Below are 546138 nucleotides of genomic sequence, written 5' to 3'. Positions count from 1 at the left end.
TTCTCCAGAGGATCTTACCAGGGATCAAACCCGGGTCACTTGCATTGCAGGCAGATTCTTTACCATCTGAGCCACCAGACCCTGTCCTTTTCCACTTGAATCCTAGTTTATATGCCAGCTAGGAAAGAGTATTAAAGAAATTATGTATGCTCAGTTGCTTCAGTCGTGTCTGACTGTTCGCACCTCTGTGGACTGCAACCTGCCAGGTTCCTCAGTCAATGGGATTCTCTAGGCAAGAATACTGGAGTGGGTTGCCATGTGCTGCTCCAGGGTGTCTTCCTGACCCAGGGATTGAACCCGTGTCTTCGGCATTGCAGGCGGATTCTTTACTGACTGAGCCACCAGGGAAGCCCAAAGAAGTCATAGAATGATCCAAACAGGAGGAAGTTTGGGTTATGTTTTTCTAAGTACACTTAGAAAGTACACTTACGCTTTTCCTTCAAAGACACTTTTGGTAAGTGTCTTTTGGTAATTGCTCATGGTAAGTCCATCTCTAGCTTTATTCTTTTTATCCATAAAAGTGCCCCTCTGGTCCAGAAACAAGTACCTGTAAATGTTAAGCAGTAAGGAAAATGGTGTAAAGTCAAGAATAGAGTCCAACTTGAATTCTTCAAAATTTTAAGAACCATGACAGGTAACCATTTTTAGAATATGTTCTTTTTTGTTATACCATGTTTTGGAATGTTAGTGCCTGAATACTTATGTCAGTGATATTTCACAGAGCTGTGCTCAAATTAATGTTAATGAACATCTACTCTTTCTTTATAGACTTCCTTTTTTAAAAAAAAATTTTATTGGTGTACAGTTGATTTACAATGTTGTGTTAGTTTCAGGCGTATAGCAAAATGAATCAGTTATACATATATCTACTCTTTTAGATCCTTTTTCCATATAGGCCATTACAGAGGATTGAATACAGTTTACCATGGTGTACAGTGGGTCCTTGTTAGTTACGGTTCATTAAGCAAACATCTGTGCCAGATGCATCTCACTATGTTTTACTTAATACATAGTGTATTTTACTTAATAAAATAAATACATTTTATTGTGTATTTACTTAATACATACATGTATTTAATAATCACCTCAGGCTTCCCTGGTGGTCCAGTGGTTAAGAATCTGCCTGCCAATGCAGGGAACAGGGGTTCGATCCCTGTTCAGGGAAGACTTCACATGCTGCAGAGCAGCTAAGCCTGTGCACCTGGAGTCCTTGCTCTGCAAGGAGAAGCCACCAAAATGAGAAGCCCATGCCCTCCACAACTAGAGAAAGCCCAAGTGCAGCAATGAAGACCCAGTGCAATGATAAATAAATAAATAATGATCTCATGACCAATCTTTTGAGTCCTTAGGAGCTATGAAATCCTAACAGCATCACTCCTTCCTAATGCAACAATCTTTAGAGAATTTAACTTCCAAAACACTAGATTTGCCCCTAGCTTGATTTTATTTTTCTTCCTCTAATTATTCATCTGTTCATTTATGCTGATTATATACTTACATAAACCAATTCCAATTATTTTTGATGTCAAGCCAGAATGGCAAATGATAAAATAGAATTAACTTCATGTTAATGTTTTTGCCATCATGTTTTTGGCTAGGAAAATCTAGCATGACGAGAACAGAAATTTCATAAGCTTTGTATCCAGACTCTAGCTCAGTGACTCATTAACCTTGGAAAATTACGTATGTTCTCTGAGGCTTGGTTTCCTTATCTGAAAATAGGAATATTAGAACCTATACTGCAGGAATTCTTTGAGAATAGGAGATGATTAAAGCCTACAGACTGCTATGAATTATATTTTTACCATAAATAATGTTCAATGTTGTTATTGTTCCTGTGCTGAGATGCTTAGTTCTCTAGCAACTGTACAGTATAAACTTTCATCTTAAAATGAATGACCTCCACAGACAAGACACATATCAAAAATCATTTCATAACTTTTCTTAAAAAAAAATCCACTCATCTCACCTAAAGACTGGATGATCTCCCTTCCCACATAAGAGGCTGTGGGCATGGCAGCAATGTATTTGACAAATCTACCACAACACAAGAGATGAAATGGAAAATTCATGGTTCTGCTTCCTTGAGGAGATGGAAGAGGGTAGAACCAAGAGCACAGAGAATTCAATGTGGACCAAAAGGAGAGGAGACTTTATCTTCTGAGGGAAGATTGGAAGGATGGATACACAGTTGGATACATTTGTTAGTCTAGCAGCAGAGAATTCATGGATTTCAAGCCTGGTGGTCTCACCTTCTTCAGTGACATAGGAGGCAAGATTGTCTGAAGAGATGGGGGAATGGGAATTAAGTCCCATGGAATGTGGAAATGGCTTAGGTTTGTAGTGAAGAGAAAAGGGGAAACAAGCAGAAGTTTGCGTTGTTAGCTCTGAGACAACCCAAATGAAAGACTTGAATTGCACGTGGCTATACAATTTTACCCAGAAGTGAACATTATCTGTTGTGTCAGAGTGGAAAAAAAACAAACAAACACACTGAATTCTATTGTTCTACATTATTCTAATTTGTCTTAAGTAGAACTTCTTTTCTAATCAATCTACTACATTAAAGAATAGGTTATTTGTCAGATTATTCATTGGACTTTTAAAACAGTAAAGTAATTCCACTCTTAAGATTACATGATGACATACATATATTTAGTATTTTACATTACAGCTACCTACTATACTTTTAAAGACGTTATTAAAATATTTTCCTGGTGGTCCAGTGTTTAAGATTCTGTGCTTCCAAAGCAGGGGATGAGGGCTCAATCCCTAGTTGAGGAACTAAAATCCCACATGCTCTAGGTGTAGCCCCCCCCCAAAAAAAGTTATGAAAGATGGCTTTCTGGTGAAGTAAAGGTAAAGAAAAAGCTAAATTCTATGTGGAAAAGGATAGTCTCTGAAAGGACAGTAAATATTAAGAACATGATTTCTAAAGTTAGAATTCCTGGCTTTTAAAATTCCAGCTCCATTACTTAATATCTATGATAAATTAAACTTTTGCCTCAATTGTTTTCTGTAAAGTGAGGAAAGTAATTATCTCATGGGATTGTCCAGAAGATTAAATGAAACAGTTTTCATAAATGCTTTATTAGTTCCTGGCCCCAAATAAGTATCAGTTACTTTTAGCAAACAAAATTAAAATGTTTATTATTGCTTCTCCTTTAATCAAGTAAATTGACAAGTAGCCAGTTTTTCATAGATATCTATTATCTCACAGCTACGTCAAGCAACTTACCTTGTGCCTTTGCCAAGAAAGTTTTGTCTAGTATCTCAGTGCCCTGCTGTTTCATCTTTCTTTTGCAATTAATTGATTTGGTGCTTACTTGCTTTTTACTGTGAAAGAAGAGGCCAACAGAAGAGGTGTCCATGCTTCAACCACAGTGCCTTCAACCTTGCTTGAATGTAGAGGCTGCAAGGATAGCTTTGCTCCAAAGGAGCTCATCACCATATTGTTCTCCAGCATAGCAAAGCTAATGTAAATTGTTTAAGTTGTTTCAACTGATGAATTAGAACTTCACTGAACCACACAGCAATAATGGAGGTGACTTGCTATTTTACTTTCTGTATTATACCCTGCTAAGGGAGTTATTTGGCAGTGGCAAAGCTTCTCTTCTGGTGTTCTACTGTCAAAATCCTAGGATTTTGATGTTGGAAATCTCCCCCTCCCATCAAATACTGGTTCTGAATCCACGGAACTGTTTGAGAAATCAGATACAAAACTATCATAAGTTTAAATTACCAATATTCTTTCTATGCTTTCCTACTCCCATTAATAGCAGGAACCTGTAGCTTTTCACTTTGTAGTCCTGTTTTGTAACAGCTTTCAACATGCCAGAAGCGTAATTCCCTCCAGAAGTCTCCTCCATCCAGAATATTGATATATTGCTTCCCAGGTGGCACCAGTGGTAAAGAACCCGCTTGATAGTACAGGAGACATAAAAGACACCAGGTCAGGAAGATCTCCTGGAGGACGGCATGGCCACCCACTCCAGTATTCTTGCCTGGAGAATCCCATGGACAGAGGAGCCTGGCGGGCTGCAGTCCATGGGGTCAAAAAGAGTCTGACATTCTTCTCCCTTATATTTTTTAAGAACAAGAACATATAATAGCAATTGTATTTTAACATTTTTTTCTGAAATGTTAGTTTTCCAAAATTGAAAAATATTTTTTACCCATGGGATCTTTTAGACAATTCGTTAGCTGACTTTGAAACCATGAGTGTTTTTTTGTTTTTTTTTTTGTTTTTTTTTTTTATCATTCCAAACAGTGGGGAACTTCCAGAACAAAAGTTTATTAGTTCATCAGGAAGGCAGTTTTTTTTTACTTAGTCCATTAATGGCAATTTCACTTTTTTCTCACTAGCTCAGGCAGTAAACAGTCTTCTGTTAGTTCTTGTTCACTGTTTTGTAACAAACTCATCTTGTTTTGCTTATATTATGTATCAGTAAATATTGAAACCCAGTTAATACTTAAGCTAGAAAAGCCATGTAGGCATCTCTGGACTCACACACTTGGTTGCAGCCACTTTAGTAAAATAGGGTGGATCACATGCCAGTGAAGCAACTATTATGGTTCCACAAACAACACCTCTTATTATCCCACTTTACTTTTCTTGTCTTACATCTTACACTGCATGGTAAGGCATCTTATACTTCCCTGATTCTGTACTCCAAGAGTAAGTAGTTGTTGCTAAATCATTCACTGCTTAATACCTTAGATGCAGGGGTATGGTGAAACCTTTTTTGATTCCCCAGTATTTATTTCATGTATTATATAAAGCATACTGTCAACAAATATTTGTTTTAAGGGTGTATGAATGAATAAATAAAATAGAACAGGCAGTATGGGAAGCTAAAATAAGATAGCTTTGCATTTGTTCAGTGTAATTATTTCCCCAGCTATCCCCTGGCATATGAAGAACAATATTTTTATCATGTTTGGGTGTGGAAATCAAGAGGTTAGATGCCTTACCTAAAGTCATCCAACAAGCATTTGGTAGAACCAGTTCTAGAATGTGATTGATGGAAACAGAGCTATACTTAATGCCTATCATATTCCTGACAAATGAACAGTGACTGTGAAGAGTGTCACTTGTAGCTGAGGCTAAAAAATAAATTTTACACATAGTATAATACTATAGCTGTTGGGCTTCCCTGGTGGCTCAGCAGGGAAGAATCCACCTGCAATGCAGGAGACACAGATTCGATCCCTGGGTCGGGAAGAGCACCTGCAGAAGAAAATGGCAACCCATTCTCATATTCTTGTCTGGAAAAGCCCATGGACAGAGGAGCCTGGTGGGCGACAGTCCATGGGTCACAAGAGTCAAACACGACTGAGTCAAACACGACTTAGCAACTAAACCACCCCCACCGCTAGAGCAGTTACTATTGGCTAACTATGCAACATTTAGTCCCCATATTTTCTTGGAATTAATGTGCAGGTAGTTGCCTCTCAGGAAGATTAAACTAGTCCCACCTCAGGAAAAACATCCTGACTGGTTTAAACTAATCCTGGTAACTCTATTTTTCTTAACAATTTGAGTTTAAGAAGAACGTATGATTCAGTTCCAGCCACTAAGATATGAAGGTCAGTCTACTGGGAAGTTTCTGGGCAAGTTTTTTTAGGCCTAAGAAAGAATCAAATGATGGAGTGATGATTAGTCAATGGTCAATGGATTGGAGGTTCTATTGAATCAGAGGAATATTGCAGTTGGCACAGTAAAATACTCTGGAAGGAAAGAAAATGGTATTTAGTGAATGAAATGCTTAATGGATATTTTGGAGGTGGTACAGTGGTGGTTATTGATTAATGGAGACAATTTAGAATATAAGATTAAGAAAGCTTAACCAAGGTAATTTATAGAATACAAATCTTTTAGAAGTAAGGAGGTTACAAAAAATGAGACGTCAAGAAATTTTGAATCAAAACTTTTGTTCCTGGTTCTAAATTCTGTTCTTATTGGACTTAAGCCCCAGTAGTGTCTCACCTTCCAGTAGCCTGTGCACCTCACTGCCCACCCCACCCCTAAAAACCTCCACCTCACTCAGCAACAGTTCCATGAATGTTATTGAAGTATTTTACATAGACATTTTGTTGTTAATGGATGCCATTGAAGGTTGGAAAGATGAAAAAGGTCAGCAGCACAAAGATGTAAATAATTTTAAAATATAATCTTAAAAACCTTCATTCTTAAAATGAAAGAGATACACTCAAGGAAGAGGCAAATGCCCTGGACACTACCATGTCTGAAGAGAACTAGACCTGCTACGTCATCTTGCTACCAGAAAGGAGCCAGCTTGAAAACAAAGCTAACGCAATGAGATCACACAGAACAAAATGAAAAGAACCTGTCTTAGATGATGCTAATGAGCCGATGGATTAAACCTGGAGTATACTTACTATGCGCTTCTTGTCATCTAAGGTGATAAATGCCTTTACTGTTTAAACCAATGTTTCATTATTTTCTGTAGGAAGTGAAAATGAAAGTAAAGTCGCTCAGTCATATCCGACTCTTTGTAACCCTGTGGACTGTAGCCCATCAGGCTGTCCTGGCAAGAATACTGGAGTGGGTTGCCATTTCCTTCTCCTTATTTTCTGTAGAAAGCCTCCTAATTGGGGTAAGTATTGATATCTATTAACCACACTTAACCACTTAGGATGTCCTTTCATGCTTTTCTTGATTTCCCTTAAGTCATCTACTGAGAATAACAGAAAATCATAGATGGTGATTTTCTGATTACAACCCATTAGATATGACTTTGGGTCTCTGAATGATCGTAGTTAACAAAGCATAGGAAACACTGGGAAAATTAGGAAGTGAGTGGGTAGGATGAGACACCTGGTGATGGAGGTGATCCTGATCAGGTAAAGTGAAATGTAAGCTAAGTGGGAGATGCAAATGAAAACAGAGAGAAGGCAACTATTCTTTTTTCTGGGTGGGAGGGGGCAGTATTCAAATCTTTACTTATTTTTTAATTTAATTTTTATTCTATGTTGGCATATAGTTGGTTTACAATGTTGTGTTAGTTTCAGGTGTACAGCAAAGTGAATCAGTTATACATATATTTATTCTTTTCAGATTCCTTTCCCATATAGATTATTACATAATATTGAGTAGAATTCCCTGTGTTGTACAGTAGGTCCTTGTTGATTTTCTTTTTTATACATATTTGTGTGTGTATATTAATCCCAAACTCCTAATTTATCCCTTGCCCCTATGTTTCCTGCTTTGGTAACCATAAGTCTGTTTTTGAAGTCAGTTTTTGAGTCTGTTTCTGCTTTGCAAATAAGTTCATTTGTATCATTTATTTTAGATTTCACATATAAGCAACATCATATGATATTTGTCTTTCTATGTCTGACTTACTTCACTTATAGTATGATAATCTCTAGGTCCATCCATGTTGCTGCAAATGGCATTATTTCATTCTTTTCTATGACTTAGTAATATTCCATTGTATATGTGTACCACATCTTGTTTATTCAGTCCTCTGTCGATGGACATTTAGTTTGCCTCCATATCCGAGCTATTGTAAATAGTGTTACAATGAACATTAAGGTGCATATGTCTTTTTGAATTATGGTATTCTTCAGATATATGCTCAGGAGTGGGATCGCTGGACCTATGGTAGCTCTATTTTTAGCTTTTTAAGGAACCTCCATACAGTCCTCCATAGTTGAATGAATTTACATTTCCAACAACAGTGTAGGTTTCCTTTCTTCCACATCTTCTCCAGCATTTACTGTTTGTAGATGTTTTTGATAATGGTAGTTCTGACTGATATGAGGTAATACTTCATTCTAGTTTGGGTTTGTATTTCTCTAATAAGTAGAGAGAAGAAGATGACAACCCACTGGAGAAGGAAGTGGTAATCCACTCCAGTATTCTTGCATGGGAAATCCCATGGTTGGAGGAGCCTGGCAGGCTACACTCCATGGGGTTGGAGAGAGTCAGACACGACTTAGTGAATAAACAATAACAATAATAAGTGATGCTGAGCATATTTTCATGTGCTTTTTCGCCATCTGTATGTCTTCTTTGGAGAAATGTCTGTTTAGGTCTTCTGCCAATTTTTTGATTGGGTTATTTTTTGATATTGAACTGCATGAACTGTTTGTATATTTTGGAGATTAAGCCCCTTGTCAGTTGCTTCATTTGCAAATATTTTCTCCCATTCTGATGGTTGTCTTTTTGTTTCATTTATGATTTTCTTTGCTATGCAAGTAAAAAGTTTAGTTAGTCTCCATTTGCTTTTGTTTTTATTTTCATTACTCTAGGAGTAATGGATTAAAAAAGATCCTGTTGTGGTTTATGTCAGAGAGTTTTCTGCCTATGTCTTCTTCTAAGAGTTTTATAGTGTTCAGCCTTACATTTAAGTCTTTAATCCATTTTGAGTTTAGTTTTGTGTATGGTGTTAGAGAATTTTCTAATTTCATTCTTTTACATGTAGCTGTCCAATTTTCCCAGCATCACTTATTGAAGAGACTATCTTTTCACCATTGTATATTCTTGCCTTTTTGGTCATAGATTAATTAACCATAGGTGTATGGGTTTATTTCTGGACTCTCTAACCTGTCCCATTGATATATATTTCTGGTGGTTTTCTTTTTTCTGGTGACAGTACCATACTCTTTTAATTACTATAGCTTTGTAATATAGTCTGAAACCAGGGAGCCTGATTGCTCCAGCATTGTTTTTCTTTCTCGGGGTTGCTTTGGCTATTCAAAGTCTTTCATGTTTCTGTACAAATTTTTGAGTTTTTGTTCTAGTTCTGTACAAATTCCATTGGTAATTTGACAGGGATTGCATTAAATCTGTACATTGCCTTGGGTAGTATAGTCATTTTGACACTATTGATTCTACCAGTTCAAGAACATGGTATATCTTTCCATCTGTTTGTGTCATCTTTGATTCTTTCATCAGTATCTTATAGTTTTCAGAGTACAGGTCTTTTGTCTTTTTAGATAGGTTTATTCCTAGGTATTTTATGCTTTTTGATTAAATGGTAAATGAGATTGTTTCCTTAATTTCCTTTCCTGATCTTTCATTGTAGTGTATAAGAAATACAAGAGATTTCTGTGTATTAATTTTGTATCCTGCAACTTTACTGAATTTATTGACTATCTCTAATAGTTTTCTGGTAGCATTTAGGATTTTCTATGTTAAGTATCATGTCTTAAGCAAACAATTTTACTTCTTTTCAAATTTAGATCCCTTTTATTTCTTTTTATTTTCTGATTTCTTTGACTAGGACTTCCAAAACTATGTTTAATAAAAGTGGTGAGAATGGAAATCCTTGTCTTGTTCTTGATCTTAGATGAAATGCTTTCAGCTTTTCACTGTTTAAAATGATATTAGCTGTGGGTTTGTCATACGTGGCAGAAGGCGACTATTTTGAGTAGAGCCAGTCTTAGGGACATAGGAGCCATATGTTTGGGGGAGAGTTGTGAAACCCATATTATAGTAGTGGCATCAACCCATGTTCTTCTTTCCAGGGAGAAGTCAATGTTCATGGGATATGAGAGAGTGCTTGTCATGCTTGTTTTCTTCAGAAACAGACCAAGTTCGGTTGTGTCTCATGATAACATGATGGTCTAAAAATGAGAGGCTTGATTTTAGTTTTTCCTGTAAACATCCCAGAGGCCCATTGTACTACTTTCTTTCAGCCTGGCACAAGTCTCATAAACTACAAGATAGCCTTAACATTCAAAGTATGGTAGTTTTCCCTCATGACCTTTGCCCTTTTCTAAATATAGTATCTTCATAATGACATAGTAATATTCTTTTGCAAATTATATGAGAGCTGTTTACATGGATTTAAAAAGTAAATCTAGCAAATAGGTTGCTCTTTGCCTGATGACTCAGAGATTATTATTTATTCTTGCATTTTAGAAAAAATTAATTCCTGAGTATGTTATATTCAATTGAATTTGAAGCCACAAAGAGGAAGGAAATAACAAGAACTGGAGTATAAATAAATGAAATGGAGACTAGAAAAGCAATAGAGAGGCTCAATGAAGCCAAAAATTGATTGTTTGAAAGAAAAAAAAAAACAACAAATTGGACCAATCTAAAGATAAAGAAAAAAGAGAAAATACTCAAATTCTAAAATCAGAAATTAAATAGGGGATATTATCACTGACTTTACAGGAATAAAAAGTATTATAACAAACATGGGAGTGGGTAGCCAATCCCTTCTCCAGGGGATCTTCCCAACCCGGGGACTGAACCTGAGTCTCCCACATTGCAGGTATATTCTTTATCATCTGAGACACCAGGGAAGCCCCTATAACAAACACACAAACTACCGAAACTAACTAAAGAAGAAGTAGAAAATCTAAATTGACCTATAACAAATAAGGAGATTGGATCAGCAGTTGGAAGTCTCATAACACAGAAAAGCCTAGGACCACATAACTGCATTGGTGAATTCTACAAACATTTAAAGAATTAACATGATTACTTCTCAAACTCTTCCAATATTTAGAAGAGGAAAGAATACTTCTTAACTCATTTTATGAAGCTATAATTATCCTGATACTAAAGGTAGTCAAAAAGACACTACAAGAAAACTGTGGGCCAATATTCCTTGTGAATGTAGATATAAAATTCTTCAATAAAATGCTAGCAAATAGAATTCATCAGCATGTTAAAAAGATCACACACCATGACCAAGGGGGATTTATCCCAGAAATGCAAGTGTAGTTCAACATATAAAAGTCAATCAGTATAATTCACCACATTATAGAATAAAGGAGGAGAACCATATGTCCATCTCAATTGATGTTGAAAAAGCATTTGACAAATCCAGCATTTCTTCATGATAAAAACCCTCATTAAACTAGGGATAGAGGGGAACTGTCTCTACATGATAAAGGCTATATATAACGAACTCCCAGGTAACATCATCCTCAAGGGAAAAAACTAAAAACTGTTCTTGGTGTTTGAAAGACTAAAATCTGTGCTTGGTGTTTGAAAGTCAAACATTCAGAAACCGTAAATGTTCTTGAAGAATATATTTTCTTCAAGTTTCTGGGGTTGGGGGGGAATGTTCTCCTCTGTATTAAAACTTCTTCATGGACTTCCCTGGTGATCCAGTGGTTAAGAATCCATCTGCCAGTGCAGGTGACACAGGATTCAGTCCTGCTCTGGGAAGATTTCACATACTGTGGGGCAGCTGAGCCTGTGTGCCACAACTACTCTCTAGAGCCTGCGCTCCACAACACGAGAAGCCAGCACAGTAAGATTGTGCCCTGCAGCAAGAGAGGAGCCCCCAGTCTCCATAACTAGAGAAAGCCAGTGTGCAGCAGCAAAGATCCAGTACAACCAAAAATAAATAAATGAAAAATTTTTTTAAAAGGGAGAAACTTCTTTATAATGAACATTGTTACATTGTACATTAGGCAAAAGTATTACTTATTGAAGTTCTTAAATAATTGTTATTGTTCCTACTGGAGTATTTGATGTGTATTTTATATATATATGTCTGCCCTGGTGGCTCAGAGGTTAAAGGGTCTGCCTGCAAAGCGGGAGACCTGGGTTCAATCCTTGGGTCTGGAAGATCCCCTGGAGAAGGAAATGGCAACCCACTCCAGTATTCTTGCCTGGAGAATCCCACGGGGTCACAAAGAGTTGGGCATGACTGAGCAACTTCACTTTCACTTTATATATATACAGTTTGCAAACAATAGGAAATCTAGAGGACATTCTTTGAAGAAAGAAGCAGTGGTGCTTAATTTTGGGTTACTTATTATCCTCTTTTTTACATGTGACTACAATAAAGCATTTTTAAAGAAGTTTAAAAATTTTAAAAAGAATATATGAAAACATTTGATGATTTGGGATATAGATAAGGAATGGCTGCTTTGTTTTTTAAAGGCATTTCTAGATTCTTAATATTTGGGCCAATTACTGTGATAGAGATAACGTGCTAGTTAACTCAGAGCGGTTGGTTCAGATATGGTGATACAACAGAGTTGAAACAGAAAGGGCCAGTGTCAGGCCCAAGATAAATATGTCAGGAGCTGAATGCCCTCAAACCAAATCCCAATGATAAGATATCTATTCTTCACATGAGCAACAACTGAAGTACATAGGATTAAACAAAATATTCATGTCTGTTATAGGATTAAGGAAGTGAGGAAAATGTAAAGTGATAACGTGCTAGTTACCTCAGAGTGGTTGGTTCAGATATGGTGATACAACAGAGCTGAAACAGAAAGAGACAGTGTCAGGCCCAAGAAAAATATGTCAGGAGCTGAAAGCTGTTTTGAATTTTTATCCTGAAGATAGAAATAACATTCTTATGAGAAATTGAACATTAAATATTAATAGATACGTATTAAATCGATTTTGCTTGTTGACACATTTGTTTGTTTGACAAACAGTTATTGAGTAGCTATGTGGTAGTTTTTAGGCCTCAGAATTAATCCAAAGCGAAACTGTGAAGTATAAAGTTTCATTTCAGTCATTTTGCCTCTTTATACTATGCTCCTTTTGGATCCTTCAGCCTTCCTTTTCCTCCTTCAGGTTTAAAAACTAATAGCGTTAAGACTCTGGTGACAGGAATGACAGGGCTCCTTAGAATGAAAGATAATTGTGTTCAGAGGAAAGAGAAGTGTGTGTTTAGGAACAAAGCTCTACCACATTGTTAAATTCTACTATTAATATCTGTGGATAGACAGAATTAGGGGGCACATAGTATTCTTTTTGCTTTCTATTGTAATGTTATGCCTTGCTTTCATAATATATGGGGAAAAGTACATATAAGAAAAGTAACAACAAAAAAATGTGTTAAAAATTTTTTCTACCATTTCAGTTTTTTTCTTTCTAATACATTTTTAGTCCATCAGGCACACTTTGCTTGTTTGGCAATGTTCTTTAAATTGTTTAAAAACTTTTGCAAATTGATCAACATTAAATGTTTCGAAGTACTACAGACATTATAACTTTTATGCATCATATAAACGTGAAGCTTGGTATGAGGCAATGAACATTTTAAGTTGTTTTACAATTTAAGTATTGGACATTTAGAGTGCTCTCCACTTGACCCAGGGATGGGGGAGCCTGGTGTCTGCCGCCTATGGGGTCACACAGAGTCAGACACGACTGAAGTGACTTAGCAGCAGCAGCAGCAGAAACTTGACACTATTAGTGATAGAGTTGAACAATATAACTAGTTACTATGTTTAACCAAATATTTGACTAAATCATTGCTTTTCTTTGGGATCTTGAAGGATATAATATACTATGGAGGAAAAGATTAAAGTAGATTAGGATGTGACCATGCACAGCTAAAACAGTACTTTGTCATTTTCCTTTTTTTCTCATTTTTGAAGGTGGTTGATATCCACTTTCTCTCTTTCCTTTTCCCTCTCTTTCTCTCAGCTTATGAAGAGTCCTAGTATAAACCCAAGAGGAGAGTTACCTGCAAATATACAAACTATAGATCCACTGGGTCTTCCTGTTGCAGATGACTCTCACATTGTCTGATATTCTTTCTCTTTTTTCCTCAGTTTCTTAGTTGATACCTTAATATTGCAAGCCTGCTCCATTAACCTTCTTACATTTTCCTCTGCCTTGTATCTCTGAATAACTTAATTTTCTAATAGTTGAAGAATTATTGCTTTACAATGTTGTATTAGTTTCTGCTGTACAACAATGTGAATCAGCTATATGTGTACATATATTCCCTCCTTCTTGTGCCTCCCTCCTACTCTGCCATCTCTAGTTAACTCTAAAAAGCTGAGCTCTGAAGAACTTTTAGCTAAGCTAAGCTAAGCTAAGTCACTTCAGTCGTATCCGACTCTGTGTGACCCCATAGACGGCAGCCCACCAGGCTCCCCCGTCCCTGGGATTCTCCAGGCAAGAATACTGGAGTGGGTTGCCATTTCCTTCTAAGTACCTTCAAATTCAGCTTACAGAAAATCTCTCTTTTAGGTCTTTAGGAGAGCCAAGGCTACATGAAAGATTATGTTCAATCCTTCACAAAGTAGTAAGTCAATGATAGAGAAGACCATGCAGAGTGGGAACTTGACAGTAAAAGGAGTCAGAAATCACTGGAGTTCATACATATGAGCTTCCAGGTTCAGATCAGAAAAGTGATTGTGCAGGTCCAGTGACTGCCCTTGACAGTCTCTCTGATAGAATTTGCAGTGATGGTCTTCAAAGCTGTTTTTGTAGAAGTCTCATAAATAGTCGTTCCTGATTTTCACCAAAACACAGAATACTGTTCCTCTGGCATATGCAGCAGCGATACAGCAGCAAGAAAAAACTGTTCTTGATGAATGTCTTCATCATAGAGTAGGCCTTGCAGATTTTGTAGAGCAATTCCTGGCCATGTCCTCTGGTATCTTTAATTATATGCAAGAAATGTATGATGAATATCACTCTCCTGGGCTTAGTTCACTGTGATAAGAAATTGATATCTATCCAGCATTGCCCGGTTGTCATGGCAGCCTGCTAATCATTACCTCTTCCTTCAATGCTTCAGGAACACCACTCTTTCCCACGGCAGATAGCCCTTTCTGTTATGCATCAAGGTTACTGTACCATCTTTCTAACAATTCTCCCCAAGAATATAGGATCGTCTCAGGACCGTCCTTAGACACTCCACCTGTTACACTTGAGAGTTTATTATCACTCTCCTCTTCTGTTTCATCCTCTTACGGTGACACTGGACCCCATCCACCAACAGGAGTGATTGGTTCCTCCTTCTCAGACTTGCACTGTCAACTTACCACCTCATGTATTTCCTGCACTGGTACGGCTTTTTCCCTCAGGTTGTTTCAACCTTGTGAAGAAGTAAAAGGGTTTCTCCTAAAATGCCACAAACACTCTTTTGCAGGGTACACATGTACAGCTGTCTCCAGCTGAAAATAGATAGCCTCCCCTGCCTCCATGACTACCATGTCCTTTGCCACAGTCATATATACTCGTTTATCTTTTGGAGTTTCTTCAGTAAGTGCCGAAATATTGGTGCATTGCTATTCCACATGCCAGTGATAATATACGCTCTCCCATCATAGCTCTTTCCCATGGATTCCATCTCCAGTAAATAAATGTCATAGGTCTTCATGTTTCAACCTAGGCTTAATAAGATTCCAAAGCATCTTTCAACAGCTAATTCTTTGTTAGAAAGTTGCTACACTGTAATCACAACCTTCTTTTCTATTCCCTGTTTTAATTTGACAGTATTTTTTAAAGTGTTATATTTAATCTGTTACAAAAGATTATAAAAAAGGGAGTAAAAGTCTTCCTCTCTCTGATCTTCCCTATTCAAATTTCCAAAGGTAAAACCATTGTTTCTTATATATCCCGACATTTGCTATTAGAATGCAAACATGTATATCTATATGATCCGTATGTGTATATATGTGTATATGTACACATACACACACAGAGGATCAAACTAAACTAACTTTTCTTTAGCTTACTTTTTCACCCAAAAATGTATCTTAGGCATTTTTCCATGGAAATGCATTTTTTTTTTAGTGGTTCCATAGCATTTTATCTTATGGCTGTACCATAATTTATTTGATGAGTCCTCTCATTATGACATTAGATGGTTTCCTGTTATATACTATGTCAAGCAATGTTGCAGTAATCATACATACTTGTATATGAGTTTATATGTAAGAAAAATTTCTAAAAATGGAATTTCTAAGTCAACAAGTGTTTCGCTATCAGTAGATGTTACCAACTTGTTCTTTAAAAATGTAATACCGGTTTATACTACCACCAACAGTTGATGGGAATGTCTTGTTTCCCTTCCCTCTGGCCTACACTGAGCATCATCAGTCTTCTTAATCTCCAGTGTATAAGATGAAAAATGGTATCCTACTTCTGGCTTTTATTTTGTTTTGTTTTGTTTTGTTAGAAGCGCCAGTGTGAGGAAAGTCCTAGTGATTGATGGAACCATACAACAATAAGTAAAGTACAATGACAGAATGTGTTAAACTGAAACTACCAACGCGAGCCATAAAAAGCAATCTTTACTGTGGTCATCCAGCACAGCCACAGAAGAAGCGCTTTTGCTTACCACCATGCTTATAAAACCCACCTCTGGGCCTGTACTTTGATCTCTAATGTCATTCTCTTCTAGAGGAAACTGAGGTTTCTGAGGATAGTTAATGTCATGTCCTGCAGCAGGAAAAAAATGAGAAGCATCCAGAAAAGTTTTTTTTTTTTTTTTAAAGAAAGTCAGGATGTTCTTGGGATCATTAAAGGGAACTCTAAACAAGCAAAACAGGCCAGTTTAAGGATGTTCCCTTAACCAAGCTGAGTCAATTTGATAATAAAAAATTATAATAATCATGTTAAATTAGAACTCACTGAATTTTTAAAGGACCATGAGTTTCTAATGATACCCCAAAGGAAAATTTATACAAAGTATAAAAATGATAGTTGTAATATAAAAAGATGAATAGAATAGATTATGCCTAGCTTCTGTTAATTCTAATAAGTAGGAAAATCCTTATTATATATTACAATGCTAATATTATAGTAACACTATGCATATATACATATGTAGATTAATGAAATGTAAAGAAGAGTCCAGAAATAGGCATATATATGAGATCAATTGATTTTCAACAAATATGTAAATCAATAGGGAAGGCATAGTCTTCTTAACGAATGGTGCTGCTGGTTCTATTGGATATCCATACACAAAAATGATGAACTTTTACATCATACCATGTATTAGTTTTCTATGCTTCCATAACAAATCACCACAAATTTTATAGCTAAAAAAATCCACAAGTTTATTATTTTATAGTTTTATAGGTCAGAGGTCAAACATGGTCGTCACTGAACTAAAAGCAAGGTATTGAAAGAGTTGTGTTTCTTTCTGGGGGATTTAGGGAAGAATCTGTTTCCCCAGTGTTTCTAGCTTCTAGATATTGCCCACATTTCTTTGGCTCGTGGTCTCTTTCCTCTGTCTCTTTTTTTAATAGTTTTTTTTTAATTTGAAGTATTTTTAAAGTCTTTATTGAGTTTGTTGCAATATAGCTTCTGCTTTATGTTTTGGTTTTTTGGCCCCGAGGGATGTGGAATCTTAGCTCCCTGACCAGAGATCGAACCCACACCCCTTGCATTGGAAGATGAAGTCTTAACCACTGAACCACCAGGGAAGTCCCTCCTCTGTCTTTAAAGCCAGCAAAGTTTCATTTCTCTTGACCCTTCTTCAATTTTTACATCTCCCTCTGACCGTAGACAGAGGACACCTGTGATTAGATTGGGCCCACCAAGATAATCCAGGGTAATTTCCCCAGGTCTGTAACCTTAATTACATCTGCAAGTGTCCTTTGCTATGTAAGTGACTTCAGTTCAAAGTAGCTGCCAAAGTGGATATTTTTGATCCTCTTGACTAATTTTAGAGTATGTCTTTCAATGTGAGGTAGTGGGTCTGATTGGATAGGGCAAACGTCAGGATAGGCAAATGGTACGATTGTTGATAATGTGAGGCAAGGATTTTGAAGCCATACTTGAAGGGTAAAGCCATTTGAATAGTCATTTGAGTGATCCCTTGTTTTGGAAAGGGAGCTATTTACACTGATGAAGGCTGTATGAGTAGTCTTTTGTTCAGATCTATAGATTTTCAGGACATTCTTAAAGCAAACAAAAAAATTATTTGTAACTTTATTTTCTGGGGCAAGAATTTCCTAGAATGCAGTCATGTTTTCTAATGTTTTCTAATGAAAACAGTTCTTAGCTTTTTTAAGCTATGTTGCTTTCAGTTGTTTCAGCTTCAATGATATCCTCTATAAGATTCATCTCATCTCTTTCGTTTAGAAGTCATCTTTTCCCATTTTGTTATTCAATATCTGTATCTCTATGGTTTTTAAAACATTAATTAAAAGAATACATGAGGTTAGATTATTTACACCTAGTATTCACATTCACACATAGATATCCCACACCTGTACTAGAACATGTAGAGGGCTTAAAACAGTGCCCACATAGAATAAGTGCTCATTAAATGTTTCCTAATAATTATCCCTGACTACAACAAAACATATCAGTAAACTGTGCCAGTTTTCTCAAGGATCAACTCCCTTGTTGTCGTATATATTTTCTATACATCATTATGCTAAAAAAGTTTCTATCTTTTTTTCCATTTTGAAGCATACATACATCCATATAGGCAATGCCGGCACATTCCTGTATGTATTCCAGTCTAGGTTTGTGCAAGAGACATCCTAAACTAACTTAAGTGCACCTCATCAATGTGGTGGTTACACATTGCAAAAAATATAATTGCCAGGTACAGGGTCTTCAGGCATAAACAAAACCCTACTCCATCATTCACAGGCTCTCTAGTCTACTACCGCCTGAACTCACTCCTGAGGAAACAGCGGAAGTCAGTTTCCTAGCCCTTTCCTAGAGATAACTGAACAAATGGTTAGACAACTATTGGGTTTATGTTGAATGGGTTCTTGTAACAGTCTGCATTTACCTCTATAACATTTACCACACTTCGAACTTAAGCTCTATGAGGGCAGGGATTTTTATCAGTTTTGTACATTGCTGTAATCCCAGTGGCTGACACAGAGATAGAACTTCAATAAATACCTGCCAATAAATCCCTGGATTGGGAAGATCCCTTGGAGTAGGAAATGGCAACCCCCTCCAGTCTTCTTGCCTGGAAAATTCCATGGACAGAGCAGCCTGGTGGGCCAGGGGGTTCATGGGGCCACAATGAGTCAGCTATGACTGAGAGACTGAGCACACACACATGCACACAATCATTCCATATAGCCCCCATCTTCCAGAACCAAATGGTTTGCATATCTCAACAAAGTGCATTCAAAACACCCACTTCTGTCTTGCCCTTGCAGAGAAAATTATTTTCTGTTTTGAATGACTCCAAAATATGTAGAAATATACATGTTTTCCTTTTCTCCTACTTCTTTTATAAATTGGTGTTGACTTTTTTTTTTATTAATAGTTTGGAATTTATAATAAAAATCAAAATGCTGACAAGGTCTGTCTCTGATAACAAGTATTACAGATAGCTCAGAAAATAAACCTTCCCTGCATTGCATTAAAATTCATCTCTTGGAAAATTATATAATGTGGTTGGCTGGAGATGAAGATAATTTATCAATTTATTTTGTTGATGCATATTCCATGATCAAAACTTTTCTAAAATTAAATCTGAATGTATAACAATTTAAAACACCTTAATGCTAAGCCTTGCTGCTTGAGTTAGCGACTTTTATCAAACTAGAGCTCTAAAATTACCTAGCATCATTTATCCCAATGATGTAACACATCAATGGCTTACTTTGTATCATTTATTTTCATAATTTATCCTTCATGAAAAATATTACCCAAAATGTTTACCATAAAAGTGAGTGAAACTTAAAGACAAAAATAATAAAATTTGAATTAAAGAGAAATGATTCAGAGGATGGAACAATTGATAAATAAAGAGTGAATGAGGGGATTACAGAAACATCTTATAATGTTCAGTTATTGACCCTCTGCAAAGCCAAAACAAAGGTCAACAAAGGTCCGTCTAGTCAAGGTTATGGATTTTCCAGTGGTTATGTATGGATGTAAGAGTTGGACTATAAAGAAAGCTCAGCGCTGAAGAATTGATGCTTTTGAACTGTGGTGTTGGAGAACTCTTGAGAGTCACTTGGACTGCAAGGAGATCCAACCTGTCCATCCTAAAGGAGATCAGTCCTGGGTGTTCATTGGACGGACTGTTGAAGCTGAAACTCCAGTACTTTGGCCACCTGATGTGAAGAGCTGATTCATCTGAAAAGACCTTGATTCTGGGAAAGATTGAGGGCAGAAGGAGAAGGGGACGTCAGAGGATGAGATGGTTCGATGGCATCACCGACTCAATGGACGTGGGTTTGGGTAGACTCTAGGAGTTGGTGACGGACAGGGAGGCCTAGTGTGCTGCGGTTCATGGGGTCACAAAGAGTCGGACACAACTGAGTGACTGAACTGAATTGAAAGCCAAGACTCATTTTGCATATGTAAAAAAGTGGTTATATTATTCACATAACTACATTCTGGAATATGAGTAAAGTTGGAAGTCACTATGGTGGAAGGTGAGCATTCCGGGGCAAGAATATTATTAAAGTTCTCTAGAGTAGAAATGTTGGGATGGTCTTATAGAAAGAGAGTATGCTGCTGCTGCTGCTGCTGCTGCTGCGTCGCTTCAGTTGTGTCCGACTCTGTGCGACCCCATAGACAGCAGCCCGCCAGGCTTCCCCATCCCTGGGATTCTCCAGGCAAGAACACTGGAGTGGGTTGCCATTTCCTTCTCCAATGCATGAAAGTCAAAAGTGAAAGTGAAGTCGCTCAGTTGCGTCCGACTCTTCACGACCCCGTGGACTGCAGCCTACCAGGCTCCTCCATCCATGGGATTTTCTAGGCAAAAGTACTGGAGTGGGGTGCCATGGCCTTCTCTGGAAAGAGAGTATAGGATATTTTAATTGTTGTTGATGATTTCCACTAAGATAGGCTACATTTATGGCTATAGACTTTTAATCACAAATAATAGAATTAGGGAAAACTTCAAGTAATTAATTTACTCCTCTTTCACCTCTGAAACAGTCCATCGGTATACAGTGCAAATATTACAAATGTAAAATTAAAAAGAGATACTGTAACCCCTTTCCGTAACCAACACCTTAGGGGTATCCAACCTTTTTCTTCATTTTCTATTTCTAGAGGATTACACTTCTGAAATGTCTTTAGAATTCTCAGTCTCTTTATCTTTTCATTACTACTGTTCTTGTCATCTTTCACAGAGACTAATCAGGTAGCTTCCTAAATGGTATCTCTGTATCTAGGTTTTCTCCTCTTCAGTATATCTTCCATCCTTCTGCTATTTACATTTCTAAGTAAATGGATAATCACATTACTTCTCGATTCACACACATCTGTTGGCATATCACAACTTAAATTTTAAAAAGCTCCAAAATGTTTAATATCACATTTGATCTGACTCAATCAATTCTTCCAGATTCATTTAGTAACCAGTTCCCATCCCTTACCACATTGAAATGGGCAATATTGTTTAAACTTATGGTACTTGATGTTTTTAAGGCATTTCAACTTCTTCTGCCTGAACTGCTCTCTCCCCAATCCTTTCTTCTCTTTTTTGCTTGCAGAGATTTTACTGTTTCATCACAGCATCTTAAATGTCATCTCCTATGTAAAGCTTTCTCAGGTCCTCATTCTCAGACAGAGCTGTTACTTCCTCTTGACAGCTATGATTCTTCGTCTAAACTCCATCATAGCACTTAGCAGTGTGAATTTAAATGAGACAAAGTCTCTCAAACTCTTAAATAAGGAATGGAGCAGAATCATAGGTTTATTGCTATCTTAAATATAAAGGAACAAGAAGGACATTATGAAGCTCTTCATGCTTAGTGAAGAAATCCTGCAAGCATTTATACTTTTCAGAAAAAAGCAGCCAATTTAAATGTTATTATTTGAGCAAGAAGTTATTACATAAGTCTACCAATCATAATTACAGATTTATGACAACTATAAGGTCCCTTTCACAGGATATAGCAATATACTGAGAAATTCAGGTATCTTAAAAGACTCTTCTTTTAAACAGAGGAAGGTTAAAGTAGATTATGTAGTTTTTACAGGGGCTTCCATGGTGGCTCAGATGGTAAAGAATCTGCCTGCAGTGTAGGAGACCCAGGTTCGATCATGGGTTGGGAAGATCCCTGGAGAAGGGAATGGCTACCCACAGTAGTATTCTTGCCCAGAGAATTCCATGGACAGAGAAGCTTTTCAGGGTTGCAAAGAGTTGAACGTGACGGAGCAACTAACGCTTTCAATTTCACAGGTCTTCACATTGGATAAGAGATAGGAGTGATGATTTTGTGAATGTCCTGAAAGATGATGCTGTGAAAGTGCTGCACTCAATATGCCAGCAAATTTGGAAAACTCAGCAGTGGCCACAGGACTGGAAAAGGTCAGTTTTCATTCCAATCCCAAAGAAAGGCAACGCCAAAGAATGCTCAAACTACCACACAATTGCACTCGTCTCACATGCTAGTGAAGTAATGCTCAAAATTCTCCAAGCCAGGCTTCAGCAATACGTGAACCGTGAACTTCCTGATGTTCAAGCTGGTTTTAGAAAAGGCAGGGGAACCAGAGATCAAATTGCCAACATCCACTAGATCATCGAAAAAGCAAGAGAGTTCCAGAAAAACATCTATTTCTGCTTTACTGACTATGCCAAAGCCATTGACTGTGTGGATCACAGTAAACTGTGGAAAATTCTTCAAGAGATGGGAATACCAGATCACCTGACCTGCCTCTTGAGAAACCTGTATGCAGGTCAGGAAGCAACAGTTAGAAGTGAACATGGAACAACAGACTGGTTCCAAATAGGAAAAGGAGTACGTCAAGGCTGTATATTGTCACCCTGCTTATTTAACTTCTATGCAGAGTACATCATGAGAAACGCTGGGCTGGAAGAAGCACAAGCTGGAATCAAGATTGTTGGGAGAAATATCAATAAACTCAGATATGCAGATGACACCACCCTTATGGCAGAAAGTGAAGAGAAACTAAAAGCCTCTTGATGAAAGTGAAAGAGGAGAGTGAAAAAGTTGGCTTCAAGCTCAACATTCAGAAAACAAAGATCATGGCATCTGGTCCCATCACTTCATGGGAAATAGATGGGGAAACAGTGTCAGACTTTATTTTTTGGGGGCTCCAAAATCACTGCAGATAGTGACTGCAGTCATGAAATTAAAAGATGCTTACTCCTTGGAAGGAAAGTTATGACCAACCTAGATAGCATATTCAAAAGCAGAGACATTACTTTGCCAACAAAGGTCCATCTAGTCAAGGCTATGGTTTTTCCAGTAGTCATGTATGGATGTGAGAGTTGGACTGTGAAGAAAGCTGAGCGCCAAAGAATTGATGCATTTGAACTGTGGTGTTGGAGAAGACTCTTGAGAGTCCCTTGGACTGCAAGGAGATCCAACCAGTCCATTCTAAAGGAGATCAGCCCTGGATGTTCTTAGGAAGGAATAATGCTAAAGCTGAAACTCGAGTACTTTGGCCATCTCATACAAAGAGTTGACTCATTGGAAAAGACTCTGATGCTGGGAGGGATTGGAGGCAGGAGGAAAAGGGGACAACAGAGGATGGGATGGCTGGATGGCATCACCGACTCGATGGACGTGAGTTTGAGTGAACTCCGGGAGTTGGTGATGGACAGGGAGGCCTGGCGTGCTTTGATTCATGGGGTTGCAAAGAGTCAGACATGACTGAGCGGCTGAACTGAACTGAACTAAACTAAATATTTTACTTCATCAGAACTGGCTTTACAATATGGGTTAATGTGTGCTCTTTTGCAGCTCAAGGGAATATTTTCTTCTTTTCTTCCTGAGAGTCTTATTGTGAGAAGCATTCTCAAAGTCATTAGATTAGTTAGAGACTGAAAGGAGACTTGAGAATCTTAAAACTTACAGTATGGCAAAGAAGAGATCAGGATAGATGTTTAATAAATGGGATATTAGAAAGTGTTAGAAAAGACAGCCTTCAGAATGGGAGAAAATAATAGCAAATGAAGCAACAGACAAACAACTAATCTCAAAAATATACAAGCAACTCCTACAGCTCAATTCCAGAAAAATAAATGACCCAATCAAAAAATGGGCCAAAGAACTAAATAGACATTGCTCCAAAGAAGACATACAGATGGCTAACAAACACATGAAAAGATGCTCAACATCACTCATTATCAGAGAAATGCAAATCAAAACCACTATGAGGTACCATTTCACACCAGTCAGAATGGCTGCGATCCAAAAGTCTACAAGCAATAAATGCTGGAGAGGGTGTGGAGAAAAGGGAACCCTCTTACACTGTTGGTGGGAATGCAAACTAGTACAGCCACTATGGAGAACAGTGTGGAGATTCCTTAAAAAACTGGAAATAGAACTGCCTTATGATCCAGCAATCCCACTGCTGGGCATACACACTGAGGAAACCAGAATGGAAAGAGACACGTGTACCCCAACGTTCATCGCAGCACTGTTTATAATAGCCAGGACATGGAAGCAACCTAGATGTCCATCAGCAGATGAATGGATAAGAAAGCTGTGGTACATATACACAATGGAGTATTATTCAACCATTAAAAAGAATACATTTGAATCAGTTCTAATGAGGTGGATGAAACTGGAGCCTATTATACAGAGTGAAGTAAGCCAGAAAGAAAAACACCAATACAGTATACTAATGCATATATATGGAATTTAGAAAGATGGCAACAATAACCCTGTATACGAGACAGCAAAAGAGACACTGATGTATAGAACAGTCTTTTGGACTCTGTGGGAGAGGGAGAGGGTGGGATGATTTGGGAGAATGGCATTGAAATATGTATAATATCATATATGAAACGAGTCTCCAGTCCAGGTTCGATGCACAATACTGGATGCTTGGGGCTGGTGCACTGGGATGACCCAGAGGGATGATATGGGGAGGGAGGAGGGAGGAGGGTTCAGGATGGGGAACACATGTATACCTGTGGTAGATTCATTTTGATATATAGCAAAACCAATACAATATTGTGAAGTTAAATAAAATAAAATTTAATTTAAAAAAGAAGAAATGGGATATTAGGCATATAATATTCTGCTTCCATATCAGATTTTATTCTGCATGTCATTAGAACATCTTAAAGATTGGTTGTCAGGGAATGTTTAACAGGAGGATTCCTACTTGCTGTTTCTCATAAATCCTCTGTTCCTTATCAGTTTCTGTTGCCAGAAACCAGTGGAATGGCAAGCCACTCCCAGGACTGAGGTCATAGGATGAGACAGGCTTGAAATCTCCTTTAGTAAACATTCTCCTTACAATAAAACTGCTTAGTCTCGATCCTCTCTTGAGATATGGATTGTCTCCTGACCTTGTGACAATTATTAATCCCTTGTTCCCTTGGTAACGGTTGCTGTACATTTGGTTTTCTGATCTTTATCATTGTCAAAAGAAATTTCTTGTATAACAGCCTATATATACTCACAGAAAGATCATTAAAGCACCTTTGCTCCATCAGAGCTTGGGTCCCTGTGTTTTTCTTTCTTTCTCTCACTCTCTCCCTCCCTTCGGCGCTCTCTTTCACTTTCTTATCATCGACTCTGGACCACCAGGTTCCGGTCCATTAAAGGACCCCAACAATTTGTCCTTAATATTATTTAAACTAATACGTTCCATCCCTAATATTAAGAGGTTATTTTAGTGTTAGAATGTTTTGAGTGGTGTAACCAATATATTCCCTTGTCTGTCAAAGAGGAAAGAAAGTATAATCATCTTTCTATTAGTAGAGTCTCCAATGTAATATAAAATCACAGGACTGATCCACAGTGAATATCTAGCATATTTCCTAGAAAAAGCTCAGATTTACTATGAACTTCAGGGAACAGAACTCAAGAGACTTCATCCTAACCCCGTGTTTCTTAGTTGAGCAGGCTTCATTATGTTTAAGCACTCTTCAGATTAAGAAGTATATTAAAGACAAGACTACAGGCTCAAAATAGAGATGCTTATACTAAGCCCCCATGTCAACAACCCAGACTTAAAGAAGCTAATATATGTCTGGCACCCACATATACCCACTGAGTTCAGAGAAATTGCTTAAGTCTGGAGTCTCCCAGTTTAGAGTCTTACTAGTCCAAGGTAGTGTCCCAAACCTAACATCTTTCTCTTCATTTATTAGACCTTGGTGATTCTTCCTGCTCTCCCAGGATTCTGCCAGCTGACTAGCTAATGTGATAAATTGAACTAATGCTTCTATTTATCTGAAGTAATACTTGCACTTGTACTGAGGTGCAATACATGATTTATGTGGGAAATATAAGGACCAGTAGAGACATTTTATATTGGGGGGGAAAGCTGTCTTGGGATCCTTAAAATCTTGGCTTCCTAGCTTACTCTTTATTCTGAACTTGCATCAACTCAAAGTCTAAAGAGGAACCTTTCTGTTTCCTTAGAATTTCTTTTTGTAGGTATTACTTGAAGTGATAGAGCTTCTGTAATTTTTTATTACCGACCATGTACAGGTCAAGTAGCTCATACGTAAACTTTGCAGTGTAAACAGTCCAGTGTAAGCCTATGAAGGGCTTGGTTACCACAGGCACTTAGCAACTGATATTTGGTCAGTCTTCAGGCACCAGCTCAAACTGAAATAATTTACAGGTGACAAGCAATGCATGATGGATGGCAGAGAAAGTGAATCCATTTGAAACTTTCCTATTTCCATTTTAAGAACAACCTTGGAAAAGAATGAAACCTCAGTACTAAGCACTTAAAAGTGAAGAGGAAGAGCGGTTCAGTCTTTATTTCAGCCGGTAACATACATGAGAAGTCAGGAAGAAGCCTTGGTCCTTTAACTGATGTATGTTTGAATTGTATCTTCCAAACCATACAAGGTTCAGAGGAGATTAAGGGGTTGGGGTGCGGCTCATTCATCCTCTTCAACCTGCCCTCAGCACTTTAAGGGGCATGATTCCTTCAGTCTGTCAAGACCCATTCCCTTTGTACACTTCCCCTTCTCCCTCCACTCTGCTTTACAGCTCCTGAGTTTCTTTAACCTAGTGATTCTCAATCCATACTAGACATTAGAATCCCCTAAGGTATTTTTCAAATTTATTAATACCTAGGCCCCACACCTAGAGGGTCTGATTCCTTTGTTCTGGGGTAAGGTCATGGGCATCTTTTTTTCCCCCTTAAACTTCCACCAAGGTAATGCACAGTGTAGGTTGAGGACCACTGCCCACCTCTGCCCCTTTCACCCTGGGTCCCACTTCTTTATCCCGTTAACCTTGCTAGTCACTCAGTTCCATAAGGTTCCATTACAGATGGAATGAGAGTCACTGGAAATTTATAATGGAGTCATTTCAATGTCATTATATTTCTCATTTTGACTAGAAAGACTAGATGGATCTCCTCTCAGCATGTCTTCTCTTCATCATTATGCTGAATGAAAAGTGTTAGTCACTCAGTTGTGTCTGATTCTTTGTGACCCCAGGGACTGTAGCCTGGAATGGAGTTCTCCAGGCAAGAATACTGGAGTGGGTAGCCATCCCTTTCTCCAGGGGGTCTTCCCAACCCAGGGATCAAACCCAGGTCTCCTGCACTGCAGATTCTTTAGCATCTGAGCCACCAAGGAAGCCCTATTAAGCTGAAACTGCCACTATATCTTTTACCACCTTGAATTACTTGACCAAATGTACCTGCTTATTATCCTTGCCTCAGTACATGCTGGTCATAGCCTTTGACTCTGATCCTGTGCTAACTCAACAAGTGTATTTCTGGGCCAAGAAAATGTTCCTTTATTTAGTCCTTTGTAATTTCCCTATGAATTTTGAAAAGATAACATTGACTTTTTGTTCTATAATTAAGAAACTGAAGCTCAGCAACAGTACAAAGTTTGCTTGTTTATATGTCTATACACATCCTGAATTTTAGCTACTGGATTTATAGCCTTTGGATTGGCCCTTAAAATATAAGTTTAATTTGTAAATTCTTCTCTAGTGCACTCCAGAGCTCCCTCAGTCGCTAGCAGCAGCCCTTCAGGTTATAAAACACTGAGGAGTTTCTTCAGCATAATCATTAAAAATTTAAATATTTAATAGGCTATTGGTTACTTATCTTTGTTATTGTTGTTATTGTGTAGTTCTTGCTCCTTTATTTACTGAATTTAGCTTTTAAACCTAGTTGAATTATTTTAGCCCTGCCATCCATATTGAACCTGGGCTAATTTGTTGAAATAGTATCCTGTTATCTTAAGAAGAGAATTGTTAGATGCAAACTAGAAAAGTTTACTTGGTGTTCATTGTATCCATCAAAGAAAAGTTCTTTTTTCCCTCTGTCATAAAGTAATATGCTATATTTCAGGGCCAAAGCTTTAAATTAAAATAAAGATCTTTGGATTTTGTATTTGGAAATACACAATCAGGTCTGCTGGAGTAGGCTTTTGGTGCAAGTAGTAGAGAAAAGGGCTTCCTGGTGGCTTAGTGGTAAAGAATTTGCGTACAATGCAGGAGGCACAGGAGACAGGGTTCAATACCTGGGTCAGGAAGATCCCCTGGAGGAGGGCATGCCAACCAACTCCAGTATTTTTACCTGGAGAATTCCATGAACAAAAGAGCCTGGTGGGCTACAGTCCATAGGGTTGCAAAGAGTCGAACACAACTGAAGCAACTGAGCACAGCACAGTAGGAAAAAATCCTCTTGCTGGTACTAAGTGACTTCAGTCAAGTTATTTAACTTCTTTAGGCTTTGGTTTCCTCATTTATAAACGGGATAATATTAGCCATCTTGAAGGATAGTTGGGAAAATTAAAGTTAAGGAGTATTTATAAAGTACGTGGTATTTAGCAGGATAAATAAATGAAATCTAATGTTATTGTTTATATCCAAAAATAACAATGTAAGTTCATATTAGTAACTTTTAATTATTTAAATTATTTTGTCTATGCATGCCTGCGTGCTAAGTTGGTTCAGTTGTGTCCAACTCTTTGGGACTCTATGGACTGTTGCCCTCTAGGATCCTCTGTCCACAGGATTCTCTAGGCAGGAATATTGGAGTGGGTTACCATGTCCTCCTCCAGGGGAACTTCCTAACCTGGGGATCAAACCCACGTCTCTTATGTCTCCTGCGTTGGCAGGTGGATTCTTTCCCACTAGCACCATCCGGGAAACTCTATTTTATTTGTACTATACATCAAAGGTAGTTTTGCCTAGACTTTTTTTCACTTTTTTTTCTGATGTTAAGTAGAGTTCCAAAACCTAAGCAGCAAAACAACAGTAAGGGAACATAGTGTATCTCTAACCTTTTATCAGTTTCTGGAGGACAATCCAGAACATGAACAGAAGAGCCTGGTGGGCTACATACAGTCCATAGGGCTGCAAAGAGTCAAACACAACTGAAGCCACTGAGCACAGCACAGTACCAATCCCTGGCTCACCTTAAGGCCTTTATGTTGCATTCCCTTTTGACCTGGAAACCTTTTACTCAAACTGTTTACATGGCTGATTTCTTATCTTTTGCTGCTGCTGCTGCTAAGTCGCTTCAGTCGTGTCCGACTCTGTGCGACCCCATAGACGGCAGCCCACCAGGCTCCCCCTTCCCTGGGATTCTCCAGGCAAGAACACTGGAGTGGGTTGCCATTTCCTTCCCCAATGCATGAAAGTGAAAGCTGAGCTCAGCACAGTACCAATCCCTGTCTCACCTTAAGGCCTTTATGTTTCATTCCCTTTTGACCTGGAAACCTTTTACTCAAACTGTTTACATGGCTGATTTCTTATCTTTTAGTTCTAAGCTTAATAACACCTCCTAAGAGAGGCCCTTCCTTATCACCTTAGGTAAATTGGGCCCTCCCTTCCACTAGTCACTATTACAGTATCTTATTTCCTTCAGAGAGGTTGTTGCAATCTGAATTACTTAATTGTTTTGTTTACTTGATTACTAGCTGCCTCTCCCACTAAGCTCCAGGAGGTGAAGGGCTATGTCTATCTTGAGGAACATTGAAGACCCACTACTTAGTGTATGTTGAAAAGCTAGTAAATATTTGCTGAGACAATTGATTAGTAAGCCCTGTTCAAGTCCTCTATTTTCCTTTTTTTTTTTTTTTTAAGAAATTTTCTTTTTAGTTGAAGTATAGTTGAATTTCAATGTTGTGGGAGGTTTCTGCCTTTTTTAAATTTATTTTTTATTGAAATACAGTTGAATTACAATGTCAAGTCATCTACTTTATAGATGAGGCAGGTGAGATTAAAATGTGACTAATGTAACATAAATAGGATAGCCAAGCTTCCGAGAGTCATTCCAGGGCTCTTGCCAATGTGTCCGTGGACCATACTACCACCATATTGGTAAGCTCTCCTTTTCCAGCTTCATATTCCATCCTCTTGATCCAGCACCTTTTGTGACCTACTTCCAGGCTTATTCCCTGGATTCCTGCTGGTAAATGTCAACCAGATCCAGCAGATCCTTTGCCATATATTTATCTCTTCCCTTAGTAGACCCTACACTTCCCCAGGTGGGTCATACTAAAATTTGAGTCTAGAATTAGCTGGTAAGAGAGAAATAAGACAAATTCTGAGCAGGGCCAGTGTTATTTTGTAAGATACTTGACTAATTTGAAGCTTCTATTTAGGTTTTCAAGCAAAGAGAAATTTTTCCTGTCTTCCAACAAGACAGAGGGCCACCTCTGTAGGGACAGAGGGTGTTCAGGGGCAACTGAGTAATCAAGGTCCTAGCAGAGGGGCATGCTCCTCACCATGCCTTGGATAAGAACACTCACTAGCTGGGACCTGGGACAAGTACATAGGAAGGTCAGTCATGTGAGTAGGGTGTAGGTGAAGCAGCAGATGTACATAGAACAAAACAACCACCTTGAGTGGACTGACCGTACAAACAGGTATCTGCATCCCAAGTTTCACAGTCTCACTCCTTTCTTATTAGGGCCTTGACTCTGGCTGTGGGCCCTTGCCCAGGCTGAGAATCCACCTTCTCTGAAGTTCTGCCACTGTGAATTAAGGTATATGCCTGGTTTTCAGCTTAATCTGCCCTCTGGTTGCCAGTGCTGAGGATTTCTTTAAAAGTTGAGATTTTTAAAGACCCTCTTTAAAAGGGTCTTTAAAAGACCCTTTGACTCACATTGGGATTTCAGTTGGTGCTTAATAGCTTTGTTCCTGTCATCTACACTGCTCAGTATATCAGTGGTGCTTTAGCAACAGCCCCCCAATTTCACAGTCTTTCAAGTCAGCCTTTCTCCTGTATTGTCAAACACTAGATGCAAATACTAGATACATGTCCACCTCTTAGAAAACAGGAAAGAAGACTCAGTTCAGTTCAGTTCAGTCCCTCAGTTGTGTCCGACTCTTTGAGACCCCATGGACGGCAGCACACCAGGCCTTCCTGTCCATCAACAACTCCCAGAGCTTATACTCAAACTTATGTCCTTGAGTTGGTGTTGCCATCTAACCATCTCATCCTCTGTCGTCCTCTTCTCTTCCTGCCTTCAATCTTTCCCAGCACCAGAGTCATTTCAAATGAGTCAGTTCTTCGCATCAGATGGCCAAAGTATTGGAGTTTCAGCTTCAGCATCAGTCCTTCCAATGAACACCCAGGACTGATTTCCATACGATTGACTGGTTGGATCTCCTTGCAGTCCAAGGGACTCTCAAGAGTCTTCTTCACAGTACAGTTCAAAAGCATCAATTCTTTGATGCTCAGCTTTCTTTATAGTCCAACTCTCACATCCATACATGACTACTGGAAAAACCATAGCCTTGACTAGGACTTTGTTGGCAAAGTAATGTCTTTGCTTTTTAATATGCTATCTAAGTTGGTCATTGGAGAAGGAAATGGCAACCCACTCCTGTACTCTTGCCTGGAAAATCCCATGGACGGAGGAGCATGGTAGGCTACAGTCCATGGGGTTGCAAAGAGTTGGACATGACAGAGCAACTTCACTTTCTTTCTTTCTTTCTAGGTTGGTCATAACTTTTCTTCCAAAGAACAAGTGTCTTTTAATTTCCTGCCTGCAGTCACCATCTGCAGTGATTTTGGAGACCCCCAAAATAGTCTGTCACTGTTTCCATTGTTTCCCCATTTATTTTCCATGAAGTGATGGGACCAGGGGCCATGATCTTGATTTTCTGAATGTTGAGTTTTAAGCCAACTTTTTTACTGTCCTCTTTCACCTTCATCAAGAGGCTCTTTAGTTCTTCTTCGCTTTCTGCCATAAAACTGGTGTCATCTGCATATCTGAGCTTATTGTTATATCTCCCGGAAATCTGGATTCCAGCTTGTATCTCATCCAGTCCAGCATTTCTCATGATGTACTCTGCATATAAGTTAAGCAGGGTGAAAATATACAGCCTTGATGTAGTCCTTTCCCGATTTGGAACCAGTCTGTTTTTCCAAGTCCAGTTCTAACTGTTGTGTCTTGACCTGAATACAGATTTCTCAGGAGGCAGGACAGGTGGTCTGGTATTCCCATCTCTTTCAGAATTTTCCACAGTTTATTGTGATCCACACAATCAAAGGCTTTGGCATAGTCAATAAAGCAGAAGTAGATGTTTTTCTGGAACTATCTTGCTTTTTCGATGATCCAGCAGATGTTGGCAATTTGATCTCTGGTTCCTCTGCCCTTTCTAAATCCAGCTTGAACATCTGGAAGTTCATGGTTCACATACTGTTGAAGCCTGGCTTGGAGAATTTTGAGCATTACTTTACTAGCGTGTGAGATGAGTGCAATTGTGTGGTAGTTTGAGCATTCTTTGGCATTTCCTTTCTTTGAGATTGGAATGAAAACTGACCTTTTCCAGTCCTGTGGCCACTGCTGGGTTTTCCAAATTTGCTGGCATACTGAGTGCAGCACTTTCACAGCATCATCTTTGAGGATTTGAAATAGCTCAACTGGAATTTCATCACCTCCACTAGCTTTTTTTTTTTAATTTTATTTTATTTAACTTTACAATATTGTATTGGTTTTGCCATATATCAAAATGAATCTGCCACAGGTATACACGTGTTCCCCATCCTGAACCCTCCTCCCTCCTCCCTCCCCATACCAACCCTCTGGGTTGTCCCAGTGCACCAGCCCCAAGCATCCAGTATCGTGCATCAAACCTGGACTGGAGACTTGTTTCATATATGATATTATACATATTTCAATGCCATTCTCCCAAATCATCCCACCCTCTCCCTCTCCCACAGAGTCCATAAGACTGTTCTATACATCAGTGTCTCTTTTGCTGTCTCGTATACAGGGTTATTGTTACCATCTTTCTAAATTCCATATATATGTGTTAGTGTACTGTATTGGTGTTTTTCTTTCTGGCTTACTTTACTCTGTATAATAGGCTCAGTTTCATCCACCTCACTAGAACTGATTCAAATGTATTCTTTTTAATGGCTGAGTAATACTCCATTGTGTATATGTACCAAAGCTTTCTTATCCATTCATTTGCTGGAAATAGAACTGCCTTATGATCCAGCAATCCCACTGCTGGGCATACACACTGAGGAAACCAGAATTGAAAGAGACACGTGTACTTCACTAGCTTTGTTCATAGTGATGCTTGCTAAGGCCCACTTGACTCCACATTCCAGGATGTCTGCTTCTATGTGAGTGATCACACCATTGTGGTTATCTGGGTCTGTTTTTGTATGGTTCTTCTGTGTATTCTTGCCACCTCTTCTTAGTATTCTGCTTCTGTTAGATCCACACCATTTCTGCCCTTTATTGTACCCATCTTTGCATGAAATGTTCCCTTGGTATCTCTAATTTTCTTGAAGAGATCTCTAGTCTTTCCCATTCTATTGTTTTCCTCTATTTCTTTGCATTGATCACTGAGGAAGGCTTTCTTATCTCTCCTTGCTGTTCTTTGGAACTCTGCATTCAAATGGATATATCTTTCCTTTTCTCCTTTGCTTTTCACTTCTCTTCTTTTCACAGCTATTTATAAGGCCTCCTCAGACAACCATTTTGCCTTTTTGCATTTCTTTTTCTTGGGGATGGTCTTGATCACTGCCTCCTGTACGATGTCACAAACCTCCGTCCATAGTTTTCAGGCACTCTGTCTATCGTATCTAATCCCTTGAATCTGTTTGTTACTTCCATTGTATAATTGTAAACGATTTTATTTAGGTCATACCCAAATGGTTTAGTGGTTTTCCCTACTTTCTTCAATTTAAGTCTGAATTTGGCAATAAGGAGTTCATGATCAAAGGAAAGGAGATCTCCAGGAAAGGAGAATAGAATAAGCAAAGCAGAAACATGGTAATTAAAGAAAGAAAGTGAAAGAATGAGACCTAACTGAAGTAACTAAGTAGTGAAACCTCCATGAAGTTGCTCAGTCGTGTCTGACTCTTTGTGACCCCATGGACTGTAGCCCACCAGGCTCCCCCATCCGTGGGATTTTTTAGGCAAGAATACTGGAGTGGGTTGCCATTTCCTTCTCCAGGGGATCTTCCCAACCCGGAGATCAAACCCGGGTCTCCCGCATTGTGGGCAGACGCTTTACCGTCTGAGCCACCAGGGAATCCCTCCATAGGGAGGTTTAAAAAAAAAAAGTGTTTAAGAGGACTGTGTGGATAATTGTTTTCAGTCAAATAAACTAATTCTCAGTAGTGAAAGATAAGAAGGACTCTAGCACTAAAGGGCTGTAATGACCCTGAGAGAAGATAAGAAAATCCCTCTGCATGGGCCTGGGTACTAGACAGCAGGTGGTGCTATCAGCTTGCATAGCGAGGTTGCTCCCCAGAGCGGCAATTCAGTGAAAAAGGAAGCTGAAATGTAAAAGAGCCATTCACCAGCATGGGACTTTTCCAGCTGAGTATTCACAACTTGAGTACTATATATATTTGAGTATTTAAGACCTCACCTAACATTTCCATATCCAGTATATCAACCGGTACTTAACTAGTGTTAACTAGTGTTAATAATATGCTTCCATTGACCATAAAGAATTTTGGGATGAAATAAACCTAATGCCTAGTGCCACCATTCAAAAAAAGTTTTGTAAAAGCACCATGTATCCATAAAATTTTTCAACTATCTCTTCATATTCATTCAACTTAAAATCAAATATACTTTGCGTCAGTTCTCAATATTTAAGATACATATTTTAATTTTGTTTTTATTACATTTTACTTTTGTTTAATCACTAAAATTGTGATACAATATTTCACCATTGTTAAAGATAGAGAGCATTTCAGTAACTTTATAGACTAAATAAATATTTGCTGGTCAGTCTAGAAAACCGAACAACTATTTAAAGATGAGGAAAACATACACCAGAATAAAAAACCAAATATTAAAAATAATTCCTGATTACTATTTTTATATATACATTTTATAGAAATACTTGATTATTTCAATTTTCTATGTGTATTGGCTTCCCTGGTGGCTCAAAGGTTAAAGTGTCTGCCTCCAATGCAGGAGACCCGGGTTCGATCGCAGGGTTGGGAAGATCCCCTGGAGAAGGAAATGGTAACCCACTCCAGTATTCTTGCCTGGAGAATCCCATGGATGGAGAAGCCTGGTAGGCTACAGTCCACAGGGTCACAAAGAGTCGGACACGACTGAGTGACTTCACTTGCTTGCTATGTGTATTACAGATCACATTTTGATAGATTGGTTTAAATTTATGTGTATAAAAATTGAAAGTAAAAAGGTAAATTCTTTCTGGCTGGTGAAATTAACTATGTTTTCCAAATAATCTAGAATGTGTTATTAATTAGATTTGGCTTGGGTTTTATTTTTTAAATTAGACCAATATGTTTAAGATTGGACCAGCAAGTACAGCCACTATGGAGAACAGTGTGGAGATTCCTTAAAAAACTGGAAATAGACATGCCTTATGATCCAGCAATCCCACTGCTGGGCATACACACTGAGAAAACCAGAAGGGAAAGAGACACGAGTACCCCAATGTTCATTGCAGCACTGTTTATAATAGCCAGGACATGGAAGCAACCTAGATGTCCATCAGCAGATGAATGGATAAGAAAGCTGTGGTACATATACACAATGGAGTATTATTCAGCCATTAAAAAGAATACATTTGAATCAGTTCTAATGAGGTGGATGAAACTGGAGCCTATTATACAGAGTGAAGTAAGCCAGAAAGAAAAACACCAATACAGTATACTAAGGCATATATATGGAATTTAGAAAGATGGTAACAATAACCCTGTGTACGAGACAGCAAAAGAGACACTGATGTATAGAACAGTCTTATGGACTCTGTGGGAGAGGGAGAGGGTGGGAAGATTTGGGAGAATGGCATTGAAACATGTAAAATATCATGTATGAAATGAGTTGCCAGTCCAGGTTCGATGCACGATACTGGATGCTTGGGGCTGGTGCACTGGGACGACCCAGAGGGATGGAATGGGGAGGGAGGAGGGAAGAGGGTTCAGGATGGGGAACACATGTATACCTGTGGTGGATTCATTTTGATATTTGGCAAATCTAATACAGTTATGTAAAGTTTAAAAATAAAATAAAATTAAAAAAAAAAAAAAAAAAAAAAGATCGGACCAGCAGTGTCATGAAGCATGTAAAATTCAACGGCCAAGCAATATCTTAACCTATTTATCATGTGCCCTTACAAGGACTCTATGAGCAATTCTAGGTACCTATGACTGTGTGGATCACAACAAACTGTGGAAAATTCTGAAAGAGATGGGAATACCAGACCACCTGACTGGCCTCTTGAGAAACCTATATGCAGGTCAGGAAGCAACAGTTAGAACTGAACATGGAACAACAGACTGGTTCCAAATAGGAAAAGGAGTACGTCAAGGCTGTATACTGTCACCTGCTTATTTAACTTACATGCAGAGTACATCATGAGAAACGCTGGGCTGGAAGAAGCACAAGCTGGAATCAAGATTGCCGGGAGAAATATCAATAACCTCAGATATGCAGATGACACCACCCTTATGGCAGAAAATGAAGACAAACTAAAAGGCCTCTTGATGAAAGTGAAAGGGGAGAGTGAAAAAGTTGGCTTAATGCTCAACATTCAGAAAATGAAGATCATGGCATCTGGTCCCATTACTTCGTGGGAAATAGATGGGGAAACAGTGGAAACAGTGTCAGACTTCATTTTTGGGGGCTCCAAAATCACTGCAGATGGTGATTGCAGCCATGAAATTAAAAGACGCTTACTCCTTGGAAGGAAAGTTATGACCAACCTAGATAGCATATTCAAAAGCAGAGACATTACTTTGCCAACAAAGGTCCATCTAGTCAAGGCTATGGTTTTTCCAGTAGTCATGTATGGATGTGAGAGTTGGACTGTGAAGAAAGCTGAGTGCAGAAGAATTGATGCTTTTAAACTGTGGTGTTGGAGAAGACCCTTGAGAGTCTCTTGGACTGCAAAGAGATGCAACCAGTCCATTCTGAAGGAGATCAGCCCTGGGATTTCTTTGGAAGGAATGATGCTAAAGCTGCAACTCCAGTACTTTGGCCACCTCATGTGAAGAGTTGACTCATTGGAAAAGACTCTGATGCTGGGAGGGAGTGGGGGCAGGAGGAGAAGGGGACGACACAGGATGAGATGGCTGGATGGCATCACTGACTTGATGGACGTGAGTCTGAGTGAACTCCGAGAGTTGGTGATGGACAGGGAGGCCTGGTGTGCTGCGATTCATGGGGTCACAAAGAGTCGGACACGACTGAGCGACTGAACTGAACTGAACTGATGATCACTTGACAGTGCCTCCTCATGAAAGAATAAAAGGACTGTAATGTGAAAAGTCAAATATTTTGCCATTATAAATTTGGTAATGAAATGCAATGAAGGGAGATTATATTTTGCATTTAAGAAAGATTATAGGCTATGGAGGATAACTCTGGACAAAGAAGTTTAATAATGAAAAGAAATATGAATTATTTTAGAGATACAGTGGGGATTAAAAACATGAGAAAAATGACAGACAGAAGTTGAGGACAGGGACGTGAGGCTCCAATGGTTCTCCAGGAGACAAGTCTCGTTGAGTAAAGACACCAAAAATGCGAAGTGACTAGCTGGGAGCCAAGACAGAAAACTAGGTAATGGGAGATAAAGTGGCCTTATGAATAGGAATGCCTGCCCAGACACCAGAATTGGAGATGATGGATGAAGATCGGCTAATTGAAGAAGTCTTGGATAAGTTTGTTAATTGTCATGAGCAAACGTATGAAGAATTTCTGAGAATGTTCACTCATCTTTCACAAGATAATGTGACCAAAAGAGAAGCCTTTGAAACTAATTCTTCAGAAAACAATTTTACTTCAGTAAAATTTACTCAGAGAAATGAACCAAATGATCGCCGTCTTAGCAATAAAGCCATCTTTCTTCATACTTCATCACAGTGTTCAGAAGAGGAGCAGATAACGATAGATGATGGCCAAAAAGCTGGCAGTTCCTTTCAAGGTGATCTGAATCGAGCAGGGGAGGTGAAGGTAGACAATTTCCTTGATATAGAAGATTTAGACCTGGATGAAGAGATTAATCACCAACTGAGCAAGGATGTGCTGCTGCTTCCAGGAGAAGTGGAGCAGGAAGTGAGCTTGAGTGTTCCCTCTTACATTCCTTCTGTGGCCGTCCAGCCTGTCACCCCTGGAACGAAGCCCCGACCCACCGTGAAAGCAGCAGATAAACAAAGTGAAGAGATCGTTGGAGAGGAAGTTCAGCCCTTCTCGCTTGATGAAGAATTCGATTACGATGCGGTGGTGCTAACCCCCAAGTTCACTCCTGCAGAGATGAATGCCATCAAAGAGCTATCCAAGCAGAAGACAAAGAGCGCAGACTTAGAGGACCCCCATGACTGATCCACCCAGACCTCTTTACATTTATTTTTATTTTGTTCTTATTCAAGCAACATGAAATTAAAAGAAAAACCTGTTGTAATCCCCTTTAAAAAAAAAAAAAAGAAGTTGAAGACAGACATGAATGAATGACCTTGCTTTCAGGATGACAAATGTCCAAGACAGACAATATCTCCATCCAGGACAAGGAAGCTACTCAATCTGGAATAAGAAATCTAGGTCTAAAGAGAATCTTTTTAATCATGGAACAGAAGGGAAGAATTGGGATCTACTGCTTTTTATCTCCAAGTACCTGGGAGGAATAGCTTTAGAGTTAGAATAAATATATAAATAAAGGATGAATCAGACATACAATCTAAAACTAAGAGTCATACCTATTGAATTCCTATATACATGTTATTATTTGCTAAGCTAATGTGAAAAATGGGATAATGTCTATGATTATCTGAGCTATATTTGTATGTATGGAATACGGTGGTTTGTTGGTCCTGGACTGGACCCATAAGGCTAAGAGGCTTACAACACTGGGAAGAGAATACTGGAGAAGAAGGGATATGGAAAGTCTTAAGGTCTTTGTTGCTTGCTGGGATATACATTAAACAGTGGGTACTGGCATTAAGAGCACAGAGCTTCAGGGAGTTATTAACACTGATAGCGAAACACATGCCCACAATAAGAGTTCACTAAGAATGTCCACCCTAAGAAAACTGCAGGATAATCATTATCATATTCAAAGTAACTTTCCTTCTGCACTTTAGGGGCTCTATTATAGAAGAAGAAGTTGAAGAAGAGGTAAAAGAGAAAAGATTATAGTCTAGACGTTTGGAGGAGGAACTCCAAGCCAGCATTTCACCAAGTCCTGTACTATCTCTTTCAGAATTTCCACAGTTTATTGTGATCCACACAGTCAAAGGCTTTGGCATAGTTAATAAAGCAGAAATAGATGTTTTTCTGGAACTCTCTTGCTTTTTCGATGATCTAGCAGATGTTGGCAATTTGATCTCTGGTTCCCCTACCTTTTCTAAAACAAGCTTGAACATCAGGAAGCTCCCAGTTCAAGTATTGCAGAAGCCTGGCTTGGAGAATTTTGAGCATTACTTTACTAGTGTGCAAGATGAGTGCAATTGTGTGGTAGTTTGAGCATTCTTTGGCATTGCCTTTCTTTGGGATTGGAATGAAAACTGACCTTTTCCTCTCCTGTGGCCACTGCTGCATTTTCCAAATTTGCTGGCATATTGAGTGCAGCACTTTCACAGCATCATCTTTGAGGATTTGAAATAGCTCAACTGGAATTCCATCACCTCCACTAGCTTTGTTTGTAGTGATGCTTTCTAAGGCCCATTTAACTTCACATTACAGGATGTCTGGCTCTAGATGAGTGATCACACCATCGTGATTATCTGGGTCATGAAGCTCTTTTTTGTACAGTTCTTCTGTGTATTCTTGCCACCTCTTCTTAACAACTTCTGCTTCTATTAGGTCCATACCATTTCTGTCCTTTATCAAGCCCATCTTTGCATGAAATGTTCCCTTGGTATCTCTAACTTTCTTGAAGCGGTCTCTAGTCTTCCCCATTCTGTTGTTTTCTTCTATTTCCTTGCATTGATCGCTGAGGAAGGCTTTCCTATCTCTCCTGCAGGCTGAAACTCCAAAACTTTGGCCACCTCATGCGAAGAGTTGGAAAACACTCTTGGAAAAGAGTCTTTGGACTCTTTGGAAAAACCCTGATGCTGGGAGGGATTGAGGGCAGGAGGAGAAGGGAATGACAGAGGATGAGATGGCTGGATGGCATCACCAACTCGATGCACATGAGTTTGGGTGAAATCCAGGAGTTGGTGATGGACAGGGAGGCCTGGCATGCTTTGATTCATGGGGTCACAAAGAGTCAGACACGACAGAGTGACTGAACTGGACTGAACTGTACTATCTCATTACCACCACTTTTTAAAATCCCAGTGGGTAGAAAATTACTTAAAGTGTGGGAACATCATGAGCAAATACAATTAGGAGATTATTATCACCATCTGTGGTATTGTACATGGTGGTGGTACTCAGTTATGTACAACTCTTTGCTACCCCAGGGACTGTAGTTGGCCAGACTTCTCTGTCCGTGGAATTTTCCAGGCAAGAATACTGGAGTGAGTTGCCATTTCCTACTCCAAGGGATCTTCCTGACTCAGGGATTGAGTTCACATCTCTTGCATCTCATTGAGTTCACATCTGCATTGGCAGGCAGATTCTTTACCACTATACCACCTGGGAAGCCTACCATCTTTATTTTGTTACATTCTCAGTGCTCTGAGAAGGATGATAGGGGCCACCATCCTTCAACCAAGCAAAATGATGAGGGCAGTAGGAAATTGCTTTGGGGGACAGTCTGCATATTGAGACTCACTGATGTGAAAGGTAGAGATCCGAGGGCGTGATCGAAATCCAGACAGCCATGAAAGGTGTAGACAAAGAGACATATTCTACTCACCAAATCCTAGGATAAGCTGAAGGGGCATCCCTAGAAGTTTGAAAACGTTTTTGAGTAACTAAGATGAAGACAGTAAAATTAAAAAATTCCTTACTTTAGGTAGTAGTGCAGGTCGGAAATGTATATTTATTTAGTGCAGATTATGTGATAAGCACTGGGAATACAGTCAGTCCTTGCTCTCAAAAGGCTCATGGTCTAAATGAGAAGATAGATGTTAAAAAAATCCCACAAGTGTTTAGCTCAGTTGTGAGAAATCAGGAAAACAAAATTGGACATTGTGATATGAAAGAAAATCTTTATAAAATATAACAAGATCCTAAATACACCGCCATTGATTATCGTATTAAAAGGTTTTAATGTCTTTGATTTTTTCTAGTTTCCAGGTTTACTAGAAGTAGATGGTGTGTGGACTTTTCAGATAAAAGCAATGTTTTGGTATAGATTTATCACTTATTATGTTCTTTTTTCCCTTGAAAAGGATTATTATCAAGTAGAGAATTTAGGACAGAGGAGCTGAAAAATACTTAGTCTCAGGAATAAGGCCGTTATTCCAATTGCAAGGTTTCATTACAAACACTTAAATAGAGTTAAAGACAGTTAACAATATCTGTAAAACCAAAGATGCTGCTTACTTAGCTGGATCCAATCAACATTTGTTTACCATTATTTTAGTTTTTCTTCATGTAGACAGGTACTTTATTTCTTAGAAGAAATCAATGTCCATAACAAAAATAATTACTTAATTGTGAAATGGTTTTATTTAGATCAGTCTTTTCTGATTATTGAACATTTCACATGAATAAATTAATCTTTATGCACATGATGGCTTATCTGAAATCGTTTCCCAATTCTTAAAAATTTCAAAGGCATCTTTTTTACCATAAAATACTAAAGGCATTTGCTATACATTAGCACAATAGGAAAATTAATCTTAACCTAAGCAAGCTAAAGTATAATTAGGTGAATAAAGAAAAATGTGACATTTGCCCATGAACTTTTCCTTCTAGTAATGTATCTATTTTAAGAAATCATAAGACCAGAATAAGACAAAAGTATTAGAAGATACAAGGTTTCTCTTACTAGTAATTGTTGTGTGTATGCATGCTAAGTCACTTCAGTTGTGTCCAATCCTTTGCAACCTATGGACTGTAGTGAGCCAGGCTCTTCTGTCCATGGGCTTCTCCAGGCAAGAAATACTTGAGTGAGTTGTCATTTCTTCCACCAGGAGATCATCCCAACCCAAGGACTGAACCCACATTGCTTACATCTCCTGCATGACAAGCAGTTTCTTTACCACTAGCACCACCTGGGAAAACCACTAGTTATTATCAACTATTAGGAAATGAATGTATCTTTTGTCTGTGACTTTTTCAAAATCTACACTAAAAGAGAATGAAAATTTTGGCTTAAAACTCAACATTCAGAAAACTAAGATCGTGGGCATCTGGTCCCATCACTTCATGGCAAATAGATGGGGAAACAGTGGAAACAATGACAGACTTTATTTTTTGGGGCTCCAAAATCACTGCAGATGCTGACTGCAGCCAGGAAATTAAAAGACACTTGCTCCTTGGAAGAAAAGTTATGACCAACCTATAAAGCATGTTAAAAAGCAGAGACATTACTTTGCCAACAAAGGTCCATCTAGTCAAAGCTATGGTTTCACCAGTAGTCATGTATGGATGTGAGAGTCGGACTATAAAGAAAGCTGAGTGCCGAAGACTTGATGCTTTTGAACTGTGGTGTTGGAGAAGACTCTTGAGAGTCCCTTGGACTGCAAGGAGATCCAACCAGTCCATCCTAAAGGAAATCAATCCTGAACATTCATTGGAAGGACTGATGCTGAAGCTGAAACTCCAATACCTTGGCCACCTGATGGCAAGAACCAACTCATTTGAAAAGACCCTGATGCTGGGAAAGATCAAAGGCAGAAGGAGAAGGGGACAACAGAGGAGGAGATTGTTGGATGGCATCACTGACTCGATGGACATGAGTTTGAGTAAACTCCAGGAGTTGGTGATGGGCAGGGAGGCCTGGTGTGCTGCAGTCCATGGGATCACAAAGAGTCAGACGTGACTGAGCCACTGAACTGAACTGAACTAAACTCCCGCATTGCAAGAGGATTCTTTATTAGCTGAGTTACCATGCCATATAAGGCCACCAAAGACGGACGGGTCATGGTAGAGAGTTCTGACAAAACATGGTCCACTGGAGAAGGGAATGGCATGCCATTTCAGTATTCTTGCTTTGAGAATCCCATGAACAGTAGGAAAAGGCAAAAAACATAGGAAACTGAATGATTAACTCCCCAGGTCGGTAGATGCCCAATATGCTACTGGAGATCAGTGGAGAAATAACTCCAGAAAAAATGAAGAGACAGAGCCAAAGCAAAAACAACACCCAGTTGTGTATATGACTGGTGATGGAAGTAAAGTCCGATGCTGTAAAGAGCAATATTGCATAGGAACCTGGAATATTTTTAGGCCCATGAATCAAGGTAAATTGGAAGTGGTCAAAGATGAGATGGCAAGAGTGAACATTGATATCTTAGGAATCAGTGAGCTAAAATGGACTGCAATGGTGAATTTAACTCAGATGACAAATATATCTACTACTATGGGCAAGAATCCCTTAGGAGAAATGGAGTAGCCCTCATAGTCAATAGAAGAGTCCAAAATGCAGTACTTGGATGCAATCTCAAAAATGACAGAATGATCTCTGTTTGTTTCCAAGGCAAACCATTCAATATTGCAGTAATCCAAGTCTATGCCTCAACCAGTAGTACTGAAAAGTTGAATTTGAACAGTTCTATGAAGACCTACAAGACATTCTAGAAATAGCACCCAATAAAAGATGTCCTTTTTATTATAGGGAACTGGAATGCAAAAGTAGGAAATCGAGGGATACCTGGAGTAACAGGCAAGTTTGGCTGTGGAGTACAAAATGAAGCAGGACAGAGGCTAATAGAGTTTTGCCAAGAGAACACACTGGTCATAGCAAACACCCTCTTCCAACAACACAGGAGAAGACTTTACACATGGTCATCATCAGATGGTAAATACTGAAATCAGCTTGATTATATTCTTGCAGCCAAAGATGAAGAACCTCTATACGATCAGCAAAAATAAGACTGGAAGCTGACTGTGGCTCAGATCATGAACGCCTTATTGCCAAATTCAGACTTAAATTGAAGAAAGTAGGAAAATCACTAAACCACGCGGGTATGACCTAAATAAAATCCTTTACAGTGGAAGTGACAAACAGATTGAAGGAATTAGATATGATAGACAGAGTACCTGAAAACTATGGACGGAGCTTCATGTACAGGAGGCAGTGATCCAAACAATCCCCAAGAAAACAAAATGCAAAAAGGTTGTCTGAGGAGGCCTTATAAATAGCTGTGAAAAGAAGAGAAGTGAAAAGCAAAGGAGAAAAGGAAAGATATACCAATTTGAATGCAGAGTTCCAAAGAATAACAAGGAGAGATAAGAAAGCCTTACTTAGGGATCAATGCAAAGAAATAGAGGAAAACAATAGAATGGGAAAGACTAGAGATCTCAAGAAAATTAGAGATACCAAGGGAACATTTCATGCAAAGATGGGTACAATAAAGGGTAGAAATGGTGTGGACCTAACAGAAGCGGAAGATCCTAAGAAGAGGTGGCAAGAATACACAGAAGAACTATACAAAAAAAGATCTTCATGACCCAGATAACCACGATGATGTGATCACTCACCTAGAACCAGACATCCTGGAATGTAGAGTCAAGTGGGCCTTAGCAAGCATCACTATGAACAAAGCTAGTGGAGGTGATGAAATTCCAGTTGAGCTATTTCAAATCCTCAAAGATGATGCTGTGAAAGTGCTGCACTCAATATGCCAGCAAATTTGGAAAATGCAGCAGTGGCCACAGGAGAGGAAAAGGTCAGTTTTCATTCCAATCCCAAAGAAAGGCAATGCCAAAGAATGCTCAAAGTACCGCACAATAGCACTCATCTCAGTTCAGTTCAGTTCAGTTGCTCAGTCGTGTCTGACTCTTTGTGACCCCATGAATCAAAGCACACCAGGCCTCCCTGTCCATCACCAACTCCCAGAGTGCACTCAAACTCACGTCCATCGAGTTGGTGATGCCATCCAGCCATCTCATCCTCTGTCGTCCCCTTCTCCTCCTGCCCCAAATCCCTCCCAGCATCAGAGTCTTTTCCAATGAGTCAACACTTTGCATGAGGTGGCCAAAGTACTGGAGTTTCAGCTTTAGCATCATTCCTTCCAAAGATCACCCAGGACGAATCTCCTTTAGAATGGACTGGTTGGATCTCCTTGCAGTCCAAGGGACTCTCAAGAGTTTTCTCCAACAACACTTTTCAAAAGCATCAATTCTTTTTTTTTTTATTTTATTTTTAAACTTTACAATATTGATTGGTTCTGCCATATATAGAAATGAATCTGCCACAGGCATACACGTGTTCCCCATCCTGAACCCTCTTCCCTCCTCCCTCCCCATACCATCCCTCTGGGTCGTCCCAGTGCACCAGCCCCAAGCATCCAGTATCGTGCATCGAATCTGGACTGGAGACTCATTTCATATATGATATTATACATATTTCAATGCCATTCTCCCAAATCATCCCACCCTCTCCCTCTCCCACAGAGTCCAAAAGACTGTTCTATACATCAGTGTCTCTTTTGCTGTCTCGTATACAGGGTTATTGTTACCATCTTTCTAAATTCCATATATATGTGTTAGTATACTGTATTTGTGTTTTTCTTTCTGGCTTACTTCACTCTGTATAATAGGCTCCAGTTTCATCCACCTCATTAGAACTGATTCAAATGTATTCTTTTTAATGGCTGAGTAATACTCCATTGTGTATATGTACCACAGCTTTCTTATCCATTCATCTGCTGATGGACATCTAGGTTGCTTCCATGTCCTGGCTATTATAAACAGTGCTGCGATGAACATTGGGGTACACGTGTCTCTTTCAATTCTGGTTTCCTCAGTGTGTATGCCCAGCAGTGGGATTGCTGGATCATAAGGCATGTCTATTTCCAGTTTTTTAAGGAATCTCCACACTGTTCTCCATAGTGGCTGTACTAGTTTGCATTCCCACCAACAGTGTAAGAGGGTTCCCTTTTCTCCACACCCTCTCCAGTATTTATTGCTTATAGACTTTTGGATCGCAGCCATTCTGACTGGTGTGAAATGGTACCTCATAGTGGTTTTGATTTGCATTTCTCTGATAATGAGTGATGTTGAGCATCTTTTCATGTGTTTGTTAGCCATCTGTATGTCTTCTTTGGAGCAATGTCTATTTAGTTCTTTGGCCCATTTTTTGATTGGGTCATTTATTTTTCTGGAATTGAGCTGTAGGAGTTGCTTGTATATTTTTGAGATTAGTTGTTTGTCAGTTGCTTCATTTGCTATTATTTTTTCCCATTCTGAAGGCTGTCTTTTCACCTTGCTGATAGTTTCCTTTGTTGTGCAGAAGGCTTTAAGTTTAATTGGGTCCTATTTGCTTATTTTAAAAGCACCAACTCTTTGGTGCTCAGCTTTCTTCACAGTCCAACTCTCACATCCATGCATGACCACAGGAAAAACCATAGCCTTGACTAGACACACCTTTGCTGGCAAAGTAATGTCTCTGCTTTTGAATATGCTATCTAGGTTGGTCATAACTTTCCTTCCAAGGAGTAAGTGTCTTTTAATTTCATGGCTGCAGTCACCATCTGCAGTGATTTTGGAGCCCCACAAAATAAAGTCTGACACTGTTTCCACTGTTTCTCCATCTATTTCCCATGAAGTGATGGGACCAGATGCCATGATCTTCATTTTCTGAATGTTGAGCTTGAAGCCAACTTTTTTACTCTCCTCTTTCGCTTTTATCAAGAGGCTTTTTAGTTCCTCTTCACTTTCTGCCATAAGGGTGGTGTCATCTGCATATCTGAGGTTATTGATATTTCTCCTGACAATCTTGATTCCAGCTTGTGCTTCTTCCAGCCCAGCGTTTCTCATGATGTACTCTGCATAGAAGTTAAATAAGCAGGGTGACAATATACAGCCTTGACATACTTCTTTTCCTATTTGGAACCAGTCTGTTGTTCCATGTCCAGTTCTAACTGTTGCTTCCTGATCTGCATACAGGTTTCTCAAGAGGCAGGTCAGGTGGTCTGGTATTCCCATCTCTTTCAGAATTTTCCACAGTTTGTTGTGATCCACACAGTCAAAGGCTTTGGCATAGTCAATAAAGCAGAAATAGATGTTTTTCTGGAACTCCCTTGCTTTTTCCATGATCCAGTGGATGTTAGCAATTTGATCTCTGGTTCCTCTGCCTTTTCTAAAACCAGCTTGAACATCAGGAAGTTCACGGTTCACATATTGCTAAGCCTGGCTTGGAGAATTTTGAGCATTACTTTACTAGCGTGTGAGATGATTGCAATTGTATGGCAGTTTGAGCATTCTTTGGCATTGCCTTTCTTTGGGGTTGGAATGAAAACTGACCTTTTCCAGTCCTGTGGCCACTGCTGGGTTTTCCAAATTTGCTGGCATATTGAGTGCAGCACTTTCACAGCATCATCTTTGAGGATTTGAAATAGCTCAACTGGAATTCCATCACCTCCACTAGTTCTGTTCATAGTTATGCTTTCTAAGGCCTACTTGACTTCACATTCCAGGATGTCTGGCTCTAGGTCAATGATCACACCATTGTGATTATCTTGGTCATGAAGATCTTTTTTGTACACTTCGTCTGTGTATTCTTGCCACTTCTTCTTAATATCTTCTGCTTCTGTTAAGTCCATACCATTTCTGTCCTTTATCGAGCCCATCTTTGCATGAAATGTTCCCTTGGTATCTCTAGTTTTCTTGAAGAGGTCTCTAGTCTTTCCCAATCTGTTGTTTTCCTCTATTTCTTTACATTGATCGCTGAGGAAGACTTTCTTATCTCTCCTTGCTATTCTTTGGAAGTGTGCATTCACATGCTTATATCTTTCCTTTTTTCTTTTGCTTTTTGCTTCTCTTCTTTTCAGAGCTGTTTGTAAGGCCTCAGCAGACAGCCATTTTGCTTTTTTGCATTTCTTTTCCATGGGGATGGTCTTGATCCCTGTCTCCTGTACAATGTCATGAACCTCTGTCCATAGTTCATCAGGCACTCTACCTATCAGATCTAGTCCCTTAAATCTATTTCTCACTTTCACTGTATAATCATAAGGGATTTGATTTAGGTCATACCTGAATGGTCTAGTGGTTTTCCGTACCTTCTTCAATTTCAGTCTGAATTTGGCAATAAGGAGTTCATGATCTGAGCCACAGTCAGCTCCCAGTCTTGTTTTTGCTGACTGTATAGAGGTTCTCCATCTTTGGCTGCAAAGAATATAATCAATCTGATTTCGGTGTTGACCATCTGGTGATGTCCATGTGTAGAGTCTTCTCTTGTGTTTTTGGAAGAGGGTGTTTGCTATGACCAGTGCGTTCTCTTGGCAAAACTGTATTAGCCTTTGCCCTACTTCATTCCGTATTCCAAGGCCAAATTTGCCTGTTACTCCAGGTGTTTCTTGACTTCCTACTTTTGCATTCCAGTCCCCTATAATGAAAAGGACATCTTTTTTGGGTGTTAGTTCTAAAAGGTCTTGTAGGTCTTCATAGAACTGTTCAACTTCAGCTTCTTCAGCGTTAGTGGTTGGGGCATAGACTTGGATTACTGTGATATTGAATGGTTTGCCATGGAAATGAACAGAGATCATTCTGTCGTTTTTGAGAATGCATCTAAGTACTGCATTTCTGACTCTTTTGTTGACCATGATGGCTACTCCATTTCTTCTGAGGGATTCCTGCCCACAGTGGTAGATATAATGGTCATCTCAGTTAAATTCACCCATTCCAGTCCACTTTAGTTCACTGATTCCTAGAATGTGGACGTTCATTCTGCCATCTCCTCTTTGACCACTTCCAATTTGCCTTGATTCATGGACCTGACATTCCAGGTGCCTATGTAATATTGCTCTTTACAGCATCAGACCTTGCTTCTGTCACCAGACATATCCACAACTGGGTATTGTTTTTGCTTTGGCTCTATCCCTTCATTCTTTCTGGAGTTATTTTCCATTGTTCTCCAGTAGCATATTGGGCACCTACCAACCTGGGGAGTTCCTCTTTCAGTATCCTATCATTTTGCCTTTTCATACTGTTCATTGGGTTCTCAAGGCAAGAATACTGAAGTGGTTTGCCATTCCCTTCTCCGGTGGACCACATTCTGTCAGACCTCTCCACCATGACCCGCCTGTCTTGGGTGGCCGCACAGGGCATGGCTTAGTTTCATTGAATTAGACAAGGCTGTGGTCCGTGTGATTAGATTGACTAGTTTTCTGTGATTATGGTTTCAGTGTGTCTGCCCTCTGATGCCCTCTCGCAACACCTACCATCTTACTTGGGTTTCTCTTACCTTGGACGAGGGGTGTCTCCTTACTGCCGCCCCTCCTCGGCTTGAACGTGGAGCAGCTCCTTTCGGGCCTCCTGCGTCAGCGCAGCCACCGCTCCTTAGACACACTAGCAAAGTAGTGCTCGAAATTCTCCAAGCCAGGCTTCAGCAGTATGTGAACCGTGAACTTCCAGATGTTCAAGCTGGTTTTAGAAAAGGCTGAGGAACCAGAGATCAAATTGCCAACATCTGCTGGATCATCGAAAAAGCAAGAGAGTTCCAGAAAAACATCTATTTCTGCTTTATTGACTATGCCAAAGCCTTTGACTGTGTGGATCACAACAAACTGTGGAAAATTCTGAAAGAGATGGGAATATCAGACCACCTGACCTGCCTCCTGAGAAATCTGTATGCAGGTCAAGACACAACAGTTAGAACTGGACTTGGAACAACAGACTGGTTCCAAATCGGGAAAGGAGTACATCAAGGCTGTATATTTTCACCCTGCTTAACTTATATGCAGAGCACATCATGAGAAATGCTGGACTGGAACAAGCACAAGGTGGAATTAAGATTGCCAGGAGAAATATCAATAAGCTCAGATATGCAGATGACACCACCCTTATGACAGAAAGTGAAGAAGAACTAAAGAGCCTCTTGATGAAGGTGACAGACTTTATTTTTTTGGGCTCCAAAATCACTGCAGATGGTGACCACAGCTAGGAAATTAAAAGATACTTGCTCCTTGGAAGAAAAGCTATGACCAATCTAGACAGCATATTCAAAAGCAGAGACATTACTTTGCCAAAAAAGGTCCATCTAGTCAAGGCTATGGTTTTTCCAGTGGTTATATATGGATGTGAGAGTTGGACTGTGAAGAAAGCGGAGCATCGAAGAATTGATGCCTTTGAACTGTGGTGTTGGAGTAGACTCTTGAGAGTCCCTTGGACTGCAAAGAGATCCAACCAGTCAATCCTAAGGAAATCGGTCCTGGGTATTCATTGAAAGAACCGATGCTGAAGCTGAAATTCCAATACTTTGGCCACCTTATGTGAACAGCTGACTCATTGGAAAAGACCCTGATGCTGGGAAAGATTAAAGGTGGGAGGAGAAGGGGATGGCAGAGGATGAGATGATTGAATGGCCTCACCGACTCGATGGACATGAGCTTGAGTAAGCTCCAGGAGTTGGTGATGGACAGGGAAGCCTGGTGTCCATGGGGTCGCAAAGAGTCGGACACGACTGAGTGACTGAACTGAACTGAACTGGTGGGCTTTAGGATGTGAAGGCTCTGTAGTTGTAGTACATGGTCTTAGTTGCTCTGCTGCTTGTGGGATCTTTCCGGACCAGGGATCATACCCAAGTCCTTTACACTGGCAGGTGATTTCTCAACCCTGGACCACCAGGAAAGCCCAGGTCCTATCTTTAGATGCTTTCACTCCATCATTTGTCTTACTAGAGCAGTGGTTCTCAACTTTGTCTACACTTTAGAATCCCCTAGCAGTTCCTTTCCATTCCAAGATTCAAACAGGAAATGAAAGCGAACCAGTTTCAACAAAGTTAGAGTAACAGTTTTTACTAAAAAAAAAAAAAAAAAAAGATTTCCCTAGTGGGAAGTCAAGTTTGAAAACAAACAATTTACAATCTTTAGACTCAAAGTGCCCTGTGTACTAACAGCATTTATTACCCGGGAGCTTGTTAGAAATGCAGAACCCCAGTCCCCAACTGTGAATTAGATCTGCATTTTAACAAGATTCTCAGGTGATTCATAAGCCCATTGAAGTTTCTGTTTATTTTGTTCTGTGCTGTGCTTCATCGCTCAGTCATGTCCAACTCTTTGTTACCCTATGGGCTGTAGCCTACCAGGCTCCTCTGTCCATGGGGATTCTCCAGATGAGAATACTGGAGTGGGTTGCCATTACCTCCTTCAGGGAATCTTTCCAACCCAAGGATCAAACCCAGTCTCCCGCATTGCAGGCAGATGCTTTACCGTCGGAGCCACCAGGGAAGTCCTATTTTTTGTTTTAGTTTTTATGCATTCATTTCATTATGAACTATTTCATTCAAATAGGCAAGCATATAAACAAGCCCTCATATAGCTGACATTTTGTCCTATGCCTTAAGATGAAGACTACAATGAAAAGAAAATAAGAGATAGATGTGATACCCTTTTGTGGTCTTTCTAGACTTTATTCATATACTTCCTTTCCCAGAGGTGAGGTTGTTCTGAAACCTCCTTTCTATGTTTTTATATCTTCATTGTATCTCTTCTTATTGCTTGGTGCTTCCAAACATTATATCTGCATTATTTCTCTTTAATTTCTAATTTGTATGTTCATTTAACATTCTATATTGAGAATACCCATGCTGATAGATATAAAACCAATGCAATTATTCTACTGTAGTCTCATACTGTGCATTATATAATTCATTCTGTATTTTAAATTAATCATTAATCCAAAAATTCAAAAGGTTTTTCATTTTTCACAGTTGCAGTGTTAAATAAACATTTTACTCTGGCTTTCTTTATTACCTATGGAAGTGCCTCAATAGGTCGTATATCTACAAGTAGATTTTCAACTTTTCGATTTTATGAAACTACTCCAAACCCATTGTGCAAATAACACAGCCAGCAAATCCCAACATTCTGACCAACATTTAGTATTGTCTACATTTTTTTCTCATGTGGAATAAGTGATATATAACATATGTATTGGTTTGCATTTCTGTGATTATAGGCATAATTGATAAAAATTTGTTAGTTTAGTAACTCTTTAGTTTTGCTTTTCTGCCAAATATTAATCAAATTCTTAATCCATTTTTAACATATAAGTATTTATAACTAAAAAAGCAATTTGCTTAATTCTACAAATTCTGATATATTGTGTTTTCATTTTTATTCAGTTAAAAATAATTTCTAAGTTTTTAAGACTTCTTTTTCTTAAGGTGTACAGTGGAATGTTGAAACATGTGTGTGTGCGTGCTAAGTCTCTTTAGTTGTGTTCAACTCTTTGAGACCCTATGGACTATAGCCTGCTAGGACCCTCTGTCCATGGGATTCTCCAGGCAAGAATACTGGAGTGGGCTGCCACTTCATTCTCCAGGGCATCTTCCCGACCCAGGGATCAAACCCAAGTCTCTAACCTGCATGCAGGTCAGGAAGCAACAGTTAGAACTGGACAAGGAACAACAGACTGGTTCCAAATAGAAAAAGGAGTACGTCAAGGCTGTATATTGTCACCCTGCTTACTTAACTTATATGCAGAGTACATCATAAGAAACACTGGGCTGGAGGAAGCACAAGTTGAAATCAAGATTGCCAGGAGAAATATCAATAACCTCAGATATGCAGATGATACCACCCTTATGGCAGAAAGTGAAGAACTAAAGAGCCTCTTGATGAAAGTGAAAGGGGAGAGTGAAAAAGTTGGCTTCAAGCTCAACATTCAGAAAATGAAGATCATGGCATCCAGTCCCATACTTCATGGCACATAGATGGGGAAACAGTGTCAGACTTTATTTTTCTGGGCTCCAAAATCACTGCAGATGGTGACTGCAGCCATGAAATTAAAAGACACTTACTCCTTGGAAGGAAAGTTATGACGAACCTAGATAGCATATTCAAAAGCAGAGACATTACTTTGCCAACAAAGGTCCATCTAGTCAAGGTTTTTCCAGTGGTCATGTATAGATGTGAGAGTTGGACTATAAAGAAAGCTGAGCACCAAAGAATTGATGCTTTTGAACTGTGGTGTTGGAGAAGACTCTTGCGAGTCCCTTGGACTGCAAGGAAATCCAACCAGCCCATCCTAAAGGAGATCAGTCCTGGATGTTCTTTGGAAGGACTGATGTTGAGGCTGAAACTCCAATACTTTGGCCACCTGATGCAAAGAGCTGACTCATTGGAAGAGACCCTGATGCTGGGAAAGATTGAGGGCAGGAGGAGAAGGGGACGATAGAGGATGAGATGGTCGGATGGCATCATCGACTCGATGGACATGGGTTTAAGTGGACTTCGGGAGTTGGTAATGGACAGGGAGGCCTGGCGTGCTGTGGTTCATAGGGTCGCAAAGAGTCAGACACGACTGAGCGACTGAACTGAATTGAACTGAACTGAATGTCTCCTGCATTGGCAGGCAAGTTCTTCAATGTGAAATCATCACCACCATATAGCTAATAAGCATATCTGAATCACAGTTATCAATTTCTTTCTTTTTTGTGTGATGAGAAAACTTAAGACCCTCTTAGCACATTTTAAGTATACAATGGAGAAGGCAATGGCACCCCACTCCAGTACTCTTGCCTGGAAAATCCCATGGATGGAGGAGCTGGGAAAGCTGGAGTCCATGGGGTTGCTGAGGGTCAGACACGACCGAGCGACTTCACTTTCACTTTTCACTTTCATGTATTGGAGAAGGAAATGGCAACCCACTCCAGTGTTCTTGCCTGGAGAATGCCAGGGACGGGGGAGCCTGGTGGGCTGCCGTCTATGGGGTTGCACAGAGTAGGACACGACTGAAGCGACTTAGCAACAGCAGCAGCAGCAAGTATACAATACAGTATTGTTAACTATAGCCACATTGTTGTACATTAGAACTCCAGAACTTATCTTGTATAACTGAAATTCTGTGCTCTTTGACCAATATCTTCCCACGTCCCCCTTCCCACCAAGTATGCCAATAATGGCAACCATTATTTTACTCTCTGCTTCTCTGAGTTTGACAATTCTAGGTTGCAGATAAAAGTGAGATCATGAAATATCTGTCTTTCTGTGTCTAGCTTATTTACCTTGGATGATGTCTTTTACCGTCATCCATGTTGTCACAAGTGGCAAGATCTCCTTCTTTTTTAAGGTTGAATGATATTCCATGAGTATACATACCACATTTTCTTCATCCATTCATCTGTTGATGAACATTTGGGCTGTTTTCAGTTCTTAATTATTTGTAAATAATGTGGCAATGAACATGGAGATGTAAATATTTCTTTGAGATAAAAATCTCATTTCCTTTAGATATATAACCCAAAGTAGAATTCCTAGACAGCATGGTAGTTCTCGTTTTAATTTTTTGAAGAACCTTCTTACTGTTTTCCATAATGGATATATCAATTAACATTTCCACCAACAGTGTACAAGGGTTCCCTTTTCTGCAAATCTTAACCAACATTTATCTTCAGTCTCTTTGCTAGTAGAAATTCTAACTGGCATGAGGTGATAATTCATTGTGGTTTTGATTTATATTTCCCTGATGATTAGTGATATTGAGCACCTTTTCATATATCTGTTGGCCATTTGTATGTTTCCTTTAAAAACAATGTCTTTTCAGGTCCTCTGATTGCTTTTTAGCTGGGTTGCTTGACTTTTTGCTATTGATCTGTATGAATTCCTTAAATGTTTTAGATATTAACTCTTTATCAGACAAATGGTTTATAAATATTATCTCCCATTCCACAGGTTGCCTTTTTACTCAGTTAATTGTTTCCTTTGCTATGCAGTCCCACTTGTCTATTTTTGCTTTTGTTTCCTTTGCTGTTGGTATCATAGCCAAAATAATTACTGCCCAGACCAATGTCAATATGTTTTCCCTGTGTTTTCTTCTCAGAATTTTGTGGGTTCAAGTTTTACATTGTATTTAATCCATTTTGAGTTGACTTTTGTATGTAGTGTGAGCTAAGGATCCAATTTCATCCTTCTGTTTGTGGATACCCAGTTTTTCCAACACTATTTGTTAATATTAAAGTGTTTCTTTCTGTTCCTGCCTATCCTTCACATGCCTCCTCTCCTTCCTAAGAAGGGTCAGGGAGGAGACCAGAATCCAAGAGTTAGGAGAAATGATTGTACCCTCATGTGCACTGATGGCCACCACTGCAGAAAGCAGAATGCATGCTATCCCATCCCTTCATGCTGGAATGCAGGTATCACTGTCCCTCTTGCCCCTTGTCCCAATGGCCACTTTGTTATGGTGCCAAGCTTAATGATGATATGGCCCACCCTAGTCCACTGCTGCTCAAAGCTCCCTTCTGAATACTGCCCTCAGAGGTAGACCAGTTCACCCTGCAGCTAGGCCATGATGCTCACTGGTTTAGTTCACCATGTGGGGCTCTGTACCCATATATCATGATTCCTATCCAGATGCCTCTGCCCACTTGGTGACTGGTGTCTCCAATAATTCAGTGCAGTGCTCTGGGCCACCATTAAAAGTGCCTATGAACTTTTTGTCCTTTGGACTGGCATCACTAGCTTTCTCCACATTGCAGATACCACATGTCTGCCAAGAAGGGGAAATGAGAGAGGATATGGGCTTAAGCAGAAATTAGACAAGGGCAAAGGGGTGTGGGGCTAGGAAACACTTCTTCTGAGAGTTTCCTAAGAGAAAACTCATCTTGGTTATATTCAAACATGAAGTATAAAGCACAACAGAAAAGCAGAACGGTGGGGATTTAGAAGACCTAGTGTCTTGTCCTAGTTCCCTGTGTGACCTTGGGAAAGTCAACCAGAACCCTCAGTTTCCCTCTTCTTAGAATGATGGATAAAAATATTTGCACAACCTGTCTCCAAGTTCTAGTCAAGTTCAATGAGATAATATTTGGAAAGAGGCTTTGAAATCTATAAAATGTAGTATTAATACCAATAATATTTAGCATCATGGTAAGAAAAAAGATAATCTATGCCAAAACTGGCCTCAAAAAAAAAAATATCATACCTGCTTATCCATGAATTGCTTTTGCATATTATAAGATCAAGAGTAAACTTGAAGACTGGTCTAGATTAAAAATTAACAATGCATTATTAGAAAGTGATATACAGCTTCTACCTTGTAGGGGAAATTGAGGCCATCCAGAAAGAATAACGGAGAAGGCAATGGCACCCCACTCCAGTACTCTTGCCTGGAAAATCCCATGGACGGAGGAGCCTGGTGGGCTGCAGTCCATGGGGTCGCTAAGGGTCGAACACAACTGAACGTCTTCACTTTCACTTTTCACTTTCATGCATTGGAGAAGGAAATGGCAACCCCCTCCAGTGTTCTTGCCTGGAGAATCCCAGGGACGGGGAAGCCTTGTGGGCTGCTGTCTATGGGGTCGCACAGAGTCGGACACAACTGAAGTGACTCAGCAGCAGCAGCAGAAATAATAAAATGTTTACTACAGGGGGGAAAAGGCATTTTGCTCTAAAAGCATACAATAAAAGATTATCCACATCTTATTTTCTCAAACATCTATGCAATTATTCAGATCCTAAATATAGGAGGTTTTTATATTTCACAATGTACCTTTCTGTCTACATAGATCTGAAGCAAAATAAACACCATATACATAGAGTATAATGACTTTGTTGATTTGGCTAAATTAGCTGAAGGCATCGTTGACTTCATCATTAAAATTCATTTCTCAATGTTTCTTAGCTTTATTGACTCTTCCATCAATTCTTCCTCAGTTCTGTCCTCATTCTTTTCCTCTTGTCTCTTTCAATTTCCTATCTATAATGTTCCAAAATAATTATTATAAAAATTTTAGAGAGATGATGAAGCTTTTTTTATTGGAAAGAGGCAAACCTTCCAAACTCATTCTCAGCTCATCACCACAGCACCTAGAATATTGAATAGAAATTTGTATCTTGAGAGTGCCTCGGTGCTTAAGCATGCAGAACAGATGTTTCATTTCGCAAGTTTTCCCAATCTATTATACATGATATCTCTATCTGTGTGAGAGGAACACAGCTTTGGGGAATAGTCCTTTCCATTTTTCTCCCCAGCAAGCTGGTGCATGGAAATGGGCTGTTGAGTCAGCTTCTATTCTCCTCAGGAGAGGAGATTTTTCTAGTGCTGATTATTTTCTTACAAGGACATCAGGAGGAAACAAGCACAGTTCCACGCTCTTACCTCTGCACATGTCATTTCCCTACCCAGAATGCATTTAGTTGGATGTACCTATCTTGCAAGGCATGGCTTAATTTCACATCTTTTGTGAAATTGATGAACCTGACTTGGAGTGATAGCTCTTTCTTCAAACAACTAACCCGTATCTGTTGGTGTTACTCTTTTCATCATCATCATTATCAGTGTTAAAGGGAAAAGGGTGATATTGGCTAGAAAAATATTATCTTCACCTCTTCCTGTTGCATTGTTAGCTCTGTGTTTACAGAGACCATTCTTATCACTCTTTGCCACCCCTCACAAGGGTTAGCACAGTGCTTTTACATGGTTAGTATTTAAAAGAGATTGTTTAGTTAACTATGTAAAATGGCCTTGCTAACTTTGCTCTTGCATTAAAGTTGGAAGAGAGGAGGAAGAATAAATAAGAAACAAAAACCCATCCTGAAAGCTAGTAGGACAAAGAAGGGTAAGGAATATTATAAGAAAAACACAAAAATATGAATCAGATAACCTTCAGGTCTGAAGGTCTAGTTCCTCTCCTGGTCTAGACCCCTCACCCACCTCTGCTTCTCTTCATTCTCTTTCTTCCCTTCAATGGTTTTCCAGACAACCATGAATTAGTCTTCTAATTTCACATTCTTAGGATATCCAAACCACTTATTCTCAGACACTGCCGGTAGGTGGGCAAATTGATATAACCCTGAATGGAAAGCAACTGGGGAGTATACACTAAGAGTTCTAAAAATGTTCATACCTGTTGTCTCTGTAATTCCACTTCTGTGACTGTATCCTAGCTGTGAACAAAGATGTGCACCTTAAAGTTTTCAGTACAGCTTTATTTATGCAGAGATGAGAACAGTCCAACAGTTTTGCACCAGCGGAGAAGGTGAAGAAATTATGATACACACCTCTTGCTGGAATGACTATTAACAAGTTATTTTAAATTATATCTTAAAAGCATTTCAACCTATTCTATTTTTAAAATTAAGATACAATGAAGTTGATTTTTTGGTGTGACCAGTTCTATGAATATTAGCATCTATATAGATTTATATAACTACCACCAAAATCAAGATAGGAAACAGTTTGATCACCCCAAAAAACTCCTTGTGCTATTCCTTTGTTATCACACCCTACGTTTGCCTCCCCACCCTGGTTCCTGACAACCATTACTGTTTCTGTATTTATAGTTTTGTCTTTTCAGAAAAGTCATATAAATGGATTCACTGGTATGCACTTCAGTCCTCTGGGACTGGCTTCTTTCACTCAGTATGACTTTGAGGTTCATCGGTGTTGCTGCACATGTTCTTTTCCCTTTTTACTGGTGAGCAGTATTCAAATGCAATGTAGCATAGTTTATTTATTAGCCATTGAAGGACATTTGGGTCATTTTGTGTTCAGTAGTGGATAGAGCAACTATACACATTCATGTACAAGATTTTGTGTGAATATAAGTTATTATTTCTCTAGGGTAAATACTTAGGAGTGGTATTACTGGGTCATGTGTTAAGGACTAACTTCATGAGAAGTTGTCAGTCTGTTTTCTAGAGTTAAAGGCATTTTTAATCATAAGGAGAAGTGCTGATATTGTAAATGAGAAAGTAGAGAATGAAATTGTATATACATTATAAAATAGTGCTCAGAGGTCCCAGTTCCTCTATTAACTATAAAGATCTAGTCTTGTCCAGAGACCTTCCTCCCTAGTTATTTCTTATATTAATAGATGCAGAGCGGTAAAGTCAGAACAGCTTCCTGGATCTCTGAAGCTTGTCTCTGTGACGTCTGAGGGTTCTACTTCCTGCCTCTGTGTTGTCCACTGTGCTGTGCTACCCCCAACTTGAAGGCTGCGCTTCTGAAAGCTTCCTCAGAACCACTGACTTTAGTTGTTCTTTCACCTTATTCACCAGGAGAGCTCCTGCTGCTCCTCAGGTGGCTCCTGGTAACACCTTTCCTTCTGTCATTCGCAGGCGCGGTGAAGTGAGGCAGAGGCGGCCGGGGAACAACCTAACACTGCTCCCTCTACCACTATCTTGCTGACACTAGCCTTGAGCCTCACTCACAGTGTTTTCTCTCGGGGGCTAATGACTCTCCCTCCAGTCCAGGCTCAGGGAGGAACATAAGACTATCAGGTAGGTTTGTGCATGAGTGAAGTCCGCAGTGGATCACCGATGGAGTTCCCTCGAACGGGACTCCCTCCCGTGGTTGAACTCAGTAGGCGTGCTTCAGCATCCGTAAGCCTCCAAGACCAGAAAGAAGCTGCTGGGCAGTCTCTGGCAGCACACCACAGACCTCTAGGGGGCACTGTTGTCTCACACCGCATATTTATCTCTGCAGTGCAACTGGCTCTCAGCTCTCACCCGGCCTGCACCAGAATTTTCCAAATGATTTAATGAGGATGCACTACTTTTATAAATCAGGAAAAAATAATAAATTAATAATAATCTGAATAAATCACAGTTATTAAAACATGAAAGCAAAATACTCACAGAAGGCATTACCTGAAGTGTAAAATTAACTTCCATTTTTAGCCTACTGTCTACACCATCACTTTAACTTTTCTCATGATTCAAAGCCCAAAGTTAAGTTGCTAGATTATGTGACTCTTGTTTTAAATTTTCTATATTAAAATAGCATTGACCACCTAGTTTCTAAAATGTTTACTTATTTGCCTGTTGGTCTTAGTTGTGGCATGCACAACTTATATGTGTTGGGTCTTCATTGCATCATGCGGGCTCTTTCATTGCCACTTGTGGGCTCTATAGTTGTGGTGTGCGAGTTTACTTGCCCTGCAGCACGTAGGATCTTAAGTTCCTGGGGCAGGGATTCAAACTGTGTCCTTTGCGTTACAAAGCAGATTCTTAACCACTGGACCACTGGGGAAGTTCCTGGCCACCTATTTTTAAAGCTTCTAAAATAATTTCAGTAGTATCCTCTAAGCTTTTTGGGGAAATGAAGAGTAATGCTTTCCCCCTTTCTGTTGTACAGAGATAACAGAGAACTACAGAGATAGATATTAGTTCTTACAAGAACATCTATGTAAAAATGCAAAATAAACTTTTAAAAAATATTATTGAAGTATAGTTTTTATATTGGTATAATAAGTTACAGGTGTACAATATAGTGATTTGCAATTTTTAATGGTTATGTTCCATTTATAGTTATTGTAAAATTATAAAATATTGTGTTGTACAATATACCCTTGTAACTTATTTTGTAACTAATAGTTTGTGCCTTTCAATCCCCTACCCTGATATTGTCCCTCCCCTCATCCTTCTCCTCACTGGTAATCACTAATTTGTTCTCTGTATCTGTGAGTCTGCTTATTTTTTCTTATATTCACTAGTTTGTTTTACTTTTTAGATTTCACATAGAAGTGACATCATACAGTATTTGTCTTTCTCTTTCATCTAAATGAAATGTAAAATATTCTAATAAGTGAAAAGATAATGCTACCAGTTTTGAGTCTTTTGCATTGAGCTGTTCAGCTTAAGTGAGTTCACCCACCTCCTTCCTGTGACCACTCCTTCTTTCCCCGTTGCTAGTGCTGAAGGGAACATGCCGATTTATCAGTTGTATGGCCCGGGAGAAATAGGCTGTACAGAGTTATGGGTTAACTATAAAAATAACATGATATAAATACATAAAAATATGTAGATCTGACATAAAGTCAGATTCAGAAACCAAGCCATCAGAATAACACTTTATTCATTCACCAGATATTTACAGAAAGCCCTCTACTTGCCAAGTACTGTTCCGGGTGCTAGGATATAGTGGAAAATTACATAGACAAGATTCCTGCTCTCACATAGTTCACACTCTGGGCATAGGTAGGAGATAGCAACAAAAGAAAAATAAATAAGAGTATTTCTTTGAGGATTAAAATAGGAAAGACACTGACTTGTGGGGACTACTTTGTACTGGGGGGTCAGGGAAGGCCTCTTTGAGGAGCAGTATTTTAGTTGAAACCTGAGTGATAAGGATCTAGTGTTGCACATAACAGGTTTGAGGGAGTGTTCCAGGGAAAGGAAACACCTGATACAAAGGCTGGAACACATTGAATGGATTTAAGAAACAGAAGTACGCAAGAGTGGCTAGAGTAGAGCACCCAGGTAAGAAGATGAAATCAGAAAGGTAGGCGAGAGTCTACTCAACTAATCTTGTGGGCCAAGGAAAGGAATTTGAATTTTATTTTAGTCCATTGAGAGATGTGGGGAATTTCACACAGAGGAATGAAATGGTCTCATGTAGTTTTTTAAAATTCACTCTTACTACCATTAGGAGGGCAAGCTGGGGAACATGGAGATTATTATTATCATTTTAATTAAAATATAGTTGATTTACAATGTTGTGTTACTTTCTGGTTTTCAGAAAAGTGATTCAGATATATATATATATATATATATATATATTCTTTTTTCATATTTTTTCCTGTTGTGGTTTATTACAGCATATTGAACATAATTCTCTGTGCTACATAGTAGGACCTTGTTGTTTATCCATTCTATATATAACAGTTCGCATCTACTAACACCAGACTCCCAATCCTCCTCTCCTCCACCCTCTCCACTTTGGCAATCATGAGTCTGTTCTCTGTGTTTGTGAGTATGTTTCTGTTTTGTATATATGTTCAGTTCAGTTCAATTCAGTTGCTCAGTCATGTCCAACTCTTAGCGACCCCATGGACTAGAGCACGCAGGCCTCCCTGTCCATTACCACCTCCTGGAGTTTACCCAAACTAATGTCCATTGAGTCGGTGATGCCAACCAACCATCTCATTCTCTGTTGTCCCCTTCTCCTCCTGCCTTCAATCTTTCCCAGCATCAGGGTCTTTTCAAATTAGTCAGTTCTTCACATCAGGTGGCCAAGGTATTGGAGTTTCAGCTTCCACATCAGTCCTTCCAATGAACACCCAGGACTGATCTCCTTTAGGATGGACTGGTTGGATCTCCTTGCAGTCCAAGGGACTCTCAAGAGTCTTCTCCAACACCACAGTTCAAAGGCACCAATTCTTCGGCGCTCAGCTTTCTTTATAGTCCAACTCTCACATCCATACGTGACCACTGGAAAAGCCATAGCCTTGACTAGACGGACCTTTGTTGGCAAAGTAATGTCTCTGCTTTTCAATATGCTATCTAGGTTGGTCATAACTTTCCTGCCAAGGAGTAAGCGTCTTTTAATTTCATGGTTTCATGGCTGCAGTCACCATCTGTAGTGATTTTGGATTCTCCAAAGCCAGGCTTCAACAATACGTGAACCATGAACTTCCAGTATATATGTTCATTTGTATCTTATTTTAGGTACCACATAAAAGTGATATCATATGGTATTTCTCTTTCTCTTTTTTTAAACTTTATTTTTTTTATTGAAGTATAGTTGATTTACAATGTTGTATTAGTTTCAGGTGTAAAGCAAAGTGATTTTGTGTTTTATATATATATATATATATATTCTTTTTCAGATTATTTTCCTTTGTAGGTTATTACAAAATATTGAGCATAGTTCCCTGTGCTTTGTAATCAATCCTTGTTGGTTATCTATTTCATATATGATAGTATATGCATGTTAATCCAAACTCCTAATTTTTCCCTCCTCCTCTTTTACCTTTAGTAACCATAAGTTTTCTATGTCTTCAAGTCTATTTCCATTTTGTATATAAGTTCATTTGTATCATTTTTTTTATATTCCACATATAAGCAATATGTGCTATTTTTCTTTCTTTGTCTGGCTTACTTCACTTAGAATGTTAGTCTCTAGGTTTATCCATGTTGCTGAAAGTGACATTATTTCATTCTTTTTTATGGCTGAGTAGTAGTCCATTATATATATATCTCTCACCCCTTCTTTATGCATTCATCTTGATGGACATTGTAGTTGCTTCCATGTCTTGGCTATTGTAAACAGTGCTGCAATGAACATTGGGGTGCATGTAGTTTTTAAGTTAGAGTTTCCTCCAGGTATATGCCCAGGGCTAGGATTGTTAGATCATATGGTAAGTCTATTTTTAGTTTTTTAAGGAACCTTCCTACTGTTTGCCATAGTGACTATACAAATTTTCATTTCCACCAGTAGTGTAGGAAGATTCACTTTTCTCTATATCCTCTCTAGCCTTTGTTATCTGTAGACTCTTTAATGATGGCCATCCTGACCAGTATGAGTAGGTACCTCATTGTAATTTTGATTTGCATTCTCTAATAATTAGCAGTGTTGAGCATCTTTTAATGGCTCTGTTGGTCATCTTTATGTCATCTTTGGAGAAATGTCTATTTAGGTCCTCCACCCATTTTTTAAAAATTTATTTATTTTTTAATTGAAGGATAATTGCTTTACAGAATTCTGTTGTTTTCTGTCAAACATCAACATGCACCCATTTTTGATTGGGTTATTTGGGATTCTTTGTTACTGAGTTGTATGAACTGTTTGTATATTTTAAGCCCTTGTCGGTTGCATTATTTGCATATATTTTCTCCTGGTTCATTTTGCTGTTGCTGTTCATTCGCCAAGGAGTGTCTGACTCTTTGCTTCGCCATTGACTGTAGATGCCAGGCTTCCCTGTCCTTCACTATATCCTGGAGTTTGTTCAAACTCATGTCCATCAAGTTGATGATGCTATCTAACCATCTTATCCTGACTCTTTGCTTCCCCATTGACTGTAGACCCCAGGCTTTCATGTCCTTCACTATTTCCTGGAGTTTGCTCAAACTCATGTCCATCAAGTTGATGATGCTATCTAACCATCTTATCCTCTGTTGCCCCTGTCTCCTCCTGCCCTCAATCTTTCCCACCATCAGGGTCTTTTCCAGTGAGTTGACTCTTCACATCAGGTGGCCAAAGTATTGGAGCTTCAGCTTCAGCATCAGTCCTTCCAAAGAATATTCAGAACTGATTTCCTTTAGGATTGACTGGTTTGATCTTCTTCCTGTTCAAGGGACTGAAGAGCCTTCTCCAGCACCACAGTTCGAAAGCATCAATTCTTCAGTGCTCAACCTTCTTTATGGTCCAACTCTCACATCCATATGTAACTGCTAGAAACACTGTAGCTTTGACTATATGACCCTTTGGTGGCAAAGTGATGTCTTTGCCTTTTAATACACTGTTTAGATTTGTCATAGCTTTCTTGGTTCCAAGGAGCAAATGTTTTTTAATTTCATGGCTGCAGTCACCATCCACAGTGATTTTGGAGCCCAAGAAAATAAAGTCTGTCACTGTTTCCATTGTTTCTTCATCTATTTGCCATAAAGTGATGAGACAGGTGTCATGATCTTAGTTTCTTGAATGTTGATTTTAAGCCAGCTTTTTCACTCCCCTCTGTTACCTTCATCAAGAGGCTCTTTTAGTTCCTCTTTGCTTTCTGCCATTATGGTGGTATCATCTGCGTATCTGAGGTTGTTGATGTTTTACCTAGCAATCTTGTTTCCAGCTTGAGATTCATCCAGCCCAACATTTCACATGATGTACTTTGCATGTGTTAAATAAGCAGGTGACAATATACAGCCTCTTCATTCTTTCTGGAGTGAATTCTCTGCTCTTCCCCAGTAGTGTATTGGACACCTTCTGACCTAGGAGGCTTATCTTCTGGTGTCCTATCTTTTTGCCTTTTCATACTGTTCATGGGGTTCTCAAGGCAAGTATACTGGAGTGGTTTGTCACTCCCTCCTCCAGTGGACTACGTTTTGTCAGAACTCTCCACTATGACCTGTCCATCTTGGGTGGCCCTGCATAGCATGGCTCATAGCTTCATTGAGTGATGCAAGCCCCTTCACCATGACAAGGCAGTGATCCATGATCTCCTAGTCCATCGGTTTTCTTTTCATTCTGTTTATAGTTTCCTTTGCTGTGAAAAAGCTTATAAGTCAGATTAGGTCCTATTTGTTTGTGCTTTTATATCTATTTCTTTGGGAGACTGATCTAAGAAAACACTGCTATGATTTATGTCAGAGACTGTTTTGCTTGTGTTTTCTTCTAGAAGTTTTATGGTATCATGTCTTATAATTAAGTCTTTAAGTCATTTTGAGTTTATTTTTGTGTTTGGCGTAAGGGAGTGTTCCAACTTCATTGATTTACATGTGGCTGTCCAACTTTCCCAACACAACTTGCTGAAGAGATTATCTTTTCTCCATTGTATATTCTTGCCTCCTTTGTCAAAGATTAATTGACCTTAAGTATGTAGGTTTATTTCTGGACTCTGTATTCTGTTCCCTTGATCCATATGTCTATTTTTTTGTGCCAATACCATGGTGTTTTGATTACCATAACTTTGTGGTAGTCTCTGAAGTTTGGGATGGTGATACCTCCAGCTTTGTTCTTTTTCCTCAGGGTTGCTTTGGCAATTCTGGGTCTTCTATGTTTCTATATAAATTTTAGGATTGTTTGTTCTAGTTCTGTAAAAAGTGTCATGAGTAATTTCATAAGGATTGCATTAAATCTGTGGGTTGCTTTGGGTAGTGTAACTATTTTAACAATATTAATTCAATATTAATTCGTCCAACCCACGAGCATGAGATATCTTTCAATTTCTTTGAATCATCTTCAATTTCCTTTATCGATGTTTTCTAGTTCTCAGCATGTTTTCACCTTCCTGGTCAGGTTGATTCCTAAGTACTTAATTTTTTTGGATCCAATTTTAAAAGGGATTTTTTTTTTAACTTTCCCTTTTTGATATTTCATTATTAGTGTGAAGAAATGCAACAGATTTCTGTATGTTCATCTTGTATTCTGCCACCTTGCTGAAGTTGTTGACTAGTTCTAGTAGTTTTTGTGTGGAGTCTTTAGGGTTTTCTATATACAGTATCATGCCATCTGCATGTAATGACAGTTTAATCTCTTGCCTTTCAATTTGGATCCCTTTTATTTCTTTTTCTTGCTGTAACCAGGACTTCTAATATTATGTTTAATAGAAGTGATGAGAGTGGCCCTCCTTGTCTTGTTCCAGATTTTAGTGAGAAGGCTTTCAGCTTTTCACCGTTGAGTATTATATCGGCTGTGGGTTTGTCATAGATAGCTTTTATTATGTTGAGAAAAGGAGCATGGGGATTATTTAAGCAGCTCTCACATAACTAAGGCTAGAGGTGATTAAGATTTAGAGCAAGAGTGTATCAGTAAAGGAAGAGTAAAGAGCCACTAAATCTTTCTGAGATGGAGCTGCTAGGATTAATTGATTTATTAGGGGTCTGTTACGAAGAAAACCTGTCTGGGGATTGCTCAGTTTCAATGCCACCATGCTGCCCATGACCTAACCCAGACATCCAACGTCAGCAGCTTCTCTGGATCTGAAACTCTTCAAATCTCAAAGCCCTTTCACAGTCTATGTCTGCTCCCTGCCCTTGCTCCTGTCCACATCACTGCAGATGTCCTCCTGTCTTTCAGTCGGCAACTCTCCCCAGGGGAGACTGGCTACAGGACAGGATGCAGCCTCCCCTGCTGCCCCTTCTATGCTCCTCTGCAAGAGGAGCTCTTTATCCTGTGAAGATTTTTCTGCCAGGCATTAGAGGGAAACAGACCTGGAGTAATAAAAAGCCAACAAGTACTTTAAAAGGTTTTGAAAGATAAAATTTTCAAAGCTGTGTTTCTCATCTATATTTCTTGACCTTTTTGAGATGTTTGCATAGAATCATCTCTTTTTCTTATGTACCTACTGTTGGGTAAAAAATACTGTCAGAATCTTTCAGTTATGTAAAATAGTAATAGAAAAAAATTATTGAGCAATTACTCTGTGCTTGGCACCATAATACATCTCGGTACAACATTATCTCATTTAACCCTCACAACATCTTGGTGAGTTTGATGCTATCAATTTTCCTGTTTTACAGAGGAGAAAACAGGGGCCCAGAAACTTTAAATATACTCCGCAATATACTTACTTACACAGCCAGTAGGATGAGGGTTCTAAATTTAAACTACAATTTATCTACTTTGAGAATTCAGATTTTCAACCACTGTAAAATATCTCTAATACATGCAGAAGGCTTATAGGTGCTATCTTCTGAAATTTCCAATAGTTGCTGCCATATGTTAATCCATTGAACAAATGTTTTATTGTATATCATCAACATAACAGGTAATACTCTAACCACTGAAAAAATAGTGAGCAAACAGAAATGGCCCTTGCACTCATAAGAACATGTTTCATCTTAAAATCAAATTCCTGCAATCAGGATCAATAGACTTTAAAAGATGTATGTATATAACCTGTAACCAAGAATTCCATTTCCAAAAATGAAAATAATCCCAAATAGATACAAATAATTATACACAGAGATGTTTATCAGAACACTGTTTGTAATAGTTACAAGTGGAAATAACGGATATGTCCAATGGAGGGGAAACCATTAGGCAAAGTTATGGCACTTTCATACATTAGAATATAATAGTCACTCAGAATAAGTTTTCAGAAAGTTTTGGTATTATGAACAAACACTTAAATTATCATGTAAGTGAAAAAAGCAAACTACAAAATAATCTTTTTAGTATGCTTTTATGTAAAATAATATGTATATGATATCATTTAGAGCAAACTACATGAAATTAGCATTTCTGTAGGTCAAAGGATCATGCAGCAGTAATTTCTTGATGGAAAAAATATCTGAAATCAAATAATCTAAAATATTAATGGTTGTTATTCTTTGGTGGTAAGATGATCAGCAGTTTTCATTCTCTTCCTTATACTTTTCACTATTTTCCTATTTTCACCATTATACATATATTCCGTTTCTAATAAAAAAAAGTATTATATAACAAAAAGAGAACAAATGTTCCTCTTTTGGCCACTTTACTAAATCATAATGCTAAATGCACTCTGGTTGAGTACCTATAATCCATCATGTCAGTAACTGTAGCAACTGTAATTCCATTTTATACACATTGCAGTAGAGATTCAGTCTAGAGTGATATTTCAGGATAGCAGTCTGAGGCAGGGAACTGGTTCAGATAAAATAAATGCTAGACTGTCCACACTTCATGGTAATGGGAAACAACTGTTTTATACTGACTGTCTTAGAGATAGGTTTCTAGGACCCCACTCATAACATTTCCAAAAAAACCAACTGAGTTTCTTATTAAAAAAAAAAAAAATATATATATATATATATTGTTGAAGTATAGTTGACTTACAATGTTTCAGGTGCACAGCAAGGTCATTCAGTTATACGTATACACATGTATTATTTTTCAGATTACTTTCCACTATAGGTTATTACAAGATATTGTCTATAGTTCCCTGGGCTATAGAGTAAAGCTTTGTTGCTTGCTGCCTATCTATTTTTCTGAATTCTTATTGATGATTTCAATTACTTCCAGAGAATTTTTGAAAAAAAAAAACAAAAAAAACATGTATAACCAAAGAAAAGTATGTTATAAAGTTCTAGCTCTTGTGGATATTGGGGAGAAAATTTATATGCTGGAAAGAAGATGTCTTTTTTTTCAATGGATGATCTGAAATAACTTATCAGCCTTTCATCAGTTAGTGCTGATGAACAGTCACATCAGTTATTATAGTCAGGAATATTAAATGTTTAAATAAGACAGGTCATCCTTTTCAAAATTTAATATAACTGCTCTTTGTACTGGAGAGGGAAATGGAAACCCACTCCAGTATTCTTGCCTGGAGAATCTCGTGGACAGAGGAGCCTAGTGGGGTGCTGTCCATGGGGTCACACAGAGTCGGACACGACTGAAGCGACTTAGCATGCATACATGCATTGGAGAAGGAAATGGCAACCCACTCCAGTATTCTTGCCTGGAGAATCCCAGGGACAGAGGAGCCTGGTGGGCTGCTGTCTATGGGGTTGCACAGAGTTGGACACAACTGAAGCAACTTAGCAGCAGCAGTAACAGCTCTTTCTACATTTAAACTTTTACCTCTGAAAAATATATATTATATGTACATTTTAGTGAGTGCTTACTATGTACCAGGCACTCTGTTGAGACAAGGTATAGATTATTGAACAAGACTGACAAGTCTCTTAACAGCTTAGTGGCAGAGACAGACAAACATGCAAATAAATGCAAAATTATATATATATATATATATATATAAAATTTTTATGTGTCACTGAAGCCCTCATAAGGAAATTAAGATCCAAAGAAGCAGTTAGAGTTGAACACTTGTATACTGAGCCGGATTGAGTAGTGAATTGTGAAAATGTGATAATGCTGAGGGGGCTTGAGCTAGGGTTGTTAATGGTAGAGAAGTGACTGGGAAGATGAGAGTTAGTTTATAAGGTTTGTAGAGATTCCTCTCAACCACAGTCCCCCTTCCCAGCACTGGTCAGTTGCTGGCTGTAAACAAGCCCAGCGAGGTGATGACCCAGGCTGAGGTGACTCTGCAGCTGAAGCCATCCATGAAGGGTCTGGCAGCTGAGGACACTCTTGCCGAAAGCTTTCCCAGCAGCTGGGGGATAAGTCCTCATTCCTCCTAACATCCATCACAGTGACAAAGCTATAGCCGCTGCGATTCCTACTGTGCTTTGTGGTTTACAGTCATATTTGAAGAAAATGAATTTGACTTACAGGTTGGTAAAAATAAATATGTAATTTCTTAATAACATCAAATTCATGGACCCTCTACATGGACCCAGGTTAAGATAAATTTTGAGTGAGAAAGGGGCTCCATATTCAGAGGTGCTGTTCAGGCTCTGTGGCTTGCTGCACCAAAGCAAGGCTATCTTGTACTGTAGGAAAAAAATGAGCCTGCTTTCCGGAGCTAGAATGATGCCCATTCACAAAGAACGTCAGACACACGAGATTGAAGTCTTTGAAGGAGAGATGTAGAAACAGATGCAGTTATTTGAATTTGCTTTAGAGTTCCAGATTTTAATCCCCCGTGAGACGGAAATATACCTCCATTCTTGATGTCCAAGAAACACCCCTGCATTTTTTAAGGGTTTAAATTTTTTTAGATTAGTTTTAGGTTCACAGAAAAATTGAAAGCAAAGTACAGAGATTTTCCATATACCCCCTGTCCCGACACGTGCACAGCCTCCTCCATTTTCAGTATCACTTACCAGAGTGGTCCGTTTTGTTACAACTGATGAATCTATACTGGCAAGTCATAATCACCTAGTAGTTTACCATATTATCATCCATAGTTTACGTTATGGTCCACTCTTTGTGTTGCACATTCTATGGATTTGGATGTATGTATGACGACATGTATCATACAAAATATTTTCACTGCCCTAAAAGCCCTTGTTTTCCACTTATTCATCCTTCCCCAGCAACCCCTGATCTTTTTACTGTCTGCATAGTTTTACCATCTGCACACTTTTCCGCAATGTCGTACAGTTGGAATCATGCAGTATGTAGCCTTTTCAGATTGCCTGCTTTTACTTAGTAGTATGCATTTAAACTTCCTCCATATCTTTTTCATTTCTTTTTATTATCCCTGTTTATTTATAATGAATTTTTTTGGCCACATAAGATCATTTAAGTAGGTATCTACCACTTCCAAGCTAAAGTACCCTGTTGGGAAACAAGAGATCCTTTTTTTTTTTTTTTTTTTCCTGGCTGCACTGAGGGGCTTGCAGGATCTTAGTTCCCCGACCAGGGATCGTACCTGGGCCCTGTCAGTGAAAGAAGTCCTAACTGCTGGACTATCAGGGAATTCTCCACAAAGACATACTTTTAACATCCCTTTCCCCAAATTCTTGTAATCCACAGGAGTTTAGGATGAGGAGCATTTGGCAACAAATATGGGATTGGGAACTGTTACAGAATTAGTGCTAAGGTGTGTCAAGTAAGGCTCTGAAATCTCCATGAAAACATTGACTTTCTCATTGGAGGGCCTTGCTGTGTTCTATAACCCACCTATAAAAATGACTTCTGAAAAAAAAAATGACTTCTATTTTAATATACTGTGATAGACTTCAACATTTTCTTGATTGCCACCCTTTAAACTGGGAATAAAGATAGCTATTATATTTTTTAATTTGACAGAGCAAGGCAGACAATAATGAAATAGTATTCATAAGAACAGCAATCTTTATTTTTAAAATCCAAAGGCACTCAATAATGTGATCTATGTACTTTGCCATTATGATGACATATAGCATATAAAATGTTAAGTAGGTCTAATATTTATTTCATTTCAATCACATCAGTCTGTCATTACATAATAAATCAAAAAGAAAGTCTACCAACAACAGCCCCACAAGCATTTCCTATTGAACTACTCTTAGCTCTTTTTATGTAGCCTCAAAACATGAAAATTGCCTCTAAATTAGCATAGCTATTCACACATTATTTCCACCACCGACAGAGAAATGCCACTGTAACAGTTGCTGAATAGCTTTTTTATGCAAAACTGATGTTAGTGACAGATTTTTAAGCATGTCATTTGTCTTAGCACATGTGTCATTTTATTTGTAAAAACTCCGAGGACTAAAAAATGAAGTTTCAAAAGTTATTTATTTTGTCTCCTTGCAGGGTAGAATAGATATAAACTAATCAACCAACAGAGCTGTGTGATGGTCTATTAGGTTCAGAATCATACCACCATTACAGAGGGGAAATAAAAGCTATTTCCATTATATCCCACCCCCTATGCCAGAAGGAAGTGAAGAATAAATATACCAAATGGACATAGAGTTGTCCATTGATATCCATGGGGATTAGTTCCAGGGCCCCCGAAGATACTAAAGTCCACGGATGCTCATATATATGGAATTTAGAAAGATGGTAACAATAACCCTGTATGTGAGACAGCAAAAGAGACACAGATGTATAGAACAGTCTTTTGGACTCTGTGGGAGAGGGAGAGGGAGAGGGTGGGATGATTTGGGAGAATGGCATTGAAACATGTATAATATCATATAAGAAACGAATCGCCAGTCCAGGTTCGATGCAGGATATGGGATGCTTGGGGCTGGTGCACTGGGATGACCCAGAGGGATGGTACGGGGAGGGAGGTGGGGGTTCAGGATGGGGAACATGTGTACACCCGTGGCAGATTCATGTTGATGTATGGCAAAACCAATACAATATTGTAAAGTAATCAGCCTCCAATTATATAAATTTAAATTAAAAAAAATAAAAAAAAATTTTTTAAATAAAATAAAATGGTATATGTAACCTAGCATATCCACCTGTATACTTTAAATCATCTCTGGATTACTTGTAATACTGAATACAATGTAATAACTGTATAAATAGTTATAAACACAATGTAAATATTATGTAAATAGTTGCCAGCATGTGGCAAATTCAAGTTTTGCTTTGGGAAGTTTCTGGAATTTTTTTTCAAATATTTTCCTTCTACAGTGGGTTGAATCCACTATTTTGGAACCTATGGGTATGGAGGACCAACTGTACTTGGATTTGATTTGATTATTTGATTTGATGATGCAACATTTTATAAATGGGAGCAAATTCCTAAAAAAATTACTCTGCCAGCCCAGTTCAGCCCAGGTCTCCCCTACCAGTTTTAAACCATTGAGTTGTCTGCTAGATCCAAAGGGAGTGTCTTTCGTGGGCTAGTTTTAGCCTGCCCCAGCAGATGAATATCCAACTCCTTGCAAACATTTCAATCTAGCCTCTGTCCTAGGCACACAAGACCCAGTAAGTAATATGTTATGTTTCTTAAAGAACTCACAATCAACTATAGAAAAAAAAAAAGATTATTAGGTGCCGGGGTCCAGCCCCGGCTGATCCAGGGTATTCGAAGCGGGGACGGCGTCGGCGACCTATTTAATTATTTATTCATCAAAGATATAAAGAGTAATAGAATGAGGATAGCTCAGTGAGGAAATTCAGTGGAGAAAAGCAGCTGAAATAAGGATAGCTCAGTAGGAAAATTCAGTGGAGAAAAGAGGCTGAGTAGCTTGGTTTACGCGGGAGACCAATAAAACTTCAAGACAAGAAGTTTGCACCACTTACGTAGGCCGCAGGCGTCCTTCTGTTCTCCCGAAGGAGAGGAGACACTGAGGCCTCCCCGGTTGGATCTTAGAAGCCCAGGCATAATTAGCAAGCATGGTGGGTTCCGCGCTCCAGATGGAGACTCAGCTAGAATTTGGGAGAGAGAGTGACATGGGGAGACCAAGTTTCAGTGAACAAGGCCCGCACTTTATTTTCCAAAGTAGTTTTTATACCTTAAGTTATGCATAGAGGATAATGGGGGAAGGGGTAGAGTCATGCAGCAAGCCAGGCTTTCTTCCTGCAAACTTATCATATGCAAAAGTTCAGGTGATTGACATCATCTTCTGGCCCGGAGGCCTGTTAACATTTTAAGAAACTTATTTTTCTCTAAAGGGGATTATTCCAAAGTCAGGCACCAGCCTCCAAAAAAGCATTGGACAAAGCTGCATTTTACATTTCTATACACCCATTATATCAATCAATACACTGCCAAGGACACAGTAGGTAAGGAGTATGGAGACTTAGCAGCAAACATTGGCCCAACAAGTGAAAAACCCTTCACCAATACAATTTCTAATCAATCTTTTAACTACTCAAAGGAATCTGTGTTTAGGCAGTTTTAGAACATCTCCTGCCTCTCACAGTTGGGAGGCTCTGAACAATCACATGTGGCCGGAAAAACCCATTCAGGCAGGCTAGAGGATTTCCAAAGGAGTTTGTAGGTTGAAACACTGTCACACCCAGGAATTATTAACTGGAGCTGTAAGCTAACTCTTTTTTCAGAGAGAGGTAGTGGGAGACAGCCCCCCATAAAGTCAGAGGTGTAGGTGAAAGCACAAAGCAGAAAGTAGGCAGACTCTGGTTTTGGGGGTAGATGCTCGAGAATTTCCAGGGGGACTCCTGAGGCTCGATCCCGCCTTTGCGTATGCCGAGCCTCCTTCCTCATGACCTTTGTCATGGGCGGAGTGCCTCACGCTGGCTCCCGGCAGTGATAGAATTCCAGTTGAGCTATTCCAGATCCTGAAAGATGATGCTGTGGAAAGTGCTGCACTCAATATGCAATATGCACTCAATATGCAATATGCCGGCTCCCGGCAATTAGGAAAACAAAAGATTGAATCTTCTAATTGATGTGAAAGCAGAAAGGAGTTGTGTAACCAACCTCTGGCCAAAGTGAACACGGAACCAGATTTGGTCAGAGGTATAAGAAAGCTATTGTGCAGAACCCAAAAGGCGTGTAATGGGTTAAAAAAGAAGCTAAAAGTAGAGCAAAGATGGATTGTCTAACTTCCCTTGATTCCACTTGCCCCTGTGAAGAGAACAACCATTCAGTCCTTGGGGCCAGTCAAAATGTGTTTACTCTTGAGGTAACTTTCCTCGGGACTCTCAGGGGAACCGGGAGACCAGACACACTGCAGCCCTTTAATTCTTGCCTCTGCCAGAGCTTTAGTCAGAGATCTGGGATTGCACCAAGCTTTTTTCCTTTGTACTGCTAAAAACAAATTGATCATAACATTTTTGAAAATTCACATTGACTAGATACTACATTTATTGTTTATTGATTTATTCATCTGTGAAACGGGGATAGCTACAGTATCTGCTTCAGAGTTGTTTTAAGGTTAAAGATTTTGTATACGTATATTTATGGGTACACATACATATACTCTTTTCTTACAACAATGTCTGCACATAGTAAAGACTATCATGTGTTAACCGTTGTTTTGCTATATTTGAAATATACTTAATTTTTAGCAACCTAAATTATTGTGTCTTAGGATATTGAATTAGTCTATGTCCAAAGTGAGCTTCATGTAAATATTTGCATTAACCAAGAATATGGGAAACTGCGTTTCTGGACCACATACTTTTCAGTCCACAGAGTGGGATTCATCATTTTACCCAGGCATTATGTCAAAATTCTTTATACTTCGCTCAGTCGAAGGTGTCATTTCCTGAAGCATCTTCTACCATAGTTTTTTTTTCAAACTGATTGTTTATGAGATCTAAATCACCACTGGGGGGAAAAAAAAAAAGAAATAGGAAAAAAAAAGTCAGATTGCATCACACATGGTAATCTAAGTTGTTTTGTGTGTGTCAGTATATCCAAGATCACAAACCCTGCAGTGTTTTTTCTCTCTTTTCTCTCAAAGGTAGCCAAAGTCCTGCTTTTTCTACAAGTTGCTATGCCAGTGCCTTTCAAACATTTTCTACAAAAATCATCTATAAAAATTTGTGTTCTGATTCATGGGCAGGGCTCAAGAGTCTGCATTTCTAACAAGCTCATGATGGTGATTTAGTCACTAAGCCATGTCCAACTCTTGTGACCCTATGGACTGTAGCCTGTCAAGCTCCTCTGTCCATGGAATTCTCCAGCAAGAATATTGGAGTGGGTTGCCATTCCCTTCTCCAGGGGATCTTCCTGACCCGGGGATTGAACCCCAGTCTCCCACATTGCAGGCAGATTCTTTACCATCTGAGCCACTAGGGAAGCCCAACAAGATCATAGGTGATACCCATGCTTCTTGTCCATGGACTACACTTCCAAGGCCAGCTGCACATTAGAATCACCTTCGTGATTCCTGGTCTATATTCCCCACCCAGTAGCCTCCTGGACCTCATCTACACTTGCTTTTCATACAATGTCCTACTTGAGCTGCTCCGGTCCTCTTGCTTTGCTCAGCACACAGGTATGGTCCTCCTCCCTGGCTTCGCCCTGTTGTTCTCGCTGCCTGAACACTCCTCCTTTGAATGGCTCACTACTCTACTTCCTGTGGGTCTTTGCTTCAGTGTCATCTTCTCAGTGTGGTCTTCCCTGTTTGACACTGACTCTGCTTCTACCCCAGCATTCCCTCTTTCCTGCTTGACTTTTCTGTTAGTCTCATCTCCATCAGCATACTTTGTATTCTTTTAAAAAAATTATTTATTGCTTTTTTTCCCCTTCATTAGACTGAAAGCTCCATGAGAATAGAGATTTTGGTCTGTTTCTATCCTCTGATCTCTCTCCAGAATCTAGCACAGAGTACCTGGCACATATTTTTTTAAGGATTAAAGTATTTATTAGTTTTTAACTTTTCCTTTTTTGTTGGCTAAGCCCCCAAATGGCAGGCATCTGGATTGTTTTCTCACCCTTATATGTAATGTGCACTTGCTTGTAGTCATGTGTGATGGCTAATGTTGGGCTTTCTGATATCTGTATTAATTTTTATTAAGTTTTAAATTAATTTCTTTATTATTTTTTTGTTGATTCTTTCCTGTAACCTTATTTCTCGGCCCATCCTCTTTTGCTTGTGTAGTATTTAGCCTACACAAGGAGGAATGAGTCCCTTTAAGATGCTGTGTGTAACAACACAGCTTACTAGAGATCTTCTCTAGACATTGGAGATAATTATCAAGTTAATGAGTGATCCAGAGCAGAACTAAATATAATCCTGGAAAGAAACTTTAACTCAGGACTTTACAAGATGGCTACTTTAGTCTCTTTAGGCTGCTGTAACAAAAATACCATAAGTTGAGTGGCTTAAACAATAAACATTTATTTCTCGTAGTTCTGGAACCTGAGAAGTCCAAGATCAAGGCACCAGCAGATTCAATGTCTGGTAGGGACAAGCTTCCTAATTCATAGACAGCTGTCTTTTCTCTGTGTTCTCCATGGAAGAAACTGATAAGAGAGCTCTGTACAGTCTCTTTTGAGGGCATTAATCCCATTTTTGAGAGCTGCACCCTCATGACCTAATCACCTCCAAAAACCCCTCCTCCTAATATCATCACATTGCGGGTTAGAACTTCAACATATGAGTTTTCGGAGGACACAAGCATCCAGTCTATAACAATGACTAAAGGATGTATCAATAATTACTTTATCTTTGGCTATGATGTAGTGAGAGAATTATACTCAATTTACCAGGAATTATACAAAACAAGTAGGAGATTCTGATACAAGTTTTCTCTCCTGCTCACTGTGGATCTGCCGTAGCAAATTATTTGTGGAAGAAGGAAAGTTATAAAATTATCTTTCTCTCTCTCATTTTTAAGGAAACAGGAAAACCCTTAGCCTGGTGAAGCTAGAAGGATGGATTTTTTTTCTTTTTTTTGGATGTTTTGGGTCTTCATTGCTGTGCGCAAGCTTTCTCTGGTTGCAGCAAGCAGGGCTACTCTTGGTTGTGTTTCGCAGGCTTCTCACTGCAGTGGCTTCTCTTGTTGAGGAGCACAGGCTCTAGGTGTACAGGCTTCGGTAGTTGCCGCACGTGGGCTCAGTAGTGGCGGCTCTCTGGCTCTTAGTAGTGGTGGTGATCAGACTTAGTTTCTCTGAGTGTAGAATCTTCCTGGACCAGGGACTGAACCTGTGTCCCCTGCATTGTCAGGCAGGTTCCCATCCACTGTACCTCCAGGGAAGTCCTCTTCTTGTTTTTTGACTATGCCCATGTTCTAGGTTGAGGCAATAATTTCCCAATTGCAGGAAGTTCTCCATCACTACCCATTCAAAGCTCATTCTCCTCATGGTGTTTTCTCTTTCATGATGCATGCTCTGTGAAATGACTGCTACGGATTTCTCATTACCTGAGAGTAGGCTTTACTTTCTTTTCACTTTATTCTCTTCAATACTCTCTCTGCTGTTAAGTGCTATCTATCTACCTTCTTCCTTGGTTGCTTGTCATGAAGGGATTAATCCTTCTTGTGTTTGGGATCAGGATTCAGAGTGGTTTCCAAACTGGAAGTGGAATTTAGAAAAAAAAGTTCTCTGCATGGCACTTCCTGGGGGTGTAGGGTTGGAGGGCACTGGGATACTGGTCGAGATCTCTCTTCAGGAAAGACATTCTGCTTTAGGGAAGACTAAGTCTCTTTCCTTACTTTGCCAACAAAGGTCGGGCTAGTCAAAGCTATAGTTTTTCCAGTAGTCATGTATGGATGTGAGAGTTGAATTATTAAGAAAGCTGAGTGCTGAAGAATTGATGCTTTTGAACTGTGGTGTCAAAGAAGACTCTTGAGAGTTCCTTGGACTGCAAGGAGATCCAACTAGTCCATCCTGCTACTGCTGCTAAGTCATTTCAGTCGTGTCTGACTCTGTGCGACCCATAGACGGCAGCCCACCAGGCTCCCCCGTCCCTGGCATTCTCCAGGCAAGAACACTGGAGTGGGTTGCCATTTCCTTCTCCAATGCATGAAAGTGAAAAGTGAAAAGTGAAAGTGAAGTCACTCAGTCGTGTCTGACTCCTAGCGACCCCCATGGACTGCAGCCCACCAGGCTCCTCTGTCCATGGGATTTTCCAGGCAGGAGTACTGGAGTGGGGTGCCATCGCCTTCTCCAAGTCCATCCTAAAGGAGATCAATCCTGAGTGTTCACTGGAAGGACTGATGGTGAAATGACTCATTGGAAAAGACCCTGATGCTGGGAAAGATTGAAGGTGGAAGAAGGGGACCACAGAGGATGCGATGGGTGGATGGCATCACCGACTCGATGGACATCAGTTTGAGTAAGCTCCAGGAGTTGGTGATGGACAGGGAAGCCTGGTGTGCTGCAGTCCATGGGGTTGCAAAGAGTTGGACGTGACTGAGCTGAGTGACTGACTGACTGAAATCTCTTTAGGACTTATTCTCCTAGCTGCTAGGAGTGCTGCTGGAAGAATGCCCTCTGGATTAACCCCCTTGGGTCTCAGCTGAAACACGCCCCTTGCCTGAGGTCATGCTTCCTGCCGGTGGCCCACATCCAGTGGCTAATGGACTAGAGGTATGAAGATTTGGCCCTCTTGCCCTGCCAAGTGACCTCTGAAGCATAATCCCATTTTCAGAACTCCCCACAGGATCAGTTCAGGCTTTATTTGAGACTGAATTAATAACTGGACTTCTGTCTCTGTCCCACTGGCTCCCCTCTCTTCCCTTGCCACATGCTAATCTCCATCTCAGAGTGGGCTCCTCAGAGAGCTCAGCTTTGCAATGTACTGCTCTATATCCTTCCTGATTTCTTTTCCCAACGATTTCCACCCTGACAGCCCTGGAAATGGGAGATCTGAGCAAATAATCCAGAAAGTGACACAAGCATAAGGGAAAATAGGCAGAGCTCAGTACGGGGACTGAAGACTGAGCTATGGGAAGCAATCTTACCCACAAGGCAGAGGTCTGTCTACTAGAACCAGGGTAAAGATGAAGGTTGAAATAGCAATAGCTTTAGTATTGAGTAAGCTTGTTAACATCCTGTGGCTGGGATCAGGATTCATCTCAGAGTCTGGGGAGCTGGAAGGGTATAAAGGTGCAGTAAGAGAAGAAAGGATATTTGGAGCCTAGAATCTGGTCAGTGTGTTAAATGTAGAGACAGGAAATTAGGCAAGTTAGTCAGCATTTACATACTCACACTGCTGCTTTTGGGAAAAGAATCGAGGTTAAGGAACAGTATATATTTTAATTAGCTCCACTTTCCAAGGATTGCCCAGCAAAATTAAAGAGTAATTTTTTTTTGGCCACACCGTTCAGCTTTCAGGGTCTTAGTTCCCTGACCGGGGATTGAACCCAGGCCACAGCAGTGCAAGTACTGAGTCCTAATCACTGGAGTGCCAGGGAACTCCCCCAAAGACTAATTTTCTTATTTAAAATTCTCTAATAGATTCCCTGCGTTCATTCTCCAGAGCATACCTTACATATGGGTAACAAATCTCTAGGAAACCCAGTGAAAATGTGAAATATAAATAGGACATCTAGATTTATGAGCACAGGAAGGAAGTGTCAGCCAATGACAGGAAACAGAAAAGGGATGTTAGGGTCTAGAAAAGAGCAGCTAGACAAGTCTGGTGACTTTGCTTAGTTTCTTCAGGAGAATTTGCATTTTGAGCAAGTCCGGCAGATGGTGCTGCTCCAGCAAAGAGCAGAAAAATCATTTCGTTTCCTAAGATGCAATTTATCCTGTTTACAGTTCTGAATTGATAAGATTTTTGCCATAGTAAAATTTCAATCTTGTGTCTTCAGCTGTTAATATATATACAAAAGCTTGTGTTCAACAACAGTTGCCTACCTGGGTCATTCTTACTTCATATGGTGGGTGTTTATCTGCAAGGCCCCTGATTTTCCCTTGCTGTTTCCTCCTATGACAAGAGGTTCTTCAGGCAGTCCTGCAGTAACTTCTGTCACTATCACCTGCTCTGCACTGCGCGCTTGCAAGGGAGCACATCAGCATCTATCTGCAAAAATGCCACCGTTAATGCTTTCTCTGCCTCTGAAAATATACTAAGGTATGTTAATATACCTTATTATATATAGAAGCTGCAGTAATATGAATAATGGTATATAGGGAGGAAAGAAGTTAGTAAATCAGTAAAGGGGCACTGCCTTAGTCTACCAGGGCTGCCATAATGAAATGCCATAGACTAGGTGGCTTTAACAATAGATGTTTATTCTCTTACAGTTCTGTATGCTGGATAGTTCCAGATCAAGGTCCAACAGGTTTGTGATGAGAGCTTTATTCCTGATGTAGATAGCTGCCTTCCCACTGTGTCTTCACATGGAGGAGAGAAGAAGAAAGCTTTTTTCTCTTCTTCTTCTTATAAGGCCACCTATCCTATCGGATTAGGGCACCACCCTTATGATCTCACTTAACCTTTATTATTTCCAGATAATGAGGAGATAGATATTATTAGATAGATAATAATAGATATAGATAGATATTTGAAGTTAGATATTTATAACTTCATATAAATTCACCTTGGGGATTAAAGTTTCAACACATAAATGTGGGGGAGATGTAATTCAGTCCATAGCAATCACTAACTACAAATGGACTTAATATCAAGACGTGTCAGTAATGGCAAAATGCAGGTAATATCATATATTTTTTGTCAGATGGAATACCCATTATCCTTGAGTCTAAACTTAACGTGTTGAAACAAACAAACAAAATTTTCTGTTTCTTTCTAGAATGATTGAAGATTTTTAGCCACCAAGTAGTGTCCTTCTTTGTTTGTTTTCCAACTTAAAAAAATTTCAAACCTACAGAAAAGTTGAAAGAATATCATACCCATATATAGACTCACCTTTCTGCCACATTCTCTTACATCCCAATCATAGCCTCTTAACTTGGACTGCATCTTAAAGAACATTTGAGTCAAGTCTCACCTCTTACACAAAATCAGTTCAAGGGGCCATCCAGCCTCCACTTCTAGGTCTCTGATGGTGGGGCCCTCACCTGTCTTTGAGCCAGCTCCATCTGTTTTTGGAGGCCTTTTGTCACTAAGTTTGTCTTAGAATAAACTGAAACCTGGCCGTCCATAACTTCCCTCTGCTGGGCTTTATATAACGCCTTTCGCCAGACAACTAATTCTAGTTCTTTTCTCTAGCTTTTAACATTTGAAGGCGCTCCTCATGTCGTCTTCCTTACTCTGAGGGAAGAAGGACTTACCAGTCCTGATTTCTTCATCCATGTTTCATTTGGAGTGGTAAAGAGACCTTACTTGCTTTGCTAGTAGGCTCATGTATTTTACAAAGTGTCACTCAAAGTTGACAAGACCAATAAGGCTTCTTTATTTCTCTAATGGATGTGATTTTCCTCACGGATGGTGCCAGGTGACTCAGTTTCCTTGAAGTGTGTGGACATCAAGAGTCCTCAAGACCATCTTCAATTTCAATAATTCATTAGAATACTTGTAGAACTCACTTAACATTGTTATACTCATGATGATGGTTTATTACAGCAAAAGTTTACAGATTGAAATTGACCAAGGAAAGCAATGCCTTGGGTCTGAGTCCAGGAGAGTTCCAAACACAAACCTTCCAATTGCCGTCTCCCAGAGGAGTCTCGGACAGGGTAACTTCTGCCAGCAATGCCAGGTAACAGTCCGCAGAGTGTTGTCAGCCAGGGAAGCGCACTTGAGCCACAGCAACCCCTGTTTTTACTGGGGTTCAGTCACATAGATATGATTGACCACCCGCATCTTAGTTTCCCGCTTCTCCAGAGGTTGTGCTGATGGAGTGGCCCAAAGCCCCACCCATAAATCACATTGTTAACGTAGATTATCTTGTGTGCCCCTAAGGCTCCCAGGGTAAACAGACAGTCTTATCAGGCAGGACATTCCAGTGACTTAGGTATTACCTCCCAGAGCTAAGGCCAGATTTTTCTTTGGGCAAAATTATTTTCCAAAGAGGGGAGATGAGCCATTTTTTCAGTTTCCTCCCTATTCATTTCCCACTTCTCTGTCAGCATGGTATCTGGACATCCGCAGCCCATTATGACAAGAGAGATGGGCTTTCATCTAAGTACAGGCCCTTTTCTGACCTGTGCCTCTGCTGCAGGGTAGCTGATCTAGTTAGGTTTCCGGAGTCTTAGAATGATGCTTCCCTAAATTCAATGTTGTTCTTTGGTTCAGTTAGACCCACTCCACCCTATATCTGTCAGGAGCACAGACCCTAAGGAAACAGGAGGGAAGGGGCAGGGCACATTTAAAAGAATAGGATAGCCTGAGAACACAACATATACTGATGAGAACCAAATGGGTCCAAGATGGTAGACAAGTCAACTTTGACTAGACTTTGATCCTCAGTATACCCTCATTGTGGAGAAGGCAATGGCACCCCACTCCAGTACTCGTGCGTGGAAAATCCCATGGATGGAGGAGCCTGGTAGGCTGCAGTCCATGGGGTCGCTAAGAGTCGGACACAACTGAGCAACTTCACTTTAACTCTTCACTTTCATGCACTGGAGAAGGAAATGGCAACCCACTCCAGTGTTCTTGCCTGGAGAATCCCAGGGATCGGGGAGCCTGATGGGCTGCCGTCTATGGGGTCACACAGAGTCGGACACAACTGAAGCGACTTAGCAGCAGCAGCAAAAACTAACCACACCACATTTTATAGCCATACTCATCCTTTGCGACAGTCTACACTCTTGTCTGTGGTGTGTGTTTCTCTCTAAATAAATCCACTTCTTACCTATCAGTTTGTCTCTCACTGAATTCTTTCTGCCATGAGACATCAAGAGCCTGAGCTTCAATAGGTCCTGAAACCAGGCATGTGATCTGAGTTGGAAGACTGTGGGGTTTGGCCGAGTTCAAGTCCTGGCCATGTGGGTTAGAGTCCCAAGCTGGGTTTTAACCAGGTTTGAGTCCTGGCACATGAGTTCAAGTTCCAGTCTAAGGTGAACAGTTTCATCAAGTATCAGTCAGGACTTCTCTCTGACCCCTGACTGGGAAGCATCTCCCCTCTAGCCCCAGTTTTAGGGTTATGTCACACCTACCCCTGAGGCCCTACCATAGCTGTTCTCAAGGCTGCCAATTCTGTTACTTACCAGGTCTCCCACAGGGGACTGTGGGAATTCCTGGAACTCTGACACTTAAGAGCCAAAGCAGGTGTGGAAAGGGGCACACGAGTCCTCTCTCTGCTGAACTGTAACACCTTGCCATCTTCATTGCACTGTGGTCATTCTGTATGGTGAGGACATTCTATATGGCATCTCCTCTCAGAGTTCTAAACAAATTGTGGTACAACTCCCTCTGCTTCTGAGTCTGGCTCTCTACCAGTTTATGTTTCATCTCTCCTTCCATCCTATTCCAGATTGTGACCTTGAGGGAGCATAATATTGTCATTTAGTTGCTAAGTTGTGTCTGACTCTTTGCGACCCCATGGGCTGTAGCATGCCAGGCTTCCCTGTCCTTCACTATCTCCCAGACTTTGTTCAAACTCATGTCCATCAAATCGGTGATGCCATCCAACCGTCTCATCCTCTGTTGCCCCCTTCTCCTCTTGCCCTCAGTCTTTCCCAGCTTTGGGGTCTTTTGCAGTGATTTTGCTTTTCACATCAAGTAGCCAAAGTATTGGAGCTTCAGCTTCAGCATCAGTCCTTCCAATGAATATTCAGGGTTGATTTCCTTTAGGATTGACTGGTTTGATCTCTTTGCTGTCCAAGGGACTCTCAGGAATCTTCTCCAACACCACAATTTGAAAGCACCAATTCTTCAGTGCTCAGCCTTCTTTAAGGAGAAGGCAATGGCAACCCACTCCAGCACTCTTGCCTAGAAAATCCCATGGATGGAGGAGCCTGGTAGGCTGCAGTCCATGGGGTTGCTAAGAGTTGGGCACAACTGAGTGACTTCACTTTCAATTTTCACTTTCATGCATTGGAGAAGGAAATGGCAACCCACTCCAGTGTTCTTGCTGGGAGAATCCCAGGGATGGGGGAACCTGGTGGGCTGCCATTTATGGGGTCACACAGAGTTGGACATGACTGAAGTGACTTAGCAGCAGCAGCAGCCTTCTTTATGGTCCAAATCTCACATCCATACATGACTACTGGAAAAACCATATCTTTGACTATATGGACCTTTGTTGGCAAAGTGATGTCTCTGGTTTTCAATATGCTGTCTAGGTTTGTCCTAGCTTTCCTTCCAAGGAGAAAGTGTCTTTTAATTTCATGGCTGCATTCACCATCTGCAGTGATTTTGGAGCCCAAGAAAGTAAAATCTGTTACTGCTTCCACTTTTTCCTCATGAAGTGATGGGACTGGATGCCATGATCTTAGTTTTTTTTTTTCCCACCTCCCTCCCGCCTTAGTTTTTGAATGTTAAGTTTTGAGTCAGCTTTTTTACTCTCCTCTTTCACCCTCATCAGGAAGCTTTTTAGTTCCTCTTCATTTTCTGCCATTAGAATGAAATCAGTCTGCATATCTGAGGTTCTTGTTATCCCAGCCATCTTGATTCCAGCTTGAGATTCATCCAGCCCAGCGTTTCACATGATGTACTCTGCATATAAGTTAAATAAGCAGGGTGACAATATACAGGAGGCATAATGCTTGTCCTTTTTCCTGTTATGTTTTTTTCTTTATTTTTGTTTTTCCCCACAACCCATCAGGCTAAAAGGAGGAATTCACTCACATCATATTTCCCTCTATTCCGATTAAGGATTTCCTCAGGCTCTACTAGTGGAATGGCTGCAGGGAACCAGATTTATAAAGGAAAGTAAAGAAAAGTATTTTTGCAATATTATCTCAATTATACTTGTTTAAAGAGTTGGGCAACAGTGAGAGCCTGGAGTCATGAGAATAGGCAAACCTCTTTCCCATTTCCTTCCCTTTTTTCCATCTTCCTTATTGTCTGAAGTGATTACAAATAGCTTTGCAACTGCAAGGTCATGGTTTTAGAATCGGAGGCAATTCATGATTCCCTAGATTATCACTTTTCATGGTGATGAGTAGCTTTTATTTATTTGAATACTATATACAAACTATTGTGCAGACTTCATTTAATTTCCCAAAGTGCTATCATAATACCCATTTTACAGATAAGAAAATTGAGTCTCAGAGAAATTAAATAATCCCAAATCTTATAGCTAGTGAGTCGTGTCACTGAAGTTTAAGCCCAGCATCACTGACTGCAGGGACATGCACTGATTAACCACCACTCCAAACTACCTATCCATGAGGCTTTCACATTTCTCCTTTCTTTGTTATCACCACATGAGGGCTTCCAGTAAAGCGCAATTGCACTCCCAATTTTAAAAGCTTCCCAGGATCCCTTGGTGATAGAGTGGTAAGTGTGGTATTTAAAACCTGGTCTTGTGTTGGCAAGCACCCCGAAAATGATGCTGGGATTGCTGAGGGAATCTGCCACTTGGGATTCTGTCTTTCTAATCGCTTCTTAAGGGAACTTGTAATGAATCTAATTGGAAGCATCAACTTGATTCCCTACAGGATTATGTCACACAAACTAGTAGCAGGAAAGGTACTAAAATCAGCAAATGAGCAAGAGAGAGAGGAGAAAGTTGAAAACATAGAGCTAAGGGGAGGAGGGCAGGCAGGACATTGCCTTTGTAGCTCAGAAGGGAAACTTGAGCACTTTGTGATTACTGCTATATTTGCAAAAGCAATTTATGGTTTGGGTATGGGAACTGTGGGTACATATTTTCCCTTTGACATTTGGTAAATGAAGCTATGGGAATCGCCATGAGTGCTGATTAAAAATGTGTCATGGTGATATAGTCAAAGGACAGCACTGTTGGTGGACTTCAGGCCATTCAGAAAGTCTAGGCTACGTGACTGTGATCACGATTGTCCTTAAGCCTCTGTTCTCTTATTCACTTACCCATTAAAGAGTTGAGCTGGGCTTGAAGGATGGGTAGAAATGATGGGGCTAGACATTATAGGTGGAGTGAATGCTAAGCAGAGACCTAAAGATGGGAAAATATGGTGCATATCTGGGCCATGAGTGTTTTCTTTAGCCAGAGTTTCAGATGCAAAAGAGAAAGAGAGAGACAAACTCCCAACAGTGGAGTGGGATCAAATTGTGTGACGATGACAGCGAGGGTCCCAGGAATAATTCTCGGTGTGACTTTCACTGCCGTACTCAGACTAAGCTACATGCAGTAACACTGCAGTAACACGGGGAATGTCTGGGAGGAGAAACAGCAGTGATGTTCTGAGCCTGGGCGGGACAGAAGGAGAACTTTATATTTGCTCCTTCACTGGCTATTCATCACAGGACAGTCCTTCAGTCAAGCCTTGCCTCATGATTGTCCCACTACGTGTGCTGTGCAGGTGCCTCCTCTTGGTGAGCCTGCCCCATCCACCAGAGTTGTGTCTGTTGTCTTTCTCTCTTTTTTTTCTGCCTCTGATTCTAAATTTCTGCCTCCCCTTTCATCATGTATCTTGACATGTCAAGATGTCTTTTTTTTTTTTTGAACAGTTAACATATTAATGATGTTTTATTTAGCAATTCATCTGCTTATCACAAATGCAATTAATAATTTGATTATTCCTAGATACAACATGTAGAGGAATAATATTTTAAAATTTTGCTAAAAGTATCTTCATTCTTACTAATTCATTTTAATCTACAGTCCTTCCTCAGCTAAAATTAGACAGTGAAGCTGAGACGTCTCCTCACGGGGTGGACTGAAATGGGGAGATAGAAATGACCCTTGGTTTAAATTAACATTTCTAGAGAGAGATAACCCTGAACATCCTTTTATAAAGAGTAATGTCAGGATGGTGGTAGCAGTGGTCAGACTGCAGAGTCGAGAGAGTGACTCAGAAGTAGAGGTGATATTGTCAATGAAGGTAGAAGAGAAAAAGGTAGGTCATTAAATAATCTTGGAGAAGTCTGGAGAAGGGCGTGAAGTTATACAAGGAGGTAATTTATGTGCAAACTAAAGGAGAAGGCAGCAAGAATCAAAATTTATTAAACTACTAAGCTTAAAGCATAGTCTTATCTAAGCAACTGATAAGGCTCCCGGAGGGTAGGGAAGCTACAAACCAATCTAGATATACTTCCCAGTTTGCTTAGGGCCATCCATGTTAAAGGTAAAAAATTAAAATCAAGTTCATTTCTATCTCTGTTTTTCTTTCTTTGAAGCATCTTAAAATTCACTTCTTTAATATCTCCTCATGTCAAAAGATCTCTGCCTCTGAGGAAATAGTTCCTCAATTTTTTCCAACATGTCATCTTTTAAAGCAAAAACAACAAAAACCTAAAATTCATTTTGTCATAGGTTTAATAAATCAATCATCTAGATGTTCAGTCTGCATGAAATCAAATGTACAGATGGACTGAATTGTTAAATGAAATTTTCCATCCCATAAATGTCTAATTTGTCTCCTACCATCTCCATGGAATCATCACCGCCTCTATGAATTCATAATAATTGCTGCTTCTTTGAGCTCCCAGATCTCTTTTCTCTGAGTCATGCATTCTAGATGGTAGTCTGAGAAGCATCTTTAAATCCATATATATATATATATATATATATGTGTGTGTGTGTGTGTGTGTATACATATACACACACACAGGCACATTCTAAATTCATTTTTCCTCCTTTTGGCACAACAAGGCATTTGTATAGTAATTCTTTTTTCTCCTTAAGATGTAAGTATATGTAATGGGGTTGTTTTTTTTTTTTCTTTTTCCAAGCAACTCTGGCTGGGAGCACAAAAAAATTTCCTGATTCAATATTATTCTAACTCATTTCCTTCAGGGTATGACTGTTCCTTTTTAACAACAACCACTACCATTATTATTGTTATAAGAATAATGAAATCTTAAAATGCTAATAATGAATCTTAAAATGCTAATATCCTTGGGAGGGCTTTTATTAGAAAAAGAACATTTCTATTAGGGAACAAATAAACAATATAGATTTGATTTCTTTTTAGAGGTAAGATTTGAGAGGGGAGGCTATCAGCTCTGATAAGGAGAGGAGAAGCAGGAAAAAAAAAAAAAAAAAGGCTCAAAGCAACTGATTAGGCTCCCAGAAGCGTAGGGAACTACAAACCAATCTAGATCTACTTCCAAGTTTTGCTTAAGGCCATCCATGTTAAAGGTAAACATTAAAACTGAGTGCATTTCTGTCTGTTTTTCTTTCTTTAAATTTGAAATTCAAGTTATCAGGTATCCTCATAAATGTGACACTGTTTCTCTTTCACTGCTGTACTCAGACAAAGCTATATTTGTGGTCTGTCCATGCATTGGAATAAATTGAGTTTAAAATGATTTTCAGGGATATTATAAAATGTATTGACTGCTCTGAATAAAAAAACAAAGCAATTCTGAACAATGCCCATGGAAAACGGCTTTCTACTATTAAAAAAAAATCATTTGCTTACAAAGAAATATTTCTTTTTAAATTTGGAAACTATGTCACAGATATAGTGCTATTCTCAGCTTATTGCTCCTAAAAATAGTGAACTGTTAGCAAATTCATTAGTTACGGTCATGTGCTTAGCAATATCTGTTTGTTTAAAATGAGACTTCTTGTATTCATTACTGCCTATTTCATAAAACACTTCTGTCCTTTAACTGCACAAGCATGCAGAAAATTATAGACGTGAAATTCCCTGCTAGAGATCTAATTTAGGTCAATGCTGAGATAATTGTGCTTCACAACTTAGCCACAACAGAATCCTGATGAATTTGTAAAAGAGCCTCCATACATTGAGAATACTGTCTTAGATGATAGGTATTAAAATGACCAGTACATTTAGGCAACCAGTGCCTTTTAAAAACCCTAGGTGAAGAGTGATAGCTAATAGAACTGAAGCAATGAGGATCAGAAGTTTAAAGAAATGTTTTGATCAATCAGTTTCCATAAGGACCCAACACTTAAGGGCCGCCTGTTCTAATGCTTGTGGAGCGTCTCTAATAATAAAGCCACTCATTTAAATCCTGACTCTGGACCTTGTCTATAAATATTTTAAAGCTGATACCTAAATTCCTTTTCCAGAGTTTTGATTTTATTGGTGTGGGTGCAGCTAGACCTCAAGATTTTTATGTTTCCAAATGATGGGGAAAAGTAGCAAGGTTGGGAACTTTAAAGGTTTACAGCTCCACAGGTTTGACGGCAACCCAACAATAGCTGATCATTAATTCTGTTTCGGGAAGCTAGTGTATGGTGATGTCTCTCTGCTGCTGCTGCTGCTGCTAAGTTGCTTCAGTCGTGTCCAACTCAGTGAGACCCCATAGACGGCAGCACACCAGGCTTCCCGTCCCTGGGATTCTCCAGGCAAGAACACTGGAGTGGGTTGCCATTTCCTTCTCCAATGCGTGAAAGTGAAGTCGTTCAGTAAGTGTCCGACTCTAGCAACCCTATGGACTGCAGCCTACCAGGCTCCTCCGTCCATGGGATTTTAGATGTCTCTCTAGAAAATAAATATTCAAATTTGGACCTTTCTTGGACTTACTGAATGAGAATTTTTGAAAGTGGGCCCCCTGGCATGAATACTTCTCACATCTCCCCAAGTGGTTCTAACGTACAGTCAACAATGCACATGAAAACTACAAACAGACACGTGCATTGTTGACTGTACATTAGAACCACCTGGGGAGATGTGAGAAGTAGAGCTTCCCTGGTGGTTCAGTGGGTAAAGAGTCTGCCTGCAGTGCAGGAGAACTGTGTTCGATCTCTGGCTTGGGAAGATCCCCTGGAGAAGGAAATGGCAACCCACTCCAATATTCTTGCCTGGAGAATTCCATGGACAGAGGAGCCTGGAAGGCTACAGTCCATGGGGTCACAAAGAGTCGGACAGGACTGAGTGACAAACACTTTTGTTGAATAACAACTTATTATTTATATTACATGTATAATAGACTTATTATACATATAGACATTATATTACATATAGAATAGGCTTCTTGATCTAACCATAGCATCTGAGAGGTAAATCCTAGTACCTGGGCAAACTGCACCAAGTAAAGGAAAGTGGCATCGTGAATACATTTTAACAGTTTTCTTACCTAAACATGAATGTCTGTCACCCATTTGCCAATATCAGAATTTTTTTAATAGCTGTAGGGTGTCTACTACTTATTGTGGGTTACTTCAGGCTGCTTACTTGAGGGAAAGTGCTATTTCTCTGTTAAAATCTACCCCTTGTTAACACTATGAAGTTCTTGTTTGGTGGCTCCCCTGCTGGAAAAGGTTTTATTATCTCTCAAGTGAGCCACACCGTGTCTGCTCTTCTGTGCCTCTGCTCTTGAATATTCTTTCTGCCTTGGGGCAAGGGTCCCAAATATCTTCACTGTCCCCCCATTGGCATCAGGACTTCTCTTTCAGTTAATACCCTTTTGATTTGTGGCACAATTTCATTCATAGGCTTCCTTTGGTTAACTAAAGGTTTAAATTCCTTTTTAAAGAATATTTATTGACGTATAGTTGATTTACAATGTTGTGTTCATTTCTGCTATACAGCAAAGTGATTCAGTTATACCTAGATATATATATGTACATTTTTGTAAAATATTCTTCTCCATTATGAATATTGAATATAGTTCCCTGTGTTATACAGTAGAATCTTGCTGTTTATCCATCCTTTATATACTAGTTTGCATCTGCTAACCCAAAACTCCCAGTCCTTCCCCCGCTACTCCCTCCCCCTTTGCGACCACCAATCTGCTCTCTGTTTCTGTCTCATATATATATGTTCATTTGTGTCATATTTTAGATTCCACACATAAGTGATAGCATACGGTATTTATCTATCTGACTTCACTTAGTATGATAATATCTAGGTCCATCTATAGGGTCACAAAGACACAACTGAAGCAACTGAACAGTCACACAGGCACAGGCCTCTCATAAAATAAAATCATTGGTGTGGAGAAATTTTGCCTATCACATTTTACTTTATCAGAAATAATGTATTAGGGACATAGAGCTATCTGTAAATAACAAAACTTCTGTCTAGAATAACTGTTGCCATTGTACAGTCTATCCATATTTTCTCTTGACTTGTATTATTAACCAAAAGGAAATATATCCTTCTACCTAGGGCTTCCCTCGTGGCTCAGCAGTTAAAGCGTCTGCCTGGAATGCGGGAGACCCGGGTTTGATCCCTGGGTCGGGAAGATCCCCTGGAGAAGGAAATGGCAACCCACTCCAGTACTGTTGCCAGGAGAATCCCATGGAGGGAGGAGCCTGGTCGGCTACAGTCCATGGGGTCGCAAAGAGTCGGACACGAATGAGAGACTTCACTTTCACCTAGGCTCAGTACTTATTACACAGCCACTATAGTCAAGAATAGGCAGAGGAATAGACTTGTAGATGATGGGACAGAACAGGAAGACCCAGAGTTTGGCTCACACAAATGTGCACAAATGATGTTTTGACACTGATGTAAAGAAATTCAATGGAGTAACAACAGCATTTTTAACAAATGGTGTTGAGCAATTCATAGGGGGAAAAAAATGAACCTTGACTCCAAATTCACACTTTACAGAAAAATTAACTCAAAATGGTTTACAATAGTTAAATGTAAAAAAGAAAACTATAAAACTTTTAGTAAAACACATAGGAGAAATTCTTCATGATCTTGGACTAGACAGAATTAAGTTATACTTGATACCAAAAGCATGATTCATAAAAGGAAAAAAATTAGACTTCATCACAGTTAGAAACTTTTTCTCTGCAAGACTCTGTTAAGAGGATGAAAGACAAGTTGCAGAATGGCAAAAGGTATTTCCAAACCACATATTCAACAAAAAGGACTAGTATCTGAAATATAAAAGGGAACTCTCAAACCTAACATTAAAATCTAACAATCTAATTAGAAAAGACATGAAGAAACTCTGCACCAAAGAGCATATTCGAAAGGCAAGTAAGCACACAAAAGGATGCTTGGCTCATTAGTCATTGCTGCTCCTAAGTCGCTTCAGTTGTGTCCGACTCTGTGCGACCCCATAGACGGCAGCCTACGAGGCTCCCCCGTCCCTGGGATTCTCCAGGCAAGAACACTGGAGTGGGTTGCCATTTCCTTCTCCAATGCATGAAAGTGAAAAGTGAAAGCGAAGTTGCTCAGTCGTGTCCGACTCTTAGCGACCCCATGGACTGCAGCCTACCAGGCTCCTCAGCCCATGGGATTTTCCAAGCAAGAGTACTGGAGTGGGGTGCCATTGCCTTCTCTGCATTAGTCATTAGGAAAATGCAAATTAAAACCACAGCAAGATATTACTACATACCTATCAGAATGCTGCTGCTGCTAAGTCACTTCAGTCGTGTCTGACTCTTTTTGACCCCAAGGACTGTAGCCCACCCGGCTCCTCTGTCCGTGGGATTCTCCTGGCAAGAAGAGTGGAGTGGGTTGCCATGCCTTCCTCCAGGGGATCTTCCTGACCCAGGGATAAAACCTGTGTCTCTTATGTCTCCTGTATTGACAGGCAGGTTCTTTATCACTAGTGCCATCTGGGAAGTCCATACCTATCAGAATAGTTTAAATTTTAAAAAAATAGTGACATTACTTGCTGATGAGAATGAGGAAAAACTGGATCATTCATTCTTTACTGTTGGGAATGTAAAATGGTGCAGCCACTCTGGAACAACTTGATGGTTTGTTTATGCATGACAGATTCTACATGCTAATATCATAGAACACAGCAATTACAATGTTGAGGTTTCGTCCCAGAGAAATAAAGACTTCCATTCAGATGAATGTTTCTCAGCTCCATTTATGATCTTCAAACACTGGAAACAACCTACATGTCCTCTAGTGTATGAATGGGTTAGCTGTGGTACATTCGCACCATGGCCTACTGCTACTCAGTGGAAAAGGGAACAGACCATCGATATGTGCAGCAACCTTTATGAATCTCCAGGTAATTATGCTGTGAGGAAAAGGGCAATCCCAAAATGCTAAATACTGTGTGATTCCATTCTATGACATTGTTGAAAATGATAAGATTATAGACATGACAAAAGTATAGAGATTACATTAATCATCACCAGGAGTTGGGAGGATATGAGGGAATTTGCATGGCTATCAAAGGGCAACAGGAAGGATCCTAATGGTGTTCAAAATATTCTGTACTTGACTGTATCAGCAATAGTATCTTGGCTGTGATATTGTATTATATCAATAGTTTTGCAACATGTGACCATTGGGGAAAACTGGGTAAAGGGGAAATAGGATCTGTCTGTATTATTTCTTAAAACTTTATGCATATCTATAATTATTTCAAAATAAAGCTTATTAAAAATAATAATACCCCAATATTACTATATAACCTCTTTTCAGTAACTTAACCATTGTTGTAAGGTAAATAAAAATGCATCATGGTGCTTGATTAGAACTGTGTGGTCTAGCCCAGTGATTCCCAGCCCTGGAAGCCTGTTAGAATTACCTACGGAGCTTATAAAAAATACTGATGCCTGGACCCTCCTCCAGCTCAATTAGATTTGGATCTTTAGGGGTAACTAGACACTAATTCATGTTTTGTTTGATTGAAGTCTGTCTCGGGACTTCCCTGGTGGTCTAGTGGCTAAGACTCTGAGCTCCCAATGCAGGGGGCTCAGGTTTGATCCCTGGTCAGGGAACTAGATCCCACATGCTGCAAACTAAGACCCAGCACAGCCAAAACAAATAAGTATTTTAAAAAATTAAAAAATTATTAAGAGGATAAACTTGGGACTTTCTTGGCAGTCCAGTGTCTAAGACTCTTCACCTCCAGTGCAGGGGGCCCAGGTCAGGGAGCCAGATTGCACATGCCTCAGCTGTTCCCATGCCACAAATAAAAGATCCGGCATGCTGCAACGAAGACCCAGCACAGCCAAATAAATAATTTTAAAAAATTAAAAAAAAAAAAAAGGTCTATCTTACCACCAGACCATAGGCTCCATGAGGGCAGGAACCAGCCCTGTTTTTGTTGTCCATTGCACCTCTGGCTCCCAAAGCAGTGTCTGCCAGCTAGAAAGTGCTGGTAAACATCTGTGATGAGAAATGGAAGAACGAATGGAGGCAGGGGAAGCATAAGTATCCTCCTCCCCTCCTTTACTGCCTCTCTGAAGCCACAGAAAGAGAGAAGGAAGGGATAAAGTGCCTTCCCTCGTCTCACCCTCTTTCCAGAGCATCATTACAAAACTGCAGTAGAGATCACAGCGTTGCTCCTAGAGAGATCTAGCCCAGGAGAACAAAATCCGAAAGCGATGACGGTGCCTCCTCCTTCACACTCAATCAACAAATTTAATGAAAGTGAAACAGAAGCTGACAAGGAGGCTGAAATGACACATAGTCTTACTCATGCAGAAATAATAAAAAACGTTTTAAGTGCAGCTAAAAAAAATAAAGGCACTGACAAAGAATTTTAGGGAAGGAGAAAAGCTGGGGGAAAGGAGGCTTCCAGCCTCACAACCTAGCAAGCACATTTACAGAACGTCTTTCTTGTGTGCTGCTCATCAAGCCAGGCTGCTTCACTTAATTTTCATGAGCAAGTGAAAGGATGCCAATAGACACCAAAGGTAGCAAATCCCAAGATATTCTTGAGGTTTATGCTGATTTTCTCCTATGGCACCACCCCCCCCCCCCCAGCATCTATGTCAACTTTTCTAGTGAGACCACAATAATTAGTGTTTTAAACTATTGCCTTGAGACATCGCAAATCCTGGAATTTTATACAAATCTTGGTGCACAAATCTGCAAACACTATTGTGTGGGAAATATAACTTTATTTTTGGTAACTCCATTTAATCTCCATTTCTATACCACCATCACCACCACCACCACCACTGCCCCTTCTCCCTAGTTGATGGAAAACCTCCCTTTTTATTTTTTGAAGGGTCAATGTTTTTCAAATGCTCCCTGGAATTATCAAGGTTCAGAGTGGTAGAGGGACTTCCCCCGTGGCTCAGAGGTAAAGAATGCACCGGACAATGCAAGAGATGTGCATTTGACCCCTGGGTCAGGAAGATCCCCTGGAGAAGGGAATGGAAACCCACTCCAGTATTCTTGCCTGAGAAATCCCATGCGCAGAGGAGCCTGGCAGGCGATAGTCCATGGGTTTGCAAGACTTGGACACGACTTAGCGACTAGACAACAACAACAGGGTGGGAGAGCGTCATGGGGGTTGTGGGTGGACAGGCTCTTGAGTTCCCTTCCCATGCTGGTGGAAGGGGGCAAGGTCCTGGGTGTCTGGCAGCTCCACTCTTTGGACCCATGGTTTAGATTTTGGAATCTTTATTGGGTTGCTTACATTCCCAGCTGTCCAGGTATCTCAGTGGCCCTTCCCTCTCTGGTCTACCTTTCTTCCTGACAGCTGTGCTGGAAAGCTGATGTAGCACCCTTCTCTCTCTTTTCTCTCCTTCCATCCAAACAAAATCTCTTTCTAGTTTGGGGTGAAAAGAAACCCCATCAATTTCCTTCTCTGTTTCTGGCTAAGATGCCTTGTCTCAGTCTACCGGGACTCAAACTTCTGTAAACAAAATTGAGGAAGTTTCATAATCTCTTTCTTTTCTCAACAAAGGCTGTGAAGGTAGATCTGCTCAAGTAGGGTTTGGGTGGAAGGGGACGGAAAAGAAGGAAAAGGGGACCTACAGTTAAAGAACATAATTATCTCAAAATATTATCTTAAAACAATAACATTTATTACACGCTTACACAGTGTTCTAGATGTTGCTTTGTGTGGCTTATCAAGTAATCCTCATAACCCAGAAATAAGTTATTATTCCCTGGTGGCTCAGACGATAAAGAATCCACCTGCAATGTGGGAGACCTGGGTTCGATCCCTGGGTTGGGAAGATTCCCTGGAGGAGGGCATGGCAACCCACTCCAGTATTCTGGCTTGGAGAATCCCATGGACACAGGAGCCTGGCAGACTACTGTCCATGGGGTCACAAAGAGTTGTATACAACTGAGCAGCTAAGCACAAGCACAAGAACCCACATTGTACAGCCGAGGAAAAGGTGTCTCCAGGAAGTTTAGTCTCACAGGGTCACACAGCTAGTAAGTGGCAGGGCTAGAGCACAAACTCAGCTTCTGATTCCAAAACCCATTGCCTCTGGCCCTGCTCCAGTGTCTGGTTTCTGGTTCATGACACATGTCCCAGAAGGAATTTCTGCTTTGGATTTGCAGTGGCCCCTAAGGGCTGACCCAGCAGACGCTAGCTAGAGTACATGCCAAGGGCTCATCTGAGTTACTTCATTTTTGCCAATCAGGCTTTCTTGGAAACTTCCCCTTTGTTCATTTTCTAGGTGCACACCATGCCCAGCTTTCCAAGGCTACTTGGTGAGTGTTTGAATGGTTAGCCTCAGCAGTACCGTGGGAGGGGGCCACCATCCCATGTTGCAACAGGTAACAGAAGTATGTCCATACATCTCAAGCTTCTATATTAAGAAGCCTTGTAAAGGACTTCCCTGGTGGTACAGTGGATAGGAATCTGACTGCCAGTGCAGGGCATAGGGGTTCGATCCCTGGTCCGGGAAGATTCCACATGCCACAGAGCAACGAAGCCTGCGTGCCACACCTACTGAAGCCCACTCGCCCTAGGGCCCGCAAGCTACAACTACTGAGCCCATGTGCTGCAACAGCTGAGGCTCTCGCTCCTAGAGCCCGTCCTCTGCAACAAGAGAAGCCACCACGAAGAGAAGCCTGCGCACCGCAACTAGGAAGTAGCCCCCGCTCACCGCAATTAGAGAAAGTTCATGCGCAGCGACAAAGGCCCAGCACAATGAAAAATAAATACATAATTTAAAAGGAAGTCTTGTAAAGAACTATTCCATTTAATGGTAGAATACGCACCATGCACTGAATCAGGCAAGGCAGCTCCAACGCACTGAGGGTTTTTAGCTCATAGGGAAGCCTGTTATATCCATCTTGAGACGAATAAGGGGCTTAAAATGATTAGCTTGCCCAACAGGCAATCGTGTTAAACACACACACACACACACACACACACACACACACACACAATTGTCATGTTAACATTGTTTTGGCCCCAAAGAATAATAGAGCATAATAGTGGTGTGTGCTGCTAAGTCGCTTCAGTTGTGTCCGTCTCTGTGCGACCCCATAGACGGCAGCCCACCGGGCTTCTCTGTCCCTGGGATTCTCCAGGCAAGAATACTGGAGTGGGTTGCCATTTCCTTCTCCAATGCATGAAAGTGAAAAGTGAAAGTGGAGCCGCTCAGTCGTGCCCGACTCTTAGCGACCCCATGGACTGCAGCCCACCAGGCTTCTCCATCTATGGGATTTTCCAGGCAAGAGGACTGGAGTGGGGGGCCACTGCCTTCTCGGAATAGTGATGTGTAGCTACTGTTTTCAGTCTTTAGAACTACCATTCTTAGTAGCTCAACCAAAAATACAGATGGGTCACCAAAGTATCTGCACTGAAAACAGGAAAAATGATTAGGTTGGGGGGGGGGGCGGTAGGGGAGACACACAAAAAAGTGAGGGAATATAAAATGAGAAAATAATGTAAATAATTATTATAGAAAAACACATTGAAATTTGTGAATTTACTGAGTTTTGTCCTTTTAAATTTCCCCCTTCCATGAAGCCTCCTTTGGTTCAGATGTGATTATTGATCCTCTGCCTTTTTTATCTACATGGTCTCTTTCAATCACACTCAAAGCCCTGTGGAGAGTTAATATCATCCTTCGTGTAGACACAAGAGAATGTGGCTCCAAGAGGTTAATGAATATTTAGGCAGGACTTGGGGATCAGGAAATTATTTTTCTCTCTTTCTGTTATATCAAATTGACTCTAGGAGGTCCTTAAAGAGTGGATTTAGAGCTTTGAGGAAGAGACCACATATTAAACATGTAACGCCTGTCCATTTTGCCTTTATGTAAAGTTGACCTGGGCCCAGAAGTAGAAAGCATTATATTTGCAATGTCAGGAGCTTCTCTTCCCTTTGGCATTTGAAAATAAATACTGGAAAGCAGTGGTGCACACTGAGAGCTTTAAAAAATCGTGATGCCTGAATTGCACATCAGACCACTTAAATCAGAATCTGTTGGGCGTGGATTCCAGGTAGCAGGTGCTTCTCTTCTGCATTCACAGTGGAGAACCAGGGTTCTACCTGCATGTGCTCCAGAATCACCTGCAAGGCTTGTTAAACACCTGATTGCTGGGACTCGTCCCTAGGATTTCCATCAGTAGTTTGGGGGTAGGGTCCAAGGTTATGCATTTCTAATCGGTTCCCAGGTGACTAGGAAGGTGAGCTGAAGGAAAAGTAAAACTGCTCTGAGCTTCTCCTCTTCTTCCTGCCTAGGAGATTACGAGGGGCTAATGTCTCAGTCTACTCCATGGCTTCTCACACGATGACTCACTGGACAGGAACACTAGAACATCATCATTTGCCAGGTAAACGCTAAGTGCCCTATGAGCATCAGAAGCATTTTGAAATAAATTACACAATGAATCCCATTAGGCTTTGAGTGGGTTCTAAGAAGTTGCCACGATTTTCAGTAAGAGAACAAATATTTTTCAAAGGAAATTTACCATAGTTAAATTTAGTTATGTCCCTCCTTCTACCAGCATTTCTTCTTCTTCTTTTTAAAAATTCCTTCCAATAACTGGTCTTTATTATTCTTCACGAAGTCAAGTTCTAAAGTTTCTGGAGCCAGAACTCAAGGGAGAAGCATAAATTTTCAGTCTATAAGGTTGCCAGATTTAGCCATTAAAAATATATATACCCCAGGACATTCAGTTAAATTTGAATTTCAGATAAATGATGAATAATTTTAAGATATAGGTATGTTTCATTTATTGTTTGAGAATCTTGATCATGGGGCAGATATTAGGATGAGAATGACATATGTGCCTGCTTTGGAGAAATAGAACATATTCCATCTGTTTCTATTTATGGATACACAGAAACGACCCTCAGACTTGTCCATCAAGAGCTGAACAATCATTGGCTGATTTAATTCAATATGGATACTTAAGGTATAAACACAGTATATAAAATTACTGAATGACACCAAAGAAGGATGCTTGATAACTTGAGAGCCCAAGATTTTTCTTTTCTGTTACTTCATTTTTGTTACCATCTAAATCAGTGATTCCCAACTGAGGATGATTCTGACCTCCACCCCTACCCAGGGGACATTTGGCAATGTCTGGAGACATTTCTGGCTTCTAGTTGGTTGAGGCCCGGGATACTGCTAAATATTCTAAGATATACTGGACAGCCTCCCACAGTAACGTATTTTCTTGTCCAAAATGTCCACAGAGCCAAGGTTGAGAAAACCTAGTCTAGATCACAGTGCACAGTGTTTAACAAATCTTTTGTTAAGTTACTCCAGATACATCTTTCAGGTGTCAATCTGGCAGAGGGAATGTCCTCAATTTGCTGTACTATAAAGGTAATCATGGAAGAATTTTTATATGCTCCTTTAACATTTTACAGAACAAAGGAGGTGCTGTGGAGGTTCCAGAAAAAGTGCCAGTCCTCAATTGCTGCTGTTCTCTCTAGCATGTCCTAGATTTGAAGCCTTTGAAGAGTTTGGGTAGAATCTACGAAATCCAAGTGATTGCACTGTGTAAATCTCTCCCTTAGTGTGAGAGAGAGAATTTTATTCTCAACCCTCCAATTAGTTCTGGCCATTCAGGACTTGTTTACAAATGATAGTTGGAGGAGACACTGGCCCAGTACGCAGTCATTATTTTCTGGGCTACAGCTGTTGCCGTAATCATTATCTTTAGAAGGCGGATGATTGCTAAATACAACAATAAATATTCTTCATACCTTGACAGTATCTGATATTTTCATTGTTTACTGCTAATTAGTTATAAGACAGTTAATGTAGTCTTATTAAAGACCTAATTAACTTCTGTGAAACCCATGGGGAGCAAAGAGGAGGTGGTTTATATTATCCCCATTTTAAGAGGCGATAATCAAGCCTTGCCTGGAGTTACACACTATTTAAAAATTGGGAGCAAATTACAATTCTTGACAATTGTGACGCGTCCGTCAGTGCAGCATTCTGCTGGTCGCATTGATTCATCACACCCTGGTTAGTGCCCAGTCATAAATGTCTAATTTCAAAATCCTTTTTACAGGCACACAGCAGATTGTGAAGAGTGATTGCTAATTAGAGAACAATACCGCAAGGACATTGCCATGCCTAGTGGTTTACCCTTTTTAAACAAAAACACAGTAACAGAAAAGTAAAAAGCAGAAAAGTGTAAAAGTTCAAGAAATACTATGGGCTACCTACCTGATGCTAACTCCTGTTGTAGGTACTATGGAAGATTAAAAATAAATATATATCATCAATATGCTATTTAATAGGTAAGCTGTAACTCAAGACTTATCTGCAGGAAACATACAGAGAATTGTTAAAGACACAATGTAACTTAAGTAAATGCCAAAATGTGTAAATAGGCGATTTCTATGTCCTGGAAGGGAGAGAAGCTTTTATGAAAAAGGTAGACTTGGAGATGGGTTTTGAAATATTAGTATGACTGGTTCTAGCGGACAGTAGGAATCTGGGGAAGGGAAATAAGATTCAACTAGACAAATGGGATAATGAATATGGGTTGTTGTTGTTCAGTTGCTCAGTTGTGTCCAACTCTCTGTGACCCCGTGGACTGCACCACATCATCCTTCCGTCCTTCACTATCTCCCGGAGTTTGCTCAAACTCACGTCCATTGAGCTGATGATGCCATCCAGCCATCTCACCCTCTGTTGCCCCCTTCTCCTCCTGCCTTCAATCCTTCCCAGCATCAGGGTCTTTTCCAATGAGTCTGCTCCTCACATCAGGTGGCCAAATTGCTGGAGCTTCAACTTCAACATCAGTCCTTCTAATGAATATTCAGGGTTGATTTCCTTTAGGAATGACTGGTTTGATTTTGTGCTCCAAGGGACTCTCACGAGTCTTCTCCAGCACCAAAAGCATCAATTCTAATGAATATGGGTAGAATGAATCTTGCTACTCTTTGGAAGAGAAAAATTTGGGAGCTCTCAAGTGGTCATTTCCTTCTTTGTAAACTGAAGGTGTTACCCTAAAACTGGGTTTGCTTCTTGGTGGGTGTTGAACCAAAAGACACAAGACAAAGATAGGGAGAAAGAACAACTTACTACTTGCAGCAAGTAAGGAGAACACCAAGGATCTTTCCCAAAGCAATGTCTCTCTAACAGTGAATTGGGGAAGTTTTAAGTTAAGGATACCTGCATATTCCAGGTATCTTCCCAGGTGACAGAATGATAAAGAATCTGCCTGCCAATGCAGGAGAGGCAGGAGACTCAGGGTTCAATCTCAGGAAGAGCCCCTGAGGAAAGGGCAACCCACTCCAGCATTCTTGTCTGGGAAATCCCATGGACAGAGGAGCTTGGCGGGCTGCAGTCCATGGGGTCACAAAAGCCAGACATGACTGAGTGGCTAAGCACACAGCACACAGCATGTCAAGCAAGCCACGCCTGGTTTTCCTTCTCCCAGGACTTCCTACCTTATCTACCTGCTGCTGCTGCAGCTAAGTTGCATCAGTCGTGTCCGACTCTGTGCGACCCCATAGACGGAAGCCCACCAGGCTCCCCTGTCCCTGGGATTCTCTAGGTAAGAACACTGGAGTGGGTTGCCATTTCCTTCTCCAGTGCATGAAAGAAAAAAGTGAAAGTGAAGTTGCTCAATCGTGTCCGACTCTTTGCGACCCCATAGACTGCAGCCTACCAGGTTCCTCCGTCCATGGGATTTTCCAGGCAAGAGTACTGGAGTGGGGTGCCATTGCCTTCTCCTACCTTATCTACTTAGAAAGATGGAAAAACCCATAGTGTGAGGGGAGAGAGTAAACAGAGGGAAACAGAAAAGGAAACAGAGGGAGACTTCCTGGGTTCCTGGCAATAGTCCAGTTCCTGGTTCTGATCTGTGAGCCTCAGCTGCATCCCTGATTCACCTGTCTTCAAATAAATTCCAGCTTTTTGTTGACCAGGGAGAGAAAGTGAAAGTGAAAGTGAAGTTGCTCAGTCGTGCCCGACTCTTTGCGACACTGTGGACTGTAGCCCACCATGCTCCTCCGTCCATGGGATTCTCCAGGCAAGAATACTGGAGTGGGTTGCCATTTCCTTCTCCAGGGGATCTTCCTGACCCAGGGATGGAACCCAGGTCTCCTGCATTGTAGGCAGATGCTTTAACCTCTGAGCCACCTGGGAAGGCCCGACCAGGGAGAGAACCCAAGCAGTCAGAGAAGCCAGGAATCCTAGCCACAGGCATAGGAAAAGGCCCAGACAGAGGTTACCAGATCCAAGCCTCGGGGTAAACACTTGGAATCAGCCCTGTTGTCTGCATCTGGTTCTTCTGATCTGATCAGACTTGTTTTGGAAACTGGGCTGTGGGTTGGCCAGATGATGACCTTGAAAAAGGCCTCTAAACGCCTAAGAGAGCTTACAAGGTCTTGTTTCTGCTCCTCAGACTTTGTGGTTCTAGATTCTCCAACTGAGACAAATTGCCATGGGCACACAGAAGCTTCCTTGCTTCTTTAATACTATTTGACTTTGACTATGGTTTGGCGAGTGACAGCTTCTGCTTATAGGTCAACAGTCAACTGGATAAAACCACTGCATTTTTGATCAGATACATTACCTTCTGGGCTTCCCTCATAGCTCAGTTGGTAAATCATTTGCCTGCAATGCAGGAGACCCAGGTTTGATTCCTGGGTCAGGAAGACCCCCTGTAGAAGGAAATGGTAACCGACTCCAGTATTCTGGCCAGGAGAATCCCATGGAAAGAGGAGCCTGGCAGGCTACAGTCCATGGGGTCGCAAGGGTAGGACACGACTGAGCAACAAAACCACCACCACTACCACCACATTACCTTCTAAAGCTAGAGGGAGTCATTCATCAGGAACTAAACCACCTACTTCAGAAGAGCTGTTCTGGCCAGTGAACTGCTTGCTCTAGATGTGACTGGTGATAGAAGCAAGGTCCGATGCTGTAAAGAGCAATATTGCATAGGAACCTGGAATGTCAGGTCCATGAATCAAGGCAAATTAGAAGTGGTCAAACAGGAGATGGCAAGAGTGAAAGTCAACATTTTAGGAATTAGCGAACTAAAATGGACTGGAATGGGTGAATTTAACTCAGATGACCATTGTGTCTACTACTGTGGGCAGGAATCCCTTAGAAGAAATGGAGTAGCCATCATGGTCAACAAAAGAGTCCAAAATGCAGTACTTGGATGCAATCTCAAAAACGACAGAATGATCTCTGTTTGTTTCCAAGGCAAACCATTCAGTATCACAGTAATCCAAGCCTATGCCCCAACCAGTAACACTGAAGAAGCTGAACGATCCAATGAAGACCTACAAGACCTTTTAGAACTAACACCCAAAAAAGATGTCCTTTTCATTATAGGGGACTGGAATGCAAAAGTAGGAAGTCAAGAAACACCTGGAGTAACAGGCAAATTTGGCCTTGGAATACGGAATGAAGTAGGGCAAAGGCTAATACAGTTTTGCCAAGAGAATGCACTGGTCATAGCAAACACCCTCCTCCAACAACACAAGAGAAGACTCTACACATGGACATCACCAGATGGTCAACACTGAAATCAGAGTGATTATATTCTTTGCAGCCAAAGATGGAGAACCTCTATACAGTCAGCAAAAACAAGATGGGGAGCTTACTGTGGCTCAGATCATGAACTCCTTATTGCCAAATTCAGACTGAAATTGAAAAAAGTAGGGAAAACCACTAGACCATTCAGGTATGACCTAAATCAAATCCCTTATGATTATACAGTGAAAGTGAGAAATAGATTTAAGGGCCTAGATCTGATAGATAGAGTGCCTGATGAACTATGGAATGAGGTTCGTGACATTGTACAGGAGACAGGGATCAAGACCATCCCCATAGAAAAGAAATGCAAAAAAGCAAAAGGCTGTCTGGGGAGGCCTTACAAATAGCTGTGAAAAGAAGAGAAGTGAAAAGCAAAGGAGAAAAAGAAAGATATAAGCATCTGAATGCAGAGTTCCAAAGAATAGCAAGGAGAGATAAGAAAGGCTTCCTCAGCGATCAATGCAAAGAAATAGAGGAAAACAACAGAATGGGAAAAACGAGAGATTTCTTCAAGAAAATTAGACATACCAAGGCAATATTTCATGAAAAGATGAGCTCGATAAAGGACAGAAATGGTATGGACCTAACAGAAGCAGAAGATTAAGAAGAGGTGGCAAGAATACACAGAAGAACTGTACAAAAAGGCTTCATGATCCAGATAATCACGATGGTGTGATCACTCACCTAGAGCCAGACATGCTGGAATGTGAAGTCAAGCAGGTCTTAGAAAGCATCACTACGAACAAAGCTAGTGGAGGTGATGGAATTCCAGTGGAGCTATTTCAAATCCTGAAAGATGATGCTGTGAAAGTGCTGCACTCAATATGCTAGCAAATCTGGAAAACTCAGCAGTGGCCATAGGACTGGAAAAGGTCAGTTTTCATTCCAATCCCAAAGAAAGACAATGCCAAAGAACGCTCAAACCACCGCACAATTGCACTCATCTCACACGCTAGTAAAGTAATGCTCAAAATTCTCCAAGCCAGGCTTCAGCAATACGTGAACTGTGAACTTCCAGATGTTGAAGCTGGTTTTAGAAAAGGCAGAGGAATCAGAGGTCAAATTTCCAACATCCACTGGATCATCAAAAAAGCAAGAGATTTCCAGAAAAACATCTCTTTCTGCATTATTGACTATGCCAAAGCCTTTGACTGTGTGGATCACAATAAACTGTGGAAAATTCTGAAAGAGATGGGAATACCAGACCACGTGACCTGCCTCTTGAGAAACCTATATGCAGGTCTGGAAGCAACAGTTAGAACTGGACATGGAACAACAGACTGGTTCCAAATAGGAAAAGGAGTAGGTCAAGGCTGTATACTGTCACCCTGCTTATTTAACTTCTATGCAGAGTACATCATGAGAAACGCTGGACTGGAAGAAGCACAAGCTGGAATCAAGATTGCCGGGAAAAATATCAATAGCCTCAGATATGCAGATGACACCACCCTTATGGCAGAAAGTGAAGAGGAACTAAATAGCCTCTTGATGAAAGTGAAAGAGGAGAGTGAAAAAATTGGTTAAAGCTCAACATTCAGAAAATGAAGATCATGGCATCTGGTCCCATCACTTCATGGGAAATAGATGGGGAAACAGTGGAAACAGTGTCAGACTTTATTTTTGGGGCTCCAAAAATCACTGCAGATGGTGACTGCAGCCATGAAATTAAAAGACGCTTACTCCTTGGAAGGAAAGTTATGACCAACCTAGATAGCATATTCAAAAGCAGAGACATTACTTTGCCAATGAAGGTCCGTCTAGTCAAGGCTATGGTTTTTCCTGTGGTCATGTATGGATGTGAGAGTTGGACTGTGAAGAAAGCTGAGCGCTGAAGAATTGATGCTTTTGAACTGTGGTGTTGGAGAAGACTCTTGAGAGTCCCTTGGACTGCAAGGAGATCCAACCAGTCCATTCTGAAGGAGATCAGCCCTGGGATTTCTTTGGAAGGAATGATGCTAAAGCTGAAACTCCAGTACTTTGGTCACCTCATGCGAAGAGTTGACTCATTGGAAAAGACTCTGATGCTGGGAGGGATTGGGGGTAGGAGGAGAGGGGGATGACAGAGAATGAGATGGTTGGATGGCATCACTGACTCGATGGATGTGAGTCTGAGTGAACTCTGGGAGTTGGTGATGGACAGGGAGGCCTGGTGTGCTTTGATTCATGGCGTCGCAAAGAGTCGGACACAGCTGAGCGACTGAACTGAACTCCTTGGATGGAAAGTTATGACCAGCCTAGATAGCATATTAAAAAGCAGAGACATTACTTTGCCAACAAAGGTCCGTCTAGTCAAGGCTATGGTTTTTCCCGTGGTCATATATGGATGTGAGAGTTGGACTATGAAAAAAGCTGAGGCCAGAAGAATTGATGCTTTTGAACTGTGGTGTTGGAGAAGACTCTTCAGAGTCCTTGGACTGCAAGGAGATCCAACCAGTCCATTCTAAAGGAGATCAGTCCTGGGTGTTCATTGGAAGGACTGATGCTAAAGCTCAAACTCCAATACTTTGATCACCTCATGCGAAGAGTTGACTCATTGGAAGAGACTCTGATGCTGGGAGGGATTGGGGGCAGGAGGAGAAGGGGACAACAGAGGATAAGATGGCTGGATGGCATCCCTGACTCGATGGACGTGAGTCTGAGTGAACTCTGAGAGTTGGAGATGGACAGGGAGGCCTGGCATGCTGCGATTCATGGGGTCACAAAGAGTCGGACACGACTGAGCGACTGAACTCAACTGAAGTATTTGCTCTTAATACTAATTTAAAATATATTTTAATGACAGATTGTGATTTGGAGATGATTTATTTTTATTTCATAGTTGTCTTGACAACAATGTAATTTATGATATTCTATGTACTTGAGAATCCCAAATTTTACAACCAAGCAGTATGCTGTTTACTTTTATTTTGAACAGAAAAATACTAGTAAAACTCATTAGTGTTGGGAGGACTGGAGAAGGGCAATTATTTAATAGTAGTGACTTAACGACAATGACTACATTGAATTTACATTGAATATCAAGGAGGGTCATCTCAAGTATTTCTTAAAATCATCTCATCTAGAATTTATTTTCACTGCTTTTCAATTTCTTATTTTCCCTAGTTTATTATAGCTCTCTTTGAATTATCTTATGAAATTGGAACAAATTGGAAATAGTTTTATACTTTGCTTAGGAATTTAGAATGCTTTTATGCTTTTTATTGTGAAACATTGCAAACATAGTAAAATCAGGAATTAAGGGAAAAAATTACAAGTATCACCCTAGTAAAAGCACTTACAAACAAAACCCACTACTATTTTACAAAACTTAGTTCAGCTTTACATTGGGGGTGGAGGGTTGGGGCACTTTTGACTGGTTCCAAATCAGGAAAGGAGTATGTCTAGGCTGTATATTGTCACCCTGCTTATTTAACTTATATGCAGAGTACATCATGAGAAATGCTGGGCTGGAAGAAGCACAAGCTGGAATCAAGATTGCCGGGAGAAATATCAATAACCTCAGATATGCAGATGACACTACCCTTATGGCAGAAAATGAAGAAGAACTAAAGAGGCTCTTGTTGAAAGTGAAAGAGGAAAGTGAAAAAGTTTACTTAAAACGCAACATACAGAAAACTAAGATCACGGCATCCGGTCCCATTACTTCTGGGCAATAGATGGGGAAACAGTGGAAACAGTGACAGAGTTTTTTGGGCTCTAAAATCACTGCAGATGGTGACTGCAGCCAGGAAATTAAAAGACGCTTGCTCCTTGGAAGAAAAGTTATGACCAACCTAGACAGTATATTAAAAAGGAGAGACATTACTTTGTCAACAAAGGTCCGTCTAATCAAAGCTATGGTTTTACCAGTAGTCATGTATGGATGTGAGAGTTTGACTATAAAGAAAGCTGAGCGCCAAAGAATTGATGCGTTTGAACTGTGGTGTTGGATAAGACTTTTGAGAGTCCCTTGGACAGCAAGGAGATCCAACTAGTCCATCCTAAAGGAAATTAGTCCTGAATATTCATTGGAAAGACTGATGTTGAAGCTGAAACTCCAATACTTTGGCCACCTGATGGGAAGAACTGACTCACTGGAAAAGACCCTGATGCTGGGAAAGATTGAAGGTGGGAGGAGAAGGGGACAACAGATGATGAGATGGTTGGATGGCATCATCAGCTTAATGGACCTGAGTTTGCGTAAGCTCCCAGAGTTGGTGATGGACAGGGAAGCCTGGCGAGCTGCCGTCCATGGGGTAGCAAAGAGTCGGACACAACTGAGCGACTGAACTGAACTGAACTGAAAGACTCCTTGACACATGTCAATACCATCTGCTTCCTTGAATGGCATTTTCTAGAAGTCCAAAGTCTGGCCATTCTGCATAAACAGCACTTCAGAGAAATCAGCCGGCAGTTTTCTGGCACTTCCTCAGTTTGAAAAAATTTACATCACAAGAAAGCAAGCCTTTCTTGCACTTCTTTGGTGCAAACTGATGAAAATATTCAGTAGGGCTACTATGACTCAAAGAGCTTTGCCCTCTGTACACTCAAAATATGTTGCTGAACTGAATTGCAGTTTTAATTTTAAACCCCTACGTGACAAATGTACTTTTAAAAATCTCCCTGAAAGAGCGGTGTAGTGCAATAACAGTGAAGCAGCCAGAGTGAAGGGTGCGACTAAACGCCGGCACTGGGTCACACTGTCCGACCAGTTCACCCTCTTCTGGGGCAAAATTTCAATTCCTCGTTTATAAAGTGAGGAGCCCTAAAATTTAGTTGAAATAAAGAAGTATAATGTTCACTAGAACCAGCTGGAGGGCTTACTGAGGTGGCAGGATACCCCCTCTCCCCCAGTAGTGTTTCTGATTCAAAATGCTGGAGGTCTAGCATTTCGCATTTCTAAAAAATTCTCGGGTGATGGCGACTCATCTGGTCCTAAGGCCACAGGGACCCCCAAGTGGTTCGTGGCAGGACATCAATAAAGGTTCACTATTAGCATCACTATTCCAACTGTGCACTGGCCGGGGCCCGGGGATATTACATCTCAGGGATAGCGATGGCCTCTGTCCAGATGTTCCTGCCGACCGACCATATCTCCGCAGGAACAGATCAGAACAGGGAAGCAGCTGGAGCAACGGCGTCACTGCCTTACAGAAGGGGGCCCCTTTCTCCAACTTGCGCCTCTGGGAAAAAGCACAGGCCATGCACCCCCGGAGTCCTGCCCTCTCGATTTCGCAGCCGTTTGTTTTTAGCCCTCGCGGGAGCCTGTCCCCTCAGAAACCTAGGACCAGAGCCCGGATTCCAGCGCCCTCGGCCGGGGCGGAGGCAGGTGCGGATCAGAAGCTGGAGCCCGGCATGAGGGCGTGGCGGGGAGCCGAGCTCTCTGCTCCCATTCTGCCAACTCTCCGGTCCGTCCCGATTGCCCACCAACCAAGGGCCCAGCGGAAGATGGCTGCCCGGAGCGCCGCGGACAGTCACGTGTCACGGCGATACCGCCGCACGCCCCCTCCCCCGCTCGCCGAGTCCCGGACCCCGCGGGACGCGCAGCCCTAGGCTGCCTCTCCGCCACCCGGGTACCGAGCGGTACAGACCGGAAAGGAGGATCTCACTGCAGAAAGCCGAGAGCTCGCCCGGGCGTCCGCTTCCCGGGCGCAGGGGTCCGGCTCTGGCAGCCGAAAAAAACCTTCCTTCGAGCGACCTGCACCAGATCCGGCCACTGGGCATGCGCAATGCTCCGGCCCAAGTGCGCCGGCTCTCCAGCTTTTTCCCGCAGCTCCGTCGGGTCGGCAGGAGGTGGGGCCGGGAAGGGGCGAGGGGCGGGGGGCGGGCCCGAGTCTCCCCCCTCCAACTGAAGGTACTCCAGGCCTTGCTCGCCTTCGCTCCCTGTTTTTGGGGTGGGAGTCTGTGAATAGAGGTTTGAAAATGAACCGTAGAGTCTGAGGTCCGCCATTTAAATTTTGTTTGTTTATGATCAATCACGAGTTAATTCCAAGTGCTGTGCTCCTAGGCTCGGTGGGAAAGAGAATCCTCGGTCAACCGGCAAACTCGTGCCTGCGAACAGGGTCTCCAGAAGGCCGAGTTTGCGTTCTCTGTTCTGACCAGCTCCAGCTCTTCAACACTCTGGTTTTGCCCCAAGTGGAATACTGTCCGCAACCGTAAAACCTGGCTTCAGTCCGGCCTCACTAAACGGCCCCCGAAAAATGTGCAAGCAGGGCCTCTCTTCTCGGTGGAGGAAACAGCCGCCTCCCGAGCTTTCAGCTACGAAAATGAAATAACAGGGTGCCAAGCCTCGCATGCCCCTAGGTGCGCGGTCTGGCCGGGGTCCCTCTGGGTCCGGGGACGAGCTCCCTGCACACCCCGCCCGTCCGCCCCGCCCTCCCAGCTGCCGCGAACACCCGGAGGAGCGGATTTGCGTAGCGCGGGCAGCTGGGCCGGCTCGGGCAGCGGACTGGGCATGCTCGGCAGCCCGGGAGGCTCGCGGTGGCTAGTCGGAAGCGTTCGCACCAGCTAGGCAGCGGCCGGGGCAGCGGCGACGGCGGCAGCGAGGGGCAGCACGGGAGCGGGAAGGGCCGGCCAGGGAAGGCTGCTCTCTCCTAGTGCCCGGCGAGCCGGACAGAGAGCGCAATCCGGGTACAGAGCCCCAACGCTGCCCTGCCCCGGATTTCATTCCGCGGCTGGGGGCTCGGCGAGCGGAATTCCGGCGGCTGCCGCGACTCCGGTGCAAGTGAGTCGGGCGGCGGGAGAGAGCCGATCGCTGGGGAGCAGATCGGACACCCACCTCCGGGGCCTGGCCTGACGCCAGAAAAGGTGTGCCGGCAACCCCGGGGCGAGGGGGCGTGAGCGCAGTCCGCTCAGTGCCTGGCGCGTACCTGGCTGGCACTCCCCCCGCGCCGCCGCTCTGGGGGCCGGGGGGTGGGGGGGCCGGTCCCGCAGCTGTTCTCGGGGCCACGAGGGGGCGGGCCGCCTGCGGGGCTCCTGGACCTAGTTGGGGCGGGGAGAAAGGCGGGGGCGTCAGCGGGCACCTTTTCAGAGGTCCTGCGTGCGGACTGGAAGGCTGCCTAGTGTCGGTTTGGGGCGAGCGGACTGTAGCGGGGCCGAAGAACCTTCGGACAGTGGCGGGCGGGTGTCGGGAGACCCGCAGATCCGACCCCAAATCACGGCCCTACCCCCACCTGGTGGCGGCGTGACAGTTGGTACCTCTGGGTCCAGTCGCAGCTGGCCAGGCATTCTGAGTTTCGGGGTACCTCCCCGCCCCCCCTCCCCCGCTCGATGTCCGTGGACAACATAACAGGTGGGACCCCTTTCTCTGAGCCAGCCTCCAGGTTTGGGGGCGGCTCTGACACCCGGCTGGGCTGCCCCCACGCTTGAGGGTGCTTCGGGGTAAGGCCTTGGAGGAGCCGTCAGCCAGCCTGGAGCTGGACATTCTTTCCAGGACGCGGCTTTTCCCGTGAATGAGGGGTCTCCGCGATTCCGAGGCGACTTGTCAAGGGCAGAGCAGCGACAGCAGGGCTGTTTCTCCCACCTTCTTAGCCCAGGCTCGGGTTTTCTGCTTCCTCTGGTGGGTCTGATACTGTGTCCTGGTCCGCTAACGGATACACACTGGAGGCTTCTTGTTAAAGCTTGTTTCCGTCTCCGGAGCTTCGAGTAAAATTCGGGATGAGTCTTGCCAGGGCCGGAGGGAGTGGAGAATCCTTGCAGGAGCTTCTCAGATGTTTCATTTCACCTTCAGACAGTAGCGACTTCAGCGGTACACTCTTACGACACGAAGAGTGAAGGCTGCTTTTCTGAAAAGGAAGTTTATTTTCCGTGTTATGGGGCCTGCTTACTATTCTAGCTCCGTTAACATTTACCTTTCCGGGCCTTCAGAGCTGTTTGGACAGGTTATTTTGCTTGCAGGTTATTTTCCGTGCAGACTTGGGGGTGTTTTGGGGTTGGCTCCCTGGGTGTGGAAGTGGCAGGTGCCTATCATGGTGTGCTGTGAACTCCCCACGCTTCCTGGCACCGGGGGTTGAACATTCAGGGAGCTGGGGACCGAGCGGGCAGAAAGAGAGGAGTGGGACTAGTGACGTAGCAGCGGTGGGAGTTGCCTGGGGCTGCCCAGACAGAGCGAGGTTGGTTGGCTGTTTTGGCTGGTGCGGAAGGGGAGAGGGCTGGGCGTTTCATTGGTTCGGGGAGTAAGGTGTTGACGGGAGAAGCCGGGCGGGGGATGGGTCCCCGTCTGGTCAGTGCTCCAAGGGAAGCCCAGGGATGTTTAGTGATTCAGCAGGTGGCAACTTTCCAGCCCTGAAGCCATACCTTGGCCAAGCAAGCCAGCGGCAGCTGCTTGTGCCTGCTGTCAGAAGCGCCAGCTTCTGGGGAATCTCCAGGAGACTTCTGCCTGTAGCAACTGACTTTCCTTATCTTGCTTTTTGCGTATGACAGGAGGCCCTGGTCTTTTGGGTTCCTTCCCCGCCTCTCTTAAAGTGTGTAGCATGTTTTTGAACCTCTCCAGTTCTGTTACCCTCTGAATAGCAGGAAGTGGCAGCTGCCACCACGCACAGCTTATTAATGTGCAGAAAAAGCAATATGTAAAGCAGAGAAATAGTCTGTTCCTTCTGTTTCTGCTTCAGAGATTAGAAATTTACATTTTTAGTTAAATAGTAGGGTCTATTCCTGCAACTCTTCATTGCTGGTAGTGAGCTATTTCAAATAGCAGAAAGCATGAAAAAAATTAAAGGAATAGATAAATTGACATTAAAAGGACACAATTATTAAAAGTGTCTTAATCATTGGAGGATCTCGAGCATTTTGCACAGTGCCCAACTCAATAAATGTTTATTCGACTGAAATTTAAAGAATTTTTCATAATAAAAGCTTGTTGGTAAGTTTTGACACTTAAAGAACTTTGTATGTTTTCAAATGTCAGAATTGCTTATGTTGACCTTAGACATTCAATTTTAGCTTGAAGCCTCAACCCTTTTACTTTTTCCAGGTGAGGCCCCTTAATTTTCAAATTGTGACACATCCTTCAGGTCAGCTGAAAAAACAGGCAGGCGTGTTTTGCTAACTTATCTCATGAAAATCTTGAAGACTCCTACATATAACTGTTATATATATATATATATATATATTTAAACCTAGAAAATGGTCTAATTGCATATCAAAACGCTTTATTTACAAAACTTCATTTTGTACAAAACGTTTCAGGACAACCGTAGAGTTCCTAAGCATTTATTATCACATTATCAATGAAAAGTGCTGCCATAGAAAAGACAAAACAGTGTTTGGAAAATAAAAATTCTCGCTTATTTGCACGGGGGATAGTTGGCCCTGTCTTTGAGGGCGGCTGGAGTGTTCGTCCAGTTCTTTCTGTGTTTTACCTTTGCTATTCTGTTCCTTCCTCCAGTTATTGAGCTGTTTCTTCTTCCTCCAAAGACATACTTTTCTGGCATGGACTGGCTGACTTAAAGCTGCTGCATTTTCTGACCTAAAGCTGCTGCATTTTCTCACATAAATTCTATTAACAATGGCCTTTATTTTTTAATTGTCCCATACACTTTCCCACCACTTCATATGATAAATTGTTCGATGGTCCTTGGAAAAATGGGGAATGGTGGAATTGGTGGGGAATGCTGGGGAAGGGGACGTGACAGATTATAGTTGGCTCTTTCTTTGACTTTTTTGGATGGTCTCTGTAGCCACAGCAATCTCTTCTGGAAGGACTGTTAAAATATGCCCAGTCTTAAAGATTTTGGACTTTCTGTTAAGGCTCTTGGTAGGGAATATCAATGGTCACTTATCCTCTCCTACCACATCCCATCCCAGGAGTTGGTGATGGACAGGGAAGTCTGGCTGCGGTCCATGGGGTTGCAAAGAGTCGGACACGACTGAACAGCTGAACTGAACCACATCCCACGAATTTTGACTGTAAAATATGTCACTTTAATAAGCTACCCAATTGCCAGAGGACCATATTTCGTATCAGCCCATTTAGACAGGGGAGTTGGGAAGCAGCACTGGACGTGGGGGAGGTGCGGGTGAAGAAAGGGGAAGAGAACGGTGAGTGGGGTCAGGGAGATAGCTTGGTTTTGTAACTATGACTTCTGGTTTCAGTAAAGCAGAATCAAGTGTCTTATCAGTGTGTGTGGCTCAGTCTGTGCTGGAGTGCTCTGCTGCCCTCTCTAGTATTCTTCCCTCTGCCAGTAAACACACCACACTCACATGGCCTCAGACAAATTCACAGACCCACACATGCACACACATAGTGACAAGAGACATAGATACAGATGTAGACACATGTATCTTTTGCCAAAAGCTAAGCATCCCAACTTCTTTTTTTTTTTTTAATTTTATTTTATTTTTAAACTTTACATAATTGTATTAGTTTTGCCAAATATCAAAATGAATCCGCCACAGGTATACATGTGTTCCCCATCCTGAGCCCTCCTCCCTCCTCCCTCCCCATTCCAACTTCTTTTTAAAACCAATATGTCACACAGGGCTCAGTAGCAGGTTGAATTTGGGGGATCTGAAATCACCCTAATCTTGTATTTCAGAAAGATTCCCCTTCTCTCTTTCCACAGCAAGCTGATCTGTCCCGCTTAACCCGCAAAGCTGCTGGGGGCTTTCACTGAAGCAAACGTTAAGTGTAAATGTAACTGAGGTGGTTTTCACCTTTTAGACTTTCTGGTGCTGGGGTTGAGTTAACATTCCTCAATTTGGGGCACCAGATCTCCCTGTACAAAGCCCCTTTCTTGTTTTGTATTTTTCCTTCTTTCCCAGTCTCATTCCCTCTTTGTCAGAGGAACTTCCTCTCTCGAGTTGGGTGTTCTTGGGTATGTCTGTATTCTTGTTAAAGGTGTTGTGTGCATGTTTTTAGTTTAGGTAAATAGTGCTGTGCTGCTATAGTTTGATTCAGTTGCTTTTCCATTCAATATTAAAACTTTTATTATGGAAATTTTCAGACATTCATAAAAGTTGAAAGAATTTCATTCAGCAATGTATTTGCTACCTGTGGTTGGCATAGGTTTATCCAGTGCCTTGCTATCATTGCTACTTGGTATGGCTGGCCTGCTGCATTTTTCTAATTATGCACACTTAGCTCACCTCCATTCCTGCTGCCATGAGCAAAGCTGTGATGAAGGACTATCCTGGAGCATCTCTTAATGATACCTGCGAGACTCTCTCTAGGGTAGTGGTTCTTACAGTGGTCCACACCCAGCAGCATCAACCTCACCTGGGAAGATACAATCAGGATCGAACCTAGACCTCTTGAATCAGAAACCCTGGGGACAGAGACCATCAGTTTGTGTTTTAGGGCAAGTCTTGGGTGTGCTGCAGTCCATGGGATCTCAGAGAGTCAGGCTCGACTTACTGACTGAACAACGAACAAGCTTGGAGACTGGTGCCTCGGAAAGTTTGAAGACCACTGCTCTAAGTGTATGTACCCAGGAGTGGGAAGGCTGGGTTAAAGAGAACAAACCCCCATTTTTACTAAATACTGCCAAGTTAGTCTCCAGTGTGGCTGGATTGGCTGACACTCTCACCGCAGTGCATGACGGATTCCTGACTCACCACATCCTCTCTAGTGGTTGATATTAACCATCTTTCTAATTTTTTCAGTACTTGATGGCTATAAAGTGGCTCCTTATTGTTGTAATGTGAATTTAGGTAATTTCTTAATGAATTTAAGCACCTTTTAATGTATTTGTTAGTTATTACAATTTCTTTGACTTTAGTCTGTTTTTCTAATGTGTTGATTTGCAGATGTCTTACATATTTTGGATATTAATTTCATTCTGTCATCTAATGGCAGAATGAGATTATCAATGGTTCTGTTCAGTTCACTTACTCAGTTGTGTCCGACTCTTTGCCACCCCATGAACTGCAGCACACCAGGCTTTCCTGTCTATCAGCAACTCTCAGAGATTGCTCAAACTCATGTCTATCGAGTTGGTGATACCATCCAACCATCTCATCCTCTGTTGTCCCCTTCTCCTCTTGCCTTCAATCTTTCCCAACATCAGGGTCTTTTCCAATGAGTCAGTTCTTCACATCAGGTGGTCAAAGTATTGGAGTTTCAGCTTTGGCATCAGTTCTTCCAATGAATATTTAGGACTGATTTCCTTTAGGATTGACTGGTTTGATCTCCTTGTAGTCCAAGGGATTCTCGAGAGTCTTCTCCAATACCACAGTTCAAAAGCATCAATTATTCAGCACTCAGCTTTCTTTATAGTCCAGCTCTCACATCCATACATGACTACTGGAAAAACCATAGCTTTGACTAGACAGAATTTTTCAGAAATGTCTCTGCTTTTTAATAACACTGTCTAGGTTTGTCATAGCTTTTCTTCCATGGCGCAAGCATCTTTTAATCTCATGGCTGCAGTCACCATTTGCAGTGATTTGGAGCCCAAGAAAATAAAATCTGTCACTGTTTCCATTGTTTCCCCATCCATTTGCCATGAAGTGATGGGACTGGATGCCATGATCTTAGTTTTTTGAATGTTGAGTTTTAAGCCAGCTTTTTCACTCTCCTTTTTCACTTTCATCAAGAGGCTCTTTAGTTCCGCTTTGCTTTCTGCTATAAGGGTTGTGTCATCTGCATATCTGGTGTTATTGATATTTCTCCCTGCAATCTTGATCCCAGCTTGTGCTTCATCCAGTCGGCATTTTGCATGATGCACTCCGCATAGAAGTTAAATAAGGAGGGTGATAACATACAGCCTTGACGTACTCCTTTCCCGATTTGGAACCAGTCTGTTGTTCCATGTCTAGTTCTAGCTGTTGCTTCTTGACAATTTCAGTGGTAATTTCAGAAATTTAAAATTTTGATACAGCCCAATGCCATTACTTTTTGCCTTTTTCACAGTAAGAATCTTAAGATGTTCTTCCTTACTCCAAGTTACAAATATATTCTATAGTTTCTTTTATCAACTGCCTACTTTTACCTTCACGATGACGGCTGTGATCTGTTTGAGGTTTGTCTTAATACATGGTATAAGGAAGGGATCCGGGTTATTTTTTTCCTTTCCATTTTGTGAGCCTGCTGCTGCTAAGTCACTTCAGTCGTGTCCGACTCTGTGTGACCCCATAGACGGCAGCCCACCAGGCTTCCCCGTCCGCGGGATTCTCCAGGCAAGAAAAACCGGAGTGGGCTGCCATTTCCTTCTCCAATGCATGAAAGTGAAAAGTGAAAGTGAAGTCGCTCAGTCGTGTCCGACTCTTCGCGACCCCACGGACTGCAGCCCATAGGCTGCTCCATCCATGGGATTTTCCAGGCAAGAGTACTGGAGTGGGGTGCCATTGTCTTCTCCATTTTGTGAGCCAGTTTCCCCCAAATCATTAAACTATATCCCTAGTATTTTAGGGATAAATGTGGAACTGCCTCTGTCATTCATCAGATTCCCTTATGTTTATTTTTTTCTACTTTATTGATTTATAATCTTTGTATGGTAAACTTCACTTGTACATTTAAAGTGTACAATCTAATGGTTTTTTTTTTTTTTTTTTTTTTGCCTTGGCCACATCTCATGCTACGTGGAACTTCCTCAACAAGGGGTTGAACCTGCACCCTCTGCAGTGGGAGCGTGGAGTCTTAACCACTGGACCACCAGAAAGTGAAAGTGTTAGTTGCTCAGAGGTGTCCAACTCTCTGTGACCTGGTGGACTGTAATCCACCACGCTACTCTGTCCATGGAATTCTCCAGGCAAGACTACTGGAGAGGGTAGCCATTCCCTTCTCTAGGGGATCTTCCTGACCCAGGGATCGAACCCGGGTCTCCTACACTTCAGGCAGATTCTTTACCATCTGAGGCTCTAGGGAAGCCCCCAGTTTGATGAATTTTGACAGGATGTGTACCTCTGAAACCACCACAGTCAAGATCCAGACCATTTCCCTCACACTAAAACTTCTCATTTGCCTTTCATCTCACTTTTGTCTCCAGACTCAGGAGGCCACCACTGGTTTGCTTTCTGCCACAAACAGGTGCGTTTGCATGTTCAGATTTTGAGATTCTTCACAGGGTTTAAGTTCTCTATTCTGTCCCAGTCATCTGTCTATTTCTGTGCCAGATTATTTTTATTATTATAGCTCGGCAGTGTCTTGTATTTCAGAGCTTGTTTATTTGTGGACCTTTCCTCTTTCATACACATTTTGGAATGCTTATCAAATTCTTAACAACGTCTTAGAAATGCAGTGGCATCGCATTGAATGTATAGTCTAACATGGGGGAGAATTGACACCTCTTCCTCCCTAGTTGTAATGCTGTCCATAAACATAGTGGTCCCATCTTTTTCTAATGACATTCAATTGAGCTTAAATTTTCTCTATCATAAGATTTTGTTTTAAAACAAAAGTAATGTATTGTTTTGAGGAGAATTTGAACCTGGACTTAGTCTGAACTTTAGAGTAAGGCAGAGTGTATGGGCTTGGGAGACAGATCTTGTTTCAATCTCCATTCTCCATTCACTTGCCTTAAGTGACACTGGGCAAGTTCTCTCCTTTGGTGGCCCCAGGTTTCTCCTTCCTCAGGCTGGATGCCTGCAGCCTCCTCCCCAAGGCTGCTGAGCTGCTGAGGGCTTTAAATGAGACCATGTAGGAGAGGCAGGGAGTACAACTTTGAAACATTTGCTGGTTAGTGAATGTAGGTGGCATATATCTCCTGTGAGTGAAAGTCGCTCAGTCATGTCTGACTCTTTGTGACCCCATAGACTATACTTACAGCCCATGGAATTCTCCAGGCCAGAATACTAGAGTGGGTAGCCTTTTCCTTCTCCAGGGGATCTTCCCAACCCAGGGACCGAACCCAGGTCTCCCGCATTGCAGGCGGATTCTTTACCAGCTGAGCCACCAGGGAAGCCCAGTACCTCCCCTAGTGCTGACTTTAAATAGCACAGACTTCATACTTCTACTTCTTAGGGACTGATAATAAAGAAGTGTCAGAAAAGCAAAGTGAACATGCCTACTGATTAACTGTGTAACGCTCCCCAAGTCTACTCATGTAAGTCCATGCTTCTACCTCGTTGTGACTAGGGAAGAAAAGACCAATATATAAGACACAGTAAGGGACTTCCCTGTTGGTCCAGTGCTTGGGGCTTTGCCTTCCTATGCAGAGATGGGGATTTGATCCGTGGTCTGGGAGGTAAGATCTTACATGCCTTGTGGCTAAAAAACCAAAACATAAAACAGAAACAATGTTGTAAAAAATTCAATAAAGACTTTACAAATGGTCCATATCAAAAATCTTAAAAAAAAAAAAAAAGAAAGAAACAATTAAGGAACTCTTTGTGGCAGATGGCTTATAATCAAGGTTAAGTGGTATGGTGCCAGGGGAGTAAGGAGTAGGGAGAAATGCTGCTCGGTGAGGAGTGGTTTTTTATTAATTTTTAAAATTTCACTTCAGTTCAGTTGCTCAGTCATGTCCTACTCTTTGCAACCCCATGAACCGCAGAATGCCAGGCCTCCCTGTCCATCACCAACTGCCAGAGTCCACCCAAACCCATGTCCATTGAGTTGGTGATGCCATCCAACCATCTCATCCTCTGTTGTCCCCTTCTCCTCCTGCCCTCAATCTTTCCCAGCATCAGGGTCTTTTCAAATGAGTCAGCTCTTCGCATCAGGTGGCCAAAGTATTGGAGTTTCAGCTTCAACGTCAGTCCCTCCAATGAACACCCAGGACTGATCTCCTTTAGGTTGGACTGGTTGGATTTCCTTGCAGTCCAAGGGACTCTCAAGAGTCTTATCCAACACCACAGTTCAAAAGCATCAATTGTTTTGTGCTCAGCTTTCTTTATAGTCCAACTCTCACATCCATACATGACTACTGGAAAAACCATAGCCTTGACTAGATGGACCTTTGTTGGCAAAGTAATGTCTCTGTTTTTTAATATGCTGTCTAGGTTGGCCTGGAAAATCCCATGGATGGAGCAGCCTAGTAGGCTGCAGTCCATGGGGTCGCTAAGAGTTGGGCACAACTGAGCAAATTCACTTTCACTTTTCACTTTCATGCATTGGAGAAGGAAATGGCAACCCACTCCAGTGTTCTTGCCTGGAGAATCCCAGGGACGGGGGAGCCTCGTGAGCCGCCGTCTATGGGGTCGCACAGAGTCGGACACGACTGAAGCGACTTAGCAGCAGCAGCAGGTTGGTCATAACTTTTCTTCCAAAGAGCAAGAGTCTTTTAAATTTAAGTATAGTTATTTACAATGTTGTGTTAGTTTCAAGTATATAGCAAAGAGATTAAATTTTAAACATAAACATGCATGTATTCTTTTTCAGATTCTTTTCCATTATATGTTGTTATACTATATATAGCTCTCTGTGCTAAACAGAACATCTTTGTTTACCTACTTTATATATAGTAATGTGTGTATGTTAATCCTAAACTCCTAATTTGTCACCCATCTCTCCGCCCGTCCCCCTCCTGCTACCCCCTCTGGTAACCATGCGTTTGTATCTATATCTATGAGTCTATTTCTGTTTTGTAAGTAAGTTCTTTTGTGTCATTTTTTCAGATTCCACATATAATTGATGTTACATGATATTTGTCTTACCTCACGTAAGACAAATATCTGACTTAGCTCACAGCATGTCTAGGTCCATCTGTGTATGTGTGTGTGCTCAGTTGCTTCATCATGCCCGACTCTTTGCGACCCCATGGACTATAGCCTGGCAGGCTCCTCTGTCCATGGGATTCTCCAGGCAAGAATACCAGAATGGGTTGCCATGCCCTCCTTCAGGGGATCTTCCTGACCCAGGGATCAAACCCGGGTGTCCTGCATTGCAGGTGGATTCTTTACTGCTGAGCCACTGGGGAAGTCCCTATGTCCATCCATGTTGCTGCAAATGGCATTATTTCATTCTTTTTTATGGCTGATTTTATATATATATATATATGGTGTATATATGTATACACCACATCTTCTTTATCCATTTACCTTTCAGTGAACATTTAGTTTGCTTCCACATCTTGGCTGTTGTAAATAGTGCTATGATGAACATTGGAGTGCATATATCTTTTCAAATTAGATATATATGATATATATGTATGTCCAGGATATGCCATATATTTGCTCAGGATTAGGATCGCAGGATCATATAATAACTCTGTTTTTACTTTCTTAAAGAATCTCCATACTGTTATCCATAGTCGCTGTATCAATTTACATTCCCACCAGCAGTGTAGGAGGATTCCTTTTTTGTGCACCCTCTCCAGCATCTGTTACCTGTAGACTTTTTAATGATGACCATTCTGACTGGTGTGAGGTGATACCTTATTGTAGTTTTGATTTTCATTGCTTTAATAGTTAGCAATGTTGAGCATCTTTTCACATGCCTTTTGGCCATCTATATATCTTCTTTGGAGAAATATCTATTTAGGTCTTCTGCCTGTTTTTTGATAGGGACTTTTTTTTTTTTTTGCTATTAAGCTGTATGAGCTGTTTGTATATTTTGGAAATTAAGCCCTTGTCAGTAACATTGTTTGCAAATATTTTTCTCCTAGCTTGTAGGTTGTCTTCATTTTGTTTATGGTTTTCTTTGCTGTGCAAAAGCTTATAAGTTTAATTAAATTCCAGTTGTTTATTTTTGTTTTTATTTCTATTATTCTAGGAGACAGATCCAAAAATGGATTGCTGTGATTTATGTGAAAGAGTGTTCTGTCTATGTTCCCCTCTAGGAGTTTTATTTACATTTAGGTCTTAAGTTCATTTTGAGGTTATTTTTGTATATAATGTTTGTGTATGTTCTAATTTCATTCTCTTGCATGTAGCTGTCCAGTCTGGAAGAGTTTTGACTTGATTTGAGTAGAATTAGATTTAGAAACAAAGTGTAATTAGCATTTCTGTCCAAGATTTTGGGAGCCTGGTATTGAACATCATGATGGTAGATTTTGTGCCTGAATTTGTCTTAAAAGTCATTGCTTTGGAATCAGTGATAAGTGACTAGTATTGCCTAGGTAACTAACAGCTCTCTGTCATTTAATAGAGAGGTTAAGAGCACTGTTCCTGGGCTTAGGTCTTGGCCTTACTATCTAGGAGCTGTGGAACCTTAGGCAAGCTATGCAGGCCTTCCATGCCTCAGTTTCCCTAACCCTCACTGGTGGGTCTCATAACAGCAGGTACCTCAGAGGCTGAGGACCGTAAGTAAACCTTTGTCAGGTGCTTAGTTCCTGGCAGAAGGTCATCACAGTATAAATGCTGTTCTTATGACTACTGTTGCTAATATTCATTGCCTTCCTCTCGTATCTCCCTTGAGGTGTGTGAGGCCTTATGCTCCAGAGATGTTGGATGTCCAGAAAGACTGCTGGAGGCACAGTCCTATAGAGAGAATTTTTTTTCCCCCTGCAGATTGCCGGGCATATAGTGGGAACTTAGGGTGTAGGCTGAGCAAGTAAATGCATGATAGACTGTGAAGCCAGGCACTGTCTCTCAGGCACTGTCTCTTGGTCCTGAATGTCCTCAGGCAGGTGATTGAACCTGGGTCTCCTGCATTGCAGGCAGATTCTTTACCGTCTGAGCCACCAGGGAAGTCCCTTGGGAATAGCAGAGACTTGCAGTTCAGGACAAGCAAGCCATGGCAAAAATCATAGGCAAGTCCAACAGGTAAAGGAGAGGAATGCTATTTTATAGAGGAAAAAGGAGAAAGTTCGAAGGGTAGTTTTGAAGGAAAGTCCATTGGAAAAAGGTGAGAGTTCAGGGTGATGTTAGTCTCTCACTCACTGAGTCGCTGGGGTGTAGTTGATGTCCTGTAAGGAGATGCGATGTTCATCTTTTCCTGTTTCACATCAGCATGCTAGAAGCAGGTTTTATTTTGCTGTATTCCTATTTTGATTAGACCTTTTAGCACAGGTGTAGTAATTATAGGGATTCATACTTGTTGAAGATAAACTGTGTGCCAGACCCTGTGTAAGCCCTGGACTCTTGAGACCGTCCTATAAGATGGCTGTTATTATTATCCCCTTTTAGAGATGAGTGTGGAGTACAAGTAATTTGCCCAACTAAGTAGGAGGGCCCTGAAGAAATTTAGTGTTTGAGGCCTTTGCCAGTTGGCAGCAATTACCAGGGTGAGTGCTGTTGGTATGGCGCCATTATAATTACATAGAATCGGGAAACACACGTTAGTCTAGCAGGGCAATCCTGTGACCTTGGAGGTTTATCAGCCTACATGGATGGTTCTCAGATTTCAGCACATATTAGAATCACCTGGAGGCTTGTTAAAGCACTTGTGCTGGGTCCACTTCCACCGGAGTTTTGGAGGCAAGTATCGATAGGTTGGGCTGGGACCTGATGGTTTACATGTCTAACATGTTCCCAGATCATGCTGATGCTACTGGCCTGGGACCACTCTGAGAACCACTTCCATAATCAATACTCACGTAAGTGAAGAGTCAGCTGCTCTTACTTCTACTTACAGTCAGGTGAGACGATTGCAGATTCAGAAATTTTAAATACTGTCCACCTCATGAAATAAAAACTGAAGTCACGTGGTCCACTTTATCTAGGCCAGCAGAGGGATGTCTGAGCCAGGCCAGGGCAGTGGAGAAAATGCTTTCTGTCCTTGCCAGTGTTTTCTGATATGGGTTAGATGGATGAGGACCCAGGGTGGAGAGAAAATTTGGAAATGCAAGTTAAGTCTTAATATTAGAAGCATGAAGTGCCATCTAGTGCATTCCATCCTAGGAAGATGCCTGATTTGTTTTTATTTTGTCATTTTCCACCCTCCCTACTCCCTGCCATAGGCACAAAAAGGCTTGGTGTCCATCGTTTTACCCGTTTGGGAAACTTTACACATGGAGAAATTAAAAATGTATGACGATGCATAGCCTGAGAGTAGAGAGACAGAAGATTGTCTTATTTGACGAGACTAATTGTAGTAGAAAATCACCTGTTTGTAGGAAAGCACTTAAAGAGAAGGGCTGTGCCTGTCTCCAGTTGTGAGGTGAAATAGCCACAGTGTGTCCAAATTTAGCTCGAACGTGGAAAGCCCTCACCAAATGCATGATCCACTGTTACTCCAGGCAAAGTTTTCTGTTTTGCGATTAAAAAAGACGGCATTTCCCTCATCTCAGCAATGTTACACAGGAAACTGAGGAATCAGAACATTTTCAGATTGAAAGGTTTTTTTAGGAGATGGTGACTTAGGATCACCTCAGAGAAGATCATGCAGGTAAACTGGGAGGAAACGTTCCAGAGTTTTCCCTGTGCTCGTTGTCGGGGCTCTCCTGTGGCCCCAGCAGCTGAGATTAGCTGGTTTGCTTGGTGAGGTGATGTGGCAGGGCAGAGAGGATGGGAGAGGGCCAAGGGAGACTGGGGCGGCCAGACAGGCCAGGTGTTCTCAACCTGGACTTTACAGCAGTGGAGGGGGTCAGCTATGGGCCAGACCCCTGTGGGGCCTTGAGATGCAGAAATGCGTGAGACGGGGTCTGGGTTCCCAAGGGGCTCGTGGGGGAGACAGGCACATCTGCAGGTAAAGCCGCCACCAAGTGGTGGGCACAGCGTGCAGCTGCACACCAGCCCCTGGGGCGGGGCAGGGGAGCTGGACAGGGAGGTGGTCCACTGCTGGCTCCCCACGCAGCTGCACACCAGCCCCTGGGGCGGGGCAGGGGAGCTGGACAGGGAGGTGGCCCACTGCTGGTTCCCCACGCAGCTGCACACCAGCCCCTGGGGCGGGGCAGGGGAGCTGGACAGGGAGGTGGCCCACTCCTGGTTCCCCACGTGCCAGAGCTCGTGAGACGCGGATACCGTAGGGTAGCACAGATGGAACTAGATCTGGCATATTTTGGTTTTGTTTCCTTTTGTTTTTGTGGTTTCCATTTTAAGCGAGGGGATTTTGACTGCAGAGGGCCCACAGACGCTGTAAGAATCCGGAGCTGGGAGTGCCCTTCTGAAGCACTCAGGAGGTCAGGGGGCGCGTGCCAGTTGGCTGACAACTGTGGCTAATTTTTAGTATTTCCTAGGAGCATAAAACCTGCAGAAGACGAGTGGCTTTCTATCTTTAAGGTATATCAGCTTTTAAAAGGAAGGTTCTTTATTAAAAGCAAGGTTCTGTTTGCCCTGAATTTCTAGCAAAGTGCTAAATTCCAGTTTCAGTTCTGTTTTCGGTGGTTTGCACTTCTCACTTTCCTTGTCCTCCCTTCTCCCTCCCCCTCCTCTCCTTAATGCCTTTACAAATACGCTGCCAGCCGGGGTATGACCTTGGTGAACTTGGGCCTCAGCTTCCTTATCTGTAAGTGGAGAGCTTGTCTTAGCTGACTCCTAGTCGCCTGGTCCCCACATCCTGTCACTGGGGGACACCTGAAAGAGTGACTGGGGAAGTCCCTTTCATCAGCCGTTTATTATTCTTTTAATAAAAAAAGTTATTTCAGAACGGCCTTCCCGGATCCTGTTAGTTGTGTATCCAAACCACTTTATAGAAACAGCAGTAAGCGGTTGATTCTCCACCATCGTGTTTTACAGCTTGTGATCCATGTCCCTTCTGGCAGGCTGTCTGAGCTAAAGGTGCAAAATGTGCAGCGTTCAGTGCTTGATTCACGGGCCCGCTGTGTGAATCCAAGAAGGATGTTATAACAAATGTTGCCTGAGGACAAACCCTATGGGATGATACCGTTAATCTCAGGTTATGGGGTGAGGGTGGGGGGTGCTCTTCAGCTAAGCTGGTGGGGGTGGGGCGGGTGGGGCTGGTTGGATGATACTCAGGTTAGGAATGGAACTTCCAAGGGTCACAGGTCAAGTGACGTTTGGGGGTGGAAGGAAAAAGTCCCAGGAGCTGAGAGGTGGAGAGAGAGTCACGAAGACTCTCCCCTGAGGAGGAGGGGAGGGTTGGCCGAAGGGCTCCCCCTTCCAGCTGTGGGGGACAGTAGCAGAGGCCAGAGGTATCAAAAAGGGGAGAGAAAAAGCAGCTGGAGGGGAGAGGTGCTTTTACCCTCCCAGCAAACATAGGCTGAGGGTTTGCCTGAGGCCAGTCTGAAAAGCCGTCTATGGGGTCGCACAGAGTCGGACACGACTGAAGCGACTTAGCAGTCTGAAGAGGGGGCTTGAGGCCAGAAGGGCAGAGTCTATTGCTCTGAGGGAAACCAGGAGGGATGGGCAGGCTGGGTGAGTGGAAGAGGAGAGGAGAGCCTCCGGCCGGCCTGCTTGGTATCCTGAGAGAAACATTTTGTCCTGAGAGAAAATCCGTGGCCTTTAGCCTGAGACAGGCTGCTGCGGTCACCTGAGACCAAGAGAGGGCAAGAGGGGACAGGTGTGGTGCTTTTGAGGCGTGGACCTTCTCCTGTGGGAAGTGGCAGTAATAAGCACTGTGTCCCGGTGCCGTTGCCTGAGGCCCTTGGTGCCTGCAGGAGGCTGTGGGGGCTGCTTCCTGTTGTGAGGTGACAGGGGTGCTGGCAGAGGGTTACGGTCTGGGGGGGGTGGTGCCCTGCTGGCGCGCTGACCATTCGCTTGACTGGGGGTCCATGAGGGAGACAGGGCTGGTGCCCTGGGACTGTCCATCTGTCCCCAACTCAGTGGCCATGAGCTGCTGGGATTTTTTTTACCTTGTGGTCTGTCATCCGATCCCTTGTTTTTCTTCCTCATCTTATCCCAGAGCCTGTCCGTGTTCCCCGTGTTTGACTTCAGTCTCCTCACCCTAAGGTCCCAGGTGCACAGAATGGCCCACGTATGTCACTGCCCTCTGTGGGAGCCTTCGTGGCAGCTTCAGTCTCTGGTATAGGCCTTCAGACTATACCAGCATCTCTGGCTTGGACGAGGCTGAGGATACAGGTGTGAACGAAGTCTCCGTGTGCGTGAGTGTTCTTGGTGACGGGGCAAACACCACAGTCAAGGCAGCAAGTGTGAGGCCTGGCAGCGGATCGGGAGTCAAAGCCTTCCTGTGCCGGGAAGGGCTCTGTGCCCCTCAGAGGGTGGGTCGTTGGCATCTGCTGCTCTGCCACTCTTTGTGCAGTGACACCTGAGTTCCTCTGAAAGGCCCTGGAGAGTTAGCAGCAGTTGTGCTGAGCTGACTTCCAGGTTTCCAAGGGACCCTGGACATGGTGGACTTTCCCCTCCCTCTGATTTTAGAGACAGAGATGGGGTCACATGAACACCCCAGGAATATCTCAGGCCTCCTTTTGGCCATTGGTTTGAAGACCCAATCAGTGGTTCAGGGGTTCTTATCGGGGTCCATAGATGAATTTCAGGAAGCCACTTAAATCCGGTTTGTCATTCTGGGTGTGCATTTTTCTGGCGAGAGTGTCTAAAGCTTTCATTAAATCCACCGGGAAGAGCTCTGAAAGGTTTATTTTTATGAAAGTGGATGAAAAGATAGAATTGGGCCGTTGAGGGCTTCTCCTTATTGCCGTCTGTCCCCCTTTTAGAGGAACTAATGAGATGTGATTTGCCTAAAGCGGGGAGGCAGACACAGGCTGAGAGCCTCAGTACAGTTATCTGGGACTTGACATTGCTATGTCTTACGGTGGGAACACATTCAGTTATTCCTCTGGGAAAAAAGAAGCAAAAGATGAAGCTAGCATGGTGGAAGACCAGCCAACTCATTGGGAGAGGAGTAGGGGAGGCATGTGTGATGCTGCAGTGTGGTTTTGTCCTCCACCGAGCAGGAGAAGGCTGAGCCTCGGGAGGAGAGCAGACCACTGGAGCAGATGCTGCTTCTCAGATTTCTGGGTCTGACAGGTACACAGGTCTAGAGAGGACACTGTAGGACTTAGGCTGTTGATGTCAAAGTCTCCTGTCTTAGGAGACTCCTCTGCTTGAGACTTCCACAGTAGTTTACCCAAATAATAGAGTTCATGACAGTTGGTGCTCAAGATGAGGGTAACTTCTAAGAGGAAAGGCATTAATACTGAGTTATTTGATTCAGCAATTCTACTCTAGGGGTTATTTTAAGACATAATTAAGACCATTATTTATCACAGAGATGTTTGTCATAGTGAAAAGTTGAAAAGCTAGTATACAACAGTTTGGGGTTGGTTAAGCAAATGACATATATCCAAATAATGGAATACTGGGCAACCCTTAAGAAGAAGATTACCAGAGGAATATTTGTAGAAAGTTTTCCAAAACAGATTGTTATGTATAAAGAGTTCTATACAGCATTTGTGAGAAATACACTCTTCAGAAAACACTGGTTGGGTGCCTACTATGCGCCAGGAGCCCTGCCGGGTGCTGGTGACCCAGGGATAAACTAGGCAGATACGGTTCCTGCTCTTTGACTAGCCTACGGTATCCTAGCAAAATAGTCAAGCCACATCGACTCTCTCATTAAGTTTTATAAACGCTCATAAGAGGACTATAAAAACAGTGACTCCTTAACAGGCACGATCGACCCCCTGTGAAGTCAGGTTCTGTCTGTTATACCCGTTACTGGCTACATCCTTGACCTGAGATCACTGATTTTCTGGCGAGCTTGAGGTCAGTCACTGAGATATTTTACTGATAATGCCTTCGTGTTAAACCATCTTCCCTTCGCCACTGCAGTGTGGGGCTCTGCGGGTGAGAGGGTGGTGAAGCCGCCGTCCTACGGGGAGCGGGGCACATTCCTGCTCTCCCTTCTGGCTCGAGTTGTCACAAGCCCAGTCAGCAGTCACCTGGAATCGCCTCTTGTTCACTGTCGCCGCTCGTGGGCCCCGCCTCACTCTGACTCGGGCCCCTGACTTGCTGTCGTCTGTGGTGTTTTTGCCACTACGTGCAGGAGTGCTTCATGCTTAGAAATCATCTAGTTTCAGTCCCTTCTTGGAGCCTGGCGAAGCCTGGACTGGAATCTGTGCGTCCTGACGCCCAACTGGGCATCTTTTCGACGAGGCAGTAGTGTGGCTGCTCCCGGTCACCCAGGGACAGCTCTTCCAAGCAGGTCTGCGCCCAACACCAGCCTGCATTTCAAATTGATGGCCCCACAAAGCTTCAAGAAAGCTTGATTCCTTCAAAGACAAACAGGCAGCAGATTTCTTGAGGAAGAGGAATTGAATCACTGAATCTGGTAGTGTGGCTGCCTGTCCCGCTCAGTCAGACTGTCATTTGGTGAGCATGTGAAAGGGCTGCATTCTTGGCCAAACCCTGGGAGCTTCTACCGTGTGCGAGCAGGCCAGCTCCTGGGATCCACACAGGAAGGCATGTGGGTCTCTGCTGTCAGGGCTCCCTCTCCAGACAGAGCAGTCGAGATGGGCCTGACGACCACGCACTTGAGTGGATAAGATGCCCATCAGGGAGTCAGGACGCATAGGTTCCAGTCCAGGCTTCGCCAGGCTCCAGGAAGGGATTGAAACTAGATGATTTCTAAGAATGAAGCACTCCTCCACATGGTGGCAAACACCATAGACGACAGCAAGTCAGGGGCCCGAGTCAGAGTGAGGTGGGGCCCATGTGACGAAAATGCGGTCACATGGACTCTTAACAGTTTGGGCTAAAATGTTCAGGAAGGCAATCCCTGGGAAGGGTGGCTTTGAGGGCAGGATCCCTGCTGCTGCTGCTGCTGCTGCTGCTGCTGCTAAGTCGCTTCACTCGTGTCCGACTCTGTGCGACCCCATAGACGGCAGCCCTTCAGGCTTCCCGTCCCTGGGATTCTCCAGGCAAGAACACTGGAGTGGGTTGCCATTTCCTTCTCCAATGCATGGAAGTGAAAAGCGAAAGTGAAGTCACTCAGTCATGTCCGACTCTTAGTGACCCTGTGGACTGCAGCCTACCAGGCTCCTCCGTCCATGGGATTTTCCAGGCAAGAGTACTAGGGGCACAGCTACTATCAGAGTCCATGTGAAGGTAACTGCTGGAGGCAGGGGGCAGCCTGTGCTGGCTGTTCAAGGCTGCTTAGCACTTACTTGCCTTTTAACCTAAGTTTGGCTTCTCTTTTTAGAAAAACTTTTTCACCTTCTCCTCCTCCTCTCCCCATCTTAGCCTGTTCCTTCCCTTTCTCTCTGACTCCTTTTCCTCCTCTTTCATTTAGAAAATATATAAGCAGAAAGAATATCCTTCATAATCCCACCACACAGAGATAACTATTAATACTGTTGTTTGGATGTGTTTCCCTCCCATTTTTTCTGTAAATACTAGATGTGCACATTGAATAAACATTTTGACCAAATGCCCAAGGATGGAAATGTTAAAATCTAAATATCACTGTTTCTAAAATTGACTTCTGAGATATGGAATATAAATCTGAAATTTTATAAATGTTATTAACAATGCTAATATGAAAAATTATAACAGAGTTTGACATTATGCCACAAGAACTTCATTTTTCAGCATGTATGATCAGTGTTGTGAACATTTTTGAACCTGGGTAGATGTTGACTTTCAGCTGAGGTGGAGGAGGTAGGAACAAGGCTTTTATTCATTTATTTTGTTATTTATTTGGTTTGGTTTTTGAATTGTTTTTTATTATTTTGGCTAGCTGTCCATCTAAGATGCTGTAAGGGGTAGTTTGTATCCAACTTCGTGAACTTTTGCGCAATGACTGGCATTTCCTCTTTAACTCCTGGACATAAAGATTTCCTTGGTGATATTACAGTTTCCTTTGACGTTATCCCTCACCCTGGCTTAGTGTGGTATGCAGAGGAGAATATGTCTAGATGCTCTCAGAAGCAGGAATAAAACCTTATACACATTTTGCTTTGATATTTTGGCCTGCGATTGCCGCTTCCCACAGCCAGCTGAGAGAATCGCGCGTCCCTAAGCCTGGGCTCCGGAAGTGTGGCAGTGGAGCAGGGTAACTGGCTTTTAAGATAACAAAGCTGTTTTCCAAATCTCCATCTGCAGCTCAGCTTTCACTACCTGCACACCAATTTCAGCATCTACCCTGGGGAAGAATGACAAAAGAATCTTTACGGAGGTAATATGTGAGAAATGTTTGCTCCTTCAAGGCAGCTCAGTTCCCAACAATGGACTACCTTGCCTACAAGCAGCCCTGGGTTGTCAGCAAGCGGGTCTTTGATATTGTTAGTCAGTCCTGTGTCAATGCTGTTATCTGCAAAGTGCAGTGTCAGAATTTCCTTTTATGCAAACAGCGTTCTCAAATATGTAATAACCAGCCTTCCCACCCTGTCTTTGAACATCTTGTGTAAGTACATGACAGAATCCCTTGGGCGTCACATGGTTTGCCTTTGGGTGGAGGAGTGTTTTCTTCTGAGGTATGCTTCTGGAATGCTCACCAGCATTTGGAAATGAGTCTTTGGATGTTAACAGAAACTGTCTGAAGGATGTGCCTTGTTCATATTGCTGATGCTGCCATGCTGATGTGTAACCTGAGTGGTGATGCAGTCACTGATCACATGCCTGTTCACGAATGCCAGGAATGACGTTTGAAGAAAGCCTTCTGCTCTTTGGCCTTCTATGTTAAAATCAAAGATGGGACTTCAGCCAAGAATGGTAACTGGAGACAATTGCATTGGATCCTCAGAAATATATGTATATATATTGTATTTGTATAGGTCTAAAATATATTTCTAAGATGTATATTTCTAAGATGTGACTAAGCAAATTTATAGTTTGCTTTTAGAAAGTACAAACATCTTTTATTTATTATTCTAATTATGGTAAAATATACATAACTTAAAATTTACCATTTTAACCATTTTTGAGTGTACAATTCAGTGGCATTAAGGACATTCACACTTACATACAACCAATACTACCATCTGTCTTCAGAATGTTTTCATCATCCCAAGCTGAAACTTTGTGCCCATTAAATAATAACGTTCCATTCCCTCCCCCCTCTATCCTCTGGCTATTCTACTTGCTGTATGAATTCGACTATTCTAGGTACCTCATATAAGTGAAATAATACAGTATTTGTCATTATATATGGCTTATTTCATGTTTTCAGTATTCACCCATATTATAGCATATATGAGAATTTACTTTCTTTTTAAGGCTTAATAATATTCTATTGTATGTAGACACCGTACTTTTCTGTTTGTCTGTTGGTGGACGCTGGGATTGCTTCTGGGACGTTGCTTCTGCCTTTTAGTGTGAATAATGCTGCTGCTGTGAATTTCTTGGAGTGAATCATCTTTAAATAGACTTTAAAAAAAGAAAAATCTGTGCCATTTTGTGATCAGTTTTATTAGAGGGCTACCACGTCCAAGTTTGGTCCAGGAAATGCCTACCTCACAGACATGAAAAACACCCAAGTACTTTCAGCAGTGTTCAGCTGAAAGCTTTAGTATTTGCCTGAGGTCAAGGAGAGCAGTTTCATAGTACTTGTGAGCGGTCTCGTCAGCGGACTTGGCAGCAACCTTGAGTGAGGCCTGTCAGGGTTCTTGGAAAACAGCCTGATGTTTTCATACCTTTTGCCTTGCTAGCTTTGCCTGTCAGTACCTCAAGAAGGAAAAATCTGGCAGTAGCCCTGCTTCCTCAGCTCAGTCTTAGCTGCTGAAAGTCTCATTTGAACCCTTTCTGGATATATAGATAGGGTCTATGTAAGGGGTTTGCTCTTCAGTGAGCCTGTCTCTCTGTCTGGAGGGGAGCTCAGGGTCTGGGCTGCAGGCTCTGTGTATCCCACAAGCCCTCTAAATTTAAACTTACATATTTTTCAAATCAGTGTGGTAGGGGAGGTCTGCTGGAGAAACTCCATTCAGTGGGCCCCTGGCTTAGTGGTGTCTGGTCATCCTTCAATGACATCTGCGATAATTTCTGGAGAAGTGGGAAATTGAGGTTAGTTTCCTCTTTTGTGGAAAAAGAAGTGAAATGTTTTGTACTTTGCAGGCTAGATAACGGTTAACTGTAATTAACCGTGGTTTAAATGAGGCCAGTCAAGTCTGTTTGCTTATGCTGCTCATGTTTTCTCAAGACAAAGGATATATCTGAACCCTGTCCACGAGTTTACTGGTAGCATTGTGGATTTAAAGAATATATATTTATTTTGTTTTATTTATTTGGCTGTACTGGGCCTTAGTTGTGGCACTCAAGATTTTTTTTTTTTTTTTTAGTCGTGACATGGGAACTCTTACCTGTGCTTTGTGGGATCTAGTTCCCTGACCAGCCATCAAACCCAGGTCGCGGGCATTGGGAGTATAGAGTCTTAGCCTCTGGGCCACCGGGGAAATCCTAGCATTGTGAATTATAGTTTTATACTAAAGGTCTGTTTCCTTGCTGCATGCTCTTTCTTTTTGTTCAATTGATTTTTGTCATTTCTCCTGGTCTTTTTAGTGATACGTATGTGTATAGATTTGTAGAGTTGTGGAATAGATTTTAAAAGGTCCTCAATTTTAATAGGTGATCTCTGGAACAAAATAACATACATGTTTAATCCTCAGTCATATAATTTTTATATGCAAAAGAGACTGATGGTCTCTTTTGACCATCAGTCAAATATTCTACTTCAAAGAATAGTTGTAATACTGTCTGAATCAATTTTTTGATTCAAAATACAAGATATTATTAGGGATGTGTCTTTAGGAAAAAAAGATAATTGGGGTCTTTTTGTATCGTTAAAATTTTGAGTGTGGCTCACTTACCTGGCAGTGTGTCCGGTATCTAGGCAAAAGCTTCTTTATCTTCCTTCCTGACTGTCAGGGAGCTCCTTTCTTTCATTACCTTTTCCTTCTTTGGTTCTTGGGGACTCCGTGTACTCCTGTTCTCTGATCTTCCCAATTGTTCCTTCTCTGACTCCTTCCCTGTTTCCTCTACCTGATCTGTATGTACGTGTGCATGTTTCCTGAGGTACGGCCCTCAAGTCTCCTTGCTCAGCAGCTTGGCTTACGCAGATTCCTGCAAGGGACCACTTCCCTTTCTCAGAGGTGGGATGGAGGAGGTTGGGTCCACCTGGTAGAAGGAGCTCTCGTTCCTTATTGTTTGGGACGTGTGGTCAGAGTAGTTTAGGTCTTGATACCCAGACTGTGTGGGAAGAAGTGGCGGAGAAAGTGCAGACCTGTTTGTACCTAGGTCTCTCTTTTAGGAGTAAATTTATTGGTATATAGATTAGATTTGATCGTTCCATTTTCTAATTTGTATTTCATTTCCAGACTTGTTAGTGCTACTACTACTGGAATAAGCAGCGGCCTGTATTTCAAATTTAATGCTCTTCCTAATTTTTGAGAATTCAGTAAATAATAAAATCTCAGCCTGCTCACAAAGGCTCTGGTTTGTCTTATTCCTCTGTTGACATGTAGAGGGTGAGTTTTGTACACTGTCCACAGTAAGAAATGTTTAAAGATAGATAGTATTAGAAAGTGACTTTAAGAATTCATTTTTTTCCTCTCATTGATTTGTTGCCAGTTGCATCTTTAAGATCCCTTCAGATGTTATGGCTGTTTAAAATAGTTACACGGTATTTCTTTTATGACTGTAGAGGATTGTACAGTTGAGTTCTTTACCACTCAATTTTGTTTATTACTTTGAGTTAACATTTGGAGGTACTATTTTTGACACTGTATACTTCAAGACTATAGTTTCTTGGATTTTTTTTTTTTTTTTTAATTTACTAAACTGCCTGGTGGAGATTTTCTTTATCAGATTCACTCATTTGTGGAGCCCAGATGTTTATGAAAAATGAAAGGGAATATCGACTATTGGAAGGCACACAGCACGGTGTAATGAAAGTAAAATCAGGGCTTTTGAGTCTTGGCAGAGATGGGTTTGGGCACCTGCTCTGCCATCCCTGACAGCAGGATGTTGATCTAATGGCTTGAATTATTTGAATCTTAATTGTCACATCTGTAAAATGGGGACAGTAAGGCTCATCTCACAGAGTCACGATGGGGTTGTGTCTGTAAACGCCCAGCACATCGCGGATGTAGAGTCAATGGTAGTGATTGGCCTCTCCTGAGGCCAAAATGTACTAGAAAGTGATTATAGTTTTCTGTTATTTTCTTTTATCATTTACCATTTTAGAGGGTATGGAGGTAGAAATGAGGAAAGTCTAGAGTGACTTGAGAACCTCATTTTATTGTTGGATTAAATTCATATCATCTACATGTGTGCATTTTTGTCTTTCCCCTGATTGCTTCTTCCCCTCTCCCCCGCCCCGTGAAATATGATGTTAAAAACAAAACAAGTTACAGTAAGATTTTCTCTGTGTAGAACCTTTGTAAATGAATCAGTCTGACTAGTTCCTTCCCTAGGGAGTAGAGGCTTTTCACTTATTTTTTCCTCATTTTAAATATTTTTATTATGAAAATATTTTGAACAACTAGAAAACAGAATAATATAATGAACCCAGCCCTCAATTTTGTTGGATGTTTGTTTGATGTGCTTTGGTGTACATATGTTATTATTATTATTAGTTTAAATATCCTATCTCCACTGGACTATAAGTTCAGAGACCTTGCTGTCTGGTGCCTAAGACAGTGCTAGGTGAGTGACAGGCTCCAGATAAGCTCTGTGCATCCTTCTCCAAGGCCTGGCCCTCTCTTCTTCCCAGAGGTAACACTGGTAGGAGAGCAAGGAGGAGGAGGAATATCATGCTGGGTTTAGCCAGTGATACAAATATGTGTAAAATCAGGACCACCCTCGAGGATTTCAGTGCCATGATGTAAGATAGGACAGATGAATTCAGAAATAGCTCCTATAGAAATCAGAACATTGTCCCTGCGTTTGCAGAGCCACAGAGTAGCTGGTTATCAGAAGTCACTGTTGGAATGAGCTTTAATGAGCATGGATGGGCCTGGACTCTGTAGGCTGACAGGACAGTTGAGCCTGAGCTCAGCAGTGGGAGCAGTGTTTCCAGGGACTGGAAGGAAGTAGTTCAGGCCTGGACTCTGTTATCAGAAGGCAGTGGCAAAAGAAGAGTAAAGCGGCCACGGAACAAGACTACTGAGCTCTTACTACGTGTAAGTCGGATGACTAGGCCCTTAATGAGGCAGTGTAGTATTCTAGGTGAAAAACTGACTTTCTGGAAGCATACGATCCAGGATTAAAGTGAAGTTCCCTCTTTTGCTAACTGTGTAGCCTGAGGTAAGCCACGTAACCTCTCTGAGCATCAAGTCCGATGTGAGGGCCGTTCCCATTTTGGCTAGTGAAGGTAAGAGCACTGAATTGAGTTCTTGCCCAGACATTCCATCTTGCCTAGACACTCCATCTTACCTGTGGGAATTCGCAATAGGCAGGTAAATGTTGAAGAGTGTGACTTTTTGGTTGGTCACAAATGTACAGAGTGACCTCAGACACGTGAAGGCATGTATAATGACACAGTGCAAAGTGAACTTGCCTTGCCCGCCATGGCTGTACTTCTCTAGTATCTTTTGAAAAGACCATCCTCTTCCAAGTCATTCAGACAGAACCAGGGAGGCATCAAGAATTCCTGCCCTGTTACCCCTGTGTCCCTCCAGCCCCAAAGCCAGGTCCCTCTACCTCCTTACCATCTCTTGTGTTCATCTGTATTCCCAAGGCCTCATTGCTGCTTGCCTGGATTTCTATACGTACAGCCCTCCACCTCCTGCCCTGCCTTCATTCCATTCTCCCAAATGTTGTCACAGTCCTTTTCCTCAGCTGCAAGGGTCACCATGTGAGTCCTGCTTAAATATGTCCATGGTTCCCATTGCCCTCAGGAGAAAGCCTGAGCGTGGGTTTCCACCGATGGTCCCTTGTCATCCTCTCAAGTACTCTTTCCCTTCCTGCGTGGGTCCTGCTTCCACACCTTCTGCCCACTTAGAATGCCTTTCCCCTGCTTGACTCATCTCATTTATTCTCATGTTTCAAGACTTGACTCGGGCGCCTGAGTCAAGTGAGGAGCCCCGCCCTCCTACCCCACTCTGTGGTCTGGGCTGGGGTTTCCCCTACGCCTGCCTCCATTATGCCACCAAGCGCACTGGGTTGTGATGGGCTACTTAGCTGTTTCCAGAGTGAACACGCTTGAGAGCACAGCCTGTTTTGTTAAAAAACAAAAAAAACTCATGCTTCTTTGTACCTAGCCTGGTGTCTGACAGACACATTGACGGGTCTCAAAAAAGATTAGTGAAATATACACGGATAAGAAATTACTTTTTTATCTTCCTCAAACCAGGAGGACTGAAGCTGGGTAACCGAAACGTTCTTCCTCCCCACCTTTCTGCCTGTATCCATTCCAGCATCTGCTCAACAGCCAGCTGTGACGGGGGAGAAGCATATGGTTGACTTGAAAGAGGCAGTTGGGATGTGACTGTGTGTGAAATATACTCACCTGCCCTCCCACCCCACCCCGTACAGGATGGCAGTAATGACACCTCATGCTTGTCTTTTTATTTGTGTTCTCCTTAAGTGCCTCTGCAGACATGATCTCATCTGGTGCGAGGGGCTGTAGCCTGATTACTGGATGGGAGCACGCAATGATGACGACCCCTTCTTTGTAGATGCAGAGAGGGAGATAAGGAGTGAAGAAATGTGCCCAGAGTTAGTGAGTCGTTAGTGCTGGAAGGGCTTCCCCAGTGGTCAAATGGTAAAGAATCCGCCTGCAGTGTGGGAGACCCAGGTTTGATCGCTGGGTCAGGAAGGTGCCCTGGAGAAGGGAATGGCTACCCATTCCACTATTCTTGCCTGGAGCATTCCACGGGCAGAGAAGCCTGGTGGGCTTCATGAGATCTCAGAGTCGGACATGATTGGGCGACTTTCACTTCAGTCTAGTGGTGGAAGAGACCAGATTTTGAGCTGAAGTCATTTGCTCTTTCTCCTCTTTTATAACTGGTAGAACTGGGTTGTACCAGATTGATGTTTTCACCTGCTGCTGCTGCTGCTAAGTCGCTTCAGTCATGTCTGACTCTGTGCGACCCCAGAGACAGCAGCCCACCAGGCTCCGCCATCCCTGGGATTCTCCAGGCAAGAACACTGGAGTGGGTTGCCATTTCCTTCTCCAATGCATGAAAGTGAAAAGTGAAAGTGAAGTCACTCAGTCGTGTCCAACTCTTCGCGATCCCATGGACGGCAGCCCACCAGGCTCCTCTGGCCATGGGATTTTCCAGGCAAGAGTACTGGAGTGGGGTACCATCGCCTTCTCTTTTCACCTACAATCATTAAAAAGGAAGATTGGCTGAAGAGGTGGGGTTCTGAGGCCTGTTCTGGGCAGAAATGAAGACGTTGCCTTGTTTCAGTTGGTCAGTTTGGGAATATGATTAAATTCAAACAATTTTCCTGCTTCACAAGCCAATAAAGTGACAACAATAAAAGCTTAGTCCTTTTTAAGGTGTACTCTCGACATTCTACTAAATCCTTTAAAAATGATTTTTTTTATTTTCCTGTTTTAAATTCTGAAGTCGTTGCATGAACTTATGCAGCACAAGAAATGGCTTGCTAGCATTCAACAGTCACATTGTCGATTTACAGGAATATCTAAATTTTGAAAATTGCAGTCTCTGAAGTGGGCTATTGCAAGGGAACCACACCTACATGTTTAAATTAAACTTTGGGCTTCTGACAGCAAAGATGAAGGTAGAATGAGATTGAAAATGCAAGGGTAAAACAATTAGGACACAAGATAAGTTCAGACAAGGAGCGAGTCTTGTGTGGTAGTCTTTTACTTTGTTGGGGGACAGGGGATTGAACACTCACTCTGTTGGTCTCTGACAAGTCTGTCTAGTTTGGTTGTCTTGTCAGTCCTCATTCTTCTCAACTCTTTCAGCATTTGGTCACTGAGTTGTTCCAGCTCCCCCTACATTCCACCCCCATGCAACCTCTCTTCTCCTTCTTCTACTATGCAAAAAATGGTATTCTCGGTCTTCTCCGGTCTCTTGCCTGCTATTGGTTGCTTCTACCACCATCACTCCACCATCCACACTCATCTGTGATTTTCTCATTGTTTTGGTCCCTGATGGTGTCTGTGTGGGTGCATAGCCGTTTTTCTGTATCTGGGTATTTTTACTTATTTTTCCTGCTGTCTTCCCAGACTCGGTAGCTTAAAAACAAACTGACTTTGCAGTGTTTGTGGTGGAATGAACCTTTAAGATCATTTGCCTTGTTGTCTCATGCTAGAATTAAAAGGCTCAGGGAGGAGATGTGGCTTGTGTAATTTCACAGTCATCCGTTAGTGAAATCAGGCCAGAACCAAGGTTACAGCAAGGCTAGAACCCCTCAGAGCTTCTGTGTCGATCCCTCCTCACACGTTGACTCTTCATGGTCTCCTGAACCATCACTGTTCCCTCTGCAAGGAACTTCAGAGCTACTTGGCTTTCATGTGTCCCCTCCATCACCACAAACCAAATGTCAAGTATCCATTCACCAGGACTTACCAATTCTTTCTTATTGGTAAGAATTTCTGTTGTAACAATTTCATTCTTTAATAATGAAAAAAAATTTGCCAATAGTGAAATTTTCTTTTTTGGAGCATGTAGTTCTATGAGTTTTAACACATGCATATAAACGGAGTAGGGAATAACCCAACACCTCTCAAACTCCCTGGTGCTGCTCACCTCTTTGTAGTTAGACCTTCCTCCTCCCCCTGGCAACACTGATCTGTTCTCTGTCACCGTAGTTTGGCCTTTTCCAGAAAGTCATGTAAGTGGGACTGTGTAGAGTCTATCCCTTTGAGACTCGCTCCTTTCACTTAGCATAATGCCTTTGGGATTTATGCATGTTGCTGTGTGTATCAATAATTTGCTCCTTTTTATTATTAAGTGGAATTCCACAATATGGATATACCACTGTTCGTGTTTACTCATCATACCAGCAATGTGTGAGAATCCTAGTTGCTCTGAGTTTTTGTCAGCATTTTATATTGCCAGATTTTAAAATTTAGCTATTTTGATATTGATATTGTGATTTTAATTTGCATTTCTTTCGTAATTAATTATGTTGAGCATCTTTTCATGCGTGCATTTGCTGTGCGGATTTGCCTGTTAGGTATATCTGTGCGTCTTTCGTCCTTTATGATGTCTGTGTGACCCACACCGGTACCCCATCCCTATCCCATCGGCTGTCGTGCCTGACTTTCTGTGTCAGCATTGTTCCCCAGGTGCACAGCACACTCCAAGGTCAAGGCCTGAGCTGGGGACTTTGTATACATGATCTCATTTTACGCTTGTAAAACCCTTGTGAGGTAAGTGGTTGTCTTCTGTTTTTATGGTGAAGAGCCCGTGTTCAACAGATATTTATTGAATGCCTACTGTATGTATGCTATGAGCCATTATTATGCTCACTGACAAGTTCAGTGGCTTTGGGCAAGTCATTTCACCTCTGAGTCACTTTTCTTATCTGTTTAATAGGGATCTATATCACAGTATTTTCTCTCAGGGATATTGAGCAAAGGTTTTCTTTCTTTCTTTTTTTTTTTTTTTAGATTAGTTTTTTAGGGTTGCCCTGGAGGTCAAGTGGTCAAGAATCTGCCTTGCAATGAAGGAGACACTGGTTTGATCCCTGGTCTGGGAAGATCCCACATGCCATGGGGCAGCTAAGCCCTCGCGCCACAGCTACTGAGCTGGCGCTCTAGAGCCCCTGCTTCACAAGAGAAGCTGCTGCAACGAGAAGCCTCTGCGCTGCAACCAGAGAGCAGCCCCCTGCCCGGCACAACTAGAGAAAGCCTGCACAGTGAAGACCCAGGGCAGCCTAAAGAAATAGGTAAAAATTTAAAAAGAAAAAAGAAAAACCACTTTATAAAAAAAAATTATGTCAAAAAATTTTCTTTCTTTCTTTCTTTCTTTGGCTGCTCCGGGTCTTAGCTGCAGCGTGTGGGATCCTCGATCTTCACTGTGGCGGGTGGGATCTCTAGCTGTGGTATGGCAGATCTGTTATAGTTTCCTGACCGGGGATTGAATGCGGGCCCCCCTGCATTGGGAGTTTTAGCCTCAGACCACCAGGGAAGTCCCCATGAGCAAAGGTTTTAAAGAAGAATGTAGAAGGTTGTCCGTGGTATATATTGAGAAAACATTGGCAGTGGCTGCTTCTATTACTCTCTTCAAACACTTCATACTGTACCGAGGCTGTTTCTGCCCTTTGCTGGCTACCTTCCTTTGGAAAATTGCCCCTTAGCAGGTCTCCTCCTCCACTCTGGATCAGATATTAGAACCAACACGTATACCTGTGGCAGATTCATTTTGATATTTGGCAAAACTAATACAGTTATGTAAAGTTTAAAAATAAAATAAAATTTTAAAAAAAGAAAAAAAAAAAAGAACCAACACGAGACTGAGCCTTTTGATTTTAAGAAATGTGTTGCCCTGGCTGCTCTGTGTAGCGACTCACTACAAAGAGGCCAAAGTACTGCAGCTTCAGCTTCAACATCGGTCCTTCCAGTGAACATTCAGGACGGATTTCCTTGACTGGCCTTGACTAGACAGACCTTTGTTGGCAAAGTAATGTCTCTGCTTTTTAATATCCTGTCTACGTTGGTCATAACCTTTCTTCCAAGGAGCAAGCGTCTTTTAATTTCCTGGCTGCAGTCACCATCTGCAGTGATTTTCGGAGCCCCCAGATCTTCACAGTAACCCTTTGAAATAAGAGTTGGCCCCATTTTACAGATGGAAACGTTGTGTGCAGTGGCCATTTGACTTGCACCCTGTGACCGCTGGATCTTTGACCGTGCTCACTGCTCTTGTTGGAGACCACTCTGCCTCACTGCCTGTCGTGGAGCCACGGCAGCTGCTGCCTGCCAAGTGCCAAGAACGCTGGCACATCTTCTCCCTCTGTGGCTTCTGTTTCCTTCATGGGAGCTGCTCCCAAGACCCATGGTCAACAATTGTCTCCCCCTAGCCCTGGGGTCAGGTGCTTTTATTTTGTCCAGAAAGTCCACAGTAGAAAGAATATGAACTTTAAGTCAGAGACAAGGATCAAGTGGTGTCTCAACCATTGTCTTTGTTGCCTATGTGTCTTTGGCCAAGTTATGTAAACCCCTAGAGCATCGATTTCTTCAGCTGTAAAATAGGAATAATACAGGCCGGTGGAGATGTGGGGATAGAAATAACACAATAGCCCACTTAGCAAGTGCTTGGCACGTTGTTGATGCTTTGTAACTGGTAGCTATTGTCACCATGGCAGGCAGGGCCTTCTAGCTAGTCTTAGGAGGCTGAAAAAGCTGCTGAGAGTAGTGGTTAGAATGTGGATTCTGTGGTAAACCAGGTTCAAATCCTTGTTCTACCACTTATCAGCTGTGTGCTGTGCATAACCTAATTGCTGTCTATGCTTCGGTTTCTGCCATCTGTGAAATGGGTGTAGCGGTAGTTGCTACCTCACAGGGAGAAATGATTGTAAAGAGACAAGAACTGGAAAGAGGTTGAGTTGAAACAACCCCCTTTTGGTCACTAACACCATTGTTTGTTTCAATGACATGATAAGAGCCTCCTTGAAATTTATAGTGACCTTTCTTCTCTCCTGGCAACCCACTCCAGTATTCATGTCTGGAAAATCCCATGGACCGAGGAGCCTGTGGGCTACAGTCCATGGGGTCGCAGAGTCGGACATGACTAACTTCACTTTTTTCTCTCCTTCCTGCCCAGATTGAAAGAATTTCTCATTTTTTCTATTAAATGGCAACAGAAATGTTTGATACTATGATTTTACTGGAAATACAGATTAAATTGTCACAAAATTACTATCTCCACCTAAGACATTGAAATAACTAAACCTAAATAGGATGTCTTTTTGTCTAGAGAATACCTAAGAGTTTTTAGGTGACTATATAAAAACACAGGCAACTCTGTATTAAAAAACAACAGCAACACACTGTTTCTTTGAAATGATTTGACTCCCCAGATCCAAACTTGAATTTGGCTGGATTGCATGCAAGTTAATTTTTTCCCCTTCAAGTTGACAGTAGTTGGCGGGGACCATAGCTGTGAGGCCATCAGGAAGAAGACAACCTCTGAATTTAACATAGTTCTAGAAATCCAGTTTGACTGATACCCATGGGCAGTGTGTGGTGCTGGCTGGGTCTGCATCATTATTCTGAAGTCTGTCCTGTGACTAATATGTTCCAGCTGTCTGGGTCACTACTTTGGAGTACTGTTTATTTGTAGCGGTGATGCTGCAAATAGGAAAAGCTTTCCCTTTTGTTGGTTGAAAGCTTTGCTGGTGATTAGCAAAACAAGCCAGCCTCTTATTTGGAGAGAGACGGGAAGGGTGGCTAAATAGTCAATTGTGGCAGCTACTTTGGAAAACGATCTGGCATTTCTGAGAAGCTGAACGTATGTGATCCCAAGCCCTGCTCTCTTCTTCTAGGGATACGCCCTGGAGAAACTCTTGCTGTGTGCACCAGGGGACGAGCACTAGAATCTAAACGGCAGCATTATTCTTAATAGCGAAAACCGAACAATCCCCAGATGATCCTCAGCAGTAGAACAGAGCGGTAAATTGTGGGTAAAGTCACACAGTGAGAACAATATGGTGGTGAAAAATCAGCTACAGTCACATGAGTCAGGAGGGATGAATCTCAAAATCAAAATCTCAAGAGACGAGTCTGAATACAGTCCTGGTTTCCTTTGTATAAACACTTAATTAAAACCAGACAGAACACAACAATATATTGAAGATACAGATGTGATAAAACAATAAGAGGAGCAAAGGAGTAAGTCAGAATTCAGGCTAGTGGGTTATCTCTGGTGGGGAGAATGGAGGGTGCAGAGCAGAGCAAAGAGGATCTTTCGTAACACACCAGGATGTGTGGTATGGATGGGATTGTATGTATCTAGACTTCATCCCATTGGAGAAGGAAATGGCAACCCACTCCAGTGTTCTTGCCTGGAGAATCCCAGGGACGGGGGAGCCTGGTGGGCTGCCATTTCTGAGGTTGCACAGAGTCGGACACGACTGAAGCGACTTAGCAGCAGCAGCAGACTTCATCCCACATGTACCTAGATCTGGCAGAGGAGTTTGAAGAGAATACTCTGAAACAGGGACCATTAGGAGTTTTCTGGGTGTACTGTGATATTAAAATGCCCGCCAGCTTGACACTTTCTCCCAAGGCCATCTTTAAGGAAAGAGAGAGATTGCAGCCCTCGCTCCCTTCCTCCACGTGTCAGGGTGTAACTAGAAATGAACTAGGCAAGTAAGGGTAGGTGTTTTAGCTTAAAAGTTTATGCAACGATTGCATTCAACTTCATGATGCGTATGTGTTTCATAATAGTGTTAGTATCACAGATTCATGTGCTTATCCTTCCTTCCCCCAAATCTGTGAGTAAAGTTGTTGCTTCCAAAGGTACATCATGTTTTTTCCCTTGGTTTAGTGTTGCTCTTCTTGGTCAGTATTCCTGGGCTCCAAGTGCTCTTGTCTGTGGGGCGTTAAGTCACATCCTATCTTTTTTGTGGGCCTCAACATCCCTGTGAACAGGTATTCCAACCCACAGGAGAGGTGACTGCTTGGGGAGGTTCTCTCAGTTTTTAATCAGGCTAGTGAGTGGAGGAGGCAGGACTGAAATCCAGGGGAGGGGGTCCTTGACTTTTGTACACCAGCACCGTCACGTGGCAGACCTCGTGACCTCTCAACCTTTGTGTATTGCCTGCAGTATTTTGGTGACCAGCAGATGAAGGGCCACTTGAGGCTGTCAGGGAGGGCTACTACCTTCTCCCCAGCAGTAGTTTTGATACTGTTTCCATCTTTATTGGCAGAACAGTCGGTGTCTGTGCTGTTATATTTTACTATATTTTGCCTTTTATAAAAAATGAATGGAAAAATCCTCAACAGCAAGTGGTAATTGTCTATTGTTGTGGCAGAGGTGAAAATTACCTGGGGTGCCATGTGAGGCTTGTTTTACTTCCTTTGGCCAATAGTGTACCCTCTTGAAAAAGAAGGGAGAAAAATGAAAAAAAAAAAAAAAAATATATATATATATATATAAATGTCAAAAATACATGAAAGGTTATTGTGTTTCAAAGGGAAGTATAATTACTGATAGTAATTATAGTAATTGGTAATCATGAGTACAATATTCATGGTACTATTAAGAATGATTATTAGTAGATACTCTTAGGGTGTGTGTGTCCTCCATCCACCCCAGTCCCTCTTCCCCACCCCCCACCCCCCACAATGACATGTGGCTGTGTTGTTTGGTCATTTGGCATTGAGGTTGGTTTTCAGGATGCTTCTGTGTTGGGGGGTAGAGTGGGGAAGGGTGGGGACAGCCTGTATAGTGAGATAAGCCCTGAGCTTGGGGTCAGAAGATCCAAGTAGCAGTTTCATGTCTGGTGTTTTCTAGTTGAATGCCCTGTACCATCTCCGACACTTATGTGCCTTCTCTGGAAAATGCATTCAATAAACACCCCTGGCCTCACACGGCTGTGGCAAGATCAAATGTAATAGATAATGTGAGGCGTGGTGGAGGCATCGGGTCTGTGACCGGCAGGCCCCTGGGTCACTGTGCCCAGCGAGCACAGTGGCCGAGGGAGCGTGTGTTGCGGCGAGTAGTGATAGACCGGCCCTGCATGTCTTTGCTGGGGGGGGCGTTGCCTGGAGGTGCAGCAGGTCTGGTGTGGTTCTGCAAGGTAAGGAAGTGCCTTCCAAGTGTAGCCTCAGAATACCAAGTCAGAGTCAAGTTCAGGTCCTTAATAAAGCCTCAGTTTTTGTTCCAGTGGAGTTTGGGCTACATCACTGCCCTGAAATTTATGTGAATTAAAAGAAATTTACTGAGGAATTCCTTTGTTCCAGAAGTTCCTTGAGTGAATGAGGCCAGTGGTGGTTCCCGGCATTCAGTATGCGATGGGATCGATTTTTTCTGCTTTCACTTTTCTCCTTGCCTAAAACATAATTACAACAGTATTTTAATCTACAGGCTGGACACAGATTAAGAACATTGTGTCAACCGAAATAGCATTAACTTAATAAAGATCACTGATGGTAACATGCTGTTTTGCTTCTCCTTGCAGGGTGAGGACAGCATGAACATCCCTAAGTGTGCCTCTGGGCATATTCAGCCATTCGCTTTTGATTAGAAGAAAGAAGGCCATCCACTTGAAAGGTGAGTAAGGATTTCCATGTGTCTTTTTATTACAAAAATTTTCAAACTTACTGAAGAGTTAAAGGATGAGCAGCAAGTTTTTGTGTGTCCACTACCTACATTTAACATTTGTTAGCATTTTGCCATATTGTGTGTGTGTTCAGGTTTCCACATTTTCCTGCTGAAACATGTGAAAGTAAGTTTAAGAGATCATGATGTTTTTATCCTCGATTCTTGGGGATGCAGTTCCTAAAAATAAGGCTATTCTCTCCTGAGAGGCATTTTAGAACATGCATAAACTCTATGGCAGAATCATTTAATTAAGTGCAATTACATTTAGGCAGTGATTTGTTAAATAGACGGACCTGTAATATGAATTTGTTTGGTATGAAAAACATCTGAATATAAAGAATTGGAATTTGTACTCTGCATGTGCCCTGTGTAGCAGAGGATTCCTGTGCTTTCTCTGTTCCTGGTAATGTGCCCGTCTGCCCCACTGTGGCTGATGTTTGTTCTTAGGTCAGGTGATCGGATTACTGCTCTTCCTCCTTCCTAATCAGCCTTCACACGTAGACCAGTCTCTGTGATCTAATGTGATCAAAGGTCTTAACTGATTTTTCTAAACCGAAACTTACAGGAGAATATGAAAAGAACATGAGTAGTAATGTCTAGTTGAGTTTCAGTTCAGTTGCTCAGTTGTCTCCGACTCTTTGCAACCTCATGGACTGCAGCACGCCAGACTTCCCTGTCCATCACCAACTCCCAGAGCCTGCTCAAACTCATGCCCATCGAGTCTGTAATGCCATTGAGGTACTAGTTGAGGTTAGTATAGTAAAATCAACATTAGAAAGAGTCAGAATGATTCCCAGCCCTGTAATTTGACTACCTGCATTGAAACTTTACATGCATTCTTAGAGATGTGTGTTCTGTTCTGATTGCAGTTATATCGAGGCCTGTTCATTACAATTCTGTGTAATTCTTGCAAGGTGGCTGTTGGCTATTCTACATTCTAATCTCAGTTACGTTTCATTTATGGTATCTTCTTCAAGTAGTCCCTGAGTATTGAAGCATTTCTTCATAGAAGTTTATGAACTAGAGTTAACTATTCAGAGGATTATTTTAAAAGAAGTATATGTAAGTGAGCCACTTAGAGTGGTGGAGCCCTTTTTAATATTCTCACTTCTCATTTAGAACAGAAAGTTAGTGATAGCAGTGAAGTTTCTGAAGGGCACTAACATTTTGAAGGAGCTTAGACTGGAATTACAGATATCTCGGAATGATCTAGTTGGCTTTCTCACTGTCTGGTTATGCTTTGAGATGATGAGAAGGATGGTTGGGGCTCCATATGAGGCAAGAGGCTCTGAAGGATGGTGGAAGGGGAAGCCTTATGGGGCTCTGTGTGGGGCCTTCATATGGCTCTCTGGACCACTTCCAAGTGGTGGAATGTTTTTATTTTATTTTTTAAACTTTTTATTGAAATAGACCATATATGCAAGAAAATATGTATAATGTAAGTGTATAGTTCAATGCAGCTTCCAAACTAAGCTCACTTATGTCACCAGAAGGCAGACCAAGAAACAGCATTTTTACCACAGCCTCACGCCTCCTCTCGACGCTCGATACTGGACACGACCTACTCGGTGGGGAACTAGTCTCTTGACTTCTAAGAGCATAAATTAGTTTTGCTTGTTTTTCTTTGTGTGTTTCTGTGTGTGTGTGCGTGCACACACACATGCGAGAGAGAGATAACATGATTATATAATGCAGATTATATTCTTCAGTGTCCAACCTTCTTCAGTCAACAATGCATTACAGAGATGCCTGCGTATTGTTGCATTTAGTTGTAGATGGATCATTTTCATTGCTGGAGAGCGTTCCATTTGTGAATTCAGCGGTTTATTCCTTCAGTTAGTTGCTGGTGATTGGGGGAAGGCACTCTGAAGCTTTAACCAAGGTTTTATCCTCACTGTGGTCATGGTTGAGATGTCCTGAGTTGTCCAACCTCTGCCCAGCTTTGCTGTGATGTGAAGGAGAAATCCTGGGAGCAGATACAAGGTCGAGCCTTGTGTCTGCTGGATACAAGTTGGAAAGGGTTGATGTTTCAGTCCTGTGATGAGTCCTGTTGTTTTTCCTGCGACTCACCACGTCCCTTTTCTCTTTGGTCTCCATTGGCATGTGTTTTGTGCATTCTTTTGTCAGTGATTAGAACTTTTTCTGCAGCCCCTCCTAGGAGACCATGACTATATCAAACACTAGGCAATCAGTAAATATTTAAAGTTCATTGGGTGCTGATATTAGGTATTAGATGAAGCGTGAAGAGATGAAAGTCATGGGCTTGCTCTTGAGGAGCCTATCTTGTGGTTACGGATTCACAGTTATGGATATGGGCCACATTCCTGGAAACCAGTTGTGCTATAAAGTTGAGGATGTAAACTCAGAGGCTTGCATGGGACTGGCTTGTAACATGATGGAAATTAGTAGGGAGCAGGGTTGCTCAGTAAGGAGTGATGGAGCTGTGAGGAATGATTATATATGTCCTGCCCAATTTTTGACCCAACAAAACATATCTGGCTGAATTTAGCAAGTCCACCAATGTCCAGCCTTTAGGAATAGAGTGTTTACTATAAGAAAGTGGTTCTCATGCGATTTGAATGATTTTCTAGCCAAATTCTGTTTTTATAGATAAAGTTTTATTTGAACACAGCAGTCAGGCTCCTTTGTGAATATATTCTCTATGACTGTTTTTGTGTTACAACAGCAGAATTGAATAGTTGTGAAAGAGATTGGAATATCTGCAACAGTGACCATATGGCCCACAATGGCTAGAATGTTTACCATCTGGCCCTTTGCATAAAAGTTTGCCACTTTCTGCTTTACTTTATCAAAGCAAGGACATAGTAATAATAACCTCTCTAGGCTTCCCAGATGGCACTAGTCGTAAAAAACCCGCCTGCCAATGTGGGAGACAGAAGAGACATACATAGGTTCGAGCCCTAGATCAGGAGGATGCCCTGGAGAAGGAAATGGCAACCCATTTCAGTATGCTTGCCTAAAGAATCCTGTGGACAAGAGGAGCCTGGTGGGCTACAGTCCATAGAGCTGCAAAGAGTCAGACATGACTGAAGCGACTTGGCATGCGTGCAGAGGTGTGAAGTAGTCTTTATTCATTTATTTATTTTTTATGTTGGCTGCACTGGTCTTCACTGTGGCACGCAGGCTCGTGAGTGGACTTTCTCTAGTTGAACAGGGGCTTCTCTATTTGTGGCTCGAGGGCCTAGTTGCCCCACGGCACGTGGGAATCTTAATTCCCCCACCAGGGATCAAACCCATATCCCTTGCATTGGAAGATGGATTCTTAACCATTGGGCCACCAGGGAAGTCCTTTAATGCCTTTATGGATTCATTTATTTATCCAACATACAATATATTTGCAGAGTGCCTATTGTATGTCAGGTGTAAAATGGTGATAGATATGATTCTGGCCCCTGTGGACTTTACAGAAACCCCTGTGAATTTAAAATTCCATTGTAGGATTGTGCTTTTTGTGGGGAAAAAAAAAGTGTATTATGGAAATAAAATCCCATGGATGGAGAAGCCTGGTAGCCTACAGCCCATGGGGTCGCAAAGAGTTGGACACGACTGAGCGACTTCACTTTCACTTTTCACTTTACTAAATCCTCAATTTTAAATTAATATGTTGGCTATTTTTGCTAATTTTATACATTTGATGAACCATTCTATGTAAACTAATGGTTGCTACTGCTAAGTCGCTTCAGTCGTGTCCGACTCTGTGCGACCCCATAGACGGCAACCCACTAGGCTCCCCCGTCCCTGGGATTCTCCAGGCAAGAACACTGGAGTGGGTTGCCATTTCCTTTTCCAAACTAATGGTTAACTCCATTTAAAAAAAAGTATGTAGTATGACATCATATAAGCAATTGTGTGTTTAAAGATCCTACTTGTTTACACGTGGTAACAAAGATGGTTTGAAAACAGACTGTCTGGATAGGGCTGTGCGCTTTGAAGAGCTCTCCAAAGCAAGCCAAGCCAACCTTCAATCTTAGGTTATGATAATAACAAAAAATAAGCCTCAAAGGAAAGAACCACATACAGGGTAATAAAGTTTGGAATGTAGTTAAACAGATTAATCTATCTTTGTTGGTATGCTTATCTATTTGTTTATTCGAGGCTGTTAAATTTGTCTCTTCTTAATAGGAGCAGGAGGTGCTAGTGGTAAAGAATATGCCTGCCAACATGGAGACTTAAGAGACCTGGGTTCGATTTCTGGGTCGGGAAGATCCCCTGGAGGAGGTCATGGCAACATATTCCAGTATTCTTGCCTGGAGAATTCCATGGACAGAGGAGCCTGGTGGTCTATGGTCCATGGGGTCACAAAGAGTTGGACATGACTAAAGCGACTTAACACACATAGAGGGTGATGCAGTGAACATAGAAAAGAGAGAAATACTTAAAAATTTTCTCCAAAAAATGTGAAAAGTGAAAGTCACTCAGTCGTGTCCGACTCTGAGACCCCATGGACTATATAGTCCATGGAATTTTCCAGGCCAGAATACTGGAGTGGGTAGCCACTCCCTTCTCCAGGGCATCTTCCCAATCCAGGGATCGAACCCAGGTCTCCCGCATTGTGGGTGGATTCTTTACCAGCTAAATCACAAGGGAAGCCCAAGGATACTGCAGTGGGTAGCCTGTTCCTTCTCCAGGGGATCTTCCTGACCCAGGAATCGGACCAGGGTCTCCTGCATCTCAGGCAGATTCTTTACCAACTGAACTGTCAAGGAAGCCCGAGGAATGTGAATCTGGTTTTCACATCATTTTCACTGAATTAGCATTTTCATATGTGCTCATATATGTTTTATGGGCAGATACTTGCACAGGTGACTGACCTGTTACCCAGCTGTCACACATGGTTATTTAGCTATGTGTACTAACTCTGAGTGAACTCCAGGAGTTGGTGATGGACAGGGAGGCCTGGCGTGCTGCAATTCATGGGGTCACAAAGAGTCGGACACGACTGAGCGACTGAACTGAACTGATCAAAAGAAAATGCACAATGTCCTGACAGTGTTTACTCGTTGTCTTAGGAGCCATCTGATGTCGGGTAGCACATGTGATTTGGGTGCCCAATGGTGCTTTCCTCTGAAATCTAATTATAAGAATTTGTCTGAGGAACTATAGGGAAGGAATGTTAGCTGGTGCAATGAATAATTTCATGAATGTGATTAAAACTCCATACTGGTTTCTTCTGTTACCAAAATCAATAAATAAGGCTAAGGTTTCATTTCTCTTTTTTACAAGGAAGAAATGATGTATATCCATACATAACTTTCTGTTGTGTTTAAAATGTTTTTAAAAAATCAACCCTGTTCTTCATTTTAGTAGTTTTTTGTAATGGTTTGGATTTAGGGGTAACTGAAAAATCAGAAGACCAAGAAGAAAGAAATATCACAGTTATTCTCCTTACAGAGCTGAAAACTCCAGGGTTAACTGTTTTGGTTAAAAATAAATTTTTATGAAACAAATTTGATGATAAGCCAAGTCACTTGAAATATGGCATTAAAAAAAAACAAAAACAAAAAAACCCTGGATCTTCTTTTCTACATAATATGGAGTTATTTTGTCAGGAACTCCAGCTTCAGGAGTGTTTAATTTGTCAAGGCTAGCTAATTAAAATTTACTTTCTCAGTCTCTCAAGTTTTATTTTCAGAGCAGGAAAGGACTGAAGTGGTGCTGAATATAGCTTGATAGAACGAAACATGTTTTAGAAAGAGATCAGGATGATTCTCTTTACAAGTAACAGAAAACCCAGTTCAGACTATCTTAAGTAAAAAAAATTGGTTCAGGCAGTTGAAAGCCTTGAGATAAATCTGGCTTCAGGAAGCACTAGACTGGGGATCCAGACAATGTCAGGAGGGAGGCTCATTCTTGGCTGAATGTTCTTGGGCTACAGGTGAGACCTCCAGCATCTTTTTGACATGACAGATTGCCATCATGGCAGAGACAATAAGACACTGCAGAGACAATACTCTTGGCCTGGTTGCTTAGCACTAGACTGGTCCCTGCGGATAGGGACACTGGCCTCTCCTGATTGGATCACCCAGGTCATGTGCTTCACACCTAGAGTCTGAGATCAGCACCTCTTCAGCTGAAGATGAAGCATTAATGACAGTGGAGAATGTCATTACCAGAACTACAGAAATCAGGGAGGGTCAGTGGGTGCTGGGAGGCAAAATAATAATAGTAATAATAATAATAATTGTATCTTTTTATGGTTTGCAAAGCAAACCATTCAGGTATATTCTGTTTAAAAATTTTTTTTAATTGGAGGATACTTGCTTTACAGTGCTGTGTTGGCTTCTGCCACATATACAACAGCGTGAATCAGCCATAAATATATGGGTGTATTCTCTTGTTTGACCTGAAAGAAGTGTAAGGGAAGCAGGATAAAGAAATGATTAAGAACATGGATCCTGGGGCCAGACTGCATGGGGTCAATTATTAGCCACATAAGATTTTGACAAATACTTAACCTCTCTTTGCCCTAGTCTTTTCAACTGTGCAGTGTGGAGTAAACGTATCCACCTTATAGGGTTCTGGGAAGGATTAAATTAAGGGGTATTTGTGGGGCATTTAGAATATTCCCCGACGCAGGCTGGCCCCTCTGTCTCTTGTTTTTGTTGTTGATCTTTGAGACAAACGTGCCAGCAGACTGACGGGTGTGCTTGCAGAAGTCCAGAGTCACGTGGCCTGTGAGGGAAGCACCTACAGCAGCCAGATATCCTGGCTGCTTCCTGATCTGCACCGTCACCTTTGTGTAATGATTGTGGCACGCTTGGATTAATAATACATCAAAGAGGCAGTGAGGCAAGAACGTCTGCAAAGTCAGCCTGCTGTTTGGAAGTATCTACATGTACAAGCAGGGCGGTGTTACATATTCGATTTGCAAGCCGATCTTTAGCTTCTCAGGTATAGAGTGTCCCCAGGGATATTTAGGGGACATTGCTGGGGGGAACATTCGTACTGGCATTGTTTCTTTCTGGTGGGCACAAGCTTGGCACAATTAGCGGTATCCAGAGTTGGCACTCATTTGGGAGATGTTTGCTGATTGCTTAATCAGATCCAGTAATTCTAAGCTTTTGGGCTTCCCAGGTGGCTCAGTGGTAATGAATCCTCCTGCAAATGCAGGAGATGCAGAGGACCCAGGTTCAGTCTCTGGGTCAGGAAAATTCCCTGGAGCAGGAAATGGCAACCCACTCCAGTATTCTTGCCTGGGAAATCCCGTGGACAGAGGAGCCTGGCGGGCTACAGTCCGTGGAGTCACAAAGGAGTCAGACATGACTGAGCACACGAGAGCATATAATTCTGAGCTTTAGAGAAAACCAAGACTTGGGTGGTTGGGAGGTGATTTGAACCCATCAGTATGGTGTGAGGATGTAACTTCTGACAGAGAGGCTCCAACCACCCCTAGAATACTTCCAAGGCTTTTAACCATTTCTGTCTAGAGAAAGAAACCATTTTCTTCATTAAGAATGCATTCCCTTAACAGTGAGGTTTTGTGGGGAAATGACTCAAATGACTTAATGCAGGAGGCTTGCCTGGGGACTCAGCTTTGGCATGACCCAGACATTGGAGGGTCATGTTGCTTTCTGAGGATATAGACAGTGATTTCTTTGTACTGACTGTGGACTCAAGACACTGCGTCACTGTGGATGACCTATAACCGACCCACCCTACCCCCAATATGCAGCTACACATGCAAGAAAGAAATGAGCAGAAACCATAAGTTTTCCTCTCCCTACAGTGCTTTTGAGGAAAAAGGGTGCGATTCAGCATTCCCAAAGCTTGCTTTATGGGCAGATCCACATGGGCAGACCTCCCTGCAAGACAGACTCTGCCCTGCAGTGAGTGACATGTCCTCCCCCGCCATTGTTGTGCCTGGTGTGTGGGAGGCACTCAGATATTTCTTGAATGAACAAACCTCTTTGAACTGTGCCCTTGTCTTCATTTTCAGTTTCTTTTGACAAGAACGCGTTTACCATGTAGATGTCTCCAGGAGTTTCTTCTGAGTCCTGCATCACCTTCTGTGTGAACTCACTGCATTATGTTGTTTCTTTAATAAGGGGTGGTGTTTGAGTATTGATTCTAACACCTGCTTTTTACCATTATACTCCAGATAACACCACCTATTCAGAGAGTAAAGGGATTAACTAGTAATTCTATAGAAATGACCCTTGGTTTGCCAAATGCTTGTGGGAATCATACAAAGTTCTTAGATTTAATCCCCCTTACTTTGTTCTTAGGTCCTTGGGAGCTTTTTGTCTTGCTTAGTAGCCTGGGATTAAATACTAATAGATTGTTCATTGTCTTTAACCTGACCCATTTCATAGCTGAAAAATCAGGGGCAACCTTGTTTCCTGTAAGTCAACAACAAAAGTAATACCGTTATTGTTCACTGTGTGATGGGTACTGCCCTGAGTTCTTTTGCTGATTATTCTGTTTAACAGTCTCAACAACTCCATAACTATTATTTTATAGATGATGAAATGGAGGCACAGCCAGGATGTGGCTGAGTAGCCCAGGCCTCCTTGCAGGGCTCACATATGCTACACCGCGTATTGGCATCCAGGCAGGGGCTCTCAAAATGCCTGCATATTGGAATCGCCCTTAAGGCTGTCAAAACCCTCCGTGTCCAGGTATTCTCCCACTTCCTGCCCTCATGTTTTTATTTACTTGGTCTGGGGTCTTGGGTGAAAGTGCTGTGCACTCAGGACTGAGAACCTTTGAACCTGAGAAGTGGTTCTTAAAATTTTGTCCCCAGAACAGTAACAACAGCATCATCTGGTCACTTCTTAGTAGAACTTCTTAGGTCCCACCCACACTTACTGAGTTGAAATTCCAGGGGTGACGTCTAGCCATCAATGTTTTGACGAGCCGTCTGTATAGTTCTTTTCCTTAAGTTATAAAAAGCATAAACTTCACCAGCGTAATCTTTGTTGAATGTACAGTTCGTTTGTTGTTCAGTGGCTCCTGCTGTGGCTCTCACACGCAGCCTCCGCGTGCCGCGCTCGTCACACGCAGCCTCCGCGTGCCGCGCTCGTCGCACGCAGCCTCCGCGTGCCGCGCTCGTCGCACGCAGCCTCCGCGTGCCTCTGCCCTGTTACTCTGTGTCGCTGTCGTCGCGTTGCTTAGCTTCCTTGTGCTGGTTCTGTCCTCTCTATAAGGGAGGTAGCCTAGCTTGCAGAGTTTGGTAAAAGTCAAATGATTGGACGTCTGTGAAAGTACTTTATGAGCTGTCAGGTGGTTACTAATGAAATAGTAGATGTCTCTTTGAAACGTTTTATTGTTTTTTAGTTGCTCTGTCATGTCCAACTCCTTTGCAACCCAGTGGACTGTAGCTCACCAGGCTCCTCTGTCCCTGGGACTTCCCACACAAGAAACTGGCTGCTGCTGCTGCTGCTGCTGCTGGAGTGGGTTGCTATTTCCTTCTCCAGATTTTTACAGTTTAGCTTTTGTTTTATTAAAGTTACACAAGCTTGATTTTTAAAGGATCTGTGCAAGACCTCTTACCCCTTTGTGTTCTTGCTCTCCCCTCACCCCCAGTTTATTTGGTGTTATCTTCTACTGTGTAAACAGCATTCACAGATATGCCAATTACCTTCGCTTTCCTGCACACGCTTTTTTTCTTGGATTTAATAATTGTCTTGTTTTTAGAATTTGTGTGCACTTCTCACTAAGTTGGCCTCAAAGAGCCTTCCATGTGAACCTCTTGCCAATATCTTAGGTATTTTATCAACTTTATCTTATTGACACTTTCTCACCTGAAGTCTTAGGCCCTGCCCCCATCTAGACTGCCTCCTCTCCAGGCCTGTTGTGCACCATGCCTTGAGATGGACTTTTCCTTCAACAGCATTCTGGGGATTTCTCTTATCTTACTTCTGTTTGGGCCTCCCTGATTTTCTCACTCCATATTCTCTTCTTTCTTGGTTTATTCCCTTATTTTTGCAAACCACATGCTCTAAAATCTTCCAAACAGGTTACACAGGAGGTAAGTCTGTGAGTTGTTTTAGGTCTGAGAACATCACATTTATATTTAATATACAGACTGGCTGCTGTCCACCTGCCAATGCAGGAGACATAAGAGATGCGGGTTCGATTCCTGGGTTAAGAAGATCCCCTGGAGGAGGACATGGCAACCCACTCCAGTATTCTCGCATGGAGAATCCATGGACCCAGGAGCCTGGTGGACTACGGTCCACAGAGTTGCAGAGTTGGACAGGACTGAAGTGACTTAGCATGCATGCACACGCCCTGGCTGGCGTAGACGTCCAGACTGGAAGTCTGTGAACCTCAGAATCGTGAGGGATTTCTCATTACCTTCTGACTTCCAGTGTTAGTGGTGACAGGTCTAAGACAGTCTAAGTCCCAGTCCTGGGCAGGTGACCAGCCTTTCTGACTTTTTCTCTTGGACTTCTAGTTCTCCTCTTTATCGTCAGTGTTCTGAAATGTCATATAATATTCCTCGGTGGGGAGGGTCTGTTTTTGTTTATTGTGCTGAGATCCCAATAGGCATTTTCAGGCTGGAAACTCACCTCTTTCACTTGAGGAATTTTCTTGAAGTCTGTCATTATTGACTTCCCCCTCTATTTTCTCCATTCTTCCCTTCTAGAATTCCTGTTAGATGTTGACTTGTCCTGTGCTGTGATCTTTTCTCTTTCCCACCTCTGTTTTTAAGATGTTGTCTTAAAATATTTCCTTAACTTTACTTTCTAGCCTATTAAATTTTTTCTGTTTGTTATGTTTTTGTTTTCTGACAGCTCTTTTTTTTTTTTTTTTTTTTTTTGGTTTGTTGTTCTCTGATGCTTCTATTTTATAGAGTCTTAATGGCAACACCATCCAGTATTCTTGCCTGGAGAATTCCATAGACAGAAGAGCCTGGCAGGCTATAGTCCATGGGGTCATAAAGAGTCGGACATGACTGAGTGACTGTTACTCATTCTTCTCTTAGCTATTCTCTTAGTTCTCTTAGGAGATTAATTATACTTTGTTTTTTTCTTTTTTAAGGTTTTTTTTTGTGTGTGTGTGTGTGCGCCTCATTTGTGTCAAATTACTTTTTTCCCCCTGTTTGTTTCTGTCTTTCATGTTAGATACTTTCTCTCAGTTCCTGGTGACTCTTGAGTGTAAGTTCACGGTTAAGAATTCTTTCATTCATGCTCAGTCACTCAGTCGTGTCTGACTCTTTGCAACCCAATGGACTGTAGCTCTCTAGGCTCCCCTGTTCATGGGATTTCCTGGGCAAAAATACTAGAGTGGGTAGCCATTTCCTTCTCTGGAGGATTGAACCCATGTCTCCTGTGTCTCGTGCATTGCCAGTGGATTCTTTACTGGCTGAGCCATTGGAGAAACCCATGTGTAAGAATGGAGTTTCACACATTGGAAGATATGGCTTCTTTGGGTCTGCAAAATCAGTTGCCATTATCCAATTGATTCCCAGCTTTAAAAAGTTTAAAATTTAAATCTCTCTTGTTATCTCTGTCCTTGTGGATTTATACCTTTAAAAAGCAATGAATGTTTGTCCTGGGGGTTTAGGAGAGAGAGGAACTAAATATGTGTGTCTGTCCACTGTCTTTAACCAGAAGTCAGTATGGAAAGTCTTAAGGAAAATACAGGGCAGGATTTGTAGCATTGGTTATTTGGCCAGACACATACCTGCAGCGGTGAGTCTTAGCTGGTGTTCTTTTATTTTTAAGGCATGATATATATTTAGATTGCCTCAGTAGAGATCTTGGCTTTCTTGTTAACATTGCAGCAGCTGCCTCATTTTCTTGGTTAAAGGTTTTTATTTCAGATGTAAAATACCAATAAATTTATACATAATTTTTAAGATAAAAAAACAATCCTTAAAAAAAAAAATCCTTATTGATGTTTCTAAAAGGAATTTTCCGAGGGTAAGCGTCTAATCCTTAGATTAAAATGCAGCTGACACATTAAGCCTTCTTACATGAAAAGCCCAATAATAGGCTTTAATGCCATTTGTCCTTGACCACCCACAAAGGGCACTGCCGCAGGCCAGAGAGATGGGACTTAAATACAGCATGGAGAGTGAGGCAGTGTTTGTGTTTGATGCTTCAACAGAGCATTCAAACTCAGATCATCAGAGAGTAGGTAAAAAACTAACCTTTTTTCTGATAGCAGGTCTCTGCTAAAATTAAGTGGTTTTGGGGAGTGTGGTGTGGTTCTTTTAATATAAGCCAACTAACTGACCCTGGGTTCCTGGGTTATTTCCTGTTGTGCCCCTTGTGGTGATAGGTTCAGTGGCTTTCTCTCCTCCCTGAGTGTTGGGTGTGTCCTGTGTCAAATACCCATGCTTGCTTCCTGCTCATTGGAACACAGCCCCTCAGAGGAATGGCTTGGTCGCCCGGTGATAACTGAGATGGTAGTGCCTGGCCTGGTGGTGATTAGATAACAGTTCCTTTCAGAAGACTTGCAGCTCGGCACACAGCAGCTCTTCAATAGCTCTAACTTCACCACTGGGAAAGGAAAAGAAAACATCTCTGCTTCCACGCTGATTGCTGTGGAAGCTTGCCCAAGAGCCTTCTTTTCGTGCTGGGCTGTGTGCAAAACCCAGAAATTGCTTTCTACTTAAAAGCATTGGCCTTTTATTACTCTACAAACCTTTGGGGAAATCAGATTCATATGTTTCCTAAGTTTAGGCAGTCCGTTACTCTTATTATTAAAGCTACTGACAATCTAGGGGTAATTTTAGTTATTGTCTTGAGGCTGAATTAAAATTAAAAGGAGCACAGTATGGTAGAGATGCCTGGTTGGTTGCTGTGTTTTTTTAAACAAACGAATAGAAATAAATTATGAATTCTTGTCAGTTAGGAAGGGACCCATTTTGTTAAACTAGCTACTTCTCTCTCTCTATATATACGTCCGTCTCCTTGCCCCTTAATACATACTGGAGCAACGTGACCTCCTGGCCCTGTATCTTTTACTTCACAGGCAGAGGCTAGAGCTCTTAGCGCAGGAGGGAGACTTGCAAATGACGGCGCGTTAGCCGATCGGTGTCCAGCCTGAGCTTTATGAGTGTTGTCATCCTTGTTGATTATCAGCCTTGCTGCCTCTGTCACATTTCCACTTTTAAGCTCTACCCTAGGCACGAGCAGAATATTTCCTTGGTTCCTCTCAGCTTAATTGAGGCAGCCTGGGTTTTCTATTTTCTACATTCTGAGGGTCAGCAATGGAAAACAAACCTTTTTTTTTTTTTTTTTAATTAAAAGGAGAACTATGTTCTTTGCAGAAACTGCCAGTTTCTGATCTTGCTAGAACCATTCCACTCCCAGGGCTTAAAATCCCAGCTCTGTGCAGTATTTATAGATTCCTGAATAAAGAATCAAGGAAGAACCAAATATGTGTAGCTTCCAAGTGATTTCTGTTATATCCCCTGTGGCATTTTATTATTAAAATTCCGTTCTGTCGCCAACATGATGTTGGCACTTAGTATGTGATAGTTATGGTTTGTATTCTTCAACAAACTTCTGTTGGCAGAGGTTGATCACATACATACATTATAGTGTGATGTATAATATCAAAAAGGGAGGCTTGGGAGGGAGGGGACATGAGTGTACCTATGGCTGATTCTTGTTGATGTATGACAGAAATTCACAAAATTCTATAAAGCAAACATACTTCAGTTAAAAAAATAAAGTGGAAAAAAGAAATGAAGGGTTAAATTTATGAGAGAAATAATTTTGTGATTGAAAAAAATTATGAGATGGACTATAGTTTTGTTATTTGTGACTTGAGATTGCATGAATAGGCCCTCATCTGGGGCCTATTCTCAACCTCATCTGGTTGAGAATTTTAACTACCCAGTTTCTCTATGGGAAAAATTGTTCTTCAGACAGAGTGTGAATGAAATATTCTATCCATTGTGGGACTCCCCCAGCTCCTGCAGGAGGATGAGATGAAAGAGTGGCATTTATGGCTGTTTTGCTGAAGGGAGTGTGTTCCTCCAGCTACAGCGTGGAGGCCGCTGGGAGGACTGAGGAGTCAAGGGTGTCTAAAGAGGCTCTAAGATCAGGAACTTGGTGAGGGGTTTCCGAGGTTGCTGGCTTTTCATGCAAGACCCAGATTTGATGCCTTTTGTGGAGGCCATGGTTATAAACTTGTTTGAGAGATTTACTGTTGGGTCTATGACGAGGATGAACTGGCTGTGCTTCTGTTGAAAGAAATTGGGTCTCATCTGCAGGGTGAGCTGCTTCAGCTCGTCTATCACCCACCTTTCTGTGGGGTATCTCCGATCAGAAACTGGGGCTGATCCAGGTTAGGTGGTTGTGTTGGTGGGGTTACTGTTGGAACCTTCTTTGATGATATGGTGTATAAGAGCCCAGGTTTTGAATTAGATAAAACTTATCTGCGTGTGTATCCTAATGTCTTGCCTGTGCCCCTGGGAACGTTACCTAACCTTCCTAATCCCGGTTTTCTCATCTTTTAAGATGGGGATGTTGTTTGCTTCAAGGTTATTTTAAGGATTCAATGAGATTTTACATACATGTTTAATATTAGTTGTAAATATATTAATATATTTAATGTTAAATACGTAAAATATGTTTTCTGTGTTAATATATAGATTTTTCTATCTATGTAATATATGTGCACATAGTCATGTGTACTGTATTCACATATAGCAGTACCTGGCACATATGTGCTAAATAAACAGAGGATGCTGTTATCATTGTTGTCGTTCAGTCACTAAGTCGTGTCTGCGTCTTTGCGACCCCATGGACCATAGCACACCAGGTGTCCCTGTCCTTCACCGTCTCCTGGAGTTTGCTCAAACTCATTATCATAGTATAATATATTATATGCTGTGAAAAGTGAAGTTTTAGTTGCTCAGTTATTTCCGACTCTTTGCAACCCCATGGACTCTAGCTCACCAGGTTCCTCTGTCCGTGGAATTCTCCAGGCAAGAATACTGGAGTAGGTAGCCATTCCCTTCTCCAGGGGATCTTCCCAACCCAGGGATCGAACCCAGGTCTCCTGCATTGCAGGCAGATTCTTTACCATCTGAGCCCCCAGGGCAGCCCTTCCTATGCTGTAGTTACGCTCAACTATTGTGACGTGCTGGGTACTGTACAGTGGCCCTCCCGGGTGCCTCCCTTCTGGATGCAGCAGTGCTCACCGTGGGGAAGGGGAAAGGATGTCTGGTTTTGTTTTAATTGCATCCAGATTTGAGTTTGCTTTTCTCAGCTCTTATTCTTCTGACTCTTCAGCTCTTGCCTTTCTTAATGTTCCCCATGGTCTCTTAAAATCTTAACTATTAAAATGGACATGACAATTCTCTGGGTGGGGAACATAGGCTGCCCGGGCACTGGCAAAGTGGCCTTATAAAGACGTGTTTCTTCATTGACTTTTTAAGGTTTATGTTTCCATCCGTGAAGGCAGTTTGTTTGCAAAACAAGCAATTTATTAGGCCACTGTTTGTTTTTCTACTTTTTGTCAGTAATTTGATCCTTGGGTAGCAAGAGAAAACTGGTGTTTGCAGTTGGACTCGAGAAAATTCTTGCTGGAGGCAGACCATTCTATCACTGCAGGATAGTAGACAGAAGTGGTTTCTTTTACCCTTTTTTGAAATAAAAAATTGAAGGGCCCACTATATGATGTGATTAGTAACCTAATAAGGAACTGTAGTTACTCTACAGTAGCACATATACCTTGAACGTTATCTCTCATTTTGTTCACTGGGTCTTTATTCTCACTTTGGAAGAAAATTTCATGTGTGATGTAGTCTACTAGCTATACTTTTAAGGGTCCGGGTTATGCTGATGTTTTTTAGGATTATTAAAAAAAAATATGTTCAGAAAATTGAAGGTCCACAAGGAATAACATTGGCAGAATTAACCTGAGGCTTAGCCGCAGATTTACCAGAAGAAGTTTTCTGTTGTATTCAGTGATTTTGTGTAATTGAGCTCCAGTCCTTTATTACCTCTGCTACCGAGGGACCCAGAATCGAAGATGTTTCTTGTGTGACTTTTTCAGCAGGCGAGGAAGGCTGTTTCAAATAGTAAAGATTATGCAGACACTACCTTCCGTGTTCCCTGGACTTCCTTTAGGAGATGAGAAGCCAGAAGCCTTGACAAAATTTCCATGAGTCTTTATGGCATCTTTCCCTTGGAAGGTCCACAGTGTGCAGTGCTTTGCCAGCACACACACAGCTGTTTTGGAAAATGTAACCAGACATTCCTAGAAGGTCAGCGGAAGACCTTGAAAAAAGGCTGTGGAGAAGATTAGCCACAGTTTCCGCCACTGTGGCAGACTGGGTGCCGGGTGGTGCCATCCTGTGGCCTTGTCACACCAGCCTCCCAAGGTGGGGATCCCCCCAGTTTCTTCACAGGGGACAGAAAATCTCAGGAGGTTCAGCCCAGGTTGTGTTTTGGTGGCTGAGTCAGCACTGGCTCCAGGGCCATCCGACTCCAGAGTGCATACTTTTAACTACCATGCTTTGTTCCCTCCTAGCTAGGAAAAAGATGTACTGTCTCCAAAACCTGGGTTCTTTCCACTGTACCATGTTGGCCCCATGCCCTGGCAACCTTACTGTGCATCCCTTCCAAAAAAATAAAAAGCTTCCAATCCACACCATTTACTACATCTATAGGCATCCCAGGCAGTGCTTATAGCCCTCACTTCTTTGGGACAAGAAAATACCACCTCAGTGTATTGTAGATTATTTTTCATTATTTATGCAGGGAAAAAGTAATCACAGGAGCATAAATGTGAGTTTGCATGTTGATTTTTATAAACCAGCCTTTACTTTTAGTAAAGGTTTTTAGGAAAATGAGCCTATAGAGTATGAATCCTAGCATGTGGACGGCAGTGGTGGGAGAGCTGATGGGCTGGGTTTGGATAGATAAAGGAAGGGCATTTAGGCAGCTGCCAGCCCTGGAGAGCAGGCAGTGAGGGCTCCTTGTGGTTCCCTCAGCCTCAAAAATATTGTTATTCTGTTCTCTTCCGTTTCTGTTCCTTTGTTCATTCCTTCATTCCCTTTTTCATTCAAGCTTTCAGGCACTCGCCAAGTGTTACTGAATGACCATTCAAGCTCTTTGCAGTGCTATGTGTGAATTAAAGGTATGAGCAATTTTTGCCTGCCTCCTCTTAATGAGAGAAAAAGGAAATTTGGAAGAAATAGAAATATGTACATGCAACAGTTTGAAAATATTGCCTTGATAGCATCAGATGCTTTTTGCTCTTAAAAAAAGGATGTTTGATATATTAGAGAAATATGATGATCAAGGCAAGAGTGTTTAAAAAGTCATGAGGTTCTTACCCCACCTGCTTTTTTTTCCTTCTAAACTTGACAGATGTTCCCAGGCCCTTCCCTGCACCTAAAGGGTGGGATGTGTATAAACCAGGGAGGCAGAAGGTTTTGTCATTTCCTGAAAACAAGTATTTAAGTACAAAATGTGATGCAATAAGAGATGCAGTACCTTATAAATTAATATTTCCAGAAAGTCTAAAATCCAGGAAATGTTTCAAGTGGGAAAAATTTTGTTCTTCCTTTTTTTCCCCCTTGTGGAAAATGGAAGTTTTGAAGCATCTGAATTACATGTGTGTCTCTTTTTTAAAAGTTCACTTTATGATGTATCTAAAATAAGAATCCACAGTGCCTCTTGGGACCAAGCAGGTAAAATAAATTTGCAAAGTGGATTTGATATTAAATAAAATATCAGAGCCTGGGCCCTGAGACTCATGGGAGAGCTGTCTGCCCCTTATAACTGGAGCAGAGGTGGATAGAACGCTCTCCATGTTGTCAGGTGGCAGCCCAGGTCAGGAATAGGGAACTGGATCTTCCAATTTTCATAGATATACAGACTTTTAAGTAACTGATAGAAAACCTGAAAAAACACCAACTCCATGTGGCTTAAACAGAACCAGCCTGTGGTTTGCATTTGACTCCTAGGTCACCGCTGTGAACCCTTTTAGTTTTATAGCACTGGAATGTATTGTATGTAACCCTAAGTGCTCACACAGTAATTACTTTGGTGTTTTACATTTAAAATAAAAATTTCAAACATTAATTACAAAATTTCCAGTTGAATTTGACTTGAAATATCTCCCTTTGTTATGAGTTTAGCTTTAATGCATAGCATGACGCTTTGCACACAGTAGGCCTTGGATAAAGATTTGTTAAATGATGTACAATGTGAGAGTTGGTCCATAAAGAAGGCTGAGTGCTAAAGCACTGGTGCTTTTGAATTGTGGTGCTGGAGAAGATTCTTGAGAGTCCCTTGGACTGCAAGGAAATCAAGCCAGTCACTCCTAAAGGAAATCAACCCTAAATATTCACTGGAAGGACTGATACTGAAGCTGAAGCTCCAATACTTTAGCCACATGATGTGAAGAGTCAACTCATTGGAAAAGGCCCTGATACTGAGAAAGATTGAAAGCAAAAGGAGAAGGGAGTGGCAGAGGATGAGATGGTTGGATGGCATCACCGACTCAATGGACATGAGTTTGAGCATTGAGCAAACTCTGGTAGATAGTGAAGGACAGGGAATCCTGGCATACTGCAGTTCATGGGGTCACAAAGAGTCAGACATGACTTAGCTACGGAACAGCAACAACAAACTGAACTGAATGCTAAGGAGTTTAAAAAGCTATCACTTTCCAGTTTCTAAGAATTGGCAAGAAATTTGAGAACGGAAGAAGCTGTCAACAGAATAAAACAAAGAAAATCAATGTGTTTTCGCTTGTAGCATCCTCCACTGTGTCAAGCAAATAGAGAGAGCATCAGTTTTCAAAAATGAGGGTGCTGTTGTAAAGGTTACACTGTGAAAAAGAGGAGGCAGAGTCATTGAATACCACTTTAGCAGCATGAATCTTTTGCTTGGTCTTATTTTCTGAGCCATCACTTCTCTGGTTTGGCTCCTTTTGATGTTTTATTTTTGTCATCCTCTTGCACTTCTCAATGCCAAAGGTCATCAGAATTTTCCCACTTCTGTCCGTGTGTTCTTGGTAGCAAATAAGAACTTAAGCAGAAGAAGGATACACTGAAAGGATATCCCGCAGTTGCCAAAGGAGGCTGGGTTACCAGAAGCACAACAAACCCCATAACCGGGAACAGTGACACCATGTGTTATGAACACCCCAATGAGGACATGCTTGCTGGTCCAGCCAGGCCCTGGATGCACAGTCACCGTGGTGCCACTCTGCTACATTCTCCTCTGTCCCTGTCTCCCGGGGTCACTCACTCCAGATTCAGGGTCCTGGCTGGAAGCATCTGATTGTCTAGGCCTTGGTGACACATGTACATACTAGGTGCCAGGGATGGAGGGGACAATGGCTCTTCTTCTCAGTGTCTCTAATGGGGTGGGGTCCCCTCCCACCAGTGCTCACTAATCGAAGAGGGCACCCCAACAGAGTAGATGCAGATGCTGGATGCCAGCATGTGTTAATTTAAAAATCATCCCCAGAGGGAGAGGCTGGAGATGTGGAACGTTCCTAGAGATAAATGAGTCAGATGTCCTGTCCTTTCTAGGACCTGGGACGTTGTGACCAAATGGAGGGTTCAGAGAGGTCAAGTGACTTGCCCAAGATTTTTATGCTAGAGTTGGGTTAGATTTTAACCCATTTGTACTGGACTCCCAAACCCAGGCCTTTAACTACTTACTAATTCACTTCTTATGCAGATGTATCTTCCTGTAACACCAATGGCAGCATTTAAGAACCCTCCCTTAGTCTCCAGGCTGAAAGGCGCTGGTACTTGCTGTTCTAGACGGCGTGGTGGAAGTCAGTGCTTCTGCCCGGACATAGATTACAGACGGCGTGGTGGAAGTCAGTGCTTCTGCCCTGACATAGATTACAGTGTGATCTGCTTTGCAGCGGTAGGAGGTTCCCCAGTGTTGGTATAGATGCTTTTGGACACATGGTTGTATATAAAAATGCCTGTGTGGAAGGAATCCCAGACACTGTGCAACGTCCAAAGATATCCTACCGAATTGAGAAGGACCATTTCTGCCCTTCAGAACGTACTTTAGGGGGAAGAAAAGGGTATGGAACAATATATAAACACCTTGCTTAGTTCGTAAAAATATGACAAAGGAAAAACTTTGGAGGGTAAAAAGATTTTGGAAGTCCATCTCATAAAAGAAGAAAATCATTTATGCTCACCCTTCCCCTAGTGCTCCCATGACTCATGACACGGGGATGAAGAGAGTGGGTGCCAGGAAATAGGCCAGCCAGCCACAGACAAGCCGGGACACAAGACCAGAGAGAGCACTCAGGGTATGTTCTCCCTGAACTAGCCTTTTCAAATCTGCTTATCTGCCCTTCTCTCATTCTTTTCTCTATGACGTTTTTTTTTCCCCCAGTGGATAAAACACTGGTTTATTGTAATCCATTAACTGTGGGTAATTTGGTAATTCCCACCTTCTATGTTCTCTTCTGCTCATAAAGTGCCACACTGGCCAGCCCTACACTTGAGCTGTGGAGTTTGGAGAACCTTGTAGACAATGGACGCTGCTCCCGGGTGTGTGGCCACCAGTGGGAACATCGCTAATAGTTCTGGGTGTCACATGTGCTTAGTCTGACCAGCCAGGTGTCCGTCAGGGATGTGTGATCCCAAGAGCTGGAGCCTGGTCTTCTTGTATAGTTTTATATCTCTGGTGCCTTTTAAAAAAGCTGGACACTTTCATCAAAGTACATAGAAAAAAGATGTTCACAATGTGAACACATTATCATCACGCAGACCAAGAAAGCCACATTTTAGAAACTCTCCTGTGCTCTTCCCAGTCACGACCCTTTCCCTTCCCACAGGGTGGCCTCCTTGTCCTAGTCACTTCCCTGCGGCCTGGGTTTGCTATTGCATGCTGCACCAGATCCTCTCTCCCACTTCACGTCTCTAACTGAGCCTCGTTGGGGGACTCAGGAAAGCCAGGGCTCTGATGTGCGGACTCCAGGTGGCTGTAAGTGGTCTTGGGTGCCAGAGTGTTGCGTTCCTGTTGTGCTTTAATGTCACATAGGTCACAGGTTATTGTGCTTGGCTGGAGGCCTGATGTGGCCCGAGGCCCTGAGTGATGCTTGCTTTTTTTCAGTCTGAGCCTCTCCAGCCCCTGTAGCACTTCCCCTGGTGAGGTGCCGGGTCTGGGAGCCGTCATCCATGCGCTTCTGGCGTGGGGAGGTAGATTGTCAGTACCTTTGTTCCAAGGGATGCACAAGTGTAAACAAAAGGCCTGCACCTGTGGATTTCTGTAACTTAAACCCCAGTCACTAAGGGACTCATTGCATAGGAGACGAGTACCATAAAAAGAGTTTCTTATATAAGAGGATTTAACATGGTTTTCGGTATCGTGGTATTTTAGCAAGGTTCATTTTAACTGTGGTGTAATACATTCCTTTAGTTGAATTACCAGCCTCTTGGCATTATTTTTTTTCCAGTAGTCACAGGACTGCTTGGCCCATGTATACAGGACGCCCTTCCTATGGGCACGGTCTGTGTGTGTGGAAACTTGAGGCTCCCATCAGGCCAGAGAATGTTGGGTTCAGAAGCAGTGATCATCAGGAGCTAGTCATCAGGCCCAGGTGGTCCACTGAATCCCTCCACACATTTGTAAGTGCCCTAGAGTGCTCGATAGGAAGTTGGCATCCACTTATATAGTTCCCGAGTGAAGCTACTGCTCTGACGTTTTCCAGGCAATTGTTCAGTGCTAGGAATGATTTGCTGAGGCTGCCAGGAACTCTGTTGCTGTGTTTTTTTTTTTTTTTTTTGACAGCAATGGCTAGAGCTCACTCAGCGAGGGCCACAGATCAGTGCTCAGATCAGGGGAGGGAAGTGTGTTTTGAAGGTGGATTTGGGAATCACGGGCAGATGCACAGGGAAAGGGGAAACCAGAGAAAACCCTTCTGTTCATCAACAGTTTGGACACGAAATTTAGGCTATGATTTAAAAGAGATGTGACTTTGAGCAGTAGTTACCAGAGGGGAAGGGGTTTGGCGGGGGAGGGGTAGGTGGGTCAAATGGATAAAGGGGGTCAACTGTAAGGTGATGGATGGAAACTAAACTTCTGGTGGTGAGCACCCTGTAGTTTGTACAGAAGTTGAAATATAATATATACATGAAACTTACATAATGTAATAAACCAATGTCACCTCAATTAAAAAAAATTAAAGAGATGTAACTTTGTTCTTGCATTCTCTATAGCATTGTTTATCAAAGTGTGGTTTTCTACCTGTGTACATGGCAGAGGAGGGCAGGGGCGTGTTTGTGTGTGAGAGGCATGCATGCAGGGAGTGTTGGGGAAGTGTGAATTCTTGAGCCCCAAAGCAGGCCCAGCAAACCATAGTCTACTGGTATAGAGGCTGGGAGTCTGCATTTTAATCAGACACCTGGACTTTGTGCACAGCTGAGTTCCTAGAATCTCTGATCTAGAAAGTGGTCATTTCATTCATTTATTTGGGTGAGGTGAGTTGGACTGAGGAGAGACTGGAACTTGAGAAAAGAAAGAAAAGAAAGGGTGGGCCTCAGACTGTTGAACTGAAAAGAAGAAATGCATGTGAACTCGGGTGGGCTTTTCTGATCCCAGACGAGGATATGGTCTCTGATGGCTTGGAAATGTTGCTTCAGTCTCTCCTTTCTTGTTTTGCCTGGTCGTGGAGGATGGGCAGACTTCTGGAGTCCTCAGTAGCGGGGTGGGGGAGGCCCATCTGAAATACTGTTGAGCGGAGACCACCTTGTGAGCCTGGAAACTGTCTGTGGTTATATTTCCAGTTTCACTTATTTCAGAAGCAAATGTTTCTCTATCTTGCATCCTTCTGCTTTTCAAGTTAGTTGATAACTCAGTTGTTCTGACATCAATGGAGAATTGAATCTTCAAGAAGCATTTGACGCACCATATGGATTTCTAGTTTGTTTTAGGTTGCCCTTTAATTAAAGTCAGGGTTTGAAGTCAGTGTCTTCGTAGCTGCTTTAAATCTCACAGTGTTTGAAGATAAAAGATTAGTTACTTGTGACCAGCATTGACCAACTACAAAAAACTGGCATGAATGTGACCAACTAAGCACTCGACTGTCAGAATCATTGAGCGTCTGAGCTTTAAGGAACCCCAGAAATCCCCTAATCTAGCAGCAAGATCTGGCTCCAGATGGCTTGGGCTCTGTCCTGGCTCTGCCAGTTGAAACAGACTTTTGAAACTGGAGCCTATTATACAGAGTGAAGTAAGCCAGAAAGAAAAACACCAATACAGTATACTAACGCATATATATGGAATTTAGAAAGATGGTAACAATAACCCTGTGTACGAGACAGCAAAAGAGACACTGATGTATAGAACAGTCTTATGGACTCTGTTGCAGAGGGAGAGGGTGGGAAGATTTGGGAGAATGGCATTGAAACGTGTAAAATATCATGTATGAAACGAGTTGCCAGTCCAGGTTCGATGCACGATACTGGATGCTTGGGGCTGGTGCACTGGGACGACCCAGAGGGATGGAATGGGGAGGGAGGAGGGAGGAGGGTTCAGGATGGGGAACACGTGTATACCTGTGGCGGATTCATTTTGATATTTGGCAAAACTAATACAATTATGTAAAGTTTAAAAATAAAATAAAATTAAAAAAAAAAAAAAAGAAAGAAACAGACTTTGTAAGTTCATGCTTCTGATTCCTCAGCTGTCAGATGGGGGTGCTGACACCCTCTCTTCGTGTTGCTGTGCTGGGCTTCCGGTGAGCCGAGGTATGCGGAGTGCTCGGCCAGTGTCCAGTACACGGTAAACACTCAGACTGTATCGCAGATGGAAACACAGACCCAGAGAAATTTTGATTTGCCTGAGGTCAAATCCTTACTTCATATTTCAGAAACTAGGCCTTTTTCGCTCCGAGTCTTCTTTTGTTCCTATTGACTGTTCTAGTTTACTGGTTCTTAAACTATGATTTAAAAGTTTTTATCTGCCCAATGTAAGCACTAAATTGAGTGACACGCTGCTTAGCTCAGAGACTGTTCTTGAATAACAAGGCATGATTACAACACAAAAAGACACAGCAGGTCTCTTCCATCCCAATGATTGTGGCCCCTTACTAAGTAATGCAGTCTTTGAAAACTGCTGTTAGGAAAACTGTGTAGCTGGATACAGAAGCTATATGTGGATTCTGATCATAACTGGGTAGAAACATGATATGAAGAATGGGGAGGAAATTCATGACTATGACATGCAAAGGGAATAGGAATACTGGGTCAAAGAGTACGATGCCTTTTTAAGTACTTTTATTTTTTTAGCGTTAAAAAATTTGACATGTAGCTAATTTACAGCACTGTGCTAGTTTTAGGTGTACCACAAAAACGATTCAGTTATAAATATATTCTTTTTCAGATTCTTTTCCTCTATAGGTTATTCAGTTCAGTCACTCAGTTGTGTCCAACTTTTTGTGACCCCATGAATCTCAGCATGCCATCACCAACTCCCGGAGTTTACCCAAACTCATGTCCATCGAGTCAGTGATGCCATCCAGCCATCTCATCCTCTGTCGTCCCCTTCTCCTCCTGCCCCCAATCCCTCCCAGCATTAGGGTCTTTTCCAATGAGTCAACTCTTCACATCAGGTGGCCAAACTATTGGAGTTTCAGCTTCAGCATCAGTCCTTCCAATGAACACCCAGGACTGATCTCCTTTAGGATGGACTGGTTGGATCTCCTTGCAGTCCAAGGGACTCTCAAGAGTCTTCTCCAACACCACAGTTCAAAAGCATCAATTCTTCGGTGCTCAGCTTTCTTCACAGTCCAACTCTCACATCCACACAGTTACTAGATATCAAACACAGTTCTCTGTGCTACACAGCAAATTCTTGCTGCTTATCTATTTTATATACAGCAGTGTGCACATATCAATCCCAAACTTAATCTTCCTCCTCTGCCCCTCGGCACCACCCCCCGCCCCAGCCCGCCACTGTTATCCCCTTTGGTCAACGCAAGCTTGCTGTCCCAAGTCTGTGAGTCTCTTTCTGTTTTGTAAATAAGTTCATTTATATCATTTTTTTAGACTCGACATAAAAGTGTAGAGATCATATGATATTTGTCCTCTGTCTGACTTACTTCAGTTAGATTAACAATCTCTAGGTCTATCCATGTTGCTGCAAATGGCATTTTTCATTCTTTTCTAAGACCGAATAGTATTCCATTGTATACATATATACCATATCTTCTTTACCCATTTATCTTTCAGTGAATGTCTTGGCTATTGAAATAGTACTACATGAATATTGGGGTGCACGTGTCTTTTCAAATTAGAGTTTTTTTTTCCAGATATATGCACAGGATTGGGATTGCAGGATCATGAGGTAGCTTTGTTTTTAGTTTCTTAAGGAACATCTATACTGTTCTCCATGATGGCTGCACCGGTTTACATTCCTACCAACAGTGTAGGAAGGTTCCCTTTTCCCCACATACTCTCCAGCATTTATTGTTTATAGATTTTTAAATGATGGCTGTTCTGATTGGTGTGCAGTGTTACTTCATTGTAGTTTTGAGTTGCCTTTCTGTAATAATTAACGACCTTGAGCATCTTTTCATGTGCTTTTTGGTCATCTGGAGTATGAGCCTTTTATGGTTCTTGCCAGATCTTTTGCTGAAAGGACTGGGCCACCAGAAATTTGTGGTGAGGGCCTCTCGCGCTCCATTGATTTGACTTATACTTGTCGTTGTTAATATTCTTTCCTTGTTTTCTCAGTGCCTGGCATTAAGACTTGGTTGTTGTATTGCTAGAATCAACAAGGAAAAATATAAAACAGTGCACACACACTTCCGTACAAATGTATATGTATGAATGTATGTGTCTACAGTAAATTGAAGGAAAAATTGTGAAAGTTCCCACTAAGAATCACTGTCTTGCTGAGCTATTTATAGCTGCCTATTTCCTTTCTTCCGTCTTAACAAACTTTCCTGTGTTTAAGCAAGAGCTGTCAGATGCTTCCTCCAGCTTACATACCCGACTTGAAGTTCCTTATAGTTTTAGATTGGAGAGAACAGGTTTTGTTTTTAGGAGTTTCTAAGTGATGGGACATACATTGAATATAATCTTATCCCTTGTGTGACTCCTAAGTGCCCCTTCCATGCTGTGGGTGTCTCCCCAGAGCTCACTGTACGAGAAGCTTCATTCTGTTCCGCTGGTGAAAGTGTTTCCTGTGTGCTTCGGGCAGGATCAGCCTGCTGAAACTGCTGATAATAGACAGATAGACCTTTACAACCATGAGCAAGTTACTTAACTTCTCTGGGACTCGGTTTCCTTAGCAGTTAAATGGGTTTAAATCTAGAATATATCTGATAGACAGATCTCCCATATTCAGACATTAGGCCAAGATAACTATATTTAATCCTTTCTCTTTTCCACTTTCACTCCCAAAGCAGTCTGTGTATTTATCGTGTGTGACTGCCTTTGTGGACAGCAGAACAGATGTGGCAGCAGACACAGAATATGAGTGATTGCAGATGACCTGGAAGGAGAGATATGGGCACACCTCTGGCGGCTGGATGGGAGTGGGCTTCGTGGGTATACAGTCAGTGGACGGGACACTGTTGTTACTTAAAGAAGCAACAGCAAGTAGAGGTAAAAGACTGTGGTAAACAAAGCAACAGTTAGGAGTCTTCTTTGTCCAAGCCTTGTAGTTTTAGTAACAGGTCTTTGATCTGTGGCGTGTACTCTGTGGCATGTTTGCCAGTTTCCCTTAGCTTTTGTGGTCTGCTTCAGGGCAGATTTCTCTTTTCCAGGTGTTGTCTCGATGGATCATTGTGGGGCTGCCCTCATTAGCTTCCAGACCAATGCATACTTACGCTAAAGCAGTGACTATTAGGTCCAAGGCCTTGCGATGCCATATCCTGGAACACTGACAGCATCCAGTTCTCCAATGAATCAAAAGGTTGCCAGCTGCCATTTTTCATCCTGGTGTTTTGGCTCAGTCCAGGTTGCTTATCTGGGATATTTCAGGCATGAAATTTAAGCAGCCCAGAGTGACTTGTTTATTTTTTATGGCAAGAATGGGGAAGCTTCCAGTCTGGGGAATTAGATTCAGCACATGGGGATAAAAGCTTGTGTGGTACCTTTAAGTAAAATGTTCTTATAATTAAAAAAATAGACAGGTAAGCAGTGATAATGATGGTGATGATGATGGTGTTAATGAGAGTTCATTGAACCATTAGCATGTAAAACTTGCCAATCGTATTCTGAAATCATAGGGTCCAGTTGAAGTAGCATGGAGGCAGGAAAGTGTAGTGGTTAGTAGAATGGACTTGGAACCAGAATCCATGTTTGTGTCTGGCTTTTCCCTGGTAGTTCAGATGGTAAAGAACCTGTCTGCAATGCAGAGACACAGGAGATGTGGGTTCAATCCCTGGGTCGGGAAGATCCCCTGGAGAAGGGAATGGCAACCCACTCCAGTATTCTTTCCTGGAGAATCCTATGGACAGAGGAGCCTGGCAGGCTATAGTCCATGGGGTTGCAAAGAGTTGGACATGACTGAGTGACTTTCACACACACATTACTGCTTAGTAGCTGTGTGAAAACTAGCTTTGTTTCTCTGTGCCTCAGTTTCTTCTTATAAGATGGGGGTAGGTTTAATAATAGCACTTATCTCTTTGAGTGACTGTGAGGATTATATAAATAAATATATGTTAAGTGGCAGGAATAGTTTCTGTCATTGAGTATGTCTATGTTAGTTCCCTCTGTAACCTTTAATCTTACAAACTCCCATAGCCTCCCTCTGTCTTTTCCTGTTGTCCACCTGCCTACAGTTGGGAAGCATGTTGCCATGGCTTTCTCTTGTCTATGGAGGCAATGATTTCCCATGTTTGTACAGAGAATAGCCTTGAAATGTACAGTGTCTCTGGAGCAATGGACAGGCGTACCCATTGCTTTTTATAAAAGATTTGGGTTCCCTAAGTTCATATAAAGTCATTTCCTTCTCAAGCAATAAAATCATTTTCCTGGTTGCCTTGGTTTACTTTTGCTGTTGAAATATTGTTATTATTATTTTTGCTAGTTTAGATTTTTAAATTAGAGTCTGATTTCTACAACAGTTGCATCTTTTCTTTGCATTTCTTCTGGTAAGCACGTTTTCCTCTTAAACATTTCCTCATTTATATTAAAAATTTTACAATGTTTAAAGCATATCTAGCAAAAAGCTAGTTAATTTGCTTAACCTCTCTTAAAGTACTTCCAGTGTGTTCTTATTGCTCTTTACTCATTATTATGGATATCTAAAAAATATTGGATAAGAAATATTGTTTAGTACATTTACCAAAAAAGTACCCTATTTTTAACATTCTGATGCCAAAACATGTTTCTGAACATGATCCGATAATGTCTAAATTACGTTAACATTTGGGTCTTCTAGCAAGATTAACAGCATAATGTAGAACCAGGATTTGTAGATGGCATACTCTGTGTAGCTTATTAACATTGACTCTGTGAGACCGACTGGCAGCGGACGGGACTGAGAACACACGCTAAGAACAGGGTTAACAGCTGTAAGCAAGACCGGGTGATCGGATCGAGGCAGCTTCACTTCTACGTGCTCCTGGCCCAGTTCTGGAAAATGTTGGCCTTAACCTTCACCTCTGCATGTCAGCATTTCTGCTCCTCCTTTGGATTTGATGTCCTTGGATTCTAGGTTGATGGCTGAACAAGCGGGAGATTTATGATGCCTTCCTCCTATTTCTCAACTTATTTTTCTCAAGATTTGGAAGAACTGTACATTTTCCAAGAAATCCCAGATAGGAATTGCTGCAAGAAAGCATGGCTCCCATTTCACTCCAAAGGCACTCCTGGTGGTCACCGTGAGCCCACACACCCTGTGTGTCAGCCCTCTCCGATCACACCTCTTACGAGTCTCACCCTGCTCGCTGTGGTCCAGTCACCCTGGCCTCTGCTGGCCTCAGGTGCACAGGCTCGTGCTCCTGTCCATCTGGAATACTCTTTCCCTGACCCGTTGGTCCTCTCCCCTTCCATCGGGACAGGCTCACATTTGCTGACCACGTAAATAAAGTAACCCAGCCCCATCTCTTCCTGTCACCTCCCACCTTCTTTTTCTCCACTTTCTCCACTTTTGATCACTTGTCTGATACCACTCTGGGATGGTCCTGAGGGGCAAAGATTGCTGGTGTGCCTGCTCCATCCTTGTGTCTGTCAGATACGAGGGGCTCTGTAAATATCTGTTGAGTGAGAGAAAGGGATTATTGGCAGTCTTGTAGGGAACAAATGGGATTGGCGACAGAGACGAGTGAGGAGGCTCTTATTGTGGTCACCCTGAAATTTGGTGATAGCCTAAACCAAGGGGCTGGAGTGGAGAAGAGAGTCAGGAGACAGGGTGGCTAGGGTGGTGGATTCTACTTGGCAATAAAAAAGAGGGAAAAGGGAGCCATGTGGAATATTCCCTGTTGCTAGCTTGGCAATAAAGTATACCAGAAAAAAACCCTAAGCATTTCTTTTATAAAGCAAATTGTATTAATAGGATAAGAAATAAATTATTTCTGCAATTTGTGTTTATCTGAAATACAGTTTCTCAAAGACTGTAAGTAACCCTTGCTGAAATGCTGATTTTAATTTGAGGTCAAGTTTCCTAAAATGTTTTGAAAGCTAGCCATGCCAGGAGGTTTGGGTCTCCAGGGAATTTATAACTTTAGACAGAGAGGTTTTTCTATATCTGGGAGTTAAACTGGATTTTCTGAAGGTCTGAATACTTAATTAGCTTTTTTGGTATCTTGAGTTTGTAACAGAATTAATGTTTCAAATACAAAGTTTAGAGTTCTTTCAAGAACTATTTCCTTCTATAAGAATGGCCTCTGAGGCAAAGGCCTCAACCACATCCTTTATTCCACTAGTTCCCCTCTGGATTTACCCCTGAGGTCCAGGAATTGGCATCTTATGGCTGGCTGGAGTAAACAGCTTACTTGGAGGCCAGGCCTTGCCCTCTTTCTTTAAGCCCTGGATCAGGAAGATGGTGAATTTCATGAAATTGTCAGTTGATTCCACTTCATGTGTGTTTTGGAAATAGATAGAACATGACTGCTAAGGGAATCTAAGTGACTTGGGTGAATTTAGAGTGATTCCAGATATTTGCTATTAATAATTAAAAAAAAAAAAAAAGCAAAGCTGATGGCTGTGAGGCTCTTCGCTGGTTACAGTTCGGTACCCTGTCCTTAGATACTTCAGGTCTGCTTTCGCTCTTCATGTCGCATATTGGAGGCTCTGCTCTTCTGAAAAGCTGAGGCGATGACGCGATCCTGGCGGCACTGCCGGAGCCCCCGTGTTGGGGGCTCTGCTGCTTTCCTGTGTGGTTGAAGGGCCCGGGGGCCCCTGCAGACCACGCCACCGAAGGGAAGGGGTCAGCCTGGAGACTCGGCAGTCATCTTCTAGCATGGAAATTCTGTATTCTAACGATAGTTATGGGAAGAAGAATGCAGTAGACCAGCATGCACTGATGTGGAAGACTGTCCATGACATATTGTTAAGTGAAACAACTTGTAGAACGTTTTGTGCGTCTAGAATAAGAAGCATACATAGTAATCTAATCTATTAGCCACTGGGGGAGTCAAGGGCAAGGATTTTCACTTCATTTATATTCCTTGGAACTACGTTTTATTCACTCATATGACTTTTATAGTCTTAAAAGGAAAGCACGCAGATTGTCAGTGATTCTGTGACTGTCTCAATGGCCGGTGCTGGCAACAGCCTGGAGCCACCTCTGGGGACCCCTGCACCCCCACTCCCATGGCCACAGTGGCCTTGGGCTGAGCAGTGGTTGCCTGCTTGGAGGTTCCTTCTGGTTCCTCATACCTGCCAGCTGCAGCCGTTTGCTCTCCATGCCTGACTCCAGTGGCGTTTGGGTTTGCAACCTCTGTTTTAAAATTTTAAAATAAAGGAAGTGAAGTGAAGTCGCTCAGTTGTGTCCGACTCTTTGTGACCCTGGGGACTGTAGCCCACCAGGCTCCTCCGTCCGTGGGATTCTCCAGGCAAGAATACTGGAGTGGGGTGCCGTTTCCTTCTCCAGGGGATCTTCCCAACCCAGGGATTGAACCCGGGTCCCCCTCATTGCAGGCAGACGCTTTAACCGCTGAGCTACCAGGGAGAGATCAAAATAAAGGAAGTGCTTCTTAAAAATCCCTAACTTTTAACCTTTTCAGTAGTTGAAGCTAACTGTTTTGAACTAGCAGACCTCACTGAGGTTTTGGTGGTCCCCGATCAACAGAGCAGGACAGCTTGGCCGTGTGTTGACTGACGTGCATGCTGCATGCTGCGCATCTGTTTGTCACTGCCAAGAGGGTGATGCTATCTCTCTGTCTTGAATGTGGTCAGAGAGGTGACTTATTTTCATTTTTTTTCCCACAGCCCCACCTCTGCCATAACTTGTTAGTGTGGCTGGTGCCTCTGTAGCTCCTCTGTTGTGAGGGGATGGACTGTGAGGGTGTAGAAATCAATGCAGATATTCTGAACTCCCACCGACTGTGCTCTGAGTCTCCTCCTCTCTGTGCTTCTCGCTAAGGCTCTGTTTCTCCCTGCAGATCCCAGGACTGACTCAAGATCCTGTAAGTTCTTCCAAGCCTCGTCCCTAGAGCTGACCCCCGCTCGGCTGTCTCCTTTATCACTCACGGGGCAGACCATTGTGGACTGGCATTTAGGGGTGTGGTGGCGTGTGAAATCTGTTGGCTGCGTTGATGACACTTTTTTTGCGTCCTTGTCCCATGTGACCAGGCAGTTCTCTGTACATCTGTGGTCCATTTCTTGTGCTCTCTCAGTGGGTGCCCTGTCTACCTGCGACACCCCCAGAAGTTGAGGAGGCCCTTTTCCACCTTTGTTGAATGTTCTTAGTTCCTGTGTCTTAAGGAGATCTTGATCATTTTTCTTATGATATCTGTTGGTTTCTCATGCAAATTCAAGTCATCATGGCCCATCCTGCTTCACCAGAATTCTAGGAAATTTATAGATTAAGTTGCTTGAACTATAATTTTTTTAAGAATTCTTGATTGTGACACCCAAAAGGAGAGTGAAGGTGGTATGATTTTTTTTTTTCTATATCTTTTTTCAGAAAATTCCTAGTTTCTTTCCACAGCCCTACTTTGACTCTTTTACTCTAATGAATACTAAAGTACGGAACTAGTTTTAAAATACTAATTTTGCTAAGGATTCCTGCATTTTCATAGAAGTCTCTTAAAGGCTTTAGGAGCTGAAGTTCTGTGTCTCAAGCACCTGTGATCAATGGTGAGCCAATATTTATGATCAGGTACGTTGTATGGAAACTTCTAATTCACTCACGTAGGCTGGTCTTACTGTAGAATGTGACAGCAAGTGGTGCCTAGGTGGTCTGCAGAGAATAGGGGTAGATGGGGCGAGACCAAGAGGTGGAAGACATGCTGGGAGGGCTTTTCTACATTACGCCACGACCCTTGTCTCTTTGCTGTTTTCAAGGGCCTTGTGACAGCCTTGTATTGGGGCCTATCAGAATCGTTCCATCTGTTGCTCTTAATGTAAGCATAACCACGCATTAAGATAAAGACTAGCAAATGGAGCATCAGCAGCTTAATAATTAAGAAAATACATCTTTGCTGGCTCTTTGAACTAACTAATATAGATAGCCCCTACAAGAGAAATAGCTGTAAGCTTTTTAATGAACGACATTATTTTAATGCATGACACTAAACGCCTGTCTTAGAGCTATTAGCTGTCAAAATTTATCAAGTCTCATATTAATAGCCATGATTCAGAGAGGCAAGCATGAACTTTTCCACTTGTCTTACCCTGCTGAGGTCATTTTAAATGTCCTAAGTTAGAAATTTGGTAAAGATATTTAGTTTGCCAAACTGAAAATAAAAGAATTTGACATTTAGCTTGGAGTTGAAAGTAGATTTTTTTTTGCCTCTAAGTCACAATACTACTGTAATGTAATAATAGTGATTTTCATTTATTGAGTGAGTATTGTATGCCAGGAAACGAAGTGCTTTTTATACATAATCTTATCTAATCCACAGAGCAACTCTATGAAGATAGTCCCATTTTACAGATGAGACAGCTGAGTTACAAAGAGGATAAATGCCTTGACTGGGGTCATATAATTAACTGGTAAATGTTAGAGCTGGCATTTGAACTGAGGCGGTTTAACCCAGGTCCAGATTCCTGACCACTGGCTCGACCTGTTTCCCTTAAATGGATGATGAAACCTCACTTTGTCATGTTTAGTTGCTAAGTCATGTCTGACTCTTTTGCAACCCCATGGACTGTAGCCTGCCAGGTTCCTCTGTCCATGGAACTCTCCAGGCAAGAATACTGCAGTGGGTTGTCATTTCTTTCTCCAGGTGATCTTCCAGAACCGGAGATCGAACCCATTTCTCCTGCATTGACAGGTGGATTCCTTACCACTGAGCCACCAGGAAAGCCTGGAAACCTCACTAGCTAAGGCTAACTGTGACCTATTGTGGACAGGGCTAATTTGACTTCACTTAGGAATGTTTAACCTCAGCAAAGAGCACAGCATCGTGATAGGTGCTGTGGCTGTATTACATTTCTATGGCTGCTGTAATGAATTACCACAAACTTGGCGACTTAAACAACACACATTTATTTTCTCTCAGTTCTGGAGGCTAAAAATCCAAAATTCATTTCACTGGGCTGACCTCAAGGTGTTGGCAGGGCTGTGTTCCCCCTGGAGGCCCCAGGAGAGAGGCAGTCCCTTGGCTCTTCCAGCTGCTGGCGGCTGCTGACACTCCCTGGCTTGTGGCCTCTGTCCTCTGGTCTCTGCCTCCTGGTCACGTTGCCTTTCCTTCTGTCCACTGTCCGATCAGCCTCTGCCTCTTTTTTATAAGGATACCTTTGTTTGCATTTAGGGCCCATCCAAATAATTTTCCCATCTCAAGAACCTTAATCACACATGCAAAGTCTTTTTTTTTTCCCATGTAAGATAACATCGAAAGACTCTTGGGATTGAAACATAGATGTCTTTGGGTGGGGGGCCTGCATTATTCAGCCTACCATGGTAACAAATAGAAAGAATTAGAACTTTCAGTCCACCTTGTAGGAGTACGCTTAATTTCACCAATTCCCTAACTGTTCTCCAGGACACAGATGCTAAAAATGTGAAAAAAATTTCATGGTCTAACAGATATGAGAGTTATTGTGTAATATATCCCTCTTTAAGGAGATTCACAATGTACAATGAAGGCTTTGAAAATTCCTAGGACAGAGAAAGTTGCTTAACTTAGTTGAACCCAGAATTCCTTAGACATAATTGATTAAAAAGCACTTCCTTTTAAGGGTACACCTATTAACATGCCATGATGTACTTGTAACACACTTTAGGAAGTATAGTACTAATAAGCAGGTACTAGTATTTATTACCTGCTAGTCTTTGGACGGCATGGGGGAATGTCTTTACTGACTTTGTGTTACTTAATATCTTAAACGTACTTGGGATTGATTTGAAAGAACTACTCTGAACAAATACACAACACTGAATGATACCGTGATTATTTTTAATATTTTCACTGATATTGTGCCAGATGAGTTACAAGGGTCCGGATGTGCTACGAGTTATGATAAGGGAGAAATTTTTCTCATATGGAATGATCTGAAGATCCTTCCCAGAAAAGGGACCCTAATTCATCTAGCCAGAGGAGAAGCAGGGGTGCATCCATGTAGGAGCAAAGAGCTTAGCCAAAGGAAGGAGGGCTCATCTGGAGAGAAGGGTCAGGGGTTCTGTGGATTATGCCTTGAATGTCAGTTTAAGGGTTTAGACTTGATTCACTAGGCCAGGGTTTGACACACTAGATGTATGTATGCCCTGTGGGCCAAATCCAGTCCTATGCCTGTCTTTGTTGGAACACAGCCACAACCGTTTGTTTACCTGTCTTCCATGGCTGCTTTAGTGCTGCAGAGCAGGGTAGGCTTGCCCACCTTAAAATTCTTACTCTGGGCCTATACGGAAAAGGTATGCTGCTCCTGATAGAGGTAAGGGGTTGGCTATTGAAGGGCTTTGATAAGGAAGGCGTTATCCTCAGATTTGTGTGTTTGAAATCTTATCCTGACAACAGTGTGGGGGATGGATTGGGGAATAAAGACTAGAGACGGTGACAACCAAGGGAATGGGAGAGGAGAGAACAGAAAGAGACATTTTGGACGACAGCAGGGAAGATGGAGGAGCCAAAGATAATCTTTCAAAGCAGACTTTTAATTTTAGATTAGTTTCAGATTTAGAGAAAAGTTGCAAAGACAATACAGAGAGTTCCTGTATGTTCCAACTGCTCAGTTTTCCCTGCTGTTAGCATCTTATATTAGTATGGTACATCTGTCATTAACTAATAATTCAATGTTAATGGACTTCCCTGGTAGCTCAGACGGTAAAGCGTCTGCCTATAATGCGGGAGACCTGGGTTCAATCCCTGGGTCAGGAAGATCTCCTGAAGAACGAAATGGCAACCCACTCCAGTATTCTTGCCTGGAAAATCCCATGGATGGAGGAGCCTGGCAGGCTACAGTTCATGGGGTCGCAAAGAGTCAGACATGACTTGAGCGACTAAAGTCACTTTCTATTCAGATTTCTTTAATTTTTTTACATGATATCCCTGTTCTGTCTCAATATCTCATTCAGGGTGTCATGTTACATCTAGTTGTCATATCTCCTTAAATTCCTAGAGTGTTAGATTATGGCTGTTTTCAGATATTACTCATTTTTGATGACCTTGATAGTTTCGAGGAGTACTATTTTTTTTTCCAGGTATTTTATAGAACGTCCCTAATTTGGGATTTGTCTGATGCTTTGTCATGATTTGACTGGGTTATCCATTTTCATTGTGTCTATAGTACATACTGTCAACACGTCTTACCACTGTTGATACTGACGTTGATCCCTTAACTGAGATAATGCTTGTCAAGTTTCCCCACTGTAAAGTTACTTTTCGCCCACCTTTCCATCCTCTGTTCTTTGGACAGAAATCAATTTGTACCGCCTACACATAAGGAGGCAGAGAAGGCAATGGCACCCCACTCCAGTACTCTTGCCTGGAAAATCCCATGGACGGAGGAGCCTGGTGGGCTGCAGTCCAAGAGGTCGCCAAGAGTTGGACACGAAAGAGCAACTTCACTTTCACTTTTCACTTTCATGCACTGGAGAAGGAAATGGCAACCCACTCCAGTGTTCTTGCCTGAAGGATCCCAGGGACAGGGGAGCCTGGTGGGCTGCCGTCTTTGGGGTCGCACAGAGTCGGACACGACTGCAGTGACTTAGCAGCAGCAGCAGCAGTGTATGTATGTGTATACAATGCACAAGTGTGCATTTTAGCAATGTTTCTGGCCCTATAGCACCTTTTAGGCTCATCTTGTGTATTTCCTGCTCTAGCCTAGAATCAGCGAGTTCTCCAAGGAGCCATGGCCAAAGGTAATTTTGAAATTTCTGGGTAAGACAGCACTGCCTCCATTTCTGACTCACAAACTTCTACTACTTAAATGAAGAAGGGAAAGGGGTAGGATCCTGGGAGGTGGCTGTCCATTTAGGGATTGAGCAGAAATAGAAGTTGTCAAAGGATGCTGAGGAGAAGAGGTAAGAGAAGCAGGTGGCTAACAGGAGTGGTAAATAATACAGCCTCCCAGGTCGAGAAGTGTTTCAGAGTGGGAGAGTGGTCAGCATGCTTGTAAGTCAAGGAGAGCATTGTTTAGGGGTTGATAGTATAGGAATCTGGCTGGACTGGAGGGTTGGGAAGGAAGAGCAGTAGGAAATAAGCTGGGGGCTAGATGTCTGGCCTTTCAAACAAATAGCAAATAGAATTTGCTTCTGTGTTCAGGAGGAGGGCTGAGCAGAGTGGTGCGTTAGGATAATTAGTTTGACAGCCCTACGCAGATTAGATAGAGGGCTCAGAACTTGTGTTAGAAACAGTTGTGTGGAGAAATAGTGCAGAAATGTGGGACCCTTAAGGGACCATTAGCCCATCACAGATTTTTGCATATACTAGGTTTTTTTTCCATAATATGAAGAAAAAAAAAGTGGAATTAGTGATTAAGCATTGTGCTTACAAACAATAAGCTTAAACAACTAAAAAATCAGGCTGTCTTAGGACTTCCCTGGTGGTTTAGTGGTTAAGACTATGCTTACATTGCAGGGGTGCCGGTTCAGTCCCTGGTCCGGGAACTAAGATCCTGCATGTCATGTGGCATGGCCAAAAAAAAAGAAAGAAAGAAAGAAAGAAACTGGTGGGCAGGTTTCTTTGTTCAGACAGGAGAGAGGTTGGAGCTGATGAAGATGGATGTGATTAGGAAGGTACCTCAGAAGGCTATGGCAAGCCACTCCAGTATTCTTGCCTGGAAAATCCCGTGGACGGAGGGGTCTGGTGGGCTGCAGTCCATGGGGTCTCTAAGAGTCAGACACGACTGAGTGACTTCACTTTCACTTTCACTTCATACATTGGAGAAGGCATTGGCAACCCACTCCAGTGTTCTTGCCTGGAGAATCCCAGGGACGGGGGAGCCTGGTGTGCTGCCCTCTATGGGATTGTACAGCATCGGACATGACTGAAGCGACTTAGCATCAGCTAGCTAGATCAGCCTGTGATTTGTTATTTGCATTGGGTTTGTTGGTTCCTGGTTCTTCTAGTCACTGGACGTGCTTAACTGAAAAACAAACAAAAGCCAGATTGTCCTAAAATGCCTATCTGCCTTGTTGTAGTTATGTGTGTGTCTCTCCTTTTCTTGGAGAAGAGTTAAAGATGAACTTGAGCTCTGCCCAGGTTGGAGCTCACACAATCCAAGTTAATGGGATATGAAGTTTAGATTTGGTTTTCATAGGCTGACTCCAGTCAGTTTCAGAATGATTTCCCGTGGAACTTCCTGCTTCATCCTCTTTTGGTGGTGGTTTTGTTTTAAAAGTTGTGATGCTTTCTGAGATAACTGATGGTGGAGAGAGACTTACTGAGCCACAGTCTTGCGGAGAGAATAAGCCTGGGAATACTTACTGTTCACTGGTTGCTGGCATTTTGAACTTATCATTTCTTTTGCATAGAACTAGGAGGATAAATTGGAGAAGGCAATGGCACCCCACTCCAGTACTCTTGCCTGGAAAATCCCATGGATGGAGGAGCCTGGTGGGCTGCAGTCCATGGGGTCACTAAGAGTTGGACACGACGAGCGACTTCCCTTTCACTTTTCACTTTCATGCATTGGAGAAGGAAATGGCAACCCACTCCAGTATTCTTGCCTGGAGAATCCCAGGGGCGGGGGAGCCTGGTGGGCTGCCGTCTATGGGGTCGCACAGAGTCGGACACGACTGAAGCGACTTAGCAGCAGCAGCAGGAGGATAAGTGCTCCTACACTTGAATCTACGTGTTTTATTAAAGGGAAGCATATTCACTAAATTAGTGATATGATCTAAACTTTTAAAAATCGCCCTATTACTCCTGATTCTGAAATAGAGTCCTATTTTATTATTTAATTCAGCCAGCCTCAAATGCTGTGATTTGTGCATTTGGTTCAATAGAAGCAGTGAGTAGCTCTTCTTTGCCTTGTTTCCACATCAGTCCTCTTTAGGTGGGGATGAATGAATTTAATAAACCAGGTCATCCTCATTCATGTGACCACCTGCCCATATCTATCAACCAGGAGCCTCTGTTAGGCTCTTTTCTGAGCAGTGACACCTCTATGGGGTGGAAACTACATTTTGTTAAAGAGAACTTCCAAGATTTTTTTTTTAATGAGGATAAAAATTCCTAGTAGGTCTAAGGGATGAAATTCAAGTGCCTCGTGTTCTACGCAGTCTTGTTTTTTTAAAATCTGTCTCTGGATTTTGCTGCAATGGCTCTGCCTTGTGTTTGTTGCTACAGCTGCTGCTGCTGCTGCTAAGTCGCTTCAGTCGTGTCCGACTCCTAGCAACCCCATGGACTGCAGCCCACCAGGCTCCTCCATCCATGGGATTTGCCAGGCAAGAGTACTGGAGTGGGGTGCCATTGTTGCTACAGAGTGCTGTTTATTTAGCAGAAAAGTCATATGACACAGATCCTCGAGAAAGGAAATCGTTTGGTCTCCTCTCATATCATCCAAACAACAAAATCACCAATGAGGGACATACCAGCACTTCTTTCCAAATTCACTGCTTATAGGAACGGGAAGGAGATTTTTTAAAAGCACTGTTGAGGATGGCCACTTCCTCTGTGCTCCGCTAAGGGCAGGAATCTCAAATACGCCAGGCACAGAGGGGCCCTGTGATTGCCTGTAACATTACAAAACTTGCCCTGTTGAGACAGGTTCCCAATGTTCTTTCCACACATGTTTCAGAGAAACAGCTGCCTTGGCATCCTCAAAGCTCATCACTTCCCCTTTGCTTGACTTTGGTAATATTGTACGCATCTTCGTAGAGTGACCACCCATGCCTCAGCTGCTTTCCTTTCATCTCCTTTTCCTCCTTTCAGACCAAACGTATGAAAATTTAACCAAATTATTTACCAGCTGCAAATTGAAGATGAAGGTGATTTCAATAGATCGAACACATAAATGGAAATACATGGCACACACTTCTCAATTCCTTTTGGGCACATGAAGAGGGGTGGTTCCTCAGGTTCGCATCCTCAGGGTTTACGGCATGTTTGCACGGAGCTTACAGAACACGGGTTGCGTGCTGCAGGCGCCCTGGGCGTCATGCTAGCCCCTGCTTACACTTTCTCATTTTCCCTCTCCTTTACATCGTCAAAACCCTTCACCCTCTGTAACTGCAGGGTTGCATTTTAGTGTATTGTTGAACAAAGGGTCTATCTCAGGTTTACTTCGTGGATTTGAAGTTAGCTGGACCTGATACATTGGGTCTGTCTTAGCTTTTCAGTAAAAGCTTTTGATTTAATTTTCTGTTAAGGAAAGAACTGAAATGAGGATAAGTAAACTCTTAGTTGCAACTGAGAATCTAGCTTAGAGATGGGAACACAAACGAAGTGAAGAAGACTCTTCAGCCAACTTGCCTTTGCTGCAGCGGGCTTGTGACATGGTTCATAGAGTGTTTAGGTTTAGGGGTAGAAGTATGGGGTATAGAACTCCGGGTTCCAGTGTCGGAGACAGTGTTTGCAAGAGTAGACGCTGTGGTCCATCCCCTCCCTGTGTGACCTGCACACCTCACCTCTCCTTTCTGTGCTTCCGTTTCCTGACCCGTGAAATGGGACGATAAAAGTAACCCTCTCGGAGTTCCTGCGAGGATTAATGGGTTAATTCGTAACACTTCAGACAGGCCCAGCATCCAGTAACCGTTACATGACATTGTTGTTTTATGATCACGTTCCTACAAGTTGTGTCAGCACATGTGAGTATAGCAGGTAAGTACAGCAGACGTTTAAGAGATAGACGCATCGGCACTTGTACATCCAGATGGGTCCATTTTCTTCCTCACAATGGTCTCTGGTAGAAAGTGAGTCCTGATTGTGGTAGTTCTGCCTGTGCGGGACATTTTGGGGATGCATGTCCTGGGATTGCCTGTGATGGCTCCTTTACTGGCTAGTTTCCTGTCACTTGAGTGAATGTAGGTTTGAATTTATTTATCTTTTTTAAGTTAAAAGATATTTGGAATCAAGTCAAGTGAAACAATGATTTGCTTTAAAAACTTATCTGTAAAGTGTACTCACAAGCACGGTCATTGGACCACACTAAGTTTTTGCTGGCAACATGCAGATTATTTCGCTTTGGCTTTTGGGAGCCAAGGGCTTCCCTGGTAGCTCAGATGGTAAAGAATCTGCCTGCAGTGCAGGAGACCCAGGTTTGATCTCTGGGTTGGGAAGATCCCCTGGAGGAGGGCATGGCAACCCACTCCAGTATTCTTGCCTGGAGAATTCCATGGGCAGAAGAGCCTGGGGAGCTACAATCCATAGGATTGCAAAGAGTCAGACACAACTGAGTGACTTTTACTTTCACTTTTCACTTTTTCACTTTGGGAGCCGATAGTTTATATCTACTTCTTGCTGAAGCAACTACTTCATGCCTGGATATTTTGCCCTCCCTTTCTCCTCCGAAAGTAGAACATTACATCCCTGTTTCAACTTTGTTTCAGGGGTTTACTTGCCTGCAGGTTATATCCCTACGAAAACTCCTTTTTACTTGAATTTTTACCCCAAACCCTTTTGTTCCAATGGTTAATACTTTTTTATGACTAGATATGTAACATGTATATCCACTTGCCTTGGCTTTTTAAAATAACTTGATTGTCAGGCCTGCTGCGCGGATGTGCTGGCGCATACTGTCTCAGGTCCTCAGTCTCCTCCTCTCTGCACCCTCCCTCTCTTCACTGAGATTCCAGGTGATACGAAAATCAGCCTCAACTTTAGAGTCACTCCTAAGTCAGGTTGCCAGCCCCGCTAAGAGTCAGTTTTTCCAGCAGCATGTTGTAATGGAAAATATCTATTTACCTTGAAACATTCAGTGCTCTGCAGAAAGTCAACACTTGGTCTCCAGGAAGGTTTCGGTACTAACATAACTCCCTCTGTGCTGTCTGGATGGTGGCAGATCATGTTAAAAACAGTAAAAACTAGGAGATTAGAAAAAACTTTATTCTCTTTCACAGTTGGCATTACATTGCAATAACTAACCCCTCTTCCAAAAATATGCATGAATATTTGCTGAAAAATAAAAACAAATTAACAAATAAAATTGGGACTTTCTGAACAATATATATCATTGTGATATATATGTATGTAATTTATAGACAGCTTTTTATATTTTTATATGTAGTATATTATATACATTATATATAATATGCATATGTATGGTTTTATACATTTTGTGTATTAAATACATTTAGCTTTTCTGTTTTCTCACAAACTTTTCTTTATGGTCCTTAAAACAATTTTTTTTTAACCACTTTACTTTGACTCATGCTATTCATAAATTCTCCCTCTTCTGACCTTTAGTATTTACAGACAAAAAATATTTTTATGCATATTTTCTGCTTTGCCTAGATGGATGAAGGCATAGAAATTCTGGTTTCTCTGCTCTCTCAGTTTTCAGGTGTCTCACAAGCTATTCTTAAACAGATGTCTAAGAATTCAATGACTGGCAGCACTTCAAAACAGTGGTTTGTAAATATGTGTGCCAGATCTTTTTGAATTTCTAAAAATAATTTGGAGGGGAAGATGAAATGCACGTCTGGTCATTTTAGACACACAGAACCTGGAAAATTTTGTTTACACACCTCTTTTGGATGAAGTGCAAGCCTTTGAAGAATGAAAAGCAGAAGTTATAGGGTGTGGTTGTCTTCAACTTTCTTTCCCACAAGGTCTAATTTGGTTGCTGGAACTTCAGAGCAGTGCCTTGAGAATCCGATGTTAGTGGTGGTGGCTGTGGGAGGATTTTAAGAAAAAGTAACAGTTTCCACCAGAGTGATTTTAGGAAAGGTGTGAGACATGCAGCCTTTTCCATGTCTATGCACCAGCATCTTGAGCTTTTCCCAGTAAAACCTGTTTGCAGGGAAAAAAATCAGAAATTCTCTGAAGTGAAATAACTGTCAGTTTTAGTGCCTTCTTCCTAGGAGATTTGTATTTTATCAGAAAAGAAAATGTCAGTCTTCTTTTTTTTAAGGTGGATGAGTCCTACAGTTGGTTCTAGTCATGACTTTTGGAGATGCTACTCTAGTTCTCTTGATTGAATTTGCAACAAGCCTTTTTATCCCCCAAAATGTCCTGAGAGTGGATGGCTGTATTACAGCTTCAAGGATCTTGGCCCCATCTCCTACCCTTGAATCCGAGTCCAGCAACTTAACAGCAGCTCTATGCACTTGGAGTATGACAGATGACAGCAAGTAGAGCTAGGTGGTCCCCATTCACCAAATAGGGGGATGTTCTGGGAGGGGCTCGAGATCATCATATAGGCCGAGCTCTGAAATGTCAGTTAATGCCCTTTATGAGGATGTTGTTAGGGTATATAAGGTATTTAATCTCCAGAGAAAGACAAAATAATGTTGGTGTGCCATACGTAAGAAGCCAGAAAAGTACAAAATTTTTAGGAAGTATTTTCAACAACAGGAGTTTTCTTGTTTGAATTAAGTTGTTATGAGATGTGAAAAATTGCAGTTAAGTGCTGTAATTTAGAAAATCAGACACTTATGTGATAACATTTCTGCTGCATTAAGTCTTTACAGGTGGAGTAGCATAACTCTTATAAAATTTAACTAGATTGGAAAGCAGAAGATACACGATTGATATTTTTGGTCTTTTCTTCTTCTGTGCCTACAAACCCCCAGATTTTCAAATCTTAAATCTCTCTTAAGATCTCCAGCCATGGTTGGTCCAGCTGCCTTGTGGAGTTTCCAGCTGAATGTGTTCAAAGCACTTTAATCCCAGCTGCATCTTGATCTTCTCCTTTCCTCCCATCCTTTGTATCGGGGGTCCTTAGCCCTCAGGGTCTAATGTCTGACGATCTGAGGTGGAGCTGACGTAACAGTAATAGGAATAAAGCACACCATAACTGGAATGTGCTTGAATCGTCCGAAACCAGCCCCCAGTCTGTGGGAAAATTGTCTTCCACAAAACTGGTCCCTGGTGCCAAAAAGGTTGGGGACCGCTGCCCTGTATTCTTTCCCAAACCAAGTCACTATTGATTCCATCTTCAAAAAGTATCTGAAATCCACCTACTTCTCTCCAGCTGTTTACCACCCACCTGTTCTGGTCACTTGGGTCACCTCAGTCAACACACCTCTCTGTGTTTACTGGGACTCTTTCCTATCTTCTTGAAATGCAAATTTGCTATTCCCACTCCCCCCAAAAAACCCAACCCAAAACAAAACTGGGGAACAAACAGGCATTACTCAGCTTTTCCGTAATGTCCCATAATCTTCAGCTGAAATTATGATCTTAGAGTCCTGTGTGACTTGGCTATTGCCAGTCCACCCCAGCCTATACACCACCCCCTGCCCCACCGTCAGTAATCCAGCCATGATTGGCTTGGTTTCAGTTGCTCAGAAATAGCATTCACTTCCACTCTCCTCCCGACCTTTTAAGATTTGGTTGACTTCTATTTTTCTTCACCTCTCCCCTTAAAATGCCATCGTCGTTGTTTAGTTGTTAAATCACATCCGACTCTTTTGCGATGCCATGGACTGTAGCCCACCAGGCTCCTCTGTCCATTGGATTTTCCAGGCATAGGTTGTCATTTCCTCCTCTAGGGGATCTTCCCGACCCAGGGACTGACCCTGTGTCTCCTGCATCTCCTGCATTGGCAGGTGGATTCTTTACCACTGAGCCACCTAGGAAGCCCTTAACCTACCATCTTGTCAGGTAAAGCCCTAGGTTAGGTACTGTCATCCTGCATCACATTGGTAGACTAAGTCCATCCCATTGGTAGACTCAGCACTCTTGGTATATTCCTGGTACCAGCGTAGAGTTTGGCATGCACTTAGTGATCTTTGTTCAGTGAAGGAAAGTAGTGATATTTACAAACAGTTTAACTGCTTCTCAACCTTCCGAGGGGTGGCCTGTCTGGTCTGTGTGCACATTTGTTGTTGTTCGGTCACTCAGTCGTGTGTGACTCTTTGCGACCCCATGGACCACTGCACGCCAGGCTTCCCTGTCTTTCACCATCTTCTGGAGTTTGCTCACACTCACGTCCATTGAGTCGGTGATGCCATCCCACCATCTCATCCTCTGTTATCCCCTTTTCCCCCTGCCTTCAATCTTCTCCAGCATCAGGGTCTTTGCCAATGAAGAGGTGTACACAGAGGTCTCCCCTGTTCTCTCCTGTGCTTGAGGCAGACGTTGCTCATCTGCTATGACTCCCTTCTCTCGGGCTGGCTCTCTTAGTTACTGTGTAGGCAGCTGTTTCTGGTCTGCTGGCCCATCTGAATTGGCCTGTGGCACAAACCCTCTTTGCCATTTCCAGTGTAGCAGGAAAAGACACAGCATTCCAGAAGTGTAGGTTCTTGTTTTGATCTTTAGACATTGGCATGAACTCTTTATGCCTTAGTTTGCACGTAGTGTGATGCAGGTAATCTGACGGTTACCTAAGATAATCGTTCATGAAGATAGAGTAAGAATTACTGAAAAATTAGTAAAACTGTCCAGTTATAAGGTAATAAAGTTACAATCAGTGTGCTTTGTATAACAAATACTCACCTTGTGATCAAGCACTTATGTGGAAAATAAAATGTAAAAATTTTAATACACATAAATACAAGTTTTAATTGCAAGATTGCCATATCTGTATATAAGTACTTTACAACAGGAACTCTAATTTCCTCAGAATGAAGTTGATCTCTCAGTTTTTAAAAAAAATTATTTCTTTTTAATAGATTATTGCTTTACAATGTTGTGTTGGTTTGTGCCATACATCAACATGAATCAGCCATCGGGATACATGTGTCCCCTCCCTCTTGAACCCTTCTTCCACCTGCCACCCCATCCCACCCCTCTAGGTTGTTGCAGAGCCCTGGTTTGAGTTCCCTGAATCATATAGCAAATTCCCACTAAATTTTATGTATGGTAGTATATATGTTTGCATGGGACTCTCAAGAGAGAAACCAGTATCATTTAGTTTTTTTTTTTGCTAGTAACGAGTACATTTCAAGGTGCTAGAATACAAAGTATCAAGAAAAGGCTAGTTTTTCCTCAGTTTACTGTCATTCCCTGGCCATGTTTCATCAAGTGTCCTCATGGATCATCTAGATCAGGAACACCAGGGATAGGTTAAATTACAGATTCCTGCACCCCTCAACTGAGGCCAGCCTGGAAACCTGCATTTTAAATAAGCCTGAGCACCACAGCCATAGAATAGCTAGCATGCAGTGCATCATCAGTAAGCATTGAACGGGATCTATAAGAGGCCTGATTCACTGACCTTTTCAGTCTCACCTGAGCGTAACGGTGACATCAGACAACATATCCCTGCCAACACTGTCGGGTAAAAGGTGAAGATATTGATGGTGGCCAAGGTTGAAATCAGTCAATGACCTTATGCAACCAGAGCACAGAAGATCAACAAGGGCATTGTTCCCAGAGGCTTAGACACACTCGTCCTCTGGGTACGGACTTGTCCTTTGATCACAGCCGATGTGGGCAGAAAGGAACCAGGCAAGGCAAATTCGGGCCAGTCCTGCGGTGAAGGGTCTGTGCTTCTTGTCTAGGTCTCTGGAACAGCCCAGCAGGGTTAGGCTGGCAGGGGTCTTCACCTTCAGCGGGGCTCCCTGATTTCCTGCCTTCCCTGAGAGCCCAGAACGCAAGGAGAAAACTTGCCCCGAATCAGCAGGCAGAAACAATAACAGCATTTTAAAGGTGGCATTGCCAAGCGCGTACGATGTGGTTTACTTGTAGTAACTGGTGTAATCAGCTTACCGGAGGGGGGCAGTCCTCGGTGCTGGTGAGAAAGCATGTCACATCAAACTTTCCCCCTGGACTGGACTCCTTAGAGAGGTTACAGCTCTCTCTCTCCCATGCCTACAGCCTGCTTTGCACCTTTCACCTTCTTTGATCCTGTGACCCTTTATGGTGCTTAGAATTTGCATAATTCCGTATCAGATTGATAATTGTTTTCTGTCATTTCCTAAGTGTTCATTCCATCTCAGGAGAAAGAAACAGATTCTCAATGGGTGATGGTGTCCTCTGCACCCTCGCCCCACCCCACCCTCTCCACCCTAGTGTTTAGAAGCCTGTAAGGACATTTATGGTTGTCGTGGTGATGAGGGGTGTGTATCTTAGCACTGAACGTCCCCAGGGTGTGGGTACTAAGTGTCCCCCAGACCTCGGACGGTCACACACAATGAAGGATTGTCCTGTCTGGAATGCTAACGCACCCGCAAGAGAAACACTGGAGCTCTTTGGGTTTGCCCCCATCTTGTCCAGTGGTTCCTTGAGAACAGACCTAGCGTTTATCATGCGATGAATCTGCGCTACATAATAGATGCAGTCTGGGCTAAATTGCATGCCAGGAAAATAAACAAATGCTCGAAGCCATTTTTGTGAGTGGTGGTTGTGCCCGTCCAGTGGAGCCGTCCAAGTACAAGAATTCCAAGTACCTGGAATTCTTGGATTCTGCTTTGCAGCATGGCCCTTCCCGATGGTACACTGCAGACTAGAGTTATGACCCAGACCATAAGCCTGAGCTGCTGCCACTGTTCCACTCAGGAAACACTCTGATGCAAAAAAAAAGTACCACTGTCTATTGTCCCACTGACACCTTGGTCTCACAAAAATAAACAGGGTGATGCTAAGCAAATTGAATATTACACCAGGAGACGGGGGTGGGGACAGGAAGTTCAGTATTTTATCATGGACGCCATCCTAGGTGAGTGCTCATGTCAGTGATTCAGCTAAAGCTATCAAAGAAATGACAGATGGATAAAAATTTCGGAACACAAAAGAGAGGGTGATATCAGCTCTTATTTTAAAAGACTAAGAGTTATACCAGAAAGCTTGTTGACCTAAGGATATCCCCTAGACCCTGGGATTTGAATACCTTGAAAACCGGATAATAATTAGACTAACAGTAAAGGTGACAGGAACAGACGGGGGAAAGGTAGCCATGTGACGATGAGAGACACGCAGACTGAGATGACTCAGAGGGCCAGGTTTTCCTTCCAAGGTCCCTGTGACCCAGTGAGAAACAGAGTGTTCTTCCTTGGACTCCGTGAGCCTACTTCTAGGAGTAATTTCTAAGGAAATGAGTAGAGCTTTGTTCAGAGACTTAGTTCAGAGTATGCTTAGTGAGCATTGTTTGAAACTGAACACTGGAAGCCACCCAGATAGGTGGCTGGGGTGAGTATGTTATGATTCATCTGTGTAATGGAATATTCTGTAACCATGACAATGATATTGAAGAAAAATACTGACATGGGACAAAATGTATAAAAAATAGGCTGTCATAGAATATATAACATTAACATTTTCAATAAAGAAATAAGTAAATATAAAGGGAAAAAACCTGGAAAGGCATTAATCAAAATGTTCGCTTGGAGTATCTTTAAGTGGTTGAATTCCAAGTACCTGGATTCTTTCTTGGGGCTTAAGTTCTTAAAAGGTTTAATTTGAACATGTGTAATTATTTTTGTGGTTAAATAGCTTAATGCAGGAAGTAAAAATATTTCAATATTTAATCATTTTTAAGTCCAAACATTCCTGGTGGTTCTGAGGCACTATTAGCCCCTCCTGTCTTATTCTGGGCTAGTTAGCACAGAGGAAATGAGATGAGGGTTCTGATCACAAGGAATAAATGTGAGTGAAGGTCAATTAAACACTGGGAAGAAAGAAGGGATATGAATGTTGTTGAGAGGAATATAGATAAGTTAAGTCAAATACATTAATAATGACTGTATTTGCCCGGTTTGAGACTCTGCTTAGGAAATTCCCTCCTGATCCATCACACACTCATGTCTCTTAGAGTGGCTGGGAAACACCCACTAAATCTAGGCTTGACTCCCTTGTTCTGATGTGAGAGCGTCTCCCGTTATGAGGTTTCCAGCCCAAGGCCTAGCCCATGGTAGGCTTCCAGTCCCAAAAGGGAGGCCACCGAGCTGTGTGAGTGAATCAGTCCATTAAGAATTTAGGTCTTACTTGAAGGAAATACTTTGCAGCAGCATTTTTAGAATATACTCAGTGGGACACTATTTCTATGAAAAGGCCCCATGGGGAAAAATAGAAAAGGAGGTGGGAGAAACCTGTTTGTGGAAGGAGACAGGTCAGCATGTCCACCAGCCCCAGGCCGTGACTCACATCCCGCAGTTAGTGTGTTGAGGCTCCAGAGGTCTTACCTTAAAGACATCCTTTGGGTTTGGGTTAACCCTGGGTTTATTCAGTTTAGTTAGCTATAGATTTTTTTTTTTTTTTCGCATAAAGATTTTTACAACTATTTAGGTGAAGATGGATACTCTTGTATGTGAATCTAGGGTAGCCTTTTGTCGGGAGGATCCTCATTCTAGCTAGAGTTTAGAGCTGAGAGCTTTGAGTGGATGAGGCACTCAGGGCAATAAAGAATCTTCTCCACCCGTGGTGTGTCCTCGCTCTTCTGGGAACAACACTGTAAAGTGAGGTCCAAGTTCACTTGATAATAAGAAGTGTCTGTCTTAGCTTAGTGATCTTCATAGTCTAGGATTCTGTTTTTGTTGAAATCTCGAATGACAGAGGTTGGCAAGAAATACTTAATAATGTTAGTGCCTTGTCCCTCTCTTCTGATTTCCTTTCAGTGAGTCTATACTGGGCTTCCCAGGTGGCTCAGTTGTAAAGAATCCCCCTGCCAGTGCAGGAGACATGAGTTCAATCCCTGAGTCGGGAAGATCCCCTGGAGAAGAGAATGGCTACCCACTCCAGTATTCTTGCCTGGAGAATTCTCATGGACAGAGGAGCCTGGTGGGCTACAATCCATGGGGTCACAAAGAATCTGACACAAGTGAACGACTTAGCCACACACACGAGTATATGTTACTATGTGAAGCTCCCCTTCCCTCAAAGTTTTATTAATAAGACAATGGGCATACAGTACTTCCAAGCCATTTCCTCTTGAAAAGAACAGGGTAGACAGACTGCTAACACATTCTGTAGAGGAAGGGTCCCTGGTTGTCACACCTGACAACTCTCTGCTCTCCCTTGCTGGAGGGAGGAGTTCTGGAGAGCAGAGGGGCTTGTGAGCCAGGGGTGATTCCTGCTGACCCCCTTGACCTTGAGATACTGAGATATCAGTGGGACTGGGCCTGCTGGGAAGTCTGAGAGGGAGAGTGGGACTGGGAGCTGATGCTTGCAGGGCCGCTGCCACCTGCTCTGGCTGCTGCGGTTCTGTTGGGGCTGGAACACGGGAGCAACTTTTTAAGTCTGGGGGGGTCAGCGGGGGTCACCCTGAGATAAGAGTTTGATTTCTTAAACTCCATTATAAGGCCCCACACGGAAGACCAGGAACATAGAAAGATAGTGTAGAAAAGAGGTATTTTCAGTAAAAATTGTTCTTGTGTACTCAGCTCACTCAGTCATGTCCAACTCTTTGTGACCTATGGGCTGTCCATGGAATTTTCCAGGCAAGAATCCTGGAGTGGAGTGCCATTTCCTTCTCCAGGGCATCTTTCCCATCCTGGGATCAAACCCACATCTCTTGTAAGAGTCTCCTGCATTGGCAGGCGGATTTTTTACTGCTGTGCCACTTGGGAATTGGCTCTGATTAAAAAAAACTCTTTAGACCCTTTAGGAGAGTGCTCATCTTGTGACAATGTGGCCAGTAATACATGTGGAAAATCTGCAGAAGTGCAAGTAGTGATAACTCTGGGCAGTGCATCTTTTCTTTTTCTTTTTTGACATGCTGCTGCTGCTGCTAAGTTGCTTCAGTCGTGTCCGACTCTGTGTGACCCCACAGACAGCAGCCCACCAGGCTCGCCCGTCCCTGGGATTCTCCAGGCAAGAACACTGGAGTGGGTTGCCATTGCCTTCTCCAATGCATGAAAGTGAAAAGTGAAAGTGAAGTCGCTCAGTCGTGTCCGACCCTCAGCGACCCCATGGACTGCAGCCCACCAGGCTCCTCCATCCATGGGATTTTCCAGGCAGGAGTACTGGAGTGGGGTGCCATTGCCTTTGACATGAGCTCAAGCCAAAGCAGACCTCTGGGAGGCTCACTGGGCTCAGGCCCCTCTGAGGCTCATCGCAGAACTGCAGGCTCCCTTCCTCCTGCCCTGCAGCCTGCACCTTCACGGTTCAAAGCTCACTCAAGTCCTCCTGTGGTTCTGGTGACAGGAAGTGGGCCAACAATGGGTTTTGACCCAGGGGATTAAAATGGTCAACTCTTCTGAGTTCAGCAAGAGCAAACAGTTTGTCCTGTTTTCATCAAATGAGACCCCTCTGGGAAATGAATTAAAAGAAAAGTATTCCTGAAAAATAAACCTTTAATTAAAACTTTGTTACTGGCACCTCTAGTAAAACCAAGTGGAACACATTACCCACAAGGCAATTTTAGATAAGAAAATAAACATCTAAATGCCTCTTCCTTTCTTTAATAATTCTACATTGATTTGGTTCCTGTCACAAATGTGGAAAAACAAGATAAATGATACTCGTATGATTCTATTTTCTGGCTCCTGAGAATACTTAAAGCGTAGTAGAGTCATTTAATTCTGTAGCTGGAATGAACCTTAGAAAGTCAGTTTTTGCTGAACATCAGGGTACAGATTAAAGATAACAAGGACACTAAATTCCCAGGAACCTAACTGTTGAGTCATACTCATGTTGATAAAGGGATAGAAAGGAGTGTGAATATCATTCCTGTCAACTGAGCTTTTTACTGACAGATGGGACAAAACCTCCCTCTCCCCATAAGTGATGTTTTCACTGCGGTGTTCCAAACCGGAACCTCCTTTTTTTTTTTTAGCCACAGTGTCTGCATGTGGGATCTTAGTTCCCTAATGAGGACTAGAACTCGTGCCCTCTTCAGTGGAAACGTGGAATCTTAACCACTGGACCACCAGGGAAGTCCCCAGGCACCTCTTCCTAACAAATGTTTAACATATTTCTTATGAATAGCCAGGGCACAAATAAAAAAGTGGACACTTAAAAAATGGTATTTGTTGTTTTTAATCATGAAGATGGTTCATTCAGCTATGTCTGCATGCCTACCGTGAGCTGGAAGCTGTTCTAATTGCTATGATAAGCAAAGAAGAAAGGCACAGAAACATTATTTTGTCAACTTACATGGTATATTTTGCCTATTCCTTTTCTGTGTATACATATTTGTATGTTATCTTATACTTATAAGGATATGTTTGTATCCTGTTTTCCTCATTTAATATTATATCTTAAGCATTTCTGCATGATTGCAATTTTTAATGTCGGCATAGTATTCTGTTTTGTGGCTATTTCACAATTTCTTAAGCCATTTTCCTGTTGATCAATTAGAAATGTTTGAATTTTAGTAGTGAAAACAGGGATAAACATTGATGTATATAAGTTTATACTCAATTCTAATGATTTTCTTAAGATAGGTTCAAACTGGAACTGCATCAAATGATATGAGCTTTTTTAAGGCCCTTGGTACATGACGCCAAATGCTTTCTTGTATGGGAGAAAGTATTCATTTCACTTTATCCTCATGTTTCTTTTTTTTAGTGCTGCTGCATTAGAAAGCATTTTGGATATTGGTCTTTCCTAGAAGGCCTTGTTTCGGGGACCAGCTTCTCTGCGACACCTTCCCGCACAAGGTGTTTCAGTCATCTTATTTAGTACTTTGGTGGCGCTAGTGGTAAAGAACCTGCCTTCTAGTGCAGGGGACGTAAGAGACCTGGGTTTGATCCCTGAGTAGGGAAGATCCCCTGGAAGAGGGCATGGCAACCCACTCCAGTATTCATGTCTGGAGAATTCCATGGACAGAGGAGCCTGGCAGGCTATAGTCCACGGGGTTGCAAAGAGTCAGACGTAACTGAAGTGCCTTATCATGAACACCCACATTTAGTACTTTTAAACTTGATAGAAAGAAAAGGTATTTATTTTGATATTATCAGTGCCTCCTTGAGCACCTTCTTTGAAGTACACTTTAATATTAGACTCATAGTAAAAATATAAGGAACCATGTAACACTGCTTCTTCATGTATTGGATAAGCCATTGTTTAAAAAAAAGATTCTGTTTCTCAGTTCCTAGGGGGAAAGGCCCTTTTCTATTCTTTCTTTGATCAGAATTTTGTGGCCTGCCTCATTTCCCCTTTTGCTCTGGCTATTAGGACTGTAGAAATATTGCTGTTCAAGTACACCAGCAACATTATCTTGTAGTTGGAAAACCAACTTCTTTTTTCACTTCATGACTTTATATTTGTGACTTCCAAGTACATATGTATCTTTTATTGAATGTTGTCCCAAATCTTTCTTACAGATGGGTAGCATGTCAATAATTCAATATAATGAACTGCTAATGATGAGGTGATGATTTTAGATAAAGAATTCATTTGGCTTGTATCTTTAAGATTTTTTGGACAGAAAATTACATACAGTTTTAATTGACTATAAGAAAGCTAGTAATTTGGGAGGAAACATTGGGGCCAGAAAATTCTGATACAGCTTTTATAAACACTCAAATTGTGTATGTATTTTAGCAACCTGTATTATATTTGCAACCAGTATTATGGTACGGCTGATCATTAATTGAGAAACTTCTTATTTAACTAGTGTATATTAATGTGCGGTCTTTCCTGGGGATGTGATGATGTTTGAGGAGCATGGTGACTGTTTAAAGGACTTAGTATATAAACAAACTGTGCTGCTTTTTTGCTTTAAAGGAGAAAATGAGAGTTGGACAAGGAAATTGCAAAGGACTTTGGGAAAAGAAAGATCCTTCCTCATATGTGGGACTGAAACGCACAGCAGGCTTAGTCATGCCTTCCTCTGCACCCTTCCGCACTCAGCTCCCTTTGCCAAAAGCTCTAATTAGATGGTATTGTAATTATTTGTTTACAGTCTCTGTCTCTGTTAAAATCTAGTTGGCCCAGCCTTGTTCTTCATTGTGTTGGCTGTGACCAAGCACAGTTCTAGCTGTAAATTTTTAACGTATATGATTCATGTTTCTGAAATAGCAGGTTAGAAGGCACATTTTAGGTCAGTAAGTATCTCAAAATATTGGTAAATATTTTGAACAGTCAAGAGGAGTTGGGAGGCGTTTTTTTTGCTCCCAGTGTGTTCCTTCCAAAAAAAAAAAAAATCATAAAATCTACTTTCCTGAAATCCCCTATTTCTTTATTTTTTTTTAATAAAAAAAATTGTTTTTGATGTGAACCATTTTTAAAGTCTTTATTAAACTGTTACAGTGTTATTTATGTTTTGGCTTTTTGGCCATGAGGTATGTGGGATCTTTGCTCCCGAATCAGGAATTGAACCCTCACCCCGTATTGGAAGGTTAAGTCTTAACTACTGGATCACCAGGCAAGTCCCAATGTCACATTTCTTAGAAGTATTCAGTTGCAAGCAGCGTTTTGGCACTGAGGCGTGCTTGAATGGGCTAAGTGATCCTTCCTGGGCAGCCCTTTTCACCCATTCTCCCCTACATTTTTTTTTTTTTTTTGGTGGCCTTGGAGTGGTTTGTGGGTTCTTTGTTCCCCAACTCTGAATTGAATCTGGTCCCTCAGCAGTGAAAGTATGGAGTCCTAACCACTGGACCGCCAGGGAATTCCCTCCCCTACACTTTTATATTTTTCTGGGTATGCACATCACCCATATTTATTGGAGGCCTGTGGTCTACCCGTCCATGTATTGCGCTGAGGATGCAGTTGTGACCAAAGTGTGAACCCTGTGGTCAAAGATGGAGTTCATATACTGGAAGTTTTAGAAGCAGACTCAAGTCTTAGACTACATACAGTGAACTTCCCTGCTGCCTTCATTTTGTGTTGTTGCTGTGGACGAGTTGAGACTTGGAGAACCACAAATAAGTTTGCGAGTCACTGATTTGACTATTTGTGATAAGGATCCTCTGCTATAGACAAAATGAGAAAAGGGTATTTCAACTCACCTTTTCCTTCTATATCCTCACCCCAAACGCATACTCGGTGAGCTGCTGTCAATGTTCATTTTCACAGCATCCCTGCTCTGGAACAGTTTGCTCTTGTGTGGGAATTAGTCGCTTTTGTACAGCCATAAGTGTAAGTGAAAACCGCTCAGTCTTATCTGGCTCTCTGTGACCCCATGGACTATACAGTCCATGGAATTCTCCAGGCCAGAATACTGAAGTGGGTAGCCTTTCCCTTCTCCATCTTCCCAACCCAGGGAAGATCTCCCACATCACAGGTGGATTCTTTACCCACTGAGTCACCAGGGAAGTCCAAGAGTACTGGAGTGGGTAGTCTATCCCTTCTCCAGGGAATCTTCCCAACCCAGGAATTGAACTGGGGTCTCCTGCATTGCAGGGGGATTCTTTACCAGCTAAGCTACCAGGGAAGCCCTAGCAATTTGTAAATCCCCTCACTGATCTTGTTCCCAAGGGCCATAATGACTAAATTGGGTGATAGAATGAGATCTGTGGTAGTTTGTCACTTTAATGGGAGACATATCCTGACTTTGCAGTGACTTGGAAGTCTTCCTTAAAGCACAGAACACATCTTGGGGATGGGAGCTGGATTGCGTGCAATATTTAAAATTCCGGTGGGTGCCAAAGAAATGCTCAGTGGAGGGACTGCCTGATTTCGAAATTGCCAACCTGCTTGCCTCTCTAGTAACTCTTCTAATTTTTGGCAGCAGTCTCCACTGCTTATTGTGGAGCCCATCATTAACCAGTGAGAGGCTCAGAATCCTCACCTGTAAAATTGGGATCATTTGTACTGAAGAATTAATTTACAGGGAAACAGTGGAGAAACAGACATAGAGAATAGACTTATGGACACGGGGAGAGGGGAGGAGAGGGTGAGATGTATGGAAAGAGTAACATGGAAACTTACATTATCATATGTAAAATAGATAGCTAACGGGAATTCGCTGTATGGCTCAGGAAACTCAAACAGGGGCTCTGTATCAACCTAGAGGGGTGGGATGGGGAGGGCGATGGGAGGAAGGTTCAAAGTGGGGAGGATGTATGTACACCTACGGCTGATCCATGTTGAGGTTTGACAGAAAACAACAAAATTCTGTAAAGCAGTTATCCTTCAATAAAAAATAAATGAATAAATAAAAAGTTGGGATCGTTTGATGAACCTCTGAGTGGTTTTGAAGACTGAGTAACATCTGTGAAGTGACTAAGACCAGAGTCTGACCTTAGTACACACTAGCCTCTCTTATCTCTTAACATGGAAGACTTTTCTTATTCCCTAGCATTTAGAAACACAGGTTTATAGTATTTTTAAGTTACAGTAGTTCATATTTATTAATAATGAATCCACAGTGTATTTCAGGTACCATAGATTGAATTCTTTCTGATTTATAAACTGGTATTATCTAGTTGTTGGGATTTTCCCATATGGCTTAGGACAGTGTTGAAGCAAATCTGCAATTATTTAATTAATGACTATTATTATTTTACTTGTACAGTCCTCAGTACTGAGTACTAGAATGAAGTTCTCTATATAAATTATATCATTTACTCCTTACACTGAAGATGCTGAAGCACACAGAACGGTCAAGTAATTTGTTCAAGGCCAAATTGGAGGGTTCTGAGTGCTTCTCTTTCCCTTTGCTAAGTCGCTTTAGTCGTGTCCGACTCTGTGCGACCCCATAGACGACAGCCCACCAGGCTCCCCTGTCTCTGGGACTCTCCAGGCAAGAACACTGGAGTGGGTTGCCATTTCCTTCTCCAATGCATGAAAGTGAAAAGTGAAAGGGAAGTTGCTCAGTCATGTCCGACTCTTAGCGACCCCATGGACTGCAGCCCACCAGGCTCCTCCATCCATGGGATTTTCCAGGCAAGAGTACTAGAGTGGGGTGCCATTGCCTTCTCCGCTCTTTCCCTTTAGTATGTGTTAAATCACTGAGAAGCGGGTCCCTCGGAGTGGCAGACGTCAGTGCTTTGTGGATGGCTTTCAGTCTGGGTTGGTATCATGTGGCTGACCATGTCATTCCTTAGTTAAAAGGACTCATGCTCGGTGTTAGGTGTAGAGCTAGCACAGCTCACTCGTGAGCACTGTACTTTATTCATGTTCCTGCTGGGCCCTTCCTGTAGTCTGTCCTCTCTCTAGTTCTTAGTGGCCTTGGAGGAAGCAGTATAGCTAGTGATTAAGAGCCCAAGGCTCTGAAATTGGACAGCTTGGAATTAAATCCGAGCTCTGTCAGTTACAAGGCATGTCAGCTAGAGCAAGTCACTTATTGCTGTGTCTCAGATTCTCATCCGTAAGTTGAAGATAATAAATAGTATTTACTTTAAAGAGTTGTTGTGAGGATTAATAGAGTATACATACACACACGGGCTTCCCAGGTGGCCGGCTCAGTGATAAAGAATCCACCTGGCAAGCAGGAGATGCAGGTTCAGCCTCTGGGTTGGGAAGATCCCCTGGAGAAGGAACTGGCAACCCACTCCCGTATTCTGCCCTGGGAAATCCCATGGACAGAGGAGCCTGGTGGGCTATAGTCCATGGGGTTGCAAAAGAGACACGATGTAGCCACTAAATGATAACACCACCACCACCACACACACACACACACACACACACACACACTTGAGGTGCTTAGAGCAGTTCCTGGCACATAGTATTCTGCAGTGTTTGCAGTTGATAATAAGATGATGGTGTTCTTTGAGCATATCTATGGGCCATGTCATTTTTGTCTTCATATTCTGCACAAGGTCTGCCCCAGTGGTGGGCATCCCGTAAAGGTCTATTGACAAAATGGATGGATGTGGCTGGGTGGAATGGTTGAATGCATGACCAGTTCTTTTTTACCCTGAAGTGGTATTTGCCTCATTGAAATAAGGTCTCTGTTTAGTTTCTGATTCAAGATTGAATAATTAGAAGTTGACCCAGAAAAGTTAAAATTATTTGTCGATCATAAATAGTTATTAAGTGCTTACTGTGGGGTGGGCACAGGCTAAATATTTTATGAGTAACTTACAGAGCCTTTCAAGAGCCTTGTGAAGCAGGTACCATCCCAGTTTACAGATAGTAAGTTTCATGTTGCATTGAGTTGAACATGCTTAGTTGTGCCTGACTCTTTGAGGTCTTATGGGCTGTAGCCCGCCAGGCTCCTCTGTCCATGGCATTTATCAGGCAAGAATACTGGAGTGGGTTGCCATTTCTTCCTCCAGGGGACCTTCCTGACCCAGGGATCGAACCTCTGTCTCTTGCACTGGCAGCTGGCTCCTTTACCACTGAGCCACTTGGGGAGCATTCATTTTTACCCCTGTAGTTAAGAGGTGGGACTTTGAATCAGGGGAAACTGTGAAGCCCAAATCGCCAACAGAGCTGTCATGTCAGCTGTGGGATGTGTGACCTTCAGCCTAGAGTAAAGCACTCATAGACGGTTGTATTATCTGTTACTATTACAGCTTCTCTGAGGCGGAATCATGAACACCAGTACTACTTGAGTACAAGTGTGAGAGCCCTGAATATTTGATGTTTATCATATCATAGCATGTCATGGGTGTATAAACTACATATTCCTTTGTTGAAAATTCTGGCTTTGGGGAAAGTCTTCATATTGAAGCTAAAATTTTAGTACTTAAATTTAAAATTATTTTCTATATGGTGTCTTTGGTGGAAATGGAAAAATGCTGTCCATGGCTCTCAGTACTGCTTAAAATGAGTTAAATGTGGAGTTGTCTTCATTTTCTCTTTCCTAGGTTAAACTCTGTCTTTGGGTTTCATACTTTTCATCCCTATGGATTTCATTTATCTTTGGTTCTTTTCTGGTTTTGTTTTCAGTTTTCCCCAGAAGTATTAAGAGCCCAGCATTAGTCACTCTGAGCCTGGCTGATATTTATTATGACCTGAGGTAGTATATCCTCCTTCACAGTCAAAGTCTGCGAGGTGACGATGCCTCCCCTGTGTGAGGAGAAGACACCTCCCCTGTGTGAGGAGAAGATGCCTCCCCTGTGTGAGGCGATACACAGCACAGAAACACTGGTTGGAAAGGTCCACTGGAGAAGGAAACGGCAACCCATTCCAGTATTCTTGCCTGGAAAATCCCATGGTCAGAGGAGCCTGGTGGGCTACAGGCCATGGGGTCATAAAGAGTCGGACACGACTGAGCTCACACACACACACAATGTGCCTATCCAGTATGGAGAACATACGCTCGAGAAGTAGAAAGAGGTCATTCCATTCTGCCTGGCGCACTGTATGGAAAGCCGTGTGTGTGTATACATGTGTGCAAACGTGTGTGTGTGTGTGCGCATGTGTGTGTGCACGCATGCTGTCGGCACAGATCTGCTGGCGTGTACCGGGAAAGACCTATTCTCCATTTTCCTCAATGGCAAACTCCTCTTTGCTCACAGTATGTGAGATGAAAATATTATTCTTGTTGCCAATTTCCTTTTGATTAGCTTTGTTTCTAGGGCTGCAAGTTTTCCTTTGGACTATTTTTTTCTGATTATTTTCTCACCAGTGGTTAGGAATAGAAATGGAAGGAGGCCAGGAAATGACTTATCTGAAAAGGAGTCTTCTCCCCACCCCTAAGTACATGCATGTAAACAGGAAGAAAAACGAATAGCAACTAACTTTTGATTCCTTGGCTAGATTATAGTGTTTTATTGTGCCACTTAGAAGAAGAGTTATGGAAATATATGTCAGAGTGATAGCCAGCTGGCTATCTGAAGTGAGTATCAGCTTTCTGGAAGCAGTAGAGACATTTTCCTGTCATTTTATTGCATATTTTTTAGAATTGCCTGACTGCTAGAGAGTGTTTCTCTTGCCACAGTGCTGCAATAAAAGTAAACACATACATTTCTAAGAAACAGATTATTAGAGAGTTTCTTTGAAGTGTTTAAATAAAGAGCATTTGTTATATGCTCCAAGCGTTTGATTCTTAACTCTTCCCGATGGAGCAGCCTCGTGCCTCTCAAACATCACTTAGCATTGAAGGAATCTAGAGAAACTGAGAGGCGACCGGTGCTGGACCTGCCCTTCTCTGGTAAACTGGAGACCTGGATGACACGCGAGGCAGTTACTGTCAGTCCCAGGAACACAGCCAGCCAGGACTTTGATCCTTGAGAGAAGAGTCACGTGAAGTGAGACCCACATTTGCCCTAGTTTTCTGCTGGAGCACATTCCCTGGTCTGGCTACCAGGAGGGGAAGCCTATTACAGCCTGGTGGTCGGCAGAATTCAGGGCTGTTGAAGAGGCTGAAGTTTGTATGGCAGGCGACTGGGGAGGAGGGAGCTATGAGAGGGGAATTCAGAAGCTGAGATGTGTATCCATACAGGTTGAGACCTAGTAGAGAGCAGCTTCTCCCGGGTGGGAAAGAGAATGGCCCTGGCAGGGGTCATGCAGTGTGGAGAGAAATGGCGAGTTCTGGGTTAACCAGGGTGGAGAGACCTCATTGAGCACCTTGATCGTTCCCTTGGGACACCAGAAAGACCACGTCTAGGGGTTAAGGATTATGCATTAGGACTGAGAACATAACTCATAGACCCATTTTAACCAATTATAAAGCCAAACCTTGCAGAACTGAGAGGATCTGCCAGTGACTTCGCTGCTGTCAGCTGCGTCAGCATGTTGTAGCCATGGTAGTGAAGTTCAGGCCAGGCAAGGATCACCAATGAATGCTAAATCTAAGGGGAAATTTGACGAAAGACAAGATGTTTGCATGGTCTGAAAGCATCTCCCCAGAGATTACTTATTATAAGGGGAAAAAATAATTTTTCTGGGGAGAAATTGGACAGCACTTTGGCTTGGTGATTGAAATTTATATTGCCAGGGAGGGGTACATAGACTTCACATACTTTCAGCTATGACACCAGAAAACATCACCTCTGTAGTTTTCTGGCTGATAATGCATAAGGTGAATTGAATCATGAGGAAATGTCAGACAAGTCAAAATGGAAATGTTTTGTTAATATAAGAAAAGGAAAGTGAAAGTTGCTCAGTCGTGTCCAACTCTTTGCGACCCTATGGACTATACAGTCCCTGAAATTCTTCGGGCGAGAATACTAGAGTGGGTAGCCTTTGCCTTCTCCAGGGGATCTCCCCAACACAGGGATCAAACCCAGGTCTCCCGCATTGCAGACAGATTCTTTACCAGCTGAGCCACCAGGGAAGCCCAAGAATACTGGAGTGGGTAGCCTATCCCTTCTCCAAGGGATTTTCCCGACCCAGGAATCAAACCGGGGTCTCCTGCACTGCAGGTGGATTCTTTACCAACTGAGCTATCAGGAAGGGTAGGACTATATAGTCCCTTGGACAGCAAGGAGATAAAACCAGTCAATCCTAAAGGAAATCAACCCTGAATATTCGTTGGAAGGATTGAGGCTGAAGCTGAAGTTCCAATATTGGCTACCTGATGTGAGAAGAGCCAACTCATTGCAAAAGACCCTGATGCTGGGAAAGATTAAAGGCAGAAGGAGAAAGCGGTGACAGAGATGAGATGGTTGGATGGCATCACTGATTCAGTGGACATGAGTTTGAGCAAAGTCTGGGAGATTGTGAAGGACAGGGAAGCATGGCATGCTGCAGTCCATGGGGTCACAAAAGAGTCAGACGCAACTGAGTGACTGAACAACAACAACAAATATTCTTCTGAAGTGTCAGTATCATAAAAGATAAAAAAGAGCTATATGTCTCAGATTAATGGCAGCTAGATGCAACATCTTACCCTGGACTGGATCCTGAATTGGAGGAAAAAGAACTGCTGTATAGCACATTATTGGGTTAACAAGATGGTTGTCAATTAAAGTATTGTATCAATATTAAATTTACTAAGATTGAATACTAACATTATGGTTATATAAGAATATGTCTATTCTAAAGAAATAAATTCTGAAGTATTTGGTGCCGTGATGTATGGAACTTTTTTCCATGTGGTACAGAAACAAAAAAATGTTGAGTGAATGTAGGTATCTGTAGAGAGACAGAGAGTGAATGATTCTACGTGTTAAATGTTAATAGTAGGTGAATATTTGGGTAAAGAGTACGTGGCATTCTTGATATTATTATTATTCTACAACTTTTCTCTACACATGAAATTATTTCCGAAAAGAGAGAGAGAAAGAGAAACAAAGCCTAGCAATTCTAGGACTTAAAGAGAAAAAGAAGGTATGTGGAAAAGATACATGTGTTTCTTAACTGTCTTGTTGTGAATTTTCTGCTCTTTGGGTTGTCTCTGGTAAATAAACATTTAATTCTATGGCAGTGTCTGTGTCACTCAGCTGCTGCTGCTGCTGCTGCTGCTGCGTCGCTTCAGTCCTGTCCCACTCTGTGCGACCCCACAGACGGCAGCCCAGCAGGCTCCTCTGTCCCTGGGATTCTCCAGGCAAGAACACTGGAGTGGTTTGCCATTTCCTTCTCCAGAGTGTCACTCAGCAGGCAAAGGCATTTCTATATCTATTGCCTAAGAAGGTATATGTAGTACAAGAAGAAATAATAGTGCTGCTTTTCAAATTGAAGCCATTGTATCATTTGTTGCTGTGGAAGAGATTGGAATGAGTCATTCAGTTCAGTTCACTCGCTCAGTCGTGTCCGACTCTGCCACCTCATGGACTGCAGCATGTCAGGCCTGCCTGTCCATCACCAACTCCCGGAGTTTACTCAAACTCATGTCCATTGAGTCGGTGATGCTATCCAAACATCTCATCCTTTGTCGTCCCCTTCTCCTGCCTTCAATCTTTCCCAGCATTAGGATCTCTTCCAATGAGTCAGTTATTGGCACCAGGTGGCCAAACTATTGGAGTTTCAGCTTCAGCATCAGTCCTTTCAATGAATATTCAGGACTGATTTCCTTTAGCATGCACTGGTTGGATCTCCTTGCAGTCCAACGGACTCTCAGAAGTCTTCTCCAACACCACAATTCAAAAGTATCAATTTTTCGGTGCTCAGCTTTCTTTATAGTCCAACTCTCACATCCATACATGACTACTGGATAAACCATAGCTTTGCCTAGACGGACCTTTGTTGGCAAAGTAATGTCTCTGCTTTTTAATATGCTGTCTAGGTTAGTCATAACTTTTCTTCCAAGGAGCTGCTGCTGCTACTGCTAAGTCATGTCGGTCGTGTCCGACTCTGTGCCACCCCATAGACGGCAGCCTACCAGGCTCCTGTCCCTGGCAAGGAGCAAACGTCCTTTAATTTCCTGTCTACAGTCACCATCTGCAGTGATTTTTGAGCCCTGCAAAATAAAGTCTGTCACTGTTTCCACTGTTTCCCCATCTATTTGCCATGAAGTGATAGGACCAGCTGCCATGATCTTAGTTTTCTGAATGTTATGCTTTAAGTCAACTTTTTCACTCTCCTTTTTCACTTTCATCAAGAGGCTCTTTAGTTCTTCTTTGCTTCCTGACATAAGGGAGGTGTCATCTGCATATCTGAGGTTATTGATATTTCTCCTGGCAATTTTTATTCCAGCTTGTGTTTCATCCATCCCAGCGTTTCTCATGATGTACTCTGCATATAAGTTAAATAAGCAGGGTGACAATATACAACCTTGATGTACTCCTTTCCTGATTTGGAACCGGTCTGTTGTTCCATGTCCAGTTCTAACTGTTACTTCCTGACCTGCATATAGATTTCTCAGGAGGCAGGTCAAGTGGACTGGTATTCCCAGAATTTTCCACAGTTTCTTGTGATCCACACAGTCAAAGGCTTTGGTATAGACAATAACACAGAAGTAGATATTTTTCTGGAACTCTCTTGATTTTTTGGTGATCCAGCGGATGTTGGCAATTTGATCTCTGGTTCCTCTGCCTTTTCTAAAACCAGCTTGAACATCTGGAGGTTCACAGTTCACGTATTGCTGAAGCCTGGCTTGGAGAATTTTAAGCATTACTTTACTAGCGTGTGAAATGAGTCCAACTGTGCAGTAGTGTGACCATTCTTTGGCATTGCCTTTCTTTGGGATTGGAATGAAAAGTGACCTTATCCAGTCCTGTGGCCACTGCTGCGCTTTCCAAATTTGCTGGCATATTGAGTACAGTACTTTCACAGCATCATCTCTGAGGATTTGAAATAGCTCTACTGGAATTCCATCACCTCCAGTAGCTTTGTTCGTAGTGATGCTTTCTAAGGTCCACTTGACTTCACATTCCAGGATGTCTGGCTCTAGGTGAGTGATCACACCATTGTGATTATCTGGGTTGTGAAGATCTTTTTTGTACTGTTCTTCTGTGTATTCTTGCCACCTCTTCTTAATATCTTCTGCTTCTGTTAGGTCCATACCATTTCTGTCCTTTATTATGCCCATCTTTAAGGAGTCACAGAGTATTCCAATTCCTACTCTGATGCTTGCCAGCTGAAGGGTCACTGGAAAGTTCCTTAACCTTGGGATATTCGGCCACTGCATTTTACAATAATATTTGCTTAGCCTCAATATCTTACAACTTCAATGAGAAAACACATGTGAAAACTTTTTGTAAATAATAATGGTCTCTTCTACAAACATAAAATTACTGTTAATAGTTTAGTTAAATATGAAAATTGCCTTGGACCAAGGTAAAGACTTTCCTTAATTCAGGTGGCCTTTCTTCCTTTTAAATGTCAAGAATGATTATACAAGAGTGGTTTTTTTTTTCCCTTGGACCTTTTTGTTCTTTCTGGTTGCCTCGTTTCTAATTCCTGGGCTTTATTATTCTAGGCAAAGCTGCAGTGACGAAAAGAGTGGTGTAATTTCTGAATTTCAAGAACAGTGAAGTAGGTGATGGCAGAGAGCATATAAAAGGACACGTAAGTCAAACTGAGTGTTTTCCAACATCCGTTCTCAAACATCTCATGGATCTGAAGTTCCTCAGAATCTCTCCTGCTTAGTTCTGCAATGGTCTGTGAGGCTCTGATGGATGAAGGGATCTTTCCAGTCTTCAGCCCCAGGTCAAAATCAGCCAAGGAAAGGCCAGAGTGGTTTGCGGGAGGAAGGAGAAAGGTTTGAAGAGGCCACTTTACTCATTGGAGGTGGAAGGCAACATGGGCCAGGGTGGGAGAAACACAGAAAACAAAGGGCACCAGAAACACTCTCTGAGTCGTTGGAAGTGACAGAAAAGGGCCTTCCTTGCCAGATCAGAAAGCTTCAGGGAGGCCTGGGGGAGTCATTTCCTCTAGTCAGAATTGCCTTGGGTTGTAACTCCTTATCCAGGAAGATTATATTTACCAGGTCTGCTCCTTCTCTGGAGTTGAAGAGTCTAGGCCAGTGCTTCCCAGACATGAGATTAAGAATTTGCCCTAGAACTAAATGTGGAAACTTCTTCACTTCTTTTCAGAGAAAGTCTGTCTACCAAAAGTAAAAGTCAGTTGAACTAAACAGTGTTCTTTGTAGTGGTAGTTGACTTCCATTCTGGCGCATAATGTTACTGTGTCCATATATATATCCAAAAAAAATTGCATAGTTTTACTTGTTTTTAATCCTGATAAGAATAGTATATTGCGTGTGATATTCTGCAGCTTTCATTTTTTTCACTCAGTTGTACTTTTAAGATTCACTTGTTGCATGTAATAGTAGTAAATGAATTTTTATTGTTAAATAAAATTCGAATCCAAAAATCTATCATAGTTTATCTGTTGCTCCATTTCCTTCTAACAATTGGTATTTTGTTGCCATTCTAATGAGTATAAAATAGTATATCAATGTGGTCTCAATTTATACTTTCTAATGAATGGTGAGATTGAGCAGTTTTTTTGTGTGTGTGTCCTTTGGAGAGGAGAGGTTATGACTTTAGAGAAATTTTTCAGTCTTGAAGTTGTGTTTCTTTTTTTATTTTTTGGTTTTGTTTTTTGAAAATAGTCTAGCAGTCTCTCTTTCAATTATGTTGTGGTTTCATTGCTCATCTTCATTCTTTTTGATTGAAGTTTTTGTTGATTTGTGTTCTCACATACTATATCCTTACATGTTTACTTGGGTTCTTTTTCTAGTTCTTCTATTGAATATTTACTTCCTTGGAAGGTGGAATCGCTACTTTTAGAATAACTCCCAAGAACAGAGTCTATTTTCTGCTAAAGTATCACTTTTCTTTTTACCAGAATCCTAGATATGTGGATCTCTGACTGAAGATGCCCTTCTTCCACATGTGGAGTACAGAAAATAGGTATTTACTGCTGTGAATTAGAGGCATCATCTCTGTAGACTTCTGCAGACTTATATTCTGCACCCTTTTAATGGACATAGAAAGTAGCTTGAAGATTTTGGTCTCTAAAATGTTAAGTTGCCTTGTGCTTCAGCACATGGGAAAAAAAAAATATTATTTCAAAATAGATGTCAACTGAGAGTGTTGATTTAATAGTTCTAATTCATTCTGCAACAGAAACACCATCTGTAGGCCATCATACCTTTTCAGAGACCACACAGATTTGATGGGAGTGTGTGGATTAGGATTTTGTGTTGACAGTGACATGTTAGGCGGGTTTCTACTCTGCAGAATCTTTGTGCTTTTCAGGTTATAAATTGGGTTTTTAATGCTAGTGTTACAATAGAGAAGGTAGGCACAGAAAACATCCCCAGGGAATGCTGAGCTCTGTGATGAGAGATTCTCCGAGGGGCTACCTCTTATTGGACCCACACCTTCACTTGGAAAATATAAATATCCGATAATTTTGTGTCTTTTCCTCCCTTGGATAGCAAATTCTAGTGAGTCGTTACTTTGTGTTCTTATTTGCTTGGTTATTGTAGGCTGTCAGTTCACGTACTACTGCCATTTTGGTTTAGTTGGCTGAACACTCCAGGAACTTTGCCTGGAGAGCTAGGAAAGAGATGAAGAAGTGGAGACGTTTACCAGGAATGGCCAGTGGGTCCCCGAGGAGGTCCTGCCCAGGCTTTGGGCCGGGGAACCATCATTCACAAGCACAAACTGCTTGGGTCTGAAAAGGGTCTGATTACCACTTCCCCCAGTTCTCTTGGCCTGGAGTAGCCAGTTCATTTGATAGATCAGCAACTGGCCCTTTGAGCCACCCAGTTCTCCTCTTTTAACTATAAATGTATCCCCTGGAAGACTGTGATTTGAGCCATTAGCATGATTTTAATACAGTTCACCTGAATGCAGTTTCTTTCCTTCTGCAAAATTGTGACTCCAGTCGTATCAAAATGGTGCAGAGAGAGATCTCCAGAATGCTGTCTTTCAGGTGTCATTTTTAGTGAGGGCATCAAAACTAGGGCTTGACAGGCATTGTCGGGATGAGTGACCATAAACCTGAGTTTGCCCACCAGGCCCCATCGTATGAATCAGAGCTGTGCTTTGCTTCACACTCACTGTACATCTCCCAGACTTTGGTCCTGATCTTGCTCTCTAGACCAAGAACAGTTCCTCACTGCTCTCTGACTCAACCCTGGAATACTTAGCCATTTGTAACATTTTCCTCCTTTCTCACGTGACATCATAAATTTGTATATTTCTAAAGAAGGTTCTGAAAAGTAGAATTGTTTTAAGCTCTTTCTTCTCCAACCTGCCCTCCTTGCTCCTCACCAAATTCACATCTGAATTCTTGTTATTGTGCCCTTTATCTGATGCCTTCAAACATGCCCACAAAATAATTTCTGTTTGCCTTTGTCTCAGGCCAGGTGTTCAGGGTGGGAAGCATGATTTAGAGGGAGCCACGTTAGGTTCCTCAGTAGCCAGATGACCTGGCTTCAAGTTGAATGTCTACTTGAAGTCTGTATGACTTTGGTTAATCACTTAGCTTTTCTGTGTTTTCATTTTCCCACCTCATCTATTCATATGCTGGAGCAATGGTTCTCAAATGTTTTGGTTTACAGTTCAGTACAGTTCAGTCGCTCAGTCGTGTCCAACTCTTTATGACCCCATGAACCGCAGCACGCCAGGCCTCCCTGTCTGTCACCAACTCCTGGAGTCTACCCAAACCCAGAACTTTCTATATGTCCAAATCTCATATCCATACATGACTACTGGAAAAACTATAGCCTTGACTAGATGGACCTTTGTTGGCAAAGTAAAGTCTCTGCTTTTTAATATGCTTTCTAGGTTGGTCATAACTTTCCTTCCAAGGAGTTCAGTTCAGTTCAGTTGCTCAGTCGTGTCCGACTCTTTGTGACCCCATGAATCGCAGCACTCCAGGCCTCCCTGTCCATCACCAACTCCCAGAGTTCACTCAGACTCACATCCATCGAGTTGGTGATGCCATCCAGCCATCTCATCCTCTGTCGTCCCCTTCTCCTCCTGCCACCAATCCCTCCCAGCATCAGAGTCTTTTCCAATGAGTTAACTCTTCGCATGAGGTGGCCAAAGTACTGGAGTTTCAGCTTTAGCATCATTCCTTCCAAAGCAATCCCAGGGCTGATCTCCTTCAGAATGGACTGGTTGGAGTTAAGTGTCTCTTAATTTCATTGCTACAATCACCATTTGCAGTGATTTTGGAGCCCAGAAAAATAAAGTCAGCCACTGTTTCCACTGTTTCCCCATCTATTTGCCATGAAGTGATGGGACTAGATGCCATGATATTAGTTTTCTGAATGTTGAGTTTTAAGCCAACTTTTTCACTCTCCTCTTTCACTTTCATTAAGAGGCTCTTTAGTTCTTCTTCACTTTCTGCCATAAGGGTGGTGTCATCTGCATATCTGAGGTTATTGATATTTAAGGCCCTTTATACTCTTTAAAAATGATTGAGGGCCCCAAAAGGCTTTGCTTATATGAGTTATAGCTAGCATTTGCGGCAGGCAGAAAAATAGCCCCCCAAAGATGTCTACTTCCTAATCCCCAGAACTGATGCATATGTTACTTTACCTGGCAAAAGAGACTGCCAGTGTGGTTACATTAAGGATCTCACGATGCAGAGATTATCCTGGATTAATCAGGAGAGCTCAGTGTAGTCAAGGGTCCTTATAAGAGGAAGACAGTGTGCAGGTGGCCTCCAGAAACTGGAAGAGGCAAGGGGCACATTCTCCTCTGGGTTCAGGAGGAGCTCAGGCCTGTCAACACCTCCGTTTTAGCCCTGGAAGGCCTGTTTGTAGACTTCTGACGTCCAGAACTATAATTTATGTCATTTTAAGCTACCTATTTATAGTCATTTGTTATAGCAGCAATAGGAATCTAATGCAAATATTTTCTGTTAAAAATTAAAAGTGACAAATTTAAAAAATTAATTTATTTAGAAATAATAAACTCTTATAGGTTAGCATCAATTACTTTTTTGGGGCGCAATAGTTATTTTTCAACTGTTAGTGAGACAACTACCACTGCTATACATTTTTATAAATCTCTTTTAATGTCTGGCTTAATAGAAAGTACCTGGATTCTCAAATCAGCTTCTGGATTCAATTTGTTGTGGTATCACATGTCATGTAGCCTCTGAAAAACTCCCCTGAATATACTCACAGAGAAAGAGCATTGAAAAGGCAAATTCTGTCTGTCTTAACATTATTATAAAAATAATTTTGGCCTCATGGATTACCTATAACATAGGCCTCTCAGGAAGTACCCTACTTTGAGAACATCTGGGCTAGAACATAGCCACATAGCTATATCTAGCTGCCAAGAGTCTGAGAATTGCAGTTCTTATTCTAGGTGCCAGCTTTTAAAAGTGAGGGTTTAGAAAGGGACATTAAAGGACATTGATTGTTATATATCAAAGTTTGATACCCATGGTAGGTAGACAGTTGCCAAAATGTTGGTTTCCCTTCTCCTTGTCCTCATATTAGCTAGGAAAATGGGCATTCTACTTAGACTACATCCTTTAGAAATACCTACAGTGGAACACAATGGCATGTAGGTGGAGTCATAACTGCAGAGAATTGCATTTTTAGCATTTGTAGATTGATTATATGAAAAATCTTTTGTTTGGTGCTCACAGACAGCTTTTGATGCCTTGTTTGGGTCTTTTGAATTTAACAATGCACTTCCTTTCCTTGGGTAGGATTATAGTTGAAATTGAACTTCAGCCTAGCTTTGATTCATAGTTGTCCTTTATGGGTTTGAAACTACACGGGGAGTAACATTACCTCTTGGTCATTTTGTAGATGGTTCCTGCTTCTCCCTCTCAGTATTCTTTTGCTGAAGAATAACCCAGGTCCAGTTTCTGATGTGAAAGAGTAGTTAGGAATATTTGTGCAAAAGCGCCTGTAGTTAAAAAAAAAATGCATGTAAATACAGTAAAAACAGTTTGGCGTTAAGTGGCATGATTTTGAGCTTAATATAAAGCTTCATACTGATCTCATTAATTGATGATATGTGTTTAATGCATTTTTAGTGCTATCCTCATCTTTAAATTGATTATTGTAATAGCTTTTGGGTGAATAAGGACTTGGAAGATATTTTAACATCCCAAATATGGTTAGTTCAACCTCTGGAGTGGGAGAAGCCTTTGTATGTTTCACAGAGTTGACTATTTCCTGACTGAACTGATTGGAAACAAGTTTTGATTTGGGATGGGGGTGGGGGAGGAGAAGAAGCAGAATTTAGAGGCTCAAGCACTTGGGGAAAATGCACACCTGATGTTTCCTTGGGGAAAATGTGTACTGACTGGTGGGTACTGTGGACCAAAAACAAACCAAAAAATGCTGCCTGTTGTTTTAGTAAAGGATTTAGTAGGGACTGTGGTGGCCATAAAGTCATCCACCACTGCAGCAGCCACCCAGAGCTTGTAGCCTGAGGGAAACTCAGGATGCAGAAAAACAGGCTGCGCACCATCAAGCCATCAGCCACTTCAGCCGCCTGGATGGTGCACAGTGAGGGGAATTCAGGATGGAGAAAAACCCAAAACTGGCCCTGGATAGCTAAGATGCTTATCAAAGGAACAGCTTCAAGAAACCCAGACTCTTGCATCTTCCGTATACATAAATTAGCTGAGATGGCTGGATTTTTTTATTAACAGCAATCTTTTGATGTTTAACTAGATTTTTTTTCCCCTGTAGGAAAAATTCCTGTATCTCCTGGGTCCTCCCTTATCTCTTGGAAAGTTTTTCAAAGCTTTCTGGCAGACAGCAGTCCCTGGCTATAGTCCTTAGTAAGGACTGCGGACAAACACAACTGTCCACTTTTTAGGTTGTGCGTTTTTTCAGCTGACAGCACTCTGGGGCCAGAGGGTCACTGCAGTGTCTGGTGACAGTTGTGAACTGGAGGTGGCCAGGGCAGCGTTACTCGCTTTGCTCTTTTCCCCAGTAGCCCCTGAAAACTACCTAGTGATTGTCAGTTTCTGCTCTACCCCATGGTGTACTGTGTTAGCAGGAATTGGATTGAAACCTTAGTTAAAATAGAGTGGAAGCAATTTTTTTTGTGACTCCAACTTGAGGTACCACAAACCTCCCGGTACTAAGCACCCTGGATCTGGGGTACTCAAAAGTTTTTAGCAACTAGCATCATAATGGTAGCACTTGTTACACATATATGAGCATAACAGAAAAACTGTAAGTGAAACTGTTAGGAAGGTTTGTCCCTATATTAGTTTCTGAATACATTTCAGATCATCACCGGTGGTTCTCCAAGCAGGTCATCCCTGAGACTTGCTGGGTGTTTCAGGAGGCAAAAGTGAGCTTGCCTGTAGCGCACTCCCCTCTTTAGGGGGTTTACAATCACATCCATATGGTGGCAGAGGTTAGGGTGCTGATACAGCAAAAGTCTTAGTTAAAAGCCATGGGGTCATTCATTGCAGCAGCTAGCAGTTTTGAAAACATGGGCTGGAATAGTTTTCTGATGCTTTAAAATAAGAACAAAACAGTTGTTATAAGATGGCAAAACAATGAGTGTTTTGATTTGGCATTTCCTGCATTTACTAACCACTAAATGTAAACAATTTCTCTGATCAAGAGGCTCCACTAGCCAAGAGCTGTGCCTTATTGTATTTTTTCATCAGCTCTTTAGCGAGCCTGGGCCCAGGAGGCATTTCAGGCTTGTAGCCAGCCCTTCCCAGGTCTTCAAACACACTTCGTTGCCTCTTGCACGGAGGGCCCCAGGGTGTTTTGTTTTGAAAGCCATGTGTGACTTTAAGGAAAAGATTAGAAAGAGGCAGAAGCACGTACTACAAACTAGCTGCTTTGGGGACTTTTTTGCTTTCACTCTCATTTCTGACTGATTTCCGGGCTGACTCCCATAGCAGCTGTTGCACGCACTTGCTCCCTTTTGAACTCCTGGCCTCCCCTAGCCCAGCCCATGGCGAATGCCCTCAGAAACGAAGTCCTGCAGGGACTTCTCTGGTGGTCCAGTGGTTAAGAATCTGCCTTCTGATGCAGGGGACACGGGTTCGATTCCTGGTCGGGGAGCTAAGATCCCATGTGCCGTGGGACACTTAGGCCCCCACACCACAACTAGAGAGCCCATGTGCTGCAGTAAAGGTCCCCTGTGCCGTAGTTAAGACCCGATGCAGCCAAACAAATCAAATGCTTTTTGAAAAAGAAAGAAATGAAGCCATGGGGACAGAGCCTGCCCTCTGTCTTCCTCCTCTCCACCACAGTCTAGCTGCCATTCTCCTGGCAGGTGCCACAGCTGGGCTGGCCCTGAGCTTCATCGGGTACAGGTGTGTCTTATGTCTTCCTCCTCCACACATCTCCCTTGTCCTGCCCTCCCCTTTGTCAGGCGTCCAAGCATGCTACTTTTACATTTCGCTACCCTGTTGTACGATTCTTGAAATGGGTCAACTGTCCGATGCCTCCAGAGGTATCTTTCACATTCAGACTCATTCATTCCCTCAAAGCCACACTTCACACATTATAATCTGATAGACGTGCCTTGAATATTCAGAAAACATTTATTGACCACCTCCTGTGTACACAGCAGCTGTGTGCAGATGCCAGGAGATACAGAGACGAATCAGACCCTTTGTGCTGTTGGTGGAGAAGGGGAGAGAAATGTGGGAGCAAATAGTGAGAGACGACTTCCAGTAAAACATGGACTAGTTATAGTGAGGACCAGGGGGAAAGGGAGCAGCTTGGCCCCAGAAGGTGTGTAAGTATGGCCCCCGAGACAGGAGAAGAGGGTCATAGCAGCCATCAGCCGGAAGCGGATGGGGCGTTCCTGTGACTCAGCCCCTTCCCAATGGGATTCCACCGTGACTAGCCTAGAGCAGGGGGACACCTCTATAACGAAAGGATCTCTAATGGTGGATTTGGCTCACTGCGGCAGAGGGTTGGAAAGGAATTTGGGAGGCTGCAGCTATCCCTAAAGTAACAACATGGGTAGGCTTTGACCTAAGAAGGTGAATGGTCCTTGGTACAGTTTCTCAGAGCTGGAGGACTTCCTTATATTCTTCCTCTTTAAGAATTTGTTGGTTATGTACTCACTGTTTAATGGCCCTGATATTTAGATGCTGTGTTTTTGTGGGAAGGCCTCATAAATACTGAGTTTCAGGATGAGTGTAGAATACAAAGACCTCCCCGTCCAAACCAGATCATGTTTTACTTCTCATTCATGGATAGTACTTGCCCCAGTTTGTAACTGTGTGTGTATGTATCTCTCCACTCTTAAGTTCTTTTAGGGATGAGAACTGTTGGTTTCCTTTTCAACCTGATGTCCATATTGCCTCCACTGGGCTTGGCATATAATAAGGAAAGAATGAACAGGGCAGACACCCAGCCTGAAAAGTGAACAGAAAAGTCAATGGTGGGGTTTGCACAGTGAAGCCTGAGAATAGATAATTGACATTTTTTTTTTTAATTTTTTCAAATTGAAGTGTGGTTGATGTACACAGGTGTACAACATAGTGATTCACAATTTGTAAAGGTTATACTCCATTTATAGTTATTATAAAACCAGTGGCTATATTCCCTTTGTTGTGCGGTATATCCTTGTAGCTTATTTTATACCTTAGACTTTATACCTCTTAATCCCCTACATACCTTGTGCCCTCCCCCTCTTTGCTCTTCCCACTGGTGACCACTAGTTTGTTCTCTATATCTGTGAGTCTGTTTCTTTTTCCTTTTAAATTTTGGATAACAGAGTTCTAATTTGGTCAAGGAAAAAGGGCAGAAGAAAGTCATCATTTACTGAAGTCCCTTCCAGCAGATGATGTTTACAGAACCAAAAATGTCTTTTCAAAATAGAATGTGCTTAATGGAACAGATATATATTCTGATTATAGTAGTGCTTATATGAATCTATACATGTGATAAAATACTATAGAACTGCACACAAAAGGAAGGGGCAGGAATTGAACATGTCGAAATGAATGAAATCTTAACAGGATCTGTATTTTGGTTAACAGTATTGTACCAATGTCAAGTTCTTGCTTTTAATACTTTTATTATGGTCATGTAAGATAAGAGGTGCATACATGGGAGCTCTCCACTATTTTTGTAACTTCTGTATGAGTCTCAAAGTATTTTGGGAATTCCCTGGTGGTCCAGTGGTTAAGACTCTGTGCTTTCACTGCTGAAGGCGAGGGTTCAATCCCTGGTTGGGGAACTAACCACAAGCTGTGTATCACGGCCAAAAAAACATTATTTAAAGGCAAATAAAAATAGATATTACCAAGTCCTGGAAAAGATGCTGAACAACTTGAACTCTCTTGAGCTGCTGCTGCTGCTGCTAAGTCACTTTAGTCGTGTCCGACTCTGTGCGGCCCCATAGATGGCAGCCCACCAGGCTCCCCCGTCCCTGGGATTCTCCAGGCAAGAACACTGGAGTGGGTTGCCATTTCCTTCTCCAATGCATGAAAGTGAAAAGTGAAAGTGAAGTCGCTCAGTCGTGTCCCACTCTTAGCAACCCCATAGACTGCAGCTCACCAGGCTTCTCCGTCCATGGGATTTTCCAGGCAAGAGTACTGGAGTGGGGTGCCATTGCCTTCTAGTGGGAATGTAAAATGGTACAGCCACTTTGGAAAACCTGGGTTTTTGTTTTATTTATTTATTTTTTTACAAAGTTAAATATGTACTAGAGGAGATCAGCCCTGGGTGTTCTTTGGAAGGAATGATGCTAAAGATGAAACTCCAGTACTTTGGCCACCTCATGCGAAGAGTTGACTCATTGGAAAAGACTCTGATGCTGGGAGGGATTGGGGGCAGGAGGAAAAGGGGACAACAGAGGATGAGATGGCTGGATGGCATCACTGACTCGATGGATGTGTGAGTCTGAGTGAACTCTGGGAGTTGGTGATGGACAGGGAGGCCTGGCATGCTTTGATTCATTGGGTCGCAAAGAGTCGGACACGACTGAGCGACTGAACTGAACGGAACTGAAATATATACTTAGCATGCAAGAGAGCAATTCACGCCTAGATTCTTACCGCAGAGAAATAACCTCTGTTCACACAAAAACCTGTAGGCTAATATTTGCAACAGTGTTATTTATTTTATTTATTTAGTTTGGAGGCTTGCAGGAACTTAATTCCCTGACCAGGGATTGAACCCAGGCCCTCAGCAGTGAAAGATCAGAGTTATAACCACTGGACCACCAGGGAGCTCCCAACAGCTTTATTTCTAATTGCCCATGACTTGAAAAGACTCACATGTCCTTCAGCAAGAGAGTGGATAAGCAAACTGGGCACTGACGGAATATTACTCAGTACTAACAAAGAACAAACACAACTAACTGGATGAATCTGAGATGCATTATGTTATGTGAAAGAAGCCACACTCAAAAAGATACATTCTGTGCATGATTCCATTTATATGACATTCTGGAAAAGGCAAACGTATAGGGTTAGAAAAAAGACCAATGGTTTCCTGGGGCTGGGAATTGGGGAGAAGCTTGACTTACATAGGTTATAGGGAACTTTTACCTGTATCTTAACTGTGGTGATGATGACAAGACTATATGTTTTGGTTGAAACTTATGGAATTGTTACCTAAAAAGGATGGATAACTGCATGTAAATTATATCCCCAAATCTGACTTTAAGATGAAAACACCACCAACAGCAAAAGTGAATAATGAATGATGTTCTTTAGCTTAAATTCTCATGAAGGGTTCAGTGGCTGTCACTTGCCCATGATTGGATAAAGATTTGTGAAGTCATCGATTACAGTGATGTCTTGTTCAGACTCCAAAGTGTAGCCTCTTTAGTACTTTGGCCTCTAATTGAGCAATGGAAATAGCTATGACTATAGAGATGGGTGTTCTAATATTTTTAAACAGAATGCTTCGGGGAGATTAAAACAAAAGCTTCTGACTCTTGCTTTAGCAGATCCAGTCTTTAGTGTGTGGACATGTAATCGGTTGTTGCTCTGTCTCCTTTCCTGGCTTCTTTGCTGTTAGAACAGTCATTAATGGAGTAGACTTACATGCATTTTTAGATTGTTTTAAATCTAAGCTATAACAACTGGGCTGTGATTTTTTTTTTCCTCCTAGAATGAATGATACAATATTGTATTGGGAAAAACCCAAGTTTTGATTTGGATGGGAAGAAGGAAGGCTTATTTCATCACTATAGCCAGTATAATTTAAATATAACTCGCAAATGTTGATAGCAGGAATTAGAAGATTCAGACTGAAAATTCAGTGGCGCTCTGAAGCAGTATCTCTTAATAATCACCATCTTCTGTAAATCAAAGTCAAAATTTGATTTTGAAGGAAGATTTAACTCTGAACTCTTTGCTTGATTTATGGGGTTGAAGGATATAACTTCTCCCTTTATGGAACAGATAGCTGGATAATGCATGTGAGATTGCAGCAGTCTTTTCCCAGTAGAAGACTCATTGTTAATTTAAAACCAGGACTTACTAGGTTGGTTTAGATTTAATGCAATCCAGTATGTCAGCGGAGCAAACACTTAATCATTAACCACTTGTGATGCCTATTATGAGGGTTGGGTTTGCGCAGCCAAATAAGCCGCAAGCCCCGTTTTCAAGGAGTTCACCATCCAGCGTGGTCACCTAAGCTGTGTGCAGCCCCCTTAAGTCCAGCTGCAGGAGAGACCCCCCTAGAGGAAGCCCTGACCTGGGATGCGTCGCTTCAGTTGGGCCTTGTAAGTAGACTTTTGTTTGGTCCTGAAGGAGAGCACTCGGTTTTTCAGGCAGAATGAGCCAAGTGCCATATGAAAGCTTTTGTGATCAGGGAATCATAATATTGAAGCAGGGTAAAGAATTTCTTCTCTTCCTTCCCAATTATTCAGACTAGAATATAGATAGATATAAATACCAGAAAAAAATATATAAAATTATACTAGAAATACTGGAATACTAGAAGGATATAAAATTATAAGTAAATTACCCCTTTTACTCCTCTATTAGTTTCTATTGCGGGTATAATTAATTTTTACCACAATGTTACTGTTTTGAAACAACACAGATTTATTATCTTAATGCTTCTTTAAGCCAGAAGCCCAACATGGGTCTCACTGGGTTAAAATCAGCATGTCTTGAGACTTTTGGCCTTTTCCGGGTTAAAATCTGCGTGTCTGAGACTTTCGAGAGGCTGCCACTATTCTTTGGCCTGTAGCCTCTTCCTCCATCTTCTCTCTGACATTTATTTGTAGTCAAATTCAGGAAAGGGTTTCTGATTTTAAGGACCCATGTTATTAGATTGGGGCAGCCTGGATAATCCAGGATACTCTTCCCATGTCAAAATCCTTAATTTATCACATCTGCAGAGTTAGGTAACATAGTCACAGGTTCTGTCCACAGGATGTGGACATGGGGCCATTATTTTGTGCACCATATCTGCCTACCCTTATTCCTTTTATTCTCCCCACTGGTAAATTATTTGGATACCAAAGCTAGCATATACATAATGTATTTATTTATGAAAGTGAAAGTGTTAGTCACTCAGTCGTGTCTGACTCTTTGCAACCCCAGGGACTGTAGCCTGCCAGGCTCCTCTGTCCACAGGGGTTCTCCAGGCAAGAATACAAGAGTCAGTAGCCATGCTTTCCTCCAGGGGATCTTCCCAACCCAGGGATCATATCCCAGTCTCTTGTGTTGCAGGCAGATTCTTTACCTTCTGAGCCACCAGGAAAGCCCATACCTTAAAGTACTTTCCTTTTACTAGCACTCACTGAACTGTCTCGTTTATTCCAAGTGCTGTAATTGAATTCTGCTGCTGCTGCTGCTGCTGCTGCTAAGTCGCTTCAATTGTGTCCAACTCTGTGCGACCCCATAGACAGCAGCCCACCAGGCTCCCCCGTCCCTGGGATTCTCCATTCTAGTGAGCAGGTATTACTTTTTTTTGAAGATCACAATTAATGCTGGAGTGAGCATCTGTGGACATATATCTTGATATTCTTTTCCACACACATTCGTAAGGAAAATATGAATATATATGGGTTGTTAATTTTGAAAGAAGATTGTAAGCGATTAACAAAATGGGAAAAGAAAAGGAATACGTGATACAAACAGAAGTTCTCTAAAAGCATTGAAGAAGGAAACGAGCATTAATTTGTGGTTTATTATGTGCCCATCACCATGCCAGCAGATGACTTCCTTATTCTCACATCATGTTCCATGGTGATACCAAGAGATCTGTTGTTAGCCCCAGGCTACTGATGAGGGAAATGAGCAGTAGAAGCTCGTGTAACTTGGTCCAGGTTGCAGCTCCGGGGTCCACATCACCCTGCCTCCCCAAAGACAATGGGGACCCCTTCAAGTTATACCCCCTACAGCTCAGTCCTCAGATGTGGGCAGCATACCAAGTGGTGACTCTTCCGACACCCTTAGATTGTTTAACTCTTTGAATATTTGAGGTGCCCTCACGTGCATTCTCACTTGCACTTAAAAAAAGGTGTCAGGGAATGAGTGACCGCAGTTTTAAATCTGCCATTGCTGCCACACAGCACCCTCCAGGGACTCGTGTGTTGTGACCAGTGGCTCTGGCTGGGCAGTGGGGGCTCCTGACAGTGGGCGACCTTCAGGACACTCAGAGAGTCGCCCTGATGGGTTCTGCTGTGGGGGCTGACGTGGGCTGCACCCTATTCTGGGCTGAGCTGGGGGTCCCTGTTGCCAGGGACCACTGGTCTGGAGGCCTGGTTGGAACAGAAGTTCTCCTGGGACTCCCACTGCGGGGTGTTCACAAGTTGGGGTTTGACCCTCCTGAAGATGGCATGAGGCCTGGTAGGGCTGCTTTTCCAGAAGAGCTTCCAAACACCAAGCACGTGTAACTTCTGCCTCAGTCCAGCCTGGCAGGGCCCACGCTGCTGGTGACCAGTGTGATACCAGGCTGTTGGCTGTTCGCCGGCTCACTCGGGAAGAGGACAAGGGCTTGGCTTCCATGGTACGTTGACCTGGATGCGGTGATGGTTTTGTTTCTGGGGTCATAAAAATCAGGAGGCTGTTTCAGGGTGCAGGTTCGGGTTCCCTGGTTCAGGTCTTATTCCTGAACTTGCTCTTATACAGAAAGAAGCGTGATCAGTGCGTGCAAAATTGTTTATCGCTTCTCCAGAGTGAACAGCGTTTGATGAAGGGATGTCAGAACCGCTTGCTTTTCAGCCTGTTTAGCATGGCTCCAGCTGGCCTGGGCCCAGGCCCTCTGTGTTCCTGGGCTTCTGTCACTTAGAAGAGCTGCATGGTGGCAGGAGACAAGGGGCTGCTTGTGTGCATTCTGACCAGTGGCAGCTGCAAGAGAGGAGAGTGATAAAGTCCTTCTGTTTTGCTTTTGCTCAACTCTAAAGGCTACTTTAGGATTTTTTTAACATTACAGCATTCCTTAGGAAAGCTTGACTTGGGACATTTATTCTGAGGGTTTTAGGGATCTTTTGTGAGGAGAGGTACTATCTGTCAGAAGGACAGCGCCACAGGGATGGAACTCTTGGCTGCCCCTAGCTACCATCAAGCTGTGTGATCTTGTGCCAGTCACTCCCCTTCTCCGGTCCTGTAAGCTGGGGAACTGGGACGAGAGCAGCCAAGTCATTCACACTCAGAACCAGCACTCTGGACACGCTTGGTGCTAGAACACTGTGTCCCCATTGACATGCTTAGCTGAGGATTTGGAGCTTGAAAGAGCTGCTTCTGATGCCTGGGTTGTGCCACTTAGACCTCCATGAGCCTGAACAAGTGACGTTATTTCTTTGGTCTCCTTGATCAGATTGAGGATAAGTCACTTCGATCATGGGGTGGCTGCCAAGATTCAGTTCAGTTAAGTGAGGTGGTGTGTGGGGAAGGCACTCTGCCAAGGGTCTAGTTCCTGGTTAGGGTGCAGCTCAGGGTAGCTGCCCACCGTTAGCTGTGAACTGTCTGGTATATGAGGGGCTTGTGACACTGTCCTTTACTTCTTGTCACAGAGCGAGTGGTTCCCATTAGCTTTAATTAAAATGAAAAAATTCTGATAACTGTGAACCAGCGGGAAGTCCTTTTTCCCAGGGTTCTCTGTTCTTTGCTGTTACTTTAATTTGCTGTTTGAGGAGTCCTGTGTGGTCTGAGGAGTGGGCTCTGCTTAACTGGGCTTCCCTTTAGGAAGACAATTTTGTAACATGAAACAAAACTAAAAAAACAAACATGACCCAAATGGCTCCACTTGGGACTTCTCAGTTTGCAACTTCATTATTTCAGCATGGCCTTTTCATAGTTCCTAGCTTTAGTCATGAGAAGACAGGTTTGTGAGGCGTAGATGATGGGGTGGAAAAATGCAACCCTGTATTTTTCTTGAGAGAGAATACAGAGACGTGTGAGGAAGAAGGCTTAACTTCCCAAATATGTATTGAACTCCGCTATTTTTAAGGCATTTGGAGATGCAAAAGTGAATTCAACTGATGTGGTCCTTGTCGCCATAGAGATTAGTTTATTGGAACAGGGCAGCCATTAAATTATAGAAATAATGATTTAATGGTAGTTGTGACGGTGCTGGGGGATGCAGGGTGTAATAAGTGGGCAGTGTAGGACTGCATGTGATGGGAGGATCAGAAAGTCACCCTGCGGCAATGGCTTCCAGTTTAAGGTCCGAAGGATGAGAGGAAAGTGTGCCAGGGAAATGAGGAATGCGTCTCCCTAGACAGAAGGAGCACAGCGGCAAAGGCAGAAAGAAGCAAGGCTTGTTAGAGAGACTGGAGGAAGGCCAAGGGGGGCTCAGAGGCTGGTGCGCTTTGGGGACAAGGATGTGAATGATTTGGAGAGGTAGGCAAGGGCTGGACTGTGCCATCAGGCCTGGGCATCCAGGATCCAGATTTTTTTTAATTCTAATATTTATTTTATATTGGAGTATAGTTGATTTACAGTGTGTGTGAGTTTCAGATATATAGGAAAGTTATTCAGTCATACTATGTATACATAAACATTCTCCCTGATTCCCTTCCCATGTAGGTCATTACAGAATACTGAGTGGAGTTTCCTGTGCTCTAGGGTAGTCCCTATTGATTATCTGTTTTATGTATAGCAGTGTGTACATGTTAACAGGATCCAGATTTTATTCCAAAGAGCAGTGGGAAGCATTGAACTAGAAAAGGGCCTTGATGTAACTGCATATGTGTTTCCAAGCGGTCACTCTGGTTTCTTACTGGAGCTTAGATTTTTGGGGATAGGAACACAGAAAATATGGGGATACCAGTTTGGAAGCTGCTGCAGCCATCCAGGTTTATTACGATGTCCTGTTCTCAAGTGGGGAATGGAGATGAGTATTTAGGAGGCGCAGCCCACAGGACCACCTTGATTGACAGGATGGGGAGATGCGAGGGAAGGGAAGGAGCCCAGTGCAGTTCCTGTCCTGAGCATCTGGGAGAAGGGTGGTCCTATCTGGGCAGATAGAAAATTTGGGGGGATTGTGGTTTAGGCGGGGATGGAGGAGTGTCTGCTGGACACAGTTCTCCTTCTTTGGGGATACACTCCCCCTCCATTTCCCTGAGGCCTCTGCTCAGACAGCCCCTTGTTAGGGAGACCGTCGGAGACCTGCAGCAGTCCTCCCCGTAGCACCTGTCACCATCTGGCAAACTGCTTCTTTTCTTATTTCTTTAGAGTATATATCCTCTTAACAGGATGTGAGCTCCTTAAAGGCAGTTTTTTGTCTGTTTTATTCTCTGTTGTGTATCCATAGCACCCAGAACAGTGCCTGGCATATAGAAGGCCCTCAATAAATACTCACTGAATGAATCAGGAGTATTATTTCCATTCTGATTTTTTGTATCCTGTTCAAAGTTGAGTGACTTCTAATTAACCCAAGCCCAGGAAGAGGTATAGGGACACTGTTCATTTGACATATCAAGTCTTTTTTTTTTTTAATCTAGGCAGGATGAGTAGAAAATTTTGATTTTCTTCTTTTTTTTTGGTTTTTAGTGTTACAAGTGATAGAAGAGGGCAGTTATGAAAATATTTGAACATCACACCTTTTTTTGTTCTTTACAAAACAGTATAAACATCTAGCCCTCCAGCTGATATATTTATTGCTCAGATTTGGGGGCTAAATTATAGCATTTTGTAATTCCTCTGAGTTTATTATGTTTGGCGTGGGGGGGTGGTCATTGACTTTTTGATTACATCTTTTCGACTTGCTGGGGAAAGGTATGGAGACCAGGATCCAAACTTGCTTAAAGGCGAAATCTGAGGGCGAAACAGAATAAAATACCTTTTGTTAGAGATATTGCTGGATCCCTGGATCTCTACATGGCTGGTAATTTGAAAGTACTAGCAATTCATAAATAGTTTCCTAAATCTTTTTTACTTTGGGTTCTAAATCAGTTGCTACCACTTGTAAACAATCGTCTGCTTGTGAAAGAAGAGGTTGTATATATAATGGTTAGGGGTGCAGCTGTGGGAGTCACACCTCTATTTGAATCCCTCCCCACCCTCCCTCCCACCATCATTTGCTAGCTTGTAACTTTGCACAAGTTACTTAACCTCTTTCTTTAAAATGTATATTACCAAAATTGTATTATTATTTGAGGAGTTAGGAGAAGACAGATACTCATTATTGTTACCCTTTATAAGCTTAACATGATTGATGGTGTTACTAAATGGGATTTAAATGTAGAAGTATCTTAAAGAGAACTAAGTTTTATAGAGTATAATTGACTCAATTCAGTGTTCCCCAGACTTGCCAGAATGTAAGACTCTCTTTGAGGTGCTTGTGAAAAATATAGATTCTCAGGCACCTCCCAGTTTTACTGACTCAATCTCCGGAGGAGGAAGCCTGGGAATTTTGCTAGGTAGGCAGGGCAGTGACACGGCCTGGATTTTGTGAGACTGCCATGCTGTGTGCTGTGCTCAGTCACTTCGGTCATGTCTGACTCTGTGACTCCATGGACTGTAGCCCACCAGGCTCGTCTCTCTACGGGGGTTCTCTAGGCAAGAATACTGGAATGGGTTGCCATGTCCTCCTCCAGGGGATCTTCCTGACCCAGGGATTGAACCCACGTCTCCTGCAATGCAGGTGGAGACTGTCTTTTCTTTCTGATATTCTGTTTAGATTCTAGATGTGTGTTTATACTTGTAAGAATCTGTCCCAATTTTGAGACAGGAAACGTCACCATTTGTATACACCATCTTATTCAGAATCTTCTTTCTAATCAAAGAAGACATAACATGCTTCTGGGTTCCAAGGAACACGAGAGGCTGTATAGCTACAAATTAGCCATGTTGGTATAAGTTACTCAGCTTTCTTGGCTACCTTTCTTTCTCATTACAAAACCTACCTGATCTTATTAATCTGCTCTGTGAAATATATGCACGGACATGTTTAAGTATCTTGGCAGCCTTCTGTCCTCCAGAGTCTCTAAGGTCTCAGTTATTCCAGGCTGTCAAAGTGGCAGTGACCATGGATGCAGTGTCTGTGCTTGGAGGCGACCCCTGAGCTTTGTTCAGTGGAGCCAAGCCCGAGGAGCTGTTCTTTGCTCCCCTGAGAGCTGGGAACAGGAAGGAACGTTGCACTCCACTGCACTCAGGACAGTGTGTTCTTAATCAACTGTTCTGGAAAAACAGCATTTTGTTGTTTTCACACAAGCCTGCAAGTTCATTTCCCTTCTTTGGCCCAGGCATTAATGAATCAGTGACAAAGGAAGATGAACATCTGCAACTTTTTATTCTGAAGGCTGAGCTTTCTGCAGGCATCACAAGTGGAGTTGACACCTCCCTAAGGAATACAGGATTCTCATTGTCTCGAAGGTGGTAACTCCCCAAGCCGGGTGGAGCTCGGGGTAGCTGTTTTCTCACAGGAGTCTATGAAGTGTAAAAGAAATTTCTTCTGGGACTTCCCTGGCAGTCCAGTGGTTAGGATTCCATGCTTCCAATACAGGGGGCGTGGGCTCCATCCCTGATGGGAAACTAAGGTTTTCACCCCACGTGCCGCACAGCATGGACAAAAAAAGAAAAATTAGTAAAGAATTTTCTTCAACAGCCATTATTCATAATGGTCATGGTTTCATATTGATAGTTTAATTTCAGGTTGGGCTTAACTGTATCTTTCTATTTACATTATTGTGGGAGAAATTGATTTATGCTGAGAATCTTATTTGGATGATAAGTTCATTTTCTGACCTGTAACAAATCAATCCACTGTTTGTAGATCTTGTTAAAATGGAAAAGTTGACATACATTTATGAATTTGCACATTGCTACTTCCTTAGAAAAAGCCTGTGAGGTCTTAAGGACACCTACCTGGATGAAGTGAAAGTTGAGGATCTGGAGGTTGGTAGGAATAGGAAAGGCGTTTGTTCTTTTCTTTTCCATCCTAGTAGTCTCGCCGGACAAAACTTTCTATCTGCACAGTATTAAGTAACAGAATCCTGAAATTTTAGTGAATTTAAGAAGAGCTCATTCGGGAAATGTTGTGAAATGTGGGCAGATCTTTGTCATCCTGTGGGCAAATCTAAAGGACTGAACCTTCCCAGTAGGACAGGCAGGAGGCGGGTCCATGTGCAGGTGAGTTTTCCTTCATCTGTCCTGTGGGCTGATAAGAGGAAGCAGAGCTGAAGTGGGGATTCCCCTCAACTCCCTCAGGAGCTCGGTTATGGGATGAGTCTGGGCCTGCAGCTTTCTTTCCCGACTTCTCTTGCTGTTTCAGCTTTTTTTTTCTTTCCTCATCTGAAATCATCTTTGTGTGGGGAGAGGCTGGAGGTGGAAATTAAGAGTCTTCTTTTTCACAAGAAGTAGAGATGATTACCCAGGTAAGTGGTATTCTAATCAGCCATAGTCACAGATTCCTATCTTGTCAGGTAAGAGGCGTCTCAGGGAGGAGGGAGTCTGTGGAAGGCCCTCCGGTCCTGTTGACAGGGAGGAGGCAAGGCCCAAGGCCTAAGCCAGGCATTTCTAAAGTGCAAATGCAGCATGTAATAAAGACACTGTCTACAAAGCCAGACCTCTGTTTAAGCAAATTAAAAACCAACCAACTCTGCCTTTCCTCCAGCGAATATACATATAAACAACAAAAATGGACAGCGATGCAAGATGTGCAATTTTAATTTTGTTAAATAACCCTACTTAAAATTGCAATTATTTATATAACTCTGTGTAATAATTTAAGAAATAGTCCTAAGGGTTTTTTTTTTTTTTTTTTTTTTGGCTAGAGTTTTAATGATACCATATATTTTAACATCTTACCACATTGTCTCACCTTGTAACATAGGAACCTGAGGTTCCTATCCTACCCTTTTTTTGAAAACTCCTGTGGTACCGAATAGAGAACAGAGCACCTTAAAAGGACTTAGAGGCGACTTGTTGAATTGGATTGAAGCATGACTCAGTCCATTTATGTAGGTGGAATTCTGCATTACTTGCTTGTGGGTGTTCACATATTCATGATGTTTATTTACAAGCTGTCTAAGCTAAAGAAATGCCTGCTAATTTTCTTAGTTTGTGTGTGAATCATATGGAATATCTCTGCAAATTAATTCCTTTAATTAACCCAGAGAAGAGGGAAAAAATCAAACATTAAGTTTCATTAAGTGCTCTGCCTGCTGCTGCTGCTAAGTCACATCAGTCGTGTCCGACTCTTTGCGACCCCATAGACGGCGGCCCACCAGGCTCCGGTCCCTGGGATTCTCCAGGCAACAATACTGGAGTGGGCTGCCATTGTCTTCTCCATAAAGGAGAAGGCAATGGCAGCCCACTCCAGTACTTTTGCCTAGAAAATCCCATGGACAGAGGAGCCTGGTGGGCTGCAATCCATGGGGTCGCTAAGAGTCGGACACGACTGAGCGACTTCACTTTCACTTTTCACTTTCACGCATTGGAGAAGGAAATGGCAACCCACTCCAGTGTTCTTGCCTGGAGAATCCCAGGGACCGGAAGCCTAGTGGGCTGCCGTCTATGGGTCGCACAGAGTTGGACATGACTGAAGCGACTTAGCAGCAGCAGCAGGGTAATTTAAAAATGTAACGAAGTACTCTTGGATATAATACAACATTTTGTATAAAATGTCTACAACGAAAAGCTATAAGTAAGAATGGTAGTCTGTGGACAGGTTCCCTTCCTTCTCTCTAGTCCTCAGTATTGAAGCATGGGTCCCGGAGACATGCTAGAAATGGACAAGAAGAGGGGTTCCTCCATGTGAGTGAGGGGTGCAGGAATGAGGGGCACATTGAGGGAAGCAGAGATGTTACTGCCAGCACATAACATGGTGAGAAGATGACAAGAGACGAATGTGGCAAGGCTGGGGCACTCCTCCAGGTTCCTGGATGTCTGGAGAGCATGGTGCTCTTTGGATTTTAAGCAGGAAGGAGCAAGATGCAATTTCTGCTTTAGACGGTTCTCCACCTTTTTGGATCCTGGGCTCAAAGCCACAACAGCAACACCAGCTCAACTTCCTCTTTCTCCAGTCCTGCCTGCCTGTCTCGGCTTTATATCCTTAGAAGCACTTGTGACCAGGGTGCACAGTGTATGCTTTATTTATTTGCCCAGTATCTGCCTTTCTAACTAGAATGTAAGCCTCCTGAGGGCAGGGATATAACTGTTTTCCCAGTGCAGCATCTCCAGTACCACCACCATGCCCAGCAGCTGGCAGGTGCTCAGCAAGTAACTATTAACCAATCAAATGCAAGGGTTGGTTTCTGAAATCAGTGTCATTGTTCCCCTCACAGATTTAATAATTGACTACAAAAGGAAAAAAAAGTAGTTCAGTGGGGAAACTGGACAATGCTGTAGACAAGGAGTCACAATCCACCAGTTATGGCTTCCCATGTGGCTCTAATGGTAAAGAACCTACCTGCCGATGCAGGAGATGTAAGAGGCACAGGACTGATCCCTGGGTCAGGAAGGTCCCCTGGAGGAGGGCATGGCAACCCACTCCAGTATTCCTGCCTGGAGGTCCCACGGACAGAGGCACCTGGTGGGCTATAGTCCATGGAGTCGCAAAGAGTCAGACGTGACTGAAGCGACTGAGCACGCGGGAACGCGCACGTAAGAAATAGCGAGTGTCACATGTCTCTGGGTGTCACACCCCAGTCAGGAGTCCAGATCCAATCATGAATAAACACCAGAGAAACCTAAATTGAAGGATATTCTCTAAAAATTATTGGCATATGTTTCTCAAAGATATCAATGTCCTGAAAGACAAAAGCTGAAGAACTGTTTCTGTTTAAAGGAGACTAAAGAGACCTAAGAGTTAAATGCATTTGTGATCCTATGCTGGGTCCTGGGAAAAAGAAAACTTCTGTGAAGGACATTAGGATATTTGATGAAAGCAAAATATGCAAGGGGAGAGGGGACTAACTGTAAGCTAGAGTGCTTCTGTGCAGCCGAACTCTGGATAAGTTGTCAGGATTCAGAAGCTACGTCTCTGGGTGGCCTGAGCCGTGCCTCAGGACCCAGGGCAGCAGAGGAAAGATCTAAGAGAAGGAGCCCTGGTGTGCGATTCTGGAGACCTGGCCCTGCTACTGAGCTGCTGGCCCATGGTTTCTTCTCAGAGATTGGGGTTCTGAGGCTCAGAGACTCTGGCCGTTACATAACTTTGAATCTGAGCAGCAGACTTAGTCCTAATGCTGTGAACTCCAGGCAGGCAGAGGTGATAGGAACACCTACAGGTCAACTGTGGCCGCCTCTGCGGGTGGGATTCACAGTGCAAAAACCAATAAAGAAAGAAAAATAAACACAGTGACTTAACAGGGTATCTTGTTTGTTAGCACTGACGTTCTTATTCTTCCTTGTCAGTGTCTTCTTGGTGGTCAGATCATAGTGAAAACTCAGAGGGAGGTGGAGACACAGAGAAAAGCTTAGGATTCAAAACATACAGCTTTGGGGAGAATGTATGGTCTTTTTGTCATTTAAAGTAGTGAAGCTGATTGCAGGGATTTATTTTATAGGGCAATAACTTCAGCCCAATTCCTTCTGCCTGACTCTAGTGATCACTGAGAGCCAGTGACAGTAGTCATTGACCATGAGCCTTTCTAGGATTAAAGAGTTTGTTGAAAACTCAGCTGAGATCACTCGTTAAATCTTAAAACACCGAAGAAAGAGTTAAAAATTATATGCCCATATGCATTAATTTTTGAAGTTAGAAAATAATGTTAAAACAGGTTAAAGTAATAACGGCTGGGGACCCCGGTGGTCCGGTGGTTAAGGTTACCTTCCAGCGCAGGGTGTGTGGATTCAGTCCCTGGCTGCGGAGCTGAGACCCCATATGCCTCTAGGCCAAAATACCAAATTATAAAAATCAAAAGAAACATTGTAACAGATTCAGTCAAGACTTTAAAAATTGTCCACATCAAAAAATGTTTTAAAAAATTGAAATAAGGTAACAGTGGTTTGAAACAGAATTTGCTGGTTTAAATCTGAACTAATAAACTGAAATAAATGCCATTATCAGGGCATCCCAGTGTTTTGAACCACTTGTTTGGGTGGGTGGGAGAAAGAGTCTAGTATGAGTTTGTATTAGCCAAGATGCAGGGATGAAGACCATCTAGAAATCTGAAGCCAGTAACATAATTAAGGTTTTGGAGTATTGTTTTACCTGAATATTTCTCAGTGGAGTATATAAAGAAAGTAAACTGTCCAAATTTTAAGGAATAATTTAAAATACGTTTATAATATTGATGGAACCCAAATCAGAACCCTTTATAGATATCAAAGGTGTTAATAAATGTAAAGTCCTTAGAATGCCTCATGTACATGTGCACACGCCCTGAGCAGTCTTGAAGTGTTTTGATGATGAATCTGTACCCTTTTGATTTGACTTTTTAAAAAAAATTCATTTATATCTATTTGACTTGCTTAAATTTGAGATATGCATACATCATTTCCACCTGCTTTAGGTTCCCAAGTATATTGTATGTTACTGTAATTTATCAATAAGTCAGTGGAAACATATCTAACTATAAGTGGTTATATGATTTCTAAGTCTTTCTCTCAGGTCCTGTGAATTTAAACAAGAATCCAGATAAAGATGTAAAGTAAAAAATACTTAGAGATGGGACTTCCCTGGTGGTCTGGCGGCAAAGACTCCATATTCCGAATGCAAGGGGCCTGGGTTCGATCTCTGATCAGGAACTAGATCCCACATACTGCAAGGATCCCACATAATGCAAGGAGCCTGGATCTCTGATCTAGTTCGATCTCTGATCAGGAACTAGATCCCACATGCTGCAAGTGAAGATCCTGCATGCCACAACTAAGACCTAGCACAGTCAGATAAAATAAATTTTAAAAAATACCTGGAGAGGCTTCAACAAGTAAAGTTTGTTTTTTTAAAATATAGTGTGCAAATTTAGCCTAAGCCATACTTCAGAAGATAACCATTTGGCATTGACTCTTTAATTAAAAGAACAGAGAAAAAAACCTTATCTCACACTGTACTTCCACCTTTTTTCTCTAACTGGATGAAGTATACTTTGAACTATGTGACAAGTTATTGGTACTGCTTTCTCAAGTTTTGGAAAGTGCATTTTGGGGCTATGCTACTATTGCTTAGTTTCTGATATCCTGCCTGCACTGGAGAAGAATATTTATGTTTATATATTTATATATAAGACAACTGCTTTCTTGGCCACAGTAACACCTTTGAGATTTGAGGAGTAGATGTATAAATTGTGTAGAACAATACCTGAATAAACGAGGAAAGGCTAGGCATATATAAAAGGCAAAATAAAAGATCTTTTTGTGACTTACCTTTTAGTAAGTATTCTCAGTATTAGTATTACTACTAGTATTAATAGTATTCTAGTAATAACAAAACCTTCCTACTCCTTATCATGATATGTCGTTCATTTAGTGTTTATTAGGTGCTAGGCACATGCTAATGTGTACTTTATATAATTTTGTGAGTCAGTTCTCCCACAACTGTAAGAAATGAATATAGCTTCATTTCACAGATGAGAAAACTAAGATTCAGAGGTGGTACTTTCCGTACCTCAGAAGGGGCAGTTTCAGATTTTAATACAAGGTGGTTTTTGTGTCCAAAACTTTCTAAATCTTAGATGCTTTATTACAGTTACCTCTCAGAAGATGAATATTTAACACGCTCACGAGAATCAGATTTGCTAACATTCTTAGCGAACTCTATAGGTGGAAAAAAAGTTAATTCAGTCAACCATTTTAGAGTTAAAAAAGTAAAGGATTGCCATTAGGATGCTACTATCAAGAAAGAAGAAAGAAAAAAAAAAACATCCACCCAGAAATTAACAAGTGTTGACAAGTATGTGGAGAAATTGGATCCTTTGTGATTGCTAGGAATGTAAAGTGGTGCATCCGCTTTGGAAAACCATTTGGTAGTTCCTTTAAAAAATTAAAAATAGACCTAACATATAATCTAGAAATCTCAGCCCTGGACATATACCCCCCAAAGAATCGAAAGCAAGGTCTTGAAAAGATATTTCACACCCATGTTCATAGTAACACTATTCACAATAGCTGACAGGTAGAAGCAACCCAGATGTCTATCGATGGGTGCATGGAAGACAAAATGTGATAGAGACTCACAATGGAATATTACTCATCCTTAAAAAGGAATGCGCTTCTGACACATGCAACAACATGGATGAACTTAAAGACATTATGCTAAGTGAGATAAGCTAGTTGAAAGAGGATAGACATCATATGATTTCACTTACATGAGGTACCTAGAGTGGTCAGAATTGCAGAGACAAGGTAGAAAGGTGGTTTCTAGGATCTGGAGGGAGGAAAGAATGGAGTTATTGTGTAGTGAGAACAGAGTTTCAGTCTGGGATGATGAAACAGTGCTGGAGGTGGATGGTGGTAATGGTTGCACAACAATGTGAATGTTCTTGATGCCACTGAGCTTGACTTAGACGTGGTTACGATGGAATTTTATTTTAACGTAACATTTTATGTTATGTGTATTATATCACAATTGAAAATAATAGTTTGGAAAAAGGTTGGGGGAAAGAGTGAAGTGACTGCCAGGAACTCTTCCTTGTGAAGGATAAAAGGGATTTTTATCTTAGTCACATATATCGCAGGTTAAGTTATCCCAGCCCACCGTAACAGCATTCACTGGAAAAGCAAGGGTGGTGGAAAATCATGGAGATGTTGAGTTTTATTTCCCTAACCCCCAGCTTGCTTGAAGCCTTCATTCTCTTCATCTTATCCAATGCAAAATGAGTTAGACTTTGCTTAGAAATTGAATTCTTTGGAGGGTGGTATCAGGAGACTTTCACTCTGAGTACTTTACCAGCAGCTTTCTCAGCCTGAGAGGAAGAGCCAGGGGCTCCCATTCAAATAGATAAATGAGATGCTTCCAGAAGTGAAACTTGTAACCAAGAGTTACATACTCTTGAGTTAGGCCTAGTTTTAGATGGTAGATGGATGAATCATCTAGTCTGAGCAGGTCAACTGAACGATGTGGAATTTGACTAATATCTGGTTACCTTTAGGTTTATTGTTCAGAGTCTCACTGGTTCTATTCAATTCCAAAAGTTTAGCATGATGCAGCAGTGAAGCTGGTTTTCCTGTCTTCCAGCTTTTCATGGTTGTAAGAACTGTAATACTTGACAAGAGGGGCCTGTGACATTTCTTGTTGGTTGACAGCTATGAGTGCAGGTGTCTCGTGGTGAATGGAGCTCACAGTCTAGCACAGAATGGTCCTTATTCGGCATCTTCTTATTCATAGGTGGGAAAAGTGTAATGAAGTATTGGGAGCATCTGGCACAGGCCTTTACCCTCTCTGGAAGGAGAGGAGTATGGGTGGAGCCAGAGTGCCCCGAGTTAAAGGGCTCCCTGGAGAGGTTTGCCCCAAGGCTTCTGGGCTTTTAGCAAGTAGGGGCTGTTATCACTTTTCAGTGGGGAGAGGAGGGTAGATGTAGCCAGGATGATTGAATCCCTCCGTGCTTCTTTCCCTGTATTTATTTTTTATTTTTATTTTTTAAACTTTCTATTTTATATTGGAGTATAGCCAGTTAACAATGTCATGATAGTTTCAGGTGGAGAGCAAAGGGACCCTGCCATACGTATCCATGTATGCATTCTTCCTCAAACTCTCCACTTTGAAGGCTACTTATACTGCTGGATAGAAACTAGAATTAGGAATAGGGAATTAGGGAGACCAAACAGGAGGCTTCTGCAGGATTGTAGACAAAGATGATGGTGATGATAGTAGCTGACACACAGCTGCTGCTGCTAAGTCGCTTCAGTCGTGTCCGACTCTGTGCGACCCCATAGACGGCAGCCCACCAGGCTCCCCCGTCCCTGGGATTCTCCAGGCAAGAACACTGGAGTGGGTTGCCATTTCCTTCTCCAATGCATGAAAGTGAAAACTGAAAGTGAAGTCGCTCAGTCGTGTCCGACTCTTAGCGACCCCATGGACTGCAGCCCACCAGGCTCCTCCGCCCATGGGATTTTCCAGGCAAGAGTACTGGAGTGGGGTGCCGTTGCCTTTTCCGACATGGAGGGCTACCTTGTGCCAAAAGCCCTACTTGTCTTGTCCTCACTCTGTGAGCTATATGTAGGTCTATGGCATTACTGGTACCATTTCACAGATGACAAAATTCAGGAACAAAGAGACCAATCTTCTTTTTTTTTTTCTTTAAGATCACACAGCTTGTGTTCAATGGATCCAGGATGGTGGGAACTAGGAGCTGGTAGAGAGGAGCTATTTTTCATTCTTCCAAAGCCATATATCACCAGAAACGTAGTGTAGGAAGGAGCAGAGACAGTTGATTGTGTTTAAACTGGGGTTTGGAAGCCATGGTGGATTCCTGACCACATCTCCTCCTCCTTGGGATAGATGACAGCTGTTGCCCAGGATCGACCAGGTTGGCCTGAGTTTTGGGGAGGAATGGGCCAGATGGGGGTGTCGACTGGAGCTGTGTGCTCCCAGGTACCTGGCTGCTTTTCTGGGTGTGGCAGTGGTGGGGTGATGGGCGAAGTGTGGGGGTGCTGGCAGAGCACACAGTGTACTTCTGATTGATGAGTGAGCTCTTTGTGGGTGTTTATTGATGGGAGCAGGTTCTGTCAGTCCCCTAGGCATTTGGTTGCGATAAGGAACAGTCAACAAGCCGTGGAGTGCTTTTTGTAATGCTTGCTTATGGAAGGCTGTGTTTGGCACTGCAACCTGTTCCACAAGAGAGGCAGCAAGAAATTCAGAGGCATTTGAGTTATTTATACCAGAAAACAAACACGGTCTTTTCAAGTGTTTTATAGGCCTGTTTCTTGTAAGGGTCTGTGGAAACTGTTTATTTCGTCCCTTAAAATTTAGGAAAGGCGGTTAGCAGTTTTATAGAGAAGCAGTGAACTGTAATTTTCCACTTGGTTTTTAAAAATCTACCTGCCTTGGTCATGCTTATTGTTTAATGTGTTGGCTTTAGTATTAAAGGAAAACTGACAGGTGGGGAGCATCTGCTCTTTTGCTTTAAAAAAGTTAAATATATTGTTTCTTTTTTTAATTAAAAAATGAAATGCAAAACCTTCTCCTGATAGTCCTGTGGTTAGGACCTGGTGCTTTCACTCACAGGGCCTGGGTTCAGTCCCTGGTCTGGAAACTAAAATCCTTAAAGCTACATGTTGTGGCTAAGCACCCACTGCCCCCAAAATAAAACAAAAAAATTAAAAGTAGGCACATGGTTTTAAAAAATTTCCGAAGCAACATAAAAGGATAAAAGAAATTCTCCTTTCATGCTAGTCCTCCCGTGCCTTTTTACAGAGATAGTTTCAGTTTTTTGGGGTATATTTTTCATGTATGGGCTATGCAAATACAAACATATCCTGCATAATAAAAAACAATAGAATGGGAAAGACTAGAGATCTCTTCAGGAAAATTAGACATACCAAGGAAGCATTTCATGTAAAGATGGGCACAATAAAGGACAGAAATGGTATGAACCTAACAGAAACAGAACATATTAAGAGGTGGCAAGAATACACAGAAGAACTATACAAAAAAGATCTTCATGACCCAGATAACCACGATGATGTGATCACTCACCTAGAGGCAGACATCCAGGAGTGTGAAGTCAAGTGGGCCTTAGGAAACATCACTACAAACATAACTAGTGGAGGTGATGAAGTTCCAGTTGTTGAGCTATTTCAAATCCTCAAAGATGATGGAGTGAAAGTGCTACACTCAATATGCCAGCAAATTTGGAGCACTTAGCAATGGCCACAGGACTGGAAAAGGTCACTTTTCATTCCAATCCCAAAGAAAGGCAATGCCAAAGAATGTTCAAACTACTGCACAATTGCATTCATCTCACACGCTAGCAAAGTAATGGTCAAATTCTCCAAGCCAGTCTTCAACAGTACGTGAACCATGAACTTCCAGATGTTCAAGCTGGATTTAGAAAAGGCAGAGGAACCAGAGATCAAATTACCAACATCTGCTGGATCATCGAAAAAGCAAGAGAGTTCCAGAAAAACCTCTACTTTTGCTTTATTGACTACACCAAAGCCTTTGACTGTGTGGATCACAACAAACTGGAAAATTTTTAAGAGATAGGAATACCAGACTACCTGACCTACCTCCTAAGAAATCTGTATGCAGGTCAAGAAGCAACAGTTGGAACTGGACATGGAACAACTGACTGGTTCCAAATCGGGAAAGGAGTATGTCAAGACTGTATATTGTCACCCTGCTTATTTAACTTACATGCAGAGTACATCATGCAAAATGCCTGCCTGTATGAAGCACAAGCTGGAATCAAGATTGCCGGGAGAAAAATCAATAACCTCAGATATGCAGATGACACCACCCTTACGGAAAAAGTGAAGAAGAACTAAAGAGCCTCTTGATGAAAGTGAAAGAGGAGAGTGAAAAAGTTGGCTTAAAACTTAACATTCAGAAAACTAAGATCATGGCATCTGGTCCCATCACTTCATGGCAAATAGATGGGAAACAATGGAAACATAGACTTTATTTTTTTGGACTCCAAAGTCACTGCAAGTGGTGACCATGGCCAAGAAATTAAAAGACACTTGCCCCTTGGAAGAAAAACTATGACCAACCTAGACAGCATTTTCAAAAGCAGAGACATTACTTTGCCAACAAAGGTTTGTCTAGGCAAAGCTATGGTTTTTCCAGTAGTCATGTGTGGATGTGAGAGTTGAACTATAAAGAAAGCTGAGTGTTGAAGAATCAATGCTCTTGAACTGTGGTGTTGGAGAAGACTCTTGAGAGTCCCTTGGACTGCAAGGAGATCCAACTAGTCCATCCTAAAGGAAGTCAGTCCTGAATATTCATTGGAAGGATTGGTGCTGAAGCTAAAACTTCAATACTTTAGCCACCTGATGCTAAGAACCGACTCACTGGAAAAGACCCTGATGCTGGGAAGAATTGAAGGCAGAAGGAGAAGGGGACATCAGAGAATGAGATGGTTCAATGGCATCACCGACTTGATGGACGTGAGTTTGAGCAGGGTCCAGGAGTTGGTGATGGACAGGGAAGCCTGGTGTGGTGAAGTCCATGGGGTTGCAAAGAGTTGGACATGACTGAGCGACTGAACTGTATTACTGTAACTGTATCCTGCATAAATATACACACTATTCAGTGCTTTGCTGTTTTCTTTGTGTAATATTATACTTTTTCAAGATGATTTTGTGTCAGCACATATAAATCTACCCCGTTTGTTTTAACAGCTATATAGTTCCAATGAATGGAAGAACCAGAATTTATTTACCAGGCCCCATTGAAGACCTTGGTCTTCCTTGATGACTTGGTCGGTGAAGAGTCTGCTTATGATGCAGGAGGTCCAGGTTCGATCTCTGGGTTGGGAAGATCCCCTGGAGAAGGGAATGGCAACCCACTCCAGTATTCTTGCCTGGAGAATTCCATGGACAGAGGAGCCTGGCAGGCTACAGTTCATGGGGTCGCAAACAGTCGGACATGACTAAGCGACTAACATGCTTTGAGACCTTAATGCCTTTAGAACTAATATTGAGAGGTATACCCTTCTGTGTCCCCATTATTTCTCACTGTGTGAGTATATGTATAGAGTAAACTTCTCTGTCAAAGTATAGTTAAATTTGAAATCTTAGAAGACTTACTCTTGGGCTTAGTGAAAGTAGAATTTGAACACCTATTGCGTGAAAGATCAGTTATTTTGGAGAATTTTGCTTGATTAACATGGGTTTTAATCATGCCAGGGCAGCAGTTGTGAAAAGATGCTGATTAAATATATCACATTTATTTAAACATTTACTCCTAAAAGTATTTCAATCAAATGTTATTTCAGGAAGATACAATTTAATCATTAATTAAGCCCTGCCCTTGACAGAATACAATCTTGATTCTGAGCCCCCAGCCTCCCCCAGCCTCCTTCCCCATTAACATCGAAGAGCTTCAAGCTAGCGAGCACAGGGGCCGTTCACGTTCCTGATGAGAAGCCTCGTGGTCCTGGAGTACGGCTGGAAAGGACAGCCTTCAGCTGCCGAGGAGCCTGCAGTTGATTGGAGCCAAAGGACTGTGTTGCTGTGCTTGTGCGTCACCAGTTCATGGGACATTTTTCTGCCAGCTTCATGCTTGTCAACCTGCCGAGTGGGCTGGGGTCTTAAACTCCCGATCAATGTTAAAGCATTTCTGCAAATGGTGTTTGTGATTTTTCACCATCCTTCCAAAATTAAATGTTATTCACAGGGTGTGAGGGGTTTTAAGAAGCTAATAATGGGTTTTTGTTTTTGTTTATGTTTAGATTTTTCCGTATTTAACCGTGGGTGTGGAACCTGCACTTTGCCATTTAATCCTCTCAACTATTAATTATGTTTTGGGACACACCTGGAAACCTTGTGTAAGCGAGGCCTCATTAGTCGATGCCATTCGTATGTCTTTAAAAAAAATATTAGCATACAGATTTGTTTTGAAAGACAATTTGCTGAAATGTCAGTTTAATATCATTGAAGAACAAGTTCTGCTGCTTTTTACTGATTGTTCCTGTTAGTGGTGATCTGAGATGGGTATGGTTACTAAGCTTTTAAAATTGTGTATATAGGTTCTGTAACATGGCCTTCAGCGGCCATGGAGCCGGAGTTCCCACTGAACACCTGTTAATAATCAGCCCTGCACTAATAATAATAGCTAATGTACCTTGAGCCACAGCTCATCAAAACCCTGCACTTTTTTTTGACTAAGTTTAATGGGTAAGGACAGTGAGGAGGTTAAACTGAAACATACAAGGGCCTACCGTTTATAGAGCCAGGATTAGAACGTGGGCAATTTGCTCATGCTGTTTTATACGTTAGTCTACAAAAGAAACCTTTGAGGTTGATAATTATATACCTATTTTACCTTCAGGGAGCTTGAGGCTCAAAATTAAATGACTTTAACCACTGGTCATTCAAGGTCACAACTCCTGAGAGACCATGTGATCTGAAATCCAGATTCTTCCCTGTTGCTCACAGCTTTGATTTAAGGGAGGACCTCATGTGTGGGTCTGTCCCACATTTTCAGGATGTTTAGCATCCCTTGAGCCCACTCACTAAATTCCACTAGGGACCTCTATCACTGTGCCATCCAAACACGTCCCCACGTGTGTCTACTCTTCTTATACTAGGTGTCATATTTACATTTCTTAATTTCAAACTTCTCTCTTGTCATTATACTACATTGCCTCCCACAGCAATTTTTTAATCAACAGTAATCAAACTCAACTCTTGCTCATAATTTGGAATAGTTAGAATAATTGGAATAATTTTAATGCAACTCACTTCAGTACAAAATCACAGATGAGAGAAAGCATCTCCTCCAGATTCAGATCCTTATTTTATAGGTTAAATACACACACAGACATGCCCACAGACACACACACACACACACACACACACACACACACACACACACACCCTCTACCCATCCTGAAGCACAGTCAGTCAGTTCAGTCGCTCAGTCGTGTCCGATGGTTTGCGACCCCATGGACTTCAGCACGCCAGGCTTCCCTGTCCATCACCAACTCCCGGAGCCTACTCAGATTCATGGCCATCGCATTGGTGATGCCATCCAACCATCTCACCCTCTTCATCCCCTTCTCCTCCTGTCTTCAATCCTTGCCAGCATCAGGGTCTTTTCCAAAGAGTCGGTTCTTCGCATCAGGTGGCCAAACTATTGGAGTTTCAGCTTCAGCATCAGTCCTTCCAATGAATATTCAGGACTGATTTCCTTAGGATGGGTTGGTTGGATCTCCTTACAGTCCAAGGGACTCTCAAGAGTCTTCTCCAACACCACAGTTCAAAAGCATCGATTCTTTGGTGCTCAGCTTTCTTTATGGTCCAACTCTCACATCCAACATGACCACTGGAAAAACCATAGCTTTGCCTAGATGGACCTTCGTTGGCAAAATAATGTGTCTGCTTTTTAATATGCTATCTAGGTTGGTCATAACTTTTCTTCCAAGGAGCAAGCGTCTTTTAATTTCATGGCTGCAGTCACCACCTGCAGTGATTTTGCAGCCCTCCAAAAATAAAGGTCTCACTGTTTCCATTGTTTGCCCATCTATTTGCTATGAAGTGATGGGACCAGATGCCATGATCTTAATTTTCTGAATGTTGAGTTTTAAGCCAACTTTTTCACTCTTGTCTTTCACTTTCATCAAGGGGCTCTTTAGTTCTGCTTTACTTTCTGCCATAAGGGTGGTGTCATCTGCATATCTGAAGTTATTGATATTTCTCCCAGCAATCTTGATTTGAGCTTGTGCTTCATCCAGCCCGGCATTTCACATGATGTACTCTGCATGGAAGTTAAATAAGCAGGGGGACAATATACAGCCTTGATCTACTCCTTTCCCGATTTGGAACCAGTCTGTTGTTCCACGTCCAGTTCCACTGTTCTTTCTTGACCTGCATATAGATTTCTCAGGAGGCAGGTCAGGTGGCATGGTATTCTCATCTCTTGAAGAATTTTCCACAGTTTGTTGTGATCCACATAGTCAAAGGCTTTGGTGTAGTCAATAAAGCAAAAGTAGAGGTTTTTCTGCAACTCTCTTGCTTTTTTGATGATCCAGCGGATGTTGGTAATTTGATCTCTGGTTCCTCTGCCTTTTCTAAATCCAGCTTGAACATCTGGAAGTTCATGGTTCCCATACTGTTGAAGCCTGGCTTGGAGAATTTTGTGCATTACTTTGCTAGCATGTGAGATGAATGCAATTGTGCAGTAATTTTAGCATTCTTTGGCATTGCCTTTCTTTGGGATTGGAATAAAAAGTGACTTTTTCCAGTCCTGTGGCTTTTGCTGAGTTTTCCATATTTGCTGGCATATTGAGTGTAGCACTTTCACAGCATCATCTTTGAGGATTTGAAATACTCAACTGGAATTTCATCACCTCCACTAGCTTTGTTCTAAATGATGCTTCCTAAGACCCACTTGACTTCGCATTCCAGGATGTCTGGTTCTAGGTGAGTGATCACACCATGGTGATTATCTCTGTCATGAAGATCTTTTTTGTATAGTTCTTCTGTGTATTCTTGCCACCTCTTTTTAGCATGTTCTGTTTCTGTTAGGCCCATCCCTTTCTGTCCTTTATTGTGCTCATCTTTGCATGAAGCACAGAGGTGGCAGGAAAGACTTTCTCAAAGTTAAAAGATACACTGGCAGCTTACTAGACTTGACCCCTATTTGTGGGGGGCTGATTGGCATTTCTTTGTATTACCAGTTTATTTTAGGCAAATGTATTTGACTGAGCTGTGTTTATTTTCTAATGAGTGTTTTTGACCTTTTAAAGGGCGATATTTGGAGGGTTGATGTAGTTGAGTTGAAAAGGCAAGCCAAGAGACTGCAATACAAGATTGTGGCTATTTTGGAAAAGTTATTTTGCACATGGCTTTTTACAGCTTGATAGTGTTGACAAAACTGGACACATCTGATGAGGCCTGTCACTGTTCCCTTGGCAAATGTTTGTGCAAGCTCCCGTCAAATTTAAGTGGAATAACCGGTAGGTTGAATAATCTCATATATATTAATCCTGATGGTTCTCATGGAGCAAAGAATTTTGGTGAAAGAAAGATGTTATTGTTTGAGAACCTTTAGTTGTTCAGAAAATTTGTTCAATGCCTATTGTGTGGCAGATACAGGTTTTAATTTTCATGGATGAGGTGGGCATAGATTTTGCCTGTTGTTTGTGGTGCTGATTGTTTCCAAACCCTTTCTGTATCTTCAATAAAAGACACCTTAAAAAAAAAAAAGATGACTTGCCTACATCCACTGAGGCCACTATACAACTGTATTGTCTATTGTATAGGACCAGGGTTACAGGTTCGTTCTGGTAACCGTCTTCGCCTGATAGTACCAGTCTCACTGATTTAAGTGTATGCCTCTAGAATATCAAATGTGTTTTTGGGAACAGATTTAATGAGAAAGCTGATTCATTATGTGGGAGGGTCGTCAGATGATCCTATCTTTTTAAAAAGCATTTCTAATCTCACAGAGTTCTTGGGCTTCAAATATGGATCTTGGTTAATCAGTTAAGTCACAGCGCTTGAAGAAACCATGACCAGTGCCGAATTGTCTTCTGATGAATGATGAGAGAGAATTTGCAGATGTTGAAATAAACTTGCTCCAAATACTCATATACAAATTTGAAGGCGATGAGGGATATGCGTTTCTTACTGACTGTGGAAAAGAAAAAGTTCATTCAAACTGTTGACATTGACTTTTCATTAGTGATTCAGAAATAGTAGAAGTTGTTTTGAAATCACCCAAGTCATAGTAACAGGAACATAATTTTTCTCATTCTCATCTGTTTCCCCTTCCTCATTATTATGATTATTAAGAGAACAGGAACATGACTTGGGAAAAGTCTGTTTGAATTAATAACTTACTTGTCAGACACGTCAACTGATTGAAGTTTTATGTCTCTTTTACTTTCATGAGGAAGAGATCACTGATTAGAGAGCTTGATATTGGAGAACTCTTTTAAAAAACAACATAAACAAACTGATAAATCAGCCCAAACTTACTGGTTTCTCCTGGCATCATTACTCTGATTTGCATAACATATGATTTGCATCCAGAGCTACAATGTATTACAATAATGGTTCTGAGTATTCTTCTTGTTTTGTAGAAAAATCAGGAAATAACCCCAGAAGTGTTTAAGGAGGTAACAAAATACTTAGGATATAATGTGAGTAAAAACAAATTACGAAGTAGTATGTATCTATATCCTCAATATGAAAAAGCCCAAAGGCATTTTCCAAAATTGTACAGTGAACCTGGGTAACTCTTATAATTACTAGAAGTTGGGAGGAAATCCTGATTCTCCACCAAATAGTCAGGCAACCATCTCAAAATAGAGGAGGGGCAGAGGGCTAAGATGTAGAGGAATATTTAATAGTTTAATAGTCTGGAAACATATCCACATGTTGTGACCTGAAAAATTATTACAAAACAGTATACATAGTCCTACATTTGTAAAATGAATGAATTTATAAGGTGAGAAGTAAACAAAAGTGTGTATAAAGATTACACAAAATATATAAAGTCATTCAAAAAATACACAAAATTTATACAGGAAATAAAAAGTAGTTATTTATGGGCTTTCCTCGTAGCTTGGTTGGTGAAGAACATGCCTGCAACGCAGGAGACCTGGCTTCGATTCCTGGGTTGGAAAGATGCCCTGGAGAAGGAAATGGCAACCCACTCCAGTATTCTTGCCTGGAGAATCCCTTGGATAGAGGTGCCTGGCAGGCTACAGTCCACGGGGTCACAAAGAATCGGACACAACTGAGGGACTAAACAACCACTATGTATATATATATATATATATATATATGGTGGAATTCTCTAGGCCAGCATACTGGAATGGATAACCTTTCCCTTCTCCAGGGGATCTTCCCAACCCAGGGGTTGAATCCAGGTCTCCCCCATTGCAGGCAGATTCTTTACCACCTGGGCCACAAAAGAAGCCCAAGAATATTGGAGTGTGTGTAGCCTATCCCTTCGCCAGTAGATTTCCCGACTCAGGAATTGAACCGGGGTCTCCTGCATTGCAGGCAGATTCTTTACCAACTGAGCTATCAGGGAAGTCCATATATATCTTTGGGACACCAGAAGGACAAGGATTTTTGTTTGAAAGGCTAGAAAGAAAAATTTCCAAATAGTAAGTGATTCTGACTGAGGGCTGAGGTTATTGGTAATTTTTCTTGTCTATGTGTATATTTTCTAGTCTGTATGTGTATTTTCTAATATCATTCAGAGAGTATCTGTTACTTTTACTAATGGGGGAAAGGAAGGAAAAAAAATGTAATACATTTTGGAAAGATCTTCACTTACTAAAAGAGAAAACAAAAAAATTGTCCCAGAAAGTCACTTTTCTTTCATCTGGGCAGTTAAGCCTCCACTTTACTGTTTGATAACTGAGCCATTTGAGGATTTTTGTTTTAACCAGGTCTCCTAAGGGAGGCCATGTGTCGTAGCCCATGGTTGTTACTACTTCAATGCTGCAAACTTAGAACATCAGGACCGTGAGTGAATGGATGCATAATTCTTGGGCAGTTCTTCACGTCCTCAGGTGACACTTGGGAGGTGAGGCCCCCTTGTCCCTGCTTGTGGCTGGCCTGGATGGATACTTAACTCTTGGCTGAGAAATAAACCCGATGGAGGAAGCTCAGGAGCCAAGCCAAGAGCATCATTTTCCCTAGGAATTTAATTTCCAAAATCTAGTCTTTGGAGTTCTGAGAAGTGAGAGGCGGTACGTTACTGCAGTCCTTTCTTGGAGACTCTCGTGCTCACTAGTCTGTTCGAGCTTCTGAGAAATTCCAGAGCAAAGGTGATTACTGCCAAAGGAAAGTTTTAATTTATTTTTATTTTTTTGACCACATTGTACTTCATGTGAGATCTTAGTTTCCCAACCAGGGATCACTGTACTGCTGGAGAAGTCCCCAAAGAAGGGTTTTTAAAAAGCAGAATTTGACTGACTTCTAAGCAGTGGGGAGCTGGGTGGAGCTGAAAGGAAAGAGTAGTCCTTAAAAAGGAGGAGGAAAAGACCTTATGCATTAAGGTGGTCCCTGCACAGATCTGGGAGTGACGTGAAACTCGGGGTTTCATGGATGTGGTTTCAACAGCAGCAGTTTTACATGTGCATGAAGTTTTAAGTGGTTTCCTGAAGAGTTGTCAAGGCCTTCAGAAGTATGTTTCAATCACATTTTATAAATTACATAAACTTATTTTAAGTCTTAGTAGGACACTTGTGACTTACAAATTGTTGTGATTTTGGCTGCATAAATGGCTAGTGGAAATACATTTTCATGCATCATATTATATCAAGAAACTCCTATTGACTCTCAGTTGATGGATGTTTTCTTTTTTATAACATTTAGAAAAATGAATGATTCAATTACTCCCACTCACTGTTTCTGTAAAGTGGAATCATTCAGCCCTGTTTTCTGCTAATGTTTTTCTTTTAAGACAGACTATTGATTGATGAGTAGAGAACCATAAGCCAATTTTGAGGAGTTTAAAGGTTGCCAAGAATTATTTTTTTAATTGCCTACATATATGTGCCTTGCTTTGCTAATTTAGATGTGTACTTATTTAGCTCAGAAAATGAAAGGACAAGCCCAATAGGATAAGAGCAACAGATTACAACCAAAATTATTTATTTTTTTCCTGAACAAATAGGGCTGCTTCACGCTGTAGGTTATGTGTCCACTGGTCTTTGTTGCCTGGATCTGACTGTATCTTTATTTGTATTTTTCTTTGTCACACACACACCTATTCATATGGTTTTCTATATGAATTTATTTGGATTTTATTTACATTGTGTTCATTAAGAAGTAAATGCATGATATGTATCTATGCAATTGGGATTCAAGGATTGATACCCACTGAGGTACATAAAAGACCAAGAACATAACTTGCTTTACTGATGAGGTTGCTGTGATGTCATTTCCGTTTGTCACTGTATTGCAAGAATCTGGCTCCCAAAGAGCACAGACCAGTTACTCATAGGCTGGGAGGTTATACCATGGCCAGTTGCTGTGAGTGACTGCAAACTCTCTTTTAGGTGTTTATAACAGAGTGATTTTTAAAATCATCATTGCTGAAGTTTAAAAAGTATTGAATGTAGGTATAAAATGACCATATATCATAGTTTTTGTTCAATTTATAGAATTAAAGAAGTATTTGAAAAACTGAATAAAAAAGCAGAAATGCTATAATAAATTTATTAATAGGTAAACAAATTTTAACAGAACAATAAGATGTAACATTTGGGTCATCTTTCATTTCAGGCAGGTCAAATTTTATTTGCATGGGTATGGATAAGAATTATTTGGAAGTACTGTCAGTTTTATAGAGTTGTAAATTAACAGTGGGTTAGAGATGGATTGCCCTGTTGACTCAGAAAATCCCCAGAAGGCCCTCTGGGTGATATCTAACACTCACTGAAGGGATAGGCACCTAGAAATGTCTTTTGCTTGTTTCAAAGTCTTCAGTTCAGTTGCTCAGTGAAGTCCGACTCTTTGCAACCCCATGGACTGCAGCACACGAGGCTGCCCTGTCAATCACCAACTCCCGGAGTTTATTCAAACTCATGTCCATTGAGTCGGTGATACAATCCAGCCATCTCATCCTCTGTTGTCCCCTTCTCCTCCCACCTTCAATCTTTCCCAGCATCAGGGTGTTTTCAAATGAGTTCAGTTCTTCGCATCAGGTGGCCAAAGTACTGGAGTTTCAGCTTCACCATCAGTCCTTCCAATGAACATTCAGGACTGATTTCCTTTAGGATGGACTGGTTGGGTCTCCTTGCAGTCCAAGGGACTCTCAAGAGTCTTCTCCAACACCACAGTTCAAAAGCATCAATTCTTCGGAACTCAGCTTTCTTTATAGTCCAACTCTCACATCCATACATGACTACTGGAAAAACCATAGCTTTGCCTAGACGGATCTTTGTTGGCAAAATAATGTCTCTGCTTTTTAATATGCTATCTAGGTTGGTCATAACTTTCCTTCCAAGGAGTAAGCGTCTTTTAATTTCATGGCTGCAGTCACCATCTGCAGTGATTTTGGAGCCCCCCCAAAATAAAGTCTGTCACTGTTTCCACTGTTTCCCCATCTATTCGTCATGAAATGATGGGACCAGATGCCGTGATCTTCATTTTCTGAATGTTGAGCTTTAAGCCAACTTTTTTACTCTCCTCTTTCACTTTCATCAAAAGGCTCTTTAGTTCTTCTTCACTTTCTGCCATAAGGGTGGTGTCATCTCCATACCTCAGGTTATTGATATTATTGAAAGTCTTGGACATTTATAAAAATACTTTTCCAGGAATTTCATTTGTTGAATGCTTATGATGAGATTAATGCTCTTTTGTTAATAATGTGTTAAAAATTGCATGAATGACAAGAATATTTAAGGTAGGTATTTGGATTTCCAGTGTCTTGTTTTGTTACTGTTTTTCCTCCAAGCCCCACTTCACTCAAGGGGAGTGTTGAAAATATTACAGTGAAGGTGGTGGCACCATCTTTCTAAATATTTCCTCTAATGTACCAAGTGAATAATACACTCTCTGCTTCTTAGTTTCTTTAAGGGAGAGGTAGGGCATTGTGGTATCATTTATATGTTAAATGAAAAAATAGAGCAATTAAAAACAGTATATACAGTTCTGGTGTTCTATATACATTTGACTAAAATGGGATAGCCTGGGAAGTGATACATGTTTTTAATCATTTTGTTTATTTTTGGCCGTGTTGAGTCTTTGCTGCTGCTCTGGCTTTTCCCTAGTTGTGGTGAGCAGGAGCGGCCGTCTAGTTGCGGTACACGGGCTTCTCATTGCGATGGCTTCCCCTGTTGCAGAGCATGGGCTCTAGGCACATGGGCTTCAGTAGACGGGACCAGCAGGCTCTCAAGCACAGGCTCAATGGTTGTGGTGCGCGGACTTAGTTGCTCCGTGGCTTGTGGATCTTCCCAGATCAAGGACTGAACCAGCACCTCCTGCATTGGCAGGCGGATTGTTTATCACTGAGCCACCAGGGGAGCCCTTTATATATGTGTAATTTTCTTTCTTTCGACTGTGCTGAGTATTCCTTGCTGGAAGTGATGGATTTTAAGTTTTTACAGAAAAATTTGTTAGTTCTAATTATGAATTTAATGGAATGAAAATTCATCACGTGACAGCCCAGGTAGGAGAGAATGTTTTCCATCACTGGATGAAAACTTTTTATCTCAAAGTACAATTCTCCTTGGTCTGAAAAGAGCATGTTGATACAACAGAGGCTGCTTATATTGAGACTGTAAACAATGCAAGAGGATTTATAGACTTTCTGATGAATTGACCTTATTTCATAGGTGTGAGACTTGAAGTCTAGAAGAAAGGTAAAGTTGAAAATAGTAAACCTGTATTTATCCAAAAATTTGACCTCAGATTCCTCACTAAGTGCTATGAGCTGTTTGTTTCCCCCAATTAGTCTAAAACTGGGTGTTTTTATTCTAACTAAACACATCAGTAGTAGGTCTTACAGACACATTTAATTTGGGTTTTTATCATAAGCTCTGTATTTTGGTAATTTTGGGGTTGCAAACACCAGGTGAGTTTCACTCAAGAAAAGGTAGAGGGTGAAGATGGAGATCAGGATGTAAGTCTAATCCCAGGAATTGGGTCAGGTTCAGCTCTCATTGGCTGTGAGTGTCTCTCTTGACCTTTTACTCCAGCTTCTAACTGGCAATTTCCTTTGGAGTTTCTTAATTCCAGTTTTTGAGGCAGAGCATCTTGATTGGCTAGCCCTATCTTTCTAGCCAGTAAACAGAAGTTGAAAGCTCTTGGCCAGCCTATGAATGCCTAACAGAAGCCTATGAATGATCTAATGGAAGCAGAAGATATTAAGAAGAGGTGGCAAGAATACACAGAAGAACTATACAAAAAACATCTTCATGACAAAGATAACCACGATGGTTTGATTAATCACCTAGAGCCAGACATCCTAGAATGCGAAGTCAAGTGGGTCTTAGGAAGCATAACTAAGAACAAAGCTAGTGGAGGTGATGGAATTCCAGTAGAGCTATTTCAAATCCTCAAAGATGATGCTGTGAAAGTGCTGCACTCAATATGCCAGCAAATTTGGAAAACACAGCAGTGGCCACAGGACTGGAAAAGGTCAGTTTTCATTCCAATCCCAAAGAAAGGCAATGCAAAGAATGCTCAAACTGCCACACAATTGCACTCATCTCACATGCTAGTAAAGTAATGCTCAAAATTCTCTAAGCCAGGCTTCAGCAATACGTGAACCGTGAACTTCCTGATGTTCAAGCTGGTTTTAGAAAAGGCAGAGGAACCAGAGGTCAAATTGCCAACATCTGCTGGATCATTGAAAAAGTAAGAGAGTTCCAGAAAAACATCTATTTCTGCTTTATTGACTATGCCAAAGCCTTTGACTGTGTGGACCACAACAAACTGTGGAAAATTCTTCAAGAGATTGGAATACCAGACCACCTGACCTGCCTCCTGAGAAATCTGTATGCAGGTCAAGAAGCAACAGTTAGAACTGGACATGGAACAACAGACTGGTTCCAAATAGGAAAAGGAGTACTTCAATGCTGAATATTGTCACCCTGCTTAGTTAACTTATATGCACAGTACATCATGAGAAATGGTGGGCTGGATGAAGCACAAGCTGGAATCAAGATGGCTGGGAGAAGTATTAATAACCTCACATATGCAGATGACACCACCCTTATGGCAGAAAGTGAAGAGGAACTAAAAAGCCTCTTGATGAAAGTGAAAGAGGAGAGTGAAAAAGTTGGCTTAAAACTCAACATTCAGAAAACTAAGATCATGGCCTCTGGTCCCATCACTTCATGGCAAATAGATGGGGAGACAGTGGAAACAGTGTCAGACTTTATTTTTTTGGGCTCCAAAATCACTGCAGGTGGTGACTGCAGCCATGAAATTAAAAGACGCTTGCTCCTTGGAAGAAAAGTTATGACCAACCTAGGCAGCAGAGACATTACTTTGCCTACAGTGTTCTGTCTAGTCAAAGCTATTGTTTTCCCAGTAGTCGTGTTTGGATGTGAGAGTTAGACTGTAAACTAAGCTGAGCGCCAAAGAAGTGATACTTTTGAACTGTGGTGTTGGAGGAACTCTTGAGAGTCTGTTGGACTGCAAAGATATCCAAGCAGTCCATCCTAAAGGAGATCAATCCTGAATATTCATTGGAAGGACTGATGCTGAAGCTGAAACTCAAATACTTTGCCTATCTAATGAGAAGGACTGACTCACTGGAAAAGACCCTGATGCTGGGAAAGATTGAAGGTGGGAGGAGAAGGGGACAACAGAGGATGAGATGGTTGGAAGGCATCACCGAGTCAATGGACATGAGTTTGGGTAAACTCTGGGAGTTGGTGATGGACAGGGAAGCCTGGTGTGCTGCAGTCCATGGGGTCACAAAGAGTCGGACATGACTGAGCAACTGAACTGAAATGAACTGATGCATGTGGCTGTGTGTTTCTCCAGGTCCAATTAGCTAGGGCTGTGTTTCGGGACTTGTAGCATATGATATAGAAGATGGCAGGTGAAGAGCAACTGAGCCTGAGGGTGTGTTAGAATCCCCCAGAAATATTTATAGGAGTTGGTAAACTAACATGTTGATGTGTCTACTGCCAATTTAATTTCAGTAGATTAGTTGATCCTCAGTTAAAGAAACATTTCTCATAATCTCCTTTGGAATTTAATGTTTTAATCTGTTTCAACATTGACGTTCATTTGGGATTTGTTTTTAGTTCATCATATATTCTTTTAGGCAGCTAAATTTTGTCTTTTTTAGGAACATAGAAGATAGCTTTTGTGACTTGCAAAGTTTGTTATGGCAGCTTGGTTTGACAATTCATGCTGCATTTTCTTTTGAAGCTCTAATGTTACTTCAAAGTATTTAAAAAGGAAGTTGTTAATAGAGAATTCTCACAGTTTTGAGTTCCTTTAATTTCCATTAAATATTTATTCTCAGTATCTGAAAAGAATCCAGAACCAAAAGGCAAAGCATTTTTAAAATATTTCATTTTAAAAATATCTCTTACATTGCTGACCTGTATTTTCTGTATGTTTGGGATATGGCATAACCTCTGTAAGACTTTCTGACTAGTTAGGGAGATAGATATGAGACTGTTTCAGAGGGAGGCTGCTTGTACAGTAGTAGATTAGACATGGTTCAGATAAGTTTTTAAAAGACATTTGTAGTTTCTGATCCTACTTTATTTGAAACTTTTTTGATAGTGATGCAAGACTGTAAAGTTGGTTTTACTGAAAGATAAACTATAACAAAATACTACGTGGACGTAATTATCAATCCAGAATTTATTGGTGTACATATAATATTTTCAGCAAAAAGTTCTTAAGTCAAAAAAGAGCATGTGGACTATTCCTTCATTATTACAAATATGTTTATTTCTATTGTTTTCACTGAGCCCAAGGACCGACATGGACGAACAGTGTGAGGAGCAGGGTGGTGAAGGACATTATAGGGAATTGCAGAGGCAAGCATTTAGCAATGAATAAATCTTTTGAGGGTGGGTAGCAATCCCGTTTTGATTAAAATGACTAAATGTGAAAAGTAAATGTAGGTGAACTGAGGTCTTAGAACTGAAAAGCTTAATTTGCTAAAATTGGTAACAGAGAAGCATGACAGGTTTGGCTGGTGCTTTCCAGTGTTTGTCCTGCATACTGAGAGCATTATATGAACACTGGTCAAGTATGGCACTTACCTCCAAGGAGCCATGATTAAATACACATGAGGAAGGTTATGTTGGCACATCTGTGGGTAGGGATTTAATAACAACTCAAACCTGCCCCAGTAAAGTAGAGACAGGGCACTGTTGATGGAGCCCTTGATAATAAGACCTGTGATTTTAGAAAGCCCTTTCTTCAATTTGTAGGTTGCTCAGTAAAAGTTCTGGGATCTTGAGACTCTTCTGAGGAGCCTGCAAAAGGTAAAATAGGGATTTAAAACTGTATTTGGAGGTACAAGTGGGGAGCATCTGAAGATTTCATTATGTTGACTTATAAAAAGATCACTACATGAGAGTTGGGAGTTAAATTTTATTTGGGGAAAAATGAGGACTGCAGCTTAAGAAACTGCACCTCAGAAAGCTCTGAGACACTGCTCCCAAGAGGTGGGCTGTGAGGCGGGTGAGGTCAATGTATGTGATTTTGGTGAAGGATGGAGTTCATGCAGTCAAGCACTTATCTTACAAAAAGGTTTTCTGCTGATGTCACCACGAAAGGATTTAATGCTTTTTCTAGATATGAGAAGATGCAAGGATTGGGCTTATAAATTCAGTTCCTGAAACTACTTAACTATCTAAAGACCTGTTCCACCAGATTTCCTGGAGCACAAAATGCCTCATTCCTGTTATCTACTCTGAACTCCCTTGAGGACATGTCAGAGGTCAACAGCTGAAGCAGCACGGGATTAAATCCCTGCAGAGGCAGATGGCAAGTGCCCTTCAGTTCAGTTCAGTTTAGTCACTCAGTTGTGTCCGACTCTTTGCGACCCCATGAATTGCAGCACGCCAGGCCTCCCTGTCCATCATCAACTCCCGGAGTTCACTCAGACTCACGTGCATCGAGTCAATGATGCCATCCAGCCATCTCATCCTCTGTCGTCCCCTTCTCCTCCTGCTCCCAATCCCTCCCAGCATCAGAGTCTTTGCCAATGAGTCAACTCTTCGAATGAGGTGGCCAAACTACTGGAGTTTCAGCTTTAGCATCATTCCTTCCAAAGAAATCCCAGGGCTGATCTCCTTCAGAATGGACTGGTTGGATCTCCTTGAAGTCCAAGGGACTCTCAAGAGTCTTCTCCAACACCACAGTTCAAAACCATCATTCTTCGGCGCTCAGCCTTCTTCACAGTCCAACTCTCACATCCATACATGACCACAGGAAAAACCATAGCCCTGACTAGACAGACCTTTGTTGGCAAAGTAATGTCTCTGCTTTTCAATATGCTATCTAGGTTGGTCATAACTATCCTTCCAAGGAGTAAGCATCTTTTAATTTCATGGCTGCAGTCACCATCTGCAGTGATTTTGGAGCCTAAAAAAATAAAATCTGACACTGTTTCCACTGTTTCTCCATCTATATCCCATGAAATGATGGGACCAGATGCCATGATCTTCATTTTCTGAATGTTGAGCTTTAAGCCAACTTTTTTGCTCTCCTCTTTCACTTTCATCAAGAGGCTTTTTAGTTCCTCTTCACTTTCTGCCATAAGGGTGGTGTTATCTGCATATCTAAGGTTATTGATATTTCTCCCGGCAATCTTGATTCCAGCTTGTGCTTCATCCAGCCCAGCGTTTCTCATGATGTACTCTGCATGTAAGTTAAATAAGCAGGGTGACAATATACAGCCTTGATGTACTCCTTTTCCTATTTGGAACCAGTCTGTTGTTCCATGTCCAGTTCTAACTGTTGCTTCCTGACCTGCATATAGGTTTCTCAACAGGCAGGTCAGGTGGTCTGGTATTCCCATCTCTTTCAGAATTTTCCACAGTTTATTGTGATCCACACAGTCAAATGCTTTGGCATAGTCAATAAAGCAGAAATAGATGTTTTTCTGGAACTCTCTTGCTTTTTCCATGATCCAGTGGATGTTGGCAATTTGACCTCTGGTTCCTCTGCCTTTTCTAAAACCAGCTTGAATATCTGGAAGTTCACGGTTCACATATTGCTGAAGCCTGGCTTGGAGAATTTTGAGCATTTCTTTACTAGCATGTGAGATGAGTGCAATTGTGCAGTAGTTTGAGCATTCTCTGGCACTGCCTTCCTTTGGGATTGGAATGAAAACTGACCTTTTCCAGTCCTGTGGCCACTGCTGAGTTTTCCAAATTTGCTGGCATATTGAGTGCAGCACTTTTACAACATCATCTTTGAGGATTTGAAATAGCTCAACTGGAATTCCATCACCTCCACTAGCCTTGTTCGTAGTGATGCTTTCTAAGGCCCACTTGACTTCACATTCCAGGATGTCTGGCTCTAGGTCAGTGATCACACTATCGTTATTATCTGGGTCATGAAGATCTTTTTTGTACAGTTCTTCTGTGTATTCTTGCCACCTCTTCTTGATATCTTCTGCTTCTGTTAGGTCCATACCATTTCTGTCCTTTATTGAGCCCATCTTTGCATGAAATGTTCCCTTGGTATCTCTAATTTTCTTGAAGAGATCTCTAGTCTTTCCCATTCTGTTGTTTTCCTCTATTTCTTTGCCTTGATCATTGAGGAAGGCTTTCTTATCTCTTCTTGTGATTCTTTTTTCATTGAGAGGACTCCCTCATGGTTGTAAGTTCGACCCTGCTTTGGGAGGGATTTCATGACTATTTTCTCCCACAGGGCTAGGAAATCTCATTCCTAGATCTGGTAAAGATTTTGCTGATAGACCTCTCAGTGTGCTGTTACCGGACTAGGTCTTAATACGTCAAAAGTACTAGTAACACAGCTGGCAGTATTATTAAAGTCATAAGTGAGAATTAAGCCAGAAACTTCCATTGGGTGCAGTCCAGTATATCCTTAGGTTGACTTAATCTATTCTCTACCAATCTTTCTTTTTGGGAAGTTATGCATTGGCATTGTTCATAAGGCTCCCAGCCCAATTTCCTAGTGTTACTAGGCTGATTTATCCTTAGTATAATTTGATTGTTCCCAAGATAAAAGGAGGGGGCTTAAAACTTAAATGACCACAGCTTGGTGTCAGCCACATAAATCCATCCCAGAATTGTGGGGGGTTTTATTCCTTGGTTGGCTTCCCTGGTGGCTCAGACAGTAAAGCGTCTGCCTGCAATGTGGGAGACCCGGGTTTGATCCCTTGGTTGGGAAGATCCCCTGGAGAAGGAAATGGCAACCTGCTCCAGTACTCTTGCCTGGAAAATCCCATGGACAGAGGAGCCTGATAGGCTACAGTCCACGGGGTAACAAAGAGTCGGACACGACTGAGCGACTTCACTTTCTTTCACTTTATTCCTTGGTTAAATTTTTGCTTATTGCTCTGATTGAGCTTGTATAACTTTAGAGGAAAGTTCATATTATGGCCAGGGTCATGGCAGCTATTATTAATTGGCCAGGTAAGAGGATCACACCTAGGAATGGGATCCCACCAAGAGATCTAAACAGAACTGAACAGAACTGAAGTAAACAGAACTGAACTTTCTTTCTTCTAAATGAATTTCCTAAAGGCTATCCAACTACAGCTGTGGAGTGGAGAAATCCACCTAGGTAGTTTAGAAGCACTAGACACAGGTAATTTGCCACAAACCCAATAATTGTATTACAGTTGGATTGAAAACTAGCATAGGATTCTGTGCATGATAGAAAACATTTGCTTTATACGCAAAGGTCCAAGACGTCAAGAAAACATAAATGATCATACAGATCAGGTCCAGCATCCTGGGTAAGCAGCCTACTTCTGATGTCTTCTTTGCATCCTGGTGTATTCTAGTTTCCTCTGTTTGAGTGCCATTTTAAGATGAGTTTGAGGTCAGCAGCCCTCTCTATAGGCCAGTCTGTGTAGGGGTCTTTAGAACTGGGCACTAATTGAAGAGTCAGTTTTCTTTCAGTTTCACTGTGCATGAACTACTTAAGAGTACTTGATAAAAAGTCCTTCCATCAGAATGAAGACAGTCCTTTAAATTATGTCTTTTCCAGTACACATAATTTTCCTGTTGCAGGTCATGGGGCATCCAATCTTCATCCAAAGATTACTGAAAGAAGCTTCAGAAACAAGCTTAGAATGTTCTTTAGTTATTCATTTAAATTTTACATTAATATAACAGCAAAGAACTATCCAGGAAATGAGTCTTAATAGATCCAGACCTCCATTTACAAAACTGGGATTTAACATTCATTGAAACATCTTTATTTTCCCCCTAAAATTACCCTTGTTTTTACCAAATGTAACCAAATTAAGACTAGTTTGTTTGCAAAATAAGTCTGATTTCAATAAACTTGGCCCAATCATTTATGTAACTGTAATTGATCATAGAGCTTTTTATTATTTTGCTTTGCTGAAACTTTATAAAAGTTTCAGACTGAACTTTTTAAAAAAACCTCTCAGGCTAGGAAAGTCATATCTAACAGATCTAGGTGAATTCCTCCCTTCTCAAGATCTCCAAAATTCCTTGAGATTTTTGTACCTGTTATTGAGATAGCCTTCCTAATTTCTCTGATAAAGCTACTGGAAACATTACAGTTTCCTGTCTCTGGAGGGATCAGATAGAGAGAAAAGGGAAATGTTTCAATTCTGCTTACAAAGGTATAATTTTACCAAATTACTGTAAATCATAGTTAATTTGAGGGGAAGGGTTTTCCATATACCTGGAAAACACAGATTAAAACCAGTAATTTTTCAGATAGAAACTATAAAAATTATAAGCATATTCACCAGTTCATTCAGTCCATTTGTTAATCTTTTATGAAGCCATCAGGTTTCCCATTAGAATCCTTTAATTTCTTACCCAATCCAGCATTTTGGTCTGAAAGTTGAAAAGTTGCATTTATCCAAAAGTCTTTTCTATAAATCTTCTTGAAGAGGAAGAATTTTTACAAAAGCATCAGAATAAACCATAACTGTCTATAATGACAAAAAACTTAAGAAGTCATGTTTAAAATCTGAATACAATGCCATTGACAAAGAGACAATTACTGCTTGACAACACTTTAAGATAGTAATGAGATGTATGACTGATAACATTTTACTGGGACATATCAGAATTTTAGGAACTCCATATAATTCCTAGAATATATATATTACTAAAATTTACCTTACACTATAACCTGAGGAGATTTATTACTCATTTGACAATACTTTCCTTGTAGTTCAACATATCAAATGAACCTAACTGTTGAATATCTCTCTTGGAGATGTTTTAGGGGCCCACTGAAGCCTCCCAAAGTTAGCTAGAGGTCAAAAGGGCTTCATTAGAATTTGATTTAGGAAGTTTTGTCAATAAATATCAAAAGGGTTAAAAACACTCAGTCAGGTAAGATCATAGGTCACTGTGAAACAATAGTTATTCACTTAGCCAAAGTAACAATAAAAGATTTCAAAGGCAAATACAAAACAGATCACTTAAGTAAAGAAGCTGAAAATCTATTATCAAGGGTAATTCAACATCTGAAGAAAGCTTGTCTTCTTAACAGAAAGCCAAATTCAAGTTTTGTATTGGCTTACTTTTAAATTCATTTATTCAATTAAATTTATTTTAAACTTAGTCAATCCAGACCACGCACGAAACTCTTTTCTCAGGATTCACTTTCCACAAACCTTTTTATCACTTTCTGTATTCATAATTTTATTTTCCTATTCAGAGGCAGACACCTGTAAGTCAGACCTACTTCCCTTTCTGTTAACAAAATGCAATGTCATTCTTCATACCTTCTTAACTAAAAACACACATCCCATTTTTCTTAAGCAATCATGAACTGTCCTTTATATTAATATTCTGTAGATTGGTGAACATAAATACCAGTGATAATTTATAAAAACATTTGCTTTCTTATAGAGAACATCTCAGACTGGCACCAAAAATATTCATTAATAGTTCAAAATCTCTTTTGTTTCTCTGTGAGAGGAAGTTAGTGTTCAGTAATTAATGTTTCAGAATCTTATTTTATTTGGAAATGACCTGGCTATTCCATAAACTTTCATCATTTAGTTTAGCCCAACCCTAGAAATTAAGTTACCCAAATCTGGAGAGACTATTTTAGACAGACATTCCTAAAGCCTAATTATTTTTAATAGAGTTTATCTAAATGCTCATATGTCATTTACATTTTCTTTTCTTAGAAGTTTCATTGCTCGAGTTACTTTCCTTGCTGACAAATTTAGAACAGATATAACAAGACATATTAAACCTAGGTACAATGAAATATTATACTTAATTGTAATGACTCTTAGACATGTCTATATTAATTAGATCAACAAACATTAATACCAGGTATTAATTTCATATTTAATATTTCCCAGTTCACATGAACCTGAAATTCACTTAGCTTAATTTCTCTTGTATTTCGAATTGTTTGATTTGTTAGCACTTACTTTTCTTTAGGCCAGTTAGATTAGAGCTCATTTACAAATTAACCTCAGCAATATTATCCAAAGACAAAGATATATACTGAGACATACATATATCCAGACAGACACAACAAAGATCTTTCTTTATTTTCTAAACTTAGTCATGAATCAGATATCACAATATAAAACTCACTTATTGTAAATAACAGTTGGAATAAGAAAATTTTAAAAGGCTTTGTTCCCCTCTTCCTCCCCTGCCCGCCGCCCACCCACCTCCAGTTTCAGAAACTGGAGATGGTCTCAGTTCAGTTCAGTTGCTCAGTCGTGTCCGACTCTTTGTGACCCCATGAATCACAGCACGCCAGGCCTCCCTGTCCATCACCAACTCCCGGAGTTTACCCAAACTCATGTGCATTGAGTTGGTGATGCCATCCAGCCATCTCATCCTCTGTCGTCCCCTTCTCCTCCTGCCCCCGATCCCTCCCAGCATCAGGGTCTTTTCCAATGAGTCAACTCTTCGCATGAGGTGGCCAAAATACTGGAGTTTCAGCTTCAGCATCAGTCCTTCCAATGAACACCCAGGACTGATCTCCTTTAGGATGGACTGTTTGGATCTCCTTGCAGTCCAAGGGACTCTCAAGAGTCTTCTCCAACACCACAGTTCAAAAGCATCAATTCTTCAGCGCTTAGCTTTCTTCACAGTCCAACTCTCAAATTCATACATGACCGCTGGAAAAACCATAGCCTTGACTAGATAGACCTTTGTTGGCAAAGTAATGTCTTTGCTTTTTAATATGCTATCTAGGTTGGTCATAACTTTCCTTCCAAGGAGTAAGCGTCTTTTAATTTCATGGCTGCAGTCACCATCTGCACTGATTTTGGAGCCCCCCAAAATAAAGTCTGACACTGTTTCCACTGTTTCCCCATCTATTTGCCATGAAGTGATGGGACCAGATGCCATGATCTTAGTTTTCTGAATGTTGAGCTTGAAGCCAACTTTTTCACTCTCCTCTTTTACTTTCATCAAGAGGCTTTTGAGTTCCTCTTCACTTTCTGCCATAAGGGTGGTGTCATCTGCATATCTGAGGTTATTGATATTTCTCCCAGCAATCTTGATTCCAGCTTGTGCTTCTTCCAGCCCAGCATTTCTCATGATGTACTCTGCATATAAGTTAAATAAGTAGTTGGTTTCCTGCAAAGAAGTTACTTTGTCATTTCCTCTTTTAGAAGCTTCTAGATACCAAAGTAAGCATTCTGTTCAATATGTTTGATCGTACAGCCAGGTTTTCTAACTGTGTGCACAAAAATATCCATTTTAAAATATCAACAAAAACCTGATTTAGCCATTTTAGGTTGAGATCTCCTTTTGTATAATTTCCGCAACTAAGTAGGTACTTGGAAGCATAAGTTTTGTATGTACATAACCCTGGCTGGGGTGTTAGTTAGAGGCTGGTTTCTGATGCCCCTTGTTTCTCTGTTTGAGAGGCTCTTTTCCCCATTTTAAGTTGAATTTTAGCGCTAGATAAAATTTACTAGTGAAATTATATGGTGGGCCAGTGTGATTTTTGCGAGCTTGACTTCTCTGGGAATCACCCCAGAGTCAATTCACTTGGTTTTACATGTCATGGTTTCTCCCTCCGGCAGTCTAAGACTACCAGTGGGTGCTTGGATCGCTGAATGGGTAAACAAGTGTTTTAATTAATAAGTGGGTTTCCTTATGGGACCACTGCATGGTATGAAGACTTGGTCTCCACCACTCCTGCAAATTTCTCAGTCACCTGAGAAAACCATGACTGGCCGGCAGAAGTCTTGTCCCTTTTCTTTGGAGCTAACCTCTCATGCGATATGTTCACTTTTTTCCCGACAAATTCTATTATGGCAGCTGAATTGAGGAAAAGCATCAGATCAGCCTCTTACCTTATACTCAACACAGACCAGTCTCCTACAACTGAGCAACCTTGGTATCTTTCAGCCGAGCCCCAGGTATTCCTCAATATCTTTGAATCCAACTCCACCTGCACCCCCCGTCCCACCCTGCCAGTACCTTTCCACTGGGTGGATATTCCCGTGGTATCTTTCAGTGGAGCCCCACTTAGTGTCTAGATGCTGAGTGGATATGCCCCATTAAATCCTCTCCTTCAGTTTCCACATTTTAATAGACTGCTATTTGTTTGCCTGTCCTTTTCTTTGCAAAGAAGTTGTTCTCTATTCGAAATGCATTTTAGAGAGGGAAAGGGAAAAGGAAAGGCCATTTGAGAGGCAAATTGGTCAGTTGCTAAACTCCCAGGGAAGTTAGTTAATGGATGGTCTTTTATATTTTGTGTTTTCTCTTACACCTCAGCCAAGCAACTCAAAGAAAGAACTCTTGTGGTTTACCCAAGAGAATCGAGACGGGTTGCAAATTGAGGCAGGCTTTGGGGAAGGGCTGAGAGGAGACATTCAGTTTATTCTTTGTGATATTATTTTAATCTGGAAAAAGTAAGGATGTGCTGCAGTGAAGGAGAGAATAAGGCTGGCCTCCTTAGTGGCTAAGATGATAAAGAATCTGCCTGCAATGCAGGTAGACCCAGGTTTGATCCCTGGGTTGGGAAGATCCCCTGACGGAGGGAATGGCTACTCCGGTATTCTTTCCTGGAGAATTCCATAGACAGGAGCCTGGCAGGCCACAATCCATGAGGTCGTAAAGAGTTGGACATGACTGAGCAACTAAATTTTTTTTTTTTTCACTGAGTGTAGTTGAACCATGTTCTCCCTGGTGAAGAGTGCTGGTTCCAGCTGCTAGCAGGAGGAAGCCTTGCGATGTCTCCAGCAGGAGACTACAACTTTCAGTCACCATGAACTAGACAGGATGCCTGGGGCTTCGCAACTGTAGTCTTAAGACTGTAAAGTTTCCTCTCCAAGCCAAGAAAGAAAGGAAAGTTTCAGTTAAACTGTGTTTACTGAGAGTTAGATATTAGAGGACGAAAGCACGAACTCTGTACTTTGGATTTTGAATTCTCTTAAAATTAAGATTTAATTGGCATAGCATGCTGTTTATGAGTGACAATGAGGAAACTTTCAGTGGTTTTTAGTATTCTAATAAAGTGTAATTCTAACAGAAATTTTCATAAAAATAGAAAAAATATAATTAAATCAATCTTGTGCTGTTATTGGTCTCTCTATATTATTCAAGTCTAATTACACCATCTTTCCCCGAGAAGAAGCAACTGAGTTATAATAGTAGTGTTTGGGACACAGCTGCCACAAAACGAAGCATGCCTGCTGTGATTTCTGTGTCTTATGTCCATGTGGACAGTGGCAGCTGGTTCCAGCATTGTCTCCCTGCTGTTTCCTTGGCAACCACTTCCTGTCCCTCTAGCAAGCAGCCCCAGGGTGAACCATTGCCCTCTCTGATCTCAGAGGAGGTCATAAGCCTCGGAAGGACTGGCCCTCCTACAAATACAAGCTTGTAAAGTGGGAGTGTGCCAGGCCTTAGAGAATGCTGTGAACTCAAGTCTTTTCCTTCCTCAAACTTGCTCCTCAGGATCATTCCTTTTTACTTGGAATCTTTTACTTCAGTGTGGTTTTTTCCTGGGACGAGGTCACCAGTGGTAAAAACACAAGTGTTTGAGTATTTCTCTCCCAGAATTATTGTGAATAAGCAAAGGGTACCTTCCTCTGTCCCGCCTCCCCCCAATATTATTCTGAGTGTCACTGAGTTAATGTCTACAGAGACCCTTGCCCTACTATACTCGTTATAATTGGACGTTTAGAGCCACGGCCATCCAAGTGTAATTTGGGTAAATTTTTTTTTCTGCTTTAGTGTACAAGGTGAACATAGTTAACTCTCTCACTCTCTACTCTCAGGAAGAACTCATGTTGTATCTTCTCAGCATGTGTCCGCTTAATCAAGCCTGCTGCCTTTACTATGCTTTCCCTGTACTGGATCCCGTATAAAGACAATCGCTGGAGAGCTCTCAGCTGCTTAAGCAGTTATCTAATCTATAAAAAGACTCCATCCAGACCTATTTTTGTTTCCTGTCCACAAGCCAGTGACAAACAAGACACTTCCCTCCATCTCACAGAAGGAAGACATGTTAATAACCTTTGCTTGCTGCTGCTGCTGCTGCTAAGTCGCTTCAGTCGTGTCCAACTCTGTGCGACCCCAGAGACGGCAGCCCACCAGGCTCCCCAGTCCCTGGGATTCTCCAGACAAGAACACTGGAGTGGGTTTCCTTCTCCAGTGTGTGAAAGTGAAGTCCCTCAGCCATGTCTGTGCGACCCCATGGACTGCAGCCTACCAGGCTGTGCCACCCATGGGATTTTCCTGACAAGAGTACTGGAGTGGGGTGCCATTGCCTCTCTGAACCTTTGCTTAGAACATATCAAAAACAACTTGAAACCGGAAAATGGTGAAATAATCATTAAATGATTTGGGATTGAAAAGCCAAATTTGGTTGCTTTCATCATTAAGCCCAAACTGTCATGTGTCCTGGGCATTCGACACACTCGATTTGGCACCCTTTCCTACTTCCTCGCATTGTGATCTTGGACAAACTTGTGACTTTCGTCACAAGACAGTTTTCTGACCTTGGACAAGTTAAATATATAACCTGTTTGGGCCCAGTGTCTGCATTTGATTAGTTGGTGATGCTCACCCCTCCCCACTTGCAGGGTTCTTATGGGATTAAATGTGAAGGCATTTCATGATGTGTGGCAATCATAGTTATCGTCATTGGCACATTATTTTGTATTTATCAGTGAGGATGCAAGAAGGCCTTGTCACACGGTCTGATAACAGCTTTTCTAGATATTTTATTTCCTCTCCCTCTCAAGGAGCGGAATACAAAGTTCCCGTTTTGAAGAGTGTTCCCTTTTTGGCCTCAGCTATTTGAAAGTACTTATTACAGCATTAGATATTCATGAAGGTCTGGCATGTCATTTGAAGGTGACATTCTCATAGGTTCTGGTAGTCACTTGCCTTCTGCCTTTGTGGCTTTCTCTGAGGGATACCTTGTTCTTTTCAAGTTCCCCATACAGAGTGGCTAAAACAAATTAGCATGTCAGAAATGTATACTTTGTGAAATTTAAGCATTACTTTTGAAACTTCTGGAGAAGGCAATGGCACCCCACTCCAGTACTGTTCCCTGAAAAATCCCATGGGCGGAGGAGCCTGGCAGGCTGCAGTCCACGGGGTCGCTGAGTTGGACACGACTGAATCATTGGAGAAGGAAATGGCAACCCACTCCAGTGTTCTTGCCTGGAGAATCCCAGGGACGGGGGAGCCTGGTGGGCTACCGTCTTGGGGTCGCACAGGGTCGGATATGACTGAAGTGACTTAGCAGCAGCAGCAGTTTGAAACTTCTCCTTTGAGGCACAGAAGGATGAGTGGACCTACTTTACAAGCAAAAGAATCATTTAACTTTTTAGTAATTCAGAAGAAAGACTTTAGGGAATTTGAATTACTTGGTTCTTTTTCCTTTGATGATTCATGGACAGGGATAGCACAGTATATTCAGTATCTCATGACAATGGCTTCTTTTCTGTGAACATTTTCCTTTTTGTTTTTGGTATCTCTAGCCCTGCATACAAGCTGTAAAGAAGAACAGCTTTGCATCACCTACTAACTGTTTAACTTTAGGTACTCTGCTTTGAGACTCAATATCCTTCCCTGTCTTACAGGCAGATAAGATAGGCTATCTTCAGAGCAATCTGAAGATCAAATGAGATGACACTTCAGTAACTTAGTGGAGCTTGTTAGAAGGTGGTAAAGAACCCACCTGTCAATGCAGGAGACATGGGTTCAATCCCTGGGTCGAGAAGATCCCCTAGAGAAGGAAATGGCAACCTACTCCCATATTCATGCATGAGAAATCCAATGGACAGAGGAGCCTGGTGGGCTACAGTCCATGAGGTCAAAAGAGTCAGACATGACTTAGCAACTGAACAACAACAGATTAAACCTACTAGTTTGGTAATTATCTTTATTTTATAGGTGTTTTTGTATCTATAGAAAGGAAATTCAAACTGCCTTGCTCTCTCCCCTCTTTGCTCTGCTCCCACTTCCTGTATCTCACTCCTAGCAGTACACTCATCCTGGACAACAGGAAGGAAGCCCTTTCCTGCTATTTATATCACAAAACAGCTTCCGTTTCCTCCAGTCTGTGGAGACCTTGCAGGTTGATTCTACACAAGCACGCAGCCAAACAGCCGTACAATCTTAGACACATGAACATCTTTCTGAAATAATATCTTCTTGCTGTCTCTGACTACTTGCTTCTCTCTTCCTAAAGCATTTTATTTTGGTTCAGACCCAGAGATTCTTAGACTCTCAGAAAAACCCTTGATCCAATAGGCAAAACTAATATGTGGTATTTGAAGTCGTCGCAGTGAACAGGTGACCTTTGGGGGAGAGTGGTGGTTACATGTATGTGTTCACTTTAGTAAAATTAATCCACTCAAGACTTCTCTGCTTTTCTTGGAGTAGGAAATGGCAAGCCACTCCAGTATTCTTGCCTGGAAAATTCCATGGACAGAGGAACCTGGTGGGCTATAGTGCATGGGCTCGGAAAGAGTCGGACATGACTGAGCACACACACACACACAAGATTTCTGTGCTTTTTTTTGTGTGTACATTAATGCAAATATTTATTTTTTAAACGGTAATTTCCCCCCTGTTTTTGCAGATGCTGTAATTCACATGTATATTTTCGAAGGGTTATATTTCATTTTTAGTTGAGAAAGTCTTTCATGAATGTCAGTGAGGAAGCATTTCTAAACCTTTAAGATGATGTGGGTTTAAGTCTGTTTATAAACTCTTTGACCACGTGTGCATGCTTAGTGGCTCAGTCGTGTCCGACTCTTCGAGCCTGTGACTGTAGCCTGCCAGGCTCCTCTGCCCATGGGATTTTCCAGGCAAGAATCCTGGAGTGGCTTGCCATTTCCTACTCCAGGGGATCTTCCTGACCCAGTGATCAAACCTGTGTCTCCTTCATCTTCTCCTGCGTTGCAGGTGGATTTTTTACCACTGAGCCACCCATAAACATATTTACATGGTCTATAGTTTTACTTGATATGCTATTTTTTAAAATTTATTTTATATAAATGTAGCTGATTTACAGTGTTGTATTAATTTCTGCTGTCCAGCAAAGTGATTCAGTTATACATACATATATTCATTTTCATCTTCTTTTCCATTATGGTTTATCACGGGATACTGAATATAAACATGTTGCTACCTTTTTCACTCTAGAGTTACAATGCTTATGTTTTGAAACTATACTTTATTGCTTCTTTATCTTTCTCACTGTTGTCAGTTAGCTGTTACTTAGCTGAATGGTGATAAGATAATATATAAAATATTAATACATGATTCTAAAACTCTTGAGAACTTCCATGGTGGTCCAGCGGTTAAGAATCCACCTGCAAATGCAGAGGACACGGGATTCCTCCCTGGCCCAGAAAGATTCCACATGCCACAGGGCAACTAAACCTGTGTTTCCCAACTACTGAGCTCACGCACCAGAACTATGGAAGCCCATACACTCTAGAGCCCACGCTCTGCAAGAGAAGCCACCACAATGAGAAGGCTGTGCCTTGCAACTAGGGAGTAACCCCCGCCGCCGCCGCGCACCCCTCCCCGCTGCCATGCACAGCAACTGGAGAAAGCCTGTGTGCAGCAGCAAAGACTCAGTGCAGCCAAAAGTAAAACAAATAAATATGTAAGTTTAAAAAATAAAAAGAAAACTCATGTGATACCATTGGATGCACTTGGATGCAATTTTTATTGGCATTGACGTTCTGTGCTTGCTTCTGCATGGCTTTGTATTGTAAAGTTTCCTCTGAATACCATTACAGCTGGAAATTAGCTGGCAAGTGCAAAAGAATAGTTTTTGCTAGGGCGAGGGAACAAGAAGTAAATAGTTACCTTGGATTTTATTAGTTTTTTTTTCCCCCCTTATAAGCAGCTCATTACCAGAAGAATGCACTTTAATTTACTTCCTATTTTCTTCTAGATTGGAAGACTGATAAAGAGAAATAAGATGATTCAGGTAAATGGAATTAATTTCTTTATGTATCTTTTATGTTTAGCTTACATTTCTCAGGTTTTTCCACTGAGAAGAACAAAACAATTTTTGTGGTCAACTTCAATGTATAAGAGATGTTTTAGGGATATAGAGGTATTAGTCAAGTACATACTTATGCCATTTAATTAATTTACTTACCCATGTGTATTTAATAAGAACATATTTATACGAAACATAATTTTACAAGTAATACTTTTTCCTACTTCAGGATAATTTCCTTCCAATTCTTTACATACCGTGTTTGATGTCAATGTCTTTATTATTAGAGTCATCTTTGAAGCATCCAGTACTATTTGCCAAGTATGTTATCATTTTACTTGTTGGTGATATAGCACTTTTGGAATTCATGTATGGTGCTGTAATTGGAAATTTTGTTCCAAGTCACAAGGATCTATTTGCATAATGTTAGAACAGTTGCTATTTTCATTCTTTCTGTATAGATGAACATTGGAGATCTCCACTGTGTAATGGTTTGTAGATTCGCTCTGTTAAATATTCTTTCCTTCCTTCTTCCCCCTCTTCCTTCCATCCATTTATTCATTTATTTTACTTATTTTGCAGTAACTGCATGTACATTGTTGAAGATTAAAATAGTGCAGCTGCTCCTATTCTTCTTATATCCCCATTGCTCCTTTATCCAAAGATAGTATTTTTCAACTCTTTTAGTTATATTTTCTGATACCCACCTTCCAATTTCTAAATGGCATGATGTCTGCTTTAAGTGCATTCACTGAATTTGTTTAAATTTTAGCCTTATATGCTTGTTCTTCTGAGGATTTACCTCTCATACACAATCCTTTACATCAGTGCTCACCTACACTTCCTGTCTCATGCGGTCATGTCACAGCCTGCGGTTAAATACATGTTTAATGTTTGCTTTATTGTGACAGTATTTTTTTTTTTTATGACTGAATTTTTTGAGACTTATGTAGCTGTTTCTCAGGCCATTTTGTTTTCTAGTTGGTTGTGTGTGAACTGTTTGATTTCTCTGGAAAATGTTTGACTCTTCTTTATCCCCAGAATTCTGAAATCCATATTGGAACATATGTCTTACAGTTTATCAATGTACATGATCCTTTCAATTCAGAAACTCATGTCCTCTTAATTTAGAAATTTTTCTTTTACTGTTTCTTTGATAATTTCCTTTCCTACACCCTTTTCTATATTTTCTGTGTTTGTTAGTTGGATATTTGGATTTACTGGCTTAATTTTCTAATTTTCTTATGTGTATTTCTTAGCTATCTTCTAACTTTGTGTTTCTCCCCCCCCTCCAAGAGGTTTTCTTAGTACTTTTTGAACTTTAATTTCTGCCAGCATATTTTTCAAATTTAATTTTTCATTGGCCTCTGAATATTTCATTTAAAAATGGGATCCTGGTCTTATTTCATGGAAATAATGTTTTCTGTTTTCACTTGAGAATATGAATTGAATTAGTTTGCTGTTGAATAGTTTTTGCCTGCTCTTCATACTTTGCTTTTTTTAATCAGCTTGATTTGTGTTTCCCCTTTTTATCAGCTTGTTTTGGCCCCTGATTTTAACGTCAGAGGCTTTTCTCTAATGGTGAGACTTTAATAGCCTGTTCGTATGTGGGAGTGAGACTATAAAAAGTGGACTGGAAACTTATTTACCTAGTGTGCTTCATTATAGGTTTTTGGGGTAGGAACCCAGATGTTTGAGCTGCTGACTCCTAGATATCAGAATCCTCAAATCTTTTTTTCTTGGATCTCTCTATGTCTCCAAAAGGTCCTCGTTTGTTTATATTTTTGTGGGGTAAAAGCCTGCCTGTGAGGATTTGGGTGAGCCACATAGGGGGAGGGGGCAAGAGGTCCACCACCCAAGCCTATAAACGTGAGCTCTTGATGCATCTATTCTGGCCCTCTAAGTCTGAAATCTTGCTGTATCATTTTCTCCAGAGAGTAAACTGCTTTCCATCATGGAAGTAGGGAAGGTTGGTCTGGATCTACCAGTTGGGGAGAAGACCTGGGGTATTAATTACGTTTTTGGTTGTGGTTTAAAATAACACAAGTTTATTACCTTGGAGTTCTGTAGGTCAGAAATCTGACATGGGTCTTACTGGAGTAAAGTCAAGGTTACATTCCTTTCTAGAGGAGAGTCCATTCCCTTGCTTTCCCAGCTTCTAGAGGCTGGCTGCATTCCTTGGCTCTTGGCCCACCCCTACCCCCTCCTTTCAAGGAGCAATGCAGGTCAAATACATCTCATGTTGCGTATCTTTGACCTCCTCTTCTGCTTCCCTCTTTCACTTTTGAGGACTCTTATGATTATGTTGCCATGGAGGAGGGCATAGCAACACACTCAGTATTCTTGCCTGGAGAATCCCCATGGACAGAGCGGCCTGGTGGACTACAGTCCATGGGGTTGCAAAGAGTCAGACATGACTGAGCGACTAAGCACACAGCACATGATTACACTGAACCCATCTAAGTAAATCAGGGTAATCTCCTTAATTTTTTTATTGGGTAAAAATCACAATTTAAAATATGCTATCTTAACCTTTTCAATGTGTAATATAGTAGTGTTAAGTGTATTCACATAGTTATGCAACAGGTCTCTATAATTTTTTCTTCTTGGAAAACTGAAACTCTATACCCATTAATGAACTCTCCTTGCCCTAGCCTCTAGCAACCACTGTTCTATTTTCAGTTTAAAGAGTTTGACTACTTCAGTTGCCTGATATAAGTGGAATCTTACAGGATTTACTTTTGTGATTGGCTTATTTTATTTAGTGTAGTATCCTCAATCAAGGTTTATCCTTGTAGCATATGACAGGATTTCCTTTTTTTTTTTTAAGAGTAAATAACATTTTACCTTCTGAACTTTTTATTTTGTATTTGAGTAGAGCTGGTTAACAATGCTGTGATAATTTCAGGTGAACAGTGAAGGGACTCAGCCATACATGAACATGTATCCTTTCACCCTCAGACCCCGCTCCAAACTAGGCTGCCACATAACATTTAGCAGAGTTCCATATGTTTAAAAAAAAGTAAATACTATTTTATTATATTTACATACCACATCTTCTTTATCCATGCATCTGTTGCCTCCTGGTTTTTGTAAATAAAGCTGTAGTAAACAAGCTTGTTGAAATACCTCTTTGAAATCCTGCTTTCAGCTTTGGGCCTGGGGTAATAGACCTGGAAGTGGGATTGTTGGATCATGGGGTAGTTCAGTCTTAATTCTTTGTAGAACCTTCCCACTGTTGCCAATAAAGCGGCTGCATTATTTTACATTCCTACCAACAGTGCGCAAAGGGTTCCCTTTTCTCCACGCCAACACTTGTTATTTGGGTCTTGATGATAGTCATCCTCACAGGTGTGAGATAGTATCTTATCTGGTTTTGATTTTCATTTCCCTCATGATTAGTGATGTTGAGGATACTATCATATGCTTGTTGACTGTCTGTACATCTTCTTTGGAGAAATGTCTCTTCAGGTTTTGTACCCATTTTTTATTTGGATTATTTGGCTTTTCGTATTGAGTTGTAGAAAGTCTTTATATATTATGGGTATCAATTTCTTATCACCAATATAATTTGCAGATATTTCCTTCTGTTTCATTGGTTGCCATTTCGCTCTGTTTCCTTTGCTTCACAGAAGTCTTTATGTTTGATACAGTCTCATTTGTCTCTTTTGAAAGCTTTTGTTGCCTATGCTTTTGGTGTATAGTCAAGAAACCATTGCCAAATCCAGTGTCATGAAGATTTTGCCCCATGTTTTCTTCTAGGAGGTTTATAGTTTCAGGTCTTACATTTAGGGTTTTAATCCATTTTGAGTTCATTTTTATTTAAAGTATAAAGTAAGGATCCAGCTGCCTTTTATACAATCTGTCAGTCCATCTCCCTCTTCTCAGCTCCTTACTCTCTTCTCCCAGGAACCAGAAGCTGCATTTCCTGAGCCTTTCTGGAGCAATCAGGAAGCTGCATTTCCTGAGCCTTTCTGGAGCAATCGGGGATTTTTTTTTGCTTCCAAGGCAGTGAGCTTGTAGTCTGCTTTCCTCTGCTCTACTCTGCTCAGCAGTCATCTCTGCCTTCAGCTTAGACGTCTGTTGTCCTCACTAATTTTCTGTTCTCTTTGTCCTTACAGATTTATATCTTTTGTCCTCTTTGCTATAATTTTAATGGGATTCAGAAGGAAGTAGAGATAAACAGACATATTCCATTGGGCATCCATAATCCTCAAATCCATGTTGCTTTTTAAAGTGATATTTAAAATACTTTAAAAAAATGATAATTCACATTTGCTATTGTTAGATCCTACCTCTGAAAATAATTATTCAGTCTATTTTTTGATTCTTTTTATTAACCACTGTCAAGTGACCTATAAGCATCCAAGGATAGCAGTAATTAAAGTTATTTTCCCAAACATTATTTCACTATTCAAAGTAAACAGATTTTTGTTCATGAGACTTAGTGAGGTCTTGAATACAAGGTGACACCCTATTTCCTGGGGTTTACTTTTTTTAGGGGCGGGGGAGCCCTTGATTTACCTTTAGGTGTTTACACTGTATTTTGGTCAAAAGATGATGTTCTTGGGAATTCTCTGGCAGTCTAATGGTTAGGACTCTATGCTTTCACTGGCGAGGGTGCGGGTTCAATCCCCGGTCGAAGAACTAAGATCCTGCAAGCCATTTGGCATACCCCTCCCTCCCCCTTGAAAGTAGAAGATGATAATGTTCTTTTGTATAAATATATTTTTCTCTAATTGGACACTTTAAAGGTAATGGCAAGAGAGTCTTGTTTGTTTGTTTTTAGTTTGTGACAGCTTTCTTTTGACTGTATTTGATTATTTACAAAGGTGGCACTATTTCTTACAGATAGGATAAAGATTGGTTAAAAGGAGAGATTACTTAGTGTAACTGGGTCCTTAGGGACTATCACAGAATGAAGCCTGCTAGTTGGCTTAAGATAGGAACCCACTTTGGTCCGTGTAAATCCCTAGGGTTTTTATCCCAAGGGTCCAGGGATAGGCTTCAAAGAGTTCAAGATCCTCCTGAAATTTGAGTGGTGGTATGCCCTGGAAAAGGGAATGGCAACCCACTCCAGTATTGTTGCCTGGAGAATTCCATGGACAGAGGAGCCTGGTGGGTTACAATTCATCGTGTCACAAAGCGCCGTACTTGACTGAGCAACTGACACTTTCAGTTCAGAACAGGCTTAGTTATCAGCAGCTATCCCATGATGCAGGGCTTATGTGATCCTGAAAAGAGTTGAAAACCCACATCTAATAGATTAATATAAAGAAAAGAAATAGAATGTCACTGATTAGATCTAACATGATCAAAATAGATGCCATTGGATTCCGCGTTCTTTCACATGTAAGTACAAATGATCATCAGTGAGGGACTAAATGAACAACTTTCTTAGTTCTTTGTTGGATGCAAAACATTATCTCCAGCTTCCTGATTATGCACCCACCCATTTATACATACGTAACTGTAAAAAGTATCATCTATGAGGGTAATGTTTTAGCCTGGAGGAATGACCACCTTTTTATCAACCAACTTGTAAAGTGGGTAATTTAGTAATTGCCCTTTGTTTTCATAGTGAAATGGCTATAATTTGTGAATATCAGTTATTTGTTGACAATTGAAGATAACAGATAATATATAGAGGGAGAGGTGCCTCTATTATAGAGGCATAGATAGAGGATTACAGACTTCAGTCTTCAGTTAAAAAAAGATAGGATAGGTTTTACCTTATGTATATTTTATGACAAATTTTATAAAAAGCTTGAAAGAAAGAGGGAAAGAAATGAAAAGCTGGGAATGAGAAAATATGGGGGTGGGGAAGGTCAGTTGTGAATTTTTTGTTTCCAGCCTGTTACTTTAAACCTTATTGATGCTCCTGTTTACAGTGAAGTGTATTGATTGGTAAGATCTCTTTCCACATAGGAATTTCATGATTCCATTTTCAAGGTGATTAAGCTTAAATTGCTCTTCTATTCTAGGTACACCATTAAGTTCTTTGGAATACACAAAAGTATCTGACTAGAAAGCTTATGAAATAGAAGACAAGATCCTGCCTCAGGAAGCGTACATGAGAATAATTTTAAAGGAACCCAGCGATAAATGCAAAACAGTAGCTGTTGGAGGTATGTCTTGACTTAGAACTTGCATTGAACCTGGTGTGGCGCACTCTGCTATAGGAAGTCAAGCTGAGCCGTTCTCTGGGAACTTCAGAGAGCAGAACCTCAGTCTCTGGCCTCACATACGCTAGTGGCTGTTGTCTTGTAAACTTGACTGTGTAATGGGATGTGTTCACTTTTTCTTAGGCAGCTCTGATTCAGCCCCTCTGGAGCCCTTCCTATTGCTTGGCAGACGATAAACAAAAGAGACAATATTTGACTCTGGACATTTGAAAACGATAGTAAATTTCTAACCAGAAACCTCACTGTCTTCTCTTCTGAGAATGGGCCAGTCAGAATCAAAGCTCAGTGAATGTGTCCTTTGAATCAGCTGTTACTTATGGGCTTTTTCTCTACCCTGTGTGACATCAGGGCCATATCTGAGTCTGATTGGGTGGTGGCTGCATTGGATTCACTGCTAAGGCGCTTCAGTCGTGTCCGACTCTGTGCGGCCTCATAGACGGCAGCCCACCAGGCTCCCCCGTCCCTGGGATTCTCCAGGCAAGAACACTGGAGTGGGTTGCCATTTCCTTCTCCATTGGATTTGCTAGTTCCTTATTAGTCACTGACTTTGACCTGCTAGTCTCCTTGACCTCCCCAACCAAGTTACAATGTTAAGTGGTAAACTTCATTTTCCTGCTCATAGCAATAATTCTTATCTCCTCAACTAAATTTATCATCAGGGTCGGTGTCATTCATTATTTTGTATTTTGTGACTTTCAGTGGATGGCCATCTTTTGATTCACTGGCTCTTTTTCTACGGCACAGCCCATGTCATGTTGTAAGTCACGTTGATACTTTAGGGTTTTTTTCTCCGTCTATCAATGTAGAATACTTTAAATGTACCCTGTGCCAGTCATCACACCATCATGAGAACATTAAACAAGTCCTGCTTTTCTAGATGAGGGTGCTGAGGTTCCAAGTGGTTAAATAACCGGCCTACTATTTGTGAGAGAGTAAAGGCGGACATGGGATTCAGCACTAGGTCTGTCTGTCCCGTATTGTGCGCAATAAAGAATACCATGCCCTTTCCCCTTTTTGAAGCAGGGTTGGAAAAAGATCCAAATGTTTATGGAATTGTAACCTTCTGCTCTACCTTCTTCACAATTTTTTGTTACTTTTTCCCATTTCATGGTTTCTTATTTGGTTTATAATTATATTTATAGCATTAATTAGAAAATTAAAATCAAGTATTTTCTAACTTATAATTTTACTGAGAATATATTGTTGGTATAAGACATCATTAAAATAGGTCCTCTTTCTAACAGAGGCTCTGTTATCTTTGTTGATGCATTCTGAACTGCTTATGCGGCCAGTATAGGAAGTACAGGGCTTCCCCAGTGGCTCAGGCCGTAAAGAATCTGCCTGCAATGCAGGAGACCCAGGTTCAATCTCTGGGTCAGGAAGCTCCCCTGGAGAAGGAAATATCTACCCACTCCAGTATTCTTGTCTGGAGAATTCCATGGACAGAGGAGCCGGGAGAGCTATAGTCCATGGGGTCACAAAGAGTCAGACATAACTCAGTGACTAACACTTTCACTTTCATTGGGAGTAAGAGTGGACCTTGATGTTTCTGATATAATCCTGTTGTGTCTCCAGCATTTGCACCAATGCCCAGATAGATACTTTCAATATAGTTATTGAAGATGATATAGATAAGGAATGATGAGATTTTGCTAGAAATCTTCTTGCATGGTTCACAAACTTGTTTCAGAGCCTGAATCCTTAGAACCATCTATTCAAGTGCTTAGTTTTGGCTCAGATGATTGTTTTGAAGTATGTATATAGCTTGGACATTGCCCTGAAAGATGTGTTTTAAGTTTAAGAATAAATCGTATCTATTTTTTTTTTTTTTTTTTTGATCCCCAGTAGTGGGCTGCATGAGTTGAAAATCTGTATATTTAGACTTCTAAAATATTTTTATTAAATTAGCAGAGGCTCTGTATACTGACAAGTATTTTGAATCTTCACTAAAATCCTGGGCGGATTGGTGTGGCAACCTTCTTTGAGAAGCTTGTGACATTACAAAGCTTGCCCAAGCCTGTGCAGCTGGAAAATGGTGGAGCCAGAACCCGAACCTAGATTTGTCTGATTTCACGGACTGTGCTTTGAACAATTACTCTGCCCCACTGATTACACCGTGGTGACATTCAGATTGCAAATGTGTCCAAGGATTTTTTTCTGCTTTGTGTTAATACAAAGGCAGTCTTAAACAGTTAAATAGGCCTCATCCTCACAGAAGCAAAGGCTTCTAGATAGGCCTGGTGCAGTCACTGATGGGGTTACAGCCAAACAGTGTCAGTTCTGTTGTGATGGGCTGAGAACTGGGAAGTGTGCCTCCCTGCTTCTGCGCGTCCTTTCCCACACTGAGCCTATTACACTATGTGTTGCGTACTCACTTGCTAAGTCATGTCTGGCTCTCCTGTGAATGCATGGACTCCAGCCCGCCAGGCTCCTCTGTCCATGGGATTTCCCAGGCAACGTTACTGGAATGGGTTGCCATTCCCATCTCTAGGAGATCTTCCCGACCCAGGAATCAAACCCACATCTCCTGCTTGGCAGATGGACTCTTTAGCACTGAGTCACCAGGGACGCTGCCACGAACAATTAGGCTTGGCTCACCTGGGCCCTGGTGAGCAGCTGTTGCCTCCAAAGCAGGTGTGGCTGGAGTTTGGCTACACAGGCACACAGGTCTGGCATTTGGATATGAGTCTTTTTTTTTTTTTGGATATGAGTCTTAAAATTTATAAAATATATAAACCTTGGAACTTCAGGTATATTGTATCAATTTTACTAAAAGGGAAATTTCTTTTTATTTTTAAATGTACTGTTTTCCTGATTCTAAGTAGAAAGTTTGGTAAGTATTAAGTTCAAACAACAAAAAAAGCCACCATTCAGAAGTAGCCACTGATAATATTTTGGTGTGGCTGCTTCAAGATTTTATTCTCAGGACTGTGTATACCTTGTAAAAAGTTCAAAATTAGAATTAAAGTTTTCTAGTGTTCTTGCCTGGAGAATCCCAGGGACGGGGGAGCCTGGTGGGCTGCCGTCTATGGGGTCGCACAGAGTCAGACACGACTGAAGCAACTTAGCAGCAGCAGCAGATCCATTTTTGCTCAGTATAACTTAAGTGTTTTTCCCGTTTTTAAGCTTTCTTTTACATCATGCTAAAAAGTGGCAACAAAGTATTCCATGTGGATAATAACATAAATTATTCCATCCCATTATTAGGTAGACCTGATTCTCATTCAGTTCAGTTAATGCCCCTCCACATTAGGACACTGTGGTAGGACAGAAATATTAAAAGAAACAAGAACTCCATAAATGCCACTAGTTTTCATGGTATCTTGTAAAATAACGAATGCCAGTTAAGAATATGATGAGAAAACCCACATCACTTCTTCTGACACATTATACAAAGAACCTGACTTGTGAATTTCCCATTACAAATGCATGAAGGAAGTACTGGAAATTCCCCATTGACCTGTAAAATTTGAAACCTCTTTTTTCTTTCATTGAGGTAACCCATCTATGAAAGTAACTTCAGTTTTTCCTGTGGTTACAAGAAACTTCTCATATCCTGATTTTAGATAGTTTGGTCCTATGAGCTTCTTAAGGTACTTGATGCTTCATATACTGGTTAGCTGAGCATTTTTCCCTCTTTTTTTTTTTTTTTTTGCCTAAATATTTTATAAGTGTTCAACACTAGGTCAGGCAGCTGTAGGGACCTGTGGAAACCTGAGTGATGCTGCTTTGCAATCTCTTAGATAGACGTTCACAGTACAAATATGGCTTCTCTTGAACTGAAGAGTTCTGTGCTTCTAGGAGTCAGAGTTCTGAAAGAGAGAAAGTAATGATGACTGAGACAGGTCAGCATTTAATACGTGCCTTCTATTCAGGACGGCTTCCCATGTGGCATGGTGGTAAAGAGTCCGCTGCTAATGCAGGAGTTGCAGATTCGATCCCCGGGTGGGGAAGGTCCCACAGAAGAGGACATGGCAACCCACTCCAGTATTCTTGTGTGAAAAATTCCATGGATAGAGGAGCCTGAAGGGGTTGCAAAGAGTCCAACTTATCTGAGCATACACAATACTCAGAACAGGCTGACATGGAGGTGGGACTATACTGTATTTATGCTTATTAGTCTTCTATGAAGATATCATTGTTAAATTAAATTATCGTCATTGTCATTATACCATCATCACCAGGCCAGTGTTTTTCAGACATGGTTCCTTACTGCCCTTGGGATTCCAAATATACCTGCAGGGACGAGGCAAGACTTTTGACCTCCAGCAGCTCTGTTTTTGTGTTTTATGTAGTGAACTTCCACAAAATTATGTTTAAAGAAAGCTTTGTTTACTTCCTTGAGGAAGTAAAGACTGAGAATCACTGTGGCATAAAGAACCTACAGAAGTAAAACCTGCAGAAGTAAACCTACAGAAGTAAAAAACCTAAGAAGAAGTAAAACATGTTCACAAGAGTATTATTTCCAGTTTTCATCATGCCTATAATTCTCCTGTAGGGACACAATCAGTCTTGGATTTAGTACTTAACCATAGGCCTAACAGTTGGAATTCCTATAGACTGACCTGCTTTAGGACAATGGTTTCCCTAGAGGTGCCTTAGAAGTTCTAAGGTTAGGAGAGATGAAGTGTTAACCTTACAGTCATTGGTGGTTGAAGGTAATCTTTGGTGATGGGGTCAGTGAATGGTGCCAAGTGCAATGCCTGAAAGTTTAGCCCTAGGAGACTGGTTAGCCCTCTGTGTTCTGGTTGATGTGGGTAGTACAAGGTTTTCTTGTCATCAGGTGATGTGGTAGTGAAACTGAGCCTGACATTCTGTGAAATCTTCATTATCTGTTTCTAGATTCTTTTAAAACTTTGTGGGTGGGCTGTCTTAAATTGAAGATGGATAGTAGTGAGTCACAGACTGAGCCTTCATGAATCAGACACTTTAGCTATGTTTGTGTCACAACTCAGTGGATTAAGTAAAGAGTTTCCCTAAAGAACAGCTTAGTAATATTTTTTAAAATAAAACTTAGCTTCTTTTCAAATTTTGCTTTATTGAGATATATTAAGTACACTTATTTTATGCTGATAATTCTAGGATTCCAAGTCTTTTCAGATCTGATTTCATTTGCCCATTTCATGTTGGTGCTCATTCATAGTATCTTGTTTCCTTGTGTTTATGATTTATTGACTGTGAGCTCATGTTCCTTGAAAATTTTATCTGTGTGAGTTCTTTGGGGTCACGATTAACAAGAGGTTTTTCCAGGGTTTGTTTATATTTGCTTCTGCCGGGTACCTCTAGGTACCATCAATCTGGATAGTCTTTAAATTAAGTTCTCTGCTTGGGATTTCTCAAAGCACATAGTATGAACTTAGACCACAAACCACACGAGTAGTAGTTGTTGGCTGTGAATTCTCAAGGGAGATTTTCCACCCAGACCACTGCCGTGCCTCATCCCACCCCGCTAAATGCTGCTAGGGTTAAAAAGCAGTTTCTTTTCTCTTATGGTGGAGCAAGTTTATTTCTCATTGCCCATATCCTGAGGGCATAGTTCTGTGAAGTTCCAGTTTTAAGATGGGATCTCTTTAAACTCATGAGCTTGAGCAGTCCTGGTTTTATCTCCTCTCTTGCCCCATGTAATTGTTACCAGGGTTCTGGTTTTGATGCTTTCATCAGTTCAGTTCAGTTCAGTCGCTCAGTCGTGTCTGACTCTTTGAGACCCCATGAATCGCAGCATGCCAGGCCTCCCTATCCATCACCAACTCCCGGAGTTCACTCAGACTCATGTCCACCGAGTCGATGATGCCATCCAGCCATCTCATCCTCTGTCGTCTCCTTCTCTTCCTGCCTTCAATCTTTACCAGCATCAGGATCTTTTCAAATGAGTCAGCTCTTTGCATCAGGTGGCCAAAGTACTGGAATTTCAGCTTCAGCATCAGTCCTTCCAATGAACACCCAGGACTGATCTCTTTTAGGATGGACTGGTTGGATCTCCTTGCAGTCCAAGGGACTCTCAAGAGTCTTCTCCAACACCATAGTTCAAAAGCATCAGTTCTTCGGCACTCAGGATTCTTTATAGTCCAACTCTCACATCCATACATGACTACTGGAAAAACCATAGCCTTGACTTTATGGACCTTTGTTGTCAAAGTAATGTCTCTGCTTTTTAATATGCTATCTAGGTTGGTCATAACTTTCCTTCCAAGGAGTAAGTGTCTTTTAATTTCATGGCTGCAATCACCATCTGCAGTGATTTTGGAGCCCCCCAAAAATAAAGTCTGTCACTGTTTCCACTGTTTCCCCATCTATTTCCCATGAAGTGATGGGACCAGATGCCATGATTTTCATTTTCTGAATGTTGAGCTTTAAGCCAACTTTTTCACTCTCCTCTTTTACTTTCATCAAGAGGCTTTTTAGTTCCTCTTCACTTTTTACCATAAGGGTGGTATCATCTGCATATCTGAGGTTATTGATATTTTTCCCAGCCATCTTGATTCCAGCTTGTGCTTCCTCCAGCTCAGCGTTTCTCATGATGTACTCTGCATAGAAGTTAAATAAGCAGGGTGATAATATGCAGCCTTGATGTACTCCTTTTCCTATTTGGAACCAGTCTGTTGTTCCATGTCCAGTTCTAACTGTTGCTTCCTGACCTGCATATAGGTTTCTCAAGAGGCAGGTCTGGTGGTCGGGTATTCCCATCTCCTTCAGGATTTTCCACAGTATGTAGTATGGTGCTAAGCAAATGTTAAATGGAATCAATGTTGATTTAAATTGGAAGAAAGCTCAAGTTATGATGACTACAGTAGGGATATCGATTTCCTGAAACATTCATGTATTTTGAGGTTATGAAAATTGGTATTGTGTTTTAAATATTTGCTGTGGAAGGAATCAGAAAAATAACCTGGTAAGCATGCCAGCTAGATTAATAGCATAATTTGTCCGCTGTACATTTACATAAGACCACATTATGATTAGAAATTTCAAGATTAATATTTCAGGAGCTTAGGAATGTTTATTTATTATGATTTTTTTTGAGTAGTTGTGTTTGGAAGTTTTAATTTTGTAAAATGTGTTAGCTTAACAGATCTTCACATTTAGTTTTGAAAAAATGGCTGTTTGTTTGTTTTAAAAATATTGTAGTGTTTACTTTGAGTTGGAATTGGTGGAAATAGTTTCTAAAGAGGAAACTGGTTTGCATCCCATGTTGCAAATACATTCAGACTTTCAAACTATTCAACCCAAAGGATCACTATTTATTATTTTTGCTCAGATTTTGAGAACATAGAATTCTCCTAGTGTTTTCTTTTTCTCATCACAGTTATATTTTTCAGCAGAGTACATTTCTGAAAGTTATACCATTGATATTTTAAATAAATTGAATACATTTAAATTGACAAGGAAAGTTCACTAATTTTAGATGAATTCTTAAGAAATCTTTTAATAAAATGAAGAAAGCTTTCTTGATGTGAATAGGTCTTTTTCTCTTTGTTATGCAGAGGTTTTTAATCTTGAAGCACTATTCTGATATCTTTTTTAATATCACATTTGAAGATATGTGAGTATTTTTTGACTGCATATATTTATTGCTGCCTGTGTTAATTTGGGAAAGAAACCATAATAGAAATGAAATGAAGATTATATAAGTAATAGCTCATTTCTAGAATTTTTTTTCTTCCTAAATATTTGATGGGAAAATGTCAATTATTAATGCAGTCACTTTCAAACTTGCACACAGTCAGAAAAACAACTGTTAAGGCAAACACGTAAAGGTGTGCTTACTGTTGTAACGTTCTCAGGGTCCCTCCAGGAGGGGCTGATGGCCGGGCACAGCTGGCGTCCCCTGAACGTGCTGTACTGGCTGTGATTTGAGTCCGTATGTGTTGCTTTTCTTTTTTTTTTGGTCAGAATGAAGAAAAATATTTTTAAAAAACTCTTTTTGGATAAAACATTTGTTAATGTAGGTGCTGTTTATGGCACTGTGAATTTGATACTAATTATGATGAAGTAACCCTGACACCCATTCTTAGAGTCGTGACCAGAGTGATTTACTGTGGGGTTTTCTGGTCCGTTTCAGTGAATTTCTGCGGCAGTAAGAACCTAGTTTCTATTCTAGTGTCGTCTCTCTCTTGGAACCACTTTGTGAAGATGACTGAGAAGTTAGGGTAGAGCCTGAAAGTTTGGCAAGTAGGCTAAGTAGGCTAATCATTTTCCTCTGTACGGGCCTTTCCTTCTTTTTTGTATAAGAAAAGAATCATGTCCATAAAGAGTATAAGATTGTACTGAATTGATTCAGGTGACAGTCAAAGGAAACATTCATGTTCCAAATATGTTTGTGTATTTGGAATAAATTTTGAGAGCTACTGTTAGGGATGAACAAATGTTTGGTAATTATTGAGTTCTCTGACCTGTAGGAGTGCTATCCTACAATAGTTCTTGTCTCCTCTTATTTATAGCCTCTGTTTGGTAGTGCTGCTTTTTCCACTTTTATGGTTTCTTCCTCTTCACAGTGCTGGTTTGCATGTGGTTCTCCTGGCCTTTCCACCTCATCACATCTGCCTTCAACTCCCAAAGCCACTTGGACTCACATCTCTGTTCATCCACTCAAACAATACACACTGAGCACCTGCTCCCCAGTAGACAGTATTCTAGGTACTGGAATACAGCACTGAAGCAGACAAAGGCCATCTTCTCATTGCATGAAGGCAGGGAGAACAGACAAAGAGCAGACAGATGTGTCAGGTAATGGCAAGTTTTTGGAAGAATAATAAAACAGGGAAAGGTTATGAAGTGGCGGTGAGAATGGCATCTTCCAGGTGGAGTGTTTGAGTGCTGATCCAGGGAACAAACCTCAGTCAAGGCGATCTGAGGGGATTGGGCTTCTGGCAGAAGAAACTGTAATCACAAAGACCTTGCGGGGAGAGAGTAAGCATGTAGACCAAGAGGCCGGGGTGGCTATAGTGCAGTGTGCAAGGGGAGAGCTTTTAGTTTGGAGATGTAGTCCTGGCCCAGCTATCACCTCTGTAGGCTCTGATGAACAGTCTAAGTTTTGCTCTGAGTGAGGTGAGAAGGCACCTGCAGTCTTAAGCAGAGAAGTGACTTATGATCTGACTTATACATTAAGTCCCTCTGGTTGCTGTGTGAAGATTATGCCTAGGGGACACAAGAAGATGCTTGCAGACCAGGTAGGAGGCTGTTGCCAAAGCCTAGGCCAAGATGTGTAATTTTGGACCAGGGTGGAAGGAATAGTGCAGAGATAAGAAGTGGTAAGATTGCAGATATATTCCTGAAGGAAGCTCATCTAATTTGTATACAGGGTTAGATGTGGATTTGAAACAAACAGAGGCATCCTGGGTTTCTCCCAAGATTTTGACCTGAGTTGTTGGAAAGTTAAAGTTATTATTTACTGAGGTGGGAGAAAAGTGCAGGAGGAAAATGTTGGAGTTGTAGGGCAGGTGGGGAGTAAAGACTTTGTTAATTAAAATAATTACCTGTTAGACATCTGAGTGAGAATATTGCATAGGCAGTTGGCTATTTGAACCTGGAGTTAAAGAATCCAGCCCAGAGGTATCTTTTTAATTGAGAGCTGTCCTAGAAGAGATGGTATTTAAAAACCATGGGCTTGGATGAGAGCATCTAAAGTAGTTCTCAAAGTATAATAGGGATCTGTGGGCTCCCTGGACCTCTATAAGGAGGTCTGCAGAGTTAAAACTTTTTATAATAATACTGAAAATAATACTGAATGTGCCATTCAGTACTGTTTTCCAGAAGCATGTGTGACATTGTCGCAGACTGAATGCTGACACAGATGTGGGAATCTGCTTTTTTATATTAAGCTAGGTGTGAGGAATATGTTTTAAAAATGTAAAATTATGCTATTCTTCTTAATAATGTATATATTTTTATTTTGGAAAATGTATTTCTATTGAAGTATGTTTTTTATGTTGATAGTTGACTTATTGGAAAAGACTCTGATGCTGGGAGGGATTGGGGGAAGGAGGAGAAGGGGACGACAGAGGATGAGATGGCTGGATGGCATCACTGACTCGATGGACGTGAGTCTGGGTGAACTCCCGGAGTTGGTGATGGACAGGGAGGCCTGGCGTGCTGTGCTTCATGGTGTTGCAAAGAGTTGGACACAACTGAGAGACTGAACTGAACTGATAGTTGCTTTTAGATGCATTAATATTTAAAAATTTTCTGTTTTCTAATGTAGTAATTATCTATAGGTATCATGCTCATACACAAAAAACTTTTTGAGTTTCTTATTAATTTTTAAAGTGTAAAGGAGTCCTGAGACCAACATGTTTGAGAACTGCTGACCTAGAGAGCAAATGATAATAAGAAAGAGATCTGAGAATTGAAGGAACTTCTGGGCAGAACTCACAGAGATAAGAAAGAGCACACAAAGGAGAGTGCGAAGAAACTGCTGGAAGGAAGGCAGACAGTGGAGTGTACGGTGTTCTGGGGACAAAGTAAAGAAAGCATTTCAAATGCAAGCAAGAGGACAGCCATGTAGCATGCTGCCAATAGGTCATACTAAATGAGAATTGAGAATCAACCATTGGCTTTGGCAATGTTGGAGGTCATGGCTGGTTTTGAAATGGGTAATTTCAATAGAGGGAATAAAAGTTGGCTCAGGAGAGAACAGAGGGGAAGGGATTTGTATCACAATTAGTATCCTGAGGGTGAGAACTGACTCAGCCCATTGCTTGATTTTGAGGCATAGTCTGACCAGCCTTCAGATTTACCTCCTATCAGCACCCACCTAAGGCAAACCAGCTGTGAGGTTGGAATGGAGGATGTGGGCAAGTGGTACAAATTATCTAATCCCCTTTGCTGTGGAGATCATTTCCTTTAAAATGTATTGGGGTTCTTTTTTTCTTGGGTTACAAAAAGGTTTGTCCTTCAAAAAGAATAACTGAATTTACTATGTTTACTTCTTGTATATTATTGATCATTATTAAATATTATGGTTTTAGAGGGAAAAGAAGTGATGTATTTTCCCCCAGTGGGGAAATTTAAATTACCGATTTAAATTTAATTGCCAATTAAATTGGTAATTGTAAATTACCAACTTATATTCTATTTATTTACTTACACTTTGCAGTAATTTATCTTCCCCCTGACTGAGAACTCTTCAATAATAAGGTGGAAGTTTTTCATTTTCATTTCCCTAGTAACTATCATCTTGCCTGGAATACAGTAGGAATTTAATAAATATTTTAGAATAGTAAGATATTAGAACATTTGGATTTATGTTTCATAATTTACTTTTTGACCTCTGTTTTTCATTGTGCTGTTAAAAGTAAACTTTAATTTGTTAGTGGGGTAAATAGCTCAGTTGATAAAGAATCCATCTGCAATGTGGGAGACCTGGGTTTGATCCCTGAGTTAGGAAGATCCCCTGGAGAAGGGAAAGGCTACCCACTCCAATATTCTGGCCTGAAGAATTCCATGGACTGTATAGTCCGTGGGGTCGCAAAGAGCTGGACACAACTGAGCAGCTTCTACTTTCACTTTTCACTTTCAAAGGGAAGATTGTTTTAATTCCACTAAGTTGGAGCAAATATCAAAAAGAGAATTTTGATAGGAATCAGATAATGGTTCTTTTTCCTTTGCTTTGTTTGGGTGTATATTAAAAAAAAAGGCATGACTAAATATACACCTTCTGGTTTTGAGGCTTTGGAAGTTCTCCCCAAAGATAATAAGAGAGATAGCTTTGACCCGTGAGAGACCGTATCTCCTTCAGAACTAAGTCAAAGGAAGCTGTTTGTGAACTTTTTAAAAATTTGGATATAATTTTGCATACTATACAATGTACAAATTTTGTCGTCTCTCTCAAGGTATAGAATATTTCCGTCACCCAGAAAATTCCCTTCTGCCATTTTGAGTCCACTATCCCACCTCAGAAGTAAACAGTAGTGTGATTTCTATCAACAAAGCTTAGTTTTGCCTATTCCAGAACTTTGTAGCGTTATACAGAGTGTTCTTGTGTGTCTGGCTGTGTTTCCTTCACTTAATGGTGTTTTTGAGAGTTCTGTTTGCTTTGTGTATTAATAGGTGTTTCTTTATGTTGCTGAATAGTATTCCATCATATGAAGTTATCTGTTTATTGAAGGACATTTGGGTGGTTACAATTTTTGGCTATTATGAATATAACATAATTATACAAGTCTCTTTATGGACACATGTTTTCATTGCTTTTGGATATACACTTAGACATGCATCACAGGATAAGTGTATGTTTAATTTTATAAAAAATTGTCAAATATTTTCCCAAAGGGGTTATATAATTAAACATGCCCATCAGCAATGTATAAGAATCTCCAATATGATCCAAGCCTTTGCCAGCACTTGCTATTATTGCCAGTCTTTTCAATATTAACACTCTAGTGGATGATATCTTGTGGTTTCTTGATTTCCTTTATAATAATGATGTTGAAAAACTTTGCTTGTACTTATTGGCTATTCCTGTGTCTTCTTTTATGAAGTATCTAGTAAAGTTGTTTTCTATTTCAAAAATTGGGTTTTGTGACTTTTATTCTTGACTTTTTATGCTTTTCAATTCTTTTAGTATTGATAATTAGTGTATTCTAGGTACAAGTCTTTTGTCAGATATATGTACTGTAAAGATTTTTCAGATGGTGGTTGCTTCTTCATTTTCTTGATTGTTTTTTGATTCCTTCAAAAAGGAGCAGTTTTAATTTTGATGCAGTCCAGTTTATCAGTGTTTTCTCCTATCCATGGTGCTTTGCCTAATAAGGCAGGAAAACATCTCTTTCTGCTTTATTGACTATGCCAAAGCCTTTGACTGCGTGGATCATAATAAACTGTAGAAAATTCTGAAAGAGATGGGAATACCAGACCACCTGACCTGCCTCTTGAGAAACCTGTATGCAAGTCAGGAAGCAACAGTTAGAACTGGACATGGGACAACAGACTGGTTCCAAATAGGAAAAGGAGTACGTCAAGGCTGTATATTGTCACTGTGCTTTTTTAACTTATATGCAGAGTACATCATGAGAAACGCTGGGCTGGAAGAAGCACAAGCTGGAATCCAGATTGCCCGGAAAAATATCAATAACCTCAGATATGCAGATGGCACCACCCTTATGGCAGAAAGTGAAAGGGAACTCAAAAGCTTCTTGATGAAAGTAAAAGAGGAGAGTGAAAAAGTTGGCTTAAAGCCCAACATTCAGAAAACGAAGATCATGGCATCCAGTCCCATCACTTCATGGGAAATAGATGGGGAAACAGTGGAAACAGTGGCTGACTATTTTGAGGGGTCCAAAATCACTGCAGATGGTGATTGCAGCCATGAAATTAAAAGACGCTTACTCCTTGGAAGGAAAGTTATGACCAACCTAGACAGCATATTAAAAAGCAGAGACATTACTTTGTCAACACAGGTCCACATAGTCAAGGCTATGGTTTTTCCAGTAGTCATGTATGGATGTGAGAGTTGGACTGTGAAGAAAGCTGAGCGCCGAAGAATTAATGGTTTTGAACTGTGGTGTTGGAGAAGACTCTTGAGAGTCCCTTGGACTGCAAGGAGATCCAACCAGTCCATCCTGAAAGAGATCAGTCCTGGGTATTCATTGGAAGGACTGATGCTGAAGCTGAAACTCCAATACTTTGGCCACTTGATGCAAAGAGCTGTCTGGAAAAGACTCTGATGCTGGGAAGGATTGAGGGCAGGAGGAGAAGGGGACGACAGAGGATGAGATGGTTGGATGGCATCACCAACTCATTGGACATAGGTTTGGGTGAACACCGGGAGTTGGTGATGGACAGGGAAGCCTGGCGTGCTGTGGTTCATGGGGTCGCAAAGAGACGGACACGACTGAGCAACTGAACTGAACTGAACTGATAGTGCTTTGCCTACTTAATGGTCACAAAGACACTCTCCTGTTTTCTTGCTTTATAGTTTTAACTTTGGTTAGTTGTGGCTCAGTTGGTAAAGAATCTGCCTGTAATGCAGGAGACCTAGATTTAATCCCTGGGTTGGGAAGATCCCCTGGAGAAGGAAAAGGCTACCCACTCCAGTATTCTGGCCTCAAGAATTCCATGGGGTCACAAAGAGTCAGACACGACTGAGCTACTTTTATTTCACTTCACTTCAGTTCTATGTGAGATGTTGATTTCAAGTTTCATTATTCTTTCCATATGGATATCTATTTGTTGCTGTCTAATTTGTTGAAAAGACCATCCTTAAACCAACTAATTATTTTGGCCTCCTGGTAAAAAAAAAACCCAGAAACAGTTGACCATCTATGCATTCCTCTATTCTGACTTCTATTCTCCTGCATTGTTATATTCATCTGTCCTATACCATATGGTATTCTGTTAAGGATTTTTGCATATATGTTTTCTGGGTGATAGAGGTCCACAGTTTTATTTTCCTCTCTTCGCCTGGTTTTTGTATTAAGGTTGTATTGGTATATCCACTGGTTTATCTATCTGTGTCTTTACATTTAAAACACATCTATCTTTGCATTTAAAAACCAGTGTTTTTAATAGTTGGGGATTATTTTTGATGTATTCTGGCAATCTGCCTTTTAATTGAAATGTTCAGTCTATTTACTGTAATTATTAATATGGCTAGTTTTATATATATCATTTTGGTGCTTCCAATTTGTCCCATCTTTTAAACTTTTTCTTAAATCCTGTAATTCCTTTTCTCCCTTCTTGTTGTTTAGGCTTTCCTGATGGCTCAGATGGTAAAGAATCTGCCTGCAATGCAGGAGACCTGGGTTTGATCCCTGAGTTGGGAAGATTCCCCTGGAGGAGGAAATGGCAACCCACTCCAGTATTCTTGCCTGGAGAATCCCATGGACAGAGGAGCTTGGTGGGCTGTAGTCTATGGGGTTGCAAAGAGTCTGAGTGAATAAGCAAAGCACAGCCTTCTTGTTATTTAGTTGAATATATTTTAATTTACATTTTAATTTCTCAGATTTTCAGGTACACCATTATGCATTATTTTTGTAGTTTCTCTGAAGATTATGATATTTATCCTTAATAAAAAATCTTTGTTGAATTAATATTTTACTACTTTGTATAAAAATGTAAGAAACCTACAACATATGGTTTCATTTGCCCCTCCCCATCCATTGCACTATAGTCTTCATACATTTTACATCTGTATTTGTTACAAATTGTATAATACAGTATTTTACTTTTAATATAATATGTTAAATATATATAAAATATTTCTATCAGTTCAGTTCAGTCACTCAGTCATGTCTGACTCTTTGTGACCCCATGAATCACAGCACGCCAGGACTCCCTGTCCATCACACTCCCGGAGTTCACTCAAACTCACATCCATTGAGTCGGTGATGTCATCCAGCCATCTCATCCTCTGTCACCCCCTTCTCCTCCTGCCCCCAATCCCTCCCTGCAGCAGAGTCTTTTCCAATGAGTCAACTCTTCACATGAGGTGGCCAAAGTACTGGAGTTTCAGCTTTAGCATCATCCCTTCCAAAGAAATCCCAGGACTGATCTCCTTTAGAATGGACTGGTTGCATCTCCTTGCAGTCCAAGGGATTCTCAAGAGTCTTCTCCAATACCACAGTTCAAAAGCATCAATTCTTCGGCACTCAGCTTTCTTCACAGTCCAACTCTCACATCCATACATGACTACTGGAAAAACCTTAGCCTTGACTAGATGGACCTTTGTTGGCAAAGTAATGTCTCTGCTTTTCAATATGCTATCTAGGTTGGTCATAACTTTCCTTCTAAGAGGTAAGCATCTTTTAATTTCATGGCTGCAATCACCATCTGCAGTGATTTTGGAGCCCCCAAAAATAAAGTCTGACACTGTTTCCACTGTTTCTGCATCTATCTGCCATGAAGTGATGGGCCCAGCTGCCATGATCTTCGTTTTCTGAACGTTGAGCTTAAGCCAACTTTTTCACTCTCCACTTTCACTTTCATCAAGAGGCTTTTTAGTTCCTCTTCACTTTCTGCCATAAGGGTGGTGTCATCTGCATATCTGAGGTTATTGATATTTCTCCCCGGCAATCTTGATTCCAGCTTGTGCTTCTTGCAGCCCAGCGTTTCTCATGATGTACTCTGCATATAAGTTAAAAAAGCACAGTGACAATATACAGCTTTGACGTACTCCTTTTCCTATTTGGAACCAGTCTGTTGTTCCATGTTCAGTTCTAACTGTTGCTTCCTGACCTGCATACAGGTTTCTCAAGAGGCAGGTCACGTGGGCTGGTATTCCCATCTCTTTCAGAATTTTCCACAGTTTATTGTGATCCACACAGTCAAAGGCTTTGGCACAGTCAATAAAGCAGAAAGATATGTTTTTCTGGAACTCTATTGCTTTTTCTATGATCCAGTGGATGTTGCCAATTTGATCTCTGGTTCCTCTGTCTTTTCTAAAACCAGCTTGAACATCTGGAAGTTCATGGTTCATGTACTGCTGAAGCCTGGCTTGGAGAATTTTGAGCATTACTTGACTAGCGTGTGAGATGAGTGCAATTGTGTGGTAGTTTGAGCATTCTTTGGCATTGCCTTTCTTTGGGATTGGAATGAAAACTGACCTTTTCCAGTCCTGTGGCCACTGCTGAGTTTACCAAATTTGCTGGCATATTGAGTGCAGCACTTTCATAGCATCATCTTTCAGGGTCACCTAGAGCCAGACATCCTGGAATGTGAAGTCAAGTGGGCCTTACAAAGCATCACAATGAACAAAGCTAGTGGAGGTGATGGAATTCCAGTTGAGCTATTTCAAATCCTGAAAATACTTCTATACATAAACTGTATTTATATATTTTTTTTTTTTTAAATTTTATTTTATTTTTAAACTTTACATAACTGTATTAGTTTTGCCAAATATCAAAATGAATCCGCCACAGGTATACATGTGTTCCCCATCCTGAATTTAATGTAATATATCTAATTGGTATATCTTAAGGAAATTATGAGAAGTAGTCTTTCATGTTGAAGACTCTTGAGAGTCCCTTGGACTGTAAGGAGATCCAACCAGTCCATTCTGAAGGAGATCAGCCCTGGGATTTCTTTGGAACGAATGATGCTAAAGCTGAAACTCCAGTATTTTGGCCACCTCATGCGAAGAGTTGACTCATTGGAAAAGACTCTGATACTGGGAGGGGTTGGGGGCAGGAGGAGAAGGGGATGACAGAGGATGAGATGGCTGGATGGCATCTCTGACACGATGGACATGAGTCTCAGTGAACTCCGGGAGTTGGTGATAGACAGGGAGACCTGGCGTGCTGCAATTCATGGGGTCACAAAGAGTCAGACATGACTGAGTGACTGATCTGATCTGATCTGATCTGATAAATTCACTATTTCCAAGGTTCTTCATTTCTTTCTGTCACTTAAAATTTACATCTGGTATCACTTCTCTTTAGCTTGAAGAGCTTTCTTTAGTATCTCTTGCAATCAGACAGATTCTCTCAGTTTTCATTCATGGGGAAATTTAAAATTTTTCCTTTATTTTTGAAAGATAATTTTGTTGTCAATAGAATTCTAGGTTGACCATTTTTCCTCTGCTTTTCTTTCAGTGATTTGAAGATGTTGTTTTTTGTGTTTTGTCCTCCTGTTTCTGATGTGCTGTCTGCCTTCATTCTGATTATTGTGCTCACTGTGTAATATGTCCGTTTTTGCTTCTAAGATTTTGTTGTTGTTACCTTTGGTTTTCATGACTGTATGAGGTTTTCTTGTGGCTAAGATTTCTCTTTTGTAGTGTGCTGTTTTTGCTCCATTTTGAAAACTTCTGGCCCGTGTTTCTTTACACATTTCTTCCTGCCCCTTTCTCTCTCCTCTTCTTTACTGTCTACATGTTTAGACCACTTGATACTGCCCTGCAGATCATTGAAGCTCTTTTAAAAGCATAGTTTTTTCCTCTGTACCTCAGCCTAGATTCTTTCTTTAAAGATTTTTTTTATATGGACCATTTTTAAAGTCTTTATTGAGTTTGTTACAATATTGCTTCTGTTTTATGCTTTGGTTTTTTGGCCACAAGACATGTGGAATCTTAGTTCCCTGACTGAACCCTCACCCCCTGCATTGGAAGGCAGAGTCTCAACCACTGGACCACCACAGAAGTCCCAGCCTTAATTCTTTATACTGATACACCTAAATTTCACCAGGCCTTTTTCTCTATTATGTTCAACTTGCTATTAACCTAATTCCATATGTTTTTATTTCAGATATTGTAGTTTTAAGTTCTAGAACTTCTTTTTTTTATTTTTACTTTTTGCAGTTTCTATGTGTCTCCTGACATTTCCTATTTCTTTACCCAGTAAATCTATCTTTCTCTGTAAATTCTTTTAATATGTTTTGCATTGTTAGAGTCTTTGTCTTCTGATTCCATTTTCTGGATTATTTTTAGGTCTGTTTCTGTGCACTGATTTATCTTTAATTATGGGGTTGCATTTTCTATTTGCCTCAAATATCTATTAATTTTTCATTGTATACTAGACATGGCAGATGCTACATTATAACGATTGGGGATTCTGTTGTGTTCCCTAGAGAAGAGTTGAGTTTTGTTCAAAAAGTAGTTAAGTTGGGAATCATCTTGAATGTTATACAGGCTCTTTTTTATGCTATTTCCATTTTGCCTATATTTCCCAGAAAATATCCAGTAGTCAGGATGTTCTTTTTTCTCAATCCATGATGCTTTTGCAGCATCACAGAAAAGTCTGAGGCCTTTACCAGGCCCCTGACACCTGGTACAACTTGAGCTTCAAAGTCCGAGGTGGGCAGCTGTTAGAATTTGCCAGCTTTCTGAAAACTTTTCAGCTGTTGTTTTTTCCTCTCTGGGATTCTGGAAGTCTTATAGTTCTGGGTGTAGCCAATAAGTGTAGAATTCATTTGCAAATTTGGGGCTCCGTGACTTCCTCATTTGGTGGGAGTTTTCTTACTGTTTAGCTACCTTGGCTGACCTATATTCTGACCAATAAGGCTGTGGTTTGCTGCTTGAGTTCCATCTGCTTCAACATAAACCTCTTGGTTGTGCCCCAACAGAATAAGCGGTATAAATGTAAATTATTACTCAGTGTGGCTCCCTTATTTAAGGGCTGTAGATTATCCGCTTTTCGCCTGCTTTTGGTTATTTTTCAGTGCCTTCAAAATTGCCTTTTATATTTGCTTATAATTGTTATTGGTTGGAGGGCAGTTCTGCTACCATAAGGCTAGTCTCTTAAATAATTTGTTTTGTGTGGTTTATTTCAGTCATTTGTAAAGAGGTGTTGAATCTCATTTTCATCTGGAGTTTAAAAATACCTTTAAGTCATGCATAATGGATTAAACTTTTGTTATTGGCCAATAGAACATTGTTTAGACACAAGACAATATTTATGAAATGATTAGTGTTTATGAAAAGAAATGTAACCTATTAAAGCATACTCTAAGATGGGAAATTTGATAATCTCTCTGATTTAGTCATAGGCTGGTGTTAGATAACCACAAGAATTCTAATGAAAGATACTTAGTATATATATTTAAAGACTCCAGTGTAAGCAATGGAAGTAAATTTCAAGTAAGTACTTCAGCATTTCCAATGTCTGGCTGCCAATTTCTGACCTATATAAATAACCTTTAAGAAAGAAGATCTCACTTGTAAAGTTTTTTATCTGCTCCTATTGCATTTTGGCCACTAAAATTGGCTAGGTAAGTTAGTGCAGTTCTCAGAGTCCAAGACCAGAAAGAAATTAGGCCAACTTAAAATATATCATGCTCCAGGAAAAGTAAGGATGTAGTTAGAAGCTGAAATTAACACCCTCAGCATTGGTACTATTTCGCTTTTGTCTGCTGATGCTCGCCATGGTAAGATGTATCATCATTATGGTATTGGTAGGAATGGGTGAACATTTAAGGAGGTCAGAAACTTTTTTTTTAAACTCTGTCAGCAAAGCTGTGTTAAGTAATACAGCATTGTCCTGTTTCACATTTTTGTTATGTATATTGTTTCTTTCAAACAACTTGGAAGTATTGTCTAATCATCAAGGATTTTTATTTTAAATGACTTAAAAAATTCTTTTTAAATTGTGTGATCACTGTATAGAAAGAAGAAAATACTGATAAATAAAAGGGAAAAAATTTAAATTAACCCAAATTCCTCTACCAGGTACAACTACTTTGGGGAGGGCATACATTTAGTTATTTTCCTGCTTTGGACTATACCCTTATGTATTTTATAACCCATTTTTCATACCCAAGTAGTTCAAGGAGTTCTATAGGCACGTGAATGTTTGTGTTTTTATGTATGTATGCTGTGTATATGTATTTAAACATAAAGAAACTGTGCAGATATTTCTTTTAAATCTATCCTGCTAAATATCTTTGAGTATGCTAGGGCCTAGGCTAATGAAAATTTTATCATTAACTAAAACCACGTTTGCTTCCCCCCCCAGCCCCTCAAACTTCTAAGAATGGGTAGCCTGCTCTGATTCTGTTTAAACGTAGGGGCAGTTTGCTTACTGGCACCTATCATAGCCTTCCCTCTTCCACTTGATCATATCGTACATTGCTGAGGCTGGGAAAGACCCAGAGTGAAGTCATGCATTGCTGATCATCACCAGCTGTATACTTAGTCACTCAGTGCAGGGTGTCAGGTTGAAACATTCAAGTCTTCTACTGAATCAAGGTTTCATTTCCAGCTTTGTACCCAGGTGTTGAACAAGGCAGGTTTCTGGACTTTGTAGTCTAGAAGGGAAGCAGACATTAAGCTAGGAAGGAATTATAGAAGAGTAATGAAGTTCAGTGTCATTGAAGTGTTTGGCAGGTGTCTTGACCTCCCTGGCATGTTTTTCTGGAGAAAAGGGTGTTTAAATAGACACCTAAGTGAGGAACAAGATGTAGGTAGGGAAATGGGACAGGGAAAGTCAGGGAGAGTTTTCCAGGTGAAGGAACTGTCAGAGACATAAGCTAGGATTCATTCAGTTGCTTCTGTTGCCTCTCAGTTTTCTTTTGTATTTATTTTTGAAACATTGGGATGATTTTTCCTATAATCATCCATGTAAAATATAGGGTAAGCCTGGACTTAACAGTTCTGTGAATCATAATCAACACAGTATTTTACAGATTGGCTTTTTGCATGTGAACAACTTCGGATGAGCTATTACTGAACAAGGGCATCACTCAGTCACCTAATCAAAAGGCCATGCTAAGTCCCCAGCAGACTCGGTACTTATGGGAATGGCAAGCACTCAGGGTACCTGCTACCAGCAGAACGATTGTGTTGTTCCTAGATTTTTTTCTGTCGGCTACAGCATCTTTCTTTTTGCTTCTTTAGTATGTCATAGGCTTCCTGTTGAGGCCAAGTGACTGTCCAGGCCAGGCGTTAGCAAACGAAAGCTGAACAGCCAAATTTGGCCGGAGCCTAGTTTTTGTCAGTAGAGTTTTATTGGCATACAGCCATGTCCATTAATCTTCATGTTACCCATGGCTGCTTTTGGACTGAAATGGCAGAGCTGAATAGTTTCAAAAGATACCCTATGCTATGAAAAGCCAAAAATATTGACTATTTGGTCCTTTATGGAAAATGCTCAAATTATCTGCATTAAAATCTGTAACACCCCCCTCCTAATCAATATTACTGAATGAAAGCCTTTTTAAATGTATGTTTAAAATCAGACATATTGCTTTTGGAGATTAAAGGAAAGATCAGATGATAACTCTAGGAACTAGAGACATTTTTATCCCTGGATGACAGAATTGTGGGTAGTATTTTTGTCACTGTACTTCCTATGGTAGAAATTGATGCAATTGATAAAAATACAGACTTGGCCAGGCTGAAGATAACATATATTATTGAAATGTATAACCTGTTTTGTGAAAATAATGTGACTACCAAAGCTAAGGAATTTTCCATTACCTTGGATTAGGGTACAACAGTAGAGAAGGTTACCTATGTGGTTTTGTCTGGAAAGGAGATGGTGGTTTGAGGTCCAGCACAGAGAAGAAAGTGGAGGAATAGCCTTGTCTCCGACACCACGTGATGGTGAGTTCAAAGAGCGGGTTCACTAATGACCTGCTCTGCAGATGCTTTGTTGAACTGTGTCATTTATGTACTTGTATCTCTTTGAGGAGGGTTTTGTTTTACTTACTTTGTGAAAGAAATATTTACCTTTTTCACAAAAATCTTGTCACCCATTTCTGTTTTAAAACTTATTGGTGCCAGGGCTTGAGAGGATGGACAGTTGACTAATACCCTTGTTTCTCACCCAATTTTGAGACCAATGGCTAGACCGACCAATGGGAGGTAGACAAGCACAAGTTTATTAGGACTGAAGCTGATTAGAGGACTGTGGCTAAGTGGGTTTTCTGGTATTTCACGCTCCAGTGAGACCGATTTCCCCTCACAGTGTTGGAGGGAGCAGCCTGGACTGCCCCCTGGCCTCGTCTGTGGGCAGGCCAGCACTGAAAACAGCTCAGGAGGGTGTGGGCCAGACTCTCCTTTCACAGAGTTCACTTCTCACCTGGGGAGGAAGCTGGGAGGAGACTGGACTGCCGGGCTAATGGAAAGTCCTCCACATGGAAACTCGATGCCGGGGGAGCGGAGGTTTCTGCTAAGGCTTCAGTTAAATGTGCCTCTTGAGTAATTGTGTCTGCCTTGTCAGTAACTGTATCTCAGTTTTATCTTCGGTAAAACTAGGATAACAATAGTAACATGCCTCATAGTGCTCATCAAGATTAAACAAACCTGTGAAACAGTTAGAAAAAGTCCCGCATGTGGTAAACAGTTTGTTTTTACCTTGAGTGGTATCAGTATTTGTAATACTCTGTCAAAGCATTCACATGGGGTTAAAACAAGGGTTAAATCAGTCCCTGCGAGGGTAATACCCATAGAGTATAAGTTCATATTGAGGAGGGAAAACTGCTGGCTACCTAGAAGAAAATGAGACCTATTTCTTTTTTGTTTGTTACAAACATGTGTTTGTTCTTGGTGCTGAGAGGAAAAGATTAGGAACGAGAATGTGGGATGAAAGACCCCTTTCTTTTAGGCCATGGAAAGTGTTCCCTAGTGAGAGTTCTAGAAGGATACCACCTGGGGACGTTTAACCCCTTCATTTTGATAACTCCTGCTGTTGCCCTATAGGCAGTATTATTACACAGAAAAACAAGTTGATTTTTATTTTAAATATGGAAGTTTCTGGGGGAATAGGGAGCAGGCCATTAAGTCTCCATTTTTAGTAGTCTACCAAAAGAAAAAAGACTGCCGGAAATCTTGGTCTCTACAGTGGTTCCTTGTTTACATGGGGCTACTTCTGCTGAAAATATTAGTAAACATTATTTAGGTCTAAATAGTTTCCCTTTATACAGCACCTACTATGCCTATGCCAAAGTGTGTAATGCATATATCTGTGCAGTGAATCAGTGAATTTAGGACTGGGGATTTATGAAGCAGCAGAGTAAATGCACTTGCATAAGTGTTTTTTCTATGCCTTCTTTGATTTTCTTTCGTACTTAGCATTCATCAAAAAAAAAAAAAAAAAGGCAGAGCATTCATAAGAAAAGGCAATCTATTTTAGGGCATCTCAGTTTACTTACCTGAATGGTCTAGTGGTTTTCCCTACTTTTTTCAATTTGAGTCTGAATTTGGCAATAAGGAGTTCATGATCTGAGCCACAGTCAGCTCCTGGTCTTATTTTTGCTGACTGTATAGAGCTTCTCCATCTTTGGCTGCAAAGAATATAATCAATCTGATTTTGGTGTCAACCATCTGGTGATGTCTATGTGTCGAGGCTTCTCTCGTGTTGTTGGAAGAGGGTGTTTGCTATGACCTGTGCATTCTCTTGGCAGAACTCTATTAGCCTTTGCCCTGCTTCATTCTGTACTCCAAGGTCAAATTTGCCTGTCGCTCCAGGTGTTTCTTGACTTCCTACTTTTGCATTCCAGTCCCCTATAAAGGGAACATTTCATGCAAAGATGGGTTCAATAAATGACAGAAATGGTAGGGACCTAACAGAAGCAGAAGATATTAAGAAGAGGTGGCAAGAATATACAGAAGAACTGTACAAAAAAGATAATCACGATGGTGTGATCACTCACCTAGAGCCAGACATCCTGAAATGTGAGTTCAAGTGGGCCTTAGAAAGCATCACTACGAACAAAGCTAGTGGAGGTGATGGAATTCCAGTTAAGCTATTTCAAATCCTGGAAGATAATGCTGTGAAAGTGCTGCACTCAATATGCCGGCAAATTTGGAAAACTCAGCAGTGGCCACAGGACTAGAAAAGGTCAGTTTTCATTCCAGTCCCAAAGAAAGGCAATGCCAAAGAATGCTCAAACTACCGCACAATTGCACTCATCTTACACGCTAGTAAAGTCATGCTCAAAATTCTCCAAGCCAGGCTTCAGCAATACGTGAACTGTGAACCTCCAGATGTTCAAGCTGGTTTTAGAAAAGGCAGAGGAACCAGAGATCAAATTGCCAACATCTGCTGGATCATTGAAAAGCAAGAGAATTCCAGAAAAACATTTCTTCTTTATTGATGATGCCAAAGCCTTTGACTATGTGGACCACAATAAACTGTGGAAAATTCTCAAAGAGATGGGAATACCAGACCACGTGACCTGCCTCTTGAGAAACCTATATGCAGGTCAGGAAGCAACAGTTAGAACTGGACATGGAACAACAGACTGGTTCCAAATAGGAAAAGGAGTACGTCAAGGCTGTATATTGTCACCCTGCTTATTTAACTTCTATGCAGAGTACATCATGAGAAACGCTGGGCTGGAAGAAGCACAAGCTGGAATCCAGATTGCCGGGAGAAATATCAATAACCTCAGATATGCAGATGACACCACCCTTATGACAGAAAGCAAAGAAGAACTAAAGAGCCTCTTGATGAAAGTGAAAGAGGAGAGTGAAAAGTTGGCTTAAAGCTCAACATTCAGAAAATGAAGATCATGGCATCCGGTCCCATCACTTCATGGGAAATTGATGGGGAAGCAGTGGAAACAGTGTCAGACTTTATTTTTCTGGGCTCCAAAATCACTGCAGATGGTGACTGCAACCATGAAATTAAAAGACGCTTACTCCTTGGAAGGAAAGTTATGACCAACCTAGATAGCATATTAAAAAGCAGAGATATTAGTTTGCCAACAAAGATCTGTCTAGTCAAGGCTATGGTTTTTCCTGTGGTCATGTATGGATGTGAGAGTTGGACTGTGAAGAAAGCTGAGTGCCAAAGAATTGATGCTTTTGAACTGTGGTGCTGGAGAAGACTCTTGCCAGTCCCTTGGACTGCAAGGAAATCCAGCCAGTCCATCCTAAAGGAGACCAGTCCTGGGTGTTCATTGGAAGAACTGATGCTGAGGCTGAAACTCCAATACTTTGGCCACCTCATGCGAAGAGTTGACTGATTGGAAAAGACACTGATGCTGGGAGGGATTGGGGGCAGGAGGAGAAGGGGAGGACAGAGGATGAAATGGCTGGATGGCATCACCGACTCGATGCATGTGAGTTTGGGTGAACTCCGGGAGTTGGTGATGGACAGGGAGGCCTGGTGTGGCCGCAAAGAGTCGGACAAGACTGAGCGACTGAACTGAACTGTTTACTTAAAAAATTCCATGCATTGCTTTCAAAAATGGATTGAACATTTAATGTGAATGTCTATTCAATGTTATTTTTCCCTCTTGCCACAGATCTTAGTGGTGTTTCTTTTTTTTTGAAGTTTTTATTTTGTATTGGGTTCTAGCCCATCCTAAAGGATATCAGTCCTGAATTTTCATTGGAAGGACTAACGCTGAAGCTGAAACTCCAATACTTTGTCCACGTGATGCAAAGAATTGACTCCTTGGAAAAGACCCTGATGCTGGAAAAGATTTAAGGCAGGAGGAGAAGGGGACGACAGAGGATGAGATGGTTGGATGGCATCACCAACTCAATGGACATAGGTTTGGGTGAACACCGGGAGTTGGTGATGGACAGGGAAGCCTGGTGTACTGCAGTCCATGGGCTTACAGAATCGGACATGACTGAGTGACTGAACTGAACTGAACTGAGAGCCCATTAGCAATGTTATCATAGTTTCAGGTGAACAGCAAAGGGACTGAGCCATACATACACATGTATCCATTCTCCCCAAACTCCACTCCCATCGAGGCTGCCACATAACATTGAGTAGAGTTCCATGTGCTGTAGAGAAGGTCCTTATTGGTTATCCATTTGAAATATAGCAGTGTCTATATGTCGATCCCAAACTCCCTCACAGATCTTAGTTTTTACAAGTCTGGGCTTTGGAGAGTCAGAGAAAGTTAGTCCCAATTTTTTTCCTCACAGAATATTTGATACCACTGATTTTATTATGTTTGGAGTTGAAGATAAGGTTTGGTATCGTTAGGTTGTTCACTTGTGTTCGACTCTTTGCAACCCTATGGACTGTATGTAGCCCACTAGGATCCTCTGTCCATGGAATTCTCCAAGCAAGGATACTGGAGTGGGTAGCCATTTCCTTCTCCAGAGGATCTTCTCAACCCTGGGATTGAACCTGGGTCTTCTGCATTGCAGGCAGGTTCTTTACTGTCTGAGCCACCAAGGAAGCCTCAGAGTTTGGTAGACATGAGCACAAAGAGGCCTGGGAGACAGGAGGTCCAGGTTGTGCTGCTGGGTGACCCTGAACAGGTTTCCTCAAGGCTTTGGGTCTATGTGTCATTATCTGTCAACTCTGAGACTAAGACAAAAAAACTAATGAGGATATTCCAGCTTTCAAATGATGTGATTTTAGGATTTCCCTACCAGTTTCTGTGTGTAGCAAGATGGCCTATTTAGGTAAGAGATCTCTGGTTCAGTGAGTTGTAGTTGTTTGCTCTGCCTGAGAATTGTTACTGGAATTAATTTGTAGAAGCTGTTAGATATTTGCTCAGCAGATTTCAAACTACATGTTTGATTTTTTCAAGAGCCCATATTAGCAACTGGATGGAACTTTAGATGGCTGAATTTTTATTCTGTCTTCAAAAACACTGCTACAGAAAGTAGAAAGTCTCTAATGTGTCTCTCTAAATATGTTTTTTATAGTGTTTAGTCCATTATATCAGATTTAAGACACACCTTTACTAAAATTATTTATAGGTAGGGTGATACTATAGCTCATAAGATGGTCAAAGTCCTTTCGCTGTTTCTTTTCTTTTAATTAATTAAATTGAAATATAGTTGATTTATAATGTGTTAGTCTCTGGTGTACATCAAAGTGATTCAGTTTGTATATATGTGTGTGTGTATATATGTATATAAGTGTGTGTGTGTGTGTGTATATATATATATATATATATATATATATATATGGGCTTCCCTGTGGTTCAGAGGTAAAGAATTTGCCTACCAGTGCAGGAGATGCAGGCTAGATCCCTGGGTAAGGAAGATCCCCTGGAGAAGGAAATGGCAACCCACTCCAGTGTTCTTGCCAGGGAAATCCCATGGACAGAGGAGCCTGGTGGGCTACAGTCCATGGGGTTGCAAAGAATCTGGACATGACTTAGTTACTAAACAGCAACATTTTATATATATATATATATATATATATATATATATATACACATACACACACACACACACACATACACATACATATTTTCTCAGATTCTTTTCCCTTATAGTTTATTATAGTCAATTATAGTCAATAATTCCCTGTGCTATAGGGAATAAGCAAGTAGGATCTTGTTTATCTATTTTATTATATAGTGCTGTGCATCTGCGAATCCCAAACTCTTATTTATCCCCTTCCCACGCCCCTTTCCCCTTTGGTAATCATAAGTTTGTTTTCTATGTCTGTATGTCTGTTTCTGTTTTGTAAATAAGTTCATTTGTATCATTTTTTAGATTCCACATATGAGTGATATCAGGTATGTCTTTTTTTGTCTGACTTACTTGACTTGGTATGATAATCACTATGTCCATCCATGTTGCTACCAAGGACATTTAATTGTGTCAATGTTTGGCATGTTAAATAGGCTTTGCAGTCCAGGCAGGGAACCTGACTGCCATTTATAAAATTGTTACTTCCTTGGTAATTATAATCTACTTTGTCTTCCAAATGATTAAAAAAAAAAGGATGACAGGATATGTGTGGTAAGAGAGGAAACTGAGGGTCTGAGTCAGAGGTAGTTGAATGGGAGGATGCGTTCCAGTGTGACGGAGGATCTCTCTCCAGGCCCTGGCCCCTGACCTTCTCCTTCCTTCCCCTCCTCTCTCCAAAGGACAAGTGGTTGCATCAGGAGCCTGTGCGAACCCCCTTCTCTATTGGTTATGCATAGCTGCGTGACAGCACCATACCAACTTAGGTGCTGAATCAGTGCATAACTCTCTGGGACAGCTTCTGTGTGTCAGGAGTCTGGCTGTGCTTTGTCTTGGTACTTTATAAGGCTCCAGCCAGGGTGTCAGCCAGGGCTGCGGTCTCATCTGAGGCTTGAATGTGGAAGGGCTTTCTTCTGAGATCGCGTAATTGATGGCAGAATTCAGTTTCTGGTGGGCTCCCAGTTGCTTGTTCACTGTCAGCTGGAGGCTGCCTTCCGCTGGCTCTCTCTATAGGCAGTCCACTGCTTGGCAGCTTGCTTCAGCTTTCCCCCAGAGAATCTTGCTGCAGAATGGATGTTACTGTCTCATGTGATATAACTACGTGCCCTGTCATTTTTGTCTTATTCACAAGTCCCACTTGCAGTCAAGGGAAGAGGATTTCACAAGCATGGATAATAAGAGATGGTGCTTATGGGGACTGTTTTGGAGTCTGGCCAGGAATATGACTTCTTTTTATCACTTTTTTCCTCTCTGGGTATTTGTCTACTTAACTTGGGGGCACAGTTCTTTTTTCTTATCCCTTCCTTCTGACCAACATGGGAAAGTCAACACCCTGGTGGCCTTTCTTCAACTCTTTTCTTCTGTAGAAACACCAGGAAGAGGTAGCAGGAGGCTCAGTCTTGGTAAGAAACTCTCATGCTTTGGGGGCTCTCCTGTAACAGCTCGTGTTTTGTGTGTGTGATGTGATTCCTGGCAGGTGTTTCTAAGTCATGATGCGGCAAACATAATGACTTAGGAGGCATCTTCTCAGCTTTTATGTCTTCTGTTCACTGTTGTCTTTAAACAAGTGCTGAAGCCCGAAGCTAGTTCACTTTCCCAGTGCTGTCCTTCTAGAGTTCTTGCTATGACTATGTTTTAGATTTTAATTTAGAATCATTGGCCCTATTAGCTGCCCATTTGTGTCATTTCCCTTATTACCCTCTTCCCTTCAGTCATCTTTACAGGGTTTCTTGCCTTTCTCTGGCCTGCTCCTGGCCTGTGACTTGGTCAGTCTCCAATTACTACTCTTCCTCATTGCTGAGGAGATAGCATAGTATCGGGTTAGGAGCAAGGACTGAAGCCAGGCTCCCTGGTTTTGAATCTCAGCTTTGCCATTTATTAGCTGAGGAATCTCGAGCAAGTGATGCAGTTTTGTTTCCAGGTGGCTGCTGTGAACTGTTCTGATTTTCTCACTGGCCAACAAGCCTCTGCTCGCTGCTGCTGCTCTCACTGTGCTCCCAAGATACGTGCACAGATATTAGAGTGATGTGTGCTTTACAACTCACTGAAACTTCAGATGAAGCCTTTTTTTCTGGTGAAGTAGGCCAGAACATTTCTGGGCTTATGAGGAAACATCTTTTTTTGGTTAGTGTTGCCTTGGAACCTGCAGACCTCCTAAAGATGAGGATAGTTTACTTCTTCCAATAGCACAACATTTAATGAGCACTTAGTGTTTGTCATGAGCTTTATAAAACTGTGTGCAGGCAGTATATCTTTAGCCCATAAAGCAACAATAAGTTGTAGTACTACTGTTACTCCCATTCTATTGATGAAACAGAAAAGTGAAAGTTTAAGTCACTCAGTCATGTCTGACTCTTTGAGACACCACGGTCTGTAGCTCATCAGGCTCCTCTGTCCATGGGATTCTCTAGGCAGGAATACCGAGGCTCAGGGGAATTTAATGACACGCTCAAGGTCTTCAAGGTAGATTGGGGAGTGCGGTTCTGTGTGACTGCAAAGCACATGCTTTTAATGATGGAAGGACACCATCTGCCATAGAGAAAAATCTAAGCATTTTTCATGAACTCTTTAGGAGAAAAGAGGCCAAAAATGCAAAGCAATCATGTCTTATGATATAAGAGCTCCTATCTCCTTCTGCAGTCTTAGTGCAAAGGCCATCCTCCAGCGTCTCGGCTCTCAAATGATCTTGACTTTGATGCCCTCCAGTCACCTTCTACCTTTGGGAAGTTTGGCCTCACCCTCGAAGATAAAGCAGGTGTTCTGAAAGGTCTGTGTTCTTGTTAGCTAGATTTCTTCATGACTGTTGTAGAATCTTAACATCGTATATGAGGTGTGATTAAGAAATACTGGGTTTTTAACTATCCCACCCAAGATTTTATACATCCAGATTGTTCTCCTTAAGTGCCTCAGCTAAGTCAATTGCTTGTATTCTGGTGAAACTGCCATTGCACTGCATTCTCTTAAATGAACTTCACCTCGACCACCTTATCACTCCTTCCCCACCTCCAGTGGTGAGCACAGTGTCTACTGCCAGCTGCATAGTCCATTGCTGAAGTCACGTATAATTCTTTCAGATAACCATGGTGGTGGCAAATGACCATCTTTGAGAAAGAATTTGATTCCTAGAACCTATTAAACTGCTTTCCATCGTAGCAAAGAATATGTTTTTGTTAAAAAATCAGGAGCAACTAAACTGTAATGAGACATTTACTGGTGGGTTTTGAAGGTACAAGAAGAGTATACAATTTACTCTGAGCAGTCAGCATCACTGGAGTGAGTCCCAAAGAGATGAAGGGGATCAAGGAGTACTTTTTGTAGAAAGAAAGTTCTGTTTAAACCTGGGTATTGCTTCACCTCTTGGCCTTTGTTTTCCTTGAAAACGTAGCTGATAAATTCTTACTATTGTTGATGAGGCTGTAATGCAAAGCTTACCTTGGAGATAAATAGGTGGCCTGCCACTCTCCGTGTGGCTTTTATTTCCCACAAATGCCCGCCAAGTGGTAAACATTATAATGCAAACCAGAAGAATTAACACTAGTGGAAATGATTCATTCCCTCTTTTAAGAATTTATCATCAAAAAAAGAAACTTGGTACTGATACAAAGAATGCCAACAAATGTATGGCCAGAACTTGTGGTTTGCATGTTAGCTAGAACTTTTGGTTTGCTGCCAACGAAAATGGAGATTTTTATTTAACACTTCATTAGGATCAAAATAGAAATGTTCCATGTTGCTGTCAAAAGTATCACTTGAAACTCCTTCCAAACTGTTCACCTACAGAAAGAGCCTGCATTTAATGGACTCAATACCGTAACTGCGCTGGTAGCTATGCATTTAATAGACTATCATTTAATAGACTATCATGCTTGCATTAGCACAGTAACACAATAATTATAATTATATTTGGGGGACATATTCTGTGGTGGACACTGTATATGTATTATCTCTAATCTGCACAACTACTCCCCAGGGGGATGTATTATTGTCCCCATTTTACAGACCTGGAAACTGAGGCTTAATATTTAAATTACTTGGCAAAGACCAATGCCGTTAAATAGCAAAAGGTGGAATTCACGCTTATGTGTTTTAAACTTACATCAAATCCTCTGCATTTGAGCAAGTTCCTCTGTGCTGGGTATAATCTACAAATCTTTGACTCTTCATTCCTTCCCTGCTATTTTTGTTGGTGTTGACAAGAACTAGGAAGCTTTCTGTATTAGTGTGGTGTTTTTCATTTCTCTCCCTTCTTTATGCCCCTCTTACACACACACACACACCCTAAAGGTCTGGATAACGTGGAGATTCTGCCTGTTCTGTAACTGAGGTTAACTGTGTCTCATGGTATCTCTGCGTGGAGCCATTTTATAATTAATATTATCTCCTGTCTCTGAACTCCTTTAACACTGACGCTTCAAGTGAGGAAAGTTAACAGGTTCTTCTTTTATAAGTGTTGTCTACTTGGAGCCGTATGTTCTTGACATAAAATGAGCAGTCCTTGCATTCTGCTTGGTAGAAGTGAGATGTTTTCATTTGGGCTGTACTGTAAAGGGAAACTGGAACTTCATATCCCTTGCTGGTGGGCTCTAAAATGTTATGAAATTGAAAAACAGAAGTAAAACATATTCTGATCACTTCCTTTAGGTAAAAGGGGGACAGTTTGCTGAGTGTGATCCATTCAGCTCAGTTGCTCAGTCGTGTCTGACTCTTTGAGACCCCATGGACTGTAGCACACCAGGCCTCCCTGTCCGTCACCAACTCCTGGAGTTTACTCAGACTCATGTCCATTGACTCAGTGATTCCATTCAACCATCTTATCCTCTGTCGTCTCCTTCTCTCCTGCCTTCAATCTTTCCCAGCATCAGGGTCTTTTCAAATGAGTCAGTTCTTTGCATCAGGTGGCTAAAGTATTGGAGCTTCAGCTTCAGCATCAGTCCTTCCAATGAATGTTCAGGATTGACTTCCTTTAGGATGGACTGGTTGGATCTCCTTGCAGTCCAAGGGACTCTCAAGAGTCTTCTCCAACACCACAGTTCAAAAGTGTCAATTCTTTGGTGCTCAGCATTCTTTATAATCCAACTCTCACATCCATACATGACTATTGGAAAAACCATAGCTTTGACTAGATGGAGCTTTGTTGGCAAAGTAATGTCTTTGCTTTTTAATGTGCTGTCTAGGTTGGTCATAACTTTCCTTCCAAGAAGTAAGCGTCTTTTAATTTCATGGCTGCAGTCACCATCTGCAGTGATTTTGGAGCTCCCCCAAATAAAGTCTGCCACTGTTTCTCCATCTATTTGTCATGAAGTGATGGGACCGGATTCCATGATCTTTGTTTTCTGAATGTTGAGCTTTAAGCCAACTTTTTCACTTTTCTCTTTCACTTTCATCAAGAGGCTCTTTAGTTCTTCTTCAAATTCTGCCATCAGTGGTGTCATCTGCATATCTGAGGTTATTGATATTTCTCCCGGCAATCTTGATTCCAGCTTGTGCTTCATCCAGCCCAGCGTTTCTCATGATGTACTCTGCATATAAGTTAAATAAGCAGGGTGACAATATACAGCCTTGATGTACTCTTATCTTGATTTGGAACCAGTTTGTTGTTCCATGTCCAGTTCTAACTGTTGCTTCTGACCTGCATACTGATTTCTCAGGAGGTCAGGTGGTCTGGTATTCCCATCTCTTTCAGAATTTTCCACAGTTTATTGTGATCCACACAGTCAAAGGCTTTGGCATAGTCAATAAAGCAGAAGTAGATGTTTTTCTGGAACTCTCTTGCTTTTTCGATGACCCAAATGATGTTGGCAATTTAATCTCTGGTTCCTCTTGCTTTTCTAATTCCAGCTTGAACATCTGCAAGTTCATGGTTCACATACTGTTGAAGCCTGGCTTGAAGAATTTTGAGCGTTACTTTACTAGCGTGTGAGATGAGTGCAATTGTGTGGTAGTTTGAGCATTCTTTGGCATTGCCTTTCTTTGGGATTGGAATGAAAACTGACCTTTTCCAGTCCTGTGGCCACTGCTGAGCTTTCCAAATTTGCTGGCATATTGAGTGCAGCACTTTCACAGCATCATCTTTAAGGATCTGAAATAGCTCAACTGGAATTCCATCACCTCCACTAGCTTTGTTGGTAGTGATGCTTTCTAAGGCCCACTTGACTTCACATTCCAGGATGTTTGGCTCTAGGTGAGTGATCACACCATCGTGATTATCTGGGTTGTTAAGATCTTTTTTGTATAGTTCTTCTGTGTATTCCTGCCACCTCAATTTCTTCTGCCTCTGTTAGGACCATACCATTTCTGTCCTTTATTGTGCCCATCTTTGCATGAAATATTCCCTTGGTATCTCTCATTTTTTTTGAAGAGATCTCTAGTCTTTCCCATTTTGTTGTTTTCCTCTATTTTTTTGCATTGATCACTGAGGAAGGCTTTCTTCTCTCTCTTTGCTATTCTTTGGAACTCTGCATTCAAATAGGTATATCTTTCCTTTTCTCCTTTGCTTTTCACTTCTCTTCTTTTCATAGCTATTTATAAGGCCTCCTGAGACAACCATTTTGCCTTTATGCATTTCTTTTTCTTGGGGATCATCTTGATCCCTGCCTCCTGTACAATGTTATGAACCTCTGTCCATAGTTCTTCAGTCACTCTGTCTATCAGATCTAATCTCTTGAATCATTTCTCACTTCCACTGAATAATCATAAGTGATTTGATTTAGGTCATACCTGAATCGTCTAGTGGTTTTCCCTACTTTCTTCAATTTAAGTCTGAATTTGGCAATAAGGATTTCATGATCTCAGCCACAGTTAGCTCCTGGCCTTTTTTGTTGTTTTTGCTGACTGTATAGAGCTTCTCCATCTTTGGCTGCAAAGAATATAATCAATCTCATTTTGGTGTTGGCCATCTGGTGATGTCCATGTGTAGAGTCTTCTCTTGTGTTGTTGGAAGAGGGTGTTTGCTATGACCAGTGAGTTCTCTTAGCAAAACTCTATTAGCCTTTGCCCTGCTTCATTCTGTACTCCAAGGCCAAATTTGCCTGTTACTCCAGGTATTTCTTGACTTCCTTCTTTTGCATTCCAGTCCCCTATAATGCGGAGAAGGCGATGGCACCCCACTCCAGTACTCTTGCCTGGAAAATCTCGTGGACTGAGGAGCCTGGTAGGCTGCAGTCTATGGGGTCGCTGAGAGTTGGACATGACTGAGCGACTTACCTTTCACTTTTCACTTTCATCCATTGGAGAAGGAAATGGCAACCCACTCCAGGTTTCTTGTCTGGAGAATCCCAGGGACGGGGGAGCCTGGTGGGCTGCCATCTGTGGGGTCATACAGAGTCGGACATGACTAAAGTGACTTAGCAGCAGCAGCCCCTATAATGAAAAGGACATCTGTTTTGAGTGTTAGTTGTAGGTCTTCTCAGATATGCACATGACACCACCCTTATGGCAGAAAGTGAAGAGGAACTAAAAAGCCTCTTGATGAAAGTGAAAGAGGAGAGTGAAAAAGTTGGCTTAAAGCTTAACATCCAGAAAACTAAGATCATGGCATTTGGTCCCATCACTTCATGGCAAATATATGGGGAAACAGTGGAAACAGTGTCAGACTTTATTTTTGGGGGCTCCAAAATCACTGCAGATGGTGATTGCAGCCATGAAATTAAAAGACGCTTACTCCTTGGAAGGAAAGTTATGACCAACCTAGATAGCATATTGAAAAGCAGAGACATTACTTTGCCAACAAAGGTCCATCTAGTCAAGGCTATGGTTTTTCCAGTAATCATGTATGGATGTGAAAGGTGGACTGTGAAGAAAGCTGAGCACTGAAGAATTGATGCTTTTGAACTTTGGTGTTGGAGAAGACTCTTGAGAGTCCCTTGGACTGCCTGGAGATCCAACCAGTCCATTCTAAAGGAGATCAGCCCTGGGTGTTCTTTGGAAGGAATGATGCTAAAGCTGAAACTCCAGTACTTTGGCCACCTCATGTGAAGAGTTGACTCATTGGAAAAGATGCTGATGCTGGGAGGGATTGGGGGCAGGAGGAGAAGGGGACGACAAAGGATGAGATGGCTGGATGGCATCACCGACTCGATGGACGTGAGTTTGAGTGAACTCCGAGAGTTGGTTATGGACAGGGAGGCCTGGCGTGCTGTGATTCATGGGTTCACAGAGTCGGACATGACTGAGCGACTGAACTGAACTGAACTGAACTGAACTGTAGGTCTTCAACCGTTCAAGGAGGTCGCCATTATCTTCATTACCTCCACCATAGTTTGGCCCCAGGCAAATAACAGGAAGGGAACACAGCCCCACCCATCAATAGAAAATTGGATTAAAGATTTACTGAGCATGGCCCCACCCATCAGAACAAGACCCAGTTTCCCCCTTAGTCAGTCTGTTATGAAATCAGGAAGCTTTCATAAGCCTCTTATCCTTCTCCATCTGAGGAGAGACAGACTGAAAACCACAATCACAGAAAACTAACCAATCTGATCACATGGCCCACAACCTGGTCTAACTCAATGAAACTATGAGCCTTGCTGTGTAGGGCCACCCAAGACCGTTGGGTCATGGTGGACAGCTCTGACAAAATGTAGTCCACTGGAGAAGGGAAAGGCAAATCACTTCAATATTCTTGCTTTGAGAACCTCATGAACAGTATGAAAAGGCAAAAAGGTAGGACACTGAAAGATGAACTCCCCAGGTCAGTAGTTGCCCAATAAGCTCCTGGAGATCAGTGGAGAAAGAACTCCAGAAAAAATGAAGAGATGGAGCCAAAGCAACAACACCCAGTTGTGCATGTGACTGGTGATGGAAGTAAGTGAAAGTGAAAGTTGCTCAGTTGTGTCCGACTCTTTGCGACCCCATGGACAATACAGTCCATGGAATTCTCCAGGCCAGAATACTGGAGTGGGTAGCCTTTCCCTTCTCCAGGGGATCTTCCGAGCCTGGGGATCGAACCCAGGTTTCCCACATTGCAGGTGGATTCTTTACCAGCTGAGCCACGATGGAAGTCAAGTCCGATGTTATAAAGAGCAATATTGCATAGGAACCTGGAATGCTAGGTCCATGAATCAAGGCAAATTGGAAGTGGTCAAACAGGAGATGGCAAGAGTGAACATCGACATTTTAGGAATCAGCAAATGAAAGTGGACTGGAATGGGTGAATTTAACTCAGATGACCATTATGTCTACTACTGTGGGCAAGAATCCCTTAGAAGAAATGGAGTAGCCATCAAAGTCAACAGAAGAGTCTGAAATGCAGTACTTGGACGCAGTCTCAAAAATGACAGAATGATCTCTGTTTGTTTCCAAGGCAAACCATTCAATATCACAGTAATCCAAGTCTATGCCTCGTCCAGTGTAATCCATTAGTCCACAAATTATATGGATCACCAATATCTGAACTGGAAGTATGGACACACTAGCAAGTCTGAGCACTGAGTGTCCCTTGTTAGATTAAAGCATGCTTGACTTTGGCATATCATGTCTTTCATTTTATTTAATCCGAACAACCACACAGTATGGTAGGGGCCATTTGATCCTCTTTCAGAAATAAAGAAATTGTGGCTGGGTAACGTGAATGGATTTTCCCAAGGTCATGTGACTAGAAAGTGGTAGGACTTTGAGCAAACCTTTTATCTAAGCATTATCCTTTGACAGATGGTAGTTTGGGTTGCCTAATCATTTATCTCTTCTATCTTGTAATCTTTAAACAGTTTGTGAAATAGAGCAACAATTCAAATGGGAATCAACATAGGTAGTAACTTAATTATTGATAAAAGCAGGATTGGAAAACTCAGAAGTGTCAGTTCCCTCTGTCTCTAAAACATGCATTGGACCCCAGTAACCCTAATGGAGTCATCCTAGTCCAGCAACTCTGCTGGAGAGAAGCCAACAGAGAGCTGGCTGGTCCTCCCAGAAACTGGCTGCTGTTGTCCTGTTTACTGTGGGGAAATTAGCTTGACTTCCGGTGTTGGAGAGAACTGGGGGGAGACCCTTGCTGCCTAGCTCAGAGTGGGGCCTCAGCACGAAACCAGTGGTTCCTCTAGACTTCCCAAGTGGTTGAAAGTTGCTCAGTCGTGTCCAGCTCTTTGCAACCCCATGGACTGTAGCCTACCAGGCTTCACTGTCCATGGGATTTTTCAGGCAAGAGTACTGGAGTGGGTTGCCATTTCCTTCTCCAGGGGATCTTCCTGACCCAGGGATTGAACCCAGGTCTCCCTCATTGTAGGCAGATGCTTTACCCTCTGAGCCACCAGGGAAGCCCAAGTGGCTAGTCACTCACTTTTGAGAAGGAAGAAGGGGTTTGGGGAAGGGGAGAGAAAGTGGCTTACTCTAATACTGCTTTCTTCCAAGAGACAGACTAAAAATTTCTTCCCGAAAACATAAGGGAGGGTATTTTAAAAGTCTTCACCCCAACCCCCCAGCAGTAGAAACAGTGCTCTTTAAAGTCTTTTCTCTTGAGGTGATCTTCTGTGTTGTTCTCTCCTGCCTTTTTGATTTTCGAGAGAAAGGAAGAGACGACCGTATTTCTCTGTAAGTTATAAAGAAAGGAGAAGACTAATGTAGTAGAAACCAAGAAATGGACTTTATGAGACATATAATCCGATTCTCTCTTCTCATGGCAGGTGATGGAAATGTACAGGAACAATGGGAGAAGCCGGTAACTTATAGGAAGCCAAGATGACAAGAATTTAAAAAAATAATCAGTGAGTAAAATGTTTTTAGCTCTTTGGCATTCTTTTGACTACAGGGTGAATTTTCTGTAAGAAACAAAGTTAAAATAATAGCCCAATTAAATACCTTAAAAGTTTAAAAAAGAAAATTTTGAAAAGTAAGTATCTGAGTATGTAAATACTTCAGAAACTTGGTGCCAACATTTCAGAGATTCTTTTGCATTGTTCTTTCTTGGCAGAGTGTCTCATTTTAAGTTGAGTGTGTCAGTTTGGTGGATAGAGTATAAATATATAAAAAATTGAAAGGGGATCCCTCTTACATTAACCTTGGACTTAGCCTGTCTCAAATGCAGATCATTCTTTCTTCCACTGGTTCCATGGGCCTTATTTCTTACTCACTTTTTGTGGGTACATTTTGGAGGTAAATATGAATAAACTTGGTGAATATGAAAAAATTGAGCTCTTTGTCTATTCCTCTTCAATGTACCTTTTTTTTTTTTCTTTTGACACATAAGAGGCCATTAGTATTTGCAAATTATGTGACAGTTATACATGATTGGTTTTGGTTTCATTATGGTAGTCATAATGGTTAGTAGAAAGATCATACATTTTTGAGTCAGACATTCACACACCTGATTCTGGCTATTGTGGTTTTAGTCGTTACTCAGCCTCTCCACCTCAGTTGACTCCTCAGTATCCTGAATTTGATAATGTTCCTCATGAAATGAAAGACTATTAGGATAGTACTTTGTGCTGTGCCTGTTACATTACAGGGCCACAGTAAAAGTAGTTCCTTTCCATCCTTATATTTGCATCATGATTTATAGTTGACAAACCTTTATTTTGATTTAGGAGACTGACCAGCTCAACTTCCTGAGCTACTGCCAGGCAGTGGTGGGTAAACATTGCAGATACTGATATGCAAGTAAATGTTCAGAGTCAGTCCTGATTGGGGGCGGGCGGTGGTTTGTAGCATTTGCAGATTTCTGTAGTGTGAACACTTGCACCATCGCTGATTCCATGCTACCAGCAAGCATTACTGCCAGCAGAGTTGAGAGGTGATTGCAGAGCACACCGTTATATGACTTCCTACCAACCAGGTACAATAGTTGCAAAGAACATCAAAGATCATTGATCATAGTAAAACAGGAAATGATGTGTTTTTGTTTCTAGTATAGTTTAATTGTTTTGGAGAAGGCAATGGCAACCCACTCCAGTACTCTTGCCTGGAAAATCCCATGCACAGAGGAGCCTGGTAGGCTGCAGTCCATGGGGTCGCTAAGAGTTGGACACGACTGAGTGACTTCACTTTCACTTTTCACTTGCATGCATTGGAGAAGGAAATGGCAACCCACTCCAGTGTTCTTGCCTGGAGAATCCCAGGGACGGGAGAGCCTGGTGGGCTGCCGTCTATGGGGTCGCACAGAGTCGGACACGACTGAAGCGACTTAGCAGCAGCATTTTAATTGTATGTTTATATAATTTAGCATTTATTGATGGTGTGTTTAACAATCACCTTGCCCCAAGTCCTGAGAATATGCAAGGTTTTAAGGGACTGATACATGAGCTGGCCTCAGCACACCAATGGTGGTAAGTTTCCTATTGTGAAGACATTTCCAAGCCAGAAATCTTCAATTATCTTTCTCAGCCCTGGTGGTAAGAGTTTGGTTTGGTTGATAAAAGCAAGATCTGCTTTTGAATCCATGCTAGGTAACCCAAGTTGTCATGCCCCCCACAGCTTCTGGCATGAAGATAGGTGCCAAGATCAATCCAGAATTTAGATCTATTTTCTTAAGTGTGTGACTAGAATGCTCATGTATTAACTCAGCTTTGTAACCGGCCCTTGGCACCCCTAACTTCTTCTGGCTTTTGAGTGATAGTGTGTGGAGATGAGTCAGACTGTGTACTCTCTTTTGAACGTTTTTCTTTTCCTTCTCTGTACTCCGGCGAGTCTGATTTCCTCAGGTAGTGACACTTTGGGGACAAGCAGCCAAGGTGTCTCTTGACTAATGATGGCACGTAGCTTTGCTTTTGATTCAGAAATTAAGAAAAAGGAATTGTCTCCAGAGAGAACAAACCAAAACCAAAAACCTGAGCAGTTTAAAGTTCATACCGGCTGGATTAAGATCTTAGGGAGTAAAATGGAAAGAAGAAAGGAAACTGGATCAGATATCTCAGTGTTTCTTCTGGAAGCTATTTATTTAGTCTTGTCACTTGCCCTTTAGAAGGGAACAATTGAAGCCTGAAATTGCTAAGTAACAGCTAAGATCGTGGTGCTTGTATTTATTTTAAATCTCACCCACCTAGTTCTCAAAACACATTTTTTATTGAACCTTCAAAAAAAAAAAATGCCTTGGCTATTTCAAAACCTTCATTTATATCAATTCCCTGAATCAGACTTACATAATCTTAAAACATTTATTTCCCTTATTTCTTCCTAAAACAATAGGTATTTATATTTCCTACCGAGTCAGGATTGGACTTGGATTATTATAAAAGTAATTCTTGTCCTTTTGAAGAGGAAGCTCATGGGTAAACATCTGAGAGGCTAATTTCTGGACTAAGAAATATCTTAGTCAAGTTGAATCAGGGTGTCTTTGGTAACTCTGAAAGCAAACATGGGAGTAATCATTAATAGAGAAGTGTTCCCACAGATAAAATATCCTGACTGATAATTTCTCTCTCCAAAATGGACCCTATGCATCTTCCAAACATCCCCACAGTAGATTAATTTTTGATTAGAGCACTAGGTGTACAAATGTCAAATGTGCGGATTTTAGAGCCTTGCTTTATGCTCAAATCAACATACTCAGTGGTGTCTGGAGACTTGAGAGTCTTGGGTCATTAGGGTAGATTCCCTGGTGACACAGATGGTTAAGAATCTGCTTTCAACGCAGGTGACTTGGGTTCCATCCCTGAATTGGGAAGACACCCTAGAGAAGGGAATGGCTACCTACTCCAGTTTTCTTACCTGGAAAATCCCAGGGACAGAGGAGCCTGGAGGGCTACAGTCCATGGGGTCACAAACAGTCGGACAGGACTGAATGACTAAGCAGCAGTAAAAATAAAACAGGCTTATTCCACTTATTCAAGAGTTGATAATCAAGTCTGAACCGAGAAAATTGTCATTTCAAAACAAGTGTGGTAAATATTATGATATATTAAATACTCAGGAAACAGACAAGAGAGAGGAATTACCTGTGTGATAAGAGTGGGCTGGGGTGGGGTGTTCAGGAGCAGATGACATTTGAATTGGGTATTTAATGATTAATGTCTTTTAATTAAAATGCCTTTTTTTTAGGTTATAAAATTAACAATGCTAATTGGAAAGAATATTAAAATGTGAAAATTATTAAGATTAGAAAACTCATTATCACTACCCAGAGATACGATTATTAGGTTTTTTTTTTTTTGTATTTTGCATACTGTTCCTGTGCCCAAATTAGATATTTTTTCTCCCTAAAATGGATCATTATCAATATTACTTTGAAACCTGATTAGACTAATAATAAACTGAGACCATGCCAAATCAATAGATATAATCTACATCATTTTTGTTACTGTTCTATAGCATCCCATGTATATGTGATCTGTAATGTATTTAGCCATTTCCTTACTAGTGAGCATTTAGTTTGTTTTCAACTTTTCATTCTTTTAAAGCCCACTGTGATGAACATCTTTGGGTATGCACTGTGGTACACTTAGCCAATTATTTGGACAGGATCTTTGAACAGAGTGTGTAGGTAGAACAGTTTTTGAGCCAAGAGGGAGAGGTGGGAAAGGAATATTCCATTCTCGGGAAAGGCCAGAATTGTAGTTTGGTTGAATGCAAAGAGAGAAGGCAGGTCCTGCTAATTAGGACTAGAGGTAGAAGACAGAGGTAGGAGCATCTTTGATGTTAAGTCCTGTATTCACTATCAGTTGGGAGCCACGTATGGAATCTCTATCATACTTGAAATGAAGACTGTCTTTAATTGCCCTCCATTTCTCTTGTTTGGGAAAAAATAAAAAATTAATAGTGCTGCCTTCTGAAACTTCTTGAGAGTCTTAAGAAACTGACTAGTCAGGAAGTAAACAAGTAAGAGAAGTCATGGGGAAAGTACGTGTGTGTGCATAGAAAAAACTCACCTAGGGGAGCTTATGGTTTTGACAGGGGAAGAAAATATCATTAATAAATGTATTTTCCACTTAAGAAATTTAAACAAACTATTTATTATTAAATTTAAAGATAATTTGGGAAAGATATGGGATAAGGGATAAATATCATAATTTAATAGTAATACCACTTTATATTTAGCGTACTTTTATGTGCTTATGTGTTTTAAATACATTGTTTTACTTAATCTCTCAACAACTGTCTTAGAAAGTGTCTACGATTGTCTCCAGTTTGTGGGTGAAACCACGTCTCCAAGGCTGCTTTGGTGAGCGACCACCAGAGCTGGGTCCCAGTGCAGGTGCCACTGGGGCCTGGGGCAGGTCCTGGCATTGCTCTAGGATGGCTGTCAGAATACAGTGAGACAATACCTGCAAGCCTATGAGAACAGCATAAAGCACCATGGAAATGAAGACTGCTTCTTATAATAGGACGCCTTCTTCTCTCATTACTGAAGGGAAGAAAGCACTTCTCTAGCCATTTTCCATTCCCTTTACCATAGGTTACATTACCATCTTCTGCTTCTGTTAGGTCCATACCATTTCTGTCCTTTATCGAGCCCATCTTTGCATGAAATGTTCCCTTGGTATCTCTCGTTTTCTTGAAGAGATCTCTAGTCTTTCCCATTCTGTTGTTTTCCTCTATTTCTTTGCATTGATCACTGAGGAAGGCTTTCTTATCTCTTCTTGCTATTCTTTGGAACTCTGCATTCAGATGCTTATATCTTTCCTTTTCTCCTTTGCTTTTTGCTTCTCTTCTTTTCACAGCTATTTGTAAGGCCTCCTCAGACAGCCATTTTGCTTTTTTGCATTTCTTTCCCATGGGGATGGTCTTGATCCCTGTCTCCTGTACAATGTCATGAACCTCCGTCCATAGTTCATCAGGCACTCTATCTATCAGATCTAGGCCCTTAAATCTATTTCTCACTTCCACTGTACAATCATAAGGGATTTGATTTAGGTCATACCTGAATGGTCTAGTGGTTTTCCCTACTTTCTTCAATTTAAGTCTGAATTTGGCAATAAGGAACTCATGATCTGAGCCACAGTCAGCTCCCAGTCTTGTTTTTGCTGACTGTGGAAAATTCTGAAAGAGATGGGAATACCAGACCACCTGACCTGCCTCTTGAGAAACCTATATGCAGGTCAGGAAGCAACAGTTAGAACTGGACATGGAACAACAGACTGGTTCCAAATAGGAAAAGGAGTACATCAAGGCTGTATACTGTCACCCTGCTTATTTAACTTATACGCAGAGTACATTAAGAGAAACGCTGGGCTGGAAGAAGCACAAGCTGGAATCAAGATCGCTGGGAGAAATATCAATAACCTTAGATATGCAGATGACACCACCCTTATGGCAGAAAGTGAAGAGGAACTCAAAAGCCTCTTGATGAAAGTGAAAGAGGAGAGTTGACTTAAAGCTCAAAATTCAGAAAACGAAGATCATGGCATCTGGTCCCATCACTTCATGGCAGATAGATGGGGAAACAGTGTCAGACTTTATTTTTGGGGGCTCCAAAATCACTACAGATGGTGATTGCAGCCATGAAATTAAAAGACGCTTACTCCTTGGAAGGAAAATTATGACCAACCTAGATAGCATATTGAAAAGCAGAGACATTACTTTGCCAACAAAGGTTCGTCTAGTCAAGGCTATGGTTTTTCCAGTAGTCATGTATGGATGTGAAAGTTGAACTGTGAAGAAAGCCGAGCGCCGAAGAATTGACACTTGTGAACTGTGGTGTTGGAGAAGACTCTTGAGAGTCCCTTGGACTGCAAGGAGATCCAACCAGTCCATTCTAAAGGAGATCAGTCCTGGGTGTTCTTTGGAAGGAATGATGCTAAAGCTGAAACTCCAGTACTTTGGCCACCTGATGCGAAGAGTTGACTCATTGGAAAAGACCCTGATGCTGGGAGGGATTGGGGGCAGGAGGAAAAGGGGACAACAGAGGATGAGATGGCTGGATGGCATCACCAACTTGATGGATGTGAGTTTGAGTGAACTCGGGAGTTGGTGGACAGTGAGGCCTGGTGTACTGCGATTCATGGGGTCACAAAGAGTCGGACACGACTGAGCGACTGAACTGAATTGAACTGAACTGAACATTACCATCAACTGCTGCTTCTGCTGCTAAGTTGCTTCAGTCGTGTCCGACTCTGTGCGACCCCATAGACGGCAGCCCACCAGGCTCCCCTGTCCCTGGGATTCTCCAGGCAAGAATACTGGAGTGGGTTGCCATTTCCTTCTCCAAAGCATGAAGGTGAAAAGTGAAAGTGAAGTAGCTCAGTCCTGTCCAACTCTGAGTGACCCCATGGACTGCAGCCTACCGGGCTCCTCTGTCCATGGGATTTTCCAGGCAAGAGTACTGGAGTGGGGTGCCATCGCCTTTTCCGATTACCATCAAAACATTTGCTATTCCTTCCTACCCATGCTCCATCCTGAGTGAGAATTATGCTGTCACACCCACTGAGGGTTGAGCCCCATGGCTGTCTTGGCCCTTGGACTTGTAAATAACAATGACATGTGCCATTTCCAGGCAGAAATGGAATCCAAATTGCCTGCTTCTACCATCTCTCTTTTCTTTTTGCATGAGATCAACCTGTCCCAGTTAGGGCTGCCACTTCTGCCTTGGTCCCAGAGGGAAAAGGACATGGAGCCAATCTCAGCTCACCTGCAGAGAACCAAACAGGAGTCAGAAATAAACCTTCCTCTGTTGTTGGCTTCTAAAATGTTGGTTTTACTTGTTACTGCAGCATAATTTAGCCTGAACTGATACACCCCCTTTTCACCCCTTAAGTACCAGCCTCTCTCACCCTTTTAGGACACACACAGATACTTTGTACAGAGAGCACCTTTGTAAAGTTGACAAACAGTGCTCCCCATCATCAGTTATATTATACTCCCTCTCCTGCATTGAAGAGGCCAACCTTCATCAGAGGTTAGTACTTTAAATAAGGTATTTAAATAAGGTACTTAGGGTTGACCAACTTGACCCTTATTTTTTTTTCCTTCAAACATTTGTAGAACGTGTCCCATGTCAAAGTCTGGACATCTAGAGGTTTAAAAAATCCAAGCCTTGGTCCTGGTCTTTAGAAATCTTAAAGAGTCTGATGCAATCGGATGCTGTGTATCTAATGCAGGAGACACAAGTTTGATCCCTGGGTCAGGAAGATCCTCTGGGGAAGGAAATGGCAACCCACTCAAGTATTCTTGGCTGGTAACCGCCATGGACAGAAGAGCCTGGCAAGCTATAGTCCATGCAAAGAGTCGGACACGACTGAGCAACTGAACAACAGCAAATCCTAACAGCTATAAAAGAAGGCAGTGTTGGGTGGTGAAGGAGAGTGCCCCTTTGATGAAGGTGTCTGTAGGTGTTCAAATGGGTGTCGCTGTTTTGTTGTATACCATCCTTAAGATGTTCTTTAAGTATTGTTGCTTTCTTAGTTAAGCTTATATTCCTTTCTCCATCTCTTAGTGTGCATTTATTGTGCCACTTAATTGTACTATGTGCTAGGCTTCCTTATTCTCAGTATGTAGTTTTTAGTCAAACAGTGTATACTGACTCACGCACTGAGTGTATGCCCTTTCTTTCTGACATATGGTGTAAACTCTTTGGGCTTCCCTGGTGGCTCAGCTGGTAAAGAATCCGCCTGCAATGCGGGAGACCTGGGTTCCATCCCTGGGTTGGGAAGATCCCCTGGAGGAAGAAATGGCCACCCACTCAATTATTCTTGCCTGGAGAATTCCACGGACAGAGGAGCCTGACAGGCCCCAGTCCATGGGATTGCAAACTCTTTAACTTCTTCACCTCAATTTTTCCCCATAACTTAAGTTGCTTGCTGCTGCTAAGTCGCTTCAGTCGTGTCTGACTCTGTGCATCCCCACAGATGGCAGCCCACCAGGCTCCCCCATCCCTGGGATTCTCCAGGCAAGAACACTGGAGTGGGTTGCTTAACACACTATTAAAACAAAATTATATTCTTAATAAATGATTGACTCTTTTCTTTGGTTTTTCCCACTCTCAAGTTTTTAGTTCTTCTTACCATGATATATGAAGTGAAGTTCATGGTTGTTAATCCATGTGCTCCTTTTTTTTTCCTTCTTCTTCTTCTTATGGTATCTGATGTGCTTAAGGCTCTGCATGGGAGAACCAGTTTGTCTTGGCTTAGTAACACCTTACCTCAATTTGGAATAATTTCCAGATGACTTGTCATATTTCAGATCACATGCCTAATAGTGTGACTAATGACTAGTCCTGGGTTTGGATGATGGAGTAAATCCAGAAGCTTTCACAAGTCTGTCTGGCCAGCGGTTCCTAGGTTAGATAGTGTACAATCTAGCCATCCTTTTGCTTTATGACTGAATTCAACTGTTTTCTATCATATTACTTCTGGCCGTCTCTCAAGTTTGATTTCAAAAGGCATAACAAGGTTAATTTATTATTAAAGTCCCCTCTTAGATCAAGGGCTTTTAAACTTTTTGTCCAAGATGCACATAAGGAAGGGATTGTCCACCTCCATTAGATGGGAAGGAAGACTCAGGGACCTGCCATAATTTATCACTAATGGTCTGCTTTTAGGTTGGGTGATGGATTTATGATTGTCGATTTTATTATTATTTTTCCTGACCAATATGTTAAATATATTCTCTTATATGTGATAAATACTCCTTAACCAAACACATTTTTAAAAATGTGATATACAGCTAAAGTTGTAAAGTGCATCCATCACATTTATTTTGGCAGAACTGAGTCACCTCAGTTATTTTTGCAATCTTAATCTTTTTTATAACACCTGTCTAAGTGCCCTCTTATAGTACCATCTTTTTTCAACAGGGCAAAACGAATTTTCTATGAAGATACTATCTATAGACACTTAATTTTCAGACGATCTTCATGTCAATACCAGCATTTGTATAACTTAAGGTTTCCTCAGAGAAATATTTTCTTTTGTTTTGCCACAGAGAAATACCTTTTCTTGGGAAGATATAGAAAGTTGATGTCTGGCTATTGACTATGACTGCCCACCAGTTCCTTCTCTTCTCTGCAGGGAAATTTAGATATTTACAGAGTTGGCAATGTTAGCTCAGCTCTCAGTCACCTGAACTAAAAGCCCACTCTTGTCTGGCTGCTATGGATATCGGACAGAATACTGCCAGCTCTGGGGTCGGACATTCATAGCTTTGAAGCAAGCTGTGACACGTCTTCGTGATTGACCTTAGGCTTCAAAACCTTCTCGAACGCTCAGTTTCCTCATGTGTTCAGTACAGTTGTTAATACCTGCCTTGCTGTACTGTGTACAGATTAAATGTCAAGTGATACGCGCACGATGGAAGCCACCATCATCTCTAGATCCTCAGTAAATGAATTCAATTGCGCATGTTTTCCTTGCTGTAGGTGGAATTTCAAGTACATTTTCCTACAGGAACAATGTTATGAATGGGGTTTGAGTATTGTATTAGAACTATTAACATTATACCTCAGATAAATCATGAGTTAAATAGGCCTTTAAAGACTGGCCAGAGAATCTAGTCTTCTCTACATCTGGTCTCTAGTGAAATGCATTTCAAGTGCCACAGAAGAGTTCATTAACTTTAGAGTTCATTAAACAACTTTCAGAATGTAATTTATTGCCAGATTGAAGACTTTTTAGATAAGCTTTTGTGTTAGACTTGAAATGGAATTTCTTGATAGGTGCTGATGTTTGGGGGACAGACAAAGGAGCCCTGCTTTCTACTTCTGGGAAGTAAACACCTTCTGGAGAACTTAGTTGCTCTAGGTAGTTCTAGTATAAACTAGTCAGTCATGGGACCTTGGCCCGTGGGGTGGCTACATGGCCCACGCTGACCAGCGTGAGTTTTTCTTCAGAAATTTTAAGATTATAACTGGAATAGTCCCACTTAGTGCCAGAGCTGGGAGTTAAGTGGAAGAAGGCAGATTTTAGGAAGGGAGAACAAAGCCAACATGTAGAAGCAAAGATGTCCTCTTGTCCTGGTGGAGTCCACAGTGAAATGGCCCTAAAGCCCAGCCACCACTGTGGCTTTCATGTTGCTAGCCCTGATGGCTCAGCAGGTAAAGAATCTACCTGCAATGCAGGAGACACAGGAGATGCGGGTTCGATCCCTGTATTGGGGAGATCCACTGGAGGAGGAAATGGGCAACCTGCTCCAGTATTCTTGCCTGAAAAATTCCATGGACAGAGGAGCCTGGTGGGCTACAGTCCATGGGGTTGCAAAGAGTTGGACATGACTGAGCGACTAAGAACAGTCAGTCGATCTATCTTACTTTTGCCTCTGCTGCTTCAAGTGCCATGTTACCTGCAAGTTAAAGAATACTAATTAATTTGGTTGTTTATATTTGGAATATTTAAGAAGTGTGTCTTTGTCATGAGCACTTATAATAAATGTAATTGCATAGTAGGGCAGCTGATTTATCACAGCTGTTTTAAAACAACGGTAGTGTTTATTCCCATTTATAAAAGTAGAACTGTATTAGCACTAATCAAAAGATATGAGTGACTCCGTATGGATGAGAATGACTCTTGAATAGAGGCTTGCTCTAATGCAAATATCATATAATTTTTTATTTTAAACCATATAAGCAAATGGAAACTTATGATGGTTCTAACAGTTATATGTTGCCTCGGACAACTGCCATGTGCTAACTTTTATGCTTAGGAGCACTTTAAGGTAAACAGGTAAGATATTTCTATTTAAGGAGGAATTGGTCTTTGATAAGATTGTCAAATATGTATGTATGTGTTCCTTATTTGAAAGGGAAGATAGAATGACTTAGTCCCTCTGTTCTTGTGAGTGGGTTAGTATTTGGGGAACTGAGATGGTATGTGCTGACACTCTTTTGTAAACTGTACTTCCTTTTAGGAAGTATCAGATTTGCTTTCTCAGTAGTGGCATTCTTTATTGTTGGAACATGTCGTAAAGAGCAAAGACTCACATCTGTCGCTTGGGTTCTGATTGCCAACTGGGTTGAACAGCTATAATATTTGTGTATTCTTGATGTATCAGCAGTTAAAAGGAAAGTTTTCCTTTCTCCTTTGTGGCTGTTATATAACTTAAACACCATTATATCAACAATGGCTATTTATTCAGAATCTGCTGGGTCCTGGGGAGACAAGGCCTCTGAAACACTGTCTCTGTCTCCAATGGACTTTTGTCATCTGAGAGAGAAAAGCCAGAGATTTCAAACAGAAGGAAGACACTTAGGCTCTCTGTTAGTTTTGAGATGGAGGTATTAAAGAATAAATCTGTAGGCATTTGGAAGAGAGGAGAGTTCCCTGGGATTTGAACTAGTCAATAGGGTTCTAGAAGAGGAAGGGGTTTGAGAGGTTCTGAAAGGTGGTAACTTGTAAGGAGAGTGGGAGAGACAGAGGCCATGGCGTGGGCCCAGGTGTGGAAGTGGTAATGTGCCCGTTGCTTTAGGGGAACAAGAAGTAGGCTGGTGGGATTATTTGGCCAAAGGTTTTTTAAGTGGAAGATGGGGGCTGAAGAGGTGAAAGCCAGCTTTTGAATGACTGAACATCATGGCCCCCAATGCTGGGAAGGATTGAGGGTAGGAGGAGAAGAGGGAGGCAGAGGATGAGATGGTTAGATGGCATCACCGACTCAATGGACATGAGTTTGAGCAAACTCTGGGAGATAGTGAAGGACAGGGAAGCCTGGTGTGCTGCAGTCCATGGGGGTCGCAGAGTCGGACACAACTTAGCAACTAAACAGCAGCAGCAGCATGGTGTTGGGATTGGAGCTAATTATTTCTTTTTTTAAACCATAGATTGCAAAGTACAAAGATTGTCATTTTAACTTTGGACAACAAAGATATCCTAGAAATAGTGACCCTTTTTCTATTGTGAGAACATTCTGATAACGTTGGTAATTGTGTCCTTATTTCCAAAGCATAAGGATCATTGTAAACATCTTTCAGGTGCTTTGAACTATGATCACAGGTGCACTTATTTATGAACCTTCCTTCTTCTTGAATGGAGCACCCACTCTATACATTTTCAGCTTGACTGGATCCCAGATAATAGAAACAACCTAGAGTATCTCTCTCTTTTCCTGTGTGGGTTACCTTTCCCGTCCTCTTTCATCTATGTATGGCTGCACGCATGCATACAGTCGCATATTTTATTCTATTTTTTATTTTATTTTTTGGCCATGCTTCACGGCATTTGGGATCTTAATTCCCCCAAAAGGGACTGAACCCACGCTGTGCACTGGAAGTATGAAGTCTTAACCACTGGGCCACCAAGCAAGTCCCCAACTGCACATTTTAAACTGCAAGGTCATGAAGCTTATTGAGTTGCTCATATTCACATAGGTTTTATATATATGTATATACACACACATATATATAGTCTTTTCATATAATATAAAAGAGTTATAGTTCTTGATGTAACAGCCAACATATTATCAGCTTGGCCAGTATAATTGACAATAATGGTTTCATAAGCAGAAAATCAATGTGCCTAAAAATCAGTATTAATTTCAATGACTGTTTGAAGAAAGTTGCCTGCAATGCACATGTTTTCCTTCTGATTTCTACGACAAAACTCTACTTGTTTAACTGATAAGAGAGAGGAAGCGTTTATGATATGATGGCATGCTGGACTCTGACAGTTATCACGTGACAGTGATGTCCTGGAAGCAGAGAGGATTGGACATGGCAGCAGGAGCAGCAGTTAGGAGACTGAACTTTAGTGACCCTGGCATGAGGGTCGCGTGAACCAGAATGGAAAAACCAGTACAAATATGAAAGACATTAAGAAGCTGTCATCATGCCGGGTGATAGTGAATTGTCAATAGGGAGGGAGCACAGATGATTCTAGAATTTAATTTACAATGTCTAAGACCATAAAATTAGCATTATAAGGAATATGAGAGTCAAGAGAGATTTATCAGTTTCATCATCTAGGATACAGGCCCAGTTTATGTGAATCCCTTGGACTGCAAGGAGATCAAACTAGGCAATCCTAAAGGAAATCAGTCCTGAATATTCACTGGAAGGACTGATGCTGAAGCTGAAGCTCCAATACTTTGGCCTCCTGATGTGAAGAACTGACTCCTTAGAAAAGACCCTGATGTTGGGGAAGATTCAAGGCAGGAGAGTGGGACGACAGAGGATGAGATGGTTGGATGGCATCACTGACTGGATGGACATGATTTTGAGTAAGCTCCAGGAGTTGGTGATGGACAGGGAAGCCTGACTGCACATGGCTCGCAAAGAGTCGGACATGACCGAGCAACTGAACTGAACTGAACTGACTGACTGACTATGCCTGTTGCCAGGGTTAAATTTTAGGTCATAGGCTTATCTTGTGCCTGCCTTGTTTGGGGTCGTAACTTACTCTTAAAAATGAAAGAATGCTTAGGAATCTGCAGAGAGAGATGAAGCAGTTTACGCAGGGCCACGTACCTGATCACTTACTGGCAGAGCTGGGATGAGGAGGACAGGACCTTTGGACAATCCTGGTGAAGCGTTCTTTCTATTCTTCCATGATGGTTCACAGAAAAGAGTAGCATTTTATAAAAAGCCCTGGATCTCCCTTGAGATTTTATCTTTGCCTGTTTTAAAGAAATTCTGGCCTATGGAATGATCGATCGGTTTTAAACAAATACAAGGAAGTTAAATTTAGGAGATCTTCTCCAAAGCCAAGGTGGTTTAATTGGTAACTTAAAAAATAAAAAAAATTATTCCTCTGAAAAACTCTGTCCCCACTAGTAATCAACTGGTGCTCAGGACCTAGCAGTTCTGTGGGCTCCTGATTTGCCAATTCCAAACTACTTAAAGTTTCTCTTTTCAATCTTTCTATTCCAAAGTGGTGTTTAGGGTACAGTGACCCAGATAGAATGAATATTTCTAAAATCACGCTTACTTTTTAAAAATTGGTTTAACTGTGGCATAAGTGGAATCATTCCAATTCTAAGCTTTTTTTTTTTCCTTTCTTGCTACTAATTAAATTTCTCTGGTAAAACAAGAACACCAAATTCAAGAATTCTAAACCAAAAGCTCCTTGAGTTTTTTTTAACTGCTTAAATAAGGAACACTCACACCATGCAAATACCAAAGAACTATTTGAGTTAGAAAATTTTTTGGATATTTTAACTTAACCAGAATTTAAACAGAAAAATTACGGGCCAGTTTGTCCACAAGTTTGGAGATTTTGAGTCCCAACTCAGAGGGACAGACAACATTGTCTGACTGCCTAGTCTACATGCCATTGTGTCAAATACTCTGCCTGTATTATTATATATAATCTGTCCAGCAAAGTGCTGGATTTTATCTCCCTCATTGCAGATAATTAACCCCACAAGACCAAACCGTGTCAGAGGTTAGATCTCGATCTTGGAGGTTAGATCCCAATCTGCTCTGACGCCAGATTCCAAGCTCATTACATCCAGGATCGCTGCCTAACTCAATTAACTTTTACTAAGTAACAGAAATTAACATATGTCCACTGATCAAGTTAGTTATCATAACAGAATTTATCCTTGTTTTTCGTGACGTTGTGAAAGGCTTAAGTTTTCCAAAAAAAAAAAAAAAAGGTCTGTAAAAGGCTCCTAAACCTGACATAAATCAAGAAAGGCAAGTTCCGCCTTAACGGACTGTGAACACGCTTATTGGTTAGGATCGCACGGGCTGACTCATTTCTTTTTTGCTGTGTTAGAGGGCCACACCCTGAATTCCAAAAAAAAAAAAAAACCTCTGCCGCCCGGCCACACCCGCGGGTTCCCTGCCGGAGCCTCTGGGGTTAGACCCGGCGTGTCTGCTCACAGCTGCCCCCCAGAGAGGATCCTCCCGCCGCACGTCTGTCCGCCCGCCCGCCAGGGCGCCGGCTGCGAAGCGCCGCGGTCCTCGCACGCCCGCCCCGCAGGCCGCGGGAGAAGGCGGCCCGGGCCGGCGGAGGCGCGGGGGCGCCCGGGAGCCGGGGTCGGGGGTCGGCGCGCCGCCGGCCGCCTTCGCCTCTCCACCGGAGTCCGGGCGGGCAGCGCGCACCCTGAGCGCGCCGTACCCGCGCGCAGACTTGGCGCCCCAGGAAGTTTCTGGAGACTTGGCCTCCAGGGAGGGAGACCGTAAGTACTGCTCATTCTGGGATGCTTGGCTTCATTAATAGGCTCTCTGGGGGTTGCGTGGTAACACTCTCAGACAGTGAGACCTGGTTAAAAGCTGGGAGAAACAGCCTTCCTTGCCTTGCAGAAAATACTTGGTATCGCAGGCTTTGCTATTCCCTCTCCTAAGGGACTCTTAGTTTTTACTGGATGCGCTTTGATGATCAAACAGGCAATTGCTATTGATAACTGAGAACTCTAACGTGGTAGTTGATTTTAGAAAGCGGGGTCCCAGTAGAGGTAGGTAGGCTGCCTCAACAGATGCTCTAAGTGTTGGGGTACGTTTGAGAGTCAAGGGGCCAGGGGGTGGTTTCAGTTTGGGGTTATCAGGCTTTCCTAATGGAGGGTTTTGAGGGAGTGGGGTTGTATTAACAGCTTGGTTGCTCCGTTTGGGGGAGGTACTCACTCTCTCAAACTCCAGTCCTGGTACAGAAAGGTCCTTCAGCCAACTCCTTTGCCTGATTGGGAGCAGCTGGTGAGTGAGCTCCGCGCGCAGTGCCAGAAGAAAGCACGTGCTCCGGGTATTTTGGAATGAGCGTGTTTACTCCACAGCCGTGCTTTCTGTTTATTGTGGTAACTACTCCTGTGCCATTTGGGGAAATAAAAACACTGAGAAGAAGGCATGGTGCTTGCTTCCCCCCACTGCCCCACCTGCTTGTGTGTATGCTGTGTGTAGATGTTACTTAAGTTATAACGGGAGCCAGAAGAGCTAAGGTCTGTTGACTCTGTTGAATTGATCACTTTTCAATTTATGTAGAGAGTGAGCCTCTTTGAAAAGTCTGCTTTTATTTAAAACTGCTTTTTATGTAAGAAGTTATCAGCACGTGCATAGCGATTTGTATGGTGCAGGCAAATATTTTCTTCTAAGAGGGGTGAGGCGGTAGAGGAGGGGCAGAGCACTTCTGTGATTAGTGCTGTTTTATTGAGGACACAGTGTGCCAGTTGTCACTACCAGAAACTACTGAAAAGTCAGGCTGAAGATACCACAAGAGCATAAAGGATGACAGGAAAATGTAAGTGAATATGAAATTGCACCTGCGAATTATAAAGGTATGAATAGTACCTTTACTCTTCATGTTTGAAGATACAAACTAACGCAACAGAGAGAATGAGTTAAGTGCTTAAGCAGCTGACTTTTTAAAACTCTATAAAGGAAATGCTTCTGGAAAGAAATCACTTCCAAGTGGAATAAAGTAGTTTGCTGGAATTTTTAATCAGTTGCACCTTGAATTCCAAGTTCCACTTCTTTTGTGCTTGTACGCTCATGGTTAAATTCAGTTGCTTCGAGTTTTAACTAATCAAAGGCTTCTGAGTGAAAAAACTAATCAAAGGCTTCTGAGTGAAAGGTGACATCTTGGGAGCCCATTTCTTTTGGAAAACAGACCGTGATGTTGACACGAATGACCTTAAGTCCACGGGGGTAGTTGGAAAAGCGCCCCTCCCCCCAGGTGGTGAGAATGGGAAAATATTTAATTAACTCTAAGATGTCTAAAATCTAAAGGGATGATTAAATCTAAATTTTGCTTCGAGTTTCACCTGGTAGCTATAACAGACCGGAACATTTAAGTGAGATGCTTCACACCTGCGGCCTCATTTTCATTTTTCCCAGTAATGCTGAGAGGTAGAGGTATTATCAGCTCTGCTTTCTAGATGAAGAAGGTTACCTCATCTCCAAATTTTGCAGCTGGCTAATTTAGTTCACAAAGTAACATTTAGAGTTTGTCATTTTTCCCCGTGTGGCCCCAATTGCTCCTAATATAGTGTTGATTTTTCTGTGTGAAGTAATCCAGAGGAGGTTCTGGGTTCAAAGCAGATTTTCGAAGGGGTTTTAAACTCCTCATTGCCCCAGTGCTAGAATATCAAGGTTCAGGGAATAATGCATTTACTTTGGAAGCTTGCCGTTTACAAGTATTTACTAAGCAAGCCCTCTTCTTCACAAGCCCTGCTGATACCCGTGGCAGCCTCTGGTTGCTGGTTCAGGGGAACTTTCTCCTACCTTTTTTCTTGAAGCCCTGCTAGGTGAATGTGTCTAGATTCTTCTGTTTCTCACCAAGTATGGCTCGGCCGTTCTCTGATTTTAATACCAAGCAACTGAGTGTATGGTCATCCAGTGGGTGAATGTCTAAGAGCACTCCTGCAGTATTTTATATGCTATGTGAAATGTTTTAAAATTTCTACTAGCATTTAGGTTAGTGCTGAACCTATTTGTGAGGAATGATAGGGTTGTGGAAAGCATGCTCTGTGAATGCTAAAGATTGTTGTTGTTGTTGTTGTTGTTGTTGAAGGTGGGGTAGGCCAGCTCGTCTCACCAGGGCTGGCCAGTTCTGAGAGTCCATCTGCTGGATCATCTGTTGGTGGTGGTTCAGTCGCTAAGTCGTGTCTGACTTTCAGCCTCATAGAGCCTCTCTGCCAGGCTCCTCTGTCCATAGGATTCCCCAGGCAAGCATCCTGGAGTGGGTTGCCATTTCCTTCTTCAAGTGATATTCCCAGCCCAGAGATTGAACCCATGTCTCCTGCATTTAAGACAGATTCTTTACTGATTGAGCCACCAGGGGATCATCTCTTGGGATGCCACATGATACAGAACAATGCCACTTTCTTAGAAGACAAAGAACTACATTGTCTGTTCCAGGATGGAATATGGCTCACATGCCACCTCATTGTTCTTGGCATCTATTTGACACTGAATACCCACCCACCTTCCCAGGCAAAACAAGGATGCCTTGGCTTCCTCCTTAAACCTCTCTGAACCCCCAGCTGGTCTAAGTGAATGGAATTCTTGAGGGTGTTGAAAGGACATGCCCATGTGCTGATAAAACCGTTTGGGGGTGATCTTGAGAAAATTGTGGAGAGGAGGCAGTATGCCAGTCCACTTTGATTTTCACCACTGGGGAGATGGTAAATTATGGAAACTTCAGCTGCAGAGTGTATGTTGCTGTTTAGCAGAAGAGTAAATCACATTTTTGAAAAGATGAATTGAGATCACTTTTTTAAAAAGTGGTGATCAGTATGTAGCATCACTCATCTCCAGCAGACCTCATTTCCTTTTCAATTTCTTGGATCTTGTGCGTGCCCTGCATTCAGTCGCATCCAGCTTTTTGTGACCCCATGGACTGTAGCCCACAAGGCTTCTCTGTCGATGGATTCTCCAGGCAAGAATACTGGAGTGGGTTGCCATTTCCTTCTCCAGGGGATCTTCTGACCTAGGGATGGAATCTGTATCTCTTGTGCTCCTTCATTGGCAGGCAGATTCTTCAGCACCTGTGCCACCTGTTACTTAAAAAGTACACAAGGACGTGGACATGCCACGCTATGGATGCAACATGTCTGCTCTGGCAAAACATTTAACAATGTGCTGTGTATTCTTTACTCAAGATGGACAAATACGGGGTGGACAGCAGTGTCAGTAAGTGGGCTTGTGTCTTGTCATACCCAAGGAGGGATTCTCAGTAGAGTCACCTCAGACTTGAATAAGGTGCCCACAGTATGCCTTGCTGAGGGCATTTGCTACAACTGGACAACAAAACTCACTAGTAGAGACAGAGAATTTAGAACCTAGGAGGTGATAACCCACAGTTCTTTGAAGTCCTGTAGATGCTGGTTCAGAACAGGGATTTTGGAGCCTGATCTTGGGCAAGTTATTTGAGTGCTCTTTGCCTCAGTCTCTTCATTCATAAAATGCAGGTGATACTTCTTCCTTTACACAGCTGTTGAAGAGGGTAAGGATCAAATCAGATTATTCAACCCAACTGCTTAAAAACAGAGCCTGACCAGAAATTGTGTGTGCTGTGTTTTAGTCTTCTTTGTTGCTACTGCTTTTTCTCCTATGGCAATGTTGTGCCGATTTCTGGGTTTATGTTTAAGTACGTGTCCAGAATGGAGTAATCAGGTTTTTGGAGAGGGTCTAGAAACTCTATGAAGAGTGGTTAAAGATGCTAAGGATGTGTACCATAGTGTAACAGCTTAGAGACAGTAATCATATACTGAGAGGTGATCACTTCTGAATTCTGAGATACTTCATCCAGTCTAAGTGTTTTCTCTTAAGGAGTTGTAGCTTGGTATAAAAGAGGTCTCCATTAAACTAGGATTTAGTAGGATTCTTTTCTGGTTATCAGTGCAATCTTTAACCAGGCCATTAACTTAACACAGTGGCTTTCCATGGTGTGTGAGTTACCCCTCAGGAGACATTTGGTCGTAGTTTTGATGGACACAGCTAGGGTGGGAAGAGTGCTGCTGGTATTTAGCAGGTAGAGACCAGGGATGCTGCTGACATCCTGCAACGCACAGGATGGTCCCAAACTGACAGTTATCTTTTTCAAATGTCGAAAGTGCCAACATTTGAGAGACCCTGGCTTACTTCTTCAATATATATGTTTTTCTTTGTGAAATCTGAATACTGATCTTGGCTTTAGCAACATCACAAAGTAGCTTGAAGAGTATATTTATGAAAGGGCCTTTGAGAGTTAACGTATTCTGAAACCTGCAGATGTGTACAGCGTATACGTTTTATCAGCAGTGACACAGTAAAGTATCACTTGCTCCATTCCAGGGAGAGAGAGATTATGGTGGTTTGAGAATCTGATAAGTCTGTGCTTGAGTCTCAGCCCTTCCAGTTTAAGTAGCTGTGTGATTTAGGGCAGGTTTCTTTAGCATATCCCTAAAATCAGTTGAAAGTTAATGTCTTTGACTTAGGAGTTCCACTGTGTGTGTGTGTGTGTGTGTGTGTGGGTGAGAGAGAGAGAGAGAGAGAGAGAGAGAAGGTTTGGATGGAAAGATCCCCAAGTGTATGGAACCCACCTGCTGTCTACCTTGTAAAAGCAGGATGCTTTGTAGCAATGTTCATCTTCCAAGGAGGTAGCAAAGAAAGGTTCCCTGAGTTAGAAAGGGGCTCTTACTCAGGTTGGAGAGTGGAAGTTAGTGATTTTTTTTTTTTAAAGAGAGGGTGCTTCCTAACTTTTTTCTCACAGTCCTCACTGCATTGGAACTGAATTGTTTAAAACTCACATAAACACATGAGCTGAGCCCTTAGATGGAGGAGGTGTTAGTCCCCCAACAGCTGGCCTCTCTGTGGGCATCAGGAAACGTTCCTCCTGGAGCGGTGAGGAGAACTCATGGCTGGCTTACACCACGAGAGCGATGGCAGCCCCGAGGTGAAGTGAGCAGCCACAGCCTCAGTGGCATGTGGAAGGGAATGACTTGAGGACCAGCTTACACTTAGGAGAAATTTATAACACAGACTAAGCCCTGTTAGTGCTCGGAGGCTTTCATTAAGCTAACCTTCAAGCTTGCTTAACTCTGCTGATGGCACAGAAATAGAAGGTGGTGTTCCAGACCCTCGTGGTCTCCAGCTGCCCTTGAGTTGCTTGGTAAGCAGTCTTGGTGAAAGCTCAGTGATTCTAATGGAGAATCTTTAACTGGTTACACAAAATTGCATACCTCTGTGGGGTCAGAAGGCAAGAGTTTGATATTCAAGCCAAATGGAAAGTCAGGTTAATAATAAACTAAATGAGGTTAACTGAGGCATCACAATTTTAGATAGTACCAGTGACCACAATTCTTGAGACAGCTTAGATGATTGCTCCACTTTGTAGGTACGTCTTTATATATATCATTTTGATTTCTCCTATGTGGGTGGGACCAGAAAATTCCATAAGCTGCTGAAAGTGTTGAAAGTGTTGGAAGGCTGATTATGGGTTTGCAAAGGCCCCTGGGCATCAGCTTAGTGAAACTGTGCAGTAGTGGGTACCAAAATCCAACTTTGAACCTTGTGCTGAGTCAACAGATCTAAAGATAGATTTCTTTGAGTCTTGAAACTAGAATCTCACCAAAAGACCCCAACAAATCTTAGACATAAAAGGAACAAAGAGATTTAAAATGTCAAAGTAGAGTGCAACAACATAGCTCACCCTCCACATCTAGGGCCTGTTAGTTTGTATTTTTGTCATTTAATGATTTTTAAAAAGTGTACGTCATACAATATAAGTTGTGAGTGGAGTTTTTTTTTTTTTTTTTTTAAAGCAGTCCATCGCCCTTCCCTGAACTTCCTAAAACCTTCATCTCCCTGTTGAATCATTGGCTTCTACCCTAAGTGTGGTGTGCATACCATACATGAGGGCCAGCAAGGAGATCGCTTCTGCTTTCTGACCTGAATTAAAAGATGAGACCCCAAAAGAAACTGTAAAATACATCTATAATGAATGGATCACAGAAAAGATAGGTGAAGTAAGTAAAGAGATTAAATGGCTTCTAGGGGAAAATTATAACTTAGTCAAAGGGACTGACATCTTAGTCTGAAAAAGGATCCCTTTGAAGGGGAGTTCAGTGGAGTGAAACTTGGAGAGGTCATGTTGGCCTTTCTATCATAGAAGGTCCCCTGCCCCTCATATAGCATCACTGGATCTGCCTATGGGTCTTACCCCAATGGTGGGGCCACCTGTGGGTTGACATCAATTGGTTAGGTTCCAAACCTGACCTAGACTGTAATCTTGCTGTCATCACTGAGCATCCCCGAGCCTGCCTGAACATGTGCAGTGTCAGGCCACACAGAAAGCCACAGAAGCCCTTCTGTGCCCACGGTGCATTCTTGTGATTATACTTTCGGTTCCTTGTGAATTATGCTTTTCGGGAGACATAGGATCAGCACGTATCAGCATCCAACATCTAGTCTACATGATGGTATTAAATTGACGTTTTTACTTGAATGTCACCCTGAGTGTGGTTAGGCTGAGCCATCTCCTGATCACCACATTTATGAATTGCAATGTTCAGGGGTCAGCCTTGAACTGTGGCAAGTCCACACCAAGATGATGGTACTCTGTGGAGACTAGCTGGCTTCTCCAGTGTTTGTCTTTGCCCTGAGTACCCTTTTCTGTATGACCAGCAACGTAAGAAGGTGATGCCCATCCTAGTGGTAGTATCTTTTTTGCTTTTTTGAAAATGGTGAGAAGAAATATGAGTGTAACAGTGCTTTATCATGCTGGAAATGCGGTGGTCTCTTGTTAGTAAGTCACATAAACATGAGTAAAGCTAACTAGAGTACATTGTTATCGTTACAACTACAGTGTGAACTAATTCCTGCTTTGCCAGTTAGCTTATCCTATAATTCTCATTTAGATGGCACAGATTACTAAACAGTTACAAAAGTCCCCAAAGAAGTTCATAGCCAGCATTTCACAGTAGCATTTTGCAGTGTGATTTAGTATGGCTAAGATTCTTGTAGATTTATAAAGCATACTTCTATTTGGTTCTCAGGATAACATGGCCAGTTCTTTGGGGGCATTTGGGTTCCAAAAGCTGTGGTGCTTGTAAAGTCTATTCACATAAAACTATCCTTTTAATATTATTATATTCCCACAGATATACTGAAGCAATTCCCTGAAGTTAAGTACTGTTGATAGGAAGTGATTGTGTGCTGTTGAGGCATGGTTGGATAATACCAGTCTACCAGCCTGGGAGTCACCTTCTTAAATCTTCAGCATTTACTTCCAGGAGCAGAATTCTCAGGAGAAGCAGGAGCCTGATGTCATTTGTGCTGATGATGTCCATGTAGAGGTCAGAGATGTGAAAGGGAATGTTTCTAACCCAGAAGTCAGTCATGGCTGGTCTGTATCAAAGGGAATGTCCTTCACAATTGCAGCAGCGCAGGAATAGATGAAGGTATGTCATGTGGAAACCACACAGTCCCAGGAAGACTCTAGAGGAATCCTCTTGGAAAGAGAGTAGGGATCAGGCTGGAACAGTAGGAAATTAGCATGGGGTGGAATAAGCATGGGGTAGTTCCCATTGGGTTGAAAAATAGAGAACAAGAAGATAGGAAAAGAGCAAGAATTCTGTGACAATTCCAGAGCTCCTTCTCTTACTGGAGTGAAGCCTATACTTCTCAACAACCCACATTTCCTCCAGACCTTCATTCTCAAGCTGTCATTGTGTTTAAAGGAGGTTTATTCTCTAAAAAATTTGTTCACCAAGGTCTCAGAGTAAATTGTCTGCTCCTGTGGTTGGGGATAAGGTAGGCCAGAGGTGGTTAGATTTTTACACTGTGAATAGAATGAACAAAAGGGCTGATAGTTCTACGTAGAGTTACAGTGCTTCTCTCTGTGCCACTTGTTCCCCACCAAAGTCCACAAAAGCACCCACAGCAGGAGTCCTTCCCCACCATAGAGATGACCCTATGCTAGACCTCTGCTGGCCAACACTGTAGCCCCTGGCCACTTGTGGATATTTACATACAGTTAAATGAAGCATTGTGTTCTTCGTCACGCTAACCACATCCAGGCGCTCAGGACCTCAAGTCTGGCGGGGCGGGGCAGGTACAGAACGTTTTCATCAGTTCGCCCCAGGAAGATGATTCAGCCATAAGAAAGGATTGGGTCCATTTTCTTACGTACTGGCTCCATCTCCAGGGAATTCCTATATAAACCAAAACATTTCTAGGATCTAGCAGTTGAGTCTTTTAGACCAAATGAAGATATATTATCAAAAATCATAGTTTTCCTCCAGTTTCAATTTTGAATTCCAGCAGAGAGTCAAGGTGAATTATCAGCACATTATAATGTAACTGGTTCACTGGGGACTAAGTAGGAAAACAGAAGCCATTTTGTTTACAGTTGAGGGTATTTAGTGAAGTTCCTCCATAGGTAATGGTACAGCAGAAGCCCAAGGAAGAAACCTAGAGATTAGCCCCAGCCAGAAGTCACTACTGTCCTCAGGCTGGAGGGACTAGTGGTGGAGGCTGTTACTGAAGCTCAGGGGCAGATAAGAGCCAAAGGCCCAGAGGAGAACCAAAGATATCAGCAGATATTAGCAGGTAGAAAGGTGAGAAGTTTTCCACTTTGCTGTCCGCCCCGCTCTCCCGTCTTCTGCCACTGCCTCCTGTTGGTTGAATCCAGCAGGCTGATTCCCTGTGACTCTGCAGAGCAGAGTTGGGGACCAGAGGGATTGATCTGTTAGCCCAGGAGCAACACAACTGGTATCTGTTGATAGAGACAGCTGTTATATATAAGGTGGCCTCTAAGGTGGCCCCCGGCAGGCATGCACAATCGTGCGGTTTTGTGTACTGCACTTACCAGATTGCTTTCTGTGTTTCTGTCTTGAGAGGAACCGGAAGTCCTTGGCAGCAGGGACTGTGTTACAAGCATCTAGGTATTTCGGGTCCCTGGCACATAGTGGGTACATGTTTAGGTTTTTAACAGATTGGTTTGCAACTTACTAAAGTACATCCTCTGGAAGATGTGTTTCTCAGAAAACTTTTCTTTCTTTCCTTTTTTTTTTTTTAAAGAATATGTTTGCATTTGCCGGGATCACAAAGAGTCGGATACGACTGAGTGACTTCACTTTCACTTTTCACTTTCTCCTAGAGGGTAGGAAGGATGAGGAACCTAAGACTATCTTAACACCAGTAAGAAGAAGAGCAGGAGAGGGGAGGGCCCGGAGATAGGGAACCAGGGTAGGAACATTCTGGGTAGTTCATTAGGGTCTCATAAATAAATGTCTGGATGAGCCTACTTATCACAAGGGCTAGCTTCTCAGAATCCCTGCAGTTTGTCATTTTGGCCCCAACTAGGGAAAAGCAGAGGCCTCTGAAAAGAACATCCCCTGGCAACTAAAAATACTAGACACTGATTATACAGAAACGTAATTCCTGGTATTATAGAAGAGAATCAGTTCTTGGTATGCTGTCAGCTTTGACTTTTTCTCCCAATATTTTAAAATTTATTCTAATCTCAGATTTTCTACACTGAGCCCACTACTGTCCTGACTCATGTGATGATTTATGATAATAGTAAATTTGCACCTAGCGTAAAGAAAGTATTCGATAAATATATGTTCACCAAGTGAATGGGCGTATGGTTAGGAATCATAATTTAAAGCATTTGGCTGTTTTTCATGACACGAAATCATTGTGGAGAGTGCTGATCTAAACCTGTGTGATTCATTATCTACACTGTGTTGTGTAGCCATATTCACCATGGTTGGGCCTTATCTTTCCTTCACAGCTGCTGTGTAAGCCTGGCACTTTGGGGTTCCTTGAGCCACTGAGGCAGACCAAAATTCAGAGGCAGGTAGAGTGGTCTCCTATAGGATGATGGTGGTGTCACGGGGGTGATTAAATAACATTATACAATTTTGTTTTTAAGCCGAGAAGCTCTGATGGCAGGGAGGATCTTACGTCTCCCTGGATTGTAATCACCCACGTGACCCCCTCTGAAGGCCAGGGTGTAGGCAGCGACATGGTTCCAAGCAGGAGGGGACGTATTCCATTTAGGAGAAATCTGTGGAGTAGGATCGGTGGGATTTGGTGACCACGTTTATGTGAGGAAGGGACGGAGTGGGGCAGGGAGATGGCAGTTCTTGACCTACGAGAGAGTGCCTTTCCCTACTGTTGTTTTTCTTCCTTCCCTCATACTCCAAAAAAAAATCCTTTTTTTCACGACATGGAATTTAAGCTTACAATTAATTACACGGGTCTAATCTAACCAGGAGATCCTCTAGGGAGAACCACACTTTTTCCCCCAAAGTACTTTTCATCTAAGTGGGGAAACAGTTTTAATACAATCAACAAATTATAGAACTTCTTACCTTCTGCCCTTCTATGACTGTTACTTACAGTTTTGTTGGGAGAATAACTTGAAAAGTGAGGAATAGAAATGTTGGATTTTTCTTGTCTCCCTTTTTAGCTATATTTGTTTTCTGAACAGATCTTCTGATCTTTGGAGCCTGGAGTACTCAGCAGATTAGGGCTCAGGTTCTCCATGTGTCAGAGTGCCAGGTGTGGATAACTAAAGGCATGTCAGGTACTGTGGGCTGGGTGCTGGATTTGTGTTTTGCCTATGCTAGCTTAACTTACTAGCTTAACATATATATATGTGTGTGTATATATATATATTAGAAGTGAGCAACTGAGGATGAGAGAATATTGGTAAGTTTAAGGCCATGCAAACAGGGACAGAATTGCAGAATGTTAAGGCCTGATTGAATGAAAGAAGAAAGTTCTGAGAAAAGGGTGGGCTTTCCCCCTCCTTATGCCAGTTATCAGTTTACAGCTTGCCAGTCACAAGCTCACACTGCCTGATCTGCAAAAATGGGTCTGGACCCCGACACATTTTTTCACTAGCTCACTTGCATGATGTTGTTAACCGCTGTTGGTAGAAGACTCCAGAAGGACACTGCTGGGAGGAAGGCCCTGTGCCTCCTGGGTCCATTGTGCTCCTTGGCAGCCGCATGCTGCATGGGCAGTAATTAACATCCTCAGGCTTTGAACACTATATAGTTTGATTACCTATGTTATCCATATAGAGACTTATCACTAAGGGTGCTGAAGATTGTTTCTTTCCTTTTCTTTTTTATTGTTTGCCTCTTAAACCTTGGATAAATACATGGATAATCAAGAGTTGGTGCCATTTACGAAATGTTATCCAACCAGATGACGTCCCATGCTTTTTGTTTAATGCATGTGAAGATGTTTGTTCTAACTAGAATTATAATTGTTGTTCAGTCGCTAAACCACGTTTGCAGCCCCATGGACTGCAGCATGCCAGGCTCCTCTGTCCTCTGCTGTCTCCCAGAGTTTGCTTAGTTTCATGTCCACTGAGTCAGTGATGCTATCTAACCATCTCATCCTCTGAATTATAATAACATGTGAAATAATTCAATTTGAGATTTATCTCTGAGGCTTTATAAATATTTGCCAAAGGATGTCACAGTATAATATAGGGTTATGTTTTTGTCTGTACTGGGTGTTTTATTTGGTTTGCCAGTGCATTTTTTTTTTTTTGGAGAAGGAAATGGCAACCCACTCCAGTGTTCTTGCCTGGAGAATCCCAGGGACGGGGGAGCCTGGTGGGCTGCTGTCTCTGGGGTTGCACAGAGTCGGACCCGACTGAAGCGACTTAGCAGCAGCAGCAGCAGCAGCGGTGCATTTTTTTTACTGCTTTCTGGTGAATTTGGAAGAATAGACCTTCCAGAAAAGCTTTTTAAAGATTTTCCCTCCAGGTTGCTTTCTGCGTTCCATGCTTTTGAACTACTACATTTCATGGCAGTCTCTTGCTCCCTAACCCCATGCAATGCATAATTTATCATTTTGTTTAAAACATTTGAAAGGGACAAATACTCAGCCTTTACCTTGAACGCAAGTTGATACTTGATCTCTCTTTGCTGCTTTCATTTTCTCTACGTAACTTTTTATTTTGGTGTGTTTTTCTCCCTCAGAATTCTCCTAAAGAAATGTTTAGCTCCTTAGATATATTTTCAGAGGTTCAGACTTTAAATTTTTTAAAAATTAGATTTTTTTGAAAAACAGTGTATAGAGAGATAACTGCCCATAATCTTACATTTAAGTAACCCATGTTGATGTTGAAGATAAATAAAAAACAGTGCATGTATGTGGCTAGCATACAAATGGTACCAGAAGTACAAAAAGAGAAGGAAAAGCCTCTCCTCAAATGTAGCTGTTAGTTTCTTGTGATTTCTTCCAGGGGAAAAATGTTCTTGGCATATATCTGTATCTGTCTCTGCTTTTCACATTTTTTTCATAAAAGGATTCAATTACACATTTTCTGTACTATTTTTGGTATTTTTCCTGTGTGTGTGTGTGTGTGTGTTGTTTTTTATTTTTTTTTAGAGCTCTTTCCCATCAACATACAGATATCCTCCTTATTCACTTTAATATGATATGGTTAAGATTTCATTATTTCTCCACATTATGGGTGTGTAGTAATTGATTTTACCTATGTCTTACTTCTAGCTAGTTTAGTAACTGCCAGGTATTTGTGGGGAGGAATTGTGGTTACCTAGTGGAGTTACTGTAGTTTGCCTTTTTGTAAATAAACATCCTGCTGATATATCAGTAGGTTACATTCCTAATAGTGAGATTGCTAAGTCAGAGAATAAGTGCATTTTTAACTTTGTTATTATTCAGTCATTTAGTTGTGTGCAACTCTTTGGGATCCCATGGACTGCAGCACGCCAGGCTTCCCTATCCTTCACTATTTCCTAGAGTTTGCTCAGATTCATGTCCATTGAGTTGGTGATGCTGTCTACCCATCTCATCCCCTGTCTCCTCCTGCCCTCAGTCTTTCCCAGAATCAGGGTCTTTTCCAGTGAGTTAGCTCTTCATATCAGGTGGCCTGAGTATTGAATCTTCAGCTTCAGCATCATCTTTCCAATGAATATTCAGGGTTGATTTCCTTTAGGATTGACTGGTTTGATCTCCTTGCTGTAAGGGCTTTCCTGGTGGCTCAGCTGGTAAAGAATCTGCCTGCAGTGCAGGAGACCCCAGTTTGATTCCTGGGTTGGGGAGATCTGCTGGAGAAGCGATAGGTTACCCACTCCAGTATTCTTGGACTTTCCTGGTGGCTCAGCTGGTAAAGAATCTGCCTGCATTGTGGAAGACCTTGGTTCGAGTCCTGGGCTGGGAAGATCCCCTGGAGAAGGGAACAGCTACCCTCTCCAGTATTCTGGCCTGGAGAATTCCATGGACTGTATAGTCCATGGGGTCGCAAAGAGTCAGACACAACTGAGTGACTTTCACTTTCACTATCCAAGGTACTCTGAAGAGTCTTCTCCAGCACCAGAGTTCAAAAGGATCAGTTCTTTAGCACTCAGCCTCTATAGTTTAACTCTCACATCCCTACATAACTATGGGAAAAATCATAGCTTTGACTACATGGACTTTTGTTGGCAGTGATGTCTGTGCTTTTTAATACACTGTCTAGGTTTGTCATAGCTTTCCTTCCAAGGAGCAATTGCCTTTTAATTTCATGGGTGCAGTCGCAATGGCACCCACTCCAGTACTGTTGCCTGGAAAATCCCATGGACGGAGGAGCCTGGCGGGCTGCAGTCCACGGGGTCGCTAAGAGTCGGACACGACTGAGCGACTTCACTTTCACTTTTCACCTTCATGCATTGGAGAAGGAAATGGCAACCCACTCCAGTGTTCTTGCCTGGAGAATCCCAGGGATGGGGGATTCTGGTGGGCTGCCATCTATGGGGTCACACAGAGTCAGACACGACTGATGTGACTTAGCAGCAGCAGCAGTCACTGTCCACAGTGATTTTGGAGCCCAAGAAAGTAAAATCTGTCATGGTTTCCATTTATTCCCCTTTTATTTGCCATGAAGTGATGGGACAAGATGCCATGATCTTAGTTTTTTGAATGTTGAGTTTTAAGCTTTTCTTTCACCTTCATCAACAGGCTTTTTAGTTCCTCTTCTCTTTCTGCCATTAGAGTGGTATCATCTATGTATCTGAGGTTGATATTTCTTCTGGCAGTCTTGATTCCAGCTTGTAATCCATACAGCCTAGCATTTTGCTTGATGTACTCTGAATATAAGTTAAATAAGCAGGGTGACAACATACAGCCTTGATGTTCTCCTTTCCCAATTTTGAACAAGTCCCTTGTTCCATGTTCAGTTCTGATTGTTGGTTCTTGACCTGCATGCAGGTTTCTCAGAAGACAAGTGAAGTGGCCTGGTATTTAACTTTGATAAGCATTACCAAATTGTACTCCAGAAAGGCTACAGAGATTTGTTATCTTTTACCAAGGTTGTATCCTTCTCAGTCTTCCGCTCCCAGCCCCTGTAAATCACCAGACTTTTAACAGTTTTGCCAATCTGATAAGTTAAAAATGTTATCTGTGTATTCACTTACTTATCTTTAATTACAGGTTTAATATCTTCCCATAGGTTTGTTGAGCATTTGAATTTCTTTCTGTAAATTGTCCGTTCTTGTGCTTTATGTTGTACTATCTTCTTCCTCTTCCCCCTCCTCTTTTTCCTCTTCTTCCCTGTAGGGTTCTTTATCTTTGTCAAATTGATTTATATGAGCTCATTTTAAATTAGGGAAATTAGTCCTTTTATATATGTATTGCAAATATTTTTTCTCCTGTTATATCCTGTCTTTCAGTGTTCGTTAAAAACATTGTTGCTGTAAGGAATATCAAACTTTTTTTTTTTTTAAGAAATGAAAGAAGGGTGGAAATTTAGAAAAGTTGGCCATACTTTGTGCTGTGTGTAAGTCCTAGTAGTTGTGGTTTGGGAGAGTGTGTCTTCTTAGCCCTGGAAACCCCATGCCATCTGACACACCGAGACCGCTCAGAAGGAGTAATGGGTACTGGTGTCCTTCCAACCTCCAAATTTGCCTAGGTCCTCACTAATTTATTGGGTTTCTTAAGAGCAGGTGAGCTAATGAACAGCCATAACTATAAATGCCAAATTTGGCCACTTGATGAGATCATTCCTGGTGGCCAGACACCGTGGGTAATTCTCACTTCTGTATCTCAGCACCCAGCACAGTTTCTGAAATGAAACACTGTGTGTTGAATTTATGGATGGAGACCAGGAGTAGCAAGAAATTCTAGTAAGAGGTGAGCAGGAATAATGAGCTTGAGTGAAGGGTTGACTTTAGAATGCTCTAGTCAGCTTGATGTGTGCATGCCTGACCTACGTATATCCCTAGTGGCCAAAGCACTTCATTTCCTACCATCGTGACCCCTCTTCATTTAGCTTCTAGACAGCAGGGGTGGTTCTAAGATAATGATATATTATTTATCTCATGATAAATTTTATAGAATATTGAATGTGGAAATAGTGAACTGGCTCCAGGTTCACTGGAACCAACCTCTTCTTTCTTTGTGTTCACATGGTTCCCTGTCCATTGGCCAGTCAGAATCATATCTATTCTCTTGTGAGGAGAGTGTTACCAAAACAATATTTTTTAATCTACTTTTAAAATCATGAAGAGATCAAGAATGGATATCTCTCCAGATTTCTTCAAAGAGCAGACTTCTCATTTGAACATTTAAGATTCTGGTTAACAAGAATTGAGTGTATAAAGGCTTGTTTTATATATATAATATAAATTATGACTCAGCCTGTATCCAAGGAAAATATTTATTTCACTAGTTCTTTATTTAATTAAATATCTCCAGAGAAGATTTTAAGGATTTTTTAAAAGTTGATATATATATATATATATATATAATATACACTTCACACTTTCACACATACAGAAAACCTTTTAACGGTATCCTGTAAGGGGCAGTATTATGGTACAGTATTTTCTTGGTTTGACCTACAATGCTACTCCTTGAAAAGTATCAATAAATCTTAATTTCCAGTAGGATCCTGGCCTCTTCTTCAAGCCATTTGACCTAAGATGAGATGTCTAATGGCTTTGTTTACTCTTCATAGTTCCATGAAGGCAGTTGATTCTGTTAAGCAGAATTTACTGAAATAAGAGCCTTACAATAGAAGACGGATTTATTTTTGAGAAAGCTAATGCTAAGCTTTGACTTCTGCAACTGTTCAGTGATATTCAGTGCAAAAATAATTGGACATCAGGACATTTAGAGAACTAGCCATTGTTGTTTTGGATGATCATGGTGCTCATTAAGCCCTCCTTTCAGTGCAGACTGCTGAAATAAGTGATGATGTCATTAACTGGTCTTAACCAGATAAATTTTTTTGTAGTTTGATAATGGCACTTTTCTTTTCTAAACAGGATATCAAAATGAAAGATAAATGGAGATGTTTAAAAATTCCTGGTAGTGACAAAGGGAAGCTCACAAATGATTTCTTGGGCACAGTAGTTTTGTACCATTGTAATCCACCTTGTATCTCCAGCTTTAGCTTATTAATCAAGTTGACTAAATAAGGCTGACAGAAATTCTTTTGTAAATTTGTCTTTGACATTTTATACAGGAGGATAAATGAATAAGGCGAATGGACTCTACTTTGAAAAATGAGTTTGTAAAATCAGGGATGTCTGTGGTTTTGTTCCACTCAGTGAGGGTGGGTTGGCAGGTGAGAACTTGGTGCCTTGTCAAAAGGCATCAAGTGGGCCTTAGATAAATTAAACAAATGAAAAATAAAATATTAATATCAACAGTTACCACTGTAAAAAAAAAGATGCTTTGAGAAAATGCAGAACTTTTGTGGGATATTTTTGATTAACTGGTGTAAAGTTTTGGTGGTTATACACCTTTTGGAGGAATGCTTTGCAGTTGAAATAAAAAATATGACCCACTTGAGAATGAAGCTAGTGAGATGTGCAGTGAGTGGGAAAGCAGAGGCTTTGAAAATGGAAATTTCTGCATTTGATTCTGTGTTGCCCCTCAGGGCTGTTCCCAAATAGGGAATACACTCTCTCCAAACCCCTGTTTTTTTAATTTGTAAAAGCGGAGGTTAAAAGACCTACGTCAAAGAATTTTGAGAGAAGTAGATGAATTCGGTAGATAGTCATCACTGGACAAATACGTGTCCGTCCTCTAAGGAAGCTTCTGGTATTGTGCTGATGGAGAGGGCAGCTGCCAGTGACGATCTGGGTCTGCTGACGTTGAATGGACCTCTTACAACATCGGGTTTGGGAAATGGGGCTAGTTGAGAACTTGCTGTTTTTCAGGAAGGCAGAGATGTGCTCTGCTATTAGAATGTGATAGTTAATGATTTTTCCCATTGCTGCCTCAAGTGTCAGATAATTGACCCTGGTTTATGTTGTACGTCTCGAGATGAAGCTACGAGTCCCACTGAGGTCAATTATAGGCAAAAGTATTTATATTGGGGCGTTTGTGTTTCTGGAGTCCTCTGCCACTGGGTCTGGTCACACAGGCTAATTATCGCCACTGTGAGACAGCAAAGTTGCCTTGGCGGCAGCCGCAGTAAAAACTGGTCACAACACTGAGCCAGGGCGTTTGGGAGCTTCCCGCCCAGGTAGCCTCTGGCCTCCATGTGGCTCACAGGGAGGTTGATTACATCATTGTTGGTCATCAGCAGGCTCTGATGACAGTCCCGACTTCAATCAGTGCCTGATACATCCTGATCACATACTCATATTGAACATACTTGCGGCAGTGGAACAAAAGTCAGTGCGTGTGATTTTTTTTTTTTAACCCCCAAAACATTTGGTACTGGCAGATAGCTGATTAGCAATGTTGTGGTAGTTTCAGTGAACAGTGAAGGAACTCACCATACATAATACATGTATCCATTCTCAACCAGTTCAGTTCAGTTCAGTCGCTCAGTCGTGTCCGACTCTTTGTTACCCCATGAATCGCAGCACGCCAGGCCTCCCTGTCGGTCACCAACTCTCGGAGTTCACTCAGACTCAGTCCATCGAGTCAGTGATGCCATCCATCCATCTCATCCTCTGTCGTCCCCTTCTCCTCCTGCCCCCAATCCCTCCCAGCATCAGGGTCTTTTCCAATGAGTCAACTCTTCGCATCAGGTGGCCAAAGTATTGGAGTTTCAGCTTTAGCATCATTCCTTCCAAAGAACACCCAGGACTGATCTCCTTTAGGATGGACTGGTTGGATCTCCTTGCAGTCCAAGGGACTCTCAAGAGTCTTCTCCAACACCACAGTTCAAAAGCATCAATTCTTCGGCACTCAGCCTTCTTCACAGTCCAACTCTCACATCCATTCATGCCTGGTTGGCACATAACATTGAGCAGAGTTCCATGAACTACACAGTAGGTCTTTGTTGGTTATCCATTTTAAATATAGCGGTGTATACAGGAGCCTGGCGGGCTGTAGTCCATATTGCAAAGAGTTGGACACAGCTGAAGAGAGCATGCATGCACGCATGCACACACACACAAGTGCATGTGATTTTATACTTCTTTCTTTTCCCCCACAAAAGTAAACTTTCTTTTCATGTTTTTTTTTCTAACTAATAATGTATTTATATATATGCTCAGTGCTAACAGGTAATACTTATTACGTACTGTACTCTGAGTGCCTTGTGTATATCATATACTTAGTTAATCCTCATAAACTATAGTGTAGGTGCTATTATTATCCTTGGATTACGGAGACAAAAAGCTGTGGCACAGAGTGGTTGAGTAATTTGCTCAAGATCTCACAGCAATAAACAGAGGAGCCAGGATTTAAATCTGGGTCATCTCTTGACTCGGAGAAGGCAGTGGCACCCCATTCCAGTACTTTTGCCTAGAAAATCTCATGGACGGAGGAGCCTGGTGGACTGCAGTCCATGGGGTCACTAGAGTCGGACACGACTAAAGCGACTTAGCAGCAGAAGCAGCATCTCTTGACTACTACTATATCAGCCTTCCTCTTCAATAAGAAAATTAAGATAGTTAAAATGAACATTAAAAAAGAAAAATGTTCATCGCAGCACTGTTTATAATAGCCAGGACATGGAAGCAACCTAGATGTCCATCAGCAGATGAATGGATAAGAAAGCTGTGGTACATATACACAATGGAGTATTATTCAGCCATTAAAAAGAATACATTTGAATCAGTTCTAATGAGGTGGATGAAACTGGAGCCTATTATACAGAGTGAAGTAAGCCAGAAAGAAAAACACCAATACAGTATACTAACGCATATATATGGAATTTAGAAAGATGGTAACAATAACCCTGTGTACGAGACAGCAAAAGAGACACTGATGTATAGAACAGTCTTATGGACTCTGTGAGAGAGGGAGAGGGTGGGAAGATTTGGGAGAATGGCATTGAAACATGTAAAATATCATGTATGAAACGAGTTGCCAGTCCAGGTTCGATGCACGATACTGGATGCTTGGGGCTGGTGCACTGGGACGACCCAGAGGGATGGTATGGGGAGGGAGGAGGGAGGAGGGTTCAGGATGGGGAACACATGTATACCTGTGGCGGATTCATTTTGATATTTGGCAAAACTAATACAGTTATGTAAAGTTTAAAAATAAAATTAAAAAAAACAAAACAAAACAAAACATATAAATCCTATGTATCCGGTGACATCCATTTTCAGCACTTTGGTGCACTTCTAAATTTCTTCCTTGAACTTTGATGGAAAATCCTCTCTCCCCACTTCTACTTCCAAGGGCTAATGAAGCATTGTGAACAGCTTGTTATTTATCTTCCCAGATATACATGCAAACACATGCACAGGCATAGATAATTCACATCCATTTCTTAATGTCCTGCCGTATGTATTGTTCTGCAAGGCACGTTTTCACTTAGTATGTGCTGGATGTATTTCTCTATGTATTGTATATAATCTAACACGTGTATTTTGACTGATAATTTAGTATGACTTGTACTACTTCAGAGGATGACTGTACCATAGTTTCTTCCAGTGTACTGCTTTCATTAATGGACATTTAGATCGTTGCCCACTTTTCCGTACACCATTTACAGTAACTGCATGTATTTTACTATGTGAAATTACTATAACTAACTTTCCTCTTATGAGATTCAGGTTGTTAGAAAGTACTAGGATGAACATTCTCACAACTGAGGATGTGGGTACATCCTTACTTAGTTACTTCCCAGTCCCTAACCAAACTTAATATTGAGGTATATTTTATACACTATACATAATGTAAAATTCACCTCTTTTAAGTGTATAGTTCAAAGAATTTTAATGTACTGAGTTAAGAAACCACCATAAACCAGTTATATTAATGGAACATTTTCATTGGCCCAGTGAGATCCCTTTTGCCCTTTTACGCTTACTCCCCATTCTCATCCCCAGCCCCAGATGACCACTAACCTACTTTCTGTCTCTACAAGCCTTTTCTGGACATTTCACATACCCTGTCACTTTTAAGAGTTTACTGTCCATGAGTAGTATTTCTTTTCTTATTCTTGAATAATTTGGCTCACATAAACTCCTGGCTAGAATTAATTCATTATATTAGGGCTTAGTACTGTCTTTCTTGAATATTATTATTATTATACATTTTTATCTTATGTTCCTCAAGCTGTGATTGCGAGGCATCCTCAATAACCCTTGCCATATCAAAAGAGAACTGTTGGTGGTTTTCAACTTGTTTAGTTAATTTCTTCATGTGGTGGCTTGATAGTAATGGAGATTCTTGACTTTGAGAATATGTGCTGATTTCACAGAAGACATGCTACTAAGACATGTCAAGAACTTACCAGAACCTCACCTTTGAGAAGGGATGCCAAAAAGTTCTCAGCTGTGATATCCCAAACCAGTTTGGGGTACTAAGTGTTACCTTCATATTGCTTAGAAAAGTTGGGCAACCCATTTGGACTGAACAACTCTGTAGTGTTAAAACAATTTAAAAATTGTAAAAGTTACAGTTGCCATTCAATGCTTTTATAAACTGTTTTGAATGAAAAGCTGATAATTTTAAAAGGATAATTTCATTTCAATATTTATTATTTCAACATCTGATTATCCCTGCAAATACTTTAGATGCCTGCTCCCTGCATTTGTAGAGGTGTGAATAATCTGATTATGTTTATATCGTCTGTTTTGGGATTTCCATTTGAAGTGCACACATATTTATTTTTGTTATTTCAAGTGAGTAATTACTATTGCCCAAAGAGCTTTTCATTTTTAAGAAGCTCAGAGAGAGTAGAGAAATAAGCAACAAGCCTGCCTCTTTTATTAATGAGAAAAAATGCAGTATGCTATTAACTATATGCTAAAATATTTGTTAGCACACCAGAACGTGAGGTCCAGGTGTGAGATTATTTCTGTGTGTAGTCTTTTGAAAGTATCTGGTACATGGAAAAGATAGTCCCAAGTCATACACTGAAGAGATGTGAAATGATTCAGCATCACAAGCATTCTCAGATGCCACATCACTTGTTGAGGTAAATTTCATCACCATCATCCCTGCATAGGTCCCCAAACTCATTTGCCTTTAGTGGCTCCTTTATGAGTCAGTGATTAACTTCTGTGGAAGGGAAAAGCTCTTTCTTTAAAAGCAGTAACAGATTTATCTTGAATACCTTTGAAACCTGAATGATTGCTTAGATAACAGCTGTTGCATCTTCTGATCTTTGGCAAATGGGAAAGGCAGCGTTCTCAACTTGTGTTTGTCCTACACAGAGAAAACCAAAGCAATGTAGAGTTGTCGATGCTTACCCAGGAAAGGTAACTCATGTGTATAGCGGCAGAGAGTTGTAGACATCTAGGTACACCCAGGCACTTTGTCCTTCAGAACTTTTAGAAATTGATTTTCTCTTTCATGGAAGGGGAATGAGCTGTGATCACCTGTGTGTGTCCTTGAGCGTCATCGGAATGTTGTTAAAGCTGGCTGTGCCCCCTTCTTTTCCCCTTCCTCTCTCGATTTTGTGTCATGGCCGACGCCCTTCATCTAAGGATTGGACGCGGTCCCTCCCATACTTATTCTTTCCTGTACCGTTCAGTGCTTTCATCTTGCTTTATTGTGCATGTGTACGATTTCAAGCTGCAAGATCCTTCTCTTGAACTGGGCAGGGACAGTATAAACAGACACTGCCTGTGACCGTGTATCCTGCCTGGTACCCACAGAGCACCCCATCCTGAGTGAGCTCTTATCCAGGTGTGCAGTGAACCAACACCTCAAGGATGATAATCTGCCGTTTGCAAAGAGTGTACAATTTGAATCTCTAAATCGAGCAACTGCATCAGATATCTTAGATAATCAGATTCACTGCAAGAGAACAGGTTGTGGGAGTATTGATGTAAAGAGGATGAACTGTTTTCTGGGGAGTTTTGTTTGTTTTTGATCTTATAGTACATTAATTGTGAGTAAATTTAATAAATCAACTGATGTTCACATTTTGAGCGCCCCATATTTTCACAAGACTGTGCATTATTTCCAAGTGTATATCTTGTTAATAATGTTAACTTGCCATATACAGCTTTCTTCATTAACAGAGCCCCTGAGTTCTTGCTTAGGGAATCATTGAGGTGTGGGAAGCCAGCTAATTATAAGAGAATCTTTTGAGTTCTTTAAGGAGGCAAGATGTGAAAAATAATGCCATTTGGGGGATGTGGTTGTTAGAAGGGTTTGATGTGAGGAAGTATACTACTAAAAGCAGCTATGATTGATTGAGCACCTACTGTATGCCTGGACTGTAATAGGTACTTTGTAATTATTTATTTCAATTAATTTTATGAAGTAGGTGGTGGTGTCCGTATCTTTACATACAGGGAAACTGACCTAGAAACGTTAATTTTCCCAAAGTCACAGATGGTGTTTAAATCTAGTTCTTTCTACTTCATAACTCATTTACTTTCAAACTAACCTGTTCCTTCCTATCCCTGGTTCCAAAATATCTCCCCCTCTACAGTCCTGTGTTTTAACTTCCTTTTTGTGTACTCTTAATCTGCTGATAGATAGTGCTTATACCACTTATAGATAGATCTTCTGAAATGCCCACGTCCTGGGGAAAAGAAACACCTTTGTAATGTGAGTTGACTTGGCTTTACTTTGCCCAGCTCCTAGCTGAGCAGACTTGGACTTGAGATACAGAGGGTTGTAAATGCAAAGGAGAGAGAAGAGGCAGTGTTTAACCCTGGCCTCCAGACAGACTGCCCTTAGAGCCCCCTCTACAGAGCCTGCTGCTGCTAAGTCGCTTCAGTCGTGTCTGACTCTGTGCAACCCCATAGACGGCAGCCCATCAGGCTCCCCTGTCCCTGGGATTCTCCAGGCAAGAACACTGGAATGGGTCGCCATTTCCTTCTCCAATGCATGAAAGTAAAAAGTGAAAGTGAAGTCGCTCAGTTGTGTCCGACTCTTTGCGACCCCGTGGACTGCAGCCTACCAGGCTCCTCCGTCCATGGATTTTCCAAGCAAGAGTACTAGAGTGGGGGTCCTTCAGAGCCTAGGAACGTGCAACCTCCAGAGGACATGACTGCTGAAAAGGGAGTGAGATTTCATCAAGGCCAGCTGTCTCCCTTTCATTTTTGCCCAAGTTCTTTATCAAGAAAAGATAAAAATCAAGTTCTTTATCAAAGAAAGAAGAAAATAGAGTGGGAGAGTCCAGATCTTGGTTTAGTTCCTTAGGGAAGGTTTTTTCAAATACAGTTAAGACCCATAGTTGGACGATTAATTATATGAGAGTAGAGATAATGAAAAAATGACACATGCCTACCATCAACATTTTATTAAACTTAGAAATATCAATGCTAGAGGGATCAGTTAGTCTTTCATTTAGTGTTGAGAGTGTTTTCTTTGGCTGTCAGCCCTCTGTTTTGTGTTCCATATTGTCTTCTTTCACAAACCATAATCTGATGCGCCATCGATGATGTCCAGTCTAAAGCCAGAACATGAAGACTTTCCAAGCAGCTCAGTACTGAATCCGTCTAGATTTTAAGTTACATTTTCCCATTAGAGTCTTACCTCCAAGGCACTTGATTTTTCAGCAGTCATTTTTAGCTATTTTCATATTTCAGGTGTTTCTAAAGCATTCAGTTTAGTTTTATAAAAACCACAGCTCATTTTTTCAAACTCAGATTTCATTTATTACTTCATATTTTGTTAAATTGTGTAATAACAGAAACAGGTACACCTGCACAAACAGGTTTAGAAGTGGATGTAACTCGAGTCTTGGTTAAGCATTGCACACCTGCCAGCAGGAACAGAGCTGTCAGGCTTGTCTTAGTTAATTCCAGTCAGTGACAGTGCGTGGTTACTTAGCCATCCACGTGCTTTAGTATGTTGTGAGGGAGGGGTTAATCTAGTCTAAGATTGCTTAAGGTTTCCAGGGGACCCTACCAACTCGTTACTATGCTTTTTATTATGAATTGCATGGTGAGTTGTAGACGTTCAAGACACTAATCATCACAGTAACCCATAAAAGTGTTTTTTGGTATCTAATCAACAAAAACAAGTAACCATGAGGCTAGAGTGAGCAGGGCATGGATTTTACCATTGCTTCAAGGTTTGCTGGCTTCCCAGGTGGTGCAGTGATGAAGAACCCGCCTGCCAATGCAGGAGAACAGGAGACACAGATTCGATCCCCGGGTTGGGAAAATCCCCTGGAGAAGGAAATGGCAACCTGCTCCATCATACCTGCCTGAAAAATTCCCTGGACAGAGGAGCCTGGTGGGCTATAGCCCATGGGGTCGCAAGGAGTCGGACACAACTGAACAGCTGAGCACATGGCTTGCTATCTCATGATATCCCTGGAGTCGAGGGATAAGCTCATGAGTTAGACACGAGCCAAAACTCCCAGCTAACTCAAGTGCTTCTGCCAAGCTCTTCCTGTTACGTAAAAACTAAAAGGAATCCATGCAGATTACAGTGTTATTCTATTTATAATAATTAGTTCACAGAGTATAATCAGTTCATGTAGTGATTTGTTAATTTGGTACATTACTTGATTTACTTTTAAGAAGCAGTCATTACCTTCATTGTTTTTGCTTTTTAGTTAGGCAGCAGTTTCCTTTGTAGCTCAGTCATTAAAGAATCTGCCTACAGTGCAGGAGACCTGGGTTCGATCCCTGGGTTGGAAAGATTCCCTGGAGAAGGAAATGGCAACCCACTCCAGTATCCTTGCCTTGAAAATCCCATGGACAGAGGAGCTTGGTGGGCTGCAGTCCACGAGGTCGCAAAGAGTTGGACACGGCTAAGCGACTAACACTAGACAAAAGTTCAAACCACTCATAACTTGGTGAACCATTTGGTGTTGAATGAGAAGCAAAAACCTAGAAAAAGAGCAACTTTGACTCTTAACAGCCTGAACGCTGGGGTCAAACTTGTCTTCCTTTCCTGCCTCTCAAATTAAATTAGCTATGACTTAAAGCAGAATGTATAGACAGCTATTAAAAAAAAAAACCAAACTCTAGTTTTTTTTTTTGCTGTTGCATGTTTATTTCACATAATCTCAGATTTATTTTTATTTGCATCTCATAGTGCCTGGCACCAGAATTTGTATAGACCTCTTGAAAGACCACACCCTCTGAGAAAATTCACACTTGGAAAGTTACCAATAATTGCATGACAAGAGAAGTTTCTTAGTAGATGTGGTTCTTGATCAAGTCTGGAAAAATTCTTCCCTGTCATGTGTCATAAAATACTGTCCAGAAGGCATCTAACATACCAGGGGGAAACCAGCATTATGCCATCACCCATGCCACCAACCCTGACTCTCATTTCTCTTGAAGAAGTTCACGTGGCTGGTGACACTTTGTTTTGGGATCCACATAACACACACTCAGACTTGTTAAGTATCAGCGCTGAATCTTTACGTCTAGTCCAGTTGTTAGATTTGGCTCAGGGATTCCTGGTGGGCACAGCAAAATGAGAAACATTGTAAGATTCATATTATCCATAAGATGGGAACTGATCAGTTTTTTTTTTAATAAAAACAAGTTTTTTCTAAAAGTTCTGAGAGGGACTTCCCTGGAGGTCCAGTGGTTGAGCCTCCATGCTTCCACTCCAGGGGGCACAAGGTAAGTTTGAGCTTGAACCCTGGTTTGCAACCTAGGGTCCCACATGCCACAAGGCATGGCCCCCCAGAAAAAGTTCAGAAAGGAAGGATGTGAAAATGGAATGTAAATATTTTTGCCCTTTAACCCAGAGAATGTCCTTACGTGACATTTTTCCTCCAGTTTTTATGTGTCTGTATATAAAGGGGATGTATGACTCAGGGGGCAAAAGTGAGGAATCTGGACATTTGGGTAGGCAGTACCTTGCTCAGGGAAGATTGAGCACAGTCTCCCGAGGATACATATGAGCAATAAGGTTCTCCTTTTTTGGGGACTTTTGTCAGCTTATCTGCAACATCTTTTTCAGCTGCCCGTTCAGCCATTGCTTTGGTTACCTGTATCCTGGATGTCCATCCTAATAGAAAACATTTTGCCCAGAGAATCCTTTTTTCTTGTTGAGAGACAGATATCAGATCCACAGTCTGTGTAATTATCCCCAGTAATTCTTCTCAGAACTTTATCAGGTGGAATTTCTGGTGTATCATTGCTTAACAGTGCCTCCTTATCTTCCAGGACTAGAGTTTCTCAGATATTTCCTGATTTCCTTATCAGCCTCTGGACCTGAAAAGGAAATGTGGAGTGAGTGAGGAAATAGTAAGAATGATAACACCTCCCCACCCCACCCCTGCCACATACACACAGAATAAAGCTTTAGTGTGTATCTTCCTGGTAAATGGCAGATGGTGATTTTGGCATCTTTAGATTTTTATCATCCATCTGATGTGAGGTGTTCTTGCTTGTCAGTTTGACCTTTTTGCCTTTTTTTTCTCTCGTTGACTTGACCTGATTTTTGTTTTTTTGTTTTTTTAATATATATAATCATGTTTGTTTATTTTTAATTGATTGATAAGTGTTTTATAATATTGGCTTGATTTCTATCATACATCACCATGAATTAATCATAGGTTTACACATGTCCCCTCCCTCTTAAACCTCCCTCCCACTTCCCACCCTTTCCCACACCTCTTGGTTATTACAGAACCCCAGTTTGAGTTCCTTGAGTCATACAGCCAGTTTCCTCTGGCTATCTGTTTTACATATGTTAGTGTATATGCTTCCATGCTACTCTCTCCATTCATCTCACCCTCTCCTTCCTCTTTCCCGCCCTTGACCACAAATCTCTTCTCTATGTCATTGCTGTCCTGCAAATAGGTTCATCATTACCATCTTTCTAGAATCCATACATATGCATTAATACATGATATTTGTTTTTCTCTTTGACTTATTTCACTCTGTATAATAAGCTCCAGGTTCATCTGCTTCATCAGAACTGAGTCAAATGCATTCCTTTTTATGACGGAGTAGTATTCCATTGTAAATATGTACCACAGTTTCTTTGTACATTCATCTGTCAGTGGACATTGAGGTTTCTTTAGGAAATCTGGAAATATTTTCATTCTTTGAGGAACAGTTTGTAAAAGCCCCATTGCCTGTGGGGACTTCAGGGTGGGTAATATTTGGGTACACTTTTAGGTTCAGGTCTCACCTTGCTCAGAAAATGTTGTGTGAGTGGGTAGGTTCTTAAATAGACAGTGGTTTCACACGGTATACTGTGTATCAACTCCCTGTATCATGCAACTTAGAAAAAAAGTGGTAGGCGCTCCAGTAAATGTTGGTGAATGCATGAGGCTTGGTGGAAAGAGCTTCTGACTGGCGCTCTGGTTAGTAGTTTCTTATGCAACATAATTTTTTTGCTGTATTTGTTTTAAATAGCCCTTAACATTTTGTCTCTATACTTAACAGTCTCCACTTGGCGTCTGTATATTTCTTTCATTTATCTCATCCTTCCTGCTCACTACCCAAGTACACACTCGCCCTGTGATTTCACTTCCTTCTCCTCCAGTTCTCTGCCAAGTGTATATTGTTTGTGTTTTTATTTATTGTATTTTGTTTCTGTCAGAAGAAAACCTAGCTGAACATTTATGTAGTTTTGCCCTGGAAAAAAACTTGATACCATTGACACAAAATGGTAACTGAAAACTACAAAGAAATAAAAAATGATAGAAATTAGTACTTGACTATCAAATGCCTGATATATGTCAAAAAAGACTCGAAGAAAAATTAAAAGATGAATGACATGTAGAAAGAACATTTCTTACAGTCAAGTATATAATAGAAATAATAATACTGATTGATTTATACTTTACGTTACACATCCACACAGTTTATTCCACAAAGACTTCATAACAGTCCTGCAAAGAAGGTAGAAAGCAAGGTTTCTGAGCACAGGCACTAAGGACAGGTCATTCTCGGCTGTGGGCCGTTGCCCTGCTGAGTAGCACCCCCTGGTCTTTACCTACTGGATGCCAGGAGTCTCCCGACCCCCACCCTCGCCCATATTTTGACAACCAAATGTCTCCAGACATCACCAGATGTCCCTGGAGGACAGAATCATCACCAGTGGAGAACCATTGCCAGAAAGAAATAGTATCTCCTTTTTCATAAGCTGGGTGAAACTCTAAAAGTCAATTGTTTTGCCCAAATACACCCCTCCCCTAAGTGACCTATAAGCCTGACGGTTACAAGACACTGCCATGAGTGCTTTGGGTGAAACACTAACTGCCTTCAAATGGATTGTCTGTCTTCTATTACAGACACCTCTGAACTCACTTTTTTCTCAGTTGGTTCAGTCATGATTTCAGGCTTTTTTCTTCCCCCAAAAGAAAAACATGCCGTTACAAGTTTCAAGTTAGAAATACACGTTGAGAAAAATTTACAGCACATGCCTCACTTTTTTTTCCCCCCAAGGCAGATTGATTCTATCTTAATTTGTACAGGATTTAGGAAAAAAGTATTACTCTCTCAGCTAATATACCATCCAGCCTTTATGATCCACCTCTGTCAGACACATAGGAAACACTTAAAGTATTCTCTTTCTAGGAAAGAGAATTTTCCTATGACTATTCTCTATAGAATAGAATATTCTCTATGACTAGGAAAGGTAGTCATATACTGGGAGGTAAAAGCAAAGTTGAAGACACTTTGATTATATGACCAAAAATACTTCCAAATAGACTTGAACTTCTGTTGAAGCTTTGTGAGTTTCCTTAATGATCTGACAGTGTGTGGTCTTATTCAGTGCAATAAATAGCAATTCTTTCTTTCATATTATCGTCCTTTCCCCATGTCTGAAAAAATACTAGATTCTCACGTTAATAATTCTAAACACAGACACTTCAAACAATTGATCAACAACTGTGTCTAAGCAGTGTTCTTCCTCTTTTCAAACTGCTTCTCAGCAACAACAACAAAAAAAAGAAAAATGGAATTGTTTCATGTAATACATTGCCATCCGTATACAAACTGATAAGATGAAAAGAGAATATTTGAAAGTCAGGGGAACATGGTTACAAAGCATACCTTCCATGACATACACCAGTGACCCTTCTTTGATGATGCAGCTGTCTTTGCCGTACTCCACTGGGTACATACAATCCACAATCTCTTGGATATGCGACAGCTCCAAGTTCTTCATAAAGTCATTGTCATTGGATCTCCTTTATGAGATTCTTGGACCTGTGGTAAGAGAGAGAAGATTTACTGGTGCAACTGACAAGTGTTTTCAGTTCTTGACGTAGAGCAGAGCCAGAGAGTGTCAGGCATAGTGCAAAGGCATTTTCTTGTTCAGTTCAGTTCAGTTGCTCAGTCGTGTCCGACTCTTTGCGACCCCATGAATTGCAGCATGCCAGGCCTCCCTGTCCATCACCATCTCCTGGAGTTCACTCAAACTCACGTCCATCAAGTTGGTGATGCCATCCAGCCATCTCATCTTCTGTCGTCCCCTTCTCCTCCTGCCCCCAATCCCTCCCAGCATCAGAGTCTTTTCCAATGAGTCAACTCTTCACACGAGGTAGCCAAAGTACTGGAGTTTCAGCTTTAGCATCATTCCTTCCAGAGAACACCCAGGACTGATCTCCTTTAGAATGGACTGGTTGGCTCTCCTTGCAGTCCAAGGGATTCTCAAGAGTCTTCTCCAACACCACAGTTCAAAAGCATCAATTCTTCGGTGCTCAGCTTTCTTCACAGTCCAACTCTCACATCCATAGTAATCCAATAATTTCCTGACCAGCCTGAGAACAGAGTAATTCCATGGAAGCAGGAAAGACCTTGAGAAATTTACCTTTAACTATCACTTAATGAATATGGGACCAACAAGTAAGCAAAATTACACAATTCCATTTTGTTTTAGGACCTTTTTAAACCCAAAGATCATGGGCAAGCCAGTGGACAAACATTTTAAACTGAAGCTTGCAACTTAAAGAATGAATAGGAACAAAATACAACAAACCTTTACAGAACACACAGTATTATTTCCATGTTTATATACTATAAAGAATATCACGATGTGTTACACACAGTTACAGTAAAACACAATTTGTTTCTCTTTTGGGTGCCTCTTCCACTAGATGTTATATTCCATGAAGACAGGGATCATCTTTATTTTTTTTCTCTAGTATATGCCCAGTGTCTAGTATGTCAGTTAAAGTACAGGTGTTCAAGAAGTATGTTGGATAAAAAAAAAATGGTATGGAATTGATACTTAATTAGCTGTTAGGAATAAATGGTATAAATGTGATAGTTGAATATTTATTTCTTCAAGCAGCTTAAATTGAGGTAACCAGGCCAACAGGCAGATAAAACTCTGTTGAGCAAGTTGTTTTACACAACATGGCCTGGACATGGGATTAAAGAGATAGCCAGTGGGGAACATGTTTACAGATTCTCTGAGAATCCATGGTTCACAGGACAGTTTTTCAGAACTTGAAAGAGGGTGATCATTTAATTCTTTGTGATAAGAACTGCCAGATGACTTCCTGGGATATAAAAATCAAAGTAGAGGGAAAAGGAGAAATACTGTGTCAGGAGCTACACAGAGTATTGTCAGAGAACTGGATGGGACGAACAGCAAGACCTTAGCAACACAGGGTAAGCGCAGGTGGAGGGTAAGCAACACATCTGGAATCTTATATTAAACATCTTAGTTTGGAAAGCATCTGGCTACAAGCCGGTCTTCATCCTCATTTGCTCAATGAGTGGCTTTCATGGAAGCGACCTGCCGTGGTGAACGCCGACTACGGCGTCCGCACCCCCCAGTTTTGCCTGACCTCCACTCTCGACCTCAGTCGAGCTGTTCCAGCCTTCACACATGATGGTTTGTAATGATTTGGTTCTGAGTTAATAAAAAGGTGCACATCAAAATGAAAACAATGTGAAATATATTAACGTGAAAAATATACTTAAAACGGACTGTTGTGAGGCGATTAAATTCTTTATGAAGAGTGTTAATGACATAGGATGAATTTTTATACTATTTTTAAGTGAAAAAGCAGGATACAGAATTGTTTTTAGAATTTGAAAGTATGTGTGTGTGAAATGTAAAGAAAATAGACTTTCACATTTTGAGTCCCAATCCTAGGCCTGACATATATTAAACGTTGAGCAGGTTGTTTTACTTTTCTGAATTTTCATTTTATGATCTGTAAAATGGTATTTAAAACTACCAGCCACCAACAGGGACATGAAAAGATGCTCAGCATCTCTAGTCATTCAGTTCAGTTCAGTTCAGTCGCGACCAACTTTTTGCGACCCCATGAATTGCAGCACGCCAGGCCTCCCTGTCCATCACCAACTCCCGGGGAAATGCAAATTAAATCCATGATAGATATCACCCCCATGGCTATCAGAATGTCCGTCACCAAAAAGACAGGAGATAACAAATGCTGGTTTGAATGCAGAGAAAAGGGAACTCCTGTGCACTGTTGGTGGGAATGTAAATTGGTACCATTACTGTGAAAAACAGAACGGTGATTCCTCAAAAAATTAAAATCAGAACTACTGTATGGTCCAGCCATTCACTTCTGTGATTATATCCCAAGGAAGTGAAAACAATAACTGGAAACAATATGTGCATTACCATGCTCATAGCAGAATTGTTCGCAGTCGCCAAGACCTGAAAACAACCTAAGCATGCCTGATGAATGAATGGATAAAGAAGTTGTGGTGTGTATAGATATAGATATGCAATGGAATATAATTTAGCTCTAAACAATGAGAAAATCACCATTTGTAACAACATAGATGAATCTTGAAGGCATTATGCTAGGTGAAATACATCAAACAGAATGACAAATACTCTATGATCTCATTTTATGTGGAGCCTAATTTAAAAACTCATAGAAGTCAAATTTATAGTTATGAGAGGTGGTATGTGGGGGGAGGAAGAATTTGAGAAAAGATGGTCAAAAGGTACAAACCTCCAGTTATAAGATAAATAAGTACTCTTGCCTGGAAACTCGCATGGACGGAGGAGCCTGGTGGGCTGCAGTCCATGGGGTCACGAAGAGTCGGGCACGACCGAGCGACTTCGCTTTCACTTTTCACTGTCTTGCATTGGAGAAGGACATGGCAACCCACTCCAGTGTTCTTGCCTAGAGAATCCCAGGGACGGGGGAGCCTGGTGGGCTGCTGTCTATGGGGTCGCACAGAGTTGGACATGACTGAAGCGACTTAGCAGCAGCAGTGACAATGTATAAAATAATTACTATAGTTAATTACCATATAATACATAAGAAAGTTGAGAGTAGATCCTAAGAGTTCTCACCACAAGGGTAATTTAACTATTTTTTTCTATTTATTTTGCCTACATGAGATGATGGATGTTAACTAAAGTTATTGTGATGATCATTTCCCAATATGTAAATCAAACCATCATGCTTTTTTGTACAGTTTAAATACATAAGGTGATATATGTCAATTATTTCTTGATACGACTGGAAAAAATACGTGAAGAGTGGTAAAAATACAGTGTTACTTTGAGTAAATGATGGGAGAAAAGGTGGCGGAAGTAACTGCAGTCGGGGTAGCAGGAGAGTAGTAACAGGCTGTGCAGTCACGGCGTGGAACAGTGCCAGAAGGAAGTACGTAACATGTTGGCATAGGTTGCCTTTGATGACATAATTATATTTTTTTTCTTTATTCTTTTCTCTCTCAAATTTTATAGAACGGGCATACTGATTTTTTTTTTAATATGGAAAACTCTTATCAAAGGTAGTTTCTGAAAAATAACTGTGCTATGAGGAAAAGTAAGAATAATAATATACTGCTCATTCAAGTCATGACTTAGATACTTGGTATTGGTTGACTGCTACTGGTATATTCAATACTACTCTTTTCAGTAGATTCTCTTTCACATGGCCTGTGTCTAAATGCTAATGATAGGAATTTTCACTTAATGAACGGATAGTGATGGATGGCCCAGTGGTTAAGGGCTTCAGAATAGACTCTTTAAAAAGCCTTTTTTTTGGTGAGAATTTCACTTTAGTTAGAACAATATAGCTGCATGTTTTTTTTAATTTTTTTTAAATTCCAACTTGCTAAAACTTTATTTCTCCTGAGGCAAAGAGTTGTTTCCCTTGAGTATTCAACACAAGATGTAAAACTTTGTCCCCATTTATGATTTTCATAAGATCTCCTTTCTTAATTATCGTCACCATTCTTACTTGTTTTTTCCCAGGTGCCTTATGTTTTTGTGTGTGTTTGTGTGTAATTTTCAAAACAAAAATTGAATCCATACTGTATTATGGCTTAAACATTTTGCAGTGACGGTTTTTGAAAATGTGCAGTGACTGGTAGCTCAGTCTGTATGCTTATCACCCAGCATTGACAGCCATCGGCTTTCCGTGATTCTTGCTCCATCTTTGCCTCTGCCCTACTTTGTTAAGGGTCAGGGCAGGCAGAAGAGGGAGCCAAAGCAAACTTCAGACATCATCGCCATTTCCTTCCCGGTCCTTTGTTCTCATGTTTGTTGTTCAGTTATTTACTTTTTGTCTGTTGACCTTTCTTGCTCTTGTTATTGAAATAACTCTTGGGCTGTGCCCTGGTGGCGTGATGAAGGTGTGCTCTTCTGGAGGCATTGTCCTCTGCATGGTGCTTGATGGGCTGGTCTTCAGGGATCCCGGGGAGGATGGCACTGTTGGTGTGAAGTTCATGGTCCAGTTACTGGTAGAACCCATAGGTATGCCTGTTGCCTCCTTGGCCTGTGGGGTCAGGTGTGCGGCTAGGCCTTTATTGTGTGATGCTACGCTTAGAAGAAGTAGACCCAAATCTAAGTCATAATGATTTGTATTCTTCATTAAGCTCATACAGAAAGCATAGCTTTGAATAAAACTGTCTAAAGGATTGTGTGTGGATCCTGTTTTGTTTCTTTAGTTACCGAGACAGGAAACTAGATTGTTGATATTACAATTGAATCATTTATAAATTTGCCGTCCTCTGAGTGCTGTAGTGATACGTGTAACATCTCACGGTTTTGGAAGGTTTGTCATATTCAAGTCTTACAATAGCATTGTGAGCGAGGAAAGATATGAAATTTCTGCTCAATGAACTAACAGAGACATTGGAAGATGAGAGAGGTAGTCATTGACGTGACTTGAGGTCTTATGTCTCCTTGCCTAGAAGTCTTTATGCTTTGGATGGTTTTTGAGTTGCTTTAGACTGTGTTGTGAAATTGGAACTTGCATTTTCCTTTATACTTAAACATTGTTGTTTTAAATGGCTGGGAAATTTGCACCACCTCGGATGAGGTCTTGGAGACACTTGGGGAAGGCCACACTCTTACTGGGTCTTATTCCCAGGCAGGGCCGGGGCAGCAGGCAGAACCCTTGCGGAGCTGTGATTGCCATCATCAGCGTCCCTCCCCATGACACTGGTTTCCGCCTCTCGCCGCTGTTATCCCAGACCCAGACTCCCATTGCCATCTCTACCTTCATGCACTGGTTACTTTTGTGACAGAGTAGAATTCATTTGAGCCTAAGATCTCTGAAATTTTTCCTGGGGACTACAGATATTTGATCCAGTAGAGAAATTATTCAGACATTCCTTCACTCCCATTGGAATTTGTGCACGCTCCAAATATCTCAGTCCCTCCAAAAAAAAAAAAAAAAAAACCCAAAATCTAGATGTGAATGTTCTATTAGCTTAAATTCCCTGAGGGAATACAGTGATTCTTCAGAGTTGACGCTTTGTTCAGGACATTTTTATAGTAGCTATCTTAAAATGTATATACTTATTTCTCCCAGAGATAACTTTTTTTTCTTTCACCAGTTAAAATTGGTTTCCTGCTAAAGTGTTTTGCCTGCTGCAGGTGTCTTTTGTGAAACAGGATTTATGCATTTGATGTATGGACATTACACACATATAAAGTACCAAATATTTTGAGGAAGAATGGAACATAATTTCAGTGCAGATATTTTAACCCATGTTTATTATTCAAGAAATTCTTTGTATAACATAATCCAATTTTCAAATATAGTTTTATTTATTTTGTTAGTTTGGGCGGTGCTGGGTCTTCATTGCTGCGTGGACTTTTTCCGCTAGTTGCAGGGAGGGGGTGCTGTTCTCTGGTTGTGGCGCGCTGGCTTCTCACTGCCGTGGCTTCTCTCGTTGCGGAGCGTGGGCTGTAGGGCGTGCGGGCTTCAGTAGTTGCGACTCCCCGGCTGTAGCGCACAGGCTCAGTAGTTGTGGCGCCTGGGCTAGTTGCCCCTTGGCATGTGGGATCCTCCCGGATCAGGGGTCAAACCTATGTCTTCTGCATTGGCAGGCAGATTATTTACCACTGAGCCACCAGGGAAGGGCGGTTAACCTAATTTTAATAAAATTGCTTTGAAACAGTCAAGGGAAACCCAACTAAAATCAGGGGGCTGTGTATTATGGAGGATGTTAAGCAATAGACAAGAACCCTGGTGGCTCAGAGGTTAAAGCGTCTGCCTGCAAGGCGGGAGACCCGAGTTCAATCCCTGGGTCGGGAAGATCCTCTGGAGAAGGAAATGGCAATCCACTCCAGTATTCTTGCCTGGAGAATCCCATGGATGGAGGAGCCTGGTAGGTTACAGTCCACGGGGTCGTGGACTGTACTGTTTTCAAACATTAAGTTAATCAAAATGGTTGGTTAACCAAATGTTTTCATACCAAGGTTCTGGTCTTATCAAATAAATAAAACATGTAGATCTGCAATTAGTGCATTAACCAATATGCAAATGGAACAGCCAGGATAATTACTAAAGTACTTAGGAACTTTTTTGTTTATAGGAACAGTTTTGTTTATAAAAACAAAAAATGTCTTCATACAAAGTCTAATGAGATACAGAGCTTGTGGGAGGTTTTATAAACATAAAACATGGCACAGCTGGACTGATTCTGCAAAGTGGATGTGGGCCCCCAGACTCAGGTGAATATGAGAGGGTTTTTGTTTGGGGGAGTCAGTGGTAGGTGTGTGCAGGATGGGTGGAGGTGGGGAGAAAGTCACCCAGAAAGACTTAGGCTCTCATGAGAAACTGCTCTCACAGACTGGTCTTAGCTTTGCCAGTCTTTGTTATGTGATCTTGGGCAAAGCACTGGTTTTGATGACCCCAGTTTATTTAAGATTTGAAGATTCAGCTAGTTTCTGACTTTTACATTAGAGTGCTAGAATTCCCCCATATGTGAGGTGGTGGGTCAAGAAGTGTGAAGTAACATGATAAACATATTTCTTAAAGATTTGGGCAAAGACAGTGAGTTTTGTATGAACATAACCCATGGACGGAGGAGCCTGGTAGGCTGCAGTCCATGGGGTTGCTAAGAGTCGGATACGACTGAGCGACTTCACTTTCACTTTTCACTTTCATGTACTGGAGAAGGAAATGGCAACCCACTCCAGTGTTCTTGCCTGGAGAATCCCAGGGACGGGGGAGCCTGTAGGGTGCCGTCTATGGGGTCACACAGAGTTGGACACGACTGAAGCGACTTAGCAGCAGCAGCAACCCTTATTATAGAGCAAAATACAAAATTTACGTGTAACTTTAAGGTCAACTAAACATAAAAATTGTCCCTCTTGCAGAGTCTATGCACCCAGAGTTTTGGATGGCTGTATTTTATTCTGTTTGCCAATAGGAATCTTGGGAGGCGATGTTAGAATGGTAATTGATATCTTTGCCAGTTGCTAGATGAAATCTAAAATCTTCTCTCACTCTTAGTGCATACCATTTCTCTTATAAGAACCGATCACGGTCACCTTTCCTTGTCAGTTGCCAAGTGTTTTTGTTCTGCTGCTGCTGTTTGTGACTTACAGTAGGCAGAATAATTCCTACTATATTGAAAGACATAGACTCATTTGCTTCTTTCATTCTGCAATATCCGTGGAGTGATGGCTCTATGCTAGGCACTGTTTGGACTCTTAATAAGTCCATTTTCTCCATTGTATGTTTAACTCTTGTTAGTGTTTTGAGTAGACAATGCATTCATATGGTTTCAAGTTCACATGGTAAGAAGGGATGTACGGTGACAAGTGTACTTCCCATCCTTGCCACCCAGGTCCTGCTCCTAGAGTCAGTTGCTATGACTACTTATTTTGAAGCCTTCAAGTGATATTTTATGTATATATTTGATATGTTAACAAATAGGTATCTATCTCCTTCCTTCCCTCTCCTTTAGACAGATGATATTATACGATATAGGTAAGTCCGATCCCTTTCTTTTTTCTTTTAACAATTAGATTTGCTTTTTTTTTTTTTTTTAAGTCCTGAAGGCTGAACATCAAACTGTTAGAACTAGTTATCTCTGAAGGACGTGGTCGAGGAAGCTTGCTTGCACTTCCTCGCTCCCTCCCTCCGCCTCTTCCTTCCTATCTAACTTGAATGTACTGCTATATCATTCAAATCTCTTTTAAGGGAATATATTGGTTTTATAAGAGGGAAAGTCTCTTTTGAAGAAAGAAATAGCATAAGGTAAATAAGTTCATGCAAACAGGTGTAAATCAGTCATTTGGTCCTTTTAATAGTTGGACTGTGAAGAAAGCTGAGCACCGAAGAATTGATGCTTTTGAACTGTGGTGTTGGAGAAGACTCTTGAGAGTCCCTTGGACCGCAAGGAGATCCAACCAGTCCATTCTAAAGGAGATCAGCCCTGGGTGTTCTTTGGAAGGAATGATGCTAAAGCTGAAACTCCAGCCAAACTCCATTGGCCACCTCATGCGAAGAGTTGACTCATTGGAAAAGACTCTGATGCTGGGAGGGACTGGGGGCAGGAGGAGAAAGGGACGACAGAGGATGAGATGGCTGGATGGCATCACTGACTCGCTGGACGTGAGTCTGAGTGAACTCCGGGAGATGGTGATGGACAGGGAGGCCTGGCGTGCTGTGATTCATGGGGTCGCAAAGAGTCGGACACGACTGAGTGACTGCACTGAACTGAACTGAATAGCTCCTTAAGGCTTGGGACCTGAGGGAGTAGTAATATGGGTGGGGAGAGCTTTCTGACCTGGGCAAGGGAGCACTCTGAAAGAATCCCCCAGTAGCGTTCTCATACTTTTGCTCAAGGGGTTGAGGAAGGTGAGCCTGTGTGGAACTTCCTTCTCTAGGAAGTTCGTCCCCCATGTGACCCACACCTTTGCAGATGTGACTTGTGTTCAGGACGTGCCTGTGTGGTGTGTGCAGGTGGCACCCTGGAGCAGGAGGGGCGCTCAGAGCCTGGGAGGAAGGCGGTGTCCTCACCTCAGGCTCCATAGGAAGCCTGCAGTTGCCTCCCAGCAGATGGAGCCAGGCTGTGGCAGAGCGTGGAGGACATGGGAGAGGCCTGTGTTCATTTTAGGTCTCTCCAGTGGATGGGGTGTTTGACCCAGAAGCAATGTGACTGAGACCACAGGGAAAGAAGAGAGAAGAATTTGTCAGTTACAGGGCTTGTGGCAACAGCGCACCTCATTTTAAGGAACTGAAAACACGTTCCAGAGTCTTTTGTCAGCTTTGCCCTGTGGTTTGAAGGGAAGGGGCAGCATCATACTAGCGGTGTGCTGCTCAGTGTGGAGCACACAGGTGAAGGAGCCCAGTGTTGGAGCCCTGCTCTGGCCTGTGACCTTGAGCACTGGGCCTTACTTCCGGGCCCTCAGTCCTCACCTGTCAACAGGCATTCTTAACCCTTTTGATAGGATTGCTTGGATTTCAATGAGTGTATAGTCTAAAAAGCTTAGGTCCTAGTTCATTTCAGTTCAGTCGCTCAGTCGTGTCTGACTCTTTGCGACCCCATGAACCGTAGCACACCAGGCCTCCCTATCCATCACCAACTCCCAGAGTCCACCCAAACCCATGTCCATTGAAATGGTGATGCCATCCAACCATCTCATCCTCTGTCGTCCCCTTCTCCTCCTGCCCTCAATCTTTCCCAGCATCAGGGTCTTTTCAAATAAGTCAGCTCTTCACATCAGGTGGCCAAAGTATTGGAGTTTCAGCTTTAGCATCAGTCCTTCCAATGAATATTCAGGACTGATTTCCTTTAGGATGGACTGGTTGGATCTCCTTGCAGTCCAAGGGACTCTCAAGAGTCTTCTCCAACACCACAGTTCAAAAGCATCAATTCTTCTGTGCTCAGCTTTCTTCACAGTCCAACTCTCACATCCATACATGACTACTGGAAAAACAGCCTTGACTAGACGGACCTTTGTTGGCAAAGTAATGTCTCTGCTTTTTAATATGCTGTCTAGGTTGGTCATAACTTTCCTTCCAAGGAGCAAGCGTCTTTTAATTTCATGGCTGCAATCACCATCCACAGTGATTTTGGAGCCCAGAAAAATAAAGTCTGTCACTGTTTCCACTGTTTCCCCATCTATTTGCCATGAAGTGATGTTTACTAGGTCCTAGTAAACTCTCATTACTGTTAGCTAGAAGATAGAGCAGGAAGGTGAGAGAGCAAGTAAGTAATGGACCTTCCATCTCACACGTGGGGCAGAAATGTGCTGAGAAGGGACCCTGGATTCTTGATCCCACTTAATTCTCTGCTTAAACCGTCCTCTGAAAATTCAGTGCTCTTTGCTGTCATTCATAGGTCACATGGTCCTCGTCCTGGCCTGGGAGCCATAGCATCAGGCTCCATCTGGCAGATTGGTTTTTTCAGAGAGCCACGTGTGCATTTTATTTCAGCTCTGTGGACATACAGGTTCCCACTTTGGCATAGCGAGAAGTTAGATGGCTGTTAACATCCTAGTGTCTAAGGTATGGATACTGTAGAGCTCGGCTAGTAATAGCAGTATCTTATGGAAGGCTGATTTTCTAGTTATCAGTACTTTAACACTTAATGATGCTCTGATACTTTTGTAATCAGTATTTATGCTCTATGAAGTAACAGTTCTTATTGTTACTCTCTCATGTCTATGAATAATGATGTGGCTTTCAAAAGCTGAGGTTAAATCCATAAAGGCTGTGGCACAGTAATTACTTCTATGATCCTTCATATCGTCTGAGAAGTGTTTAAAGTCCAGATGCCCCCAGGATTAGTTTTACATTTATTTTCTGATTTCTTTAGGGTTAGGCTTATTTTTTTAAAGGAAGAATGTATTTTAACTACCGTGTGTTATGTGTGTTAGAATTCCTCTACTGTCTACACCCGAGTGTAACAGCAGAGGCAGCTGAAACTAGTTTGATGTCATGTGTCCACAGCCTAAAAATCCCTGCAAGAGATCCTGGCAAGCAGAAGGTAGTGATTTTACAAGAGCAGATTAAATAAGGGAGGAGCTTCCGTGGCACGGAGCAGATGATTGGCTCTTGCATCATGGGGTTCTCTGCCAGAAATCAAGCACGAATGCCTTTGGGTTCTCAGGCCCCACTTGTAATGCTGGTTTCTGCAGGGAAAGATGAGATGAAATAAAAGGGATGTGCTTTTTGTTCTTCCATGCCTTTCCCTCAATCTGACATCGTTCCAGCCTACTCCTACTCCCACAATGCTCTAACTCACTTTTCTGCCCCCTCAGATCTCAGATTTCTTTGTCTTAAGCCATAGCGCTTGTTTTGCAGAAAAATAGTAACTTACTTAAAAAATAATAGTAGTGATTGATTCCATGGAACATTCATAAATTCCAGGCACTAAGTACTTTACTTACATTATTTCATTTCCTCTTCTTTATAACAGCTTCGTAACAGCTTCACAGGTAGTTTTGTCTTTACTGGACACTGTGGAAACTGGGGAAGTTAAAAAATCTTGTCCACGGTCACATGGCAGGAACTCATAAAATGAACATTGGAACCCGAGTGTACATACTTCCAAAACTTTTGTTCTTAATTTTGATTTTACCATAACAATAGCTGCCATTGGTTAAAGATATGTTCCCAGAACCACCACATAGAAAAACAACTTTCTTTTTTTTTTTTTTTTAATTTTATTTTATTTTTTAAACTTTACATAATTGTATTAGTTTTGCCAAATATCAAAATGAATCCGCCACAGGTATACATGTGTTCCCCATCCTGAACCCTCCTCCCTCCTCCCTCCCCATTCCATCCCTCTGGGTCGTCCCAGTGCACCAGCCCCAAGCATCCAGTATCGTGCATCGAACCTGGACTGGCAACTCGTATCATACATGATATTTTACATGTTTCAATGCCATTCTCCCAAATCTTCCCACCCCCTCCCTCTCCCAGAGTCCATAAGACTGTTCTATACATCAGTGTCTCTTTTGCTGTGTCGAACACAGGGTTATTGTTACCATCTTTCTAAATTCCATATATATGCGTTAGTATACTGTATTGGTGTTTTTCTTTCTGGCTTACTTCACTCTGTATAATAGGCTCCAGTTTCATCCACCTCATTAGAACTGACTCAAATGTATTCTTTTTAATGGCTGAGTAATACTCCATTGTGTATATGTACCATAGCTTTCTTATCCATTCATCTGCTGATGGACATCTAGGTTGCTTCCATGTCCTGGCTATTATAAACAGTGCTGCGATGAACATTGGGGTACATGTGTCTCTTTCCCTTCTGGTTTCCTCAGTGTGTATGCCCAGCAGTGGGATTGCTGGATCATAAGGCAGTTCTATTTCCAGTTTTTTAAGGAATCTCCACACTGTTCTCCATAGTGGCTGTACTAGTTTGCATTCCCACCAACAGTGTAAGAGGGTTCCCTTTTCCCCACACCCTCTCCAGCATTTATTACTTGTAGACTTTTGGATCGCAGCCATTCTGACTGGTGTGAAATGGTACCTCATAGTGGTTTTGATTTGCATTTCTCTGATAATGAGTGATGTTGAGCATCTTTTCATGTGTTTGTTAGCCATCTGTATGTCTTCTTTGGAGCAATGTCTATTTAGTTCTTTGGCCCATTTTTTGATTGGGTCGTTTATTTTTCTGGAATTGAGCTGTAGGAGTTGCTTATATATTCTCGCGATTAGTTGTTTGTCAGTTGCTTCATTTGCTATTATCTTCTCCCATTCTGAAGGCTGTCTTTTCACCTTGCTAATAGTTTCCTTTGATGTGCAGAAGCTTTTAAGGTTAATTAGGTCCCATTTGTTTATTTTTGCTTTTATTTCCAATATTCTGGGAGGTGGGTCATAGAGGATCCTGCTGTGATGTATGTCAGAGAGTGTTTTGCCTATGTTCTCCTCTAGGAGTTTTATAGTTTCTGGTCTTATGTTGAGATCTTTAATCCATTTTGAGTTTATTTTTGTGTATGGTGTTAGAAAGTGTTCTAGTTTCATTCTTTTACAAGTGGTTGACCAGTTTTCCCAGCACCACTTGTTAAAGAGATTGTCTTTAATCCATTGTATATTCTTGCCTCCTTTGTCAAAGATAAGGTGTCCATATATGCGTGGATTAATCTCTGGGCTTTCTATTTTGTTCCATTGATCTATATTTCTGTCTTTGTGCCAGTACCATACTGTCTTGATAACTGTGGCTTTGTAGTAGAGCCTGAAGTCAGGTAGGTTGATTCCTCCAGTTCCATTCTTCTTTCTCAAGAGTGCTTTGGCTATTCGAGGTTTTTTGTATTTCCATACAAATTGTGAAATTATTTGTTCTAGCTCTGTGAAGAATACTGTTGGTAGCTTGATAGGGATTGCATTGAATCTATAGATTGCTTTGGGTAGTATACTCATTTTCACTATATTGATTCTTCCAATCCATGAACATGGTATATTTCTCCATCTGTTAGTGTCCTCTTTGATTTCTTTCACCAGTGTTTTATAGGAAAAACAACTTTCTTAAAGAATCATGGTTTGCATTGCCCCGATATAATATATAAAGTTCACGTAATTAACTCTTGATATGATTACTAAATAGGACACAACATCACTTCTAGGTATTCTTGCCAAAAATGCATAACTTTAATCATGAAAACATCTGAGAAACCCAAACTGAGAGACATTCTACAGAATAACTGGTTTTTTTTTTTTTTTTCAATAGTATCAAGGTCATAATGGCAAGGAAAGATTGGGGAATTACCACATATTGGAGGAGATTAAGGAGATTGTAGGAATAGAAAGAGGGGGTTGGGGGAAAATTGGTGAAATTCAAGTATAATCTGTTTTTAAGTTAATAATATAGCAATGTTAATTTCTTGATTTTGATAGCTACTGTAGTTAAGTTGTTAATACAGGAGAAATGTTTTCTGTTCTATTATTTTAACTTTTATATAAATCTACAATTATATCAAAATAAAAAATATTTTAAGCCATCTGAGATCAATATTATATATTCTCGGTTTAGAGATGAGGCAACACAAATTTCAACTGTTAGGTAACTCACCTAAGATCATACAAATGGTTGTTATTGTTAGTGAAGGAATGAGGAAGAATTCTAACTCAGTCTTGGAGATTTTCAAAGCTCATTTTAATCACATGCTTTATGGCTGCCTCATGTTTAAATCGAGAAGGCAGTGGCACCCCACTCCAGTACTCTTGCCTGGAAAATCCCATGGACGGAGGAGCCTAGTAGGCTGCAGTCCATGGGGTCGCTAGAGTTGGACACGACTAAGCGACTTCACTTTCACTTTTCACTTTCATGCATTGGAGAAGAAAATGGCAACCCACTCCAGTGTTCTTGCCTGGAGAATCCCAGGGACGGGGGAGCATGGTGGGCTGCCGTCTCTGGGGTCGCACAGAGTCGGACACGACTGAAGCGACTTAGCAGCAGCAGCATGTTTAAATATGTGTGTTCAAAACATTAGCTAAGCTCCATCCCCATTAGACAGACCTTATACTAGAAGGAAAAAAAAAACCCAGCAACTTTGTGCCTGTTGAAAAAAAGCTATGCATGTATTTCATTACTATTATAAAATTACATGATAAATTTTGTGTGTGTATATGGAGGAATATTAATAGGGAATTTTATACTTAAGGGAATTTTAAATCAAAGCTATATAAATTTTTACCAACAAAAATGAAAACTATTCATTATAAAGCTGTTCTTATTTTTTTCAAATAATTTCTACATCCTACATCTCCAAATTAAAAAATATCATGTTTCTGTCCCTTCTTGCTACCCAGCTCTCTCAGGCTTTTTTCTATAATGTCATTGGCACAGTGAAGCTAATACTGTTTAACGCAAAAGAGCCAAGAAGAAAGCCATATTTTTGTCTTATTAAAAGATTGATATTTTGGGGAAAAAAATGGATAAATTGTTTTCAAACTTCAAGCCAAATAGGAGAGGGCAAAAAAAAAAAAAATCCTTTGTAAGTTTTAAAAATCTTGATAAAATATAATTACAGTGGAAGTCTTTTTAAACTAAAAGAAAAAAAGAAGTGGATCAGTTGGCTTTGTTCAAGTCTAAATAATTTAGTGATCAATTCTGGATAATTCTTTGATGTATAGAACTGTGGCAGTATTCTAGTGCTAAAGATCTAACTTGAAGTTGCTTAGTTTCTGAGCCTCCATGTCCTCAGCTGCAAAATGGGTACAATAAACTTACTCAAAAATTTTGCTTAAAGAATTGGATAATTCTATAGTTTATATACCTTCACATAAGAGATTTAAACATTCGTTTTTTTTTTTTTCTTATTAAGAATCTATTGTACTGCTGATTGTAAGTCCTGAAGTTAGCTTGCTTCTAAAGACTTTGACCTTTGTTATTTTGATTTACATGTGTTAGGTGTTTCAAGGAAAGTCAGAAAACAAGTTTCTCTTTGCCAAGACGTTACACCAACCAGCATGTTTTGGTACTATTTTTTAATAGTATATAATTCCTTGTGGCCATTTGATAAAACCAGAAGCTCATAAAATGAAGCCCAGAGTGACAGACCAAGGAAATTTAGTTTGGTAAAACCAGAGCTATTTCTGGGGGTGCTTTGAGAGGAACTCTTAACTTGGATCTGTCTGCTAAATTTAGTCTGTCAGCTTGACAGTTTCTCCTCTCAGTTTCTGTTGATAATAGAGGACATGGGGGTGTGTCTGAGGGTTTTTAGTGAGGAGAAGGAAAGTGTGTGTATTGGGGGAGGGCATCCACTTTTAAAATAGCGATTTATTTCTATTTATTTATTATAGCCTTTTATTGATAAGATATATGCCTGAATCACTTTGTTGTCCACCAGAAGCTAACAAAATACTTGAATTGATCAGTTAAAGTGCTTAGTTATCAATTAAGTGCTTAGTTATCAATTAAGTGCTTAGTTATACTAGACACTATTAATGATTAATTCCACTCCATTCATTAATTCATTCAACAAATATTTATTGAATGCCTATGCTGTGCTAGATATTATACTAGTCCATTGAAGGTTTTAGGTACCACTACTTATTTCTACTCAAGTTTGGAGTATTTCGGAATAAAAATTTTCCATTAGTTCACAGATGCTTCTTGGGACTTCCCTGATGGCTCAGATGGTAAAGCATCTGCCTACAATGTGGGAGACCCGGGTTCGATCCCTGGGTTGGGAAGATCCCCTGGAGAAGGAAATGGCACCCCACTCCAGTACTCTTGCCTGGAAAATCCCATGGACGGAGGATCCTGTTAGGTATAGTCCACGGGGTGGCAAACAGTCGGACACAACTGAGCGACTTCACTTTCACTTTTCACTTCTTTCAGTATTATGGGTCGTATGCGCTAATGGATTGAATAGGGGCAGATAAAGCTTGCCAGTGATGTCTTTGCTAGAATATATGTTGTTAAGTCACTCAGTCATGTCCAGCTCTTTGAGACCTCATGGACTGCAGCACTCCAGACTTCCCTGTCCTTCAGTATCTCCTAGAATTCGCTCAAACTCATGTCCATTGAGTCAATGATTCCATCCAACCATCTCATCCTCTGTCGCCCGCTTCTGCCCTCAATCTTTCCCAGCACCAGGGCCCTTTCCAATGAGTCAGCTCTTTGTATCAGGTGGCCAAAGTATTATAGCTTCAGCATCAGTCCTTCCAGTGAATATTCAGGATTGATTTCCTTCAGGATTGACTGGTTTGACTTGCTTGTAGTCCAGGGGACTCTAAAGAGTCTTCTCCAATACCACAGTTTGAAAGCATCAATTCTTTGACACTCTTTATTCTTCTTTATGGTCCAACTCTCACATCTGTACATGACTACTGGAAAAACCATAGCTTTGACTATATGCACCTCTGTCAGCAAAGTCATGTCTTTGCTTTTTAATATGCTGTCTAGGTTCATCATAGCTTTCCTTCCAGGGAGCAAGTGTCTTTTAATTTCATGGATGCAGTTGCTGTCTGCAGTGATTTCGGATCCAAAGATAATAAAGTCTGTCACTATTTCCTCATCTATTTTTTCCCCATCTATTTTCCATGATGTGATGGGACCAGATGTCGTGATCTTCATTTTTTGAATGTTGAATTTTAAGCCAGCTTTTTCACTCTCCTCTTTCACCTTTATCAAGAGGTCTTTTGGTTCCTCTTCGCTTTCTGCCGTTGTGCTGTGCTTAGTTGCTCAGTCATGTCCGACTCTGAGACCCCATGCACTGTAGCCCACCAGGCTGCACTGTCCATGGGAATTTTCCAGGCAAGCATACTGGAGTGGGTTGCCATGCCCTCCTCCAGGGGATCTTCCCAACCCAGGGATCGAACCCAGGTCTCAAGCATTGCAGGCAAAAACTTTACCATCTGAGCCACCAGAGACACCCTTTCCATTAGGGTGGTGTCATCTATATATCTGAGGTTGTTAATGATTCTCCTGGCAATCTTGCTTCCAGCTTGTAATTCATCCAGCTTGGCATTTTGCATAATGTACTCTGCACGTAAGTTAAATAAGCAGAGTGACGATATACAGCCTTGCCGTACTCCTTTCCCAATTTGGAACCAGCCCGTTGTTCCATGTCCAATTCTAAGTGTTGCTTCTTGACCTGCTTACAGGTTTCACAGGAGGCAGATAAGGTGGTCTGGTATTCCCATCTCTTGAAGAATTTTTCACCGTTTGTCGTGATCCACGCAGTCAAAGGCTTTAGCATAGTCAATGAAGCAGAAGTAGATATTTTTCTGGAATTCTCTTGCTTTTTCGCTGATCCAACAGATGTTGGCTATTTAATCTCTCGTTGCATATAGTACGATGGAATTGAAATTTACTAAGCTTAAGAGGGCATGCACAAGGAGTAGGTTTGGAGAAGAGTTGAAATTTGGTTTTTGGACTTTTTAGCCTAGTTAGACAGGAACCATGCTGTATGCATCCCGGTCTCCCAGGATGCCCATGACAGTGCTTTATGCACAGTACACAGGTAATTAATGTTTGATTTTATTTGGATTCAGTGATTTGGCTTTTATTAATATGTATACTTTTCAGCCCTTGGCTCTTTAGTGCTGGCTTTGTTTATGCCAAAAGGAAAAGCTCATTATGAATATAAACAGAAAATAAACCTGAGCTGTGTTTTCAGTGAAGTTGACGTGCCTCGTACCTTGCCAGAGTGCTTTGTTAATAGGCTCTGAATGCTGATCATCAAGTTTCTTTAATGAACTGGATCTCTATAATACAGACTTAGCTCTTTACAGAAAGAACTTAATTTAGGTGTGCAGATCTTTTATTATGCGTGTGAGTTGCTTCTTGTAGCACAGGTGTGGAACATAATCAGATGTGGATTAGAAACCCAGAGGATTGCCATTGTTATTTTATGGTAAGAATGTAGTTTTCAGAAATACTTTGAAGTGCCGTTTGGGGCATTTTAGGGGAAAATTTTATCTGCCCTCCCGCTGATTGAGACATTGAGAGATTCTTTTGTCCTAGATGTAGTCTACCATTGCTCTTAGTCATTTTTCCAGTTTCCATCCTTGTGACTGGTGCTTTATGTCTTTGCAAATTAAATCCATATTTTCCCCTTGCTCCTCTTTCTCTTTTATACTGAAATAACTTGTGACATTTGAAAGTTAAATTCTTTGATCTCACATTTTACATCTTTAGATCATTTGACAGGATTTTGAAATGCTTTTAATGAGCTATGTCGCCTTTTCAGGTTATGATAACACAGTGTTCTCATTGTATGTAAAACTGACATTTTGTCAAATGGTTTAGGTATTAATGCCTACAGAATTTGGAAAGCAAGATGAGACTACATGATCTGAACATTAAGAAACGCAACTCAGAACAGTGATCCTTGGAGTTCTATTTTAGTGGCCAGGGCCTAATGAGGAGTGAGTAATTAGGGACTTGCCATCTCCATGCATTTGCTCAGATGTGCCTGCGTTACTATTCCAGCCAGTGTCTCAACAGCTAATGCAAATTAATGGGAACAGCGCATCCAAAAAGAATCTGGGAGTCTCACCTTCAGAAACAGTTGGGAAACATCTGTAAGGTCTTATATTTAGGCTGTTTCCCACTGTGACACTTAAAAATCTGATTAAACACACTACCGAGGAGGGTTTTGGTAACTTTGAAAAGTGTGAGGGCTTAGTTTTAGGTAGAAAATAGCTGTGTATATAATTTGGGGAAAAAAAAACAAGTATTTTTACTTAATTCATTGTCATATAAATATGAAATTATAAATGTTTGAATACTTTGGGTTTTTGTGTTATGGCATTGACTCTGCATTGTCTTTTAATTTGCTCATAAAAGAATAAAAATTAAGGAACCTTTCTGAGCCTTCTGTTTAGGCATAACAACTGGATAGTGATTCCTTTTCTATGTTTAAGGAATTAAGTTCCTACCAACAGGGACCAATGTTATTTTCTTCTCGTATTAAAGAAAGTCTAAAAGGAAAAAATGGTATGATTAAAGGAAGTATGTTTTCCCATCTGAAAAAATCCTAGCTGTATTTCTTTTCAGGAGGTTATATTTTAAAGTAACGTTTTGATGAAATGGTTTTATAAATTTATTCCTTTTTTTTTTTTTAGTTAGGTGGGAGTTGTAAAGAATTATTGAGAATAATGTGGTCAGCCTTAGATGATGAAGAATCCGTGTTTAACACCTGTGTTCTTAGAATCAAATAAGTCAACTGCCTCCCTTCTCTAGTATTTATTTTTTCACTCATGAAACAGATGCTAACATTGAATGCGCACTGTGTGCTAGCTCCCAAGGATACAGTAATGAAAAAAACACAAGAGGCCCTGTATCTTGGAGCTTCCATTTTGGCCGGGCAGAAAGACGCTCAGCAAGGAAGATGATGTCAGTAAAAGGATGGTCATGAAAGGCTTGGTGAAGAGATGACATATAAGAGTGGAGGCCTGAAAGTTGAGTGGAAGTCTGGAGTGAAGAAGGAGTAGGGTGTGAGTGTTGAGGTAGTGTTAACCGCGTGTTTCGAGGCCCTGGGGTGGTTGGGAACTGAAAATAGACTAGCACAGTTGCTGTGTAGTGCACAGGGGAGGTACTTGGCCATACGAAGGCAGGACCAGTCTTGCAAGTTGTGTAACAGTCAAGCATGGATTTTATTCCAAGAGCATTGGCAAACACTGCAGGATTTCAAATATGGGAATCACACAGTTGAAGAAGTTCTCTTTGCTGCCCCATGGCAAATACAGTTGATTTGGGCACAAGAACGTCATTGAGGAGGCCATGGCAGTAATTTAATTGAAATGTAGTCTTGGCTGAACTATGGTGGTTGTATGAAGTAAAGAGAAATAAATGAATTTGTGGTACAGTTGGCAGAACTTGAATCCTTGGTGACATTTTTGCTGTTTTAAGTTATAGTTCTTTTTCATCTTTCCCAACTCAATCACTGAAGAATGGTACCTTGCTGTTATATATTTATTTATTTGTTAACTTGTGAGATTAAAAAAAAAATTTGTGTGTCTGTGTGTTGTGTGGCCTATTTGAAATCTTTGTTTAAAATAATTTCCTTAACTGATTTTTAAAGAGCTCTTGATATCTGTGATCTATGACAAATTTATAAAATATTTTGTCTTGTGTTTTTTTTTTTTATCTGTGGAATATTTTGACTGATATTTTTATGGTTGTTTAAAGCTGCGTTTTATACATTTGGTGTCACATGTGTTAATGTTAAGAGATTTCAAAAACGCATGTGAACGTGCATTCAGTTGAGATAATACTTTATATATGACTTATTTTAAAATTAGTTCACTATAACATAGTAATATATGTTCAAGGCTTTTTAAGAACTAAGAATTTATTTCACCTGATGCACAATAGCTTTAGCTATGCTTGTTGAGATCTTTCAATTTTATCATGCCTTAAAAAAAGTGAACTAATTTAATAACTTCTGTAAACTTACATATTTTTACATCACTGATTTAGTTGCAGGGTTCTAATTTTGTTGCATTAAGTTATAGTAAAGGAAGCCAGAAAACAAAGCCTATTACATTTCTATATAAACCAACAATAAATATTTAAGTGATTGTCTTAGGTTAGTTAGTGCTTCTCATAAACTGTGTTCTTTAATTGTAGGCCTTTGCACTTCTTTGAGGTCCTGCACCCTAGGCATAGTCTCGTTTGGCTGAGATTGCAGAATAGCCCAGATATGCAGTATGTTTGAGAGACTGTGGAAATGGCCACGTGACTAATCGTAGAGTCACTAGAGCCACGGTAGAATCGCGTGAATATAGTGAAAGGAGCCTCAACTGATGATTTAGCAAAGAGGGGTTCTAGTTCTTGCAGTTTCACCCCTAGATGTATTGCTTAGGTGTAGGGTCTCTGTTGGAAGATGTCTGTCAAACCCTTCATAGTTTGCTGCTGCTAAGTCGCTTCAGTCGTGTCCAACTCTGCGTAACCCCACAGATGGCAGCCTACCAGGCTCCTTCGTCCCTGGGATTCTCCAGGCAAGAACACTGGAGTGGGTTGCCATTTCCTTCTCCAATGCATCAAAGTGAAAAGTGAAAATGAAGTCGCTCAGTCGTGTCTGACTCTTCGCGACCCCATGGACTGCAGCCTACCAGGCTCCTCCATCCATGGTATTTTCCAGGCAAGAGACTGGAGTGGGATGCCGTTGCCTTCTGTTTGGGAAGGGTGCTAAGATGAGTCTGTAATTTCATAGGCTTTCTGCTGCCCCCTGGTGGTATTCTACCTTAGTCCACAGCTGGAACTTTTACAGATCCCTTTACAACCTGAATCTGTGTTCCAGTGCTGACTGGCTTGATGAATGAGGAGCATCCCTTTTGTGCAGCTGAGCTTTGGTTCTGCTAACCATTGGCCAATTGATAAAGAAGCTCAGTGAAGGTGAACCCTGGAAATTTGGGAAATTACCAGATCGTTGGAGCCAAGAAGACAGCCAGTGATCACTAGACAAGAGTTGACCAGATGATGGGTATTCATTTTTAAGAGTTAGTATAATTGCTGTCAGAAAAAAATGGTTAGTATTTTTTTTTTTTTTTTTTGAGTGTGGAGATAAAGGTAAAGAAGACCTACACTTGCTTTTCCTGAAATCCAGGAGACCGGGGAAGGAGACTGGCACAGGGAGCCATTTGTTGGAGAAGAATAAAACATGATGGGAACACGGACATCACCTTTCTGGCTAGGGCCGACCAGAGGATGTACATTTAGGCGCCGTCAATTTAGAAGTTACCCCTTTAGATCACCTCTAGGCTGAAAATAGTTACAACTCACCTAGCTCTCAAAGTTAGTATTAGGAATTTATTTGGGGACATACACTTGAACTTGATTTCTCCTCTCTGGGCCTGTGCCTTGTTGATAATTTAACAGTGTGGTGTTGGTCACCAGAGTCATGTTCCTTATATTAGCTTTTTTTTTTACTCTGTGAGTCACATATTTTTTTTATTGGTGTAGATTTAGAAGAGATTTGATAGCTATTTTTCTCACTGAAAGGGAAAGCTTTCATTTCCCAGCCAGTGGGGATTTCTGATCCTCAGTAGACTATAAAAAGTTGTTACACTTTAGATCAGGTTTTTTAATTTTGCATTAATCAAGAAATTGTGTCTTCTCTTGACCCACTATTAATCTGTTACCAACACTAGGCAGTCCCAGTGTAAACACCAAAGGTGTACTTTAAATTAGTTGTGTTTTGTTATTACACATCAGGCTTCCAGAGTCTGTCGATTATTAAAAGTGGTGATGCTGGGCGAGAATTCTCTGGTGGCTCTGTGATAAAGAATCCGCGTGCCAGTGAAGGAGATGCAGATTCGATCCCTCATCTGGGAAGCTCCTACATGCCACAGAGCCACTTAAGCCCATGATCCACAACTACTGAGCCTGTGTTCTAGAGTCTGGGAGCCACACTGCTGAAGCCCACGGGCCCTAGAGCCTGTGCTCCGCAACGGGAGAAACCACTGCATCAAAGAACAGCCCCTGCTCATTTCAATTAGAGAAAGCTCACACAGCAGTGAAGACCCAGCACAACCAAAATAAAATCATTTTTTAAAAATGTAGTCTTTGGGGACTTCCCTAGTGGTCCAGTGGTTAAGAATCTACCTTCCAATGCAGCAGGGGTGTGTTTGATTCTTGGCCAGGAAACTTAAGATCTTATATGCCTCATGGCCAAAAAAAAAGCAAAAAACAAAAGCAATATTTTAACAAATTCGATGGAGACTTTTAAAAAAAATGTGTGCTTCTGTTTCAAATTATTAGCACACATCTAACTAAAACTTTTTTTTAAACAATTTCTATGTAGTAGAAGCATTCTGGGAGAGAATTAATTTAGAAACTGAAATAGTAAACCTTCTTGTACATTTTGATGATGTATGAGATGAGAAAAATACATTTGAAAACTGAACTGCTTTAAAAAATATGGGGAAATGGTTATTGTTTAGAAAATATATCTAAAAGTTATGGTACTGTTACTCTCCAGCAAATTTTTAGAGTAACGACAGGACAAAGGAAAAGACTTTGAGCTTCTCGGGGAGGCAAAGGTGAGAAGGCAAATACATGGGAAAACTAACGGTGGAGAAGGGGTAGTGTTAGCAGGGTTTGTTATATAGAGTTCACCAGCACCGTCTCTGGGCTGATGCATTTTTAGACTCTTAAAGTTGTTTCCAATGACTAACTTCTGTCCTTCCTTGTAGAGGAAGAGGGAATGTGTCTGCAAATTTATGCCCTTAATTCAGTTTAGTCGCTGAGTCGTGTCCGACTCTGCAGCCCCATGGACTGCAGCATGCCAGGCTTTCCTGTCCATCACCAACTCCCAGAGCTTGCTCAAACTCATGTCTGTTGAGTCTGTGATGCCATCCAACCATCTCATCCTCTGTCGTCCCCTTCTCCTCCTGCCTTCCGTCTTTTCCAGCGTCAGGTCTTTTCCAGTGAGTCAGTTCTTTGCATCAGGTGGCCAAAGTATTGGAGTTTCATCTTCAACATCAGTCCTTACAATGAATATTCAGGACTGATTTCCTTTAGGATTGACTGGTTTGATCTCCTTGCAGTCCTACTTTTGGGCAAATAGGGGGATAGCAGAGAGCTTTTTCTGAATCTGCTTCTGTTCTTAAGCCCATGTTTGGGTGCCCAATGCACTGTGAGGCCACACCAGATAATTGAAGTTTAAAGCTCAGAAAGGTTTATTGCAGGGCAAAGCAAGGATAACAGGTAGCTCATGCTCAAAAAGCCTGAACTCCTCAGTTCAATTCAGTTAGTTCAGTTGCTCAGTCGTGTCTGGCTCTTTTTCTTTTCTCAGAGAAGAGTTTTTATAGGAAAAATTGATTTGGGGGACAGGGGAACTGCCTGTCCTCTGGTTTAACCCTCCTCTGGTTGGTTGGTGTAAGCTAACAGGCTGGTGTTCTGGGAATCTCAGTCATCAGTCTTCTGGTTCCAGCCAGTCTGGGGTCCACTGTTTGAGCCCAGCCTGAAGTTCCCATCGTCAGCCTGGGGTGGGGGCCCTACTTCCTGCAGAAGAACTCAGAGATACGTCTCAGAGTATTACCCTGAGGAGGAGCCGGGACCCTGCCCTGTCCCGCACTGCTGCTTCTTTCTGGATTCCCTAATTCCCCCGAATCAGTTCAGTTCAGTCGCTCACCTGTGTCCGACTCTTTGCCACCCCATGAATCACAGCACGCCAGGCCTCCCTGTCCATCACCAACTCCTGGAGTTCCCTCAAACTCACATCCATCAAGTCGGTGATGCCATCCAGCCATCTCATCCTCCATCATCTCCTTCTCCTCCTGGCCCCAATCCCTCCCAGCATCAGGGTCTTTTCCAATGAGTCCACTCTTCGCATGAGGTGGCCAAAGTACTGGAGTTTCAGCTTCAACGTCAGTCCTTCCAATGAACATCCAGGACTGATCTCCTTTAGGATGGACTGGTTGGATCTCCTTGCAGTCCAAGGGACTCTCAAGAGTCTTCTCCAACACCACAGTTCAAAGGCATCAATTCTTTGGCGCTCAGCTTTCTTCACAGTCCAACTCTAACATCCATACATGACCACTGGAAAAACCGTAGCCTTTACTAGATGGACCTTTGTTGGCAAAGTAATGTCTCTGCTTTTTAATATGCTGTCTAGGTTGGTCATAACTTTCCTTCAAAGCAGTAAGCGTCTTCTAATTTCATGGCTGCAATCACCATCTGCAGTGATTTTGGAACCCCAAAAAATAAAGTCTGACACTGTTTCTCCATCTATTTCCCATGAAGTGATGGGACCAGATGCCATGATCTTCGTTTTCTGAATGTTGAGCTTTAAGCCAACTTTTCCACTCTTCTCTTTCACTTTCATCAAGAGGCTTTTTAGTTCCTCTTCACTTTCTGCCATAAGGGTGGTGTCATCTGCATATCTGAGGTTATTGATATTTCTCCTGGCAATCTGGTTCCAGCTTGTGCTTCTTCCAGCCCAGCGTTCCTCATGATGTAATGATAAAAAAATAATAAACTCTGCATATAAGTTAAATAAGCAGGTTAACAATACACAGCCTTGACATACTCCTTTTCCTATTTGGAACCAGTCTGTGGTTCCATGTCCAGTTCTAACTGTTGCGTCCTGACCTGCATATAGTTTTCTCAAGAGGCAGGTCAGGTGGTCTGGTATTCCCATATCTTTCAGGATTTTCCACAGTTTATTGTGATCCACAGTCAAAGGCTTTGGCATAGTCAATAAAGCAGGAATAGATGTTTTTCTGGAACTCTCTTGCTTTTTTGATGATCCAGATTTACTGTTTAAACTTGCCCTTTGGAGCTCAGAGTAGGTCTAGGAACCTGAAAGCCTTTTTCCTACAAACAGGAAGGTGACACCGAAAGGCTCCTGTGCCTGGAGGGCCCCATAGCATCCCACTTGGTTTCACTTCTCAGTTGCCTTCAGCTCAAAATAATCGTTTGCCAGAGTAGTATATTGTGCTCCCCTTCAAGGCCAGAACACGGTCTTTGTGCTTTAAGCCTGCAGTAGTCCTGGGACAGAAATACCAGTAAGGAATGTCAAGGATGGAGATTGGCAGTTGAGGTTCGAGGTACGTGCATACTAAGTCACTTCAGTCATGTCTGACTCTTTGTGACCCTGTGGACATTTCCCTTTTCGAGACAATAAACTTCCCGTCTTCTTTGGTGTTGGGCAGAGGTAGTTGTTCAACTGTGGGAAGTGAGAATCTGAAGGTCACTTTTTTGATGGTCTTTCAACCAGTCCTATTTTTAGCTCCACCTCACTCCCATTTTCCGATGTATTCCTCCAATTCCTCATGCTTCTAAGGCCTCTTTTTACACAGACTGCTTTTCATTTCTCCTCCTTACTGGCTTAGGGTTATGTTTTTTTGGGTTTTCTCTCAGCTACTCCTCAGTCCATCAGCTTCCCAACCTCCTAAATTAGTTGTCTCTTGTTCTCTTTTCCCTTTCCCCACTCCTTTTTCATCCCTGTATTATCATTTCAGGAGAGTTTTAAGAGGCAGTGGAGATTAATATGTGTGTGTGTTTATCTGTGTGTGTGTGCTCAGTCGTGTCCAACTCTTCGCTATCCCATGGGCTGCAGCCCACCAGGCTCCTCTGTCCATGGGATTTCCCAGGCAAGAATACTGGAGTTGGTTGTCAGTTCCTTCTCCAGGGGATCTTCCTGACCCCAGAGTTGACCCCACGTCTCCTGCATTGCAGGTGGATTCTTTACCACTGTACCACCTGGGAAGCCCCCAATGCCCATGTTTAGTTAGATATTAATATATTTTTTAAAAATAAGTTCTATCTTTTGATGGACTGGATTCCGCTTTCCACTCCTTTTCTGCCTACAAAGAGTGTATGGGTGCTGGATTGCTTGAGTTTGGGGATTGGAAAAAACCTGTCAATTGCATTTAAACATATACTGTATATTTTTTTGCTCATTTCCCCTTCTCTTGTGACCTCCCTGTGACCTTTTGCTTTCTCCTTTTCATCCTGAGGTATCAGCCCACCACAGGCCAAGGAGAGAAGCTGGGATTTTCCTGTATTTTCTTTCAACAGACCTGTCTTGTCTTTTCTCTTTTCCCTACCATGTCTTATTCTTTTATTAATGTTTGAATTCTCTTTTATATCATTAGTGTACTCACTTAACCACATCTTTAAACTTATTTTCTCAAGCTCGTGCTGTTTGTCACACCTGCTAGGTTTACCTCATGGTGGATTATGTCCTTCTATGATTTATACTTTTCAGTAACTTGTTTATCCCTAACTGAGATCAGTTTTTCCATGGGAAATCTGTGAACTCTTGCTCATTGAAGAGTCTCTAAGGGGCTGTTATGCATTTACTTCTCTTTTGTAATTTACATTAATTTCTTGAAGTTTCTTTAAAACAGAAGATAGTAAAACATGGCCTCATCTTTTTTCCTAAGCCAGTGACTTTTTTCACAGCCCTCATTTATGATAGATTCAGAGGGATGTGCAATCTTTTTAATTCTAGCTAAACAAGGAAGGGTTTTAGCTCTATTTTGAAAAAGCAGAATGGGAAAAAAAGAAGAGAAATGGAGTGAGGTGTGGTGGAAATAAGAGCCTGGGTTAGCTGTTCCCAGGCTCCTTGAGGCAGATAGATCACCACTGTGCACATCAGCTGGACATGAGAGCCAGTGGAATTTGGCAACATCAGTTATGTCCTAACAATCTTGAGTGCTGCCCGATTGTGTCCATGTCCCAGAAGTACAGAGTAACTTGATGAATGTTATAAAATAGCCCTGCTGTTTCAGACCTAGAAAGGCAGTTCATCAGTTGAGAGGGAATAGACTCTTCAGAGATTTGGTAATTGTGTTCTAAGAATGAAAACCCAGGGGAAAACTATCGTGATTAGTTGTCATTAGCGTTATGCCAAGTTTTCCTTACTGTAATGACAGTAAGGCAGAATTTTCACATGGGTTTTACATTTTGGCAGTAGGCTGGAGAGGTGGATATTGAAGAAAATCTAGATGATAGAAGAGTTATCATTCTGATGGTTTGTTGTTGTTTTCTCTCTGGATTGATAGACAGTATCTGAGACCGGAATTTTTCTATGCGCTTAGGTTCAGATTTCAGCTTTATCCTTGTCAGTGGTTTGGCTCATATCCTGAGACTATTATGTTTGGGGAATTTGATGGCTTTGGAACCTAATTATACACAGAGGGCAGAAGTTCCAATTATTTAGAGAAATCTGCAAGCCCATTTCATATTTTTAAAGAAAGCAAATGTGGGAAGCATCTATTTTCAATTTTGCAATGCTGCCTGTGCGTTTAAAAACATAAAACATACTTGAAGGAAAAACAAGCTTTTTCTTTTCTAAACACAAGTAATGTGTCTTTATCAAGGAAATTAGAAAACACTGGAAAAAATAAAGTCGAAAATTATTTCATAGTTTTGTCATCCAAAGGTAGTTTAAAGGTGATATACACCTTGTAGACTTTTCTGCTATGGATATTTGTGATTCATGTTTCCAAAAATGGTATCATTTTCTTTGTAACCTGTGTGACAAAACTACACATACATACATACATATAAATACGTATCACAATAAATATACAAGTACAGCCTAGTCTTCTGTGGAGGCTTCGTATTCTGTTATATCATGATGTATTTAGTTCTCAATTTCAAGGATCCATTTCAAAAGGAATGATTTTATTTACTAACCAGAGTCTGGCTGTGGAATTGTGAACACTGTACATAATAGCAATTTAAAATAAATTATAGTTTAAAGGTTAAGGCATCAGAAGTAATTTTAAATTTCCTCAACAGTAGATTGAAGCTATGTGATTGTTATTCTAGCCATTTTTTTCTTTTTCTGATAAATACAGTTTTACAACTTCTCCCTATTTAAGTGAATTCTTTACTTGTTAAGTAACAAAAAAAAAAATTTATAGCTACTTAGATTGGTTTGGAGAGATGATGTAAACACCTACCTCATGAGTCTTTCATTGGGCTGCATTGCCCTAAAACAAATGTCCATTGGGTTCAGTTCAGTTCAGTTCAGTCACTCAGTCGTGTTCGACTCTGCGACCCCATGAACCCCATGAATCGCAGCACGCCAGGCCTCCCTGTCCATCACCAACTCCTGGAGTTCACCCAGACTCACATCCATCAAGTCGGTGATGCCATCCAGCCATCTCATCCTCTGTCGTCCCCTTCTCCTCCTGCCCCCAATCCCTCCCAGCATCAGAGTCTTTTCCAATGAGTCAGTTCTTTGCATGAGGTGGCCAAAGTACTGGAGTTTCAGCTTTAGCATCATTCCTTCCAAAGAAATCCCAGGGCTGATCTCCTTCAGAATGGACTGGTTGGATCTCCTTGCAGTCCAAGGGACTCTCAAGAGTCTTCTCCAACACCACAGTTCAAAAGCATCAATTCTTCGGCGCTCCATTAGGTTACTATTGACTTTTATGGAAAGTTCTAGTAGATGTAAAGTCTTTTATCTGGACTAGAAGTGTTTACAAAAAGGCAGTTCATCTATTTCTTAATAAAATGACATCAATACTTTGTGTTTCTCTTTAGCAGATTTCCACAGGTAGTTTCATGTTATAAAATCTGAGCTAAATATTACATGCTCACCAAATTTTGATCTTGTATTAAGTTGATTATGTAAGCCAGTGGAGTAGAACCACATGTATACCCCAGGTTGCTTTTGCTTTTAGAGATTTGATACATGGAGCCAAAAGTTTACTTTGCAGTTATGCATGCCTTGTTTCCTACTTTCTTTTGCCGTTATCAGCATTTAGAAACTTCTGAAACTTCCCTGTAGTTTCTTCCCTGACATGCCAGCTATGTTTGTTCAATCTTGGGTCCATCGTGCCTTTAACAACTCATAAAAATTCAGTTCTTTGTATTAATTTTATATACTGCAACTTTACTATATTTGTTGATTAGCTCTAGTAATTTTCTGGCTGTCTTTAGGGTTTTCTATGTAGAGGATCATGTCATCTGCAAACAGTGAGAGTTTTACTTCTTCTTTTCAAATCTGGATTCCTTTTACTTCTTCTTCATCTCTGTTTGCTGTAGCTGAATCTTCTAAAACTATGTTGAATAGTAGTGGTAAGAGTGGGCACCCTTGTCTTATTCCTGACTTTAGGGGAAATGCTTTCAATTTTTCGCCATTGAAGATAATGTTTGCTGTGGGTTTATCATATATGGCTTTTATTATGTTGAGGTATGTTACTTCTATGCCTGCTTTCTGGAGGGTTTTTATCATAAATGGGTGTTGAATTTTGTCAAAGGCTTTCTCTGCATCTATTGAGATAAACATACGTTTTTTATCTTTCAATTTGTTAATGTGATGTATCACATTGATTGATTTCCGAATATTGAAGAATCCTTGCATCCCTGGGATAAACCCCGCTTGGTGATGATGTATGATCTTTTTAATATGTTATTGGATTCTGTTTGCTAGAATTTTGTTAAGGATTTTTGCATCTATGTTCATCAGTGATATTGGCCTGTAGTTTTCTCTTTTTTTTGTGGCATCTTTGTCTGGTTTTGGTATTAGGGTGATGCTGGCTTCATAGAATGAGTTTGGGAGTTTACCTTCCTCTGCAATTTTCTGGAAGAGTTTGAGTAGGATAAGTGTTAGCTCTTCTCTAAATTTTTGGTAAATTCACCTGTGAAGCCATCTGGTCTTGGGCTTTTGTTTGTTGGAAGATTTTTGATTACGGTTTCAATTTCTGTGCTTGTGATGGGTCTGTTTTCTGTTTCTTCCTGGTTCAGTTTTTGAAGGTTATACTTTTCTAAGAATTTGTCCATTTCTTCCAAGTTGTCCAGTTTATTGGCATATAGTTGCTAATAGTAGTCTCTTATGATCATTTGTATTTCTGTGTTGTCTGTTGTGATTTCTCCATTTTCATTTCTAATTTTGTTGATTCGATTCATCTCCCTTTTTTCTTGATGAGTCTGGCTAATTGTTTGTCTATTTTATTTATTTTCTCACATCCCTTGAATTCCTATACACTAACAATGAGAAAACAGAAAGAGAAATTAAGGAAATAATCCCATTCACCATTTCTATGAAAAGAATAAAATACTTAAGAATAAATCTACCTAAAGAAACAGAAGACCTATATATAGAAAACTATAAAACACTGATAAAAGAAATAAAAAATGACACAAATAGATGGAGAAGTATACCATGTTCATGGATTGGAAGAATCAATATAGTGAAAATGAGTATACTACCCAAAGCAATCTATAGATTCAGTGCAGTCCCTATCAAGCTATCAATGGTATTTTCCACAGAACTAGAACAAATAATTTCACAATTTTTATGGAAATACACAAAAACCTTGAATAGCCAATGCAATTTTGAAAAAGAAGAATGGAACTGGAGGAATCAACCTGCCTGACTTCAGACTATACAACAAAGCTACAGTCATCATGACAGTATGGTACTGGCACAAAGACAGAAATATAGATCAACATAACAAAATAGAAAGCCCAGAGATAAATCCACACACCTGTGGACACCTTATCTTTGACAAAGGAGGCAAAAATAGACAATGGAGAAAAGACAATCTCCTTAACAAGTGGTGCTGGGAAGACTGGTCAACCACCTGTAAAAGAATGAAACTAGAACACTTTCTAAATCATACATGAAAATAAACTCAAAATGGATTAAAGATCTAAATGTAAGACAAGAAACTATAAAACTCCTAGAGGAAAACAGGCAAAACCCTCTCTGACATAAATCACAGCAAGATCCTCTATGACCCACCTCCCAGAGTAATGGAAATAAAAGCAAAAATAAACAAATGGGACCTAATTAAACTTAAAAGCTTTTGCACAACGAAGGAAACTATAAACAGGGTGAAAAGACAGCCTTCATAATGGGAGACAATAATAGCAAATGAAGTAACTGACAAAAGAATTAATCTCAAAAATATACAAGCAGCTCATGCAGCTCAATACCAGAAAAATAAATGACTCAATCAAAAAATGGGCCAAAGAACTAAACAGACATGTCTCCTAAAGAAGACATACAAATGGGTAACAAACACATGAAAAGATGCTCAACATCACTCATTATCAGAGAAATGCAAATCAAAACCACAGTGAGGTACCATCTCACTCTAGTCAGAATGGCTGCTATCAAAAAGTCTACAAACAATAAATGCTGGAGAGGGACTGTGGAGAAAAGGGAATCTTCTTACACTGTTGGTGGGAATGCAAACTAGTACAGCCACTATGGAGAACAGTGTGGAGATTCCTTGAAAAACTGGAAATAGAACTGCCATATGATCCAGCAAGCCCACTGCTGAGCATACACACTCAGAAAACCAGAATTGAAAGACACACATGTGTCCCAATATTCATCGCAGCACTGTTTACAATAGCTAGGACATAGAAGCAACCTAGATGTCCATTGGCAGACGAATGGATAAGAAAGCTGTGGTACATATACACAATGGAATATTACTCAGCCATTAAAAAGAATACATTTGAATCAGTTCTAATGAGGTGGATGAAACTGGAGCCTATTATGCAGAGTGAAGTGAGTCAGAAAGGAAAACACCAATACAGTATATTAACACATATATATGGAATTTAGAAAGATGGTAATGATGACCCTATATGCAGGACAGAAAAAGAGACACGGATAGAAAGAACAGACTTTTGGACTCTGTAGGAGAAGGCGAGGGTGGGATGATTTCAGAGAATGACATTGAAACATGTATATTACCATATGTGAAATAGACTATTACCATATGTGAAATAGATGACCAGTCCAAGTTTGCGATGCAGGGCACTCAAGGCTGGGGCACTGGGACAACCCAGAGGGCTGGGATGGGGAGAGACGTGTTTGGGATGGGGGACACATGGGGGACTCCATGGACAGAGGAGCCTGATGGGCTGCAGTCCACACGGTCACAAAGAGTTGGACACGACTGATCAACTGTAACACTCAAATTCTGTAGTGTTATGGAATAAAGAGTTTATGTGCAGCTTTTATTCTTCTTTTACACCTCCCTAGTTCTGAGAACTAAATTTAAAGATTTGAGCTCTGCATTATTTCTCAGCTTTCTCCCAGTAATGGATTCAGCGTAGCATCTCGGGATGATGGTGGTAACAGTAGTTTTCTGAGTCCAGCCTTGCGTACAGTCTTCTGGGTCTAGATAGGAAAGCACTTTGCCTTTCCCATCTCAGACACAACAGTATGCTATAAATTGACTGTGTAGGCCCAAGGGACAGTCACTGTCTCACTTCTCCTACAGCCAGGCTCTGGGGTCTCTGAGTAAGTCCTCATCTTTTTGCTGTGGCCTTTGAAGTACTCATTGTATGCATGCTCAGTCATGTCTGACGCTATGGACTGTAGCCCACCAGGCTCCCATGTCCATGGAATTTTTCAGGCAAGAATACTGGAGCGGGTTGCCAGTTCCTACTCCAGAGGATCTTCTTGACCCAGGGATCAAACCTGCATCTCTTGTGTTTCCTGCATTGGCAGGTGGATTCTTTACCACTGTACCTCTTGGGAAGCACCCATATTACACTTAATCTTAGCTTTAGCCAAAAGGCTGGAAAGTACTGCTGCTGCTGCTGCTGCTGCTAAGTCGCTTCAGTTGTGTCCAACTCTGTGTGACCCTAGCCCCCATTGCCTTCTCTAGGAAAGTACTGAGTAGCTGCCTAATGGTTACTTCCATAGAAATGAGTTTTTTCCTTATTGTGTGATTTCAGTATTAGCTTCAGGAAAGCTACATGTATGCCTTTATTGTCAAGCTTCAAATCTTGCTTGAAAAAGAAACTTTGTTTTCTCTTGAAATTTGGAAAGATGTGCTTACTCCTGTGTCCGAATGATTTGGGCTTTTAAAAATGCCATTTGGGAGTGGCTGCTTCATTTAATAGTAATGAGATGTCACTATGGGCCCTGGTGGGCATTAGAAAGGAAGCAGGATGTTACAAAAAGAACAAGACATACTTCTTGGAGTATTTAACAGCTTTCGTTCCTTCTACGTGATCGTCACAGCAGTAGCAACCCATGTGAGGACAGGTAAGGTAGGTAGTTGTTAATGCCATTTCCCATCAGAAGCTGAGCTTGAAGAGGTTAAAGGATTTTGTCAAGAAAGGAGGTAGCTGGAGTTCTTCTGACCACATCTTGCACACAAGACAGTTAAATTGTATTTTGTGGCAATGATATTAGAGGTGTACAAATTCAGAGAGTGGGGAAAGATTGTGAAGGAGTGACCAGGAAAGGCTTTGCAGAGAAGGACCTTACAGACTAAGGGAAGAATCTGGACTTGTTGAAGAAGAGTAGATGGAGCACTCCCAGGTTGGGGGTGGCAGATCACAGGGACTGTCTTAAGGAGTGAAGAGGTTTTTTTTTGTTCCAGTTAATTAATGGAAGCTATTGGTTTATTTTGCTGCCTCTTTAAGAATTCCACTGGTTATTTCAGACTGCCTGATGGACTTGTTATTTGCAAGATTAGTGTTCTTTCATTTGGATAGAAGCTTACAGTGCCAGAATGTGTGTGTGTGTGTGTGTGTGTGTCTCATGGCCCTGTATTATCGCCTACCATTTGATATTTTTCTGCTTTGAAGAAGATTGTGTCTGAGGAGGATATTATCTGACTGTGTTTCCCCATCAAAGAGAAGTGAAATAATACCTTGTCCTTGGTCTGGTCTTTGTGGTTCTGAGGGGTTTTCCCCTCCTGGTAGACTTCCTGTACTGGGCAAGGGGAGAAATGAAGACCTTGTATATATGAAAAACCCATGTTCATTTATTTGAGCCTGAACATTCAATCAATAATTTTTCTTTAGAGTTCTCATAGCCACTTCGAGGTGTTGAGCATTCCCTTGGCTCTATCCTGATTGCTGAGGGATATCTGGGGAGAGGCCCGGGGTCTGATGCCAAGAGATTTCCTTTCCTACAGGACCTTCTGCTAGGACTCCCGTTTGGCAGATGTCTTCTTGTCACTCTAGGTAGGTTAGTGGTGATTGAAGCCCCTCTGTAGTGGTTTTTAAGTGGCCAGAGATTCACTTTGGTTTCATTTCACTTTCATTTCTCTCTGGAGGATACCCATATTATTCTCCTTGACCATTCAAATTTTTTGGAAGTAGTTTTGAGTATCAGTGGCATTTTCAGTAGGTTTACTTTCCATTAAACCATCTACATGTTGCTAGTTGTAAGGGACATTTCCTTGGATACTGAGACAGTATTGACTGAGCACCTTTTGGCCCCTTTGAAGTTGAGACGTGTGGATGCTTAAGGTTGTAGCCCTTGCATGGTCCCTCAGAGTCCCCTGGGGCAGTCTAGACAGACCCTTAAGCATGAGGTGATATGTCAGGAAGGTGCAAAGCTCTATGGGCTCTCAGAAGAGAACTCTTTCGCAAAGCCTGGACTAGCTGTCAAGCTCTACCACCATTTGGTTGGTTGTTATTTAGTCTGGAAAGTTGGGAGTTAGACATACTGTCCATTTTCATACCAAAGCTGGGTTTGAGGGCTTCGGTAGAGACAGTTTGGTCTTTGAAATCGGAAGGCCTGAGTTCAGGTCTTGTTTGTGCCTGGACCTCCCAGTGGGTCCATTGGGAGCTCACAGTTACTAGGGAGGAAACAGGATTTAGAGCAGCACAGCCCGGATGAGGTCAGTTTAAGAAATCCCGGTAGAGTTTCTTTACTGGACGATTTCCAAGCGCTTCTGACATACTAATGTGTACTGCTAACCCTTGAAAGGATTACTCTGCAGTTCCTAGTCTCATTTGGATTTTTAAAACATGGAGCATTTTCTCAGATTATTATTCCACAAAGCATACTTAGGGAACACTGTCATTCCTAATTTCTAGCTCTTAAACCTACCAATCTGTGCAAGTTGTTTTCAGTTAACACAACGTTCTTTTGAGAAAAGAAGTTAGTCCACAACTGGGCAGTGCGTTTCATCATGAGCTGTACTGAGCAGTGGCTATTGGTTATGATAGAACATTTGAGAAAGTAAGAAAATACCATTTTATTTTTAGGCATATTGGCATATAACATTTTAGTTCTATATTTGCAGCATAATTTGTTACTTGTATATACTACAGATTGATCCCCACAGTAAGTCTGGTTATCATCTGTCACTGCATAATCGACTTCTCCTTCGTCTATTTCACTTACCTCCAACCCTCTCCCCTCTGGTAGCCACCAGTCTCTTCTCTGTAAGATTTGTTGTGTTTATTAATTTGTTTTTTAGATTTCACAGATAAGTTACATCATACAGTATTTGTCTTTCTCTGCCTGACTCACTTCACTTAACATAACAACCTCTGGGTTCATACATATTGTGACAGACTTGTCACAGATGGCAGTGTCCGCTGTTGGTGGGAATGTAAATCGGCACAGTCACTATGGAAAACAGTATGGAGGGCCCCAAAAAAATTGAAAAGAGAACGACCATGTGATCCAGCTATTTCACTTCTGATATTTATCTGGAGAAAACGAAAACACTAATTCACAAAGACATATGTGTATTCCCTTTGTTCATTGCTGCATTATGTATAATACCCAAGATATGGAAATAATCTAAGCGTCTGTCCATGGATCCATGGATAAAGAAGATGTGTGTGCGTGTGTACACACACAGTGGAGTACTACTCAGTTGTAGAAAACAGAAACAGTGCTGGATTGTATATCCTCAGCTTTCACATATGGATTTTAAAGTACTGACAACAGCCCTGTGAAGGAGACATTTGATCATGGCCATTTTGCAGATTAGTAAGCTGAATTTCAAATTTATGCATGGAGATGCCGAAAGTCAAACTATGGTCTGCTTTTCGCCAAAGGCCACATTTCATTAACTGCAATGCTTTGTTATAGAGCTCAGTCTTTTATTTTTAACTTCTCTAGCTTTTTTAAAATTTTAAATGATTATTACAAAATTAATATATATTTACTAAAGATAAGTAGGTGAGAGAGAAGTAGAAAATGCCCCCCCAAGCTCATTATCAAGTAGAACTTCAGTCAGTATGTGATTTCTTTCCCATTGTTTTATGCAATGTTATGTTCATTAACCATACTTGTGGATAAATATATGTATGTACAACATATATACATTTTTATACTCTCTATATATAATTTTTAATCTCCCTACAGACGTGCATTTTGGTTATTGCCACATCACTGATGAAGTATTTTAATAAACTCACTGAACCAGGACTTGGAAACTTGTAGCTCTTTTATACAAGCTGCTGCTTGACTATAGGCAGGTTCATTGACCTTCCTGGAACTCAGTTTCCTTGTGGATAAGTGAGGATCAGATCACTGGTTTGGAAGCTATGGTTTTCTACACAATCTCCTGTGGGCTAGGGGTAGAGATGTCATCAGAGCAGAGAGGAACCCTGGCCCTTTACTCCCATCTATTTTCACTCAAGCTTCCACTCTTATAACTCTTTTATAGATTTGGGGTCCAAGCACATTTGCAAAGAGGAACTCACTGATTTTTTGTGGAAGAGTATAAAATCGTTGGACCTGATGATCCTGAAGCTCGCCACTTCTATGATTCTCTTTTATGATGTCTGTTAAGTTCTGTGTGCTCTGTGCATTTAGAACATTTCTTCACCAATCTACACTAATCTAGAGTGGTAGATTAAGTGGTAGATAGAATAAGCAGATTTGCTGCAGTCTTTCAGCTGATCTCAGGAACCACGTAATAAGCACAAAAATAATCCCTGATCAGTGCTGAGCAATGTTCAAAGCACTGTTGAATTGTTTCTCAGCAAATTTACCACTGTCTTTGACTTGATCCATCTCAGGTCCAATTTAATGCCTCTTTTGGGGAATACTAACCAGGGAGTCATTGGTTCCTTAAAACTAATATATGTTTGAAAACTATGGACTCCACCAATAACTGGTTTTCCACTTTCCTTATGCATGTGAAGGTTATGAATCTTGAGGGATTAATTTGAAAGTCCCAGTAGCTTGACTTGTTTCTCTTGCCTCCACAGAAGGAAGAATGTTCTTCAGAAATGAGGTGAATTAATGCTCGGGCACTCAATAACCCTGGACAGCTACATGAGGTGTTTAAAACCTGCCTTGACCATCTCGCCACACAGCTCTGTTATGAGGCCTGACAGGATGAACGCAGCGAGGAGGGACAGTGTCCTGCCCTGTCGGAACGGTGACTGCTGACCTGCCAGGAGCAAGCAGGGGGCCTCACATTGTCTGCCAGCACAATGAAGGAAGTGGTCTACTGGTCACCCGAGAAGGTGGCAGACTGGCTGCAGGAGAATGCTATGCCAGAATACTGTGAGCCTCTGGAACATTTCACAGGCCGGGACTTGATCAACCTCACCCAGGAGGATTTCACAAAACCCCCGCTGTGCCTGGTCACCTCTGACAACGGGCAGCGGCTCTTGCACATGATAGAGACCCTGAAGATGGAGCACCACTTGGAAGCACACAAGAACGGCCATGCCAACGGGCACCTCAGCATTGGCACCGGCAGCCCCTCCCCTAACGGCAGCTTCAGCATCAAGGTCAAACCCAACGGGATGCCCAATGGGTATAGGAAGGAAATGATCAAGATCCCCATGCCAGAACTGGAGCGCTCCCAGTACCCCATGGAGTGGGGCAAGACTTTTCTGGCCTTTCTTTATGCACTTTCCTGCTTTGTTCTCACCACAGTGATGATCTCGGTCGTCCATGAACGAGTACCTCCCAAGGAGGTGCAGCCTCCACTACCGGACACGTTTTTTGACCATTTTAACCGGGTGCAGTGGGCCTTTTCTATTTGTGAAATTAACGGCATGATCCTTGTGGGACTCTGGTTAATTCAGTGGCTGCTCTTAAAGTACAAGTAAGTAAAGCACAAGTCTGCAGTTTCAGGGATTGGGAGGTGGCACGACCGATGTTTAATATTCATTATTGGGAAATGAAATTGATCAAGCAGTAGGAATCAAAGCACATTCTTTCTTTTTTGTTTTTTAACCACGTAGTCTGTTGAACCAACCAAAGCTCTGGCAGCTTTAAGGAAGTGCTGTGTTTTGTACCAGATTGATACAGAGTGATGAACAGGATTGTTAGAGATGAGGTTTTTTCTGTTTTCACATCACAGGAGGGAAAACCCTCAGACATTTTCAGAGAGTACAGGCTATTAAACCACAGAAAACTATCCAGTCTTGGTGTGTTTAACCCGTCAAATCAGTGGTTGACAGTTGGCCTGTGGGCTATGAATGACGCTATAGCTTTTTCCACACAGAATCAGATATCTGAACCATTGTGATATGTATCTGAAGATGCTTCACGCATAGAATTCAGAACAGCTGGTCCAGAGTGACTTGAGCTAGTGGAGAGTGATACCCAGTTTAGGTGGGATGTGAAGGAACCTGCATGGCTTTCCACCTTTCTTTAGAACGTGTGGCATTTAGAGCAGTATTTCATTCAAGTTTCTCAGGATTTTCAGTAGGCATCTCCTTTTAGTTTCAGGTAAATCCAAAGTGGTTTTCATGTCCCAGGCTCTAAACTCAATGCAGCAAAGTTATTTGCCTGAGTTGTGTATAGCAAACTGAACACATGCTTTGCCCTCATCACCGGGTGTCTGATTTTTCCATTAGCAGAACATCTTTATGGCTTCCACACATGGAAGTTGGAAATTGGTTTGCTAAGGAATGAGTTTCTCTCTGGTAGACTCTGTTGCATGACCCACAGTGTGGTTGAATATTAAAGAAATCATCTTAAGTAAAGAAAACAAAATGCAGACTGAGAATTTATGTTGAACTTTAATGGAAATGATGAGTTTTTTCTTGTATGTTTTATAAAGTCTGTGTTTTCTTCCCTTATACATTAGATATCTACAAGTGGAAATAAAAGCAACTCCCGAGTCTTTGCCAGTAAAGGACTTTCTTTATGTTGTATATAGGAAGCTATATAAGTAGCCAGTTTTTATTTGGGGGCTGGTTTGGCTATCCCAGAGTTGAAGCAGGGAAGCCTGGTGTGCCACAGTCCATGGGGTCACACAGAGTTGGACATGACGGAACGACTGAAAAACAAGAGTTTAAGGTAAATTTGTTACAGGAGCAACAGTCTGGGATGCGTTTGAGTTTGTGGAAGAAAGACTGTTTCTTGTTCGCTTTAGTTTTAAGAGGCTGAATAGATAAGAATAGGCCCTAGAAGTATGAGATGCTAAAAATGTACTAATTATGTTCTTCTGACGTCAGACTTCAGTTCTGCTTTTGACTTTCAAAATTTCTTCCCTAGAAGCTCATTAGAGGAAAAAAAAAATAATGTCTGTATATTTTCTCTTAACAAAGGCAAGGTCAACTCTAAATTAGGCTTCCTGGGGTTTTCCTGATTTTTGTTGTTCTGTTTATATGAGTTTGTTTTCTGATTTTTATCAAAATTCTTACATGCCAGCTAATAATTTACTGCCCAGAAAAGAACATTTATGTACTAGTATGTACACATCAAAACCTTTCACAGAAGTGTGAGTTTTGAATAATTTTATTCTTGTTCTAAGAAATGTCCCAACCACAGGGATAATTTCTTTAAAGTATATTACTATTGGTATTTCTCTCAGCAGGGACTTTTCCTCTAATCTGTTTCTCTTGAGGCTTTCTAATTTTGTCTTTTACTGGTATTTGTTGCTAATACTGTAGTCATTTGCACATTTAAATTGTTCTACAGCCATAAATCACTTAATTCATGCCTGGGGCAAAATTAACCCAAGGCTGGGACACAGGCAGCCCTGGCCCCAGCCCCAGCCGTGTGCTGGCATGCTGATAGAGTGGATGAATCTCCAAATCTCAGGAGCCTTGTTTTTCTCACAGATTCAATAAAGACCTCTCAGTCTAGATGATTTCTATTGCTCTATACCACTGTGTTTTATTTGATTACAAAATCACTGAATGAGCCAGTTACATTTGAGTGTTATTAGCTGCAGAGCATTTGTAGTTCAGAACATGTCCAACTTTAAAGATTCTTTAAAGTCCTCTCTCTCGTTTCCGCGTTGGCAGGATAACCCAGTCATTTTCATGAGAGTCTTCAGCATCCCCACCCCTGTCCTACTACTGGGGCACATCCCTAGCTTCCCATCTGCCTCCTTGAGACCTCTCTGGAGTGTGTGTGGCACACCAGACCTGGGAAGGGCAGGAAGAAGGATGGAGGTGGACACACCAAGCAGTGGCTGTTAATGAGCCCCCTTTCCCTGGCCCTCATGAGGGTTGAACTGTTTCCTGGTGCAGAGAGACACCCTTATTCCAGTTATTTGGCTCTGACAGTGCAGCAGTCTTACTCAGCATGTTGGGGAAATGGATCCTTCTGGTTATGGAATATTCTGTTTAAAAGCAGTAACCCTCTCATTTTTTCTGTGCTCAACTCTTCTGACACTTGACCCCTCTCCCTAGCCTCCACTCAAACTCAGCTTTTCTAAAACCAGATTTATCATCTTTTTCTTTCAAGTTCTTCCTTCTTTGTAGGCAGTGGCATTTCCTAGAAACCTAGAACTTCTCAGTTCCTTTCGTATAAATAGTCACTAAGTTCTGTCGATTCTAATCGCAGATTCATTACCTCTTTTCATTCCTACCTGGTGATGCATAGTGAGTACTCAGACAGAGGCCCAGTTCCCTAGCCTGAAGCTCAGGGTCCTCATATCTGGCCCCAGGCTGTTCGACCTCATCTGTAGCTGCTGTGCTCAGTGGTTTTCCTTGAACCCTCCAAGCTCATGTCACATTCCGTTCTGTTCTGTGTGTGTGTGTGTGTGTGTGTGTCCTTTACTGCTAGACTTTAAGTTCCCCAAGGGAAAAGACCAGATCCTATTTGTCACTCATCTTGGTATCCCACTGCCTCATATAGAGTCTGGCACATAGTGCTTGTTTAAAGTTCATTCACTGAGACCCTTCTGTATGCGGGGCTGCTGCAGTGCTCAGAGGCCCCTTGATGCTCACACGGAGCTTGTATTCTCACCAGGGTGAAACAGTTTGTGAACAAATGAATATATACTACCAGGTGGGTAAGAGAAGTGGAGAAAAATAAAGGAGTCTAAAATGTTAGAGAGTTTTGGAGACAGTAGGGAGGGGGTGGTATTTTAGATCAAGTGTTTAGAAAAGGCTTCTAATGAGGTGACCATTGAATAGACACCTGAATCAATGAGGGGGATACCAGTTGGTGTTTGGGGCAGGAGCAGTCCCAGTAGGAGACACAGCAAGGGCAGAGTCTCTGAGGTTTACCTGGGGAAAAGCCACAGGCCAAGCAAACTGGGAGAAAATGGCCATACAGAGTCAGGAAGGTGTGGACGGCATATGGGTCATGGAAAAAAGAGGCAGGATTTTTGTTCCAGGTGTGGTGATAAGTCATTAGGGAAGAATGATGTGGACAGATGTGTAGTTTAAAAGGAGCACTCTGGCTGCAGTGAAGAGAACAGGTCAACGAGACTGGAAGCAGGGGATGGGTTAGGGTGCTATTACAAATGGTCCAATTGGGAGATGACCATGAGATAGACTCATGTTTCGCCAATGAATACATTTGGTGCTGGGATGGTGGGAAGGGACGAACTCTTTCTAGAAGCCATGGCTTCTGTTACATTTAGAGCGCCTTATCATTTATAGCCACAGGACTGGCTTGCATTACAGAGACTCACATAAGGTTTTTGGGTCTGTCTCTGAATCTCTGAATTTTATATGAAATTTAATGAGGAATGAATCAAAGATTGAGATTGAATTCACTTATTTGGGAGCTCTCACAGCTTTGCTGGAATATATTTTATTTCAGAGCAAAGTCGGGTTATGTGTATATTCTGATATTTGTTTTCTGTCACAACTGCTTTTGGATCAGATATTTGCCTGCAGGGCTTCCCAGGTTGTGCAGCTGTAAAGAATCCACCTGCTAACACAGGAGACAAAGAGACAAAGATGGCGGTTCAATCCTGGGTCGGAAAGAGCCCCTGGAGGAGGAAATGGCAACCCACTCCAGTATTCTTGCCTGGAGAATCCCATGGACAGAGGAGCCTGGTGGGCTACAGTCCACGGGCTGTCAAAGGGTCGGTCAGACATGACTGAGCAACTGAGCACACACATTTGCCTACAATGAATAGTAGTCATTTGGGGGGTGAGAGTGGATAGTATAAAGATGAATTAAATATTACAGGATGTATTGGTCCACTGGTGGTGAAAAGATTTGAAGAAAGAAAAAAGAAAAGAAGCCACAGGATACTTGGGACATGAGGTGGAGTTGGGAGAACTTTGTGGTTGAGCATTTGGGGCATGGGGTAGAATAATCTGGCATAAACCGTTGTGTAACACTGTGGAGAGAGTGGTCACCACGTAGGTTCTTTGAAAATTGATCTCAGGCCAGAAGGGAAGGAACTGGAGAAGAGAATGGTGTTGGCCGATCCTGCATTAAGACTTGATGTCTCTATTCAGAACTGTTTCTCGGGGCTTCATTGATCCCGCAGGAAGGAGCAAGTACAGGTTTCCAGCGTGGCTTCCCAGGATTACATTCTGAGAGTTTTTAGGTGTTTGGCAGCAGTGTGTTTTTTATGTTCAGAGACCACTTCGGAAAAGACTTTGTATTTTATCCTTTGATAACATGCCCTGGGTTTGGAGGCCTTATTTGTTAGGAGGGTGTCTGCAGCGTTTGCCTCTCTCCTGTGGATGGAATCTAATTTCCAAGGACATAATCCTTGTGCTGATTGGCAGCTGCTGCTCTCAGATGCTAATTTAATGTTTTTGTTTGTTTTGTGTTTTATTCAGTAGAGAAGATCCTCCATCAGCATGTATCTTTCATTTCACCCCTGTTTAATTCCATCAGTGTCTCTTTTCACACTAAGTTGATTGGTTTAAAGTACTTATCTCTTTCATCTTCTAATCCTCAAAGTAGTTTATGACCACAGTTATTGTCAACATTTTTAAAATTTTGTTTTCAAGTCTTTGATGATTGTGATTAAGTAAAGTCCTTAAAAGCTGTTGATGTAGAGCATTTAATGTGAAGGAGTTCCCTCCAATAATGTTTATTTTTCAAGTTCCAGAAGGGCCTTTTTTAAAAAAAGGCCATTTCACTTTATTAGAAATCAAGGGTGCCCTGTGGGCCACTAGGCTGGTCTCTAAATGGAACTTCAGGGCATCTTTACATTTAGTAGTTTACCAAGAATTATTGAAGACTAGTGCTAGAGATGTAGCACTGAGCAAAACAAAGCCTCATAGAAACAAAGCTACCTAGTTATCTTCTGGGAGTTTCTGTGTGTTCTCACGGTAACATCTCAGGTTTTTGAAGTGTGGGTTGTCCCAGACTATCCTAAAGTACAAAAGCCATGAGGACAAAAATTCCCTTCTGCTGTTGCAGCTGTAGGGTCACCTAGTGCCTTATTTAATCAACTGATAAACCATCATATTCCTCTCCAGCCATAAAGCAAGATAAGAACTCAGAAGTCGTCATTTCCCTCCCTTGCTTCTCTCTCTACACATGTACCTGTATCTATTATATACTTAACTCGGAGTCTATATTCTTCTGTTCCGTTTCATCCATGTTGTCGAAAATCATTATCACCCTGTTCACGTGGCACATTCCAGACATTTGAGTAACAGGAATTTTTTTTTTTTTTCTTACATGCGTTGAGTTATTTGATCCAGTCAGCTCTTAAGATGAGCAGTACTATACTCTTGTCTCTGTGAAGATAACTGAGACACAGAAAATATGTTGACTTCCCCAAAATCCCACACTGAATATTTAGAAAATTGAAAGTTTTTCAGTGTAAGTCCATGGAAATGTCCTGGGGAAGTGTATTTTCTTAGCAGATATAGTACCATTGATTAGACAAGCAGAGGACCAATAGAAGAATGAAAACAGGTAAGTCCTGCGTTGAATAATAAGGTTTATACAATGCATACAAACCAGGAGACATTCCTACTTGCCCCAGGATTGGATCTGCCAAACCTGCAGGCCAGCCTGTCTTGCTGTTCCACCGTCATTCTTGGAAGTGTACTGAGCTCTGTCCCAGCTGACTGCTGTCCTCTGACCTGCCAGGTATGGTGTGGTCCCTGTTCACCACGGGTCTCGGAAGCCCCCGGTGCCACCAAGTGCAGTAATGCTTTTCCACTGCAGACCACCAGTCAGGAGTGCCAAACCTTGTTCTTTTATTTTATTCAGTTTTAATTGGAGGATAATTTGCTTTACAATATTGTGTTGGTTTCTCCCATGCATCAACGCAAATCAGCCGTAGGTATACATATGTCCCGTCCCCCTTGAAGCTCCCTGCCACCTCCCACCCCACACGAGCCCTCTAGGTTGTCACAGAGCCCCAAGTTGAGCTCCCTGCATCACACAGCAAATTCCCACTGGCTGTCTGTTTTACCCTTGGTAATGTGTATGTTTCCCTGCTGCTCTCTCAGTTTGTCCCACCCTCTGCTTCCCCTGCTGCGTCCATAAGTCTGTCCTGTCTATCTGCATCGCCGTTGCTGCCTTGCAAATAGGTTCTTCTTCTCCTTGCTGTTTCTAGCTCGTTTTGTCCCCTTGAGTCTGACCCCATTGTCCATCTGGGCTGCAGAGCCTGGGCTGAGATCCTGCTTTCATTCTGGGGACCTTTCCTGTCCCGTTATCTTCCCGTGTAATCTGGACCTCCTAGGTGTTTGCCCACTTCTGCTCCACCTCCCTGGGGATGGGGAAGAACAGCCACTCGAAGCCCTCAGTGATGGATTCACTGCCAAGCTCTGTCTCACTTCTCATCCTCACATTAGTGAACAGATGGTCTTACCTGCTTTCACCTTTTCTTTATCAGTTTCAGTCTCAAGACCTAAATATTAGCCTGAACTCTAGGAATTGTCAGGAAAATAAATTCAGTAATCCCAGCAATTTAGGTTTTAAGTGAGCATAAATATTCTAAGTGGCTTTTTAAACTGAGAGGATAAAAGGGAGAGAAAGAAAAAAAAAATACAGAGGTGCAATAAATTACAGTTTTCATAAGTTAGATTTTATTTATGACACTAAAGAAACTAATGTACCTTGCTTATAGGCAGATTAGAAGGTAAAAATAAAAAGGAAAAATTTACTGATGGCGCTTAAGATAAATAATGCTAATATCTGGTTTCATATTTGGCTTAATATTTTCCTGTATGCTCATATAGGTGTAATCTGTATATGTGTGTATTTTTAGTACCATATTTGCCTTGTATTTTACAGTGTGCCTCGGGATCATCTCTGTCCCTTTCTCTTAAAAAATCATCATGGATGTCTGTCTAAGTATTCATGATCTTATTTAGAAGTCATTGCATCTGTCCCTCCCAGCCTGTTTGTTTCAGGGCAATGGCAGTTAAGCATCAGTTATACTGCAAATCTTAGTTTAAGATCATCTACAGGGACCTATTGACTTGAGGTGAGTTTGGTCAGGTTACTTCACTACTTGTAGTAGCATTGTTTCCTCATCTACAGAATGGGAACAATAAAAATAGTGTCTGTCTCAGCGTTGTTGTGCCGATGGAGTGAGATGTATGTATGGAGCACTTAACCGAGTCCTTGGTGCCCTCCTGGTTCCTGTGCCTGCCCCGCCCCCGTTCCCATCTTAGGCTCAGTCGGTCAGTGCTGTCCGACTCTGCAGCCCCACAGACTGTAGCCCACCGGCCTCCTCTGTTCACTGGATTTCCTGGCAAGAATACTGGAGTGGATAACCATTTCCTCCCCCAGGGAATCTTCCTGACTCAGGGACTGAACCCACATCTCTCGCATCTCCTGTATCTGCAGGCTTCTTCTTCACCCCTAGCACCACTTGGGAACAGTGTGTCTCTTCCCCCCCGACTCTCAGGCCAGATGTCTCGGTCACCACGTGTGGTCTTCGTCCCACCACTTCTCACCCAGTCGCTGCCCTGCGTGTCACCGGTGCCGTCTCTTGCCTGGGTGGTTACAGGAGCTTCCTCCCAGTCTGCTTCCATTCTTGCTCCCCTTACGTCACGTGTCAGCTCCGCAGACAGAACGTGTAACTTCACGAGTGAGTGGGTGTGTGTCACCCTTCCTCACCTCATTACAGCGTTTAGGTTGGAGGTGCTTATGGTGACCAAGGAGGTCCTCCCAGACTGCGCGTCGTCATGTCCTCCTTCCCCCTGACCCTCCTGCCAGTCTCCAGTGCCCTCGCGTACTGACCTCTGTTTAGAATCTCCTTCCGCAGAAGGCGCTGCGGGGGTGGGGCCTCCGGATGGGGGGCTGGACAAATGTATACCTGTGGCCGATTCATGTTGATGTGTGGCAGAAACCAAGACCACATTGTAAAGCAACTATCCTCCAGTGAAAATGAATCAATTAATTTTTAAAAAAAGAAAAAGAGAATCTTCTCCCACAGATATCCTCATGGTTAACCCTCCTCACATGTAGGGACATTCTCTGATCACCTTACCCCCAATCTGTAACGTCCTATCCCCCAGTGACACTCTCGCTTAATTTTACCCTTTAGAATTTTCCCAGCATGCTCTATATTTTACTTAGGTGTTTATTGTCTGCTTCCTCTCCTAGAATATAGGTGCCACAAGGCCAGCTTTTTGTCCATTCGGTTCACTGCTGTATTCCCAGAATAAGGCCTGGCACATACGCATGTTCATTAGGAGAGTAAATAAATAATAACAGCAGCTAACACTTATTGAGGATTGCACTGTGCTGATTACTATGCCTAGAATTTAATAAATGTTAGCCATTGGTGTGGAGAAGGCAATGGCCACCCACTCCAGTATTCTTGCCTGGAAAATCCCATGGATGGAGGAGCCTGGTGGGCTGCATGCAGTCCATGGGGTCGCTAAGAGTTGGACACGACTGAGGGACTTCACTTTCACTTTTCACTTTCATGCATTGGAGAAGGAAATGGCAACCCACTCCAGTGTTCTTGCCTGGAGCATCCCAGGGATGGGGGAGCCTGGTGGGCTGCCGTCTCTGGGGTCGCACAGAGTCGGACACGACTGAAGTGACTTAGCAACAGCAGCCATTGGTGGTGATGTATGTGCTTATGATGTTTCTAGAAACCAAACCCCTGTTAAAGTGAAAGTGTTACTTTTAAGGGTGATCCATGAGCTTAAGGGCAAACATGAATTGTTGAGTTCAGCCAGCTGTAACTGAACAGACATTAAGAATGTGATTCAGGGTGGGTAAGTTTTCATGAAGGAAGGGAATGAGGAAAGATATACCTGTTTGCATTATGTGTACACACTCATGGGCTTCCTAGGTGGTACGGTGATAAAGAATTCACCTGCCAGTGCAGGAGATGCAAGAGACTTGGGTTCAATCCCTGGGTCAGAAAGATCCCCTGGAGGAGGAAACGGCAACCCACTCCAGTATTCTTGCCTGGGAAATCCCATGGACAGAGGAGCCTGGTGGGCTGCAGTCCATGGGGTCACAGAGAGTCGAACACAACTGAGCATGCACGCACACACAAACACATATATTTGTATTATATACACAGCTATGTATGTATGCACACATACTATTTTTGCTAATAGCCTAAAATACTAACAAGAAAGGTAACTTCTTCTGTTTGATACTGTGCTGCGGTTTCTGGAGGATGCTTGATTGTGATTCTTTTTAACTCTCTCACATAGACCATATAATCTTAGAGGGTAATATTTTTTCTTTATCTCATGTTACAATCTATATTTAACTCAGGAAATAAATTTTTTAAGGTGGCTTTAGTGCAGACAGTTTTATCATCTGATCTGTTCTTTACAGATTCCCTAAACCAGTACAGATCATTTTCTAAATTTAATCAACTGTTGCATTATTTTGCAGATCTTTTACATGAGGCTTAGAAAAAAATATAAGTCGGTACCTTTTTTTTTTTTTTTAACTTGACAGCTTTGTCAGTGAAAACAGCAGCTAATCAAAAGTATTATTATTGTTGTTTAGTCATGCCTGACTCTTTGGGGCCCCACAGACTGTCACCTCACCCCCTCTCCCCCACCCCACCCCCCCTCCACCGGCTCCTCTGTTCTTGGGTTTTTCCAGGCAAGAATGCTGGAGTAGACTGCCATTTCCATCTCCAGGGGATCTTCCTGACCCAGGGATCTAACCCACATTTCCTGCATTGGTAGGCAGATTCTTTGCCAGGAGTCAATAGGGAAGCCCAATTGAAAGGATAAAGACTTGGTTTTTGTTGTGGTTCTTTCTTGACTGACTCTCTGGCCCCAGGCTAGAGAGTCTTTACATCTTGATTCTTCCTTCTGTAAAATGGGATGATAGTATATGCTCAACAGTAATGTGGTTAAAATAATTAATCAAAAATGCAAAGGTCTCTTTGAGTTGAACTTCTGTAAGGCGGAGAAGGACTGTGCTGTACAGACTCATTTCTGGGCCGGGTGCATGGTTCCATCTCATTCTCCTGATTCGCAAACTGCCATCCTCCTGTGTGCACACTAGGAAATAGTAAATGAGTTCTGTATTTCCCCGGAGAGCATCTATTTTTACTTTTCTATTTATTCTGCTTTCATTCTATGGCATTTATTCTTTCCTTTTTGTTTTACAACCCCTTCCTTGGGACTTTCCTTCTTAAAGTATGAAATGAAGCCCTGGGTTTTCGTGATCCATCGTCTGGAGAGTTGTGACTCCTGTGATGGGTAGAAAGGCCAGAAGGGGCAGTGAGGAGACAAGGGAGGCCAGGGAGAAAGATGGCAGGACCCACAGCCCTGCTTGGATGAATGCAGCCATCTCGACAACTGCTGTCACTTAAAGTGTAGGAACGATGCAGAGTGAAGGCTGGTGAGCATCAGCAGAGGCTATTTCCAGCAGATGAAGGAGTTTAAAGGACAAACATTTGTGGAAAGAAGCAGGAAAGCACTATCAGAAGTAGTAAGAAGTGAAGCTCTAAAGCACAGAACTGCGGGATATTGCCCGTGTTACAGGCACCGTGGGAAGTCTCACTAGTACTAAAACATAAGTAAGGAGGAGCTTTCTTTAAGAGCTTTCTCTGATAGAAGGAATGAGGGCCTCTGTTGATAATGGTAATCCCAATCTCACTATTAAAAAATACCATAAACTAGAAACCAAGTTATGAAGTGATGTGGAGAATGACGTGGCTCTCTCCAGTTGGGAACTGGTGGGAAGCTGCATGCAGAGCTGGTATATGAGCTAGGTGGTTTGGGTAACAGGAAAGGCCAGGCAAAGAGATTTGCTGGCAAAAACAAGACACTTGGTGAGTGGAGCCCCTTTGGCCCAGGGTGGTAGAATTCATATCTGCGAGATAAAATGGGAAGTAGCTTGGGCTCATGTTGAGAAGAGCCCGTGACGGGAATTGGATCGTCAGATGATGACAAGTGGTTATCATAATCCAGGGAATCCCAGGGCTAGTAGCAAGGAGTTAAAGGGAGGAAAACAGATTTAAGAAACTCATTGGCGTTAGCTTCAGCAGAGTGTGGGCATGGGAGTGGGAGGCTATGAAGAAAGGGAAATAGGTGAAGGTGGCCCCAGGTGCCTTTTTTAGAGTAGGTCTGTCAGAGACATGACAACAGGCAGTGTTTCCAGGGTCCGGCAGAGGGGATGGCTGGCACAGAGGTCTGCCTAAGGTGGAGGGACTTGGTGCGATGTGTTCAGTCACACCAAGGGCATCAGACTGAAGTTTAGGAATGATGGGGAGAGCAGAGGGAGGGGAGCTTGGCCCAGATCATCTGGGGCCTCGTGGGCTTGGTAAAGGATTTGGATTTTATTCAAAATATATTTGGCAACTATTGGGGGGTTTTAAAGGATATGCTCTATTTAACTTTATAAAAAGATGATTCTGGCTTCTCTGTGTAGAAAGGCTTTTATGGAGGTACAAATGGAATTAGGGACAGTAGGTCAAAGGTCATAGTAGCAGTTCAGGTGAGATAGAATGTTGAGAAGTAGATAACATCTCAGCAAAGTGTGTTAGTTGCTCAGTTGTGTCTGACTCTCTGTGATTGTATAGACTACGGCCCTTCAGGCTCCTCTGTCTGTGGAATTCTCCAGGCAAGAATCCTGGCCTGGGGAGCCATTCCCTCCTCCAGGGGATCTTCCCGACCTAGGGATTGAACCCCGGCTGTCACATTGCAGGCAGAGTCTTTATGTCTGAGCGACCAGACTGATCAGTCATTGGAGGGATGTAAGCAAACCTTACTGGGCACAGACTGTGTGAACAACAATGGAAAATGAACAGTGTCCTGTTTGATACCTAGAAGAATCTCAGTACTTTAATAACTAACACACTTATCATTAAAATAACTGTCAAAAATGCTTACTTGGCAGAGGTCTGGGTCAATATGAAATATGACTTAAAACCCTAAGTGAAAAATGTGAGTTAAGTAGATTTTGTAACTTAAATGAGATCGAATGTTGGCTCATCTATTGGTTCACAGCAGTGTAGTCTCAAAATAAAATTGGGATTTCTTAACACAATTTGGAGCCATTTCCTGAACCTTTTTGTCTTGGGTAATATATTTATATTTCAGCTTAAATTATCTGAACTGCAATTTTCCCATCTGTAAAATAAGGGTCATAGCATCGCAATGCAGGTTGTTCTAAGAACTAAATGGCTCAGAGTTTGGCATAGAGGAGAAATTTGGCAAAACCCTAGTTACTGTTAATAACAGTCTGGGGAAATTCTTCAGGAGCATTTCTCTGAATCATAAGGAAAATATCCTTTCGCTGGTTAGGAAGCCAGTTTCCGAGGAGGTTAATTGAGATGATTCAGTTCATCAAGCCGGCCTTTGTTAAAGGCAGAGCCAGCATCTGTGTGTAGCTGAGCTGAAGACCTGCCTTTCCCCTCGGCAGTACTGGGAGGATCTGAACCGTGTGCACTGGCTTCCATGGTTTCTCCGGAGGCGCGGGGCTCCCTGATCCTTGCCCACAGATTCGTGTGTCCTCCCCCTTGTTGATCGCCTCCTGCTTTGGAATTGTCACTTGGATCCACTGCCATGTCTCAGGACCTGTTTGTTTCTAAAAGTCAGTAACTTCTCTCAAGAGCTGGCAGAGCAGGTCTGAGCGCTGAAAGAACTGTGTATTCTGGTTGTGGCTTAGTTGAGAAAACTTGTGGGAAACAATGGAACTTTCCAGTATTTTTCTTTACTCTCCAGTGTATTCATTTCTTTCTTCGTTTTTCCTTTAGAACTTTAGACTATCATTTCAAATGCCGAAAACAATGTAGTACTGCTCTTTTAAGCCTATATTTGGTGTAGTAAGTGATCAGGTTCTGAATACTCTTTTCTCTTTTGAGTTGGGAGAATAAAAAGTCTAATAAAGTTATTCTGAACATAGCATACTCTTCTTGCAGATCTTAAAAAATATTAACTTTTATTCATATTTCTTTATATATATATATCCGATTTAACACGTATGTTTTTCTTTATGTTGGAGAAAGTAGTAATGACCCTATTACTCAACTACTTGGGAGAAGAATAGATAACCACGATCATACACAAGTGTCTATGATGTGACAGTCATTGCAGAGTGTGAGCAGATAGGAAATAGACTTCTTTCCAACACGAAAGAGACATGTCCCATGTGAGAAGAACATAACTGTGGTTTTGAAAATTGTAATGTGCATCTTGTCCTTGGCATTTGCTTAATCTCTAGAAATACCTCATTAATGTTTCTTCTGTGGCTTTTTTGTTGCCTTAGTTACATTTTTAACTATTTTAGATCTCTTTTAAAAAAACAAACAAACACATCTTGAACTTTTAAACTTAAGAAAGAATTCTACTGTGTGAAATTCTTTGATTAAGTAAATAATACCTTAACAGGATACAAGATTTTGAAACGCTTTTATATATATATATATCCTGCTTTCTAAAGTGTACAGTAGGAAATTCTTGTTTAAAATTATGCACTGAAGATACTCTAAGCATAATTTCAAAAAAGATAAGTAAATGCCAAAGATGAGAAGATTCTTAGTAACAGCCACTTCCATCTCGTCACCGTGTTAATGTTGATGATGTCACATGGGTGTAAGTCATTTGATTTTTTCACTTCAAAGAGTAAATGTGACTGAACCTTTAATGTTTGTTACCTTTAAAATGTTTTGTTTTGTTTTTTGTGAACAAAACCTTTTCTCATCCTGTACCCTTTTTTTGTATCCCTCATTCTCAGGTAATCCTGAGTCTTTACACTGCTGTTCAGATGTGACTCAGGTTTGAGCTATGGAAATAGGTTGTTTGTGCATGTATATGTCTCGTGTGCACCGTGAAACCATCAGGCAAAGTGATTTTAAGGCAGTAATATTCATCAAAATGGAGCGATAGCCGTCATCTTGTTTCTCTTCCTCTGAAGAGAGAGACTGGCATATCTAAATAGACTGAACAGTTTTCAGTTGTAGATGTTTCTTGTATCATTCACGTAAAATTGAAAGTAATTTCTGTTTCTTTGAACAGGATGGCATGAGAGGGCATTTTCTTTTTGAGAAAAATGATCATTGTATCTTACAATGTTAAATTCAGTTGGTTATTTCAGGTATTTTGATCAGACATTTGTAATCTAGTAATGTGATCTAGTATTGTCCCTCTGTATATGGCTGAATTATACCATGCTTTTCATAATTCCTGGACTTAGAGGCACATACCTTTATAAAAGACAGCTTTGTACTGAATAAATTCTTGTCCTTGGGGGTGACAAGCACAGCTTTAATAAGAGAAAATAAGACATTTCTCTGTGGTAAGCAGTGTTTTGACCCGGTGTCTAAAATTGGAGTTAAGAGTCACAAGACCCGAACCCTACCTTCACAACCTGAGGACCTTACATGGACTGTGTAGTTATGAATGGAACACTTGTACGGTCACATGGATTATTTTTAAATTTATTTTCAGTCAACCAAGTGACATACCACTTCATCCCTCTTGTTAAAAAGTACAGATAACACAGATACTCCTCCAACAACCAGACTCCAGTAGGAATGTCCATCCTGTGTAAAAATAGAGCTACATTGTACAATTATGGAGCGATTAAGTGTTCAGTATCCTCAGAGGAAAGCCTGTTCATTGTTTCTAGAAATATTTGTGTCAGAATGCCCTGGGCCGAGGAAAAACTTGAACTTCTCAAAGTTGAGGAGGAGGAGACCCACAGGACTGACATTTTGGCCTGTGGCAAATCCCATGGACGGAGGAGCCCGGTGGGTTGCAGTCCATGGGGTCGCTGAGGGTCGGACACGACTCAGCGACTTCACTTTCACTTTTCACTTTCATGCATTGGAGAAGGAAATGGCAACCCACTCCAGTGTACTTGCCTGGAGAATCCCAGGGACGGGGGAGCCTCGCACAGAGTCGGACATGACTGAAGCGACTCTGCAGCAGCAGCAACAGAACAGGCTAGAACAGGTTGAAGTAGAGAGGGAAGGAACATTCTTGTCCAAGGAGACACTGAAGTTTGTACAACTTAATCTAGTTAAAGCCAAACCTACGTGAGACTTACTGTTAGGAGAAGCTATCAGATTCAATATACATGCTCATGTGTACATATGAAATAATTTCACCAGAACCACCAATAAATTTGAAATGGAAAAGATGCCTAATTCTTGCTTATTTGGTTATTCACCCACATAATTCATACACTTGTTGACTACCATTGTGCATAAATGGCAAAGATTGTCCATTCCTTATTTCTCATGTTCTTATCCCTGGTTTACAGACTAGGAAACTGATAGAGAGTGTCAATAGCCTATCCCAAGGCCACACTGTTAGGAGAGAGAGGTGTGGGTTGGATGCTGTCATTCAGACAGGCTGTTTTCTTGGCATCATGCTTCTTTGGAGATCAGCTAAGATAAACAGTTTCTGGGATATACAAGTCCAATGGTTTAATGCCTATGACTTACTAAATGTCAGAAAAGTTTTAAATTCTCTTGGCATAAATTCATTACAATCTAATATCATTGTAATTTTCTGAACATCTTCTTTTTTATGACAGAAAAGACACTCCCTAAATGTTTAACCACAGACCCTGACTCAGCTCTGGCCCATCAGTTTAAACCCTCCTTGTCCATCAGTTGAATGTCAACTGGTGTTTCAGGCCTCAGGAAGCCCCATTAATAGCAGTGGGGAGTGTTTTAAACTCCCTTGACCTTAAAGTTAATGTAAAACAAACAAACAAAAAAACACAGTATCATTCTCAAAAGCTTCACCTTAATCTGCTCTTAGCTATAGTTTCAGCGTTCTGATAGCAATCTCTCAGGTTGTTTGGGGGTGTGTTGTATTGTTGGAGCACTGAAAACTTCAATGAACCTGCAGAATTTCATGACTGAGTGTCTGCCCTGTTTTTCCCTTTTTCTAGGTCTATTATTAGCAGAAGATTTTTCTGCATAGTTGGCACGCTGTACCTGTATCGGTGTATTACAATGTATGTAACCACACTCCCAGTGCCCGGTATGCATTTCAACTGCTCTCCGAAGGTAAAGCTTTCCTCACTGTAATTTCCCTTTTTGTTTTTTCTCATCCTTTTCAGGGGGTCCTTTGATTTAGGCCAGAGGTGAAAATTTCTTTAGACACAACCCCCCTCGCCTTCGTCTGGGAACATTACTGAGCAATATAGTTCGGTGACCTCACTCCTTCTCAAAATTCCCAGACCCTGCCAGCACTTCCCAGCTGGGGGAATATGTGGTCTACTTAGTTTGATGGAAGCAGTTCAGCTTTGTGTGTGGGTGTAGCTCTTTGGTTTCCTGCCAAACTTTTAAAATATCATTCGCTCCCTTGTTAACAGCTCCATAAGCTTTTATATGCTTTTCCCCTCTCTTAGATAGAAAGTTCAATTTCAAATAATATTTTTTCCTTCTTTCTATTAAGCCCTATGGTGGGAATCCAGAAGAGCAGAACTAGAGACACCATTCTTGTTTCCTTGCACCTTTTGTTGTTGCTCTTTGCGACTCCATGGACTGCAGCACGCCAGGCTTCCTTGTCCTTCACCATGTCCCAAAGTTTGCTCAAACTCATGTCCTCCACCCACCAAATAAGATCTCTCCTCCCTGGGGGGGGCACTTCACTGTCCTGATCTTCTCTAGTAGCAAATAAGCTTTTCTTTAAAATAAACTATTCCTCTCTCACTGTCTCTACCTTCCCATCAGATTCACCTAACACTCCTTACCCCAGCCTCTGCCTTGGCATAATTTCAACTGGGAAGATCATCCTAACTTTATGAAAGAATTAGCAGGAGATTTAGTTTTTAAAATGTTTAACTTCATGAAAGCTCTTCAATGCAAAAAGAAGTAGAAGCAGCTCATTTCCTCAGTCTGGGTGGGAGAAAATGTGGAATGCTGTGATTGTATGTTTGAAATGTTTGGAAGCATTTCTTTGTATCACACTTGTGCTAGTGAAACACCCTTTCAGTTTCATTCATTTGCCCTTGTGTTCCTTCCATAAGAGACATTCTTTTTGATAGAATCTTGGAAGAGGGCTGGAAAAAATCAGTCCCTTGAAAGAAGGATTTTTAAAGTGGTAACTTTATCATTTGAAATTTTGGATTTGTTCAGGTCGCTTGCTTATTGTGGGTCCCCTTCCTTCCTAGACTTAACACATGTGCTCAGAAGTATCTGGTTTCTTACTCCACTCTTGCATTCTTGCTGCAATCTGTGTCTGTAACTAGAGAAGCCACCCTAGAGAAGGAATGGTCCCAAGGGTCCATTGTCTCCCTCAGCAGTACTGCCTCCCTGCACCTCCTTCTCGCTCTTCAGCCCTTCTAGAGAAAGCCAGGCTCATATCTTCTTTATCCTCAGTGAAAACTCTTCGGCACTTGCCTGAAGCTCCTGACTCATAGGAAGTTTCTTGTTGTCACTGAGGATCCAGTGAAGTAGACTCCCGCTGTGAGGCTGGCTTGATAAGCAGTGTGTTTTCAGTAGTCAGCTGATTGATGGTTTAGTTCAATCCTTTAAAAAAAAAAAATATATATATATATATATATCTGTGCATGGGAAGTTTTTCCACCAAGGAGCATGTCATACCAGTTTAGGTAGAAGTGGAGTCTGGTCAAGCCCATGTTGAAGATAGACCCAGCAGCAAGGAGTCGTGCTGTGTAGCCTTTCTCCCAGATCTGGTTGCAGCCTATTTCTTCTTAGGACCCCTGCGGCTCCGCTAGTCACCAGCAAACCCACTGTTGGTTAGCACTGGCACTTACATCTTGAGTCATCAGCAAGTCTAAACCAAGATCCTGCAGTTAAAAATAGCTTGTGGGTTTTCTTGGTAAAGATAGAGGCTAACAGGAACTGGGTGCCCAACCAAACCCAAACATGTCCTTGTTTATCATGCTGCCAGAGACCCCAACTAGGGCCATCTTTCTGTGACAGTCTTCTGGAAATTGGAGTCTTTAAAATGAAGTATACAGGCGGGAGTGAAATGTTAGCAACAATTATGAGTAAAAACTCATTAAATCTAATTCTTTTGTAGAACAGAGCTCATGGAAGAATGGGTTCAAATGACAGTTTTTTATTCTGAAATTTTCCAACTGTGTCCCAAGGAAGAGAAACCAGTATAAGGAACCTTCATATACTAACACCCAGATTCAGTTCTTATCAAGATTTGCTTACATTTGGTTCATCTTACTTTCTTTTTTTCTTTTGAAGTATTTTAAAACAAATCCCAGACAGTGTTACTTCATTGCTTCATTCATATTTATTATGCATCTAAATTTTTGGACATTTTAATTCTGTTGAGACCTTCAGCACAATTAACCATAATTTTTTGGTACTGGCAATTACTAGTTCATGGAATATCTTGATTGTCTTTAAAAATGCCCTTTTTAAAAAACAGTTTGTGTAAATTAGTGTAAATTAGGATCCAAAGACTGTATATATAACATTTAGTTGTTCTGTTAAGTCTTTACATTCTAGAGCAGTTCTTTCTTCCCCACCCTGCTGCTAAGTCGCTTCAGTCGTGTCCGACTCTGTGCGACCCCATAGATGGCCTCCTACCAGGCTCCTCTGTCTCTGGGATTCTCCAGGCAAGAACACTGGAGTGGGTTGCCATTTCCTTCTCCAGTGCATGAAAGTGAAACGTGAAAGTGAAGTCGCTCAGTCGTGTCTGACTCTTCGTGACCCCATGGACTGCAGCCTACCAGGCTCCTCCATCCATGGGATTTTCCAGGCAAGAGTACTGGAGTTGGGTGCCATTGCCTTCTCCGCTTCCCCACCCTACCCTTTTTTAAATCCATCAGTAACTGGTAGAGATCTAGCAGTTGTCCTGTAGAAGACGCCACATTCTGGATTTGTCTGTTTGTTTCTTTGTAGTTTAATAAACTTCTTCCTCTCTCTTCCATATTTCCTCTAAACAGAAAGTTGTGGAGACTTGATTCAGTCATTTTAATTTTTTGGCAAGAACACTTCATGGGTAAACGAGAGTGATTTCTGAAGCTAGACGGAAGAATTGGAAAAGGTCTTGAAGGCTTGGTGGTACCTCTTGGAGTCAGGTCAAGCCTAAGAAATTGGAGGTCAGACAAGGGCCAGAATATCGCAGTGGGGAACAGTGTCCAAAGGGAGCAGAGGGGGTTGCTAGACAGATCCCAGAGACCAGCTTTGCCTGCCTTGGAGCCATAGCTGGGGCTGGGTTAGAACAGAAATGAACCTTACTGAAGGTCATCCAATCCAGTGTCTTGATATCCTCACCACCACCATCTTAATCAAATTCTCTCTGAACCTTTGCACAGAGAGGGAGTTATTACCTGTAACAATGCAAACCTGCCCAGCAGTAGAAAGAGTGCTGGGGTCAGAGCGAGGGTGATGTCAGCCAGCGCATGCTAGTTGTGTGGCGGTTGCGTCTGACATCTCAGAGCTTCGGTCCCTTTGTTGGCAAGACAGGGCTTATGACGCTTTTTGTATTGTCATAAGGAATTGTGAGAGTGAAAGAAGGAAGTGAATACGCGGGGTCTGCCGCTGTAAAACGCTGTACGGAAGGAAGCAAGCTTTTGGTGTCACCGCCATGCTTTCGCCCCTAGAGTGTGGTTCATTCCCAGAAAATGTACTTAACATGCACTGAGCACCTGCTGTGACTGAGGTGCTGGAGAGCAAGGGCGAGCAAAGTCGACGGAAGTCCCTGCCTTTGCGGAAAATGCCTGAAGACCACCTCAGCCAAACTTGCATCTTATATAATGTGGGAAAGACCCTCATATAACAGCCACTGGCCCTAGGGATAGAGAGGAGGAGACCAATCTAAGCAGCTGAATCAGTGCAGCTTAGCAATACATTTGATACAGGGAATGAGGAGAGAAAGGAAGGATTTCAAAGGTGCCTTTAGATTAAACAAATAGAGATTGAGGTACTTGTGAGACATCTCCCTGGCGGTATCCAGACCAATGAATAGTGTGCGTCTGAAGTTGAGAGGGGACTCAGTGCTAGAAATTAAATATTTGTGATTCATCATATCCTGGATGGGATGGATATGGATGAAAAGGCCAGAGACAGGACATAAAAGTACGAGGCTTCCAGAACTGGGTATCCCCAGACTTGAGACACCATCCAAGGCCTGTTGGTTGGTGGATACTCTTAATGATTATCAATTATCATTAAATTCCAAGGGTAGAGAGTTGATCTTTAGAATATGATTTCATTTAACATAAGCATGTGAACTTAAACTTGATTCTGGCATCATACAAAGCTTCAAAATTAGTATAATTCTTCTCTTAACGCCCATTCTCAAAACCCATGGCTTCTAAGAAAAATGTTCCAACAGGTATACAGTATTAATTATGAATATCATCCCTGGTGCTCATTCATGTGATGGCAGTGTTCTCTTTACTTCATAAAATGTTACAGCTCAGGGAAGCTAATTGTCGTGTGAAATGATGAGGTGAGGAAGAGAAGGAGGCGTGTCATCAAACACTCCTGTAGCAGAGATGAGCCGCTGGGACCTGGGAAGGGAAGGAGGCAGTCCCTTCCTGGGTAGCAGAGATGAGCCGCTGGGACCTGGGAGGGAAGGAGGCAGTCCCTTCCTGGGTAGCAGAGATGAGCCGCTGGGACCTGGGAGGGAAGGAGGCAGTCCCTTCCTGGGTCAGGAGCTTCTGGGAGGCATTCAACTAGTGTCCCAGTACGTGGCGTGCTGGGCTTAGGAGGTGGCCAAGTTTGTGACCCCTTGATTACCCCTTGTTAATTATCTCAACACAGCTTTTCTCCAAGGAGCATGTATCCAAACCAGAAAACACCCTCTTGTCCTCTTTTCCAAGTTTCTAGGATTCCGTCTTTAAAAACAAACAAACAAAAAAGCAGAAGCATTCTTCTGTGTCCTAAGACTTCTGTAAGAAAAAATGTTGCTGTTTTAGCAGACTCTACAAGAAAAGGAAAAAAAAAAATCCAAATCTACCCCAGGCCCTGGATATACAGATACACTAATGTTATTGAAAGAGAGGGTATAACTTATGCTGTTAATCACGTGTGTTAATTGAGTGGCTGCGCTTTAAAGTGAGATTCACGTTGGTTCTGTTATTTGGTCTCCACGGTGACCTTAGATTTGAAAACCTTCAAAACGAGAGAGTTATGTTCCCGCCTGGGTACTTAGCTGGCTAATGCCTTAATCTGACATGGTGTTTTCAGTGAAATAATTCTCTTGAACTTCAAAGATATGTCTTTTTATTTTTCCTTTCAACGTACTTGAACATAGCCCACTGTTGGACAAGGGTTATGTTTGGGTGTCATCTGAGATTAATTGCTCAGCGGAACAATAAAATACACATGTAATAACAGAGAGCTCTTCGTATTCTTTACTGCCACTGTCAGCTTTTTTTGGATGTGTGTGTTGCACAAATTAGAACGATCAAAGCACTCCTTCAGTTCGCTGCTAAGCCACGGTGTAGTAATTCTCCCCCTCCCGGGTCTCTTTACTGGCATGTGTTCAGTCTTATAAGACACAGGATTCATTGCTTTTCAGGATTTTATATCTTTTTAAGTTCTTTCCTGCTTTCTTAGGTAACAGCTTAAATGTTTGAAAGCTGCCCTCCTAGCTGACAAATTTTGATATTTCTGATTAGCTTCTGCTAACCTTATCTGCATTTGAGAATATGGCTGCTGTTCTGTTACCAAAATAACTTTATGTCATCCCATTGAATTGTGTGGAATTGGAATGGTCACTGCTTGATTTTACCTGATGTTCTGCTTGCCTCCCAATTTCTTTTCGTCAGTGTAATTTTCATTTTGTTCATTCTCATTTTTTTAAAAAAAATTCTTGCTTATGATTTCCAATATCCTTCCCCATTCCAAGTCTCCTCTTCACTTTCCTTTTTCTCTCTCCACTGTTCTGTTCCTTTTTCAGGAATGAAACAAAAAATAAAGAAATGTACTAAGTCACATATTTTTTCTTTAAAAAAAAAAAAAGATGTTTTTTCCTCCATTTTAAAGAAACTCTTCAGCTGTTGCAGAGACATTGTAAAAAAAAAAAAAAAATTATACACTTTCCGCCTTATGTTTCAATATATTTCTTAGTTCTTTATGCATATTTTTCTTGCATAGTTCTAATCATGCTTTCTTTGCAGTTATTCCTGTGTCATTATATTTAACGTTTGTTATATGCATTTTTACATGATCTTATAAACCTTCTAAATGGTTTTAGTTTATGAGAAGTCACTAGGGATTGTGAGGCAGGGAGAGTATAGGTGACTTCTTTTCATAAACAAGCAGATTGCTGACTTCCATTTTTTTAAGATTCATTCATTTACTTATCTGTTTTTTTGGCTGTGCTGGGTCTTCATGGCTGCATGCAGGCTTTCTCTAGTTGCTGCGAGCAGGTGGGCAGCTCTCTAGTTGTGGTGCACAGGCTTCTCATTGCAGTGGCTTCTCTTCTGAAGCGCAGGCTCGAGGCATGTGGGTCAGTAGTTGCAGCTCCAGGGCTCTAGAACATGGGCTCCGTAGTTGTGGCACACGGGCTTAGTTGCTCCGTGGCATGTGGGATCTTCCTGGACCAAGGATGGAACCGATGTCCCTTGCATTGCAAGGCAGATTCTTAAGCATTGAACCACCAGCGAAGCCCAGATTGCTTATTTCTGAAAAAAAGATTTCTAGAAGACTTGTTCTGTGTGGGGTAAATTTTGAGGGTACACAGATGTATCAGTCAGTCACAAAATATGAAGTGAAAGTTGCTCAGTTATGCCTGACTCTTTGCAACCCCATGGACTATGCAGTCCATGGAATTCTCCAGGCCAGAATACTGGAGTGGGTAGCCATTCCCTTCTGCAAGGGATCTTCCCAACCCAGGGATTGAACCCAGGTCTCCCGCATTGTGGGTAGATTCTTCGCCAGCTGAGCCACCAGGAAAGCCCAAGAATACTGGAATGGGTAGCCTATCCCTTCTCCAGTGGATCTTCCCAACACAGGAATCGAACCAGGGTCTCCTGAACTGCAGGCAGATTCTTTACCAGCTGAGCTACCATGGAAGCCCATATCAAACCAGTCCATCCTAAAGGAAATCAACCCTGAATATTCATTGGAAGGACTGATGCTAAAGCTGAAGCTCCAATACTTTGGCCACCTGATGTGAAGAGCTGACTCATTGGAAATGACCCTGATGCTGGGAATGATTGGGGACAAGAGGAGAAGGGGGCGACAGAGCATGAGATGGTTGGATGACATCACTGACTTGACGGACATGAATTGGAGCAAACTCTGGGAGATAGTGAAGCACAGGAAAGCCTGGTGTGCTGCAGTCCATGGGGTCACAAAGAGTTGGACAGAACTGAGTGAGTGAACAATAACAAATGTATCAGACAAATGGGCATCTAGAAACCATGAAAGACATGTAACATGTAAGATTACTGACTACAGTCCTCACTCTAACAGACGTTTGGAGCTCAGTTGCCATGGAAACAGGGAAGAAGGTGGCAAACTCTCTTGGGAGTGTTGGCTGCACTGAGGGGGTGCTGTCCAAGCCAAGTCTGAAACGGATGAGAGGCAGTTGGCCAAGTGGAGTTGATTGCTAGGTGGAGAAAACAGAGGGTGTGAAAGGGAGTCCAAGAACGCAGTAAAGTTAGACACACCTGGCATGTGATCCTGTGGGCTGCGTGGCCAGAGATTAAGCCAGAGAGGGAAGTTGTGGGCAGATTTTCAGAGGTCTGGTCACTTCTTCCAAGGAGTCTGGCCACAGGAAGCCAAGAAAGGTTGAAGCAGGGAATCTGATGTGCTGACATCTGTCTCTTAGAAAGCCATCTCTCCTGTAATATGGAAAGTAAGCTATTTGGGAGGTGGGGAAGGAGGTAGACTTCGAGTAGTGCCAGTTTATGTGTACCTGTTTTCATGCCAGGTATGATTCTAGATGTTTCTTCATTGCATTCTCACAGTCGTGAATGAGAGGAAGTTGCAGTTGGTCCAGAGATGCTGGACTTGCCTGTTGTCCTGCAGGTACTAAGTGGCCGAGGCAAGAAGTTCGGCCTTGTCTCTGTTCCTGGCACTTGACGTGAGGGAGACAGACGAGGCTGCTTTTGTGCAGTTGTTTTCTGAATTTAGAGAAGAGGAAGATCTAGACCAGGGCAGACATGGGGGAGGTGACAGAGGTTTCCTGCATGGCAGCGGCCATCTGGTGTGGAGAGAGAGAGCTTTCACCAAGGACATCCAAACGAGCTGCAGAGGTGACGCTGTATGACTGCATGAAGCACAATCCACAGTACAGGTGGATGGATGGCAGGGGTTTCATCCCAAGGAAGTTTCCAGATCTTTCCAGATACTGCAGGCCAGTGGATTCGACTCAGAAGCCATACAGTCCTGCTCGAGAGACTCCCACAGGCCACGTGTGAGACAGTTTGAGCATCACAATGAAATCATGACAGTAATTATACATTAATAAGGAACATTTAAAAAATTAGTGATAAGGGAGAAGAAATTAACTACTAGATATTAAAGAAATACTGGAAATAGAAAGTCTCCATTTTTCAAGCGCTGTAGTAATATTTTAAACAAAAATCATCTATAGATGCTAAAACCATTGGGTGAAAGATGGGGCACCACAATATTTAGATCATTTCAAAAAGTCACATACAGCTTGTTAATAGTAAAGGGGCAAAGGTGTGTATTTGGTTGAGAAGTCGGTCAGACATTCAGGCAGCCACCTGATAAACCAGCTGCAGGACAAACGATACCAGACGTTCTCTGATTTGACACATTGGGTAGGGCACATCATTCTGTGTATTCCTGCCAATAGCATTTAACCTGAATTAAAACATAAAGAAACAATCCGATAAAACTAAGTGGAAGGGCATTCTATTAAAAAAGAAAAACGACAAAACTAGACTGTACTCTTTAAAAATTGTCATTAAAAAGTGACTTAGAAACTGTAGTAGAACAAGAAAATTCAAGAGGGCGACAGGTACCCTCTATTCATCTCCTCTGATTGGATCCTAGATTTGGGGGGAAGCTATACAGGACACTGTTGAAACTGTGGGGGAGTCTGAATAAGGATGTGTGTGAACCCCAGTGGTATTGTATCATTGTTAAGTTTCATGAGTGTGATTATAGAAGAAAATGTCCTTGTTGGCACCTTTAAAGGTGAAGTGTCATACTTATTCAACTTAATTCTCATGTGGCCCAGGGGAAAAAACTAGGAGAAAGAGGAGAAGCAAACGTGGCAAACCACTAATAATTGATGAGTCTGAGTGAAGAGTCTAAGGATGTTCGTTCTGTTCTTTACATTTACACATTTTCAAAGCAAACATCTGAGGGAATATTTTTTCACTTCATGACCAAGTAGGCTAAAGGACCTAAGTGATAATTTTTGTTGAAGGGAAATATTACCTGACTGACATAATGGAATTTATTTAATGTGGCAAATAAGTATCTGGATAAATGCAAGTCCATAGCTGACGTTTATTTAAGATTTTTGAAGCTTTTGATAAGTCTCATTACTGACGGCCATGACAAAATTCTTTACGTTTTTTTCCTGGGGAAAAAAGGAGGCTGATTGAGGATTAGTGTTTCACTGCTTGCAATTATTTCAAATGGGCTTCCCTGGCGGCTCAGTGGTAAAGAATCTGCCTGCAGTGCAGGAGACACAGGCTTGATCCCTGGATCAGGAAGATCCCCTGGAGAGGGGCATGGCAAACCATTCCAGTATTCTTTCCTGGAGGATCCCATCGACAGAGGAGCCTGGCAGGCTACAGTCCATGGGGGTCACTAAAGAATCAGTCACAACTTAGTGACTAAACAACACATAAATTATTTAAAGACCCCCTCCCCACCTGGCCTAGCCGGCATAGGAACTGATGGTTACATTGGATAATGGAGCAGAAACAAACCCCTCAGAACTTAGTGGAGGGAAAGTGTTTTTTCAGAGTTATATGTCTGGGTTCTAAGAGGACAGGCATAGGGGACTCTCCCTACTTCAGATCATTTGAGGTGATATAATATTTGCAGATGAAACTAAAACTTTCCAGGGGTGAAACTAAATCTTTCAGATTACCATCTGAAGAAGAATTCATAAAAGTGATCACAGATGAACAGGCATGAGGGCTCTGTATTTAAAAAGAGAACAATCCAAATTTCACTTCTTGGCTTCTAGGCATTGAGTTCTCACTTAAGGAACCCCTCGCCCAAAAGATGGACCTAACACGGTCATTGTAATGCTGTCTGATATCTGTATAGCTCTTTATAATGTTGGCATCACTTTTACAAGCGTTATCTCCGTTTGATGGTGAGGGTTGAGGGTGAGGAGGCAGTGTTGGCACCATTTAACAGATGAGAGAGCTGCAGCTAGAGTGGGTAAAATGGTTTGTCCAGAGCCACCTGGATAGCTAGCCCCAAACTGGACTATGCTCCTTGTCATTCTTTGGTTTGTTTTGTTTTAATTGGAAGATTCTTGCTTTACAGTATTGTGCAGGTTTCTGCCGTGCATCAACAGCCACGTGTCCCCTCTGTCCTCAGCCTCCCTCCCATGCCCCCCAACCCCGATCCCACCCCTATAGGTTGTCACAGAGCACCGGGCTGAGCTCCCTGCATCACACGCAAATAGGAAAGTAAACTTCAAGATCTTTGGAGCCTTCCTCCAGTACAGCACAATATAAAGCAAGGAGAGTTAAAATCAAACTGAAAACACCTTGTTTAAGAAGGCAGAAGATATGCAATTTGTTTGTGAAAGATTCCTATGAAAATAACTTTTAGAAATGAGAAGTCTGATTTAAGTGGAAAAGCAATGAGAAATCTTTAGTGAATAAGGAACAAAGTTTTTAAACTATTCAGCTATGTTTAATGGCACGTGTAAAATAAAGCCTGCCTAGCTGATTTTTCAGGGCTGCTGTAAGATGAGGCATTGGTAAGAGGCAACAATTATATTAAAAAGCATTTCCCCTCTTGAGCACTCACTTTCAGCCCTTCCTTCAAGTTACACCAAAGCCCTGGAATCGTGCATTGTTGTTTGATGAGTTTGGGTTCCAGGTTCTCCCTCTCCTGCCAGGAGGGGCTGAAGCATAAGTGTAAGTCCTGGCTTTTCAGATGTGGGTAAGAGATAGGCAAGTCCACAAGGCCATCCGCACAATGAATGGTGTTAACAGCCCATTACTAGAGAGCTGTGTACTCAGCATTGAAAACATACTTGGGGGAGACCTGTGTTTAGTAACCAAAGACTCCCTGGTTTGAACCCCTCTGGAGTGGTCTTTCTCATTCAGAGGCCTCTCCCTCTGCCTTCTGCTCTCAGTTTCCATGTCCTGTATTGCTTAAGTGATTTGGCCAGTTTACTTAATTTATTGACCATTTATTAGAAGTCAAAGAAAACTGCTTTGTTTTTACTGAAAAGTGATTTTCCTCTGACCCCGGGAGACATAAGCATGTAGATACAAGACCTTGTCACAGCTTTGAAGTGCCCACTGAGAAAGTGCTTGTATGAACGTCCCCCAAATATCTGTGCTTTCAGAAATGAACACTTGAAAGCCTCCTGGTGGGGAGGTTACAGCTCCAGGGACACTCCACCTTCTTTCCCACTGAACACAACCCAACACAGGCCGTGATGTCTGGAGCAGCTCTTTGATGACTCTGGAAAATGGTAGGGGCAGAGTGGAGAAGGGAACTGAAATGAGAAGTGAGAAGTGAGGAGAATCCAGCTGGGAGTCTCCTGTTTTTGTTGCTCTGCTTCTTCCTCTTCCCCTTCCCCTTTCTCCCCTCCTCCCTCTTCCTCCTTTTCCCTCCTTTCTCTTCCCCCTTCTCTTTCCCCCTCCTCTCTCTTCCCCCTTCCCTTTCCCCCTCCTCTTCTGTCATCCTCCTCCCCTCCTCCTCCTCTTCTGTTTTCATCCCATATCTCCTGCCTATACTCAGAAGCAGCCTACATCTCAGAACTGCACAACTCCAGGGGAATTGAAAGGAAGTTAACCTTGGGGCAGAGACTAGGAGAATTTCTACCAATTCCCATGCAAACCAGGCTAACATGGAGTGTGTACATCCTAGACTTTTTCTGTGCATGTTGTTTTTGAACAGTGATACTTATACCAAACATTTTGGTTTGTTTTTTTCCTCTTGGCAGAAGAAAGTATTTATGATATTTTACTTACTACATAGTCACTGTATACTTACTTTTGAATAATTTATTTAAGTTATAATTATGGCCTAGTTCAATGCGTTTGAATTGCTAGAGTATACTTCTGAAGTACTTCAGCTTCTGGTGCATTAGGTCCTGAGCGGGTACAGACACACCTCATTTTGTTGAACTTCGCTTTGCTAGACTTGACAGATGCTGCAGCCCTTAGAAGCTGAAAGTTTGTGGCGATTCTGGGTTGAAGAAGTCTGTCAGCGTCATTTTCCAACATCACCTGCTCACTTCATGTCTGTGTCATGTTTTGGTAGCTCGCACGATTTTTTAAACTTCCTGTGTTTGTTACGTGCTTTGTGGCCGGTGATCTTTGATGTTACCACTTGCTGAAGGCTCAGATGATAGTTGGCATTTTTAGCAATAAAGTATTTTATAATTAAGGCCTGTTTTTTAGATATAATGCTATTGCACACTTAATAGACTACAATATAGTGTAGTGTAACTTTTTATGCACTGAAAACATAAAAATTAGTGAAATTGACTGAACTGGAATATTCACTTTATTGCGGGGTCTGAAGCCGAAATATCCCCAAGGTCTGTCTGTAATCACAGCCAACTCCTGGAGTTGCCAGTACTCCCTTGGCCCAGATTCTGAATAGCAAGGGAACAGTTATTTAATAATTCCCATTTAGGTTGTTTCCAGTTTGTTGCTTTTATAAATGCTGTTTTTCATAAAGGTTTTCTTCCTATTCCGGATCATTTCTTGGAGGTAGATTCCTAGAAGCAGTTAAGCACTGACTCACACACAAGTCTTGGCTGTTTGGATTGCTGGTCAACATTGATGATTATTTTTGCAGAGGATTTTTGCCAGTTGTAATAAATATATTACTCCCCAGGTTGATGATGAGCAAATTGAGGCTGAGAATGGTTCGGCTGCCCAGGATCAAACACCTGATGGGTAGAAGAGCCATGATTTTAGCCCAACCTGTCTGCTTCAGAAGCCACCCTGCCTGTTCGTCTCTGCATACTGGCTGGCTGGCTGCTGCAGCTTCCACATTCGTTCCCTCCTCTTAAAGGAGGCTTTTTGAGAAGATCAGTGACATCGCCTGTGCCGCACCATTGGCTCTTTCCTTAGCCTTCCTAATTCGATATAGAAAAGAATGAGCTCCTCTTAATGTTAATTTTTATTTCTATTTGTTTGACAGAGCCTGGGCCTTCAGCTGGTCACATCCTCTGTCCTTTGATAAATGTTGGTTCCTAGATGGTCTTATTTACTTGATTGATATGTGCTGTGTACATGATAAAGATGTTAACTTGTTTCTGTTCCAGTTGTTTTGTAATTTGTCTTACAGTTTATTTGCTTTTCTAAAGCATAATTAAACATTTTAATGTAGCTATAACTATCCATTTTCTTTTCCTGTTGCCCTCTGAGCTTAAGAGATTTCCCCCTTGCAGAGGCTTGACAATCACAGATAGATATTTTTTCAAAAGAAAGCATACATAGAGGTATTAAGGGTACTTATAAGAAATGCAGCAGTTTCGGGCTGTTTTTCCTCGAGGCCTTGTTTACCTCATAATCTCTCCCTCGTTTCCTTCTCATACAGTTTCCCACAGACATTTTCCTGCGAAAATGAGAGGGCAGATTTTGGGAGGGATGGTGCTCAAGGATGTGATTTATAGTTTTCAGAACACAGAGGGAGTTTGGGAAGGACAATTTGAAATAATGTAAAATGAAGAATTGCCTAAGCATTTTTTACCATAATTTTCTACTGTATATTATCCATTCCTGTGATAAGCTTTATCATAGGAATCATAAGCTTTATGTTAAGCTTTCAACATAAAACTTTCAGAAAGTTTTTATCATGTTTATACATGCACGTAATCTAAGAAACAAAATTGTGTTACACTACTTATTATGGAAAACAGTAGTCCCCAGCCCTTACCCTCACCCTATTCCTCTATTCCAACCCACTTTCCTACTTTCTTGCAACTCTTTTTAACTGAATCTCATGGTATTAATATTTACCTTCATTTCCCTTTTTACAGGATTTTTTGTGTATGTGCTTATCCTCGGGTGTCTAAGTGACATGGCAATGCTGTTTCTGTATCATTTCTAATACAAGCAGTTACCCACTTCCTACTGGTGAAGGTCAGGATTTAGAGCCCTGTCACTCTACACCCTCACATCCACCAGCTTGCATGCATTTAGTGCCTTTTCCTTGCCTTCTTTCCCTCCCCAACCAGCCCACTACCAGAGTTAATGCTTCTTACCTTATCTCCCCAGTGTAGTTTTCTGTCTTTGATTTAACTGAATATTCAGTACTTACATTATTATAGTTTTGTAAATGCTATTCATAGCCTAGTCATATACTTTCCTATAATTACTTTTCCTTTTCATCACAATATTTTGTTTCCTACAGAGTAGGTAATTGCCTTGCTTTTTGTTCTGTTAGTTTTCTGTGTACTTATTCCTCCCACCCCCAACCCACGTTATGACTCAGTCCAGCCACAGGATTGGGTGTCCTGTTAGGGAGGGCTCCCTCTCTAGGCCGGAGCTCTCAGTCCTCCCTTTCTTAGCATCCTAGCAAATCCCATTTCTTCTTTTTTTCTGTTTACTCCTTTGCTTTGTAGAATGTATATTCTGTAATTTCCTGCAAGAAGAGTCATAGGTGGTAAATGTTTTGAAATTTTATATATGTGAAATGGCTTTAGTTTATCTATCCTTGATCTGTTCTTTAAGTTTATGCCCAGTTAATAATGGGGCTTCCCTGGTGACTCAGTCGCTTAAAAATCAGCCTACAGTGCAGGAGATGAGAGTTTGATCCCTGGGTCAGAAAGACCCCAAGGAGAAAGGAAATGGCAACCCATTCCAGTATTCTTGCCTGGGGAAGCCAATGGATTCCTGGCAGGCTGGCAGGCTGCAGGCTACAGATATGGGGTGGCAAAAGAGTCGGACATGACTTAGCAACTGCATCACCATCACCCCAGTTAATAATATGGCTGGGTATAGAATTCTAAGTTGAAAATCATTTTCCCTCAGAATTTGGAGGCATTTTTCTGAAGCCTTTTCTTTCCCTTTACTGCTTTTGAAAAAGCCTGATTCTTGATCTTTCATGTGAAGCTTGTTTTTTTATCTCTGGCTGCTTTATGGTCTCTTGTTAACCCCAAGTTTCTGAAGTTCCTAACACAGCTGAGTTTAGCTGTGTAATCTGTTTCCTTCTACTGAGCTGGGCTTTCACTGATCCCTTGCAGTTTAGAAATCCATTTCCTCTGTGTGATATGTTCAATATGACATCCTTAACTAGAAATCTTGATCTGTTTTTAGAAGGGAAATTATAATAAAACATGCTTCCCAGAGCCTGAAATATTATCATTTAAATGTCAGAAGGGGATTATGGTCATTAAATTGGCTAACCAGAATTTAAGAGAGTGCTGACAAACATAGAATACAGATAGTCACGCATTTCATTTGCCAGAGCAAATAAAAGCTTCAGTGAATAAGTTGTTCTTGCCATTGATTGCTCTAGTATCCAGTCTTTCAGAGAAAGATAGATTTATTTATAAACTTTTATTAAAAGGAAAAACATGCACTTCTATTTTTCTGGGCTCCAAAATCACTGCAGGTGGTGACCGCAGCCATGAAATTAAAAGACGCTTACTCCTTGGAAGGAAAGTTATGACCAACCTAGATAGCATATTCAAAAACTGAGACATTACATTGCCAACAAAGGTCCGTCTAGTCAAGGCTATGGTTTTTCCAGTAGTCATGAAGCTTCAGTACTTTGGCCACCTTGTGAAAAGAGTTGACTCATTGGAAAAGACTCTGATGCTGGGAGGGATTGGGGGCAGGAGGAGAAGGGGACGGCAGAGGATGAGATGGCTGGATGGCATCACTGACTCGATGGACGTGAGTCTGAGTGAACTCCGGGAGTTGGTGATGGACAGGGAGGCCTGGCATGCTACGGTTCATGGGGTTGCAAAGGGTCGGACACAACTGAGCGATTGAACTGCACTACCCATATAATTTCAGAAGGTCGAAAGTATATTCTGCTCAGTCCCTAGCTTTAGTTTGGTCCCCTAAAATCACATACCTCCCAAAATTCATTTATTTGATTTTCCAGTCTCCACCTGCTTTAGCTATAAAGTCAGCAGAACATTTGTCCTCTAGGCCAAGGGTCCCCAGCCTCCGCGATCTAGTGCCTGATGGTCTTAGGTGGAGCTGATGTAATATAATGGAAATAAAATGCACAATAAATGTAATGTGTGTGAATTGTCCTGGTACCATCCCCCATCCCCAGTCCAGGGAAAAACTGTCTTCCATGAAATTGGTCCCTGGTGCCAAAAAGGTTGGGGACTGCTGCCCTAGGCCAAGTGTGTGAAATAGATCTTTAAATTTTTCTCAGAGTTTTCCCCCCAAATGTCAGTTAAGGTAGTAAGTTAGTCAGTGTTTACAGTATAAAGAAAAATATTTAGTAACTAACCATGACATGGTTCGATGGCATCACCAACTCAATTTACATGAGTTTGAGCAGGCTTCAGGAGTTGGTGATGGACAGGGAAGCCTGCCGTGCTACAGTCCATGGGGTCACGAAGTTGGACATGACTAAACAACTGAACTGAACCATCTGCTAACACTTGCTGTAAAAAGAGCTGACATCTAAGGAAAGCTCTGAAGCTGCATGCTTCATCTCTAGGACCACACTCTTCTGGGGGCCATCGGAACAGCAGTGACTGTTGAGCAGGCACACTTCATTGGGGGGTGGGGGTGGGTGGATTTTACTCGTCCTAATGTAAATTTATAAAGGAAAAATACTCCAGTGTGTCTCCTGTAGTCTCAAATCCCCTGCTGAACACTTCTGTAACTAGATGTATGGGTTTTTACCTCCAAACAAGCAAGTGTCTCTATGTAAGTGCATTTTGGCACTCTCTACCTGGAAATAGATCCCACAGGTTAAAGGCTCAGTCTCACACCAAATGCCTCCCCCACCCCACTTCAGAATGCTAATTGCTGCTTCAGATTGTTGCCTGTACTGCTTATCAGCTAGTTGTAAATTGGAGGTTCCTATGCCCCCCTCCTTGGAGTCAGTTAATTTGCTAGGGCTGCTCACAGAACTCAGGAAAACATTTTATTTATTAGTTGAGCAGTTTTGTTATAAAAGAATATAACTTAGGACCAGTCACATGGAAGAGACATGTAGGGTAAGGTATCTGGGGAGGAGTGTCTACTGCACTCCCCACATCTTCACATGTGCACCAGCCTAGAAACTCTCCAAACCCCCATCCTTTTAGATGTCTGTGGAGGCTTCATTATATAGCCATGGTTGATTAAATCATAGGCCATTGGTGATTCACTCAGCCCCCAGCATCTTTCCCCTCTTTGGAGATGGGAGGAAGTGGGAATGAGACTCTAACCCTCTAGTCACCTGGTTGGTTCTCCTGGCAATCACCCCCTATCTTTTGGGACTTTCCAAAAGTCACTTTAAACTCAGAAACACTCAGGTGTGGTTGAAAGGGGCTTTTATGAAGAACAGAAGACTCCTTTGGCTTCCCAGGTGGCTCTAGTGGTAAAGAACCCACCTGCCAGTGCAGGAGACATAAGAGGTACAGGTTTGATCCCTGGGTCAGGAAGAGCCTATGGACAAGGGCATGGCAATCTGCTCCAGTATTCTTGCCTGGAGAATTCCATGGACAGAGAAGCCTGGCGAGCCATAGTTCACAGGGTTACAAAGAGTTGGACATGACTAAGATAACTGAGCACACATGCAGACACCTTTATCTTGTCCTTCTTAGGAAGCTGCAATGGTTGTAGGAGCTCTATGCCAGGAACAGGAATGAAGACCAAATATATATTTCTTACTATAAATCACAATATGATAAAACTTAATTCTGAACACAAATTATAATCATGGCATACTTGTATGTGGGTTAGTAATGAGTCTGATTTCCTCTTCTCCCCCCAGCTTTTTGGAGACTGGGAAGCCCAACTGCGGAGGATAATGAAACTCATCGCTGGCGGCGGCCTGTCCATCACAGGCTCCCACAACATGTGTGGGGACTACCTGTACAGCGGCCACACGGTCATGCTCACACTCACCTACCTATTTATAAAAGAGTGTAAGTCTAGAGCGGCCTTGCGTGAGAATTTCCTCACCTGCCGTTCCCCACGGGAGCAAGATGGGATCTGGGGAGGCAGCCCCTCATCTCGCTAGCGTGCTCACACCCAGCAGGCACCCAGGGAAGTATATGTCACAAGTGCCTGCACTTCTTGGGGGAAGTCTCGTTTCCTTAGCTGTCAGCTGTGGTATCAGGGTGTTTTATGACTGCTGGAAGGAGCCAGAAGGGAGGAGACAAAATTCCAGGCCTGGCTGGATGATGGTGGATGTTGTGTTCACTTGGCAGCCGTTTTTCAGGCATGGGCACTGTACCATCTGCTCCAAAGAAGTGCGTGGGGGCTGGTGGTGTCTCTTCCCTCAGACGAGCTGTGGTCTCAGGGAAACTAAATGATGCAGACATTAAATGGGAAATTACTATAGAAAAATGTACTTAAAATATTTTATTATGAAACATAAAAAAATAATATTACAGGTATCCCTGTATGCTGCTCAGATATAACTATTTGTCAGATCTGTTTCAGATGACCCTTGTCAAAGCAATGGTCCACATTTATTATATATAAATTATATATTTAATATATTTATATTTTATAAATGTATTTATATTTTATAAATATATATAATAATATATATAATTAATTATATTATATATATTTATATAATATATATTTATAATATAAATATATAATATATTTTAAAATATATTTATATTTTATAAATATACTTATATTTTAATATATTTATAATATATAAATAAATTATATATATAAATTATATATATATTCCCTTATTATCAATATATATTAATGCAATAATTATAATATGTATTATTAATATAATGGAGAAGACAATGGCACCCCACTCCAGTACTCTTGCCTGGAAAATCCCATGGATGGAGGAGCCTGGAAGGCTGAAGTCCATGGGGTCGCTGATGGTTGGACACGACGAGCGACTTCACTTTCACTTTTCACTTTCACGCATTGGAGAAGGAAATGGCAACCCACTCCAGTGTTCTTGCCTGGAGAATCCCAGGGACGGGGGAGCCTGGTGGGCTGCCGTCTATGGGGTCGCACAGGGTCGGACACGACTGAAGCGACTTAGCAACAGCATTAATATAATAATAATAAAATATTAATATATATCTAAAGTTTTCATTCCTTTCCCCTCCCATTTTCCTCTGTTATTTCTCAAGTATGTTTTAGTCCTTTCTCTACTTGTAGAAAATTCCATTGTCCTTAGTATTCTACTGTTGGAAACAGTCTCAGAGAGCTTTATCTAGGCAGTTCCCATGAAGAGCAACAAGAGAAGCCAGGCTGTGGGTGTCACAGAGGAGGGGCACACATGCATTCTGGAGGTATTTGAGAGCCTGTGGCACCTGTTGGAACGTCAGTGTGGTTGGAATTCAGAGCAGTGGTAATAGTGAGAATTGAAAAGTGAACTGGTGAGTAGGAACCAGACTGTGGAACATGCCTTGAGTCACAAGAAGGGGTCACAAGAAGAATTTGCATTCTGACAGACACGAGGTGCCCATTGAGAGGCTGTAACCACTGGGGCGGTGTCCTCTGACTTACCCTTTAGAGAGGGAGAAACCACTCCTGTAATGACTCACAGGATGGATTGGAGAGGGCAGAGCAGGAGTAGAGTTCGAAGACTGGCTGCTGCTATAGTCCAGGAAAGAGAGGGGAGTGGCCCAAACTATCAGGATGACATTGGTGTGTAGAGAAGTGGGGAAAACTGGGAGAAATCCACAAAAAGGCGTCTACAGGTAACAGGATTGATTATGGGGGTACAGGGGACAGGTGATGGACTCAAGGGTGAAAGCCCAATTTTGGTCTTAAAAACTGAGATGGGGAACACAGGAAGAGAAGAGAAGACATACTTTGGGGCACTAAGTGAGAGGAGAGACAGTGGGTGCTCTGCTTGTTCTTAGTAAGTGACCAGATAGAGTGCATTCGAGCAGTGTCTGTTCAGAACTGTCAGGGCATGATCTGGCCCTGGCACTGGAGTATAACTGGGCGTGGAAAAATGGGCACAGAACAGGCCTAATGTCAGCAGCCCTGGAGCCAGATTCCTACCTGCTGCTGGTTGGTCCCTGAAATACTTTAATGGGGTTAAGCTTTATTCTTGAAGATGAGACTGGAAACCAAGTTGGATGACGTGGGCCACAAACTGATTCTGAATCCTGGTGGTATCATTCACTCTGTGACCTTGGGAAAAACCTCTGATCTCTTAGTTTCCTTATCCTTAAAATCAGATGTTGATAGCTCCTTCATGGCTTTGCCAGTGGCTCAGCAGATAAAACCTCTGACCTTGGGAAAAACCTCTGATCTCTTAGTTTCCTCATCCTTAGAATCAGATACTGATAGCTCCTTCATGGATTTCCCACTGGCTCAGCAGATAAAAAAATCCACCTGCCAGTTCAGGAGACACAGGTTCAGTCCCTGGGTCCAGAAGATCCCTTGGAGGAGGAAATGGCAACCCACTCCAGTATTCTTGCCTGAGAAATCCCATGGACAGAGGAGCCTGGCGGGCTACATCCATGGGGTTGCAAAGAGTCAGACACAACTGAGCAGCTAAGTATACTCACACAACTTCATCAATGAGGGAGAGGTTGTGAAAATAAAAACAGATGGCATATGGGGACACTAATAGAGGAGCTGGGAGAATGAACAGTAGCTGCTGTTTGTTGCTGTATTGTTATGTTATCAAATACAACTCTTCCTGGAAAGGGAACATGGAGCCCTGTACTTAGACTTCTGCCCCAACCCCTGACCATGCCATTTAAAATTGCAAACCTCCTTCCCTTCACCCTCTCTGCTGATAATCCCACTTATCTTAAATCCAGAGCGTTTAACACCTTCTAACATAGAGTATAAGTTACTTGATGATAATTATTATTAATTGTCTCTTTTCATTAACTGGGAAGGGATCTCCCCACAAAGGCAGACTGCCTGTGACGTTAGTTGATACCAAGGTCTAGTGACTAGATCTTGTCCTGGCTACATTGTAGATGCTTAATAAATAGTGGGTAAATGAATGACTGATACTTGGACCCCCTGAGAATCCTATAAAAGGCTCAACTATCTTCCCCAGGGTGAGGAGGGTAAATCACATTCAGACAACATTTTTGTCTAATGTATCAGATCCTCTGAAGCCCATTCATGGAGAATACAAGGTAGGAGGGCTTACAATCAGTAGAGGTTTTGAATCTCCCATCAAATGACTTCCCAGACACTGTCCTGCCCTTGGGAGTGGACATGGGCTAGAATTCCTGGTCCCTTGGATTCTCTTATTTGTATTTGACAAATGGACACCTCAAAGACTTAAAAAGTAGAATATGGTTGCAGAGCTTGGAAAGCAAATAGGGTGGTTGTATCCATTATAATTGCCTAGTCTGTGTATAAGGATCCATAGACCAAAAGCCACTGATTTTTGTACAGAGCATTAACCCCATATTATTTCCAGGTAAATTTAATTATCAATAGACAGTTTTGGTTTTAATGGAGTGCGATGCATTAACCTGTCCTTGTTTGTCCTTTGAAGCTGTATTTGTGATTATATGGGTCAAGTAATAACCACATATAAATTACTGTGGCTAATAAAATCATTTGATGAAATAAGCTGCTTCCCTTCTAACCTTGGTTACATAGAAGCCAAAGCCCTTGGATTTGCCACCCTAAGCGATCTTTTTTCAGTTGAGGCGTGGTTGGGTGCCCTTCGTCATACTTGAATAATAGGACTCTTCTTGCAAATTTCTCCTTTTCAGATTCCCCTCGACGACTGTGGTGGTACCACTGGGTCTGCTGGCTTCTCAGCGTGGTGGGAATCTTCTGTATTCTCTTAGCGCATGACCACTACACTGTGGACGTGGTGGTGGCGTACTACATCACCACAAGACTCTTCTGGTGGTACCACACTATGGCCAATCAGCAAGTGAGTTGTCTCCTCCTGTGGTGTTAGCTCCTGATGCTCTTGACTAGCTGTTGCTGGTGTGGCAACAGGGGGAGTCACCTGAGACTAGATTGTCTCCTGTGGTGCTGATCCACTTCCGAATCAAAGCTGAACCAGAAGTGTTTCTATAATGACATAGGAGATGGCATCCTTCTAGAACAAGTATCACATTCTCATCGTCCCTGGAAAATACTTTTTAAAGCTGTGCCCACCTCTTGCTTGATCTTGCATTCCTACCTTCTTTTCCATCTTGGGCCCCTCACCAGCTTAATACTTAACATTTAATTAAGTCTCTCCATTTTCATCATAAGAGAGTAACTAAAGCACTAATTGAAGTATTTATTTATAGACAAGAGACTTAAGTAAGCCACACGTTCTCCATGTACTCCTGGCATTGGAGTTACTTGTTTCTCTGCTAGAGAAACAGGTGTGGTCTGGTTTGCAGTTGGGTACAGAGTGTAGAATGGTGGTGTGAGTGTGAACCTGGGGACATAAAGGTGATCAGGGGCTGGATCTGGGGGCCTTTGTGAATTGTCATATGGAAAATATTTGAACCTAAAGTGAAAAATCATGAGAGTCATGTGTATGTTCCTATCGGGGCTGAAACAATCAGTTGTTCTTCCTGACTCGGTTTTCTCTTTCTGTGTTCTCTTAGGTGCTAAAAGAAGCTTCCCAGATGAACCTCCTGGCCAGAGTGTGGTGGTACAGGCCATTTCAGTACTTTGAAAAGAATGTCCAAGGAATTGTACCTCGATCTTACCATTGGCCCTTCCCCTGGCCGGTAATCCACCTCAGTAGGCAAGTTAAATACAGCCGACTGGTGAATGACACATAACAGTTCTACATGGTGGAGAAAGAGGAACTGTCCGAAGTGCTAAGAACTCCATGAGAGAAGATGCCATAAAATAAACAACTCCCTAATCCTATTATCTTTCAACAATTACCTTGACTTAACCTATTGAGTTACCTGGTCAGCACTGTGATCTTTTTTTCTCTCCAAAGGACCTGCGTTGGACAACAATAAAGAAAACTCAACCTATCATACACTGTACACATTTCCTGTCCATAAGTTTGGGATTTACATAATCTGCGACCACCATGTTCCTTTGTATATGATGCAACAGCATAAATGTAAGCTTTTATATCATCAGTTCTGGTCTTTCCAGTTACATCTGGAAATAAAGCGTATTATTTTCTTGGGAAAACATACTTTTCATATCTCTTGCCCCAAAGATTGGGCTGTAAGCCATTTTCTAGCAAATGTCTCTATGAAGGTTTCTTAAGTACCTGAATGGGGTTCGATTCTGAAATCTTTCTACCTGTTGCACCGATATTCAAAAAAAATGACAGACACAGGAAGGTTTGGTAACTTTGGGTTTTGTAAAAATCAGCAGAGACAGTGTCAAAAAGTGCAAAAAAAAAAAAAAAAAAAGATTCTGTTATAAAGTGATTTTCTAAGTATTTCCTAACTTTATTTTTCAAAATGATGTTATGAAAACCAAATTTAAAGATTTTTACATGTCAGAGAACAGAGAGTTAAAATTTAAAAATGCTTCTTGGGAGAGAAATTTGTCTATGTTTCTAGTGCCTTTCTTGTCTTGATTGTATGGTCAGTAGGCAATCTTCAATGTTTTTATTTAAAATAAATATTCCATGAAAATATAAATGTATGTATACACTACTAAATTTTGCATTTATAGCTAAATTCAATCAGAAGACTGTTTATGGTTCTCAAACTGCTATGAATTAAAGAATGGGGGAATTAATTGGAAAGTCAGAGCCTGTTCCCATATTGTGAGCAGGCGGCGATGACATGTACCACTTCAATTATTTTACCATCTATTTGGTAGTTCGATTTTAACTATACAATGAAAACAGCCATGAATACTTTGTTTTTAAAAAGAGAGTTTTGAAAATGATCACTTAACTAAAACTTGAAAGCTATAAATTAGTTATCCATACTCTCATGACAATTTTGTTGGTGAACAACAAAAAAGAGATATATTTCTTTAAAATATATTTGTGCAGGAACTGCATGTAGTTCTAAGTTTTACTCCTAACAAAAGTATGTTTGGGGAAGTATTCTATTCTATACTTGCCAATGTGGAGAACAAAATAGTTTTTTAAGGATGAAGAAGTATATATATCCATTCTGTATTTTACGTGCAGCAGAATTATCTTCCGTAGGGTTTTTTGTGTATTCACAAGGTAATATTTGTATTGTAAAACAATAATGGTGAAGGAAATAAAAAGGCTTTTAAAATTTTGTTTGTTTTAAATCTTTGTAAAGTTATTATTCCAGAGAGTATACTGATTATCTTAACAGCTTACCTAGATCATAAATTAATCAAGATGCACTTTTTAATAAAAACTGATACTTTAAAAAATGTCTATTCTTTCTAATGTTGTTCACATTCTTCACAAGAGTCATAAACAAAGTCCTTGAAGCAAAATGTAAAAACAAGTTTTGGCATTTCCTTGCTGAGTTTGTTTGAGAGAGGGCCTTTATAATCATCTTTCTTTTCCCTTGAGATTCCTTGAAATGTACTCTGAACTTCAGTATAACCTCTACAGATAGCATCTATTTTAAAAAACATAAGAAAAGACTCACAGGTAAGTTCAAGCTGCAGACCACTGTTTACCAATAATTTTCAATTCTCCAATTCTCAATCAAGTCACTTACTTTTCCCCCTATAACGGAAAGTAATATAAGTTTTTCAGTTTAGATGGAAAGGGAAAGTAAATTCCGAAATGAGAATATGGTCATAGTACTTTGAGAATCAATGGTAAGAAAAACTTTTTAAAAAGGAAAAAAATATGTTATTCTTGATGTGGGGAAAAAATGATGATGTTAACAGTGGAAACCTGTTCTTATGAAGGGAAGCTGTTGTCTTAACCTGGGCGGCTACAGCTGTACAACTAGAAGGAGTTCCTGCATGGGACCAGGTGCTGTATATTAAAAAGGTAAGTAACTTGAATAATGGAAATGAATTCTTGACATATGCTAAAAACAACATTTTTTTCCCCTAAATCAAAAGTTATATTTAAAAGATCATTATTTTAAGTTTACCTACTACATTTGTACCAAGAAGAATTGACATATCTTGTGGCTCTCAAGTCTGCAACTTCCAGGTAGGAAAAGAGAAATCTTACGTTCTGGAGAATTGCAGTAACTTGATCATGACTGGCTGAATGAGGACACGTGCTTTTCTGTGCTTCGGTTTAGTAAGCCAGAGCCCTAGACCATAGCTTCTTTATCTAACCCTCTTTCAGAGTTAGGCAATTCCCAGAGCCCTAGACCATAGCTTCTTTATCTAACCCTCTTTCAGAGTTAGGCAATTCTCAAGCATTATCTTGTTAACCCTTACATCACCACAAGGTTCCTTATTAACCCATTTTATGGAGGTTGATTTAAGTATGTTTAATAATGTTCCCAAGGGTGTGCAGCTGATAAAAATGTGATTGAAGTTCAAGTTTTCACCCCCTCCTCGACACCGTCTCCACCCGCTTACTGTGAGCTTTCATGAATTCTTCAGCAAGAGTCCACATGTATACCTGTGGCGGATTCATTTCGATATTTGGCAAAACCAATACAATATTGTAAAGTTTAAAAATAAAATTAAAAAAAAAAAAAAAAGAGTCCACAGTGAGAGAAATCTGACTGTGGTAGTCAAGCTAAGTAGAGTGACTTACTGTGAACCAAGTAGCAGGAAATTCACACCATGAGGTAGAGAGACTCATTTTGCCAGTTTCTGATCATTGTATTTGTTTTATTTGTATCCCAAGCAAAAACCAAAATTGATAAAGTATCTCAAAATTATAAAGATTACGTAAAACAAGAATGCCTGCTTTTTTTTAAGTTGATTTACAATGTTGTTTCAGCTGTACCATAAAGTGAATCAGTTATATATGTATCCACTCTTTTTTACATTCTTTTCCCATATAGATCATTATATAGAGCATATGGAGTAGAGTTCCCTGTGGAATACAGTAAGTCCTTATTAGTTACCTATTTTATATCTGTATATGTCAATCCCAGGCTCCCAGTTTATCTCTCTTATCTCTCCTCTAGTAACCATGAGTTTGTTTTCGACATCTGTGACTGTTTCTTGTTTTGTAAGTTCATTTGTACCATTTGTTTAGATTCCATGTATAAGCAGTATCATCTATCTGTCTTCCTCTGACTTCCTGCACTCCATATGACAATCTCTAGGCCCATCCATGTTGCTACAAATGGCATTACTTCATTCTTTTTTATGGGTGAGTAATATTCCATTGTATATATGTACCATATTCTTTATCCATTCCTCTATTGATGATAATTTAGGTTGCTTCTGTGTCTTGGCATTGTAAACAGTGCTACTGTGAATGTTGGGGTGTGTGTATCTTTTTGAATTATGGTTTTCTCTAGATATATGCCCAGGACTGGGATTGTTGGGTCATACGGTAGTTCTGTATTTAGGTTTTTAAGGAACCCCCATACTGTTCTGCTTAGTGGTTGTACCAATTTACATCCCACCAACTGTGTAGGAGGGTTCCCTTTTCTTCACACCCTCTCTTTTATTGTTTGTAGATTTTTTGATGATAGCCTTTCTGACCTACTTGAAGTGATACCTCATTGTAGTTTTGATTTGCATTTCTCTAATAATTAATGCGAAGAGTTGACTCACTGGAAAAGACCCTGATGCTGGGAGGGATTGGGGGCAGGAGGAGAAGGGGATGACAGAGGATGAGATGGCTGGATGGCATCACCGACTCAATGGACATGAGTCTGAGTGAACTCCGGGAGTTGGTGGACAGGGAGGCCTGGCGTGCTGTGATTCATGGGGTCGCAAAGAGTCAGACACGACTGAGCGACTGAACTGAATAATTAATGATGTTGAGCACTTTTCATGTGCTTTTTGGCCATCCATATGTCTTCTTTGGAGAAATGTCTATTTAGATCTTCTGCCCATTTTTTGAATGAAGTTTCTTTTCTTTTTCTTTTTTTTTTTTTTTTTTGAGCTGCATGAGCTCTTTGAGATTAATCTCTTGTTGGTTGCTTTGTTTGTAAATATTTTCTCCCATTCTGTGAGTTGTCTTTTCATTTTGTTTATGGTTTCCTTTGCTGTGCAAAAGCTTTTAAGTTGAATTAGGTCTCATTTGTTTGCTTTTATTTTTATTATATTAGGATGTGAATCCAAAAAGATGTGCTGTGATTTATGTCAAAGAATCTTCTGCTTTAATTTCCCTCTAAGAGTTTTATAGTGTCTGGCCTTACATTTAGGTCTTTAATCCATTTTGAGGTGGTTTTTATGCATGGTGTTAGAGAATATTTTAATTTCATCCTTTTACATGTAACTGTCCAGTTTTCCCAGGACCACTTACTGAAAAGACTGTCTTCTCTCCATTGTATATTCTTGCCTCCTTTATCAGCCTGCTAACACTAATTTGACCACCACTATACAAAAAGTCAGGTTTTCAATTAACTGGGAAATGGGATATGCTCCTTGGAGCCCTTCACATTGACACACTTTTTCTCTTTTTGGTGGGGAAACTCGTTTTGAACAAATAAAAGCTGAAATTCTGTTTATCAGCCCCTTAACATTCTTGTCTGTCTGCAAGAACAAATAAGCAGAAACTTAAACAATGCCTGCCTTCACAGGGCCCAGACTCCAGCTCCCACAGGAGGGCAGAGATGGCTGTAAAGAGTGAGAGGTGGACTAAGAGTGAGGGGAAGTGACAAGAAGAAGGCTGGAGTTGGGCCCCAGAGAACGTAGAGGGTTCAGAGAGTGGCTGAGGCAGCAGCGTTCCAGGAAGGCACAGAAGGACGTTGCAAATGGCTCTGGTTTGCTCTTGGTGAGAAGAATGTAGTGCGGATTTATTGTAAGAGTTCCTACTTATCATGTGTTTCAGAAATCCTGTTAATTCTTGAGCCCTGATGTGGCACAGTGGTATGGTTTAGCATCAAATGATTGAGAAAATTCACGCTTATGAATTAGAAACGTCCTCAAGAGAATTTGTGGTTTATTAATCACAATAGCATATATGGACTGTTTGGTCACTGGGAACAGTACTTATTTATAAGAGCCATTATTCCATTAACACATCAAGGTTTTTGTGTGTAAAGATTTGAGGATCTCTTGAGACTTCTTGGGGAAAGCTTACCAGAGATTATAAGGCAGAGTTCCGTGAAATAGGCAGGGTCCCTTTTTTTTTTTTCCCCTTAAGTTTAACAACAACCAAAAAAAAGTGCAGATCCAGAGGCCTGTGTAACCTCCAGTGTCATGGTTTCTGTGTCAAAGGTGTGTGGCCACAGGGAGCAGGAATGGCATTTCAGGTGAGGGTAAGGAAAGGTTCCAGCACCCCAGAGGAGCCAACCCAGAGTCCCCTCGTAACCCCATGGTGGCCCAGAACCACACGTATTTTGATGTTTTGTTCTTAGGTGTGCACATACTAGGGCTGTTCTCATTTTCTTAGAGAACTTACCCCTTATTATTTTTTTTTTGAGCTTTTTATTTTGTATTGGGATGCGGCTGATGGACAATGTTGTTTTAATTTCAGGTGAACAGCAAAGGGACTCAGCCATACATATACATGTATCCATTCTCCCCCAAAGTCCCTTCCCATCCAGGCTGCCACATAACATTGAGCAGAGTTCCATATTCTGTAAAGTAGGTCCTTGTTGGTTATCCATTGTAAATATAGCAGTGCGTACATGTCCATCCCAAACTGCCTAACTATCCCTTCCCCCTCGCAACTGTAAGTTTGTTTTCTAAGTCTGTGAGTCTCTTTCTGTTTTGTAAATTCATTTGTGTCATTTCTTTTTTAGATTCCACTTATAAGGGATGTCATACAGTATTTCTCTTTCTCTGACTCAGTATGACACTTGGTTCATCCATGTTGCTGCAGATGGCATTATTTCATTCTTTTTAATGGCTGAGTAATATTCCATTGTATGTATGTACCACATCTTTATCCATTCCTCTATCAATGGACATTAAGGTTGCTTCCTTGTCTTGGCTTTTGTAAACAGTGCTGCAATGAATATTGGTGACCCCTTTATTATATCATCTGTCATCTCTGTTTATTTGTTCAGTCACCCAGTCGTGTCCGAGTCTTTGTCACCCCATGGACTGCAGCACACCAGGCCTCCTCATGCCTCACCATATCCTGGAGTTTGCCCAATTCTTGTCCATTGCATCGGTGATGCCATCCACAAGCTGTCTCTCTCTTTATTCCTGATCATTTTTGTTGTTGTGAAGTCTGTTTTGTCTGAAATTAAGATAATTTAAGATAACTGAGCTTTCTTTTGACTAGTGTTTGCATGGTAGATCTTTCTCTATCCCTTTATCTTTAGACTCTTTGAGTCTATATTTAAAGTGGATTTCTTATAGATAGTAATGATTGTTTTAAATTGTTTTTTTAAATTGTTTTAGTTGTAATGATTGTTTTAAATTGTTGTTTTAAATATGATTGTTTTAAATGTATTTTGAATCTCTGCCTTTTAATTAGTGTATTTAGATCTTTCACATTTAAGCTATTTTATATATATATATATATATATATATATTTGAATTGATATCTACCAAGTTCTACTTTTTACATTTGTACAGTATCTTCTATTTGTTTAGTCAGTAGCTTCTCATTTCTTTTGATGAGTACCCTTTTTTAGTTTGAACTAATACAAGTTCAAGCCTCTTGATGAAAGTGAAAGTGGAGAGTGAAAAAGTTGGCTTAAAGCTCAACATTCAGAAAACAAAGATCATGGCATCCGGTCCCACCACTTCATGGGAAATAGATGGGGAAACAGTGGAAACAGTGTCAGACTTTATTTTCCTGGGCTCCAAAATCACTACGGATGGTGACTGCAGCCATGAAATTAAAAGACGCTTACTCCTTGGAAGAAAAGTTATGACCAACCTAGATAGCATATTCAAAAGCAAAGACATTACTTTGCCAACAAAGGTTCGTCTAGTCAAGGCTATGGTTTTTCCTGTGGTCATGTATGAATGTGAGAGTTGGACTGTGAAGAAGGCTGAGTGCCGAAGAATTGATGGTTTTGAACTGTGATGTTGGAGAAGACTCTTGAGAGTCCCTTGGACTGCAAGGAGATCCAACCAGTCCATTCTGAAGGAGATCAGCCCTGGGATTTCTTTGGAAGGAATGATGGTAAAGCTGAAACTCCAGTACTTTGGCCACCTCATGCAAAGAGTTGACTCATTGGAAAAGACTCTGATGCTGGGAGGGATTGGGGGCAGGAGGAGAAGGGGACGACAGAGGATGAGATGGCTGGATGGCATCACTGACTCGATGGATGTGAGTCTCAGTGAACTCCAGGAGTTGGTGATGGACAGGGAGGCCTGGCGTGCTGCGATTCATGGGGTCGCAAAGAGTCGGACACGACTGAGCGACTGATCTGATCTGATCTGAATACAAGTTCTAAATATTTTTAATCTGGTAACCCAACACATTTTTCTTTTGTGAGTAGGAAATAGCAAGGGTGGTTGTTTTTTTTATCTCTTTAGATATCCCAATCCATATTATTTCCAGCAAAAACTTCAACCATGATATCACACGTGCCTTTATTTCCCAACTAGAGCTGTGTCCAATTCCTCTCTCTTGAATTTTAGATGCGTTGGTTTTTAGACGCAGGAAGGCACATTCAGATATAAACCCAAGGTGCTTCCTAAAAGGACACAAATCATTTAGGTCATTGTTAGAGTAATCTAATCTAGAGACATCCTGATGTTAACAGTCTGCCGTAGTCGCACTTTCTCTAGAAACCCTTAAGTGTGACCATCTACTTTTGTGGCATTCTGGAATCAAAACCATGCAACCATGGACTCTGAAGACCATCGTGGATTGTGAGGTACCTGCTTGTTTGTGGAAACTGAAAAAACCCTGTGCGGCAGAAGTAGAGGAAAATAACAGGTTCAAAGGAAATGCCTTCTCTTTGGGAAGTAAACTAGGCACTTCTTTCTGTTTAAATTTGTATTAGGTACTTGATAAAGACATGGTAGTTGAAAGGGTCAATAAATGAATGGCTCCATTGTTTTATGAAGAATGGGAGTAATTTTCTAGGGCAGGAGAAAAACTCAAAGAGAAAATAGAGTGTATCCTTAGGGGCATGAACTGAGGACTCAGATGTGTTCAAATCCCATCTCTGAAAGCTTATAGGCACTGTATGCCTTGTCCAATTTTTTCTGAGCCTGTTTCCTTCCTTATAAAATAGAGATGATTTTACTTATGTTGTGGTATAATGTGGGGCAGTGATGCGGCATGCATTCAAGTTAAGTGCTCATTGATAACCACTGTCATTCTAGAGAGGAAAATGAGAGAGTGAAGGCCGTGTGGAGCCAAGAAAGAAGTCCCAGTCAAGGAAAAGACCGGCTCCAGCCAGAGAGAGATTGAAACACTGAGAAAAACCAAGTCCACACTCAGCCTTTATTTGAACTTCCGAGTGAGTATACATTATCAGCAATCTGAACCTACCTGCTTAGCCACTCAGTCGTGTCTGACTCTGAGACCCCCATGGACTGTAGTCTGCCAGGCTCTTCTGTCCATGGGGACTCTCCAGGCAAGAATACTAGAGTGGGTTGCCATTCTCTTCTCTAGGGAATCTTCCCAACCCAGGGATCAAACCTGGATCTCCTGTACTGGCAGTCAGATTCTTTACTGCTGAGCCACCAAAGAAGCTCATATATCTTAGTGTTTCTGGTAAAATACTTGCCCCAGAATTTTGAATGTCTGATGTGCATGCACAATTGTTGTTAGAAGAATTGGTTGACTCTGAAACAGTGTGACCTAGTCTTCTTTTGAAGGAGGAAACAGAACAGGCTCTATCTTGAAAGCAGGACTCCATCTTGAGCTGGACTGTGGACTTTGAGCTATATGCCCAGTATCTATGGAAACGACATACCAACTGGAAAACCAGACCCCCAGAAGGAAGAGCCCCAGGGCTCTTCCTTTGCTAAAAGAATACCCTAATTATCTGTGTAACCGAATAGAATCATACATGCTGTTATGCTTATTGCGGTATGACCACAGGCCTATTGATAATTGTCCACTGTTAACTACCTAGGCTTTGGACTGAGGTTTGTGACGTTGTACAGGAGACAGGGATCAAGACCATCCCCATGGAAAAGAATTGCAAAAAAGCAAAATGGCTGTCTGAGGAGGCCTTACAAATAGCTGTGAAAAGAAGAGAAGCGAAAAGCAAAGGAGAAAAGGAAAGATACAAGCATCTGAATGCAGAGTTACAAAGAATAGCAAGGAGAGATAAAAAAGCCTTCCTCAGCGATCAATGCAAAGAAATAAGGAAAACAACAGAATGGGAAAGACTAGAAATCTCTTCAAGAAAATTAGAGATACCAAGGGAACGTTTCGTGCAAAGATGGGCTCGATAAAGGACAGAAATGGTATGGACATTATGATAAAGGACAGAAATGGAATTGACGGGAGAAAGCAGAAGATATTAAGAAGAGGTGGCAAGAACACAGAAGAACTGTACAAAAAAGATCTTCATGACCCAGATAATCATGATGGTATGATCACTCACCTAGAGCCAGACATCCTGGAATGTGAAGTCAAGTGGACCTTAGAAAGCATCACTACGAACAAAGCTAGTGGAGGTGATGGAATTCCAGTTGAGCTATTCCAGATCCTGGAAGATAATGCTGTGAAAGTGCTACACTCAACATGCCAGCAAATTTGGAAAACTCAGCAGTGGCCACAGGACTGGAAAAGGTCAGTTTTCACTCCAATCCCAAAGAAAGGCAATGCCAAAGAATGCTCAAACTACCGCACAATTGCACTCATCTCACACGCTAGTAAAGTAATGCTCAATATTCTCCAAGCCAGGCTTCAGCAATACATGAACCGTGAACTTCCAGATGTTCAAGCTGGTTTTAGAAAAGGCAGAGGAACCACAGATCAAATTGCCAACATCCGCTGGATCATGGGAAAATCAAGAGAGTTCCAGAAAAACATCTGTTTCTGCTTTATTGACTATGCCAAAGCCTTTGACTGTGTGGATCACAATAAACTGTGGAAAATTATGAAAGAGATGGGAATACCAGACCACCTGACCTGCCTCTTGAGAAACCTATATGCAGGTCAGGAAGCAACAGTTAGAACTGGACGTGGAACAACAGACTGGTTCCAAATAGGAAAAGGAGTACGTCAAGGCTGTATACTCTCACCCTGTTTATTTAACTTCTGTGCAGGGTACATCATGAGAAACGCTGGGCTGGAAGAAGCACAAGCTGGAATCAAGATTGCCTGGAGAAATATCAATAACCTCAGATATGCAGTTGACACCACCCTTATGGCAGAAAGTGAAGAGAAACTAAAAACTCACTTGATGAAAGTGAAAGAGGAGAGTGAAAAAGTTGGCTTAAAGCTCAACATTCAGAAAACGAAGATCATGGCATCTGGTCCCATCACTTCATGGGAAATAGATGGGGAAACAGTGGAAACAGTGTCAGACTTTATTTTTTTGGGCTCCAAAATCACTGCAGATGGTGATTGCAACCATGAAATTAAAAGACGCTTACTCCTTGGAAGGAAAGTTATGACCAACCTAGATAGCATATTCAAAAACAGAGACATTACTTTGCCAACAAAGGTCCATCTAGTCAAGGCTGTGGTTTTTCCAGTGGTCATATATGGATATGAGAGTTGGACTGTGAAGAAAGCTGAACGCTGAAGAATTGATGCTTTTGAACTGTGGTGTTGGCGAAGACTCTTGCCAGTCCCTTGGACTGCAAGGAGATCCAACCAGTCCATTCTGAAGGAGATCAGCCCTGGATGTTCTTTGGAAGGAATGATGCTAAAGCAGAAACTCCAGTACTTTGGCCACCTCATGCGAAGAGTTGACTCATTGGAAAAGACTCTGATGCTGGGAGGGATTGGGGGCAGGAGGAGAAGGGGACGACAGAGGATGAGATGGCTGGATGGCATCACCGACTCAATGGATGTAAGTTTGAGTGAACTCCGGGAGTTGGTGATGGACAGGGAGGCCTGGCGTGCTGCGATTCATGGGGTTGCAGAGTTGGACACGACTGAGAGACTGAACTGAACTGAACTGAACTACCTAGGCTTAAAACATATGAATCACGGGTTAACATTGATTGTCAGGAAATTTGGGGAGGTGGGGTTGTGCACACTTAGGTTATATAATGTTTTCACAAAAACTGGTTGGGGTCCTTGGCTAAGAGAAGACTCTGCCTTGGGCCCGCCGGTGTAATAAACTGCCCTCCACTATCTGCATTGTCCTTCTGAGTGAGTTTATTTCCGGGAACACGTGGCAACAACACTTTGGGGATGAGCCAGGGCAGCAATGAAGAAAAACATGGATGGCTACCTGGATTTGTTGGCACTTAAGAGTCTGCTCACTAGGTCAGCTCTGTGCTGTCACATGGAAGAACTGGTATTTGTCTGAATTGTTTTCTGCTAATACTATTTATCAGCCTGAGAGAGGAGAGGAAAAGATGGTTTCAGCCAAAGCAGTCTGTCTTTTATACATTCTCTGTTATGTAATGAAGAGCCTGTGACCGTGGAAAGGCAAGTATTGGGTTTCCCACTGGGATATGTAGCAAAAACTTCCTGATACTTTAGGATGGTGGTTCAAGTAGGGAAAAAGTCATTTTGGAAAATGCATGATCTGACTTAAAATGTTTGTTTTGAAGTTGTCTCTGAAATCATTGGCCTTTAGGGGTTTTGTCTGTTTCTTTCTTTTTTTTTTTCCTTTTTAGCTTTAAGAGGCCACAGTCAAATCACTGCCACACTTGATAATGTATTCATTATACACCTTATTGGCCGAGAGACTTTTGACCTCTGGCTGGTGTTTGGCTGCAACTGAGGCCCCTGACAGGGGTAAGAAGTGAGAAGACAAGAGTGTTTGCAGCATAAACTTCCTTTTTACAGCAGGCAACATTACAAACTGTTTCAATGGCCCTTGCAGGCTCCCTACCAGAGGCGGGCAGATGAATCTGCAGGCAGTTGCTAGCTCTGTTTCTCCACGGGCTCCAGGGATGAACATGTAAAAGCAAATGGCTTGAAAGGAATTGTGTCCAGTTAGTGCCCTGGTACATGTGTGCTTTGGAAGCATTGCTGGTCCTGGATTCTTGAGCGCATTCCTGAGGACGTGAGCTGACACTGGATGATTCCACAGAGCTCATGTTCCTGTTCACTCAGCTTGCAGTGGACACTCAGAGCCCTGGGGCCAAGGGGCTGCCTAATGAGATTTGCCCTGGGGCTCCTGTTTCCTGAGCCCTGAGGGAAGCCGCTGCAGGAGGCAGAGGAACTGAAGCCAGGAATAGGGCCAGAAGGTCTTGTTCGTGTACAATTCTCTGCACCAGTTGCACCCAACACACAGCAGAAGTTGTTGTTGGGGGTGTGGGGTGGTGATATGGTTCTTCGGGAGAGAAAATGTCAGTGCATTCAACACATATAACCTCCACATGCTATTAACATTCATACAAGTCTGAATTCAAACAAAGTCACCAAAATAAGATGGGAAGGTAGCAGAAATGTCACTTTAACACATGGCAAGTATGGAGAACTGTGACAATTTGGCTTCCCGTAGATCTGGGCTATCAAAACTGGCTTAATTTCTCAAGATGTTCAGAGCTTAAGCACCAATTAAAATCAGTAATGACAATGAATTTGATTGGACCCTAGGAAATCCATTTCCTTCTTGAGAATAAAAGGAGTCTGAATCCAGGTCTTTTTCATTTGACAAAAATGATGAGGAATGGATGGCAGTCTTCCTATTGCTGAAAGGAGGTCAGAGCGGGAAAGGCAGCCAAGCTCACTAGAGAGACCTGCTGGTTTCTGTTCTGATTTAAAGCAGCTTGTATCATATGCCCAGGACTGAAGGCAAATGAGCTGGTGGAATTGGGGCTGAGGCCCTGGGGATGAGAGGCATTGGATGGTGGTCCCTGGAGGGCAAGGGGCCATTGGGGACCAGAGAGCACAGCATTCTCTGCTTCCCAGTTCTCCCTTCCCTTGCAGTTTGGTTTCAATGTTGGAGAAAATCTAAGTTAGAAAATACACACGGGCACACACACACATGTATATAAATTCAGCATTCATATCAGTGTATTTAAGACTAATAAATCTTCCCTTTAAAGAAATCTACTTAAATTTGATTAACTAATATTTTCCAAATTTATCTGGCGTTGAAATCCTTTTTGTTATAAACTCATTCCTTGCCAATGTTTTATTATGAGAAAATGTAAGTGTGCACTAAATTGAGAAGAATTTCACCTTGAGAACCCCTGGAGGCACCACCCTGGTTCTACCTTAATTTTTTTTAACTTGCTGTAACACATACCGATCCATTTGTCTATCTTTTTATCTGTCAGTTACTCTTATCTTTACAAATTCATTTCAAAGTCAGTTGCCTACGTCAGTTTACGGCTGCCTAAATACTTTGGCATTCATTAATCAAAATTCAAAATTTGTTCAGTTTTTTTCAAGGTAAAATTTACAACTGAAGAAATACACAAATCTTAAGTGCATGTTTACCAAGTTGACAAATGCAACTCAAACACCTGTTGCGACCTTGAACATTACTGTCTCCCCGGAGAGCTCTTTGCCTTCCCAGTCAACCCTGGCCAGTCTTTCTCCCTCTCACTCCAGAGGCATGTATCCTTTTTTTCCGCCATTGATTTTTTTTCCCCTACCATGTACTGTGTAAGTGCTCTGTGTCTCACTTATTTCACTCTGCATACTATTTTTAGATTTATTCATGTTCTCATGTGTACTGATAATTTATTTTTTATTAGTATTTCATTGAATAAATATAGCACAGTTGGTTTATCCACTCTTCTATAGATTGATATCTAGACTGTTTCCAAATTTTGGATGTTATAAATCAGGCAGGTCAGAACAGTCTTGTATACGTTTTCTGTGTGTGCATGTGTGTACATATGTGCCTGTACATATAGACATACCTCATTTTGTTGCACTTTGCTTTATTGTGCGTCAGAGATACTTCATTTTTACAAATTGAAGGTTTGTGGCAACCCTGCATTGATCAAGTATTAGCACCATTTTTCCAACAGCTTTTGCTTACTTTATGCATTTGTCTCACATTTTGGTAATTTTTGCAATATTTCAAACCCTCCACCAGAAAGGCTCAGATGACGATTGGTATTTTTTATGAAGAAAGTATTTTTAAATCATGGCATATGCATTTTTTAGACATAATACTATTATTGTACCCTTAATATAGGATAGTGTGAGCATCACTTTTATAAGCATTGGGAAATTCATGTGACTTGCGTTATTGCAGTGGTTTGGAATTAAACTGGAAGATCTCTGAGGTATGCCCATGTGTATATATGTTTTCTTTTCTCATAGGTAAATAGCCAGATGTGGGATTGTTGGCTCAGGGTGTGTTTGATTCTGTAAAAAATTACCAGACCTATTATACTTTCAGGAAATTTTTCTTGCTCTTAAATAGGGACCCAACATTGAAAATACTCCCTTCACGTTGGCAAGGTTGAGTCTAGATATAATGCCTAGAAGTTCAGAGGGCATAATGACTTAGTATCATTGAGGAATTGGGTCCTTAATGATTTTATTAGATGCTGAGGTAATCAACTCTGGGGCTGCATTCCTTGGACTTGTTATGTGGGTTAACAATGTTCCTTATTAAGTCAGTTTGAACCAGAGATACTTAAAAAAATTGAACAGAGTGCAACTATTTTTAGAAAATCTACCAAAGTATTCCAGACACACAGAAAAGCATACACAGATTAATTTTGACAAACTGAGCATACCTACGTAGCTGGTCACCAGATGGAACAGCAGCATTACCCGTATCATGGGCCTTGAGGAAATGGGGCTGTATCACACACCATCAGAATTAGATCTGAAAAATTTAAATTGGAAGCCCCATGGAGTTTGCTGGTGAATTCTACCAAACATTTCAGGAAGAAGAAATTATACCAGTGCTCCACAAAGATGAAACTGACAGCCGCATTAGAAACCCCTCACTCCTCCTCCAGCTCTCTCCCGGCTTCTCTCTCCCCCAAACCTCCTCTTGCAGCCCCCCTACTGGCACGGGTTTCTCTTCTGTATTCTCTCTCCATATTCCTCTCCATTTGTATGCTTTATTCAGCAAGGCAAAAGCCTTACCGTTAGCTAAAATAGTAATCCCTGAAAATATTCCCCAAGATGTCCTGGGTGCTGGGTGAGGGGAGTTGGGGAGGAGGCAAAACTATGAGAAAGGGACCCAGCAAAGTGCTTGCTGTCTCCACTGAACAGCGAAAACGTAGGGGGCAGAAAACGAGTTGTGTCACTCACCAGCCATGTGACTTTGGTTGTGCCAGGACTTGAGCCTTGGGTGTTAGTTGTGAGTTGGGTAGATTAATAGTAGCTACTTCACAGGGGCTGCTTTGAGGATTGAGGGTGAAGAACTTACATGTATTCAGGGGGTGCAGTAGTAGGGTCATATTCTGGGATTCGTGGGATAACTTCTTTCCAGTTCCTACCCTAAGCACGAAGGGATTCTTCCCAGGAAATGCTGTTGGCTAAAGCACTTTTGAAAGTCCCTTGGACTGCAGGGAGATCCAACCAGTCCATCCTAAAGGAGATCAGTCCTGAGTGTTCATTGGAAGGACTGATGTTGAAGCTGAAACTCCAATACTTTGGCCACTTGATGTGAAGAGCTGACTCATTTGAAAAGACCCTGATGCTGGGAAAGATTGAAGGTGGGAGGAGAAGGGGACGACAGAGGATGAGATGGTTGGATGGCATCACTGACTTGATGGACATGAGTTTGGGTAAACTCCAGGAGTTGGTGATGGACAGGGAGGCCTTGCATGCTGCAGTCTATGGGGTTGCAAAGAGTCAGACACAACTGAGCAACTGAACTGAACTGAAAGCACTGAAGATCATGGTGTCACAGGAGCTGCCTACGGACTCAGGTGAGGACATTTGCTGGGATTTGGGGACGGGGGTTAAGGCAGGACTTATGAAGCAAAGCATCTTCTTTTCCAGAAATGAACTACAAGAACAGCAATTACAGTGTACTTTGAATAATTACATATAATCTCTGAATGAGATGGAGAAGGAAATCGCAACCCACTCCAGTACTCTTGCCTGGAAAATCCCATGGACGGAGGAGCCTGGTAGGCTACAGTCTATGGGGTCGCAAAGAGCTGGACACGACTGAGCGACTTCACTTCACTTCTGAATGAGAATTACCTACAAATGCTATATTTGGCCTTCAATATAGAACACACCCCTCCAGCACTAATCTCATGTGAAAAAAAATTATGTTTGGGAGAAATTACTGAAGACAATAAGTCAACAGTAAATGAGTAAGAATTTGGATGGAACAGAACAGATTCAATGGTCAAGGCTTCTCAGAGACTGACCTTTAAAGATACTTAAATTAATTGGATATTAAATTATATACCAGTTTGTCTCAAAGCTCATCCATTAGTGAATAGTTGATATGATTTTTCCTCATAACTGTTTATCACTTGTACTATTAATTAATACCTTTCTTGCAATAAATTCCTTTAAAAATTGCTTTAGCCTGACTCTCTAATTCATATTTCTAATTCACATCAAAACCAATTCATAGCTATCAAAAATGTCCACCTTGTACCACATAGAATCCTATTACCTTCTGGGACAGAGTTTTGCTCTCATTATCTTTGCAGATATTATATCACTTCTTACCAACTTCTGCTGGTCATTTTCATAAGGTCTTGAGCTAAAGAATCCCTCTAGAGTTATTTTTACAGATACCCAGTGCTTGATTCTGTTCAACCAAACCTACTTCTCTCATATTCTTCCCCATCTCAGCAGAGGTCAACTCCATTCTACCAGTTCTAGAAATCTTTGGAATCATTCTTGACTCTTATTTTCTCTCTCGTTTATGAATCCCAACAGGAGACCCTGCTGACTGCCTTCAAAACACATCCATGTGATAACCACTTAACATTATCTCCTCTTCTAGCGTTCTAGTCTAAGGCTCTTGCTTGGGTATTGCAAAAGGCTCCACATTAAAACCTGTGTGTTGTGTGTGGTTTCACATAGAATCCAGGTGATGGATACTAGAGTAAGCTTTATAAAAGCCAGATCATGCAACTACACTGCTCCAAAGTCGGTGATGACTTTCTGATCTGGAGCAAAATCTCCATGCTCCCTGATTCATGAATGACTGAATGAAACCCAGTAAGATCTTTACACTGTACTCAGTTGAATTTTGTTAATATTTCCAAGAGCTAGTGTTCTAGGAAACGTGGATGCTGCACGCCTTTTTACAACCTGGCCTCAGAAGTCACGGGGCTTCACTTCTGCAGTCTCTATTGTCAGACATAAGCAGTCACTGGCCCTCCAGACTCAAGGGAAGATGACATAGATCCCCACTTTTCTATGGATGGCACGTCAGAGGATTTGCAACCACGTTTTCTTTTTTTTTTGCAACCACGTTTTCAAACTGCTTCAGCAAGGTATGATTCAGTTAAGTGGGGAGTAGTTGGGAAAGTGTTCTGGGTGAGGGTAAAAGTTTGAGCAGGGGTAGGATACGACAGATGCATTTAGGAACCGTAAAGAGAATCCATGGGCCCAGAGTGGGATACTGACCAGGAGAAATATCAAAAATAAAGGAAAGGGCTTGGACTGGGTGAGTTTGAATACCTGGTTCATGGGTCTAGTCTTTGTTCTATAGACAAGTGGTCTTTAAAGTGTTTTGCTTACATATCTCTAAAAGAATTCAGAAACATGCATTTTTAGGTTGGCATCCAATTTTTTCCCTCATACTTAAAAACACAGGCATACCTCAGAGACATTGTGGGTTCAGTTTTAGACCTCTTCAACAAAGCAAATACTACAATAACATGCAGAGCCACATGAAATCTTTGGTTTCCTAGTGCACATAAAATTTATGTTTATATAATACTGTAGTCTATTAACTGTGCAACATGTCTAAAATAACAATATATATACCTTGATTAAAATTAATTGATTGCTAAAAATTGCTAACCATCATCTGAACCTATAGAAAGTTGTGGTTTTTTTCGTAATAGTAACTTCAAAGATAACTCCCTGATCACAAATCACCATGACAACTGATCATAACGAAAAAGTTTGAAATATCGTGAGAATGACCAGAATGTGGCACTGAGACAGTAAGTGAGCAAATGCTGTTGGAAAAAATGGCTCCTTATGACTGGCTCCTTTCACGGCCGTCACAAATCTTCCATTTACGAAAACTGCAACAGCTGCAGAGCACAATATAGTGAAGCAATAAAATGAAGTATGCCTGTCATTACGAAGGTTAGCAACTCTATGAGGTCATTCAGGCTGATGGAGGCTTTTACTTTCTTCTTTCCATAACCTCCAAGTCACTAGCAGTATCTCCCTCCAAATCTTTGCCTGGAGCCCAGAAGGTCACACACAGGAAGATTTTATAGGTTAAAAATGAAATTGGTACATACCACTTCTGCTCCCTTTCCATTGGTCAGACTTTGAATTGCATGGTTATTCCTGATGGCAGGGGAGGCGAAGAAGAGAGGAACACAGATTCTGTAACAAGAACTACTGAGTTCTTGCTACAGAACATAGGTAAAGCATTTAGTTCATTGGCTGGCAGACAGTAAGCATTTAACATAGTAGCTGTTCCTATTGCTACAATATCACCATTATTACACATTCAGTTTACAGGCTGTGTTCTGTGCACAGATGGATTTGTACTACCTTTGCTGGAGCTTACAGGCCCCCAGGTAGATGCAACTTTATGCAAAGGAGGCCCTAGAGCTTTGGAGCCCAATTAGTAGCTGATAAACCTGAGCTGGCAACTCTGCAGCTACAGTCAAAGGGGGAAGAAGAAGGAACTCTTGCACTAAGTCCCCACACAATTGGATGTCTATTTCCTGCCTGCCTGCAATAATCATTTCCAAACAAATGCCCATCCCTGTACACTCCTCTCTCCTCAACTTCCTCTCCATGTGAATCCTAGGCTAGACTCAGCTAGAGCCTGAAGAAAAACAAGGACTTGATCTAGGTTGGGAGCAAGTTTTTGCCCCAGAAGCTGCTAATTCAAGGGGCCCACCAATAACTGGAAAAGCAGTACAGGTTTTCTTTAGGAATTCTAACCTTCTGTGCCTTCTGTGTGTGACCTGGGTGGAATGAAATGGACTTCAAAGACAATCAAGCCTTAGAAATCTTTGCTTTGCTCTCTTTTCCCTGCCTTCGATACCTGCTGATCTGGGCCCCAAGGGGTTAGAAGAATGAACAACATTTTCACTAGGGATCCTAGTAACCATGTGATGAAAACAAAGACACTTGTGGGAAACTGATGTTTGGTTTAGCCTGGGAAAGACATCAGGGAAAATGTAAACACTGTCCCAGTAGATGCTTCTCCAAATTACCAAGGTGACTATGTATAATCAAGTTTCTCTGGTCACAAGCTTTCTAGAAAAGAGGGGGCATCTCCTTGCCCAAAGTGTTGGTTGCCCAGTCATGTCCAACTCTTTGCAACCGCATGGACTCTAGCCCACCAGGCTTTTCTGTTCATAGGATTTTCCAGGCAAGAATAGTGGAGTGGGTTGCCATTCCCTTCTCCAGGGGATCTTCCCGACCCAGGGATCAAACCCTAGGTCTCCAGCATTGCAGGTGGATGCTTTACCATCTGAGCCACCAGGGAAGCCAAGCTGAAATCATTCATCTAACAAGGTCTTAACTTACATCTCTGTGCTGATTTGTCCTGCAAAGTCTTCTCTTAGTGTTGTGTGGTGGGTGTGGTGGGGGGAAAATTTAGTATTTTCCAAATCAAATGGAAGGAGCAGTTCAGTGTGAGACAATGAATGATCCTTCCCCAACTATGCAGGATGCAAAAAGATGAGATGAGCCCCAGGTGTGACCTTTCAAGGATGGTACAAGACTTCAGTCCGTAAGCAGGCTCGGCTGGGGTGCGCCCTGCCCCGTGCGTGAGTCAGCACGTAAGTAGTTAAGTTGGTTGGCGAGCCTTGGCTTGCTGGGGTAGAGCATTCAGCCTCTGAGCATTAGCCTGCAGCCTGACTCAGAAGAGCAGGGGCCGAGGATTCAGAAGCGTCCTGGCACTCGGGCATGAGGGAGCAGTGACATGCGGTTCTGAACAAGCAGCTGCCGCAGTGGGTCTAGGTACGTACGTAGCTTTGCTTTGATTGATAGTGTTTTGTTTTCTCCCGTGAGAACAAAGCAGTGGTTGTTCATGTTTGCAAACAAGAGCCCTTGCACACTGAAAAGGAACAGCTGTTTATTAGCTGCTATTTATAATGAAGTAATAGAGGGGCAGGGAAATAGACTCTTAATACTCATGTTTCTGATTGCAGTGGCCGAGTTTCTTTAATTTTTATATGAATTCTGGTGCTGTGTGGTCAGGTCATTTGAATGTCATGGTTATAGTAGGATTCAAAAGGTATCATTTTGGCAGTTCTTTCTGTGAATGATCATATCTACATTCGGAGATATGGATCGAGTTTGCAGAATTATTTGCTGAATGGATGAAGCCAAGTGGCAGAAATCCACCTTCCTACCTCATTTTGGAAAGCGAGGTTCATATTCTTAAGCTTAAAGAACAAACTTCTCCAAATTTACCAAATGCCTGAGTGAGAGCAGTGGCATTTGAATGTGGTATTTATCTTTCTTACAGCTTGACTTTCATCTCAGGTGTGTGCAGCATGACCTGAAATAACCTTTAGAATCTCAGTTCTTTTTTTAAATGAATCCCCTCATCTGAATCTCCTGGGCTTTCCCAACACTTTTAGTGACTTTCTCTATTCTGTTGATTTTAGAACAACTCAGATTTAGAGTGGACTAGAACTACTCCAAAAACTTGGATTGGATGGAATTTCCAAGGATACAGGGACTTAAGTTTGTCTGCATCTCATTGCATCTCCATTCTGACTCTGCAGCATCGATCAGCTGACACTGAGGACCTTTTCAGCAGTTAGCACCTGCAAGACTTGAAATGGTGGCAGGGCTGGGGGGAGGGGTTGCTGCTGCTGCTGCTGCTGCTAAGTCGCTTCAGTCGTGTCCGACTCTGTGCGACCCCATAGACGGCAGCCCACCAGGCTCTGCCGTCCCTGGGATTCTCCAGGCAAGAACACTGGAGTGGGTTGCCATTTCCTTCTCCAATGCATGAAAGTGAAGTCGCTCAGTTGTGTCCGACTCTTCGCGACCCCATGGACTGCAGCCCACCAGGCTCCTTCGTCCATGGGATTTTCCAGGCAAGAGTACTGGAGTGGGGTGCCATTGCCTTCTCCAGGGGGGTTGCTACTTGTCGAGTTTATTGTTTAGTCACTAAGTCATACCTGACTCTTTTGAAAGCCATGGACTGTATCCCACCAGGCTCCTCTGTCCATGGGATTTCCCAGGCAAGAATACTGGAGTAGGTTGCTATTTCCTTCTCAGGGGATCGTCCCGACCCAGAGATCGAACCTGTGTCTCCTGCACTGTCAGGAGGATTCTTTACCACTGAGCCACCAGGGAAGCCCTTGTCAGGCTCAGACCCTACTTAACAAGTTACTGCTTCTCAGCACAGTGATCAAAACTGGTCGTTAATCATCCTGGAATTAACCTAGAATATTTCCTCCCCAGTGCCCACTGGAGTGGGTAGCCTTTCCCTTCTCCAGGGGATCTTCCCAACCCAGGGATCAATCCCAGGCCTCCCGCATTGCAGGTGGATTTTTTACCAACTGAGCTATGAGGGAAGCCCCCAGTGCCCACAGCTTCTTATATATTCACCTGAATTTCCAGCCCATGGGAGACTCCTTCTGGTAAACAAGTTTTTCTTTGAAAAATGCAAACAATACTTTAAGATTTAGGTAAGGTGTCTCAGTCCTTAATACCTTCATACAAATCAGTTTAATGCCTCTTAAAATCGCTCTTCCTGAAGTAAAGGCGTTTTTCCAGAATGAAGGAAAGGTGGTGAGAATCAGGAATTTGAAGCCTAGGTTCTGAAGGCAGAGGGTTAGAGAGAGAAATCTAGATGGGCACTGCAGTAGTGGCCAGGGGGCCTGTTTGAGAATCCTGAGTCATGAGAGGGAAATTTGGGGTGTGAGAGCAGACTCGAGAAGGCATCACTGGCAGCGGTGCAGGTGAAGGTTCCTAAAGATTTCAGGGGCTGCGGGGCATAGTTAGCATTGAAGGGGATCAACTTCCAGATTCTCAACTTGCATTTGAACTGTTTTCCAGGAACTTTTTTTTGCTGGAGGATCCATATGAGTTCTGCTTCAGAAAGTAAAGGCAAACTCATCTGGAGCCTCACTCTGGGCATATAGTCTCACTCTGGTTTCAAGACATAGAGAAATCTCCTGGGCATCACCCCAGAGATGATTTCAGAGCAGATTGTTCCAGAGAGGGAGACTGGTAAACCCAAAGCAAGCAGAAACAGACTGCATCTTGTTTCTCTAGGTTTCAAACTCGTGCCAAGTACTGTGTCTTGTCTCAGAGTTTCAGTGAAGGAGTGAGAAGGTTATCACATAGTTGAAGTGTATATATGAATATGTCTATTGAAATTGAAACTGAAGTCTGATAGTTTCTAATAGTAATTCTGGTTACTATTTGGCAGCCCAATTTGATAAAAATGGGTTTGACTAAGGTCTGTTGATATTTTTTTGTAAATCTAACATACAGATTCTCCTGCTTAAGTTTGGCCAAAATAAATTTGAAATATGTGTACGGTATACAGAAATTTAGAAAATACAATTTTTCTAAGTATTTCAGCATGTAAGAGCTTTAGATGTCCTCTTTTGAAACACATGAGAGTGCTCGCTTTGGCAGCACATATACTAAAATTGGAATAATACAGAGATTAACATGGCCCCTACACAAGGATGATACTCAAATTTGTGAAGCATTCCATATTTTTATTTATTTTCAGGGAAGCAATAGAGAAACAGACATAAAGAACAGACTTATGGTCATGGGGAGAGGGGAGGAGAGGGTGAGATGTATGGAGAGAGTAACATGGACGCTTACATTGCCATATGTAAAATAGATAGCCAATGGGAATTGCTGTATGTTTCAGGGAACTCAGCAGGGACTCTGTATCAACCTAGAGGGGTGGGATGGGGAGGGAGGTGAAAGAGGGTGGGGACAGGTGTATACCTATAGCTGATTCATGTTGAGGTTTGACAGAAAACAACAAAATTCTGTAAAGCAATTATCCTTCAATTAAAATATAAATTAATAAAAAAAATACACAAGGAAGTAGAAATTTCTTTTAGGGGTTTCAGGAGCCAAAGCTTTTGAAGACCACTTGTCTGTATTATCCTTGAGGTGTGATATGCCTGTCTGACAGCAAGTGCCTCTGCCCTCAGAGAGCCCCAGAGTCTCCTTGTTTTGTGCCTCCTGCATCTTTACTTCCACCCCCGACCCCAGCTTCAGGATCCTGCCATTTCCATCACTCAGTCCCCATATCACTTCCTCTATGAACCAGCTGATTGATTGATTTCTATATTTAGTAGTTCCCTGGTATTTGAAAATAGAGTGTGAGTGGTAGAGCAAAATTTTCATCAGGCAAAGGCTGAAGAAGAGGAGGGTTTATTGGGCATGTTACTGGTCACCTCTCGGAGAAGGCAATGGCACCCCACTCCAGCACTCTTGCCTGGAAAATCCCATGGATGGAGGAGCCTGGTGGGCTGCAGCCCACGGGGTCGTGAAGAGTCAGACACGACTGAGCAACTTCCCTTTCCCTTTCCCCTGTGTCAGGGTGATGTGATGGCTGCAACTGGAATCCAGAGACGTGAATTCACATCCTGTATCTGCAACTTACTAGCTCTTTGAACTTCCTTGAGCCTCAGTTGCATCATTGGTAAACTTAGAGTTCTGTGTGTGAAACTCTAGGATGGTACAAGTGATAGAGGAAGGAACAGAATGGCACTCGAACACCAAATTGACATATGCTCATTAAATAGTAAGTTCCAGAATAGAAGAGTGTATAAAGTTTCGGAGGAAGACATAAGCCCTTGACTCCATCTGGGGGATCACTGTTAGGATAATTAATGCCTTTTCAGCACTCTGCGGCTTTCACAGTAATATCAACATTTCCTCCGTGTACAGCTCCCACATGCTGTGAAGTAGGTTCTCGGCAGGAAGATAAGGAAAGGCATGCCCCCCACCCAGTCATCTTTGCCAAAAGGAAACAGTTGTGCTGTGAAGGCATACCAGGAGACTGAGCCCCATTGGTTAAAGCAGAGATGTCAAGAGCCAGCTCCAAGTTCAGTTCAGTCACTCAGTTGTGTCCAACTCTTTGTGACCCCATGAATTGCAGCACACCAGGCCTCCCTGTCCATCACCAACTGCCAGAATCTACCCAAACCCATGTCCATTGAGTCGGTGATGCCATCCAACCATCTCATCCTCCGTTGTCCCCTTCTTCTCCTGCCCTCATTCTTTCCCATCATCAGGGTCTTTTCAAATGAATCAGGTCTCCACATCAGGTTGCCAAAGTATTGGAGTTTCAGCTTCAACATCAGTCCTTCCAATGAACACCCAGACCGATCTCCTTTAGGATGGACTGGTTGGATCGCCTTGTAGTCCAAGGGACTCTCAAGAGTCTTCTCCAACACCACAATTCAAAAGCATCAATTCTTTGGTGCTCAACTTTCTTCACAGTCCAACTCTCACCTCCATACATGACCACTGGAAAAACCATAGCCTTGACTAGATGGACCTTTGTTGGCAAAGTAATGGCTCTGCTTTTAATATGCTGTCTAGATTGGTCATAGCTTCCCTTCTAAGGAGTAAGCGTCTTTTAATTTCATGGTTGCAATCACCATCTGCAGTGATTTTGGAGCCCAGAAAAATAAAGTCAGCCACTGTTTTTACATATATTTGCCATGAAGTGATGGGACTGGATGCCATGATCTTAGTTTTCTGAATGTTGAGCTTTAAGCCAACTTTTCCACTCTCCTCTTTCACTTTCATCAAGAGGCTCTTTAGTTCTTCTTCACTTTCTGCCATAAGGGTGGTGTCATCTGCATATCTGACTTTATTGATATTTCTCCTGGCAATCTTGATTCCAGATTGTGCTTCACCCAGCCCAGTGTTTCTCATGGTGTACTCTGTGTATAAGTTAAATAAGCAGGGTGACAATATACAGCCTTGACATACTCCTTTTCCTATTTGGAACCAGTCTGTTGTTCCATGTCTAGTTCTAACTGTTGCTTCCTGACCTGCATACAGGTTTCTCAAGAGGCAGGTCAGGTGGTCTGGTATTCCCATCTCTTTAAGAATTTTCCACAGTTTATTGTGATTCACACAGTCAAAGGCTTTGGCATAGTCAATAAAGATGTTTTCCTGGAACTCTCTTGCTTTTTCTATGATCCAGCTGATGTTGGCAATTTGGTCTCTGGTTCCTCTGCCTTTTCTAGAACCACTTTGAACATGTGGAAGTTCATGGTTCACATATTGCTGAAGCCTGGCTTGGAGAATATTGAGCATTACTTTACTAGTATGTGAGATGAGTGCAGTTGTGCAGTAGTTTGAGCATTCTTTGGCATTACCTTTCTTTGGGATTGGAATGAAAACACCTTTTCCAGTCCTGTGGGCACTGCTGAGTTTTCCAAATTTGCTGACATATTGAGTGCAGCACTTTCACAGCATCATCTTTCAGGATTTGAAATAGCTCCACTGGAATTCCATCACCTCCACTAGCTTTGTTCTCAGTGACGCTACCTAAGGCCCACCTGACTTCACATTCCAGGATGTCTGGCTCTAGGTGAGTGTGAGTGATCACACCATCATGATTATCTGGGTCATTAAGATCTTTTTGTACAGTTCTGTGTATTCTTGCCACCTCTTCTTAATATCTTCTGCTTCTGTTAGATCCAAACCATTTCTGTCCTATATTGAGCCCATCTTTGCATAAATGTCCCTTGGTATCTCTAATTTTCTTGAAGAGATCTCTAGTCTTCCCCATTCTGTTGTTTTCCCCTATTTCTTTGCATTGATCATTGAGAAAGGCTTTGTTATCTCTCCTTGCTATTCTTTGGAACTCTGCATTCAAATGGGTCTATCTTTCCTTTTCTCCTTTGCTTTTTGCTTCTCTTCTTTTCACAGCTATTTGTAAGGGCTCCTCAGACAGCCATTTTGCTTTTTTGCATTTCTTTTCCATGGGGATGGTCTTGATCCCTGTCTCCTGTACAATGTCATGAACCTCCACCCATAGTTCATCAGGCATTCTGTCTATCAGATCTAGTCCCTTAAATCTACTTCTCACTTCCACTGTATAGTCATAAGGTATTTGATTTAGGTCATACCTGAATGGTCTAGTGGTTTCCCCCACTTTCTTCAATTTAAGTCTGAATTTGGCAATAAGGAGTTTTGATCTGAGCCACAGTCAGCTCCTGGTCTTGTTTTTGCTGACTGTATAGAGCTTCTCCATATTTGGCTGCAAACAATATAATCAGTCTGATTTCGGTGTTGACCATCTGGTGATGTCCAGGTATAGAGTCTTCTCTTGTGTTGTTGGAAGAGGATGTTTGCTATGAGCAGTGCGTTCTCTTGACAGAACTCTATTCGCCTTTGCCCTGCTTCATTCCATATTCCAAGGCCAAATTTGCCTGTTACCCCAGGTGTTTTTTGACTTTCAATTTTGCATTCCAGTCCCCTATAATTAAAAGGACATCTTTTTGGGTGTTAGTTCCAGAAAGTCTTGTAGGTCTTCATAGAACCCTTCAACTTCAGCTTCTTCAGCATTAATGGTTGGGGCATAGACTAGGTTTACTGTGATATTGAATGGTTTGCCTTAGAAACTAACAGAGATCATTCTGTCGTTTTTGAGATTGCATCAAAGTACTGCATTTTGGACTCTATTGTTGACTATGATGACTACTCCATTTCTTCTAAGGGATTCCTGCCCACAGTAGTAGATATAATGGTCATCTGAGTTAAATTCACCCATTCCAGTCCATCTTAGTTTGCTGATTCCTAGAATGTTGATGTTCACTCTTGCCATCTTCTGTTTGACCACTTCCAATTTGCCTTGATTCATGAACCTAACAACATTCCAGGTTCCTATGCAATATTGCTTTTTATAGCATTGAACCTTGCTTCTATCACCAGTCCCATCCACAACTGGGTATTGTTTTTGCTTTGGCTCCATCCCTTCATTCTTTCTGGAGTTATTTCTCCACTGATCTCTAGTAACATATTGGGCATGTCCTGACCTGGGGAGTTCCTCTTTCAGTATCCTATCATTTTGCCTTTTCATACTGTTCATGGGGTTCTCAAGGCAAGAATGCTGAAGTGGTTTGCCATTCCCTTCTCCAGTGGACCACATTCTGTCAGACCTCTCCACCATGATCCGTCCATCTTGGGTGGCCCCACATGGCATGGCTTTGTTTCACTGAGTTAGACAAGGCTGTGGTCCATGTGATCAGATTGGCTAGTTGTCTGTGATTGTGGTTTCAGTCTGTCTGCCCTCTGATGCCGTCTCTCAGTGCCTACCATCTTACTTGGGTTTCTTACTTTGGATGTGGGGTATCTCTTCACAGCTGCTCCAGCAAAGCACAGTCGCTGCTCCTTACCTTGGACGTGGGGTAGCTCCTCTCGGCCGCCGCCCCTGACCTTGGACGTGGGGTAGCTCCTCTCGGCCACCGCCCCTGACCTTGGACGTGGGGTAGCTCCTCTCGGCCGCCGCCCCTGACCTTGGACGTGGGGTAGCTCCTCTCGGCCGCCGCCCCTGACCTTGGACGTGGGGTAGCTCCTCTCGGCCGCCGCCCCTGACCTTGGCTGTGGGGTAGCTCCTTTCTGCCACTCCTGCACTGTCGCAGCCGCCGCTCCTTCCAAATAGGCACCACTACAAAGCCCTTCTGCAGTGAGTTGTTTGCTAGTCTCACCATTTCCCCATCAGAGAAGGAGGTGCCTGGTTCTCTGCTAAGAGCCAAGGACAAGTCAACACTGGGTGAGAAAAATGGAGAACATGTCAAATATCGAGTGCAAATACCTTATTGAGAGGAATGGGTGGAACTAAGCTTACATGGACCATCTCTCAGGGCAGGCATCAGGGCAGAATGGGTGTCCCTGAAAAAATTGTAATAGGAATTTTGATATGGTCAGTTTTCCATTCCCAAGATCAAAACTCCAAATCAGGAGGACAACTACCCCATGTCACTGGACATGAATGTGTGAGGTCACCCTAAAGAGATGGATCTGTGACACCCAGGCTTCCTGTTGTGCAGGATTCTTCTGGCTGTGCCTCTCAGCTAATTTCCCATTCAGATGAGGAAATTTTCCCGAAACTTTTCCAAAAGGTGTCCCCCAGGACAGCAGTGTCATCTGAGACTATACATGAGAAATGCATCCTTGGTGGCTTAAGAGGTGGTTTGGGTAGTGACAATGATTTATTGAGGAAAAAGGTTTTTTTTGGCTCACTGGAGCAAATTGTGCATAGATCTTCCAACTTAACATTCCTTTGGTTGCTTGAAATCAGCCATGGTAGGAGTAGTTTTTGTGTTGTGTGCTTTTAAAAAAAATTGAAGTATAGTTGATTTACAATGTGTTAGTTTTGGGTATACAGCACAGTGATTCAGTTACACACACACACACACACACACACATATTCTTCAGACTCTTTTTCCTCATAGGTTATTGGTATTCTGTGTTTTATGCAGTAAGTCCTTATTGGTTACATATATTATATCAGTTCAGTTCAGTTCAGTTCAGTCGCTCAGTCATGTCTGACTCTTTGTGACCCCATGAATCGCAGTACGCCAGGCCTTCCTGTGCATCACCAACTCCCAGAGTTCACTCAGACTCACGTCCATCGAGTCAGTGATGCCATCCAGCCATCTCATCCTCTGTCGTCCCCTTCTCCTCCTGCCCCCAATCCCTCCCAGCATCAGAGTCTTTTCCAATGAGTCAACTCTTTGCATGAGGTGGCCAAAGTACTGGAGTTTCAGCTTTACCATCATTCCTTCCAAAGAAATCCCAGGGCTGATCTCCTTCAGAATGGACTGGTTGGATCTCCTTGCAGTCCAAGGGACTCTCAAGAGTCTTCTCCAACACCACAGTTCAAAAGCATCAATTCTTTGGTGCTCAGCTTTCTTCACAGTCCAACGCTCACATCCATACATGACCACTGGAAAAACCATAGTAGAGTGTATATGTTAATCCCAAACTCCTAATTTATCCCCTGCCCTTTCTGCTTTGGTAACCATAAATTTGTTTTCTTTGTCTGAGTCTCTGTCTGTTTTGAAAATAAGTTTATTTGTTTTTTTAGATTTCACATATAAGCAACATCATGTGATATTTATCTTTCTCTTGTTTGGCTTACTTCACTTAGCATAATAATATTTAAGTCCATCCCTGTTGCTACAAATGGCATTATTTCATTCTGTTTTATGGATGAGTAATTGTCTGCCTAACTTCCTATACAGGAAAGACACCTCACAGGAGGTTAACTCTCTGACTAGTGTTTCCTTATGTCTTCTCAGAGTGGGGAGGCCTCTGAGAATTCCCTTTACAGAAGGCATTAATTCATTCACAGGTCTTAAAGATCCTCCTCTACTCATGCCAAGTCAAGGGAAATTTTTGTTGTAGAAAATAGGAGATCTCATGGGTTAGACTAAAGTATGAGAGGAATTATTCATTAATGCTTGGTAAAAGTATCTATACCAAAAAGAGTAATTGTGAAGCAATCCTATTTAATAACTTTTAAGTGCACTTACCATTTGTTTCTCAATTAATCCTCACAACAACCTTTAAAGGTTGTTGTTGTCTGGTCTCTCATCATTTTACAGATGAGAGACTAGAAGCATAGAGAAGTTAAGTGACTTCCTCTCATTAGGGCAGTAGTGGGATTTGAACTTACCAAACCTGTATTCTAAACCACAGTTATTTATCCTCTCCATGCAAATTTGATGTGCGTGCATGTTCAGTCATGTCCAACTCTTTGTGACCCCAAGGAAAGGGCTGAAACTCCAGCCACTTTCCTCTGAACATGAGACCCCACTTTTGTAGTGTGAAAACCTATCTCAGCCAGTAGCAGATTTCATAATTTACTGGAGTCTCTCATGTATCTCATTAAGTGCGAACTTCAGACACAGAGCAGAGGTTGGAAGATGGAACGTGAAACATCAGGTTTCAGCTTGCTCAACTGTGGTCCATTAGGCAAAACAGGAGTCATTCCTCCCAGTGTTTCTTATGCAAAAGTAAAACAACACTCTTGGGCAACCATGTTTTTTCACCTTTTTCCCTTTTCTGGATTCTGCCAGAAATCTTGAACAAGGTTGTAATACTTTTAGGGGAAATTAAGTCTATTTCTCTCCCATATGCATTTTCTTAATTCCAATTTGCTAGAATCTTGGAAGAACTGCTATATTCATGAGATTTTTGTTCTGTGTTGTACTCACAAACATTAACCTCAGGTTTCACTCTAATGCTTTAGACCTGCCTCAATAGCCGGTACTCAAATTGAATCTGTTTTAACAATTTGTTTTCCCACATCTCCTTTGGTTAGTGGCATCCAATTCTCTCAATCTTAAAAAAATTAAAGTGACGTCTGGTTTCCCCCTGTCCTTCACCTCCCACATTAAGCAGTTGTCAAATCCTGGTGACAAGCTTCACCAGTACTTCTCAAATGTATGCCGTCTTCCCATTCCCACTGCCACCTCCATGCACCACCTTGGTTCTGCTTGCCTCCCAAATGGGATTCCACCTTTCTTTATAAATGGTTGTCCATCTCTAACCCCAGGTTCCAAAATGTTTTTTTAGCTTCCAAAATATTTTTCAGCATCCTTTTTTTTTTTCTTATTATCAATTTTTAAAAATTGAAGTATAATTCATTTACAATTTTGTATTAATTTCTACTATACAGCAAAGTGATTTAGATATATATACATTCTTTTTTAAAATATTATTTCCATTATAGTTTATCATAGAATATTGAATATAGTTCTCTGTGCTATATAGTAGGATGTTGTTCATCCATTCTATACATAAAAGCTTACATCTTGTAACCCCAACCTCTCTCTACATCCCTTCCTTATCTGACTAGTTTTTTTTTTCAATTTTTCATTATTTTTTTTATTTTTCACTAGTTTTTTCATTTTAATTTTTATTGTTTTCTATGTCTGTGAGTTTATTTCAGAAAATAATTTTGAATAAAGGAAGCAATGGATTAAATTGGCAGTTGCAACTTGTGGTTGACATGTGATAAGTTTGTCACACATACCGTTGACCTAAATAATGATAAAATATTTAATCAGAATTGTTTGCTTGCATGTGAAATCAAGAAATTAAGATAAACACTGATATCACTGGCTTTTTGGACATAACGGTTATCATACTAAGTGAAGTCAGAGAAAGACAAATATCCCATGATACCTCATATGTGGAATCTAAAAAAAATGATACAAATGAACATATTAACAAAACAGAAACAAACTCACAGACATAGAAGACAAATTTATGATTACCTAAGGGGAAGGGAGGGGAGAGAGAAATTAGGAGTTTGGGATTAGCAAATTCACTACTACATATAAGATAGATAAACAAGAAGGACCTGTTGGAGCACAGGGTGCCATATACAATATCTTGTAATAAGCTATGATTTAAAAGAATCTGAGAAATATGTATATGTATGCATTTGCATGTGTATATGTATAATGGAATCACTTTGCTGTACATCTGAAAGTAACACCACGTTATAGATCAGTTATACTTTACCTACTGACTTTTCATTACAAACTGAGAAAATCCGTCAACTCCGCGCTTTCGTCCCCTTCAGATGGGCACGCACGTTCTGACTGTAGCAGTCCTCACTGACCCCATGTTCTCCTCAGCACCCAGTGTTGCTATGATACACCTATCTTGCAGATGTCTTTGAGTTTCAGTCAGCTAAAGCACACCTCAGTCCCTGGGAGCGTTGCTGATACACATGTCCACTCATTTACTTCCACCTTCAATGTGTGTATGATGTAGGCAGCCTCCTTCCCGGGCAAGATTTTAAGCATTGCTTAGCATCTCATTTTCTCCTCTACAAATGGGGTTTGTTTTTTCTCCCTGCAAAGACTTTTCAAGGATAATTTGGCTTATGACCTACTTAAACTAGAGCAAGATGTTTTCTTTTGTTTCATAATTCAGTTTGATTATGGCAGGAATTGTGGTTTGGCTAGAGATGCCCTCTCCCAGCAGTGCTGGCAGGCCTGTGAGGGACATCATGCCAATTTTCTCATGGTTTTCTCTCCCTTTAATGGTGCTGTTAAGGGCCTACATAAAACCTGCTATTGGTGGCCTGTCTCTTTCAAGATATTTTGAGGTAGTTTTTCAGCAGTGTGAGGTGAGATTGGAAGCCCTTTTTCTTTTTTTTTTGGTTGACTGCTCATTCTATTTAAAAGGCTTATAGCTCAATGGTTTGGTTTTTGAAAGAAATAGTTCCTCAGAGAATTCACAATTCCAGCTTTTAAAAAGAAACTCACGAAGGCTGATTGATGTTCAGCAAGAATGCATTGATATAAACAGACCAGTTGTTTACCCTGGCATCTCTTTAAATTTGTCAGTGATCAGGCTGAACCTCAGTAATTAAATCTTCTGAGTATACCAACGTGGGAATTGACACACTGGAATGGAAACAATATGAATCTTCCATCCTGTCTTTATCTGTGGACTCATTTGTTAGGCAGTGATCACAGCCCTATGTCACATTGTGGTACCTGTTCTTTTAGGAAAAACACCAATATCCTTATCAAATTCAGGATAACCTTGCTCTCTTATGATGCATCCGAGGTTTAGCTCACCTGGGCATGAAGAGGCAGGTCAGCCTGTTTACTGATTAGAGAAATTAATAAGCAGGTAGAACCTGCTCTGTTCCATTAGACCTGACTACACTAGTTGATGCCTTAGTTTTTCTAAAAGTACCACATGATCTGATCATTGATGGATTGGTTGGTTAGGAGCTCAACCAAGATGGAGTCAGGTGAGCACTGTCTGCCTTGTTTCCAAGAAAAACAAAAAACAAAAAACTATTTTCAGTGGTGTTTTTCATTTGATGATACCTAAGATTGGCTGATTGCAGCCATGAAATTAAAAGACGCTTACTCCTTGGAAGGAAAGTTATGACCAACCTAGATAGCATATTCAAAAGCAGAGACATTACTTTGCCAACAAAGGTCCATCTAGTCAAGGCTATGCTTTTTCCAGTGGTCATGTATGGAGGTGAGAGTTGGACTGTGAAGAAAGTTGAGCACCAAAGAATTGATGCTTTTGAACTGTGGTGTTGGAGAAAACTCTTGAGAGTCCCTTGGACTGCAAGACAATCCAACCAGTCCATCCTAAAGGAGATCAGTCCTGGGTTTTCATTGGAAGGACTGATTTTGAAGCTGAAACTCCAATACTTTGGCCACCTGATGTGAAGAGTTGACTCGTTTGAAAAGACCCTGATGCTGGGAGGGATTGGGGGCAGGAGGAGAAGGGGACAACAGAAGATGAGATAGCTGGATGACATCACCAACTCGATGGACACGAGTTTGGGTAAACTCCGGGAGTTGATGATGGACAGGGAGGCCTGGCATGCTTTGATTCATGGGGTCGCAAAGAGTTGGACACGACTGAGTGACTGAACTGAAGATTGGCTCACTGGATAATGAATCCGCCTGCAATACAGGAGACACAGGAGATGCTGGTTTGATCCCTGGCTCAGGAAGATCCCTTGGAGGAAGAAATGCAACCCACACCAGTATTCTTGCCTGGAGAATCCTATGGACAGAGAAGGCTGACAGGCTACAGTCCATGGGGCTGCAAAGAGTTGGACACAACTGAGCATGCAAGCATGTCCTTGTCCAAGAGTAGATTAGCAGGGTTGACACCATTTTTTTAACCTAGTTGAATTAGTTACTCAGTGTGACTTTTTCATACCCTGCATTCATCCTTTAAAAAAATTATCTTTGTATCACAAAAATAATACATGATCATAGCACAAAAATTAAATGTTTAAGTAAAATGCAGAAAATAAAAATTCTCCAAATCCCAACTTAATAAAACCTTGTAGCATTTGGAGACAGATTTGTTTGTTTTTGTCTCCATCTTCATTTTTACTTTCTAAATAGCTTTAAAACATGAAGTTCTTTCTTTTAAACCCCAAACTTAAAAAAAAAAATCTTGGAGGAAAATGTTTTCAAATATGGTACACATTCTTCTGCTGATTTACAGACTATCAAACAAAAATGACTCAAGCTGTTTCTCTGATCACTGACTATTGTCATAGACTGAGTCATTTTTCATTTGAGCCCTCTTTTAGCTATCACTTTTGCTACCTGTGTGCCTGCTTCTAGAAACAATCTGTGATTGGAAAACAAAGAATGGTTGGTTAGAACTTTATGTAAATTAAAAATCACCAAGCCCTGCATGAGCCGGAGACTCTCCTATGGTATAAAATGCATGGATTTCCTTTCATAAGTTTTTATGACCTGGGAGCCTTTTATATTTCCTCCCCATTTTAGCCATGTCTTAGAGTTGAGAGTACATGAAATGTGATCTCTAAATTAGAGAAATTTTAATATATTTCAAAATGTAATGTGGAGCATCCTTTGATATACCCTTTCATCATTTGGATGTCTTTGGGAAAAAAAAAAAACATCTATGTATTTCCTCTGCTTATTTTTCAATGGAATTGTTTGTTTTTCAGTTGTTGAGTTGTATGAGTTCTTTATATATTGGATATTAACTTCTTATCTAACATATGGTTTGCAAATATTTTCTCCTGTAGGCTGTCTTTTCATTTTGTTGATTGTCTCATCTGCTGCTTGGAAGCTTTCCATTTGCTGTAGTATTGATTTTTGTTTTTGTTGCTTGTGCTTTTTGGGGGGGGGCATATTCAAAAAAATTATTGCCAAGATCAATGATCTTCCCTATATTTCTTCTAGGAGTTTTATAGATTCAGGTGTTATGTGTAAACCTTTCATCTATTTTGAGTAAATTTGTGTGCGTATTGTGAGATAGGATTTTGATTTCAATTTTCTATATGTGGATGTAAAACCATTTGATTCATGGCATTTATTGGACTGAAGGAAATTCTAAAAGAAGATTTATAATTTGGATAAGGAGTCAGTGTCATTAGCTGATTTAATCAGGTGGCTGTGTTAATCAAGATGGATGGGGCTCTTTGCCGTGGTAAAATCTTTATTTGCTTAACACATAGGCATTTACTTCTTTATGCAAAGCACACTCCTGTCTGAGGACTCTGAGGTAGATTTCTTCCAAATGGTGCCTCGGAGATCTTGTAATCTGGAGGATATGCAGTTACCGGGGTCACCACAGCAGAGAGATCATGGAGAACTCACACTTGGTCTCAAATGCCTCCACATTAATACTTCAATCCAGAGATGACACCCGTCAATGTCATCTCCAGTCCATTGACCAATGAAATGACTGGGAGAGGGCTGGAAAGTGTGAACTTCCTGTGTGTCTGCAGAGGAATGGAGAATCAGATATGGATGAGTATAAAGTCTCAATGACAGTGACTTTGGGCAAGTAACTTATCTATATGATATGGGGGTTGGACTAGGTGATTTTAGAATCCTTACCTCTTCTCACAATTCCTGAGTCTAAATATTTGACTTCCTATTAGCCTTGGTTTTATAAAAAAATATTTATTTATATGTTTATTTGACTGTGTCAGGTGTTACTTGTGGCACTTGGGACCTTTTGTTTGGCCCATGGACTCTCTAGCTGTGGTGCATGGGCTTAGTTGCTCTGTGGCATGTGGGATCTTAGCTCCCCAACCAGGGATCAAGCCCATGTCCCCTGAATTGCAAAGCAGATTCTCAACCACTGGACCACCAGGGAAGACCTAGATCTGTGCTTTTGGCTACTTTGTAGGAATTATTTGATCGTTACCCTAAGGAGGTCGGTCTTCCCTGTTCATTCGATCAGTAAAGAATCTTCCTGCAGTGCAGGAGAACTGAGTTTGATCCCTGGGTTGGGAAGATCCTCTGGAGAAGGAAATGGCAAACTATGCCAGTATCCTTGCCTAGAAAATCCCATGGACAGAGGAGCCTGGTGGGCTGCAGTCCATGGGGTTGCAAAGAGTCAGGCACGACTGAGTGGCTAACACTTTTACTTTCACTAAGGAGGTCGGGTATGTTAATACCATTAATAGTAAAAGACTTTCATTGCATGGTGTAGCTGATGGTCAAGCTGGAAGGCTCTGAAGACGGATGATCTGGTTTTGAATCCAGCTTCATCTCCTACTGGCAGTAGGAGTCTTGGCTATTTAACTTCTCTATGATTGTTTTTCTTTTCACCCAAATGGAAACTAGGGATAGGAATAATACCATCCTCAAAGTATGAGTATTAAATGAGGCAGGTTGTGCCATGTTTTTAGAAGAGGTCAGGAACATACAAAGAGTTCCATAATTTAGTTTCATTTTATTTTTTATTATTATTTTAAAAAGATAAAAAGTCCTCCTTGTCCTGTTTTAACAAATTTCTACGTGGCAGCAGCTCAGTAAGTTGTCACCCTTTGTCTTGGTGTGATTAGCCAGCCCAACCCATGCAAATCTCCTTAATCTACTGATGTGCAAAATGGAGTCACCAACACTACCTATAGGTGATCTGGGTCTTTACACAAGACTGCTAACCCTTTGGGATTTGTGTCTCATCTGCTTTAGCTTAGACTTCATCCCTGCCTGGCCCTGTCTTGACTCCATATCTGATGGATCCTGCCTTTGACTCCTGCAAGCTTGAGATTCCTGCGTGGTTCTGACTTCACAGGCCGACCTCCTTGATTCTTGGGGAATCCACTTACCTCCATGGGACCTCCCTACCCTAATCTCAGCCTCTCAGGATCAAAACCCTTCCTCAGCTTCTGGTTCACAGTGAGGCTTGGTTCTGGCCTCACACAATGGAGGGAGTATCAGACAGGTACCTCTCTCAATTCATTGGCCACACCATTTGAGTCTGGCTGTCTCAGAGGCCACGTAAGCTTATCAGATCAGATCAGTCAGTCAGTCATGTCCGACTCTTTGCGACTCCATGAATCGCAGCATGCCAGGCCTCCCTGTCCATCACCAACTCCCGGAGTTCACTCAGACTCAAGTCCATCGAGTCAGTGATGCCATCCAGCCATCTCATCCTCTGTCGTCCCCTTCTCCTCCTGCCCCCAATCCCTCCCAGCATCAGAGTCTTTTCCAATGAGTCAACTCTTCACATGAGGTGGCCAAAGTACTGGAGTTTCAGCTTTAGCATCATTCCTTCCAAAGAAATCCCAGGGCTGATCTTCAGAATGGACTGGTTGGATCTCCTTGCAGTCCAAGGGACTCTCAAGAGTCTTCTCCAACACCACAGTTCAAAAGCATCAATTCTTTGGTGCTCAGCCTTCTTCACGGTCCAACTCTCACATCCATACATGACCACAGGAAAAACCATAGCCTTGACTAGACGGACCTTTGTTGGCAAAGTAATGTCTCTGCTTTTGAATATGCTGTCTAGGCTGGTCATAACTCTCCTTCCAAGGAGTAAGTGTCTTTTTTTTTTTTTTTTTTAAATTTTATTTTATTTTTAAACTTTACATAACTGTATTAGTTTTGCCAAATATCAAAATGAATCTGCCACAGGTATACATGTGTTCCCCATCCTGAACCCTCCTCCCTCCTCCCTCCCCATTCCATCCCTCTGGGTCATCCCAGTGCACCAGCCCCAAGCATCCTTACAAGGAGTAAGTGTCTTTTAATTTCATGGCTGCAGTCACCATCTGTAGTGATAACCATCCCAAATCGATGACAAACCCACAATGTTAAGTTCTCCTGCAGACATTTTATCACTCCAGGTAGAACACATGAGTAAGAACTTTTTCTTCTTTCCCCTAGATCTTAAGTGGGTTATCCTTGGGAAAAAGTCAGACAAATTGCAACAAGAAAGAGCATGAGATTGGTATGCATTTGCTCCATAGCATGGGGATGGCTTGCTTTCCTTCTCTTTTGCATTTTGGCTGATCCAAGGTGGGGGTGGGTGGTGGGTGAGAGGGAGGATAGAATCCTCTGTGAATGGTTCGAGTACATTTGCTCCAGGCAGGGGAGACAGTAGTTCTCACCAGGCAAGCTTCCTCCTCAGGCTGGTTCTGCTCAATACAAGAAAGACAGTGTAATTAAAAAAAAGAAAAAAAATTTTTTTTTTTACTATCTCTCTTTTTTAAAAATTTTACTTTTTAGTTTTAGTTATGCTGGGTCTTCATTTTGGCTCATGGGCTCTTTGTTGCTCTTTAGGTTTTCTCAGGTGGCAGGTTTTCTCTAAAGCAGTGGAGGGCTGCTCTCTAGTTGTAGAGCACGGGCTCTAGAGTGCACAGGCTCAGTATTTGTGGTACTTTTAGTTCAACCAGGGTTCGAACCTATGTTCTCTGCACTGGCAGGGGATTCTTAGCCACTGGGACACCAGGGAGGTTCTGACAATGTGCTTTAGCATCAAGCTCCCATTGGCCCTAGAGAACGTTGAGTCTCATTGGGTTTTGATAAGCAAATTGCTTTCTGTTTCTCTTGGTCCTTTTTTTTCCCCAAGTTCCATCAAAGGATTGTGTTGGGATTTTTCTGGTGGTCCAGTGATTAAAACTCTGCAATCCCAATGCAGGGGGCACAAGTTTGATCCCTAATTGGGGAACTAGGATCCCAGATGTGGTGAGGTGCAGCCAAAAGCTCAACAGCAACGAAAAGGACAGTGAGGTACTTTTCCCCACAAGTGCACACACAGTACAGGTGGGAGATGCTATGCATCTGAGATTTATGTGGAAGGAAAAACTACATCAAAGATATTGTCCTTTGATCCTGAAATCATCATGATAAATGCAGCGGTAGCCCGCTTTCCTCCAGTCGGCCTTCATAATCTTGGATGGCAAACAGGTCCAATGTGTCACTGCCAAGGCAGTAGATTCTTATGTGTGGTTTTGGAAAGAGACAAATCGTCAGAAAAATTTCCAAATGCTCTGCCAAGGTATATAGCTCCACAGTGTTTATCTAACGGTAGAGAAATAGGGAAATATGGCAATTCCAATTTTATCTAAATTTTAAAATCCTCTGGAAGTTTTGAAAATAGCAAAAACCTCCTTCTCCCCAAGGTTGAGTATGTCAGACTCTAATAGGGAGATCTATAGAACCAAGCTTGAGGAATACACCAAGAAAATGACTGTGCTATAAGGTTTTTTTTTTTTTTTAATTTTATTTTATTTTTAAACTTTACATAATTGTATTAGTTTTGCCAAATATCAAAATGAATCCGCCACAGGTATACATGTGTTCCCCATCCTGAACCCTCCTCCCTCCTCCCTCCCCATTCCATCCCTCTGGGTCGTCCCAGTGCACCAGCCCCAAGCATCCAGTATCGTGCATCGAACCTGGACTGGCAACTCGTTTCATACATGATATTTTACATGTTTCAATGCCATTCTCCCAAATCTTCCCACCCTCTCCCTCTCCCACAGAGTCCATAAGACTGTTCTATACATCAGTGTCTCTTTTGCTGTCTCGTACACAGGGTTATTGTTACCATCTTTCTAAATTCCATATATATGCGTTAGTATACTGTATTGGTGTTTTTCTTTCTGGCTTACTTCACTCTGTATAATAGGCTCCAGTTTCATCCACCTCATTAGAACTGATTCAAATGTATTCTTTTTAATGGCTGAGTAATACTCCATTGTGTATATGTACCACAGCTTTCTTATCCATTCATCTGCTGATGGACATCTAGGTTGCTTCCGTGTCCTGGCTATTATGAACAGTGCTGCGATGAACATTGGGGTACACGTGTCTCTTTCAATTCTGGTTTCCTCAGTGTGTATGCCCAGCAGTGGGATTGCTGGATCATAAGGCAGTTCTATTTCCAGTTTTTTAAGGAATCTCCACACTGTTCTCCATAGTGGCTGTACTAGTTTGCATTCCCACCAACAGTGTAAGAGGGTTCCCTTTTCTCCACACCCTCTCCAGCATTTATTACTTGTAGACTTTTGGATCGCAGCCATTCTGACTGGCGTGAAATGGTACCTCATAGTGGTTTTGATTTGCATTTCTCTGATAATGAGTGATGTTGAGCATCTTTTCATGTGTTTGTTAGCCATCTGTATGTCTTCTTTGGAGAAATGTCTATTTAGTTCTTTGGCCCATTTTTTGATTGGGTCATTTATTTTTCTGGAGTTGAGCTGTAGGAGTTGCTTGTATATTTTTGAGATTAGTTGTTTGTCAGCTGCTTCATTTTCTATTATGTACAGAACCTGCCACACTTGGGCATCCACATTCAATTTAATAACTCATTTGCATCATGCTGTAGAGTTAGCAAAGAACTTAAAAGAAAACACCTATATTAATCAGGCGATTTTTGTGTTAGTCTTTATTTTTCACACAAGGAAAATGAAACTTAGAGGGATAAATATCACTGAGAAAAAAACCTCAATCTTCAGATTCTGAATCACAATCTTTTCCATACCCCCAGTGTTTCTGTTTACCTTTTGCCCTTGGTGTTGAAAGTAGGATTGGGGTGAATTTGTGAAGAGGAGCTCTGTAGACTGGGAATAGTGTGTCTACCCTTCTGTCTGAGAAAAGCAGGACTGTCAGTATTGCTGGGAATGTGTGTGAATGTTAAGTTGCTTCTGACTAAGCTAAGTCATGTCTGACTCTTTTATGACCCCATGGACTGTAGCCTGCCAGGCTCCTCTGTGCATGGGGTTTTCCAGGCAAGAATACATAAGTGGGTTGCCATTTCCTCCTCTAGGGAATCTTCCCAACCCAGGGATCAAACCCACATCTCTTATGTCTCCTGCACTGGCAGCCAGGCTCTTTACCACTGGTGCCACCTGAGAAGTCAGGGAACGTGCCTGGGAATATGGGTTTGGAAATTCCTAGGGGAAGGAGAGCCATGGTGAGCTCCTCTATCACACGCAGTCTTCGTTCCACTATGGTCAGAGCTGGGACCTCCTTTATAGAACTTGGGCTCCCAACTGAAGGGAATAACATTCCTTAGTTGTATTTTCAGGTTTAACATATGACAGGTACATAAGGAAATCAATAAACATTCTCTCCGGTTTGGAACAGAAAGAACTCTCTTCTCTCTTCTATTCCTTGTGGTTTGAGGTCGAGATTCAGCTGCAACAAGTGAAAACATCAGTCAGCTGATGATGGGACTGCTTTTGGGTTCAAAGGGATTTTTCAGCCCTTTGTAAAACCCATAAGGTGGTAAGGTATCACTATGTCAGCCCTGTGTACTTAAAATTAATTTCTTTGCTAGCATAATGAAAAGTTCATTGTGCCAAACTGCTCATCAATTTTGACTTTAAAAGTGTTCCCAGAGGTGGTTTGGCGTACACAGTGTCCAGTGCACATATTCTCCAAAGAGGTCCAATACTCATTCTTGTGAGATTTAGCTTGGATGAGTTCTTTACTGGCGATAACAGTCCCCTCCTATTAGCTAAAGAAGAAAGGACTTTATGAAGGGAGAGGGGTCACTTGCAGAATCTTTGTGAAGGTTGAAGACAGAGAATTGAGACTGAGCGTCTAGGAACATCTCCCCGCCCCCGCCACCACCAACTTAAACTGCAGAACTGATCTGGTTAGGGATGGGCTGTCTTGGTCATAGTCATGGAATAAGGAAGCAGCTCAGAGTCATGCTGCCATGCCATAAACTAGTAAGATGGATGTCCCATGCCCTCTCTCCCCAAGTAGCTCAGTTCTGAATCAAGGTCTCACACGAGTGCCTCTGAAAGGCAAAACCTAAACTACATCTGGCATTCAAGGCAAATGAGGATCCAGCCTCTGCACACAGGTGGGCCTAGAAAGGGTGTGGAGTGAAGTTTGCCACAGTATCTGCTGCAGGGCTTTTAACTGCCTCTCTGCTGTCCACCGGCATATTAAAGAGCACAGCTGACTTCCCTTCCACTGGTCTTCCCATCTGTCCTCTCTGTCTATCACCCATCCATTGATCTGAGTTTTGCACTTTTGGTATTGTTTCCTTTTGCAAAAAAACAAAAACAAAACCTGATACTAAATGTATTTGAAAGATAAAGATTTCAAAGAATATATAATCACAGCAGCATTATCTCACTAACATTCTAAATAATAATCCCTTAATATCACCAAATAGCTAGTTAGGGTTCACATTTTCCCAATAGTCTCATAATTTTGAAAAACAGTTTGAATCAGGTTCCATGGAGACCACAATCTGGGTGTTATATGAAATACTTCAGTTCAGTTCAGTCGCTCAGTCATGTCCAACTCTTTGCAACCCCATGAACCGCAGCACACCAGGCCTCCCTGTCCATCACCAACTCCTGGAGTCCACCCAAACCCATGTCTATTGAGTCGGTGATGCCATCCAACCATCTCATCTTCTGTCATCCCCTTCTCCTTCTGCCCTCAATCTTTCCCAGCATCAGGGTCTTTTCAAATGAGTCAGCTCTTCACATCAGGTGGCCAAAGTATTGGAGTTTCAGCTTCAACATCAGTCCTTCCAAGGAACACCCAGGACTAACCTCCTTTAGGATGGACTGGTTGGATCTCCTTGCAGTCCAAGGGACTCTCAAGAGTCTTCTCCAACACCACAGTTCAAAAGCATCAATTCTTCGGCACTCAGCCTTCTTCACAGTCCAACTGTCACATCCATACATGACCACTGGAAAAACCATAGCCTTGACTAGACGGACCTTTGTTGGCAAAGTAATGTCTCTACTTTTTAATATGCTGTCTAGGTTGGTCATAACTTTCCTTTTTAAAAGTAAGTTATTCTTCAAGTATTCCAAGAATTAAAGAATGAAAAAGGATGTGACCATTAGCATGGAGCATATGAAATTAGCATGAAACCTTTCAAGGCCCCTACCCCTCAGGCATAAGTAGAATATTAAGAGAATTCATAGTGTTAATAACTATTGGTTAATGGTTTAGGAGTTGGGTACTTGGGAAAGTCTCCCTCAGTGTCAGGATGTTAAGAGACAGAGGGCATGGTCAGCTTTGTCATCTGCTGATGCGGAGTGAACACATGACTTTATCTATCCCCAGAGGCTGCAATGCCAGGACCAGGGTGGGAGTGCAGTAGACACTTGATGAAAGGCAAGAGGTCTTGTCTGAGAATCTGGAGACCTGGATTCACATCCTAGAATAATTATTATTTAATTATGCTCACTTTTAACCATCCTTTCTTGTTCTGGAAGCCCTTTAAACTTTGTGTGTTTCCTCATCTGTAAAGTGAGTAGAACATAAGTGAGTGTCTTGGGGTGATAAATTGAAAAGGATAGCCATCCTTATCCAAACAGGATTTGTCTGGCCATTCACAAGGCAGAGTACTAACTACTATATGGTCATGGCTGTGTGGCCATTCAGACAGAAATAAAATACATGTACAAAATATTCACAGTGATTACATTTTCCCCTGACCTGGAGATAGTCTTATTGCTGACTACTGGAGCCCAGTGTCTTGCTGGAACCACAAATCCCCTTGGCCCAACATTTTTCCTTCACTGACTGTGTCACAGTGCTTGGAATCTCCTTCATTCTCACGTCCTTAGTGTTCTGGTATGGGCGTTCAACTGTTGCAAGGGAGAAATGATATATTATGCCATGATTGTCTTCTAACACCCTGGTTAAAGTGATCTTATCTGACTCCATGGTGGATCATCTTGCTAGACTCAGTGGGAACGATCATGGCATGGCTCCACATTATAGACAGAAAGATGGCTGGAGAGGTCCCAAAGAGACCACATTTTAGATCAAAGGGCCAGTGTACAGGGCCTCCCCCATAAGAGAGAAGGATGGGGGAAGGAAGTCTAATGCCAAGTCACTAGTGGATATGTTGTTTCTGTTGTACCTTGATTGTATTTTGGAGAATTAACCTTCCCTCTTCGGGTGTGGTCTTGTTAAATATCCTCCCAATGGAATATGGGGATGGGGAGGTATGTATATGGACAGGTATATGATCTGAGCTAAGTCAGGCAGATGCTCTCTCTTAGGTACTGAATCCAGAGTGGAGCAATCGAAAGACCTAACATAACGGGCATGGATCCATCTTGATGGCGATGCCCTGAAGAGATAATTCAATAGCTCCTGCCACATAGATCCTTAGAGCTTCCCTCTGGCCTTCCTGAGCCTTCATTTTGAACTTCTTTTGATGCTTTCTGGTAAATTTTTTTCTTTCTCTTTCCCCAGCTATCTTTAAGTTAGCTAGATTTGGTCTCAGAATTCTTGGTGTCAAGCAACAAACAAAATAAGCATGAAAGTGTGAAACAAAATCTTATCTAATACTATAGTTTAGCCTTTTCCCCTCTGTTGTACCAAAGAGGTAGCTAATACACATTACTAAATGCCCCATCTGAGAGCACTTAAATCTAATGTTTCCATAGAACTTTGGAGGTGGTCTCTCTTAAAACTCTGTGTAAAACTTAGCAGCCTATGTGGTCTTCAAATTGCTTCCTGAACAACATGGATTTACCAGGAAAGAAGGAGAACTTTGGTCTATTTCTTGTCTCTGTCTTTTGTGGGCCATTGATTAACTTCATGCTGTTATATAGGATACATTCTCTGAGATGAGGTAAGATAGATATTTACAAAAAAAGCTACATGGCTTATTACAGAAAATGCCAAGAACCAAAAAGTTGAAAACAAAACTCACCCATGATCTTCTCACCAGATATTTTTTTGCTATACTTTTTTATAGTCTTTATGATCACACATGAGTATTATACATTTTATATATATTGTATATTTTGCAAAATATTGTATATTTTACAAAAATGAGGTCATCAGATCAGATCAGATCAGATCAGTCACTCAGTCGTGTCCAACTCTTTGCGACCCCATGAATTGCAGCACGCCAGGCCTCCCTGTCCATCACCAACTCCCAGAGTTCACTCAGACTCACGTCCATCGAGTCAGTGATGCCATCCAGCCATCTCATCCTCTGTCGTCCCCTTCTCCTCCTGCCCCCAATCCTTCCCAGCATCAGAGTCTTTTCCAATGAGTCAACTCTTCACATGAGGTGGCCAAAGTACTGGAGTTTCAGCTTTAGCATCATTCCTTCCAAAGAAATCCCAGGGCTGATCTCCTTCAGAATGGACTGGTTGGATCTCCTTGCAGTCCAAGGGACTCTCAAGAGTCTTCTCCAACACAACAGTTCAAAAGCATCAATTCTTCGGCGCTCAGCCTTCTTCACAGTCCAACTCTCACATCCATACATGACCACAGGAAAAACCATAGCCTTGACTAGATGAACCTTTGTTGGCAAAGTAATGTTTTGAAAATTTAATGATGTGAAAAAAATTAAATGTCTTGAAATTGTTGTAAATGTTGCCTAGTGGAGCCCATAGCCCACACTAAGGTCCGGCATACGTTTTCATTCCCTCTTGATAAACTGGTTGAGTGACCAGGGGTAAATAAATAAAGTGGGTACTCTGTGTGTGTGTGTGTGTGTGTGTGTGTGTGTGTGTGTGTGATCCAGGTTAGAGCTATTGCACAGACCTTGATGGGCTGGAAGAGTTGTGTTGAAATCTGAAATGACCTTCAGCCTGGCAGGCCTTCTGCAGCTCAGTTCCTCAGTATCAGGCTGTGCCAGGGGAGAATTGGCTAATAAGCCATTTGTTATCAATACACTAATCTCTTCCAAATACCAAACCCACAAAACTGTGCTAATGAGAACTCTTAACTTGCTTGGACGTGACTGTGAAGATCTTTCCTCTGTATGTTTCAGAAAGTGCTGAGCAGTCTCAACTGAGCAGCGTTCCAGGGGACGGGGGACAAGATTCTGGGCCACCATTTCCTTTACCAGGACACACAAGTTCACCTGAGTGGTTGAGTCGGTAAGAATGCATTTTTTTGGAGGGAGGGATTTTGAATCATTTTGTCTCAGGGATCTTAATTACACCGGTTTTCTTAGCTTTGGAAACCCTTTTTGCCAAAACACTACTTTTTACCATTGCAGTCCTGGAAAGTAGGGGACCTCAGGGTGATATGGCAAGTGACATGCTAGTGTTTCATTAGTGCCTTACCATTGACCTTGCAGGATTATGCTAGAATAAGTGGGAAGTATTTGAAAATGTACAGTTCTTTATTTTTAAAAATTTACTTATTTTTTTACTTTTTGTGGCGAGTGGGCTTTCTCAAGTTGCAGTGAGCGGGGGATACTCTCTAGTTGCAGTGCGCGGCTTCTCCTTGCAGAGCATGGGCTCTAGCAGCATTTGGGCTCAGCAGTTGGGGCTCATGGACTCTAGAGCGCGTGTGGCGCATGCGCTTAATTGCTCCACAGTATGTATGATCTTCCTGGACCAGGGATCAAACTCATGTCCCCTGGCATTGGCAGGCAGATTTTTTACCACAGGACCACCATGGAAGTATAACAGTCCTTTAAAATATAATCACTGGTTCAACTCTCCAAGGCACATTTACCTTTTAAAGAGAGGTATAGGCACTTGCTTTCATATTTAAATTCAGATTTTAATCATTTTTGAAGGATAGTGCATTGAAAAAAAAAATGGTAATATTGGGTTGGCCAAAAAGTTCATTCAGGTTTTTCTATATGAACTTTTTGGCCAACCCAATATGTTGGTGGTAATTTTGGCAACTAAATAGAGTGGTGAAATACACGAGATATATCACTGTAATCCACGTAAGAAGTAAACTGTAATGTTAAATCAAGTGCCATTGTTGACTTGTGTAAAAGGTCAGTGGTGACAATTAGTTCAGCAGAGCAAAAGTAGAAGAAAAATCTGTATACACACAGGCATGTACATATTTCATATCATGTCTATTACATAGGCTCTTACCATGTAGCCACATTTCCACATGTGATCTGCATATACATGCTTTAGGGTTGAGGGGTCTAGCTGCCTGTCTGGACCATTTTTAATGGCCTTCTTTGTGCTATCTCAGCTAGCAGGAAGGCTCATAGGAACCAAAGCTCTAAGCAAGAACTAGGTTTACAAGGTCTGAAGTCTGCTACTGAAAACAACAGCAATGGACTAGCAAACTTCTTTGAGTTATCAAAATTTTAGGTGCTCATCTTAGATGTACCTTCTGACTCAGGGCTGAGAGTGAAAGTTGTTTTGCCCTGAATTTGAAGATGTCCCTACCGGTGGTGGTGAGACTGACTGCCGTGGTGATACATGGTTGAGGAAGGCCTACTAACAACCAGGAAGTGCAAGAAGATGTTTCAAGCTCTTCGTCCACTCCCAGTTCAGCACTACTCTGAAGTGTTTGCTGTCAGACTGATTATTAACCTTTAGTCCAAGGGTTGCACTGATTATTAACCTTTAGTCCAAGGGTTGCCAAATAAAATGATGACAAAGGCCATATAGATAAGGCTCACTGGTACAGACAGTGGCAGGTTGCAGAAGGGCTGCCCTATTGAAAGGGAACAGCAGCTAAAAAGCTTTACAAAACTCTTGGCACACAGGAATGCTGGCTCAGTGTCACCATACATTATGGAATATTTTGAAATGAAGCCTGAAATTTCATATTTGTAAATATAGATTCTATTTTTACAGAATAAATTGTCACCTCTATCTTTCCTCTTGTTGACTAAGTCAAATTGAAATGAAAAATTGAGCCATAATAAACACAGCTGATTGTTGCCAATTTACAGCTCTTGGGGGTAGCACCATCTTACCCAAGGCTTGGGACTCCAGTCCCACCTTACTACGCAAGCTTCCTTAAGGTTAAGAAAATAGATTCTGAAGTTCCCACCTTGGTTTTGTGATTCTTGAATACTAGTCTCATACAAACTCTCTTAGGCCAGTGAGGAGCACAGACCCTTTGCTATTTTAGAACCTAATTGATAAATGCTAACATTCTGAACACTAACTACATTCCTTGTAACAAAGTATTACTGTGTCATCTCATTTTTATAAAAACTATACAATAGGTACCAAAAGTATCATCATCACATCCCTATTTCCAGATGGGGAAACTGAGGCTCAGGGTCAGGCATAATTTCCCAGGGTCATCTAGTAAGTGGCAGATGTGAGATTTGAACTCTGACACCAGATCTCACAACCCAATTTGTAACCATATTATACTTTCTCCTGCTGCATTATGTGAATCTACATAATTCACATATTTATGAAGCTTCTCTAGTCCCTCTGAGTTGTGATGAATTCCAGGCCTAAAATGTCTTCATGAATCAGTAGGGACATTTTCTGCTTTTGTAGCACACAATAGCATTCTCTTTATCCTCATCCTTTGACTTGGGGTTTGCAAAATGTGTGGGATCCTTCCAATCACTGGAGAGAGAAATTTTACAAATGCCTGGCTTTAGATCAGAGATGCCAATCTCCTTTTCCATGTTGTTTTCTATTCGGGTAGAAATCAAAAGTAAGACAGGAGGTTTAAAGGCCAGAGTTATGTGTTTCCCCTCCTTGTTGACAAGTTATTTAACCATGGCCACAAAGCACGGCCCTAACCTCAGCCAGCTTTCTCACAAGTACAAGCCATGTGAGTACATCAGTTAGCCTTGTTGGCAGAAATGCTTCAGCCTAGACCAATATACAGAGAGCCCCACTGCCGTGAATGAAAGCAGTATGATGTATCCTAGGAGTACAAATAGGTTTTAGCTTTGGTGTCAATACCAGATGATGGGTGGTGGCTTCCAAGATGAGCACTGTGCTGAAGAGCATTTGGAAACCCTGTGTGAATTCATCGCACAGTGCTGTAATTGATTGGTCATGTCTTCCACGAAGACATGGAAGATATGGGACGTGGACCTAGCGGCATTCCTGGTACAATCTGTTCTATGAAAGAGCTAAGATATCTTTGCCTTTGCAGCTTGAAACCTGTGTATTTTGTTTTTCTTTTACCTGTCTCCTTCACAGTTCTCCTTCTGACTCTTTTCCTCGGAAAAAATGGCCAAACGCACCTTTTCCAGCTTCGAAATATTCCTGATTTTCCTCCTTGTGATGACGACAGGGATCACGGTGGCTCTTCTCAGCCTGTTGTTTATCACCAGTGGGACCATTGAAAATCACACAGGCAAGTATCGTGAGTACTCTTAGATGCTATTCCTAGCTGGTGGGAAATGTCTTCATTGTGGGGAACACCAAGGCAAGAAACAGTGTCTGCTGATGCTGCTGATAATAGGGCAGTTCACGGTGTACTTAAGCACCAAGGGATGGTCATCCAACCTTTCCATTAGTTGCTCTTTATGCAATGACAGCAATTTTTATCATGTTTACCTTTGCTCCCAAATAGCCAGTGTGGTGTTCTGACATGCACTTATTTGTTTCGCTTTTCCATTGATCTAAGTACAGCTTAGGAGTCTTCAAGGCCCAGTGACTCCCGAGCCTCTTCTTTTTCTCTTTGCCTTCTTTCTGGCATCATCTTCTCCTGGGGGGCAAAAGGAGAAGGAAAGACCTGCTGAACGTCAATTTGTCTGTGAAACTTTAGAGAAGGGATCTTGAACTCAAATGCTGTGAAGGTCAATCAAGTTCCGTAAAGGAGGGGAGGTGGCCCACAGTGGGGGCAGGTGTATTTCTGGTGAAGAGGGTCCACAGGCCCTCCTGAGTGCCAGCTGTTTGTTGTCATGGTGTCACATGGACTCAACTCTCCTGAGTTTTCAATGAAAGCTAGAAATTGGGGGAGGCAGTTCAGATACCTTCCAATTTTTTTTAACCTTGGAAACTAATTTAGATTTTAGAAACTATCTAGGTTACATTTACAGGCAATCAGGTCTGTAGGCCTTTGATGGTGCCTCTTCTTTGATAGGTTATATACCTAATAAACCTGCCGAGATTTTCCTGCTGAGACAATTGCTTCTCAGCAGGAAAGCTATGACAGACAGACAGTGTGTTGAAAACCAGAGACATTGCTCTGCCAACAAAGGTCCGTGTAGTCAAGGCTCTGGTCTTACCAATGGTCACATGTGGTTGTGAAAGCTGGACTGTAAAGAAGGCAGAGCACCAAAAAACTGATGACTTTGAATGGTGGTGCTGGAGAAGACTCCTGAGGGTTCCTTGGGCAACAAGGAGATCAAACCAGTCAGTCTTAAGGGAAATCAACCCTAAATACTCATTGGAAGAACTGATGCTGAAGTGCCAGTATTTTGATCATTTGATGCGCACAGACAACTTGTTGGAAAAGTTCCTGATGCTGGGAAAGATTGAGGGCAGAGGAGAAGAGGGCATCATAGGATGAGATGGCTGGATGGCATCACTGATGCAATGGACATGAACTTGGGCAAACTTTGGGAGATGGTGAGGGACAGGGAGGCCTCGTATGCTGCAGTCCATGGGGTTGCAAAGAGTCAGACGTGACTTGGTGGCTGAACAACAACAACAACTAATAAACAATACAAAAGACAGGTGGGGATTGAATGCTTTGACCAACGTAAAGGGTGGGCTTTACAAACAGGTTTGCCTCTATCATTTTGCTAGATTCCAGAGATTGGAATTGACATATAAACACTGCTGTGTATAAAATAGAAAACTAATGAGAACCTACTGTATAGCACAGGAAACGCTACTCAGTGCTCTGTGGTGACCTAAATAGGCAGGAAATCCAAAAAAGAGGGGATATATGTATACATACAGCTGATTCACTTTGCTATATAGTAGGAACTAACACTACGTTATGAAGCAAATGCACTCCAACAAAAGGCGGGGAGGGCGAGAGAGGGCTGTCCTCAGGCCCACTGGAGAAAGAGGCAGTGTTGTTCAGCTCAGTTTTCTCCTCTGCGGCCTCTTCTCTTTCCCAGTGTGTTCTCTACCTGTCTTCATATTTCAGATTCCCTGAAAACTCAGAGAAACAGAGATCCTCTTTTCTGGCAGTGGACAGAATGAGTTTTATTGCTAGAAATGAAAGAATCCATGGGACTTAACCTAGTTTTCTGTTTTAAATTGGAGAATCTAGAGTCTGAGGCTCAGAGAGGTAATAGTGAAAATACTAGCCACTATTTTCATTTAGTGTACAGGTGTGTTTAGTTGCTCAGTCGTGTCCGACTCTTCGCGACCCCGTGGACTTTAGCCTGCCAGGCTCCCATGTCCATGGGATTCTCTAAGCAAGAACACTGGAGTGAGTTGTCATTTCCTTCTCCAAGGGATCTCCCAATCCAGGGATCAAACCCAAATCTCCTGCACTGCAGGCAGATAAAATGAGAAATTTACATAGAATGCTTACCATAGTGGTTGATGCGAAGCAATCCTTCAAAAAACAATAACTTCTACGATGAAAATAGTAAGCATTCTATGTAAATTTCTCATTTAATTTCTACAAAACTCCCATAAAGGTAGGTGCTAGCCTTAGTGCCATTTTAGACATCTGAAACTCCGAGATGGAAAATAATCCGCTTGGCTATGTGGCTAGATTTGGCGCTGGCCTGCACCACATTTCTATGTTGGTATCAGTGAGGCAGTAGCCAAGGTGTCTATTTCCTTCCTTGCAATACTTGATGTTTTGTAGAATACTTGGGCTTAGGGGTGGGAAGGCATGGATTCTAACTGCGCTTAAAATGTGGATGAAAGAGCAGCTGATTCTGAGTTGGAGGGTGTGATTGGGCACCTGATTCATCATGTGCTTTCTATGAAAACTTGGTTAAATCATTTTTCCAGGTTTCAGTTTATTTATAAGTAAAATGCAGGTGATTGGATGATGTGATCTCTAAACTTTCTTGAGTTCCAGAATTCTGGAACCCAGAAGAAGTCTGCTGTTAATCTCTTGCCTAAGTACTTTCTGACCACTGATGCACGTAACACTGACATGTGTTGCTTTGGCCAACCCTGGCTGTTGTCTAGAGTAGAAACAGACAAAATGAAATATATAAGATGTCTAAATGTGTAAATAAAATTGAGGCTATATGTCAGCCATTGTTCTAAATTTTAACTATGTATTAAGATATTAATTGTCAATAAACCCTAGTAAGTAGGAGATGATTCATGTTATGAGAAAGTTATGTTACTTTTCTTCATAGATTGAAAAAAGTTGGGGTAAAATAGATTAAGTCATTTATTCAGCTTGTAAAGGTAGTTAATTTTCAAACCCCAGTTGTTTCTGACATCTGCCGTTTTAGTCTCTATCCCATTTTGCCTCCCTTATATTGGGGTGTGTGTGTGATGTTAATATAGGGTATATATATTAATGTGCATACCTATGTGGTGATATGAGAACAGTTGACATAAGGTGGGACTGTGTTAGCAAGTATACAATAATCTAAGTTGCATTAAGAATAAAAGATCTAGGTTGCATTAAGAATAAACATCTAGAGCAGGGTAGAGACAGTTGGGGTTACATTCTAGAGGTAAGGAGTTGAGCTGGATTTGGGTAGGGTGGAAATGAACCCCTGTAAAATGTAGTGGAGATTGACTGGTAAAATGGAGAGGAGTAAGGTCTCTGGATGGAGAGAACATTAGAACCCAGAGGCCGGGTTTAGCAGACTGTGTGCCAGGAGCCTGGTGCCTGATTTGTTTGGCTGGAGTAGAAGTGCCAGGTGGGTGAATGAAGGGCTACAGGTTTAACAGGAACAGCCTGAGGGAGAAGTTGAAGGACATTTGTCAGGGACCTTTATTGTTAGGCTGAAACATTTCTGAGCCATGAAAAAGATCCTCCTTGGGATTATGATGTAAACCACGTTCCTGAGATGTTTCTCACCGTGTATCTTGAATGTAAGAGAATATACAGAGATTCTTCCTTAGGAAGCTGAATCTGTGTGTCCTAACTGAGGCCAAGTGTGTGGGTTAAAATGTTGTTTCTTAAATATCTTATTTTGGTTTTTGATTCAGGTTTTCCATCCACCCAGGGCCCTCCAGCTACCCAGGGCTCTGCAGCCCCTCAAAACTCAACACCCCCTCGGGGCCCCACAACTACCCAGGCATCTCCAACACCCAGCACCCCAGAGCCTACCCTGTTTCAGAACTTCAGTGGCTACCATATTGGTGTTGGGCGAGCTGACTGCACAGGACAAGTATCAGATATTAATTTGGTAGGTAAATCATGGGATCCTTGAAGAGACTGTGAAACAAATGATTTTATTATTTAATACTCTGCATTTATTCCTAGTTGTTATGTCTTAATCTTCTCCATTTGTATTGCCTTCACTGCTATCTAACATTTTGAATATGGTACTGTAAGGAAGAGGGACCTTTTACTTAACCACAACTCCCTTGTAAATTCAACTGGCCCTTTTTTAATGAATGAAAGTGGCAGAGTGGGCAAACTCTGATACTACAGGGGATGGGCAGGTACCCTAAATGACTGAAGCAGGCCAATATAAGATAAATGTCTAGTAAATCCTAAGTGTGGGGGGCAACAGAAAGTGGTGGGGACTGTGGTACAACTAGAAAGTTTGAGTGGTTTTAGCGATCATTGCCATGTAAGAGTGCGAAACTAGGGCTGCCTCACCTTACAGTTTTTTAAAGAGAAGCCAGGGCTTCCCTAGAGGCTCAGACAGATTAAGAATCTGCCTGCAATGTGGGAGACTGGGGTTCGATCCCTGGGTTGGGAAGATACCCCGGAGAAGGAAATGGCTACCCACTCTAGTATTCTTGCCAAGAGAATTCCATGGACAGAGGAGCCTGGCAGGCTACAGTCCATGAGGTCACAAAGAGTCAGACATGACTGAGAGACACAGAGAGAGAGAGAGAGTGAAAACGTTTCTGGATTGAAAATCTGAGGTTTTAAATCTCTCTCTTGGAGAATGTAAGCAACTCTAGTTAAAACCGGAAATCTGGTGTGGGCCAACACTGTGTTAGGCAAGTAAAACCCTTTTCGGGGCCAGGGGTGGCCTGTGGGCTGCTGGCATGCAACTTCCTGGTGGTGACGTTAGACACACACTTCTAGATACCCTTTCCTAGGGAATCAGAGCATGAGATTTCCTGATAGGGTTTTTCCCCCCCTCCAACCAAATAATCTTTAGATTCTAGAAAGAATTCCTTGTTGTCTGTTCTGAAAAGTGACTGGAATGTAAACTTTAAATGAGCACTTGCATGAGGGATAAGGCAAGCAGTAGAGTGACCATGCTGAAGACCTGGGTGCAGCTTTTATGGGTACGCTTTGTGACATGGTGAGAGAAGGGTTTAAGATTGATGTATTTGGTGGGCTACAACATTGGGAGGGACAACATTGTAAAAGCCAGGGTGAGGCAACCTCAGTAAAGATAACTGTGTCCTAAAGAAACCATTTTCTTTAGGGAAAAAAAAAAAAAAAAAAAAAAAAAAGCCACACACCAGACAACCAAAGTGAAGAGGCCTTCGGTTTTCAGGGTATTCCTGGAAATGTAGGACGATAGTTGAGGAAGTATTTCCTTCTGTAGTCCTTACGTAGGCTGGAGAAAAGATCCTGTTTCAAAGAACAGAAAAACCCTGAAAGGTCTCCAGCATTATAACACAATTCCCAAGTCACACCAGCTCCTGCCTTGCCCACAGGCCAGCGAATAATTTCTTCCAACCCGGCCATTACTTTGCCTCTATCTACACAGAACAGTAAAGACTTTTTTTGTGAGTGTGATGTTGGCTTTACTCTTGAAAACACATATCCTGTCTCACTCAGAGCCACAGTGTCACGTGGATTGCTTTTCTTTGCCTACATAGTCTCTTGTGTGTTTGTGCCTGGCTTCTGGTAGCAGGGGAATGAGAAGAAGTGAGGGGTGGTCTGATGCTCTCTTCCTCTTTAGATGGGCTACGCCAAGACTGGCCAGTATGCACGGGGCATCCTCACGAGGTTGTACAGTCGTGCGTTCATCATGGCGGAGCCGGATGGGTCCAATCGCATAGTGTTTGTCAGCATCGACATAGGCATGGTATCCCAGCGACTCAGGCTGGAGGTGAGTGAGAAAGAGTTGCCGTGGTTTAAAGGTAAAGCCTGCAGGTGAGCTTAACTAAGTAACTAAGCTCTCCTGGGTTTCTCACCCAGTGACTTTCCACTACCCTCAGGGTTATAAGCACTTGACAATCCAGCTGATAATCAAGTGAGGAGGATGAGCCTCATAATTCCATTGTAAGTCAGCTTGGTCAGAACTTGCTTTCCATACTGCTGATGGCTTGTCATCATCATTAATGCCAATATATTTCACAAGCTTATTATGTCCCAGGTTACTTTCCTGCACACTGTCATTTAATCTTCCTTGTTGGAAGTCTGAGAGTGCCAATTAATTATTAACCCTTCCCTCAAGGTTTTAGACAATTGAAAATAGTTGCAAGGAATGAAAGAGAATTCAAATGCAACTCTGAGATGAAATTGGCCATAAATTGCTGAAGCTGGGTGAAAGGCACATTGTACTATTCTGATGTGTCCATGTTTGAAAATGTCCATAATAAAATTTAGAAGAATACAACATTAGCTCTCTTAATCTCTAAACTGTATTGTAGAATATTGCAGGGCCTGTGATTTTCCCCCAATTTAGATCATGTTACCCCACTGTGGGAAAGATGAGCTCAGCAGCAAGGTACCTGGGATTCCTGGGCAGGCAGCTCGTAAGATGCAAGGAGCAAAGGAGGGAGAGAGAAAAGGTGATAGACAGATGGACTTCCAAGTCTGTCTCTCAGCCAATTTCTAGACCCTGATCCAACTGTATTTTCTCCACGGATCAGAACACAGAAAGAAAGTATACTCTCAGTGTCTTCTCACATACTCACAAATGTGAGAAAGAGGAGAGTCTAGAACATCCAGAATGATGGCCATCAAATATCCACTATTCAGTGTCATGTTCTATCAAGCTCACCAAATAAACACTTGCTCCTCTTGTGTGAAAGGGCTGTGTGAAGGAGCCAGGAAGAGGGATGACGAGAGAGCTTAAAAACCTGTCTCCATTGTCACCCACTTATGGGGAGGAGGATGGGAGCCTCTCACATCTGTGGAAACATGCTGAGCAGAGAATGCAGTCATTTTCCAAGCCCTGCACTTACCACAACTATGAGGTGGATCTGTTGTTATCCCCAATTTATAGATAAAGAGACTAAGTCTTAGAGAAGGTTGAATAACTTTCCAAAGTTCATGCAGTTAGCAAGTGGTAGAGCTGAATTCTGAACACATATATATGCCTGGTACCAGAGCCTACATTCTTAAAAGGAGGTCATTCTACTATCTTGGAGAGCATTGACTTTTTGCAAGGCACTTTGTTGGTCACTTCAGAGGGCACACAGCTAAATGAATCATAAGCCATGTTGATGGACTCACTACCTAGTCGGGGGGATTAGAGGAAGGACTGTACCAGAAATACACAAATAACTTAATTTATTGAAATAAAGGACAATGGTATATTATAGTTATCTATTCATGAATAATAAATAGCTCCTCCCAAATAGGGACTTAATGAACATCTGTTGTTTTATCTCATCATTCTGTTGATGAGGAATTCAGAGCTGGCCTAGCTAGGTGGTTCTGAATTAGAGTAGTTGGCAGTCAGGGTGTTGGCAAAGGCTGCAGTCATCTGAAGGTTCAAGCAGGCTAAAAGGTCCACTTTCAGGATGATCCACTCTTGTGGCTACTGACCGTTTCCTCATTGTCCATATCCTCATGACAGAGCAACTGGCCTCCCTTATAGTGAGTAACTCAAAAGAGCAGTGGAAATGACACTTGAATGGGTAGAGTTTTGTTTATTTAATATTTGTTGTTATTTATTTATTTGGCTGCACCGGGTCTTACTTGCAGCATGTGAGACCTAGTTTCCTGATCAGGAATTGAACCCAGGCCCCCTGCATTGGGAGCATGTAGTCTTAGGCCCTGGACCACCTGGGAAGCCCCTGAAAGAGTAGAATTGGTTGATTTGGGGGAGAGAGCTATCAACTCAAGGGAACAGCTTGATTTGTACATATACAAATCATATACACAGAAACACAGGGAGAAATGCAAATGGAGATATGCCTGGAAGATATGTTGGTCATAATTTGTAGGTCTCTGGAATGCTTGGTTGTTAATGATTCTAGGTGATGGAGATTCTTAGGAAACTTTTGCAAGGAAGTGATGCAAACACAATTCTGCTTTAGGATGATTAATCAGACAGTGATGTTTGAGGTGGGTTGAAATAGACCCGAGCTAGAAGTGAAGACACGCATCGGGAGAGTCCTTAAATTAACATCAAGGCTCTACTGATGAGAGTTCAGTTGGGAAAACAGTAATCACACCAGGCATTTCATACAGGGGATGAGGAATGGGGAGATTTCACAAGGGGTTAGAAGGCTAAAAGGACTGGAAAGGGAAACGAGCACTGCAGGAAGGATTCCCACTTTTCCTGGCAATTCCCGCCTGTATTGTGTAACGCTGGCAGAAAAGTCTTAAGCCAGTGGGACAGCAGTGAGACTATATGGTGCTAGAAAGTCAAATGTTAATGTGATTTGGGGATGAGTTGGCATAAGAACTAACACTTAACATAGTTTCTGTGATAAATCGGGTATTGTTCTAAGTGCACCATATATATTAATTCATTTAATCCTCAAAAAGACTGTATGAGGGACATACTATTATTATGTCATTTGACAGATTGGGAAACTGAGTGTCAGGGGACCAAGTAACTTGTCCAAAGCTACACAGCTAGGAACCATCAGAACCGGGATTCAAACATTGACGTCTTCCTGCTCGAGAGTATGATCATTACCACTGCACTATACTGTTTTTTCTGAGGAATCAAAAATGGTTCTGATTGGGAAATGGTGGGGTCATTAAGTAGAAATAAGACTTCAAACTTCTGTCCTCTCCACACTCTACCTTTGGGGTAGAGTATGGAGGGGATGGGGATTTAATGTGTTGGGTTAGAGACCACCATCCAGTCAATAGTTGGCAGCTTTTAACCATTTCTTCCAATGTTTACTTCCCCGTGCAATCTGAGACCCAGAGGAAAGACTTTGAAAGGAACCCACTTACTTATCCCAAGTTAATCCAAGGGGAAAGTGTGAAAAATAAATCTAACTAGACTAGTGCCATTAAGTTTATTATAACACCCGGTTTTAGTCAGGTTCTCAGTCTCACCTTTAAAAGTGATAACATTTTCAGCATGGAGAAAAGATTGAAGAAAAGATCTCCAAGCAGTGATGCTGGACAGGAAAACAGAATGGCTTTTCTAGCTCTTTCTATGTCACGTTTCCAAGAGTGTCAGGAATAGGAAATGGAATGGAAACTGAAGTCAATTGAGCTATAGACATTAATATAACTTTATAGGTCTATGATAAAAAACCCCTCCTTTCATGAAGTAGGAAACATGCTACTTATAATGGTTATTGGCAGGCATTGTTATTAGATGATGGAGTCTTTAATTTTTTTCTTTTTTCCAGAAGTCTCACATGTCTGACTTCATCTCAGAGACTATAGTTTAGGATAAGATTTCTGTGAGCTGTAGTCTTTTCATTTTAAAATTCAAGATTCATAATTTCTGTGTTTTTAAGAGCTTGATTCTTGCATAGAATGTACTTAATGTACTTAATTCTAAAAATCCTGTTACATGCCCCATGACATGCCACCCCCACCCCAAAAGTACTGTTTTTTGCTAAGCCCAGATTTGGATTCAGAATCCTTCTCAGCATACTACTTCTGATAGTAGCCACCCACAAACAGGACTAAACGCATGAGATAAGCAGTATTTGCCAGCTCTGAAATAAATGAATTTTCACTTTTGTCCCTGTTATTAGGTTATAGTATCTTACATCGAGGAAGGTTGCTTTGGGATTGACACTTTTGCTGGAACATTTTAATAATTTTTGACCCAAAAAAGTCAAAACATCTTTCACAAACCACATTGATACCAAGCTTTATATTTCAGATGATTAAAGCCAAATTAGAAATAGGTATTCAGCACTAATGCAGTATTTTGAAGTCAATTATATTTCAATAAAAAGAGACATTTTAGCCAAAAAAAAAAAAAAAAAAAGAGAGAGAGAGAGAGAAATAGGTACTCGGCGACATCACTAATTTTCTGTTGTTTTCTTGATGTGTGTATATCCTCCAAAGACATTAATTATTTATTGTTTCTTTGGATGTTCATTGACTAATTCAACAAACACTTACTGACTCTTTGAATTAGGCATCTACTGCTGTGCAGCAAGTCATCAGAAAACTCAGTGGCTTAAAGTGCCAATAATTATGTGTTACTGCTCAGGATTTTGGTGAGTGGCTGTGTGGGGTGAGTCTGACTTGTGTTAGAGCCACATTCACATATCGTTACTTTTGTTATCATGAGGTTTGACTTGAGATATTGGCTGCGACTGCAGGTGTTTGAAGCTTGACTGAGCTGCAGGATCACCTTCTATGGTTGCTCACCGAGTGGCCAGCAAGTTAATGATGGCATGGTGATTCCTTTCCCCGTGGACCTACCCTCAGGGCTGCTGGGGTGTTCTCAGGTCATAGCAGGTGGTCTTCCCCAGACCAAAGTGTAAGTGTTTGTGCCTGGGAATACCGAGTTCTTCATTTTGGGAAATGAGACAGTAAAGGGGCTTTTTCCCTGTTTGTTCACTGCTCCCAGGGTGCTTGCCCCACCCAACTCCGGTATTGCATGACCATCTTGCTCTCTTTGGTTAAGCCTCTGATGAACGATAACATCTCTGGAAAGATCTTTCCTCATTAATGCCTATCACGTTCTTTTTCCTTACCTAGCGATATTTTTTCTTATCATTTATCACTCTGTAATATAATATTACATATTTATCTTTCCCTCACTAGAATAAAAACTTTTTCAGGGTAGGGACCTCATAGGTCCCTAGTACTTAAAACAGTGTCTGGACAATGAACTGGTGAGAGTCCTAAGTCAATAGGGAGACTTGGATCTAGACTCTGACTCTGCTGTTTATTATATCACTGGGCAACTTATTTTACTTCTGGACACATCAATGTTCTTAGCTAAAAGATAAGATTAAAAACACCTACCTTTTGGTGGTGTTATAAAGATTTTTAAATGGCATGATGTAATACCTAGCATTGTGCTTGCACACGGCAAGAATCTATAAAATGTTAGCAATTGCAATTGTTGATGTCATTGTTACTGAGATGAACTCAAGTACAGAGTGAAAGGTCACTTGACGGGGATGTCCGGCGCAGTGATTAGCCTCGTCAGAGCTTTTTCTCAGGATAAGCACCTGCGTTATTCCTCTTCTTAGTTCTGATTGTTCTTTTTTTTTCTTCAAGGTCCTGAGCAGGCTGAAGAATAAATACGGCTCCCTGTACAGAAGAGACAACGTTATTCTGAGTGGCACTCATACACACTCGGGTCCAGCAGGATATTTCCAGTATACAACATATGTAATTGCCAGTGAAGGATTTAGCAATCGAACTTTTGAGTACATGGTCACTGGCATTGTGGAGGTAGGCAAGGGGACTTAGAGGCAACTGTTGTTTAGCATTGCTTACAGCACCTTAGGAGAGGTCTCTTATGATACAGAGAGTTCCTATAGGCTCTTGGATACCAGCCCAGAATGACACCAGTCCTGTGGCTCTCCAGCTTTCATCCCATAGCAGGGATAAGTTGGAGATGAAAGAAATTGTTCACAGGGCTCTTCTATTTATATCAACTAAGTTCTTACGCCCACTAGGATTTCTAACTTTATAACTTTTTTCTTTTTTAACCCATAGAGTATTGAGATAGCACACAAAAATATGAAACCAGGCAAAATCTTTATCAATAAAGGGACTGTGGATGGTGCACAGATCAACCGAAGTCCTACTTCTTACCTTTGGAATCCACAGTCAGAGAGAGCAAGGTGAGCGGTCCACTTATCGGAATGAAATGCATATGCTTTCCTTTAGGAACTATCAACAAAATCTAAGAACAGGGTTGTTAGTTGATGGATATGGTGAGAGCCTGAAAGATTATTAAAGCTGAAATAATTTAAAAGCATGTCTATAATCTAAGACAACCAGAAGCGAGACTGTAGAAGTACAGAAAAACCTGTGTACGCATCTTCCCACTTTGCTGGCTGTGGGAATTGGATGTGAATGTTTGAAGGACTCTAGGCTTTCAAATCAGGTGCACCTGTGGTCTTGTCGTAACCTTATCACTTTGTAGTTGTGTGACCTTTATTGATTTACTTAAACCTTAATTTATTGGCTCTCAGCTTCTCATCTGTAAAATATAATAATATGCATAATATATTTATTCAATTAATGAATAGCTCTTTTTATTACATTATTCACAAGAAATCATTTTAGTCCAGGGGAATGTAGCAAGATAGATAAGGTAAAAGAATAAAGAAGTTGGCATGAAGAGCAAGCCATAAAACTGGCATAATTGAATGGGACAACTTAAGAAAGGCCATTATTTAAAAAATTTTTAATGTGATAAACTGGGTTTTTGACAGAAGAGAAGTACGTGGTTACTATGGCAGAATAAAATAATATCTCAGTCCAACCTGATATTTTACATTTGTCTACATATTTTTTGATAGATTTAAAAGTTGATTTTTAGAAAATATACTCTGATTTCCCTTCAAAAGACATAAAAGAACACTCTAAGTTGTAGGTCAGGCATGCTTTTGATTTTGCACATTCCCTGCTATTTTTAAGAGATTTCACTAAAATTTTACATGAATGGAAATTTCAAAAACTAATCTTTTCCATGAGAAATAATATATGTCCTATAATATTTCAAAAATGTATATTTCATCTCCAGTTAGCTGACCTATGCCCCTAACTTTGGTCACATTTGCAAACATTTCTTTAGCTAAGAAATAAGACCCTGGATACAGTTCATAGGATTACAGGTGTCAGGGAACCTTGCTTACTGAGAGTCATTTTGTTTTTTGTGTCAGCTTCTGCTTCATACACAAGGGCCAGGCTCTAGCCTAGAACTCACTAAGTTTGTTTATTTTGCTGACTAGGTATTCTTCAAATACAGACAAGGAAATGGTGCTCCTGAAAATGGTAGATCTGAATGGAGGAGAGCTGGGTCTTATCAGGTACTGTTTACTTTTTTAAAAAAATTCTGTTTGGATAAATTTCTTTGTATTACAGAGAGGGAAAAAGGAGACCAGAATATTGGCAGCAGAGGCTAAGAATAGGCTGAGTGGTTGAGTTGGAGCTGGGATCCAGCCATGGGCCCTCAGGTATGGTTCTCAGCATCCTGCTGCTAAGTCGCTTCAGTTGTGTCCGACTCTGTGCGACCCCATAGATGGCAGCCCACCAGGCCTCTCTGTCCATGGGATTCTCCAGGCAAGAACACTGGAGAGGGTTCACATTTCCTTCTCCAAAAGGAACTATAGAAAGAAAGAAAGTGAAGTTGCTCAGTTGTGTCTGACTCTTTGCGACCCCATGGACTGCAGCCCACCAGGCTCCTCCATCCATGGAATTTTTCAGGCAAGAGTACTGTGGTGGGTTGCCATTTCCTTCTCCATCTAATGCGGTACAATGCCAATTAGTGATGAAAGCAGAACCGAGACCACCTGATGGAAGCAGATGAGGTAAAATTACAGCTTGGCAGAGATTTTAGGCTCCATTTTATATGTAAGAAAACACATGGATTTTGTTTTCTTTGACAATAAGTCATTTGTATTCCTATGTGATTTTGGTTGCTGTGATTGAACTGGCTAAGGAATTGCCTCGGTAGGTAACAGTCCCAGACACTTTGTCCAGTGGACTTCCAGACTGATGCACGAATGCCCTAAGGAGGTGGATGATAGCACATGGGTGCCAGAGTCAAATGGCTTGGGTTCACTCTGGATTCTTATTCCTAGTAGCTGTGTGACTTTGGTCAAGTTTCTTAACTTCTCTGTGTCTGTTTACTTACTCTAAAATCGAGGGATAAAATGAGTCCTTAAATACTGATAATAACTTTGTAAAGGAACTAGGGATTTATCAGGGAGGATTATAAAATATCTCGGTGAAAGTTTCTATTTGAGTAAAATTAAGTAACTTGAAAGAAATAAGAGGTGAAGAGAAACATTAAAGATGATGATTAATGAGTTCAGATACTAGGGGTGGCCCTAACTGCATGGAGAACACACAGTGGCAAGGAGTTCATGTTTCCGTCTTAGGTACAGGTTTTCAGATTTGAATTCAGGCCCCAGCCCTGTCACTTACTAACCCTGTGTCTTGAGGAAAGTAATTTATCTACTTATACATCAAACTATCCTGTATGAAAATGAGACTAGTAATAATACCTCTTAGGATTATTTGAAGATTAAATGAGATAATGCATGTAAAACTCTAGTTCTGTGCCTGACATAGGAAGAATTTAATAATTTTAACTGAAAGGTAAGAAGTAAATAACACAGTACCTCTTCTGAAAATTCCATTATTGACATATTGGTGTGCTTGAACTTCTTAGCATTGGAGTTAGTTCTTTGGGGTTAAAGTGAGGTCATTAAAAATTCCCTGATAAAATAAACATTATTATGTGGGTTGATGTAATACAATTCATTCTTCGAGTACAGTTAATTCATCTATTGATTAGTTGCCACCTAGCTTTTAACGCAGTAGTCTTTGTAAATATCAGACATGCAATTATGTTCTTGAGATATATTGTTATGAATCAAACATAGACCCTATCTTCAAGAGTCTTACAGGCTAGTGGGATGGTTAGGGCTGGAGAAAGAGACAGAGACAGACACACAAGAATTCATAATGTGAATCAGATGGTTGTCAATGCTATTACCTGGGAATTTAGAGGCACTAGGCTCTGCCTGGGAGCATAGTGGAAGGCTTCAAAGAGGAAATGACATTTGAACTGGACTTGAAGGAGCCATGGGATTTCTCAGGGGGCCATGAGAAAACTACATTATGAGGCCAGAGTATGGGCTTAGGTTAGGGAGTAGGTGAGAGATGAGTCTGGAAAGGTAAGCTACCTCTTGATTTTTGAGCACCTTCGTGGGGAATTTGGTTAGGAGACAGTCAGGATAAGAACACGTATGTATGACTGGTGCTGCTAAGTCACTTCAGTCGTGTCCGACTCTGTGTGACCCCATAGATGGCAGCCCACCAGGCTCTGCCGTCCCTGGGATTCTCCAGGCAAGAACACTGGAGTGGGTTGCCATTTCCTTCTCCAGTGCATAAAAGTGAAAAGTGAAAGTGAAGTCACTCAGTCGTGTCCGACTCTAGCGACCCCATGGACTGTGCAGCCTACCAGGCTCCTCCATCCATGGGATTTGCCAGGCAAGAGTACTGGAGTGGGGTGTCATCACCTTCTCCGGTATGTATGACTAGTTAGATGGAAAATCCCCAAATTTGTTAGAAAAAGATGTCTTTTCCCTTATAGTTTCTACCTAATTCTTGGCTGAATCACTGAGACCATTCACGATTCCCTTTTATTAGTTTCTAAGTCATTGAACAATGCCAAGAGAACACTCAATGATATTTTGGGGGCCAGGTGTTCTTTGCTTCCTTGCATGTAACTATATAATATATCTTGAAGTCCCAGGGTCAACTGTCAAGGTTATAATGATGCTTCTCCATCTGTTGTGCTTAACAGCCTGCAATAACTTTCTATTGTTTCTATAGCTCCCATATGTTATCTTTGATGTAATTGCCCTGGCAATTGCCTCTTGTTGCATAGGGATAATTGCTCTCTGAATACATTAAAAATGATCCAAAACATAAAGTCAAATCTGGGCTGCTAAGTAACTCAGCCACCATATGTAGGTACCTGCTGTGAGATAGAATCCCAAGGTATGAGGAGTTTGGAAGCACAGCATCTCAGATTTACAGAGTATAAAGTCACCAAGTTTAAATTTCAGCTGAGGCCTACAGAAGTGATGCAACTTGCCCAGTGTCATGGCCAAGACTATTCACTATGAAAACCATGTTGAAGTTCATCATTTAGTCTTTGCCACTTTCATTTTTATTTTCATTTCTTCACTTAAAAGTCTGCACCAGTCACCTACTATATGCCAGGCAGTGCTTTCCAGTCCTTGAAATGATTCATTTCTAGTAAAAGGTCCTAAAGTCAGAAGTCAAATACATTTGTCTGCGCTTCTTGAGCAAATTCTTTAAAATCTGAGACTCCACTTGTACATTTCTCAAATGTATATATAAAATATGATAACATCCCTTCACATACATATTGTTATGCATTCATTTATTTATTAAATATTGTAGAATACATGTGTTATGAACTGAACTAATACTATAGAATACACTAATGAGAAAAAAATCGATGTCCTAAGTATTGCTCCTTATAGAACTTATAGTCTATTGGTGGAGACAAAGGTGATCAAATAGTCATACAAACCGATGTATAATTATAACTGCATTAAGTGCTAAAAAAGGAAGGTATGCAGAGCTGTAAAGGGACTTGACTTGATCAGGGAAGTTGGGAAAGGCATCCCTGATGGCTCAGTGGGTGAAGAATCCAGCTGCAATGCAGGAGATACAGGAGACACAGGTTCTATCCCTGGATCAGGAGATCCCCTGGAAGAGGAAATGGCAACCCACTCCAGTGTTCTTACCTGAAAAATCCCAATGGACAGAGGAGCCTGGCAGGTTATAGTCCAAAGGGTTGCAAAGAGTCAGACATGACTGAGTACACATGCAGATGTCAGTTGTCCCCAAGGATAAGACAGTGGAACTGAAAACCAAGGCAGGTTGAGAATTAACCGGCAAAATGTGGGGGTGGAAAAGAGCATTTAACACAGAAAAATATGTGCAAAAGTCATGTAGCCTGTTCGAGGAGTTGATAGAAGGTCTGTGTGGCTGAAGTACAGAGGACAGTGAGGTAGTGTGTTGCGAATTAAAAGTTAGAGGTAGAGGTTGCTGCTGCTGCTATGTCGCTTCAGTCATGTCCGAGTCTGTGTGGACCCCATGGACGGCAGCCCACCAGGCTCCGCCATCCCTGGGATTCTCCAGGCAAGAACACTGGAGTGGGTTGCCATTTCCTTCTCCAATGCAGGAAAATGAAAAGTGAAAGTGAAGTCTCTCAGTCCTGTCCGACTCTTCGCGACCCCATGGACTGCAGCCTACCAGGCTCCTCCGCCCATGGGTGGTTAGGCTGAATTAAAATAAATACTCTTATTGGCCACTTCTTGCTTTACTACTGTTGCTTGTTTAATCATACTATTTAGGTTGCAAGAATTTTGATTGCGGTAACTTAATGAACTTAATGAAATCCACCCAAACCAAATATCTCTCCATTAACATTATTGGGAGGTTTTTCTTTTTTTTTTTTTTTCCCATCCAGGACTTTTAAAGAAAACAAAATGAGTAGGTGAGAATGGACATCTCTTCTTTGGAGTAGAGATGGTCAATTCTCCAGGATACTGGCCACCGAGTTTACCTATGACTTCAGAAGCTGTTCTCTGGCTATGGCTCATTGTCCTTCTTTAATTTGAGCAATCTGGTCTGTAGTCATGGCATCTGCTTGTTTCAGATTCAAGCTGTTTTTTGCATAAAATTCTGGGCCTAATAGCCCTTCCAATATAGCACAATGAAACATTCTTTGCTTTCCTTTTCCCAACTGTCTGTAATGGGGTGGGGCAAGGCGGAACATAAGACAGGTGAAAAAGAGATGTATTGATTAGGTGTGTGTTAAGAGATGAATTAACTAATGCCAGGTGATGCCATAGACCTTGAAATTACAGTGGCTTAACACATGACAGATTTTAATGTACACATTTGCCATTCATGCAAAATGTCATAAAATTTGGGTGGTCCTTCTGCTAGTTACTAGTTACTAGTTACCTTCTGGCTAGTTACTAGCCAGATTCACATGCTCCACCCTACCAGTGGAGTTGGGAACTAGAGGGCACACTGGTATTTTGTAAGCTCTCAAGTCCCTGGCATAAGAGGAAAGGGTTTCTTCATTTAATTATTTAAAGCTTATATTATATGGGGTGATATACATGTGTTGAATACACACAGGCACGTGCATCATATATTTTAATATTGTATTTATCTTATTAACTATACATATATGTACACATAGCTTTGTATCGTTTTTTTCCTTTTAATCATCATCATTACTGTAGCAGCAGCAGTGTCAAAATCAACACAGCATCATCACAGTGAAGGTTTATTCCATTCTTAGCATAGACCAGTCTGTGTGCTAAACACTTCAGATATATTTGTTCTCTTAATTGTCAAATGCCATGAGGTGGATACTACCTATCATGTTACAGATGTGAACACTGAGTTTCAAATAGGTTAGGTATAATAACTTATGTCCAATGCCAGAGCTCTAAGCCACTAAAATGTATGGTCTCTGTATTAGTTTCTTAGGGTTTCCATAACAAATCACTAGAGACCTGCTGGTTTAAAACAGCAGAAATTTTTTCTGTCGCAGATCAAGAAGTGCCAGAAGTCTGAAGTCAGGGTCTTGGAAGTGTCAGGTTAGTTTATTTCTCTCCCTCAGTTCTTGTCTCATTCCTACAAAGATTTGGAACGATGGACTAAAGAGTTTAAAACAACAGACAAATTACAGCGCAGGCAGACAGATCTTTTATTAAACAGACATAGGAATTGTAACAATCCCTCTTGACTTCCCCTTTTTATACTTCCCATCTCTTCCTCCTTTTGGTGGTGCCCTGTGGACTGCAGCCATGAAATTAAAAGATGCTTACTCCTTGGCAGGAAAGTTATGACCAACCTAGATAACATATTCAAAAGCAGAGACATTACTTGGCCAACAAAGGTCCATCTAGTCAAGGCTATGGTTTTTCCAGTGGTCATGTATGGATGTGAGAGTTGGACTGTGAAGAAGGCTGAGTGCCAAAGAATTGATGCTTTTGAACTGTGGTGTTGGAGAAGACTCTTGAGAGTCCGTTGGACTGCAAGGAGATCCAACCAGTCCATTCTGAAGGAGATCAGCCCTGGGATTTCTTTGGAAGGAATGATGCTGAGGCTGAAACTCCAGTACTTTGGCCACCTCATGTGAAAAGTTGACTCATTGGAAAAGACTCTGATTTTGGGAGGGATTGGGACTAGGAGGAAAAGGGGAGGACAGAGGATGAGATGGCTGGATGACATCACCGACTCGATGGATGTGAGTCTGAGTGAACTCCGGGAGTTGGTGATGGACAGGGAGGCCTGGCGTGCTGCAATTCATGGGGTCGCAAAGAGTCAGACATGACTGAGCGACTGAACTGAACTGAACTGAACTGTGCAAAATAGGGCTTGTATCCACCACCAATAAGGAAAGGAAATGCAAATGAACATATACTCAAGGCTGATTGACAGTTGCAACTTATATAACACCAGGCTTTGCTGCACATGTCTTCCCATAATTCAGTCTGTTATAATCAGACATATACATATGTAGAATTTTTATGAATCCTTAATGGGCTCCTAGATGTCTAAGGTTACTTGAGGAAGCCCCCCAGGTTAGTTTGTATCCACTGTGTGCAGAGAGCACCTGCGCAGGAGTTGGAAAAGTCTCTGTGGTTATTTTTGTAGTATATCTGTGAGCCCTTCTGGATGTGTCTGGGATGGGGTTTAGAGATCAACCTGCATCCTTTTTGTCTAGGACACTCCTGGCTACTCATGCCTAACTTCCTACCTAATGGTAAGGTTGGTTATTTCTGGAGGCTCTGAGGGAGAATCACTTCCATGCCTTCCTCTTAGTTTCTGGTGACTGCCAGCAATCCCATCCTTGGTTTATAGATACATCACTCCAGTTTGTGCCTCCATCTTCACATTTCCCACATCCTCATATGTGGGTGTCCCTCTGTCGCTTTCCTCTTGTTATGAGGGCGCCAGTCACTGGACTTAAGACCTAACCAAAGATAGTACAATTTTACCTTGTTTACATCTGTAAAATTTCTGTTTCCAAATAAGATCCCATTCTGAGGTTCTGCTAGGCATGAATTTTGGGGTGACACTTTTGAGTCCAGATGACACCACCCTTATGGCAGAAAGTGAAGAACTAAAGAGCCTCTTGATGAAAGAGGAGAGTGAAAAACTTGGCTTAAAGCTCAACATTCAGAAAACGAAGATCATGGCATCTGGTCCCATCACTTCATGGTAAATAGATGGGAAAACAGTGGCAACAATGGCTGACTATTTTTTTGGGCTCCGAGATCACTGCAGATGGTGACTGCAGCCATGAAATTAAAAGACGCTTCCTCCTTGGAAGGAAAATTATGACCAACCTAGACAGCATATTAAAAAGCAGAGATATTACTTTGTCAACAAAGGTCCATCTAGTCAAGGCTATGGTTTTTCCAGTAGTCATGTATGGATGTGAGAGTTGGACTATAAAGAAAGCTGAGCACTGAAGAATTGACACTTTTGAACTGTGGTGTTGGAGAAAACTCTTGAGAGTCCCTTGGACTGCAAGGAGATCCAACCAGTCCATTCTGAAGGAGATCAGCCCTGGGATTTCTTTGGAAGGAATGATGCTAAAGCTGAAACTCCAATACTTTGGCCACCTGATGCGAAAAGCTGACTCATTTGAAAAGACCCTGATGCTGGGAAAGATTGAGGGCAGGAGGTGAAGGGGACGACAGAGGATGAGATGGTTGGATGGCATCACCGACTCAATGGACATGGGTTTGGGTGGACTCCGGGAGTTGGTGATGGACAGGGAGGCCTGGCGTGCTGTGGTTCATGGGTTCTCAAAGAGCCGGACATGACTGAGTGACTGAACTTAACAGTGTACTATATTGTATTTGTCCAAAGATCTCCCATGTTGTTACACATTTTCATGACCACTGCCTTTGAATGGAGGTACAATATTCTTGTTCTCCCCTTTGGTGGACACTTAGGTTGGAGATGGCCATACCTGGCACGTAGGACTTGCTGCGTAGCAATAAAGATGCTCCTTCTCTGGGCTGATGGAGGTGTGCTTCAGTGGGGGAGCTGAGTGGGAGCCAGATTTCAGCCTTCACTTACCCCTTTGCCAGTCACCTTTGTTCAGACCTTGGCTTCCATGTGAAGAGGGCAGCTCAGATCTGAGAGAACAGAACCTGTGATGGGTTATTACTGTTTCAGAATGTTTAAATAGCTCATTTCTGCATTTGGCTTTTCACAACAGGAAATACACAATGTCTGAATTGAAAGAGACACTAGAAATACCTCAGTTACACAGGAGGAGAGAATAATTATTCTGTATTAATCTGCAGTTTATCGATTCACTGTGTATATGTGTGTGTGTTCAGTTGTGTCTGATTCTTTGGGACACTATGGACTGTAGCCTGCCAGGCTTTTCAGTTCATGGGATTTTCCAGGCAAGAATACTGGAGGGGGTTGCCAGTTCCTTCTCCAGGGTATCTTCCTAACACAAGGATCAAACCCCTGTCTCCTGAGTCTCCTGCAATGGCAGGCAGATTCTTTACCATTGAGCATGATTGAAATTGATTTTTCAGAAGTTTTTTAGAAATTTGAACTAACTTTGCTACTTACGATGATTAGATCTCAAATCTCTTGACTTTTCTCAGTACTGGGATTGCATCATGGTGAATCAAGTCGAGTCTCGCTCTAGCTGTGACAGTGTTTTAAAGTCATTGTTTCGAAATGCTTATTATCAGGGACATCGACATCTTTTTATGGCTGTATTCTCACTTTTTCTGAAACTACCTAAACGTTTCTTCCTCTCTTTTGAACTTTACTTAGATGAATATTTTTTGACCAGATAAAATAAATGGTAAGTGTTTTTAAAATTAAAATGACCAGTTTTCTGCATATCTTTATAAATATTCATCTCTTACCAAAGTACTTTGTTTGCTTTAACAAGCCTGATATTTTTATAGCATATATTTTAAAGGGCAGAGGAGGAAAGATACAGCATCTTCCTATTCTGAAATGCAAATAACTTTTCTGATTACTATTTTTTTCAGTTTGGTAGAGAAAAGTTCAATTTTCTAAGGCCTAAAGTAAATGAAAATGAATAATTCAAGTTTATAGTCTAATTAGTAGAGCAAAATTTTTTGCTTTTGCTTTCTCCCCAGATATTATGGTTCTTTGGTGGCAGATATTATATTATGGTTCCTTGATGGCAGAGAACATACCTGACTCTAGTGTTAAGGTTTACCATAATGCCAACCACATTATGCATTCCTTTTGATTGAATGAAAAAAGCAACTGCCCTCTCTCCTTCCCCTCATCCTTTCTACCCTGGTCCCCCTGACCATCCAGTCTCTGAACACACTGCACCCTTTCCTTCCTATCTCCATACCTTTGCTGCTGCTGACTTTTCTCTAGTCCTTCCCCTGCCAAGTTCCTGCTCATCTTTTAAGTGCCAGCTCAGATGTCACATTTTTCAAGGGTGAAGCATTTTTCAAGGGTGAGGTGACGCTTCATTCATCTCTATGTCCCTGGTGTCTGGCACAGAGCCAGAGTTAACTACATGTATATTGAACGAGCTATTGGATGTTCAGTTTTGTGCACCATATGACTTGGGTAAAAATATTTTAAAAGCTTTTTGTGAAGAAAAATCAAAAGATTTTTTAAAAATCCTAAATTAGCTTGAAAAGTTATGAATTGGAATCTCTCTTTTCTTGAGTATTCCTGATAGTGTGCTTTACAGCCTTCTATCCTGTAAACACCTTTTTCACCTGGGTGGAGGTTTGATCCTATGAAAGCCACTGGACAAGGTGTCACAAGGCCCAAACTTTAGCCTTGGTCCTCTATGACAAGTGGGCCACCATATTGCTTCTTTGAGATAAACTTGTACCGTGCAGGTAATAAGAGCTTACCTCTCAGGGTTGCTGTGAAGTTAAAATTAGGTAACAGATGTGAAATTAACTTGTAAACTCCATAGCTTTACAATTAAACAAGGTATTGCCATGCATAAGGGTATATTGAATTAGGCATAGCATCCTCTTTCATACCCCTGTGCATTTATTCTGCTGTTCTTGCTCCCTGGAATGCCTTTAAGAATTAATTGCTAGTCATCTGTGGTCCCCAAACACTTGATGACTCCTTATTTATAGCATTTGTCACACTGTATCAAGGCCATTTGTTTACATCTTTGTCCTCTGCAAGATTCTAGAGTAAACTGATTGATTCAGTGCTTGGTACACTGCAGACTCTTGGTGAATGTCTATTGAATTGGATAGGATTGATTCAAGTAATTATTATGTATGTTCCTTCTTGAAGGACAAAGTCTATGTTGATACAATTCTGTAGGTATATTGTCTGGTAACTAACCAGTATTGGCTCTTGTTAAAAGCTTACAATGAAGATGACAGTAATGGAATATTTGTAATAATAACTTTGTATTATTAATTTAAGTGATCAGACTTCTTGAGTATATTATTTACAATTTAAGTTCGTTAACAATGAAAGAATACCTATTGTCAAAAGCACTTTTTTTTCCCCTGCTGGTGGAAACTTAAGCTCCCAGATATCATTTGTGACTCCATTTATTTGGTTCTCACCATTAACTTGGGTCTTCTTGTTCTTTTACAGCTGGTTTGCCATCCACCCAGTCAGCATGAAAAACACCAATCATCTTGTAAATAGTGACAACGTAGGCTATGCATCTTACCTTTTTGAACAAGAGAAGAACAAAGGTTATCTACCTGGAGAGGTGAGAATTTATGTCCCTGAAAGCTTCATCTCAATCACTGAGTATCATCACTCATGCAGTGTTCAGAATAGCTGATTCAGATCTTCAGAGGAAAGTGTCATCATGGATATCACATACTGAGAATTCTCCATCCTCTCTTATCAGGAAAGAAAAAATTTAAATGATTGTTGACTTTGTGTCAAATACTACTTATATTGATGACTTCATAAAGTTTCAGTTAGTTGGATTACAAAGAACAAATTAAAGATTTTTGCAACATATAATAGTTTTTGATCAACTTGGATATGAGATATGAGAAACTGTTGATGTTTACTTTTGTTTTCAAAAATATAAAATTATTAAGCACCTTCTTAATGTTGTAGGAATCCAAATGAGGGTAGGGAATGAGTTCTCTTCTCTGGTCCAGCCTTCGCTCTTAATTTCCTTTGAAAGACTTTGTTCTACTTTCCTGCTGCTGCTGCTGCTAAGTCGCTTCAGTCGTGTCTGACTCTGTGCGACCCCTAGATGGCAGCCCACCAGGCTTCTCCGTCCCTGGGATTCTCCAGGCAAGAACACTGGAGTGGGTTGCCATTTCCTTCTTCAATGCATGAAAGTGAAAGTGAAGTTGCTCAGTCCTGTGTGACTCTTAGCGACCCCATGGACTGCAGCCTACCAGGCTCCTCCATCCATGGGATTTTCCAGTCAACAGTACTGGAGTGGGTTGCCATTGCCTTCTCCGTACTTTCCTGCAATATGGCCTAAGTCAGAGACAATCCTAATCCATTAGACTGGTATATGAAATGCAGTGAGTGATGGGATCAGAGCTGGGGGGTCCCAGAATCTAGTCTGTGTACTTCAGGAAGCTTGTCGGCTCTGTGTAGATTGTGGACTGCTGATAGGTAAGTGGTGAGGAAGGACCCTGCTCTGCTTGACCACAGCATCCAAACCCAAAATGCAGGAGGATATATGACGAGATGAGAACCCCAGGCCCTAGACTAGACTAAGTGTTCTGTTATAACAATATTAGCCCCGTGAATGTTTGGCTTGACTTTTTAGCTCCTTTATTGACAATCTTCTATTTGTTTTTTCATTTTAGCCTGTTTTTTAGGAAAAAGGAAGTAATTTCCCATTTTTTTTAGTATAAGAAATGACACATAGTCTCCTATGCTTGATTATCTCTTTCCTTAAGTAAATTTAAGACACTTAAGGTGAAATGGTAGACCAGTTAGGTTGAGATTAAGGTCTTGCCCTACTGAAAAAAGATATGTAGTTTTTTCTGGTTGAAGAGATAGAGAAAAGATATGTGGAGGGCAAGTCTGGATGGTGGATGCTAATATTTAGGTTCAGTTGTACAGCAGAAATATCCAGATTGACTCTTTACTTTTTAAGCCAATAGGCTATTTACTTTTAAAGGAAAAATGGGTCTCTGAGTTCCAGGTACAACAGCAAACATGAGATTATGGGTCGGCATTTTATAACTTGTTGCACATTGTATTTCTTGTCAAAATGTTGCTGTTTGAGACACAAATTTGAAACTCTCTTAAAATAGTTTCACTGATAATTGGAATATTATGAGTAATAATATATATGTTGACTGCAATGTGAGTCTTGACAGAAACAAAAATCTTTCTCAGAATATTGTACCTGAGAAATATCCTCCTTTTATCCTGTACCAATGATTTTGAATAGTTCACCAGAGTGGGTTGAATGTCTGCCTTTTTAATGGAACTCATTGCAGTAAATAAGAAAGTATACAAGGCAATTGGATGTTTCTTTTGGCAGGGACCGTATGTAGCAGCTTTTGCTTCATCAAATCTGGGAGATGTTTCCCCCAATGTTCTTGGCCCGCAATGCACCAACACGGGAGAGTCTTGTGATAACGCCAATAGCTCTTGTCCCATTGGTGGGGTAGGTAATAATGACATTAAATCTTTGTTTTTGCATCTCACCGACATTTTAGGTTTAAGTAATCACTGTTTATTTACAATTATGTTCTCCTCAAGTATACTCTGGCCTACTTACTGCTAGCATTTGCTCTTCTCAAAAGCACCCACTAAATTTTGATTGGATAAAATTATAGTTTTCCATTTGATGCTTATATTTTCTTGAATGGTAAGACAATTTAGTAAATGTCACAGATTAAATATCCTTTCCTAAACTTGGACAGCTTGATACATTTTGCCTTGGCATTTCTGAAGTCACAATTTAGTACAAAAACTGCCTGCCTGAGACATTTCTCTCCACTTATCACATCTTTAGGGTTTTTCTAAAAATGTAACATCAAAATTCTTTTTCTTATAAATTACAAAACAAAAAAAAAGTGTTGCTGTGAAAACTTGAGGCTTCACTTGTAGCTCAGTTGGTAAAGAATCTGCCTGCAATACAGGAGACTGGATTTCAATTCCTGAATCAGGAACATCTCCTGGAGAAGGAAATGGCAACCCACTCCAGTATTCTTGCCTAGAGAATCCCATGAACAGAGGAGCCTGGCAGGCTATAGTCCACGAGGTTGCAAGAGTCGGACATGACTTAGCAACTACACCACCACCACAAAAACTCAAACCACATAGAAATCTTAAAGAGCAGTAAAAAGTGAAAGTCCCTGCTTACCTTCCTCCCCTCCACCTGCTCCTTTTCCCCAAAATTACCACTATCACACCTCTTCCTACATGCGTTCATCCATGAACAACATTTTATAACTTATTTATTGAGATTTTTTTTGTTTTTATCCAGAATTTGGGTTTTCTACCTAATTTGCCTTTAAAAAGTCTCTTTATCACTCGAGATAGTTCTATGTAGTAAGCTTTACACTCAACAAGTGAGGCTGTACCACTGTTTATTTAACTGCTTCCCCTCATCTGCATTTAGATTTTCCACCTTTGACATGAGAAGCAGGTGCTAGTTTCTGGTTCTTATTCTTTGTGTTTACAGAATATTTCACCTGTGATATTTCTTTTATCAAACACTATGTTTGGTTTATTTATTTTATCCCAGTCAAATTCATCCACCCAATGAGAAATATATTTTTAACAATTATACTTTTCTCTTATACTTTACTATTTTTATATAGAAAGTCTTCCTATTGTAAAGCAATGATACCCCAATTTTTAAAAAAGTAAGAAAAAAGTCTTCCTACACCAGAAATGAGTACATTTTTAATCAATTATAATTCAATGAAAAAAAAGTCTTTGTTACCCTTCATTTGCAAAATTTTTACACATTATTAATTCACATTAGAGTGGATGATTATTTGTTAAATTCCAAAATTCATACATGAAATGGTTAAATAAATTATGATACTTATTTGCAATAGAATATTATGCATCAATTTTATGTCTTATGTTGAAATAGATGAATTCTAGCAATGTTCATTGCTCTAATTCCAGAATAATTTTGTTTTTCATAATCTGTAAATTGGGAGAACATCTGGAAAGAGATGCTGGAATGTGGCTTTAAAAAAAATCTCTTTGCTGGGACTTCCCTAGTGGTCCAGTGGTTAAGATTCCGCTTCCTGTGCCGGGAACTTGGATTCAGTCCCTGGCTGGTTGGGGAACAAATGTCTGACAGGCCACACAGCCAAAAAGAAAGTCTGTTTGCACAGATTTGCTTTTCATTTTCCATCCCTTGAAAGAATCACTTATTTCACTAAGAACGTATCTCGCGTCATTTTGTTCCAGCCTAGCATGTGTGTTGCTATGGGACCTGGGCAGGATATGTTTGAAAGTACACAAATCATAGGACGGATAATATATGACAAAGCAAAGGTAAGCTGTGGGCCCTGCTGCTTTTATCTTCATTCAAAACTATACTTTAAAATCCACTGACATTTTTCATTGGGAAGTTGGTCTTTGTAAGGAAGACAGCAAGAGCTCAAGCTGCACCAAGGAGTCTGAAGGTATGAATGCTGTTTATTGTCAATCAGGAAGGTTGTTTCACATACTGCACAGGAACCTCTCTCTGACTGCTTGTGACTGACTTCCTATAGGAAGTACATTTAAAAGCGAGTAATCAGGAAAACATTCTTTCAGCCAGAGTGCTTGCTTCAGGCAGTTAGATGATAGATTGTGGTTTTCAATTAATGCAGTATCAAATATGACCGGACTGACTCAAATTCTCAGAAGTCTCTGGGGCCTTTGCCTGCCAAGTCCCCTGACCATTTCCTATTTTTTCTTTGGGGACAAGGTAAAGCTGAGTAGCACAATTCCCAGTTCTTGCAGTTTGCATTAAAATTAGTCCCTGGTCTTTTTTGATATGGCAAAGATCATCCATCTTATGTTTTATTTTCTTTTTTAAAAGATCTTTTGATGAAGAATCTGGTTTCCAGAGAGCTTACTACCAGTTACTCTACCCTCCTTCCTCTCCTAAATTTTACCTTCTAGTATGCTCACATATTTTGTATCAGCTCTGATGAAGATGTTTTCAGTGGAAAAGACAAAGGATAGCTTTGAGCTCAACCATCACTAATAGAGATAGTTAAATCTCTGCTTTTTTATAGCTTCAGTTCAGTTCAGTTCAGTTGTTCAGTCGTGTCCGACTCTTTGCGACCCCATGGACTGTAGCCCTCCAGGCTCCTCCATCCATGGGTTTCTCCAGGCAAGAATACTGGAGTGGGTTGCCATTTCCTTTTCCAGGGGAATCTTTCCAACCCAGGGATCGAACCCAGGTCTCCCGCACTGCAGGCAGACACTTTAACCTCTGGCTTTAATGAGCATGCCCATTAGTGTGTGTGTGTGTGTGTGTGTGTGTGTGTGTGTGTGTGTGTGTGTGTGTGTGTGTGTGTGTTTATGTAAATATTGTGTCTCGAGGGTTCTAAACTGTTTCAGGAGCAATTAAGGAAGAACAAAAGCACCTTTAAAAACAGAAGACACCAGCCAGCCTAATTGCTGCAGTTTCTTTTTAATTACTGTGGTCTCATCAGCGGATTGTTCTAAATTAACAGATTCTATTTAGGGTGTACACCTGTGACACAATTTGGCATCAGAAGTTTTAACACCATTCTCAGCCTGGAGACATAGAGATGGGTCCCACATTCTCAGCAAGGCGCAACTTTCCTCTTAATGAGGGAGGCCGTCCTACAGGACGTAAGAGATTCAACAACAGCAACAACAACAAAATCAGGGGAGGTGGGCTGCAGCTGGTGTTTCTGACTTATCTCTCGAGTTCCCACACGGCAGCGGAAACTGGGATGGCAATAGAATGAAAACGAGTTAGATGTCAGGCATGGGCGCTGGTGCTGAAGCAGGGTTTGCCTCCGCTACTGTAGGATAGAGATGAATACAAACAAACATTGCCAGGGGCCTCCTTGGTGTTTCAATGCTTAAGACTTCACTTTCTAGAGCCGATTGATCCCTGGTAGATGAGCTAAGATCCCACATGCCTCAGGCCAAAAAACCAAAACACAGAACAGAAGCAATATTGTAACAGATACAATAAAGTCTTGAAAGAACACAAGCATGTCTAAATATATTTTTATTCACATTTCCCATAAGATTAAAAAAGGAATTCATATATTTCTCATAAGATTAAAAAAGCATCAATTGATCCTATTGGGAAAAAAGACCATCAAAAGATGAACAGTGGGTGGGAGAACTGATGCAGATGAACTGGCTCCTGAGTTCTCTCAAGTCCCTCTTTGGTATTAGCCCTGCCAGAGAACTCAAGGACTATGAGAGGGAAAACTCCATGGGAGTCCCTGAGGAAAAACTCTTGTTCTCTGCAAAGAAGATAATTTGGTCCATCTACTCCTAACCTGCCTTGGTGGCTCAGATGGTAAAGAATCTGCCTGTGATGCAGGTGACTGGGATTTGATCCCTGGATGGGGAAGATCACCTAGAGAAGGGAATGGCTACCCACTCCAGTATTCTTGCCTGGAGAATCCCACGGACAGAGGAGCCTGGCAGGCTAAATTACAGTCCCTGGGGTTGCAGAGTTGGACATGACTGAGCAACTAAGGCTTTCACTCCTAACCTTCAAATTTCTTGACTGTCTTTCCAGTGAGGTTGGAGCATCTTGTGCCATAGCCTGCATTGCTGCAATTTCGTATTTGTGGGCAATAAACCCAGGTCAACAGTCTCAGGGCCTTCAGGTTTCTGGGAAGTCACTGTGGGTTTGGTGGAGAGTTGAAAATGCTCTGGCTAATCAGCCAGCACCACAATACTTGACTGAAGGATGCTTTTCCAAATTGGCACTTGTTGGGTAAAAGTGTATAGTATTCATTTTAGCTGGTTTGCTTTTCATGGTAAGGCTGTGTGGGTTTTCTAGGAACTGTATGAGTCCGCCTCCCGGGAGGTAACTGGGCCAGTGGCTTCAGCTCATCAGTGGGTGAATATGACGGATGTCACCGTGTGGCTCAATTCAACACACACAGTAAGTGTCAGTGAGTCATGCTGATTATGTGCCACAAGGGAAAAGCTCTGGGCTGATCTTATGGTTGAAGTTCAACTTCTGTTTCTTTTGTTTGTTTTAATTTTTTTTCCTTTAGGTAAAAACGTGTAAACCAGCCTTGGGCTACAGTTTTGCAGCTGGCACAATCGATGGATTTGGAACCCTCAGTTTTACTCAGGGTGAGGTGCAGTCTGATCAGGTTTATGGTTCTGGACTCTGAACTTCAGGATTCTGTTTCTTAACAGGGTTTCACGTAGCCAATACATTTACTGTTTTAATTTTTAAAATTGAAGGGTAGGTAGGCTTTCCAGGTTTGTACATGATTTCTCAAGGGTCAGTATCTTTCATAATTTAGCTTTCCACTGATTCAGATAAGAATCAGAGATTTTCTCTGCATTTCAACCTGTGGAGGAATAGTTTTAAATTGGGCAGGAATGGAGCTGGAATGGTGTAGAGTAGGAGTATCATTTTAACACCCACAATATGAATTGGCCCTTCCATCTGGTTATTAGTGTCTCTTTCCTGGAATTCTTTATTGGAGCCCAAATTCCTCAGAACAGAAGACTTGAGGAGCATAAAGCATGTGATCCTGGGTCTTCTTCCTGTGTTTATTTCCATGAATTTATAACTGATTATTATAGGTTATCCTGATTATAACTGATTATACTTTATCCTGATTATCACTGTGATAACATGCATTGGAAAGTACACAAAGTTCAAAAAATTGAACAGTAGCACCAACGGGCAATATTTTGGCTTATTTCATTCTGGTCTTCTATATACATGTATATTTTGGAACCATTAGTTGAAAAATAAATACAATTGTAACATGATACAGTTGGCATCATCTTGCCTGGGAATATTTCATCTAGCTTGGTCTAGTGTTCTAAAATAAATAATTTTTGATAGCTTGATTGAGATGTAATTCACAAAACATAAAATTCTGTGGTTTTTAATGTGTTCACAGATACATGCAGCCGTCACCGCCATCAATTGTAGATCATTGGCATCACCTCAAAGAGAAACCCTGCACATGTTAGCCATCACAGCCCAGTCCCCATCTCTTCCAGGCCTAGGAAGCCACGAATCTCTATCTCTATATTTACCTCTTCTGGACATTTCATATAAATGAAATCATAAAAATATGTGGCTTTTTGTGTTGGCTTCTTTCACTTAGCATCATGTTTTCAAGGTTCATCCATGTTGTACCATGGATTCTAAAATAATTTCATTGCCTTTTTTCTTTTTAAAAATTGTTTTATTGAGGTAGAGTTGATTTCAGTGTAGTGTTAATTTCTGCTATACAGCAAAGTGACTCAGTTATACACAAATGTGTATATATATAATGTATATATATATATATACACACACACATTCTTTTTCATTTTCTTTTCCCTTGTGATTTATCACAGGATATTCAATATAGTTTCCTATGTTATACAGTAGAATCTTGTTTTTTTATCCATTCTGTATATAATAGTTGCATCTGCTAATCCCAAGCTCCCAATCCAGCCCTCCCCCTTGGCAGTCATGTCTGTTCTCTATGTCTGTGAGTCTATTTTGTAGATAAGTTCATTTATGTCATGTTGTGGCTGAATAATATTTCACTGTATGGTTTTGTCGGATTTTATTTATGCATTCCTCAGCTGATGGACATTTGGGTTGTTCTGTTTTGGGCTGTTAGGAATAATGCTGTTATAAATATTCATGTCCAGGCTTTTGTGTGAGCATATGAGTTCATTTCTTTGGTACATGCCTGGAAGTGGAATTTCTGGATCACTATGGTAAAATTCTATGTTTAATTATTTGAGGAACTACCAGAGTATTTTCAAATCATTGCACAATTTTATCTTCTTATCAGTTTCTCTCTGAAGATTCTAATTTTTTCACATCCGCACCAATACTTGTTTTTATCTTCCTTTTTTTTTGATTGTAGCTACCCCTGGGGTGTGGAGTAGTATCTCATTATGGTTTTGACTGGCATTTTCCTGGGATATTGAGCATCTTTTCTTATGTTTGTTGGCCATTATTGTGTCTTACTTGGAGAAATATCTGTTCGTATATTTTTCTTATTTTTAAATTGGTCTATTTGTCTTTTTATTATTGAGCTGGAAGAGTTCTTTGAAAGTCCCATGTGTGCTCTATAAGTAGGTCCAAATAAGTTCATAGTAATTATATTTTCCTGATTATGTATTCTATGTTCTTAGGTTTTGTAGTTAACATAGCTTTTTTCTAGATTATGGGTGTTAGGCTTGGTGGTTTTTAATTGCTCGTGTGTGTATACACATAATTAAGTGGAGATCAAGAGAGGGTCTTTAGAGACCACAAGTTAAACAACTGGTACTTCAAACTGGAGATATCTTTTATAGCTTTCAAAATAGGAAAAGGATAATTCAGCTCATTGACCTGTATTTAATTATATCATATTTTAAAAATTGGCAACATGGTTGAGGAAGAGCAATAAAAACAAAACCTGAAAGATGTAGAACATATATACTCTTTTACTCTATCAACCACATTGAGGATCTAATTAAATAATGGCTCCTACTTTAATATGAACAGGAAATTTTACCTCTTCTATTTTGCAAACTGTTTGAAATCATTGAACAGCAAACTTAATAAAATCTCTCAAAGTTCTGAAAGCATTGTTGTACAACATTTGTCAAAATGATGGTATTTTTCAGAGGGTTGCAATCATATTAATTGTAACATTCCTAATAGGGATGACAGAAGGGGATTCATTTTGGGAAACTCTTCGGGATCAGGTTCTGGGCAAGCCATCTGAAGAAATCAAAGAATGCCATAAACCAAAGCCAGTTCTTCTTCAGACTGGAGAGGTAATGTATTTGGATTATCATGGTGAAATTAGTATATTGTTATTTTTAAATCTATGAATTATCAGATATGAATAGGTCCGTGTTGAATAGTAGATCTGTGTATTATACAAATGTTCCCAAATTAAATTTTTAATATTAAAAATATGGATGCCATAAGTTTAACTCTAAGGAAATAAGGGATATGATTACTAAATATACTGACTTAGACTTTTACATCCATAATAAATAACTGAAACAATTAGAACAGAAGAAAAGGAAGAATAAGATTAAAATTTATGAGCACAGAATTCCTCACAGAGAAAGACATCTCAGGTTATTTTCCACACCTCAGGCAACATTATTAACTAAAGCAATATTTTTTAAATACCCTTTGGAACATGGATTTTCATATTCATGCCAGTGTTCATAATACCATGAATTTTTGATGTAGAAACAATTTTTAAATATAGTTTTTTCCCTAACATTTACTTAGAAGTTCTTCAAGAAGGAGAGGCAATGAAGGAATAGAAGGAATAGAGGGAAAGATTCTGTGCTAATCTGAACATGGTAAAGGATATACTCTCTTGGAGAAGAAAAATAAGGCAAGACTTAGTAACTGAAGATTTAAAGTGTTATTTAGAGTAAAAAGAGAAATAATTAAGTTATTTCAAAGGATGGTAATTCCTTCTTTGTCTTCTATAAGGAGAGTCACCATGGTAATATAGGAGAACCTTGGTTATCTGTTACACACTGTGATTCCAGAAAGATAAAGCCACCAAAAACTTCATTGATGAGAAAATAATTCCAGGTTAATGGGACACTGGTATTTGAAATTCACATATTAATTCTAGATAGAATATTTAATACTACATGACTTAGAAAAACACCTGTGACTGTAGGATAAGACACTCAAACAACTGGAAACATTTAATATCCATTAACAAGGAAATTCTGTGAGCAGCATTGGTCTCTTGAGCAAAGAGAGTAATATTCTTAACACAGTTTTCATGCTTTTGGTTCTTAGCTGTTAAAACCTCATCCCTGGCACCCAGATGTTGTTGATGTTCAGATTGTTACTCTCGGGTTCTTGGCTATCACTGCCATCCCTGGGGAGTTCACGTAAGTTCCTCTTTTTGATTTTGTGAGATTTTGTGATAGTTGTAGATGTGTTTCTGTTGAAATCACTTCTTATCATGGGCAGATGACCCTGTACTGACTCTTCTGTATCCTACTGTGCTATGTATGGCAATAGTGACAAATATTTTCAACCCTCTTTTCGTGCACCCTCTGAAGAATAAACCTCTTTATGCCTCTCACTAGTGTGTATCTTTTTTTCTGAATGTTGAGCTTCAAGTCAACTTTTTCACTCTCCACTTTCACTTTCATCAAGAGGCTTTTGAGTTCCTCTTCACTCTCTGCCATAAGGGTGGTGTCATCTGCATATCTGAGGTTATTGGTATTTCTCCCAGCAATCTTGATTCCAGCTTGTGCTTCTTCCAGCCCAGCGTTTCTCATGATGTACTCTGCATATAATTTAAATAAGCAGGGTGACAATATACAGCCTTGACGTACTCCTTTTCCTATTTGGAACCAGTCCGTTGTTCCATGTCCAGTTCTAACTGTTGCTTCCTGACCTGCATACAAGTTTCTCAAGAGGCAGGTCAGGTGCTCTGGTATTCCCATCTCTTTGAGGGTTTTTTTTCCCACAGTTTATTGTGATCCACACAGTCAAAGGCTTTGACATAGTCAATAAAGCAGAAATATTAGAATGTTAAAGCTCCACATTCAGAAAACGAAGATCATGGCATCTGGTCTCATCACTTCATGGGAAATTGATGGGGAAACAGTGGAAACAGTGTCAGACTTTATTTTTTGGGGGGGCTCCAAAATCATTGCAGATGGTGACTGCAGCCATGAAATTAAAAAACACCTACTCCTTGGAAGAAAAGTTATGACCAACCTAGATAGCATATTCAAAAGCAGAGACATTACTTTGCCAACAAAGGTCCGTCTAGTCAAGGCTATGGTTTTTCCAGTGGTCATGTATGGATGTGAGAGTTGGACTGTGAAGAAGGCTGAGCGCCGAAGAATTGATGCTTTTGAACTGTGGTGTTGGAGAAGACTCTTGAGAGTCCCTTGGACTGCAAGGAGATCCAACCAGTCCATTGTGAAGGAGATCAGCCCTGGGATTTCTTTGGAAGGAATGATGCTAAAGCTGAAACTCCAGTACTTTGGCCACCTCATGTGAAGAGTTGACTCATTGGAAAAGACTCTGATGCTGGGAGGGATTGGGGGCAGGAGGAGAAGGGGACGACAGAGGATGAGATGGCTGGATGGCATCACTGACTCGATGGATGTAAGTCTGAGTGAACTCCGGGAGTTGGTGATGGACAGGGAGGCCTGGCGTGCTGCGATTCATGGGGTCTCAAAGAATTGGACACGACTGAGCGACTGAACTGAACTGAACTGAGTGGGTATCTTGAAGTAAATGTAAAAATTTGAGAAGTTATCATTCTAGATTAAAATTATGCAGTGACATGTCAGCAGAAAGACTTTAAATAATATTAAAATACAGGAACATGAAACAATCAGTTTAGGTATTAGAAGCATGGAAACATGTTTTAAATTTGCTCTTTATGCCATATTTCCTGTCTTAATAAGTAGCAATTTTGTATCTTTCCGTTGTTCAGGGCCTAAATCTCAGTCATCCTTGAGTTCTTTTTCAATTTTCCCTGCTTTAAATCCCTCAGCAAATTCTGCATGTTCTATTCAACACTTTCCATCATTCTGCCCCCACCCACCTCCTCCCTACTTGGGTCTAAGTCACCATTGCCTCTCCCTGGATTACTGCAATAACCATCTCACTTTCTTGCCTTTCCCTTACTCCTCTATAGTCTTTTCTCAACATTATAGCCAGAGATATCCCTATAAAGCATAAGTGAAATCATGTCACTTATCATAACCTCTCAATAGCTTCCCAACTCTCCAGAGAAACCCTCACACCCTTATAATATCCGGCAAGGCCCTCTGCGATCCTCTCTTCAGCAAACTGTCTCATCTGATTTTGTACCACTCATCACACCTGCGGCAGAGGCCTTGGCTCCACTGTAATTCTCAGACTACCAAGCATGCTCCTGTTTTAGGGCTTTTGAACTTAAACAGCTCCTTCTACCTGCAACACTTACCCTCCATATATCTCCATGGCCAACTCTTTCATTCCTTCATTTCTCTGCTGAAAACTCTGACAGAGACGCCGGCCCTGCTTACAGCACATGACGCTGTTTTCACCCAGCACTGCTACCGGCACCATTGCATGGCTACGAGCATCACCACAGTGGCCACCACCACCCTCTTTCATCCTTATCCTGCCTCATATTCTGCATTGCACTTATTGTCATCTCACTGTTTTATTTTCTATTGACCATCTTCTCTTCCAAGAATGTAAGCTCCATACTGTTGAGTCCTCAGCCTTTTCAAGTGGGTCTGGTATAAAGTTAGTAGCTCAGTTGTGTCCCCATGTAATCCCCCAGGCTCCTCTGTCCATGGAATTATCTAGGTCAGAATAATGGAGTGGATATCCATTCCCATCTCCAGGGGATTTTCCTGACACAGGGATCGAACCCAGGTCTCCTGCATTGCAAGTGGTTTCTTTACCATCTGAGCTAAATAAATGAATGAAGCATAAGTTCTCTGTAGGCAGGAATAGTGTACACTCTACTTGCCTCAGCTCTTATTAATGTAGAATGTAACCAGTTGTTGACTCAGTGAATGAAAGACAGTTGTGATCTTCTGCCAGTGATATTCACTGATTCTGTTTTCCTCCCTCAGCTTATCTGGTTTTGGTTTAGGATTTATTTTGAAGATAGGGCAGTGTGGAAAAAAGCTCAACTAGAACTTGCGTTGTTTCTATACACTTTATTGTTGTGTAGCCAGGCTAACTTTTTGGCTTTCCTTACAAGTTTTTGTGTACCTCACACCTTTTGTGTACCTTTCTGTGTACCTTGCATACATTCTGAATAGGAAACCACTTAGATAATTCTGTTTTCTTGACTCAGGACCATGTCTGGACGAAGACTTCGGCAGGCAGTTCGAGAAGTAAGTTACAAATGAAATAATATACCTATGCATTTTTATTTGGAAAAGAGGAGAAGAATTCCCTGTCCTTATGATCTGATACCTTTTAAATTAATCTTTGCTAAGATGATAAGAGTTTTACACTTCTTGAAAGTAAAACCTGGAGGTGAATATGAAATATTGATGGCATAAGAATAAAATTTAAAAATATAAAGGAAATATAGTAGGATTAAAATATTTTATTTGTATTTATGTACTAATAATTTAAAATTTATGAGTTTTATGGATTCAGTAGTAAATGACCCCAAGTACATTAATATCTTAAAGTCCTATATAAAAAAAATCCAAGACGTTGAAAATTATGTATTTTATCTATATTTGTGATTTTCTTTATTTCAGTATTGTCAGTATTTCAGTATTGTCAATGTTTCTAAAATGACATAACCAGCAAAAGTCTTATTATTTGGAGCTGGAAATAGCTACTGTGGTTAGCTAATAATGCTCCCTTTAGACTTTTTAGGAAATTGATAAAACATCTATATTTTTAGTGATAAATTTCTGCATCAGCAAATAGAGTCATTAGGGTGTTCATAGATCCATTGACTTGCCCAACTGGAGTGCAGAGTTAAGGCTTTTAACTTTTCACCAAGGGCTCTCTGATACTCCTGTATTCCTGGGCAATTTTGATCATTGGAAAAATATTAAGATAGATATATTACAATAAAAATTCATATTGATAATTGTATGTTAAATATAACAAAAATGATAATACACTTTAAGATGAAGAGTAATTTTAGTACACTCTCCCCTTTGCCCTAGGAATTTGAAGCTTATGGGATGCTGAATATGACTGTTGTTATTTCAGGTCTATGTAATGTATATACACACTACATTACCACATATGAAGAATACCAGGTAAAGTAGAAAGTTCTCATCATTTAAATGAATTATATCCTGGTCAAGACTATTGTAGCAAATGCAGATTTTCTTTCTGGACTTCCTTAATCATGTTTTTTGAGATATGGTTTTGTTTTAGAGCAGGTAAGAAAAGGATAAGCCAGAGGTCATATTTGGGAGTTCTAGGTTGACCATTTCCAAGTTCAGTAGAGAATTCTAGTCTCATTAACTTCCACTTTCCCCGAAATAAATTACTTGGTCAAGGGCACTGGTAATAAGCTTGGGATATGGCATACAACATTTCTAACTCGATCCATACAGCTTTTGGTGCCTTAAGCTTCTGTAGAACCTGAGAAAATGGCCATTGGCAGCTACTATCTAGAGAAAGCACTGGCTAGGCACTTTGCAAATGTGATTTTATATAATCCTCTCAATTAGCCCTGACTGAAGTAGGGTATTACTATAGCATGATACAGGTTAAGAAACAGAGCCTCAAAAAATTAGGGAGGCTGCTGACTGGTGATGTTTTTATTTTGTTTGTTACAAATAGTACAAAAAGTACCCTAAGTACTTTTAAACACCAGTAGCTAAAAATATGAAAACAGGGTAGAAGTCCATACTTACTAGTTTCTGATACATCTGAAGTGTGACTTGGCAATTCATAGTGTGGCACACAGGCTGCCTCTTGACAAATGCTCAGTAATTCCAGCAGTGGAGTCTGCCCTGTTGCCCTCTGTTGACTTTGCTGAAGGTCCCTGCCTTTGAGTAATTCCTGTTGAATAAAGATTCTTAACTGGAATAAACTTAGATGAGAATAATAAGTTTGATGAGAATAACTCAGTATAGCATTATAGTAAAGTAATGCTCAAAATTCTCCAAGCCAGGCTTCAGCAATATGTGAACCGTGAACTTCCAGATGTTCAGGCTGGTTTTAGAAAAGGCATAGGAACCAGAGATCAAATTGCCAACATCTGCTGATCATCAAAAAAGCAAGAGAGTTTCAGAAAAACATCTATTTCTGCTTTATTGACTATGCCAAAGCCTTGGACTGTGTGGATCACAATAAACTGTGGAAAATTCTGAAGGAGATGGGAATACCAGACCTGCCTCTTGAGAAACCTATAGATAGGCCAGGAAGCAATAGTTAGAAGTAGACATGGAACAACAGACTGGTTCCAAATAGGAAAAGGAGTGTATCAAGGTTGTATATTGTCACCCTGCTTATTTAACTTATATGCAGAGTACATCATGACAAACGCTGGGCTGGAAGAAGCACAAGCTGGAAACAAGATTGCCGGGAGAAATATCAATAACCTCAGATATGCACATGACATATGGCAGAAAGTGAAGAACTAAAGAGCCTCTTGATGAAAGTGAAAGAAGAGAGTGAAAAAGTTGGCTTAAAGCTCAACATTCAGAAAACAAAGATCATGGCATCCAGTCCCATCACTCCATGGGAAATAGATGGAGAAACAGTGGAAACAGTGGCTGACTTGATTTTTTTGGGCTCCAAGATCACTGCAGATGGTGATTGCAGCCATGAAATTAAAAGAGGCTTATTCCTTGGAAGGAAAGTTATGACCAACCTAGATAGCATATTCAAAAGCAGAGACATTACTTTGCCAACAAAGGTCCGTCTAGTCAAGGCTATGGTTTTTCCTGTGGTCATGTATGGATGTGAGAGTTGGACTATAAAGAAAGCTGAGCACTGAAGAATTGACGCTTTTGAACTGTGGTATTGGAGAAGACTCTTGAGAGTCCCTTGGACTGCAAAGCTATCCAACCAGCCCATCCTAAAGGAGATCAGTCCTGGGTGTTCATTGGAAGGACTGATGTTGAAGCTGAAACTCCAGTACTTTGGCCACCTGATGCAAAGAGCTAACTCATATGAAAAGACCCTGATGCTGGGAAAGATTGAGGGCAGGAGGAGCAGGGGACAATAGAGGATAAGATGGTTGGATGTCATCACCAATTCAGTGGACATGGATTTGGGTAGACTCTGGCAGTTGGTGATGGATAGGGAAGCCTGGCGGGTTGCAAAGAGTCAGATATGACTGAGCGACTGAACTGAACTGAGGAAATGGCAACACGCTGCAGTATTCTTGCCTGGAAAATTCCATGGACTGAGGAGCCTGATGGGCTATAGTCCATGGTGTTGCAAAGAGTGAGACGTGACTGAGCAGGCTCGCATGTTATTTAGCACTTCTTTCAACTATGAATGTAGCCAACAAATGACAGTAACATGATCAGAACTATGACTTTTGTCATCAATAGGAACCATGAATATTTTTATATCCCACCTAGTTACTGCATATATGGAAATATCTTTTATTCTCATTGAAAGTGAAAGTCACTCAGTTGTGTCTGACTTTTGCAACACCATGGACTATACAGTCCATGGAATTCTCCTGGCCAGAATACTGGAGTGGGTAGCCGTTCCCTTCTCCAGGGGATCTTCCCAACCCAGGGATCAAACCTAGTCTCCCACATTGCAGGTAGATTCATTACCAGCTGAGCCACCAGGGAAGTCTTTTATTCTTGTTGCTATTTTAAAATCACAGTAGTTATTAGATCTCCTACAAGATCTTGTTATTCAAGGGCATCACACAGAAACGCAAACATTGCTCTGTCACAAAGCTAGTTTATTATTCGATTACATTTAATGGGTTTCCTTTGTCTACCCATGTATTTTATTTTATTTTATGTGTTTAGAAACATTACTATTAGCAGGGTCCATCGCCTCAACAGTCTGCCAAAGGAGACCATGGTACAAATAGTTAGAAACTCCTACTAGCTTGTCTCCTGATTAGGGACATGCAAAAATTAGTATTAATTAATTGATTTATTAACTCATTCATTCAACAGATGTGTTTTGTGACAGATATTGTATTAGCCACGATCTGGGCATGACAATGGTTATGAATCTGCTGCTGCCCTCAAGCCCACTAGAATTTATGGGTCAGTAGAAGACATAAAAGACATAGAAGAAAGCAGATGATTCCATTTCTGTGAAAGAGATGCACAAGGTGTTATGAAAGCAAAGAGAAAGAGCATCGGTTTAGACTGGGTGTTTGACACTGGGAATTGGCAAATTTTCATGAAGATACAGTGTTTGTCCAAGTTCTTGAGAATAAGTAAGGACTGATTAAGCAAATATAATGAAAGTTAATGGAAGGTGTTCCATATTGAGGGAGTTACATATGCAAAGGTCCAGAGGGGCAGGCTTAGTATATTTAAGGGGCTGTACTTAGCTGAATACCCTGGGATAAACATGAGGAGGGTAGTGAGATGGGCTAAAGCGGGAGGCAGGGGTTAGTCAATGGAGAATCTTCTGTGCTATGCCACAGAGCTCTGACTCAATAAGGAGGATTTTAGGGCACTGTAGTCCAATTCAAAGGAAGGAATGCTGTGATTTAGAAAGCTCACTAGAGGTACACGTGCAGTCCAGGTTCGATGCACGATACTGGATGCTTGGGGCTGGTGCACTGGGATGACCCAGAGGGATGGTATGGGGAGCGAGGAGGGAGGAGGGTTCAGGATGGGGAACACATGTATACCTGTGGCGGATTCATTTTGATATTTGGCAAAACTAATACAATTATGTAAAGTTTAAAAATAAAATAAAATAAAAAAAAAAAAGAAAGCTCACTAGGATGGCAGTGTAGAAAATGAATTGGAAGGGCAAGTGTGGAGGCAGAGAACTAACTGGTGAAGAAGCTGTAGTTATGATCTGGGTGAGAGGTAAGGGTTTGACCAAGGTTAAAGCAGTAAAGAAAGAGGAAAATGAAAGAATTCAAGAGGTTTTTAAGGAATGATGACTTGGAGACTTACAGGATGACTGCCAGATGATCCTGGCATAGGCTTCACTGAGATGAAGAATGTTACAGGGAAAGCGGATATATTTGGAGGGATAAGTTCCATGTTAGATTTGATGAATTGAAGGTTTCTGTGAATAACCAAATCTTTGGACCGCAGGTGAAAGGAGATGTATTTGGTTTTATTTTATAGTTCTGTGATGGTTAAATGGGCTCCCCAGGTGGCTCAGTGGTAAACAATCTTTCTGCTAATGCAGGAGATGTGGGTTCAATCCCTGGGTCAGGAAGATCCCCTGGAGAAGAAAATGGAAACCTACTCCTGTATTCTTGCCTGGAAAATCCCAGGGACAGAGGAGCCTGGCAGGCTACAATCCATGGGGTCGCAAAAGAGTCAGACATGACTTAGCAACTAAACAACAAGAAGCGGATGGGTTAAATGTCCTTTTCCAGATGGTTCTATAACCATCCAATTTATTCAGAATGGTTTCTTTCAAATAAACCCCTCTTTCAAATAAAATGGATTGACTCTCCAAATGGCACGCACCAAGAGAATTCATTGCCTTTAACAAATAGTTGGTGGGAACCATTCACTTCAGCTGGTAAATGGAAATGCTCACCCTCCTTTGTCATAATTAGCTTTGAATGACGTCAGTTTGGATATGCAAGATGTACAGTCATCACCTGTCACTAAAATCAACACCTGCAAACGGACGGATCGAACTATGCAGGATGGTGTCCAACTCTTCTCTGCCCCTCCTGCAGGCGCAGCGGTACGAGGCCGCATCCACAATTTATGGACCGCATACTCTGTCTGCCTACATCCAGCTTTTCAGAGTCCTTGCCAAGGCCATTGCTACGGTAATCAAACATTGTATGTTTGTATGTCTCAGGAGTGGGGAGATGAAGAGGGAAGTCAAAAAGACCTTCGCTTTGAGTGTTTGGTTCCTTTATATTTAAAAATATTATAGCTGTGAGGTATCTCTAAAAATTGAAACTGATAAAATGAATTCAGAGTCAGTTAATCATCTTTTGGTGGTGACCACTTTTTTCGTATATATTATCTCATATTAGTCTCGCAATCATCATGTGAAGTATAGAGTTATCATTTTTCCCCATTTTTCACATGAGCAAATAGGTTCAGAGATGAGAAGTGATCAAGCTTACTATAACTGAGGGTTGAACCAGTGCTTCCTAGTCCTGGTCAGTTTCTCTCCATTTGCTTCATGAATTGAGTGGTTTATCAATTCTGACATGTCCATTTTCTTTATTAGAATATCTCTGAAATTGGGATGTATCTTCCAGTCAAAGGAATCTTACAATTATATATTAGCATGTTTTTACTTTGTGGTGGTTCAAAAATAATAATAGTTATTATAATCAATAGAGCCTTAGATTTGATAAAGTATAAGAGTTGTCTTCAAATGTACATATACATTGTATCTACCTAAAATATGTACACCTAAATGAGTTTATTTAAAGAAACAACACTCATGTAAATCTTACCTCTGGTATATAGTTTATATACAAAGGTGCATTCTGGTGGCAGAAGATTAGTCAATATGCAGGATAACGACTTTAAGATAATAAATGATCCTTTTATAGTACCACATAAGCACCAAAAGGCTGTGAGGCAGGGATGGCATAGCCAAGACAATAAAGCCCTTTCAAAGAAAAAGCTTGGATATATCAAACTGAAACAAAACCGCTATTTCTGTAGGTCAAAACAGTGAAATCTTGGAAATTTCATATGCCTCCACCTAATTAGCTATTGACTGTGTATTTGAAATCTCAATAGAAGGAATCTACTTTAAGGTATATGGGGCTGGCCAAAAAGTTTATTCAGGTTTTTTGTAACATCTTATGGAAAAACCTGAATAAACTTATTAGCCAACCCAGTATCTTAATTACCTGATTATTGTTTTATCATAATATGCCTTTCAATTTTAGATCTGATACTTTCTTTTCAATTATTTTTAGTTTTTATCATAAAACCTGTACCTATTTGTAGAATATTCAGATTATAAAGATATGTATAAACCTATAAGCTATATCTAGAGATAACCACCAGAGAAGGCAATGGCACCCCACTTCAGTACTCTTGCCTGGAAAATCCTATGGATGGAGGAGCCTGGTAGGCTGCAGTCCACGGGGTCGCTGAGAGTCGGACACGACTGAGCAACTTCACTTTCACTTTTCACTTTCATGCACTGGAGAAGGAAATGGCAACCCAATCCAGTGTTCTTGCCTGGAGAATCCCAGGGACAGAGGAGCCTGGTGGGCTGCCAGACGTCTATGGGGTCGCACAGAGTCGGACACGACTGAAGCGACTTAGCAGCAGCAGCAGCAGAGATAACCACTGTTTAACTTTCATGCAATTACAGGTTTATAGCTTTTCCCATAGAAATAGAGGCATCAAATTTTATAGTGATATTTAGGAAGTGTGATTCACTTTGCAGAAATTTGTTTCAGAATTTTATGGTTATGTGTCTAAGAATATCTATGTGATCTTGGGCAAAAATACCACTGAGTGTCTGCAAACCTATTTTCCCATTTGCAAAATGGGAATGATAATGAGTAGATTATATGGCTGGTGTAAAGATTAAGTATATAGAGCAAGGATTAAAGTATATTAAATACATATGAAGGGCTATTTAAGATTAGAGATTAGAATTTTGATGGCACTATTAAAGATGACACATTTTATGGAAAACGTAGATTAAACTGGGCATGTTATAGGCTGATCTTAACTTTTAAATTAAAACTATATTTATTATATTCATTAATTAGCACAGAGAAGGATTTAGGAAAATACTTGGTAGTGACTTTGGATAAGAGAGCCTTAACACTTTTTAAAGATTTAAAAGAATAATTACAATGTCATGTTACAGAGGCTGACCATGTGTTTCTATTGAGAGTCATACACAAAGAGAATGGTTGTCCCAGAATCTAAACTCACGTAGCATGATTCCTAGCTTACACTCAGATTATACTGACGAGGGGAGTGAAAGTGTTTCCTGTGACCAAAATGTTCTTCTGTCACAAAAGTTAAAATTATGGACATCTAGGCTCCAATTTCAGCAAAGTTCCCCTCATATTTTGTTACATTTGTTAGCTCTTTGGAAAAGAGAGAAAAAGTGAAAGTGAATGTGTGTGTGTGTGTGTTCCAATGAAAACATTTTGGGGTGGGTGTGGTCAGGGGAAAAGGTCTCCATTCTATATTGTATGCCTCTTAAGCAAATGCTCTCTGTTCTAGGATACTATAGCCAATCTGAGCAGTGGTCCAGAGCCTCCATTTTTTGAAGAACTGATGTCTCCATTAATTCCAAATATTGTGGATAGAGCACCTGAAGGCACAACTTTTGGGGATATCCTGCTGCCAGCGAACCCTACATACAGAGTGGTAAGACTTGGAAAGGGATGTTGGGATCCTTATGAAGCCTATACTTGAAGATGGGGGAAAGATGTTGTTTAAAAGTCACCACCTGCCTTGAATCATGCCACGGACCAGTTGTTAGCAATGATTTTGAAAATTGTTCTTATCTCTGCAGAGGCTCTGCAAACATGAGAATGGGGGAGTATTTTTTTTTTTCAGATGGCAATTTTGGAAAAATTGAATTTCTAAAATTCAAATTATTCCTTTTTTTTTTTTTAAGAGATAGACATGGAACCATTCATTGCAGCATAGAAAAGTGGTTTCTTAAATCAAGGGTGGGAAAACACAGAAATGAAGCAGGTTTTCTACCCCTAGTGCTTTATATAGATCTTGTTTCTTGTAACTTTGCTAAATCATTTATTAGTTTCAATCGATTTTCTTTGGTGTGAATTCCTTAGAAATGTCTATGTATAGTATGTCATCTGTGAATAAAAGCAGGTTTACTTCTTTTTGAGTTTCTTTTCTGGATACCTTTTCTTTCTTTCCTTATTGCATTGGCTAGAGTCTCCAATGCAATGTTGAAAAGAAGTTGTAAGAATGAACATCCTTATCTTGTTTCTAATCTTAGGAGGAAAAGTATTCAGTTATTAAGTATAATGTTTTCATCAGAATTTCTGTAGATGCCCTTTATTAGGTTAAAAAATTCCCTTCTATGTCTAGTTTGTTGAGAGTTCTTATGAGGAAATGGTGTTGACTTTTTTCCAAACGCTTTTCTGTGTCTACTGAGATGATCATGTGGCTTTTGTTTTTTATCTATTAATAGGGAGTATTTTATTAGTTGATTTTCACATATTAAATAAATACCCTTTAGTCATGGTATACCAGAGAAGGCAATGGCACCCCACTCCAGTACTCTTGCCTGGAAAATCCCATGAACGGAGGAGCCTGGTGGGCTGCAGTCCATGGGGTCGCAAAGAGTCAGACACGACTGAGCGACTTCACTTTCACTTTTCACTTTCATGCATTGGAGAAGGAAATGGCAACCCACTCCAATGTTCTTGCCTGGAGAATCCGAGGGATGAGAGAGGCTGGTGGGCTGCCATCTATGGGGCCGCACAGAGTCGGACACGACTGAAGCAACTTAGCAGCAGCAGCAGCAGCAGTAATGGTATACAATACTTTTTACATGTTGTTAAATTTGGTTTAACAACATGTGGGCTTCCCTTGTAGCTCAGTCGGTAAAGAATCTGCCTGTAATGCAGGAGACCCGGGTTCCATCCCTGGGTGGGGAAGATCCCCTGGAGAAGGAAATGGCAACCCACTCCAGTTATCTTTGCATGGAAAATCCCATGGACAGAGGGGCTTGGTGGGCTGCGATCCACGGGGTCACAAAGAGTTGGGCACAACTGAGCAACTAACGCTTCACGACTAACACTTCACTTCACAAATTTGGTTTGCTAATATCTTTCTAAACAGTTTTGTACTCATGTCTATGAGGGGCATTTCTAGTCTTTTCATGTGTTGTCTTTGCTCTTGCTATCAGGGTAATACTGGTATCAGAGAAGGAGTAGGAAGTGTTTCCTCTCATATTTTGAAAATGTATGCAAAAGATTAATATTATTTCTTCTTTAAATATTGGATCAGATTTACCAGCAAAGTCATTTAAATTTGGGTTTCTCTTTATGGCAAAATTTTAAATCACTAATTCAATTTCTTTACTCGATTTAGGCATATTTAGATGTTCTATTTTTTCTTGTGTCAGTTGTATGTCTTTCTAGCAGTTTAATTTGTCTTTAGGAATTTTCCCATTTCATTTAATTGTCTAATGTGTTGGGATAAACTTGTTCATAGCATTCCCTTATAATTCGTTTAATTCCTGTAAGGTCAATAATGATGTCCCCTCTTTCTTCCTGGTTTTGCTGACTTGTGTTTTCAAAGAGCCATCTTTTTTTTTTTTTTTTAACTTTACATAATTGTATTAGTTTTGCCAAATATCAAAATGAATCCGCCACAGGTATACATGTGTTCCCCATCCTGAACCCTCCTCCCTCCTGCCTCCCCATTCCATCCCTCTGGGTCGTCCCAGTGCACCAGCCCCAAGCATCCAGTATCGTGCATCGAACCTGGACTGGCAACTCGTTTCATACATGATATTTTACAAGTTTCAATGCCAGTCTCCCAAATCTTCCCATCCTCTCCCTCTCTCACAGAGTTCATAAGACTGTTCTATACATCAGTGTCTTCAAAGAGCCATCTTTTAGCTTCATTGATTTTATCTGTTGTTTTTCTATTTCATTGATTTTTGCTCTAGTGTTTAATTTCCTTCCTTCTGCCTGCTTTGATTTTATTTTGCACTTCTTCTCATCTCTTAAGGTGGATGCTTAGGTTATTTTTATGTGTAGTGTCCTTTTATAAATTCCTCTGTTGGCTTTTTACTATGTATATTTTTAGCTATTTTCCTGATATTAGGGACCTGGAAAAGAACTCTCTTTCTGCTCTTAACCTTCCACTCTCAATACTTTTGACAGCAATTGTGTGGAGGTTCCCCCCACAGTAATTGTGTGGAGATTCTCATATTCCCTATGGACACCAATTTGATGTCCTACAATTCAATTCTGATGTTATTTACTTGGAGTTAAGGGCTCAGTGGGCTTCCCTGGTGGCTCAGATAGTAAAGAATCTGCCTGCACTGCAGGAGACCCAGGTTGGATCCCTGGGTTGGGAAGAGCCCCTGGAGAAGGGAATGGCTACCCCACTCCAGTATTCTTGCCTGGAGAATCCCATGGACAGAGGAGCTACAGTCCATGGGGTTGCAAAGAGTTGGACCCGTCTGAGCTACTAACACTTCCACTGTTTGTTTGTTTGTTTGTTTGTTTTCACAAAGGCTCAGCTCCACAAGACAACACCCTCTCTTCCCACCTCCTTCTCCCCATACACACGTATTTCAGACGCCAGTGGTAAATCCAAGTTGTCACCTGTGCATCTACCAGCCTGGTTATAAATTGAAGATGCTCTGACTATAAATTGGAGATTCTCCTCCTCAGGTTTAATAACTTGCTAGAACAGCTCACAGAACTTTGGAAAATAGTCTACTGACTAGATCACCAGCTGATTATAAAAGGATACAACTCAGGAACAACCCATGGAAGAGATGCGTAGAGCAAGGTATAGGGGAAGGAATGCAGAGCTTCTCCAGTCATTCCACTTTCCAGAATCTCTGCACGTTCACCAGCCTGGAAGCTCTCTGAATCCCATGCTTCAGGGACTTCTGTGGAGGCTCCCTTACCTGGCCATGATTGATTAAATCACTGGCCATGGGTGGTTAACTCACTCTCTAGCTCTTTCCCCTCCCTGGAGATCAGGGAGTTCGAGTTGAAAGTTCCAACTCTCTAATCACCTGGTTTGTTCCCCTGACAACTAGCTCCCATTCTGAGGTTATGCAGAAGCCCCCAGCCACTAGCCATCTTATTTTCATCCAGAAAGACACTTTAGTACAGATTTGATAGCCTTCCCCACCCTGGTTGAACTGTAGTAACACAGAGGGTGAGCACAACCCTGGTAAGAAAACCAAAAACTTGTACTGTGCTTACCCTAAATTTCAGTTCAGCTCAGTCGTTCAGTCTGCGACCCCATGAATCGCAGCACGCCAGGCCTCCCTGTCCATCACCAACTCCCGGAGTTCACTCAGACTCAAGTCCATTGAGTCAGTGATGCCATCCAGCCATCTCATCCTCTGTCGTCCCCTTCTCCTCCTGCCCCCAATCCCTCCCAGCATCAGAGTCTTTTCCAATGAGTCAACTCTTCGCATGAGGTGGCCAAAGTACTGGAGTTTCAGCTTTCCTTCCAAAGAAATCCCAGGGCTGATCTCCTTCAGAATGGACTGGTTGGATCTCCTTGCAGTCCAAGGGACTCTCAAGAGTCTTCTCCAACACCACAGTTCAAAAGCATCAATTCTTCAGCGCTCAGCCTTCTTCACAGTCCAACTCTCACATCCATACATGACCACTGGAAAAACCATAGCCTTGACTAGACGGACCTTCGTTGGCAAAGTAATGTCTCTGCTTTTGAATATGCTATCTAGGTTGGTCATAACTTTCCTTCCAAGGAATAAGCCTCTTTTAATTTCATGGCTGCAATCACCATCTGCAGTGATCTTGGAGCCCAAAAAAATAAAGTCAGCCACTGTTGCCACTGTTTCCCCATCTATTTCCCATGAGTGATGGGACCAGATGCCATGATCTTCGTTTTCTGAATGTTGAGTTATAAGCCAACTTTTTCACTCTCCACTTTCACTTTCATCAAGAGGCTTTTGAGTTCCTTCTCACTTTCTGCCATAAGGGTGGTGTCATCTGCATATCTGAGGTTATTGATATTTCTCCCAGCAATCTTGATTCCAGCTTGTGCTTCTTCCAGCCCAGCGTTTGTCATGATGTACTCTGCATATAATTTAAATAAACAGGGTGACAATATACAGCCTTGACATACTCCTTTTCCTATTTGGACCAGTCTGTTGTACCATGTCCAGTTCTAACTGTTGCTTCCTGACCTGCAAACAAATTTCTCAAGAGGCAGGTCAGGTGCTCTGGTATTCCCATCTCTTTGAGGGTTTTCCACAGTTTATTGTGATCCACACAGTCCAAGGCTTTGGCATAGCCAATAAAGCAGAAATAAATGTTTTTCTGGAGCTCTCTTGCTTTTTCCACGATCCAGCTGATGTTGGCAATTTGGTCTCTGGTTCCACTGCTTTTTCTAAAACCAGCTTGAACATCTGGAAGTTCACGGTTCACATATTGCTGAAGCCTGGCTTGGAGAATTTTGAGCATTAGGGAAAAGGGATGGGGGGAATAAATTAGGAATTTGTGATTAGCAGATACAAACTACTATGTAGAAAATAAACAACAAAGTTCCACTGTATAGCACAGGGAACTATATTCAATATCTTTTAATAACCTGCTGCTGCTAAGTCGCTTCAGTCGTGTCCGACTCTGTGCGACCCCATGGACAGCAGCCCACCAGGCTCCCCCGTCCCTGGGATTCTCCAGGCAAGAACACTGGAGTAGGTTGCCGTTTCCTTCTCCAATGCATGAAAGTGAAAAGTGAAAGTGAAGTCACTCAGTCGTGTCCAACTCTGTGCGACCCCATAGACAGCAGCCCACCAGGCTCCTCCGTCCATGGGATTTTCCAGGCAAGAGTACTGGAGTGGGGGGCCATTGCCTTCTCCTTTAATAACCTATAATAACCTAAAATGAAAGTGAATATGAAAAAATATATAATTGATCACTGTACACCAGAAATGAATATAAAATTGTAAACTGACTATATTTTAAAAAATAAAATTTAAAAGTGGTTATTTTTGATAGTTTTGTCAATATTCATAGTTGCTTTTCAGGGAAAGGACATACTGACCTCATGCTGTCATGCTGAATGGACATTTCTCACCATTTGAATTGGCACATTATATCTGTAGTGGGGTTGTCTCTTGTTGTTAAGATGAGTGTGAGTGAACAGGAATTGTGATGGTAGGAAAAAAATCAAGGACAAGAACATGTAAGGATTAGGAAAATTTGGCTAATCATGAAAATTTTATTTTTTAAGTGAACCGTGGTATGGTTTGCAGGGATGATTGCTCTATATAAAGAATAGAGTGATTTTTGCAGAAAATTCTAACTGCTGTTGAAACATTTTTCTAGCCATTGGTGAGGCTGGCTAATTTGATAATCTCACTGGTGAAAATGAAGAAAATTAGAAAAAATAAATTGATGGTAGTTATTCAGGGGAGTTAACAGTAAATAATTGAGCTGCACATCTCTATTTAGATGGTCATCATTGATTATGAACCCATGGAATATTTTTATTAAAAAATGTTTTTAATATGGGCTAGGTCTTGGAGAATAGGTAGGAGTTTATAGTGCCCATCAAGAGACCTGGGTCTCCTGCATTGCAGACAGGTTCTTTATTGGCTGAGCCACCAGGGAAGCCCCAAGACATACCACCTGTAGGTATATGGACTATAGAGGGCTTAAGGTGGAGCAGCAGGTGGGAACTTACCTGTAAAAGGTCTTGTATACCATGGTAAGTCATGTGAAGACTTGGTAGTTTGTTATTTAAAAATATTTTTTGATGTATAAATGACATACAGTAATACATCTTTAAAGAGTACAGTTTGGTAAGTTTTTACTATTAAGGGCATCTACTTCTTGAGTAATCTTTACTAATTTCTATATCTTGAGGAATTTTTCCATTTCATTTCATCTAAGTTATTTGAATTTGTAGATATATAGCTCTATATCTTCATCTATATCTGAATCTACGAAAAGCAAATTATTGGTCCAAAATTCTGAAGTAATTTACTGGGTCCAAATTCCTGTTCCCATTGTTACAAGGGTATGTTCTCTCATATTCTCAGAAGATTCAATTAAATACAATATAATCTCTACAGGTACCCAGACTCCTAGGAATGTTTCATAAATAATGGCCCAAATATGAGCATGGAAAAGTACTATTATTAGAACTCATGAAATCAGTTTTTATTTTCAGGGAGAAGTTGTTGAAGTTACCTTTGTAGGTGCTAACCCAAAGAATTCAGCAGAAAACCGGGTAAGCATTGATTCTTTTTACGAATTTAAGTCCACTTCTTTAGCCTTTCACTTGCATATCCCTCTGAAGATTAAAAAATAAAGATAAAATGTTTCAACTTGCTTTTCATTGTATTTTATAGGTGTGAAAATTTTCAGGGGGAACAGTTAATGTAGAGTTGGGTCTAAAAAGATAGACGCCAGGAAATATTTAATTGACTCTACTTAGGACCACATAGAGCACAATGCATAGAAAACTGCGTGGTCTCTTGAGATGATGTAGATTTGAATACAATTCCCATTTATGAATCCCAATTTTAAAACTCTACTGAATTTGGTTAAATAATCCAAGGGCCAGTGTGAAGTGTATCTTTGGTTCCTTTTCACCCCTCTTTGGCTCCTCTCCTCTTCTGCACTCCTGACTCTGGTCCTGCTTCCATTGTTGTGGGATGACCATGGATCCCTGAGTGGACACTGTAATGACTGGAGCCCTGGCCCACATGCTTTCCTTTTTCTTGCACCGGCCTTTTCCCTACTCTTTGCTACAGGCACTAATAGAGTGTTTATTTATTAATCTTGAAAAATGACACAAGAAATACAGATTCCATGTAAAAACAGACAGTACAGAAGTTCTTAAAATAGACTGTGGAAACACCTCTCTTTTCATGAACATTTTTAGAGGCAATGCTGTTACCAATTTCTTACATATCATTTCATACTTTTTTGTCATATATCTATTTATGTATATGATAAAGTATATAATATCTATGAATAAAATGAAGTAGTTTTATTCCTCTGGAACTCCCTTGGAATGTTCTTATAACTATACAAGCAATAATTAGATATGTTCTATCTGTAAGATTTCAAACAATAAAGAAATATATAGAGGAAAAAGAAAATGGGTCCATGAAAGTGATTTCAAGGTGAGATTTTTTTCTGTGGCAGAGAATGCATTAACTCTATGGAATTTCCTCCCAGAGCCCATTGTTGCCTATAATCCAAAATGCCTTTCTTTCAAGTGAGCCTTCCCAATTCTGTTTATTAAAATAGGATTCCTTTGATAAAAGTTGTGACAATGTGACATTGTCAGATATTATATTGGGAAAGATTTTTCTACTGCATGGAGAGTCAACATGCACCTGTTTGAAATAATTTCTCTAGGCAGTCCAGTCATGCCAGAATATTTACATGTTTACAGCATTATTTTCTAAAGATGTTAAAGTGTTGTAGCAAGAATGCAGGATTAGCTGTCACCTGCCATCCTTAGGGTGCAGAAAGACTATCATCATTATTGCCTGGAGAAGCAGGAGATCAAATTACTTAAAGAACTATGAGAACAGAATTAATTCCTGAGGCTGTTTTGGGACTTGGCATAAAACTATTTCTGGTACCCTTTACTGTTAGTGATCATCACATCCTTACCACTGGGCTGAATGCTTACCATGTGCAGGTACTAGGCTAAAGGCTTTATTTACATACATCATCACGTGAATCTATTTAATCCTCCCTACTACTCAGCGAGATACATTTTATTATCTTTGTTTTACAGATGAATAAAGTGAGACTGAGAGAAATTAAGTAACTTGCATGAACTAATTGTGTATCTGCTGCTGCTGCTAAGTCACCTCAGTTGTGTCCGACTCTGTGTGACCCCATAGACGGCAGCCCACCAGGCTGCCCCATCCCTGGGATTCCCCAGGCAAGAACACTGGAGTGGGTTGCCATTTCCTTCTCCAGTGCATAAAAGTGAAAAGTGAAAGTGAAGTTGCTCAGTTGTGTCCAACTCTTAGCGGCCCCATGGACTGCAGCCCACCAGGCTCCTCCGTCCATGCGATTTTCCAGGCAAGAGACTGGAGTAGGGTGCCATTGCAATTGTGTATCTAGAAGAGCTTAAGTCTGGGAGGCGAGGAGAGGATGGTCACAGAGTTTGCACATTTGGCATCCTAGCCTTGTTCTCTTATCTGCACTCTAGACCTATACACTGGGGCCCTTCTGTTTCCTTTTCCATTGAAGGCCTTCCCAGTGTCACTCTGCCCTAAATGGCCATGAACAATTCTCTTTTCAAGTCACTGTGGTTACGGAAACTTTTTTTTGTTGTTGAATATTATCCATTAGATGAGTAATTGGGGCTTCCCTGGTAGCTCAGATGTAAAGAATCTGCCTTCAATACAAAAACCCAGGTTCAATTCCTGGAGAATAAAACAGCAACCCATTCCAGAGTTCTTGCCTAGAGAATCCCATAGATAGAAGAACCTGGCAGGGGTCAGTCATTGGGGTCACAAAGAGTTAGACATGACTGAGTGAGTAATTAAAGTTGAGTAATTAAAGAAGAATTTTAAAGAACCCTATGGTCCAGCTATAAATAAGTGATTCATTCAGCAAAGGTTTATTTGAACACCTGTAAATGACAAGCTTGTAATGGATAAAGGTGAATCAGACACAAGTCCTGGCTTCCCAGGTGGCTCAGTGGTAAACAATCCATCTGTCAAGCAGGAAATACAACTTTGATCCCTGGATTGGGAAGATCCCCTGGAGAAGGAAATGGCAACTCACTCCAGGGGTCTTGCCTGGGAAATCCCATGGACAGAGGAGCCTGACGGGCTACATGGGGTCACCAAAGAGTCGGCTATGACTTATCAACTAAACAACAACTACAACCTGACCTTAAGGGCCACAATGTAAAGATTTTTAAGGAAAATTGGAGATTCATGGCCTTTGTATGTTTTATTATTATATTATTTAAATATGTGGTTTATTTGAAGCTGAATTCTTGGTCTAAAACAAATTACTATGACCAATGTGGAAAATTTTATTTTCCACTGGGAAAATCAAATCTGCTTATGATGTGGTTTCTAGGCATCCATTATGACAAAATATAAGGATTGCTTTTAGCTCCCCAGGAGTAAGAAGATTTACATATGCTTTTCAGTTCTTTTACTCAGACAGTATATACTAATAACTCATTTACCTGGAGATGTAAAAGTGAGGAAATTTTCCCATTTCCCCCCCTCTAAATCTGGAGGTGACTTAGAGAAAGTCTTGGAATACAGATCAATGAACGTGTCAGAAATGGTTGGCTGCCTTTTCTAAATCTTGTTTTATTTACTCTCTTCTTTGCTCTAATTTCCAAAATTTGCTGTCAGCTCTAAAATTGTTCTTAATTCAATTTTCTAAAGAGAAGTCATGGTTTTTAATAGACTGGATGAGTTAACATTCTGAAGACATTGCATAGATTGTTAAGAGGAACACTTGAGGATTTGTATGAAATTCTAATACGTATACTCATCAGGTCTTGGGAGGTTAGCAATGGTCAACAGGGGATTATGGGGTTTCTACACTTAGATTTCTTCTGTGACTCTGCAGTGTCTGATCAGTTATATTAATTGCATTTCAGACCCATCAGACCTTCCTCACTGTGGAGAAATATGAGGCCACATCAGCAACATGGCAGATAGTGCATAATGATGCCTCCTGGGAGACTCGGTGAGCATGTCTGTTGAATATTTTGTCTTTCAAGCCCTGAAAAGAGTTGGTTAGTAATGCAGAGAAGACAAATGGGAAGACTGGCTCACTGCATGATATTAATGATATCAAATTCCCAAAAAGCCTTCTGGCTTTATTTAGTTGATTTATTAGATTTCATCTTGATCCTATTTTTCTACAAAACAATGTGCTGTGTGTGTCTGTAAGATTAGGTGCTAATGAGGTTATGACCTCCATGCTTACAAATATCTGTTAGTTTTGTTTTTTCCCATGGTCACAGACACAACCCCTAAAAACTAATTAGTCTTCCTGCAAAGTGGTTGCAAGGCCTGCTGGGTGAAGGTGTATGAGATAGTTCTGTGGAGCTTGATATTTCTCCTGAGATAATAATGAGTCTATACTTACCATGTGTCGCATGCTTGTTTGTGGTCAATGGTTCTTCATTTGAATTACTAAAATACAATAAGCTTGAGTGTTTAATTCTTGCTGACCAAGTAGGAAAGGAATATGCTTATAGAGTTTCTTCAGAGAAACTTTTCTATGTACTTTTTGTTTTCTAATACCTGAGCTGAATAGATAATATGAAGATTTGAAAATATATTTGGAAATGTTTCCATTCTTATGTATATAAATTTTACACCACGGAACAGTAGTATGGACATGAGCAAAATTTTTGGTCATTTGGTCTAATTCACATGACCTCAAACTAAGTGATTATTTGTATGTTAGTTTGGTTTCCATGGTTAATGGAAAATAGAGATTTGATCTTATTGTGGCCTATTTGATAGCCTCCCAAAATTATGGGCATAATGTTTACTCTGATCTTTAAGACTCTATGTAATATTTCAACAAGTAATACATGTATATTTATTGTTAAAATATGGTTATACAGGTAACAAAAAAGGATAATTTAGTTTCAAAAGCCTGAAGTCAGAATGGTAGTTAACACCAAGGAAATGTAGTATTCAGCCTTGTTCGCAAGCAGCAGTGTTACCAGCTATTTTAGGGAACTCTGGACCTGTCACTGAGGAAACAGAGGATGCTGAGCACATCCTTTCTGCCCAGGGGGTTTATCCTCTACATAACCAAGGGCATCGTCAGCCTGCCCATTGTGCCTCTCTGTATTTAGTAGCTGACCTCCCTGCCATGATCTACAAGGAGCAACGTGATCTGATTCCATCTGATTTTGTCATCTTAACCATTCTGCCCTGATCCTGCTCACATGCATTCTGTCTCTTGGCTGCACCAAGTTTGCTTCTGCTTCAGACACTTTGCATTCTCTGTTCCTTCTTTCTAGAATGTTCTTCCACTAGACAGGTGTGCGTTCAGTATAAAGGACATCTCCTTAGTGATACCTCTCTTACTTTCTTCATTTCACTTATCTTTTTAGCTTTACTTTTAAATTATTTATTCTTTTTGGCTACGTTGGGTCTTCAATTGCCGCCCTCAGGCTTTCTCCAGTTGCAGCAAGCGAGAACTGCACTTCATTGTGCACGGGCCTCTCCTTGCAGTGCCCCTCTTGTTGTGGACAGCACAGGCTCTAGGGCACATGGGCTCAGAAGTTGTGGTGCTCGGGCTTCGTTGCTCTGCTGCATGTGGGATCTTCCCAGACCAGGGATGGAAATTATATCTCTTGCCTTGGCAGGCGGATTCTTAACCACTTGACCATGAGGGAAGCCCCTCACATTTCCCTTTTAAAATTACTTGTTGGTTTGCTTTTTTATTGCTTTTTTACTATGCTCGTCCTGGTTTGACCATAAGCTCTGTGAAACTTTGGACCATGTCTGTCTCGTTCACTACGGTATTCTCAGTAGCTCTAGCATAGAGTCTGGCACATGAGCTCATGAAATGCGTATTTTGAACAAATGAATCTAGATGCAAAAAGTGTCAAGTTGAAGTAGAGGATGGCAAGGGCTGAAGGGATGCTATAGCAGTTCTAAAGCAGGGGACATCCTTTGTTCTGAATATCGGGTAAGGCTATCCTAGGATGGATAGAATTTAGGAGGTTAGGTAGAACAAATCAAGATATTTCTACAAATGACTGTTTCTTGAAGATCTGCTTCTAGGAAGTATTTATCTCTGTTTTGTTCATTGCTATATTCTCAATATCTAGTAGAGTGCCTTGCTTATTGTCAGTACTCTTTTAATATTCATTTATTGACTACTTGAACACTTTTTAATCGCACATTTTTAAGAGTAAAATTGGGTTTGTTTGTTTCCTACCAACAGTTTCTATTGGCACAAAGGCTCACTGGGTCTTAGCAATGCGACGATACAGTGGCACATTCCAGATACTGCCCAGCCTGGAACCTACAGAATAAAATACTTTGGACACAGTCGGAAGCAGGACTTACTCAAGCCCGCTGTTCTACTTTCATTTGAAAGCACTCCCGCTGCTTTTGAAGTCACAACTACTTGGTGAAACGTTGATAAAACATTTAAAGAGCAGCTGTACTCTGTATGATTTATATGACTGATTTCATGTGAATGTAATCTATTACGATGACTTCAATAATTGTCCTTTGGGGACAGATAGTTTACAGCTAATGGGACAGGTGTGTGTGTGTGTGTGGGGTGTGTGTGTGTGTGTGTGTGTGTGTGTGAGAGAGAGAGAGAGAGAGAGAGAGTGAGAGAGAGAAAGAGAGGTGTATCCCGTTTACCTTGCTATTGTAGCTTACTTTTACCTTATGGTTACTGCCTACAGCATAATTTCCCTTGGGGCCCTGTGGCTATTTTAAGAGATATTTCCTCTCAATATGGAACCTCTGAGATGTTAGTGAGAGTGGTTGAAGATGTGTGAACAATATTTAAACTATTTATTTTTAGAAATTATGGAATGCTAGCACTTAAAAAGCTGAAAGAGGTTATCTACTTGGATCCTTCATTTTATAGATGGGAAAATGAAGTTTTATGGATTTAAGATGAGCATAAGGCCAGGGCCTTTCCCTTCAGTCACATTTAAAAAGTATTTATATAAACATTGACCATAAATGTATAAGCCCAGTTAGAGAAAGTTAGCATGCCAGTTTTTCCTATATTGAGGAGTAGCCTTTCCAAGCAGTCACCCTGGCATTGAGATGGCTGATCCAGAGTTGTTTTGGATGTTCAAATCATTTCTGGAATTGCCTTTAGAGCCCAAATGTGGGAAAGTCAGACTTGTAATATTTTGATCTTGCCTATGTTTCTCTAAGTGCCCTTATCCCACTGAATTGAGTCTCATATTCCCATGACTTGTTCTCAGTGATTTTGGATTGTTTTCCCTAATCAAATTCACTGAAAACCCACAAAGTTTTGTTATTAGTGTAGATACTAAAATGAAAGTCATATGGACTTGAAAAGGAGTCCTCAAAGAAGAGGCTCTGAATTCATTTATCTGTCATTACTTATTCGCTCACTCACTCACTCATGGACCTGTTCAATCATAGAATATTTAAGAAGGCATATTCTCATTCCCAGCACTGTACTAGTGTGGTTCTGACAGTTAGATCATATTTAGGATGAATGTATGTGTCAAAAGGTCACTATTTCAAAGGAGAAAATATTCAATTCAATGCGTAAATTCTGGGGAGGCATTGAAAAATCAATAATCTTCAAGTCACATCTTGTATATCACCTTTGCTGAGTATTCTATTTAGGGGGTAAATTGAGGCTCCAGGCAATTTGGAAAAACCTGTTTTGAAAGCTATTTTTGGGTATTGTGAAATATCCAGTCTAATGTCCCAGAGAATAAGCTATGACGATCTGACGTTGATTGCCTGAAAGTAGTGATTGCATTTAAAATTATCCAAGTTAGCTAGGAGCTCCCAGGTTGCAAAATAAATTTCTCAAAGCTGAGTCATGCTTTTGCATGGGTATAAATGCTTTAGCATTTTTTTGAAAAATCAACTTTTCTTTAAAAAATAGCTTTCAAGTTTGAAAATAATAATGATATCAACAATAATATTTACATCTATTTACATAAGGCTTAACATGCTGTATTGTACCTGGAACATTTTTTGATGAATCAGTGCTCTAGAGCAGGGGTCCGCAACCTCCAGAATCTAATGCCTGATGATCTGAGGTAGAGCTGATATAATAATAGAAATAAAGAGCACAAGAGATGCAGTGCACTGGAGTCATCCTGAAAGCATCCCCTCTTCCTAATCAATGGAAAAATTATCTTCCACAAAACCAGTCCCTGGCTCCAAAAAGGTTGGGGACTGCTGTTCTAGAGGCCGTTTCTGTGCAAGATAATTGTGGAGGATTAACTAGTTATGGTTTCAATGGGTAGTGGTCATTTTCTCCTAATGACATCACACTATTTAGGATAAAAATTCAGAGACCTGAAAGAGTAGATGCTTCTGAAAGTAGTTGATCTCAGAAAGACAAATTATGTTACAGCTGACGATAATGTTTTTAAAAGTATTTCTTATGACTCAGAAGAGCTTTTGAATTATTTTCCACCACCTCCGTGCCTCCCATTGAAACTTTTCTCAGCCGGCCTGTGGTTCCCTGCTGTTTACTTGAAGCTGTGCCAAAGCAGCCGTTCTATTGCCCACTGATCCTTCTACACCCCACCCTCTGCCACCAGTGCTCTTGGCCACATGTAACCCCAGACACCTGTTTTCTCACTAACTGCCATCTCTTCCAACTAAAGTTCCATTTCTGCAGTTTGTAAGTAAAAACAGGGCCAGATCCCTACATCATAGATACTATAGTTATTCCTTTGAACGTGAAAAACAACACATAGATGCTGATCTGATCTGTCCACATAAAAACAGATCCAGTCAGTGTCTGGGGGTGTTGCTGGGAGTGGCTCATTGGAGCCAAAGCACATGGAGAAAATGAAAATTGGTGGAGAATGTATAAAGGACGATTGCGTGTGTGGGAGAATTCTTTTGAAGATTTTGTTTCTCATGTCAAAGTGTCTGTTTTCCATTTGTTGTGCTCTGTCTACTCTGGTGTTAAGGATGCTATGACTTCTTTAAAAGTACTGAATGATCCATCTATATTTTCAATCAGTATTATGTAAATTGTCAGTATTCAATAGAATGTTTAATAAATTAATAATTGCACCTGGGACGTTATTTTCTAATGAGAGGTGTAGACACTTGAGCCATTTTTTCATTTTAAGAGATGGCACAAATGGTGGTAGATTATATATAAATCAGGTTGGAAGGTGATATTGCAGTAGGTTTTGTGGAAGAAGTGACATCTAAGCTAAGACCTAAAGAGTATTAGCTAGGAGGAAGGTAACGGGGTGTGTGCATGTGTGATGTGCGTACTTGCACGTGTGCAAGAGAAGTAACTATTCCAGGTAGAGGGAATACCAAGTAGTTTCTCAAGGCTGTAATTAGATTCCAAGGGAGGAGTGGTCAGAAATGCAGCATTGAACTTTGCCTTCATAAAAGCAATTTGGTTTTAGATTTGTATTAGCATTTTTTCTCCTTAAGACTTGTCACTTATAACATTAAGATGCCGGAATGTATTTCCCCTTTGCTGTGCTGGTAAAAGACATATTTTATACCCAAGGAAACTGATTTTGGTTCTCAGTCTGCAGTGATACTGGATACCACCCATCTGTCTTCATGGATTGTTCTTGGAATTGAATTTAAGAGACTCCTTTGCTTCTGTACATCTCATGTTTTCAAATCTTGAGTTCCTTTTGCTTTTTCATACCTGCTGAGTTGTCAAGTGTAGCCAATAAAGACCACTCTCTCTCTTTGGATGGAGTTCCAGAGCCGTATCCTGTATCTTATAAGTACTTATAAGCACTGAAAAAACTGATCCACCCACATGAATTTCACAGTACATTGGCATGCATAATTCCCAGTCTCTGTTTTTCTTTTTTTAAATTTCTGGCTGTATTTTAAGATAATAAGCAAACTAGAAGCTTGGGGTATTGGCTTAACACTAGTCAGAGAAGAACAGGCAACCTACCACCCCACTATTTGCCTGAGTCCATGATAGTACCTGATAATCAAATCATTCCTTGACTG

The 546138-nt window shown here is 41.4% G+C and overlaps 3 protein-coding genes, 1 long non-coding RNA gene, 1 other non-coding gene and 1 pseudogene across 25 annotated transcripts; 4 read left to right on the top strand and 2 right to left on the bottom strand.

Moving 5' to 3' along the window:
* Window positions 1-13920: 13920 nt before the first annotated feature.
* On the bottom strand, window positions 13921-15185 carry LOC102406433 (annotated as a pseudogene).
* Window positions 15186-37492: 22307 nt separating this feature from the next.
* LOC102403407 (intraflagellar transport-associated protein-like) lies at window positions 37493-38401 on the top strand. Its single transcript, XM_044935532.2, has one exon. The coding sequence runs from the start codon at window positions 37623-37625 to the stop codon at window positions 38349-38351; it is 729 nt and encodes a 242-aa protein (XP_044791467.2). The 5' UTR covers window positions 37493-37622; the 3' UTR covers window positions 38352-38401.
* Window positions 38402-110269: 71868 nt separating this feature from the next.
* On the top strand, window positions 110270-437785 carry SGMS1 (sphingomyelin synthase 1). Of its 20 annotated transcripts, XM_044935021.2 has the most exons (12): window positions 110339-110471; window positions 145320-145411; window positions 165589-165691; window positions 209514-209602; window positions 268931-268966; window positions 274966-275109; window positions 313267-313347; window positions 396107-396957; window positions 413322-413439; window positions 431416-431569; window positions 435335-435501; window positions 436175-437785. In XM_044935021.2, the coding sequence occupies exons 8-12, from the start codon at window positions 396335-396337 to the stop codon at window positions 436352-436354; spliced, it is 1242 nt and encodes a 413-aa protein (XP_044790956.1). In that variant the 5' UTR covers window positions 110339-110471; window positions 145320-145411; window positions 165589-165691; window positions 209514-209602; window positions 268931-268966; window positions 274966-275109; window positions 313267-313347; window positions 396107-396334; the 3' UTR covers window positions 436355-437785. The 20 variants fall into 20 exon arrangements, with proteins under 20 accessions (XP_044790957.1, XP_044790952.1, XP_044790956.1 ...); XM_044935022.2 differs by lacking the exon at window positions 268931-268966 and having other exon boundaries at window positions 110270-110388; XM_044935019.2 differs by lacking the exons at window positions 165589-165691; window positions 268931-268966 and adding an exon at window positions 297018-297133.
* Window positions 320005-329136, bottom strand: LOC123331339. Its single transcript, XR_006547909.1, has 3 exons — window positions 328998-329136; window positions 321514-321607; window positions 320005-320141 (listed from the first exon to the last, which is right to left on the bottom strand). It is a non-coding gene; the product is annotated as an uncharacterized LOC123331339 (long non-coding RNA).
* An 18648-nt stretch (window positions 437786-456433) lies between the features above and the next one.
* ASAH2 (N-acylsphingosine amidohydrolase 2) lies at window positions 456434-545869 on the top strand. 2 transcript variants are annotated; one of them, XM_025273928.3, is made up of 22 exons: window positions 456435-456651; window positions 482167-482275; window positions 485282-485438; window positions 489179-489378; window positions 491068-491217; window positions 496503-496679; window positions 496947-497074; window positions 498191-498268; window positions 508644-508764; window positions 510526-510651; window positions 512421-512507; window positions 515005-515109; window positions 515225-515306; window positions 517849-517964; window positions 518968-519062; window positions 521999-522038; window positions 522837-522932; window positions 527492-527587; window positions 529983-530129; window positions 536640-536699; window positions 540072-540160; window positions 542390-545869. In XM_025273928.3, exons 3-22 carry the CDS (start codon window positions 485312-485314, stop codon window positions 542580-542582), a joined length of 2313 nt encoding a protein of 770 aa, XP_025129713.2. In that variant the 5' UTR covers window positions 456435-456651; window positions 482167-482275; window positions 485282-485311; the 3' UTR covers window positions 542583-545869. The 2 variants fall into 2 exon arrangements, with proteins under 2 accessions (XP_025129715.2, XP_025129713.2); XM_025273930.3 differs by lacking the exon at window positions 482167-482275 and having other exon boundaries at window positions 456434-456651.
* Window positions 459279-459382, top strand: LOC112581668. Its single transcript, XR_003106288.1, has one exon. It is a non-coding gene; the product is annotated as a U6 spliceosomal RNA (small nuclear RNA).
* Window positions 545870-546138: the final 269 nt, after the last annotated feature.

Source organism: Bubalus bubalis, chromosome 23 (assembly GCF_019923935.1).
Source record: "Bubalus bubalis isolate 160015118507 breed Murrah chromosome 23, NDDB_SH_1, whole genome shotgun sequence".
Lineage (NCBI taxonomy): Eukaryota > Metazoa > Chordata > Mammalia > Artiodactyla > Bovidae > Bubalus > Bubalus bubalis.
This window is presented reverse-complemented; position numbering and strand designations above follow the sequence as displayed.

Excerpts from the sequence above, each read along its gene's own strand:
- ASAH2 (XM_025273930.3), top strand. The coding sequence starts at position 485,312 with ATGGCCAAACGCACCTTTTCCAGCTTCGAAATATTCCTGATTTTCCTC. Across the intron at positions 489,379-491,067 it reads AAGTATCAGATATTAATTTG|ATGGGCTACGCCAAGACTGG; the intron begins GTAGGTAAATCA and ends CTTCCTCTTTAG. Across the intron at positions 522,933-527,491 it reads CCACATATGAAGAATACCAG|GCGCAGCGGTACGAGGCCGC; the intron begins GTAAAGTAGAAA and ends CCCCTCCTGCAG.
- LOC102403407 (XM_044935532.2), top strand. The coding sequence starts at position 37,623 with ATGCCTGCCCAGACACCAGAATTGGAGATGATGGATGAAGATCGGCTA.
- SGMS1 (XM_044935017.2), top strand. The coding sequence starts at position 396,335 with ATGAAGGAAGTGGTCTACTGGTCACCCGAGAAGGTGGCAGACTGGCTG. Across the intron at positions 413,440-431,415 it reads ATTTCAACTGCTCTCCGAAG|CTTTTTGGAGACTGGGAAGC; the intron begins GTAAAGCTTTCC and ends TTCTCCCCCCAG. Across the intron at positions 431,570-435,334 it reads CTACCTATTTATAAAAGAGT|ATTCCCCTCGACGACTGTGG; the intron begins GTAAGTCTAGAG and ends TCTCCTTTTCAG.